This window comes from Notothenia rossii (assembly GCF_949606895.1).
Source record: "Notothenia rossii genome assembly, chromosome: 11".
Taxonomy (NCBI): domain Eukaryota; kingdom Metazoa; phylum Chordata; class Actinopteri; order Perciformes; family Nototheniidae; genus Notothenia; species Notothenia rossii.
Window position 1 is genome coordinate 17,103,860 of NC_136910.1, and position 530,518 is coordinate 17,634,377.

Consider the following 530,518-nt stretch of genomic DNA (forward strand, 5'->3'; position numbering starts at 1 on the left):
CAGTGTTGTTTCGTCTTTTGTTTGTGACTGAGTTCACCGGTGAGTGTTCTGTTTTGTCCGAGTTATTATTTTATCCTTGAAATAAAGGCAATATCAGTGTAATCTGCATTTGGGTCCTGCTTGCTTCACCCACCGTAACAGTACGAACCAACCAACCAGGAATTGCTGGATTTTACCTTTTCTTTGGCTACCTGCTCTGATCGATGGATGGGAGCATCCAGGGTTCAGCAGCTAGAGGCTGCTCTGGCAGAGGCACGCCAGATAACTATGGAGAAACCAGGCTTGGTGAGATTCTTACCTGGCTGGATTTTGGAGTTCCTCTCGGTGTGTTATCCCCTGCCTTCTAGCCTCAGGCATGCTAGCTCTCTGCCTCCCAATTCCCTTTATGACACCACACGCACCCAACCCTTGCTTCTGCCCCAGCTCCTGCTCCTGTCCAGGAGCCGTTCTCTGGAACTCGTCTGGCTTTTGGAGGTCCACATAGCCTCCAAACGGCTCCTAAAAGAAGGAGTCGCAAGGCCAGGCTAGCAGCCAGAGCCCCAAGAGCCATGGTTCCGGCCCAAGTTCTGGCCCCAGCAGCCATGGTTCCAGAACCATTTCTGGCTCCAGCAGCCATGGTCCCAGACCCAATTCTGGTCCCAGCGGCCATGGTTCCGGCCCTGGTTCCGGCCCCAGCAGCCATGGTTCTGGCCCCAGCAGCCATGGTTCCAGACCCAGTTCTGGCCCCAGCAGCCATGGTTCCGGACCCAGTTCTGGCCCCAGCAGCCATGGTTCCAGACCCAGTTCTGGCCCCAGCAGCCATGGTTTCAGACCCAGTCCTGGCCCCAGCACCCATGATCCCAGCCCCAGTTCCGGCCCCAGTGGCCATGGTTCCAGACCCATCTCTGGCCCCAGCAGCCATAGTCCCATCTCTAGTCCCATCTCTGGTCCCTTCTCTAGTCTCTTCTTGAGTCCTAACTCAAGTCCCTTCTCTAGTCCCTTCTCTGGTCCCCTCTCTAGTCTCTTCTCGGGTCCCCTCTCTAGTCCCTCCTCTAGTTCCTTCCCAAGTCCCTCCTCTAGTCCCTTCTCTAGTCCCTTCTCAAGTCCTTTCTCAAGTCCTTTCTCAAGCCCCTCCTCTAGTCACTTCCCTAGTCCCTTCTCTAGTCCCATGTATAGTCCCTTCTCCAGTCCCTCCTTTAGTCACTTCTCTAGTCCCTTCTCAAGTCCCAACTCTAGTCCCATCTCAAGTTCCCTCTTGAGTCCCCTCTCCAGTTTCTTCTCAAGTCCCCTCTCAAGTCCCCTCTCAAGTTCCCTCTCCAGTTCCCTCTCCAGTTTCCTCTCAAGTCCCCTCTCAAGTCACCTCTCAAGTCTCCTCTCGAGTTCCCTCTCGAGTCCTCTCTCAAGACCTCTCTCGAGTCCCCTCTCGAGTCCCCACTCGAGTTCCCTCTCCAGTCCCTACTCAAGTTCCTACTCAAGTCCCAACTCAAGTCCCTACTGAAGTGCCGTTGGAGGTTCCGCTGGGGGTCCTGCTAACTCCATGTCCTGTCCCGTTGGGGGTCCCGCCGACTACTCTTCTGCCGGGGGTCCTGCCAACCCTATGTCCTGTCCCGTTGGGGATCCCGCCGACTACCCTCCTGCCGGGGGTCCTTCCAACCCTATGTCCTGTCCCGTTGGGGGTCCCGCCGACTACTCTCTTGCCGGGGGTCCTGCCAACCCTATGTCCTGTCCCGTTGGGGGTCCCGCCGACTACTCTCCTGCCGGGGGTCCTGCCAACTCCATGTCCTGTCCCGTTGGGGGTCCCGCCGAGTACTCTCCTGCCGGGGGTCCTGCCAACTCCATGTCCTGTCCCGTTGGGGGTCCCACCGACTACTCTCCTGCCGGGGGTCCTGCCAACCCTATGTCCTGTTCCGTTGGAGGTTCCGCTGGGGGTCCTGCCAGCTCCATTTCCAGTCCCGTTGGAGGTCCTGCCGGGGGTCCTGCCAATCCTGTGTCCTGTCCCGTTGGGGGTCCCGCCGACTGCTCTCCTGCCGGGGATCCTGCCAACACTATGTCCTGTCCCGTTGGGGGTCCCGCCGACTACTCTTCTGCCGGGGGTCCTGCCAATCCTATGTCCTGTTCCGTTGGAGGTTCCGCTGGGGGTCCTGCCAGCTCCATGTCCAGTCCCGTTGGAGGTCCTGCCGGGGGTCCGGCCGGGGGTCCGGACAATCCTGTGTCCTGTCCCGTTGGGGGCCCCGCCAACTACTCTCCTGCCGGGGGTCCTGCCAACCCTATGTCCTGTCCCGTTGGGGGTCCCGCCGACTACTCTCCTGCCGGGGGTCCTGCCAACCCTATGTCCTGTCCCGTTGGGGGTCCCGCCGACTACTCTTCTGCCGGGGGTCCTGCCAATCTTATGTCCTGTTCCGCTGGGGGTCCTGCCAGCTCCATGTCCAGTCCCGTTGGAGGTCCCGCCGACTACTCTCCTGCCAGGGGTCCTGCCAATCCTATGTCCTGTCCCGTTGGGGGTCCCGCCGACTACTCTTCTGCCGGGGGTCCTGCCAACCCTATGTCCTGTGCCGTTGGAGGTCCCGCCGAATTCTCTCCTGCCGGGGGTCCTGCCAACCCTATGTCCTGTGCCGTTGGAGGTCCCGCCGACTACTCTCCTGCCGGGGGTCCTGCCAACCCTATGTCCTGTGCCGTTGGAGGTCCCGCCGACTACTCTCCTGCCGGGGGTCCTGCCAACCCTATGTCCTGTGCCGTTGGAGGTTCCGCTGGGGGTCCTGCCAACTCCATGTCCTGTCCCGTTGGGGGTCCCGCCGACTACTCTCCTGCCGGGGGTCCTGCCAATCCTATGTCCTGTTCCGTTGGGGGTCCCGCCGAATACTCTCATGCCGGGGGTCCTGCCAACTCCATGTCCTGTCCCATTGGGGGTCCCGCCGACTACTCTTCTGCCGTGGGTCCTGCCAATCCTATGTCCTGTTCCGTTGGAGGTTCCGCTGGGGGTCCTGCCAGCTTCATGTCCAGTCCCGTTGGAGGTCCCGCCGACTACTCTCCTGCCAGGGGTCCTGCCAATCCTATGTCTTGTCCTGTTGGGGGTCCCGCCGACTACTCTTCTGCCAGGGGTCCTGCCAACCCTATGTCCTGTGCCGTTGGAGGTTCCGCTGGGGGTCCTGTCGGCTCCATGTCCAGTCCTGTTGGAGGTCCCGCCGACTACTCTCCTGCCGGGGGTCCTGCCAATCCTATGTCCTGTCCCGTTGGGGGTCCCGCCGACAATTCTTCTGCCAGGGGTCCTGCCAACTCCTGGTCCTCTTCCTTGGGGGATCCTGCCGAAGCCTGTCCCACCGGCTCCGTTTCCTGTTTGGCCGGCACCGGGTCCTGCCCAGCCTCCGGAGCTGTCTGGTCTTCGCCCTCGAGCCCGGCCCCCTGAGAGCCGCGGTCTTCGCCCTCGGGCCCGGCCCCCTGACTCTTCCTGCCACTGCCTTCGCCCTCGGGCCCGGCCCCCTGACTCTTCCTGCCGCTGCCTTCGCCCTCATGCTCGGCCCCCTGAGTTCGCTCGCGGTGGCCTTCGCCCCACCATGGACTCTGCCTAGCCCCCGGGCCGTCCGCCCGAGTCCCCCACCTTGGACTCTGCCTTGCCCCCGGGCCGTCCGCCCGAGTCCCCCACCTTGGACTCTGCCTTGCCCCCGGGCCGTCCGCCCGAGTCCCCCTTCTCGGCTTCTGCCTTGCCCCCGGGCCGTCCGCCCGAGATCCCTTCCGGGTCCTCCGCTGTGCTCCTGGGCTGTCAGCCCAAAATCCCGTCCTCCTGACCCCCTCCACCCACCCTGGTGGCCTAGTGATGCACTTAAAATGTATGAAATGAAACCAGAGCTTAAAAAAGGAAAACACTAAAACCATAAAAGTCCCTTTTCTAGGCATTTTAATTTTTAAATACCAAAATGTAACATATTATAACTTTTAAATCTGAAGCCAGAGCTTAGAGGCAACATTGGCTTAGCTTAGCTTATCTTATTTTAGCTGTATTTTTCTCTATTCTATTTTCCAGTGCAGTGTAGGAAAATGCTACGCTGATAGCAATACTGCGTAAATTATTTTATTATCAGCCAAACAGGAACATGTACTGTTCGTGAATTATACTCCGTAGTTTTGTATTGGGTTGTGTATTGTGTAGTATGAGTATTCCACAGTGGACATTAGCATTAAAATAAGGTAGCAAAGGTGAAAATAGCTTTAGTTATTTTTCAATAGTACAAACGAGCGAAATAACCAGAGACATGGCAGGGACAGTGTTGGGTAAAGAGGTAAATTAGCCTGTGTGGCTGGAAACAAATAGGTCTGAATAAATCATCACACACTTATTCCCATTCACTGCACAGTCTCTGTTTGTCTCATGAATAACTTAAATCCCACCCCTGTTTACCTCCCACTCATTACAGACAGTGGCCCATCATGCTCAGAGGTCCCCACACACACACACACACACACACACACACACACACACACACACACACACACACACACACACACACACACACACACACACACACACACACACACACTCACTCACACAGGGTACATTATTGCTGAAAAATTCACTAACCTCTTCACACTTTTGCTCTCATTCAGAAACCCCCGCTGACACATAAACTCAAACACTTCCGACAATGAACACACAGGAACATACGTTTATTATCCCTCGACCTGCATTTTAACCCACAACCTTATACATATATATATATATATTTCTGTGGTATTGTTTGCACAGGAACAACACAAAAGTCCAAACACAGAGACACACTGAGGCAAAAAGCAGCTTGTTAATAATGGATGCTGTCAGAGTGCCACAGTGAGCGGAGGGACAGCATGCAAAACACCACAGCAGAAAAGTCAAGCTTCCGACAAGCAATTATTTATCACCCAGGGCTGTGGAGGCAAAGTGTTACTGGAGGGAGCATTCGTGATGAACTCGCCTGGAGGAGAGTCTTTACGAGGTGTTGCAGACGGATTCATTTTACCTTTCAGACTGTATATTTGAGTGGGAATGGATCATGGCACATGGGATTGACGAAAAGATGGAGATAGGAAATCCGAGATTTTGGTCAAAAGAGAATAATTTCTCCCTTTGGTCAACTGGATTCGATGTAGTTGGTTGATTTCCAACCCCTATGACATATAACACTGTGAGTGTTTATCTAGCGTCACTACACCTAACTTGGGGGGTTTCTCCACTCCCTCACTTAAGTTAAGGTTAGTCTTGCTCTGACAAATGAGAGTGCCTTGGGGGTCATTGTGTGAAGTATGGGCTCTGGCTGCTACCAACAGAGGCCCTAGCACTCATAAATATGACAGGTATGGCAGTTTGTTATTTTGTTTCAGAGGTGTTTTGCCAGAGAGGTTCAGGTGTAATCAGGTGATGGATTTGTTTCTGGGGACACAACGGTAATCAGCGAGGTTGTGCGGAGGATCATTTACACGTGCTGTCGAGTGTTTCACCACACACTGACTGCTCTAAGGTATGTTAGAGTGTGATGTATTGCTGCCCACAATATAGCCTGGCCTTTCAAAAACATGTCATAAACTTTGTGGACTTTCCTTAACATGGTGTTCTTTTCTCAGCGTGTTTTGTGGTCATGCTGCTACATTGTATTTAACCTTTATTTAACAAAGAAAACCTAAAGGGGATAGAAAATGGATTTTCAAAGTTTATTCCGGCTACAAATAAACATTGAGTTACAGACTGACAGTGACACATTTGGATCTAAATCGTATGAGATTGCAGAAAGAGATTGAAAGAAAGGATTCAAGTTCCAGGAGTAGAAGGTAGTGGGGACTTTGATGCCGTATGAGTTCTCAAAGCGAGCAAATAGTTGCAGCAGCCAACTTTGTTTCTTTGTTTATTGACTGTTTGTTAGACCTACAATTCTAGCCCGATTCTCATTACATTTGGTGAACGGGTGTGTCATGGGCCAACGAAGAACCCATTTCGTAGATCTTAATCACTGTAACGAAATATGCCTTATTTTTCACTTATGGAAATGGCCTTGGTGGAGGTCTGCCCTCTACCTGTACCTTTCTAGTTTCCAAAGGTGATGATGCATCTCTTGGATTGCCGCAGAAATCACTAGTCATCATTTTACTGCTGTCTTAGGTTCCCTGAGTTATACACCAGAAACAGAGCAATACACCAAATATGGACTTTCCATTCTAGGCCAGTTAAGGACAACTATTGCTGTAGTTAGCGGCAAACTTGTTTCATCATCAACTTTCTCTATTTGGCTACCAGCTAAGATTAGAGAGGTTCTGCCCATTTAAACTTCAGCTCATCAGCATTGCCAGGCAGATGGCTAGCATGAACCTCCATGCCTTATGAATTTACTGGTGAAGCTCACCATTGGCAGGCCTAAAGAAGCGCCTGCCAGCGCCAGGTGTTATGGAGCAAATGGTACATGCAGCCTTCTCCAGGCCAACACTGAGAGTTAACTCTGAGAAAAAGTGCATTGAGTAAATAGTTGGACTTTCCAAATAGGGAAAAACTACAGTCAAATATTGTAAGACCCTAAACAAAAAGACAGCCTAAACCCCCAAGTCTAAAACTCTATAACATTGGCACCCACATGAGGCTGCATTAAGTTTCCATAGCAATGTGTGTTCCCTGACAGAGAGCAATGTGTGCATGACTACACTGTACAGTAAGGGTAAGAAAGGGATACCGTTGGCATTTGCATCTGTATCAGTGTGTGTATGCAGCATGTGTGTCAGGTAAGTGATCCAGGTGGATGGCAGCAGAGGGGCTCGGGTGTCTCGTTTCAGGCAGCAGCTGGTGAGCGAAGCCCGGCCGAGCTCACCCTCAGGGACCTTGCCCCCTCGTCAGTTACTCCCCAACTCCCCTCCACACTCGGCCTGTCATCGTCATCTGATCTCATCTCGGCAAGCATCGGAACAGCAGTTCTGCTGCATGACAATGGGGCTCTTTTAATTATCAGGGACAGTGTCCTCACTCAAGTGATGACGGCTAAAATGTATTCACCCCAGTCAGGAGACGAGTAGTTCAGGCACTCAGGCATGTAGCCTCGGAGGCACGGTGATAATCGATCACATTGTAAAAGCTTGTACAAGATACAAAGGCCATGTTGGCATTGTTACTTTTAGCCCAGATTACCAGAGTGTCAAAGCCTCATTTAATGGGCACATTTACAATAACGATAGATGAAATACATGCTCAGCAGAGATCTTGGGGAAATTGAACTCAAACTCTAGTTACCTCGTCTTAAATTCCTAATTAATATATATGTGTATCAACATCCTTGGGCTCAAACAGGTATCAATTAAACTAAAACCGGAGACTCACACATTCCAAATTACCATATGGCATTTTTAGCTTCCTGATCATAGCGGTTAAACTAACAACATATATGGTGTTAATTAATTGTTTCCCCTGCTTCCATTACTCCAAGCAAGGCTTCAAACACTCTGACTCCAGTTCCATATTTAACACAGACTGGTTTCGATCTATTAATCTCACTCTCTAAAAGAAAGCAAACAGTCGCTACAGCTGATAGTGTTGGCGATGGGAAAAACTAAAGAGGTGCTTGAACATTTGATTAATACATCACTACACTGCACAGATCTCCTGGGATCTGCTGTGGTCTGTGTTTACTTAACCACCTTCTCTTGTCAAAAATACAGAGCTATTTACCAGAGTGATCAACAAGAGGTTTCCTTCAACAGGGGAAGTCTGGTTAACTTGTCGCTCCATTTCCTTCTCACTGCACCCATAGACTCCTCTTACTTATCATTTTTACAACCAAAGTGCCTGACAAGAGGCCACAGCCACAACAGGACTTCCTCAACCAAAAAGGGGGTTATTACGTTCATGCTAGCATTAACAAGTAACGGTGGCCCACAATGCTTGACAGTTAGCCAGCTAGCTGAATCGTTTGCAAGATAACAAATTCTTGTCTCTTAGCTAACTGCAAACCATGATTTTCTTTGTAAGATTCCGAAAGCTCTCAGACGCGTATTCTTCCCACAAAATGCTTTATCATAATAAAACACCACCAGCAAAACACACTGCTAGCTAATCCATCTTTTCCTATGTTTCTCTGGTATGCCATTTTTTCAAGCTGTTTTAGACGTCCACAAAAAATGTAAAATATGCTCAACCTTTCAGTGAAGTGTCACCACTTGTGAATGTCGCACTTGGCCCGTGCAGCCAATTAAATCAATCAAGATGCGGGCTTTCTTACTTAACTTCTTCCCTTTTTTGATGCAGCTAACTAGACCAAAGGCAAACCAATTGTAATAGCTTGATGGTTAAAGACCCACTAGATTGACATAGCCTACTGTTATGCTATTCTTCTCACCTCTGCAGTATTTATGTTGTTTTGCAATGGCAAGTACGCCCGCTTGAATCCATATATTTGTGTGCTGTTGTGCATGCAGCCCTGCTCCACAGTTAATTTGGTTTTGACTAATGTGCTTTATCTGTCCTGTAGCTTTGCATCTTGTTGTGATCGCTACCCAAAGTTAATTTAAAAAATGACATTGATTGAAAGCTAAGGAGCAAAGTTAATGTGATAGCATTCATTATTTTGGGCTTTTCAACTCTGGTCGCTCAAACATCAACATTGTCAGCTTAACGGTCAACAGTATGTCAATGTCGAACTTGATTGTAGGGATTACTTTACAAGTCTGAGCAAAGAAATGTGGTGATTCAATTGAAATGAATAGATTTTACTCCAAAAAAATGCTCTTAATTTTAACTTGACTAATCTGTAGTGAAAGTATGTGAGCTTCTGAATTGTTAGTGTATTCTATTCTTGTTTTCCTCTTCTCTCTTTTCAGGTTATGTAACATAAAACACTGGGAACTGTTACATGCTGTCATGTAAAAAAGCGTTTTGTAGTTGCTAATAATGAGAATCAGGGTTAATTCGTTTGGCCTCATTTCCTTTACTGATACATTTTCCACATTAAGATAACAACATAAAGACAGGAGGACAAGGTGTGACAGAGTACAGTGTGTGTTATTATTATTATAGTTACAAAGGGTCAAGACTTGTGAGAAAATATGGCTGGATAGACATTCTGTTGCTGCTGGTTCCTCAGCTCATGTCTGTGCATCTCAGAGTGAGAGATTCAAGGAGGATACTGTGGGACAAATTAAACAGGCTTTATGCTCTGGGTTTTAAAGCATGGCCTCTTCAGCTCACCAAGGAAATTGAGTTTGTGACCGAAAAAATGCACTTTCCTCTTAACCCCCTGACCAGCCGTCACAGACACACAAACTTTCTCTTTGAAGGCTAAACAGGCAGAAACGAGGGAGGATTGGCTGTTCTGGGGAGTTATGGAAGCGCTGATCCTATTACCCGCCGCCCTGAAAAATGTGTCTGCAGGTCCCAGGAGCTTTTAACCTTTAGCTGCTCCGTGCTTTGATTCATAGGGGCGGCAGTGCTCTCATGTGAGTGTTGCTTTTTCATCAATACTGCGCTGGCCACTGGAAAACGTGGAAAGGGTGCATTTTGGCCTGAAGGTACACTGTCAGGGATTCCCTCTATCCAGATAAAAGGGGCGGGGGAAATGAATCAGTGAATACAAAGAAAGCCTGCAGTATGTCAACAACATAAATAGGAATCAATAGTCTGCACTGAGTCCTGCTGTGATCTGAAAGAAAGAAGCGATCAACCAAACCAAAGAAACGAGGAGAAATAAGTTAATCAGCGCTACAGGCAACTTTGCTCGACAACATCTACACTAAAATGTAATTTGTTTTAATCACTACAGGAGTGTAAACGCATTAAAGAGACACATAGGCTATTCATGATGCTGCAAGTAAATGACGGGCTGGGAGACAAACAGTCTTAGAGAAACAATTCAGATGCCAGAGAGGGATTGTGTACATGCAGACGAATTCACAAACATGTTTTTTTGATAAGATTTGAAAATGGTTCATTTCATTGTGTCTCAGGACATGCGAGAGTATGCGAGTGTTTCCAAACAAACATGTCTTGTCAGTCAAGAAGAGGCACAGTGCTGGAAATGAAGCGTATTTGACACATATAAGACATAATTTGTCCGTATTTAATTTAAAATTTAAACTACACTAAAAAATAAAACGAGGCATGGATTTATTTTCTCTATTTTTGGATGTGGATGCATTTTCACTGACCAAAATGTGTGATACCTGCAAGCTGCTTAATTTAGGATTATACTATTGAAGAAACATCATTTGTGATGCTTAGCTATAAAACTCTCCTTTCCACATGATTGAATGCTAAAAGCCATGACACCAAGAAGAGCTGACAGAAGGCACTTGCAGGCATGCTGCATTGTTGTCACTCAACAAAGAAAAGCATTTGCGTTTGGCCGATATTTCACAACAATCACACATTCGTTGGCCCCTGCGATATCTTCTTGTGTGGTGGTTCATAACTCGCCATGCACCTCAGCTAACGTGTTGGCTCAAATACCACAGAAAAGCTCTGAAAACAGGCATTAAAGTAGGTTAAATCCCCCGAGTAGCTGTGTGCTTAGCATGGTCTGTGAAAGGTATCCAAGCGTTTATGTGAAACCTAAGCACTTCTTGATCAAAGGCTTTCAGAAGACTGCGAGGTGAATGAGGAGCCTTGTAGAATTCTCAGTTGATTACTTCTGCTTCTATTCAGCGAAAGAGAAGGAGTGTGTGTGTGTGTGTGTGTGTGTGTGTGTGTTGTGTGTGTGTGTGTGTGTGTGTGTGTGTGTGTGTGTGTGTGTGTGTGTGTTTAGTGTCTCAATAGACAGGAATCTTTCACTAGGGGGAGCGGATTAACACATCAAATCCAGCCCTTCAATCAATAGGGAGGTAATGGAGCGATAGAAAATATCTGCACACCGCCTGCCCGCGCGGTAGATTTAAGCAGCTTTCTCTTTGGTACAACCTCATTTACACAATGTACTACAATCTAACAAAGTAAGAAAAGCAAAGGTTTACAACACTTTTTTATCAGGAATATGAAAGTGTAGCTTGATGATGTTGTTCACTGATGAAGATAAAAGTGAGAAAACAGGTGTAGAGAGTAAAGGTGATGATGAGTAATTGTTTTATTTTAGAAATGTCGATAAAGCAGCGTGCTGATTTGAGCTATATGCTAACGTTAGCATGTTAACAGTCTCAGGAACAAATATGTTAACATATTATTTGTACTTTTATTGTCCCTTAAGGTAGAAAAGTGCTTTAAACATGGAGTCCATTCACCATGTTTAACAAGTTCTCCATTTTAGTGTAGCAAACTAGCACGCACAAATTGCTAACTACAAGAAACACAGTAGGCCTAAGTACAGCTTGTTTAGCATTTAGTCAAATAATGTTGAAACATTTAAATGTATCGCAGACCTGTTGCTCCTTTTCACATAAAGCATCAGGTAAAGAACATTTGTAAAGTATAACATTTTATATTTTAATGGTTATGAAAAGGTTACAATTTGTCCTTCTTTAGCGGTCTCTTCATTCATCCCATATTATGACGCTTTTCCACTGCAGGACCTAGCACGGCTTAGTACGGTATGGTAAGGCCTTGATAGGCCAGGCTCAATTTATGCTGCGTTTCCATTACAGTTTAGTAACAGGGGTAGTAACTATAGTAACGCAGTGTAGGCGGAGCGATCGGCTGTTCGACGGGTGGAGCGACGTTGTGTAAAACTGCCGTGAAGTCATCTTCAATGCGAACCACAAAACCAAAACAGCAGTCGTTAGCTGTTAGCACTCAGAGCTCACAGCTCCTCATATCGGTTCAGAAACTAGACAAAAGTTAAACAAGTACAAACCACAGACTGTCTGTGTCATGGCGAATACAGTCGCTGGTTTATTTATATCTGTAGGCCGTTGTTGTGAGTGTGGACGGAGCATATACAACGTTAGCTTAGCCGAATCGATCCGATCTCCATTCAGAAAACACGCATTTTAAAATGTTTTTTACCTGCCGTCTTGTCTGCAGACCGGTATCAGTATGTTGTTACTTCGGCATCATTTTGAAACGTGTATTACAATTAAATCACTGTAAAATATGTTCATTTTGTTGTAGTCCCCTTGCCAGCGATTCTCTCTGACCATTCAGCAGTTGAGAGTGTTTACGTCACTAGTTTAGCATATTCAGCCCGGTTGTTGGTCCAGTAAGAACCTCGAGGGCCAGAAAAAAGGTGATAAAGCAACAAAAAAACGTGCTACGTGCTGCAGTGGAAAAGCGCCATAAAATGACTAGCCAGCACAGCACAGCTCCTGACAGTAGCTGTAGCAACACGGTGAGTTTATGTTTGCACAAACTTGACCCATGACCTCTTGCTGCAGGCTCAAGACCCCTCTCACTGACCCATCAACAGACTAATTTGTCAGCATTGACCTCTGAGGTCTGAAGCAGTCACTGTGACCTCTCCGCTGCAGCCTCTGCAGAAAGCACTCTTCTCAAAATCAATAACTAAACTTAGTAAATACTTTGAGGAAATGAGCGGAGCCCTTAGTGCTGACTCATAAATATGAATGCTGCAAAGTTTAAGACGTGTTGCTCCCAAAAGCTAATGTGGTGTTTAACATTAAGCTTGTGCTACTCTCAGCACTTTAAATAGTACAGCATCTTCTCACCAGTGCCATTTAAGCATTACATTCGATACTTAATATTGTACATGATATGGGTGGTATTTACTTATAAAACTTTCTTTACAATAAAAGAGGTCACATTACTTTCCTAAAGCGGTTGTGCTTTTGGGGAATTTCATACATAAGGCTCAAAGTATAGTGATGGGTAGGCCATATATTGTAGTCACTGGGTTGAATTTAAGACATTGATTGGTTATGGTTACCACTGGGTCCATATGAATATGAAGAATTTCTTCTTATGTTAATCCTACTTTTTTACACTCTAGGGATTTGATTTGAAGTAAATGTGGCCCTCATTCTAGCTGTTCTATTATTTGCCCTTACCCACTTGATTCAAAAATATAAGTGCCAACATTTTGTGAAATTTCATTTTGGTATAGTCAACCCTACAATATTGTTGCAATATGATACTTATATATTTCATATTCTCCATTAGGCCAACCTGAAGTTAGTAATCATGTTTATGAGAGAGCAGCTTTGAAATAGATTGTAATCATTCAATGTCAGCTGTTTTTCTTAATAAGACAAATTATAATTGTTTTCAATACATGAAAAAACAGGTAAAATGTCCTTATATCTGTTTACAATTACATCACAGTGTGTTGAATCTTCATGTTATAATTATAAATGCTAAGTAGAGATGTAATAGCCAAGAGAAAACCCTTTAGATTTATCTTGCAACCAGTTGGGTGGGAACCATTGGTTTTACAACTGTTCTAAAACAGTCCTTCTAGCTTTATTTAGAAAAAATATATGAATGAGAGCAGGACATCAAATCTTTGATTGGCAGAGAGAATGAAGTTAAGCAGATGATGCAGGCTGATGGTGGATCCTGGAGAGTGGCCACAATCCACCTCGTCCAGCCCCAGCATGAGGCCAGCTGTGGAAACACTTGGCTCCACAGTTTTTCCACATCTACTATGATACAACATATTATCAGTGCCCATATACTGTATGAATATGTCATGCATGAAAGCAAATAAAAGACATCTAAAAAGTAATGTTAAGGTACTGCTTGCAAGAAGTAAAATGTAATGTTTATTTTTCTCACCCTCTCTTTATCATCTCAATTCCTCTACTCTTTCCAATTTCCCACTTTCCTTGGCTGTTTTCCTCCCTGTAGTAGAAACACTGCCAATAAAATCAAAAATCATACCCATCAATCTAGCTCCTCTCACTTTTCCTTAATCTCAAACACCAGAGGAGCGAAAGCCTGGCAGCAGTATGCTGTAGCTGGAAAGAGCGATGACAGGTCGAACATGTTGAAAACAGGAGATTACCTGAAGGAAAAGCAGTGTGAGGAAAGTTTCCATCAATCGTAGTTAACTACAAATCATTTGTACACCCAGTTGGATGGAAATGTTGCTCATGAAGTGTCGACTGGTGGTTTAAGCTGATGTCTCCCCGCCTCTGATTTGGTTTTGGACATGATTCCACAAAGCGCAGCCGAGTTGTTAGCTTCTTTTGAGTACCGAATAACTGTGCACACACACATTAACACATCTACATGTAATTTCAGTATAGTACGTTACTTTGCGGTGCCCAGTGCTTCCTTGGCATGCCTCACAGCTTTCCACAGCAGCCTGCATTAACGCTGATGGTACTGCGATTCTCTGAGGCCTCGTTCCTCTCTTTCTCTCTTTTCGAGTGCTATGAACAAAAGCAGCATTTCAAAATTGTCAAAGCTGCAGAGGGGACTGTGTGAAAATGTGATAAGACAAAACGACTACACCGAGCACCGGGGACTGTGTGAAAATGTGATAAGACAAAACGACTACACCGAGCACCGGAGCACAAAGGAGATTCTGGAAGGTACAAAAAGGCAAACCTCTCTCGGTTTAACTCTTGACAGATTGAGTTTGTGAGGTGTGTCAAGAACTAAATTGGACAGAAATATAAAGTACAACATGTTTATTTTTAAAACGATATATATTTCTTTAAAAAATCCCAACAGTTTAAAGACTGTCAAAAAAATTATGGAGGTTGGGAGGGGATGTTGGACCTTATGTTCTTTAAGCAACCCTCCCAGATATAGAGTGTTGCAATAGTTTCAGAACCAATTTCCCACTATCCTCAAAAAGGTATTAGAATTCATTTGTGCCGGCACATTAAATGGAGGACCAATTTCAGTCTTAAGAAGTATCCATTAATGGGCAAAGAACTGCTAAATATTTCAAAAGTTGTCCAAGGGAACATATGGATGTGAAGGTCAAGGGAATGCAAGCAGAACGTTAAGAAGCATTAAAGGGTGCAGTTTTGAATATTTAGCTGGATGGACAAGAGTCGGAGCAGGCTGAGAGGAAGGGCCCTGGCATCGGCACACAATCCATTTTGTTCATGGCACAGGCGTTAATGGTTGAGCAGCTCCGAGCCAAAAAACATAAGGGAGCGCTTTAATCAAAACTTGCATGCATTACCGCCGCAGATCCAGGCAAACGTTTGCACAGGGTGGGCAGGAGGTGAGCGAAAAACCAGTTTGGTCTCTGGAGCGAGTGGATGATGGGGGTGTAACTCTAAAAACAACTCTGGTCCCTGTGTGTGGACCACATGTCGGGGGGGAAATGAGGAACGTGTGCAGTATCCGAATGGTGGCTGGCGATGGAGGTTTTGAACACGGAGGTAGGATTAGGGCTGTCAATAGACCTCACTGTGGCTGATCCTGTCAGAGCTGTGCCGGAGGTTAAAGACCAGGAAATCAGTCACACACACGCCGACTTAATGCCATGTGGGTGCAGGCTCTTGCAGACCTTCCTCTTGTGGCTGATGAGGTGTCTTAGCTGATTAATGCCACACAGAACTTTGGAGGTCATTTCCAGGACTTTAATTAGGCCAGGCACTAACTAAATCACACTTACACAATAGAGCTTTCAGTTGAGTATCTTCAATTAGGCTCAGCTGAGGGCCGGGAAACCTGATTACTGTGTTTACTTGAAGAATAGTTCCAAATGTAAAGGTCAGGGGGGGGGGAATAATAGAATATAGGTTAACTACTGTAGATACATGAAAGGTTATGAAGGCAATTTGCAGTAGTTGCGACAAGTGCAGAGGTTGCGTGGGAGACCCATGCTAAAGCCCTCCCAAATCCGATTAACAAACCAAATTCAAGTAATTTGACCAACTCTATGGAGAGGTTAATCCCAACAGAACAATGTCCTCCCTCCTCCATTAAACCAACAGGAAGTGGCTTTTTATGGCCTCTAATTAATTGACCATCAAACCTGCCCACCAGCACATCTGTGACATCTTATTTGCTGATTCATTGCTCTGTTTGCAGAGCTTTGTTCAAATAAACTGGGTTTTGTGTCTCCTTTCATTGCAGAGCTGAGGTGAGGAGTCTGTCATGTCTGAGGCCTCTGAAGCAGCACACAAAGAGAAGTAAAGTATTTGTTTTAAATGTCGATATTAAGGCTGCACTTAACAATATTTGTTTTGTGTTAATAAGTGATCCAATAAAGCGACACATATTTTCTTTAGGATTGGTACAAACCAAATGAAAGCAAAAAGGACAGTTATTTATGGATTCAGGATTTAACAGGTGGAGAGCAACATAGAAGAACATAACTCCAGATAAGTGCAAATGTAGTGTGTCTGCTGAATGTTTAAATTGGCGTGTGTTTGCTAACACAAACGCAATATCAACTTTAATATGGTGGTTATATGTCCGCACTGTGTTTACAGCTTGCTGTGCTCCCCCAAGTGTTCAAAAAGATAAAGCATATTCAAGTTTAATTTAACTGTATGCCTAATTAAATGAATTAATCATTTGTTTAATAGAATAGAGTGAAAAATATGTCAGTATAAAACATGTTAGTTGGTATTTATACCAAAATTCCTCTATTCACTCTTGTGAAAATAATTGTGATGACTCTGGGGAGTTCACATGTGATTTTTTCGGATACTGTTAAAATATATACATTTTGCACAATTTTCCTAACCAAAGATTAAACCAATTGTTTCCCCTTTTTTATGCTTATTATGATTGTGAACATGGTTGTTTCTGGACATGACAGTAGTATTTTCTGGCCAATCAAACGTATAGAATATCAGTGTGGGCGGAGCAGACATTTGACAGTTGCATGTGTGATGCAGTCAAGGGTTTGAGAATATTCAGACTCTTTGCCGAAATGAACAGCTGTAAAGTAATATGACTAACAGTTCAAAGCCAATAGTGAACTATTTAAATACACCACTGTTGTAAAGAAAGGAAGAAGTAGACAAAACAAGAGTGTTGGCCTGCTAAATGAAGCTCAGCGCCAGTTCAGGCAGGAAGACCTATCACTTCGTATTGCACGTCATGGCAATACTCGCTCCCTTCACTAAATGATAGGGAACGCCACTCCTCAAGCTAACCTATCACTTCCCTCCGTTCACAAGCCTAATTATCGCACCTGTTAATCCCTCTATATATGCTCTCCCCTTTTCCATCAGCTGTCTTCCAGGTGTCAATGCGCAACCCTCCTACACCATTCGCCTCCTGCTTCCAACTCAGGGCCAAGCTCAACCTTCTCCCTTCCAACCGGACCTAACCACTCATCACCACCACCAGTGTCTAGACCCGGGGGGGTTCATCGGAAACGGTTCTTCCCTTCCCGAATGACATCCTACCAAACCTGGGCCTAATCGCCACACACCATTTCATTCACTTGTTATAAACTGTCATCATTATGTTTCATTTATATAATGTGACCCGATAATAAACATGTATTTCATACATCACGTCTCTCCTGATTGAACTAACGTTAGCTTATACGAAGCTAACACAACAGGAACTGCCGCCCGACATGACGGTCACCGTCACGTCCACTAGACCTCACGCAAACTCGGATACCGACTTTTCTTGGATGGAAATCATCTCCTATTCAACTTAAGCTTGCAGTGTCTACCAAAGAGCTACTCATGGTAAGTTAAAACGCTTCTTAATGGCCACCGTGGCCTTTGAATGACAATAAATACCGTGATAGTACATAATTAATATGATTCGGTCACTGGAGGGGCATTGGAGCCTAGAAATGTTTGTATTGTTTGTTGTATTATTGCCTTTTTGGTTTTGCACTTGAGGTTTTTTGCTACTATGATGACATGTGTGGACAGGTGTTGATAGTGTGTGTTTTTAGTTCTAGTTGGTTTTTCCTTTGGTTTGGTTTTATAGGTGTGTAGCTACATCTCAATGTTCTACTCTTGTGTTGTTTAGTACTCTTATGCCAAGCCTCTGCACATTAACTGGCAGTCATTTTTGCTAAATAAAAGAAACATACTTGTGTTAAACTTTCAAAAACATATAAGCTACCTAGCCCTATCAATCAAGGGTGTAACTTTGGTTTGAGAAGTGGGGGACACACAAAACAGGGGGTCCTCTGCAATGAAACATTGTTCTCGATTTAATTCCATTTCCTGCCTTTCTACAAATATATATTAGGGATGGTGTTAACTAATCCAAGAAAAATGTGTAGTGTATATAATGAGTGTGCAAACTTATCTATCCATGAACCTGTTTTATTTGTGATGACCTCACATCCTATAGGGGGGTCCGGGGGCATGCACCCCCGGTAAGATATTTTTCTTTAAATTGAAGTTGAAGGAATCAATCTGGTGCACAAATTAAGAGATTTATGGATACAGCTCTCAATACTCATATGAAACAGAACTGTATATATTTCAATACTCCAAAAGCCATTAGAATATGCTCACAACCAATAAGAAATCATTGATATACTCCTCTCTATATCTTTATCTTACCTAGTCTGCATTCTTTCTTTTTATTTATGCGTATTTTACTAATCACTCCCCTTCCAAACTGTGTTTTTAATTTTTTACTGACATTGGAATTATCTTTTAACTTATTTTGAACAACTATATTAAATAGATGGAAATATTTGTTTAGACCAAACTGTTTGAGACCCACTGAGATAACTTTACAATATAATCACTCAGCGAGTCCTTTACCTCCCTGAGCTGACGTTATCTCAGTCCGACAGGACTCTCCCTCTCCTTATTGTTGAAACAGCTTCTAATCTCCGTTAGCTCCGAGCTAGCACCAGATGCTAACAACAACCCCCGTAACTCTCTCTGTCTCTCTCTCTGTCTCTCTCTGTCTCTCTGACACACACAAAATGCGCTCCTGCCACACACACACACAGACGCTCCTCCGTGACGATGACCACAAAAACAAATTTGAAAAGTGGGGGGGACACAAACGGGATTTTGAAAAGTGGGGGGGACATGTCCCCCCTGTCCCCAGTGGAAATTACGCCCATGCTATCAATTGTTTCACTGGCCTACCCAAATGTATATGGGATAGCTAAAGAGCATTACCTCAGATATGTGTGTTTTTAGATATCATCACTTTCTTTAGGGTTAATTCAATAATTTCTGCTTTGTCCTACACCTCCTGATCATACACGATAGATGTGGGTGTATGCCCTTTACTACTACTCAACATCACTGTATTTTTCAGAGTAACAGCTATTGCAGTCAAAGGAGCACAACAAATGTAAGAGCTTTGACAGCAGAGTGCAAAATGAACTTTTTTTCCTTTGGAAAAATGGCTGGTGCAAATTTAAGCAGCCACTCAACAGATTCCCATTGTGTTTTAGGCTAGAGAGTGGTGAAAATGTACTAGCCCTTGCATATTTAACCATTATTCGAATGGCAAATGATGCACTTTTGGGTCCTGTCTGACAATGAATGACAGCTGATAGAATTATGTTAAGAGTGAAGGGAAAAATTCCACCCATTTTTGCAGTAAGTATTTTTCCGCCAGCCATTGATAGGTTGGTTTGTCAGCACAGCTAAGAGCAGACTGATGAATGAAAGCTGCCGCCAAACAACACATTGGATTAAACCTTGATGTGGATGATGAATTTAGCCAAAGTCCTTGTGGTGCCTACCTCTCTCCCCCTCCCTGTTCCTGTCTCCATCCCACGCCCACACACAAGAGTTCATCAAGTGCCATCAAAGCCTTGTGCGGTCAGAGGAGAACATGTTTTCTTTCCTGCTTTCACCATTTTATGAGCGACCGCAATGTGTTTCCCGAGTCTCCCTGACTCTCCCCTCTGCCTCCTTTTTCCTCTGTCCCTCCTTCAAATCTATCCTCCTCTGTCACTGATGGCATAACGCTCCAGGTGTCTGGCTAATGTTATAAATGTTCAGTTAAATAGCTATTCTCTGCCATTGCTCTCAGGGAGAAGGCGTTCATAATTTACACAGGGGAGAGGCTTGGGAGGAGACGAGGAAAAAAGAGCAGACAACAACACATTAGTCTGATCACAGAGGGATATTCCGTCTTGTTGAGAAACTGTGTTTTATAGTGCGTCATGGTGCGATGTTTTAATGCAGCTCAGAGGAAAATGTGGGGATGGTTTGGCTAATCTGTGATGGACGAAGGTGTAAGGAAAATAAACGCTGTAGCCCTTCAAAGATATACAAAGTTCTTGATTGCCATAATTTTTTTGAGGGACCAAATTGTATGAAGGGGACCCACCTGAAATAAAGCAGCTCGACTCTGCTCCAAAGTTTCCTTTTAGATGACGGACAGGTTAAGTTTGGTGCCTCCAGTGTAAATAAGCAAACCTCGACAGGCTGTCTCCAAATGCAACAGGACTGACTTATGCCACGGTTGCATCACAGCTTGTAATGGGTGAAATTATACTGAACTGTCAGCAGTGCTCTGTTACCTGAGATTCCTTCGGGGTAATTCCCTAAATGTTAGATGGAGCTTCAAAAAATGTCAAAACAAATGTGCAACCTAGGGGGCCTGCATCGCAAAGCAAGTTCAACACACTCTCTTTCGCTTGGCCAAGCCTGACATGGCAATCCTTCAGTCCGTTTTTCATCGTAAAGCTACACTCATAAATGATTGAGTTAGCTAATAGATAGTTTATGCAGATTATTTGCAGATACATGACCACTTAAATGTCTAACATTTCTAACATAATTATCATGGTTAATAATATGATCCTAGCAATCTGTAAAAATGTCTTAATCAATCTGTATTACATGACACTTTATTGTAAATCAATATATTTGTCCGTGTCAGGATCCTGTGGGTATAATGACTCAGTTTTCTTGTGATCTGATTGGATGATAGGTAGGCTGTTGGCAAGTGTTGATTAATTGTATTTGCTTTGGAGCAAATTAGCCATTCAGCATCATTTACCCTTAATAAAACTGTGGTGAAAAGTATGCCAGCTTTATTATAATGGTAGTCATGCCTAAAGACCTACTTATCCTGCTTCTTGATACAGGGAACTGGTGTCCTGTGACCAGAAAATGGAGGAAATGTGAAAGCAGCCTAATGCTCAGTGAGGACAGGTGTATTTTAATTGGAAACAGCAAGGTCACGACAAAGGAAAACAAAGCAACATAGTGACAAAGCGTGTTGTAAAATGTGACTTGTTAAAGTGTTTTTCTGCTCCTCACAGGGGAAGGTTAACGGCCATGTAGACTTGTATTCCAGCGAACTCTTGGAATTCCAATAAAAGTCATCACATTTTTGTGTGTGCTCTGTATCCTGTGTTTGGATGCGGCAAGGGGAGAGGACCCGCTGAGATCTCTTTCACTAACAGATGGGAACTTGTGGGTCCATTAGGCTGAGAAGCACGCTTCAGCAGGTTCAGTGAGCTGCAGAATCTATTGATTCTCTGGTGAAAAGAAAATTACAATCCAGACATCTAGTTTACAATTCTTAGGAGCTTGCCGGAAAAAAGCCATCCCATTTATGTGATGGCGCCTTTCTGGGAACCTTTTTTTTTTTTACGCAGATATGTGTGGCTTGAGAGGGGAAAGATGATGAATGTGTTGTACATTTGCCACCTGTGCTTCCGCGAATAAGACTATGTTGATCTGTTTCATATTAAAACCCCATCAATTAAAACAGAAAATAATAAGCTATTTCATTCCACAGTTTGCTGTTGTTGATCCTCTTTGATACCCACACCCTGTAGGACCACAGCAGGCCTGAATCAACCTCACGCCATGCACCCATTCAGTCTGGATGTAGGCCGTTAATGGGGGGTAATGGGGGAGAACCTGAGAATCTGTCAGGTAGAAGTAAGAGCAGGGCTCCTGTATATGCAATGACAACACAACAATGCTAATGCATCCGATAACATCAGAAGGAGTGTTAATGTCGCAATGGCCACATTTAAAGGCAGGGCGACAACTGTCATAGGTTTTTAAACAGTACTTCAATTAGACACCAAAATGTTTCTTGGGGAGTCTTGCCTATGCAAAAAAATCTGTATCAAGCCTTTTGTGCTGTAAGTGTTGGCTGTCAAGTTGCATTGTGGGGTATTGTAGGCACCGGGTTTTGACAAGGAAGAAGAATGTGTGGAATATAAGAGACTTTATCTTAGGTTTGGCTGCATCTTTAATGATCCTCATTTTGATCTACTTTGTAATTGTGCTCAGCCTAAAACTAGTGCTGACACCTCAACGTAACTGTTTCCAGGTTGTGTGACACATTTGAAAATTACCTCAAATATGTTGGGGGTAAGAAAAACACAAGATATCATGGTTGTGATGACACATTTTCAAACTCTTGCAAGCCAACTGAATATAAATTAGAAAAGTGTCTCCCCTCTTTTTTTCGTTTTGATTTATTTGCTATATATGATCTGACTTTAACTTTTTTTTGATGATGATCTCAAATAAGCCCTATTTTCTTGTTCTTACAGGCATTATTTTAATTAATTAATCCGATGAAGGCGTAGTGTCGGAAAACATCAGACGATCTGCTAGGAAAAAAAATGACCAAAAACTAATCCAAACATGACCTTTTTTTGTTGTGCTAAAGTTTTCTGGAGAAAACAAACCCTTTCTTTGCGTACAACAGGATATATTTTGTCAGACATGCTCACAGGACAGCCTTGAAAATCAGTTTGGGTTTGTTAGCACCCTGGAGGGAAAAGTCTAGCACCACAGTTGGACACATTTGAGAGTGGCGAAGCAAGGGCGGCTGGGTAGCAATCTGAGCGAGGACGGCAGCTTGTTGGAGAATCCTATCTGCTGTTGGAGCTCCTGCATGAGCTGCTGCTGCGAAAGAGATAATAGTTTTGTCCCTCCTCCAGGCTCCCTGTCTGCTTCTGGTAAAGCCCATTTATGAGACAGGAGGAAAGTATGGGAGAGGAGGAGGAGGGATGGATGAAAAGATTGGAGAGGGGATGCAGAGAATCTGGCCTGGGGAACTGAACAATGTCATACTGCCATGATTCATGTGCTGGCAGCTGGGAGGCAGCATGTTGTGCCTTGTTTTGTGGTGGTTAGTCATGGTTGTATCTAGGTCTGCACGATTTTGGGGAAAAATTGAATTGCGATTTTTCTGACAAATATTGCGATTCGATTTGCGATATTTGTTTTTAAGCGACCCAACGGAAGTTTATTGTAAAATGCGGCCATATCTCCGGCTAGGAAGGTTGCATCAACATGCTATCGTCTCTAGCACCCCCTCAGCCCGAGCTACGAGTGAAAGAACTAAAATTACATGAAACTTCCGTTGGGTTGCTTTAAAGTCAAGCTTCAGTTTAAGATTCACCCTGTAATAGAAACATGTGATGGAGCATTACTAACCTGACTCAGATGGTTTGTTTCACCAAACCATCTAGGAAAGCTCCATTGGAAGCTATTTGGAAAGGGCAGGCACTTTCAAAAATACTTGGCAGGTGATTGGATCAATCTGTCTATCACCTTCTATCATGGGCCACTTCTGATTGGTTGACAATGGCTGGTACATGTGGAGCTCAACACTTCTGATTGGTGTGGATGACTGACAGACAAGAAGAACAAAACATAACAAAAAGTAAAAAATTAAAAAAGATTGTTGAAAAAAATAGCAGGCTTTGCGATTTGATAATTGCATCATTTCAAATCGCGATTTCGATTTAAAATCGATTAATCGTTCAGCCCTAGTATCAACCTGTATATCGCATTTGTACTCGTGTGGTTGCCAGCCTAGTGGTCTACAGTAGGTTACTATAGGATGTAAAATGTCTGTCAAGTCACGGCTCGCTTCTCGGCCTTTCAGTCTCGCGTCTATGCCGTCGCACCTCAACCGTTGAAATAATAAATAAGGCCAGGAGAAAGTGATTTACTGTGATTCAGTGCGTGAAAAAATGCAACAAATTGTCAAATGGAGCCGTGCTGTAATCATTAGATGGACATTTGATGAACACAGACTATGATAAACAAAAATGATGAGGGAAATTAGCAACAGTGCCGACAGAGTTCATTCGATATTGTTCACGTAAGAAAACAAACTGTTGCAAGAAAAGTTCAGAGAACATTTATTAAGTAGTTTTTCACTTAGTCTATGTGTAAGGCATCGGCATCATCTCTGTATTGCGATTTAATAGCATACAATCAATTTGTCATTAAAGACTTAAATACAGCTCTTACTTAGTCAAGGTGACTTGAGTACTTTTCCCTATAGCAGTAAGTTCCTGTCATGTTCTTCAACTCTGACGCAAGTCTGTATTGGGTGTGTAGTGCTGCAGTGGCCAGCGTACAGCATACCTGTGGTGTTTATTCTCACTGAAAAGTACAGGGTGGTGCAGCTGCTCCAAAACAGAGAGGTTAGAGCAGGCTGCCGTCCAAAACTGAGGCTAACTCTCGCTCTGGCACCGAGCTTTGGATTTCTAGTACAGCATGTGGAAGTGCTTTTGGCTTGGAGGAGATCTAGCAGTAAAAAAATAAAATGGAATTGAAACAAACGGTGGCAAAAGCAGCCTCTCTGCATGAGGATAAAGGAGCCGGGACAAAGCACATTACTCTTCATTTTTGTCACATCCAACTTGCCAGCCACCATACGGTGGAAAAACAACAAGCCTCGGAATTATGATGAATGCAGTCAAAGAGAAAAAGCGTCTGCTAGCTCGTAACCAGCTGCATGAATACTTAAATGTAGTTTCATTCGAAGGAGCGGTGAGTATTAGATTAAATTACCGCTGTTGCCAAATTGATCAAATTTCCTCTGAGATCTCCTCGCCCGGCTCTTATTATTTTTGCTTCTATGAGGCAGTATGTGTTTTGATAGCACGTCATGTTTGATTTGATACCTTTACACACATATTTAATAAGCCACTGTTATGAATGACCTCTTTAAGGCAGCTACCTCCCGTGACTTGACCTCCTCCCTGTGAAAGAGCCAACACCCAGGACTATGACAGGCTTTCAGCAGGGTTATCATCAAGTCCATCCACCAGTCTCAAGGCTAATATCAATGTCTCAAGGGTGTCCAGATAACCATCATTTCCCTCCCTGTAAACCCTCCTGTTGGTCCCCGGAGTGGAGGCTCAGCTGTCTCCCAAAGCCTGTTTTTACTTCACCCCTTTGCTGTTGTCACAACATTTTCATTACATTGCAGCTTAAGCCCTTAATGAGCCCCTTCTGAGACTAAACACGAGGTCAAACAGGGTGTTGCCTGGACAAAAAGAAGGAGAGGCGACGAGGGATCTGCTTCATAGGCCCCTCTTTACGCCTGTACGCCTCTAATGAAGTTAGCTCGATAGGGAACCCTTCCAAGCTGCAGAGAAAAAGGTGATGTGGCAATATGGTATCTCAACATCGTTGAAATTTCATATTTCTGTTTGGATTTTTAAGCTAATGAATGACTCCAACTCTCTCTTACTTAAACAATAAACAACCTCTCCATTTCTGTGTACAAAGCTGTGTCTGCGTTTTGTTAAACAATGGCTGGTTTAGCAAAAATGGGAGTAAAAGTCCATATTTGATCAATATGAGGTAACTTTGTCACCTTCTCAAAGCAAATGGTTAGCATCAGATTGAGATTGTTCTGTTTTGGTTCCTTAAATTGTTAGGATTGGAAAGTCTTTGTCTGGGGGGGTAAGTCCAAGAATACTAAATCAAGTCCCTCTGCCAAAATGTCAAGTTTGTTTGTGAAAAGATTACGTGATTTTAACTTTTGGCACCAAATTTGTTTTCTTAACATTTTATGTGGAAAGCTGTTGTGTATCAAATGCATCCCAGATCCCCTAAAAATTCTGAGGATTGGCTGAAATGACGTTTATTCATGAAATCCTACTGAGTCTGTTTATTATTTAGTGTTAATCTGAATCAGCGATTTAGCTAAAGGGAAACTACAATGCTTCAGCCTTTTTCTATCCACATAATGTTACGAAGATGTTTTGTTGCCTTTTGTATCGTGATAAATGTGACGGACAAGGTAACATCACCAATCCCACAATTAGTAGCTGGATAATGATCCCTATGAGCTCTAGACATGTGTCATGGCTGCTCATGTTGCTGTCTTGTTGTCTGCGGTGGGGATGCATTCATTTGGTTGCCGCTGTCTAACTCAGTCTCCAATAGTGTCAATTTATTTCTTGCATCTGGTCTCTATGGCTGCTGGTTGTGCTGCTGCCAGCTCTGTGGTGCTGAGTTCAGCATAGAGACCAGCTAGCTGAAACCAAGAGCTGGGTGTGATTGTCTTTGTATGTGTTTGCTTGGTTTTCCATTGGACTCCATACCAAGTGACTGATGGCTATGAAGAGCTGGAGTAGGGCCGGGGCTTGTTTCAGCCCACAGGCTTCTGAGTCTGATTAAGTTGTTTACGCAGACAGAGAATGGGGATGGGTGTAGGCGGATGTAGAGACATGGAGTTCGGTTAGAGGAGATTAACAGAAAGTGTCTTTATTAGTGTGGATTACAATCATTACTCCTCCCTTTGGAGACGATAGGCTCACCAGAACACATTTTTGTAAAGGAAAGCAGAAAAATCAAGCTGTTGTTTGACATATGGAGCATCTAACTCTCATGACACATCTGCAACACATCACGTTTAAATAATGACATTTAGATGTAGTTGTTAGGTGTTAGTATGCTGTCTGTAAAGAGCATTGTCTTGTGGTCTGGGGTTTGCATATGAGATGAACTAAAGCACGCATCATAGGCCACAAAATAGGCTTCCCAGCTGCCAATCACACTTTTCCTGTCAGTGTGACGCAGCTCTTCTTCTCGTGTCTTCTAGAGGATTAATACCCCGACTAAAAAACTCAACTGTAAAATGTCCTCACATTTGTTAACCAAAGTAAACGTTGTTAAATTGGTCCCAGTAGTCATCAAGGGAATATGGTCTCCCTTTACACAAGACAAAACCTTTTTTGTTTGACCAAGTCCCTCAAGATAATAGCAAACACTGACATTAGCTCTTTTAACAACTTCCAAACATCTTCACAACTACTGGCAATGTTATTTATAGAGACCTTTATGCACTTCCGTCTCCACGCGGTTATAAAGCAGTGGAGTTCCTGTATTTCTTTTATTGCACTCCAAATATAACTCCTTGGAGATTTATCCTTATGCCCTTGAGCATTTCTTAATGCAGATAAGAATTCTGCTGTGGCACAAGGACGATAAGAAATACCTAAGGGCACCTGCTTGTGGGGAGAAAAAAGAAATGTCCCCTCCTGTGTATAGGTTTCTGAATAGCCTTTGGTACCTGTTAACATTACACTCCCTTCTCCCCTCCTCAGCCACAATTAGCTCACCTTTCAGTATAGAAGTCCTTCTTGGCCTGCTGGCCGAGGCAGCAGATGTTACGTTGGCCCGCTCACGCAGACATGCTTGATCCAAGATGATTGGCCGTAATTATAGGCTGTAAGCTGATAGTGAGGGAATAAGCAGCCCATTGAGATGTCAGTCCTCCCAGTGTTTATGAATGCATTCAGGCTCTGTCACGGGCACAGCCGCACCAGCACCAGGGTTGAGAGAGTGAGGGGAGGTAGATGAGATTTCAATAGGAACACCTGGAGAAGTCTGTTAAACAGTGGAAGGTTTGTGTGTGTGTGTGTGTGTGTGTGTGTGTGTGTGTGTGTGTGTGTGTGTGTGTGTGTGTGTGTGTGTGTGTGTGTGTGTGTGTGTGTGTGTGTGTGTGTGTGTGTGTGTTGGAGGAGGAGGACAATGTTACAGCTGGTGTCTGTTAGGAAACTGTTTATTTATTGAGGAATAATTGTATATTTTGGAAGTTTGCTGGGTGTTATAAAATGAGATTCATAACATTATTTTGTTTTTACATTATATATGAAACTACAGCTACAGCACACAGAAAGGAGGCCGAAGAACACAGCCATCCTGGCTCTCTCTAGCAAACCTCTAGCATCTCCAAAGCTAACTGAATAACAGTGTACCTTGATGTTTTGTATACATCATAAACCCTGTTCATTCACAACTTTCCTATTTATTAAATAAATAAGATAAGTTAAGCAGTGGGTTTTATGAGTGCTGGTAGGTGGATCCGTCAGCATAGTGAAGAGCTAGACTCGCTTGTTTAGGTGTCTTTATGCTAATGTTCAGGGGTGTAGCAGTATATACGTACATTTGTGACCAAAACTATTTTTGTACACACTTGGATCAGAATTCTGAAGCATATCAGCTGTGACCTCATAAACAGGTCAATCAAGCTTAATTGATCCTTTTTTTTTTTCAAACATTGTTTTTCAAATGTCTGCTTTATCTGCGGATTTACTTGAAAGGTTAGATTTACTACACCATCACCTTAATGTGTCAATTAGCAAAGCGTAACAAAATAATCCTTCAGACCTCCAACTGCAGACTCAGACCGTACTAAAGCTTTAAGAAAGTTTGCTGTGTATATATATTCAACCACACTTGTAGTAGATATTGAACTGGTGCACATGGTCAAAGTGCTTGAGACGCGCTACAATGTGCCTTCATGTCACCCTGTTTGGCCTGGCCTGTCTATAAACAAGCGTAAGCTACATGGAGATGGAGATTTGATAGAGCATGACATCTAGAGACATTTATTACTTTTATCTATTTATTATTATTATTATTATTATTATTATTATTATTATTATTATTTAAATCACATTATTGAGTGCCTTAGCATTACATTTAGAATTGTTGTCAATACCAAAACCGTGGTACAGGGAATTTAGCGTTTTGTACTGTTACACGCCTGCTAAGCTAGCAGTGTCCTAGCTGCGGCTAAATGTGGAACAGAAAGCTGTAATAGTGTTATAAAACTTCTTTATCTTACTTTAAGCAAGAAAGCAAATGAGCCTATTCCACCAAAATATCCAACTGTTCCTTTAACTGCTTGTCTAATGATCCCTATTGTCAAAGTTTTACTTGAGAGTGTTTCTTAAACTATGAGCTGGGCTTACGACTGTTAGTTTCCCCACATGACCAGAAATGTAATTTCTTTTAATGAGGTTTGGTCCCAGCTGAAAAAAAGAAAGTTTGCTAAACCTGCTGCAGGGAGGCCGTTTATTTGTCACCAGCTCACTGAATGAATCACGAGCTTGTTGCATTGTCCCTTTAGACCCAAACAAAACACATTTAAGCAAATGACTTCAGCAACTTTGTCAGTGTGAAAGAAAAAAAGCGAGAAACTTGGGAGTAAGAGGAGAGAGAGAGAAAGAGGAGAAAATCAGGGCTGTGTGTTTGGAGGCACCTAATTGTCTACTGCAGCATGTAATGACAAGCTTACTTCACATCAATCTTTCATTATTAAGAGCTATTCCTGTCGTGATGCAGTCGGCACACAGATACATCACATTCAGGATGGCGCTGAATAAGGAGGGAGACACTGGTCTGTCCGCTAACCTAACAGAAAGAACCAAGGGAAAGACAAAAGTGGATAATGTGAAGTTGCCAAATGAAAGTGACAAAGCTGAGAAAATGTGCGAGAAGATCTGGGAAATCTATTGTACAGATGTTACATGCAGTGGCTGAGGAACAGTAATCAATGTTAGTTGTTTCATATTATTTAATTCATAGTATTAAACTTCAAACTTGTTATTTGTGTTGCTTTAGTCAGTATCACCTCCCTAAATTCTTTATTCCAGCATTATCCCACTTCAATATGATCTCAAAGAAACAATGCAAAATATACTCTTAACTGAAATGTTGCTACAGATTGTAAATAATAAAATCGATACTTACATAGTTTGTCATATACTGTTATATACATGGGATTTCATGCAGAAATGTCAATCTTATCGCCTTCATTTGAATGGCCTTCTATAGTTCTCAAGTCAACTTGTAACGGCTGCTTCTGATGGCATTTTACCCTTGAGAACATTGCCCCCTATCTTTGGAAACTATATAGCAACATCTCCACTACAGTGTGTGAGCCTCATAGAGCTGGTACATAACAAATGTGGTAAATGACAGAATAGAGGGAGAGAGGAAGCTGAAGTGAAACTTTTAATTAAAACCTATTGCTTCATTTTGTATGTATTGCATACTGCACTGGCCCATTCATCAGCTATTAGCGTGAATCAGTGAAACATTGAAATTGCCGTGAATGGTTGAGAATGAGCGAGCTGGGCTCCGTGCCAAGGCGGGTCGGACGTGGAGATGAGGAGGAGAGAGGATCAAAAGTGGGTAAATACACAGAGAGAGAGAGGGGTAAGAGAGGGAGAGAGAGAGACGTCTGTGCGGATTTGACTCATCTCCATCCGCCTAATAACCCCACTGGATAAAATATGCTTTGAGTGGAGATGATTACCTCTTTATCACTGTTCTCTATATTTATCCCCCCCACTCTCTTCCTCTCTGCAGCTTGTAGCCTCTCTCTCTCTCTCTCTCTCTCTCTCTCTCTCTCTCTCTCTCTCTCTCTCTCTCTCTCTCTCTCTCTCTCTCTCTCTCTCTCTCTCTCTCTCTCTCTCTCTCTCTCTCTCTCTCTCTCTCTCTCTCTCTCTCTCTCTCTCTCTCTCTCTCTCTCTCTCTCTCTCTCTCTCTCTCTCTCTCTCTCTCTCTCTCTCATCCGCTCCGTACTTGGGAAAATAAGCCTCAGTCTCAGTGATGCTGTTCACTTCTCAAAAGTCCTGAAGAGATTAGCACTTTGAACTCATGTGGCTTTGTTTAAGCTAAACTTTTTAAGGTAAAGTACATCAGATGACATAAAAGTTTGCTTCAACTAGGAAGTAACTTGTGTGTGCAAGCAAGAGAGCCATTTATTCAATGTGATTCATAATCACATAGAAATGTATTTAGTCATTATTCAAATGACTAAATAGAATGGCTATCGGAGAGCGCAGGACTCCACCAAGGCCAATGTTGCATTCATGTGTCCCCTAGAAGGGTCAGATATACCAAGTTGGGATAAGACATTTTTCAAAGCTATGTGTTTGTAAGCTTTAAGTTGTTATGAGGAAGCAACATGTGTTTTACAAAGAAGATGTAGAAGATTGGACAGAGGAACAGCACATGAAGGCAGCACATTTGCCCTTTTTTGCAGTGTTAATAAAAGTCAATAAATTCATTAATTAATTGTGTATAATTTGATGGGATCTTCCTTGACCCATGCTAAGTTCACCCTTCCAGCCATTTTCTTTAAAATAGTGAAGTTTTTTTCATAGCCGTGCTTTCTCTCGAACAGATAAACAGGCGGGTGTCAAGTCAAGCCAAAAACACAACCTCCATGGCGGAGGGAAAGATGAAGCCCTGGAACGTAAACCGGCTCAACAGGACAGCATGGGGTTCCCTCCAATGTCTATACAGCAATGGTACATTTTTAATATGCTGATATAGTACATCTCCACAAAACCTCAGTGGTTTGGTTTGTGCTACATGCCTCAAAAAATACAATGAAATACATGCCAAGTACATTGGCACTGGTATCAAAGCCCTCTTAGGACTTATATTTGCGATGTTTCGACCCAATATGTTCATTTTCAGCAAAACTGTTTGTTTTCTTTTGCAATCTTTTGCCCAAGAGCCGTGACCTTCTTGAGTATGTCGTCAACACAACACGGGGTTGTTATTTCACTTTAGCAACATAAGTTTTGGAAACACCTTCTCTGATCCAAACAACAACATTTACCCGTGAAAGATCCCTTTTCACAAGCGTGCATCCCCTTGATTTGACAGAAAAGCCCATGTTGTTCTTTCTGCAACACACAGCGCACTACTGTAAAGTGCTCTGCGGCTGAGCAGCGCTGTGGTGGCTTGAGATCCCCATTGTATGTGCAGACCGTCGGGCAGAGACTGTTTTCCCAGCTGTCTTAGGAACGCCAGGCATGAGAGAACGACGGAGAAGTGACGGATCCGTATCCCTGAGGATTAGCATGCAGAAGACATCCTGGTGTTGAGCAGAAGCGGATTTAAAAGCACTTTGCTGATAATAATGCAACTCTGAAGTTGGCAGACAGGGGAGGAGGACTCGAGACCCCTTTGGGAAGAAAGAGCAAAGGGGGGGGAAAAAAAGTGCTCTGCTGGAGAAAAGAAAACACAACCTCATCCCTGCACTCTTTGAACTAGGAGCCACCTGCTCTCTCTTAAAACAACTTGTCTGGCTTTTTATTATTTTTCTGCTCACCAGTCTCACACATGCTCACATGGAGAAATGTTTCATGTGTTGCTCAGAAGAATTTAGTGGATGTTTTCTTCGTGCGGTCATATGTTGAACCTCTACATTTAAGTATTTCATTTAGTTGATTTTATCTGATATGTTTGATACACATTGTCTTTGGTAGTTGCATTAGTTTTGATCAGGGAGGTTCGGAATCTTGCAATAATTGCTGCAAATAGGTCATTTTAGTTAAGGGAGGACACTAAGGACTCATGAGAGGTGTTTTGGTGTAGGGAAATAAAAAGTTATACAAACCAGGATTCAAACAGTTCTCAGCCTACATAACGAAAAAATTACATTTATTTTCCAACTTAAATTTTTAATGCCAACCTCACATTCTTTTTATTTCAATGAACCCTTTCCACAACTTTTTATTGCACCAAAAGTTGAGCAGTGCGTCTCAAAGTTTGTTTTCAAAGCTCTCTGTTGTGGGCGTCTAGACAACTCAATCAACAATGATACGGAGGCTGTCAGTGAGAGATATGTTCATCCATTGCATTCATCTCAGCGGGCATCAAAAGCCCCCGACAGCCGCCTCCGTCACACCACAGGTGGAGGATACGCTGTGAAATGGCACCATTGTCATCTCTCTGAACCATCTGCCTCACTTTCTCCAGCCCCCCCTTCCCCCCCTCCCACTGCCACTTGTTGTCATCACAGAGCAGTCCCACAATGGTCTGTCACCTTGTAATGAACCCTTAGGGTGCGAGGCACTGATTTAAAGTCCCATTACTGTCACAATACAGAAGATCTGTAGGAATGATGACCGAGGTACGGCGGTTTGTTGGCACGGAGCACAGATGGTGCTTTTTCACACTAAATGTTATTGGCTAAACTGTTAGGACAATAAAGGTTCAAGTGTGCGCCACAACAGATTGCTTTTCATGCTTTTTCACATTTTTTCTGGTCAGTAAACTTCTCCAACAATCTGTTTTGATTCCTGAAATGAAGCTGCATTATTCTGCATCGCTGAAGTGGAAAATGAAAACAGGCACATTTAATACATCTGTTAAAAATGCAGGTTTGTCAATGGCATGCACAAACCCTTTGTAGTGATGAAAAAAAGAACACGACTTCTGTTCTGGCCGATTGTGTTGACTCTTGTTGCCCAAGCTGCCCCGTGTCTTCGCGCTCTCCATGTGAGTCGTGTTTGAAAAGGCAGCAAGCAGCATGAGGCTGGGGCGACTGTGTCCGCTCATGTCACATGGTCCTTTTCATCTCTGCTTGCTGCCATTATGGAAGGGCAGGGGGTGAAGGGAACCACAGTGGCAAAGCATGCTGGGATACATGGACTGTGAGTCACTCTCCCGCCGGCGAAGGGTTGGCGGTACTTGTTGCTAGGGCACGCTGGCAGCTGCTTCAGCGCTGCGTGGTAACCGACCTATGGGGCATTAGTTCTGGTCAGACCCTGTAGGATGTTATTCAGCACCTGCATTTTAATTCTTCATCTGTATTCAAATGGAGGACCATTGTAGGCTTTAATGTGTCAATACTGTTTAACATTTTTGTTTAAGTCAGACTTAAAATGAAACCAAAATTGTTTCATTGTGTAGTTGTGTTTTTGGTCAAAACTTAAACTACCTAACAGAGGATTTTTATTATATTTCCTTTTCTCCAGCAGTAATTCCTCTATTTTTTTGGTACTTATTTGTGTAACTTTGTTGCTCATTGTTAGTCATACCACTAGCACCTTACAGGTAGTTAAGAAGCTCTTTGGCTGAGGTTGTTAGTCATTGTTCAGCCACTTCTGTGACTTAAGTTTTACTTCTACCCCACTTATTTCTTTATACTGTTCTCTATGTAACATACAGATTGTTAATGTGGCAGGAGGACCAAATGCTGTACATTTTGACAGTCTAATTATTTGCCATTGCAATTCAGGACCCCTAAAAGGACATATCATGGAATGGAAGCTACAACATATTATTATTATCCTTATAATTCAGGGGCAACCGCAGCAGGGGCGAATACGAAAAATAATTCCATGGCTTTGGAGGCTGCTAAATCAGCAATAAAAAATGAAAAGTAATCGCAAAGCATCTGCAAAGAGTGGAATACACCCCTTACTGCGATGCAAAGTGTTCTCTCTTCCCTTTGTTCTGGCTACTGTACTCTTGGTGCAAGGCAACATCTATACTTGTATACTTTTTTTTAATCAAACATTGAGATTGTGCAAAGGTAAATAAGTGACTGCTTTAATTTGAACAGTGCTGACATTCTCAATCTAGGCAAACTCATTTCCACTTTAGGAGTGGAATACAAGCCTATTGGGTCCACCCGAAAACTGATTGTTGTAACGGTTAACAGCTTACACTATTTGTTGTAAAAAAGGAAAATCTTCTTATATATTAGTCTGTATTGCACCTGGTGTGTTTCAGCCAGTAGCACCATGTCAGTTAACAGTGTGTTTCCTGGCAATGCCAGCTCTCCATTGTCAATTGAAATGTGAAGACGCACCCCCAGATGATCCAGGTTTGGATTGTTTCCAAAAATGATCTAGATAAGTCTTCCTTTGGAAAACGAACACTATACAAACACAAGACACAATAGCTCCATTGTCATTATAGTTTATATTTCCTTCACACAAAAAGTGAGGAGAATTCCAAAATCAGTCTGACTGAAACCCAGGGATTTCTGCACTCCTCTGTGATGGACACGCTACGTGTGGATTCTCTAACAAAAACAGCCAAGGATTACAGATGCTGAGCTTGTCACATCACTCACCCTCCAGGATGAAGAAACCTTTGGATCAAACACAATCTTGTGCCTCAGCTTTCCCAAGAATCAGTGAAATGACTTGTGGTAATGGTACGGGAATGATAGGAAAAGTGTTCCATTACACACGGAGAAACATCTGTTTGAAGCAGTGTCAACACACATTTGTTCATAGGGTTGATGGTTTATATTTAGCAGGTTGATTAGTATATCTAATCATCATGTTAACCTGCCAACAGTTCACTACTTGCTCCAAACTGTTCGCTCTCTGTTTGGAGCCCTGTCTTAATCCTCCATGGCTACACATGGCAATTCACAACACGGGGCTATTAAACCGATCAGACACATCTCAGGCCCTTTGCCCCACCAGAGAGTAATGCAGATTCAGATGGAATCAAATCAATGACAACAAGAGTTGTTCTCTCAAAAATAAAGTCTATCCGTTCCATCTCAGTGAGCCAGGATATCGGACCAAATGATCCTTTTGTGGCTGCTTTTGGCCACTGGCTTGACCTTTTTATGGAGAGAAAGTGATCATCTCTGGACGTGCTGAGCTCACACTGTGAATGAGGCTATGAAAAAGAATGGTGCATCCTCCACAATACTAGCCAGCTCATCAGGCATGCGGTCCCAGCTGGCATGGAGGCAATATGAAACACATAAACCCTTCCGATATTAATGACTCTGTCGAGCTGAAAGCCTCTGATGCTATTCAAAGATAGGCGCTAAATGTCCCTGAGTACTGAGAACACAACATTATATGCATTCATATAAATACCCCTCTCGTCTCCGCACAAGACTGCCTGTCCTCGAGTTCCCATGAAAATAATAAAGAGGTGGGCCTCTTGTAACTCAATACCAAGATATTGCCTGCAGTGGTGGCGCCGAGAGATGAAATGAAATCAGAACAAGGTGATGACAATGATGCCGCTTGTGGTCGAGTTGGAGACTTAAGGATCCATTCCCCTCGTATTTCAACCCCACCCCCTCCAATCTTCACCATCCCTATTTAGCATCCCCTTGGCACTCCTTAACATAACTGGTTATAATAATCATAAAAAAACAAGTGCTTTAAATAAGGCATTCATAACAGCAAATTGTAAAACTTGTATGAGTTGAAGGAAAGACATTAACATAGGACGAAATTAAAAGCAAGCAAAGTGAAAAACAAAGTTCAGAAAACAAACACTATCAATTATAAACATCCAACATCCACTAAATTCATGTGGTGACTGATTCAAATAGATTATTTTGATATAGTAAAAAGTTTGGCCGTATGCAGTTTGGTCTTTGATGCCAATATTTGTAATTCCCTCACTGTATCTTACCATTCAGACTAGCAAAGTCCCAATTGCCGCAATTTCAGGGCTATTTATTATTGAGTATCGCCAATACTGGGTCCCAATCCGTATTTTGGATAGATAATACAGCTGCACAGAACCTACTTCAAGTCTATTAATGTAATTAAAATCTAAGTCAGTGGATAGGAAAAGAGATAGACAGAGGACAGTTGGCCATGGCAGTCGTTGCTGTGCCTCAAAGCTTCACTAGTAAAAACACCTGTGTGCCAGCTGACATAAAACCGAATCTCAATAGCTCAATATAGCCGATACAGATCACTCATGAAATGCCTTTATCGGCCCTTATGCCAAACTTTGAGATCAGTTTGGGACATCCCTAGTTCAAACTTTTGTTCAGTCACCACACATCTCGATGTAAATAAGCAACGTTTACAAAGTTAATATACCAATTATTGCATCATTAAAATGTGTGGAATGTGCTAGTAGTTTTTTTTAAGACCAGAAATAACCTATGATGTTACAGCTAATTAAACAAACTTCCAGTGAGTGAGGCTGATAAACACCTCTGATTAGGTGATTGATACTTTAACAAACAACCTCAAGAATGGATGTTGTCCTGTGGACTAGCCCTCATTCATACACTTCTGCCTTGGGATCTCAATCTACACACATTCATGAGGCTATATTTTAATTTGCCACACTTTAATTTGCCTCGGTTTTCATCTCCAAAAAGGATGGGAAGATTGAGAAACCTTATTGTTTCTACGGGATTACAAAATCAGCATACGGAAAAAGCGCATTGGAAGACAGAGGCTTAGACATGGTTGGGCATCCCCAACAGCCAGGCCCTTAATCATTTCTTGAGATGGGCCAAGAGGCTGTCATCTCTGGGGGGTCCCAAATGTCCTTTAACGCCCAGATCTGTCACACACCTGCCACTGTCTTTTATAGGGGCTGAGAGACAGCCTATACTCTGGATCTGCATGAGGATCCGATGAGACCAGTTATCAGCCCCTCCTGCAGCACTTCAATAACAACGTCCGTGTCGGGTTCCCCTTCAGCAGCATACTACACATGGATGGGGGGCAATCAAAGGCCACTCTTCAACGTTAGGGAGAATGGCCTGAATTTAACCCTCGCCGGTTCTTCTCTCAAGAGTCTACATCAGACTGGAATCTTGCAGCGAGCCAGTGTCCGATTTCTCTGCTAGTTTACCCTCTGAACTGTGAGGACGGATGGACGGGTAGCTTAGCCTGTTATGGAGACCTCCAGGGACGGGTAGCACTGGAGCTGGATGGACCCAGGAGATCCTTGATTTCATTACATGCCTGTTAGGAGTTGGCCTTTGTTGTCTCGCCGTCCCTGTTGTTTCCTGTGTGGGAATTCCCCTCAAAACAGCAAAGGAAATGTGTACCGTAGAATTACTTGCTGGAGACAGATTTATTTGTTGACATGTTGAGCAGACATGTGTCTGAAAGCTAGTCTGACAAACATATGTCTTTTTTGTTGTTGATCAGATTAGATGGAAAGAGTTTGTTGACGGTTCATTTGTTACTCTGGGTATAAAAATGATGATATTACACAATAATGTAATATTATTAAAAGGGTAGGTGTAATAATCTAAGGCTTCAGCCCTTTTCAATCAGCTTAAGTATTTTTTTTTTCATTATTTCAAAAGTAATGACTCATAATTCTTTATTTAATAATTGTTATGTGTATTTGAGTTGTATACATTTACCAAAATCATTCAAAGTAAACTTAACACATTTCAAATGCTCTAAGTTGCCTCTTGTTTGTTATCTCAGAACTTTGTCTTCACGTTTTTTTGCTGCCAACAATAACAAATAATTCAGTGAAATGTGTTCTTCAGAGAATAGTTAGATTATGAAAGGGAAAGTATCAAACTGGCTGAGGTTTGTTAAATTCTCAGCTGGGAGTTGTGTTTTTACAAGTGGTTTCACTTTAATATGAATATCTATCTTCCTCCAATATTATTTTTACTTACATTTGCAATTGATTTGTTCCTGTGTTTTCTTAAAAGGATTTACTCATAGTGATAAATTGTGTGTCTTGTGGTCAAGGAATATTTAGAAATATATGTTTTTTGAATCTGTTTTTATAAGGGAAAAGAATACAGTGTTCTTTTGTCTCTGTTCTGAATAACCCATAAAGACATGATGTCAGCACAGCGGTTCTTATAGAGAATATTTCTTAAGACGAAAGTAGTTTTGATTAAAAAAAACTGCTGACACATTTGGCACCGGATTATTGGTGATTTTGGGAAGACGCCATGTAGTGTTTTAGGATTTTTTTATAATTACTAATTTTATCCACCCGTGATACAATTCAATTAACCTCCATCGCACCATAGGAATTAAACAAATCTCAGGCAGAAGCACACTTTGCACAGAGTATACTTCCCCTGTTTAGGCTGTGTAAGGGCAGTATTTGCTGTAATGAGCTAAGATTCGGTAGAATGTAGAGGAAATCATTATGGCTTCCTGCTGCCCAGAGTGCGGTGCCATGGTCGATCATCAGCTCGCTGCTCTGCCAATGCGTCTTGTTGCCCACCAAGCATTCCTCATTAGATACTAGACAAGACCACAACTCCACATTGCCTGGAGATGTGTATTTTCTTCTGTCCAAATATCACTCATGAACCTTTTTCTCTCAGCAGAATAGGAGAGGAGGAATTCATTTGGGTACTCAATCTGAAAATCCTCATACCTAACATTAAAAGGCACTCTCCAATGTTAAATCACTGGTGGCAGACAACGAGAAAAATAGGCTGGTTACAGTATTTTAATGGGACTGTTCTGCTCATCGTGTGAGCAAGACCTTTTTAAGCAATGCTGACAAATCCCACCTCTCGCCAGCCACAGATGGCATAGCAACCCACCCGAGCAATGAGCAAAAAAGTAGGTGTTGAGCGCTAATATCCCATGTCTAGGACTCTTGCCATTCTTGGGAGACAGCGACTCAGCCAAGTCAAGCAACAAAACTACACTCAGCATTAGCCGCACTCTAATTGCCACTACTGAAAATGTCAAACAACTCCTTCTCTCTTGCGCAGTTACAAATTGTTCCACGGTTTTGGTTTGAAAATCAGATGACTTCTCGATTACTGTAACAACTCTTCATTCATACTCACTTAAACCGAATGGCCTGCTTAAGATAAAAAAACACAACTTGCCTTCAGTCACATTATATAGATCCGCACTAGCAGCTAATTGAAAAGAAATGGATGTCCTCCTTGGGTTGTGTTTAATGACTTCTGTACAATCAGATAATTCATCGGTTCTGTCTGAGCCCTTAATCCACTTGGCTTTGGTCCGCTGACCTAACCACAGTCAGACTCAATTCGTGTTATTCTGGGATTTCTCCAGACTGAAAGCAGCACGCCCTCACAATTACAACAATATTCATTTTCTCAACTTCTGTCGTTTGGCGTCACGCTTCAGCTTGGCAGAATTTGTCCACCACATAGCGTAGGTTAATGGTGTGTGTGCAGGTGCGTGTATGAATTAATCAAACGCAATGTCATTTGTGGGCCTCAAATAGTGTTACAAAAAAAAAAGGAATACTCAGGGTACTTTTAATTTGTAGAGAATCTTAAGCAGTCCTGTGAACCTGGCCCCGCAGCCTTATTTTCAAAGGGTGCTTACACCATCATACAGTAAGTGCACTGGCAGCAGAGATATAATTCATTACTCATTTACAGCCTGTCTCATAAGATCAGGATGACTCACAATTTATGACGAGCCATTATTCTTATTAGACTTGTAAAAGAAGGCATTAGCCCACGCCAGGCATTAGTAAAATTCACTTTACCTAACAAGGGGCAGGCTGAGGTGAGAGAACAGTAATACTCAATCAGAGCTCTACAAGGTGATGGCAGGAAGCCCAACTTCATAACTAGTATGAAGTGCTCTAAATTGATATATGTGAGTAATTGTAAAACTCTAGAGGGGAAACAGAAGGTAAGGAGCAGAGAAGAGGCAACCAGGCGTTTACATTTGATAAATGCGTAAAATATGGACAGCTGATGGCGTGCGAAGGAAGACAAGCAGCAACTCCTCACTGCACGTCAAATTAAACTCAAGCCTCTTCCATCCATGAGATAATGATGCAAGGCAAAATAAAATAAACAAAGTGAAGGAGCTCCAATCCCCTGATCCATCGCCCCACGCGGATCCTGATTCTGCACGCCAGCTTTAGGAAATCCGGCTGTCCCAGGGTGTGTCAAATCCCACACGGAGGAACCCGGAGGAGTGAAGAGCACTGAACCCGTTTCTTTGATTTTGGCTTCGTATGACACGGTTCTCACATGACCTGATAACTTCACAGCCTCTGTCAGACAGCTGGGCCGAGCTCGGGCCATCTAGAGGAGGGAACAGGTGGGAGGAGGCCGCCCCATTGGAAGAGGTCTGGACCCAGTAGCTATCTGTGAGGAGGTCTGTTCACATGTTGGCAGCACGGAGCAAATCTGAGAGCTGAGGAACCAATTATTTGATTTACACTTGGGATTAAGGGAAAAACTATATGGATGGAACCAATTTAAAATGATTGGATTTGTTAACCTTGGTCTTAGTCTCATATTTGTGTCCATTATGAGCAATGCTTATGATTACATTTACTCCCTACCTGGTTAGAGATTTTAGAAATGTGAACTCAACTACCTTATTTTAAATGAACCATTGATGGTGTCTTAAAAGGCACAGTGAGAAGGATTTTCCTTTAAAAAATGTGTTAACTTAAAAACAGTGCATGGCTCCAATCCAAAGCATGGATCCAAGAAGAAGCAACGAAAAGGCAGACACAGTGTGGTAAAAATATAACAATAGCCAGCATCACATGAAGCGGAAAGGCCGGAACAGGTAGGTGGGGCCCATTTTAAATGTTGTATTTAAAATCTGCATCCGACAAAATACTACTCACTGTGCTTTAAAAAACCCTGAGAAATCATAGGCTTATTAGCCTCAAGGTTTTGTTCTATTTTATAGTAACACAATAGTTGAATATAGCCATCCATGGTTATGTCTTTAAATGTCTAACCCAAAACCTGAAGGTTCATATAAAACAGAGCAAAGCAGGACGTCTCCATTTACTTGAATGATTTATCAACTATCAAAAAAGCCGGCGACTAATCGTTTAGTCTGGACAACTACCAGATTTTCCCTTCAAAAGCCAAATGTTACACTAGGGAAAACATTCAGACCAGGACCCTGAAGGGAAATGTTAACAACTGGATATAACATTTCAACTCAAGCAATTAATTAGTGGGGTTTGTGTCCTACAGCTGTCTATCCTCCAGGCCAGGGGATTAGATTCAGGAGGTCTGCAGCTATTGAGTGCATCAGTTCCACCATGAGTGAATGTCCGCTTATAGGCACTGTTTGGTGGGGAAATATTCTTTATTAGGTCCCACAGGGTGCAGAAACCATTAAGGAATATGGATTCCATCCCACTCATGCCATCAACAAATCCACCATGATTCGAATTAACGTCTGTTGTTGTTTTACTTCAATTTACAACATACATAAAAGTGTTGTAAAAATCCGAAGGGTCCCCTTTAGGCGCACAGAATATAAATATTTTGCTCAAGAATATGTCAAATTAAGGCAGAGTCGATGCTGTGATGTAATGTGTTTTCCCACTGACGGTTTCTAATGGGTTTGTGTTGAAACATTAGTCCATCATCTCCGGCAGGCACCAACTCTGGATCTCCTCATTGATCCCACACAAAACAAATGGCAATCTCCGACAGCGGGACACAATGCTTCATCCTGGCTGATCCATTAACCCCTATCACAAAGCTCCCACACTGAAGACGGAGAGCGTCGATGTCCCACTGATAGACAGAAAGACTGAAATGACTGATAGGGAAAATGGTGCAGTGAAAGAAGAGAGAGGGAGGGCATTTGTAAAGAAAGATAAAAGCCGGCAAAGAGAGAAGATGAGGATTGAGGAAATTGAAGCTGCTAAAAGAAGTTCTGCTGCATTACTCATCTAATCCTTAATATAAACTACATCAGCCCCAGCAATAATCATCAAATCAAAATGAGGCTTATGTATCCAATTCTCCTGACAACATTTTTTTATTTGCGGGGAAAAAAGAATATATGTTGGTGTGGAAAAATACTTAGATGATTAAACAAAAGCCTTGGCTAACTAACTGAAGCTCTAAGAAATCAGAAAGAGGACCTTGTATTCTAAGGGAGGGTGAAGACTTTGTGGCTAACACGAAGTGAACAGAGATCATTATGCTGTAAACAAAACTAAAAGAGCATTTGTGATTGATAATTTGTTCCGTCTTAACTAACATCCATCTGGGTAAAACTCAAAATGTAGAAGGATTTACTTCTACAAAGTTCAGTGGTAGACAGAGAAACAATTTCAGTCACTATTTAGCTCAAAATACAAGTACACAGTTTGTAATTTATAAAAAAAAAAGTTTTAGGGACAGATCTGTAATGGTAAACTTGGCCAAAATCCTGATAGTCCACCATGACCTGCATGTATATTGCACACAATTCAGACCATAGTCTCAAAAAAACAGCTGCCACAGCAAAACTGAGGTTGTAAACAGTTTTTAAATTGGGCAGTGTGTTCCTGGCTTACTGGAAAACGGTAGCACCGGCAGCCACCGCGCACGCCTGCAGGTTGGGGAGAAGTCAGTGGGTCTTCATTAAAACCAAACCGCAGAGTGAGGAGGAGGGAGGCCTCGCTCTCCCTCTTCTCTATGGGCTGCGTTGGCTTTGTCAGCCCTTCTTTGTAATTACAACAGACCTCCCCCTCCCACTGTAATTAACAGCAATAGGATGTGTGCTGTAATTCAGCCTCCTGCTTTGTCATGCTGATATGTTTCTGGGCCGGGGCCCGTGCTGGGTGGGCCCCATCTCATGCTGCTATATGGATGTTACACAATAACTAGTCTTTTTTACTTATTTGCTAAGTTAAAGATTTATAATTATATACAATTACATCTGAGAGATAATTGAGTTATCAAAGATGAAGCAACGAGCTGAATATCAACATATGCAGTTTTTTTGGTTATAATAGTAAGCTTTTAAATTACATGAAATGATTTAGTATACACATGGTATCAATGAATATTAACTTGGGAACGTATTCAGGTGCAGGGAAAGATGACAAAGTCGAAAATACATTTAGCTAAAAGGGATACAATTACACTGACTCAAAAAATAGCTTACTGTTACAGTAATATAATATTGCAGGGATTTTGTGTTATTACTGTCATTTAAATATGATATGGTTAAAAAGAAAAATAACTGAAAAAGCTTTTAAATATAGAGTTATCATAATTCTTAAGCATGTAAATAAGTCGTTTTAATTTAGGGCTGGGCAATACATCGATATTGCATTGATATTGTGATATTTGACAAGATATCTTATTTTATTTCTGATATAGTAATATTGCATAAGTGTCTTTTCCTAGTCATAAAGGCTGCACATTGCAGTAATGTGATGCAATTGTCTGAATTAGCCATACTGTTCTAGCTCATTATTCACCTACAGTACACCCACTTTGCCGTTTGGGCATAGGAAGCATCCTGAATGTGGGGGGGACATTTTTAACGGGGGGTTTGGGGATCCCCCCCACGAAAAAAAAAAATAGATTTCCTGTATTCTGAGGTGGTTTGATACTTTTATGTGGCTATACTAGCATGAGGAAAATGATGGGTACATTTTGTAATTTCATCCAGTAGTAAACAAAGGAAACATATTTTATTATTAATTCAGAGCCGTCTTTGAATTAATAAAAAGCAGTTTAAATGCCCATTTTTTTGTACATTTATATACAACAATAAACATTTGTGAGTGCATTGAGAGATATTGTTGTGGAGAGTCATTTATATATAAATCGCAAAATACATTTGTGAATCCTTCTGAGCATTTATTAATATTGAGACTGATCTGACTCCATACAGATGTTAAAGGTCCCATGTCATGGCCATTTCCAATTATCATAATTCCATTGTTTAGGTCTACTAGAATAGATTTATATTGTGCAATTTTCCAAAATCACTTTGGTTTCTCATACAGCATCTCTGTAAACTACGTGTATTCACTGAATTTCCCTCTCTGCTTTTAACGGCTCGTTGTAGTTCCAATAGCTCCAGCCCCCACCCTCCCTGTGAGCACAGTGTGCTCTGATTGGTTGGGACGTTGTGAATCGCGCTGAGCTCCGTGGAGGTGTGGTTTCCTTGTTTAGCGACAGCGAAACACAGCCAAACTCACCCTGAGCACACACAAAGTCAAAGCCAAAGTAAAAACAATAAGTGTGGTTGATATTGAGTAAGAAAAAGGTTGTTAAACGCTGTGAGAATGGGTCTGCAGAAAAAATAATCTCTTATCGAACTGAGGCTCCAGTAAAACACACTGACTGCATCTCTACATAGACATCATGGTGTTTACATGAGCACAGAGAGATCGGGTTATTCATGTTCCCTGTTTACATGATAAATACTAGTAACCTGGCATTTCGATGCCTTTTCTCATCTAAACTATTCAGTATTTGTATCTCTCTATCATGACATAAAGACGAAACTCCTCTCCAGAAGTGAAACGCTTTTGCCACCGCCGCCGCCATCACTGTTAACTGATTAACTGCTACCAGCTGATAACTTACTTTCCTCTTCTTTGAAAAAAATGTTCTTATGTCCATGTTGTCTGGGGGAGAAAACATATCAAACCAAGAGATCGTCAGCTTTGATTTTTTTCCTGTATTAACCATGTCCTGAACACTTGGTGTGTGTGCCTTACCTCCGCTACCGGCATCGCTTCATACAACAGATCTGAGCTTTCCGACAACACTCCTTGAAGATGCGCGCGCTATGGGAGAATCTGCCTTGGTACAAAGTAGCAGTAAAAACATGGTACGAAGTTTCATTGATTTGGGCATTCTCTCAATAAGCAAGTGGAATGGATTTGATAGTGAAGCACTGACACAGCGCTCTACAAAGTGCGGCGAGTGGATAGACCAATTCACGGACTTTAATGGGGGGGTCTAAACTAATCATTTCATAAATTGGGGGGGACTTGTCCCACCCTCATATAATGGCTGTGACGCCCATGCGTTATATACACATAATTAGGCATTATTTATCAAAAAAGTAATTGTGTGAATATATAGAAGCACTTACGGTCAACCCCAATATTGACTTTAGTTATTTAATCGAAAGTATCCTGATACATGATTTTCTCCGTATTGCCCTTCCAAAAACGGTTTAAACAACACGCAATAAAACCTAAACAGACCTAAGCGATGAAAAACGACCAGTAGCTAATAAACACAGGCAAGTCAAAGGTCTAAATTACTGTAGTTGCTGTGAAGAAAACATGAGCTGTTCATGAGTTGGTAGTTGTGAAGAGACACTTCTCCTGTTGCAGGACCCCTGTCTGTACCTTGTAATCATGTACCACATAATAAAAAGATCTGACTGTACAGAATCGTTATTTTTCAGTGCCCCCTAAATCCCAAACCCAAATGTGTTACTTCCTCATTCACTGTATTCCCTAAGCCCCTTTTACCCATCAGTAGACAGTACGGTAGTTATTATTGTACTTCATATCTACATAACATTTAAACAGTGATTTGTGGGCTGTAGTTTTAAGGTGTTACCACCGGCTACTGAAGTGACTTCTTAACCCTGACATTGATTTAAAGCCTCTGCTGTCTGTGTCTCAGTTGCTCGTTGTTAAAAAGTCGTGGTCAGGTCTTGGCGGGTCAGAGCAATCAGAGGTCAGCCGATGTCACGATCCTGTGGTACCCTTGTTACTCTATCACAAGTCTGAAGTCAGATAAATGGCTTCCAGCTGCACAGAATAAGATGCCGCCCCGGGGCATTTAGTTATACAGGGTTTGAAGCAGGGAGGTTTGATTGGAGTGAACAAAGATATTCTGTCAGTGCCATTGGTCTGAAATGGTATGTCACCTAAATGTGCGTTGTCTAATTTGTTGATATTTTATTTTGCTAACATTATTTTTAGCATTAATAAAATTAGTGAACTTAGGCATTGGTGAAAATGTGTTGACGATAGATGAAATTGTGTTGCCAGAACTTGACAAATTGGTAACGAACAAACTTAATTATCTTCGGATTTGACTTTCGGAAGTTCCGATTTTAGTGTGCGAATGTTTGGAAGATATATAAAATGGTTCCGATAATTGTTTTTGTTGAAAGAATCAACCGTTTTATGTTCACTTCTCCCATTGGTGTTAATGGCTTAGGGCAGCGTTTCTCAAAGTGTGGGGCGCGCCCCACTGGTGGGGCGCAGAGATGTTATAGGTGGGTCGCGAATGGATGCAATGAACGGGAGATTATTATTATTTATTTATTTAATTAATTTTTTGGACCTCAGGCCGGAATCGAACCTGGGTCCTAGCGGGCGGTAGTGGACTGTTACAGCCGGAGACTCGCAACAGCGGGTGTTTGCGGATGCGGTACCGGCGCAGCGGTGCTGTGAAAGTCCACGGCCACCCTATGCCAGAGCCAGCGGCCCACCGAAGTCAGCAGCCCACCAACGGCAGCGGCCCACCGGGAAAAGTCCCGAATCTCCCGATGGCCAATCCGAGCCTGCTCACACACACACAACTGAAACCAAAATCATTTACAGACATATGTAAAAATATCTCATACACACATGTGAAACGCTCTCTCTCACACACACACACACACACACACACACACACACACACACACACACACACACACACACACACACACACACACACAACAGTGTTGCAGTCGGGAAGAAAAGCAATGTGGTGCGGCACCTCACCACTTCATAAAGAGTTTAACCTTGACACTTTTCAAAATCCAGTTTGTCCCCCCCCACTTTACAAATATGTTTATTATTATTTTTTAACGCAAGCCGTTCTTTCTTTGTAAAATTTCTCTGGAGTGAAGAAGTTGTGACATAGCCGCCAAGACATCAGCCTAGAGAGTGCATGCTTATCATACCACCCTCACAGATCTCTTCCAAATGGTCAGAAGGGGTGTGTCTATTTATTTTCAACCGATGGGTGTGAACAAATGTTCCTCAGCTATTCAGTGCTGACAAGTCAAGACGTTCTCTATATGCATCTTCTGTTTTGATGTGGTGAGGAAGAGCTGTGATTGCCTAGCACTGTTGAGTCGACGACAGGGAGGCCTGGGCGTTGCGTTTGATGCCGTAGACCCAGATATGACTTGAGGGACAACTTTGTTAAAACAAGTTGGCCGTGTTTTATGTACACCGCTAGATCTTTACTCTCTGACTGTCCTTCACTGAGCTCAAAATGAAAAAACCTCCCGCTGAAGAAATAATTCCCTTCCCCTTCCTCGCCCGCTCAATCTATCTTCCCAAACAACACTGTGATTGGATGATATTTTTAACCAGTTTGTCCAAGGATCCTTGGCATATTGAGGCAAGAAAAAAAAAAGAGACATGAGTGGGAAGAAAGATGAGCCGTCATCGAAACACATTGTGTCAGGCGGTGTCCGATGTGTTGCAGTAATCTATGGGAGCACTTACGTCTGTGACATGAAGGGGTATTCATCACGCTCCTCCTCAGACCGTGGCAGGAGAACGCTGGCAGAAGAATTAATGTGCGACACTCGGGCAATTCATCAAGATGGACGTCCCTTCATGCCTTCGTGGTCATCGAGGCACAACCGCCTCGCAATTTCAGGACCCTCAGTGATGGCATCAGGATGCACCAACACTGCCCTCTAAAATGTTCCCACTTTCAAGAACCATTGGGCTCAAAAAGAGGTCCCTAGAACTTTGTACTGAATGTATCCATTATACTCCAGTGGTTAACCCTAAGAAAAAGCAAGCACAGGTCAAAGGCTGTAAACATATGTGTTGCAATGACTACGTCTAGACAACACAGAATAGTAAAGCGTGTTGGCTGTGGGCCAGATAAACATTAACTGGAGCTCCAACATATAACCTATTTTTGTTCTTAGCCAGAGACTGGAAAATCACTTATCTCTGTGAATGGCACAATATCATTTCCACCTTTTTATTACAGCTCAGAGACTCCGGGGCGCTAATTAAAATGGGGTCCCTTTAACTACCAGAATATCAGCTCTCTATGTCCCCTTGTGTAGAGAATGTGCTTTCTCCATTAGTCAACATATCGCTGTCGATAGGTGGGATACGTAGTAGGTTAAGATGTTTGTGTTACCACGCTTTGAGAGTGCAAATAAGGTGTTAGAGATATGCGCTTGAGTGATATCAGAAGTTCCTATAATGGAGGTATTCATTCTGGATGTCTACTTTTTTTAATAGGAAACTACCAAGTGATTAGTTTGAGAATCCTCCAACTACATTTGCTTAACTAGGACTCAAAAACACAATCTTTATTTTAATTTGTTCATAGCAAATCAGGTTAATACTGCCAGTTTGCAATAGTGTTAAATTGTTAAGACTTATTTCAGGTGTCCACCTTTCCTTAAGTAACAGTCACGGTCAATATTGTTGTGTAGTCATGGGAAGTCAAGGTACTTCTCCCTGTTTAATTAAGAATATGAAGTGAATTTGATAGAATATGTGTTCCTTTGACCAAAAGAAAAGCCTGTTTATATAAGGAGAAAAGGTACCTATGACTTACAAGGACGATAAAGAAAAACATAATTCTCCTACAACCATTTAGTGGAAATAGTTTCTTTTTAGGACGTTTGTGTTTCTGGAATATCGGGTCTTTACTTACGCATTTCGCAAAGTTGATTGGCGGAGCTCTATACATTTGCTAAAATATCTCCAGGCTGATACAAAGAAAAAAAAATTCCTTCAAATACATTTGTAAAACTCTCGATAATTAAAAAATGTCAGTCACCAGAACGAAAACAAGTCCAATGCAGAATACCTTAAATTAAATAATGCTTTTCATGATTTAAAAGCTGTTGTGGTTTTGCAGAGCCTCCAGGCTGAATCTTTGAGATAAGGATATGCTATTAATCTGTTCTCTCTCACTTCTAGGTTATAAAAGACATGGAGCAGTAAAAAATAAACAGCACATGAGCAATTGCCCAACAGCCTTGTTTAGACAAGACCTGCGTGTCGCTGACAGTAAATGTACAAAGCATTCAAGAATTTAACTGTCATCATTTAAAAAAATCTAATTACCCCCAATTACTTGAAGATTTAGAGATAATAATGTGTACGCCAAACATGCCCAGCAGACACTAAAAACAGCCATTATTATCATTATATATCTTTCAAGTGATCTACATCTCCTGGTCTGATAAAAATGTGAATTGATAACACTTGTGTTTGCTTACTCTCAACACTAATGGAGTTTCATAAAATGCAATCTCTCCCTGGAGGACGACCATAGCATACTCAGCCAGCCACAAACTCAAGCACATGCACAAACCGTTTGGGATAAAGCTGTTTTGTCTATTGGATTTGCTTGTTTTTGCTGCACAACTGATGAGATCAGAGAGTGGATAACAGTCGTTTCGCAGCTTCGTGTGACAAATCTGTTGAGGCGCTTTATGCAAGAACGGGATCAGGTCAAGGTGTAATCTGCGGAGTACACACTGAATCTATCATTCATTACGCATCCGTGTTTCTGTCCCTGACACCGTTGCAGGATAGTGAAACCCTGCCCTCTTTATATTGGTTCATTATGGTATTATCCACACTAGTTTCTATGACAACAAATTACTTTGTCAGCGCTCCAAATGGTACCTTTTATACTGCGAATTTAAAACAGGACTGATTTTGTAGGATTATAAAGGGCAGGAAAGGCTGCTTCCTGTCCAGACAGTGCGGATTTGGTTTAATGTGCTGATGTGGAACATGGCCCGGGGAACATCCCTGCCTCTCTGCACGCCGCCCATTATCTCCCATACGGTACAAAGCAGCCCTGCTATGGCAAACATTTCCTGCTTCCTCTCCTGCCGCAGAGCCATGTCCGCGTATGAGGCAGTAATATGACTTCCCACTGTAACCCAGCTGGAGAACAGAAGATGGAGCAGAGCATCTCGCTGGGTCGTGGCCTGCACATTAAGTGGGCAGGAAGCATTGTTAAAGAACAAAGGTAGTCTGTGTTTTGGAGGTACAGTGCTTCAAGGAGCATACTCAGTGAGGGTGTGAAGTGCTGGGAAATTGTTATTTTTAATATATCCTCTGACTATTTATTCAGCTTTCTTTGTGTCTGAAAGATCAATGTGAGGAGGAGGACTCACAGGAGTCAAAGGAATCTGCTTAATGGTTGACTGTGGAAACTCTTTAGTCACATTCTGAGCTAATGAAAACGCAACATTCTTAGTGAAGGGGATTATACTGTACACTACATTACATTACATGTTACTTGTTAGACGCTTTTATCCAAAGCGACTTCCATACTCAAGACTGTGGACAATCCCCACAGGAGCAATTTGGGGTGAAGTGTCTTGCCCAGGGACACAATGACATGCTGACTGCAATGGGGTTTGAACCGGTGACCCCCTGATCCCAACACCAAGGCACTATTGAAAACAAAGTTGTGAGTATAACCAAGGCCTAAGCTTACTAATACTGAACTAATAATTAATAATGTAATTAAACATATGTTTGTTTTCTTTATACATATGTAATGTTAACAAAATAAAATCGAAATACATTAGATCATGCCCACTTAGGAAGCTTTATACGATTGCACCGCTTGAAGTGCGCTATCTTTTGTTGAATCAGAATCAGAAACGGGTTTATTGCCAGGTACGTTCACACGTACGAGGAATTTGACTTGATGTCGTGGTGCATACATAAAATATAAAACAAAACATTTTTAAAAAATGGAAAAGTACACAGATAGCAAACTATATTAAGAACACTGTAATACAAATATAGTCAGATAGCAATAAAATAAAAATAAAGCAGTAATTTACAACGAATTAGAATGCAATGAATAATTATTACTTACTTAATACTTGAATACGACATTGTTGAATCAGAAAACCAAAACAGCAGCCATTAGCTGTTAGCACTCAGAGCTCACAACTCCTCATATCTGTTCAGAAAACTGGACAAAAGTTAAACATGAACAAACCAAAGACTGTCTGTGTCATGGCGAATACAGTCAATGTTGTATCTGTGTCTGTATCATGTTGTTGTGAGTTTGGACGGAGCAGCTACAACGTTAGCTTAGCCTGATCGATCCGATCTCCATTCAGAAAACACACATTTTAAAAGTTTTTTTTGCCTGCCGTCTTGTCTGCAGACTTGTCAAAGCGTTAATTCATGTCTTTTACTAACCGGTATCAGTATGTGGTCATTCCGGCATCATTTTGAAACGTGTATTACAATTAAATCAGGGTAAACTATGCTGATTTAGTTGTAGTTGGTATCTACCATAAGTGCAGTGAGTTCACAAATATGCAGCATCATTTGAAGTCAGTCTATTATTTTTGGGAACGACAAGGAATGTCTCAAGGATACGTCAATCAAGTGGCACCTGCTAACGGGGCGGTGGATGATAGGCTTACATCTAAAAACTTTATTAAAAAAAAAACATTTTTTTTTTTTACTTTTCTTTCTTTTGTTTCTCTTTTTTTTTAATGGTGCACGATCTACCCGCACCACACTCAGTCGATCGCGATCGACTGGTTGGTGACCACTGGCATAAAGTCTGCGTTGTGGCTGAGGTAAAGTGTCAGTGGGGGGGCCGGGCCTTGTTTAAGAGGCCGGTAGCGGAGGGGAAGAAACTGTTCAGGTGGCGAGAGGTTTTGGTCCTGATGGAGTGCAGCCTCCTGCCAGAGGGGAGGGGGGTGAACAGTTTGTGTCCAGGGTGGGAGGGGTCGGCCACTATCTTCCCTGCCCGCCTTGAAGAGTATCTTGTTTAAAACATCTTTCAAGTATATATTTTTTAAATAACCCAAATGCATAGGCCTGATAGGGAGTCCACTCAGACCTGGTTGGCCTTGCAATACAATGACAAAAACCCTGAAAGCATTGACAACCTTTTTTCATTTAGTTTGGTTGACTTGTTGAATATGCATGTTGTTGAGTATTTTCAGTAATTACATTTGTGTATTTCAATTAAGCAAAATATAATAAATTGAAAAGTTTTTTCTTCGTTCTCAAGGTCTTCAGGTGACTCAGCTCCACTGTGAAGGCAAAACAAAGAGGATGGGCTGTTTTTGCCAAATAAAAAAATCTAAAACAACCGTTTTGCTTAAACCCTTTTTATGAAAGTACGTCCCTCCCAGATGCACAGCTTGGGCCTGAACAAAACATTTTTATTTTCACGCATCTGACACTGCCGTCCGTCTGCTGCCTGGCTCGGCTTAGCTTGATGCATCTGTTTGTGGGAAGAAAAAAAAAACACCTGCATATCTCTCTCCCAGCTGAATTGCTCAGAAGTGCTGCCAAGTAGAACTGGACAGATGTGGGGACTGGATCTGCAGCAGACAACTCCATCACTCTCCCACTCATCCCTCTATATAAATCTCTGTCTATCACGCCTGCTGCAGTTGTCCTCTGAATGCCATTAGTTTTTGTCTGCTGCAAAGGGCATTGGTGAAGGGCATTTTGGAGATGAGGAGGGAAGTGAAATCATGGAGACAAAAGGGTTTGCTGCTTCTCTACATGCTATGCACTGCGGGTCAGGCGCAACATGTGTGGTCCATCATGCCTTGACGTATTCTCGTCCTATGCCATGGCGCGTATCCATCCTCGCGTTAGGCTAATGATGTGTCTTGTCCTAAAAACGAGCTTTCGTTCAGCAGGGCACTGAGTCACAAAGGAAGTCAATGAGGACGAGCTATCATTGGCCATTTCCTCTAAACCACTCCCGCCTCTGACCAAATTCTGCATCACCATCAAATGTGGTATTTTTTTCTCTCGTAAAGACCGTTCCAAAGCAGGAAAGTGATGTCCACAGATGTGTTTACGGATGTAAGCGAGATATAATTAAATTTCCTAGAAATGTCTAATCTCTCTGACTCCTTTGTTGTATTTCTCAGTCTGTCTAGTTCTCATGCCACACATATTAATTTGAAAGTTTGGTGGTGAATGGAATGCCAAAAGAAGATCTCCTACTTGATATACAACATTGACTTTTTCTCCTTCAGTGTTTCACCCTTCCTGCCTCTCTGTGTCCAGGCTGATTTCTCCAGTTGAGTCATAACGAGCAGTTCAGCATCATAAACTCCACACATGCCGCCATACATGTTTATGAGAACTTCTGCCTGACTTTTATAGTTTGGGCTATAACATTGATAACATTGTGCTTGTCAAGTTAATTGCTAAAATGTGGCAATACTGCTACAAAGAAATCAGACAGGGCAAGAACATGGGTAGTCAGTCAATCATACAGGTTGTTAACAAGACAACACTAGGCAATCTTTTTGGGAGAAAATTAGTTTTTGGTTATACTGACTTACCGCATTCGTGCTTGCTCAGTTTGCCATGCCGTGAATGATTATTTGGGTGCTATCCCTTTCTATTTATCTCCATTATTCACTGAAGATATATTCAAATAAAGTGTTTTTAAGAAATCTAGCTACACTTCTTTACAACCTTTCTTTTTTTATTCAACTACAGTAATCTTTTACAGACTAAAACCGTTATCTCTGGATTATTATTGAGTTTTTGCTGGTGATAAAAAAAATAAGTTTTTGGGTAAAGGTTCCTCGCAGGTTTCCTAACAGCCCCTGTCACACTGTCCCGAAATTGACACCCGAAGGACACACGAATATGGAATTGTGAATTTCGCACGAAGATGGCCCCGAACCACACACGAAGGCAACATTTACATTACATTTAAGACATACAACTGCAACGAAAGTAACACAAACAATTATGTTAAAGAATTATAATACTGTACTGATATTTTCCGACTTTGTTCTTTACTTTCTCCGTCTTTATATGTAGAAGATATTAAGTTTTCTCCGTCATGTTGTTTCCATAGCAACAACAACTTCCTCGCCTTCAAAATAATATACTATATCCTTTTTAGATTCACAGAACACAAATTTGGTTATTTACATAATATGTTTACATGATTTTGTTGTGCAATAAAACAACCAGATGGACACACGATAAAGGAAATGTTCAAATTCGGCTCTGATCGTAGCAACATCGGGCCATTCGTGAGGGCATCTTAAGCCATCTTTGGCATGCCAAAGATGTTGCCACCGCTCCCGAAGTTGCTGCCGGAGCCTGATAAATTCCACCGGCGGTCATACGATGGCTTAAGATGCCCTCACGAATGGCCCAATGTTGTTACGATCAGAGCCGAATTTGAACATTTCCTTAATCGTGTGTCCATCGGGTGTCAATTTCGGGACAGTGTGACAGGGGCTTTAAAGAGCTACTCGAAATGTTGAAGTAAATATTCATCCCTTATTTGTTTATTGTTTAAAACTTAAATTGTCCATAAATTATGAAAGTGTTCCATTTTACATTTTTGCATGTTCGGTTGAACTTTTTTTCAAGTTATTTTTGATAAATGGCACTGTTCTTTTAAAATAGTTACTGACTAAGGACATACCAGGAAACACATTGGATGTTATAACACAATGATTTATCAAGTTAAGAATAATATAATGGCACTTTTTAATCTTGTGTTTTGGATTTAGAAACATTTCTTTACATTTCGATCACAGATTGTTCGTCTCACTTGGACATGTTATGAGTTTAGTTACAAGGCCTTTTTTCCGTCTCGTTTGGAAACAGTAGAGTAATGAGCTGTTTGATCATGTGAACCAGACGTGTGAGATGAGAACATGCCACCATTAACACTGCTCACCCGTAAGCCCGCACAAAGGCTTGGGCAATGAGGTGATGGATTTCACATTTCTGTTTCACACTCTATTTGTGAGTCAGGAGGTTTGGCTTTCTCACTTTGTGCTGGTAAAAATGCACTTTGGCAGCTATGGGGTCCCTTTGGGATAATAGTCGAAACCAAGTTTCTTGTTACGGTCTTGTGAATTTGACAATGACATTCCTCACATTATTATGCTCTATTAAAGACATGATTACTTCTCGTATGTTGGGCCGCAGCTCGGAAAAGTGTCCAATCCTTTGACCTGTATATTGCTTCTCGGGGCCAATAACTAGTGTGTTAGACTCTTGGTTACTTCCTTGGCTTGTCACTTGGTACATATTAAATATTGGACATGAAGGGTCTGTGCGGTTAGAAGTGAGTGACTACAAAGACATTATTCACTGTGAGAGACAGAGAGGGGGAATGAAATCCAGGTTTGGATGAAACCAACGCGCAGTGTTAAGCAGAGCAGGAGATGAGATCCCGCTCAACTGGTTCAAGTGTCTATAGAGAAGGGCCTTTAGACAGTTTTGAAATGATATGCGAGGCAATAAAAGTCACAGCTACGGCGTATGGTTCTGGTCATGGTCGTTTAAACCACCTCTCCCCTCACTTCACTGTCTTCTGGTGGAGCATGAAAATAAAAACATGTCAACTTTGACAAGAATGTGGGATTGATCAATGCCAAAAAAAGGTGAAAGGTTTTTTTACTTGATGTTTAACACGTAACATATTTTATTTTCATTGAGTCTAAAGGTCTAATAGCAGTTTAGCTGGAATAATCAAAGTTTGAATTCTCAATCCCAAATATAAAAGAGATATTAAAACAGGCCTTTACTCAGTTTGGCATAGTGTTGGACTAGTTTCAGAATTAGCATTACCAGTAAGATTGTGAAATTGAACCCTAACATGACCAAAGATGTTAGCATTTTATGACTTGCAGTCATAAACATGGAAATCTTTACAATTTTTGAATTCTATTATATATACTACCATTTTGTTTCTAAAAAAGAGTCTCAACATTACCTGTCGGGTCAAATGTCATGTCCACAAAAAGTCTAGTGTCATTGTATCGTAACTGAAAGACCAAAACTGTCAATACCTTTTGAATTCTCTATCCGGGGTGTTTCTCAATGTCGAGGAAGGATCCTTCAGAGCCACTATTTCAAGGATGCTACGTCATCGAATCCCGCCGAAGGACTCTTCCAATGTACAGGATCCTTGGAATTGTACCGAGGATTGAATCCTTCTTTGCGGGAAATTTCGAGGATGCACATGTGTATCCTCCGCGGTCTTAAAAGCCCCACAATGCTTTGCGCACAGACCAATTTCCCAAATCTTTGGCGGAAAATGACTGAATCCAGGCAGTACACATTTAAATGTAAGTATGTTCAGTGGCGTAGTAAATGTGCACATGACTTGTGTTTAAAGTTTAAGGCCCGCTTGAGTTTTGCCCGTGTGAACGCAAACCGAACCTTCTGAAAAAGGAAAAAAATGTAACAAACTGTCGACTGGTGCGCACCAGAGAAGCGACTATTAGGTTTGAATGAGACCTTAGAGCGTCTCATTCAAAAAACGCTGGGCTATGTAGTTTTTTAGCAAATGTAACATAAATAGGAGTGAATGGTGCATTTGAGGACTATTTTCAGCCGTGAATTATTACACACTTTTTCCTCTAGTTAGCATTTATACAGTGGTTTTAATAGATTTATAAAACATTTAAAAGCTCTATGGAATATAGGAACAGGACAATGCTTTTTAGAACGGTACATTTTTTGTCAGTTTTGATCTCTTCATGCAATTTATTGGCAGTAAAACAATATTAAAAAATATTACTAGACCTTTACTTTCTACAAAAAGACACTCATTATAATACCAAAATACATCATTTCAACATTTAGCTGTGAAACAGGTCCCCGCCAGAAATGAAAAAAACGACCAAAAAGATTCCGTTGTTGAATGAGGCGCGATCACTTATGCACGATGCAAGGAGTATTTACAGCTGAGCGAGACCTGGGTCCAAAGAGCATGTGTAAATCTCATTAGCTGTATATCCAACTGTCCTTGCTTTGCAATTACTGAATTATAAATGTGAAATTAATCAGAAAAAGGACTTGGTGTTTGTGCGAGGGGATTAATCTTGTCCTTGTTACGCCAAAGGCAAGGGGCATTATTCATGAACCCTTCATTTCTCACTTCCCCCTCCTGGAATGAGAAATATAACTCTGGGCCAAGAGCAAGCATTTACTCTCCAACTCCACAGACCCTGACAAAACAGAGGTGTAATTATGTGAAATTATTGATATAAACAAACTGATGAATGGCCTTTGCATTCAGTGTGTATATATGTGTTTTAACATACTGTACTTGCATGTAGGCATGTGAGAAGGTGCATTTTTGTGAGAGTAAAGTGGGTGTTTGGCCTTGAGCTGGTGCGCGAATGAGTGAATAGAACAGGTCTTTGTTTAAGTGAGAGACATTTTGAGTAATTTGGTGTGGATTGGGGAGCATTTGTATTTCCAAATCAGTGCAGAGTAAATATTATTTCAGATTGAGACTATTATTAGTCAAAGCAGAAGACAAAGTAATTATATTGCTCTTCCAATAAACTCTTTGAATGTGAAAAAAATCAAGTCAAAAATAAAAAATACTTGAAAAGGTTAAAGGAGTCACTCGAAACAGGCCGTAGCACTTAATTGAAGCCGTACAGCTCTCAAGAGGAAATGTCGGTGCCAAACGCAAATCTGCTTGGCAGTAAAGAGGAACAGTTAAGGAATCTTTAAGGGACCACAATCCATTACGGAAAGTAATAAATGTCCTCTGGAATACACACATCATTACAGAGTGAGATGTGACCATACTCTCGCAAAGACTCATCCTCATTTATGTGCCTATAAGCTGAGCTTTTATGGGGACTTTGTACAAGTTTGTGAAAGTAAAGCCGAACGTGTGCCATGAGATTCCTAATCTCTGTGGATCGAGTTGTGACTGGCACGAAATTCCTGGGAACACAATGTACCGCCACCTGATTCTCGGTTGACTTGTTGAATTTTTCAATTTCCTTTTTAATAGTAAAAAAAAATGGTTCCCCTTCCTTCCCACGGCTTGGTGAACATACACAATGAGCTCACTGCAGTCCATATGTACCTGTGCTTTGACTCCACTTACATTCACGTCAATCCTGGTGATATATTCAAACCTGTAACAAATTACTCACTCCCCCACCGCCCGGTGGACGACAGAGGCGTCTTGTTTCTGATTGGTGGGCCAGGCCCTAATTTGTCTTTGACACCCAGCGCTGGCCAGCCGGTAGTGCCATTCATCTCACATGTCACTGGCAGACCAGGGCAGACATGCTGTGATGGGAGAAGTCTGGTCCTCCTTACAAGGTATATTCTTTGTCTCAGAGCCTTGTCAGGACCCACCACTCCGCCTAGAGAATCTGCTAAAAATATATATTTTGTCAGATTTGTCCAGGTCCAGCTGTTGGAGAACTGGGCCCAATATTTAAAATGAGACCTTGTGTCTCAATGAGATTTTACAACTGTATAAATAAAGGCTAAATAAAAAAATTGTGGATCCAATTTTGTGTTGAATGGTTTTAAGGTGACATCTACTTGATGAATATGAACATCTGCCATTGTAAAATGTCAACAATGCATGACATTTTGAGTCACGAGGTATTTGAACAACACGCAGCGTTGAGTGATGACCAGTCATTCAGCCGTTGTACGAGCATAACATTTAATGAGGCCTATTTCCCTCATACATCAACATTTTACAGTCATACAGGCTTGTATTTAAATTGTTAATTGTTATACTACCACCTGCCAGTCTTGCCAGTGCTGTTTGAGGGTTAAAGCATGTTTTGTTAAGGTTGAGGATCAAATCTGATTAGGTCCAATATGGGGTAAGGTAGTGGTGGAAATATGATGCTCATTCAGAGGATTATTTTTGAATTTTGCATTACCAAAATGTAAATGGACCGTGTGTCCACATGCTTGAGTGTATATGTATGCAGAACATTAATAAGATGTCACATTAGGACCTGTATGGTGTCGGGGCTTTGACCTTATGACCCTATGGCCCCTCTCCGTCACCCAGTGTAGACAGTTCACCCTTCAGCGTTTTCCATTATAAATAAGTCAAACCAAACAAACCCATGGCTCAGTGATGCTGGAATGCTCGCCATCGGACCGCACTCTTTGGCAAAAAAGAAGACTGGAAGAAAAAAAACAGTCGCCAAGCAAATTCTCTGGTTCTCATTACGTTTTCATGATAAATAATATCTTTTATAATGAGGACCTTAGAAATTACTTAAGAGAAACCTCTGCACATCCCTTTTGTTCTCATGTATTTTTTTATCTGTGGGATGGTCACAAAACAGCTCACCACTGTCTTCAATGACTTGATCCCAAAATATAAAAAATGGCTCCAGTAGCTAGATCAAAAGATCTGTCTATGTGGAACTGGGTTGAACCACTTCATGAGGAGATGGCACGGCTTCACATGTAGTAAGAACTGAATATAAAAATAATATAAAACAAATTCAAACTCTGCCTTTATCCCTTGCTAATGTTAAGGCAGTTCATTGTGTCTGTTGAGCATTATCCATAAATAATTCTTTGATCCTTCTCCTGGTGGGAATGACACATTTTACTCAAGCATATTTTACAATCACTTTTATAGGCACACCTGGAAATTACCCCATAAGAGTCACAAATTAAACATATAACAAGTGTTTAAAATCTGCTAAGCACCTATCAACCTTGCCAAACAACATTCCTGTTGAATACTAAACAATTTCCACTCAATTTGTGCCTGACCTCCAAGTACAAAACACCATTCTTCCTCTCTTTCAAACGTTCTGTCTCTCCTCATTCTCACTTTGTCTCTGTACGAGGTGACTGAGACAAGCTTAAAGTTAAACGGCCCTTCCTGTCTCTTTATGCATCTACTTGGCACTGATTCTTCAGTAGGCTTTCTGCATGCTATTAAAAGACAGGGTTATCTATCCTTTTAGTTGAGCCAGAGGAGTTTTTTGGTCACAGCAGTCCTTTTGGATCTCTGCCACAGTTTTAGGAGTCTGAAAGTCTCCTCACTCGCTTAGACTTTTACAGAGAGAGACAGTGACAGAGAAGAGAAGTGCACGTTGACATCTTGTTTTTCAGCGATGGCCAAAATGTTCTCAACACTTTAAGGCCTTTTATATAACTAGCTCTGGACTGAGATGCTATGATACGTAGGGAACGGAACTTACCTTACACCAACCAGAAGGCCCACTCTATGGAAATATGTAATACTTGTACAAATAATCAGATTGTGTTATTTGTACGACAACGTAAACAAACATATGCAACATGAATTAGAGGCTTAATGGGTTTTCCATTCATCTCCATAGCCGGCAGCCCTATTCATCAGTGGTTGTTGTCATCACCATGTGTGCACTGTATTAAGTGAAGGGCTCTGGTGTCGCTCCACTGTGGAGCTGCTGATGGCTGAGGAATGATAAGTGGAGGGATAAACCATTGTGGGGGTACACGGCGGCAAAAAGACCCTCGACCAACGCTAAGAATCTGGTTTCAAGCCTTCAGAGGTACACAGTCCCATTCAAAAACTCCTTCTGCCATATAATCCCAATGTAGAATAAGACGTGATATGTCCCTCACAAGCTTAATATGGCAAGTCATTGAAAAAAGCGAGTCAGTTGATTGTATCCTAGATAATGTGGTAATGTTAGATTAATATTTCAATACTTTATCAAATATACCTATATGCTTTCTTAGCTCTTGAAAATGTATAGTCAATGTGACGGTAGACCCAGCTGTCAATTAGCTTAGCTACATTTAGCATACAGTATCTAAAGGTAACTTAATATTCCAACACTGTCTGTTTCAATCAATACAAAAGCGGAAGTGTAAAACCGAGAAATTAGGGTGTTATGGTAAATGATGTACAAGATTATTTTTAAGATGCAGAGGAGCTAATGAGTTAATTAGTTAGCCTTAGAAGTATGCTAAGCTAAGCTAACCGGGCTGTAGCTCAAGATCTCTATTACCTGCTAAGACCCAAGAGTGGTATATATATTTCAATAACTCTTAGAAAGAAAGAAAGAAAAAAAGATTTCCAAAATACTGCCTACTAAATCTAAACCAAATCTAATCCAAAAATGCTGCGGTTTATTTTTGATTTTGTTAGAGACTGGCATTGAAATTTCAACAGTACTCAAAACAAGCTGAATGATTAAAGCATACGCAGTTGTTTATTGGATTGAATCATAGCTCAGGATATTCACTTACTCTAATTAGCTGATACTTTGGTGAAAGGTCTTTCTGCCTGTCAGATTTTATCCAATGTTATTACCTATTTTTAAGTAAACTTGCAAAGATACAAACATAAAAATATATTGTCTCTCCAAAACTGGAAAAACATTGATTAGAAACCAGATTGATTATTTATGTTAATCAGGAGATTCAAGAGTAGAGAAACCAAACAACTTCTAAATATTCAAATTAAAGGTTTTTAACTAATATATTTGAAAAAATAGATGATTTTTCAGCTGGTGGTTGCCGATAAGGAGGCGATATCCCACAGTAAGATTAAAGTATACTAACTCTCAGCCATGTTTTTTCTCCAGAGCTCTGTTTGTACTTCAAATGCTCATATTTACACAGAACATTTGCTTAACTTGAGGACAATGTGTGTGAGGCCCAAATCTGAAAAGAGAGAACCAAAACATGCCTAACTGAAGAGCTGAGTTGTTGTTTTCCATACTATACCTGATCATCTTCATCTGAAAGTGCCAGGTCTGCCTCCTCTTCACTCACACTGCTAACAACTTCTGATCTCAGGGCTCCCACGTGAATCCAAGCACAGCTGGAAACAGGATCTCTAACATCTCTTTGGCGCATACATTTCCCCTTCCACATCACTTTTTACATTCTGAAATGTTGAGACGTGCACATTATCAATTCATTCCACTCAGAGCGATGCCAACAAAAGCAGTTTTAGGAGCTTGTCTGTCTGTTGTCATTGCAAGGAACTGCATTAGAAAATCATTGAATTGGCATTTACTCTCAACCCTCTCTATTCCCGCTCCTGCTGTTTGTTTGTTTGTGCTGCTCAAAGGGCCATGTTGCCATGGCACCTATCTGTGTTTTCATTTGCTCCTTTATCATGCGGCCATTCACCACTTTGTGGGTCTGCAGATATAATTTCCTTTTATACAGTTGATTTTATGGTTGACTTTGCTCTTTGCTTCACCCTTAGGGGTTGTTTCCCCAGAAAAGGATTGTGTTTCTGTTTATAAAGTTGTTGGAAAGTAGGAAGCAGGGAAGCTTAAAATAATAAATTGGCATTTGAGACCTGCAGATCCAGGTCATCGAAGTGACCGCAACAAGGAATAGAGGTTAAAGATGTGTTTGCTGGCCTTACACTGGAGGATAATTCGAACCTCCCAACAATCCCGGCGGGGTGTTCCTATAAGAAACTTGTCTGAACAGATTTTCAGCCCAAGATCTGAGTCTTGACGATTTCTAATCAATATTGACCTTGAATTCTTATAGTGTGACAGTAACAGCAATGACAAGTTCATCAAAAACCTGAATAGCCAATGAGAACAAGCTAATCAGAAAGCGTCACCAACTGAATGTTGCACATTTGTATTTTTCTAAATGCAGCTAACAGACTTGTAAGCCATGCTAACGTGCTAATAAGCCAAGCTAAGTTTGACTGCAAATGAAATTGTAACAGGTCATTGAAAAGGTATTTTATTATCCCCTGAAGTTGCTGGAATTTTCCATCTGAAATCGTTGAGTGACAATGCTTCTTATTGATTGAATTGTCTAAAAAATGTGAATCTTTCATAATGGTTTCATAAGTTATACTTTCTACAGATGTGGCCCTGCTTCATCTCTCATGCAAAAAATAGCATTTATGGGATGTATTTTGGATAGTTTGGTCCAGAAAGGAAGGATACATTATTGCCTCTTAGTGGTCCCATTCACAAATGTTTTACAAATAAACAAACTGTAAATTTTTGGCAACAGTCATCCTGCATCATATACAACATGGGGAAATTAAATTCTGGTAATTAACAGCAAGTTCATGAGTCACCTTCCTTGCTTTTAACTGGACAAAGACCAATGGTTTTAGTGTATTTATGTACTCTTTAAAGCTTTAAACGCCATCTCATTCTTTATCTTACAATACATACAAGTCCATGACCTGCCCACTGCAAACATAAAGAAAAAATGTGCTCTCTTTTTATGTAGTGGGCCCTGTTAGCACCTTTTTCATCATCCAAAGCATGTTTATATGTGCAAGTGCTGTAGCCACTGACCTACAGCAGATTGTTTACTTATCAGAATGGGCATGATAAGTGATTCTTATCCTTCACTCTGGTCTTGTATATTGCACAGTGTGGTGTGATATGTGTTATTTTTTGCCTGCGGGTTTTAACCACTCGAATGATGAAATGCCAGTGGGCAACGGTAGAATAAATGTTAAAATGATAAGAACATAAAAAATAATTAAAGACCTTGAGTTGTATTTCTGTTGGCTTTCCCGCAATGTCACATTATTTGCAGAGCCATATGGAAGTGAACGGCATATGTGGCACTCCAAACTGATAAACAATCATTTTCCAACATCTCTTACTGCCGTCGAACTCTCGGGAACACGCACAATGTTGACAATGGAGCATGAGGTGGATGTGGCACTCTTCCTTATCATAGCAAATGAATACCGCAGACATCACATCAATGTTCTTGAGAAGAATCCATGGCAATCCATCCTTGCCATGTTCCTCTCAACATTGGCAGAGCCTGAACACTGTGATCAGAAACCTCCTGGCACGGTTGTGTTATTGTTGCGGAGGATGAAGAGGGTGTGAGCCAGGTATACAAAGTTAGTTCAATAAAGCTTGGACCAAAAACAGCAAGTCAAGCAGGGGAGTCTGGACAGCAAGCCAAAACCGTGTCTGGGAATGCCCTATGAATATTTTTTTATTTCAGTGTATATTCCGTGCTTCAATTAATATTTGCAGGTATGCATAAAGAATAGCAACAAATGGATAAACTGTGAAAAGACAAAGCGGTCATTTGTGTTCATTTCCATGAAAGCCCGAGAATAGACAATGATGCTCATGGCAACCATCATAACTGTGGAATGCGGAGAAGATAGGACGGTTTACAGTATCACATTCACTTCCCAAATCTCAGGTTTGACGGTTCAACCCATGCCAGCAGATCCCTGGAATGTCTTTCTTACCATGTGGGAAAACTTAACCTAACATGAGATTCGAGGGGTATTTGTTTTCACCTACTGTCAAGTTGACGGTTAAGCCCATTCGAGACGGATCAAGCGCGATGCCAAGATCCGCCTTCAAGTCTTCATGCCACTTGAGAGACGTTTCCAGAGGTAAACACTTAACTGAGTGGAAGCCAGTCGAATATGGAATATTCACATGCATGTTTGGAGTAATATTGCGGGCGCCTGTTTTTGCGTGGATATCTCAACATCGCCCAAGTGGTTTTCACGACACAGTGATCCCAGATGTGGCCTTTGTGCTGTCGTCCAGCCCGGCACTCTCACTCTAACCAGGCTGGGACACACGCCACCGTTTTGGTTCCTAAGAATCATGAGTTTCCCCCTTAAAGGCAACACGCTGTTTATATGTGCTGTGCCAACTGGATCCGTGATTGCAGGCCACTGGTTTATTTTAATTAGCCATGGAGAGCAGTTCCGATGGATTTGAGTGTGACTCACTCCTTTTTCAAAACATTAGTCTCCACCAAGTCCCACTGTTGCCCTTTTGAGGTTGGGTTGCATTTCAGATTAGTAAAAAGGAGGGGCCATCCCTGATGTGTGCCATGTATACTGTATGTGTAGCTGTGTGAGTATTATATATGTGTGTCTCTCAGTAAAGGAAAGTGTAACTCTTGCAAGGCTTGCAATTAAAATGTAATTAAAGACCTTCAGCACTTCTCCTAAAATGTTTTCTACAGTTTAAGCTTGTATTTTGGGAATTTAAAAAGCACTCAAATTTGTATTTTCTGGCACCAAAAAAATCTTCTACATTTTTAATAACATGTCTTTAATCAAGTTATCAAAAAATCCACAAGTCTGCAAAACATCTGGTTTTCTGTTGCTGACACAGGAATAGTGCACCATCTAATAGACTCAATTTGACATCCAATTTACTGCACTCAAGATGGCCGTCCAACTCTTCCACTATTCACAGTCACGACACAGTGATATCCAACTGTGCTGATTCCGGCATTTCCAATGAGTGTGAGGAACAAAAGTGGAAGAACACACCTGTTTTAGTGAGGAACTGGCTCATACAGTAGGTAGTAGAAACCATTCGATAAACAGACATTGATTTATAGAAGTGCGTATCTTTCCTCGACACTCTATTCAATGCTAAACACAAGTCAAATGTGATTTTTGATCAATTTAACAAAAGTTGCCGTTTTATAGTTTCTGTTTAAATGCAGGACGTTAAAAAATAATCCTAGGAATTGCTTTTCCTTTTGTCAACAAGTGATAAGTTGTCTGTTGCTGGCAGAACATTTCCAACTATGTTATTTCAAAACCATAGCTAAACTTTTTGTGTAGAAAATGTAAATATATGTAATCTCATGACCAAGAAAACTGTCATCTATCAATGGACCATCACAAACCCAACAGTTTACAGTATATTTTAAAAGAAAACTTTTTTCCAATCTTCAAACCCAAAAAAATTAGACCAGAACTATTGAATCAGAGCTGAAACTTCAAAAGGTAAGCACTGAAATGGCTATATTATTAAATAATATGTTTTTGTGATTTAAAAAATGAATTTCCATTTGAAAGTCATTATTTTGATATTGTCCGAAGACGCTCAGTTTGGAACAGAATCAATTAACACCATACAATAACTAGTGGGGAGCGTTTTCCCCCGTGACACCAGCAAGTCATTTCTTTAAGTGAATCTAGTTTACTCAAAACATATGAGATGAATTCAAGCGGCTTCAAAATGGCAGGAAAGATGACTCTTCCCGAGCCACATCAATACACACAGTACACAGATGTAGCCACTTGCAGACAAAAAAAGTGGTCTGACATTACTAACTTAGTGTTTTGGTGTTTGGAGGGTGAACTTTTATTTAATCTGCCAAAAGATAGCAACCCTTTATTCTTCCTCTAACTTAAATTGTATGGTTTATCTCTACCTCTCTGCAGCATGTTGTTTAGACCCTTTGTCTGGAACATCACCATATCATAAACCAGCCAACTTTCTATTGCAACCACTAAACATGAAATTCTGCTTTTTCACAGCCCAAGAGGAGCTGTAACTAGACGACAGTCCTATCCATCACACCTTCATTGTGCCCTTCAAACTGCCAAATATTGTGTGGGAAAGACAATTCCAGCAATTTCTTCTTACTTGATTCTTTTATTGTTGAAGAAAAACAGCGCACTAACCCGTACACCTCGGCAGAGCACTGTTTAAACACTCTTAACTGTTAAAGCCTGCAGCTGCATGAGGATCAGTTACATTCTTTATCTCACCTTGTAGAGCTTTTCCCAACAAGAACTATACATTATCTGACTTGCACTGCTCGACAGCGGCCTTTTGTGTATGTTTAGTGCTTTTTATCTCCTCTTTTTCACATTGGATTCAAATTAATTTCCTCGCAGCTGTTCACAGAGGTTGTAGGAAAAAATTGGGTTGTAATTATTAAAATTCTACAGGGGGAAGTTACATAAAACACCAACAGGGTGAGAAAGCAGCCAAAACCATAGAGTCATGGTTCTCTAGAGAAAGAAAAAAAGAAAACTTACTGGCAAACACATTTGTGAGTAATGGCCGAGAGTTGTCTGGTTTCAATCAGTAATTTTCCTTTAATTATTAAGTCTCATAAACACCTTTTTAAACATGTAACAAAACATCTGAATGTAAAAAGCACGTAATCAGCAGCCAGAGTTCAGTAAAATAGTAATGTGTGTCCATACTGTATGTTTGGACTAAAAAGTATTAAATCCAAAAAGCAAATACACATGTGTGTTTTGGAGAATTTGTTGATTCATATCAGTCTGTAAAATCACCATAATTTCTTAGGGAACGTTGCCCGTGTTCATGTAAACTCCGTATCAATTTCACACTTTATAGGATGCATATCAGACATGTCGGCCGGCGCCAAACAGATGTATCACATTGTGTCTTATTGCAATTGGAAGGATGTGAAGAAGAAATATTACAGAAATGTTAAACATAGCAAACCCAAATGTGACGAAGAGGCATATCATCCGGTAAGCCTGAACGGAATGTCTTTGGGTCAATTACCAAACAGGTTGTATTTGTTTTAACTGCCTAATTCAAATAATCATCACCTGATAATAAAGCAACCACTCAGGAAAGAAATATAAAATAATGTGGCAATGCCCTGAAGAATGTCAGTAGTCAGAAAGTACTTGCCTGTCGTACTGCAACACTTTTCAATTCCTGACTCATCCAGCTTGGCACATTAAAATAACAGCCTACACACTGAAACAATTATGAGAATAATATGGGGTGTTTTAACAGCTGTAGACTGGGGGTGGGCAGGGTGAGAGGCTGCGGGATTCGATGAATCGTGGAATGCCAAGAGAGGAGAGACCTATCAGGGAACCAGAATACTGAACATGTTCAAATGAAATGCTACACAAAGGTGCAGATGTCTTGTGCCAGTAGAGAATTCAATAAGCCAGATGACACATCTTTGGTACCATACAGATATAAATTGAGTTTATGAATAATGTCATGTGAATCTAGAGAATTATGAAGCCTTTCTGAAGGTCAGAGTTTCTGCTCTGAGTAAAATGTGAATTGTCAGTTATGTATTCCTATGTCTTGAAATTGTGGATACGCGTATAAAGTAATCTATTTGCTGAATATGAAACTAACTTATCATGGCCGGAAAGAGGTGAACTCAAAGCCTAGTTCTGTCCAAACGTTCAAAAAGGAGACTCTTGACAGACTGCTACAACCAACAAGACCATTGTGCTGAATGCAGTAGGCTAACTTTTTGTAGCCTTGCTAGCTTTTTCTACATGCTATAGAAGGAAGTAAACAGTAAAGAGGCATATTACCAACTGTCCTTAAAAGATAGTACAACTATCTGAAGCAACCAAAAAAAGACAATAAAGCTGACACTTCTTTATTTGACATGCTAGTAAATTAGCACTATACACTGGTTATAAAAAGCATTTTATTTTTGACCTTAACAGTTGATATGAGCTTAGGGATTCTGTTTAGGCGATATCATGACACGTGCAGACTATGTGGCTGAAACACACCTGGAAATCGTTTCAAATTTAAATCAATAACTTTTGATGTTTTGGCTTGAAGTTTGCTATGTGTTTTAGCCTCAAATGTCTGCGCGTAGGGAAACAGTTTTTGATAAAGGAAACATTTTGTCTTTCACCTTTCCCCCTGCCGATCATTGACCGGTCGAGGAGTAAACTGGCTCCTTTCCAGTAACAAATTCTTAGGTTGCTTAAACGCTCATCTTGCTCCTACATACCCCTTTGGTGTCCATGACTGATACTCCTCTCACCACATGGGCCCCTGGGAAAAGCACATACGATGCTCCACTCCATGACCCAAAACATCTGCTGCTAATGTGGGTCAGAATTTATCCCCAGGTCCCGTAAAAGAAAATCCATGACAACTAAAAAACACAAATGGCATGATTCAACCTGGCTGTGTGTTATTTCGCAGCACTTGTATCAACATGCGAGGGAACCCGCTGAGCTGTGAAATATCTAAGCTAGGACCCCCGATGGTTCTCCCCAGCTCCAAAAAAGGTTCTTCCTGGGCCAGGGACAGGTCACGCGAGGAGAGTCAGAACCCCAGAGAGTATTGACTGTCCAAACAGCAGTCGAATTATCGTGTCTGGAAAGTGGCTAATGTTGTGACTGTTATAGGGTGGGTTAAAGAAAGATAGTGAATCCTGCTCCAGGGTAAAGCGCAATGAGCCTTTTCAAACGTTTTTGGAGTATTTTAGGGATTAAGTCTTAAGTAAAGTCAGGTTAAAAGTTAGAAGAAAATATAACCTCCTAAGGGAAGACTATAGTGTGCCCGACACTGTACTTTCTTGACTATCCCAAAGTGAATGAATCATTTTTGAACTACAAAAATCCCCAGCAGCCCCCACCTCAAAACATCAAGCTCCTAAACCCCCCTAAAAGTCGGATTTTGTATGTGTGGGCATGCATTTGCAGTTGCTTAGCCCATAAGCAATGGGGGTCCGTTTTTCTTATCAGGAAACAGGACTTTTCCAAACAGCAAGAGCTCTGCTGGTATCAGGATTCACGGAGGGTAAACATCTGTACTCGACATGAGCGAAATACACTGAACAAAAATATAAATGCAACACTTTTGTTTTTGCTCCCATTTTTCATGAGATGAACTCAAAGATCTAAAACATTTTCTATATACACAAAATAACCATTTCTCTCAAATATTGTTAACAAATCTGAAAAGATTTGTGATAGTGAGCACTTCTCCTTTGCCAAGATAATCCATCCCACCTCACAGGTGTGGCATATCAAGATGCTGATTAGACAGCATGATTATTGCACAGGTATTAGGCTGGCCACAATAAAAGGCCACTCTGAAACGTGCAGTTTTGCTTTATTGGGGGGGTCTGGGGGGGTCCGAAAACCCTAGGGTTAAACCCTAACCCTAACATGTCACCCATTGAGCATGTTTGGGATGCTCTGGATCGGCGTATACGACAGCCTGTTCCAGTTCCTGCCAATATCCAGCAACTTCGCACAGCCATTGAAGAGGAGTGAACCAACATTCCACAGGCCACAATCAACAACCTGATCAACTCTATGCGAAGGAGATGGGTGATATGTTAGGGTTAGGGTTAGGGTTTAACCCTAGGGTTTTCGGACCCCCCCAGACCCCCCCAATAAAGCAACATTTGCACGTTTCAGAGTGGCCTTTTATTGTGGCCAGCCTAGGGCACACCTGTGCAATAATCATGCTGTCTAATCAGCATCTTGATATGCCACACCTGTGAGGTGGGATGGATTATCTCGGCAAAGGAGAAGTGCTCACTATCACAGATTTTTTCAAATTTGTGAACAACATTTGAGAGAAATGGTTATTTTGTAAATATAGAAAATGTTTTAGATCTTTGAGTTCATCTCATGAAAAATGGGAGCAAAAACAAAAGTGTTGCGTTTATATTTTTGTTCAGTGCAGTTTGTCAGACTGTGATTAAGTGCATGACTCAAACTATGAGAAAAGCGCTGATAAAGATGACCATTAGCTGTCTTGAAGTCTCTCTCATACTGTTGGTGCGTATCTGAGCTTTAAATAGAAACACTTATCATGGATGTGGTATTGCCAGTCACTTACTGACTGTATGTGACAAACTAGAAAATGCTTTTAAATTAATCTTCAGTGAGATATCGAGAAAAATCCAATCCAATATACAGCCTGTAATCCTCCGCTGCATTGAGCCCACTTAAGTGTTTCTTCTTCTGTGGTGCATGCAGGCCTTTGTAGTCCAGTGTAACAATTCATTTTCTGTTCGTTTTGTGGCAGGAAGTAGAGTCAGATGTCGTATTTTTTTTTTTCGCCCGTGAATTGCCTTTTTGTTTCAAGGTGCCACCACCACCAACCCCCCGATATGCGTCTACTGACCTCTAACTAGGGAAGTTTTATGCAGCTGACCTTTGACACCTACGTCTCTGTATTTATGTCTGAGAAAACAGTGAAATTATGACACTTAACACTGTCGCCTACATGTGTCTGGAGCTGCTCTGCGAAGACTGGGGGCCATTGAGACCACAGGTCAATCCATGACACCCTTCTCTCTGGTTTAATAGTGACGCACTGAGACACATACACACTGACATGCCATGAAAATCCTAATAAATGCCATATTCCAATGGATTTGAAAGCCTGTTATTAAAGTAGTTTCAGACTGCAGTGAATTCCTCTCTTATTTCTTTTAAGAGCATTTAATTATAGTAATGCAGCCGAGAGAAAGAGGGTATTTTACATTAATTACAAGATTATTACTAAATATTGTGAGGTCATTTGGTTAAAGCTGGACATAATCTTTACAAAAACACATCTAGAGATGAAACTCGAACTGCCAACGCATGGAGGATTGGCTAAAACATTCAAGGCTGGCCACTGAACGGATCTATGAACAGGTCTAGTGGGCCCCCCAGAGGACAAACACTAAAAGTAATTGCCCCCCTGAATAATGGCACTGTACCATCCAACTTTACAGGTAATATATGCCATTGCCTCTGGTGGCAAAGCCCCGGTGTTTGATTTTGTTTGTTTGTTTTTCTATAGGTCTTTTGTATGGAATAGGTCTTGCAGATAGAAAATAATCTCTTTGCAATTATCCAAACACACTCCATATGTCACCCTGTAAAAACAGATGGTCACAAAGTATAATCAGTCAATTCATAAATAAGGAAAAAAGTGAATGGTATAAACACAAACAAAATCAGGAGCAAGAGGGAAAAACCCAGTCCGGTTACACAATAGGTCTTTATATTAAACTTAAGCTAATTCAGGTGTCACCTCCACAGCCTATATCAGCTCTGTCTTTGACACGTGTTAGTACTGAGCCATCTGTGAGTAACAATCATCTGTTTGGGGTTAGTTTTGAACGCGAGTAGCCAAAAGTCAGCTTCTTTGATCATCTTCCTGATGTGTGGTCACAGTGGTTTCACTCTTTCTGGCCCAATCAAAGGGCCCTTGAACGCAGCGAGGTCCAACTCCACCAAACAAGAACCTGCCCGCCTGCAGAGGGACCAATCAATGAGCAATCAGATTCCCTCTTATCTATTTGGCTTGGCTGGATGTGGATGTTAATCAGTCCCGTATCTCAGTAATGGTGTTCTTGTTAATTGCCTCCCTTCGTTCTGGCTGTATCCCCTTTCGCTTATGATCGCTATCTGCAAATGAGGTCAGAAAGGCATATGGATCTTGTTACTGAATCCTAACAGGGGACGGTTTGGAAACACTTCTGGCCGCGTGGCCTGGCGTTTAAACAGTCCTTAGATTAAGGAACTTGTCGTCGCTCCCATGTGTTGATGTCACTGCTGTGTTCGTTATGATCCGTGTTTAAGCTTCAGCTCTCCAGTGGTCTCTGGGATACAGCGCGAAATATTGCTGTATTTTAAAAACAGTGTGAAGTGTAGATTTTCCATAATGATGGGGGGGGGTTTATTCCCTGTTCTTATCCCAAGTCGTTCCCCATGAGAATGGTGTGATTGGCATATTCATTGAGCTTTGGTGTCTGGTATCACTCTCGTTAAACCTGGTAACGGTGTGATATCTGGACAGCTCCAGGGCAAGTCAGCCGCCAGTCTGAGTGACATGCAAATACAGAAGAAAATAATAATACAGATCAAGATTTGGTTAATCAGAGTCTTTGCCATGCCTGGCTCAGACTAGCATAGCCTGGAAAGAGGCTTTCAGTCAAAATCGAATTAAGGGGTTCAAACCTGCTGCTTTCACAGCATGACAAACATTTGAAAAATTATTTTTGAAAAATCAACTATGATGCAAATATGTGCCTTTGGATATGGAAATCAATGTGGAGCAAAGGTCACCCAGGCCATTGGCTTGGTCGCCTCCAACCCTTAAAACACTCTTTCATGGAGAGAGGGTTAACTGTCCTTTCTTTCAGGCTTCTCCTCGTGCATAAATAAACCTGTACCACCCTCCGCTCCCCAGCAACCCTTGGGCCTGCTCAAGGGAGCAGAAGGTCTAAGAGCATTCCTCTATGAAGACTTTCCCTTTTCTAACTTTGCTTTGATTTTACGCTCGTTATCCCCCCCGCAGCTTGCCGGTCCGGGACTAGAGACTCCATACCTGATGAAACAATGGGGGAGCTGTGCTGCATGGTGAGGGTAAGCCGAGCTCGGGGTGCCAGGAGGGGTGTGCATTGTCTGCCTACGTCACACTGCAACAAGAGTAAAAAAATGGGGGAGACCATTATCCCCGGTTTTCTCCTGACTAAATTAATTAGCAGCTCCTGAAAGAAGAGATTCTCCAAAGTGGGACGTCTTAGCCAGTCAGTTCTGCTCATAAGCCTTTGTTATTCACGGGTGCCCAGCTGTTGTGCTGCTGCCGTCAAAGCAGAGGACCTTCTCTCTGATCTCCAACCTCCTTGCCCCTAATGATGCCCTCCAGGCAGCGGGGCTAAAGGGCAGGTGGCAGGGTGAAGAGGTCTCTCTGGATGGGACCAACTCTTCACTCTGAAGACTTCACTCGTCTTTTTGAAGCACGGCAGAAGCAAGACATCCACAAAGATTTATTGTGGATTGATCGGTGAAGGCTTTTCAGGATAACCCATGAACTAACTAAATATGTTATATATAACCTTTTATGTTAAATTAAACACTGGTACAGACTGCAGGTGTTAAGAGGGAAACATAGATTATGATAAAAGTTGGAGTCTGAGAAAACAAGCTTAAACGGCAGTTAATTACAAAAAAGATCTATTAATGTGAGGGAAAAAGATACTCAAGTGTTAAAAATTGTGAATATCCTACTACAATCAAACTATAAATGCAAACAACATAAAATATGTAAAGAACTGCATAAGAATATGAAATAGCTGTGTTACTCCATGCCTTTATTCACATTAACTGAATATATAAACAGAACATACATTCATTTATTCATTCTTTCTTCAATAAAAAAAAGTTCAGAAAAATACAAACCTACTGCTGGGAAATAATGAAACTACATACGAATGGAATCTAAATAGAGTAAAAATAAAACTTAAGTAAAAAAAGATATAATAGTTAAGCTTCCTATTTCAGCCAGAGGTGATGCAATACTGACCCCTAGTGGAGCTTTAAGGAAACATAACATTTACAAAATATGAAAACAAACAAAGATGTCCAGAACACCCAGCGTGCGGTGGGGATAGAGTTCTGCTGACACATCATATCATTAAAATAATAATACGTTAGCATCTATTGGACACTTTTTGCTCACAGTTCAGATCCTTTTTGGCCCTAAAATCTCCCAGCCTTTTTCACTGTGAGCAGCCGGAGCCCTCCCTGCTCTCTGAATGGACTCACAGGGCTGATCCTGGGCAAGCTGGTGCCAGTTTTCATGGAGCGATCTGGATTAGGCAGCGATCTCATGAGGGTGCACTCTTTGAATCCACCTACTCGCTTAAATGTGTCAGCACTGTGAGGCTGTGTTTTTTTAGGAAATAAATAGGTAGGGCGTCTCCTCGGGGTGTCGGGGGCGGTGGAGATGGCTCTGCCTTGGGTCTTGTTCGTCATATTTTGACTGACATCCCTCTTTAAAGTTGGAACGCAGGTTTTAGCCCTCCTGAGAGGAACATCCTGAGTATGAAGGCTGTCCCAGAGCTGAGAGTCCTGAGACGTGTCGGGGCCCCAAGAGTCTCGCAGCCGGGCGTTGCACTCCATGTTGATGCCGACTTCATCCCTGCACTGCGCCTTATGGATGGCATTGACCTTTAGGAGGATGGAGTCTCGGCTCAGAGGATGATGAAGCCCCCTCCTCTTGATCCGGTCACTTGTTGCCTTCTCACTCAGCATCACGGACGGGGCAGTCACACAGCGTTCTCTGGCTTTAGAGGAAAAGTTTTTGTATAAGATGTATCAATTCTCACAAGAACATGACATCTGTATACAAAATGGCAACGCGGATGTAAAAAAAAAGCTTTCTATGCCGTACTGAGTCTATTTGACACAATTTTCTAATTTTTGGAGTAATAATACCGGTTTGTATTTTATAATTTTGTGTTGTTTTCTGGCATCACTTTAAAATTGGACTGATTTCGACAAAACCCTGTTATACAGGACATCTCATACAAACAAAATATCAAGCATTTTAACTCTTTTTGAGTTTCACTCTTTATTATATTCTTACTTAGATTTTTTTACTTTAAGTTTTTATCAGAAATGTACTACTTTTTTCTCTCAGTAGGCTATTACGACCTCGCCTAGCTTTTCATGCTTTTTGTATTTATTTTGCCTACGATACCCCTTATACACAGCCAGCCTTGAGTGTGCTTACCTTGTGCTTTAGTGGTGGAAGGCAGAAAGCGGGTGTGGTAAAGCAGCTCCGCTCCCTCTGACTTCTTCCTGTTCTTCTGTGCTGTGTGATCTGACCCGGCAGCGTCTATCGTTATTCCAAACCAGTTTAGACGCGACCCGGCAGAGGTGACGCGAAGTTTTCTCAGTGAGACTGCTGTGTTTTCAGAAACCAAACCGTTCTGATTCCCAGCATCGCCCAGGCCTCCCTCAGCTGACTCGCTGTATTCCCAGAACACTTTGGCAAACTGGTAGAGCTTCACACCTGACGTCGCATTCACTATTATTCTGAAGCAGGGTGCAGAAAGAAATGATGAGACAAATTTAACTGAACACCAGAGAAACACACTTGTAAAAATAAACATCTGACTCACCGGTTGTCATGGAAGTGCAGCGACAGTATTCGGACAGTTTCAGCCTCTGCCGTGATCTCTCTCAGACAATCTCCGGTGAGGAAATTAAATATACGAATCTTCCCATCCACAGAGCCAGTGATAACACGCAGGTAAACAAGAGTCATAGATTTGACCTCCCTGCCGATAAATCAACAGTTAGGTTTATTAGAATATAACTGTCTTTGATAGTAGGACAATGAATTGGAATTTGCAGGAGGTGCAGTATTTGTTAAGGCAAAACCTTTGTCAAATGCATTTCTGAATTAAGATTTGAGAATTCCCGGCATCTAGAACATACTCATCAGAGAAACAAATCTTTGGTTTAGGATCCTAGCAAAATCTCACACCATGATCGTTTTAATATATTTATCAATACCAATTTCAAATACAATGCAATAATGACAATTCCCCTTTTTATATTGTGAATCATCCAGCAATAGGGCTACAAGTCAAAATAAGTGCAATTACTTTTACCAAATAATTCAGACCTGAGGATACTCAAATTAAAACAGCAATCAAAAAGGCAAAATATACCAAAGAGAGTGTATTCCTATATAATTTAAAAATGTTAAAACAACTTCCTGGGTGGGTCTCTTGCTTACTTTGGGTGGGGGAAGGTCATCAGACACTCTTTAACGCAACAGTTTAGACTCCAGGCCATGACCTGCCCACTGGTGTCTCCAGATACAAAATGCCATTCGTCGAAGAACAGGCACCTCACTGAGCTCCTGTGGGCATCAATCACCTAAATAAAAAAAGAACAAAAGGCAAATATGTATTACCAATTGTTGCTGAAATACAGTTTGACAGAGGTTAAATATTTGTCTCCATTTATAAGTCTCACCCTGAGCAGCAATGCGTTCTCCATGTCCCATATTTTGACAAAGCCCCGATCACAGCTGCTGAAAACCCTCCTCATGTTGATCCTCACACACTGAACAGGGCTTGTGTGCTTGAAATGAAAATCCTCAAAAATCTTCCCTGTGTGTAGACTCCACACTGGCAGTGTGGGAGTTCAGTTTACTCACTTACACATATCAATGACATTTAATTTATACAGCCTAATATCACACATTTGTCTAATGGGGGCTTTAGAATGTGTACTCACAGCGGACAAGGAAAAACTCCCAAAGAAAAGCCCTCGTCTATTTGGGAAAATATGTAAGAGAAACCATGGGGATAGCAGCAGGGGAGTGATTAAAAAGTGAAAATCTGAGTTTTAAAATATTATAACATACAGTATGTTCTTGTAATTATAAAAATATGTCTGGGAATCCTACTAATACAGTAACTATACAAAAACATTTTGGAAAAAAAACGAATACAGCTAAGAATAATGGACTTTTAAACAGTAGGGTTTGTTTCTGCATGCGTACATTATCCAGATAACTTAAAATGAGGTATTGGATAGAAGATGTGATGGAATAACCATATGGCAAGCTTTTCCTTTTAAGCTATGATTTATTGAAGATGAATCCTATATGACCGATGATATGCGTCCTTTAAAGGCTGCTTACCTTTAACTAAACAGTCTTTACCTCCTGAGACAAGGCGATCAGCATGGACACCCAGGCAGTTAACAGTGCCAGTGTGACCATACAGCATCATCACACACCTGTCTGTCTTCAAACACCAACACCTACAAATAACCACATCTCTGTCAGTCACAGGGCAGATTGTAGTATCATCCAGCTTCCTCCTCCTCCTCCTCCTCCTCACCTGATGCTGGCATCGCAGCTGGCAGTGATCAGCAGCTCTCTGTCCTCACACAGCAGCACCGTCCGGACGCTGCCCACATGGCCCTTCATCACCGACACCATCTTTGTTTCTGACCCCACATGAAGCAGATGCACCAAGCGGTCCTTGGAGCCCGTCGCCATAAACAATCCTCCTCTGTAGTCCACCACCCGATGAGGGTCCTCTCTGAACCCAAGCACAACCAAGTCATGTTTCATTCCAATGAGAATATTTTAGTCAAAATAACTTAACACACTTACTTGTCCAGCAGCACCTTGGTGAAATATGCACCACAGTAAACATTTCGCTCCTCCATTGGCACCATCTTGGCTTTGATTTTGGCATAAGCAGCTTCAAATGGCTTGACCTGTTAAATGAATAAAACGTTTATCCTCATATTCACAATCGATTTCTGGTACCAACAAATTAGATGTGTGTTAAAAATGTATTTACCTTTTGTACACTGGCATGAATAACCACTTTCTCATCCGTTTTGATTGGTACAGGAACTTCAACGATGTTGGCGTAAGTGGAACTGACTTTATTCATACCTTTACTCTTCTAGAACAACAAAGAGCCCTCATTGTGAGTTTAAATAAAAAATGTACATGATACACTTTTAAAAGTTTTGCTTCCATCTTTATCAGCGAAAACTTTTGAAAAACAAATCCTGTATGCACAATTAAATATTTAAACGTAAACGTACACATGCTCCACCTTCATCATTGCCTCAATTTGATCCTGGAAACGTCTTCTGAACTTGATTTCCTCGATGGTTTCCTTTGTGAGGTGCTGCCAGGATGGGCAAACCTTCAGGCAGCGTCTCAGAGAGATCTCATCCAACAGACCTGGTGAAAGAAAAATGTGTACAGTAAAATGTCTGCATGTATGTTTAATATTGAAGTAAAGTATTAAAAATATCAAATGTTAAGTTAATTGTCATTACTTTGTATGTCATATTGTTCCTTTGTTTCCCCTGCAGACGGAGGTCACAGGGAGCAGACAGCCAAGTGGTTGCTTGGCAGGGATTTGTTGTTTTTGTATACAAGGGCTACCCACTTGAATAAGGTGCATTTAACAAGAGCATTCTTTAGCAACTTAGTTGCATCCCCATAGTACTTTGAGACTCACTTTGCTGATATCTACGAGCTCTAATACTCTAATATATGACACTGAAATCATTATCTTCCTTACCAGCTTTCTACCAGCTTTAAGGACTAGGTTATAGTGTCATATCCTTTCATCTTCAACATTTGGAAGATTGCTTTTGTTAGTACATATCTTTTTTTTCTCTGATTTGTTTTCTGGTTTTATGTTGTTATCTTAATTTCATTTTTATTTTTCTACTCTTGATGCCTGCTCTTGTGTTTTGTGCTATTTTGTTGTTTAGTTTTGTCTCTGATGAATAATGTCATTTTGTCAAGTAAAAATTCCTCTTCACTACTGTTTCACTGTAGTATCCTGAAGCGTTTAGAAATGCACTAAATCAACCAGATGTTACAACATGTATAATATTATATTGTATAAAAACAACATACCAGAAAAGATTTAAATTAATTGAAATATGAAGCTGTTAGCAGCAGGTCAACACTGCATAAGTTGATGGTAACCAAAGTATTGCATTTCCTTTCCTTTGTGTTACTCATGTGTTGACTTGCCTAATATCCTCTTGGACAGGTCAATAGGTAGGCCCCTGATGAAATCTCGATAGCGGCTGACTCCAGACGCAGACTTTGCTGATCCGGGCACCACCATGAGAGCGGGGTCCTCCGAGTCTACATCACTTTCAGAATCATGCTGACCTCTACAACAATTCCTCACTGAGAAGGAGCACAAGATTATCAAATGGTAAGAAGTATTTCATTCAAATAAACACAAAGTATTTTGGAGCAATTATATTAGGCCAATATGATTATACATGAATGTATTAATAGCCTATGAAACAACAAAATTGCTTAATGACACTTCATTGTTTGATTTATGTAAAATGACTTTTAACAACTTTTCTATCAACATTGAGTTTAATAATTCAAAGTACTGTCCAGACCAAATGTACATTACTTTTACATTTCATTTGTTTTTAACTATTTTTAGAGCATGCTTTATTTGCGTGATTTTCCTTTTCTTTCTTTTTTTACATATTAAAGACACTTTGGAGGGAGGCCTGCGATACAATATTTCCATTGCAAAAGACTTCTTTACTGTAATTGTTGTGCATATAACAATACAAAACTAAATTAAAAAAAACTCTGGAACTGTGAACTTTGCACATGTATGGATTGCACTGGCCTTTAGACACGGGACATTGCAGCTCAGGAGTTGCAATAATAAGTCAATAAAACATGTGTGTTTTTTTACCATCAAGCCGCAGAAACCCTCGTTGTTGTCTGACCAGAAGCACGCTGGTTAAATTAGAGAACATGCGCAATAATTCCGAGTCACAGAATGAGAAAAGCCGGCAAAGGTAGCGGGATTTGATCCAGTCCGGGCTGCTGGTGAACCAGTCCCAGATCTCATGCAGGTTCACCCCAAGAGGTCTCCCCTCCAGCGCCCGGCCCGCCCCGCGGCAGGGGAAGTCGTCGGGGGAGGTCGGGCTCCTGGACCGGGCGTAGGTGAGTAAAGTCCACGATGTGACACCCAGCACACTCTGGATGCTTTCCAACACTTGGACGTTTCTGCATCGTAACAGCAGCTCCACCACGAACCTCTTCTTGAATTCATCCGACGCCGTCCACAAACACCGGTTGGATGCAGGGGGCATGGGGGCAAAAGCGCAAGATGGACACAACCCGCACATGGAGAGACATGCCTCCGCCTTTTCGCTGTCCCGATCGCATGCGGTGACACTTATACCACGTTTAGCGGACTTCATTTCGACGCTATAATAGTTTGTGGTGCTATCCGTTGGCTACATATAGTTGCCACGCAACAGTTGTTTTTTTTCCATCTATAAACATCATTCAAGAGGTTGCCCCGGCAACAAGTTCCACGCGCCAGCAGGGAATGGATGCTCAAAATGCAATAAGTAGCCTACACATAAATAGGCAAAGTAAAAACTGTGAATAATAGTGATTATAAGAGGTTTATAAAACTCCTAATACTATAGTAAAACATAAACTATACAAGAGATATTAAAGACAAAGTGGCGAGTTAAAGAGTGACAATGGTGTTATTAATAGCAGCAGTCACAAGGTGAAGACAATAAACAGCGTACTACACCAGACTAGTAATATATAGAAACTGACACTAAGTGTTTGGCTATGTTCATATAGTAATATAACTAAATAATACAGTAAGTCATTATAAAGCATATTTTAATAAAACTATTATTTAATATCATAGCACAGCACTGTATATACTGTATGGGATCCGATAGAGTGTAAGGTGCAATGTCATAATAGCATGTAGTATAACATAATATGATATAGGCCCTAGTGTAGCAATGTAACATAGCCTATAATATTAAATGCATCAATTCCAATTATATTTCTATGATCTCCACCATATACAATGTACATAGCCTACTGCTATATTTTTAAATATTTGTAATGTTACTATTACGTGATATCTGAGATGGTTTGCAGCAGTAGATATGACCAAGTTCTTTATAATATTAATAATAATACATTAGATTTATATAGCGCTTTTCCTGGTGCTCAAAGCGCTTAATGTGAGCCTGTGATTATGATAGCGCCTAAGAAAATTTGTTTCTGTAACCCTGCCTTTATCAATCATTACATATTTATGTAGCCATACCTACAAACTATGTCAATGGTAAGGAATTGTTTTCTTAGCAAGAAAAGACGTGCGCCGCCCGGGAATCGAACCCGGGTCGCAAGAATGGGAATCTTGCATGATACCACTACACTAGCGGCGCAGATGCAGTTCGAGGCCCCCCACGAACTATATATTGTCCACAGAAATGTATGAGTAACGGATTTGAGAAATGTGTTTCGAAAATGTATTCATAAGAACATAATGTACGTGCGATAGGAAATAAGCTGCAACTACGTTGTATTAATGTTGACACCTTTCTTTGGAAAATAAACATAACGTAAAAATTGACTTTTATGTTGAAAGTGTAATTGATTTACTTCCGGGGAAACATCGACCTCGCATAGCTATGGTTCTGGTTACTAGTCCCAAACGGTAACATTAGCTAACAGCTGTACAGCAGTTTGAACAGCAGCTAGTCAAAAAAACATTCGGAGGAATACATCCGTTGTGATTGGAGTAGGTACAAAGGTTTGTACGGATTATTTTTGCAAAGTGCTCCATAACGTATATCGCTAATGCTAGTCTTCACCTTGTTGATATATCTCGGATAGCCACACAGCAGCTACTAATTATTGCATAGCTATGCTAATGCTTTCTTATTAGCCATAAGTTGTTAGCATTCTCTCCACTTAATAAAACCAGGACTACTTTATCGTCTGTATGAAATGGTTTTGAGACAGCTAAATTGTTTCCAGGACGATATTTAGCAAACCAGGCTAGCGTGCTAACGTGGGCTGTCCATCTGTTGCTGTAAGTTAGCGTGCGAGTTATGTAGCCTATGTACTTTGTGTAAATATGTATTTATTTGAGCAACAATGAATAGTATTTCAACTCTCCACAGACTCTGCATTCATGTCGGGCAGGAGCACCGCTGTGGAGTGGGTAGAGACAACCGAGGAGGTAGTTATAACAGAGGAGTGCCTACCCCCTGAAAGCAACACGCCTGCAGGTATAATAAGTTCGATGTTGAACTTTGTAAACACTTGTTTTAATATATAAGACGTTTTTTAATGAATGCCATTTTTGTTCCAGTGTTACCGGTTTTAGAGCCAGCAGAAACGCCTATCCAGAAGCTACTGGACACTGTGGGAAATGGAGATAACCCAGAGGCTGATGGGGGCTTTTGTAAGAAAATACCCTTTTCTCTTGTGCTTATATTCACTGCATCCTTGAGATGAATGAAAAGTTTCTACTTAATCTATACGTACGTATTATATACTTACATATACTTAAAACTGAAGCTTCAACGATTATTCTACTCAGTCTATTTAAGTCATTTTCTGATATTTACACGTGTTAAACATTAAGTGGTTATGTACATTTAACATAAAGTTCAGTATCTGTTTTCTCCTGTTTTCCAGATTGTGAGGAGTGTCTGCCTCTCTTCCAGGAACAGAGTGACCCCACCACCCTAAGCGGCCCATCTTTTATTCTGGACTTCCCTACTAGTACTGGTCTCCCCCAGAGGGCCCTCCTCTCTCTGCCCTATGGCCTGACCATTGGCAGATCTAGTATTCCCGGTGCAGGCGTCGGGGTCACAAATCACGGCCAAACAGTGTCTCCGGGAATGCATTTTGGACCCTATGAGGGGGACGTGACAACAAGAGAAAATGCCATGGCAAGTGACTTCTCCTGGGAGGTGAGCATAGATATAATCCTACTCTGTAAACAATTTTTTATTTAGTTCTTTTTTTATACATTTTTCTTATAACATACTTACACTTTCTGCAGATTTACAAAGAAAAAGATGAATATGAATACATTGATGCTGCCAGAGATACACACTCAAACTGGATGAGGTAAAGTAGTGAATCCTACTATTTTAACTGTTTCCCTTTCAATGTCAGAATTCATTTAAAAGATTATTCCACAAATTATCATCTATTTGTTTTTATTCCATGCATTCTTCTTTGTCAGAAAATTATGCCTACAGATTATACACAATGCATCACAACCACAAACAACTTAGTCATAGATTTAAGTATGTTTTGCTAGTAAGTTTCTGATACATACATTTTCACCTGTCTAAAAATCTGTCCATGTTTATATTCATCTCTTTTGTCCTACACAGGTACGTCAATTTTGCTCGAAATAAAGAAGAGACTAATTTGCTGGCGGTCCAATACAAAGGCAGCATCCTTTATCACTGCTGTCGCACCATACACCCTGGAGAGGAGCTCATGGTGTGGCCCAGCAGCAAATTTCTCGACCGTTTCAGTGAAGCTTGGACTCAGGTCTGGGTCATGAAGCTGAATGCCACAGGTACCTAATATAATACGTATGAAAAATGTATTGTTTGATTATTTTTATTATTATTGTATTTTTTTCCTAAAGATAAATCTTACAATGCCATATTTTGTATTGGGACAGTTCACCCCTAAATCAAAAATACTTCTGTTTTTTTTCCCCTTGTGTTCTTTATTTTAGAGAGTAGCACCTCTGCGACATCTCAGATCTTCCCATGCTCCCACTGTCAGCTGCCCTTCACTACAGAGTCCTTTCTTCAGCTACATACAGAGTACTACCACATTCAGCCTGAGGAGGGCTGCTTACCGGCTGCTGAGGCAGCTGAGCCTGAAAATCCCTCTTCGTATACTGACTCAATTCCCTCTGCAGCATCCCTGATGGTGCTTTGTGTTGATACTGTTGAGTCGAAGACATGCGGCGATTGCGGGAAGATTTTCAAGCAAATACCTCACCTTAGGAGGCACAAGCTTTGCGTCCACTCAAACAAACGTCCGTACTGCTGCACACAGTGCAGGCGGAGCTTCAGCCAAGCTTCTGGCTTAACCAGACACCAGCTAGTTCACAGGAAGCGGGCGGTGATAAAAGGCAAAAAAAAAAATCCAAATCAGAACAGCAGGGAGAAGAAAGAAAACGTTATGTTGGAAGTTTTAAACACTGCAGAGCCATCTATAATTGAAGAGACAACAGACTTGAATGTAAGTGAGAGTGTGCAAGAAGCTATGGATGTAACTGAGAACACTTTCCAGTCAAATCCTTCAGACTGCAGTAAGAGTTTCATAAATGAAGAAGAATCCCCAAAGAAGCATAAGATGGCTGGCCATGAAAAGTTGCGTCCGTACGTCTGCAAGTTGTGTCAGAAGTGCTTCGGACAGTACAACGACCTCACCAGGCACCTGCGGGGTCATCAGAAGCAAGAAAACAAGAGCGATGAAAAACAAAAAGAGGCTCCGGATGAGTCTTGTACCGTGCCCCTTAGCTGTACTGAGTGCTCACTGACTTCTTCCTCTGTGGAAACCCTTCAGCTGCACACAACTGAGCATCCCTCAGAGGAAGCATCAATGGAAAATCAAGAAGAAGATCAGAGCCATGATCCAGACTTCACTCTTCCACCGTCAGTAGCTGAAATCGTAGAATCAGTCCAAAAGCGTCAGAGACCTCAGCGACTTGGAGCCAGATCCAACATTTCCGCCATAACCAAACTCATAGCTCCAAAACGAAGGGCAGCCATCTTAAAGAAGCCGTTGACCAGCGCTGTGCAGACGGAGAAGACGTCCAACGAATCCGAGGCCACTAAGGTCACAAATGGAGAGTTAGAAAAATACAAATGGTTCAGCTGCCATCGCTGTAAATGCACATACCAGAACCCGGATGATCTTAAGGCACACAAGTGTGCTTTAAAGGAGCTCAAATGTGGTCAGTGTGAGGCAACATTCAAAACGACAGGCCTTCTGAAAAGACACGAGCAGACGGTGCATTCAAATACAAAGTCGTACAGTTGTGACCGTTGCGGCAAATCCTTTACTACATCTAGTAACCTGAAACTGCATCGCAAGAGCAACACTTGCATGAAGTATCACTGCACGTCAGAGCCTTTCCCGTGCACATACTGTCAGTTCTCCTTCACCATGAAGAGCTACCTTATCAAACACGTCAAGAGGCACCACCCAGTGGAGTATCTGGCCCATTGTGATTCCGACAACCTTGCATTTCAGTTGGAGGAAGAGGAAGTGGAAGAGAAGGGAGAAAAGGAATATGTATGCCCCGATTGTGGGAAGAGCTGTACCAGTGCCAAAGCTTTAAAAGCGCACGCATGCTTCCAGCAGGTGAAGGTGCTGTACTTGTGCACAGACTGCGGGAAGGGCTTCACGAACCACTATGGTCTGAAGCAACATCAGCGCGTCCACACGGGCGAGAAGCCGTTCAGCTGCCCTCACTGCAGCAAGAGCTTCTCCTACACGGGACAGCTCAATGTGCACGTCAGGATTCACACAGGGGAGAGACCATACCTGTGCACACACTGTGGGGAGGGCTTCCGGCAGTCCGGAGACCTGAAGCGCCACGAGCGGAAGCACACGGGGGTCCGGCCCCACAGCTGCTCCGAGTGTTGCAAAAGCTTCAGCCGCCCGCAGAGTCTCAAAGCTCACCAGTTGCTTCACCTGGGACAGAGGATGTTCAAATGCACCCAGTGCGGGAAGAGCTTCTCCAGGAACTATCACCTCAGGAGACACCATCAGAAGATGCACTTGTAGTCACATTTTGAGGGTTTAGAGGAGCTTTAAGGGATAGTTTGGCTACTTTTGAAGTTGGGTTGTAAGAAGTACCTACTGTATACTTAATTAGAGTATTACAGTATATTGCAGTAAGCATGGAAGCTAAGCTGTGGGTGTGGCGATCATAATATATTTTAGCCACCTATTAAGACCCACCTTAAAAAATCTTTCTAGCTAATCTATTAATAAGTACCTCTCACTACCCCACTTCCAAAGAATCCATAATATTCCTTTAATTGTTGCCATTTCAAACTGAATTGCACTTGATCGATTTTTTTCTAGGTAACTTTATTTTAAATTAAGTTTGTTTAAAGCATTACATAACCAAAAATGTATTTATGTGAACAAATATTTGTTTGTTATTTGAAAGCAGAAAACAAATGAACACGAACAAGGCATTCAATACAATTAATAAAAAATAAATGAAGAAGCTCACCAGTTCGACGTAAATGCTTGTCTCTCAATGTCAGTTTGCTTTAAAATAAAAAACACAAACTTGCTCATCACTTTTGACCATTTATTCCACAAAACATACAATGCAAAGCATGTGCACTGTACAAGCCTTAATATTATGAAAATCCTCATAACATGCCTGTTTTTTTTTCAATTCAATAATCTTTAAATTTGTTTGTAGTCATCCAGATCTACGTGTTTTTAATGGCACAGTTTGACTGTCCATTGAACATTGCCTTTGTCAGTTTCTGTCCTTGTTAACTCGTATTTCCCACTTGATTATATTATAAATATTAAGTAAAATTAAAATACTTCAGTCTTACCTGAACTATACAAACATACTGGTATGACAGTCAACACAAGTAGACTCAATTTTAAACTGTGCGTAAATTGAAAACAGGGATTAACCTGGCAGTGTTTTCCATGTGCTACACAGCGGTGTCAAGTGCAGCTGCTGGTTCGAGACACAAGCTATTTAAATCTAACTTTGCTGCTGGTAACGACTTCTTTAACATCCCAGTCCAGTATAGTTTCTTATATCAGTAGTCCTAACTAATACCAGTTACACAAGTTCCTTGACAACATCCATTTTTAAGGGACAAAGAGATCCATTTTGTGGCACAGCAGTTGTGGAGGCTTGTTTCTGTGGTCCTTTTTTTCTGAAAGAAGCAAGGGGTTGAAACCGGAGGATTGAACGCTCATTACTGAGTCTTAATGTGTAAAAAATACACAAACACTTCTGAAAGGTAGGCAGCAGGTGGTTCTCAAGGTTAAGTGACGACAAGACCCCTACGAAGGTTGGGTTTACAGTTTGTACAATTCCAAAGACACCTCAAAACATTGTTCCCGCGTTGTCCCTCCGCTCCAGTGAAGCACCTTGTTGAAGTGTCCTTCAGTGCAATCTCCAATTTACACATCATCATGTAAAATATACAACAACCCTCAAATCTCATTAGTTTATATTATGTTAAAATGTTATACACATATTTGAATTTTTTACAAACCAAACTGATTGTTAAAACCACACAGTATCACATCTGTACAAAAAAAGGTCACAAAACTAGGCGAAAGAAAGGAAGGGATTTTGTTTTTTGGCAATCAAAAGCAACAGCTTGGTCTGTCACACAACCACAAATTATGGATTAAATACTGAACTGCGGAAATGAAAAGGGAACAGTACACCTAGAGCTCAACAGAGTCTGTATTTGTGATGATAAAGCTGTTCTTCAGTTCCCATAAAACAGAAAAACATGATTAAAAAGGGTTAAGTGGCAGAAGTCTGAGGACACATATATACAGTATGCGACCGGAAACCAAGCTCGAGGTGGTGACGAGAAAATACCCTGCAGGTCATTGAGAGAACAATAACTCTCTCTCTCTCTCTCCTTCCTCTGGTGGAGTGCTGCTTTCTGAGAGGTAACGGACGAAAGGCTTTTATAAAGGTTCAGATTTCAGCTCCTCCACCCGGCACTCCAGGTCAGCCACCTGCAGAGGACAGGGGAACATGCAGTACGTTTATTACGTGTGTTACATCATGTGAGCAATATGAAAAGCTCCTACATGTACAACATAATACAAAATGGTCTTATTTGTAGTTAATGCAATAACAAACCAACTAAGAATGGAGAGAACCATCAAAAAACTCATGTGCCAAAAACACTGCAAACTGCTGCTTTATAAAATAATCTACAAGAAATATGTGTAAATAATTCATTGTATATAATATAAATGTGCCTGTTATACATGCTTTTATATTTGTATTAAGATATTATTACTCTTAACATGTCAGAGTCAACAGTTTATACAAATTACAGCCATTTTTATAAATGTTTTTTACAGTTTTTGGGCTGACGTATCTGCTATGTCACATCTTAAAACCTCTAAACAAAAAGGCATTGTCAACTTTAATTTGAATGAATAATTACATTTTTAATATTTGACTCCGTTTGCTCAACGTTGTAAACCTTTTAAGACTTTTTATTTGTCTCATTTGTCTATTTGTATATATTTATCTTATTATCTTAATGGATAAAAGTGCTATACATAAATCAATGGAAATATATTATATCAATCATATATGAATATATTATCATAATGTGAGACAAAGCGTTTCAAAGCTTTCTCTAGCACTAACCCTACATAGGGCGAACAATACCAACATGTCATCACTGAACATTTGAAGTGTAGTTTTTTCAAACAGTTTCTGGGTTTCTCCTGAACTGTACCTGCTCCTGAAGCTGTCCGGACTCCTCCTTCAGTAGAGAGGCCTCGGCTCCATCCTGTGCACAGCGCTGCGTCTCCTTCTTCAGGTACTCGATCTCCCTGTTAGAGGAAGCCATAGCATCAGACTCTAATGTAACATCTCTCTCAGCTGGTTGTATACATATGGACTCTTGTGTCTTACTTCTGCTGATACTCCTTGATCAGACGCTTGGCTTTGCTGTACTTGCGCTCCAGAGCCTGATACTGCGCCTGCGTCTCCTTCAGGTGCTCGTCCACCGCCTGGCACAGGCTCTGCGCCTCCATCCAGTATCCCTCCAGCTTGTCCATGCGCTCCTTGTTCTCCTGCAGCGTCTGCTCCAGCTGGGCCTTGTCCATCCGCCAGCGCTGCTTGTCCTGCTCCGCGTGGTGCAGCTGGGAGCACAGGTGAAGCATCCATTTCAATTACAACATCCTTTTTATTAAAGATCCTTATAACAAGAAATGCTTCTTTGTAGGTGTGGGGAAAAAGTTGATTCTGGATTAAATCTCAACTTCCTAAAAATATATTTTAAAATATGTTATTTGCCTACAAAGATAAACTAGACACAAGTTATCTTACACACAAAATCTTTAAAAGTTGTAGAAAGTGCTATTATATTTACAAATATCAGTTTCACATGTTTTATGTACAATTCACTTTTTAATTGTAAAATGACTTCCACATTAAAGGCAGCTAGTTTAGGCCTACAAACTATATTTATATAACATGTATTGTTTTGACCTCCTTTTATTGAAGAGAATTGAGAAAAAAAAATTGTTTTTTAAGTGGGTTTTTCTTTCAGGTTTAGCATGCAGACATCTTCATCTTACCTTTATATTAGCTTAGCATTTGCATCATAGCAATCAGTTGAGAATAACTTTATCAAACATACAACTCTTTAATCTTAATCACACTTTACTCTGCTTTCTTTCCATCATTTCTCACATAGCTTTTTTTATTTATCATGGAGTAGATCCTGAAGTTAGCAACCGTTTAACTGTCTTTATTCTTGTTTTTGTCTTTTATTGCTTTTTTTTAATGATTAAAATAGTTGTTTGTGTGTATTATTGTGTGTGTATTTTAAGGACTGCTGGAACGGGCATTTGTAATTTCATAGTATTTCTATATATAATGACAATAAAGGCATCTATTCTATTCTTTTGACTGAATCCAGAATTGCTTCTTCTTCATCTTTAAAACATCATTTAAGAAGTTACCTTTCTTTTCAGCTGCTGGATCTCGGCCTGGGTCACCGCATGCTTTATTTGGAGCTTCACAGCAAAGACAGATTGAAATACACGTGTTAGCATTAGACACATATCAAGAAATAAACGGTGATTACACAGAAAATGCTCCAATTAAGGAAGCTCCTTTCTCACCTCTTTGTATTTATGTGCTAGTTTCTCAGGGTCCGTCTCCAGGGGCGACATGTCCTCATTCTCTGCCAGGTCGAACACCTCGATGGCGCTGGGATACGGCGGGCTCACCTCCTCATCCTCGTCCTCTTCCTCGTCTGTGCCGTATTCTCCACCCTGCAGGGACACGTTCAGGTTAGCATCCCATTCACACACAGAAATAATTACAGCAGGTTTAGGGCACAGGCAGTATAAAGAAAGACCTTTTTGAACATTAAAGCATGTAAACATGTCAGAGTAGAGTAGAGGCACACAATACAAATATGAACCTGAAAACAAGCAGGATATGTCATCTTTAACATGTTTCTAATAGTTTTACCAATGGGGCACTCATTTCCAGGAGTTTAAATGATTGGAATTTAGGTATTTCTGACATGTGTTTAGATTAATTGTCAAAACATTTAATAAAATGTCACTGAAAACAGTAAAACAGAGTGAACAATTGTAATGTTATGGTGTCTTTAAAAGCATGTGTCTGTTCTATGACCAGAGGGGGGAAGTACCTAAATACATTTACTCAGGTACTTAAGTACAATGTGTAGGTACTTGTACTTTACTTGAGTATTTCCATTGTATGCCGTTTTGTACTTCTACTATTCAGAGGTGCATGGTGTACTTTTACTACATTTATTTAGTAACTTTAGTTACTTTACAGATCTGGATGAATGATGTGAAATATAATCAAGTGTTAAATCAGACTTTAGTTCCACCTGGAGTAAATTCACAAACTACCCTGCAGTATAAAAAGATGGGCGGTGGTGGCGAAGTCGATAGGGACTAGGCTTGGCAACTGGAAGGTAAACAGTTCAAGTCCCAGCAAGACCAAGTGCTACCGAGGTGTCCCTGAGCAAGGCACCGTTCCCTACACTGCTCCCCGGGCGCCGTACATAATGGCAGCCCAATGCTCCTAACACTAGGATGGGTCAAATGCAGAGAAACAATTTCCCCACAGGGATTAATAAAGTATATCAAAATCAAATATAGTCATTCAAACTAGCTGCACCTTTACCAGCTTTGAGAACACTTTAATACAGGGGTGTCAAACTCAAATACACAGTGGGACAAAATAAAAAAATGGGTACTAGTCGAGGGCCGGACTGGTTCAATGTTTATTGCAAAACTTATTGAAATAAATGTATTGCACATATTAAACCTGGAACTAACTTAGCTTAAATAATTGCCTATAAAAACAACATTAAACATTGAATAATCAGTTGCATTCATTTCTTATGGCTCTATCTGCAGCTTCTCCAGAGTCATTTCTTATGAGTACATTTTTCCACAGGCCAACAACAGCTTCAAAAAAACTATTTCCCTCAAAGAAAAAAACAAACATGCCCTGTTGTCGCAAGAAAAAAGTGTTGAAGGAAACATCCATTGAAACTCAGGTTGCTACTCTGTGATGCTAGCTCAAGCCAGATACTTGGCATCTCATCTTGGGTGCAAGTTCATCAATGTTTGGGCTCTGGCTGTGAGCTGAGGAAGGTGTGCGTGCAATATACCGGCGGGCCAGAGCTAATAGTAATTAGAAATTATACTGCAGGCCGAAATTAAATCTACCACGGGCCGGATTTGACATGTGTGCTTTAATGCATCAATAATTATTGATAATTATTCTGAAATGGACCGAACTGCGGAACGAGTACTTTTACTTTTGGTATTTTAAGTATATTTTGATGCAGATACTTTTGTACTTTTACTTGAGTAACGTTTTGAGTGCTGGACTTTTACTTGTAACAGAGTATTCCCACACTCTGCTACTTCTACTTTACAAGTACAAGATCTGAGTACTTCTCCCACCTCTATGACACCACACAGCCACTAGGTGGTGCACCTCTCCAAAGATCAGACTTCCCTTTCAGTTACACAACACAAAGCTTTTCAAGAAGTACCACCAGCACAGAGGCATGAATGGGGGAACTTCCTCTCTGTTCTTATGAAGGTACAGTCGCGTATGAGCTGTAAAAACTCCATGAGCTTATAGTTTATGTAAAACAAAATCAGAGGAGGCTCATGAGATTAACAAAGCAAAGGACATCCGGGGGCACAGATTTTCAGATCCCGATTTGCCCTCATTTCGGAGCGAAGCTTATCGTCTGATGGGACTGATGCTCTGGACACAATAGTGAGGCTTCTGGCCAGAGGCACGTAGAGCCCAGCCACACAGAGAGGGTCACTGCTGTTCATGGGATACATGCATAATCCTAAAAGGGGAACCGAGGGCTTACAGAGCCATGAATGATTGCAACTTCTTTTTCATTTTTGAGGAAGTATTTGTGTCGGAGGTTGAAAAGAATGTATGAATTATGAAGGGCTGCACCGAATAGTTTCATGGCTCTGAGGCTTCATTCATTACATTGACATTCAGTAGCAGAGCTGCTTTTATTTTTAATTTGCATTTCTATTCATTTAATTTAAAACCGGTTTCCCTTAACAGTTGCAGATTAAGGTAGGTTAAGGTTGGTTTACAGTCATTATTATTAATATCATACTATTTATAGAATTTTAGTTGTAAAGTCAAAAAGGAATGTAATGCTTTTAAAAATTCACGTTTTTACCTCAAGAAATATTGTATAATATATGTTTTATCCATATGTGTTGGCGTTTAGTCTTCAATAAACAACATTTTAACTGCTGTGAAAAAAATGCTGACTCTCGTTTTTTTTCATTTTGTTTTAGGGTAATAAATATGACGACAGACATTCAGAGCTCTACTAAATGTATATTGTACAGCCAAAATACTACTTTAAAGCTATTTAGAGATGATTTTGTTGATACTTGATGACTTCAAACGTTGATAAATGCATTCAGATATCTTTTCTTTTAACTGGGATTCATCCTATTATTTAACATGGCTCAACTGAGCTGTAAAAGAGTTTTACATTTTCATTGACTAGCCTTCATCCCTCACTTCATTCTAATGGTCATAGTAGTGAGTGTGTGTTCTTGCTCATAAAAGGTGGAGATGAGGAAGGACATCTTGTTTAGTAAATCAGTGCACCTTCACACAGACAGTGGTTAAAGAATACTTCTAAAGACATACCTCCTGGTCGTCCATGTACTGGTTGTAGCGCTGCTCCATCACCTCCCTCTGCCAGCGCTCCTGCTCCAGGGTCTGCTGGATGAGCTGCGCCACCTCGCTCTGCTCCCCCGGCTTCTCTCGACCAATCACAAACCTGGGGGTTCACAATCAGCTCAGTCAGGACTAAACAGCGCCGACCTGTTTGAAGATGCTCGCTTAACTGAAGTAGTCTTTTGTGTATACAGCGCGTTTCAAATTCAGAGGGATGAACACGCTTAAAGAGAGCAAAGCAATGAGAGAGATAATGGTAAAAGTAACACATAGCAAAGCAGGAGTTACAGAAAACAACAATTAAACAAACGTAACATTTAAAAAACTAAAGAAAATCAAAAGCAGCTTTTTACAAGTGTGTTTTTCAGGAGTGATTTGAAATGGGGCACCATATTCTCAGGCAGGGACCTCCAGAGTCTGGCTCTAACAACAAAGCGGCGTTCACCTTTAGATTTCGAGAGTGATTTTAAAACAAGCAACAGGGTTTTGCTCTAGGATCGTCAGACGTCGCCTTCGGCCATGAGGAACAGCTGCTCGGAGATAAAGGACGGGCCTTGATAGTATTTATAAAATCTATTCTAAAAGACAGACGAAGCTATGGTTTAAAAGCTCAAATAGGTGGAGTAAGATCACTTTTGTAACCATCAAGCCAAGACTACAGCATTTAGTTTGAGTTAGAGACTACACGAGAGTAAGATAATTGACCAATTGTATTGATGTTCCGTGTAGATCAAACAGGATTGGACAGTCTTTATCTGACTTGATACGATAATAGTAATAAAAAGATAATCTGTTTTATTGTGTTGTACTTTTGGAGGAGCCTGTGACCTAAGATCTTTTGTAGTCATAACTACACTGTAGCTTACGTATGACCAATAAAAGCCTTGAACCTTGAATGTATTTGCACGCTAAATTATACATTATGTTCCTTTTTTTAATTGAGGAGCATGAACACCTGCCCTACAAGGAAGACAAAAGTACTTGTCATATATAATAGACTTCTTAGAGCCTCTTCAGATGGTATAATGTCATGTATTGATAGAGTGAGGATCTCGCCAGCTCTCTGATGACAGAAAATGTCTTCCTGTTTAGAGCCGAACAAAGGCGGTCTCTATGGAGTTGGCCTTCTGTGATTCAAATCAAACGCGCCTCTCCTTCAGCTCATTGTGCACTTCATTACGTGAGGCTCACAAATCTTCGTCCAATTAAAGCCATGGTGTAAACAGTGAAACGGGAAGCAACACTGTAAATCATGACACAGCCACAGACAGTTATTAAGCCAGCCGCTGCTGCCTTTCAATTTCTACGCAGCTAATGGGTAATTAAATGTTCACAAGCGCACTTCCTGTCCCTGTCCCTCTGTCTGTCTGTCTGCTTGACGCTTTTCATGAATAGGTCTGAGCACCAGTGCCATCACTTCAGTAGATCCATAATGTATGAGCTATCTATAGAAGTCTCTGATCTCCACTAGTCACACAACACTAACAAAAACAGTCAGTTCCGCCAAAGAGCTCGGCTACAAATATCCCTCTGGCATTTTCGAATGATAACTCTGATGCAGGGTGTATTTGTTCCTCAAAGCTGTGTTTTCTGTGGAGGATTCCTTGGCTCGTATTCAGGATGTCTCAGAAAGAAGCTTGAAGGGTATAATCATGACCCTGTGAGACTTGAGATATAAATCTACAGTCTGGTGAGCTGAATGGGCAGGATGTGGTTGGTAGAAGTCAGTCCTGCGTGTAAGACCGGTTGTTTGGGTATATGTATCTATATCAGGAGGAATCCATCTCTTTGAGCAAGAAATGTGACGTCACAGCGACAAAAGTGCAACAACAAGCATGTCCTGGTTACAGCTTGACAGAGCCTGTAAAACTAAAAGAACTCTGAGAATTGCTTTGAGATTAATATATGCCGCTGGCTAACATGTCGATTTTAGTTTAACATGTTCACTAGCATGTGAGTGTTTACTAATTCGCTCTAAACAGTGTAGCTGAGTCTTGTGGGAATGTCTTAAAGGGACAGTCCCCCTGTAATTCCAGGTAGTGTTGATACTATTGTACTTAGAAATGTCTTTCTTCTCTCCATTATAACATAACCTGTGCTCAAGTGCCATACATTTTAAAATCTCAACAGCAACCAAATTACACCTCATTGGCGGTTGTTGTCCTAATTGTTTTTTTTTTAGTATCCGGGTTATGATTTCTGTACAAAGTTATGTTTTGGTTAGTTATTGGCTCTTTGAGCACATAAGGCCTTGTGCCATCAAGTTTCATTATAAGAGAGCGTAGGAAGACCTCTCACACCTAAGCAATCTAAATTGACATATTGCACTCTTTGAACTGTCCCTTAAAGTTTTGTAGGCATTCTTAGTCATAAAAAAAAGTACAGGACAACAAATATGATATCATTATGACGCTAGATGAGATATGAAGGACGTGGTCATGTAAATCCATTGAATGGTAGTCATTACATTACATTTCAATTCGGTGACACGTCAAGATATTTCAGTTGGGACTTACTTGACGGTCCCTGAGGTGTTCCTGAGTACGGAGGCGGCAAAGTTCTGGGTGACTCCCACCAAACTGGTCCCGTCCACCTCCACAATCAGATCGTTCACCAGGATCCTGGAGGGGCAGTCGAGGGAGAAGTTCAGGATTCTCAGTAATAGCATATCTGTGGCCTTCGCTCATCATCTTTTGACTAAAGCCCACACAGGCAACACTCCATTTATGAGCCCTCGTTCTTGGCAGCAACACTGTTTCGTAGTTGGCAGGAATCGGAAAGATAAATGGGCTGATAAAGCAAGAGATAAATTACTACAAATAAACCGACCTCAGGTTGAGATGTGGTTTACAAAGGCCTTTCCAGTTTGCCTGTTTTGTGAAGGAATCAGGACGATCCGAGGTGAATTTATCATGATTTAACATACCTGCCGTCCTTCTGTGCTGCTCCTCCATCCGTGACTGTCTTCACAAAGATGCCCAGCTTCTCCAGGCCCATGTCAGCCCCTGCACCCATCCCGATGATACTGATGCCCAGACCCTCACCATCTAAAGGAGAGAAACAGACGCGTTGTTACCATACTGCGACTGTAATCCAGAGCTTTCATTCAGTTGTACGTTTTGGCTGAAAACTGTCCGTTTGAACCATGAACAGATACATTTGGGTGGAGAAGTTGAAGAGCCCCTTTCCCTTTCCCACAGGTGTGGTCAAATTAAAGTTGCCCGTGGAGTTTTCTCATAAACAAACAAAGTTATAAACATTTACAGTGTTGCACACCTAATGCATTGTGTGTGTCCTTGAGGCCAGACAATGCATTTCCTTCCTCATAAAACATTTACAAAGCCAATTTTAAACCTTGCATTGTTTACATCCATAATTGCTAGCTCGCAGTTCACTTAATCCCTGCCTTTGTTGGCGCATTACTGCATTTCTGAGCACACTACTGCTATCAACCGTCAGTAAGCAGACCCTCCATTGTTACAGTGTATTTTAATTACCAATAAGTGTACCTTGTGGTATTACAATCTATGGGCTGTGAAGAAATACCATTCAGTATATTCAACATTTTGAAAAACATTTGAAGTGTTTATTAATTACTACTAGGTTTTGCTATATTGTCATATTAGTAAAGTAGATACTTATCTCGCAGGAGGAGGAATTCATACACATTTTTAAAAAGCACATATCATTTTAGTGTGGTATTAACCATTTATGAAATATGTATATAGTAGTTACAATGAGCTGTTTTACCTCATCAAATGCAGAACTACAGAAGCACATTTATAAATATTTTTAAATCAAGCATATATAGCAGGATAACTAATAACCACAGCTTGTGGTTATGTACTGCTGGCCAGAGTTGTTAAACGGCACGCAGCAGCTTCCCCGCAGATATTTATCTCTGATGTATTTTCTCTGAAGTGACAGCAGCATTCTGCATGTTGCTTCAATATATTTATGGCTGAAATAAAAGCCTGCACTAGCTTCTTTTCATCTCGAGGACTCTTGTTATGACAAAACACTTCAGTTTAACGCTTTATGTGACTTGAGAGTTAGATCAGTGATAGCGTCCGGGTTTCCTGCCTGAGGTGTAATGTGAGGAGGTGTTCATATGAACATAAAGCAGCATATCGTTTATATAGAGGATGGCCACATATGGTATCCTGATGTAACCATCATTCTAAATATAGTCTTCTATTAATATATTAATGGAGCATAATGTTGAAGGGATGTTGAGGGAAGTGTGGCTGGAGGAAATGGGGTGGTTGGCAGAAGGCAGTCAGTGAAGAACCTTTTACATAAGTAATACAAAAATGCAGGTGCTTTTTATTCCTTTTGGCTTCAAAGAGAAATGGAAATGACAAATCCAAGTGTTCAGGAGGTCTATCACATAACCATAATCATTTTAAATTCAGTTTCCATGGATGTCAAATTTCTCGTATTCGTTTTGCTTCCCAATTTCATGCAAACCACCCTCCTGGTGCCTCGAGCAGGTTGAATCAATGCTTTAAAAACATCCTCAAATCCTGTACACAATAACATTGGATACAGATCAACTTTATAATGTTCTCTACCTTTCTCCAGCTCTGCGGGGAACAGGTCCAGCCTCTCCACCCTCTTCTCCAGCTCGTACTCTGCAGACGCTGCCATGGGATCAACGTCTTCATTACGCCTGTCGTAGTCCTCATTGGGGTAAGTGGCAAAAACCTGCAGGAGACAGAAACACTCCATCAGACTCATAAACGCATAAACCTTTAAATGTCCTTTAAATCAGGATAAATTGTAAAATCCTTGTATTTTAAATCAAATTTTCCAGAAAGTTTAATGACAAGATCAATACATCTCTCATACTAATACTTTTAGCAGTGCGGGAATATAGTTAGCATCTATCCAAAGATATAAAACATACCTTCAATTAAATATCACAAAATAACACAGTCAACCTTCTTTCCTCCTTCAAAAACAACAATTAGTTGTGGTATGTTATATATAGGAGGCTGTAGCTCAGTGGATAGTGTGCTGGACTTGGAATCAGGATAGCAAGTTTGAGTCCCACTGCAGTCAGCATGTCGCTGTGTCCCTGGGCAAGACACTTCACCCCAAATTGCTCCTGTGGGGATTGTCCACAGCACTGAGTAAGTCGCTTTGGATAAAAGCGTCAAACAAATTACATGTAATGTGTTTGATCAGAACTAAGCTAGCTGTTTGCCCCTGTTTCAAGTGTCTGTGTTAAGCTAAGATAACCGTATGCTAGCTGTAGCTTCACATTGAACAAACAGACTCATGTCAACTCATATATCAATTGTATCATCTAACCCAGTGGTTCTCAAACCCTTTTCAATAATGTACCTCCTTTGAAAAAAAAATTCAGCCAAGTACCCCCTGATCAGCGCAAAAACTATTTGTTAGGGAAAGAATGCCTATATAAAGAGGTACAGTACAGCGCTGCACCATCAGTGTCTGATTTGTTAAAACAACAACCTGAGAAACACTTAAATGCTACATTTCAAATGTTTACAATCCATCACTAAATTCATGCAATAACATCATAATAATACTTGCATTGAACTGATCTTTTTAATAAGCTGTGCTTACAATTTAGTGAGAAACATGGGCTTGTGCTTCACTGAGGACCTTTGTCATTCTGACAGGGAGGCTAACTGCAGTTATTACGCTTCGCGTTTTGAAATATGTGTAACTCTGTTAATATAAAACCCACACTGCTCAAACTTCCTTACTTTTCCTAAAATGTGTATATTTATTCATTTATTTATTTTGGGGCGTGGGGAATGAAGAGAAACAAATATATGAGCTATTTATGAGCATGGGATTTTGACCCCTCATATAAACAAATGCATAATGCTGCGCTATACTTTGCGGCCACACGCTGTTGCCAAGCAACGCTTATTGTTTAGGTCCTTTGATAAGCAGGCAGTCGTATAATTAACTAGAACTAGCTAGATCTAATAGATTTGAACATAAACGCGAGGGAAGTATAACCGGATGCGAGAGAGAGAGATCAGAGATCATATCACTAAGAGTTAGAGCTAACACACTTAGCTAGCTTATCTACTCTGGAACTAGCTAAACTAGTTATACATATATTTATTCTTTACTGTCGGGTCACTTATTACTGGTTCAGCGAGCTGCACGAGACTGACGGGCTGTCAGGAGAGGGAGAGGAAAAGAGAGCATCCCGTTTATTTCCCCCATTTTATTATCCAGAATTACTGTAAACCTTTGAATAAAGTAGTTAATCTACTATTAGTAGTTTGTTTAAATGCATTAATTATGTTGTTTTTTTCACTAATAAAATAAATCTCACGTACCCCCTGCAGTACTTCAACGTACCCCTAGGGGTCCGCGTACCCCCATTTGAGAACCACTGATCTAACCCTCTGCAAAAAAAGCTAATTAGTGCATTTTCCAAAATGTCAACTATCCTTCGCCCCTTGATGATGAGTGATCCTCTCTGTGGTGTTTTTGCACTGTCCAAAGGTCAATGAGTGTTAGCCCTGTTGTTTCATGTCTCCTTGGATTTTCTACAACATGAAGAGCCTTTCTTTTCTTTGAAGCCATGGATTCTTTTCGCTGTTTCATGCCACCCTATTCTTCTTGCATGTACTCCAAAATTAGTTCTGCTACTGAAAACAGAGAGCACTTCCTGTTCACCCTGAAGAGCGTGGATAATGTTAAATAATATGTGTCTGTGTGAGAGAGAGAGAGAGAGAGAGAGAGAGTGAGAGAGAGAGAGTGAGAGAGAGTGAGAGAGAGTGTGATTACAACCAAACCCACAGCAAATTTAACTGCAATTGTTTTTAGAATATCTGTACATATATTAGACACAGTATTTACTTAAAGGCTGCATGTCTTTTTTGATACATTTATTAATATTTCAGTCCAAAGGCCAAAGATATTTAGATTAATATTATGTAAATTTGGAAAGCAGAACATTTCTATATTTTAAATGCTTAAAAAGATTTGTTTTCATGAATATTTATTTGGTTACAATGAAAAGATTACCAAAATATGTACTTCATAGATTAATAGCTACGTAAAATATTGTCCATAATAAATAAATGACTTCAGCCCATCACCAAGTGCTGAGAGGGCTTTGACATGAATGCTGCTGAGAAAGACGAGGCAGATGCATTCTTTTGATAAAATCTGACCGCCACTGTTAATGCAGAGATAATGCAATTCAAATGTATCGACCACTTCAACTGAGACAGCCGCAGCATTTCCTCGAGGACCAGAGCTGTATCGCTTCACAGCCGTAATGTGTGTCGAACACACTGGGGGGGAAATCCATCACAACCACTGAAGTTGCTCTCGTGAAGACAGAGTCCTCTGTTTCCCACCACCAGCATGACAGTTTACATAACCACCTCCAGCATGCTAATGGAGGGCCTTCTGCAGCTGCTCACACACACACACGCAAGCAGAAACACACACACGCAAGCAGAAACACACACACACACACACAGAGCAAGCTGAATCTTTAAAAAGGCCCACTCTTAGTGTTCCAGGGCGATTATGCATGCACCACCTTGCATGCTCTGCTAGCCACACTAATTCTGAGCCGGACTTCTATTTTCACACTTTCTTCCATTTCTTTTATCAACTTTTCTCTCCACAGTCCTTCGTTCTCTCTGCTGTAACACTTAACACTCCTTTCTTGATTCTTTGTTTACTTCCTCTCACTTCTCTCCCCGCTGTTTAGTCTGTCCATCTGTGTTGCAAACTAGAATCTCATAGCTTCATTTGCTAACCTCTTAAGCTACATGGTCCCTGTCTCCCTGGCAACCCCACAGTAAAGAGCCTCGTCAGTTTTGACACTGCCTTTGAAATGTAAGCAGCCCCACCCCTCTCCGATTTATTCAGTATCATTGTATGTCCATGCATCATTGAACACTGTACAAGCCCGTCCCTCTACTCTTAAGCCTTACTTAGCCATAAGAATGGGGCTTAAAATGTTATCGCCTTTGAGCCAAATCACGACACTGCGTTCACACAAACGATGATGAGGTTGAAATGACCTGCTGATTTTATCTGCGATAAAGCTGCATGAATAAGTCCAAGGGGTCTTCGATTGATAAGGAAGAAGGTCTACTAGTTATGAACATAAATTAGTTACATATTAAACTGGGCCCACAACACAGTGTAGGATGGTCTAAGTGTCAATTGTAAAAATTAATAACCAACCCGTTTTTTTGCCCCCAAATTTGGTGATTTTCTGCTTTTCTCACATTTATTTGATATTAAGATGATAATCTTTAGGATTTTAACTGACAAAACAAGAGACCTTGGATTTTGAGGAACTGAGAAGAGACTGTTTTTTTTTTTTATTATTATAGAAAGTATTGTTAGTTGCAACTCTAATCTGGGATAAAAAAAAAAAATCCATGCAGGAATTGTATTCAGTTAAACAAAAAGTGTAGTAGTATTTTCATAGGTTACTATTGGTCAATGTATTGAGTAGAGTGCAGATAAAATATGAAAAGGGCTATTTTGCCATTTTGAGAAATATGCTTCCTCTGTTCTTGAACTATTAACTGAACTGACAGCGTTTGATATTTGTGGATTAATGATTTATTTATTTATATATTTAGCAAGTTTAGATCAGACAGAACAAGCAGTTTGCAGACATGGAATCTATGAAATTATGTGCATTTGACCAAACGTTTTGATCTTGTATAGAGTTACCGTTTGGCCGAAACCAGTTTCATGTAAAATGCGAATAATAATTAGTTATAGCAGAACTGATTTTTGTTTACACTTTGAATTAAGTACAGCAAATGATACTTAACCTATTCAGATGACAGATAGCATGAGAGCAGCACTGCAGTCTAATGGCTTTTGATTGAGGTTACCTTTGTATTTAGAGGGATTAGCAGAATGTGGATTACAGACACACAAAATACACTGTTTGCAACATAAGTAACAGAGCATAAAACAACAACAGAGCCCTGCAAGCTTGCATGCCTACTGTTTAACTCTCACGCTGCACTGTCTCACTCCTTGACTTTAAAGCTCAAGAGGCCACAGCTGGTGGCTCGTGGTGCCCTCATTTTACGCCCACGATGCTGCCGAAGATCAAACGTGCAGCAGCGTTTAACGTGGCACTGAGGAGGAAAAAACACACCCATTATCGGATGTGTGTCGTGACCTCCAGCCTTGGGCAAGTTCACGAGCGGTGCCATGATACAGGCCGGGCTACAACTAGCCCTCGCTGACACAGAATCAACACTTTCATTTCCTGGCAGAAGATGGTCTCCCTCCTCCGTGATCCCACGCAGGGCAGACAGACTAATGAGATCCTGCACGAGGCAACCTCTCACCCAAACCTCCTCTTAAGTATGTAAAGTAGAAGATGAACTCTTCGAACGTTGAGGTGGCTATCTTTGGAAGACAAACATTGGGATTAAAAGCAGGGTATTTGGTGAGGGGGGGGAGGGGGGCGGAGGGCAGGACTGGAGAAGCACGCTGTTCCAGTTGTGGCAGATAGTAGGTCAGAGAAGCTAACAGATGGCCAGGAAACTCCCTCCCTCCCTCTGCTACCAGCCGCTTGGGATGTCCTACAAAAGCTCTGTGGGCGGCTAGCTAGCTAGCTCACCAGCTAACAGCTTGTGTTTGTGTCTCTACTGAGCACCCACTTGGGACTGTTAAATGGTATACAAATAACTCAGTCAATCCAAACTACCATTTAACAATGTCGTGACAGAGAGGTGGCTAAATGACAGAGCTGCTCTCCTGCAGTGTGGTTCCCTGTTGCCGGCCCTCTGGCTATAATGTGATTGGGTAACACTGTGTTGGTTAAACTCGGTACCACCGCCTCCCCCCCCTTCCCCCACTGCCCACATCAGCATGTCAACTGCTGTGATTCTTTCCCCTCTTCACTCTCCAAAAACACATCTAATTTTGGCCAATAGGATGTGTGGAGGAGGTGCTGTTGGTTTTCTGAACAACCAAAATAGCGTGTTTCTATTCTGTCTGTCCACATACTGTGGCACCCAACTTTCCATCATTTGTATAACTCCTATTATTCAAACTGCCAGCTGGTGGGAATGTGAGCTTTACTGACACTCAACACTTTTAAGACTCATAAATACAATTAATCATTTTTTTTATTCAGGCGCTTTCATTGGACTAGGATTTATTGTCCCAGAATATATTGCCATCAACGATATTATTATTATATAATAGTATAATATGCAATATTCAGTTAAAACTAAATAAATAAAACTAAACAAAAAGGCCTGCGTCTTATAATGAAAGGGTTAACCTTTTAGTTATTTCTGGCCTCTTGTTAGCAGATATCTTGGTGATATTCTTAAGTAAACAACCATCCAGACAGCACAACAGGGACGATATTGAGGTCAGCAAAAATGATGGAGGTTGTGTCCTTACATCACACATAATTAAAGTGACAGGCACTTTCCCAGTTTGATAACACGGCTATTAATCACTTCCCCAACGACCACAAGTTAAACATGTCAAGAAATGGCAGGTAATTGCTTCTAAATCCGCCTAAAACTGGAGGTTAATCCAGATCCCAGATGTGCAGCACACAGACAGAATATGTAGACGTGGTCCTGGTTGCAATCGCCATGGACTACTCTCCTCCAGCCAATAATATGGATATGTAAGCTTTGTCATGGTAACGGTTGCATGGCACCAGGGCTGTGTGTTTTGGCAGGCAAGCCATCGGTCAGAATTCATGTTTGGGCTTAGCACCGCTGACCCCGGGGAGAAACACAGCAGCATGAGAGAAACGTCAGCCACTGAATAGCAATATAGTATGTGGAAGGATACAGCAACTAAATCAATCATTTTAACATGTATTATTTTTTACATTATTATTATTATTATGTATGTATACATTACGTATACATGTGTTTAGTTTTGTTGCTCTGTGCATGCACCATACTAGAGCTTTCTATTTATTGAATAGTATTAGGTGTTCTATATGCATTTGATGTTAATATTTAAAATCCTGTATACATACATATTTTATATATTTCTTTGCACATAATCACATCCAAATACAGGTCTATATAATATAATATATGTCATTTCGTATTTCCTATTGAATTATTTAACGGTATTTGGCAAGAGTTTGATTTATACCATTCTTAAGAGGTCTTGTGTTGTTGTAATTTGAAAGGTTTAGGTTGTATTCTGCATTTGATTAATGTCAACAAACCCCATTAGGGCCGCTGTACAGCTCAGTTGGTAGAGCTCTGTCTCCCCATCTAAAGTCTTTCCTCACAATAAAGGCACTGGTTGCCCCCAAACAAAAAGTATAAATAAAAAACCCCACTTAAAATAACAAAAACCTGATAGCTAAAGTCTTATATAGTAACTTCCTTTGTGCCATAGACCTCCCTTGTTTTCCAACGAACAATTAAAACAAATCAATAAGCCACAATGGGTGTCATGTTGCTTCATTATACTGAATGTAATTAGTGTTTTCAGCCCCAAATATATCTTAATCAACAAAAACCCTGTCAAATACACTATATATTACTCAACCTGCAATGTAACACTGAAAACATATATTTGCAACTAGTTAAATCTTCGAGAAAATAAATGTCCTGTTGAAGACTTGTGAATCAACTAACGCATTGTTGGTGTTGGCCTTTTCATTTATTTAATTACATTTACTGACAAATGTAAAAACAGATTTACATCAGCATTATTCAACCATTTCTCCCCTGAGGATAGACAAAGTATTATCTCTACTGTATGTTTAGTAACCTAAGAATGATATATACAGACAGATGACAGACCTCTGTCGGCTCTCTGTATGTTGTTGGTTTTTAAGCTTGGCAAGATAATGGCAGGATGGACGCTCAGACGTTGCATAACACGGCATGTCGCAGTAACAGTCGATGCTTGTAACCCACCACCACTGCAGGACTGGGAAGTGGGGCAGAGTGACCTTGCTGATAATTCGTCTGGTCTCCCACCCCTCCTGACTGTGAGTAATGCACTGTATGAAATGCTGCAGGCCTGCTGTGTCTGAGTAATAGACAGTTTGAGGATACCTTGACATATGGGGATGTATTACACCTCCCTGGGTGGAGTGGTGAACATAAGCCACCAAAGGTTGCACTTTGGCCAATCTCTATATTGTTTTTGTGCTTGAAAAAGATTTTCTTCCTTCTATGTTTTTCAAAATTCAACGCTCTCAGTTTATTACAATATAAGAACAGTTTGTTTGTGTTAATGACACAGTGTGAAGCAAAATCATAGGTGTTCTTTGAGCAGGCTGGCAGTAATGTTCAGAGTTGCGTAGGCAGCAAAAATCCAAGAGAAAGTGTGTGTGTGGAGGATAGAAAGTTTAAGAGCAGGCTAGGCGATGAGTGAGCAAGGAGATTCTGCAGCATGAAAAATAAATCAGATTATTTCTGCTTTGGAGGGGAACACAGCGCAAATCCAGTGGAGATTATCTAATTTTACGCCTCTTTTAAAAAGGTTTGCTCTTACAATAGGATAAATAATTAACAAGCACACACTACAGTGTTGATACAGTTGTGATGTAGAATGAAAGAGCCAAAACAAACAAGCAAAACAAATAAATAAGGCATGAGAGGCAGCTTCCTGTGTTTCGGAAAAAAAAGAGGCGGCCCTGAAAAGCTAAACAAGTCTGTGACGATAACAATGCTGCTATTTTTACTAACAGTAGGAGACTGGTTACAAAGAGCGAAAGGGAGGAAAGAAGGAGCGAGAGAAGGATTGTCAGAAGGAGCAAACAAAGGATCTAGTGTGAACTCTACCCGGAGCAGAACTGCTATTTTTGACAGTGTGAAGGGACAGACAGACAGGAGTGTGTAGTGTAAAACGGGGACAAAGAAAAGAGACATGCGCCCTGACGTCCAACCGCCATCACCACAACAACAAGACTTGATTGTGGCCGAAAGCTGAGTTGTTGCACCATACATGGGCACTTCCTGTTTAGGGCTTGAACTGTGACTTACAGCTATACAGACGCATGACATTTCAGCAGAAAAATAACGCCCCTCCCATTTGACCTCGCCAGCCCCCCTCAACTATCATCCACCCCTGCATCAATCTCCATAACAAAAGCCACACTGATACAGTGTGAAAGGACTCCGTAGGAGGTTATTCTGCCAAGATGACTGCAGGGTCCAAAACCAAATTCAGCCTGTTTATCAAAGCTTATGAGTTCTGACTTCTTTACCACATAATGCTTTTGTTTTTTCAGTCTGCTTTTGTCTTTTTCTTTCATGCAGTAAAATTGTATGATAGACACGCTAAGCTGAGACCTACTCATAAGGGATTCGTGGGATTTTCAAAATGGCAAACACGGTTTGCTTCCATCCAGCTTGGATAGAGCCAAATATTGGCTTAGCAAAAAAAAATGTTGGTGTTTACATCTGTTGGCAGATGCACTCATAGAGATTGCTGTGCTAAAATGCTTTATAGGCTCCCTTTTGGTTTCGTAATTGAGGTGTTAAAGACAGTTTTTTTCTGCTTAAAGAGCAACTTGCAGGTTAGACACACCAGTGAATAAATGTGTAGGAAAATGATGTATACACTAGATTTTCCCAAAGATATACAGAACAGTGACATCTGGCATCGTTTTTGCAAGACATTTTTACTTCCGCATAAATGGAGCTGAGTGGAGAACAGGGCAGCTGTCTTGGTGAGTGACCGGCGTTAGCTACAGTTAATGTTAGCTAACGTCTGTCGCAACATTGTAAAGTCAGCTATCATATATCAGGCTATAACTAAAGTAGTATTGATAATATAGTAACGTTACTGGCAGGACTGTTGATACTGATCCATAACAGAAACTAATGCGCAAGTATCAGCCGTATCTTGCATTACCTAATGCAACTCCACACTACGTGCTGTGTACCGGAGGGGAGAGAGAGAGAGAGGAGCGAAGGGGAGAGAGAGATGTAATACGGTTTCCTGATAAACATTTTGTTTGATAGGCTTCAGCTGTGGAGAGTATGTGCTGCAGGGAGGTGGATGCACCTCGCACAACGCACCCAGGAACGAAAGCTAGCTCCGGTCCTTTTCCTGTTAGGGGAACTGTGGACTCGATGTCCTGACAGGCTGGAGTTTGTGCAACCTGCACAAGCTCCAGCTCACCATGATTACAAATGGTGAAATGCAATGTAAAATTACCCAAAAAATAGCAGCTCACTAAATCACAACCGCTCAAACCAACTACAAACTACTACCGCGGATTGGGCAGAGAAGGAGTCGGAGAAAGTTGCTCCCCCATGTGACGTAATATGACGCGTTTGACGTTAGAAAAAAGCAGTTTTTAGTAGCAGAGCTCAAAACGGCTCCTTTGCCTCTGAATTCCTGCCCTTATGTCTTGTAAAAAATATCAAATCCTGCATTAACTTTTTTAATTCTAATTTTCAGACAAGGTTAAGCATAAATCTATTTTTTTTTTTTTAAACCTGCAAGTTGCTCTTTAATACCTAAATATGTTCTTAAAGTGGACCTATGATGCTATATTGGAAAAATATATTGTAGGGCCATACCTATACAAAACATGTCTGTGAAGTTTTTTGCTTAAAATACCAAACAGATCAATGCCATGCCATGCCTCATACTGCTCATACCCCTCTTTTGCAGCCCTATTAGAGAAACTTCTTAGCTTTAAAAAAAAAAAAGAGGAGGCGGAGCAAATGCCTGATCAGAATTCTACCGGAGATAAAGTTAAATTCTGCTGTGATAAAACGCCATAGTGTTCTAAACCACATCAAAGATTATTTCTGAAACAGTATGGAGCTCAAATGCTTTTTCTCTAGCAGGTTTATCACAAGGTGAGTTCTATTTGTATTTACTGCTTTTTAAACACAAGTGCTCTCCAGCACAGGTTAGCTCTGAGTGTTAGCGAGGCTTGCTAATGTAAACAAAGACGAGATTACGTCCAAAACACGTCAGGCATTGTTTCTGATAGCAACTTTCTGTGGGTCCGCTGCCGATTTGACGTCATATCGGCGGCAAATCTGTATCCGCTCGTTGTACCCCCGTTTTTAAAAGATTTGGGTACGGAGGAAAAGAGAAAGGGTTTTATTTTCTGACACTGCGTGAGTTCCCCGACACACCGGGGACACATATTTATGTATAAAAGACATCACAAACTGCATTTTGCATGATAGGTCCCCTTTAAGGTATAGGTTTTGTATGTGAAGAGGTATGTTTACAGTGAGCATTGTGTGTGTTCTTGAGGCCTGACAAATATAAATGGTTTTCCTTCCTCGTGAAAACATTAACAGAGCAGATTTTTCATATTACCTTCCTTTGTGGAAATGATACATTTCTTGCATTATCCCCACAAACTGTCGCACTCTTTACCATTACTGTAATCTGAGTTGAACTACTCAGATATAAAGAGGAGTAGTTCATGACTTTAGGAAACCTGCTTAGAAGTTTAGAGACGCTGGTAGCATGTTTTCTTACCTAGCTGTTTAAAGTCTTTGTGCTAAGCTAAGCTGACCAGATGTTAGCATGTTATAACTTCAGCCTTTCTGCTAGTTTCAGTGTTCAGATGAAATATAATAAATTGCTTGTTGAATTTTGGGCATCAATAAAAAAAGCACAATGGTTAAATTTCAAATATGCTATTATGATGAAAATATAATGTATTGTTCATCCCTTCTCTAAATACCAGCTCTCTTGACTATGCTCTCCTGTGTGAAGCAGTGGCAACTTTTGACTTGGCTGGTCCTGAAATGGCTTTCTGCATGAGGGAATGTTTGTGATGCACACTGTCAGTGCACACTGTAGCTGGCCTCTGTATGCCTCAGACCTCAAGGCAGAGCAGAGCAGCGGGACAGAGCAGGAGAGGATCTGATGCTCCTCTCCAGATCATTACACCACCACCCCCCCAGACACGGAGAGACACTTTAAATAAACTCCACCCCCTCCCCTCTATCCTCCTCTCTCATCTTCCAAGAGGAGATCGCAGCCTCTTTTCTCACTTCCTCCCTCTCTTTCTCACACGCACACACAAAACCACTCCATTCCTCACCCAGCTCCCCATGGACTTTCCCGCTGACCTTGCATTGGCCACAGCAGAGTATCTACTTCTTTAAAACAGGAATAATTATTCAGGCCTCTTTGTTCCTACTCCCCCAGCAATTATTTACAGAAGCAGCAGCTCCCACTGCATATCAGATAAGTATCTACATGGCAGATCTTTTGGGGCCCATGTCAGCTGCACAGTAGGAATGCAGGACCGTTCATTAGCAACTGGCTAGTGCGGAGGGGAGGGGGCTGTTGGTAGTGTGCAAAGCCCTGTGTTGAAACAGGGTAAAATCTAAATGTCAGCATCATTCTGACACCGGCAGAAGCTGAGTGAGTTCATTAAAACAGCTGACAGCGCCGCTGACTATGGCTGTAGCAGGGTAGATAAACTTTAAGGTCAAGTCAAACGGGCCTCTCAACACACTGGGTGAAACCAAACACAGAATATAGACAGAAATCAGCACCCTAGCTAGTTAGATGAGCGTCTGGTGACACCTTCATGTTCTACTACTCCACATGTTTTTTGCCACTTGCATATTTTCTCACCTTGATGGGCTCAATGCTAAAGCGGATCTTCCTTGAAGGGGGCGGGTCCTCCTCCGCAGGCAGCCCATTAATCTCTGCACAGCTGGACTCTGGCTCGTAGGAATCATCTTCCTCCTCTTCCTCCTCATCCACTTGGCTTCCTCCAAAGTCCTCCCCCACCGCGCTGTAGGTACTGATATCCACAGAATCACGCCCCGACTGGTCCAGTGTCCTGTCTTCCTCCTCCGTCTCACCCCCCTTTCCAGAGCGAAGCTTCTCAGCAGTGGTGTCTCCGTTCTCCACAGAGATGTGGATGTCACCTTGCATTGTTGTGCTGTTCGACCCCTTATTGGCCCCATAGTGTTCCACAGATTTGACCTCAACCCCTGCATCTGAAACTGTCTTTTCTCTCTTCTCATGTTGCTCTCCTACAGTACTGTAAAGTTCAGTGTTTTGTGTGCTTTGACCCCCATTAATGCTATCAGATGGAGGCGTCGCCCTCCCCCTGGTTCCCCTTTGAGGCCCCTCTTGGCCCATTTGTTTGCTTGCATCTTCCTCCTTGCTGCCTGCTGCAAAGGCACAAACCCTCTTTGTGATTATTTTGGAGTTCAACACACCCACCTTGGCGCTGACCCCCCTGGAAGGGAGTGGTGGGGTAGATGAGAGGCGGTGGAGGTTGTTTCGGAGCTCGGCTGCCCGTTCAAACACTGCACTGAGCTGGCTGACTGTCGGGGACACAGCCTCGCTGCAGTCCAGGCTGTCCAGGGACTCTGTGCTGCCGTTGAAACGAGCCATCAGTTCCAACCTGCTTTCCTGGTAGCCTGGGGGCTTTTCTGGTTTCAGCAGGACCCTGGTGGTGGCCAGCTTCTCTGGCTGCTGTATCTTCTCCTGCTGCTGCTGGATCTCCTGCTGGTTCTCCTGCTGGTTCTCCTGCTGCTGCTGGTTCTCCTGCTGGTTCTCCTGCTCCTGCTGGTTCTCTTGCTCCTGCTGGTTCTCTTGCTCCTGCTGGTTCTCCTGCTGCAGCAGCTTCTCCTGCATCTGCCTCTCAAGCTGCTGCTCGAAGATGCGGCGGGTCTCCTGCAACTTGGAGTAGCTGGGTGATGAGGCCCTGGGGTGCCCATTCTCCGGTTTCGTGATGTCGAACTTGCTAACGCGTTCAGACACGGTGGACCCGAGCTTCAGCAGCGCGCTGTGGTCCACGTTCTCGTTCAGGCTCCCGGCTCTAGGGAGGGAGAGGCGCACCGATGTGTCGGCGGTCCTGACGCACTCCTCTCCCTCTCCCTCTCCCTCTACCTCTCCCTCTGCGTCGGCTGGGGAAGTGGTCGTCATCTGCTGGAACATGTTTTTGATACGGTGAACGTTGGAGCCGTACCTGCGCCCTCGGGGGCAATCCTGCATGTCCCCGTTGGCAGCATTGTCTTTGACGGGCTTCAGGGCCTGCATCCCCGCTTCGTATGCGTTCCTGTGCGGGGATGGGCTCCTGAGCGTGGAGCCAGAGCCGGTGCTCTTGGAGGTGGATTCTGTCTTCATCATGGTCACTCAGGCGGCGCAACGGATGCTCAGCGACGGCATGTCTCCTTTCTCAACCCCCGGTGGCAAATCTGTGCTATCCACCAGCAGCCGATCCGAGCAAGGTGGCGCCCAGACTACACCGGCAGATGGGGAGAAACAAAAACAACAGATCGTATAAAAGGCCTGCTTGCATCCGCTGCAATTCAATGCAAAGGAGAAAGTGAGCACGATGCATCTGTCATTAGCTGGCTTGCCATTACCACATTGTAAACCTCAACGATAAATGCATTAGTCATAAAAACACATATTTGCACAGAAAAGAAGAACAATAATGAGCCGCGGATTTACCCCAGTTGACGACAGATTGCTTACGTTTAATCCCTTTTTACAGGCAGCATCATTTTGATCTCTTCACTCCGTGAGCTGCAGATTTCTTCTGGTCCTCCTCTCGCAGCGGCAGAGCGCTGCTGCATGGAGCCGGCAGCCGCCGGGTCCTAGTGCCCGTGGACTAGAGACAAATCAGGGATATCAAGGGGGTAACTGTAACTAATTTAATTCCATTGTTGAGGTGTACTAGTAAATTAGCTCAGATCATTTGCAAACGTAGAAATTATGATTTTATGAAACATATTCATTCAGATAATAAATGTGGTGCAATTATGTAAGAGAAGCACCTTTAAATGAGTTAGAAAGCCAATAGAGATTTCAAAACAGTTACACATTCTCAAAGTATAACATTTGAATCATTCTTACAAAAGTTGTATTCGGTAAATTATATTTCTATGTCATATCTCGAAATCTTAAAAATGTGCTAGCTAGCAATTGGATGCATGACCGCAAAAAGTAATGGACAAATTATTGAATCAGCGAAAAAATGTGGATAAATATTTGATAAAGCTAAACATAATTGATCATTAGTGTAAAGACTCAATCTAACAGAGGCCTTGCTAGTGGATAAATGGTTGAACATTTTTTTTAGCAGAAAATAAACAGTTGAATAGTTAACACAAAAACATTGGGATAATTAATAGATAGCATATCTCAATGGTTAAAATGTAAAGCCTGTAGGCAACAAAACTACATGGTTAAAAAATATCATGGTTTGAGAGACTTTCTGGCTGATGTTTACAATGCTTACCAACAGTCCTCCTTATAAATCTGTAGATAGATAGCCATGGAATATTAAACTACTGAGGTGGATTTGGCTGTCAGAGAACAACACTGGCATTAGGACCCAGTAAACTTCAATCACGTCAAACCTCTGTGACCAATAACACATCCGTTAGTTGCAGGACACATTGTTGCTTCCTGCATTCTGCATCTGTGCTGGTAGATATACATTAAACAGTATCACTGAAGCTAGACAAAGCATTTTCCTTTTTGGTTTTGAGTTTACACATCTCGTATCAGTTTACAAATGTTCAACGGAGGCTGATTTATCTACAAGGGCAGGTCATAACACATTCATGCAGTATTTTCACACATTGGAAATAACAAAATGAGAGACTCATTTTCAAATATGTCCCCTTTTTTTTTTACAGAAGGTGACTATGTAGTCTGGAGGACTTAACTAGAGTAGTATTGCCGGAAAGTACTGAAGTGCACTGCTGTCCAACGATGTACATGAGTTCAGTAAGGCAGTAGTGCCACCTAGCTAGCCGACAAACACATGTCACATAACTACACAAGGAAATATTTTATAAAAACAAATCTTTCTTCCTTGCAATATTGGTTTTGCAACAATCAGGACTTTCTTCTCTTAACCTGTGAAGGTTTTTTTCTTTCAGAATATCATGTCCCTATACAATGGGCTCTTGGGTTGGCTTCATAAATACAAAAAACAAACCTTTCTGTGTTTTGGCAGTTGTTCTGTTTCACTTTGCAATTGTTAATACCCTTTTGTAGTTATTTTTTATGGTTGCTTTCTGTACTCCTGTTGTTTCTTTGTAGATGCTTCATGTCTCTTTCAAATAATTTTCTAATAATAAATGGGTTACTTTTATGATCATTTTGGAAAAGTTTGTCCACAAGTGACATTTTACATTTTCACTCCAATGGGAGTTAAAAACAAATAAATAACTTAATGAAATAGGTCCCTCAATATATAAAGTTAAAAAAAACATATTATGGATTGCGACTTGCTAATATGTCACTTGTGTTATATGTTGTAACTGAATACACTTTGTAGTTACTGTTGTTATTATGGTTTGTGTATTTTGTCAATATAGGATAAAAGTTCTTATTAGGCAGAATATAACCTTATTCAGTGATATTATTTTTATTTAGTTGCTTTTCATTGTTTGATGCATTACATGTAACCCGAAATGTAATGTCACTCATATAGCTCAGCTTAACTTCTTTGCATATTTTATTTTGTATCACATGTTCTGTAGGTGTAATCCTAATCTAAAAATGAATAGTAACTATAGTCATCAGATACATTTTGTCAAATAAATAAAACTAAAATATTTCCCTAGAAGAAGTATAAAGTAATAAAGAAAAAAACTAATGTAAAGAACCTCCATATTATATGCAAGTACTTGAGTAATTGTACTTATGTGTTTTAAGTATGGAAACATCATGCCTAAAGTAACTCCGGTGGTTATATATCACCAGAGTGAATAATACGGCTCTTTATTTGCCCCCCACACATTCACAGACATCTCCCCGGATGTTATGAGGTGAGCGAGGCAAAAATAGCTCTGACATGTCTTCTGCTGTGACCAAGCCCCTCTCCGCTTGGCCCTGTCAATCACAGACCCAAACAAGATGGCAGGCTGCAGGAGCTGGCTCCTCTGTTTAACAGGCAAGTTTATTCCTGAAATATTATAACTTGATGTATTATAACAACTCTGGAAAGCCAGTTTCTTTGTGTCTGTTGTTATTTGGTCCTGAGGACATTTGGTCCTGATTTAATCAGTCGAGTATTGTAGGACTTTAACGGTTAGACAACAACATCAGACGGTGTGTTGTCATATTTTATTTTGTATGTCAATTAAGAGTTTTGCTTGACCATTCAGATAAATCTTTTGGTGTTTTTTGTTTTTTTCACATGTCCTCGCAGTTTGTGCCGTCAGTTTCTTTGAGGCAAATGCAGAGATCAAAGTTACCATTCCTGTGGGGAAGTTATTTACATATGAGCTGCTGAGAGAGTATTTCCAGAATGACTTTGAACCTTTGTCAAAACTCTACGGTAAGAATCATATTTATCCACTCTTCTATCATCTTTATTGAAGGTGTAGATTTTCTTATTGCATGTTCCTCAACCCTTTTACTCTCTTTTTTGTTTGTCATAAAGCTGGCCGCTTGTACGATGACCCCATGATTTTTAAGTGCAACCAGCAGAGTTTCCCAGACCTCCCAGAGTGGCTGCGCTTCACCCAGAGGCACCCCTACGATAATGGATTCCTGTACGGCACGCCAACTGCTCCAGGAAAAACTATAATTGAGGTCTGAAGTGATATTTGCTGCATATGACAAGTAACATGTAATGTAATATGACATCTGTGGCTTAATTTTCCATTTGACTGTATTTATTCTGACATTATTGTTGTTGTTCAGTAGATAAAGGGCCAATCAAGGATAACAGACAAATCTTAATTATAAGAAGCTATCCGGAACATTGGTGTTAAATGTCTGGTTCTGCTGTCAGACCCTCGGAGACAAAAGCTTTGGGTGTTTCTGTAGTGCTGTTGTTTTGATCCAACTTAAAACAAATGTATGAAGACACATATCTTTGAAGAAGAAGAGACGGCAAATGACGTGGAACTTTAATATCCTTCAAACAGAATGTATTAAAGCTGGAAAACATGCAACATTTTGGATGTAACCAATAACTCTCTATCTAATAAATACTCCTTCAATTCCCAAACTGCAACCCTTTTCAAAAATGCATGAACAAATGACACAGGTGTCTATAAAAATATACAAATCTTTAGTCCTTATCGCTAAAAAATATGTAAACAGTCTGAAGTTACAAATATAACTATAATAAAATCTTTAAATGTAATTTCCCATCCCATTGAAAGTCTGTTTATACCTCTAATTCACTAAGAATGCCATATATTTAAAAAAAAAAAAAAGATTTTTAAAAGACTGTCATTTTTTATGGTCAAAGTACATAAAGCCAGAGATCATCAGGTCTCTGTGTTATAACACATTATTTATTAATAGTTAGGCAAACTCAAGAGGGTTGAGGCATCATTTAACTTTATTTTCATATGCCATTTCACTTTTTATTTTATTCTATATTAATGTCTGTTGCACCTATTTTTTAAAGGCCTTTTTTTCTGTATTTATGTTCTTTTTTGTTACAATAATTGCTTTAATTCTTTTTTAATATGTTTACCTTTTGCACCAATACATCACAGCAAATTCCCTGAATGTGAAAACACACCCGTCAACAAACCATGATCGATGGAAAAAGTCGTCAAATATAGAAACAAAATGTCTTCAAGAAAGCGCTATAGTAAAAAAATCTATTGTGTAAAAATATGAAAACTGATAACTATATGATGTACTGTTGATAATACACTCTCTGTTTCTGACAGATCTTTGCCATTAACAAACGAAGCTATGAAGCAGCCAGACACATACTTGTGATCAAAGCCACTGCAGGTAATGGACATTTAAATAATGTTGCATAGTACAGTTAAACAATGGAGTGTAATAATGACATGTCTATGTCCCTGCTCTCCCTCACAGAGAGGATTCTGCCGTATGAAGCTGAGTTCTTCATCAAGCTGAGGGAGATTGAGAAGGTGCTGCCCTCTTCTGTTCAGGATGAGATAAAGCATGATCTACAGAAGCTGTGGGACACGGAGGAGTTGGAAATAGTGAACATCACAAACGCCCTGGACCGCGGCGGCAGAGTTCCCCTCCCGCTGGCAGGACACTTTGAAGGGTAATCAAAGAGGTGTCAGTGACAGGCTGTACGTTGAAGCTTCATAATAACTATGTTCCTAAATGTGTTTCAGTGTGTATGTGAAGGTGGCCTCGGAGCAGTATTTCTCAGATTGTCTTCTGAGGGTGCTGACTGCAGAGCATGAAAAGCAGTGCACAGCTGGAGCCAAGGTCAAGGTCCCCGGAGAATGTAACTTCTGCAGCATTCCCAGCAACTGCATCACCTGGTGCAAGACGGAGCTGGTGAGGCCTGAAAAGACACGATTCTTTATTAATTCAAAAATATGAAGAATTAGAATTAGCGATCTAGTTTTATGGAAACTTCGACATGGTCAACTTGTATGCAAAGTTCATTCTCTTTAAATGTCAGGGTTTTGGATTAGTTTGAAAATATTTGTATTATTTCTAGGGAATGACAGTAGGATTAAGGGAATAAGAAATACAAAACAGTATTTTAAATCCTTTTTCCCCCATTTTGCTTTTTTAGTATGATAAAATATATACTTTAACTTGTTAACTTGGGCTCTAAAAATCTATCAAATATATTTATCATTAAGAATGATAATTTGTCATTATGCTTGTCTCTTATATATTTAAAAGTGAACTCAAAACATCGTTTTTACAATTTAAAGGTCCCATATCATGCTTTTCTGGTTATTACCCGTCCCCTTGTGTGTTATGACGGTTTTTCTGCATGTAAACGGTCCGCAGAGTCACAAACCCTCAAAGTACACCCTGTAGCGAGTAAAACTCTAACACAGAAAAGACCTGTCTATGCTGCCCCAGAACGGCTCATTGGGGATTTCTCTTTTTCTTCCCGTTACGTTAACGGCTCCACGGACTCTCACAATCTTTTCTCAGCTGCAACTCCGCCGATTTCTCCTCCCTGAGACGGCGGGACACGGCGAGGCTGTGAGTCGATGTGTGAATACATACACAAACTCCCAGCCAGGCTACGAGTCGGTGTGTGTATGTGTTCGGGCTGGTTTCGGGCTGGGTTTTGCTGTGTCTCGCTGTCTCGCAGATGGCCACTGGGTTCACAGGGAGGGGGGGGGGGGGGGGGCAGGAGCTCCAACAAGATTTAAATTCCTCCAGTTTTTTGCAAAAAAAGCAAAAGCAAAGCCCCTCTTATTCAACTTGTAACCCACTAGAGAGGTCCTGAACTCTTTGGTGCTGCGATAATGTTTTTGCTTTATAGCTCATAGTATAATAATCCCATTAAAATGTACGCGGGCACCAGGAACCATCTAATTTTTGACTTTCTGCTTGAAAAAAAAAATTACCAATCAATCAATAATCAAAAAATGTTATGACTAATCACACAAATGTTGTCCAAAAGACACATTTTGAAGTTTCCCTTCATTTTTCCCGCAGTTTGATCTGACTAAGCAGGCAACGGCTACGCCCGCTACCCCCGTGGGCTCGGGGATTCTGGAGGACGGAGGAGACTTCAACCCCCCCGAGTCTCCCCCGAGCAGAGACTTCTTCCCGGACTATATCGTGACTGTGATCGTGCCACTGATCCTCGCCATCATCCTGTGTCTCCTGCTGGCCTACGTCATGTTCGGCAGACGAGAGGGAGTGTATGCATCAATCTGTTGAAAACAAAAATATATAAATAATAATATACATATAGCCTAATGCTATGTTGGCCAAATAAAAAAAAACATTCCCCTTGTAGACATTCATGCAGCCACAACAATGCAATATGTAACACTGGAGGGGGAATACACACATTTCTGTTTTGTAGGTGAACTGACCCTTTAAGGCAAGCCCTTGATTGATCCTGATATTCTGTGACACAGAGGTGACATTTTTCTCTTTTTCTCATAGTACGAAGAGGAATGCAAGAACGAACCAGTAAGTACATTTTTCTCTGTTCTCTGATTGAATACAGACTTTACACAATGTATCATCTAACTAAAGATCCATTTGTCCTATGACTAAAATCCTTCACGCGGTAAGACGCTAACCATGGGTACGAGGTCATTCTAAAACAGCATCCTCCAACCACCTATCCTCCATGACCTCCACTGGTTACCCATCAAATACCGCATTGACTTCTCACCTACATAGCCATCAACAACCTGGCCCCCCCTACCTTTGTGACCTTATCACACAACACACCCCATCTTCTACAGCCAATCAGGAACAAGCTCCGGGCATCAGGGTCTTTGCTGCAGCCTCCCCTCCCTCTGGAACTCCCTCCCCAATCATATGGGAAAGGCTAACACTTTAGCATCTTTCAAAAAAGCCCTCATAACTCACCTATTCACTCTGCCTTTCAATCTATAATACATTTTTGTAAAAAAACATATTATGTAAGGCTGAAAAACTGTTTTTTTTAAGCGTTATCTACGAACCCATGGATAATTTTTTAGAAAAAGCACATAATGCTGTATGTGTTGTTTTGTTTGCTGCAGGATTCAGCTGTACCACCACCACACCATCCACGGGAACACTGACGAGCTGAGGAATATGGCGGGACAGCGTAGTTCTGCTTCTCCTCTGTCCACACTGCCCATGTTCAACAGCCGCACTTTGGACCGGGCCCCACTACGGGGTGACAGCCCCAGCATCCCCCTCATCCTGGCCCAGCAGTAAGGACCACTCCCACTGATGATTTATTGTCATACCAGCATACTGCTTCAATAATAATGACCTCTTTGCATATCGATATTCAGTTTTGCTGATTTGTTTTTGTTCTCCTGTTTTCGTAGTGATCCATACAGCGACACGCTGCCCAGGTAAAACCACTAAAGTGACTTCCTCATACAACACTGCATTCATTCTTCTCTATAATTGAAGAATAATCTTGAAAATGTTTGAATGTTTTCAAGAACATTAACTCATTACGTTGTTTGTTTTTCCAGGAAATGAGAAGATGGATAAAGGCTAACCTTAACCCTTTCCCTTTGTTACTCTGAGTGTCATTCATACAGTCTATGGTTATATATTTGCAGTGGTAAATCTTTTTTTTTTCTTAAATTAAAATAATAGTTTGTAAAGTTGTTATTTGCTGCTTATGACTTTGTTTTTTCCGCCATCTTTAACTGCCAATAAAAAAAGATCAAAAGTCACATTCTTCATTATTGTGTCAAAGGCTGAGATTTGCACTATTTCTCAGGTGTTTTTATTCTCTAATTGACACCTTACTATTGTTTTAAGACAGACTTGAAGCGTTGTTAATCTATTTTTAAGGCTTTTTACAGACATTCTTCAGTACTAGTGGATGTTAACGGAGAAGCACTCATATCAGAGATTCTTGGCAACTTGAGCAAGGTTTGGTTTCGATGTATTCCTCCTGTGATCTATTTTTCTGATATAATTTGACCTCTTTGGACCTATTGTCACTTTGGTTAAAATCAGATTATCAGCTCATTTTGCATATGTTCATGAGCTACCTTTGTTTGTTTGTGTTGCTTTAAAGGGTCACACTCCATAATAGTTAAGACCCACTGCTCAATTGCATTCAAATCCTCTTTATATCACTATAAAATAATATTTCTTCAATCTTTTCTCAGAGGGCGACATATTTGATCTGGTTTTGGTGTTGAGGTAGTGAGACCTGACCACATGAAACCACCAGAGGGCAGTGCAGCAGCAGGTTTCTTATTGTTTTGATTCCGTTTTAAACTTCCCTTTAAGGCGACTATTGTTGCATTGAATATCCAGCAGGGGCCGGGCTTCATCTAATATGGGAATATTTTTGGTTCAACAAACATGTCCTCCCTTGTCATTTTCATGCAAATTCCTTATCTTTTGGGGAGGGAATCAAAACATGTAAAGTGATATTTAATGCAATGGATACGTGTCTTGTTAACACTTTCATTTTATACTATTTTAGCTCAAATTCCTAAATATATTCTGATTCAAATCAACAGCGAATGTATGTGTATTGATAAGAAAAGGCCAGGTTATATTATATACTGGCGTTGTTTTCACTGCTGCTTAATAGCAATGTACTCAGTGCAACTGTAGTGGAGAACCCTATTTTAACTGTTTTTTGATGTGGCATCCATGTTTCCAACTACAACATGTGCAATGTAGCTTAAGTGTATTAATTATTTCCCAAAATCTTAACACCTGATTTTAGTTTCACAACAGTTGCAAATCAGGACAGTGAAAACTCAGCCACTGAGTAGACCACTTCACATGCTTTATTTCAGCACCCAAAATAATTAAAAACATCTCAATTTATTATACATGTACAAAATAAGTACAGAATCTCTATTTTAAACCATGAAAGTGGGTCTGCTTCAAATTATTTTTTAAGAAACCCTTCGCGAAAGACATCAACAAACAACATAAACAACAGGGTGGGAGATGTGTGCTGTTTTTTTTTTTTTTTAGTGAAGAGGAGTTTTCCCCGGTGGGCAAACAGACAGAGGGATCAACACTGAACAAATGAGCAGGGGGAAATGATATTTAACCAGAGTCACTTGCTTTTTATCTACAAAGACATGATTGCATGCATTACATCTGCAGTGATCACCTTTTCAGAACACTTAAGAAGAAAACAATTGCACTGCAGAGACAACAAGACATGAGTCAATTTAGCACCGGAGGTTCTGCAGGCATTAGTGGCAATAATTACAGTATGACAGCGAGAGATTCACCATCAAACACCAATATCTGGACCTCAATGAAATGGTCATAGCACCTTTTGAAGGTTTTTTTGATTTCCCCACAATAAACTTGTGTAAAATATTCCCTTTTCATTTAAGAAAAAATACGGTGGTGATTTCTTGTTTTTGAGGTAGCCATCTACGCTTTGCAATGAAGGTGAGCTTTTTGCTCTTTTGCTGGTCTTTGTCTGAGCCTCCTTTAAGAATTTAATACAAAAGACACTTCACACTTTTTACAATTTATTTAACACCAGAAAAATGGTACACATCACTTGTTGTTTTCAATGTCCTTCCGCAGCGGTAGAAAATGGCAAAAGTCACCTGTGTTTCATTGCGTGTGTGGATCTTTTTTTTTTTCTCAATCTCCAGGGGGACATTTTACACAAGCATATATTATTTTCTTGTTGCCAGTGGAAACAAAAGATTCTTTTTAAAGTGTCCTTGTGGTTGGTTTTGGTTGAAGTAGCAGTCCCAAAAACTTCTCATGATTGTAAAAACACAAACATGGTCTTCAGTAGAGTGGTTTTAAAGCATGTGGGCCAATGGCAGCCGAATGAGTTTTGAATGCATAGGAAAAGGGATTTAGAGATGACTGCTAGAAAAAAAACAACAATGTCATGTCCAAATTTCGTTCTTTTTACAAGAAGCAGACGGGGCCAACTTCGACGCCAAATTCCTGATCAGGTGCACCAACATCCATAGGAGCAATGTCAATGATGGGCAGGCGAGATGTTTTTGATGTCTTGTAGTCGATGACTGTCTTGCCCCATGTGCCAGTGTGTGACTGTGGAGAAGAAGGACAAGGAGGAAAAATCAAAAACTGCATCTCCAAAGGATGATTTTACATTTTCATTTTCCTAATTGTGTGTGCTACTGTATATACACTTTTTTACAGTCTAATATTGTTGCTAGTTGCTATTTCACTAGTTAATACTGTAACAACACTGTTTTTAAATAACACTGTGCAAAATCTACTGTGGATGTTTCTGATTCTAAATGCAAGCTCCTGAACAAACTTACCGTGCAGCCATCCTCGCTGACGCTGTATGTGAAGCGGCTGTTGCCCTCGGCTCTGATCTCAACGTCGTTGGTTCCCTGGAGAAGGAGGGCCTTCTTCAGGTTGCCGGTGGCGGAGTCCATGTAGGCAATGCTGTTCTTGCAGTGGTATGTCATGTTCTGAGATGCCTGGTTGGACATCAGGCGCATGAAGGTCATCTGGATGTTGACATCGTCGGTATCAGCTCCATTGCTGCCATACTGGAACTGCGTGGCAAAGGAAGGAGAAGGGTGCATTGGTTTAAATTACTCTGACTTAAATACATATCCAATGGTCTGATCAGTTCACAAGGATGATTCTGAATTCTGCAACTTCTTACCTGGGATCCGCCAGTCATGGACTCGCTGAACCAGACGTGCTTCTTCTCTTTGATGTTCTTGCTGAGGTACCAGTTCTTCATGGGGATGCTGGACTCGCTGGGGTAGACGCAAGTCTCACCAGTCTCCATGTTGCAGTGGACCTTGATAGCATCAAGAGGAGATCCCTGGTTGGGGTCAACCCAGAACATGTCTGTAACAGAAGAACATACAAAGCGTTTTAAATCTGAGCTCATCCCTATTATCCATCTCCACAAGCTGAATCGGGCTCTGATCTGAACTCACCACTCTTCCATTCGGGGTGGGCCATCTTCAGGTCACGGCACATGCGGACTGGGCTCTTCTGGGTACCGTCGGGGCTTTGGATCTTCTCGACCTTCTGGGTCAGGGTCTTGAGGGTAGTGTCAACCTCCATGTCACGATCGCGAACCATGTTGGGGTCATCAGCGCGGTAGTGTCCGCCGCCGCGGAAGGGATCGGGTCCCTTCTCCTGAATAGGCTGGCTGACGAAGTCGAATCCACTGCCGGGAGGTCCGGGGGGTCCAGCGGCTCCGGCAGGTCCTGGAGGACCCTGTACGAAGACACAAATAGGTTTACAGACTGCAGATTCATATTCAGAGTGTCTGAATGTATTTGCTTATAACAAAGATGGTAGAGCAACTTACGGAAGGTCCCATCTCTCCATTGCGACCACGAGGTCCAGGGGGTCCGATGGGTCCGGGCAGGCCGTTGACGCCCTCCTTACCGGGGGAGCCGTTAGATCCAGAGGGTCCCTATGGAACAAGAGCCACATGATCACTTAATGAGAAGAAAACATCTACACGTTTTTTTTTTGTCAAACTGGTGATGTCTACCTGTCACTGATTACGGTGATGTGTTGTACTGAGAAATTGTTGGGAAAATACTTTCTTAGATTTGTTCCACCAACTGCGTAGAACAACCTGCAAACTGAGCTTAAACTTAAAAATATAGCAACCCTGAATGAGTTTAACACTGGTGAAATATATTGAGTCAAGACTATCTGTGCAAATGTCTTATCTGATTACTATAACTCAGATATATGTGTTTTAATTATTTAAAAAACGGTGTTGTTGGCCAAGTCTATCTTGGATCTCAATAGGACTAAGGGCTAAGGCTAAATAAAACCATACATAAGTCCTAAAAGTTCCTAACAGTTTTGATGTGTAAAACTGCCAAATGAGTCAAGTAATTGGAAGTTATTATAACACATATAAAACTGCAAATGGTTTTAATGTTGTTTGTTTTTTACAACTGACAAATGCTAAAACAAGACTTTTCCTGGCAAATCCTCCAAGTTCCCCATTGGTAGTGACTTGGCATTTTATGTTGTTGTTGGTTTTTTTCTGCAGGTCTACTTACTCTGGGTCCAGCAGGTCCAGAAGCACCAGCAGGTCCTCTCTCTCCAGATCCTCCCTAGAGGCAGAAGAAGATGTTAGTATCAGATATTACCAGTTTTGCATTTCAGGAAAGAATGTTTGAATATAAAAAGGAGAAAAGTTTAGATTAGTTTGATGCAGTCTTGTGTACACTTATAAACTGTCACTCACGGAGGGGCCGGGAAGACCCTGCATTCCGGTGAATCCTCTGTGTCCCTTGTGTCCTCTGTCTCCAGCCTCACCAGCCTCTCCTCTGTCTCCTCTTGCACCAGCAGGGCCCTATATGGAAGAACAGGAGGTCAACATGGCTCTTTTCTGGTTTTATACGCCTATGAGTCGGAGCAATATCTCAAATCAATGTTTACAAATGATGCTTGTAATGTGAAGATGTACATACAGCGGGGCCACGGACACCAGCAGGGCCAGCAGGGCCGGCATTACCAGCGGGGCCCTGAGAGAGAAGAGAGTGTAGAAAAAAATCAGATTAAACGTTTTCTTCAAAGCCAGTTTTGTTATAAATATTCTAAATGAGCAGGAAGGAGACTTACAGACTCTCCACGGTCACCAGACTTTCCAGAGCCGCCGACCACTCCGGGGGCTCCTGGAGCACCAGGGGGTCCTGGGGGTCCAGATGTACCAGACTCTCCACGGTCTCCCTATAGGAAGCATATCTCCAGTTAGACAATGAAAGCAGCCCATTTTGGGGCCAAGAAGGTCACATCAGAGGGTTGAGAATGATGGAAGTGAATCCTGAGGGGGTGTGGGTTACCTTGGGGCCACCAGCTCCATCGCGACCAGAGGCACCATCGTTACCGGCAGATCCCTGTGGAAGAGCAGCAAGGATGGTCATTTAAACATTCATCAGGTATTACAGGTGTCACTAACCAACAAGGAATATGTGAATCTGTAGGTGAGACCCTGCTGCGTCATCGTACCTCACGTCCAGCTTCTCCGGTAGGACCAGACAGACCAGGGGGTCCAGCAGGTCCGGGGGGTCCACGCTCACCAAAAAGACCAGCAGGTCCCTGCTTTCCGGGCTCGCCCTACAGAAAAACAGGGTTAGGGTTAGTTCTCTTCATGCAGGTGAAAGCTCAGAGGAGAGCTTTAGGAATAATCCACCTAGTGTCAAATTATTAGAAACACTATTGATGGCTATCACAAAATTATTGTAATTATAACTAATTGGATTAGAAAGAATATATTTTATAGATATTTTTGCTTATTTAGCACTCTGGTGATTGTGAATACTTACAGAAGTTCCAGCAATACCAGAGAAACCACGCTCTCCACGCTGTCCAGGGAGACCGACAATACCGCGCTGTCCAGCAATACCTCCTGGACCGGGGATACCAGAGGATCCCTGCGCAGGAAGACACAGTGCTCAGTTAAAAAAAATCATTGTAGTGCATTTTAGGCTGTTAAAAGAACATTTATTGCAGATAACTTACAGCGGGTCCATCAGAGCCAGGAGATCCCTTCTCTCCAGAAAGGCCTTGGGGTCCAGCAGCTCCAACCTCACCAGGGCGACCAGCGAGGCCGGACTCACCACGTCCTCCTCTTGCTCCCTCTTTGCCAACGGGTCCGAGGGGACCAGGGGGGCCACCAACTCCCTGGAGACATGCAGAGAATTCAGGTCAGTGAATGATGTAGGTGATATACAAACAGGCTAATGGATATGTTGATTATGTGAAACCTACAGAGGGGCCAGGGGGTCCAACTCTGCCGGCAGATCCGGGGAAACCAGTAGCACCCTACACACACAATGAGACAGCAGAGGTTAAAAATCACTTTCATTATCACACATGTAAATCTAACCAATGTAATGTGGATGGGACACTTACAGGGGGTCCAGCACCACCACGAGTACCTTTAGGTCCAGAAGGTCCAGAAGGTCCCTGTTGACATAATACAACAATAAAGAACATTTAATATAAGGTCTAGGAATAAATGTTAAAAAAAATTCCATTCATAAAATCGAAAATGGAATAGAAGATATGAACTTCAACTATTGAAATTGTGGCTGATTGTTTTCTCTGATTTCTCCACAGTAGGCATTTGTTTGACATACCTGAGGTCCAGAACCACCGACGGGTCCAGAGGGTCCAGGAGCACCACCGTCTCCCTTGGGTCCAGAGTCACCACTCTCTCCCTTGGCACCAGGCTGACCATCAGCACCCTGAGGTCGGAGGGAAAGAGAAGAAACACTATGACACGAGCCAGCTTTAATCTCAAATTGTGCTATATTTGTAGAACAATATCAGTTTGGATGTCAAATATAATGTGTGATTCTTACAGGAGCTCCAGCAAATCCAGCGGGTCCGGAAGGTCCAGTCTCTCCACGCTCGCCCTGGTAAAGGAAAGAGGACATTTCAAGTTATTATTGCATCCAAATTTGCAATGAGTTTCCTCCATTGTGTCGTAGGATACAATTCTAATAATATAAATGTTATCTTGTGTTTGTGTACTTACAGAGGCACCACGAGTACCGGTGGGTCCAGAAGTTCCAAGAGCGCCACCCTCACCCTGCAACCAGAGGAGAAGAAGAAGGTCAGGTCACATCCTTAACACTTTTATCATGTATAAAAATAGACCCCACATAATATAGTATTCATATGTGATGTTATGAGGAGATGATAAGAGAAAAATAATTAAAAGAAAAGAAAATGAACTTGAATCACTATGATTTAAATAAGTTCAAACCGGGTCTCACCTTCTCACCCTGAGCACCAGGGGGTCCAGGAACTCCAATAGCACCATTCATACCGCGCATGCCGTCTTTGCCGACACCACCATCAGCTCCCTTGACTCCACCATCACCCTGAAGAGAAAAAGTGTATTAATGCCACCTGTGATTATGTCTTTATTAATGATAGTTACAAAAGCCCAGAGATGTAACTACTCTGTCGCTACCATTTATTTGGCTGACTTCCTTCCTTGATTTCATCCTTTTACACACTTTTGACTATTTATCAGGGAAATGTAACACTGGGACAGCTGCGTTCACTTACAAGAAAATACCTAATACTTGATAAAGTTAGGCATTGGAAAATATTGTGAAATACAATTGCTTAGAAAAGCAGGATCAACCCTATGAACCCCTCTCTAGGATAATCAAAGTTTGAACAATCAACTATATATCAGACAAAATAACTGAATATAACACAATAACTCTAATGTTACCCTCCGTCAAGCTCTGAAAAACTACAATGACAAGTGAATTAAGTTGTTTCCTATTAGCTTTTGTCATAATACAAATAATTTCCTTGAGTTGATAAAGATTGTACAGTTTTACAAGAGACAAACAGGACAGGTGGGATACTTACTCTCTCTCCCCTGGCACCGGACAAACCAGAAGCACCGCGCTCACCGGGCATTCCCTGCATACCGGGGGATCCGTTACTGCCGGGGGCACCACCAGCACCAGGCTCTCCCTGCACACACACAGGAATATACACATTGTTATCAATTATATTCATCAGATGCAGGCCCACCACTCAAATGTGCAATGCAAAGTGGACAACAGGTGAATGTGCGTATGATTTTACGTCAGTTAAGCTAAGAAAACTAAAGGATGGATTTGATTTTCCTCTTAGCTCTAGGTTTTGTGATGCTTTTTAGATTCTACCCTACCAGAAGGCTGCTTTTTCAGATTTTGAGTGATTGAAAGCAACATTAATAGGAGGTCTGGGTTGAACAGTAAATATATCCCTTAAATGTAAATAGATGAGCACATTAGAGTGTAGGTAAGATTTTGTGCGCAATATAAAATAAAATAAAACAGTATTCCATTCTAATGTCAGTTAGTACATGTTTATGTGCTAGAAAATGAATTCATCTCAGCTATAAATGTGTATCAATATGGATATGAAAAGTGCTGAACATACTAAAGCCACATAAACCGGACCACATTTAATCATATCTTTGATCACAGCTGAGTCTGAATGACCCATATGAGAAAACAGTACCCCACTCATTATACCATTACAATAAACCTCATCATTTGATTTTTTTTGTACTGTACCTTGGCTCCATCGTTACCAGAGGGGCCAGGAGCACCACGGCTTCCAGTTGGGCCAGCACCGCCAGGGACACCGCGCTCACCGGGGAAACCTCTGTCACCCTAAAGGACAGAAGGGACACATTGGTCATCATCACCAGTTTCTATAAAGACCATAGTAGCAGCGTCTTTCTCATGGATGAATGTACTCACTCTTGGTCCAGATGGGCCGTTGGGTCCAGCTTCACCGAGACCACCCTGAACAAAAGAGAACATTTTGTTAATGAACCTCCCACATGACACTGGGAAATGACAATGGACTAGGAATTGAAATCTTGAAAATTCTAAAGTTTCTATGTGCTTTACATCTGACTATATGTGTGTACATGCATGGCAACCTTAGAAGCAGAATTAAGTAAGGATACTACAGAGATTCAGGCCTTGTGACTCTTACCTGATCACCAGGCTTGCCAGTCTCACCAGTAGCACCTTGTGGTCCGGGAAGACCCTGCAAAAGGAGGAAAGGTTAAGGATTTTAAGGTTAAACAAGTTAATTCAGAGATTTAGCATTGATTTAAAGTCAGCGCTTGGGATGCTGAAATGCTCAAACCTACCTGGAATCCGGGGGGTCCGTTGGGGCCCTGCTCTCCCTTCTCTCCAGCAGGTCCCTGAATAGAAAGAAGCAAAGCCAATGGTGAGAAACATACAAACAATTACCTTTTTTTTGTCTAAATTAAGTTTAAAAGACGGGATACATACAGAAATACCAGAAGGTCCAGGAGCACCAACATCACCATCTTTGCCAGGAGCACCCTGTGAACAAAAACATCACCCAAAACAATTACTAACTGCTTTCATGTTGCACCTTTATTTTCATATTTAACTCCAGTAGAGTTTGATTTGTATTACAAATATACAAGTACTTACAAGAGCGCCAGTGCCTCCAACGCTTCCTCTCTCACCGCCCTTACCGTTCTCACCCTGTTAAAAAAGAACACAAGCCAATCTTACATCTGCTAAATGACAGGGGTTATGCATCACAACTTCCTGTTAGATTGTACTGTCATGGGTTAAAAAACACACACATTAAAGTAGATATCACCAATTTCTTCCTTATCTGATATTTGAGTTTTCTCTCTTTAACAATATGAAGGGTCCGTTAACTCACAGCGACTCCCTTGGGTCCGGGGAATCCCATAACTCCGGGCTGTCCACGGGATCCAGTACCACCAGCAGGTCCAGAGCGTCCATCTTGGCCGGGGGCACCCTGAAGATCATCAGAAGACAGGAGAATACTCAAAAACACTCCGCTATAATGTCTTAATAGATTGTTAACAAGCTGCAGTTCTTCTCCATGTACTAGATACTTGTTCTACTATTTAGCCAATACTTACAGCAGGTCCAGCTTTGCCATCAGAGCCGGGGGTTCCGGGGCTACCATTCACACCCTGCAGAGAGAAGGCCGTTCAGTGAGTATGAAGACAAAGCTCGGTCATATACTGAGAGAATTTCAATTTGCTATATATTTAGCCAAAGGATTCATGCGAGACACTACAGGCAAAATGATGTTTTAAAACCCTCAAGTCTATTTGGGTTGGGTATATTCATCAAGATTAGATATTAGATAATTCTTCATTGTAATACTAATAGTTGTCGTAATATGACTAATCTTCTGGAGGATTTAAATAGTGATGACAATACGTTACTTATTTGTCTTGCCTGTAGTGTGTCTCTTTAAAGAGATCCTAACAGAAATGTTAAACCTGAAGGAATATTTGGCAGAACTCACCCTGGGTCCAGGTGCACCACCAGCACCGCCGATACCAGACTCACCGGTGGCTCCCTGACCTCCAGCTGGGCCATTGGCACCACGCTCACCGGGGGCTCCCTGTAATACAGATGGGGAAGAGTCATGAGTTTGTGAGTTATCTCCAGTTTACTGATTCAGTCATAGTGTTAGTTGGATAACTGTCCAGGCATTTGATTTTGTATACTATTCAAACTTTAACTGAATTGCTGCATTGAAGAAAAATAAGATACATCAGTATAGGGTTGTTTTTACATTTTAGTCCGCTTTTTTTTTACCACTGTTAGTGTTTGATTATAGTTTTGCTGTTTTGTCATCGTCTTACATTAGTCATGGAATCAAATGTTTGTTTTCGAGCATAATGAGTCATAGTTTTTGTTAACAACTAATACAAATAAATCTGCGCTTATGTCAGTGATAAGCAAGTTAAGCCAGAACCAAGTTTGTCAAACGTATTCCTGACATTTTTGAGGAATTATTTTGTGGGACTCACCTTGCCACCAGCACCTCCATCAGCACCAGGGAAACCGCGAGCACCAGGGCCACCCTAAGGAGCAAACAGACACATTGAACACGTCAGTTACCGTGGTGTAAATGCTCAAACTTCTGGGGTGAATCCCCCTGGGAATTTAACATACTGTAAAACATAAAGAAGGCATTCTAAAAACACTGATAACAGGTTTGTATTGTTGCTTCACTAACATGAGTGCATTATCATACAATGGCAAATGGATACGTTAGAAAGTGTGTTTCTCTCCTTGATGCCACTACAGAGGTTTATGTGTAACAGGAAGTAACATACGCGCTCTCCATTGGGTCCACGGGCTCCAGCACCACCGGGCTCTCCACGTCCTCCTTTCTTGCCATCCTCACCAGAGGTGCCAGGAAGTCCCTGAACTCCAGCGGGGCCCTGGAAAAGAAAGTAAGCCCATTAGATACACTTATTTTCTAATAATCGCCCTGAATGGTTTATTAATGGTGTGTATGTATTTTGGAACTTACAGACTCTCCCTTGGAACCAGGCTCTCCCTTAGCACCAGAAAGACCGTGGTCACCCTGTTGGAAGAAACACACACATTTTAAGTCAGAGCAATGTCTTAATAAGAATATTGTGGCCCATACTGTAAGTGTGTGTTGATACCAAAGTTAACACAATCAATCGTCTACTCACGTTATTACCCTTGGGACCGGGGGCACCGAGAGCACCCTGAGATCCAGCAGGACCACGAGAGCCGGGGAAACCAGGAGCACCAGCGATACCACCAGCACCCTAGGGATCAAAGATAAGGGGTGTTAGAACATTCGATGTGCAGGATATAAGCAGCATGAATGTGACTGGTGAGTATGATACTTACAGGAGAACCCTTAGCACCAGGGGAACCATCAGATCCGGCGGAACCCTGTCGAAAGAGAACAAACGTGTTAAGCACTGATTTGGCTGTACTTTTATTGGATATTGTGCAAAGGAAAGTCTAGTTCATCCACTCACAGCAGCTCCAGCGGGTCCAGAAGGTCCGGGGTTACCAGCCTCACCACGGGCTCCAGCGGGTCCCTCATTTCCACGACCTCCAGCAGGTCCAGTCTCTCCCTATGGAGGAGAGCAACAATGTCTCAGAAGTCTGCATCTCGAATATTGTAAGCCTCCTAATTAATCAATTGTAAGTCATAAACAAGTAATCCATCTTGGCATGCCAACAACATAATAGTTCGGATTAAATATACCTTTGATTACATATAGAGTTAGTTAAATCAAGTAAAAGCCAATAAAATGGCCTATTGTTCTAATTTGTTTACCCTAGTTGGAAATAATTACCTCCGCCAAAGAAGTGATGTTTCAGTTTGTTAGTTTGTTTATAAGCAAAATTATTGAAAAACCACCAGTTCAATTTTCAAGAAAGCATCTAGATTGATTAATGGAGGAACTCAAAATATCTTGGAGTATTTCGGAATCATAGGGTATAAACACAACCTATGTTTTACTAAAATAAACCTTCAATATACAGTATGCATGGCCTTGGTGGATGTCAGCCATAAGTGCGCCATACCTTCAAAATAATACAGCTCTTTTTTAAATTTTAAGCAAAGTATAAAAAGGTGCCACACTAATCTGAGATGGTGTATTGCATGTGTCAACAGAGTGCTTTGAAATCTTCTTTTGTCATAGCCAAGTGAATTCTGAAAATATCCCAGGTGTGTGTGTGTGACTTCACAATAGGTGTCATTGGCAGGATATTGTAATAGCTCCTTCACTGATGGCAACAGGGAAGAGCTATGCAGCCATTAGAGAGCTACTGATGCCATCTGGTGGCTACAGCGTTCACCTGGCCTATCGAGTATGAGGCCACATGTTTTAATCATCCATGACCCAGCTTGGTCAGGATGTAGAATGGAGAGTATCATCGTTTGTTTACATGTGGATTTAGCATTTAATAAACACCAGAAACATCTTTTACAGCACAAGTGAGGAGACAGTGCGTAATCCATACAGGTTTTTAATGTCCATTGTTTTCATACTAATAGAGGGACCTAGCAATAGCTGCTATTTTAAAGTTAAAGCTACTCCAAGGGCCTTACACCTAGCAGGTCTACGAGACTGCCTGTGTATGAGGTCAATCTTATTATGTATAAAACATTTTTTTTTTTTTACCTTAGCACCAGCACCGCCGGGGAAACCAGGAGAACCAGCAGGTCCGGTAGGTCCCTGAAAAACAAAGACACAAAGACTGTTAATTTGATGGAGTGATTATTACAGAGGAGTGCATGACAACCTTCAACATAGCACTTGGCTGTGATGTCACCACAAAGTTTTACATGGGTGACATGACCTTTCCAAGTAGAATTACAAATAATACTTACAGGGGGACCAGCAGCACCATTGTTGCCATCATTACCACGAGCACCCTGTAGAAGAGGGGGAAGAAGGAGGAGATTAGATCTAAGTTATTCAAATGTTGTATCAAATACTTTAACAGCATGACCGGGATAGCGTTGCTTACAGATGGGCCAGGAGCTCCAGGGCGACCTCTCTCACCAGGAAGACCACGAGCGCCCTAGAGAAGTCAAAAAACAACAACATTAGCATGACAATTTAACTCTTTTTTTGTACATATGAAACAGATGAAAGTGGTGTATTTGTCTATACATTGATTGATATGAGAAAAAAACTTACCATGGCGCCGGCGATACCGTTCTCACCAGCTGAACCACCCTCTCCCTGTAGACAAATACAGAAGGAAGAATGAGCAATGAGAGAATTGTATCTTGTGTTTTAATTTATGATAAAATGTCCTAAGCTGAAGTGAGTTTCTGCAGGTCCTGCTCTCTCACCTTGGGGCCAGCGGGTCCACCGTCTCCCTTAGCTCCATCCAGACCGCTGAATCCCTGCGCACAACATAAATCAGGGTTAGTCACTCTTATTGCGACTTATTCCAATTGTTATGTTTTATATTTATTTGGTTTTAATGCCCTTCCAAACTCACTCTGTGTCCCTTGATGCCGGGGAGTCCGGGGGTTCCGGGGAATCCACGAGCACCCTGGAAGAGGAAAAACAAGAGATATGTTAAAAGGTAAGTTTTAGAAACAACATGCAACTGTAACATGGAGGATAACTTAAATATAATGCTAATGGAGTTTTAATTCTTCTCTGCTCACCTGAGGGCCAGCGGCTCCACGCTCACCGGGGCGACCAGCTTTGCCGGACTCACCCTGTTGAAGAATCAGCGAAAGCAGGTTAGAGCTCATCCTTGTGTGGATGTATCACCTCTAATTGTCTATGAAGGTATCTTTTCGACATTAATAAATGACAAAGTTGTATTTTTGACATATATCAAAATGACAAGTGACAAGAACCAGTCAAATGTATTTCATTTGGTTATACCTGAATATAACTGCACAAAAGAAAGGGATTTAGAAATCACTAAATCACTTACATCATCTCCATTCTTTCCAAGGGGTCCGGCGGGACCACGAGGACCCATGGCACCCTAAAAACCACAAGGAATGACTGGATTAGCACCAAATAAATGCTAACTATTTCAAGTGTATAGATATTCTTTATGTCATTAAGGAGAAAGAAGAAGGGCTGAGGGGGGACTTATCTCCGAGGAAAATTGATGTGTGCAAATGTGTGTCAGTGGATCAGTGAATACAACCGGAAGTGGAACACAGGAAGTAACATGTTAAGGGAATCTATGATACGTGTCATTTATAAACGGTCCTGCTGATTTCTGGGTCACCCCATTCAGCTTAAAACTGTTGAAATGTGTTGTGCATCATTAAAGGAGACAGGGTTCAAATCAAGAGGATTATATTTGTATGACATTTTGTGTACTCACAGAAGCTCCGGGCTCACCGGGCTCTCCGGAGGGACCATTGAAACCCTGAGGACCCTGGAGGACAACAAAAACAACATCATTAACCAAACGTCTTCTTTAAATCAGGTTTACATATTTATCTTGCAGTGTCACATCTGATCTGAGAAAAACGGAATGCTAGTAATAAGCCAGGTTAATGCCTAGAGATAATGCAATATTAGGAAGTATGATGTCAAAATGATCATCTGAACTGATAAAGGAACACTTACAGAGGAGCCAGGGGATCCAGGAGGACCACGAGCACCCATAGGACCCTGTTGATAAAGATGAGATGAAATGTCATTAGATTATTTTAAATATTTTCTCTAAAAGGGAGATTAGATTAGATTTCGGGAAGTCCATTGAAAAAGAGCATTCATACCATTGGGCCAGGGACAGGTGGGCCGCCGCTGGATTTGGAGTGGTCAACGTAGCTCATCTGAGGAGAAAAGTTCTGTAAGGGGAGAAGAGAAGGAGAGAAATTAGTCTGTGAGCTTTGGAGGTAATGTAGCACAAAAACGTCACACCGGAAAAGTAGCTTTGAATCACATGCATGGATTTATCAGAGAAAACACATTTTGATCCTAAAGCAGGTGCATTTTAACATTTAAAAATGGTATTAACGCTGAAGTGGTGAGTTCATTGTCCATTTAAACCTTAAGATCAAGGAACTGTCTGCACTCCCTGTGCCGAAACAAACAAGGAGGAGATGTTGCTTTCAAGCACATAGACATCCCTGCTGATTAAATATCATTGGTGGAACTCATACAGAAATAACGGATCACAGCATGAAAAGGAGAGCTTTGGAGAGAAACCGATAGACTACATGAGTATGTTTTAAATGGTATCTCATTTGTAAACAGAATCGAGTCATCTTTAAAACGCAATCTGAGACTTCCTAGCTGTTGTGACATGGAGACACTTACTCCGCCAAGGCCAGGGGGGCCAGGGGGGCCGGGAGGGCCGGGAAGACCAGGCTGTCCATCAAGACCATCGTTGCCAGGATGACCAACTGGACCCTGTAGAAAGAGAGGGAGTCACAGTCAGTAAGCAATACTCTTTATTATCCTTTTGCTGAAATGTAATTAATTATCAACCTGCCAAGGAGAAAATCATTTTATTCATAGACCAACCAAATTAGATCTGTCATTTCTAAGAAATAATTATCTATATTGAGAATTAAAACTGTTGCACATTCTATAATGTCAATCTTGTGATTTGTTAAAATATCTGTTAAGTCTAATTTTCAGATAATCGTTTCGCTGTTACCTTGAAAATAAAATTCCGATTTTCAATCATCCATCAAAAAGGCTTTAAATGTGTTTATGTTTATTTTACTATGTTGTAGTTTTATGTAATACAAATAATTACTATTTCCATTATTTAATACAACTCAATGCAGTTTCTGTTGTGTGACCTTTCAACTTCTGATGACCTGTTGACCTTGTGACCTATTTATTAAAGGCCATCACTGGCAATTACGTCATAGAAAGCTTTAACAGCTATTTGTTTGTTGGGAATCAGTAAGAAAACATATATTATAATGTGTGTTTATTTTAACATTTTAGTGATTGGTCAACCTTATCATCCACATGCAGCAATGATGCATGATGTGTACTGAATAAGCCAGTATAATACAACACAATTACCTAAACAACAAGGAAACAGATTCATTCAGATTGAGTCAAATTCCTCTAACAATCACAATCATGTTTTCTTGTGCAAAATCAATTTGTCAATCTGTGAAATATAAGCAACTCTATAAAACACAGGTGTGTTTTGCAAGGTGGGAAGTGAAATAGAACCTACCAAGTCTCCTGTGGGACCAACTCCTCCTACCTGTGGAAATAGAGAAAGGGGAATTAGGCTATGCTGCAATGTTTCATCCAGGCTGTAAAGAACAAGAGCATCTAGAACACAAATGACAAGCTAAACTGACCAATGCCAGCATCTCCAAACAGATGCCAATGTGAAATATGGGTCTGAGACTATAATGACATATTTTTTAAATAAAAAGTTAAAGGGACAAATACCTCAGGTGGAGATGGCTCCTCGGTTTCTACAGAACCAACAGAGAAAAAATAAAAATGTCAACAGCTCTTGAACATTCAAAAGAGATACACTCAAACCTTTTAACATTCCCAAAATGTACTTGACTTTAACTTTAACTATATATTTATTTGTCGTTCCTTTCTTTTTTTTCACTATATCTGTAAAGCGTCTTTGAGCACCTGTAAAAGCGCTAACAAAATAAATCTATTATTATTATTATTATTAAAATATTGTAAATGTTTAAGGTCCAGGCTGGACAGCATGAATACAGCATTTGATAAAATCATGAAACAAAAGCATTTGATTCTAGATATGCTCTCTGGTGGGAGATTTAAATGTTGTTTCGGGTGATTTGACCTTTGATTCACCCTGCAGTGACACTGCACAGCAAGGCGTGAATGTAAATTACATTTACATTGCCAGATCTCTCGACAGAGCAGGTAAAATCCACCGTTAAAGGAATACATATTGCAAATTAAATGCACAAAAGGTAAAATCCAAAGCGATTATTTTCTGAATCAAAATCCTCAAAAGAGAAGGCAGGAATAGGGCCTCATTTCCAGCAGTTGGCAGAGATGAGGAGGGAGGCACTAGGTGGCGCCAAAAAGCAAATTAACCAAATAAATTGTTGAGGAGGATGAAGGTGAAGTACCATCGGGGCAGATGGGGCAGCACTCTCCGTCAGGAATGATGGGATCGGCGCAGTCGGATGTGTCCTCACAGATCACCTCGTCGCACATGATGGTGCCACTGTCGCAGACGCAGATCTGGCAGGGCTCTGGTTTCCATACATCCTTGTCATTGTACAACTGTCCGTCCAATGTGCAGCTGCCATATGAGCCTGAAGGGAGAAGGCCACAGTGAGTTTGGTAAGATTATACAAGAGGCAAAGTAAGCAAAATTGTGTCCAATAAATGTCCCAAATTAAGTATGGCATTGGTAAACTGAGATGTGCACAATGTACTAGTAAGATTTATTTGCGCCTTGGCTACACCTGCACAGTCATGGATTATATGGCAGACAGATGCGCCCCAAAAGGGTTGTATGAATAAACCAGAGCCTGCCTTCAAACATCATATTATCATAGTTATAATGATATGGGATAATAATTGTTTAGCCATGCTGACCGGTATTGTTTTTTTAATTAGAGACTGTAACTTAAAGCTCTGGCCTTTCCTGACAGCAACTCTGTAAGAAATGTGTATTCCATTTTTTAACGTGTGTCATTTTTGCAAGATTAATCCTCCGTTAAGTAATAGGAAAAGGCTTTTAATGAGGTAAACAGAAAGAAAATGTGGTGTCCAGTGATTGATTTGAGAGCATAAATATAGCCTCTTAATGAGTATAACAGCACTGGAGTTTAAGTGGTTTTGGGCCTTGTAAAAGTAAGAAAACAGGCCTTTGTGTTGCAATAAAGCCAATGTTGCTAAAACCATTGCTTTCAAACATTACTGATCAGATTCAGCACAAGATTTTCTCCTCAAATACTGAGTGGAAAGCTACATTTTGCCTAATCACATTTCAGGCTCTTGGATGTGGTTGGGCCTTGGAGGTGGAGGACCGAGGTTTGGAGGATGGATGCACAGTTCCACTGTTGGCCACTGAGTGGCGCTGTTTAACTACAAAACCAGATCTTCCGCACCCTGCCCTGCATTGGTGATTAATTGACGTCTAGACTTTTTTTCACTGTCGACGTCAGACTGAGGCAATTTTTTCCATTGTCCTTTTTTTCAGCGAACCAAACCATTTTTGTGAAAGAACTTGGAAAAACATGTTATTTATTTCATTGGGACTCTGTTATGGAGAAGTAGTGCAAAAGGTTAACCTTCAAACAGTAAAAAAAGTCTCTAGGTTTGGTTTCCAATTCAACGTTATCTACTCACTTTTAATGCTTGATGTTAAAACTACAAAAAATTATCCAAGTGGTAGAATCCACATACTTTGGCAGATCTCTGTGAGATGCATTTTTTTCTGAAACTACTTTACAAACTAAATGCAATTAAGATTCCCTCAAATGTATATGCCATTTTTGTAATTGATGAAGCTTCTGCACTTCATCAACTCTCTTTGAACGTTGTGTCCTGTCATTGCGCATCAGAGATAATGCAGCTGATCCTCTAAGGTTTTGCGCTCCAGCAAATAAGCGAACATGTATCTGCACGTCAGTGAGAGCAGCAATCAATAAAAGAAAAGTTCTATAAAAGTTCCAAATCTCCCCAAAGCGCGCCTCACTGTGTAACAACTTTCACAATATCTGCACACTGGAGTTGGGCATTACTCAGAGGGCGTTCGGTACAAGCATCCTTGTGGGCTCTCCACATCCCTCAGGGTGCCACAGTCACAACACAACTCAAATCAATGTTGGAAATCGATACTCACTATCATCCTCGCCTTGTCCTCTCGCCAAAAGCACTGTTGCGCTGAGCAACAGCGCTAACCGAATATCCACAAAGCTGAACATGTCTAAATATTAGACATGTAGATTCTTTGAGATAGTGGGGGAATCCTTTTTTTCTCCTCAGACACCACTCATACAAGGTAGGGTCCGTGCGCGTAACTCCAATCCAGACCCTAGCAGAAACTCCCTACTGCCTAAACAAATGAGTTAGCTTGGCTTTTATATGCCAGCAACTTTTGGGGAGGTCCTGGGCCACCAGATAACTTGTACATGTTCAAGTCAAGAGTCCCTCCTTCATCAGAGAGAGGGGCCGTCTTAAAACATGTCAAACAAGTTCACGTTTCAGCTCAAACGTGGATGATCAGGACACTCACCATTTACGCGCCGGCTCACCGCCGTTCAGACGTGTTTTCATCATCTCCTGCTTCTTCGTGGACTTTCCTAATTGAGTTTGGGGTGTTTTGTCTTTTCGCCTGAGACATTGTGTCGCTGAGCTGACTTTATTATCTGGACACTGGATGGTTTTGCAGTTTACACTTCATTAGGGCCTCAAAGTATTACGGATATGCTAGGCAGCTGAAGACTGGATCGATTTTCAGTTGTAAAGCAATATTTTTCCTTTAAATGTCCACTATTTAAGATGACAAGGGCTCACTTTATTTACAGAATAATTAATAGGATTTGAATGATGTCTTAAGTGCGCAATTTACGCACGAAGTGCAAACCTGATGCAGATCTTAACATAACCAAGTTCATTTGCATATGTATGTATGTAACTAACTAACTAACTATTTTTTCTGTATAATATTTTAGGAGATGTATTCCCTTAAAGATTCTTGCGAGTTTTAGTTGTGTTGTTATAGGTATGAACATTATCAAGCACCTGCAAGGAACTGCAGTTCCAATGTTGCAAATGTACACATGCACACATTGTACCCAGTTTTTTATTTATTTTAAGAAAAAGCATGAAATTAAAATGAGCTCATTATGCATCCCAACCCTTTCTCTACCATTTTTCAAACAAATTCAATTAAGTCTACTAAAATAGAGGTTTCCATTTTAGTTTTCAAAAAAGTAAACAGTAATCCAGATTACATACAACAACCTGTGTTGAAATCCACCATTTCCAAAAGAGGGATGGCCAAGTTCCAGCCCATGATGGTTGAGAAAGGGAGGGAGGAGGGAGAGAAGAAAATGTGGCAGATCCACAAAGCAGTCTGGTTGAACTGTGGACACGTTGCAGCTTCTACAACTACATTATGGCCCAGTTCGACCTTTCAATTGCTATCTGCTATTGTCTTCTTCTATTGTGATATTCAAACTGTCTTGTTCACAGTAGCAGACATTTATCGAGAGCAAAAAAGCATGTGAGGCTTATGATCCAGTAGTGGAAATCCAAATCCAATTGTAGATTAGCCATTTCTTTGTTGGTAAGGTTCAGGGGAATGTTCTGAAATGACATCGTATCCATTTTGAGTTAGAGAAAAGAAAGAGTGTATGGCAATATTACAGTTTGACCCCTACCTGTGATCATGAATTTACAATATCTTGAAATTAATGTATGGCTAACTGTCCTGTGATTCATCCAAAAATGGAAATACAGTGTGTTAGCTAGGCTGTTTCGTACAAACTGGATCATTGACAAGATAACTGAATATGTATGATAGGGCCATAACTATCAAACAACACAAATCTGAAACTATTTTGAGAAAAAGTAGAGATACAATGGGGGGAAAAAAAAAAAAGTAGTAGGCCTAGGTACAATTGTCTACTTGCTACATAATTGTCTGTCTCTTTTCGGTCATTTTGGAAATAGGAATAGAAAGAATCAAGTTTTCCCAAACAACCAAGACTTATGATTGTAAATCTTCCGAGAATATCCTAAAGAATCTTCAAAACTAACTCTGATGTTTATTGTAACATTTCTTAGCAATTTGCTAGCTAGGATACTTCGTGCTAGCAGGTTAAATGAAGAATAAAAAACCAACCGAACATTAACAAGACATAGCGTGAACTATATGGAAGAAAATATACAACCATTATAGCCTACATATATTTTTTGATAGATAACCCTTAAAAAAAAACAATAAAAGTATACAAGGTACTCGCTACATACTAGCTTCGTGTTAGCTAGTATGAATCATCACTATACTAGCAATGAGTGGAAGGAGGTTTCCCAAATTATTACTAAATGAAAGAAAAGCTACACAAAATATCCCAAAATGTATACATAAAACTCTTTCCGAAAACTATTGGTGCAATACTTATAATCCATGAATAATTTTTCAAACATTTTTTGATCCAGATAGAGGCTTTATTCTTCAATTGTAGGGAAAATGAATAATTTGCTGGAGATTTCTGTCTGGTTATTTACTTTGTTTGCAAACAGGTTTTATTTTACATCTGTTCCTTTTCTTATAAAAAGCTGCCAAACAGACTGACAGCTGTCCATGTCCATTTCAGTGACTCTTTCCTTATGTTCTATCTATTTTCTGCTGTTATAGTACATGCAAACAATGCACTTGTGTAGCCTGCAAGAACAGTACCTTTTCTGAGCATGGGGATGCTAATCATTTCTAATATTGGAAAATTAAATTGTCACACTGCTGGAGCAACAAAACTATTTAAAGAAAATGTTTTTTTTTTAATTGTAAGAGATTTTTGTCAAACAGTTTCTTCTTACTTCCTTTCAAATGTAAGGCTTTTTAAGTGTTTTTGTGACTTTGAATTGAAAAGAAGAACCCTGATGGATGTCTTAATTTGGCAATTGTTTGATAACTGTGTGGCAATGATGGCTGTTGCAGTGATGCAGTGAAAGAGATTGTTTTAAGCCATGATATGCAGCACATGCTCAATGCAGCGATAAAGTGATTTAAACTGCCACAAGTGCACCTTCAAATAAGACACGCCCATTTCAGTGACTTTGGATAAGAAAAAGAGGTATGAAAGGGTAAATTGTTAAAGTTATAGAGTTATCATGAAAATAGGGAAGTCCTGTTTCACAGGGTCCTGTTGTTTGTCTAAGAGGAAACTGTGTGATAAGACTTGTGCCTGTGCTGTGTCTCTGTGATTTTAACCTGAAAAAAAACCCCGGCTTTCCTCACACAATAAAATAACTTTTTGTTTTTATTCTCTTGTGCAGTTCAAATAAATCTTTGATCACAAGATGAATCAGTCTTTTGAGCAGCACTTTCTCAGTGACTTTCCATGACTGGAATCAAGCCGAAGCTCACAGGACAGTGTTTAAATAGAACTGGTAATTTTCTGGTGTTTGGAGCTGCTGCAATCTATAATATATTTTTTTGTGGCAAGTCTCTCAGAGTTCAGACTGGTGGTTTGGGTGGAAGCGCTCAGAAGGAGTTTAAAGCTTTTCAGTTGCATTCAAATATCAGACCACTTTAGCTTGAAGCTACATGTTTTTTGACTGCAAGATATTTTGCATATTTTAGCAAAAACACATCAATAGCTTTCAGGTTTCTTTACTTAAGAGAAATAATCCACAATGTTTGGCATCACCAGTTTGGGTAATTTCTAGAAAATTATTTGTGAAAGAAAATAAACTGTTCATAAATAAGGAAGTGGAACCAGCAAGTTTTGCAGACTACAAATTCAGTTTTATTTGGCAGAATCAGAAGATCTTTCAGTATTCCTGTTTACAATGACATGTTGCTGGTTTCTCTCTATGCAGCTTGTGGAAGTATGTGAGCATGAGATATAACGGGATCTGGGGAAAGGTGCCTTTACATTAATTGCTGCAAAATATTCACAACTTTTGTCCTCTTATTGAGAATAGAGTTATTGTTTTCTACAATGAAACCTGACAGCCCCACCTGGGAGAAGCTTTAATTGACAAAATACTTATGAGAGGGTAATTGGCAGTAAACCTCAACATTTTGAGGAGACTTCTTATGCACCAATAGATTTACATGCAGCATTAAGATCAGGCAGTGCTTACACAGTAACTAAAAAGTCCAGAACTGTGCATTCCCGAGCAAGCCTCTGAGCTGTAGCCAGCAACACGTTGCATCTGCCTGGCCTTGTCCACGTGTTTCTACTTGTAAGTCTCTGAGCCTCTGCTGCTCCAAACTTTTAACAAAGCCAAACCCTCTCTCTCCCTCTCACTTCTTTATATCACTTGGTGACTGAAGGCTCATTTCCTTTCATCTTATTTAAGGTGCATTTATTATTTCTTTATTTTTTTTAAACTATAATGTCACTTTAACCCACGATGTTTCAGCCTTTTTGCGATAACGCTACTATTACTTGCTGTTGAACCTTATTCCAGGCCATTTAGATTTTTTTTAAATGATTTTCAATTATGGGTCTTCCTGCTTTGTTTGCCTATAGAAGCCCATTCTAGTCCCACCTGCCTCAGACAGATTACAGGGTATGATGAGGAAAATTGTACAGTATCGCAAGTAAAATCAGTGTGTCTTTAAATTCTAAATGGCTGTTTTCAGATGTACACAACTGTAATAATGTTTATCTTTAACAGTTTTCCAAAATGATAAGTGTATCTTTAGTATCATGGTAAAACCAATTTCTTCTTTTTTAAAGCAGAATAACCTCTAAAAGTATGAGAATAACCCCAAACTTTGAAATGTTAAACACACAAAAGACATAACAAATTTGAGATTTCAGTCACATCTAGCAGGACAGAAAACATTCTGTAAGTAAAGATTTATGGTGTCAAAACACTGTATCAGTTCAGAGAATTCACACACTATGTTAAGTGTTTTCAAATTAAACTATTGTTGTAATAACATAGATCCCTAAAAAATAAACTTTTCATTGGGGTGTCCTGGTACCCCAGTGATTAAGATGCATCCCATTCTGTGATACCAGTATGTATCACAGTTCAATCCCATATGGACCTTTGTTGCATGTAATTCCCATTCCCCTGCCACTCAATCTCCCTAACTATGGCATGTCTGCATTTATATTGTGATGAAACTATAAAAAGGAAAACCACAAAAAAAAATCTTTAAAATAAAGTCATGACATGGCATTGCCGCTCATTAAATAAACCTGATATAAGTCAATGTCCTTGCTAAACTTCAGATCTCCAGCAGAGATCATTCACTGCCTGCCGTGTACGTGTACAGACGAGTAAATAACTAGTGTGACTACAGCAGTCGCCTCTGTGAAAATAAACCTCTGCTGTGGGCCAGACATTTCAAGTTCATTCAAAGCAGTAGCATCAGTTGGAAGAAAAAAGAGAGAGACTTCCACGCGCCGTAATGGGCGAATGCTCAATTACAGGGTGAAGATTTTAGCTCACTTCTGAATGTTTCTTCAAGCAGAGCCCTATGTGAACTGCAATCATCTCATAAAAGACCCGACTTCTGTCTTTTTAGTCTGGAGGTTGGGGTTGGTGCATGACGCCTGAGCCACTCTCACCTCTACAGCAGTCATTTACATTCATGACAGTCATTTCCTGCAATAGCAGAAGATTGGCTGCTGGAATTTATGCCACTGTATATGATGTGGCATAAAAATCAAGTTGTTGTTTAATTGAGGTTCATGTGGGGGAATGAAGTCTCTTACTTTCTCACATTGAAACAGCATTCTCCATTACGTTTGTAGGGTCACACTTTTTTCCTGAATTCAATTGTTTTTAACAATAAACAAAAAAGTTTCTAGTCAGATTGTGGAAGTGGATGTTGTTAGATTTTGGCAAAGCGACATATCAAAAGTATCACGGTAAAGGGATTCCTTGAAAGTTTCACGGTAAAGGAATTCCTTAAAACAATTTAAGGGTAAATGGATGCCAAACTATTGAAATAATGTCCACTGTTAAAACTAGACTCCCTAACACATCCAGCCTCTCGTGAACCCCACCCATCATTACACATCACCTCCCCTTTAAGGCGTGAGAGAAAATGGTGGGGAGCAAAAATCTAAAATCATAAAGCTGCCATCACGGTACCACGTCCTTTATCGGCCAATCCAATGACATCTTAATGTATCTTTTGATTAAAAGGTGACTTATTTTCTCTTTAAGGCACATTTCAGGACTTGATATTTGACGTGCTCCACAGCCCTCTATCTCTCTATCTGAAAAACACAACTTTCAGCAAAGGCCTTTTTCTCTATTTCTTGGTCTGGTTTTCTTCTCGTCTCTGCATCTGGTTTTCTCCACACTCCCAGCCCCCATCCAAACTCCAGCTCTCCATCCCTCCCTCTTTTTCTCCCTGCCTGCTCTCTTTTCTCCCACCGGCGCAGACATCCAGTCAGACACAGAGAGTGGATGGAAAATATGACTGGATCCTTCCCTGACTTCAGATAATGTGCAAGGCTGCTGGCAAGCGTGGCCCTAAAAACAGGGAAAGGCAGAGAGGGAGCATACCAGAAAGTGAGAAGTTTATCTGAAGTGTTCTCTTAGTATTGCATGAAGAAAGTCCTTTGGAGCAGAGAGTATTCTTTTCTGCAGTTTAGATTCAATTGCAAAATTATTATTACTTTTACAAAACATGACCAAAGATGATGCACGCTCCAGAACAAACAACTTAGACATGGGATCATAGGAAAACCCATATGACGACTTTTATGCTGATTATCTACATGTTAGCACACCGCCAGAGACCACAAGACAAAAGACAAGGAACCTCACTGTGCCTTTGGTGTCATATTTCACAGTCACATTAGCTCAAACTGTTATGTGTTACAATGCAGAGAAAGGGGAGTTAGCACAATTTTGTTGGGATGGAATATTCTATTCTGGATGGAAAACAAACAAAGAAGGAAAAGGTGACATGAGGAAGTTGTCATCTATTTGTGCAACTCCAAATAAGATACATATGTCAGGAATCATTTTTGAATCATCACCTCTGCTATTATCACCTTTCACTGATGTGTTTCAGTCATTTTGAAGAGAAATTAAGTTAGTGAAGTGATGCTTTTGGTGTTTTTTCTTCCCGATACTCCCTGAACGCATTTTCCAGTTGACCTGTAGTCTCTTCAGGGTGATTTGACACCATTCTTTCCCCACATCTGGGAAAGTTAGTCAGTGCTTTACCACACACTTTCCTTTTATCCCTCGTTTTGTTTTAGATTTTTTGCATTACCTGAAATGCCGTAAGGTTGTTGTAGGATCAGCCACAACATAAAGAATTCCAATCTCCCTTTGCAGCCATAATTACAATTAAAAACTATGTTTTTTAGATGTTGAAGTTATGCTAAATCTTTTATTTATTTCTCAGCACCACCAGATGTAAACTTTTAACTTATAAATAGCATCTAAAAACCATGATTTGAGGCTAAACTCTGACTATGTTACAAAGTTTGTTTGCAAGGATTGATGGTGGAAATGAGCTCAGAGATCCCGTCTGGAAATGTCGTTACTCCAGCTGCCTGCCTGCCGCCCCCTCTGCAAGCCCTCATAAATACTGCAGCCTACAGAGATGCTCACATGTGAGCAGACCGGGGCAAAGTAGGAGGTACAGCTGGGTATATGAGAGGAAAAAGAAAGGACAAACAAAAGTGGATGTGGGATTTGTAGTATCCATATTAAGGCTCTATAATCTTTAAAGAACCAACAAGAAAAAGAGAATAGGTAACTTCCAACTGAGGGAGACTTGGGATGGAAATAGGGTAGCCTGTAACTATGTAGGAAAAAAAAATCACATCTGTTGGATGACTCATACTCTCCCTCAGCCATAGAAACGAAACGTTTTAACACTGCTTGCACAATGATATTCTAGAAACATTTGAAAGCATCCTCACAACTTAAGACTTTCACATATTTTAATGTATTCTTTATATTTACAATTTTCAACATTTGTTCTATATTTCAAGCACTTTCCATCTGTAGTCTACAGTGCCTAAAAGTGTTACTTGTTGTTATTTATATATTTCTGAAGTGGATTAACTATTATGTCAATACTAATAAAGTACACTTTTAGCCTGTGCCATCTGTCTCAATACAATACTAGTTTTAATGACAACCATGGCACTGTGTATTAGACAAGCAGATGTAAAAGGCATTAGTCTAACTGTCCACTTGGATATTTATTTTTATTGACAGAAAAAGAAAAAGGAGAAATAAGTGTAACTCACCTCAGCCTTCTTTGAAATCCCATATCATATTCAAATGTATTTGCTGTGTAGCATTCATCTCCTCCACACATACAAAAATTAAATATCAATAGAAACTATACATTTTGCGTGCGATTCCTAATTCTTTCTTCAGATCATGCAAAAGTGTTCCACCCATTTCAGAAAACATATGTTAATGTACCTATAACAATAATTGAACACTGTATGGGATGTAATGTGACACTTCAACTAATTCACAGACACAATATAACTCACACATTGTCTTAAACATCTCAGTTTAGGGTCAATAAAATATAGGGGGCCTTATTATCTTTTTTCAATCATTTTTTACTGAAATCTTTGTAGAAGAATGTTGTAACCCTCTCTTTCATTAAATTGTTTGTGATTATTTATTGTTAAAATATATAGTATATATTTGACAAATGTTTAATATTATTCAATCAGGCCGAACCTACTGTAATGTACTTATTTACAATGTCATTTTCATGTTATGAATTTTAATTAAATTAAACTCAATGACCAACCCACATATGTACTCTCTGGCCGCATGTAGAACTAGCCCTTTTATTTACACGTTTTGGCTTGTGCATATGACACATGTAGCTTTAAAACGTAGCAAAGTGGTTAACAGAGCATGTATCTTGTGCATTTAAATTGTATGCTGACCCAACAACCGCTGGACGTGACTACGAGCATCAACTCTGAAGTCCTAGGTAAATTAGAGCTAACGTTAATCCTTTGCTAGCTAACAATGTGAGTTTGTTGTTAGCTAGCCTGTTGCAAAAATACACGTTGAAAGCGAAAGATAATGTAGACCTAAATACCGATTTGCTGCAGTTGACATTTTTTTTTCCTTCAGGGTAATCTTAACGTTACTATTTCAACATGTTATTAGTCTTTATGGTACACTTAGTGGTGGAATGTAATTTAGGAACGTTGTATTTACTGAAGTAGAGATTTTAGGTAAATTACTTGACTTTATTAAGCCAATATTGTACTTGTTACTCCATAACATTTATGTGACAGCTTTAGGTAACAGTTAATGTATATTACAGCTAAGTATTCAGACACCTGAAACCTTTATTAGGGCATAACTTCATAAATGGCTTTATTACAGTAGGCTATATTAAAACATGCATTGGAACAAAGTGTGCAGAGCTTTTCCATCCTCCAGTTTTGAAATACACTTATTAAAAAGATATAGATAAGAATATCCATTTAAACTTCATCTGTGCAAGTGAAAGTAAAAAGTGTGGTCCTGGTTGTGTTATAGTACATTAGTCAAACATTCATGTTGTTAGTGAAATGTGTGCAGTGCCTTCTCCTACACATCTCCTTCATGAGGAATCTGTGCACACACAACAGGCCCGACACATAGAAACTTGGATTACAACACACACAGACAGAGCATGACCTTATTGTCCATTAGTTGTTTGTAACTGTAAAAATGCTGAGCATTTCAAACTGAGAACATAATAACATTTCCATATAAAAATACTTCAGGTTCCTACCCCATATTTAGTGCTATATAAATCACAAATAGAGAGGAATGGCAACAAAAGTAAGGTAAATCAAAGCCTCTGCAAAAATTAAACCAATATCATACACACTTTATAACTTGTTGATGAGTAGTCTCAACTAAAAAACGTCCTTATTTTCTCAATATTTACCCTAAACCCTACAGGTGTCTTATGCTGATATTCTAATGTGTCATTCTTTAACAAGAAAGTGAACCAGTGTTACCTTATGGTAATTTTATTTTCCTTTTTAAGTGCAAAATGCCTCTCTTCACACTTTGCCAATGTTCTTTTCTCAAGCTCCCCAAGTCCCAGTGCAGGATATAACATCAGCACATGGCAGACAAGGATGAAAAGATATAGGACTTCCTCCAGGACCAAGCAGAAATCCACAGGAATGATGTCCAGAGGTAAACGACACTCTGTGCTTGTTTGTTGTATTTGTGTGAGAAAAAGGGCCCAGATCTGTCTTGTAATCAGATTACTCAATGACAAAGGTAATCAATTATCTGATACATTGTATTCTGTCTTTTTTAAATGATATTCATTTCTGCCAGTAGTAGCTACAATATTTTACGCAATAATCTGTCACAGGTTGACATTTTCCTTTACATTTTGATCTGGTGATGTTTTCTGTTCTCTTGCACATGCTCATACACAGGGCTGTTTGTAGTGTAATAGATTAACATTTATGTTTTACAACAGTTAAAGGTGGGGTAGGTAATTTTGGAGAAACCAGCTCGAGTGCGCTAGAATTTGAAAATACACAGCCGGAACTGCCACTTCCTTACAGAGCCCCTCCTCCAACACACACAAACGCGCACATGACCAATGAGGGCACGATATAAGTTTGTGCACAGACGGAAGGCTGACAGGCAGGTAGGCCATCCAGTTATTTTAGCCGGGCCGGTTAAAATGATTGGTCGTGCTTTTTACAGCGCTACGGCTTCCAGAGATAACAAGGATGGATGGATTTTTTGTCAAAGCACTTAAGATATTCATTGCTATCGGGGTGTTAAGAGCATTCCATGGAATATAACAAAAAGTGTATCTCGAGCCGGTTTCTCAAACTTACCTACCCCACCTTTAAGGTTAAAATATCATAAGTATGTAAATTAAACCTTGAAGTGTTATCAGACCTGCCAGTCTCTGAGGAATGGTATATTTATTCATTTTTGAAAGGAGTTGATCCCTGAGATATATAAGGCTAAGTAACTATTCAGCATAGTATGCTGAAACATAAGAAGGCTTCCACAGGTTTTTCAGACTACATGGTTGAGTTAAAAAATATAAAGATTCCTCTAATAATAAAAAACAATTTCACCCTTTTTTCCCCTCTTATGGATGATTGGAGTCTGTATTTAAGTAAGACTGTTGTAGCCCCCTGTTTCATCTTCTTAATTCATTATTCCACTGTGATGCTTGTTGGGAAACTTTGTTTTGGTGTAGAGGAAACATTAGTATGTAAAATCACTTCTGAGCATGTGCAGTAGATCCCTCAGAGCGAGCTTGCAGTCCATCCCGAAGTTTGCTGAGTACTTCAGAACAGTTGAGAAGAAAAAAGTGACCTCAATAGAAAAGAATGTGATGTGGTCTGTTCTCCCTCCCCTAACATCCAGCACGGGCAAAAATGACTTCTCTTAACCCACTGTTTAGCAGAGGGAGTGTCTACTTCTTGAGCCATTTAAATGGCCACAGCCACGGTCTTTATTCTCCTTACTCTCCTTCCTCCCTTATTTCTACCTCCTCTTTCCATGGGGAGGATGTGAGTAAAGTTGCCACGTTAAACGCTTTCTCTCTTTCCTTTTTAAGATTGTTCTCACTTTGTAGAGATGAAGAGAGCTTTCAAAAACATGAGTCTTTGCCTCATCATACACATCAAACAACAACATTCTACAAAAAGCTGTGTCTACGGTTCTCTATATTTTTAAATTATATTAAGTTTTTTCAGTTTCAGCCAGAGAATTTTGAACGCCATTACTTTCAGCCAAGTACATTCTGATCAAACATGATGATAGCAGTCTTAACTTCCTTTTGCAATGCCTTTCCTGTGTGTGTGTGTGTGTAATTGCTTGCTGTAGAGTCATCCTGGGTTCTCTTGTTACAGATTCCCTCTGTGTGTTTTACAGTGTGCACTGAAAATGATATTCAGGTCATCCTAGATCCACTCATGTTGAATTTGAATATGTGGCATTTTCTTGACTGTTTTTGCTGCATTGCTGTCCATCTGCCCCTGAATGCATTGTTTACCATGGAGGCCCCAGCAGTAGAACTTTCATGCATGATGAGGTATACTGGTGCCCGCCACATGTTCAGAAACGATCGCTGCTGCTGGAGGAGGAGTTAAGATTTATGCTTGCCTCCTGTGTCACCCTGAAAATGCAGGACTAACGGCTTTCAGATGTGAGAGGAAATATGGAGGGTGGTGGGGCTCAGGGGTGTTGGGTGTTTGTATTGTGCTGTAGCAAATTATACAAGAGATCTATCTTAAAATAAGGATTTCCATTTTTTGTCATTTACCCTATGTGGAACAGCAGAAGCAGCTCGTAAGGCAAAAGTGAACAAGCATGCTTTTGCTAAATGCCAATGTCAGTATGCTAACAGATGCTAGCATGTTTAAGGTTCAGAGCTGAGAGATTGCCTCCACACAGCTCTCAACATGGTGATGGCTGAGCAACAATGCTAACAGCAAAAACTGTGCGATCAACAGCAACAGCTCATAGTGTTAACCTGAACTAGAATTTATGAGCTGTAACCACGGCTATACGCAGTGCAGAGCAGCAGCTAATAGCTAGTCATATACAGTCACTCAACTCACATACACTAACATGCACGCACGGTGCTCTGAATGTCAGCAAAGAACAGAGAAGCTCAGATTACAACACATAAACGTAGCTTGACATTCTCTGCTCTTGTTGACATTTATGTAAAATGCTCAATCACCAACTTATGCTTTGCCGTGCTAGTATTTCATAATTACCTCAAAGTGTAACTGAGGCTCATGTACATTTATTCTGCAGGAATTTGGTAAAGTATTTGACAAATAAAAAATGTTGACCTGATGGTGGCACTGAAGGAAAAGTGAGAGGGTCACGAATAGTGATCCTCTGAAGGCCTTGAATGTGCGTACAAAATGTTATAAAACAAGAGGCTGACGGAACAAACTAAATGACCATCGCCATGTTGTTGGCGTGGCTACAAAGTGAGCCGTTTTGAAATATGATGCATATATGGACACCCACTTGTAAGCAGGAAATTATCAGGAAATCTTCATGGCAGAAACAACCACAAATAAGCCCTATCAAGTTCTTACAATGATTCTGTACAACATCAACAACAACAACTACAAATCAGCTGTTTGTCATTCAAAGTGAAGTATAATGCCCTGCTGACAGCTCGCATAACGCTTCCTCTCATTATTCATCCTCAGTGTCAGTAAGGGTTGGGCCTTGCCCACTGAATGGAATAGAATACATCTTTATTGTCATCATACAAAGTACAACTACATTTATTTGGCAACTCTCACCGAAGCTCTGTGCTGTCATTAAAACTGAGAAAACTCTTTTGTTCAACTTTTTTGCACCTACAAGCAGTTATGTTGCATGGACATCTGGATAGTTTGAAACCAAGGTGAGCTTGCAGATCTGCAAACAGATTTTCCCATTTCTTTAGCTGTCTTGTGTGGCTACCTGAACTTTAATAGAGGCAGCATGGCCACCTGCAATTCAGCATGTAACTTTATCTGTTGCCACCTAAACAAAAACGGCAAGCCAGTGGCAGTTTACATAATGTCATATTTTCTGTCTTGCTGTAATGAATAGAAAAATCATTTCTAGACATTCCGCTGTCCCTGAAACAATTGGCCTGTTTATTCCTTTAGTCTTAATAACATTGAAGCCTTCGAATGCTGCATACGTAAAACACACGTATTCCATATTCTCTTATACCCTTAGTTTGATGATCAACAATGACTTGAAATGAAGTGCAGTAAAGCCCATTAGGTTCTGAAGAGTGGAGATGGCAGTGGGTGAAAATCACAGTGGCCCAGGCTTTTTGAATTGGACTGAGGCTTGAGCTCAATAAACTCACGTACTAAAATAAATGCAAAATTAGAGGGTAGACTGGAGAAAAAAAGGCCACTGGGTTTGGTTCTTGGCCCCACGCACTCAGCTGCTGTGGAGTTTACTTTCCTGTGTCCTATTATTCCTGGGATGCTGCCTGGATGAGTCAAGAGAGAGAGGAAGAGGGTGGAAGGGGGAGGTGAGACAGAGATAGACAGACAAAGAAAGAGAAGATGGCAGAAAGAGGTGAAGTGAAAGGGACAGGCTGACTGTACTGCCTCACTTCTTTTCGATGTGGACAGTGTTCACCCAAAGATTTGAAAGACAGAATAAATTAAGAAAACCTAGTGTTCAAGTGAAGCCCTTTGTGAGGCTTAGTTTCAACCCATGCTAACAGTTCAAATGTTTATATACTGTAAAAGCTCAGCTCCAACAATGGCATCTTGAATAAGAAGAAAACTGGTCAATTTGATTTAACCTGATTGGTTAAATCGGCTTTTTGACTTGCTAATTGTTGCTTAGTAAATGTGCCTGACTTTTACATGGATTCCAATTTGGGAAAGTTTGACTTTGCATTTGATCAACTTCACCACTTCACAATCTTCTAGGGTGACATACAGTGACTCCCAAAGATGCATGCATGGATTTGCCTGGACCACTTTCAGGTGTGACTGGACGTTTATTTCTATTGACTGAGAGAAGCAGAAACCCCCAAAGTCTTCAGACCTTCTGGCTGAGGGAAGCCACATGAAGAGAGATCATAGAAAGGAAGAACTAAGTAGGAAAGTACAAGTCCCCAGTTGAGGGTGGCTATTTAAAATGGGGGGATTGTGTTTGATCCACAGAAACTGCTTTCTACTATAATAATAATAATAATAATAATAATAATAATAATAATAATAATAATAATAATAATAATAATAATAATAATAATAATACATATCGTTTATAAAGAGCTTTTCTAAGAAATCAAAGTCACTTTGTAAAATAAACCAACTTTAGTTTTATGTCAGGTGAGATATATTCAAACACAGGTACAGAAACTCAAAACGTTCTAAGCTCTGCACTCTTTTGCTCCTCTTGCCCATCCTCTGCCTAATTTATTTTACAAACGCATCCTCAGGTGCGTTTTATGGCTGAGCCACAAATGATAGAGTGCTGGTGCTGCCTATCTGCAACTGGAGCGATTTCTGTTTCTGCAACAGAAAATTGTTTATCAATATTCGGACTAAAACAAGTGTCTTTCTGGAAATGTACAATATAAATTGTTTGCTGTTCACAATTTTATTTTAAAAAATCATATTTTTTCTCTGTGTCCTTTGAACACGCCACATACAGTATGTTATATTTTATCATAAAAATGTATTTGGGAACCTCTGCCATTGTAACGCCACATCAAAGACCAGCTCATGTTTGTGTCAAGGAAAAAAGACTCTTTTACTCAATGGTTTATTAGAGTAAGTTGAGATGCATATGCAGGGCCCTATTAGTAGCGAGTCCACGTTTAAAAGAGACTCTTTTGCTGCCCTTATTATCAACTCACTAAAAAGTTCAAGGGTTTTTCATTCCCAGTGTTTCAGCACCCCTAGGTGTTTTACTATATGGTGCTTATGTTTTAATTGGGAGCCAGAAACCAGTTTTGGGCCCTTGGAAAATGTACAGTAGGGGGCCTGGGCCCTTTAAAGGAAGATAGGGCTGCATTGTAATTTTTTATGGTAATGGAAGCTTAAGCGGTTTGTTGAGGAACTGCGTATACGTTTGATATTATTTGTGGGTTTTTCACTAAGAGCGACTGCTTCGTCATTACAAATACTGGTTTTATATACATAAGCACATTTCAGAGTTAACCGATGTCCATGTTTATGGAGCATAAGTGTGACTAAATGAATGTAAACTGACTGGCATTTAGTCTAACAACAATAATCTTCGGAGTCTTTACTACTTGAGCTAAAAGTGCTGATTGTTGCTACTGGGCTTTTGCTGGTTACTCAGCAAATTAAGCTAAGCCAGGATCAGGCTCCCCGTGAAAGGGCTCCATAAAGTAGCCTGCTTCTCCCAGCTAATGGGTAGCATACGACAGGTAGAGGGGTAAGAGTAACTATACAACAGCAGGTGATGTTGTGTTCCCCTGACCCCCTGCCTGTAGGAAACCTCCAAATGTGCAACTCAAAGCTAGAAATTAAGCTTTATGAGATGCTGACATGTCTACATCATTAGCCAGGTATATTGTATAGCTGCGTATTAACAGTTTAAATCAATCTATTGACCGTTTGAGGTTAAAAGAAGCTCTGTAGTTCAAGATCTTCACAACTGAATTCTAACAAAGATGAACTTGAGAAGTTTAAACACCTTCTGTCTGTCGTCAGGAGAAACACATTTTATGTGCGTCTGGAAGCTGCTCACTTTTGGGGGAGGGGTGCCCTGATTCAGCTGGACAACACCTTCTAAGCTAGATTTATTTAACCAGTTTTTCTTTTTTTTATCAGGTGGCCGTCATGAAAGATTTGATCTGATTTAAGTGTCCACGTCACGGCTCAGGCGGGGCAACCGGTATCAAAATATAGACTTTAATGTCCTGTTTGGTAGTGACTTATTCTAAGATATTGGTCTGATATTGGTCTGTTTTGCAAATGGTTACTGATTTGTGAGTATAGGAATATTGAAGAAAAACTTAATACGACAAAAATTGGGTTGCTGCTTATGTGGTTTCACTCATGGACTGACTGATGGACGGACATTTCACAACCGTTTTTCTAGATGCTCCTGGCCTCAGGATTCAGAGATAGCCATCTGCAGGCATTGGTGTACGTTGTTGCTCAGCCTCAGTGTTTCAGCCAGACTCCTCAGAGTAAATACCATGGAAGATATACAGAAAAGAAAAGAACAGACACTCAGCCAAAAGGCTTGGAGATGATTAGAAGAACCAGCAGCTTTTGAAGTCTCCACGTCATATAGTTGACTGCAATAAGCTCTGGTGAAAGAGTTTAGGATGAGTTGGAGGTGGGCGGGCGTAGTGGATGCTCATGCTCTGATTGGCTCCAGCCGGTTGCCCATATTTAGATTAGTGTCATGTCCCTCCCTGGTTTGTGTTCAGCTGTGCTTCGGAATGGAGGCAAGATGTCTGGTTGCTCTCTCTCTCTCTCCACATCACATCATGGAAACTCACTGAGAGCTCGTTCACTGGCTCTGATACACACCTTGCTCTGTCATTTATTAGCTGTCTCTGCCTTTTTTTAAATAAAATAATTTATCTACGCATACTTATTGTATCTGCTTTTTCTTGTTTCCCCAGAAAGGCAAATTGTGAGATGAAGTTTGGGTCAAAGGGACAAAATAAGCTCCTCTTTCCTCCATCTATACTTTTATTCCTTCAAGAAAGCAGCTTCTTTAGATGAATATGCCAATGGCTGACACAGATGACATGGCTGGTGATTGGTGACCACCACTAGCCATTTGTTAAACCTGTGTCATTGCATTGGCTTCCCAAATTATCTATTTTTTCTTTTGTCCACGTTTGCAAGCACAAGAGAGTTTTTAAAAAAAGAAAAGAAAGAAGAGGAGGTTCTCCTCTTTGCCTGACATGAAGTATCAACTTTTCATTTCCCAGGCCTGCCACATCAACAAAGGGAGTATACTTGGCCTCAATGCAAAGAGGAGGAACAAAAAAACTGTCTCGAGACGAAAGAAATGTAAGAATCGACCACAGAGGGGGGAAAAAAGGGAGGAGCATCCCATTCTGGCAAAATTGAGTTTGTAAGATGATGGTAGATGAATATACACTTAGAGTACCCTCTGAGAGCATTAACCGAGCTCAGTCTTAGTGTTGGTGGTGCTTATGTTTCTGCAGTACTCTATGGACCTTAAGTCACAGTATGTAAAATGTTATATGAAAACATATATAAAACATATACAAACATATATAAAAAGAACAACAAAATGTCTTCTTTGTTGCAATTACAGTGTTTAAAAAAAAATACTTTTGTAAGGGTATGGCTGAACAAAGTGAATCATCTCTGTAGCGCACCAAATATCTGATTTCATTCAAAACAGATGGCCTTAGTTAAAGTTCATTGCATCACTCAGGAAAGAATTTGAAGTCCTGCAGTCGAATATTATTAATCAAAATTAGTAATATACGCGATTCGAAGTCACTTCCTAACAGTTACAATAAAGCAAACCACTTTGTGTATATGCCAGGCCTTTGTGTTACAGTTAAGGTGGGTGTGTTGTTATTGGGGTATCAGTTGGTCACCTTCCATTTTCAGAATCACTTCAGCGTGTGGCTATTGGTACAGAAGTGAGACTTTTCATTAAGTTTAATGGTTATACTTAACCTGCTAATGACAGTGACCACCCACATTTAAGACAGGATCCACAGTTTCCTGCCCCTCTGACTCTAATCACTGCACAGCCACCTGGGTGATAGAAGCAGCAACATTTACTTCCAGGAATCTCTTTTATGAACTCAATTTGCTTAAAAAACTTTGAATAGAAAAATCTAAATGTTATCTTTAGATATAGTAATTATATGACTATGATGACAAGGGCTGATCTTTCCAATGCTTCGTAATCTTGCATTTTGTGACAGAGATCATAAATATTAACCTCCTGAGATTATGTAGATGTAAACCTCCTGGACTCCTCTCCCTCAACGTGTCAAGACACTCAGCCGCCTGCATTCCTCCTAAAAACAGTTTTCGTGGAGCTCAGCCGCTTAACAAGCTGAATGCAGCCTGCTTTCCCTATCCTCTGCAAGAGAATATCATATATTCATATAATCTGTTGGCATAATATGGCACGTGTCCGCTGTGGTTTCTAAGCTCACCTTACAGCTGTAGAAAAACAATATTTGCCAAAAACAGACATAAAGCAGCTCAGAATCTGGGTGTTTATGCTCATTTGTTCCTCCTTCTTTTTGTCTGCCACATCTCCACCTCTGTTAACACATTTTGCTGTCTCCCTCTTCCTCTCTCTCTCCTTTTAATTTTTGTCCTGTCCCTACCTGCCTTGCGCATTGCTGAAGTTCTTTTATTTCACTCCCCCCTTGCTTCCCCTTAAACATCTCTAAGATGTGGAAGGAGAGGAGCACCCAGTTAAAAGAGTAGCCACCCTGGGGCGTCCTTCCTGAGTTCACGAGGTGGGAGGGTAGACCTTTGTGTCAGGCTCCACCCTCTCCCACCCTCTCCCACCCTCTCCCACCCTCTTAACCCAGCCCAGTCCCACCCAGCCACTCACTGCCTTGCGCATAGGACTGCTTTTTCATACAGGGAGAAATACCACACAATAAAATCTCACAGTTTGTCTTTTTATTGATGATTTGATAGAGATTGTTTGTTTTGATGGAAGTATATTTAGTATTGGATGTTTAATGATTGTCAGTGCAGTTTTTGTTTCATATGCAGAGGTTTTTATTGTCCAAGTCACAGCAGTAAAAGGTTATGATTATAGGTCTGAGATACAGCTCCTACTTCTAACCAGAATTGCTTTTGTTCCAACTGTTCCAAACTTTTTGACTTTCCATATTCATGCAATATGATATCACAGCTTAGGGGAAGGCACTTTAATTTTCTTCTTTGAAAAAACGAAACATTTTCAAGCCCTAAGGTTACAAAATAAGTTGTCAGTGCTTTTATTTTGCCAGTGAAAGTAGTAAATGAAACAAAGGGTGTTCAATAGCGAATAGGTTGGATAAATAAGGGAGAGGCGAACATCTTTTTCACATGAGTTCAATTCTTAAAGCATCTGGAATCACTTTATGCTGTGTGCTGGCCGCATTATGCTCTGCTCTCCTCTGTGACTTCAGCTTCGGAAACAAAACCTTTAGCAGGAAAAATGAAAACAGTCCGGAAACGGTCAGTCTCGAGGACTAAAGGCTTTATGGTTAGAAACAGTTCAGTATGATTTCAGTAAAACAAATATGTGCATTTTAAAGCATGAGAGGCATTATTTGGTTTCCACAAAGAGTGCAATTAACCGACTTCAAAGGCAGCAAGTATATAGTTGAAAGTATTTTATTTTAGCACTTTACATAAATAGCATTTAAAGGTAGCCTCTTCAATTACTATTTTGTGAACATTACACTTTATTTACCTTTTACATTGTACAGTTTGAAAAGACGGTGTGCCCCAATATCAAAACTAGATACAGTATTGTTCCTTATACCTTTAATAGTTGTATTGATCAATATACTTTATTTTGGTGTGAGTTGCCGGGTGTTTGAGAAATCGGATGTAGAGATATCTGCCCTTTTCTCTAATAATGGAACTAATAGGCAGTAAGTTTGCGGTACTAAAAATACCAAAAAAATATACATAAAAACTACTCGACAGGAATATATATAATGACCCTGCTACTTAAGAAAACCACAGGAACTATTTCCTTTTCTCTAAACTACAACTGCCTAAAGGAAGCGTCCATCTACTCATTGAGAAGAGGACCTCCTAAACGCACCTGAGCTAACGAATGCTACAGTTTAGCAGAGGGGGACACCATCAATGTTAAGATTTTGAGAAGTCATGTGCACAAGTTTATCGTCCACGACAAAATGTACACTTCTTTCTGCACGGTGATGTGGTTTGAATGTATTTTTGGGCAAATGGTCCCTATTAATAGATGAAATGCCCAAAAAGGTATTTCAGATTTTCTCCATCAGGACCAACTCAATTCTGCTAAGGCACGTATGCCTTATACGTTCATACTCTGTTAATATCTGTGCTTTGTTAGGATTTATTTTACTTTTAACTTTAATTATTTTTCAGATAAACGGTCTTAACTTTAACTGAAATATCTTTTCTAGTACAGGATGTTTACTTTTTTATTAGGGGGGTTTTGGTGCATGCGCACATGCATGCTTGTCTGTGTTCTTAAAGAGTCATAGAGAGAAAGTGATCCCTACAAAACCAGTGCTTTGCTCCATTACCTTTAGGGCGGTACAAGTCTTAACAGGTAGGGTAGACCTCATTTATATTACCTGCGGCTACGTATATATTCCACCCACCAACTATACAGTCTCTATAACATGGGCACTTCACAGTTTCAAATTTGTTTAATAAAATAATATATAAAAAATAGTTTTAAAAACGTTTTTTGCCCATACTGAACTTAAAGGAGACCTGTTATGCAAAATCCACTTTCTCATGTCTTTGATACATAAACATGCGTCCCCTCTGTGTAAAGAGTTTCTGAAAGTTTCAGGAAAAAAGATTCTCTCTCTTTTTGTCCTGATCCATTTATATAAAAACCTGTCTGAAAATGAGCCGATCAGATTTTGGCCACTTTATTTTTGGCTTGTGTAACCATTAGCCAATAACCAACCAAGGTAACCCCTCCCCCACCTTATCATCTGAATCTCCTCCTACACTGTAAAAACTGTTGCTTTGGTAAAACTTCAAAACATTCTATCATCAGTTTCCAAGCAATTTTAAGAGTTTAGTCAACTTTTGCATTTTTTGAGTTGGTGAAACTTACTTTGTTTGTTTTATTCTACTCAAGAACGTGTTACTTTGCTAAAACTTAAAAACAATTTGTCAACAGTTTCCAAGCAATTATAAGAGTTTGGTAAACTCACTAATGTGATTTTTTTCTGAAGGTGAAAAGGTGAGTTGAGCCTACAATTAAAAGCCAAGATATTAAGTGTAACCAATGCAAATAACAATCTGCTAAGAATCACATCAGACAAGAATAAATAAAGTATATTATAAAACAAAATTGAGATGCCGGAACCTATATACGACAAACTCTTCCTGATTTCAATCCAACCCTTTAAATATTTGATAGCATTGAAACATTGCAGATTAAAGAAATAGATTTAAAAAGGGGAATGTTATGGATATGTTAATACATTTTATTAAAATTTGATTATTTCAAAACAGTTTTCAGAAAACAGTAACAAGTTAAGCACAGTACATTAACATACATGGAGACACATGGTTATTACTTGATGGTTATTCCAACTGCATCTGGCTCGTGGGCAACGTATAACTTCATGCTGTGCTTCACAAGCCTGTTGCACTTTGAACTCTGCTGTTCCCTGTAAATACAAACAAAACACTAAATTGTGCACAAATCAGGACACACCATGTATTTTCCTCAACAACAAAAATCTAATCCGTCTTAAAAACATGACGAGCCAGTTTACATTAGCTGTTAACAGACGGTAACAGAGGTGCTATTCACATGCATTATTAAGGGCTTGGTTTGCAAGAAAATGAACCACATAGTCATGAGACTGATATAGTTCATAAAATGTCCAACTACTTATTTTGAACCCCATCTCATGCTTAGAGATTTATATAAAGTGGCACATGGGTCCTAGAATAAATAAGAGCAGATGATTATTTCAACTTTTATCTTGATAAGTGAGAGCGCAGGCCAGTCTACATGAATGCGCAGGGCAAGGCACGTTTCTGTCCAAAGGTTCCACGATGGAGTCGATAATGTTTTAAAATATCACTTTGAGTGGTGACACCAGTGCTGCATAGTTTACATCTCCATCCCATCTGTGATTCAAAAAATAGAAATGGGTATATTTACCTGATGCTCATTATATTAGAATGTAAACATAACAGGTCTTGAATTAACCTCTGAAACAACAACTTTAGTCTGACACACTCAAAGGCTTACCTAATGTGAACCTGAAGTCGATAGCAGGAGGCAAAATGTCTTCAAGAGGACTGTTTTCTGGTGAGGCAAATAAAAGAACAAAATAGTTATATGATGACAATGTAACAATCATTTCAGTAGAATTCATTAAAACATCTTTAATTCAATTCATGGAATCAAACATAATTAAAACACAAGTATCATTTACAACGGTATTGTATTTATATATACATTTATAAGGATGGCATTTATTAAGGATGGTATTGTTAGATACCAGTAAAATTCCATGATTCTCTACAAAGCGGATCCTAATTACTTCAATATACACTCCTTTATCTCATTTGCATACTGTCTAATATCTACTTTATGTTTTAGTAAAACATCTCCTTAATAAAACTGTATTTATTGATATTTCTCGCCAAAGGCTGCATTCTACTGAACTACATTGAGCACATCCTGCTGACGTTATAAATGCATCTTCGCCCAATACACACTTTTACTGAATTGCGCCTAAATGCACCTTAACGGCCCCTACGCACGGCGGCGTGCGTTGTCGCTTGCCGGCGAGGGGGGCTGAAACTCGACCAACAACCAATCACATGAATCTCCCGCCCCAGACACACAAGCACGCTGTTTGATTGGCTAGAGCTTGGACTGGCATATGATTCGATTGGCTGACGCCTCCGTCGAGGCGTCAAAAGTAGAACATCGCTCTACTTTTGCAGCGAGCACCGCGAGAGAAGCTACTATTTGCTCCCACAATGCAGTTCGGCGAATCGTGACGTCACCCCATTCAAAGTGAATGGGCAGAAGCGTTGAAGCGGCAACGCACGCCGCCGTGTGTAGGAGCCTAACTGAAGTCATATGGCACTTCCGTCACTGGCTACTGAGAGCTAACGTAAACTCTCCTGCAGATTCAAACATGGATTTGCATCTATAGCGTTGCATAAGCATGCAAAATATAGTTTGCACTTCATATTGTATAATAACAACTCGATGCTGTAACTGCAGACTATGAGTTTAAAAATTGGGTACACATCTAGATTGTAGAAACGTATAATAAATAGCTCACAGTAAAACAAACGGTGAAATACATGCAGAGGAATTCATATCAAATAGGCGCATTAGTAGCTTACTCTTACATAACCGCTGGGTTATAAGGTAGTAGGGAATAGTTTTGGCGGAGGTATTTTACTGCACAACATGCTGTGCATGTGCCCCCGGCCGCATGACGGAGCCCGGCCAACGCTTACGCAGCGTCCACACGGCGACGTGCGTTGAAGCTTGCCGGTGAGCTTGTCTGAAACTCGACCAACAACCAATCACATGAATCCCCCGCCCCGGACACACAAGCACGCGCTTTGATTGGCTAGAGCTTGTACTGGCATATGATTTGATTGGCTGACGCTTCCGCCGAATCTTCAAAAGTTGAACATTGCTCAACTTTTGAAGCGAGCAACGTGAGCAAAGCGAAGCAACGCTCCCACAATGCAGTTCGGCAAAGCGTGATGTCACCCCATTTAAAGTGAATGGGCTGAAGCGTTGAAGCTACAACGCACGCCACAGTGTTGACGGGCCGTTGCAGCGACACAGGGGAACAGTTTGCGGAGTTTATTCTTAATATGTAGTCTTAATTTAACCACTTTTAACAGAATTGTGTAGGTAAGCACTTGATGCAAACTTTGCCCAACACCATTTTCGCGAGCATGACAGGGCTGAGTCTAACTTTAACAGCAGTATTGGCGCTGGCATGCATTCAATTAAAATGTCGATGTTCCGTTCAAAACAGCGAATACAAGAAAAGTAAATAACACTTGCTAGTTAAAAATAAGTAATTAATAACTCATGTGGTATGCTTAATTGTTTTACGATGATTTGAAGAGGATACAACGCAAACACCTATAGACCTGCTGAAGAATCGCTGGAAATAGGAACCGGAAGTCTCACACCGCGGGATTCTCGTTTGAGGGCGTGTCATGACCGTGGCGTTGACAAAAGCATTTTTATGAAGTTTTTATACGTATTTTTATACGTATTTATAAGAAAGTTCAGAAAATGTGATATTAATTTATAAATTCATGAGTTCTTAAAACATGTTCTCATTGTTGCTTAAGTGTTACTTATTTAAACGCATATTGAAAAAAAGGGCATGTAAATTACATTAAAAAATTGAGTTTTGTTGACTTCACCATCGGAACTGTTTTTACAGTGTAGAGGGGCTCCTTATTTTCATCTAAAGTAACAGACAGAGAATCAGCACTTTTGAAGCAGGGCTGAAACAGAGGGGTTTATGGGATGCTGCAATGCATAATCTGTTTGGTATTTGGAGCCAAACACTTTTTGTACATAACTGAGACCTATAACATATTGATGAAAAACAGTATAATAGGGGACCTTTTAAAAATATCTTCATGGCCTCTACATGTGTTCCTTCCTTTGTTTGGAGATGGATGTCTGAAGGCAGTAAAAAAAGCATGCATTACCAGAAAACGCATGAGGAAGAAGCCTATCCCAGTGATAGTAAAGAATAGTGAGGAAAGTTAATATGCTAAATATGTGCACAAATGTAGGCACTCATTGACATGAAGGAAAACAAAATGTTGGATCTGCGGATGTCTTTGTAGACGAACTCAGGTCAGAAAGCAAAGTCTCTCATTGTGGTCTCAGTGATGTCTTTGTTTGTGGTGGAGCATTTTCACTGCAGTTTAAACAGACTCATTCTGCTGGCAGACCAAACATATGAGTCTAGAGAGGATGAATCATGGACTACTTTTTATCATTCTTTATATCTTACATTATGTCTAAAGTAAAGAGAGCAGAAATGAGAATGTCTGTAAAGGCTTAGAATTTTCTTTCCACGTGGACAATGAGAGGTCATCCTGCCAACATTGCCTCAGTGTTGAAGTAAAAACATGTTGGTACGACCCCTCTGGGATCATCATGCTGTGAGGCCTTACCCTCTATGAGTAGAGGCTAGAGAAAACAACCTCTTCCAATGGAAGAGCAAAGCGCTCACTTACACAGGATATACGGAAGAGGAATTAGTGACAGTCAGCTGTAGCCCTTGCTGAGAGGCAACAGATGACATCTTAAACCGTGCCCATATGTTTGTCTCTTAACCTCAGAGAAAATAGCACTGGTAGATCCCAACTGCAATATTAGTATTGCAGTTCCCCAAAAGCGGTAAAGCCTGATAATCATTGGAACATGTGTCTTGTATATGTCTTAAAGGCCCCCTATTATACTGTTTTTCATCAATATATCATAGGTCTCAGATATATACAAAACATGTCTCAGAAGTGTTTGGCTCGAAACACCAAACAGATCACCCATTGCAGCATTACCCATAATCCCCTCTGTTTAAGCCCTGTTTCCAAAGTGCAGATTCTCTGTCTGTTACTTTAGATGAAAATAAGGAGCCCCTCCCCACGCCCCTCTGAGAGAGATTTGGTTAAAAAGAACACAGTGGTGCTCTAGGAGGAGATTCAGGTGATAACGTGGGGGGGGGGTGTTACCTTGGTTGGTGATTGGCTAATGGTTATACAAGCCAAAAAAACCTTATGACATCATAAAGTGGCCAAAATCTGATCAGCTCATTTTCAGACAGGTTTTTTATATAAATGGATCAGAACAAAAAGTGAGCGAATATTTTTTCCTGAAACTTTCAGAATCTCTTTACACAGAGGGGACAGATGTTTATGTATGAAAGACATGAAAAAGTGGATTTTGCATAATAGGTGACGTTTAGGTTTCAGCATACGAATAGTTTAAGCCAATTTTGACAGTGTTAAAAGTGCATTCAAAACCATGACGGATTTGAGTATGCCACCTTCTGGCTAAATGTTTCTCATAGCTGTGCTAAGTGTAAAAGTAAACATTTGGTGTGTGAAGATCAAGACCTGAGCATGTCTCAGCAAACTGTGAAACTCTTTGCAAACTGTAGAAGGCATTCGCTCTGGAACAGATCTTGAAAGTGAACTAGAATAAAGAAAATGCTAATAAGCACATTTGTTTTGCTTATCAATACATATAAAAGACTTACTGGTGTTAATCATGTTCAAAGTTCATTTGTAAAACTTGAATCCCTAAAAGGTTTTAGCTGCATCTCGACTATGAAAGTTCAGTCCTCTCCGTTTCTGCAGGCATGAAACTTTTTCAAGGCAATACCAGTTCAATTATGCAGCCCCAAAATCACACGTTTCTTTCAAGGGCTTTACAATCTTTACAGCATTAAACACATTCTAACCTTAAAGCCTTAATTCAGATGAGTAAAAAACGCCACATGAACCCTACAGTTTACTGTCTGTATCCAAACCATGTGTTGAGGAGTCATCTCCTTATGAGGGTTGGCTGGGACTACTCCCACAGAAGAGCCCCCTCTAGTGAATATCTTCTCCAGCATTTAGCCTCCCCCCAACTTCACAAGCTGTAAACACAGAGCAGAGAGAGCTGTGATGACGAATGCGGATGCATTAGGCTGATGAGGATTACTCAGTGGAGGGATGGGCTTATTGCTAGGGGAAGGTGGAGGTGGGGGGTGAAACGTGAGCCTCTGGATCATCACGAAGCATCCAACGAAAGGAGGGGCTGTAGTCACAAAGTGCAGATGGGTGTGAAAGATCGAAGAGATTCACTCTTTGATTTAAACCCAGGATCATTATTTGTTCAATGTAAGCTTCTTCCTCTTCTCGCCATCCTGTGTAATTATTTATATGAAACATTCCCGAATTCTTGTCCTTAACTTGATTACCATCTAAAATGGTCCTAACTGGATTCAAGCCAGATATTCCTATCCTCTGCAAACAGTAAACTATGATCACATAATAGACTGTTGTGGTTATGCGGTTTGCCAGGTGCGGATTACTTTAGTTTTCTCCGCAACAATGCCTCCCTTCCACTCCCTCTGTTTCACTTTTTTAAAATCAAAAGTCCTGCTTCCCAATGGAGCAGGGGCTTGATCGGAGAAGCAGGCAGAGCAAATACTTACTATGACTCATATGAGAAGACGTGGTTCTCCTTTCTCCGGCCCTCCCTATTCCTGCCTCCTCACTTTTTCTCTCATCCAAACCCCAGCATGCAACACCATTTACAATGAAATGTGCAGCGCAGCCTCACAGGAAATATTACAAACAGCTGAAAAGGGAAAGTAGAGATCTGCTGGGATACATTCTTTAGTTCTAATTCAGTTTGGGCTCAGAAGAAGCAACTGTTATGAAGAGAGGGAGTTCATTAAGTTTTTCCTGATGAATGCTAATCATTGTAAAACTACACGAAACCTTGTGTGATAGAAAAATGCTGTTTGCATTTAATGCCTGATGTCAATCATCAAACATGCCCTTCACAACAGCAGCTCAAATTACCTGCTTTCCACCTTTTAGTTTGAAGAGGTGGCAAACAGGGAAGCTAGTGCAGAAAATCACCTTTCTAAAATGTGCGATTTACACAACTTAATTGTTTTGTTCCACTTTCATTACTCTCATAAGGTTGTTTCCCCCGCAGCAGGTAGAGAAAAAGCTCTAAAAACCAACTGTGAACTCCTTGCTCACTAGCAAACAGCTGACAGACACAGTAAGTATAGATAGTTGGTGAACACAGTGAAGCAATTAGCAGAAAAAAGTATTCTCCTGTGGAGATGGTTAAGTGTAGTATAGTTGTCTGTATATAAGAAGTGGACAACTCACAGTGACTCTAGCCATTAGTTGTGGATAGGATATCAATATGAAGTCCCATGCATGCACTTTTACAGATGAACTTCTTGTTAGGGTCGTTAGTCCAGGAGTTCAACACCATGGTTGCCGCCATTGTATTTATTTGAAGACAAGTTGTATTCATGTCTTTAACAGCAAATCTCCTCACACAACCTCTTCAAACACAATCAGCCAGTTTGTTATCCTTCCCTTCTCCTTTAGGCAAACCAGCTACTGTAGAGGTGCATATGCAACCAACTGGAGTAGATTGTGGAACGAAACATGTGAATGCTCAGTAAGCGTGACTATTCCATATCCACATAATTTGCGTCAAGGACCAAAGCGGACCCTCACTGGCATGCAAAAAGTATCAATTGGCTTTAAATAGACCATCATTTACTAAATGGACCACATGCTGTATTAAAAGAAGCTTGAAAGTAGCGATTTGTTGCTTTAACTCTACCATTTTTTAACTGAGGGACTATATCAAGCGAGAAGTAGGGTCATACAATCAGACTTCTTTTTGCATACTCTGATTTCACTTTTCCAAAGCCAAAGTTGCCCACTTGGTGAGCACTTCAACAATATAGTGTATCATCACCTTTGATGTGGTTATACCCTCTCAAAGGTGATGATATGTCCATGTTGTGTTCAAAACTTGTTTTGCTGCCCCCAAGTTTCTTTAAATGTGCAATTGAAGGTTAGAAAAGTTAGAAAAGATCTTTCAGGAAGATGGGAGAATAAGGGAAGTTGCCATTTTCCCTGGATTTTCCATTTAGCTCAACAGAAAGTTGGCCTCAGGCAGCAGCTTTAAGCCAACATCGGAGAAGAGGTTTGTGATCTGTGTGGAGCAGGAAAAAAGCTTCAGTCTGATTTTCATCGATGGAAAATAAATGATTTTTTTTCTTCTTCTTACTGTGCGAACATACAATTGAACACTTTGCTTTAGACCTCCATGTATAGCAAACTATTAAGACCTTTAGTCATCTATCCAGGGCTACAACTTTACTGAAAGATAGTATTTTTAGTTTTGTAGGGGTGACTTTAATGCAAACATCTTTAAGCCCAGTCTGATCCTGGGTGCTGTCTATAGTCTGGGTCTTCCTGTTCTCTGGGTTGTCTGAAAGTTTCTTCTGAGAGTGTTCAGATTGGTAGCAGCTGTGGTTGTTGGCCGGTTCGAGCTGTGGGAGGTTGCGGCAGGCCAGCGGGGAGGAGCTCCAACATCTGGAAAAGAAGGAAAGCTGGCTGGAACACAGAGAAGAGAGCCTAGCAACACGTATACTCCCCGAACCAATCCTGTCTCTACAGTGTTTGCAAGTGTACAATTCCCTTTATCTAGATACAAGTGTTCGGGAGCCAGCAATGTTGGATAGGAACACAGCCTTTTGAAATATGAATTTTATTCAAAAGCTTGAATCTGCTGGTTAGAGAGTGTTGCCTGAGACAACGGAAAGAGTGGACTGCTGTTTTTAAGATCGGAACCCTCTGGGCCTCTCCTGATCTAAGAGCGTGTCTAAACATGTGGGAGCTGCCTGCAAGAGGAAAAGGAGGAAGGGGGTTGAGGTGGTGCTTGTGTTGGTCAAGAAAACTTAAATTCCTCCTCCCATGATCTGCCCGTTCTAGTTGCTTTTCTATACAAATTAAATAAGTGAAATGATAGGTCTCATTTCCTCTGTAAGTTTTATGTAGTCACTTTCGGCACTTACCGAGCATCTTTAAATCTATATTACTACTTTTATAAAAAGTCTGAAAGTACAACCTTTTGATAAAGACTTTATAAAGGCTTTATAATGTCTGACGACAGCCTTCATTCATAATTTAAGTTCTGTTTATCTGACAGTAAAGGTGCAAAGATTTCAAGGATAACATTTTAATTTCCAATGTGCGTACCAAAAGTGATCCATCTAATAGTTGTTTAGGCATTTCACTAAAACCAAAATGGTGCCCTAATGGTGTTTCTAGAGGAAAAGTTAGGGGATAAACAATTCACTAAGATTCTGAGGACATTGAATATTTTAACTTTTGTTGACATCCATCTGATAGTCAAGTATCAGTTAATATATATGGTAGGACCATGCCACCCCCTAGTATGGAGGTAAAGGGTGGGTTCCCTTTCTTCAGAGCTCAAAGGGCAGGTGGCTTTGTTTCTGAGTCAGTCAGAGCAAAGCACAGGAAAGTAAGAGTTAATGTAGATGTCATGTTTATTTCTGGTGAAGAACTCCACGTTTTCATGCCACAGTAATTATATGTTATAGCCTACTGAACTTCCTAGCCAGACAAAGTCAATATAATTAACTCCTCTCCCTCCCATTTTGCTCCTCGTTTCTTCATCTTACCTTGCTTTTGGCCGTTTTTATTCACATTGATTAAAAGAGGGTGGGTACAAGGTCTTTGAAGTTTTGAAAATGCTACATTTTAATTATGTTGACTTTTCATGAGCACTAAACTTTTCTTATGCAATAATCTGATTATTTTCTTCCATTTGGTCCTTCTCTTTTTTTCAACAGATAAAGATAGTGTTGTACCTGCTACTTTTCAAAAATATGAACCACGTTTTAAATAATTCTAAGGTTCTCAATTATTATATTCAGAAAATGTAAACAGCAGCAGACAACTTTTTGCTTTGTAAAGATGTAGCAGCGTTACGTCTACCTGTGTAGAGTATGTACACTCTCCCTCTGTTTGTGTTGTATTGCGAGCTTCTCTTTGCTTTTTTAACACAATAGGGCTGGCAGCTCTTGCATAGTGTGTCACTCTCATATTGCAGTTATCAAGGATATAGAGGCATTGTCACTTATGCATAATGCTTACCCTCCAATTACCACTCAGGTAACACCTGAGCACTGTTGCCGTTGTTTGAACTGTTTTCGCTGTAAGTAGTATAGCTGCTAGCCGTGGGCTTAGCCATCAACCATGTTCAGAGCTGTGTGGAGGCAATCGTTTTAGTATGTTGAGAGGTACCAAAAACATTTTTATAAATACATCATCAAAGAAGTCATTCAAAACTAGATCCCCCACTCTGGAAATTAGCAAGTATTCAATCATAAATGATCAAAATATACAATCAAAGTTAGTACAAACAACTGGTTTTGGCACCTTAAAAGTTCTTGAAAAGTGCTAGAATGATTCTCTTAAAAATATGTAAGAACCAAAGGGAAGTGTTAACAGCAGCATCTTGTACATCAGAGCTCCTGCAGCAGGGAGAGTGTTCACTGGGTCTGTACAGCAGAGGGATGGAGTGCAGTGAGCGGCAGAGGTACTGGCATCCCACTGGCTGGCTGGACAGAAGAGGCATTCTTCTCCTCAGATCCCCCCGGTCGTCTCCTACAGACCACAGTTTGTCAGCCAATATGCCCACCGTTTACTGAGGAAATGTTCACTTAGTTCAGGAAGTCTGAGGTTTCCCCCGAATGTTTGATTTCAGAAGTTACCCAAACAACACTGGGGTTATAAGTCAGGGCAGAACAACTTAGGTGGGAACTAAGAAATCCTGAGGGGAATTGCAGTCTCAGGTCACGAAGAAATATATAAATAATTAGCCGGCCCATCATAGCTATTGTTAATGATTATTCTAGATGGGGTAATGATTGGCTGAAGGTAATATTTATTTGGTAATATGATTAAGTCCCATATTCATGCCTCCATTTGAATCTTTCATAATGATTTCCTGTGCAATTAAATTGTTTGTTGTCATTTTTCTAGTGTGCATGTAGACATATCAGTTTCAGCAAAGGTTTGAGCACACGTGAAGGGCAGTGTGAATGTTTTTATTTTGTATGTTATGTTATATGAACAAAAATACAAATAGGCATTTTGCGCAATGCAAAAACAAACCAAGCTGTGACAAAAATATACAAAGATATAGATACTCGGTCAACAAAATGTACAAAATCCACAAAACTCACATTAGAAAAAAGAAAAAAAAGCTGGTATCATAAATATTTCTAATAATTCCACATTTAAAGGATAAAGATGCCTAAATACAAATGTAAAGAAAAATAGGAACATTATTTGACATATATTAAATTAGACAAAATAATATATGTAAATGATAAACATACCATATCCCATAAAATGATCAAAGTTCCAGCACATTATTACGATAATGTGCGTTCTAAACATTTCAAACACTATGTGGTTACCTTTTCCAGCAAACCTTGCAACACAATCCTTCCCCAGCTCCTGACATATTTATTATAGTATCAGTATATACAATAGGTCCCAGACTTTGTTTTGCTGTGTTCAAGCTTGCAAAAATCAAGGGTCCTTTTTTGTGCACCTGGTTTGTGCAGTTTAACTAGTGTCCTGCAGGGGAAGTAGAGAGCGCTCTCACTGCAGTTTCTTCTTAGACAGCTCGGCCAACTCCCTGGCTTTCCTCCTCTTCAGCTTCTTCTTGAGGAAGAGCAAGTCAATGTAGACGATGTGATCCAACACCGCAGAGGCGCAGAGGAGTCCACCATGCAGAGCGCCTGCTATCCCACAGCTGAACACGTCTTGGCCTGGAACAAACACACAAAATACATCCTGCTGCATGAGACAAGACAACTGGAGTCTGGGTTCAAAATGTTGTCTGAGTTACTCCTGCTTTTTGAACTTATCGTAAATTGATAATTTGGTAAACCAATCCAGCAAGAAAATTGCTATTACACTGCAAAGAAACCAACATTTCAGCGCATTATCCTTCTTTAAGTTAATCAATTGTTCTTGAGACTTTTTAAACTTCACTTACTGAAAAACCCAAGGACTTGACTGTACTTGCAGAGCTTTTTTTAACCTAAAGTCCTCAGCCAAGTTTGTCACTTTTCATACCTGAGATGTAGAGGTTTTTGACGGGGGTGTTGCACCTGTTCCTCGCCACAGTCTCTGCTTGGAAACGATCGAGGTTGTGCTCAGCAGAGTACATGGCTCCACGCTGGGCACCCAGATAGTGGTTGTTTGTCAGTGGGGTCGCCACGTCCTGGAAAACCAACTGAAAAACAAGTCATACACAAATTCCAAGTTAGTCAACACATGAAATAAAAGCATGGAAACTTTACAGTTAACCCTTTGACAGAAAAAGACCAATCCTACCTTGTCTCTGATTTTAGGGAACAAAGTACAGGCCCGGTCAAAGAGGTTTTTAGCAAATCTCATTTTGTAGTTGTAGTATTCGTCGCCCCTTTTGCGTACAGAAGTGTCCTTCCATTCCTCAAACCATTCGTACTTGACCATTGTCAGTATTGTCATGCAAGATTTTCCTGTAAACATGAAACAGTTAACATCTAATCTCTATGGACAGTCAGGTCTGGTATTTTGTATGAACTTCTTGTAGGAGTACATCTTTAAAACAACATTTATTGTTAATATTTGCACATCCTTTCTTTTCATCGCTTGATTTTAATTTGACTTTAACTATATATATTTAATCTTTTTTTTCTTTTCACTATCTATGTAAAGCGACTTTAAGCACTTGGAAAAGCGCTAACAAAATAAATCTATTTTTATTATTATTATTATTATTATTATTATTACTACTTCTATTTGCAACCATAGAAAAAGCCTTAAGCGTATGTACCTGGGTGTCTTATTTTGGATTCGGGGTCTTTGGCAGATGGCATTGTGATGAACATCATGGGGATATTATCTGGTGCTTCCTCTTTGTTTAATGCAAAGAAGGCATCCATCCTAAAACACACAAAAACATGAACATTTCAAATTCAGATCGTCATCCCTCACTCAAATCAGTCTGAGCTTAACATCAGTGTGGCCACACATGAAAAATAAATCATGGGTGGTATTTAAATCAGTTGTACTGTGACTGATCATGTACTCCACCTAGAGGACAAAAAGGATCTCTGTCTTGGAAGTTTAATAAGCCACATACAGAACTGTACAATACACTACACTTTCTAATGGAATACATAAAGCTGAGACAAAAAAATAAAATAAAATCTGATGTATCTGGGAGCAGAGTTACACAGAGTTATTTTGTCTCATTGCATCCCTACTTCTTATACAACAATGCCCCCTTGTGGTAATAAAATGTTAGGGTTCAAACTCACGATGTGTCCATGTCATTGTTTTGAAACAGCCAGAAGTTGGTGGACTCGAGGCCCAACTCCTCTTGAGTCCCATCAAACCCGGAGAAAACCAGGAACGATCCTCTGCCATGTTTCATCATGTTCAGCCTTTCCTGAATACCTACAATAAAGGTATGGTTTAACATCACTTTCACAATAGAAATGCATATATTTAGGCGATAGGTATCTCTTGCTCACCTTTATTTTCTTGAATCGCAGGGGGAAGAAGTCTCTGGAAGGTGTTGAAGACGCCACAATTTGAAACAACCACAGGTGCGTGAATCTCCACTTCCCCCTGACCTTTCCTCACTTTCACACCTGTCACGTAACACAAAAAGGAAGCCATGTACTTGTGTGTGTCGTAAAAAGGTAAAGAAAACAGAGCTTACATTCCCATGGTCTCACCATAAGCTGCTCCCTTGTCATTAACCAGGATCCCAGTGACAGGAGCTCTGACCAGGCAGTTTCCTCCATATTTCTGGATGGTGCGGATGATGTGGAAGGCGATCTCACTGGCACCACCTTTAGGGTAGTAGGCACCTCTTTTGTAGTGATGAATCAGGAGGGCATTGATGAGAATACTGGAGTCCTTTGGAGGCACGCCTAAATATACAGAATGAAGGATTAAATATGACTTTGCTGACTTTGTTATCTTGTCTTCATCTGAAACCACCAGACCAGACTCGTACATTTGTTTTTGAGACTCATTTTGCGTTGGATTTGAACTGAAACTGTTTCATTAGGAATAACTCCTACAGATGTTTTAAAGAAACACCATATAAGGCCGACTACAATAATATTTTACAAGTATTTAGGTCATAAGAGACAGGGCAATTTTGATCTAGAACAATTATATGGATCAATTATTTACGGGTAGATTATTCTGATCAAAAAAGTGCTACAGTTATAAAAAGTTATAAAAAGTGTCCCAATTGTTAATTAGAGGAGAAGTGTACTAAAAAGATTAAAGGTAGGGTAAGAATGGAGAAACCAGCTCGAGTGTGCTAGAATTTGAAAGTACGCAGCCGAAAAATATCTTCCTTACAGAGCCCCTCCTCCGACACACACGAACGTGCACATGACCAATGAGGGCACGAGATAAGTTTGTGCACAAGATGGAAGGCTGACAGGCAGGTAGGCCATCCAGTTATTTTAGCCGGGCCGGGGCAGATAATTGGTCTAGCTTTTTACAGCGCTACGGCTTCCACAGATGAAATATTTGTGTATATTTATTGTCAAAGCATTTAATGTATTCATTGCTATCGGGATGTTAAGACTATTCCATGGAATCTAACAAAAAGTGTTTCTGAAGTGAATTACCTACCCTGCCTTTAAGTGATGAGTAAGGGTAATCGAAATAGCTTTTTTCTGTTTCTGTCTTATGGATAAATTACAGTGAAAGTTTCAAATACTGTACTTACAATCGTAATCGTAAGTTTTTGAAGGACACATTTGCATAGTGTATTATAAACTTTATCGTTGATATCATACTATTACAATATATTGATGCCTATATTTCCTAGACATCTGCTACTGAAGTATTTGCTACAAATTACTTCCAATACAATGTATTTTATTTACTTGACAATATTTTTTAGTTGGTGGACTTGAGAAAAGATGGCTGCCCTACACTGTTCATCTAATGTGGATGTTAATACCGTAACAGCGAGTTTCTGTCTTTACTGGCTTGAATTGAGTTTTCTACTCTAGTACCCACCATAGAAAAGATAAGAAAAGATGACGTGCAGATCCTTGTTGCTGGTCAGGGTGTTCAACAGGTCTGTTGCACATGTCCCAGAGAGGCGGAAGACCTCTGTGAGGAGGTTTCCAATGCCTGACTTCAGTATGAATAAAGACACCCACTGTGGGATCAGCTTTAGAGTTGCCAGGTAGTGAGTCTTCTTAGCAGAGACCTTTTGGAGAACAGATGTTTGCCAGTTATAGGTGTGTTGTCATTTTATGGAGGGATGTCACGCTGAGATATGTGTCCACTAGCTTACAGTACCTTCATGATATTGAAGAATGTTTCGATGGCCTCTGTGTCATCGGGGAATTGCTTCATTAGATGGGCTTTCATCTCCGTTTTACCCGAGAAGATAGTGTACTCCCGTTTTTCCTCTCCTTGGCCTATCATGATCGTGTCAAAGTGTTGATTTAGCTTGTGGAACTCCAACTGGCCCTCAGAGATTTGATCGAAGGCGATGCGCAACAGGCTGTTCTCGTGGACCTGACCAATGTAGTGAAGCCCTGAAGAAGGAAAGAGCGGGAAACAGGAACACAGTGTATAGTTATTTAAGTTACACCAGGGAGATAATCAACATCCATTCTTGTTGTTGCCTTCAAAGTGGTTTAGAGGATTTAATGGAACAATCATAAAAATTGTACCTACTGTAGCTCAACAAATGCTACCTTAAAAAACCCACTTAGCTGCTGCAAGGCAGTGCTAGATATTCCAGGCCTCTTAAAAAAATCCAATGCAGTGCCCTGAAACAGTGAATATATATTATCCCTGGCATGTCCTCTTACCAACATCAAACTCGAAGCCTTTCTCAACGTAGGTGTGGCAGCAGCCTCCAGCCTGGTCGTGTTGTTCCAGCAGCAGGACTCTCCTCCCTGCTTTGGCCAGTGTCGCTGCAGCTGTCAGACCACCGATACCGCTTCCAATGACAATCACATCCAGGTTCTGGGGCACTTTGTCAAGGCTGAAACCTGGACAGAAACAGACGGAGATGATGGTATCTTTTACATGTCTAAAAAAAATAAAGATTCATTGAAAATGTAATATAACCTGCTAAAATGTGTTGCATAATAGTCTGAAGGTTGCTTTGCACAGCTTTCATCTCATAAATACTTGGCTGTTGATCTATTTCCTGTATATGTGTTATCCTCTTGGCAACTACACATTAGATAAGACTGCAAACACAATCTCTTGGTGCATTATCTAACTAAGATAAAGCCAACAGATGAAAAACAATAAGTGTACTTTTGTACTAATTTAGGTCTAATCTTAACTCTGAGTTATGACTAGGAAAACAGGCCATTTAGATGATATGTATCAGCAAACCTCAGCAGTTCTACGAACTTTAGTAAACTGATACAGTGTCAAATATTTGTTCTACTTACTTTTTACTATTTCTAGTTGCAGACCTTTTAATGCTTAATCAAACCCAATTTTATAACTTAACTTAATACAATTATTTAGAATTTTCCTTGGAAGATTACCTCCCTCGTCACACCATTTATTTTACTTACAATGTCTCTTATACCTGTTGTAAATATTAAAGATGAATAAAAAATAAAATCACACCCTAGTTTAAGTTAAAGAAATAAACCAGATTCATTTGAGAATGCACCTTTTTTTTCCTGCATAATGCCATCTGTTGACATTAAGAGTTTTGCCCAGGAACATGTAAACAATTATTATGAAAGGGCTTTACAACAGCAACAATAAAACAATTGTTCTTCCTCCAAAAGCACAGCACAGCTGCAAAGGACAAATGGGCATCTGCTTGGGCAACTTCTGCCCGACCTTGTGCATGTCCCTTGTTTTGAACAATTCCATCTGTCATTTTCTTTTTGTTGTTGTTAACATTGCAAAGTGGGATACCTTTTATTACACATGTTTGCTGATTGAAATGTGTGCAGTGAATAAAGGTCTATTATTTGATGATCGCTGTCACAGCAGAGGTTGATAACAAAGAAAATTCATGACAAATTAACGATTTTAGTTTCATACATTTCTTAAATCTCACTAAAGCAATCTAAATAAACATATTGCATATTCATTATTAATTCATAGTTGTTTTAATGGTTATTTTTATTTTAATTAGATGAAAGTGAAGGTTAAAAATTGATTCTCTTTTTTCCTTTTTTTGCAGATGCTGGCCAGGGAGGTCCATCTTCTGCTGTAAGAATATATATTCTAAGTGGATCATATTGTGTTGTACCCAAAGGAATAAATTGAAATATTATTTTACAAATGGTCATTTTCATTCTTAGTCTGCATTCTTTTTCGTAGTTTTTTGTCAAGTCATTTTACATGTTGACTGTTTTGTATCTTGTTTAAGTGTGTGCCTACAAATCTAAATCAGACTTAACGGTTAGAAGATACACTTCTTCATGAAAGCATGCCCTCACATTTCTAATGAGCATTTTCAACTGCAATCATTTTACCTTGCTTGATGACTTTGTCCCGCTTCTTCTGATCAAACTCTCGAGGTCCAGGGGGTCTCACTGACTCCAGGGAGAAAGGGCTCTTTTTCCCAAACAGGTACCAGTACGTGCCACCGGCCCATATAACCAACCACGCTAAGAAGATCAAGAGCCACATCATGGAGACAATCGGATCGCAGTGTCTGGTAAGAGTGTCCACAGCAGCAGTGACAGGTGTTTTCTGAGCACTGCACTCCTCATCAGGCTGTTTTTATAACGCTGACTGCCAAAGGTCTGGACTAGACAAGTGGGACATTTACATGATTATCAGAGGTGTTATGACATCCACTAAAGATAAGGCTAAGTGACCCATTTTTGTCATGACTGCACAAATAAAAAATAATGGTGTGCCAGAAAAGTGCTTCTTTGGAGACCAAAACAAAAGAGGCAAACTATGATGTGATGGCCACAGCCACACATGGTAACACCTGCATTTCAGGTGCAGTCAATTACCCAAACAATTAACAACAGACAGTTGGCTTCAATGGTGAACTGGTTATTTGCTTTCATTGTGGCCTGACAGTGTTTAGTTTAGGTGAACACATTTTGGATCGGTTAACAGAGGTATTTGTTTGTATTATACATTTTCTTTGTCTTTGAGTTACTGTGGTTGTTGGGGGGGGTTTCTTCCTGGTGGCCCAAAGGGCGTGGCCGAGGGCTGAAGACTCCTAAATCCTGGAAATAGTTAATTGGGCCAAACCATGTGCTTCCAAGTCAACAGTGGGATTTGGGCTTTGTCAGTTTTCTTTTCATGGCCTATTCATCGTAGTTACCCCTTGTTTGCTATTCGGTTTGGACAAGCCACTATATATGTTCCCACTTGTTGGATTGCGACAGGTCGGTGTGTTTAGTTTAGTTAACATCAATTTGACTTCTGGTATATTGATAGAGTTATATTCAAATGACCTGTTTATAGGCTTAGTTATTTCGATTTGAAACACTTTTTCCTTGTCGCTCACTGCTTGGTCCCTGACAAAAGGACACTTCCAAAAGAAGTTTGAGTTTTTCGTTCCTCCATTAATTATTTTTCTTGGGATCGATTCAGACATTGTTCTTCTCCATGGTAGGTCACTCTCAACAAAAAATGAATAGATGCATTGTTCTTGTCAGTGTCACACGAGGTCAATTGTGTTCAAGTAAACAAATAGTCCATTCAGATGTCTTGAATTCACAAAGTTATGACACTTCTGATCGTAAGGTTACAACATGTTTTTCTTTCACCCAGTATGGTTATTCCACAGAGATTAGAGGACATTTGCGAAGATTAAATATGTCCATAATTGCTCTTATCTGATAAGACAATTAAGATAAAAACCACTCCATGGACAAGTCATCCTAGACTTTACACATGCGGTGTCGAAATGTATGTATTTACAACAGTGCAGATTAAAATCACTGAGTTGTATCATTTGGTGTCCCATAATTACAGTGCTAGTGTCCTTGAGCAGACCATTGAGAAATTGCAATGTGAAAATCAACAGAATAACACTTGCTTATCATTTTTTTTACAAAAAGTATATATTACTTAATGATAAAATGGGTAACCTTTTAAAACAGCTTTCCTTTTGAAAATATGTTTACAAATGAACCATGTTACCGCTCTTTAGCTCAAATGTCTGTCTCTAGTATCTAAAATACATGAAAAGGGATTCAAATATATTTTAATAATTAATTATATTTGTATTCATATTTAAAATGTGATTACATATTTGAAATGAGATAACCTACACAGATGACAACATACTGATATCTCACAGACACGCAACCCTAAGGGTTTTTGATTACGGTAATACTTGTATACTCACTATCTATACTTATAGATACTCAACAATTGAGCTTAATATTTCTGTTTAACATTAAAGTACACCAAATACATAAAACATATATATCCTCCTGGGACCCAGCCCATTGAACATTTAACATGCATCTCCTTTGACTCTTTTGAGCTACTCTATCAATCCCTGATGTACTGTACAGAGGACATCCTGGTCTTTCCAGTGATATGTCATTGGTTAAATTGCATGCTGGGAAGTTCCTCTTTCTTTTCATCCAAAATGGCTGGCATACCAAAAACAAAATGTTATCGAAGCAGGAGGAGAGGTCAAATATTGTTGAATAATCGTAATTTTTACCATGAAAATCATATATGTTCTTGTTTATTAACATGTGATGAACTATATAATTTGTTCTGAAAGCAATTCAATAATTCAAGTTTTCAAATAACAGCCCTTTTATAAATGTCCATTCTAGTGGACGTCAGGACCATCTTCATGGACTTTATGACTCAATATTGTTGCAAGAGACGGAACTGAAGCAGACATTTTCTGTACCAGATATTTCAGGGAGATTAAGATTTTGAGCTCTCAGATGATGATAGAGATGATGATTTCACACCTGGGATAGAAGAGGGTCAAGAAGAAGGGGGGGAAAGATGCAGGAGGCTCCATGAGCGCACAGATACAGACAGAGAGAGAGATAGGGACGAGCTGGAAAGACATGGCCCCCTGTGGGCCAAGAGTAGCACGTATGTCTCATTGTTGTTTTTATTTTAAGTGGAGCCATGAAAAATGAGAATTGCCTCAGGAATGCCAGCTTTGTTTCTATGAGCATGGTCAAATGGAGACCACATCCATAAAACTAGTTTTTTAGTGACCATATAAACAGCAATGTTCAGAACAATTACTTATTCATGTTTTAAATAAAGGTGAATGTATTATTGTATTAATATCACTCTATAACCATAATACGTTACATAGTCTATCTGTTCATTTTGGCTGTCTTTTCAAACTAATATGGTCCCGACGTCCTCTACAGTGGACATACTGTAACATTTTTAAATAAAATTAAATTAAAAAATGTTTTTTTTAACCCTAAATAGGTAGTAAATCACAAAAAAAAGCAAATAGGAAGACACTTTTCTTCCTCGGGTCCTAGGAGGATATGTTGGTGTCTGAAAATGGAACGGCAATAAACTTATCTTAAAATAATTTTTTTGATACCTAATAACCATATTTATTTCACTGTGTGCTAGGTGCTCTGCATGTGTGACCGTTAAAGAGGGTTTCATCCCTCCGATTCTATCTATCATTTGATTTAAAAAAGTGTTAATGCAGCAGTGTGAATTGTGTTTTTAAATGTATTATAGTGTTAGGAATAAAGCCTTCACCTACAAATGAAATCATACCCAAGACGTTAAGTGTATTTGTTGGTGAGCAGATTGAACATGACACTAATTGGATGCAGGGCTCCAAATGGGAGCAGGGATGAAGCCGCTGGAACAAGCTTAAAGACTTTGATACCGGAAGCAGCTCTTTTTCAGTGTGAACGAGAAATCCTATTAAGAATGACTAAGCAGTAAGTGCGCAGCTCCTGTGACTTTGCCCTGCTTTTCACGGTTACACAGCTGAGTGTCATGTTGACTTCTGCACATTCACACACCAACCAATATAACAATATCATCGAGTGTAATAAAAGTAAATGAAAGTGCAGTAGTAGTATAATAAAAGTGAGCTTTGCTTATATTCAACGACAATAAGAGCAGTCAAGTCAGGTCAAAGCTTTGCACAGCTATTTGCATTTAATTACAAATTGACAAAGAAATATTTTCCTATCAACAGTACATACAGTAATCCGGTGATGGAAAAGGGTCTCTCTCCTGGTAGCAATACCATTACAGATCTTAGTTTTCTTTTACATTTCTACAGGGATATTACAGCAATGTAAACGGTTCTCATAAAAAAACTGTTTGACGTTTCCTTGCATGTCCATGTGCTATGTTATTATACAGCCTCCCTTTTCTCCCTTGTAGGGGTTCTTGTCATCTGGAACGCCCTTTATCAGCGGATCATTAGGCAGGAGTTCCTCAACGAATGTAACAGTCTCCGCACAGTTTGCAAGCAGCTGTTGGGAGGAAAGATGGTAAACACATTTAAGGTTGAAAAAGCAAATATCACCTTTTCAGACGTAAAGATGGAACATTAAACTTGCATGCTACAAATCATTGAAACTGTTTTCATCCCTTGCACAATGCTTCAATTCAAAGAGGCTTAAAATTGAAATAATACTGAAAAGATTGCTCACAATTGATGACAAGACATTATTTTTAAAGAGGTCGTTTACTTACTGGTGTCCTAGTTGTGCTAACTTCCTTCTTCAACTGCTCCAGCTCCATTTTTAAGATTTCCTTATCCGACATATCCCGAGCCATCCTGACTGTAAGAGGAAATCAAGACAAAACCTTTAAAAGTGTCAGAAAAAATACCTACAAATCTGCTTTCATGATGGAAAACCAACAACATTACAATCAGCAATCTTTACCTGTTGAATGGTGGGATCCCCAAAGTAACGAGAAATGTTTTGGCTCCTAAGAGCTCATTGACTGTTTGCCTTGCTGTAGTCCGGTTGCTTCTTCACACTGAATGGTCTGTGCTGTCCCACTGCTCTTCATCCCAGCTGATCCCTGCTGCTGGCTTTGGGTTGAGGTCGGCAGCGGATTGGACCTGATGGCACCAATCCCCCGTGATGAGATTAAACAATCAGGAGCCGTAACCTCTGAACAGGAAGGAGGAAGGTAAGAGATTCTTCTAGATCTGCAGATGAGGTGGAGAAAGTGAACAGTAAACATCACATCATATTTGTCTGTAGCTGTTGAAAACATACCAAAGTCTGTACACTTTAAGCCTATAAGACACTGGCTTCACATTACTTTTCATATCTCTTTTCATTTTCATGTCAATACCTCACCTATACATTAAACCAGTGGTGGAGGAAGTATTCAAATCCTTTCCTTATGTCAAATTGCTAAAACATTGTGAAAAGGACCATACAATTACAAGTCCTGCATTCAACACTTACTTTAGCAAAACTTTGTAGAACAGTATTTACTGCAAATTATACTACTTTTGGATATGACTGCTGCATTAATGTGAATGAATATTGTACTGATGTGCACAACTCATTTGAACTCTTATACTGTTTTGGGTATAGCAAAGCATCCTTTTCTATAAGATCATAGTACGTTTGTTTCGTAGCTGTCCTGTGAGAAGCATTTATCTCTTTAAAGTAAACTTTTCATAAACTGCCTTTTTTATCTTGAACATTGCGTTCCCAGCTCATTCAAGCTGGTTTTTAAATAGTTATTACCTTAAGAAGTAAGAACAAAATACAAATCAAAAATTGGATGAAGTTGGTTTTCTTTGGACAGGGAGGGGATGTTAAACTCTAATCTGAAAGTTTCCCTTTTAGTAGTAGTGAAGTTAGAGCATGAAGTTTAGCATGTAAATATTAAACAATACACAGGAATTACCTCCGACATGAAATGAAGTTATTTATTAGAGTGGATGTATTTAGTACCATTCCATACCTTCATTTAACATAGCCATAACAGAGGTTAGTGTTTGCATCATCGTGTGTTCATACATCATTAGCATAGTGCTGTGTGCCAAGTGGAAGGAGGCCAAGTCCTCACCACTTATTTAATTATAATCTGGCAGTCTATCCAATCAGCTCCTCTTAGACTTGCCACGTCATTCTACTTCAGCAACTTCCAGTGCAAAACTGACAAAGATGTTATTCAAGGTTCATGGTTCTTTATTTAGTCATAAGAACATAGGTGCAGCGTAGTTATGCCGATGAAAATCTTAGGTCACAGGCTTCTCCAACAGTGCAACACAAAACACAGATAAACAGAAAAAATATAGTGCAAGTAAATAGTGAATACAAAAATAAAATAGTGTAAAAAAGTGAAATAGTGCAATAAGAGTCTATAAGCAAGTTATTGGAATATGATATATTAGGTAAATAGATAAATCATTTCTAAGTAGCAGCCAGATGAGTATTATGGATGCTGTTTCAACAGTTCAGGTGAATATTGTGCATAAATAGATTTTTGCTCAAGGTGTCTTTACAAACACTAAGTTGGTCCTGTTCAAAACCAGGGCGTTAAAAAAACAAAACAACAACTCCATAGACACAATGAATTGTAGTAAATTAGATATGTACTTTACATCTATGTTTTTAGCAAGGAGCTCCATTGGTGGATTATACGGTCTTTATAGTTGTTTAGCCTCTGTTTGTAGTAGTGTAGTTTTTGTGATGGTTAGCAGCTGTTTGGCATCTCTTTGTAGTTCTTTTGGTCTCTCTGTAGTATGTTTGTGTCTCTCATCTGTGGTCATTTTAACTTTAGTATGCCCAGTAGGCCCATTCAGTAATCCATGCTGGGCTAAGGCTTTTTTCAGTTTCTTGTGATAGTTTGTGGGCAGTTTGTTAGTTCAAACCTACTGGTCTTTTTGGTTCTTTAAAATCTTATAGATGTAAACGGGAGTGTGATTAGTTGTCTTTCTGTATGTTAACGCACGGAACCCCACCTTTTACCCAATGTTAGCAGAAACAAAGACTTGTTGACCTGTAAAAAGGGCTGATGGCATCAACATTTATTGCGGATATTACATTTTCCTAAGCTAAAGGAAAAGGTTTTATGAAAATATTCTTGCCCTGTAAAGCTCTTCCCACTATTTTGTCCTACTCACCTACAACTGACATTTTATCTGAGACACGACAGGCTACTGATCCTTAACTAAACCTTCAGCAGGACTCACACTAAGCCATTTTCAGGATGTAGGTTAGTCTCATCTACTAAAGATTAACCTGAGACACGTCACAGGGATCAACAGCAGTGTGTTCACTTTGAAGGCCTGGTTGGTCACTGGTCACCTGATGAGAAACTGCCCTCCCCATTTGGCTGTCCTATTTTAGTTTCATCCTTTGGGTCACTGTTATTGTCAAACTGACTGGAATCATGATTTCTCATTGACCCTGTTAAGTGTGGGGTTGTCTTTTGAGAGATGTTAGTATAGTTGCTAACCTAGTTATCAATCAATCCATAGACAGAAAATGTATCAACAATCATTTTGATAGCTGGTTAATTGTTCAAGTAATTTTCCTCAAGCAAAAATGCCTTATCGTTCTCTGGTTCCAGCATCTAAATGTTAATTAAAAAAATGTACCTCTGTTTTATGTCATTGTAAAAAAAAAGGACAAAGGAAGTAACATGAAGATGTTTCCATATCTGCCATTATAAATATTGCAAAGTTATTTGCAGTGTTTAGAGACCATACTGTGTTATTTCGTGCAAATACCATTAACATTAATATTACCCATTGCAATGCATTTATTTGATGATGTAGTATAATGGGGTCTTTTTAAATGTTTTTTCTAACATGAATATTTGCCTTGTTTTACTTTTTTGATTTGCATGCTTTTAAATAGTATTATTATATTTGTTGATGTTGAATTTGTCTTTGTCTTTAGGATCGGGTTGTAACATCTGTATATCGACTACAGATGCTACCGATAGAAAAGCTCTTCTAGGTTAACTCTGGCATTCCTATTGAGAAAAATACTTTTAAATGAACATTCGCAATGGGCATTTCAGCAGAATACATGGTTGAAATAACAAGGTTAAGAGGTAGGCCAGTTTTCCTCCAATGACCTTTAGATCTCAGTGATGATCTACTTTCTCCTGGATGGCGGTATCGAATCTATTTCTGTTTATCCCATGGTTTATCCTGCTTCAATGAGCAAGTCTGTCCCGCCCACTTTGTTCTATCAGCCAATAGGAGGGCAACATTGCGGTAGGACTTAAAGTATTTTCAAAATAAGATCATCCGTGTTGGAAATAACTCCACGTTCTATATTCTGTATTGAATGTACAGGACGCGTACTTTTATTTCGACACGTGTGTGTTTTTTGGGCCGGAAGTCCTTTGAATAGTCGCAGTGTGTCGTTGGCGGATAGATTGCATCAACAATGGCAGCTCCCAGTAGGAAGCAGACTTTAAGGTTTCTAAGCCAGTTGGGAGCCTTTATTTTGACCCGGTTCGGGTTTTGGAACTGCTTCACCATGTTGATGTTGTTTGCTGAACGAGCGGACTCAAAAAGGTAAACAAATTTGGAGAATATAGCGCTAGAAACGAGCTAACAAGCTAGCTAACGCCAGTCTAACGCTGCGTTTATCAGCCTTGATTATCAAGATTTTTCTAGAAGCATTATATAGTTTGACAGATATTATTACTGTACAATATGCGTGCCAGTCTAACTTTAATATATGTTATGTTCAAAGTTCCAGCTGGCTTCATGTTAGCCTATTTAGCTGGGGTCTATTTTAGCAAAAACCTCAGACGTAAGTTTCAGCCATATGGAGTTGTTTAAATTAAAAAGACAAGTTATATTTAGCCTTGTCTGTAATTTACAGTCGGAAGGATAAAAGGCTGTAATTTATCCTTGGAGTAATGGTGGTTTTAATCCTAAATACACTGGGCGTGTATTGTTTCAGTCTGTGGTGGGTTGGTTTGACTTGGACAACCACACCCCTCTAAATTGTCCTGTAATTATATCAACCTAAATCGTTTGTCTTACCTGTCTGCCTCTCTTTGGGGGGTATTATTCCCTTTTTTTTTATTCCATTCTATTTACTTTGTTTGTACATATATATACCATGACTTTTGTTGATACACTACTTTGACTTTTGTAGTACTATACTATACATTTAATTGAAACATTACTATACGTTTTATGACATATGATGCTAACTATGATGTTTTAATAAATGTTTAATTACCTACTATACTATCGTTCTTTGATAAATGTTGAATTACATACCATTTTTAATTACATGTTTTAACATTCTATACTATGGCTTTCTTTTTTTTAAACATACTATATTATTAAATGTTTTAGATACATTTTTAATGACATCTTATCCTAAGATGTCTCTATGGAATACTATACCTTTACCATGACATACTATTATCATTTTTACTAGAATATTGAAAGAGATTCTATAATATGCCTTCTTTTTTTAATATGATGATAGATAGATACTTAATTGACCCCAAAATTGTGAAATTCTTGGAAAAATCTATAAACACATTCTATAAACACAATCTATAAACTCCTGCAACAGGCTGCCAACTAGCACGGTGCCAACAGGGATCAAATATATATATACTCAGACTTGTTTTTACTGTACTTTTAAAGTTTTATGGCATCTCTTTTCATCCATTGTCCTCTCCAGGAAGCCAGACATCCCTGTCCCCTACCTGTACGTGGACATGGGGGCTGCGGTGCTGTGTGCCAGCTTCATGTCCTTCGGGGTGAAGAGGAGGTGGTTTGCAGTGGGTGCCGCCATACAACTGGCCGTCAGCACGTACGCATCGTATGTTGGAGAACAAGTGCACTACGGGGACTGGCTTAAGGTGAGTTAGCTTATGTGGTTTAGAGTCACAAAGCTAATGTGCAGTAACCCTAATAACTCTTAATGTCTATTTTTAAGAACAACAATGCTGCTGTGACAAAAATGTCCAAACCTGGGATAAATTACATTTTTGAATGAACCTCTCATACACATAAAGACATCACAAGACATTGCCTTCTTCACAGTAAATCATTGAAAGCCAAATAACTCTTAGGGCTGATTCAAATTAAATGGAATAACCCAGAAATGGAAATAAAATAAAATATGACATAAATACAAAATTATTTCCATGTTAATACAAAAGTATTCCAACTTTTCGTCCTGATGTAGAAGTTGTTTGTTTTGTTCGATATTTCTATCTCACCCATCCCTCCCTCTCACCTCTCTGACTCCTCAGAAAGATGTCAAATCTCTCCGTAATTGGATATGTTTGAGATTTAGATCAGTTTTGAAATAATAAAAATAGATCCGTGTCACACATGAGGGGAACGTGGATCTGGGCCACACTTGATCAGAGATTCACACTGTAGGATAGACTTGTTTATGTTGTTATTTCAGCCCGAGTGTTGTTTCCCGGCAGGTACGGATGTACTCCAGAGCGCTGGCCATCATCGGAGGCTTCATGGTTCTGGCCAGCGGGGCGGGGGAGGTGTACAGACAGAAAGCCCGCAGCAGATCCCTGCAGTCTACTGGACAAGTTTTCCTGGGGGTCTACCTCATCTGCATGGTAAGACCCACACTCATTGTATTCATTTATTTCATTATTGTCTGAATGAAGATAACAATTCTGATATAAAAACACATTGAGACAACACAGAACAAAAAAAGTCACGTAATACATTTTATTGACCAATTGTCAAGTGCAATTTTATTTACACATTATATATTTATGCCCAAAGCAAGTGTTGGTCTAAAATAGATCAAGCATTAGAACATGTTGGGGAACTTTAAAACCAGAGGTTGCGCTAGGTATAATTTCCTTTTGGGCGGGCATGCATTAACACGGCATAACACCGGAGCCTCGCTGCGGGGAAACTGTGGCGCTGTTCTGAGTTTGTTCTATTCCGTCAAATTGACGAACGGCTTTCAGATTTTTCCGTCATTGTTAAAAAAAAATCTGTTCCGCATAGACGGAAAATATTTGGTTAATGCGACCTCTGTTTAAAACCAAAACTACTTTTAGCAGACATTCTCTAGTTCTACTTTTTAAATGTAGTAAACTGAACATCTTTTGGTCATAGGATTTGTAATTTTACAGAATAAGTTATTAATAAAGAAAGTGCTTGGTAAATTAGTTGATAATGATTTACTTATAGCAGCCGTTATCCTTACAAGCCTCTTTATCTTGGAGTCACTGTTCTCACCAAAGTCCTGCTGGGCTTTTCTTGCAACCACTACATGAAATAATCTTATTTGAGATAAATGTACAATCACATGATCACCATTTCTATGAATGGCAATAGGGTTGTTGGCAGTTTGTTTCTGAACAAGTCAAATAATAAGATAAGATGAAACTTTATTTATACCCTTGGGGAAATTCAGGCGTTAATAGCAGCAACAGTATCAGAATGAAAAGCAGGATTCACACAGGGTAAGAATAAAGATCAAATAGAATAGAAATTCTAATAATAAAGTGATAGTAAGTTACTATTAAACAAGATATCACAGTAAAAAGTTGTGCATTTGTATGAACATGATGCATATATTGACATAAGTGTGCAGATGAGAGTGCAGGTCTTGTAAAACAGTGCAGGTGTTATGATGATGAAACCTGTAACACAATATCCTTTCCCCCCCCCCAGGTGTACTCCCTTCAGAACAGCAAAGAGGACAGAATGGCCTATGTGGAGCACATCGTGGGGGGGGAGATCACGCTGACCCTGCTGGAGGTTCTGTTCGGGGTGCTGGCTCTGGCCTTCCTCTCCGGCTGGTACATCCGCCTGGCGGCTCAGGTCCTGGCCGTGGTGTTGCCCCTGGTGATCCTGCTCATCGACGGCAACCTAGGCTACTGGCACAACTCTCGCAAGGTTGAGTTCTGGAACCAGATGAAGCTGATCGGGCACAATGTGGGTATCTTCGGCGCTGTGCTGATCCTGGCCACTGACGGTTGAACCCTCTGGGCTCTCACAGATAACTTTAACAGACCCAGGTGTCTGAGGGGAATGTTGGCTTTACGCAGCAGCCCGACTTGATACCCAAAGCTGCCGCCGCTCTGCGACCTCAGGGCTCAAACACTCCAGGCTGAGACTGTTGGATGTAAGCAGCGTCAGTTGTCTTTGCCTACCAGTTGGGTATTTTTGCTTTTGCAAGAAAAAGAAAAAACACAGGCTACCTTTTTCGCAATTTAATTATTTATTCAGATCCATGTTTACATTTCTGTCTGTTATGCTCTGAAACATGACACTGAGTATTGTTGTATTTACTGAGAAAATACCTTCTACAAAGAAGGTAGTCTTAAATGGTATAATATTTACAAGATATGGGTTTGCGAATAAAGGGAAACTTAAATTATACTTATGTTGCTTTTTATAATGGAATGGGGTTTTGTTTATTTGTAATAAACAGTGTTTTTGAAGATTTTCTCTCGTGCAATTATGTGGTTTTCAACAAATGTAATTATAACATTTTAGTCACACTTTATGAAGGAAATCCATTAGGTTACATGCTGAAGTATATTGTCCATCTTCGAATTATTAGATCATTAAAATTGTTTAAGAGAAATAAGACAACATTAACTTATGTATTCTTCATTGTAAATTAGATTTATTGAGTTAACGAACTCAGGGCCCTTCCCTGATTAAACTAGGGAATAACTGGGCTACATAAATGGAGGGACTGCTGGGAGCGTTGAAAGTCAAAACTATTTGTCTTCTTCACTCAAATGAGCAATAACACCAGAGCGATACCTTACATCTTCAACTCCAAACTGCAGCTATACCGATCCCTGAGTCTCAAATGGCGATCAATGGTGGCGGGAAGGTGGCGGGAAGGTGGCGAGCGACCGTGCTCTCTGGTATTGTCCAAAACTCCTCACTGTCACCAACTTGCAGCAAAACTGATAAAGGTCTTCAGGGTTTTCATGCCGAAAACCCCGAACTGACTGTAAAAAAAAAAAAACTAACGTATATAATGTCAAAAATATCCCAAGAAAATTCATGGCAAAGTATGTCTAAGATATATGAACATAACATACTATTGCGAGAAATTCATAGAATAGTATAGTCCCCAAAAAGGCACAGTCTATTATTTAAAAAAAGGCACAGTCTATTCTTTTTGCCAAAAATATTGTGGGGAAAAAAAGCACAACATAGTGTATTTGTTCTAAAATAATTTAATCAAAATTAAAACATGTCGAAAGAAAAAGCAGCATAGTATGTGGAAAAAATGTGAATAAATCCAAATAGCCAATATGAAGTCCAAAATATCCCTAAAACGACATGGTGAGTTCTCATTCATAACACTCCGTTCGATGTCTCACTATGGGATGCGCCTCAACGCGTATGCAAACAGAAGCATCAATCTCATTACGCCAATCCTGATTGGCTGGTGATCTTGACGTCTACGTCAGGGAATCCATCCACCCACCCTATAAGTAGCTTGCGCTACGACGCAGCGTCATTCAAACACCTCTTCTCGCTTCAGAGCACATCTCGAATTATCAGTAGCCGGGCTAGCTTAACGGTCCACAGACTGAACCCAAAGCTAACATTCGGTCGACGGGCGCTTGCCGGTTACTTTTTTGCTTTGCAAAAAGACTGAACAATATTAACACACCAGTTAATATTGTAATCTGCCTTGCCGTTTCTTTCTTTCGAAATTATGGTAAGGTTTGATTTTTTCTTCAAGCTTGTAACATACCTGTTGCTAGCTTTTCTTCCCTCCACACCGACACCACGGTAGCGAGGATGTTGTCTTTTCTCTCTCACACCAGAGGAGACGGAGATCAAAACAAAAGGTATTAACACACCAGTTAATATTCTTTAAAGAATAAAATCTACGCCGTCCCTTTTTCCTTTCGGATTAACGACAAGGTTGGATTTTTTTCTCAGTAACGTACCTGTTACTAGCGTGTCCACTCCACGCCGACACCCCGGCGAACAAAGATGGACCCTTCTCTCCCTCACACCAGAGGAGTCAGGAGGCTTGTTTGAGACAAGCGAGACCTGCGCAGACCTTCGCAATTTCGATCAACGTCTTGCTCGTGCGTTGCATGATGGTTAGTCATTTTGTCCGACTTGCTCTGGAGGCTCGCTCACATGAGACGTTGAAATCTCGCGGGACAAAGACGCCCGCAGCCTTGAGAGCGAGGCGCGGCGAGGCGGCGCAGTTCCTCTCCTCGGGCTGCGGAAGCGAAATGCTTGATGGGAAACGACTCGCTGGTATCTCGAGCTGAGCGCTCATTGGTGGTTTTTACCCCGTGCTGCTGATGAAACTCTCCAATTGGCTCGGCAAAAGTTTGTTGTTGTTTGGTGTCAGTTTTACGTAGCCACTTCCATTCAAATTTTTCATCATTGTTCCACAATGTTTATCATCATGAAATTAATATCTATATATGTTATACTATACTTGCACTGCTTACCGTTTTCATACTTTATATATCTTAGCATATTCATACACACTGTTCATACTGCTCACAGGCTGCTGTTTATATTCATACCCCTCACTATTTATTCATCATTCAATTCATTCTATATTTTATTCTGTAGATTGTGTACATTACTTTTCACTTTACTGCTTGTTGCACTCCTGGTTGGAAGCTAAACTGCATTTCGTTGTCTCAGTACCTGTAATATGTGCAATAACAATAAAGTTGAATCTAATCTTTAGCAGGAACAAATGTATTTATTTAGTACATATCTGACATGAACGATTAAACACATTTGTGCATTCTTTATGAATTAACAAACCGAGTCAAGTCGACTCCGGAGGTGGCGGTATGCACCTTAAAGTTGTTTGCAATCCGCCAAAAAACCGAGAGAAGAAGAAGAAGGCGAAGAAGTAGAAGAAGAAGAAGAAGAATCCGACTCGGAGCTGTCCGACTTCAGGCGAGCTTTTTGAGACCTCCCCCGGCTGCGATCGGCTATTCTCGTCTACTTTCGAGGCGAGCCGCAACGCGTCTCAAACAAGCCTAGGGACTCAGAGGCTCGGCTATGCGTCTGCGGGTTTAAGATCTCAGGCACAGACTCACACCAGGTCTGCTCGTCCTGACTCGGGCTGGAACACGCCCAGGAGGCAGGAGATAACCCCGGCTCGTGCGGGCATTGTGCCCGCTTCACCATTAAGAGCCTCCGCCCACGGTTAGCACGCCAAGCTAGCTTGTCGGGACAGGACCCCCTCATGTCTGCTGATTCGCCGGCTGGCAATCAAGACAGGCTGGGGTCCGGTGGCGGCAAGTGCCGCAAGAGCGGAGCCCCGCGCTGTGTCAAGCTGGGGATCCCAACTGGACCTCACCATGGTTCCGCCCGCGGAGGATGTCCTGGAGTTGGACTATATGGAGGAAGAAGAGGATGCCTCGGAGTTCTTCCTGTCCGACTCTGATGAGCACGAGGATGACATCTTCGTTTCATCGGCTCAGGCTGCAAAGCCGGGTGATGTCCGCTCTCCCGGGCGAAAGCACACCAACTTCGCCCTGCCTAAGTATGGACTTGCAGGCCGTGTGTCAACGCGCTGCGTCCAGGCTGGACATCCCGTGGCCTGAAGTGGCTAAGGAGACCTCCAGATCTCGCTACGAGGGGAAGCAATTGCCCCAAGCAGCGAGGACGAAGAGGCAGCTCCTTCCAGTCTTTCCGGAGATGCTGGACAAGGTGTCGGTCTCGTGGAGAGACCGCCCTTTCAGCAACAAGGCCCCAATCCAGGGTGCCTCCTCCCTGGACTGTGACGGTATGGAAAGGCTCGGCCTACTCCGCATGCCGCCCATGGAACCGCTGGTGGCAGCCCACCTCCAACCAAGGCTGGCTTTGACACCGAGCAGGAACCCCACGCTACCGGCAAAGGCAGACCGTTTTCAGTCAGCGATGACCAAACGGGCCTATAAAGCCACAGCTTTGTCCGCCAGTGCACTCAACGTCTCCTTGCTGCTGACCACCTACCAGGCGGAGCTCTGCGAAGACTTGTCGAGCAAACCTGAGCCTGCCGTATGGGACGAGATCGCAGCGATCACGGACATTTGCCTCCGTATGCAGCGCTGTGCAGTCCAAGCCACGGGCAAAGCACTGGGAATTACGGTATTACAGGAGAGAGCCAGGTGGCTTAACCTGACGAACCTTCCAGACCGGGAAAAAGAGGATGTTCTGGACATGCCTATTGTTCCCGAGGGCATATTTGGCTCCGCTCTAGCTTCGATGCAACTGAGATGCGAATCAAAAAAGAACAGTCAGCCTCTCCTCGACGAGAGAGCTGGAAGTTCCCTGTTCCCCAGCTCCAGAACACGTTCCAGTGTTAGATGCTCATGGGTTTTCGGGGTGCCATCATGCCCCCATCTTCCCGCCGCCTCGAGTGATGCCAGAACGTCATCCTCAAGTTCGCGCCATAAGGGAAATGGACTTAACATCAAAGACAGCAAGTTCCGCTGCCTGTTTAAGTCACACAAACACATGTCATTATTATTGTTTCCTAATAAATCATTTTCCACTGTCGTTTCCAGGCTTGAAGCCAAGGGCGCAGTCAATAAAAATGAGAAGAAAAACAATAAAAACAATAAACAGTCTGTCGTCTACCCCTCTTTTGAGAGCGGCTTCGGCCTCTCTCAAAAGGCGGACATTTGACGGGATTGTGAAGGCACCACCGCCACGCGCATGCAAAGTGTCGGCCGGGGTTGTCAACCTGGGGTACCACCGTGTTCAGACACTAGAGGGCCCCATAACACAACAAATAAAGACACAGAGGGCAGACGACAGAGATGTGACATCTCCGCTCGCTTTAAGAAGCGAAAAGTGGAAGATGCTCACAGATTCTGCTTGGGTTTTCAAGACAGTAACACGGGGCTACAGGCTCCAATTCGCTGTCACCCCCTCTCGCTTCTCGGGCATTCTGTATTCACAAGCCCGGGGAGAGTCGGCCCATATTGTGGAGTAAGAGATTTTCTCGCTACTAGAAAAGAAGGCAATATCGATAATACCCGCCGAACAGAGTCAGAGCGGCTTTTATTCCAAGTATTTCCTCGTTCCCAAACGGGGAGGGAACGGAATTCGGCCTATACTAGATTTGAGAGCTCTGAACAAATATCTCAAAAGATACAAATTCAGAATGCTCACTCACACATCTCTGTTGCGTCTCGTGCGCCATAACGACTGGTTCACATCAGTCGACCTGAAAGATGGGTATTTCCACATCCCAGTATATTACCCACACAGGAAATATCTGAGGTTCGCCTTTCACGGTGTCTGTTACGAATACAGAGTACTTCCCTTCGGTCTGTCTCTCAGCCCGCGAGTGTTTGTACGGTGTACGGAAGCCGCGATAGCCCCGTTAAGACAACAGGGTATTCGCTTGGCAACTTATCTGACAAAACACCTGCTCGATCTGGGTTTCGTAATAAACACAGAAAAGAGCATGTTGTCCCCAGCCCAGACTGTACTCTTCCTGGGCCTACACCTGAATTTGGTGCCTTTTACAGCCCGTCTGTCAGGAGAAAGAGTGAAAGCCTTCAGAGCTTGCCTCGCTCATTTCCGGCTACGCAAATATGTTCTCTTCAGATCATGTCTGCGTTTACTGGGGCTCATGGCGTCAGCCATCCTGGTGGTACGACTGGGACGCTTACACATGAGGGAGTTTCAGCGCTGGGTAGCTGCCCTCAGACTGGACCCCGCGCCATGGCGCGCGGAGAGTGATGGTCACTATGAAATGCGTAATGGCACTGCGCCACTGGCTACACCCGACTTTTCTAGTACGGGGCGTGCCTATGGGTGCTGTCCTATCGCGGAAGGTGGTCACCACAGACGCATGTCTGACGGGCTGGGGGGGTATATACGAAGGTCGACCTGTGAGGGGTCTCTGGAGCAAAGACCTCCAACGGTCACACATAAATTATCTGGAGCTTTTAGCGGTGTTCCTCACCCTAAAACGCTTTCTGCCTTTTCTCAGAGGACATCATGTCCTCTCGAGGACAGACAACACGACCACAATATTGTATATAAACCGCCAAGGGGGTTTGCGTTCTCTCGAGTTACACATGCTGGCACGCAAACTGATCTTATTGAGAGCGACGCACGTACCAGGAGTGATGAACCTCGGGGCAGATCTGCTGTCCAGAGGTGCACCACTATATGCAGACTGGACTCTACATCCAATGGTTGTGAGTCATCTGTGGGTGCGTTACGGCCGAGCCGCGGTAGATCTGTTCGTATCAAAAGAAAATGCTCAATGTCAGCTGTTCTTTTCAATGCGCGATTGAAACGCACCGTTAGGTAGCGCACGTTTGTCCTCCGGTCCTTCAGTACGTGTTCCCACCCCTGGCTCTGATACCCCCAACTCTGGCCAGAGTGAGAGAACAACGCCACACACTGATCCTGACAGCTCCGCATTGGCCTGCAATGTACTGGCTGGCGGAGATATATCAGCTGCTGTGCGGGCAGCCGTGGCAGCTCCCACAACGCAGGGACATACTGTCTCAGGCGGGGGGGACGATCTTTCACCCACACCCAGAGCGCTTGGCACTATCGGCCTGGCCCAGGATGTAGCCAGTCCACGAGTAGAATGAGCACGCAGGCCCGTTGGTGCCTGCAAACCCTGACTCGTATAAGCCAGAGCAATCGCTTCCACAATCCAGTGGGAGAGTCGTTGCCTGGTAACGGGCTTGCCCTTCTGAGGGTTAGCCCAGGATATAAAGAGTTGGTCATTGCAACAAAACTCTTTTGACCTGTCCATATAGGTGCGTAAAGCACGAACTTGACACAGCAAATTCGGCCGCTGTTCCTCAGAGGAACACAGTGGCGGAGGAAATGCCACAATGTCAATGTGGGTACTTGAGCCAACCACCTTAGGTATAAAGGCAGGGTTGGGCTTCAGCAACACCCTTGTTTGCCCCGGGGCAAACTGAGTGCATGAAGGATGTACAGAGAGCGCATGAATGTCACTGACTCGCTTGGCACATGCCAGAGCCAGTAACAGCATTGTCTTCAGTGACAGGTGTTTCATGTCAGCTTCTTCCAGGGGTTCAAATGGAGGTCGAATGAGCCCATCTAAAACCACTGCCAAGTCCCATAAGGGCACCAGTGACCTGGAAACAGGGAGGAGCCTGCGAGCCCCTTTCATAAAATGGCAGACCAAGGGATGTTGGCTAGCCGTCTTTCCCTCAAAGCCCACATGGCATGCAGCAATAGCAGCCAGGTACACTTTGATCGTAGAGAAAGCTCTGTGTTTATCAATTAGGTCCTTTAGAAATGATAGAATCACCCCGACAGGACATTGAAAAGAGATGTGTCCTTTTTGAAGGCACCACTCCTCAAACACCCTCCACTTACAGTCATAGAGAGACCTGGTGGGGGAAGCTCTTGCACTCTGAATAGTGTTTATCACCTTCTGAGGGAGCCCCACTGTATTCAGATTGTACCACCCACGGGCCAGGCCCATAGTGCCAAGCGTTCTGGGTGTGGGTGAAGTCTCACCAGATGGCCCTTCTTGCTAAGGCGAAGCGAGAAGAGGTGCTTATTTTGAATGACGCTGCGTCGTAGCGCAAGCTACTCATAGGGTGGGTGGATTCCCTGACGTAGACGTCAAGATCACCAGCCAATCAGAATTGGTGTAATGAGATTGATGCTTCTGTTTGCATACGCGTTGAGGCGCATCACATAGTGAGACATCTCACTTCATGTTACTCTGAGAACTGGGGTTACGTAAGTAACCTATAGTTATCAAAATGTTTTTAAAGAATTTCAGAAACAACAACATAGTATGAGTACAGTATGTTGGAAATATCAGGGAAAAAACATAGTATGTCATTTTTTCATATTTTTAGACTTACTTTCCTATATTGATTTTTCTGAAATTTAAAAAATACTACACTTTGTATTTTGGCATATTTTTACATACTATACGATGTTGTTTTTAATATATTTTGAATATACTATGTTGTTTTTTCTTCAAAATTCGACATTCTAACTATGCTGTTTTTTTGCATATTGTCGACACATTATACTATGTCGTTTTTTCTGCAGAATTCGACATACTATATATACTGTGTATTTTTGCATATTTTTCGACATACTATAAAAAAATATCAGAAAAAGTATATAGTATAGTGAATCATAAACATCGTAAAAAAATAATAAGTTCAGTATGACTACATTTATTTTTTATAACTTTAATGGTTACCTTTTCTGAATGTTTGAAGTTTATTTGTGAAATATCCGTCACAGAAATAATGTACATCCTTTTCATTCCATTGATAAAATATAAATACATAAAGACTTGATATTGTAGACTTTTCAGACGTCTCAAAAACACAGGATTGTGTTTGAACTTAAATGAATACTGTCCAGTAATGCACATTTTACTGGGTTATTCACACTAATTATTCTATTACGCTTTGTTCCCGTACATTTTGAATCATGCTGTATTGATACAATAGTCCCATGAGTTAAAACAAATGAACACTGTCAAGTTAAGCTATCTAAAAGGCAAAGTATAGTTAATAAGTGTTGTCGATGTTAGCAGTTAGAATTTGCCATCTGCTTTTTAAATGTATGAAAAGGATCTAATAAAGGTCATACCTTTGACTTTTTATGCATAAACCCTGGTACATTTTAAGATTCTCCCATTCTGCTACAGATGTTGGCATACCAGACATTAAAGGTCTCATGTCATGGCCATTTCTACTGATCATAATTCTATTGTTGAGGTATACTAAAATAGATTTATATTGTGCAATTTTCCAAACTCACTTTGGTTTCTCATACAGCATCTCTGTATAGTATGTGTATTCACTCTCTGTCCTAACGGCTTGTTGGAGCTCCTGCCCCCCTCCCTATGAGCCCAGTGGCTGTCTGGGAGACAGCAAAACCCAGCCCCCACACACACACACACACACACACACACACACACACACACACACACACACACACACACACACACACACACACACACACACACACACACACACACACACACACACACACACACACACACACACACACACACACACACACACACACACACACACACACACACACACACACACACAGCCTGGCTGGGAGTTTGTGTGTGTGCTCACACACCGACTCACAGCCTCGCCGCGTCCCGCCGTCTCCCCTAGATTCCACCGGGTCCGCCTGCGGCTCGTTACGGCTGCGCCGCGGTTTTGGTCCGGCCTCCTCCGGCGTCATACCCTACCGGACGCATTTCAGAAGCATTTCAGAAGCGGAGCGTCTTGCCTGCCGGCTCGCAGTTTTTGTTGATTTGGGCATATTTCCTGGACAGGCTAATTTGTACAGACAAAGTTAATAATAATAATAATAATATTCCAGTTATAAACAACAGGAATCAAAGATGTGTTGCTGTATTTTAGTGGTAAAAAATGCATTCATCATCATAATTATTCTATATATATAATTATATATAATATAAAGTGAACGCTGGCATTTCTCCTCCTACTTGAAAGACTACGGAGGGATAGGGTCTGCAAAATTAGTTTGTATATATATATATATATATATATATATATATATATATATATATATATATATATATATATATATTAGGGCCGGGACTTTAACGCGTCAATTAAGATGAATTAATTACACAAAAATTAACGCGGTAAAAAAAATTACGCATTTTAATCGCACTTATTTTTGCACCGCGGAACGTTTCTCACTGGATGAGTTTCAGGTGTACCGATTATACTGGAGCACCAACTAACGTTCATGACTTCAGACAACAACAAACCACAGTGAACAATAGTCAAACATGAACGAAGAAGCTGATGAGACCGCTTTGGTTGGCCCCGTGGATGGGAAATTTTGTTTTAAAAAAACGGACGGATGGAAGCGTCGATAAGAGCACGGATGTTTGCAAATTATGCAAAAAGGAATTCGCATATCACCGCAGCACATCAAGCCTCAAGTATCACCTCAATGCAAAACATTTAGCAGCTAGCGTGGAAGCTAGCGTGGAAGTTAGCCTTACTCCGAGTACGGGAGTAAGGACCCACACCCAACCCACACTCAACCAGATGACTGGTTTCAGGGCCAGGATAACTAAGTCCACGTCTCAAAAAATAACCAACTCCCTGGCTCACTGGATTGCATTGACTAGCTATAGGCTACCTGAATCTCTGAAATGTACTATATTCCTATGCTATTGCTACACTTTATGGCAAAAATTGCACTTTTCTGTTGGTCATGGTTAAGTAACACCTTGAAAAAAAATAAACAATGTTTTGTTGCTTAAGCTTATGTATTCATTCATTATTCAATGGTATACTAAAATCCATGTGAAAAAAATTGCTTCTCACTGTTCTCAGGTCAAATATTTATATGTGATTAAAAATGCGATTAATTTTGATTAATTAATTACAAAGCCTCTTTTTTAATCAGGTCCCGGCCCCTAATATATATATATATATATATATATATATATATGCTATGCTCTGAACGTTCCACTTCATGCCGTAATGCGACCGTAACGCGCCACAGACGGATTCCACCGGGTCCGTCTGCGACGCGTTATGGCCTCGCCGTGGCGTCCGCAAGGATCGCGGCCACTCTAGTCAATGGGTGCTATTCCACCAAAATATGCCCAAATCAACAAAAATTGTGAGCCGGCAGGCAAGACGCTCTGCTTCGGAAATGCACCCGGTAGGGTATGACGCCGGAGGAGGCCGGACCAAAACCGCGGGGCAGCCATAACGCGCTGCAGACGGAACCGGTGGAATCTAGGGGTGAGGAAGTCCGCCGATCTAACGGCTCCGCGGACGTAAAGTAACGGCTCCACGGATTGGTCCATTTGGACCAATGGGTCCATTTGGGTATGACCACGTCACTGTACCAAGGAAGAACAAGAGAAATCTCCAACGAGGCGTTCTGGGGCAGCATAGACAGGTATTTTCTGTGTTAGAGTTTTACTCGCTACAGGGTGTACTTTGAGGGATTTTGACTCTGCAGACCGTTTACATGCATAAAAACCTTCATAACACACAAGGGGACGGGTAATAACCGGAAAAACATGGGACCTTTAAGTGAACAAAAGAAAGCTGTAAAGGGGATTCAAATATTTAAGGGAAGTGGGTCCTCGGGATGCTCCTTACTAGGCATAAGAATGGAGAAGTGTGGGATACCACCTCACAGAGGAGCAGAGGAGCGAGCAAGTTCAAACTAAAGAAGTCACATTCATTTCTCTGGTCTCTCTTAGTCGTCCTCAGTCACAGTTTGCACGTTCTTCTTGCTGTTGCACTCGGCTTTGACCAGCGCCCCGATGACAGCCAGCATCACGGTGATGGTGATGACGAGCACGGAGGCTGTCTCAGCGATACACAGCTGGCTGTCCATGGAGGCCAGGGAGCTCCCGGCCTGCTGCTCCGGAGCGTGGCAAACGATGTCCTGGTAGTCGTCCACATGCAGGTGTCGAACGTAACTGATCTTGGAGAAGTCCCGCTGCAGTTCGCAGTCACAGGTCCAGCGGTTGAGGGACATCTGGAGGTGGGTGGAGGTGGTCTGGAGCTTCAGGAAGGTCTTGAACCGGATGTGCTCCAGCTGGTTCCCCCGGAGACTCAGCAGGGTCAGACTGTGCAGAGGGGCCAGAGCATGGGTCTGGATCAGGGAGATGTTGTTGTGGCTGAGCAGCAGAACCTCCAGGCTCTTCTGCCGGCTCAGCAGCCCGTCAGTCAGCACGTTCAGCCGGTTCCCCTCCAGGCTCAGGACGCTCAGGTGGGTCAGGCTGCTGAAAGCCCCCACATCGATGGTCCAGATGCGATTATAACTGAGGTCCAGTTTCCTGAGGTTTTCTAAATCCCTCAGGGAGGAGGAGTGGAGGTGCAGCAGAAGGTTGTGGTCCAGCTGCAGCTCCTTCAGGGAGGACAGGCTCTGGGAGAAGTCTGGAGGGAGCCCCCGCAGCTGGTTGAAGCTCAAGGCCAGCTTCTCCAGGAACTGAAGGGACGACAGAGACTGGAAAAAGAAATGTCACCATTGTTTTGTCCTTTTGAATTTAAGTGATTTAAGTCACCATTTTGAGGCACTGATTACTATTAGGCCTAGTATATGCTTCCTTAAACTAATTTCAGGGGAAAATATTGGAAATGTTACCCTCCAACCTTAATTAATAGCACATCAGAAACAGCCAATTTGTCATTCCACAAAGAAATGTGTTTTGACAATGGCCAATTATTGTAATCATTCATCAAGGATAAGTGCTAGCCATTTGATGAGAGCTTTATAAGTGTAATGAATGATTTGTTAATTTCTCGGCCAGATATTGATTTAAAATGTACAACAATTTGAGTATTTACTCTTTGGGCTCCGAGTACATATTTAGATATGTTTTCTAACATTGAACAGATTAAATGTGGGGGAAATTATAAAAAGCTTAATAGATGTCACCAGCTTCATTGATAATACAAATAAGTAGCCAAAGTTCACAGCTAATACTCTGAAGGCTAAACAAAAATGGTAGGCCTACGTGCAAGCTGGAATAGAAAGAAAAATGGTGCCATTACTAAACCTGTAAAAGGTACCTCCACAGTCAGCAACATTGAAGTGCTGCTTACACATTTATGCACCATTATTGATTAAATCATAAAGTATGACACACAAGCCCTTTGTCTGAATTACGAGTACTTTTAGTTGATGTTTTAAGTACATTCAGCTCTTAAAACGTACCTTCTATGTTTCTAGTACGGCTAAGAAAGCTTGATTTCTTTTTTGAGGTAGGGAGACCAGGGACAGTTGTAACATGGGTCGGTTGTAACACCTTCAACATTATGGGCTCAGAACAGTCTCATAATACACACATGCACACAGAAGGATTCACACTTGTATTTCATGATCCGCAAAAGGATCCTCACTTGTGTTTTTCAATGCACACACAAATTTGTTCCGTTTCATATACATGTAAATACAATCCAAATACAGAAAAAAGTTTTAAATGTGGATTTTTGATCCACACAGTTGTTTTCCGTTTAAAACCTCTGAACCTGCAAACACAAACCGCTTTCTGTGCACGGATCGCTGTGCATTCGTGTGTGTTTTTTTTTTAGACTCCCCTGACGGTCAGCCGATTCGTACATTTTTTCTATCTATAGCCAATCAGATGTCTCCTCAATTCTAAGCCAATCACATGAGCGCGCCCCCACGAGGGTAGATTGCGTTCATGACGTAGCGCTTCATGTACGCATTTTGTGCAGTCCGGAGTTTACAGGTCCATGGAGCCTGCCTGCAAGCGCTAATTTCAGGACACCTCCACTCTCAGTACATTGCCACTTTCCGAACAGGAAATGCACGCCAATACAAGCCTTTATATTGTAACGTTCACGGAGGGAGTCGGAAACCGGCTGCAAGTTATTAGGCTTTAATAACTCTTATTAGCATAGAGGAATACAGGTACAGGTACAGGTACAGGTACAGCTTGGGGTTTCCACCTTACACAACTATAACTCCCACCCACACACCTATATATACCAGTGTCTACGTCACAACCTCCCCGCCCTCCCCCGTCCTGTGCAGCTCTGTGATTGGCCAAGAGATGGGGGATGCCTGATTGACACCCTCAGCCTCGTATACAGGGTCGCTACACTACCCCCCTACTACAAAGTTCCTCGAACTTTGACTAGGAAGGTCTGGGTGGACTACCATCCCTTCCAGTGAGACCAGGGCGCATTCTTGCCCTCTACCATAAACAAGGGGTCTCACTAAAAAACTTACTAACACACAAAGTCTCTGAAACGACTCGGGGGACGTGACTGCCTTCTCGGCAGGGGGCCTGGTGTGGCCGGTTCCGGCCCAGGCGGGGAAAGGGGAACGCGAAGTGGGTAGCACTCTGTCCCGGATGAGGCCCTGTTGCTCCGCTCGCCGGAGGACCTGAGTGAGGATGTCGAAGGGCCAGCTGTGGGGTTTCCCTGTGGGGAAGCGACTCCTCTGTACGGAGCCAACCTGTCTCTGTGGAGAACCACTTTTCTCCCCTTGGGTGGCAGCTGCACCCTGTAGACCACTTCCCCCACCCTCTCCAGTACTCCGCAAGGACCCACCCACTGGCTGTCCAGTTTTGGGCACCGGCCTTTCATGCGTTGCGGGCTGTAGACCCACGCCAGCTCCCCAGCCCGGAAATGCTGCCCTCTTGTCCGGGTGTTATAGTTCCGCTTCTGTCTCACCCCAGCGCTCTTCTGCTGATCGCGGGCAAAGGCGTGCGTGGAATCGAGGCGGTCCTGAAGTCTCCTGGCGTACTCGGGCCCTGGAGGCGTGTCCAGGGAGTCTGGTGGCTGACCAAACGCCAAAACAGCCGGGGTGCGAAGCTCTCTCACCAACATGAGGAGGGCCGGAGAACAGGCTGAGGACTCCTGTACTGCCGAGCGACATACCATGAACACCAGGGGCAGATGCTCGTCCCAGTCGCGCTGATGCTGAGACGTGAGGATGGCCAGCTGTTGTCCCATGGTGCGATGGAATCTCTCAACTAGTCCGTCGCTCTGAGGTCGCAAAGGGGAGGTGCGTGTTTTGTGCATGCCCAGTTGTGTGCACATGGATGCAAACACCCGGGACTCGAAATTTCTCCCCTGGTCACTGTGCAGGGTCTCCGGTACTCCAAACCGGCTGAACATGCCGGCCACCAAGGCATCTGTGACTGTCTCTGCTTCTTGATCAGGGAGGGCATACGCCTCTGGCCATTTTGTGAAATAGTCTATGGCCGTGAGCACGTAGCGGTTACCCCAGTTCGACAAAGGTAGAGGACCCACCACATCCACCGCTACTCTCTCCATCGGGGCTCCCACGGGAAACTGTTGTAGTGGAGCATGGGAACGACCAGGGGGGCCATTCCGAGCCATACACGGGTCACAGCGGCGACAGAAGTCCTCGACATCCCTCCTACACTGCCCCCAGTAGCAGTCCTGACGAAGGCGCCGGAGCGTCTTGGTGACGCCAAAGTGCCCAGAACCAGCTCCATGCATGGCCTTGAGTACGGCCTCTTGCAGACCCCTCGGGACCACCACTTGCCACCTCTTCTCCCCCGTTGCTGGCTCCTTTCACGCCCGCTGTAGTACACCCTGACACAAGCGTAGAGCCTCAAACTGAGACCACAGTTCCTTGGTCGCTTTAGAGAGCACGGCCACTTCCTCCCACGGTGGCCGCTGCTGCGAATCGACCCACTGCAGTACAGGCTTTAGCACGTCGTCCAGCTCCTGCTGTTGCTTCCACTCTGCCCCGTCCACTGTCCGGAGCTCCTGGCAGACAACCTCTTCCACTGGCCTCGCGGCCGCACAGGCGATACCCTCTTCCAGCAGTTCCTTTTCCCGAGTCTCTCTCCTCTCGCAGTAGTGGCAGCCGCCGGCGGCACCACGGGCGGCGGGAGAGAGCATCCGCATTAGTGTGGCGCATCCCCGCCCGGTGCTCCACCCTGAAGTCGAACGCTTGGAGCTCTTCTATCCACCCGGCGACCTGCCCATCGGGCTCTTTGAATGTCATGAGCCACTGTAATACCGAGTGATCCGTCCTCACCGTGAACGCCTGGCCACACAGGTAGTATTTAAAGTGCCTGATGGACAGCACCACTGCCAAAGGTTCCCTGCGAGTGACACAGTAACGTCGCTCTGCTTTATTGAACGCCCGGCTGAAGTATGCCACCACCCGCTCCCTCTCTGGTGTAGTCTGAGAGAGCACTCCACCTACCCCCACCCCGCTGGCGTCGGTGTCCAGGGTGAACGGCAGACGGGGGTTGGCTGGGGCGAGAACCGGGGACTCACTCAAGGCCCCCCGCAGGCTGTCAAACGCTGTTTGACATTCCTCTGACCACAGGAAATCCCAGTCCTTCTGCAGCAGCTGGAACAGGGCTGCAAGCAAAACCCCGTACAAACTTCCTGTAGTACGAAGCCAGGCCCAAGAAACTCTTCAGCTGTTTCTGGTTGCGAGGGTTTGGCCAGCCCACGACCGCCTGCACTTTCTCTGGCAGGGTGCCGATGCCCTCACCCCCCACTTTGTGGCCCAGGAAAGTGACCTCTCTCTGCATGAAATGACACTTATCTGGATGTAACTTCAAACCAGCGGCTCTGATCCTTTCCAGCACCACTCGCAGAGATCCCAGGGCCGCCTCAAACGAGCTGCCATGCGCCAGGATGTCGTCCAGGTACACCACACACTGCTGGCGGGGAATCTCCGACAGCACCCTGTCCATCAACTGCTCAAACGTGGCTGGGGCATTACAAAGACCAAAACTGAGGACCTTGAACTGCCAAAGTCCCCGGCCGGTACAGAAAGCTGTTTTTGGCCTAGCCTCTGGGGCCAGAGGCACTTGGTAATACCCACTGCGGAGGTCCAAGGAAGAGAACCACGACGACCCGGCGACCAGGTCCAGGGACTCATCGATGCTGGGCAGGGGGTATGAATCCTTCTTAGTGACCCCATTCACCGGTCTGTAGTCTGGGCGCACATCCGCCAGCCACCGGTCTTCTTCGGGACCATGACTACCGGCATGGCCCACGGGCTGTCGGAGGGCTCGATGATGTCTGCCTGCAGCATGCTCTGCACTGCCTTGTCGCAAGCCTGCTGACGAGCTATGGGCAGTAGGCGCGGGCGACACTTGATGGGACGCGCGTCCCCCGTATAAATCTCGTGTTCCACCAGATGCGTTCGGCCCACCTCCTCCTCCTTCATGGCGAAACTGCCCTGGAACTGTAGCAGCAGCTGCCACAACTGCTCTTGCTGCTCTGGATTTAGGCCGCCACAGTTCTTCCGCCACACCTCCAATACTGCCGACTGAGCCTCTTCCACCCAAGTCTGGGGTAACTGAGGGGGGCCCGTGATCGGTTGGCACAGTCCGGGGGTGACCGGTGCAGCATTGTCCTGAGTGGGCGTCACCATGGATACGGGAAAGGAGGAAGGATTTTCTTCCGTTCCTAGAGTACTCACAGTGGGTGTAAGGGGTCTCCCCGCAGGTTCAGCCGGGACGTGGATACGGGTCATAGTGATCACCGGCCCCCCATTGAAACTCACTGTACCAGCTAGAAAATCCAGATGGCAGCCAGACGCCCTCAAAAAGTCCAGAACCAGAATACACGGGGGTGTCAGAATACACGGGTCCTGCACCTCCGCTATCCACACAGGGTGCTGCACTTCCACTCCCCCCACCAACACAGTCAGCGTGCCTCTACCTTTCATAGGCGCCAGCTCTCCCGTGACTGTGCGGAGACGCACCGCTATCGGCTCCAACATAGTCCCACTGGGCAACACATCTGGTCTCACCAGTGTTACTGTAGAACCTGTGTCCACCAGTGCAGCGCAGGGCACCCCTTCCACAGCGACAGGGACGTAACAGGACTCTCCACCACCAGCCCGGCCCACCGCGACGACAGGCTCCAAGCCGGTGCTGTCATCTTCTTCAGAAAGGCGTAGCGTCTGGTTCCCCCGGCTGTGCTGCCTGGCTTCTTCCTCTGATGCCGGTTTTGATGACAATAAAACGGTGGTTTGGTTGAGGAGTTTTTGGGCTTGTCTACGCATCTTCCCCTTTATGCGGACCCCCCTTCGTTTCCCTGGGTCCGGCGTGCCTTGGGGCAGTCTCTGGCCAAATGTCCCGGCTGACCACAACCCCAGCAGACCCTGGTACTCGGTCTGCGGGCTGGCTGCAAAGAAACAGCCCTTATCATTTCCGTCATCTCGGTAACCCATACAGGCTTCTCCTCCTCTCTGCAGCACCTCACAGCCGGCGGTACCGGCCCTCCGTTGCTCCTCGCAGCTACCCTCCACACATCCTCTCTCTCCACAACCATCTCCAAGGCCGCCTGCAAGGACTGTGGATGCTGCAGCTGAACCTCGACCCTCAAGTCCACAGGGAGGAGAGCCCTGATGAACTGATCACGTGCCAGCTCACTCTGCACTCCGGGCGGCATGTGTGCATACGCCCGCCGCGTCAGGCTCTCCACTACATTAGCCAGCGCCCGCAGCGTCTCCCCAGACTGCCTACAGCGGTTGCTCAGTTCATTTCGGAGCAGCTCTGGCGGGAAACACTGTCCAAACCGCCTCTTCAGAGCCCCCGCTAACGCCTCGTAGCTGAGTCTGTCCTCCGGGCTAAGCAGCAGCAGACATGACAGAGCCTCATCTGTGAGGCACAAAGCTAGCTGTAGTGCTTTAGTCTCTACTGACCACCCCCCGGCATGTGCAAGCAGTTCAAATTGGGCATGGAAAGCCTCCCAGTCAGCCTTACCCGAGTACTTGGGTGTCTTCACAGACGCGGCGGCTGCTACCGGTTGATGGGCGCCGCCATTGTTGTTTACATCCTGCCCGGTTTTGGCGCGAAACGCCGCTGAAGATGGCGACATTCCCGCGTCTCTAGCCATCCTCACCACCGACTCCCTCAGGCGCTCTCGCCTCTCGTGCCTTCACAAACTCCCCACTCATGTCCTTCGACCACCCGCCTGCTCCTTCTTCCTCTCCATCCCTACTTTCCTGCTTCACTCCCCTCTCGCTGAACTTTTCCATCTCCGCTAGCTTACCTGCTAGCTTCGTGACGCAGTTACGAACACCCGTCCGGATAGACGTCCTCCGTTCGAAAAGTCACTTCTGACACCGATGTAACGTTCACGGAGGGAGTCGGAAACCGGCTGCAAGTTATTAGGCTTTAATAACTCTTATTAGCATAGAGGAATACAGGTACAGGTACAGCTTGGGGTTTCCACCTTACACAACTATAACTCCCACCCACACACCTATATATACCATTGTCTACGTCACAACCTCCCCGCCCTCCCCCGTCCGCTCCCCCAACCACAGGCCCGCACCTAGACCAGCATCCTGTGCAGCTCTGTGATTGGCCAAGAGACGGGGGATGCCTGAGTGACACCCTCAGCCTCCTATACAGGGTCGCTACAATATTATTAAGGTTCAGCGCCACTTTCCGAACCATTGATGTATGCTTGTGTGTACACAAAAACGGCAGGCAAAACCGTTTTAAATGTGTGTTTCCTGTATGGCGAATAAAGCTGCTTTATTTATGTCTGTATGAAGTTGTTGTGAGTGTGGAGGGAGCAGCTACAGGTTAGCTTAGCCTAATCGATCAGTGGCCAGTGCTACAGTGAACTGTCAACGGGGGGAGCCCCGCCGGTCATTATCGGCCGATATTCACTCTAAATAGTTTGATCGGTGCTCTCTATAAAGGCCGATCAGGAGAGCTGGATCTGATCGATATGGACATAAACGCGAGTGAAGTATAACCGGACGCGAGAGAGAGATCAGATCAGCTGCTGAGTCTGACGGAGACATGCAGCTCTACATGATCACCTGAAGCTCCGCCCTCTGTCTAGCGAGCTGACCGGACAGCGCAAAATGCGTATATGAAGTGTCATGAACGCAAGAAATCATACCTTCGTGGGGGCGCGCTCATGTGATTGGCTTAGTCTGGAGGAGACATGTGATTGGCTATAGATGAGAGAAATTACAAGTACGAATCGGGTGAGTGTCAGGGGAGTCTCAAAAAACCCACACACGAATGCACAGCGATCCATGCACAGAAAGCGGTTTGTGTTTGCAGGTTCAGGGGATTTAAACGGAAAACAAATATGTGTGGATCAAAAATACATATGTAAAACTTTTTTCTGTGTTTGGATTTTATTTACATGTATATGAAACGGAAAAAATGTGTGTGTGCATTGAAAAACACAAGTGTGGATCCGGAAATACAAGTGTGAATCCTTTTGCGGATCATGAAATACAAGTGTGAATCCTTCTGTGTGCATGTGTGTATTATGAGACTGTTCTGAGCCCATACAATATCTCCAATCACAAACAAGCTAGAGTGATGAAACTCACTCTGCACATGCGCACACAGTTAGATGGTAAAATCGCTGAGAAAAAGGAGCCACATTTGAATTTCTCGCGTAAGATATCAGCAAAAGTTTGTTTCTGAGGTAAAAAATCAACTAAAATGATATGATGTATTTTTTGTATACTGTGTTGAGTTCAAATGTATTTTTTGTAAGCTACAAATATACTAGCTAAATATGGGTCAAGCTAGCAATCAGGCAGGTTCACAGGGGGTGAAAGCAAGACTGGTGGTCCTGGGACGGTTGCAACATGGAACATTTACAATGATGGCTCATTTGCTTGAATGATCAATTGTTCATTCAAGCATACAGTTGTATTGTTGATTGGTGTGCATTGTCCCTGTAAAAATAAACAGAATAAAATACTGTACAGTAGCCCTAAAGTGTCTGTCTGTCTGTCTGTCTGTCTGTGTGTGTGCGTGTGTGTGTGTGTGTGTGCGTGTGTGTGTGTGTTTACAGTATGCCAAATGTCAGAAAGAGGAAGACAGACAGGGGAGTGCCACTTGCTCTGCTGTAGAGGGCCTCAAATGAAGTTGAGAAGGGCAAATCAGTCAGGGAAGTGGCAAAGTCCCTGGATATATGCCATGTCACCCTGTACCGGTTCCATACAATGAGGCTGAGGTTGGAGAGTCAGGGATCACCAACACCCCAAGAGTATGCTAAGAAGGTGTTCTCAACAGAGCAGGAGATGCTTTTGAGAGACTATCTGATGGAGGCAGCTTATTATATTTATATTATGGTCTCAGCTCAAAGGAGGTAGGTCTACATAATTAAGGTCGAAGCACCTCTCAGAGAACAGTTTAATCCTTCACAGAGGATGATGCTGTGTGTGTTATCTGTTATCCTGTTCATTGTTCATTGTTTGTTGGAGGATGTGTGAAACCCCATTCAAATCTTGTTGCCTTAGCATTTGACAGCTTTCCCTATTTGTTGTCATGTAGTAGTGTGAAAAAAGCTAACCGTTATTAACATGTTACAACCGTGCCTGGCATGTGTTACAACTGTCCCTGTACACAAGGACAGTTGTAACAGTTGAGTTTTTAAAAAAAAATACATTTTCCAACCTGTACTTATTTCATAAAAACATCTTAAATACATTGTTTCAGTAGCTGACATATTGATAATGTATGTATAATATAGCAAAATGGCTATCCTATTGTAAATGGTTTTTTACTTATTGGGGAAAAGCCCAAAAAGTGTTGCAACTGTCCCTGGTCTCCCTATAATTTATTTTACTTGAGTCATGGATGTATACTGGATCCTCCACTGTAGTATTATGAGATGAAACAGTGTTGGTACCTGTGGCTGCAGGGTCTGGATGCTGTTATTGGACATCAGGAGGATCTTCAGAGACCACAGCCCCACGAAGGACCTGCTGTGCACCTCGGTCAGAGAGTTTCCCCTCAGGTCCAGCAGCCAGGTGCCGTGGGGGACGCTGGGGGGGACCCGGACCAGGGCCTGGGCACGGCAGTCCACCAGATCAGAGGACTGGTAGCAGAGGCAGGGGCTGGGGCAAAGCCTGAAGCCCAGCCCCGGGGGGAGGAGGAGGGGCAGCACCAAGAGCACCGAGCAGCTGACGGCCATTTTCAGTTATATCTGTGTGATGCTGCTAAAAGGCATGTTACCTTCTCCCTACCAAGAGAGGCTGATATTGATGTAACCTCGGGAAATTGTCTATGAGCGTACACTGGATATTCATGATTAGAGAGGGATTATAGGCTTAAACAAATAATCACAAAACGTAACCGTATCTCGGGAGCAAACCAGGCCAGTTTTGGATCCTCTCCTAAAATAAGGATTTACATCTGCGGCTCTATTTGGATCATAAAGCTGTCCTTTTATATTGAAGCAGTTACTTCATATTGCCATGTCTGCATCACATTACAAAATGGAAGATTATAAGGAGTTCTAAAACTAAACTGGTGATGAATGCTTACCATTTACAATGTGATAAGAAAAGTACTCAGGAAGCAGCACCTGGATTATTGGGCAAAATAACCCCTGCTTTGAAAACATTTTAATAATCTAGCAATATTTTACGTTATTTTCTAATAAAAACTCTTAAAGCTTTTGAAATGGGAACATTTTCTAGTATCTATGTCCTCAGCACATTCAATTAAATACTTTAGTACCAATTATCAGATAAATCATGACACTGGAAGGAAATTGCAAAACATATTTTCACTATGACATTTTATAGACCAAATCGACCAATAAAGAAAAAATAATTGCGGACCTATGATCAGTCAGGAAAAATCAGCTACTGAAATCTAGCTTTCCCAATTATAAAAGTATAGAAATCACTGCTTTTCCACACAAGTCCAGCAGCAATAGCAGTATTAAGTCTTTAAAAACATATTTTAGTAATGATTTCATGCTTCCATTTAACTGTAAAGGGCTCTGTGCCGTAAAGAGGATAGAAGTAAATGTCAGAAAGCCGCTTTAGAGTAACCGGAGTCTTAACACATTTAAATGATTCATTATGAACAGTGATGGCTTCAGGTTCCTGTAATCACATGGCTGCATCACAACCAGGCTCCCAAACAATCCGTAGAAAGAAACCTGAGCATTGTCCAGAGAAACCTCCTCTGATGACGAGTGGGGACATCCTCATGGCCCCCCCCACCCCCAAGGAAAAGTGATGTCACGTTGAATTTTCCAAAACCCCACAAAGTGAAACAAGCTTAGTACTTCACCCTCAATAATGCCCAACAGTTGTTCAGAATGTGTTCATGTGTGTTCAGGAGTTCTTCAAAAAGTTGTTGAAAATTACAGTATTACAGTCAGAATTTTTGTTACTTTTATTTTAGAAAATGTCCTTTAAAGTGTGGCATTTCAAGTCACATTTTGTTTAAAATACAGAAAATACAGACAGTAGAACATGGATACAGCAAAAAAGGAAACGATGACAGAAAAATAAAGCTAACAAGCCTTTCTGACTGCTCTAGTTTTCTTTTTTTGAAATGGAACTGAAGGCAAAGGAAGGAGGGCGGAAAAAGAAAAAGGCTTCAGGGACAGGAGGGGGGTGGGGGGGAGGGAAGGGTGAGGGTGGGGGTGGGGGGGGGCAGAATGAGACAAGTTAGTTAAGGAAACTATGGTTGCTTTATGGTTCATGTTTAAATTATTCTTTATAAAGTCTAATTTAAGATTTAATCTTTCCTCTTTCTTTTTTGTCTTTTTTTTTCATTTAATGGTATTTTGATCTTCTGGATCCAGGGCCCACAGCGCTGCTCCTTGTGGTCTCGGACTGAGGACAAGGAATGCCGAATTAGTCTGGCAGTGGGAACAAAACCCCCGCGTCGCCTTCCCCGGCCGACCCGCGCTGCCAACTCAAGAAGATAAAGTGGAGTCCTTCTGTGTTTGCTGTGCTTGTGAACGTTGCATGGACTTCTGACTTTCCACGTCTCTAAAATGTTTCTCAACCTGCAAGAACGAAACCGTGACATTAAAAAAAAACCGGGGACACCATCTTGTGAATATCTAATTGAAATCATATCTTTCAGGACGTTGCTGTTCAGAGAGCAACAACGTGAAGCAGGCTATACAGTTTTACAAAGCGTTTCAGCGCGATATAAAACAGTTATTCAGAGACAGAAGGAAATACATTATAGCTTCACACAAATAATAACATGGAGGGTGTTGATGGGGAGGTATGCGCCAACCCAAGAGCTTTTTCTGCCGGTCGAACAGCATCTGAAACCAACTTCCTCTACAGCTTTCCAAAGATGGAGTTTGGGGGGGCTGTGTCCATCAGTTTCAGTAACTATGGGAAACCGAACAGACAGGGCTTCAATCAAGCTTTCTTGTCTCATTCCCAACTTTTTTGTGCTTTTATGTGTTTCTAAGTCTTGTTTGGTATGTCTTGTTTATAGTTTTAATGCCAACTTGGCCAGTGCTTTACAGTTCTTGACACCCAAAGAGGAAGATGGGAGGGATTAACCTGATTCAACCCAAACTCCGGAAGCTTTTTTTTTTAACGAGTGTATGTTTAGCGGTAGAGGGGACACATGTTAAGCTGAATCAACTAGTTGATTGCTCTAAAAGTCAAGAACAAAACTTAATTTCAACACTGTTTTGATGTTGAATTCATCATTTCAGACTTCCTTTGCAGCTAAATGCAACACTGTGTTCCCAAATGGGAGGATTTACTTTTAAATCATATACACAACAGTAGATAGAGTATCTTTAGGTTATGCTTATTGGCTAGGCCATTTTCAACTAGAAGTGCTTAAAAAGCGCCACACAAGAAAGTTGGAGCACTCTGGGTGCAAGAGAACAAGTTGTGTATTGTTGGAGTATTATTGTAAAGATAGGAAGCATACTTACTATTTTGCGTACATGACTTAAAGCGCTTCCCTCTTTGCCTTTGCAGTTCTCAACCTGGTAAGGCGGCGAGATTACGACGTCGTCCATCACAATAATGTTCTTCTCCTGCCATTTACAGTCTTTGATGCTGCAGAGGAAAGAAAGATCATCACATCTGCAGCTCAAAATACTACGAGACACGACCGGAAATCACTTTCATTCTGTTGTCACATTTTCACTCCGCTGTAGGAATGTCATTACTTTGATATCATTGGCACAGTTTCCACTCTAATGTTAACTATTTGATTTTAAATCAGGATATTTGTCACAGGATATAAAGTTCATAAGTCTCATAGTTTTAATGCCTTGATAAAAACTGATGAGGCACTGAAGTCAACGTTGTTCAGCTGCCCAAAGTAAAGTGTTGGACCGTTTACGTGGAGATAATGCAACAAAAACAAGACATTGTGTGATTACTAAAAAGCTATTGTCTATTGCACATTTTTTCTCCTCTAGTCAGCCAAATCCTAAATGAACAAATAAAGCATCTAAAATAATTATTCCGTTTGTCAAATTGTGTCTTAAAAAAACCAAAACGTTTTAATTGAATTTTCCGAGCTTAAAAAGGTGAGGTCATATTGTTGGGTCATCAGGAAAGAGGGGAAATATTTAGGGGTGAACAAATACGAGTGAATGTAAAGTTTGTCTGTGTCTAAGTACACAATACCTCTGAGAACAAAACACCGTCATTCATTCATGAAAGCTTAACCAGGGTTTGGGAATGCTAACAAGGGAGTAATGTATAAACCAAATCAGTTGCACTTTAATGCCTGAACGTACCGGTCAAAACTATCTAAATAACCCAAACTAAATATTTAATAATCAGAGCTCCTTTCCATTTGATAAAAGCAGCAGCCTGTTTCTGCCGAGTTGTCAGATTATTTTCAATTATTACTTGTTCAGCTCTAATGAAAATCATTCAAATCCCTCTGGTTCCTTTCTGATCAGGTCTTTATCAGAGGTTACATGATGTGTGTCAAGGTCAGATTGGCTTTTGAGGACTTCTCAATAGAGGTAAGCAGTTACACTTTATACTTTCTTAGCATTTCAATATCAGCGTTATTTCATCTTAACGACACGTTTTGCTCTGCTGAGCGACCGAGCGGCCTGCAGTTCTTACGTTTTGTGAATGGTCTGGAATAGCTGTTGGCCCTCCACAGAAACCCCAGCACTGATTGCATAGGCTTGGGACAGCTTGTCCTCCTTTTCTGACCGTGCTCGATTGGCAAGCTGTGGGGAGTGGAGCAGAGAGGCATTGTTAACATCAAACAGTGTTTGATTTGACAGCTTTGAACAGGAACAGCTTTCTATTCTCATATTGCAAAAAGAACAGGACACTTTCAACATTTCTCCTCCACAGTCTTTTGGTAAATCTAAATATTTAGCTGTATGAGACTCAAGAATTACATTTCCCAAATCTGATTTGCATACATACTTGCACAACAAAGTGATCTCTATCACTGGCTGAACAATGAGAGTTTACATTTCTCTCCCAAGGGGGTGGAGCTTAGAGGAGCTTTAACTCAGTAGAAAACACCACCAGGGTTAACACTGAGTTTGTTTTATAGCTCTGTCTATTTTTTAATAAGTATAAGAGCCATCGACAATAATCTGTTTTTTGTATTCTATTAGCATGAACTCATTCAGGGGGCTGGATCCTCAGTAGTCCATATTTCTCGACTAACTAGATCATCACAAGTTAGCAAGGACGGCAAAGGCATATCATGTTTAAGCCTCGTTCAAGCAGAATCTATTATGGCTTGTAAACTCTAATATACGTACACATGTGCTGACCATAATGAACATACAAAGTCACTCAATATTAAGTGACTGCCTCGTATTTCACACGCAGGCAACCTCCTTGGTACTGAAGACCAATGAAAAAGCCAGATGATATCAATCAACATTTTACTTTGAAGTTGGGTAGATTCACCAGAATGCACCTTCAGATTTGGTCAATTTGAGACGAGCAGGCGGTGCTTATGTTCATCCTCACATTCACCTATTGGAGAGGCTCTGAACTCTTTACAAGATAGAGGAAATACCTGGAAAACCCACAAGCATGGTCCTTGGAGTTATTTGACCAGTTTTATACTTTTATAGTCTTAGTTATGAAAGAAAAGCAACAAAAGCCTTAGAAAGATGTATTTAACACCATTGGCAGATTCTAGTTAAAGATGTGTTGGATTAGAACATAATCTATGAATTACTATAGATTCTAAATGAAATATTGGACTTTCAAATATTGAACTAGAATATGTATAATAATACATAATATGTATGTTCAAATGAATTAATCTGAAAACCTTCCACACTGACCCTTTGGGAAAAGTCAAACAGACTCAACAGAACTACTGACTGCTATTTATCAGCTCTCAGTCCCATCACACTCATGATTATCATCACACTGACACAGGAGAAGGACAGAAAGACGTACCTTGCTAACATTCAGAGATGCTAGTGGGGGTGGGGTCTCGGTGCGGTCATTAATGATGTCCACATCAGAAACATAGGCTAAGTTGATCAGGATGACGTCGTTGAGGTTCGGCTTGCCGCTGGAGGAAGCACATTCTTGGAAGGAACTAAAGTCAAGGCACACAACTTCATGACAATGCATCACAAGACAACATGACTATTGAGACCATCTGACCCCTCAGGAACCTGAACACATACAGAGGAGCACAGAGGAGCTGATGATACGGAGAACACTGGCCACTAACAGGCCGTGAGAGGTGGTGCCAGTTACTGAGGCAAGGGGGTGCACTTATTTCCAGCTGCAAAGAAAGTATTCATTTGCTGTAATATACGACTGACTTTAAGGGAAATTAACCAATGCTTACAGCTGGACTTATTTAATAAATTATTTAACAAATAAAATAAATGTAGCCATGGCAGCTTAAAGCGCACTAGTTTGCTTTTAGATTAAATCCTCCATTATTTTCTTAGAAATATACTTTTGAGTGAATGAACAGCAATACAGGTACATCACATTTAACAAAGTAAAAGGAGAATGTGGCAAATTAACTTCTATGAAAGTGTGGGGTTCTAAAAACCCTACAAATCCCAGGTATCGAACACACTTGCCTGGTGCGTAATACAGGAAGGGCTTGTCAGACTCGTCAATGTCATTCCAGTGTACAGCAGCCAGGCTTTCCACATATTTAGGTGAGATTTAAAATATATTGAAGGCATTAGTTCCCACAATGACCTTTACTTTTTTGGCTCACTGATCCAATAGAAACAAACAAGTCAGGGTCAGAATTTGACCTGTTATGACAGTGAAAGCATTACGTTTTGACTCAAGTGGGATACATAAATTGCTCATACTTTCCATATTGCACATATTATGGTTTAATTATGAGCTGCATATGCTTAGATTAAATCTAAACTCCATTAAAAAAAGCTTAATAGAAATTTGCAGGCTGTTCTAGCTCATCATCTCATTCAGATGGTTTAATTATGAACTAATTAGACTCATGTTGATTCAGTTTTTCTTGGAAGGGACTGAAGTGTCACACAAACCGAAAGGCCTTTGATGCCAACTGTCAAACCATCGCTGTGCATCGACTTAATTTCTTTGGCGGTTCACTCCACTGACTTGACGTTAACTACACCTCAAAAATATACATGAATGTAAATCATGAGTGGGTCCAGCATTCCACCTAAATAATGTGCATTTTATCCGCACACATACACACACACGATCAATGGGTGTAGAAGATCACCAGCAAGCTAATGTTGGTTGTAATAAGCTACTGATTTATCTGCCCCCTAGAATTCTGTTGAAATGACACAGAACTGTAACATATTTCACCCTATATTAACTCTACAATTACAGTTCCACAAGTGTCGGCTGGAGACGTGGGGGAAAAGGCCAGCTGATAAGCTCCGGAATGCTAATACCGTTAATTGAGCTAACGTTAGTAGCGGCGGTGTGGGGTTGACCGACAGTTAGCATGTTAGCCGAGCAACTAGCAACTTGATTGTAGCGTGGATAGGAACTCAGTGTCCATTTATCATTATGTTTTTGAAATCAATCGTTAGTTTGTCCAAAAGAAAGGCACCACAAACTACATACAGTAAATGTGTGCACGTGAGCCGGGGCGAGGTGCCCTGAATGTCAGATAGCTTGCTAACTAGCAACGGTTTGTGCCTGTTGAGAGCAAACAGCCATGATGCCTTACTAGGATTCGTTGCCAGATAGTGATCCATGTTGAGTTCTGGCAATACAATGAGTGGATTCACAACCCATGCTTTTTTAATGAGATAACGTGAAGCATTGGAATGACCCGATAATACATGCAATGCCTTTAACAGATGCAATAAGGATGGGCGACTACCTTAGAAGGGAACACATTTAAAACGGACAAAGATATGTAACTCAGCTACCACCAATTACGCCTGCGCGGATCACTATTTGACATATTTTCGGTTACCCTACAGGCCCTGGCAGCCAGGCAGGCCAGCGAGCCGGCCGCAGCTCGAAACAAACAAAGGATACTCAGAGTCAACATCTTGGACTGGTAGTCAAACGCGACCACTTCTCCTTGCAGACGTTGGCCCAAGCAGGTGAGGCAAGAGACATGGCTCCCGACGCTGAAATACTCCCCCGGTCCAGGAGCCGCCATCTTCTCCGCCAGGAAACCGGAGCGCCTGCCTTACGTAAAACAACGCGATGTCGTAGTGAGGCGAAGCCGGGGCGTGTCGAAGTCAGTACGTCGCGTTACGGTCATTCAATCTAAAACGACGAATTATATTCACTAATGAAACTATGTTGTATCCATGGTTGTATCCCATGTATATCGTAAACCCGCATGATCCCTAAATCGTAAAACTGTTTCAATTTTAGACTTTGTTCGAATATAACTGAAATCATCGAAATACAAAGTTGTGGCTTTGTCTCCCATAAAGTGGCGCTCTCTATTCAAAGGGCTCCCCCTACCGATGATGTGAAGGCACTGCTAGCTTTGCTGCAGCCATCCCTGAAGAACTAAATGATCAGGATTACATTTTGATTATTTTCATTCACATCGAAGTAGTAGGTCGCAGGCATGGAGGACATTCACACCCAAGGCATCTGGATGGCTGAAAGTCTCCAGAAGAGGACGATGAGCCAAGAAAAAATATGGCTGGTTATCACTCATATTGGAGATCCCAAAGCAGCCTTTCTGCTCGTCTTTCCTTTCGCATATTTCTTCAGCAAACGAGCTGGAGTAGCTGTGCTTTGGGTAGCAGCTATATCGGAGTGGTTAAACTTGGTGCTTAAATGGTAAGGCTACTCACTACACAACACATATGTTTGTAAGAACATATGTGTTCTTACAAAGCTTACACGCTTCTCTTCTCTGTTTTGTTTTGTTATGTTAGGCATCTCAAACATATGTTAGCATTAAGCTAAACGTGGTATTGACATTCAGATTTGTCAATGTTAGGTAGATACGCCGACTAGTATTGTGCTTTATCATTATTATGACATTAAAAAAAAAAAAAATTGAAGTTGAAACAATTGTATTATTTATTTAGTTGTCGTTGCAGTTTCGAGACCCAAGGCAATTGCAGTTCAACCCCGTCTACTGTCCGATGTGAAACAGATAAAAGGCGGAACCTTTTATATGCAGCAGTACAATTACTCCAGGCATTTTGTAGTAGATACAATATACAAAATATATTTAACATTGGTAACGGATCACAAGAGCATACTACGAATAGCTATCATAAATACTTTAAAAAACCAACAACAGATTATTTACACAACTGTTATTGTAGGATGTAAACTGTTCAGAAAGAGATGGGACTTAAGGACAGGGTACTCAAAATTGAAAGTCAAATAAGTATGAAATGATTGCCGGACAAACAAAGTATCTTTAATATACAGTACAAAGACTAACTGAAGTAATGTTGTTTCACCATGTGGTACAGTTGGTGAAAACAGACCAAATGGATATACAATTGCATTATTCTACTTAATGTTTTGTGAACTGATTTCTTTACTAGGATGCTGTTTGGAGAAAGGCCATTCTGGTGGATAGGGGAATCACGTCTGTTTGTCAACAGAGAACCAAACGTTCTCCAGTTTTCCTCAACATGTGAAACAGGCCCAGGCGAGAAGTCATTGAATTCAACATATTTTAATTTCTGTATAAGTCATAGAACGTAAACTTAATTCAGTGCAAAGTCAGAGCTCTAAAGCTGAACTCCGTCTCTCAGGGAGTCCGTCGGGACATGCGATGGTGACGGCAGCAGTCTGGTGGGTCGTGGTGTCCACACTGGGGTCCTTCCTGTACTCACGGACTCACAGGTATGCCCACTTCAGATAAACAAAAAGAAAAGATGCACAGATCAAACAAGTGAAGATCATCAGAGCTATTATTTCCCAAATGAATCCCGTTATTTGTGCGTCTCCAGTGTGGTGTTATCGGCCGCTCCCTACCTGCTGTATGTGTTGATGCTGGTGGCCGTTGGAATGTCCAGGATCTTCATCCTCGCCCACTTCCCTCACCAGGTCATCGCTGGCTCCATCACAGGTCTGAACACAGTTTGAAGCACCTGCTAGAACATGGATTGTGTGTAGGGCATATGTGTAAAATCCTCTACCTCTGTCTTTATAATTGTACATAAAAACATTGATGCATGCACAGCAGAACGTTGCTTAGCGTACTTCGTCTGTTTCTCAAACCAGGGGTGTGCCGATGGCCATCTACTGTAGGTTATACACTGACTATGGATACGGGTGTGATGTGGATATGACAGTACCTTTTACAACCCCACTCTAAATATGGAATTATCAATGAAATACTCAAAACTGTCCATAATTACCATAAAACCTCGGACTCTTTGATTTGTAACAATTCCCACTGTAGCTTAATCCACTTTTCAGACCAGTTTTAAAGGAATGGAAAAATATTTTAGGTTAAATGTAGATATATTGTCTAACAATAGATTTCAGCATACCATGGAGGTAATTTTCCAAACAAATAAAGAACAAACTTTTTTTAACCTATTGAGTTCTTTTGTAAGGCTTCATTCTGGGGGTGGTCCTGAGCCGCAGAGTACCTGAAGGTCGCCCCCTGCTGTTCTTCTTCAGCTTCAGCATGGGCCTGCTGCTCGGCACTCTGCTGCTGCATGCTGGACTGCAGCAGCTGGGAGTGGACCTCTCCTGGTGAGTCTTTCTATAACATGTATGTGTATTGATGAGTCTTATCATTGTATAATAAGCTCTGTGAGGTGAAGCTGTACTTTGTTCTTGTTTCTATCTATTCCACAGGTCTATTACTTTGGCTAAGAAGTGGTGCAGCCATGCAGAGTGGATCCGTTTGGACACGGCCCCGTTCTCCTCTCTGACTCGAGACTGCGGGGCCCTCCTGGGTTTGGGGCTGGCCCAGTACTGGAAGCCTGGAGGGTGGTCTCTGCCCTGGGCCCCCCGGGCTCTGTCTCTGGCCATTTCCTCCATGGGACTGTACCACGTCAACCGTCTGCCCCTCCCGGTGCAACCTCAAGGCCTCTTCTATAGCCTGTTCTTCATCAAATTCGTCATTGTGCCTCAGGTTGTCATAGTGCTGGTGCCCGGACTGGTTTACCTTTTCACGCACAAAAAGAAGAAGGACTAGAAACTACAATAAGGACTTTAGATTCCTTCTAGGTTTCTGTAGGCACCTTTAATGTCTGTCTATTTTCAAATTCATGGTTGTGTTAGATACTCCAAATGAGTTTTTGTTCTCTTATAATTCACATGGCAAGAGTCTTCAGGTTGTTACTTCATGCTCCTACATTCTTGGCTTTCATGTTACTGAATTCTTGGTGTTTAATCTGATTTGAATTCTCTTCACATTTGAAGTGAATATATATACAGCAATAATAAGTGTTGATAAGGTGGTATTAGGCCTCAAATAAAATTTTACCAGACTTGAAAACCTAAGTTACCAGGCTGTAGAAAAACCTCTTGTTGATCCTTTGCACTTAAAGATTAGGCCAAGGAAGGAAAATATCTGGTGAATCAGAAAACGTTTTTCTTCATGAAAGTCAGGACCTTTGTTCATGAAAATACTAGACATGGTTAAAACAGCCAAGAAACTTCAAACCCTACAATCATTGAGACTTTACGATCTTCAAGAAAATTTAGAAATGGTTAATGTTACCTAAGAAAGGTCAAAAGGGTTTATCAATGCATAACAATGCAGCAGAATCTGAAATACCTTCTTTGTTTATTCTACACACTCTCCGTTCCTGTCAAAACCTGGTGCATATATTACCCACAATGCAATTCAACCACCAACAGTTTGCTTCAGACAGGTGTGCTATGCTAGTAACGGCAAATTATAGCCTCAAGCCATTAGCCTACAGCAGAGATGATGTCACTTGAGGGAGTTAATCATATTTCTCGCCGCTCTGTTGATAGTGACCAGACTTTGATGTGTAAAATAAGTACACCTAGATGTTTGAAAGTCCACAATGTTAGGTATAAGGTAACATTCTGTGCAAAATTAAACATTAAAAGACTTAGATTGATCATATCCACGGGAAAAAACACCATATTCGGCCCAAAAAGGTGCTGCTACTTTGGTTGAAAGGTCAAAGATGGTTGAACACTTAACACTATAACACATGTATTTCTGGGAGTCGTATTGCATTGCACAGAAGGTTGGTACTCTGTCGTCACACTGCTTACATTTAGTTTTGTGGACCAAAATCCACCAAATTACCCGTGTATGTAATATACAATTGTTCAGTAAAATAAACGACTGACATGCAGGCCGTGTTTCAGTTGGTAACCATTTATAAATATGTTCTTTTTTTTCTCCATTACATAGGTTTGACTGTACAGATTACAATCAGTTATCATGAGATAAAAACACATTCTTTTTTATTGTTTTTAATTAAACTTTTTATCACAGCGATCTGAAAGCTCACATTTACAGACAAGAGAACTCTGCTCAGCAAGCAAATACATTAAAATAAAATAAAAGGAACCGTTTGCTTTTTGTCTGGTGGGGTTGAAGGAAAATGATAAGGACAGTTCAGGTAGCAGTCTCCTTATCTTCATCCGGACGTCGTACCACACCAGGGTCAGAACACCGCTATACATGTTTCTGCTCGAGCTCATGGAAAGAATATAACATGCATAAGACTATTTACAGCAAACTAATATACATAGACAGCTTCAAACCATACACCCTCATCTTAGAAGTATCCTTAAATTAAGTATAATACAGTTTATACCTTCATTTTTGTAAAGATAAGTAGGGCATCTCTCCGGTGAAACCTCTTTAGATATTCTTTATCAGAGAAACCAAAATAAAACGTTACAGACAAATGGTCTATAACTTTTCCCACATATACAAATAACTTGGATATTCTCATTATTCCACTTTTTCCACCACCTAAACTCCAAATATGGAGTTTTCTGGGCGCTGAAACTTCAGTCATATTTTCTTTTTTGTTGCAGTAGATTTGACTTTATTTCAAGATGTGTGCAAGACCAGTGGATTAGACTGGCTTAGTTAGAGACTAATGGATATTTCCTTTATGATTCTTAAATATGATTTGCCTCTTGACCTGCTTCACCCACAAACCCGAGAGGAATCAGTATATACAACTTGTGCTAGAAAGTCTATACATCTTCACCAGTTTAAAAACATTGGCTGCTCTTCATGTTGTCATTCATCACTGCTTTGTAAATCATATAATAATTATTATAATATTATTGACTATGATAGTCTCACTGGTCAGAGGTCAGCCTGATCACACGCCCGCTTTTCTCCGAATTCAACAATCATAACAACAAAGTAAGTAAAATACATAAAGTGCACCCTTAGTTTAGAACTTAACAGGCATTTTTAGTGCAGAAGTGGCGGAATAAAAATGCATTGTGGGTAAAAAGAAACAACACAAACGTATGCAGGAGGAAGGGGGAGGTCGGTAACGGTGGTCGTGTATGCATTTGCTTGCTTTTAATCGCTGAGCGCTATCCATGTTAGCCCATCACTAGCATATGTACTGTACTCTCTCTAAGGAACAGACTGTCACGGAGGAGGGGGGGCAGAGAGGAACTTCGATACTCATGTACCACATCATATATTCACCTCTCCATCATATGACCTGCATTCATTTACGCTTAAATATAGCAATCTATCTTCAAGACAGTTTTTATTAATTCTGCATCATGTAAGCAAGTATTCAAAGCTGCTTATTGATAGGGAGCTAGTCCAATATGTCATGGAACGTTATTAAAGCGATGATGCTAATGAGGTCTGTGATAGGGTCATTATCCTGTAAATAAAAGCGAGACTTAACGATCTTAACATTATTTGTATACACTTTGTGAAACTCTTGTTAAGTTTTTAATGACTTTGTGCAACTGGGAGTCAAAAACCATTGATTGTAAGTCAATTATAATATCAATATTACTATTAATTCAACACATCTCTTGTTCTAGCTTACAATGAGAATTTGTTGCACTGTTAACTGAATATTATTGGATTTTGGACTGTTGGTCGGACAAAACGCAACTTTTGAAGACCTCATGTTGGATCAGATTTGGGCATGTCGCTATATTATGACATTTTACTTCAAAACATCTTCAAATGTAATTTTACATTTAAAAGTAATCTGCATTTTCTTGCATTAAGCCACAACAAACTCTTTTTTATTATGACACAGAGGTGAGAATATCATTCAGAGTTGTTCCATGTCCCTCCTTACCCTGGTCCCTTTTCCTCATCCATATGACTAGCAGTGGGACACAAAGGCAGGGTTAACAAATACAATTCAAACGCAAACTATGCTTTTCTTTCTATGTACAATATATAACTTAATTATAAATATTGTAATTTTTCTCTAAGTACTGAGTTGTTGAGCCATTTGTATTTTCTGAGCAATGTACAGTATTGAACATAGAATATTGTATTACATAGAATAGAGCCTACTAGCAACCTCGGTTAAGAGCACACTTTGAAAGAACAGAAGATGGATACAGTCCATGAGAAGAGTCCGATGAGTACTTTCACTCTTGCAGTCCCACCCGATGTGTTCACCTGGTGGGACTTTGTGCCACGTGACGTTTTGGAAGTGCACTGGTCTTTGATTCAGTATTAGAACTCCTGTTATCCCGTGAGTGACGGTTTATGATAATGAAAGAATCGCTTCTCAGTGTTAGTTATTCTTCTTGTTTAAGATAATGTCTAATCTCCTACGCGTTTTCTCTCTCTCTGATGAGTTCTTTAGGTTCGTCCATGTCACATACACAAATGTTCAGCATCATATCCTGTCAAGCTAAATATTTTTCTCCTCTCACTCCCACTAACACACCCCAGTCCACTCAACCAATCACAGGCGGCCATCACACATTCGACTCCACAAATGGTCTCTTTGGTTTGATGGGGGAGGTGGGGCCTTGGGAGCGGGAGTCCCGCGAGAGCTGGCGGTACATGTTGTCCTGGTAGGCCTGAGCCACGGGCAGAGTCCTGGCCACCTTCACGTCGGGGTAGGTGGGCACCTGGCTGACCCGCTCCAGGATGTCCCCCCCACCGCGGGAGCCGTTGGCCATTTTCCCCAGTGAGGGCGGCTGGGTGTAGTAGTCCTCTTCCAACAGGTGTCCGTTCTGGGCGTTGTTGGTCTTGTTGTAATAGGCGATGTTGCCCAGCGAGGCGGGGGGGCTGTAGGTGGAGCCTTGCTGGACCAGTTGCCCCGGTGACGTCGGGCTGATGGCGGAGTCCATGGACGTCATGTTCCTGGAGCGCGTTGGCTGGTGCAGGTACTGCTGGGCCCGCGCCGTCTTATCGATGATGCCCATGAAGGGCGTGTTCCGAGAGCGGGTGGATTCCCCTGGATACTGGGAGGGGGAGATGGGGGACATGTCGTCACAGGAGCGCTCGTACGAGGCCTGCAGGGGGATCTCCATCTGCTGAATGGAGGAGGACGGCCTGAAGCCCGGCGCTAAGTTGGAGGTGGATCCAGTGGAGATGTTGTTGCTGGAGGGGGAGAACCGGAGGCCCACGCTCTGAGAGTGGATGAGGGGCCTCGGGGTGGGCACATGCGGCTTCATCTCAGTAGTATTGGCACTGACGGGGCGTCTCACCATGTGTGGGATCTCGGGGGAGCCCAGCTGGCAGGGGGGCATGACGTTGACCCGCTCCAGCACGTGTTCAGAGACAGGGTAGTAGGCAGCTGACTGGCTGCGGCTGATCTGAGGTGTCTGGCTGTAACGGATGCCCCCCGGGCCCCCGCTGCTGGCGCGGTAGGCAGAGGAGGGGCGCTGGGGTAGCTCATCCTTCAACAAGCTGGACTCCATAACCCCTCCTCGGCCCCCGTGCTGACAGAGGGCCCCAGAGCTGAGGCTGGCCTGAACCTGGGGCATGGACCGTCCATCCAGCGAGGGCTGGTACACCAACCTGCTCTCTACATCAACGGACCCCCCCTGGTAGCGGCCCCCCATGGAGTGGCCCATCTGGCCGCTATACAGGCTGTTGCCCATCACACTGGGCTGGTTTGTGCGCACTATCTGGGCTATAGAAGGCTGGAGGCGGAGGCCCTGGGCCTGGTGGTGCTGGGAGGACAGGGAGGGCTGGGAGCTCAGCTGGAAGGACCGCTGGCTGCTCATCTTGGAGAGCGGGGACTTGGGCCGGCCCGGCAGCTGCTCCGTCTGGTAGCGCACAGGAGACCCGGATTGGGACCTGTACATACACACGCTCTCTACAGGCGGACTGGCTCTGTACTGAGCGGCCCGGCGGAGAGGGGAAGGCGGTGGGCTCTGGTGGTCCATCCCCTGACCCCCAGGACCCATAGAAGGCGGGCTGTAGCCGTACTGGTGCACCGGGGAGGTGTGGGGGGGGCTGTGCCGGTAGTGGTTCTGATGCGTCGGGGAGAGGGAGGGCGAGGTGGGGTTGTAGGAGCCGCGGGTCGGAGAGGACATGGAGGAGGAGGTGGGGTGGTACTCGTAGGGCTGGCCCATGGGCGACCCCCCGGTCAGGTACATCTGATCTGGATGTGTGGGGGAGAGCGGGGGGCTGTGGATGATGGGGAGGCTGGAGGGGTTGCTGTGGGACTCGGGTGGGGGCAGACACGCGGACATGGCCTCCAGCTCCTGCTCCAGGTAGTCCTCGTCCTCAAACAGGTCCTGGACGGGCTCCATGTCCTCCAGGCGCGGCTCGGGGGGAGGAGGAAGAGGCATGGACAGGCAGAGGGACAGGGACTCCTCGTCTTCGGGGGGAGGCGTAGGAGGAGGGGAGGGAGGGGGCTCCAGCTCCAGGGCCTGCTGCTGGTGCTCCTCCTGACTCAGCATGTGGTACTCCTCCTCCACCCTCTGGAGCAGCCTCTGGATCTCTCGGTTGTTGGGGCACTGCCTCATGGCTTCATTCAGGTCCTCTAAGGCTTCAGGGAATTGTCTGAAAGGAGGATGAGGGTTAGTCTGGTGAAGAGAGTCAGAAACACTTCATCACAGCCTTCAATATTCTATGGTAACCAAGGAAAGAATAATATATACTAATTATAGGAAACGCTATATTTATATTGTTTACTATAAAATAAATAGTTTAATTAATTGATATTGTATCATAGCCGATAAAACAAAATTACAGTAGTAAATCATTTATAAACAGTCTATTGTTGCACACATTAGAACATCTTATAAACCATACAAAGTATTAATGATAACCAAACAGTAAATAAACATTACATAAATGGACGGACCACACGCCAACAACTAACCTTTGATCAAATATTAACCATCAATTCAAACATTTTTATAGAGGTTTTAAAGTACTTCTTAAAAGGTTTTCAAATCATATTATAAGTCATTAACTAAATGAAATATTGTGTATAAAAGTCATGATGTGAACAACAATAAACTGTTAAATAAATGATAGCATTACTTATCATTAGTAAGCATGATAATTATGATTAAATAATGTAAATGACCATGTATTAATAATGGCTAGTTTAAACCATGATGTCTGATCGAGCTAAACATTGACATAAGAATTGAATGGAGCATATTGGAGTTTCAATAATTGTGCCCAAATGTGAGCGTAGCTGCAGAGACAAAATGTACTTCACAGAATATTTCACATACTGAATTGATCATGATGTGTGGAGGGATGAAAGGAGCGTACCTGCTGCTACGCTTGGCGCGTGCTCTGGCATAATATGCCTCATAGGATTTTGGTTTCAGTTCGAGTGCCTTTGTAGCAAATTCCTCAGCCATCCCAAAGTCCTGGAGAGATTCAAACGGCCAACACATATGAACACAAAGGAGAATATAAACGGTTGGTTTGCATACGATAACTCTCAAAAGCTAATCCTCTGGAGACTCACGTTCATTTTCCTCCGACATCGGGACAGGTTGAGGAAGAGCGATACTTTGAGTTCCCTGAACGTCTTGAGGTCCTCGCTGAAGCCTTCGCGTGGAAACTTTTTGAGGGCATACTGATAACGCTGCGCCGCCTCCTTCACCTTCCCCTTCTGTTGGACAAACAGAGAAGAAGTTTGATTATCCTCCCTTCACAGTGATATAAAATGCTCATCCGAAAAGAGTAGTTATCATGAAATTGTCTTTCGGAATGGGAGTCAATCGCAGAGAAGGGATTCTTGATTTTCATCAGAATGACACATACGTTACACATAAGTACAAACGTATGGGCTTCAAAACATACTTAAAAAACACAAATCTAAAGTACCGTAATTTCCGGACTATAAGGCGCACCTGAATATAAGCCGCAGCAGCTAAATTGAATGATGTGTACATATATAAGCCGCACTGGACTATAAGCCGCAGGTGTTTTAATGTTTAATTACCATATGTAAGGGTTCGTGCACAGAGGGGATTGTCGGGAAAGAGATGGCTGTTTGAGAAAGCTCCCATTTATTAACATTTCAACAAACAAGTTGCATATTTGCATAACGTATTCAAGTGTTACCATTTAGTGCAATAGTAGCTACAGAACATGTACTGTTCTGTGTAAACTGTACTGTATCACATAGCGTTTCAGACACACAAACTTTTCAACTTTCAAACTTAAACGGTGAGCTCCCAGCACACGTACCGGCAGTGATCTACAGCAGTGGTTTTCAACCAGTGGTACGGGGAGAAACTGTCTCACTCTCGTAATGTCTGTCTGTCTTGCTCTCGTTCTGTCTCTCGTACCACTCTCGGTTCCACTTTTACTTTTGCGCGCTACCTGTCTCACTCTTTTCCGGCCTCCAGCTTTTCCTGCTGGAGCCCGCCGCTTAAAGGTGGGGGGCGCGGACCGGCCATAGAGCCCATAGAGTTAAAGGTGGTGGACTGTAACATGTAAAATCCATAGATTTAGGAGGTCCCCTAGTGGCCGTTAGCTGTACAAATCAATAGATTAGCCGCACCGTTATATAAGCCGCAGGGTCGAAAAATGGGAAAAAAGGCGCGGTTTATAGTCTGAAAATTACGGTACTTTAAGGGCAGTGATAGGTTCCTTTAATGTGGCAGCTTTTTTGGGGCTGTCTTTCTAAATATTACTTAAATAATGTATAATATTAAATTAAATTAAAAAAATCAAATGACCTTGACCCAAGCCCTTATTGCTCATAACAGTAAAACTAGGAGAAATACACTATCCTAAAAAAGTGATTATACATCAAAATGTGTATGTTATTTTGATATTTTACATCATATCACATATTTATCTGATTCAATGCATGAAATGTGAGCTCCGGGGTCTCTGACCTTGTAGTAGCTGTCCCCCTCCTCGATGAGCTTGCTGAGTAAGATGATCATGATGTCGGGTTTGGAGGTGGCCATGGCCCACGTGGCTGGACCTGGGTAACACAGGGAGGAGCAGATGAAGACAGAAACACAGTGAGAGAGACACAGAGCAATGAGCGGGAGAGGAGGGGAAACAGGAAGCAGCGACTGGGAGTCACACAACAACACAACAGTAAAAACAGGATGAGGACAACAGCCAAGGTGGGGAATGGAGGAGGAGAAAAGACAGGCAATCCACTGCAGAAAGAGATTATAAAAACCTGCGCTGACACCTCGAGAACACTGTGACCTCGCAGCGGGACACCTGGGTCAAATACTATTTGCCGATAATTATGAGTGTTTATAAATTCTGCTGAAAGTTTATTGAGCTTAATTGAAGTGCAGAATGAGCACCTTTTGAATTGATGGTGGGCTAACTGTAGCAATTATTTGCAAATATGTTTTGGCCCAAGTAAAGTGGAGTAAAAAGTAAATAACTAAAAACACTTTCATGTCTTTTTTTAAAGATATCATTTCTGTTCAGTCAGACTGATTCAGGGATGTGTTCAAGAACAGCAGGAACACTTTTGTTGTGTATTTAAAAGGACAAAAAAGACAATTAATCCAGCGGTCTGTTTTGTGACACTTTCTATGATGCCCATGTCTGAAATGCATTAAAAACAAACTTATAGTGCGTTATTATATCAATGCTCATAGCACCGCATATATATCATTATGATTTATAACACCAGTCATAACACATTACACAGAATTGTATAATGATTTAAAAAGTCAAGTGACATAACATTATATAAATGCTGGTCACTCACTGACATTTCAGATATTTATTTTTACTTAACTTGAAGCTAGCAATAAAAATATACAACACGCATGAGATATAACACATATGTGTTTACCTAGGAATTTCATCCCCTCACTTAAAGCACCCACTGCTCCTTTATATTAATTTATCATCACATTATAAATGTGATTATTATGTATCACAACGACAATATAAAGAATAACAAACTATAATGATACTTATTCTTATAGGTCATTCAAAATAGCTTTATGATGTGTTATAATAACTGTTCTAGAGCAGGTGTTATATTGAATATACAGAGCTATTGGCATATTAAAAAGCATTATAAGTGTGTTTGAAGTGCATTTGAGGCTCGGCGTCATGATAAGTGTTACTGAAGACGATCCCCTGACTGAAACTGATGTGCCTTTGGTGTATCTGCGCAACAGCAATCCTTGACACATGTACAGTACACACCACAGAGAGGAAAAGGAAGGGGGGTCTTGCACAAGGAGACACGGGGCAGGTACGATAAACACAAAGAGCAAGCAGGAGGGAAACATCAGATCTCTGCACACTGTCCTCTGAGCTGGTGGTGGAGAGGAAACAGAAGAAATACAGAAAGGAGAAAGTCAAGAAGAAAAGAGAGAAGAGAAAAGAGATTACAAAGAGAAGAAAAAGAAGAGTAAATAAAAGGTGAAGGTAGGAATGATGCTGATTGTCCTATCTGACTGAGGAAACTTCTGGAAGATGAACGATGCACAGCAGTTTATCAACCTCAGTCCGTGGTGGCGGTGGTGCAGAGGCTCAACAGATACATGCATTTCCGCTAAATCACGACCACGCAAGAGTTACTGGGGGTGGGGGGGCTTTCCGTCATGCATCTGTGGGATGGAGGGTCGGCACCTCGACACGACGTCACAGGCTGAAGGCCGGGCATGCTGTCATTAACCACTCGGATGTTATAGCATCTACCTCTAGGCAATCCAGACTGCATCACTGTCAGTGCTAATACCTTTGCATGTTATTATTTGTCAGTTTGTGAAGGTTTTGGTAGCTAAGCTGGCCTGCCGACACTTAGCGACACAGACAACACAGAGAGAGGAGATAGAGCTGTCAAAATGCCTGGTGGGGTGAGAAGTCGACAGCCTTGGCTTTACCTCGGGGCCGACTGGGCAGCGTCTGACATCCTGGGGCCGGAGAGAGAGAGGCGGGGGATAGGGGGGATAGAAGGAGGAGGTCATGAGCAAAGGAAGGAGTGTAGGTGGCGAGGGGGGAGGGGGCAGAATTGCCAGAGAGAGAAACAGCGAGGAGGTGAGAGAGGAAGAGAGGTGATGGCGGTGGTGGAGGAGGAGGAGAAGTGAGAAAAAAGGAACACAGAAAAAGCAGCAGTGAGAAGCGGAAAGATAAGTGACAAAAAAAGGGAGAAAGAAAAGTACAAAAAAGAAACATCGCAAGCGCTAATAACAACCTGTCTCCTAGCAACCGCAGAGGAAAAAAGAGAGAGGATGTGATTGAGAGAGGGGCTAAAGAGACAGAGAGAGAAACAACACAGCGGCAACAGTAGTACAATAAAAACACATCGGGCCAGAAATAGCTGAGGAGAAGCAGCACGATGCGGCAGTGGGGGGGCGGATGGCATACAGTAGGCAGGAAGTGGTTAAAGCTACATGGATACACACACCTGAATCCATGGCAGTATGAAGCTACAGTGCTCTATAATGACCAGCAGGAGGTGTGTATTTAAAACAGAGTGTGTGTTCCTCTTTGGATTCTCCCTTCATGCAGCTCATGCTCCAACTCCAATGCACGACCTTTTTCAAATACAATCTAGAATTGTATCTTATTTCACGGCAGGCAAATAACCTTGAATTGTGGCGCTACGGGATAATGATGCTGCGTTCAGAGGAGGTCCTTCCTGAGGCTCTTTACTCCGTCTACCTGCTCTTACCTATCTTGGCTCCTTTCTTGAGCAGGGCGACCACCACCGACGTGTTCCTGCAGCCCACCGCCCGGTCCAGGGGACGCATCCCGCTGTAGTCTACGTGCTCTATCAGGGCCCCGTGGTCCACCAAGAACTGGACCTGAGAACACAGAGGAGTGTGGTGAGAATAGCAGGGCAGGAGGAACTAATTCATCTAAAAACAGTATGAATCTCAGAAATTAATCAATGCCGGCTTTTGGTATTTCATAGTGGGCTACACAATTCAGTCAATATAACACAAGAATCAGGGAAATGTTTTCAAATATACAAAGAGTTAAAAGACACTAACATGTCATCTACTCCTCCTTCAATGAAAATCCAAAGTCTACGATTATACACAAACAGTATATTTATTTATATTTAATATATTCCAATTCCAAACCCACCCCTACACACTCTCACTCGGCGAACTCCGCCTGGAGTCACACTCACAGCTGACTAAGGTTAAATATAGAGGAAAGCGTTGGGATAAACACCCCCCTCTCCGGCAAAACTGGGAACTGTTGAACATTTCTGTAACAACGTTTTTTCAGCTTATTTCAGACAAAAATAAATGAATATAATAAAACTCAAAATACTCTTTAGTGGCGTTTTGGGTCGGTATGGAATTAGGTCTAACCATCAATACCCTGCTGTTTCATTTACTCTCTCTTACCACTTCCGAGTCGCCGTAGAAGGCGGCCAGGTCGAGAGGCGTGCGTCCATTCTTGTCTGCGTGGTCGGTGGCCGCTCCGCTCTCCACCAGGCAGCGCACGGCGGGGAGATGTCCCTTCAGACAGGCCCAGCTCAGAGCCGTCAGACCCTCCTTATCCATCAGAGACAGAGAGGCTCCTGGGAAGTGAAGCGGCGCAGCAGTGAGACAAAGCCAGCCTCCATCACGCTGAACTCTTTTCAGAACTAAACGCTTAATTCGTTCGGATGGATTTAAAAAATGTGCTGCTGATTTAATTTAGCTGTGATTATTGTAAACATGGTTTCTAAAAAAGTAATTATGCTTATTTGTATTAGTGCAGTGGCTGAAATTATTTCCTAATAAGCACCACAGGGTGCACCAAGTTCAGCATGTGTTGATGTCTGTGTTTACGTTCTATTTGCACCGCGGTTTTATAATCATTGTAATTGTAAAAGTGTTGTAAAATATAAGGAGACGGATCTTTTCTGTGGCTCGGGAAAATCCTATTTAAAAGATAAAAGGATGCATTCAATTCAATTTGGGAACCTTTCATTTACTGGAAAATGGAGCGCTGAATTGCTAGCTATGAGCAGGGAGGAAAAGTAACATTTTACTTCATTATTTATTTATTTATTCTAAATATTTTATTTCACATTTTTTGCTGTATCCCTTTGATTTGAATATGACATTATTGTATTTCTTTTAATTTAATAATGGACCAAAATACTATTAAAATAGTTATCTTGTCATGTTTTTCCTTTTGTATTCCAATTTTAAAATAACACGAATAATATTTAATTAAATGTATACAACACATACACTTAGACAGGAGACCTAAATCTTTTTAAAATGATATATTTATTTTTAAAGTGTTCTAAACCCAGGTTTAAATCTCATTCTTTAGACCCTTACCTTGCGATAGTAAGAACTCCACAGTGCCCAGGTGTCCCTCGGAGGCGGCCATCATTAGAGGAGTACGGCCCTGCTTGTCTGCCAGGTTGACATCTGCTCCGTGTGTGAGGAGGAGGTCCACGATCTGAAAGCACCAAAACACATCACTCATGTCGTTAGTTAACATCAACAGGAGGGTTTCTGTTGCATCTTCACTGCCCTTTGGAGGAGGCCGGAGGAACCCGAAGTTGAAATGGTGTTCAGTAAAATGCTTCTATTATTGTTTTTTAAAGCTATTCCTCGTGGTAATAATGTCACAGCTTCACTTGGATAAACACATCTCACAAGTGCCTTCACAATTGAAAACCTGCCTCCTAAATATTCATCATAAAAAGCGATTTACAATCCTTATAAAATGCCTCATTAATAATACACTAAAACTACTTCAAAAAGAAATGAAAACCTGTTCAATAGTAAATAAATGCATCAATGATAATAAGGAAATGTTAATCAAAATGACAAAACATTGGATATTTGTTACTTTAATGATGGTATACATCATACATCATACATCTAATTGATAAACATCACCTTACAGCAGGAAAGTTAAGATGAGTGCCAGAATGAGAAGGGGAAGAGAGCAGGGTCACTAACCTGCCAGTGTCCCTGTCTGACGGCGCTGAACAGCGGGACGATGCCCCGTCTGTTGGGCTGGGCCACGGCAGCCCCCTGCTCCAGCAGCAGCCGACACACCTCCAGCTTCCCCCGACCCGAGGCCGCCGTCAGAGCTGAGAGTGACACGCACATAGTCAGGCATGGTGAATGTGGAGGATAAACATCTGATGCTTGAGTTATACACAGACATGATTTTCTTGTAATGTGTCGAATGTAAAGTCAAATATCCATGGTCACGCAGTTCTCTTTGATTTCTACAAGCTCCTGCATGACATATCTGGCTCTATAGCAGCTTAATGCTCTAATTGGTTCACCTCCCGCTGAGATATTAGAGCTGTTTTTGCTATTGCTCCCAGAAAAAACACATGAAGCGAAGTTGTGTTCAGGGGACAACTCAACAACGGGCTGAAGCTTGATATAAAGCTCTGCAGTGCCGAAGGGAGCTTCAGATGGGTGGGGTTAATCTGCAGTTTCATACGTTGATACATGTTATAATCAAAAAATATAAATGATAGATGAGAAAAGTTTATACCCTTTGGGAAAACAGTGCATTTCAGGGATTCGTTTTAAAGTATTACTTTAGAGAAGAGGACAGATGAGAGGGGAGGAGAGAAGCCCCTGGAGAGGTTGTGGGAGCAAAGGCCTTTGAAAATACATCTTCTCAAAGTTAATGATTGTAATTGGAATAATTTAAGCAGAGCGAACACATCTCTTTAAAGCAGAGTGCTAGCAGCCCCAGAGGCTTGAGCCTGTATAGGCAGACCCATACTGGATTTTTCAGGCCGACACTGATATTTAAAAATGATATATTGGCCAATTGTAAGTTATTTGACTAATACATTTGTAGAAAAACAACTAAAAGAGACATTTAATGGATCAAAAAACAGCTGGAGAGTTCTGTCTGGTGGAAAAACAACAACACTGTGACACTGGTTGCGAACGAGTAGTCTTTTCTTCATTATCTAAGTTAAATGACTCAAGAGTATCTCAGTGGCAGCCATAATAAGAGCTCTAAATGCTAAGGAAAGGAGCTTCCATGCTAATCTTTCTTATCTACTGGACCATCGTAAACCATAGGATACATATTTTGTCATCCCACAATTCCTTGCAACATTTGAAGCGACGCACCATTTGGCCGTCAATCACATCTATCGCTGCTGTTTCATTGCACACTGTGGATAGAGTAAGTTGTATTATTTTGGAAAGGAATTGTGACTTTAATTGTACAGCCTTTAAGTCTGTCACCGTACTCATTTCCTCTGTGTTTTAAATCAAGTTTAAAAAGCAACACCATGCAGTGCAATTCAGTTTGATTCTGAATGCAATATGGTTGTAACTCATGATGAGTTCTCCTTCAGGGCTGTCCTTGACCTTGTGCTGTTTTCCATCAAGGTCAAAGAAGAGTAGTGAGTACAAAGGACATGTTTTTTATACTGTTTGACTGCAGCTACTCATACTTTGGCATCAGTTCCACATTAACCCAGATATACAAAGATATTGATATCTACCATGATATTTTATACACCCATATATGCTCTTAGCTCAAGTTTAAACCTTTTTCTTCTTTGCTGGAAGATCGCTTTGACACAGTTCAGTGAGGACATACATACTCTCCCTCCAGCTGTTTAAGAATAATGTATTTTCAGTTGACCTGTCCAACAACTATGGGCTTGAAAATCATCTTCCAGAACAATTGTTATCCTTCTGATCTGTTACAGACAATGAAGCTACGGCTGAGTGAGTACAGTCTGACAGCCTTTCTAACAGCTAGCGGGGGGAAATGCGCTCGATCAGGTTTCATAGCTTTAGGTAAAAAGATACATCACATTTCTCAGCACCCTGCCACAGGGCAATCAGACTAGTCATTTCTAAGCGCCCTGGAGCACACTCCCTCCTCCGACCCCCCCCTCCCCCATGTGAGCCCTGTCTGTGCTCCAATGACACCACTGCACTGTCATCAGCCTCTGACGCAGCACACACACAGGAGCGCTCTCTCATATCCGCACTGCAGCGCTCTGCCTCGCAGGAAAACCCTCTCACCAAACACTCCACGGATCCTTCAAAAAACATGGTACAAACTACAGTGGATTTTCCCCTTTTTTCCTCCCACAGCTGCATGAACCATTCACACCCGTCTGTCTGGGCTTTATTGATGTGATGTCATGTCTGAGAGAGGGATCCTTACCTGTCTCCCCCCACAGGGTGTCAAAGTTATTGATCTGAGCCCGCTCCACCTCCTCTTCATCTTTCTCTGGCAGGTCCAGCAGGTAGGACACAATCTGAGTGGGGGAGGAGATGTCACATGACACAGATTAACTTACACTAAATAGACTTAGATAAACATGTTAGACACAAAGAAAACGATTACAAAAATGAAACCACTCATAAATCTACTTTTCTTTTGAATTTGGATCTTTTTACTGTAATCTAATCTGATGCTGAATTTAAGATGATTTTGTCAGAATGTCATAAAGGCACATACTATATGAACCTGAAGATGAGATTAATATATCCTCTTGAAAAATGCACCTACTGTCATGGGATAGCTAAAAAAAAAAAAAGCAATGCTTCGGCAGATTTCTTGCCTATTGTCCTCTTTATGGGTCTTTGTCCACATAGCAGCTCCAACAGACTATATTAGGTCCAGTAAGCGCTCCTGCCTGGCCTTATTTTGTCCTAGCTTTAGCCTTTATAGAGCCAAGAGAAGTAAGATTGACCACATAAGGATAATCAATCCCCCTCATCTTTACATCTCTGTATCTTCCTCTCCCTTCCACAATAATCCTGCTCTTTTTCCTTCACATATTCAAATTCCCTGGTGAGCAAAGAAGCAAAGGGCTGCATTACATTTTTAAAGTGCGTTCTCTCCAAACCTGCTTCAAAACTACTTCACTATGCGATTCGTCTCTAGTCCTGACACTCTGAACATTTAGTCACAAGTGTGTTTTAAAAATAAATTGTAGTAAAACGTGTATTACAAGGAAACGCAATCCCACACATCTCTGCAATGTTTGAATGCATGTTTATACAGACTAGTAAAAGCTGTTGGAGGGGATGATGAGAGCAGTCTGTGGAGCAGGAGTGGTTTGTTTACTTTCAGCACACGCACTCATCATCATCAACATTTTAGTGCCGTCTGGTTCTTCTTACATCCCATTTTTAGTCCTGTGAACAGGACTCTGGTGGCTGTTCTGATATGGAAAACTGCAGCATACTGCATAGTTAGCTATAATGAGAAATGATACGTTTTGCCTGAATTTATAGCATTATTGAATATATTTCCATGACAACCTGTAATTGTGGTGCATAAAGCAACCGAATATCTTAAAAATAAATTAATCTGGCTTTTAAATGTATTTTTTTCCTCTGTGGAATCAAAACCAAGTACCATCTAGAAATTAAAGACAGAATATTGTTGATATTTGTGTTGGAGTCAAAGACACTAAAGGAAACGGAAATAAAACCATGACACTCCCTCCGTGCTGTACCTCTGTGTATCCCATGCTGGCTGCAGCGATGAGGGCTTGCTGGACGGCGTGGCTCTTGGTGAAGGTCGCCTGTTGTTGTGTTTGTGGCGGCCCCATGCTCCAGTCGCACTGGATGAGGTACTTCACCACCTCCATGTGGCCCCTCAGGGCTGCATGAACCAGAGCGCACTGCCCGTTTTTGTCCAGGTGGTCCACCTGTTAACAAACACAGAGCTATTTAGGAAAACAGATTGCATGGAAGATTGGAAAATGAGCTATAATTTAAAGCCCTTTCCCACATGCACTGCAGCCCTGGAAAAATGTAGATTAACCCAGAGATCTCTATAAGATGCAAATGATCGGACAGGATATCGAATTCACATTGTCTGGAGTTCAAATGAGAAAACGGCTATTGAATCATAGGCTTAATCACACACTGAGAAAATCAATCTCTCCACACACCTTGGCTCTCTTGCGGCAGAGCGCGGTCACGATGGCCATGTGTCCCCCAGCGGCGGCGTAGCCCAGAGGCATGAGGCCGCTTTCAGACGGAGCGTCGACCGAGGCGCCGTACTCCAGCAGCAGACCCACCATGTCCATGTAGCCCAGGTGGGAGTGGACACACAGCACAGGGGCGTTGTTCAGCACCTCCGTACGGTAGTTCACATTGCCCCCCCCCATCATCAGCAGCCGGCTCACCTGGATGGGAAAAAAAGAAAAGATTACGGTAAATACAAATTAAACAAAACAGGGATTCAAATATTGAAAATCTCACGATTAGTCAGTTAACAGAAAAGAAAACTCCACCAATTCTGATAATCAATTCATTGTTAAAGTCATTTTTTCACTAAAATGGCAGAATATTTGGTTTTTGCATTCACAAAATTCCAGCTTTACTCTATTGACATCACTTAAATCACTTCTCAAACCTTTCTTTTCACGTGATTTTATTTATATTTCATTACTTTCTGTTTGTTTTACTCTCTGTATGTGCTCTGTTACTGTTTCACTTTTCATTTCAGTCTCTTTCTGTATTAAATGTCCCCTTTTTTTTTATGTGAAAGGACTTTGTAACTCTGTATGAAAGGAGCTATATATATAAAGTTTATTTAATTATTTCGTTGTTGCAGCCATGGTACAAGAACAGGAAGTTCTTGGTAAAGCAGATTTGAAGAAGCAGTCTTGATCTGCTACCCAGAACATGTTTAAATATTCTCTAAGTATGTATTTTTTCTGCCATGTCAGCGCCTGTACCTTGATGTTAGGAGTGTAGAGGTTTCTCAGAGAAGAGAGCGCAGCAGAGAGACCCTCCGTGCTGTAGGAGACCCACAGGCCCTGCAAGATGGATGAGGAAACTCCCACTTTCTTGCTGAGACCCTTGAAGAGAGAAAGTGTAAATATTCATTACTTTTGCAGCTGCACCACAGCTGTGCGGGGGCTTGTGTGTGAGTGTGTGTAGATGTGTGTGCAGACAAATAATGGTATACCTTGAAGATATGTGCTTTGAGGATGTGATGGCCCAGCTCAATAGTCTGCTGTCGGTTCAGCTTGGTCTCCTGCCGAGAGAACCAGAAGGCCAGTAGGGTGTGACCGCTCCTGCAGAGAGGACACACAGAACCTTCAGTGCTGACTCATCAGGTCATTACATCACCTGCACAGCTGGTGCAGTCCGATTTCATTATAAAACAGGAATACAATGTTCCTGCACCTCCTTTCTGAGATAAACAGTGGACCTGTGGCTAACACGGAGATTTGTATTCATGCACGAGTGACTGGGCGACACAGTAATGGCCTTTAAAGCACATTTCAGCATGTTACACAAGAAACAGCAGCAAGTGGTTGTCAGGAAACTGATTATATTATTTCATATTTCTGGTAAAAGACTGATGAGTAGTTACAGGGTGTGGTAGCGTGTAGCTTAAATCATTTTATTACCAAATCAATTAGAGGTGCAGTGATGAGTTGATTTGCGTAAAGTTAATTGATCATTATAATTGATTCAATCTTAAAGGAATTGTTCATGTAAAAAATATAAAAAAATGCTGTTTCCATCATTGCTCTGGATATAAGACTTTGGATCGACATTTTGCCTTATATTCTGACATTTTATAAACCGAACATTTAATATAGAAAACAATCGTCACATTATAAGTTGCAGCCCTAAGATACATATACTTTAAAATCAAACCATTCTCCATCTTGGAAACAGCTGAGATGTGTTGATTCTATCACATAGTGCACATTTTGCAGCAGTATATAAACATCATATCTACAACCAATGATTCAATCCATGATTTGTATTCACCTCCTATTAGAAAACCTGCAAGATGTGGGGATTGCAAATGTTCACCCTGCAAAAACCTTGTTTCCTGACTTGATGATAAATCAACAGAAATATTGTTTTCTGGGTCACTCCATTTGTTCCATCCCACCCTGATCCCATCCTGTTTTCAGGCGGTAACATTTAAGACCTCTTTCTATTAATTCAGTATGATCACTTGGAGCCCCGCCCTCCTGCCGGTCCTCACCTCGGATCGCAGAGGAACTTTGTCTTTTCTCCTTCTTCTCTCCAGATGAGCCACTCCCTGAAGGACGGGTGAACAAACATCCTGGTGCCGTCCCTCCTCTTCACCAGGAACACTGACAGGTTGTCTACACGCTGCATGAAGTCTTCCCAGTCCAGCGTGCCCTGCAGATACACACACAGATACACACGCATTGTTTACATATGGTAAGAGTGCTCAGGCACTGATGTTTGTAAGAGTGGAACAAACACTATAGACTGCTTTTGGAAGTTCCATTTCTTTAATAAAAAATGTAATATTGGGTAGATATATTCAACAATTTCCCTTGGGTTAAGACATTTTTATTTTATTTGTCTTACCTTATATTTAGACGTTTATGAATGCAGAATGAATACAAAACAATAATGAGATACATAGGTGTTGCTCAGTTCATAAAACTGAAGACCACCATTGCCTAACTCACAAAAAAAATAAAAAAAATAAAAAAGCTTCTCTCTTTCTTTATAATGTTAAAGCCTCTGAATGGCTTAATAGTCAAATAAGCAAAAATCAACAAGTTATAATAATAAATAAGGATATATAATATATGTATTTCATAATTCTAATCAAAGATGATCAGCCTCATCAGAATATATGGTTTGGCCAGAACAATGACAATTACAATTTTGAGTAGAATATTGCTAAATCTTGATTTTGAAGTCACCCTTTTTTCCAGCTAAACCGCGCCCACTTCAGAGAGAAACATAAAGAAACGTAATGCAAAATATCCAAAACGCATATGCCTTCTGGATTTGGAAGGAACTAGTGAGTTTATGTCGGACCCCATCACTCATCGTGAAAGCTGCTTGGAAAAAAAATGTTTTCAGGGCCTTAAAGATAAACTGGCTTTCTGAAATATATTCAATAACGTGCTAAGACATATTCAATTACTCATTCATTTCAGCTCAGTAAAACCGAGGATATGCTTCAGCAGACTATAATACTGGAACACAGAGGCTGTTTTATAATACATCACTTTCATTGAAGACCTTTAGATGTATACAAAGTTCTCCTCGTCTGAATTCTTGTATATTTTAGGGTGGTTACCTGCAGCGAGCCAGCGTTGATGGCCTGATAAATCTGCTCATCGGTGAGCGGGTGCAGCGAGGCCACGGCCACATTGAGCAGAGGAAGTGCCCTTTCAAACGATGACTGTGTTGGGAAGCGCATGTTGCACTGCAGCAGGTAAACCTCCGCCAGGTTGACTGGAACCACCTGAGGAGGAAGAGGAAGGGAAGGAAAGGGAATATGAAGCGGAATGATCCTCTTCCTGTGGAGCAGCTCCTCTGGAAATAAATAATGCATCATGTTTGTTCAGCGCGTCTTCAGCTATTCTACGTTGTCTTCCGCAGAGGGGGAGAGAGTAATATTATACTTTGTCATATTTTATGGAGTGTGGGAGCACTTCTGAATACATGAAATGAAATGAACCTGGGGCTGTGAGATAGAATATTTCATTAGGAAATGCTCGCTAAAACATAATTCAGCAAAAAGGTGCTGGATTCCAACTGTCAGAAATACTTTAAAAAACAATATCCGCAAAAAGCATGCCAGCGTTGAGGTAAATAAAAAATGCCATTACAGTGTTGACTTTGCAAATTATGAGCAGAGATATTTAAAATAACCCCAAAAACCCCCCTCCTTTCTTCCATTTTGCATCTGATTCAGTGTGTTATGCAGTGGGATACACTTTCAGTCCTGTTGTTTGTGAGCTTATAATCTCATTATTTGTTACTTTTTTACATATTGGCACCAGTAAAAGTCTGCCAAATGATTCATTAGCAGTTCCTGTTTACAGTGTATCCATTCATTTGGAGACATATACAATTGGATGATTTGGATACTGGAAAAAACATAAAAACATCATGATTCTCAGGCAACTTCTGGAGTTTAAAGACGCACCTGTCATTTTGAAATAGATGTATTGAGTGTTAATGGACAACGCTGAAAATAACAATGTGTATCATGTCTGTGTGTTCAGATTTGAGTGAGTTATGACTCCCTAAATAATATGATTTCTAACTCCTTTTAACCCTCCCATCATCCATAGTCTGTGGTGAAGACACTGACAACCTTCTCCTTACCTTATAGCTGGAACTTTTGAGAACAAGGTAGCCCTTCTCGATGAGGTCAAAGGTGAGCTTAAGGTACAGGAAGGAGCCCTGGCTCAGAGCCTTGAGGTGGGCGCTGAGCTTGCCGAAGGTGGTGTTGTCCATCTTGCCGTTGAGCGAGATGTTGTTCTGGATCTCGGGGCTGCTGTGGATGCGGTGCAGGATGTAGCCCTGCAGGTCCTGGTCTATGGCGTCGTTCTCCTCCAGGCCGTCCAGAGAGATGCGGTGGAACGGCAGCGCGTTGGTAATCTCCTGAACAGGCAGTAACTTAGTGATAAAGGTGCAGAAACATCTTGATAAATTGTCTGCACACATAAAGAGGCCCTATACAGTATTATGCTTTTGGTTAAAATGTTAAAACCCCTAAGTTCATTCCAGTCCTACACACTCCCCCCCCTCCTCGAAACGCCTCGATTGGACACATTTGTTTACTTCCGCGACCTAGTGACATCAGTTTATAACACTCGCGCTTCTATTGGCTAGCTCTCCAACACATTGTATGCGATAGGCTAAGGGGCGGGACTTATCCAACCACCAATCAAAAAAGAGCCGGCCAGCTAACAGACTGGGCTCTGGTTTCAGACAGAGGGTTAAAAGAGGTGCTGCAGCACAGACAGCATGAGAAAAATAAAGAGCCTTTTTTAACATTAAGGCATTTTAACATGTCACAGTAGAGACACTACATACAATTATGAAACCTGAACATTAGCATAAAATAACTAGTTAACAAACAGAAAGTATAAAATGCTAGGAAAAACAGCTCTCCATCAGTTTTCCTCATAAATGAAAGGTAAGGTTAATATTATTTTTCACATCCTCTGCATAACAGAGGTAAAACAGAAGGGTCAGAGATAAAGAGTTGTCAGTGTCCTGTAGTTGATACAAAAATAACAGGACATTTATTTCACGCCCCTTTGCTGAATTTAAAAATGAAACCTTTTCAAGGAACTTCAATATGAAACTGCAGATACAAACAGTGGGAAACATTTCTGAAAAATGTCCTTTACCTGTAGCGTGGTTCTGACTGTGACCACCAGTTTTAGCCAGGGAGGGAACTTGTTGATGGTTTTGGAGAGAAAGGACACGATGGTGTCTCCGTAGTCCGGCTTGTGAAACTCTGCCTCATTCAGACCGTCTATGAGGATGATGAGGTCCTCTTCAGAGTTGATCTTCCTCTCTGAAAAAGAGCAGTCAGCATTAAAAAGAGATAGCACATTTATAAAGATATAGAGACAGACTTGTAATGAAACACCCATCAGCCTGAAGGATATTCATATTTGACATGGAAACAAAACATCTTAACAACATTTCCTTGATGTTTCCAGAGCTTTGAAGCTCATTTTGGTTAAATAAGTTAGCTTCAGTACTTTGATCTTTATTATATTGAGCACATTGTGTAAAAGAAGCCTCTAGCATCAAGCACCAAGGATTCAAGTCAAATCATACATTGAATGCTGAGGTCTGAAGAGGCATTCATTACAATTTGCCCAAAGCAATATGTTTGATTACAAGTCAAGTTTATGCATTGAACAAGAGAAAATAAATTAAGGTTTATTAGCAACTGAACAAAAAGACCAAATTATTTTTGGTTAACCAAATGAATAAGGATTAAATATGGGGCTTACTGAATATGACTTCATATAATAAGTAAACCCAGAATATATATACAATGTGGTCATTTTATGCCTTCAAGCTCAGCAAGAAGGTACTTTCGTTCAAAAATCAGCTCATAGAATAAAGTAAACGGCATATATTGAACACTTATGCTTGACAGACTTATCAACTATAGAAATCTTCATCAACCATAAACAAAACAACCATTGACTAATCAATGTGTCTCACCTTTGTAAAGTGTATCCAGGGGCTCTAGCACCCCCCTCCTGAAGGAGGCCAGGGGGTCCTGGACGCAGGAGCGCAGGCTGAGGATGCTCTGTAGGTGCGGCTCCCTCAGCATCTGCTCCCTGTAGGCCACGAGGTGCGGCGAGCGGCACAGCAGAGCCGCCACGTTGTGCACGAACTCCGGCACCAAGCAGGTGTAGGCGTTATCTGCCTGGCAGTAGTGGTACGCCACCACCTGGGGGCGACAGAGAGTTGGGACAAGATGCAGCCTAGGTCACTAAGAGAAATATAAAAGGTGAACTCTGGAAATCCAACCTCTGGGTATTGCACATCTGAGATCAGTGCCAGGGAGCATGGGAGTCCGATTACACCATTTTAAGAAATAACATTTCTTCCACAGCTCCGTCAGAGCAGAGACAGTTTTCTATTAAAGCTACAACTCATTTGGGATTGAGTCAACTTCGTGGTGGATGATTGCAGTATAATGAAACAAAATACTTGTGGTTTCACTGTACGGTTTTAGATATTAATAATTCATCGCTTCCGGCTGCCAAGAGAGACTGATTCAGGAGGAGTTCGCTGGTGTGTTCTCATGTGTTACATGACTGTGTTAAATTGTCATATTTCACAGTCATGTACTTAAAACACGTTCATGATTAATGAATGGACAGATGAATAACAAGTATTTGCACGGACATGCAGTGGTTTTCTGTCAACACAACAATGGAAGCAGGAGTGACTGAGAGCTACTCGGGACTAAAGGGTCACAAAAATATTCAGAGACGGGGGCAGCGATGAGAGGGCGGTGAGACTAATCAAAATGGAATGTACATTTTTGGTCACAATAGGAGAAAGGGATTTTAACAAAAAAAGGGTGAAAAAGGGAGCTAGCCTAATTATTAATGCACAAGTTAACAAGATATAATAGCCTGGCTGGGAAATGGCTTTCTGCAGGTATAAATATTTCATAAGGCTCCCTGGCAAAGTTGTTTTTTCTTTTTTAAACACATCTGCATAATGCATCAGGCTGGGATCGGGGAGGCAGATGGCTAAGCAGCAGGGGAGGGGGACAGTGGTGCGACAGCAGACAGGAAGAAGTGCGGGAAACGGAGAGGGTTTCACACATCATACAGGTTTAGGAGGCAGGCAGGTGAAAACAAGTTAAATACTCCAGAAATATTGTTTTAAAGTCAAGATTCTACAGTAAAAAGAGCGCTGTGTGAGTCCATGATAGCTTGAAGGTGGCATACAAAGTGTCAGTGCTTATATTTTGTATAAAAGCTACTCGTTGGCTTTTCTGCCACATCTGCTGTCACTAATTGAAAGATTAAGACATTAAAAGGAGCCTTTTAAGATGCCGTTTTTAAATTACACACAGACTGAGGCCTAATATTTCACGCTGAACCACAATAACAATGGAAAGTACTATTATAATACATATGTCCATTTTAGCGATGTGGAGATATTTCCTCTAAATAATCATGTATGCAGTTCTAGTCTTGACAATTCTGTTTTTTCCTTTTTATACAGGTATGAAAAGAAAAGGGGAACTGGAGGTGTGGGAAGATAGAAATGTTCGTAAGTGACTCGGGCTCACACAGATATAGGGCCATAAATTAGGAGCTGGAAATGTCATATTCAAATCATTACAAGCAGACTTATTTTCATTCAGAGCAAATGAATGAGTAATACATCATCTGCATTTGTAAAAGAAGCCAATGGGTGTAGAAGAAGTATGTATGTATAAAGACAAACATTGTTTTGGAAGTCTTAGGCTTCTTTAGTCTGTAAATAAGGCCAAGATGTAAAATTCACGGTCACAGGTGTATGTGTTACCTGTGACGCCAGCCTCCTCATGCCTTCTTCCTGACGTCGCCTCATCTCGGGGGTCCCGGGACAGCTGCCTCCTCCCAGGGTGCCGTGCGTGGGCTGAGGCTGGGTGAGAGGGAGCCCCTCTCCATCTGGACACAGCACAACACACTCAGGGACGACTCTAACACGTGGCACAGTCAGGCCATCTTTTCACACTGGAGTCTCAAAACAAATGCTGGAGTCGGATTATGCAGCATTTTAAAAATACTATCATTTAAAGATGGAGTTTAGGAAAGACCCTTCATCAAATTGCCATCTTCACTGATCATTAAAAACACTAGAGAAGGGAATAAAGGCCAGGCAGGAAAGGGAAAGACATATATTTATATCAATAATCTCAGTATCAATAACATATGCTCTCACGCTATGGTTTTCCTGCTATGGTTTTCCTGCTATGGTTTGCCTGCTATGGTTTGCCTGTTATGGTTTGCCTTAAAACCCTTCCAAAAAACAAACTTGGAAATCGTATCTCCCAAAAAATGGAAGCTTACGTTTGGGTGAGTTCTGAGGGCTGTCTGAGGCTATCTGTCTCATGCGGGTGCCGTGGCAGCTGAGTGCCACCAGGCGAGAGATGATGGCGGTCTTGCCGAAGCCGATGTTGCCCACGACCGCCACGCCGCGGTTGGTGTTGGCGTTGGGGCTGTTGAGGTGCGCGTCGATCTCCTGGAACAGCCACTCCCGGCCTGTGAAGACCGAGTCCATGGTGATGCTGGGCACCTCGAACAGCAACGGTTTGAGGGCGATGTCTTGAGGCCGATACGGTGCAAAACGCACTGAACGGTCAGGAAAACAGGATTACAGTTATAAAAACACATTTATGTACTTAATCTCCCCAGCTGCAGTATTGCATCTGGAGATTGAATTAGAAAAAGTCCCTATACCAACATGCTAATAATACTCATATATGATTAACACAATATATAAACACGTAAACAGCCACATATTAGCATACACAAGTAACAAGTCCCAGTATTGGGAGTATTTCTCAAATACAATAAATATTTGTTGGATGCTAATTGTTTCATGAATAAATGTAATTATAGGTTAAAATCTAAACGAAAAACAATATTTATGTAGTAAAACATTAAAGAACGACATCACTGAAAAAATGTTATAACCTACAGGAAAGTGCTGATTCTTTGATTGAATATATACAAATTAGAAAATGATTAAAAGTTATATTAATGTGCTTTGGGATTCTGTGGATAAATACGCTAGGTTGGTTAAATGAGAGGATGTTCGGGAGATACAAAGTATTCAGTATAATCTTTTATTATAAAAAAGTATAAAATAATATTTTAACAATCCAGAATTGTTTTGCTTTTAGTGCAACAAGTCCAGGGAGCAACTACTTTAAGTGCCAATCTAGAACTTTGATTTTCCTCACTAGGGGGAGTTATTAAACGGAAGTCCTCCAGAGGTTGGGCCTCCTTTCAATAGCACATATGGACCATTAAGGACTAATGGGGGTAAAATGAATCTGGTACTAACTTGTCAAGTAGTGTGGAAAATGCATTGGACAATTTAGTGTGCTGTTCCTGGGTGTCACCTCCTGGGTCTAGTGTTATAAATCTGATTTAAGCTTGGAGACTAGACTTATCGTCTCATTTTCTATCTGGTGTGTCATTCATATAAATGTGTTATAACTCAGCATCTGGCCATTACGCCTGATTGGGGAATTTGTACGTGAATAATCAAAACACTTTCCTGGCAAGAGCTCGTAATGCAAGCTTACCGGCAACAGTGAGCAAATTAAAATTAAAGTAACTTACGTGACTGGGATTGCCAGGCATGGGTGTTATTAGCGGAAGCTGAGACGAACAGCAAGCCAAAGACAGAGACAGAAACACAGGAAGTGGAAGAGGTGATGAGGGAGGAGAGGGAGAAAGAGAGAGAGACAGTGAGCAATGGGAACAGGGCAGCAGTTTATCAAAGCACAAGGTTAGCTGTAGCTCAATGAAACACCCTAAAAAAAAGCAGCATCAACACATCATGATGTCAGGAACATGGGCAACCGCCAGACCGGGGTTGATTACTAATTGAAATCCTTTGAATTACGTGGAGAGGTATAGTTGGGGAAGGATCACACTTTTGGGAGAATCTAATTGGTTCCATTGCGCCGGACAAGATCAATCAATCCCCATAAAAATAATTGAATCCAGGACTAGCAGTAATTTGACCTCGCGGTGAGGGACTCCCACCTCAACTCAGCAGACCACTGTTTGTGAATTACAGGCTGCTACGTCTTCACATAAAGAAATCAAACAGTACAAGAGACATTTTGGAAAATGAAATAAAAAATGGATTTGCACCTTTTGCTTCCTTATGTTTCCTGCATTTGATCAGGGTGCTGCTGGTTGGATGTGCCAGTGCATCATTTTTTTTTCCACTAGCAAAAGCCTACTGAGAGTCCAAGCTGTAGGAATTATATATCAGACTTGTCAGATAAGATGTTTGGAGCTTGTCGATTTGTTTGTGTTTCAGCATATATTTCTATAATAAAGGTTGCAGGTACAGTAATACAAAATACATCAGAGGGCAAGGGTGTATTTCCCCTGTAAATGAGTCCAATTTGCATTTTGTTTACACAACATAATGAGCTGAAATTATATTGTAATCTTCCTCGAGACACGTTCATAAGTGCTGTTGCAAGCATGACTTTTTTTTTTCTCCCAGGAATGCTAATTGTAACCGCAGCGTGAGAAAGAAATGTGCTGATCATGCTGAAGATATTCTTACTTATGCAATCAGCAGAAAAATGTACACAGATATACCTGGAAGTGGATGTAAAGCTATCCTCGCTTTATACTGAAAGGACGGCTAGCACCACACACACACACACACACACACACACACACACACACACACACACACACACACACACACACACACACACACACACACACACACACACACACACACACACACACACACACACACACACACACACACACACACACACACACACACACACACACACACACACACACACACACACACACACACACACACACACAGATTCTCTAAGAGGCAAATAGCACTACTCTATTCAGTCTATAATTCACACACTGATGTAATATTATTCCAGTTGGGTGTCACGCCATGAAGGAATGGACCTGATGCAACACTGGTGATGGGCAGTGCAAAAACTACCCACTGCCGCCATTAAAAACAATATAGGCCTGCAGGAGTGAGAGGCTAACATCTTGTTTTAAGTGCTGCTAATCCAATTATCGTGGGGGTGAATGAATGCCCGTAAAGCTATTCCGTCCAGGTGGATTTACTAAACGCACCCTCGTACTATCGGGCGCCATCCTCCAAATGGCAGAAACCATTCAACATTAACACGCTCAAGTCGTGCCGCCACCGCTGCTCCACTGTGTCAGGTATTCTGGAAAAAATGGCAGCCATGTTGTGAACGGGGGCTGAGGGAGTTAAAAAGTGTGTGTGAGGGATGGATGGCAGTGGCTCATAATCCTGCTCATAACACTTCCCCCCTCCTCAGGCGAAGTTAAGCGAGGTATCACTCCACTACAGCAAACCCTCCACGGCCAGACGGAGCGAGAGTTTCAGACGTTTTAATTATTCACCAGGTGAGGATGACTCACAGTGGCTGAGCAGCGCTACGAAGGAGGGAGAAGAGGAGGAGAAGCAGAGGAGGAGAGGAAGAGATGGGAGGAAGAGAGGAAGCGATGGGAGGAGAGGTGTAAATGATCCGTCTGCTTGTTGTTACTGGTCCGGGGAGTGTGGTTCTATCGTGTCAGGTGACTCTTCTTATGGCGCGCGTGGGAGTTAGTGGATGTGTGAGTTTGCTGTCTGGTTTATGTCTGCCTATAGTTAAAATTCCAGTCATTTCTCCTCTAGCAGCGGACGGCAAGAGGAGACAGGATCTTACATCATTTCTCAACAAAAAAAAAATCTTATGTAATTTGAACAAAAGGCTTAGAGCAGCACCATAAATCTGGAAGCGCCTATACATGATGGATTTCTTCAGAGTGCTCTAATCTTCCTTATGGAAGCAAACTGTCACATATTGTTTCCTTGCTGGCAGAATATTTACTGACTTACTTAGGCTTCTAAGACAAGCGCAAAGGAAGCATGTCAATATGTTATATAAGAAGGACACCTTAATATAACCTCAAAACATTGATTTGAGATTGCTCAACATAAACATTTGTTATCAGCTTAAAGGCAAGAGGTTAATGCAGAGTTGTAGAACAGTAAGAATAAGTGAATCTCCAGAGGTTAGAATATCATCTGAAAGGCTTCAGTTGTTGTGTTGCAAACATGTTCTTGCACTGTCATCACATAGTTATCAGCAATAGGGGCTCCCTTTAATCTGTGTTTGCTATAGATAAACTGTACTTACTCTGTATTTCAAATGAATGTTGACATGCAGCTGTCTTATTTTCTACGGATGTTCATTCAGACAATTATTAAAAATGTTTCCAAAGAACGTTACTCAGACCATTTGTTTTGGAGTATTTTCAGCTGTGGATTAACACTTATTTGGTGCTTTAGTCAATATTTACTGCAGCAGGATGTTGTATGTGCGACTGACTAGGAATAAACCAAATTCCTATATCATATATAACCAAGCTTTGCATAGACACAGACACTTTTAGTTAGCGCCATAAATTCACTTTTGGCATTTTCACTGGATTTTTTGACAATAAGAAAAATATCTCCAACTTTATCCTTTAAATATCTAATCAATTACAGCGCTACCGAGAATTTCCAACACTTATTATTTAAGTTGCTTCGCCTGTCAGTGATTATTTATGAGAGTAATAAAACCCACTGCAGTTGAACATATTTGTATCATCCAAAATCTGCAACCATCAGCTCACACAAGGCCTGTTTTGTGTATGAAAGCAGAGAAAGAGAGATGAAGAGCGGGAGAAGGTGAAGATAAACGAGGGAGAGAGTGTGTGTGCAGCGAACAGTTATGTGAGAGTTTGCGGTGAATAGATAAGGTGGGTGGTAAATCTTAGAGGTAGGCAGGCAGGAGCACAAGAAGGTCCGTAACAGTCTGACTCACTCTGCTCAAAACAGCAGCACAGCTCGGGCCCCCGATGGCCGGCATCAAAAGAAGCTTCGACAAAAACGAACTGGTAGAAAGATACATATGTCGGCTGGTTAGCACCTGACTTACACAAAACCAGCAGTCTACTTCTCCTCTAGTTCATCTGAAACTCTGCATCCAGCATCTCAATCAAAACAACCAGCAGGTCTATTTCTGTGATGCACAACAGGTTTAAATAACTGCTTCCTGTGGCTTTATGTGCTCAATAATATAATAAATACAGGCAGTAAAGGCTACTGCGTCTGTACCGAACACTTTAAAGATGAATTCATAACATTGGTATTTGAAATCTAACATTCAAATTCAGCGCTTGCATGTCTAATCATTCTGTTAATACCCAATACTTCTGTAAAGTTTGAGATTAATATTTGGGCTCGGTTATATTATCAGTATTACACGGTTTGTGGAATTAGATACCAGTGGTGGCTGCTGAGGGTTCATTCAGACTCTTGTGATCGAAACAATGTTTTTAAAGAGTGTTGTAAAGTCCAAAAGTAAATATTTATTTAATAGAAAATAGAGGTTATCGTTTCCACAAAAATGTTTAGACATGATTACATACAAGGAGAGGAGAGTGGCTGGTCCAAGGTAGCTTGAGCCAGCCCTAACTTAAGCCTACTCTCAAATGTGGAAAGAATGCTTGCTTCCCACCTACATGAACAGAATAACATATTTAGAGAGTGGGCAACATGCAGGTGTGGATGACAACATCTCAACTTTTTTTTAAATCTGAGAAAATATTCTATTCTATTCAATCGATATTGGCTGCCGTTTAGCCCCTTATAACACAAGACATTTTCAATGTATGTAGGTTTTACATTGTAAATCATATTAGATTTTTTAAGAGATCCATTAAAGGTAATCTATTATGGAAAATGTCCTCTTTCACATATTTTTTCACATCCATTTTCACATGTATCGCTAGATTGTTAAGACATTTCGAAAGTTTAGGAAGAAAGTAAACTAATACATCATTTAGGGATTCCCTATCTATTAAGTTTATAACCTCACATTTCAGGAATAAAGGTATTTGGAATGTGTCCTTGTATGATCTGCCGGGAAAACCCCTGTTCTTGGTGTCTCTTGCCGTGTCTCCCTCTGTCTTGTTCTCGTGTCTCCTGGTGAATCTGCCGGAGCAGTGCACTCAGGGAGGCTCTGACACTGATCCAACGAGGCAGAACGCATGCTAGGACACAGTCGGTTAGCTTGTAAACACACTTGGCTGCCCTCAGAGGAGGAAGGTTGGGGAACAACCACTGATACAGCGACGCCTTAAGAGAAAACTACCCCGTCTTCCCTTTCTCTGTCAGCTCCATCTTTCTCACTACCATCTCTCTTTCCTTCCCATCTGTAGACAGGAATCACATCCCAGCTCAGCAGAGCACACTCTCAGCTAAGTGGGGTTTTAAAAGGTGTTTAAAACACACAGGGGGGCATATTTGTGTTCGCTTGAAGGGCAGAGGGTTGCCATTAAGCTGTTCATTACTGGCTAAGTGACTTAAGAAGAAGAGGCGAGGGGACAAATAATGTTGTGACATAAGGCCATTCGGTCCTTTGGTTAGGAGGATGTGGAGATTTGCTGGATCACGGAGGGCGCTGGCTGTGTGATAGGCTTGAACAATGTGCAGTGGGGCGGACGCTGACTGTAGATGTTAACACAGTGGTGACACGACCAGACAAAATGCTCTTTGTACACACACACACACACACACACACACACACACACACACACACACACACACACACACACACACACACACACACACACACACACACACACACACACACACACACACACACACACACACACACACACACACACACACACACACACACACACACACACACACACACACACACACACACACACACACACACACACACACACACACACACACACACACACACACACACACACACACACACACACACACACACACTCACACACACTCTAGTCCTCTAGTTTCCAAAACGAACAGCGCGGAAGAGTCACTGATCTAGTTTCAGAGCAAATCCACCGTCCCTGTTCTGGAATATATGAAAATAACTTGCTCGTCACGCAGCTTTCGTCTCGCGATGCTCAGCTGCTTTGAGTTTGTTGTTGGCGGATGAAAAAGAGAATAGTGTCTTATTGTTCGTTCCTGTGTCTGATGTGAAACTAATCGCTAATGTCAGCCAAACCTTAAACAAAGCAGCTTTTTAGAAAGAGACAGAAAAGTATGGTTGTAGGTTTAAAACTTTTACCAACAGCTAACGTTTACTGTTTTTTTACAACTCTTTGTGGCAAAAAGCAGCACATATTTTGTCTGTTTATTTCACATTTTATATCAAAATGTGCAGCTTTCATGGACACAAGGTTAAAGGAAAGTGATTTTCTTTGTGTGTGCTCACCTCTCAGGTCCTGCCCGGAGCGACCCGGCCCGCAGGTGGTGCTCTGTCTGGGCATGCGCAGCGAGGTGCGTAATGGAGTGTGTCTCTGCTCATCCAGGTATGCCAGGTCCTCCAGGTGGGCTGAACTGGTAGCTGTTGTTGCATATATGTGATAGAAGACAGAGGGAAGTATTTCAGAGAAAGAGGGGGGGGAAAGATACTATTGTCAACATGTGTATGTACATTGAGACACACTTACAGTCAACAAGCACTACAAATAAAGACAAAAGAAGGTGGTACTGGTTCATGCCAGTGTCTTGAGGCAGTTGTCAGGCGCTCACACTTGCTAACTCCAACAGGAAGGAGCAAGCCAGCCCTACATGGCGCTGTCCTAAAAACTCCCTCCTCTCAGTGTCTGTCACGCGGCACGGAGGCAGATGCCATCCGGCCCCTCTCAGGATTAATTAGCTCAGCAGACAAATGTCTTATTCATGGAGTGAGCTCCGTCTGACGCTGGCTGCTGATTGTTCACACCATGCTGCGTCTTCGGGGGCCAATGCTCGGAACCAGTGAATGTTAAATGAGGATAGACCCCGTCACCAGTGTGAGTAAACAACGGAACCCGATTCTCCATCACACCTGAACCCCAGATAAAGGGGCGGGAGTGAAAGAGAAAATAAATCATCTGTTATTACTAAATGGCCAGCAGCTGATTGGTCCGCAGCTGTCTTATTTAGCAGAAACGCATAAGGGACAAGTTTTGGGGAAGCCATGCTTGATGTAGCCAGCTCTGAATACTAACTTTTGGAGAATTTCAATCTCTTTTTGGCAGATATACAGGTGCCATCTTTTTTTACTTGGTGGTTTGCTGTAAACCAAATTTCCCCGTGACAATAAAGATGAAAAATAAATTCAGGAGTTTAAGGGACTGAGGTGACCAAGCTGCCAAGTCATAACATCAAGCGGAGACACCGTCATTGACAGAGTTTGTTTGTTTTTAAAATGAGCCAAAAAGTGCTACGTCAGGAAACTGGTTAAACTGGAATAAACTCTACTCATGCAGTGATAATGGAAAACCTAAGGAGACGCTGATAAAGGAGAAAATATAAGAGACACTATATTATCCACAAAGTAGTAATTTGGGAGAATATTCTGTGTAACACTTTTCTGGGAACCTGGCCAGCGTTTTTCTATGGTAATTCTACTTTATTTAACTTGGGTTGGAATTGGTAGATGTTTCCTTAGTGTTTCTGTTGGTTATAAAAACACTGCACTCACTGAGGTAATTTCTGAGAATTTGGGATCATCGTGACGACAAAGTGAAGAAGGCAAGAAATAGAAGTGGTGACGATTGGACTTAACTAATTTATTTGGAGTGCCCTCCTTGGAATGTTGGTTATAATCCCTCAGGAAACCAGGAAGCTGGTCTGTAATCAGCAATGGTGTTAAGATTGGACACTTTGGGTAATAATCTTATCATTTGACATTAATGTATTATGTCCAAATATTGTTTTAAGCCATTCTGATAATTTGACTACCCTTCTGATCATAACAGCAATTACATTAGAGAGTACAATGTTATCAATACATCAACAAGCTAAAAAAATAATATTCATCTTATAATCACATGGATTTCTCCTTATAAGAGCTTGTAGTCTCTAACTCTTGAATTTGTTTTCTCTAACTTTTTTTCAACATGTACAAGCACCATCAAGGTGGAGAGGTGCTGACACACCACATGAGCCCCATCAGTAAAAGTGAACATTGTGTTGTTATTTAAGGTATTTTGTTATAAAAAAATAAATAGGGAATTGAGCTCTAAAATCAAATTAAAACAAGGCAAATGTCCATAGAAACTTGAAGGGAATACGGAAACTTTGATTGGGAACAACACTTATATAATTATCGTTGATAAAAAATGGAGTGCAACAACGTACAGGTTTTTTTTATAACAATAGGGAAAATAATAGCGAAAGACATTTTTGTGAGAAAGAAGTAAAACAGAAGAGTTACAAACTTGGGCAAAAAGATAAAATGATATTTAAGGAGTATATTGTGGTATTCATTTGTTGTACTGTTTGTTTGTTGCAGTTGGAGGGTCTGCTGTGGAGGATTTATATCCTGTAACAGACATTTTTCAATAAATGTTAATACATTTCTACCTGAAATACTCTGAGGTCCTGAAATCCCAAGTCATAGTCAAGGAGTTGGGGAAAGATGTAACTTGGGCTGCAAGCTCCTTCTCTCCAGTGACTCCAAAAAGCACGCCACAGTAATCCCTCTGCGGACAGGGCTCTAAGCCCAGGACCTCTCACTACCACCTCAACACTGATCAGTCCTCTCCTTGGTCTGAGGGGGGTTTCTCTGCCTCTGGAGCTACGCCCAATGGAGTACAGATCATGTGTATGGCTCAGTGTGTATGACTGCTTGAGTCAACCCAGCCATGGACCCAGAGAAGAGCCACATGGGTTTCCCAAAATGGAGGAAAATGGCAGCTGAGAATGCTGGAGGCCTGGCCCTGATGGGAATGTGGCTGCCGGTCAACCAACTGCGCTAAAAAAGGAAACAGTGGAGCTGCTAAACCAAGGGAGAATGACTCAGGGCTAGAATTGCTCCTTTTTCTCTCTTTTTCAACTGTGTCTGAATGTGAGGAATCAAATCTGTGTGCTCATCACCTCTATCTGCAATGCAGCAGGCTCCTGAGGATCACTTTCACAGCTCCTGTGCCAATGCGCTAAGACTGCACGCATAGTGAAAGAAAATACAGCAGAAGGGAGAAATGTATGGAAGAGGGAGAGTATGAAAAAGAAAGTGTGGAATAGAGAGCTTAGCTGTTTGAGCCAACGAAAGCCACATCAGACACTTCCTGTTTCAAAGAGCGACTGATAGCTTGAACGCATGCATGCACACACGCACGCACGCAAACACACACACACACACACACACACACACACACACACACACACACACACACACACACACACACACACACACACACACACACACACACACACACACACACACACACACACACACACACACACACACACACACACACACACACACACACACACACACACACACACACACACACACACACACACACACACACACACACACACACACACACACACACACACACACACACACACACACACACACACACACACACACACACACACACACACACACACACACACACACACACACACACACACACACACCAGCTGGGCTGCCGTCCAGAGCCAGTCACTGTATCAGCCGGGAGCCGCCTCGTCATCTAAGATATGAGGTGGCTGCTGCTGCTCTAAACGCCTCACCATTCTCCTCTCACCGCCCGAGAGATGACTCGAGACGATAAATGATGGAGGTGCTGGCACTAAAACAATAATATTTCCGGGCTTTACACAGAGTATATAAGCAGAGGTGGGATTATCAGGGAAAAAATGGTTGAAAAGGAAATCAATGACACTTGTCCGCCCCCCAAATTGAATAATGTAATCTCAGGTGAGCCGTTATCTCAATTTAGTGAGATATAGGCTTATAGAGTGAGTTCATAGAATGTCAGAAGGTCTTTTATAACTCTTAAGTCTTTGTATGAGTAGGGATTCCACAATCCCCAGGTAATTATAGAAGCTGGGGTATATAGATCCTCCAACATCAGGGTCAGTTCAGTTAAATGATACAAATGACTTTCCCCATTGTTGTTGGGTTTAATTTGCCAAGGTTTTGAGATGTCAGTGTGTGCCTACACACCAATACCATTGAAGGGAATTAGAAAAAACTATGTGAAAAATATATGAGCTACCCTGGAGACATTTACACCCCCGATAACCAGGCGACTGCATGCTCATACTTTCCTTTGTGAAGGGGATGTGTTCACTATAAAGCCTCTTTGCTCTTTAACCAGGCAGGGAAGGCTTAAAGGGCACATATCATTCTCATTTTCATGTTCATACTTATATCTAGCACATGTTTACAAGCTTCAATGTTAGAAAAAAAACCAAATTTTTCTCGAACTGTTAACCTGACCGCAGCCGTATTCACCCTCTGTCTTTAAGGCCTCGTTTTAGCGCCCATCTCTTTAAGCCCCCTCCCGGAACAGCTGAGTCTGCCCTGATTGGTCATTGTTTCCAGGTCTTCCCGATCGATTTGATACTACACCTAAACAAGACTTGCAAAACTCCCTTTTGACAAGATCAACTTTAATAAAAGATAATATCAAGTTGCATTATGGGAAATGTAGGATATAGCATTTAGGAGCTATTGTATGGAATACAAGACGGATGCTGCAGTTCTATTTGTGGTTCACAATACTTTACTTGAATTTGTAGGGGTATTTGTGAGAAACAATTGGTAATGAATTAGTCCTGACGTACAATTCTTCAGTAAAATTATTTTCTGGAACTAATTATATTCCAAACGGGCTGTAATGACTCATTTCTAAAAACCTTAATTCTGTCCTTCTGAAATGAGGACTACTCTGTCTTGGTTACACCTTCCTACATATCCATCTTAAGCTCTACCAACGCACAGCTCTGCCTTCATTAGGTAATAGAGCAGCTAAACCCCCCCCCTCTTCGTTTTCCTCCCCGGTCCCCTTATACTCTCCCTCTCTCCCCACACTTCAAAGCGAGTCTCTCTCTGTCACTCTGGGGGATAGAAACGGTTAATGCCTGGGGCTTTGATGTTCCACTGCTGTGTGAGCCCAGCCAATCCTCAGCCTGTGCTCGCCTCCCATCCCTACATCGTCTAATAATTATTTGTGGAGGAGAGAGTGAGAGGGAGCGAGAGATTACGAAACTCTACTTTCACTCCTCTCCCGAATGTATCCGTCTCCCTCTCCTTCTGAATTCATGTTCCTGACAAATACAAATGCATTCAGAAACATTATCATGTTTTTTTTTCTCCCCCGCTGCCTCTCTCTCTTTATTTTTTGCATCATCTGCAGCTTATAGTACGTCTTTTAAGCCGTCTCCAGCTCACTCAGGCTCCTTTGAAGGTCTGGGTATTGAGGGGCGGGGATGAGATCGAGGGTGAATCTCTAAACCCCGGCAGAGTCGCATCGCTGCCAGACAGCAGTGTCAAACAGCAGAACACGACCGGCATAAATAGAAGGTCATAGCTGTGGTGACGGGCCTTGTCAGGCATATTACAGTGTTTAGTGAAATATTATGTGCGTGTCTACAGTACGTGCAAACGCTTTTCCCCCCCAGTGGGAGTGGGTTAAGTGCATAATAGAGCTCATCGTCTGTACCAGCCTCTCTCAAGATGAGGACAATAACACAATCAGGCCCATTAGGACTGCTTCGCTGTTATGAAACTGACATTTTTCATGATACATTTGCTGTTATTTTTCCGAAGGCTCTGAAACACACATCAATGAGACCTCTGTCAGACACAAATGCCTGTTTTGTATGTGATATCTTTCCAGCCGCAGTATGTTCTCCTGCTGAAGCTGTTTTTCCCACACTATTATTCTGCTCTGTGGTTTCGATCCACACCACAGGGTTGTAATACTTGAACTAAATACCACCATGGATTTGCCGCTAGCCAAAATGTAAACACAAACGCTCAAAAGTTGAGGAACAACAATTGTTTTTCCAGATAGTTAAGGAATGTATTTAAAATGAAAAAAGAATCAAAGCAAACCACAATTGATCTCCTCTTCTAACCAAGCCTCACATTTGAGAGAGTTGAGGCTGGTTTATCACAGATTAGCAGGAGTAATGTGCTGTGGAGGTTTGAGATTTGTGTTCAATTTGTTCAGAAATGAATTGGTTATATGAAGGTTTACAGATCAGATGTTTCCCTACTGAACCTCTGGCGGTCAATAATTAACCAAACTATGGGATATTTATGTCTAAAATCTGATAAACTGCTTATAGCCAATGACAGACAAGAAAAGGTGAAGGCATTTCAAGGTGTTGAGAATGCTTTTTGAACGTTGGAGGAAAGACTAGCTGAAAGTTGGCAAAACAAATGTCTCAAGATTTAGAATCATACATGTATCCCATGTATGACTCTGAAAAATCTATTCTTCAGTTTCATTGATACATCCATGGCCACACACATGGATGTATCAATGAAAGAATTCAAAGGGAAGGATCACAGTTCATCAAGGAAGGAAACAAGCAAGGAAAGAGAACATGACAGAAGTGAGGATGCCAAATAAAGGAGCCAAAAATAGAAAGAGCAGTTCAATCCCATTTTGCCAGAAAAAGTACTCCACTTTGGCAAAATTGGTATACTGCTCGTGTAAATAACCATATTTCCGGCTCCTTAGACAAACTGTCCTCCCTTTGTACTTCCAAAGGAGAGTAAGGGAAAGAGGAAGGGGACTCACCAGCCACAGAGTTAGGGCGGGGCATGAGGTACAGAGGGATGGAGTGGGCGGAGTGGGAGGACATGCTCTCCAGGTTGCGCTCAGGGATTTTGTTGAGGCTGTAGGTGGAGGCGGTCATGTTTTCATCCACCCGGTACAGGAACGAGTCCATGCCTGATTTCTGGGACTGCCACAGCTTCAGGTTTCCCCGGGAGCCCTCGCCGTATTTCCCGCCTCGCTCCATGTTCTCTGAGTAGCTGGTCAGTGTGGCTGCAGCAGAACCAAAAATCAATATTAGTTATGTTGCATATACAGCTATGATGGTTTTATTGTGAGAAATGAGCCTCGTACTTTCAGTCCATTTTCACAACCCGGGCGTCTGATTCCACACTTACATTTTATGGATGTTCTGAACGCAGGTGTTCATTATTGTTGCATGGAAACAGTGTTGGCACCTGTATTGACATCAGCGCTTCACATCAGTGAGCGATTATCTCTCCTGTTATCTTGCTAACAATGCGGCAGTGGATGTCAACATGATATAAGCAACTGAATTGTCTTCCCGTAGGAGGAGAGACTGGTTCTGACTGTGCATGAGAAGTGCCAAAGTCTGTCTGGAAACTCAGATGTTTACATTTTGAGCTAAAGGGGACAAGAGAGCGTTTTTGGGGTGATTCGAACAAAGCTGTAAAATGAGGCATGTTCCCACTGACTGTCACAAGATGTAACTCTCAGGTATCAGAGGCTTTGAATCGAACAGGATGAGCAGGTAAGGTTGAATATTTTTGTTTTTTAAATCCTGTCTTTTATAGACAGTTATTTGGTTTCTCGCTTGGCATTATTTGGTTTTCCACCACTTGTAATTCTCTTCTCACCATACTGGACGCAAATACATATCTTATTAGTTAGTTAGTTAGTTACTTAGTAAGTCTTTTGTTTTAAATATACACATGTACAATAAATAGACCCCCCTGAAAAAAGTGATTATGCGATCACAGAATTTACAGCATAATCAACAAAATGGCGCAGATTTTTAAAAGGGCGCATATTTATGCATAATCCCCGCATTTTTCCACACAAAGTTGAGAGAAAAAAAAGTTAACTCGTCTTGACGTGAAGTAGTGATGATGATGACGCGATGTCATCAGCTCGCGCATCACAGAACGTAGAGTGAACGTGTGGAACTCACACGAGAGAGAAAACACCAAGATGAAAAAATCTGATCCATCTCATTTACCGACGAACATTTCTACTAAAGACCGGGCAAAGCTGTGCCCCGATGTCTTTCACGAAAGTGGGGGGAAACTATTCTGCACCCCGTGCAACTGTGTGTTGGAGCATAAGAGAAAATCGACTGTGACGACCCACTTTGATTCATTCAAATTCATTTGAAAATGCTTTCTGCTGCTGCGGACAAGAAAGCCAAACAACTCACATTCACCGAGGCATCAATCTCCAAAACCCTTTCGAGGGCTACAAGAAACGAGGTGAGTAGCCTACAAGATTGAAGCTGTTCAGATAACGAACGAGTAAATGAAAACAGAATGAGGCGGAGAAGTGTGTGTGTGTGTGTGTGTGTGTGTGTGTGTGTGTGTGTGTGTGTGTGTGTGTTTGTGTGTGTGTGTGTGTGTGTGTGTGTGTGTGTGTGTGTGTGTGTGTGTGTGTGTGTGTGTGTGTGTGTGTGTGTGTGTGTGTGTGTGTGTGTGTGTGAGAGAGAGTGTGATTAAAATAGCCCAATTGCTTTTACAATAAATAAACATTGAATGTGTTTAATTGAATAGTAAAGGGGTTTAACGTTAGTGGCAGGTTGTGTGTGAGAGAGAATAAATAAGACAGCCCAATATTTGAAAAAAAAAATATTTAGCATATTTCGCAACTTTCCGCATATTTCGCAACTTCCTGCAATTTCACCGCATAAAAACACATAAAAACCATGCATGTTTAATCGCATAATCAAGGATGTTAGCCCGCATAAACAAGGATTTTTGCCCGTGTTTTTCTGGAGGGTCTAAATAAATAATCATAACAATAATCAGCCTCTGCTTTTGAAATAGTGATATTCCAAAGCAAAGTGTAAGTGTAGGCTAAAGCCTTAGCTTACCCTTTATACATTTATTATGTGGTATATACTGAAAATAAAGACTCATTTAATATGCGCAAAAAATCCCCCCTAAATTCATATACACTCATATAAATAAGTGTTCACACCAATGTTTTATATTTGCAAATCATCTTCATCTTAGTTGCAATGTTTTTGGTAGATATATTGTTTTGTTTTTTAAGTGAATTATAATAAAAGTGTATTATACATTTTGATTTGCTTTTCAAAGCTATTCCCCACGTAGCTCCCTTGACTGTTTTATATCTTGCATTTGGTCCTACTTTTGTAAAAATTCAAATACCTCTTAGTTCATACAGACTTACTCAAATTTAAAATAGCTTCTGGATACAGTGGGGAGGCATCTTTCTTTCTACTTTATACATCAATTATGCTGTTTTAAATGTCCCCAGATCTCTAAAAGAGACTGTGAGTTTATAAATAATGTGTTGGTTTGTTAATGGAACAAAGGGGAAAGATATTGAATAACTCTAGCCTTATCCTTACACATTTGTTAAAACTGTTCTTTATAAATCTGTTTGTGTATCTCACCGATAATCCCGCTGTCCCTGCTCTCCAGGGTGGAGGTGGGACTGGTGACCGAGCCGTAGGCACAGTCCCTGTTGCCGGCCTGGCCAGGCATCGCAGGAGGGAGGGTGGAGCAGGGGCTGCCTGCGGGGGGGGAGGCGGTGCTGCTGGTCAGGGTGGAGCACGGGCTGATCCTCTGGTTCTGGCCCTGGAAAAGATAGAAACGACTTTTAAAAACGCTTTGTTTTGTTCAGATAATTCAATGAGTGCACACTAGTACAAAAGGCAAAGTGAAATGTTTGAACTTTTAATATCTGAGTCATATTCAGAGTAAAATGTCACTTCAATATCGCTGTTTTCAAAAGCTTAGACCCCCGCTGCCTCTATGTAGTTGGTCCTTCAAAGGCTTTCCTCTCCCACACACATACAATCATATAATACATTATATTTGTAGCAATTTAAAAATAAGGGTTTGGAATAGCTTCAGCAAGAATGATGTAATGCTACACAGCTCAAACATACACATGTACAATATGTTGACACACACAAAAACATTCAATAACTAGTGTTATTCCCAATAATGTTAATAAATAGCACCTATATAACCTATACATCGCTTTACAAAAAGGTACCTTACAACACAATGTATTGCAGCTGAGGAGTATGGCAGGAAATAACCAAGCGTTGGAGAGTTAGCGTAAACACCGGGGATTTGAGCGGCAACATCTAAATGCAGGAAAACAGTAATTTTCCCTTTTTAGAAACTAAAGGGAGTGGCATTTCCCAAATCAGATTCTGCAGAGTCCCATGGCACATGTGGGGTTGTGTACTGTTGTTCTTCCTAGACCTGCCCTGATTCCACTGACAATTCAAATCACACAATAAATATATGATTCTTATAGCCTTGTTTTGGCACCCTGCAGTGACCTTCTTCTGCGTCAGCTCAGGTTAGAAGAGACGAGACAACAGGGGACATAATAACACTCTGCTGCGTCTAATCTGCTGCTTCGAACACCCACTGACGATCTCACAGAAACACACACACCTAAACACAGGCATGCAGCATCAACGGAAATGCAGAGGCGCAAGAAAAACAGGGATGCCAAGTGATTAAGTATCAGACACTGAAACAAATGGAGGTCTCTCCTTAACGGTGATGCCGATGACTTCAGGTCAACACTGGAGAGATCGTGAGAGGTGAAGTGGCCCTCAAGGCTAAATCTAGTCTAGTTTAATCTGCAGGAAGAAGACTGAGGGACACACTAAGCTAATACACACACCCACACACGGATACAGTCTGGGATAGGAGTGCAACTGCCGATTACTTTCATTATTGATTGAACTGACAATTATCTGCTGAAAGGCTCCTCAGGCTTTGGCTCAGAAGATGGATCGGGGTCAATTAATCGCAGGGTTTGATCCTCGAGAATCCCTACCCACATTTTAAAAGTGTCTAAGATCCATGACAAAGTGTCCACAGCCATGCTACTGAGCTAAGTGCTTACTTCAGATGGAAGAAGGACGGATGATGGGAATGTCATTATATTTCAAGGATTTGGCCACAAATCAAGATATTGAACATATTTAAAATGTTGACTTGATGATGGCGCTAAACAGAACATCAGAGGATCACCAATGTTTTTGAAGTTCATCATGGAGGGAACATGGATGGCCGACTCAAATTTCATGAAAATGTATCCAACTGTTGTTGAGACATTTGAATTATAAACGTAAATGTGGATGACACTGGAAAAGCCAGAGGATCATCAAATTCTTTTTCTGGGGACCATGAATGTCTTTATATATATATATATATCATGGCAATCCATCTAATCCAACTCCAAAGGCAGTTTGAATGACACGGTCAAAAAGGTAATTTAGCTACAAAGAGGACATGGTCTGAAACCAGAGCCCAGCCTGTTCTGATTGGTTAGCTTTCGGGTCTGTTGTTCATTCGCTTAGAGATTTGTCTGAAATGCCCCACATATAACGTACAATCTGTCAGAGCATTAGCCAATAGAAATGAGTGTCATCATGTTACGGAAGTAAACAAAGGAGTCCCATAGAGGCGTTTCAGGCATTAGGGGGGGGAGTGTGTGGGAGGTGATTTCCTCTGGAAGGAACTTTGAGATTATAGCCTTTGCAGACCATTTACTTGCACACAAACCTATATAACACACTAGACTAGAGGAAAGGGAAAACCCCCAAAAGCACAATAGGGCCACTTTAAATAGGCCCATTCAACTGGACTGAATTACTTTAAAAATGGTTATATTGTTCTTCCCACATCATTTTGAAACTTATAAGTGGAAAATATTTCAAATATTTTTCGATATAATTTACTCCAGTAACGCCATAACTAACCATTATGTTGTAGACATAATCCACCTTCAAATACAACATCAGTCCCTTTCTGAAAGAACTAACCCTGGCCATTTCAGGCTCTGTTAAAGTAGGTGATTTTCGTGTGTGTGTGTGTGTGTGTGTGTGTGTGTGTATGTGTGTGTGTGTGTGTGTGTGTGTGTGTGTGTGTGTGTGTGTGTGTGTGTGTGTGTGTCTGTGTGTGTGTGTGTGTGTGTGTGTGTGTGTGTGTGTGTGTGTGTGTGTGTGTGTGTGTGTGTGTGTGTGTGTGTGTGTGTGTGTGTGTGTGTGTGTGTGTGTGTGTGTGTGTGCGTGTAGTGTTATGTTTACAGGAGCTTGACCCTCAGAGCAAGCAAACAGTACACAAAAAAACACACAGAAAGAACACAGCGCTATCTGCTGGGCTAATGAACCTGGCCTAGTGCAGACCTCAGGCGTCGCACGTGGATTGGATTGAACTTGGGGGCAACGCGTCTATTCAGGGAGCTTGAGCACGAGAGTATGAAAGGCAATTAACAGCACTCTGCGAGTTAAGGTCACCTTGTTCTGTCTGCTGGCGAGGTCTGGCAGCACTGACACCAGCTAATAGAGGAACCTAACCATGTCAAATGGAAGATGGGAGATTGGTGTTTTACAGAAAAATAGAACCTTCACCTTAGCTCAACTTTTTTTAAATAGGAAGATATCGGCCTGCTTCTTTTACAGTAAATAAAAGGTAGTAACTTGGTTGTGTCGACTGTAATGAATGCTATTGAAAGCTAGTAAAACCCAAGCAAATTAGCACAATTACAACAAAAGCCTGCTCTATAATCTGCTAAAAAAAATGAAGATAATGAATCACACAAACTATATCCGGAGAACAGCATTTGGGGCAGATATCTTAAACAATAGGTCTGTTCTGTGTTCACGATGCAGCGGGGCACTGGTGTGAGTCACGTCTCTAAAAAGAGCCGCTTCAATAAACCTCTCTCAATTTATACACCCCCACTGCTACAGCAGCGCTCACATCAAGCACAGGCAGTCCATCAGTCTAATCGCTTATCCACACTGCTTTAGTGCAAGCCCATACCCAGACTCTGTTGGAAGGATTCAGCAACAGGTTGGCCCCTTTTCCCCCTACCTATATCTGCCTCTCTTTCTCTCTGCCGCTGCTGATTTTTTCCCTTAGTTTGGAAAATTCATACCTGTCAAACCAGGTTCAGAGAGAGAAACCAGGGCATCTGCTGCAGAGCGTAGAGCGGCCTCTTGTGCCAGGAGCTGTTTGTTGCTCAACTGCCAAATTCCCAAATTGAAAGGTTAACATGCAGGAGAGAAACCCAGAACATGCAGCTCAACTCAACCTTAAGAAACTTTCTTCCAATAAGACAAGTTCTAAGTATGCTGGAAATAAATAATTGGTTGTATACAAATCTAAGTAGAGATATCCAATGTTAGATGGAGAGGCACTGATACATTCCGAAACTGTGGTGGTGGTGTATAAGGGAAATGTACAGAACTCTTTTGATTCAGCTACCCTGCCATCCAAAAATCCGTCAAAACCGAGTGTAAACACTGATATTATGAAGATAAATGTTGAAAGCAGACGACTGCGTGTTTGTTCAAGTTCCAAAGCATGATCTCCCACGATTGAAATGTGTCATAATCACATACAGAGTAAGATAATCAGATTAGGATAAACCGTAACAAACGCAGATAAGGCAATAAAAACAAAACTGGAGTATATTCTTTGGCAACAATTGTTTGAATTACACAACCCCAGACAAAGTTTCCCTTATATTGACTCAAAGACTGAATCAGGTGACATCATGAGATTTGAATGCAGTGCTGGGAAAAACAGTTTCTTTCATTGGGTGTTTAGTTTTTTTGTCTACAGGCTCTTTAAGAAAAGATAACAGAGTTGTATCTTCTTCTCCAATGAATGCAGAGATAAAAGATATAAAAGCAGATTTCTCAAGCAAAAAAAAGGTCCAGTTCATTAGTGAGACCATTACCTGTCTTGCCTCGGGTTCCTCCATGCTGTACTGGGTATCGGCTGGCCCCTCGCTCACTTTGTCTCCCAGAAGGAAACCCAGGCGCGTCATCAATGTGTTGGCTGCCTCATCCACCGACGGAGGGGGTCCCAGCTCCCGGCTTGACTCCCCTGCAGAGGCAGAGAGACGGGCAGGAGGACGGAGGTGAGGAAAACATTGCAGGGGAGAGAAAGAAAGAACAAATGTGTGTCAGTGGTGGGTAGGAACAGAACAGCAGCTTGATTTCACAAAAAGGAGAAACACATCAAACTGGCGATGGAATAGCACGCAGAGTATCTGCTATCCACCCGCTATGTATTAACCACAGCAGCGACACACACCCGGATACAGAGAACAACAGCACCTGTGCTCAGGAAGACATGGAACAGCCTACCTGAGTTTTCCACTTGCTCAGAGCTGTACATTACAGGCACATTTCCCCACAGCTGGACCTCTTTGTTGAGGTGTCCTCTCACGTAAACTCCAAACAATCCCTTTAGCCGCAACAAAAATCCCTTTCAAGCTGTTTACAAAAAACCTATTTCCACACTGAGCAGCGAGAGCTCTGCACACTGACGGCAGCTCCTTCCGCACCACTCATCACCACTGCAGCTCGTGTGACGCAATGAGATACGCCCTTCACCTGCGCGTGTGTGTGTGAGACAGAGAGAGAGAGAGAGAGAGAGAGAGAGAGAGAGAGAGAGAGAGAGAGAGAGAGAAAGAGAGAGAGGCTGTGTGTGACTCCTCAAGACAAAGTGGGGTTGAATACACCTCTATACTGTTTACAGAGCTCTAAAGAGAGAAAAAAAAACAAGCCTACGTGATGATCAAACACACGCAGGGATTTTGGTTGCCAACTTTGCAACAGGATCCAAGGAAAAAAATAAATCCATTAATGACCTCATCTTGTCGCCCTGTTGCCTGGTTACTCCCCGCCCATAACAAGCCCTCATTGCTGGTGTCATATTTATTTTTTATAATACCTGGCTATCATGCCCTAAAGGCGCCTGCAATATCAATTTCAACCCACTTTTACTTTATTTACTCGAGTGTCACAAATTACCCACACTGCTGCTACTGTAGCTGTTAAAAGGACTAACGAGCGGCTGGAAACAAGCAGCTGTAATTGGACGTATAAGCCTGAGAATTGGACTGGACGTTAATGACATTGAGGCCAACAATGTGTAAATAAACAGCAGTGGGACAAAGCGGTAGGGCCAGTTCTCTCCCTCTTCTCCTCTCCCCACTTGATTTCCTGCCGGGCAGGTCAGACCAGATTGGCAGGTAGCTACACCGAGTCCTGACTGACGACCATTAGAAAGTGTCCCCACACCCCCTTCTCTGAAGACAGACAGCTTGTCTGCAGCCTGTGGCCTCTCACTCGTCTGTTCAAGGACTAACAGACGGACAGGCAATCTAAAGCCGGGGCTGCCCCTCTCCATTCCTTCATGGACAGACAGCAAGTCAGGATCATTAGATTGACCTCCAAGTCCTTCTGAGTAAGTAATGGAAGACTGGCACTGTCTAAATAAAACCTTGGATATGTTGCTGAGCCCTAATAAAAGCCACAGCAGTGGTAATAATGAGGTAATCACAGCACACATTAGGTCCAAAACAGCTAATTACTCATGAGCCTTGATGAGATGTAAAGCGGCTTGATGCACTTCATATGGAGCAGCGTTTACTGTACCAGGACCTCCAAGGTCACTGAATCCCCCAGCATCCCTGGAGGAAGAGAGCTGAACCCAGTAATACAGAAGGTGTAGGTAGACAGAAGGACTGCCCCAACTCCTTATAGATAATAGGAGGAAATTGAAGGTGAAGAAACATCTAGCGTTGGCAGGTAAGGCGGGAACTAACAATTATTTTCATTAGCGATTCATTTGCAGGTGATTTTCTAAATCAATCTCTAGGTCAATATCATGTCAGAAAATAATGAAACATTTAGAAAATGTCCATCACAGTCTATAATTCAAAGTGATGCTTTTAAATGTCTTGTTTGATCAGTTTAATATGATATGACAACAGAGAAAAACTGGTAATCTTCCTTTATTAGAGGCTGAACACCGGATTTTCTGCCATTTTTTGCATACAAAAATTGTCTTTAACAATAATATATCAAAATAGAATTCCACTAAATAGATCAATTAGTGGAATTGTCACTGTAGTGGCTGTATGTGTCTGGACATTGAGGCAGTGTGGTCGACTGACTGGTAGTACAACCTGTGAATACATTAGCACTGATTAGTCAACTGCTCCGGGGGGGGTTAGCGGCTGTGACCGTGATCAAACAGGGGCTCGTCTGTCTCAGTGAAAGTGTTTCTCTGTGTCCTTTTCACTCATCTTTTTTGTTTACCTGTCTCACTTCCTCTGCCTGTACTGTACGTTTTAGGTTTCTGTTCTGCTTTTTTTTAGCTTCTTACAAAGGTATTTCTGTCACAGGCAGCTGTTGGACAACCCTGTGCAGGAGCGAGCAGTCTGTGCCGCTTTTGATGTGAAGAACAAAATCTCTAATCTGGACGCTGGAGCCGACAGTTACTCCCTTGAGCTAAACACAACAAGACTGTTGTTTCCTTCAAAAAAACATTGAATGCGGTCACACACACAGCTAAGACTCAGTGGTTGGGTCAACCATTTTCACGGAGCTGTCAGCTTAGATCAAAATATGAATGTTTGATCGTCCACAGAACAAAAACAAAGATGATATGGCCCTTTTTCTAAAAGTAACCCATGCTTATGAGCTAGAGTTAAAAGGAATATACATGATCATAACGTAAGGGTTGGATTCCCTATCTTTGTATAGCTCCCCTGTTAAAACTCAGATTATAACATTCAATCACACACCGTCCCTCTGACTGAAACCACTGAAGAGAAACATCTAGATGGCTGCAAAGCTGCGTGACAGCATCGAGAATATAACACTCTCCTAAAGAGGAACTCATCAAGGTGACACCATGACATCCTTAATGATAACATTTGAATTTGAAAAACTGGCATGAAACACATCTCTTATTTTTCCAAACCAGCAACACACACACACACACACACACACACACACACACACACACACACACACACACACACACACACACACACACACACACACACACACACACACACACACACACACACACACACACACACACACACACACACACACACACACACACACACACACACACACACACACACACACACACACACACACACACACACACACACACACACACACACACACACACACACACACACACACCTCTCTCTCCATTGGATTCCTGAGCTGCGAAAGAGACAGATGGTTGCCATAGCAACTATCTTTGAGCACAGCTAGGAATGTGTTTCTGTGCAAGCGCATCTGTTTCTCCCTGGCCGTCCACAGATCTGCCCTCTAGCACCGAGAGAAGGGAGAGGGAAGCATGTGTGCTGCAGGCAGGGGACTGGACAGGAGATGGTATTAATAGGCCGGGGGCTGCAGGTAAGATAGCACATACCATGTGGCGGCTCTTATTTCGCCTGTACCTGGCAACTTTAACGGCCACTTCCGCAGGGGAAAGTCCACAGAGAGAAAACAGGGGCTAGATAAGTAAGAAAAAAAGGCTCAGAGAAGAGGTGATATGTATGGGTTTAAGAGTGTGAATGAATTCCAACGGAAGCTGTTGACAGCTAACGGAAATGGAAAGAGGGTAGATTCACACCTATTTCAGAAATACACGAATAACATAGAACATACGCGAACACATCACCTAGTATAAAGCAGCGACTGGAAAACTAATCAAGAGATCAGAGGAGTGAATTTCACATTCCTCGTGTGCACAGCAAGATGTTATCGATACAACAATATTTGGAGGTTTTAGACTTGAAAGCAGATCAGGAATTAGGGTTAAGAGTGCGTGATCCGATGATAAATTACCACAGCTTGTTCCTGTGTGGTTGCTGTTACCATAGAAACTATACCTTTAACATTTCCGGTTCATTTGACCAATGCAGCAACGCATAGCACTGCTTTATAGCCATATTCAATATGTATTGTTTTTTTTTGCGTCAATGTACCTTGATATGACAGGTATTTATTTTTCAAGAAACTGTGAATACACGTTGATAACTTGTTATTCCAACCGTAATCAGTCTGACAAAAAAGACTCTTTGTACTTTCCTTTGTAATAATGGTTTTCTTTAGACCATTTAAATATGATTCGGCTTAGTCTTGTTTCTAGATTTTTATTTAAAATTATTATTAGGTATTTAGTTCTCTTTGTCACTCGTTCCCCTGCTGGAGCTCAGCCTGCCCATTGTGGTCAACATCAATATTTTTTAAAACCTCTTCTTTACTTTTATAATACAAAAATGGAAACAAAACATTTCAGATAAACACTAAAATGACAACCAAAATACACAAACCATTATCCGTCACCACCACCACCACAAGAAGCTTGAGCTAACTTGTGTGATATACAGAGGACGGCTGAGGGTGACACTTACAAGCTATCTCACAAAATATTCACAAACCATATTTATGGGACCACAAATTCCTTTTGTAGACCATAAAAATCAGCTGATAAAGGACGCTAGCCAGTGTCAGCAGCAAAGTGCTGACTGGCATGCTATCAGATGTTTAAGTCACTGCCCTGCTGCCCCTCATGCCAGGGTGCCCTTGTTAAGAGCTAAGATGACCACCTGTCCATCCATCCAGGAGGCATGACTCCCCCCCCCCCCAAGAAAACTCATCTCATCCCCTCTTGGTTCCTCTCCAGCTCAAGTCATTATTGCACAGACACAGAGTTCCTGGTTATAATCAACTCTTTTCCTGCCTCAATGATGCCAGAAATTCCCATTTCAACCCTGAAATATCACATCTGCAGGAGATTTTAGCAGCTCATCACAACTGATGGGTTATTACACACTCTATTTCACAGGACTGATGCAAAACAAAGCTATAGGGACTAGTGTTGCACGGTGTAACGATACTTGAAAGGTACCGCGATACCCTGCCATTAAAAACGTTACGATTCCTCCGTTTCATTGATATGGGTACTTTAAGAATGACGGGGGAAAGTACTCCGGTGGGAAAGCGCTGTTTTAACAAGAGCCGTGTGTTCAGCGCTCTGCTTCCACTCCCTGCACTGCAGCCGTGCCTGGAGTCCCGCCCCTCTCAAGCACGCTCTAAGCCCCTCCCCTCTCTCTTGCACGCGCTATCTGCCAGAGCATGTGAGAAAACGAGAAGCATGGCTGCAAGTGGGAGTGCAACTGCCGCTGCGCCTCGGCTTGTTGACAAAAAAGACGCCAGAAGCGAAATTTGGAAGTATTTTAGCTATATCTCTGAAAGTGAGGGCAAGCCTACGGACACCACAAGGCCTGTCTGTAAGAGATGTTTTAGATCCCTGCAAACCAAGGGAGCCAACCAGCCAACACTTCAAACTTGGCTAAGCACCTCGCCGACCGGCATCCAGAGCTGTTTAAAGAATTTAAAGACTGACAGGTTAGCGAATGTGATAGATAACATAATTACATCATGCTCAAGCCCCTGACCTCAAATCTAAGTCAAACAAGTGTAATTTATTTTGTGACAAACAAACGTTTTCGTAGTTTGACGAGGCAATTAATGGCAATGATAACTGTCTAATATGGCTATCTTTTTAGCTAACTTACCAATGTGGCTAACATCTGCAATGTACATTTTGTCAATAATTATTTATATTACTGTAGCCTACTATTACATGTTAATAAAATATAAAGTTAACTATCAAATAAATCACAAACTCAAGTATAAAGAAGAGACCATGTTGTAAGAAAACCCTTAACAGATAAACTACCATTTTATTTATCATGAAAATAATAAAAGAAAAGTATCGAAAAAGAATCAGAATCGCAATTCTTGACTTGGTATCGGTATCGAAACCAAAATGTTGGTATCGTGACAACACTAATAGGGGCACCACTTCTGCATCCACTATATCCAAGAGGAATGCTATAAATGTAGCATGTTTCTATAACAGATCACTTACTTCCCATAGAGCAGAAACTCAGCAGAAGAGTTGGGCAGAGGGAAAGGCTGTTGCCCTCTGTTGACCATTTTCCTCCCTAAGTAACAAAAGTTAAGCACTAAGACATCCCATCGCTATTTCTCTCATGTCTTCACCCAACCCTGGGGTGTTGCAACGGCATCGTCCTACTCTGGCGACAAGTCCTTCCAGCCAGCAGAGGTCGAGCCAACGACACAGGTCAGGAAGCTAACGCTGCACTTCTCAGTGGCAACAGGAAGAGGAGAGGCAAGATCAGAAAGCAGATATACCAGAACCAAATCTCAACAGAGCAATATCCCAGAGCTGTTGACTGTGTGAGCAGGGGAGAGATAAGAAGGGGGAGAGGGGGATGTGACAAGGATAGATAGGGAGGCGGGGGGGGGGGAGCAGGGAAATCTGGACCGTCTGCAGGATTACGGAGCAACCACTGACTGAGAAGTTAACAGAAAAACAGCGCCGGCCCCTAAACAAGTTCTACGTCCGAGAAGAAGGGCAGAGTGAGGAAGCAGCGAGGGAGGAAGCAGCGAGGGAGGAAGCAGCGAGGGAGGAAGCAGCGAGGGACGATTAGCGCGACAGAGAGGACACTGTGGGTGTTGCAAAGCTATTTATTAATGACCTTAGCAATGTTTTTGCAGCAGCAGGCAGTATAACGGTCATAATTCACCCCCATCTCTCTCTGTGTGTGTCACTCTCTCTGCAGTGGAGTAAGAAGTATTTTACCTTAGTAAAAGTAGAAAAACTAGGGTAAATCTTACTCAAGTAAAAGCACAAAAGTATAGGCATCAACATATACTTATAATAAGTACCAACAGTACTGGAGCTAATTAAATTACTTTATACACTGCTGCTCAATATCTTAACCTATAATTATACAGCATAGTTTATTTATATTTAGTTTTAGCCAATATGCTGGATCTGTAAACTAACAAGTCACTCATTTTGTCAAATAAATGTATTGAGGAAAAAGTACAATATTGGCTTGTAGTGGAGCAGAAGTAGAAAGTATCATTAAATAAAAATACTCAAGTAAAGCACAAGTACCCCAAAATTGTACTTAAGTACCGTTCTTGAGTAAATGTCCTTCACTACATTACATCGCTGCCTACAGGAACCTAAAATGCCGAAATGAACAGGACGAAATGAGGGATGAGCTGGCCAAAAACTTACCAGGGCAGAATGTGTCCAGGTCTGGGTTCTTGGCAGTGGTGGAGGTGTGTGTAGGGGAGCCAAGCTCTGATTGTGGAATGCGAGGGCTCTCCACAAACTTTGCTTTCCGCAGAGGGGCTGGGAGCAGAAAGCGTACACACATATAGAGACAGGAGAGGACAACATGTACACACACACACACGTAGACACGCACGCACACACACACACACACACACACACACACACACACACACACACACACACACACACACACACACACACACACACACACACACACACACACACACACACACACACACACACACACACACACACACACACACACACACACACACACACACACATACAAAGATCAGGGAGATGGAAGAAAGAGAGGAGTGACAGGGACAGGACAGAAAAGGGAGGAAGACAGAGAGCTTATGAGCTTGAAGAACCACACTGATATAATGAAAACATCCTGAAGGCTTTTTTAGGCAGCTTTTATTTGCCTTGGGTCCAATAAAGCTCAAGTATGACTAAACAAGCTGCATGGGCAATTGGGAAGTGGGATAGAGCAAGCCAATACTGCAGCAGAACCTCAACCAACCAACAAAATGTAATAATATCACCATATTCCTCTGTATATGATACTTCCTCTGTGTCGGCCTGCATTTCAATCACAGAGCACAAAACAAGATGGACATTTTGCTGCAAATATGGGAGTGAACAAAAGTAATGTTGTGTCTATTTGTCCAGCGTCATAATCACAGCAAGTATGCAAATGAGATCCATTTTTGGAATGTTCTCGCGCCTGACTCAAGCACAAAGTCTGAGACATCAAACAAATCCCTTCGACATGAGATTCAGAGGGGGCTCCGCGCAGAAAGCCGGGGGTGGTGGTTGTGAAACGATATTTTTCTGGGTTCTTGGTCACGCCACAAGGATTGTAAGCACTGTTACCCAGACTGGTATCAATGGTGCATACATTTTGGCTGTAGGCAAAATATTTCACAGCACAGGGGTGTTTATACCCGAAGAACACTTGTTTTACCCACAGGGAGAGATGCCAAGCAAAACTAAACCATCCATTCAATGGCAGTTCTTTACTCATAGAAGAGCTTTGCATAGATGCATAGCAGACATGAGGGACACAACTATTAGAAGTGTGACCGCCGAAGCAATACCCACACTCAAGTTTTGGGACAAGAGCTGCAAATATCAATCAATTCGTTGTGAACTATTACATTAATCGCCATTTATTTTTGATAATTTATTCAGTTTGAGCAACATTCTCTAATTCCAGCTTCTTAGATGCTTCCATTTTCTAGTTTGTGTACTTCTCTATAGCACTAGACTGAATATCTTTGTTTTTTTCTTTGTTGTGGACATTAAAAAAGGCATTGAGGACATCTTTGTGGGCTTTGCAAAACAATATATATTACAGCTTTCTGACTTTCGGAAAATGAATGATTATCAAAAAAACAACAGACAGATCTATCTACAATGCAAATTATTATGAATTGCAGCCCTAATAAGAACACATCTTTCTAGGCATATTATCTCTGACCTTAATACAAGTTCTCCCTTTCTTGAAATGGCAACTTTGATGGAGTTGGATACAGGTCAAACTGTGCAAAGAAATGAATCTTATATCAACTCCATTTTGTTCATGGCTCATTGTGTGTGCAGGAATTAAGAATAATGTGTTTATAATTGGCTAATCTGGTTAAATGAGGATTTAAAATAGATTATGTAGTGTATGCTGCGACTGTTAACCATTGTTATTATGGGTGAGTGCACATGTCCAAAGCTATCCGGCGCGGCAGCACCGCGCTGAACCAGAGTGGTGTGAGCAGGAAGTCACAAGCAGCAGCTGAAGAACATTTTTTCAAGCAACAATGAACAGGCTTCTTAACACTTGCGCTTGGGATTCATGTTACAGCTAATAACAGTATAATGCATGTGTGTTTCTCTGTGTATAATGGGTTGACAGTAGAGTTATTCATCTGTATATACTGTATGTCTTAAGTGGTGTAAAGATCATACTACAGCAGCAGGCTTTGGTCAATGCAACATACAGTATAACATACAGTATGTTCAGTATAACAGAAAACATGTAAGAGTTTTTGCAACAGGCAGCGCAATCTTCTTATCTTTCCATTTGAGAAGCATATTTATACTTACTTTCAATTCAGTTTAAGACAATTGATATCAAATCCTCAGAAACTCACTCTGATTTATTCGTAGTGAGTCCGATTTCTTTTCTCCAAATGCTGGTAATCTAATGGGGTTTAAAGGGTTTTATGATATGTATCAGTGGTAGGATTTGCCATGCCATAAGGGAGCTTATAATCCTTTATATATCTGTACAAAAGCGAGAGTCTACAGCCATGCTGGCAGCTCTAGTCATAGGCACAGCAACGCTCTGAGCTACATGCTAAAGCCAGCATGCTCGCAGTGAGTAACTGGCTAAAAGGATATGTTTGCCATCTTTGTTGCTAACATGCTTTCTTTGCTAACTAGCTCCAGACAAATGGTAGCTGAGGTTGATGGGATTGCCATAGATGCAGGTATTTGGGCAAACGTATTGACCTTGAAATGTCATTAGTAATTGTGGTTTAGAATTTGTGTAGCTATGGCAATCATTTCAGTAGCTGTTGAGCCATCTCACAACAAACTGTGAGCATATTACATGAGGTTTTCTAAATCCTTTATCCGGATCTGCATCAAAAACTACGCACTTGTTTTCCGTTTCCCATGGTCCAACTTTCCACCAATCCACTGCAATCTGTTGTCCAGATTTGAGATATTCTGCTCACTCACAAACACACAGTCAGATAAAGAAAAACAAAATCTCCTTGGCAGAGGAAATAAAGAAGTCCTTCAGAGCTATGAGTATGTGTCTAAAGTAGATGCCTGCCACACACAGTGTTAATATTGTGTTGGTATGGTCTGGAGAGGACCCTGCTAATTGACCACATCTAGGAAGGGAGCCAGCACAGATGCCACAGTGAGAAACTCCGACTGACAGCCAGCAGGAAGAAGGAGCAGCGAGCGCTATCCATGGCTGGATCTACTGCCATGAGAGGAACTCAACGTCTCATGCCAGACAAACAACTTAAAATCACTTTGACTAGTTTTATATTTTGGCAAATGTTCAATGGGTTAAAGACAGAAGTATTATGCTTATTAATCTAGACTACAATGAACCTAAAAAGGTGTGCTTATGTCTTGTTTGGCTGGTATTGAGATGTTTCAAATGATGGAAAATAGCTATACAAGTGAGTCAATAAACATCTAATAATTAAAAAACATACAAAGAGTAAAACAATTTGCAAGTGAAGACAAATTATCATTATTCCCTAGTTTTACCTTACTTTTGGATGCAATAATAAAAGAAAGAAGGCCAATACATGGTGCTGTACACAACAAAAAACTGTATTTCACATATATAAGCTATAAACTGTTTATCCATACATATTTGTTTTATAATTCTGGTATTTTGATGTTCATAGTAAGGGTCATAGTTAGGTATTACCGAAATACCGGTTACTGGTGGCTACAGTATACCGTACCGGAATCAGATCCGGTTTCTATACTTAAAAAAAAAGAAAATAATTTAATTTTAAAAGTGAGTCCGTGGCCCGTGATGGCGGGTGTTATAAATTAAGATTGCATAATCGTTTTTCTTCATATTTTATGTATTTTTCATTGTTTGTTCAATACTAGAAAGGTAAGTCCCACAAATGAACTGTGATGGGATTTGTTTTCTCTCACCAGTGAAGGCAAATGTTGATTTTAAAGATGAGATTTGTTTGTTTGTGCAATGCCGAGATCTCATGACCATTATTCTATTATGTATTTGTTCTCTAGACGAATCTCAGGTTTAACATTAATTATAACGGTGCTATAACGGTCTGTTTGCATTGACAAGATTCGCTATTCACGCGGCACACCTGATGGCAGGTGTTATAAAAGATATTCCATAATCGGTTTTCTTCATATTTTTAATGTATTTTTCATTATTTGTTCAATACTAAAAGTTCCAAGAAGTCCCACAATTGAATTTAATATTCATTTGACATGTTAACTATATTGAAAAGATCTTCATGGGAGTAATTGTGGGATGATACAGTTTCAAAGTATCACGATATGTGTCGGTTGAGTATCGGTATCGTTCAGTGGTATCGTTCAGTGGTATCGGTAAAAAAGTCAACGATATGCATCCCTAGTCATAGTACTTACAAGTGAATTGAAAAAAAAGAAAAGCAGGCATATTCCAGTTAATGGATGTTATTAACAACCATTGACCTTCAAAAAAAATATCTGTTTCCTAACCTTTCTTTCTGCTGGCTCACAAATGAATTACAGGGCAAACACTATCATCACGGTCCTCTCTCCCTTCCTGTTCACAGTCTATACATCAGACTTCAGACACTGCTCACAGTCCTGCCATCTGCAGAAATTTCTCAGATGACTCTGCCATTGTGGGCTGTATCATCATAGATCAGGAAGCTGAGTACAGGAGTGTGGTGGAAAGTTTTGTGGAGTGGTGCGGTCAGAACCACCTGCAGCTCAACGTCACAAAAACTAAGGAGCTATTGGTCGACTTCAGGAAGCGGAGTACCGCCCCAAGCCCAATTACCATCGTGGGCATGGATGTGGACATTGTGGACAGCTACAAGTTCCTGGGTGTCCACATAGACAATAAACTGGACTGGAGTAAAAACACTGACGCCCTATATAAGAAAGGCCAGAGTCGCCTGTATTTCCTCAGGAGACTCAAGTCCTTTAACGTCTGCAGCACTATGTTGAAGATGTTTTATGACTCGGTGGTCTCCAGTGTGATCTTCTTTGCTGTAGTGTGTTGGGGCAGCGGGGTGAAGACAGCTGATGCCAACAGACTCAACAAGCTCATCAGGAGAGCAGGCTCTGTCCTGGGAGTGGATCAGGAGTCGTTGGCAATGGTGTCGGAGGGGAGAATGCTGAGGAAACTTCTCAGCATTCTGGACAACGGGTCTCACCCCCTGCATGCCACACTGGTTTCCTACCGGAGCACTTTCAGCCATAGACTGAGATCACCCATAACCACCACACAGCGCCACAGGAGGTCTTTCCTCCCAGTGGCAATCAAACTTTTTAACTCTTCACCCCTATGTAAAGGGCACTGAGAACTTCCACACCAACACTATGTGCAATATACTGTAAGTTCCATCACTGCAATACACTCGCTGCTATATATATATATAACTATGTGCAATATTATATCATATTATTATTAGTATTATTAATAATACTATGATAACGTGCAATTACGTAACTGCCACTACGTTTTAATTTTTGCACTATAACTACTAAATACTGCTAATAATAATTGCATTGATTGTGTGACTTTCTATGTTTCTACGTTTCATGTTGTCTGTAGATGTTTAATTGCTCTTTTTGCTGCTGTGTTTATTGTGTTTATTGTATTTTGTTACTCTGGCACAACAATTTCCTTCGGGATAAATAAAGTCTTATCTTATCTTATCTTATCTTATCAACCTCTAAGAGATATTATCAAAATACACATATTCAACAATGTCTCTCTTAACTGTCAGCTTTTTTTCTTGAGTCCTGAAACATTCTCATGGTGAGGCCCAAAGTAACATTTGTCAATTTAAATTTCAAACCACAGTCCCGCCTTATTTGGATAAGCTGCTCTTGCACCTGCAGTGACAAACTTGCAACAGCTTGCAGTGGCTCGTAACAAGCTACGGAGAGCCTGTCACAGGCTGAGCTTCCACGTGACCGTGTTCTGGAAAGAGCACCCAAGGCAATTACATCAGATATGTAAACAGCTTTTTTACAATCTTAACTTTATCACAGTACACCTGTGCATCTCCAGTTGACTGTGCAAAGAGACTTAAAGCAATTTTCCTCGACAGAATATCAGTCTCTGGATAAACTACAGCGAATGGAAGATTACCATTTCCCTTGGTTTTTGTCTCCTTGGTCTCACCTCTGTGAAAAGGCGAAGTCAGGAGTAAATCCCTCTCTATCTGCGGCTCCAGGAGACTAAATCCCAGGGACTTCTCTCGTGCAGTCCTGTTGTCGGTGTGTGCCAGGCTGAGGATGGGTGACGGCGTGATGGATGGCAGCAGGCAAATCCACTCCTCTAATGAGCTTATGAATACATATCTCTAGTCTGTGTGTGCACGTGGCTGTGAAATGGATATTTGTTACATGCTCTGGATGCAAGGGTGTCAAAATGAATATGCATGCGTTAGTATGCATGTGTGTACATGTGAGATTAGAGTGAGAACGGGGAGGGGGGGATGCGGAGAGATTGGTGACAATGGACAGTTTAATTTCTTTTTTAAAGAAGCTGATCTCCATTCCCTAGATTGTGCGTACGCAAAGCCTTTGGTGAAATCATCAACAATAAATAAAGTCAATATTGTGATTCTAATTCAGAGTGCAAATGAAAGGGGAAAGCTTATTTTCAACACCATGGTCCCCACTGACACAACCTGGGTTTTCAACATATACGACAAGATCTGAATATGAATTGGAGACTCGAATATGCAATGCACAATCTCTCATTTTCTTCAGATAAGTGAACGATAAGTACGTGAAAGGAGACATTTCCATGGTGATGAAGTATTGTCTGAACCGCTGTCTGAGTGTGTCACACACACACACACACACACACACACACACACACACACACACACACACACACACACACACACACACACACACACACACACACACACACACACACACACACACACACACACACACACACACACACACACACACACACACACACACACACACACACTAATGTGGGTGAGGACATACATCGCCCAGCTGTCTGCAACCCAAGCAGAGTTTTACAGAAACCGAGCATGCGGCTCTGGTCACTATGGCAACAGCAGAGCACAGGGAAACAGCGAGTCTTTTCCTAGGTGTTGGTAACTCAGGGAGAGGATGGTTTCACTGACACTAAAAGCTTCAAACTCCCAACACATCCGCTCAAATGTAATCAAACAACCTTTTTGTATCGACAACTCTTACGGCCTTCCTCTCTTCACCTCCATTCAAGGAATTCAGCTTCAGATATACAAGCTGCAGCAACTGAGGCTCTGATCCTTTGTGTTGTGGCTATCTTCCATCTCCTCTTGCTCTTTGAGGACTATAAAGATGGTTATATAATTCTTTATTCTTCAGAATGGATATAGCTGATTTGGTTACATAGAATTCACATTCTTGTTCAGGATGAATTATATATATTTTGATATGGCTTATGTATGAAATATCAAAGCCAAATTGGCTATCATGCTGCCATGCCTTAAATTAGAAATAGTTCTAAGAATATTGTCAACAGAGATGACTAAAACAATAATGTTAATGTGACATATCAACGTCTTTTACAGAATGCAGGACAGGTCTATGGTCAACTTATTTGATTTGACACATTTTCATAATAATTGGTATCTGTTGTTCACTGAGTTGATTCTTGCCAATATAAGGCTTATTCATCTTGCCAGATACAAAGCCTGTGTTGATGTATGAAAACTATGTTAGAACTGGTTTATAAATGTTTCTTAATGATTAATAAAGTGTTTACAACCTAATTCATAACCTACTTATAAACCCTTTATGAATCCTTTATAAGGGTAGTCTTATTGTAAAGTGGTACCATAATAATTAACAATAATGCTTTGATGTTAATCTTTTAGATCGAGGAGGACATTGTCCATAAACAGGCTTACTGAATGAATACATGAATGAATTAAGTCCTCCTTTTGGGGAACTCCACCCAGACTACATTGGCTGCTACCTGTATAACACACCGATCAAACTAGATAGATAGATACTAATACACTACAATATACAATCTCACTAAGCTACAGACATATATAGAAATATACTACAGACACATATTGGCATTGGATTATATTGCATACATACATACAGTATACAGTGGGGCAAAAAAGTATTTAGTCAGCCACCAATTGTGCAAGTTCTCCCACTTAAAAAGATGAGAGAGGCCTGTAATTTTCATCCTAGGTATACCTCAACTATGAGAGACAAAATGAGAAAAAAAAATCCAGAAAATCACATTGTCTGATTTTTAAAGAATGTATTTGCAAATTATGGTGGAAAATAAGTATTTGGTCAATAACAAAAGTTCATCTCAGTACTTTGTTATATAGCCTTTGTTGGCAATGACAGAGGTCAAACGTTTTCTGTACAGTAAGTCTTCACAAGGTTTTCACACACTGTTGCTGGTATTTGGCCCATTCCTCCATACAGATCTCCTCTAGAGCAGTGATGTTTTGGGGCTTTCGCTGGGCAACACAGACTTTCAACTCCCTCCAAAGATTTTTTATGGGGTTGAGATCTGGAGACTTGCTAGGCCACTCCAGGACCTTGAAATGCTTCTTATGAAGCCACTCCTTCGTTGCCCGGGCGGTGTGTTTGGGATCACTGTCATGCTGAAAGACCCAGCCACGTTTCATCTTCAATGCCCTTGCTGATGGAAGGAGGTTGTCACTCAAAATCTCACGATACATGGCCCCATTCATTCTTTCCTTTACACGGATCAGTCGTCCTGGTCCCTTTGCAGAAAAACATCCCCAAAGCATGATGTTTCCACCCCCATGTTTCACAGTAGGTATGGTGTTCTTTGGATGCAACTCAGCATTCTTTCTCCTCCAAACACATCTAGTTAAGTTTTAACCAAAAAGTTCTATTTTGGTTTCATCTGACCATATGACATTCTCCCAATCCTCTTCTGGATCATCTAAATGCTCTCTAGCAAACTTCAGACGGGCCTGGACATGTACTGGCTTAAGCAGGGGGACACGTCTGGCACTGCAGGATTTGAGTCCCTGGCGGCGTAGTGTTTTACTGATGGTAGCCTTTGTTACTTTGATCCCAGCTCTCTGCAGGTCATTGACTAGGTCCCCCCGTGTGGTTCTGGGATTTTTGCTCACCGTTCTTGTGATCATTTTGACCCCACGGGGTGAGATCTTGCGTGGAGCCCCAGATCGAGGGAGATTATCAGTGGTCTTGTATGTCTTCCATTTTCTAATAATTGCTCCCACAGTTGATTTCTTCACACCAAGCTGCTTACCTATTGCAGATTCAGTCTTCCCAGCCTGGTGCAGGTCTACAATTTTGTTTCTGGTGTCCTTTGACAGCTCTTTGGTCTTGGCCATAGTGGAGTTTGGAGTGTGACTGTTTGAGGTTGTGGACAGGTGTCTTTTATACTGATAACGAGTTAAAACAGGTTCCATTAATACAGTTAACAAGTGGAGGACAGAGGAAGCTCTTAAAGAAGAAGTTATTGCTCTGTGAGAGCCAGAAATCTTGTTTGTTTGTAGGTGACCAAATACTTATTTTCCACCATAATTTGAAAATAAATTCTTTAAAAATCAGAAAATTACAGGCCTCTCTAATCTTTTTAAGTGGGAGAACTTGCACAATTGGTGGCTGACTAAATACTTTTTTGCCCCACTGTATATACATAAATATAACTATTGGTGGTTCAGTTGAATTGTGGGTAATTTAGGCACCCGATTTTGACAAGGAAAAAGACTAGGAGGTAAGACAGACAATCTTAATGAACTGCCATGAATAATGAGTGGAGTACTTTTTAAATAAATGATACATAGACTGAAACGAGATGTGGCTGATTATAATGTGTGCCTGATACTGAGGTCTTCAGATGTGCTATTTTACATTAAATTCATCGGCCTTAACATACGGCCCGGAAGCTAACGCGTACACAGGGCCTCCAGTAATCCGGCTCATGGACCACGGGTGATTTTGTTTGTTTGACTTGTTGAACAATGCACACCAGATGTTGCTATGCAGCATCAAAACAGAGGCAGTCAGCAGCAGCAAGTGCATGTCCATTAGCCAGACTGCCTCTCCCTCTTTTATATGTCTGTGTGAAAGTGTCTGCACATGCACACCAACATGAGTATTTATCATTACAGCCTTGGGAGGATTAGCCGAGCAAGGTGAGGCACAGGCAGAATTTTAAGAGGAGGGGCTAATTTTCAAAGAGCACTCATTAGCTGAACTCTCCCTCGCCCCAAAAGCTGTTAACTCAACACCTCACTTAACCTTATTTTGCGATAATTAGACCACCAGCACTAAATCAAGGTATATTAAAGGCAAATCTACAAATGAGTACATTCTTTGGGAGGAATAAGTCTGAGATGTTGTTGTTTTGCTGTTTTTCCATCAACATGTCCAAAACCACATTGATTTTTCACAAATATTTCGGCCATCCAGCCTTGAAAAGACAAGCTGTCTGGAATCTGATTGGCTAATACAATATTTAGAGAATACCTTGACAGAGAGACATACTGTAGTTAGTTAATCCTCACACAGTGCGTGTAAGGCTGATTTTCAAGTTGAGACCAAATTCTATTTACCAAACATGAAGAGACAGGCCTGGAGTAAAGACTAAATGAAAAATGCCTTTTCAACACATAATATCAAATCCCGGTCATATTGCTAACAGATTTAGCAAAAGATGCCAAAACATATTTATTTCTCCGTAGAAAAGCTGAAGTGTGCTAGGACAAGCTAAGACAGCCAATTTCAACCAGTTATATCATCTTTCGCTCAATCCTTCTGCACCTTTCAGCCGCAAGGGAGCTGTGTTTGGACTACATTCTTAACCCGTGTACTAGTGTGAGAAGTATATATATATTTATTTATTTTTTGGGCAAGGGAGTGCCTTTATTATATTGATACAATGTTGGGGTTGATAATGCCAAGTAATTCCGCAGGCTGGATTCAAACCTGCGTACTTGGCGAATATGGTCCGTCACATATTTAACCACTGAGCTATCCCGTTGATTGTGATTGACATTTCTAGTTAAAATAATAAATAATAAATAATCATTTTATAATTCATAACCATCTCAAATTTGTATTTTTTTTTTTTACAAAATGACCGTAACACTTATCCACTGATCCAGTAAAAGCATCCTGCGCATCTTTTTTTGTGTTATTTGATATCCTTTACTGATGCTACTAAATATGGCGCCCTATTTTCACTTCCTGCAGAATATAAGGCCACTTCAGAAGTATTTAGGTGTTTTTTCACTTGTCAGATGCTCCACAGTTTTTAGACTTTAGTTTTCACATACTTGACTTCTTCTTTTAAAATATCTATCTTTGGACACCACGTTGAATTCTCATGCTCTCCTACGTGGATTGGCAGGGCGTTTAATTAATTTGAATCAAATTGCATGTGCTTTCAAATGTTGAGGACAATCAGATTCCTTATGTCAGAACACAGGCTAAAATAATGATGGTTGAAAAACAAGCCATGATCTGACATAGACTTTTCTAAGGACCTTTTTAAGAACAGATATGAATAAGACCCAATTTAAAACAGCATAATCAAGAGTACTGTTCATAATCATTGCTCAAATGGCCCTCTTGCTGGACACTATTTTAGGTAGATCAATGGTGTACTGTTGTATTAAATATTGCAACACTGGGCTACTTATTTGCTCTGAGCAGCTATATTTTTATCATTCCATCTTTGGTCTAAAGCCCCCTTGTGTAAATATGTACTTATGTCCATCCATCCTGCAGGCTTTTTGTGCAGCTGTCTCTTCCAGTGAACAAATCCTTCATTCCTGAAGGACCCTTCCCTCATGACTAAGCTGCTGAAGCACAGAGGCTATTGTTAACACTGAGAGGTTCAGACACTGTAAACTTAACTTTCTTATAGTTTCACTCCTTCAGCGGCGGGGGACACAGAAAAGTGTGACCCTGAACTTTTTACATAAAGCTTAGCAGGAGGCCGAAGGATACCAGCAAGCTGTAAAGTTTACAATAGCACTTTAAGAAAGCGAGAGTAGCATAATTGTCAAGGATACCACTTGATACAGTGGCCTAATAATAGCAAGGCTGCCTCGGCCTCTGTCCCTGCTGGAGTTCAGCCCCTGGTGTGGATATTTATAACTTCCTGACTATAATAAATGTCTTGCTCCTCATTGAAAAAATGAGAAAAAGCAATAATTTGTCTTATTAGGGAGGCCAGGATGACCAGCATTTATCAGCTATTATTTGGTTCTAAAAATAGTTGGCCGTTATTTTGAGTTTTGGAGATCTGATAATCTGGCTCCATTTTTCCTCTCCCAACAAAATGATTTCATGTCTGACACAGGCTGTAATCAATTTGTACCCTTATGTAAAGGCTACCGTAGGTAGCAGACTGATTGCGGCGATACAAAGTCAAAGCTAGGATCCTGACAAATGCCTTCATGGCGGCTTAGTGCCCTGAAATGACGGAGCAAATAAGTGAACAGCAGACAGACGAGTAGTGAATGATAATGCTGAGGCTGGTGTCATTTTGCAGTCCTATGCAGCAGTGTGTAAGGGTTCGGATACGCTTGGACACACATTCACCCACAATAACACACTTCTTTAAGCCTCCGCGTGTATCTCACAGAGAAATGTTTGCTCAGCTTTCCACCACCAGCATTCGCAGAAAGCAGTGAGGTGGTATATGTAACCCACTGCTCTGTTTTGTAAGCAAATCATTATTATCGCTATTTATAGCACACTGCGGGCTTCTCTTTTCCAAACCACAGCTTTTTTTTCCAAAAGGTATTGCTAAATATCCAGATAAAACCAGACAACACCGGCCCACTGTAAAATTAAAATAATAATAGTACATTTATAAAGCATTGAATATAATTGAATTTGTCATTGTCCCAAAGTAAAAGGTAATTAAATAAGAGGATTATTATGGAATGATAAAACAATCAGAAGCAATGCAATACATAAAAAAAGCTAAATATGTTAATAGAAATCCGTTCATGGGGATTAAAGAGTGAACCAAAGGAGAACACATGAAAGTCCTGGAGAATTAAAACCCAGAAGAAAAACGAGGGGGCTTGGTAATACGGAGTCAATTTGATGTTCTAAAATCAAAAGGCAGGTTATTTCACAAAACGACGGCTGCCACTTTCATTATGTAAGGAAGAAATAACGCTTGGAACGAAGACAGTGGAGGACATTTTAAAATGTGTTTGTTAAAGTTCTTCAAATGTATTTGGCTTTGCTCCTGAGATGATCTTCAAATTTAACATGGTCTCAAATTGCTCTGTATATGTTTTTGATCTGTTTGGCAAGACAGTTGAAAATTGATTTAGAATCTCCCTACTAGGTCCTAAATGGAAAAACTAAACTAAAGATATTTAGTTTTAAAGTTTTTCTTGGCTCTATGAATAAATGAGCATTGAATCCTCCTACAGCGGTAACAACCGTCTGATGAAAGATAATATGGAGTAAAATACAAAAGTACCACAAATGGTTACTTGAGGAACGCCATATCCAATATCTCAAAAACGATGTTAAGTATGAAGGAAACAAGACAAATAACCTTTCCTAAGTGCATGTTTAATTCTCAAGACTGTCATTATCAACTCGATGACAGTCTCCTTGTCAGCACTAACAATATTTCTGAGTTCTGTAATACTTTTTGCAGTTCGCTGTTTCCTTGATAACCAGTCTGAAAATGTTGTAATATGCTGTTTTGGTGCATGGTTGAAAAACTGTTTTCTACAGAAGTTTATCGAAAACAAGAAGATTACAAATGGGCCTGTAATTTCTAAGGACGGCACTGCCTGGGTTACATCTCTTTGGCAGAGGGGTTATGTTAGCTGTTTTGAAAGCTTTGAGGGAATATATCTAATTACAGGTTGTTACCTGCTATAAACACAAGAGGATGACTTCATTTTGCTAATGGCGATACTAACTGCGTCTTCTATCATCATAATAAAAGATTGTAATTCTAGATACCAGGGAGTCGTTACAGAGTTAGCAAATCTGCCTCTCTAGATGACTCATTCAAATTTGAGAAGTGCTGTTTGACTGTGAAGGAAACAGACCTAGAAGACAGTCGTTTAAAAAAAAAAGAAGAAGCTGAAACCAAGAGTCGCTGCATCACCTGATTGAATGGAAAGGATGGAGGAACATGACACCGGCCAACTAGATTTCTATAATTCCATAATTAGATTCCTTTAACCTTTCGCACTGAAAAACAAGTGAGGGATTTCAAAGGACAGTGATGGTGCCAATGCTTGATTTATAGACAAGGTGTCGAGTATAGTACTGAATGTGCCCACACACCAATAGAGCCAGTCGGCAGGCTATTGTAATTAGGATTGAGCGATGAAACAAGCCTGCAGATGCATCCAAAATCAGGAATTATCTAACGTTGAATATAGATTTATAATCCACTGGCTAGAAAATTAACATCACATTACTGTTGAGAGGCATTCAATATTAGTCCAGCTAGGGCTACATGTTATACACTATATGTCAGGTTAAGAGATCCCTAAAAACTCACCAATGAAGGTTGGATTATAGAGCGTCTGTCATATTTATTTGAGAACATATCCTGGTCCCAAAAGGCATTTGTCTGACACACGCTGAAGGGTTGTAAAGGAGGGAAATTGAGCAATTATATAAATCAATATCCCTCTGATCCACTGCACTAGGGTGTATTTGGCTGATTTTCAGACATTTGGGCCACATGGGTTGAGAAGCCAGGCACTGAAAATAAAGATTTACCTGAACTGTCTTGTGAAAATATTAGATTATAAACAGTGTCATACAGTACACCTACAAGACATCTGAAAAATGCAGGAAGAAGCAAAGATGAGAATAACCTTGTAAAAACACATGTTCAAGGGGAATTCCCAGAGAGTGCAGACTATGTGGTCAATTACAAGCTCTATAACTGTCTCAAACAAGACTTGAAGTACTGACATTTTTCTGTGCTGGTTCAATTGCTATTTTTAAAGTTTCTTTCTAGGCCCACAGACTCAGGTATATGAAAAATATACTGAAAATACAGAAGTACAACAAGTAACAAAAGGAGAGGATGCTATTGCTACCATTATCAGCTCTTATCAGTTTAATGGAAAACTAATAAGTAGAGCCATTGTGAGCATTTACAAGTTTGGAGACCTTAGAAATAAGGATGTTTTAAAACCTGTCCTTTGAAAGTCTAATTCTCAGAGGGTACAGCTCAAATTTAGAAAGAAAGGAATCGCTCTGGAATAACAACTTCTTGCCAAAAAATCATCACCACGCTAAAATGTCTAAAGAGGGAGAGAAATAATACAATGTAGAAAGTCCTTGGAGACGACCTCATTGGTTCTACTCCACCAGATTAAAATGACCCCAAGAGGGATCTTAAAACTCAACAGTTCTTCCACCTTGGACACAATCAACATGGCTATTCATCCACCCCGAAATGGAAGTTATTAGCGTCACTGCGTGATGCGTCCTGAATGACAGCTGACAAAGTAAGCTCATCAAAGCACTCTCCATGTGGTGATACTAAGTGGTGTGAAAACTGGCTGTGGGCGCCTCATCAAAAACCATTCACCTGAGACCAGCAATAGCAGCTGCTGATGAGGTGCTTGTGTTTTGCTATCAGACATTGTTATTGAGACATTCTGCTCTGTTCACACACACCAGCTAGCAGTCCCCTGGGATGAGGCAGGGAGAGAGGCAGCCCGCAGCTCTGGAACTGGAAGGAGGATCCACATCCCAACACATGACGAGGTGATTCTGGTACACAACAACAAGCAGCTGCTACTGAATGCTTGATGAGGGGTAAAAAAACTCTTCCCCACCAACTTCAGCCCATTTACGCAACCATATGCTACATATGATGCCGTGCTCTGGAAGGAAAAGTGAGACACACAACAACAAGAACAAGCACCATTAGCCGCCCACAGCTTGTGCTTAGACGCGCACACACATACACATTCAAAGACAATTGAATGCTCACCCACGCTGACGCATGAAACAGAGCAGCTCGCCACGAAAAAACACTTACATTATCGCACTCTGGTTGATTCACAGGTCCTCGAACCTACGTTGTCATTAGAGTGCAGCCCTCTGACAAAACGCATCATTTCACGGAGAGAAATCACTTTCCTGCGTGCCTCCCCTCAGCCCCATGTCTGCGCAAACGTCACTCGAACCAGTGGCCGAAACAGCTGGGAGATCCGAGAGCGGACAGAGCTGGAGCCAAAGTGGAGCAGCAGGTGAAAGGGGAGGGGGGACGGAAGGAGGAATGAAACAAGCGATAGAGGGTGTGGCAGGGCTCACCATTCTCAAACCAGATCTGGCATTCCTGAATGCTGGGGTACGGCACCAGCTCCCCTCCTTCACCCTCCAGCGACACGAACAGTCCTTCCTCCCTGAGCGATGACCAGTTCATCAAAAAACAAGCAGGAAAAGAAAAGGGAAAACAAAAACTTGAAAAGAAAAAAAATACCTGCAGCCGAGCAGGGGAGGATAAACGCGGAGAGGACCTCTCTTTTTCTTCCCCTTTCTGATGAAATCTCCACAGGTTTCAGTGCTGATGCTGCCCGCTCAATACAGTCGCAGCAAGTGATACAGAGCCAGGCAAGATATGGCAGTGACGGGAGGAGCGAGAGGAGGAGGAAAGAGGAAGGGGAGGGAGGCAAAGGGAAGGAGGAAGGAAGAGAACGCAGCGAGTCACTGTGTCACCGGGGGACACAGAGGTGACATTTCTATGATGGCAGTAGTACCGAGGGTTGAAAGGTGACTAAAACATTTGCCACAATAAATTAAATGAAACATTTTTTTTTTTTTTTTAAACAACAACATACAGGCGCTTTCTCGCAAGGAGCCCGGGAGCACCTGATTCGCCTTCGTGACTGCATTAGCGCTTAGCGTGTTATGTATAGATGTGAGAGGCGCACTCTCACTATAGGAACAGGAGCTCAGGTCTCCAACAGATGAATGGTGCAGTGCTGCTGTTGTCATGGCAACCACTGAGCAAAAGGAGGGGGAGGAGAAGGGTGGGTAGAGGGAAGAAAGAAAATGGCATAAAAAAAGGGAGGGAGGGTGCGAGGGTATTATTAAAGGGACACAGTTTTGCCGTACGTGGACAGCGCTTTGGGGACCGATCAGATCACAAGTGAAGAAAAAAAAAAGAGGAGCGGTGTTATATGATAGGAGCAAAGGTTTCAATAAACCTCCTCCATTTTCCTCGTGGGCTCCGGCATCTCTGTCTGTCCTTGTTTTACCCTTGAAACTGTATTTGTACAGCAGCAGCCGTGTTTTACGGCTATTTAGGGGTTCAAGCCCCACAGGGCACAGAGTTTATTGTGTACCGCCTTTGCTTTTGTTGGGGGCTCATATCCGGTAGGCTGTAAGCCCGCTGGTTTCTAAATGTTTGTTATTAATCTTCTCCAGTCACACTTATTTCCCCAGTGTGACATCTCAAAGCAGCTTTCGCAGCATGTTACCAACAAGCCTTACAGATGTGCTACAGTTACACGTCAACGTTTTTGAGTATCCCATTCTGTGCACCACCAGTCCTTATCGTAAAACCTGGGTTTCAGATCTTCCCATCTCTGCAGTCAAACAAGCCCCCAGGCTCCCGGTTGTTCTCATACACTGTTTGTAAACCTTCACAAATCAAGCACTTTAAAGATGCCCTATTACCCCTTTGGGGGTTTTCCCTTTCCTGTAGTGTGTTATGTAGGTTTGTATGCATGTAAATGATCTGCAAAGGCTAACATCTCAAAGTTCCTTCCAGAGGGAATTTCTCTTCCACACCTGAAACGCCTCTATTGGAATTCTTTGTTTACTACCGTAACATAATGACATCACTATGTAACACTCACTCTTCTATTGGCTATCACTCCAACACATTGTACGTGATTTGTTAATGGGTGGAACATCTCTAATTGGTTGACCAATCACAACAGAGCCGGCCAGCTAACCAATCAGAGCAGACTGGGATCTGGTTTCAGACAGAGGGTGAACATTAAAGCATGTAAACATGTCACAGCAGAGGCATTAAAAACAATTATTAACCTGAAAATTTGCATTTAGGGCCCGTTTAATTTTATCCCACAAAATCAATTCAAGTAACGGTGAATTAGGAAGTATGAAAAGCGACAAAGTCCATGTAGAGAGGGTCAGGGTGGATGGATTGGTCCAAAATCAAAGGACTATCACTGAGTAGACGGCTGTCCATTTGTCATATAATAACTGTACTAAAGTCACCAAATGTTCGTAGTTATTTTTGTCATTTATCTCAACCACACCACAATCTTTAACCTAACCTAACAAAGAGCTTGTGTTCCCTAAACTTAACCTAATCTAGTGCAAATATGTGCACCTGACAGATTAAAGCTAAACAAATAAACTCTGATCTTTACACACAGCTCTGTTGATAGTCAGTCATGCTTTGTTATTAACATGCCTAGTTTATCCTCCCTCTCTGTGTCTTTTTTTGAGATTTACCTGACAAAAACAGAACATAACTTTCTTTTTAGGTAACTTTAACAGTCATTTATTCAGTCAGTCAATACATTTCAAAGGGGTTTTCTTACCTAACTTGTATACAAATCCTGAAATGTAACAGCTTTGATGTTGTGTATTTCTTTTACTATTCTGCACCATTTTTCACCAAGCGTTATCAGAATTTAATGAACTGCAATAAATGGCAGGTATAGATATGTATTATTCCTATCAAGTAACTTTGACACACTGTTAAACTGATGGGTGAACCTAATAAAGAAAAAGAACATATGCTATATTTCTTCACTAAAAACATCCATATTGTTTGGCTGAGGGCTAAAATATGACAAGGATTTCTGTCACAGCACTTAAAGCAGCGGGTTCTTTAGTGCTTCGCCCGAGGGCATCATACTTCCATTTCATGACTCCTTCCTACACTTAACCTTCACTCTTTATTTTCCACCTGTGACAGAGGAGCTGAAAATGTCAAATTTCCTTTCAGCGGAACAAATGATTCGGAGCGGCTGTGTCGTCTGGGACGGTTGAGGCAAGAAATAATGACAATAATTGAGGAACCATTTTCCCAAGGTGCAATGCTGGTGTAAGGAGGCGTGGAGATTGAGACGTCCCAAATGTCAGTGTTCATTTCAGAAATCCTCAGAGGATACCAGATGCCATATAAAATGCGAGGCTGGCTAAGGAGGCGTGAAGAGACGGAGATTGAGATGTCCCAAATGTCAGCCTGCCTCTCCGAAAATACAGAGAGGACAAGAGATCGTAAAAATGCTCAAGCTGGTGCACAGCAGGTCAGTGTGAGAGGACTTAAAGGAAAAGTCCAGATTTCACGATACAGTATGAAGTCTACTGTAACATATAAAGTATTTTGGGTTTAAGTGTTGATACAGTTATGTTATGTTATATATACATAAATACTGAAATAAGCCATAAACTGGCAAACCTGGTTACTTTGCAGATTCAGATTTCACATTCAAATGATGCATTGGTTTGAATAAATTGTCCAATAGTATTGCAAGCTGTTAAAATGAACTACAACTTTAAAAGACTTATTACTAATTGTTGCATTAAAACATCCAGTAATAAAATACATATACATAAATGTATTATAACCTTTTATTCTTTATCATAAAAACTTGATTTGTAAAGTATATCTGCTAATAATAATAAAGCACATTTAAGCAGAAAATAATTTTACATTGTAGTATTAGTACTTCTATAATATGTATACCTGCCCTGTATGAAGAACCTCTGATTATATGTCAAAATGGATGAGAAGTCTTTAAAGTGCAAAGAAAAGTAGACTAAACATAAATATATTGATAACTACAAAACTCCATCAACCAATGAAACACATTTTTGAAGAGGTGGAGAGACAATGCAAAGTTTTACCCACTGCTGTCACCCATGGCCAAAGCATATCTCTCTGTCCCAGCAACATCAGTACCAAGCAAGAGAGTTTTTTCCACAGCAGGGGATATTGTAAACGCCCAAACATCCCAGCTTCTACCTGGAAATGTGGACATGCTCATATTCCTAAAAGATAACCTTGATGATGCTGAGTGAGTGAGTTAGTGAGTTAGAGTTGAGTTACTTGAAAAACTGAAGTGAAACTTGATGTATTCTATTGCAGGGTCTGATTATTATATTGTTGACACTTTAAAATACTACTATGCTACTCAAATGCTGTACAAATCAGATGTATTATTTAATAAAGAAAAAAAATCCAAGTCAAAAAAATAATAAAATAAAATTCACATTTTCTTTCTTTATTTTTCAATATCGCGATAAATATCGTACCGTGGACTTTTTAATCGCGATATTATCGTACCGTGAGTTTTTGGTATTGTTACATCCCTAAAGTTTACCATGCAATAACACCAAAAAAAAAGCTAATCCTCACACTTGACATTCACTTGAGATGCTGTGATTGTTTGATTTTGTGAGAAAATAAGGAAAAAAAGGTCTGGATGTAGCAACTCATTCCATTATTGGGTACCTCCGCTCCTACTGTCCATTAAATATCTCTAAAAACGTATGAAGCATTTAGTTAGGAGTTTAATTCAGGTAATGATACCTTTCATTTCTCCAGACGTCGCTTTTGTAAATCCCCAAATAATGTCCTTGAACACGAGTTTTAGCTGAGGGCTATAAAGCAGAATAAAACCTTATTATAGTCAATTGTATCTGTGCGAGAAATATGCCAACAAGTGATCCTGTCATCTCCAATTGGATGCTTAATACCACCAAACAATTACACAGGCACATTTAACAGAGCTCTGTTGTAATGTGGATCCTTTAAGACAATCCACACAATGAGCTGTAAAACCTGACTCAGCAGTTCAGCACACTGTGCGGTTGCTGAGCGTTTTTTATGCAGGAATCATGTGGCCATTTACAAATAATCTTTACTAGTGCCACTTATTCACATACAGTATCAGTCCATTACTGTAAGCACCAGGGAGACAATAGATTTTAGATTTACTCATATTACTGTGATAATCGCAGCGAGACAGAGAGAAAAATAAGGCGTTGTAATTAAATCAAGCAGATTCTCAGGTTTTAAGGCCAAATGCAATGTTCTACCTTTATGTGGCAATCCATGGGGAGTGAGTAATTGTATTGATTGCTGCCATTAATTAGGGGAAAGCAGTGTAATCTGGGGAGGGATGTTGAAATAATTCCCTTTAAATGTAGCAGAGTGGAGCGGGAACAATCAATCAGATGGGGCGATGGTCTCTGGCGAGCCGACACTTGAGTGAGGGGTTTATTAAGGAACAAATAAGCAATCAGTGATTACAACTCATAACTATCAGCCGCGCAGATATCACAGAGAGAATGAGCAATCATCGCCACTCATGGTCTTAGATAACAGCGCGCTAAATATAGACAATGTACACTGAGCAGTCCGGAGGATCTGTGAAAAATGCATCTAGATGAAGGAATGTTGCATATCTGAAACTAGCTGAGAACTTCTGATTTCATGAGCACAAAAGGAAGCAGAAATGATATCATGACTTGGGAAAAGTGAACATTAATGAATTATGTAGAAATCACAATCTTTAAAGACACTAAGAGTTCTACAAAATCTTAGAAAAAACTTTTACTGTATAAAAAATAACAATACCACAAAAACATTTTACATTTAATGTTTGTTTAATGTTTGTAATGTCATGAATCACATTGTAGATAACTTTAACTACTTCAGTCAACTTTTATGGTTTGATGTATAATAATGGATCATATTTTATAATCTGATCAATTGATTGGTTGTAAAATCTTAATTTAAAAAGTAACTTGACTCCTAAATAACTGTAAAAAAGTTAAAAGAACACATTTTCCTATGCAATACAAGTATACAGTAGCAGCACATTTAAATACTTAAGTTAAAGTACCTCGAAATTGTACTACTAGTTCAGTAATTGAGTAAATTTACTAAATAACTATGCACTGCTGCTGGACACACAAAAACTCTCCCCTGACTGTTAGGCTGACCTCTCTGGAAGGCAGGGGGATTAAAAGAAACTTTTCCCAGGGGTTTAATAAAGTATTCAAATATTATTGTTAGTTCAGTTTTATTAAACCTGATGGAAACGTACATTTTTACATAATACATTTAAGCTTTTCAGTTGGACAAGGCTAGTCAATGGACCTTGAGTTTTTTGTCCAATTATGTTGGCAAAACAAATCTACTTTCAAAGGTTGAATATATATATATACTCTTTTTGGTATATGTATGGTATATATATATATATATATTTATAAAACGGACAAGTCAAATCAAGCAATCTGATTGGTTCTTAGCCGTGATATACTGAGCGTATACCACGGGTAGAATTGTAAGTTACTTTTCACAACAAGTCAGTATCCCTCCGCGTCTGAGAAAAACATTACACCGTTGGGCTGAAAAGCAAACTTGGTTCGCGTCGGGCCGAACCACGCCCCTTAGCTGTGATATAATGAGCATATACCACGGCCTGTCGTGAGCTATTGCTTAAATATACATACATACATACAATCTCTCCACACCGTTGTAATGACAATAAGCCAATTCAAATAAAAAGGTCTATTTTACTCAGAATTTATTGAACTGTTTAGAATGTAGTGTTATCTTATATGTTATGTTAATCTATATAAAATAAAGTCTATACGTTGTATTAACTCTGTTTTATTTGTACTGTATGTATTGTATTATAGAAGTATCTCATTTGGCGCAGGTTATGTGTCTATGGAAAAACACTATCAGGTACTATATTTTGTTCATTTGAGTATCGGTCAGTGTCACTGGAACCTACTTATTCCATTCCCGTAGGCATGACTACTCCTTTGTCTCTTTACATACATATCAGACAATACAGTCAAACAGAGTAACTGGTTTAAGATAGTTTACTGTCCATATATAAAATACGGATTTTCCAACCTGTGACCCCGTCAGCTGCAATGACACGGTACAGAATGCCTCCTGTCTCCTCGCCAACCTATTTGTCAAGTTGACCCCTCGAGCACTGAGGGCCCCCTTGAGAGTCTTCATGCAGGCCGAGGGGATTAAATCAGAAACTCAATGATTCTCTAAAAAGGTCAGCGCTTTCATAGCATTTTCATTCCATCAGAGCCTTGAGGTTGAATAACTCAAGTCCTCACCAGCACCGGCACTTTGCCACAGGAGGGTGAGGAGAGACTGTGGTTGGTGGAGGAACCACGGGAGATTGGTTGAGGGGGAGGGGACGGGGGGGTGGATCAAAGTGCTGCAGCCTTTTAGACCTGCTGCTGTTTGCTCTCTAATGTGCTCATATGCCACCTCTCTTTCTCCCACCTCTGCCATGGGAGGGGTTTCTGCCCTCTGACGCAGCACACACGCTCGCTACTGTCAAGCTGTGCAGGATGTGGCACTGAGTTGAATTAATTAAAGGGTGAGAAAGCCGGGGTGGTTGAGGCGGAGTACAATCTGGTGCTCAATGGCACTTGAGCGCAGACTTTTTGAGGACTTGAGGGACCTGGGGGTACTTGGGGACATTTTTGTACGTGTTGTTTTAGAGCCAGACGTGTTTATGTGAGAGAGGGTCACCTCCTATAAGTCATGAAATTACATTTTGATATGCAATCTGAGGAATAACCAAAGAATAACTCAGGTTTGTAATGGAGCCAATAGGGCTGTAGAGAAATAAGATTGCAGATATCACCATTTTTATGACCTAACACAAAGATATTGATATTTTGCCATGCCCTAGAGCAGGGGTACTCAAACTTTTTTGTTAAAGGTCCACTTGTGAATTTTATACAAGGTCAATGGTCCGGATCAATGCCAGTAAAGATGGCATTAGAAGCATTAGAAAGTCAAGGCAAACTTGCGGTTAACTGCAATGCGTGTCACACTCGTGCACACAAGTAAATATATATGAACGTTCATTCTCACAACGCGTCAGACACAATAAAGTATACATTAAAGGGGACCTATCATGCAAAATACACTTTGTGATGTCTTTTATACATACAAGATGTGTCCCCGGTGCGTCGGGGAACTCACGCAGCGTCAGACAATAAAACCCTCTCTTTTCCTCCGTACCCAAATCTTTTAAAAGCAGGGGTACAACGAGCGGGTACAGATTTGCTGCCGATCTGATGTCAAATTGGCAGCGGACCCACAGAAAATTGCTATCAGAAACAATGCCTGACGTGTTTTGGACGTAATCTCGTCTAGCAAGCCTCGCTAACACTCAGAGCTAACCTGTACTGGAGAGCACATGTGTTTAAAAAGCAGGAAATAAAAAAAGAACTCACCTTGTGATAAACCCGCAAGAGAAAAAGCATTTGAGCTCCATACTGTTTCAGAAATAATCTTTGATGTGGTTTAGAACAGGATGGCATTTTATCACAGCAGAATTTAACTTTATCTCCGGTAGAATTCTGATCAGGCATTAGCTCTGCCTCCTCTTTTTTTTTTTTTTAAGCTAAGGACCCAAAAACCGCGATTCTCTAACAGGGCTGCAAAAGAGGGGTATGAGCAGTATGAGGGATGGCTAAAATGGGTGAACTGTTTGGTATTTTAAGCAAAAGACTTCCCAGACATGTTTTGTAGAGGTATGGCCCTACAATATATGTTTCCAATATAGCATAATAGGTCCACTTTAATTTACATCAGAATCAGAATTTTTTTACATTTGTTTTATAATAATGGGACACAGGGTTTGGTCCGGATTGATTTGTAGTTCGGTCCGGATCCGGACCTTGATCCGGAGTTTGAGAAGCCCTGCCCTAGAGCCGGTTAGAGATGCAACTAATTTTGTTGTTTGTTTTATCCTCTCCAATACGTAGATTTAGTTATTTTCTCTGTTTTATATCGTAAATATCATATCATAAAGTGAATATCTTTGTTTTTCGGGTACACCACCTTGGACTTTGAGTAACTGGCATTGACATTTTTCACACATTTTCTGAAATGTTATATACCAAGCTATGATCGAGAATATATTTGGCTGATTAATGGACAGAACGGAGCTTTTTCTTGTGTGCTGCAGGGGTCTAAAAGGGGTGTTGCATGCTGTTCACTCGGTAAAGCCTCCTGAGACAAACGTGTTATTGGGCTAATAAAATATGATTGATTGATTGATAAAAGTTAGTAGCTGCCCTAGAGCCACTCATTTTTTATGACTAGCAGATTTGAGTTCTGTGGGGCCACACTGGCTGTAAAAAATAGCAGTTTTATGTTGTCTTTTGTCAAAGGCCTAATTATTAATAACAGAATACTATATAAAACACAATAGGTGATGTGACAGAGACATAAATCCGGGTGGATTACCACAGTGACGGGCTAATCCTGGCAAATACATGTATCTCACTGTCATGCGCGCAAAGTGTACGTGGAACAATTATGCAGAGGAATAACAAATCACACAAACCTGAAATAAGAGGATTCCTAATTCCCAAGATAAAAAAATCTAAAAATACAAATGCAGCCTTCGCAACTAGAGGCACCTGACTGACAAAATATAACAAGCAGAGGGATGACACGTTTGACAAAACTGCAAACAAACCTCTCCCTCTGTCAGCCGTGAAATAAGAATAGAACAAATAAGGCAGCTGTCAGTAATCAAGCTAAACATGTTCCTCTGTGACAGCCATCAACACACACACACATTTACAGATTCACATACACGCTGACAATCTAAAAACATCCCTTTGACTCACGCAGATGGAAGTGTAGACACATAAAATTAGGTTGGCACAAAATATGAAGTTAAGGCAAAATACTAATGGAGAAAAGATGGATTCTCAAACAGCAGGGAGAAGCAAAGCGAGGAATACAAAAATGGGCTAGGTCTAAGAAAGTCTCTAAAAATCTGCAGGATCCTGCCACACACAGAGCTCTCTGGCTGTGGTGAGGCACACCCAGGTAGAATGAAATCAGTGTTGGTTGAGTTTCCTCTTGCAAAACCCACACTTTAAATGACCCGTGAGAGACTATAAATCATTCTGTGTGATGCCAAAATTAATGATTCCCCGCGGCAGGTCAGAAATGGTTTATGATGCGGTGTAGCTGAGAGGCTGGTGCACCCTAGTGGCGACTCCTGAATCAAGTCCTGCACACCCACTGCTATTCTCCTTCACTGCTGATATTGGGTGAAGCGGCAATGTCAATATTTCATTTTGAAATCCAGCACAGCAGCAGTGAGCGAGCTTTGGATGACCACGTGCCCTGTGTACCAAAACCCGCCGCCATCCACCTCCAAAATGAAAGCAGAAGGAACATGACACAGCCTCGTAATCCAGGTAATGGGGAGACAGAGAGGGACCTCAGTGTGGAAAGAGGCGATAAGTGGTGGGAGATGAAGAGGGACAAAAGGAGGCCACAGCTCCCAGTCCTTTAGTGATAACAAGAATTCAAAATTGTAACACGACTGAGCCTGGCGTTTCTTCTTCTTATTTGCAAATTAAGTGGGTGACTGATTTCTGATTATTGACAACCCTCAAGGGGAGTATCAAGTCCTCTCCCCCTTATTTTCCTTACCAAAATATGCTTAATTTCCTGTGTGTGATTTGGGATTAGAGTCTATGCTTACAGTGGGACAGTGAAGGGTTAAGGGAAGCTGTATTAGAACAATGAGTCCATAGGGGAGGACAGCTACAGACGAGGATGTGCGAACAAGACTAATTTAAACCAGGTTTAGCACACATTTCTGTCGGCTGTAGGATTTTCTTTCGTGCAAATGTGACAAGGCTAATTCAAATCTTGCACTCTTTATGAGTTCAGTGCAGGGGTTTTACCTGTGAGCTTCTTCACGGGCTGCAGCCTGACACTGATGGTCTGGTGGGTGAGCAGCGGGGAGGAGGGCAGCGAGCGGGACACGCCCTCCATTATGCGAATGTGCTGCATGCCCTCGGTCATGGAGATCCGCGGCACAGCGTAGTCTCCTTCAAAGGCACAGTCGCTGTCTAAGCTGCCACCTGCAGGATGGGAGGGAGAACACGATGAGATGCTTCACTCTGCTCTAACAGTCTGACACTGTTGGGAGTAAGTGTCTGCAAAAAAGCACAGAGACTTCACTTCGTTTAACTATGTTAAGAACTGATATATAATATTTAGGTATAATGTCACTGATGTAGACTTTTCAATATCCTTCTGCCTTGATTTATCATGTATTAATAAGATTAACATGAGATATTCTGCTGATACTTAGTGAATTGCCATAATCAGATTAATAGTTAAAGAGGCCCTATTATGTCTTTTTGGGTTTCCCTCTCCTGTAGTGTGTTATATAGGTTTATGGGCAGGTAAGAGGTCTGCAAAGGCTCAAATCCCAGAGTCAACACCAGAGGGAGTTTCTCTCCCACACACACACACTCTGCCTTAAATGCCTCCATTGTAGACATTTGTTTACTTCCATAACATAGTGACATCACTATGTAACATTTGCGCTAAAGGGATGTTCCATCTCTTAGTAGTTAACCAAGGAACCAACCTTTTCACCTTGTTTCAGGTGAAATGTCTTTTTTAGAGAAAAACAAATCTAAATCCAAATATGAACCTTATAAATGATCATAGCAGGGCCTCTTTAACATATTTCTAAATAAACTGTATGTAAGTTACTCTAGTTTGATGTGTTAGGGCCATTTGGATGATTATCGGTATAATATCAACTATTGTAATTATTTTTGACCAGATTTGTTTTTTATATATTACCCCATGCCTGTGATTTTCAAGATATTTTACTCTATGATTCACAGAGGTTGTGTTTTGGGCTACAATATTCCATTATTAGAGATTTTTTCAATCGATTGTTTTTTTGTCTATAAGATATCGGAAAACAAATTAGAAAATTCACATTGAACAAACTGAAGCAACTTGGAACATAAACAAATGTGTGGATATGAATACTCTGGCAGAACCCTGCATTGCGTCATCAGTATCGGGTGTAAAAAGATTGGCGTGACCCAGTAGAGAGAACAGCCCTGAAGGCAACACGTGCCGCTCACAGTCACTGTAATAAACCACTGCCAACCGGAGCTCTCTGGGCCTCGTGGTAACACAATACCCAATCATTTTAATAAACAAAGGAGGATTCTCTAACCATCTGACATATGTTTAAATAAACTAGAAAAAGAGCCCAGTAATGATCACCAAAGCACTTTTAATTCACAAAAAAAAAGCTTTCACAATGAGCTGTAATTACAGACGGAGCACAACAACCCATCTCTATCACTTACCCCACCCATTTTAATTGTAATCCCTTTCTTCCAAAACCAAAAATTAGGGCTTGAACTTTTTTCAGACACTAAACGTCCCATCAGCCAGCTGTCTGCAAACACAACATCCATTTTGTGAATCAGCTCTGGCTCATGTCCCTGCAGACGGAGCTGTAAAACCAACTGGTCAAGAGACTGAGACAAGAAGCCATTATCAGAAACTAATCCGTGACAAGTCCCAGAGGAAGCCTGTCTGACGGTTAGGATGGGGCCAGTTGTTTTAATGCAAATACACTAGTATAGAAAGAACAAACGCACACACACGACTATCTGTGGCTCCAGAAGTGCTGGATGTAGTCCATCCATTCACTGGGAATGTCAGTGCAGAAGCAAAAAACAAAAGCCGGAGCAGCGGTTACATCCCCGAGCATGGAAATTCTCCTCATGCATGCAGAGCCTACCGTGAATACCAAAGGGGGACTTGGTATTCCGAACAAGCATACATTATTTATTCATTAAGGTAAGGAAATGTAAGTAATCTTCATTGAAATGAATAACCCTAAAATCTAAAGTGATACTATATATGATGGTTAGTGGGATCGTCAAGTAGCATTGGATAACGGTCGTTTAACATTTGAGTGTGTTTCTCCCAGTTGAGATTTTTTCATTGTTCAACGTTTTGACAAGGAGCCTGAACATATTTCTAGAGGTCTCCTTATCTCTGAAACGAACAGATCTGATGATTAAAACTGGTAGAACATAACTGATAAAGCAGTTTTATGTAAAAATATCAGTGTTTTTCAGATGCCGTTTGCCTGCAGCTAATGTTTGCGTAGCTAGTTTCTCTTAAAACTCTAAATTAAATGTAGTCCAATGACAAAGATGCTTTATCTGGTTAGATAATTAGTTAAACATGACCATATCTTAAAAGTGTATATTCTAAATGTGGTTGAAAATGAGATAAAAAGTTAATGTATCAGTTTCTGGCAGACAACTACGATGTTGACAAATGCACAAAAGGGGGGTGAAGCCATAACAGGTTACCACATGCAACTGGGTTGTACAGTAGATCAAAATGACATATTTCCTTGGGTATAACATTTTTTTATTTTGACAATGTTACGTAATATACCTTTTAAGAAAGTACCAAATCAAGCACTTATTGGTACGCAATCTTGACTCATGCAAACAGTGATGTTCAAGGATGAGAGGGAGTCACACCTTAGTGGTGAATTCAAATGAAGGAAGCGATGGCGGTGTTTTATTTTAGACTTTGAAAAGAGACATGTTTAAGGGCCAATTATTGCATACAAATAAATGCAAATAGATACTCAAGGAAGTGTTTGACTCAAAACATGCAGGAAGAAGGGGAGGGAAAAAAAGGCGACGTGAAATTATAATTGCCCAAAAACATTTCCTGCCAAGCACTCATATTCCCCTTGTTGATAAACACCTTTCCCCTAGAGGTAACTCAGATTTACAGGCAGGAAAATAAAATTAATACAGTTCCCTCCTCGTAACTTTGTTTCCAGTAGTCGTAAAGTTCTCTGCCATAATATAAAATACAACTGGCAAACAAGGCCTCCATGGGTTTCTGCTCTGGAAACATTAAGAGAGAAGAAATGGAGTCTGGAAAGAGAGCGCCCAGAGAGAGGTATTACATGAAATGAGAAGGTAAAGGTGGCAAAGAGCGCGCACGCTGTTTCCTAGAATCTCTGCTCCTGGTTACGGCTCAGCACACAGCGGGATAAGCAACAAAATAGACAAGTTTTGGTGAGGTGCTCAGATGGCTTTTGCAGGCAATACTATATTTCATGAGGGGCAAAGCTCATATTACTACCAATAACTTTTTTCTTTTCTTTTTTTGGAAAACAGGTTTTCATTATTGAATTTTTTATTTTCCTGTCAACACGCTCAATATTAAAACATTAACCCATTCCAATCCCACTCAACACCGTGGCACACATACAGCTACCTTGCAGAAATATAACTTACAAAAATAGATTTTTTTCTACATAAAAAAATAGAGGGGCTGTATATTGGTTGGGAAATGTTCCCCATTTCCCTTCATTTCATTTCATTTCAAACCTTTATTTATCCGGGTGTATCCCATTGAGATCATTGATCTCTTTTTCAAGGGAGACCTGCTCAAGCAGGTTCCACATGAAACATAAAAACATAAACAGAACAACAAAAAGGACATCTTACAGCATCATTACAGGGATTACAATTTACAATAACTATACCCTTGAAATGTAAAGAGTAACATATTAACATGGGATATCATTTTTCCCAGTTTAAATATGACTTTCTTTTCTCTCCACAATTGTTCTTCTGAAGGTTAGTGATTACATTTCCAAATAATTGATATACTTTGTTTTGCTGCCCTATACTTCATTTCATTTTTAAGGTTATAAAGCTCGGAACATTTCTATTTTGATATTTGTTACAAAATGATGATGTATGACATCTCCATTATCTGATTAACAATTGTGGTCATTAAGGAGATGCCCTGAGGCTGAACTGATGTAGCCTCTTTGGGGTTTAATACGTGCTGTGATTTTCTTCTATTCTTGTAATATATATATTTATATTCAATGTCTTTTTCTCCATGTCATTTTGAAGTGATTCACTATTGTGGGTTCAGTTGTAGTGTTTACACTGTGAGAGTTCTTGCGGTTTGTCACATAGAAAATAGTTAGTTGGTTAATTTAGTAAATGAACCATTATTGCATATATCCCTTATTAACTTTTATGATGCTGCTGTTACTAATATATTAAAAAAATTACATAAAAAAACAGATTTCAGTTTTCTTACCTTGGCCGATGTGGCTCAGGTGAGGGTCTAGACCGGGCGAGCGGGGGTCTGCCAAGTCCTCGCTCCCGCCATCTGCAGAGGAAGGGCAGAAAGAGAAAGATAAGGAGTGGGCTCTGTAGTTCTGGAAGGGTGTCGAAGGCGTCAACAGAAAGTCCATCTCCTCCTCTGGGATCAGCCAGCTGTCGGCCCGCAGGACCCCCAGCATGCTGCTCACACAGAGACCCTCCGCACCCTTCTTCTTTGGGACCAAGCGGCTACTTATGGTGAGGAAGGAGGACCGCTCAGACACACTCCACGTCTTCCGGCTCCCCATTCTTAGACTAAACTTATATTTCCAAGGCCTGCGCATGCAGAAAACAATGTATTTGACATTACAGCCATTGTTGCATGCAGAGAGTCCTGTGGTAGAGCTCACTGGGCTCTATGCTTCAATGAGCGAGAAGGAAAACAGTGGGCGTTTCCCCACGATAGATTCACATACGCTTAATGATATGAGGATCAATTACGCCCAAGGGAGCAGGCAGGCAGAATTAGCCACAGTGGATGGAGCTGAAATGAGCGGGGGGAGGGGGCGGCATCACTGGCCAGCAGAGTCCGTGTCATCGGGGGATTGTTTCATAATCCTGTTCGAGTGCGGACGGATCTGCTGTAAAGCACGACAGGCCAGCAGAGGAGGAACAAATGATTTATACTCAGAATCAAAACCTCCCACTGGAGTAAAGTGAGCTAATAATAACATCTAAACTGTGAGGATGCATGAATTCTAGTCCAAGCCAGTGGATGGATTTTTGGGAGTAGATAAGTCAAAGATTGTTGCATAAAGTAGAAAACACTACATAAAAGCAAGCCCTTGCATTGTATTTCAATCACACAGAGCTCAGAAAACCCAAACATGCACTCAATTATTATCTCTCCCATCGCAGACTAACACAGTGTGCCAGGAGCCACACAGCAGGGTAGATTGGATCGCTGGTGGACGGATCAAGCTTGTCGATGGAAAGATAGAATAAGCCGTGGGGCATGATTGTGTGAGAACTGGGCCAGCCTCAGATTGACACTGATTGTGGAATGGAGTCCACTGCAGAGGATTTATAGGAGTTTGCTTCGTGACCTGAGCCACCATGTCAGGAGGCTTCAAATTAATAGGCATACCGACAAAGTGTGAAATGTTATGCGATCAAAACATGTCATTTGGGAGTGTTTTTTGAGAAAATTTCAGCAATTGTTATTCTTGGTGTTCTTACAAAAAACAATAAATCCTGCTGCCAAAATGTTCTTTACTTGTATGTTCAACAACAGAACCCACCAAAAATAGCTTCTCACCTCGTATAGTCGATGAGCCATATCATCGAGTAAAATCAATGTTTTGAAGATCGATACGTGCTTTGAAGATGATGCGCACTAGCTATGAGCGACGCTTGCACACTGAGCCATGAAAATCAAGGCATGCACCCATGAAGAGTGTGATGTTGTGAGCGGAAAGCTCAATGATGTACAGTAATAGATTTTGCACCCTTGCTACGCTCCTGCACCGGATCTGATGAACACCTTAGGTGACGTTTGAAGCAGCTCGCTTGTCATCAAGCCAGTCGAGTTGCTGGAAATGTCATATCTGGAGCGTTAATAATTTTAATGAACAAAGGACAATAAAGCTGGAGAATTTGATACAATAGATCAGACAATGACTTGGTACTAGTCTTCTCAAGGTGTGTGGTGATTTTAACAGTCCATCTGATTGTGACACATACTGAATTACAGCTTTGGTGTAAGAAATAAAAAGCTGGACATAAAACAATTTAGTCAGGTTCAATTACATTCCACCCACAACATGACAATTCTGAGTTTAACCTCCAATTTGAATAACTCTGTTGTTGAGGTTTTGGAAAAATGTCACACATCACCATTGTGCTTTTACCTCTTAGTGCCTATTTTCTTTCAACTACCATTTATGTTCAGGCTTAGCAAACACGTCTTTGTACTTCTTTTATGTGCAAGAGAAAGCTTCTTTTCTGCTGTGCAGATTGCTCTTTTGTTACAAGCAATCGCAGTACAATGCCCTGCCACACAGATCAATGGCCTATTGAGCAGGCAACACGAAAGGGGAGGACCTACGGTTGACAGAAGACACAGACGTGTTGTTCTTTCCAACCGCAGAGATAAACAGTGGACATCATTCTAGTTCCTTACAGAACATCTATCAACAACTCGGTCAACAACAACACAAGAATACAACTGAACTCGGTAGTCAGAAAAGAACATCTGCACTTTGTAACCAACATCTTATTCAGCTGGAAAATCAAAGCTTTGCTCTCGCTGAAGCTAAAAGACCATGTCCAAAACCCAAGAAATAATGGTGCACTTACACTGTTGGCTATTCTTTGGAGCTGTAATGCCACGGTGCTGTGTTAGGATGTCAAAGGAGCAAGCCAATTTCGCACTTGGACAAAGAGTCATTATGAGAGAAGTAAGAGTGACATCTGATAGGGATCCCATGGAGCATGGCGGAGAACTCTACCATCATTATCGCCCAGACTGACTTTGATAAACCTGCTGGTGTTCTCCGTGTTCAATGTGACCTCGGCTCTAAAAAAAGGGCCTGTTTTCTAAGGCACTGGGTGATTGCTATAAAGCGGGCTCCTTTTGTGTGATCACCTTTGGTAAAAATAGAAGAGAGACAGCTAAGTTGTCACTAGTTGCTCATAGCGGTTTTGATCCTCATGTCCAAAATCTTGGAATAACTACTCTGCAGGAGGGTAGCTGGAACGAATTAGGATTTGAAATGGATTTGGTTCCTTTTCTGTGACTGATAGATCCTGTCACACTAATAAAATAAACTAATAGACTCGCCCCAAAAAGTTCAATCGATGCCCGTTAAAAAAGCCAGCAATGGAAAATTGCAACTGAGGCGTATAACTGAGACACATCCCTGATATTAGGAGCCAAGAAAGTAACATCCTTCAGCTAAATGACTTCACTCACTGACAATCTATGACTCTGTGTTAGGTTCACTTCCTTGCGGTTTTATTTCTTACCTTACTAATACCGTGGGGCCTTAATGATGCTGTGATGCCAACTTGTTCAGGAAGCAACCCCTAATTAAACACCTGCACTATCCATGTCAACGCCAACTGATCCCCCATTCTCTAAAAATAACAATCCAGGTTAAAAGAAGATCTTCAAAGAGTTGTCATGATGACTCTTCCTCCTTTTTTTCACTTTGTAGTATTTGACCATTACAGAAATCCTTTTTGTACTTTGCACACCTTCAATGCATGACGTCTCCGTAGACAGAAAGATAAATAGTTGTGTGGGTTTGGTGCAATGAATGACTCATTTCTAATAAGGCGCACTACATTATCCAAGAACCCTATTTAACAACTCCTTCTCTAGAGATTTACATTTTAAACTTCCTAGAATCCATATAAACCCTGGTGAAATAGAGGGATCATGTGCGAGCTATAGGATGATAAAACACAATGACATGTATGCAGCACATGGTTGCCCACACACAAATAAAAAATGGATGTGCGTACCATACATCACATGGAGTGGTCATGTGTGAGCACTGAGAGTAATTTATATTTAAAAAAGTTTGAAATTGGAAAAGGTAAATAAAGAGTGGTTCAGTGTGCTGCTGACTATCGGAAATTATCTCTATTTTATATCATATTAAACTAAATATCTTTATATACATTTTAACATGTTTACTTAGACTCAAGAAACTAGGATATACATACATATTTTAACCAATAGAGCCCATGTTAAAGTCTTTAAAACTATTTGTTTTGCCTGATCACCGTTCCTGCTGTCAATCAACTAATCCATTCATTTTCAAACCGTGTGTGCAAAATCTAGCACTGTGGGCTTGTTAGTTTGGTCCCAGACAAACACTGCTCCTCTGCTTTGACATTCATTTAGGATGGATTTAATCATATTCTCAACAAAGTGGAGCATCTTAATGAATCACATCACCACGTGAGTAAGCCATATGAGAGCACAGACATCTGCTCAGCTGTACAGTTGGCAGAGATCTTCATTAGCATCAGCTTCGGTGTAAGCTAACACACACACAAACAGTCTTTTGTCAGAAGAGTGCTTTCTTCTTATGACTGCAGTGGTCCAGCTCTGGGCTACCACAGGAAGTGGATGGTTCTGATATCCTGCCAAGGTATAACAATAGGAAACCACTTTCATCCAGACCACATCATATACCCGTGTAATGTATATAGTGTACAAACACACAAATACATACATTAAGAACCTTTGAACAAGATGAGACCACAAATGTTTTTTTCAACCAAGTCAAAGAGGGGTTCTACTTTAATCCTGAACAGATCAGCTAAACGTTAGTCATCTGAACTTTAAATTGTATGAAAAAATTGTTTTGGGTTACTAACATTGAACAAGGCAAGGAGACCACCTATGGTGTGAGATCAACAAGCTTTTCAATCATAGTTGAAAGGCAAAATGAAAATGTGAAGGAAACACAGCAGGACTGCAAATATTCCAGATATAGAAAAACAAAAACACATCGGTCATAGAACAGCAGCCAGATATAATAGTGTATTTCTATTAAAGCCCCTGGTTTCTATAGGTTTTTCTCTATAACGTACAAAAACTCCAGTTTAATGGTCAAAAAGTCTAACACCTGCATGGCTATAATCATATCGGAATTGATGGATGTAAACACTGTTAACATGCTTGGGTATAATTTGTTGTTGACATTAAAGCATTAAAAAATAAAAATATGAGTAGCATACGGTTGCATTACAAAATGCAGTTGTAATCCATTTCAGAAAAACTGGAAATAACAAAAAAACTAAAAACTATTGTAAATTCTCTGGGCATATAATGTGGCACGGAAAATTTGACATCAGGTAAAAAATTTCAAGGCGCTACTGTTTTAGCTGTATTTATACATTTCCAAAAGAGAATCCTGTCAACTCCTAAGCAGCCTCACTTTACAGGGAGGACAAACGGCAGCAGTTATTCAGGGCTCCCAGTAGAGGGACAATACGTTATGGACCTTAGTTGTTGTGAGTCTGTGGGGAGAGCATAATGCAGGTGGGCTGAGCAGAACAGTATGAAGGAGAGTGAGAGCGGAAGGGGGAGCAGAGGCAGCAGTTTCACAAGCTGTTAACTGCGTTTAGGACAATGCTCATATCTGCTCTGATTTAATGCGTGTATCCTACTCTTTTACAAGAAGAGCATTAGAGCAAAGCAACTGATGTACTGTGTGGGAAGCAGACGCTTCTGAATGCTTCTAGGGCCTGATGAACAGTTGAATTATACACAGAAATAAAACGAATTTCAAACACTAAACTAACTGGACTTGTTTGAACAAACTCATTTAAGATATCAAGCTTTTATAGTTGAGTCTGTAATCAATAATAAGTCACTAAATACCACCTGCTCAGTGTATATCAAAGAATGGTTAGTTTAAGGTACTAATACCACAGGACAAGCCAATAACTAAGAGAAAAGTATTCAAAAGGACATATTTTATTGACATGTTCTGCCTAGCGTCATGCAATTATCTACAAATAGAACTTTAAAGCGTCATGATAAGCGTTCTGTATTTGTGGTCCTGTGCAAACTCCTTTAAATAACATAATTGTACGGACGGTGCTGGCGAAGTCCATAGGGACTTGGCTTGGCAACTGGAATGTCACCAGTTCAAGTCCCGGAAAGACCAAGTGCTACCGAGGTGTCCATGAGCAAGGCACCGTTCCCTACACTGCTCCCCGGGCGCCGTACATAATGGCAGCCCCCTGCTCCTAACACTAGGATGGGTCAAATGCAGAGAAACCGTTTTGTTACATAGAACCTGTACTACGTAATGAAAATAAGTTGAATCTTCAGTCTTCAATACGGGATTCAGAATATGGCAGCTTAACAGCAATTACACAAAAGCATATGGTGCATTTTAGACATTTGGCTTATTTGTTTGAGTTCTCAATAAGCTAAACACAGACGTTACCTCTAATTTGGGAAAAATATGTCTTTAAAGTGGTAAAAACACCCGAGTCATAGCCAATGCAAAGAGTATTTATGATGTGAATAATTTAGATGAATCTTTTGTTGTGGCTCATTTGTTCTCTGTTTGTTCTTGGTTTACATGCCCAGAGCAAAAAGTAATTTAGTGGCATCTTCCAATGTTCCAAGTAACAGCGGATGTAATAAAATGAGAAATGTCCCAGTCATGCACAAAGCATTACAGAGGTATCTCTATGGGTCCTGTTGTTACATAACTGTTAGTTATCCCGTGGCAACAACAAATGTTAATGCAAGTCTTTTTTTAGCTCATACTACCGCGGTTGCTGCTCCGCTTTTCCTAACCTCACCTGTGTACCAAGCTATAATATGACCTATATAACAAAATGTATTCTAGTGGGGGACTATTAGGCTTATGTTGGTTATGGTTTCCACGTGTTTTTACTCAAATAAAAGGCAGCAAATGTTGTAAGCCAATATTAAGCATATTCATCAGTCCAGTAAAGCCCTTAAAATAGAATGTATATATGTAAATAATTATTACATTGAAATATTTAAGTTGAAACGTTGAGAAGTTGTTATGAGACTAAATCTAACTACCGGTTCTAGCATTGGCGCATCTAAATACATTTGAACTTAATTGTCAAAATGCAGAATAAAACAATTTAAAAACTCCTTTCAATGTTCCCTTCTGTCTGACCCCCTCTTCCATTATTACAATAATAAAATGTTCAAAGCTAGACTAGCTTTTTTATTAGCTTATGTTAGCTATGCGGATTGCAGACATATGTGCATTGGTATTTATGTCAGCTGATAGATCAAGAAATAGGAGAAATATGGAAAATATTTGAGGTACCGTAATTTTCGGACAATAAACCGCGCCTTTTTTCCCATTTTTCGACCCTGCGGCTTATATAACGGTGCGGCTAATCTATGGATTTTTACAGCTAACGGCCACTAGGGGACCTCCTAAATCTATGGATTTTACAGGTTAAAGTCCACCACCTTTAACTCTATGGGCTCTATGGCCGGTCCGCGGACCCCCACCTTTAAGCGGCGGGTTCCAGCAGGAAAAGCTGGAGGCCAGAAAAGAGTGAGATAGGTAGCGCGCAAAAGTAAAAGTGGAACCGAGAGTGGTACGAGAGACAGAACGAGAGCAAGACAGACAGACATTACGAGAGCGAGACAGTTTGTCCCCGTACCACTGGTTGAAAACCGCTGCTGTAGATCACTGCCGGTACGTGCGCTGGGAGCGCACCGTTGAAGTTTGAAAGTTGAAAAGTTTGTGTGTCTGAAACGCTATGTGATACAGTACAGTTTACACAGCACATGTTCTGTAGCTACTATTGCACTAAATGGTAACACTTGAATACGTTATGCAAATATGCAACTTGTTTGTTGAAATGTTAATAAATGGGAGCTTCCTCAAACAGCCATCTCTTTCCCGACAATCTCCTCTGTGCACGAACCCTTATGGTAATTAAACATTAAAACACCTGCGGCTTATAGTCCAGTGCGGCTTATATATGTACACATCATTCAATTTAGCTGCTGCGGCTTATATTCAGGTGCGCCTTATAGTCCGAAAATTACGGTAATTTAGAAACAGCATGTACAATATTGAATTTGTATCATTTTTCCATGGTAAAACATCCAGCTTAAGAAATACATTTGAAGGATCCCTTTCTAAAATATTTGTTTTCATTGATTGTTGAAAAAAGAAAAATATCTAGGATATCATTTTTGTTATTTAACTATAAACAGTGTTGGTTTGGCTATGAAAGAGATTATCTATAGTTCTGTCTTTGAGATATCTCAAATATTCCTGTATGATGATGTTCCTGTCCCAAACATGACGTTTTTGAATACCCCCCCCATGCAGTAAAGCCCCGGGCCTATGACCCTGACCACAGAGGTATATGTGGAGGACATGGAGCAGCACGACGGTGGCGCTGGGCCAGAGTGGTGACGCATATGAGAGTAGCTGAGTGCGTCAGGCACTGGCTGACAGCGCCACAACTCAGCAGTGTCCTGGATGGATGGAGGTGTTATGATGGAGGAAGAAGGAAGAAATAGAGAATGTGTGTGTGTGTAACAAAGAGAACTAAATAAAGGGGGAGAAAGGAAAGAGCTGACTCCTACACTGCCATCCGATGTTGAGAAAAGCTGTGTCGCAGCACTGAGTGGGTGGGCTTCGTTTGAAAAAAGAAATACAAATAAAAAGCTTCGTTTGAAAAAAGAAATACAAATAATACAAATAAAAAGCTAGTAAAGAAGAGTTTGGGAAAAAAACTAAAAGCATCCCCTACCTTCAGTCTGACACATCAGTGGGGTTGCATCACAGCATTCTGTGATGGAAAGCATGCAGCACAAATAACCAAACGGAAATGTAAGTGTTATAGGGATTTTTAGCTTTGGCTGCTTTGAGACTTAGAGGGGGCGCTGAGGATGAGCAGTGACATAAAAAGCTAGTATGGCTCTTGGTCTGCCTCTAAGCAATCCACTGAGGAGCGACGCTTTTGTTTCAATCCATTTTTAATCCCAGATAATCACACACAGAGGGACCACAGAAGCACACATGCCACCTGTACAACCTCCCACTTCATTTCCCCCTTGAACGTTCCTCCATCACTTTTACAAGCAACAAGAGAATGACAATGCTCCTTAATTTCTATTTAGCTTTAAGCCTCATTTTGCACATTAATACACAATCCCCAAAAAATGCTTATCCCAATCTCCCAGAGCCCGAAGTATTTTTTTTACCGTTTTAATCAACAAACAGCCCAAAACCCAGATGAAAATTGTTGGAACAAAAAAAAACATGATGATGATGATGATGATGATGAAATTAATGATTACAGTTTCAGCTAGTCATTCTCTAAACCCCTGCCCTTAGCAATCAAATGTCTTCACATGCTGAAGTGGACTTATGAACCACTGTAAGGGACTCTGGATTTAATATAGATTTTTGAGGGTCAAACAAAGGACAAAAAAGGACAATGGAGCTAATGTTAGCTTCATTAGCTAGCTGGCCAAAGCAGGTGAAATCTGCATGTGATGGTTTGTCGTTTCAGCAGTACAAATCGAAAGTTGCTGCCTATAAACAAGAAGCCTGCTTTAGTCTTTGCTTTTTGAAATCAAGGATCCTTAGCCTTAAAAAATACTTAAATCTTACACCATGATTACTGTTAGTGTTCTACAGTTTCTTAGTAAAATTCAGGCCAATTTCAAGCATTCTTTAAGATGTACATTCAAGCTTTTACAGTACCTTACAGCCATAGTAAATGACATATGTATATAGAGTACATACGATATACAGCATGCTGATTATGCACTACTTATTTACATTAAATCAGATGTTACTTTGCCATAAGCAAACACAATTATGTTTAATCGTGACTTCATCCTACAGAAGGGTAACTTCCTTAAGTAATACACAACAAGGTTTCATGTTTCAGAATGTGTGCCCTATTTGTACTAGGCATTTTATACAACCTAAGTATCAAGCAGTTTCAATCTGTTAACTAAATCTGTGCAAGAACAGAAGGCTTGACCGGCTAAGCATCAGTAAGTGTTTTAAATAAATAAAGAGAGAAGTAAACATTTGACAGCATGCTAGGCCGACACCATCATACTGCATCTGCTGTCCAGGAAACAACAGAGTAACCAGGATGCTGTTTCCTGGACAGCAGAGATGCAGTATGACAGCATCCGTGGTTACTCTGTTGTTTCGCTTAATCTACACATCTCAGGCTACAGCATAAGAAAAGCATCACCTCCAGTTCCTTTTGACCTCTGGCTGTCTACAGCGAGAGGAGGAGCGCCTGCGACTCCAGCTAGGGTTGCAGATGTCTCTCTCTGCACCGACGAAGAGTGTTTAATGAGAAAAGGTTGGGATCCTGATAAAGTCACACAGGGCGGCTGAGAAAATAAGAAAGCTCCTGCTGCAGTCAGTGCTTGTTTATTACAGTGGAAGATATTTACTGCCTTTTAAATAAATGCCTCAGTCAATGACAGCGATTACCATACAGCAGCTTAAAGATGAAAACCGCTAAATTTGATCCTTATTCCAGTTGCCAAGGGGCCTCTTGGGATTTGTACGCTTCACAACAAAAACCTGAAATGTGGAGAAGTTTGTACCACACCCTAATCTGCTCTCCGCCAGCTCTGTTGAGGATGAACTCATTCTTAGAGGATCATTCAAGGATATTTTCTAATGCTGAAAACCCATGCATGCTAAACTGTGAGGAAGTGTCATCACTGTTGTTTGCAACTCTGTACCCATCACTTATTGCAAAGTTATGCATTAGTTTTGCTCTGTCACAAGGCAAGACGCAACAATTATTTGTCCTCTTTACCTCAGCCTTTCACAAAGAACATTTTGACAAATTGATGGTTAGAAAAACAGATACCTCAAAAGTTAGAATGCAAAGGTGAGAAGTCTTGCCTTAAAAATACAAAGCTAAATTCACGTTATACAATTCAGACCAATCACATTATATCATTCATACCCATCAAAAACAAGGGAAGCGCTCTATGCAGCTTCAATGACACAGTAGATTAGTAGACGATGCCACATTTAAATTATTCTCTCGCAAATTCAGACAATTTAACTTTACACAAACTGCCTGCAGGCTGTATGACTAATGAAAAGTGGACTCTAAAATAAGTAACGGTTTCAATATAAATTCACCTAATTGGGGGGAACTGTATGCTAGTATGACAAAAAGCCTTCCAAGAAAATAGAAAGTCTTAAAAGAGTAACCAAAAAAACGAAAATGATAACTTTATCCATTTATATAATGATGTAATGCTTGGTACACTTTTATCAGGGCAACAGAGTGCATCTTTCCTTGTGGAATAAACATCAACATGCCGAACAAACAACAGATACAAAGCGAACAGTGTCTTCAGAATAGCACAAAAACACAGCCGTAAAAGAGGGAGGGGTTTTGATGTTGGGTAGAAAAAAGGGCAGCGGCAGACAAGACAAGTGTCATTTTGTTTTTCTCCTCGTTCCAATCAGAGTGCAAAGCTTTCAACCTGCAAGTGCAAGTGGAACAGAAAGAGGGCATTGACTGTGGCCATAGTAACAGATGAAGCATGGAGGACGGAGAGAGGTGAAGTAGAAAGACACTGTCCTTGCAACGGCGTCCTCCTTCACGGCGCTCTGTAATTCTTCCACTATCCTAGCACACAGCAGTGCAATAATTCACACTCTTCTCAGCGTCATTGTGACGTTAGGAGAAGGAAATATCTACACACACCCACTCACCGTCTCAATTGCAAAGGAGATAGATCTACAACTGTATAAATATAGAATAGACTACTAGGGGTTTGTAGAGCCTGCAGTGCCACAGCAGACACTCACACGGTGAGGAGAAAGTAGGCTACGGTGTGTGGCATGATGTCTTTTATCATTATCGTGAGAGCTACAGCCTATAGTACAGTAACCATCTGTACTATATTTAGAATGTTAAAGTGTATGACATATGTACGCCTTCTAACCTGAATTGCCGCATCGTTCTTACTGTCTTCTATCAAACAGAACAACTATATTTGAGACGGTGTATCAAGATGGATTGACTTAAACTGAATATTTTATTAAATGTATAAACTGAACTTAAGAAATAAACTGCTGTCAAGTTCCGAAAACTTTGAAGACAGAGATTCCTCAAAGCCAATCAAGTGTTTGTTCAGTACAAAGACTTCAACAGGGGGTCACAAACTCCAGGATGTGTGTGTGTGTGTGTGTGTGTGTGTGTGTGTGTGTGTGTGTGTGTGTGTGTGTGTGTGTGTGTGTGTGTGTGTGTGTGTGTGTGTGTGTGTGTGCGTGCGTGCGTGCGTGCGTGCGTGCGTGCGTGCGTGCGTGCGTGCGTGCGTGCGTGTGTGTGTGTGTGTTCATTCTGTATTGTTTTTCGCAGATCCAGCGTGAAAGTCTTACATCAATTTTTCATGTGCAGCCTGCAGCTGAGCACTTAATTCTGTTTGGGTGCAGGCCACATCGTTGGTGCTTTCCTAATCTAATCTGGCAGGACATTGTAGACATTTTTAAGAGGGGTATTCATTGTTTTTGAGCTGGTGTTTCGATTATACTGCTTTAACACTTTCACAAAGGTCGAAATGTAAATGGCTGTGAATAATAGTTTTACTTTTAATCATTTAATTGTTGGTTGAAAAATAGGACAAAGTGAAAGATTGTTGATCACAATTTCCTTAAAAACCGTAGGTGACATCCTCAAATGTTTTCTTTTGTCCAACCAGCAGTACAAAGCCCAGAGATAACCCACCTATCCTCGTATAATAGAAGCTGGAATGCAACTGAAAGCTGATGGATGTTTGGATGAAAAGTGACTAAAACAATCATTTGGAAAAACAGATTCTGTTGCTTGAATAGTCAATGCATTGGCTGTTTCAGCTGTGAACGACAATTATTTATTTATGGTTGCACACACAACCAAATCTTTCAAAAACACATGGAGCCAAAACAAACCATTTAAGGCAGTTGGTTCTTATTTGCCATTTTTATTAATTACAATAAAAGATGAAATGGCAAGGGGTATACTGGAGAATAGAAAATGTGGTTGAAAATTATTATTAAATGTAATCTTTCCATTTAAATCTTTTTTTTTAAATAATTATTCAATTGTTTAGTTTAAAAGATGTTGAAAAATAAACAATAAAAGTTCCCACACTTTAGATAGTTGTTTGGTCTGCCAAACAATCAACTTATAAAGCGATTCATGAAGTTGTATAAGACTACAGTCAATCAACAATTTATTTTGGCACTAGAGGGGAAGCACCTGTTACAGTACATGTACCTTCACATGTGTGGAACAACATCAGACCTGCCAGAGCGGATAAATACATCTGGAGGCCTGATTGAATCCAGCGAGTGTCAGCAGGAGTTACAGTTACTGAGAGTGGCAAACATGGCCGCCCCAGACTGAGGAGGAGGAGGAGGCAGACAGTCAGACAGACAAGTACAAGCAGACTGTAGGTTTGAAATCAGAGATCGCACCATAACATGCCATCAAACAGGCGGCGGGACGCATTTGGACACACAGCTGGCGTGGGTGTAGCCGTTGTGGCCTTCGTAATTGCAGCTTTTTTTGTTAAGTGAACCGACGCCGCCGTTCACTTATGCAATGTTGTGTTTTGCTGCGTTTTATCATTCGATGAAAAGCAACACAATATTCCTCAGTATGCTCAGCTAGAGAGGGCGCTTCCTGCTATTCAAAGGCAAACAGCGTTGAGCAGCAATGAGCTCATCCACAGCAAGAGGCACAATGAAAGCCCAGTTTCACCCGACTGGCAAAAGACAACAGGATGCCACTGAAGAAAGGGGGGGCTGATAAGTCCTGCATGGCATCAAAAATATAAATGGGCCACGACCGTGTGATTTCATATTTCTCATGACCAAATGCACAATTCAGAAGGCGGCTTTGTTCATGCAGGATCTCGGGTCTTTTTGTGTGTCAGTGTGTGGTATGCTAAGATGAGAAAGGATGAGAAATTGTGATGGAAGTTATAAAAAAAAGATCAAATAGTTGAAATAATGGAGCAAACGGTTAGCACCTGTAATAACGAGAATAAATGGATGATGAATGGGTGGAAGGAGGGAGATTTGACAAAAAAGAAAGATGAGGGGGTGTCTGAAAATAACCACTCCAGAAGGAATGAAAAGAAAGGAACTGATGTAACAAGAAGCTGATGATGAAAATGTTAAGAGCGTTTGGATTGATGGAAAGAGATGAAGGAGGAAGAACAGAAGCCGCCGTGATGAATGGAGGAGACAAAGATGAGCAGGGAAATGACTCCGAGGTGGGAGAACCTGAAAGGAGCGAGGAGGACAAGTTTCGGTTGTGAGATGATGTGGATGAGAAGGACTTGAGAAAAAAAAGGAAGAGGGGGAGGATGGGATGGATTGGTGAAGACTCATTAGCCTACGTATGGCTGGTGCATTAAGCCTTCACCACTCGACTGTTTTATCTCCCTCTCTCTGCTCTCCTCCTTTTGTTCTCCAGAAATATCTGAGTGGGAGGGAGAGAGAGTCATAGTGTGCGAAAAGGAAGGAGAGAGTTACAGAAGTGATGACAGAGTGAGGGGGAGAGAAAAAAACAAGAGCGACAGAGGAAGTAGACGACTGTAGAAAAAGGCATATCAAATACTACATAGTATAATGCTAATAGGATACCTTACTTTTAGGAGAAGAACTCATGACATTACCAATAGGGCTGTTGAGATGTAGTTGTACACAGGCCTTGGTGATTATCAATTTCACTATTGATGTTTTCTGAGATTTAGAGGGTTAAAAGATGAAGAGCATGCTGCTACTAAACCTGTATGTACTCTTTATCAGAAATCGATAAAGAATTGGATGTATAGGAGCAATCGAGAATTGAATCAGTATTGATGAAATCTTATCAGTTTCAACTGCATTTTAATGAAATGTGATAAAAAGTATTTTAATGAAATGTGATAAAAAGCACATTAAGTCTAAGGAAAATGGGCAGTAGCTCTTAAATGAAACAGCAAAGGCCTCTTGAATTATGAGTGGGTTGTTTAAATCGTCAGCAGTTAAGGCAACCGGTACAATTAGCTTGAATGATTAGTCAATTCATCTTAATACCCGCAATTGTGATATTTAAACAGTATTACTCATTGTTTTTTGTCCCTTCTGATTTATTTGTTGTGTTCCCAGATCTTAAGAATGTATTGAATGAAGGCAACATTATTATATAGATAATGACGATGGCTAAAGCTATACAATGAGGATCCAAGTTCTAGAGTTGTGGAGATCTCTTAACAAAGTAGTTCTATTAACACTGAAGAAAACACTTGAAGCCTAAGTATTGTTTGTACCTAAGTTTAAGTACTAAATCCAAATCAGTATATTTTGCAAAAGATAATCAAGTTTTTCTAACAAAACTCCTAACAAATGTAGCCAAAGATCTCACCATTACATTGTTATGCACACACAAGGAACCATAAAAAAACACCTACAACTCTGATCGGATTAAAGAATAAACAAACATTTTAGTTTCAGTGTTATCCATTTCTCTACACTCCAGAATGTTGGTCTTTTAAAAAAATGGTTGAGGTTTAAGACCCAGCCCTTGAGGGGTGATACTGAGGTCAAAACAGAGAGGTGACACCTTTTTGGCAAAACCAATGGGAAACAGGAAGCAGCAAAGTGTTCATTAATACACTTGAAGAGAAAAACATTGACAGATATTACATGAAGAACACAGTGAATCACTATAAAGTGACACATTATCTCACATTGTCCTCTTCTACTAGCCATCTATCAGACACTGTGGCCTCTCTGGTTCACTCACTCGATATTTGTTTTCAGTATTTATCAACACACACACACACACACACACACACACACACACACACACACACACACACACACACACACACACACACACACACACACACACACACACACACACACACACACACACACACACACACACACACACACACACACACACACACACACACACACACACACACACACACACACACACACACACACACACACACACACACAATGACCATGCTTAAGGTGTGGCACAAATGCCGCCAATACACTCACTGCCGGGGTCAAGGTGACACCGAGCAGCAAGCAGAAGAGTCAGAGAGAGGGTTTGACAGCAGTGAAAAAACAGACACTCAACTCTGCTTTCTTAAATAACATACTTGAACCCTTCACCTTTGAAAAAGACACAGCGAGACGCCTACACAGAGCGAGAGCTGCTCAGACTTGCACTGGGAGACGAGCGAAACCCTGAGAAACAATTAACAGCTGAAGCCTGATGAATGGTGTCTCTTTCCAAAGACAGTTTTCCACCACTCCCACCATTTACAGCTGAGATGACATCCGAGCAAACCGTCTATCAATCAATCTTTTCCTCCCGCCCAGATTCATCGGGCTCACCTTTGTCAGTCGAGCGCCTCGTCTGCCCCGGCAATAAAAATCCTGCACCATAGTGAGGGAGATCCTAAACAGAAAGGAGGAGATTGTAGGGGCACGGAGAGAAACAAAAACAACGCGGGGAGAAATGCCAGAAAGAAGAGGACAAAAGATAAAGGGAGGGAATAGAGAGGAGAAGAGGGAGAGAGCGAGAGGAAGAGAAGGAGGTAAAGAATGCCCCAGACAGGCAGAGTGCTCTCCACAATGTGAGCAGCGAGGGAGGGCGAGCACCAGGTGTCAGTACGCATACACTCAGTGAGCGGCGCAGGCACACGCACATGCACACACACACACACACACACACACACACACACACACACACACACACACACACACACACACACACACACACACACACACACACACACACACACACACACACACACACACACACACACACACACACACACACACACACACACACACACACACACACACACACACACACACACACACACACACACACACACACACACACACACACACCAAGGCAAACCGACAACTCTCTCTCACTCTCTTCCTCCTCCTCCTCCTCTCTCTCAGCCAGCAATAACTCTCTCTCACCCTCCCTCACTATCTCTCTTCTTTCAGCCAGGGCAGAATTCCTTAACTCTTTCAAATCCACTGATCTCCAAGTAAAATCGCTATTTTTATTTTCACTCTTGCTTATAAAGCTGAATGATGAATTATTTTGAAGTGGAAATCCTAATTTGAAAAATCGTAAATAAAAGCAAATATGAAGTCCATTTTTTGGACTACTTTACAGCTAAAAAAAAGGCAATTGAAACAGAGTTTATGAACCTATTAGCATCTCTCTGCATACCACAGGCCTTTGTTACAGCAGACATTAATGATGAGTAATGACATTAAGGATGGCTTATTTATATCTAACCGTCCCAGTAAGCAATGACAGTGAGTCAGCATGCATAACACCAAACCATGAAAGAGACAAAGCGTAATAGAATTTAGCTCTGTTTTATGTTAGCAATCAAGCTAGCTGGCAGGTAGCTCAGTAGTTGTCGAGGATTAAAAAACAGTCAGTTGACCAAGTTTTTGAAACATACCACATGACTTTAAAGTTTAAATCAAATTATTTTTGTTTCAAGCTCATCACACCAAAAACTCTGAATCAAGATGTGTCAGGGCTTTGAAACCACAATAATCAGTCAATAGCATCATTGTCCAGTTGTGTAGCTGATCACCAAAACTAAGAGCACTTTCAGATGTAATTGCGAATTGTCATGTATAGTACACCTAGTGCAAAATAACTTAATAGACATGGACAAAAACTGTGATGTTTACTATAAATATATCTTTTGCACATACTGTATGTCTTGCTATGTTGCCAAAAAATACAAGACCGGAGTTACATTTTTAGGAAATAATGATCTATACTTACTAAGGCTGCACGATATTGGAAAAAACTGACATTGCGATTTTCTTTCCCCCTGCGATATATATTGCGATATGAAAACATACAGGAATTGAAGAAAAGACCGTTTTATTTCAGCAAACCATCCTTTCTTGATTTTAATGCTATACAAATGGTATTTTTTTAACTATATTTAACCGGATGAAGGAGTTTAGTCACGGACGTCTGGATCTTAAGTTATCAGAGCAACAAGCTGAGCTAGCTCGGTTAGCAGCGCCAAACTGCCTTGGAGAAACACATGAAACTACTATTCAGTGTTTTTACCTTTAATCACGGGGTCCGTTTGCTTTGGAGATTTGATTGTGATTGGTGGCTTGCTGTGCATGCAGAGCCTGCATTTCACTCACTCAAGTACCCCTGACATGAGAGCCGCGCAACTTTTTCCTTTTGTAGCAAGCAGCAACATAATTGTAACATGACGTGTTTGAGTTAATTTGCCTACTTAATATCGCAAGTCCTAAAAAATAAAATAAAAAAATTAATTGAAAAAATCGCACGTCCACGCGATGTGAATATCGCGCATGCGAATATCGCGATTATCGTCACGACACGTTATATTGTGCAGCCCTAATACTTACTGTGTCCTGCTACATTTTGAAAGCTTGTTTATAGATAAGAATGAAATCTTGACTTTTTTTATTAATATAATAACCTATTTGGAGGACAGCTCTACCTTGTCAGAGGTATGTTGCTCTGATTGCTTTCATACTTTTATTTAGTCTACTAAATTAAATCATGTTTTTCTAATATCAACACTATCTTTTAGGATTTTACTGCTGTTTTTTTAACCTAGAGTTCAAGTTTCCTGTTCAATCAGCTTTAGTAAATGCAAAAATGCCCCAAATTGTGATTTTAACATTGAGGCTGTAGGCAGACAAATGTAGGTAGCAAAAAAACTTGCATGAACTTCAGGCATCATGTACCCAACCAAGCAGTATAACCTGATCTAGCGACTGATTTTACAATCAAAAGAACATTATCAGTCACAATTCACTCTTGTACGTCAAGTCAAGTCTTTTGATGGAAGAAAGAAAGTGGAGAACTCATGATTGACAGGCGTGATTAACAGCTCTGAGTGAAGAAGTCACCAGCTGGAGGCTTGGGATTAGTACAAACTTTAGCTTTGCATAATCGTTTGGAGCATGTGTAATAGAACATGTTTCAATTTCATTTTAAATGTATTTAAAGAGTTTATGGTTAGTTGGTGTGTCTTCATAGCCAAACAGCTGGCGTGATGATGAGTAGCTAGGTCACTCACATCAACCAGCTATGTTTGTGCTCGGCTTATGATTGGCTTGGACCATACCTACGGCTCCAGCCCCCCGAACACTACTCTGCAGAATCTGGCTGCTGATGACTTGTACATTTCAAAATGACTGCTCCCATTTCCGGGATATTTCGGCCTTACGTTTGGGGAAGAAGTTGAGAGGCCTTCTTTATCAAAATATCACGTTTTAGACAGAGACTGGGATCCAGAAGAAAAAAGTGTGCTTGTTTCTTGGACTTGTGGCACAGAGGTTACATTCAAGTTTCTCTCTATAACGCCACAACTATTTGGCCGAGATGCACCAAATTCAACATTGCACTTAGTTTGGTCCTCGTGTGTGAAGTCAGTGAAGTGAAGTTAATCGGATGAACATTTCTTAAGATATGCAAAGGAATCACACATACAGAAATGTGTTAATGTACAGTTAGCGAAGAGAAATCATTGGAAACACAGCACATACACTCATGAATAGTCTCAGTAGTGATAACATGTTCATGGCCTATCGCTTTCCATGACCATAAAAACTGCCAACATTATCCCTGCTTAGTTGCCACCTAAGATGGGACACCATATTTAGGTCACAGTAACACCAACTGCTGAATATCAGTCACGCCTCAGCCGTGAACACGTCCCTTTAATCAAGCTGTCAGCACTACCATATCATTTACACAAATAATCAGAAGGTACAGGTAGGATGCAACAAATGCTCTCACATTGCAAAGTTTCGGCCTGAATCAGCCTTAAAGAAAAACCATAAAGAAACGGAAATTAAATAAATGGAAATGCCAAAGAGTCATACCAGGAAAGTGTGTAGAGCTAAGACAAGGGACACAGTGAGACAGAGTGAACAGGAGTGAGACTTCCCACTATTGACGTTGTGATCAGAGAGTGGAGGAGAGGTTAGACCAACGCTTCTCTACCTACGCATCACGCAGCCCACTCCCTACTGCTAGAACTAGAATGTACGGTTGATTTTTCAAAAAGGGCTGCATGGGAGAGACACAGCAGCGGACAAATGTGCTGCTGGCCTTCATTTAAATGTCACCGAATCTCCAAAAAGTGAGATGAATTACTCAGAACATTGTGGGAACAGCCGTCAAACCAACAGCGATGTAAGTGTCAGCGGGATATTCAAGAGCCCGCAGTGGGCAGTCTTACATTTTAGACATGCATCACAGTCTTTTATTCAGATTTGAGCAGCGATCGAACCAGAACTGCTGAATGCAGAAGGTAGACCCGCCAAACTGAGACATGATTCATGTCATGTTTCACACATCAGAGTGTACTTAACAGAAGAAGAAAAAAAAGGAGAGCAAGAGGACGTGCTTCACTGTGATTATAGCGACAGTGGTGATACAAAAGGAACAATGTGCAGCTGAGCACCATTCGTAGCATTGAGTACCAGCTATTAGAGCCAAGAACACACTTGACAGTATGCTGGGGTGTTGTATTCAGCAATGACAATTACTGTATACTGTCTTTACATTTTTCATAAAAGTACTTCATGTGCTGTATGAGGAAAGGGGGCCTTTTCACACATTCTGACTTGGGAAACAACATTGTAGGGTTATGCAACAAAATAAGTTTGTTAGGTTAACCTCGGGTAAATTTAACCATTTTCGGAGAAGCCTTCGTTTTTTTCTGTGCCATTTGGTTTCACCAAATTTGTATGCCTGGAGTAAATCAGAGACTGTGTGAATTATTATAATGATATATAAGATATAAATGATATGATTCTGATAAATTGGTGAACTGGTTCTCCTTGCTAACTCCCACTACTGTATACTCCGACCCTATGACCATTGAAAGCACCAATGTTTGAAGGATAGGGCCACTGACCAATTTGAAGTATTTCACACCTTGGGAGGGAGAAATTGTTGGATGACAGCCTGCACGGACCCTGAAACCAAAGCAGTGAAATGGAATCCCACTATCATTCATTTTACTATTTACACCTGTGCTTTTACGGTTTTGACACGTCAAAATGTCTTATGTGAAAAAAGCCTATGCATGGAGACACATAACTAAATGTTTTAAGGGGAAATTAAACCACATTTCAACTGTAGTTAGCCCCATTCATGTTTTGCTCTTCATATGTGAAGAGCATTAAAGTTAATAGCTAATGCTGCAGCCAAAGATCTTTTTTTATGATTAACTGACGAATAATAAAGTATTTAAAATGTCAAGCAACTGTGAGAAATGCCAATCACACTGTGCCAGACATCAAGGTGACATCTTGCCTTGTCATTCCAACAGTTTGAAATCGACAGATATGCAATTCAAAGAGATATAAAAATGAAATAAAAATGGTTGCAGGCTCTTTATCTATTTTTTTATTTAGTTTTTACACTAAATGTCTAACTCCATTTGGAGAAAAAAATCTCAGTGACTCCTGTTCTCTGGTATTCAGAAAAAAATAACTCTTCATCCGACTGATCTGATTGCTATCGTAATGTGAGGAGTAAAATTGCTTGATTTCCTTTGGAGAAGCAAAATAACTGCTGTTGCAATGAACACTACAGAATGGCCACAGATTTGTCCTGATTTCAGCTGAATCCGCTTTCTGGCCTTAACATGACACTCAGAAAGGATCATAGAAGAGGTTTCAGGGCGTCACATTCTTGAGCCTGGCGAACCCAAAGGAGGTAATTCACTAGAGGCACATGGGTGGCTGTGACAAGGGCAGAATGTGCATTAAGTGGCGCCACTGAACCGTAATGATGGGCCCAATAAGTGCCTCCCACACTCCACGAGATAGGAGAGTGCCACTGCTGACACTTCGGGCAAGTCGACTATCAGGCCCCAAGCCCTCTCCACACTCCGTCTGAATTGTCTCTGACCTTCAGCCCACTTTCGTTTTGCTATAGCTTTGTAACTATGGTTACCCACTGACGAGGCCACAGGTGCCTGCCGAAGAGGTTGGCAGCTTCGCCGACCGCTCGTCGCCCACCTGTGTGACAACGGATATATTATCTGTGACCTGTCGCTGGGAACAACTTCTCCTGATCTGTGTTGTTTTGGGAAGAGGCTGATGGGGTCTTTCTACTGATGACCTTTGTTGTCGGCACTCGTAAATTCCCTCAACATCAACTCCGCACCGAGGGAAGACTTTCTTGTAAGAAGAGGATGACAATAGGCCTCATGCAACAACAACAAAAAAGTCAACTCAAGATGCACCGAACGTACTTAACCAATAAAAGGTGCTCTTACCCAGGTTTACTGATTGATCTCTTGAATCTGCATTAGTGGCGGATTTTTATCATTAGCATATGTAATGTCCCTTCAACACTATGTATGGGCTGGAGTAGTGATGTGTGTAAAAACAGAACTAGAGATGCAATTTTCCAAACTGTACAGGAAAATAAAAGGATCTTTCAGAAGTTAAACACGTTTAACCATTCAAGGGTCTTCAAAGTATACATTTTGATCAATGGACCACCATTTCTTAACCTGTTAAACCCTGAGCCTGTTTTTCAGGTCTCAGGCTCGAAAATGACATTCCCAGAACAAATGACTATATATTCACTTCTAAAAGGGGTAAATGAATAATCTTTTTTCTCAAAGCAATGATACACCTGTGAGTTGGATGTAGAAAAGTCAGAATCAATAAATGTTTTTATTTTAAAGTAAATTCAGATTGAACATAGTAAAAGAAATGTAAATTATAGTGTCCGTCCAAAAGAAAACATTACTTAGTGAAAACCGCCCTTGAATGATGGGATAGTAGACTAAAAGCTTTAGGAATCCAAACTATAACATATAATAAGTACCCTGTATCAAGATTGATGCAAAACAAGTGACATTTGACCTTTTTAGAGAGGTTTAGAACAAAAAACCCACCTCTGGGGTCATTTGGGTGGATTTGCCATATCTCTGGAACCTATTGGTCGATTTTGGTGAATGACACCTCTTTTGAACCGTTAGAGCCAATATAATAGGGGGGACGTTCCTAAATCCACCTACACGTTACCATTGAGGAATGAGAGTGATGCGCACGCAGCTTGCCCAAACCGAAAGCTATGTTACGCTCTGAAAACTGAAAACTAGGCTTATTGCCATAAATATGATGATGGATTATCAGTAATCATTTCAAAGTGACACAGACACATTGGATTAACCTTCAGCAGCGTTTTTATCGTTTTAATGCCATTGAACACAACTTTTGATCAGAAAACAGCAACGGATAGACATATTTGCCCTTTTGGCTCCGTAAAGCTAAGTTGTGTGTTGTCCGGTTTTGCTTTAGCTGCCGCGAGTTTTGGTCGCTCAGTGATGATACTTATACCAAAGGAATCCCTGGAATCTTTGTGCAGATCCGATGTTATGTGCTAAGTGCGTTAGCACTCTTTCGCTTAGTGCTAATTCAGAGGCTCGGCGTTAGACTTGACATTCATAGTTTGTTCAATGTTAAGAAGCCCTCAGCCGCTGTTTCTTGCAAGATGTTGCCCGCTTAGCAGGTTAAGGCCAAAATAAGACAATGTTGTTTTTTTAATCTTAAAAGAGCGCTCTCTTTAACGAATGTAAAAAAACAAACATTGGCAGTGCGCTGTGGAGCCCTTTATTCCCGTATTTAATCAAAACTACTCTAACCACCATTGTATAATCAACATCGCCCCTTTTCTTTTAATAATCTATTTGGTTTTTGGATCTATTTCTTTGAAATTGTTATTTGAAGTGGCTGCACATAAAAGGCAGAGTGCTAAGAAAAGGCCTTGGGCAGCACTCTTCTAAAGGTAGCGGAATATAATGTGGACAAAGCTGAAGAGATATGCTAATGTCTGACAACATTGGTAAATCCTCAAAATCTTGGACGCCAAAAAAATAAGAAAAACAGTGGATACAAACATAAGTAAATAGAAATGTGTTTGCATATTCCTTATTGAAAGCGACCAACTGAAGAGCCAAAAACAAGCACTTCCTGACATTTGTTTATCTATCAAGCTTAGATGAGGAAAACAGATAAGGACAAAACAACTTGGCAGATAGCTGCTGATGCTACACAGTTGCTCAGGCACCACTTCATAAAGGCACCTCAGAAATAAAGGTCAAAAGCTGAAGGAAGGAAGCTAAATGACACGTTACTGTGAAGCGGTTGTCGTCCTTAGTAACCAAAGGTCAAAGCTGCTCTCGACAGCTGTGCAGCATATTGATTCACTCACTCATTGTCTGCTCTGCTGTCTACAGTCTACGTTTGTTCACATTCAAAAGGGAATTAAGACATGCAGAGATTTCTAATGCGCAGTGCGAGATAAAAGGGTGTTTACAGATTCATCTAGAACGATGGAATAGAAATAATATTTTAAAAACTTGCGCTGAATACAAAGTAATGAAATGATGACAGAAAATACATCTTTAGCTATTGGGTAAAAAAAGATCCTCTTTGGCAGCAAATTCAGTTTTAGGTTATTTTAAAATGAATATTTCTGGTTTTTCAAACTGTTAATTGTACAACATCGGTTTATGGGTATTTGTCAACATTTTCTACCAAATAATTGCGAAAATAATCTGGCAGATTGATAAATACTGACAATAATAGGTAGTTGTGGCCATAAAATAGAGCATGTGTCTTCTCCAACTGTGTCAAAACAGCCTTTGTCTTTATCATCTTGTAATCTTTAGTGAATGGGGCAAATGAATGGTTAATTCTAACAGGAGTTTTAACATGTTATCAAAACCTGGTGCTCTGAAATACCTCCATTCATTATTTTGCTCCCTGGGTTCATTAATACAGGAAGGAAGAGCACATTCTGTGGAGCAGTAGGTGCCAATCTGTCGCTATGTGGAGATGAGCCAGCCTCAGCTCATGTTAAGCTGCTGCTGCTGCTGCCGCTCCTCTTCCATCTCTCTGATAGGTGGAGTGATCTATTTCTACGCACAGTCACTGATGTTCGCGAGATATTCTTTCCCTTTTTTTGCATGTAAATAGCAGCAATATATATGTAAATGTGCAGCATCTGCATATACAGGACTGTCTCAGAAAATTAGAATATTGTGATAAAGTTCTTTATTTTCTGTAATGCAATTAAAAAAACAAAAATGTCATACATTCTGGATTCATTACAAATCAACTGAAATATTGCAAGCCTTTTATTATTTTAATATTGCTGATTATGGCATACAGCTTAAGAAAACTCAAATATCCTATCTCTAAATATTAGAATATCATGAAAAAGTATACTAGTAGGGTGTTCAACGAATCACTTGAATCGTCTAATTAACTCGAAACACCTGCAAGGGTTTCCTGAGCCTTGAAAAACACTCAGCTTGGTTCAGTAAACTAAATCACAAGTATGGGGAAGACTGCTGATCTGACTGCTGTCCAGAGGACCGTCATTGACACCCTCCATCAGGAGGGTAAGACACAAAAAGAAATTTCTCAAAGAGCAAGCTGTTCACAGAGTGCAGTTTCAAAGCACATCCACAAAAAGTCTGTTGGAAGGGGGAAATGTGGCAGGAAACGCTGCACAACCAAGAGAGATGACCGCAGCCTTAACAGCATTGTGAAGAAGAGTCGCTTCCAGAATTTGGGGGAGCTTCAAAGACAGTGGACTGAAGCTGGAGTCCAGGTATCAAAAGTCACTGTTCACAGACGTGTCCGGGAAATGGGCTACAATAGCCGTATTCCCATGGTCAAGCCACTTCTGAACTCAAGACAACGGAAGAGGCGTCTGACTTGGGCTAAGGAAAAGAAGCACTGGACAGTTGCACAGTGGTCCAAAGTCCTCTTTTCAGACGAAAGCAAGTTTTGTATTTCATTTGGAAGTCAAGGCGCCAGAGTCTGGAGAAAGGCTGGAGAGGAGCAACATCCAAGTTGCTTGAAATCCAGTGTGAAGTTCCCACAGTCAGCGATGGTTTGGGGAGCCATGTCAGCTGCTGGTGTTGGTCCACTGTGTTTCATCAAGCCCAGAGTAAATGCAGCTGTGTACCAAGAGATTTTAGAGCACTACATGCTTCCGTCTGCTGAAAAGCTCTATGGAGATGAGGAATTCATTTTCCAGCATGATCTGGCACCTGCCCACAGTGCCAAAACCACCAGTAACTGGTGTACTGACCATGGCATTACTGTCCTCGATTGGCCTGCAAATTCCCCTGACCTGAACCCCATAGAGAATATGTGGGGTATTGTGAAGAAGAAGCTGAAAGACACCAGACCCAACAATGCTAATGAGCTAAAGGCCGCTATTGAAGCATCCTGGGCATCCATAACACCTCAGCAATGCCACAGGCTGATTGCCTCCATGCCACGCCGCATTGATGCAGTAATCCGTGCAAAAGGATTCCCAACCAAGTACTGAGTGCATTAATGGACATTTTCAAATGTTTGATTGTGTTTTGCTGTTATAAATCTTTTTTTTTTACTTGGTCTGAGGAACTATTCTAATTTTTTGAGATAGGATTTTTGAGTTTTCTTAAGCTGTATGCCATAATCAGCAATATTAAAATAATAAAAGGCTTGCAATATTTCAGTTGATTTGTAATGAATCCAGAATGTATGACATTTTTGTTTTTTTAATTGCATTACAGAAAATAAAGAACTTTATCACAATATTCTAATTTTCTGAGACAGTCCTGTACATGCACTTCCTTTGAATGTATTACATTTTACAGCACACTGACTACAGAACAGATGGAATCATTCATGAATACATATAAGCAAAAATAAACCACATAACGGGTGCAAATGGTAGATCTGGACATACCTGGTTGATTTGTAGTCTAAAGAAGGATTTTCAGTAATATTAAACTTCTCATAGATAGGGAACATATCATTTATTTTAAACACTGGATAATAGTTTTTCATAAAATTGCCAATTCAAACCTTAACTTGAAAGGATATGGCGTTCCACTAAACTTGAAGAATCTCGTTTAATTTGGCATATTACTCTCAATGAATATAAGAAAGCACTGCGTAAAGCGAGAGCAGCATACTACTCTTCATTAATAGATGAGAATAAGAATAATGCAAGATTTCTTTTCAGCACTGTAGCCAGGCTGACAGAGAGCCACAGCTCGACTGAGCCTTCTATTCCCATAGCACTCAGTAGTAATGATTTTATGTGCTTTTTTAACGATAAAATTGTTACTCTTAGAAACAAAATCAATGACCTCTTGCCTTTGACCAGTATAGTGTTATCAACAGCTCCCGGAAACGTAAGTTCTAATAATATTACACTAGATAGTAAACTAGAATGCTTTTCAGCCATAAACCTTGAACAATTAAATTCAATGATTCTCTCTTCTAAACCATCAACGTGTATCTTAGACCCGATTCCAACTAAGCTGTTAAAAGAAGTTTTTCCATTAATTAGCACTTCTTTATTAAATATTATGAATATGTCTTTATTATCAGGCTATGTTCCAAAATCATTCAAAGTAGCAGTGATAAAACCGCTTCTTAAAAAGCACAACCTCGATCCAGAGGTTTTAGCCAACTATAGACCTATTTCTAATCTTCCGTTCCTCTCAAAAATTCTTGAGAAAGCAGTCGCAAAACAGCTGTGTGATTACTTAAGAAACTATGATTTATTTGAAGATTTTCAGTCTGGCTTTAGAACACAACATAGCACAGAGACAGCTCTGGTTAAAGTCACAAATGACATTCTAATAGCCTCTGACAAGGGACTTGTCTCTATTCTTGTCTTACTCGATCTTAGTGCTGCATTTGATACTATCGACCATGATATCCTATTGCAAAGACTAGAGCACTTAGTTGGCATACAGGGAACTGCTTTAGGCTGGTTTAGGTCTTATCTATCTGAACGCTCTCAGTTTGTACGTGTCAACGATGAATCTTCCATGCAAACCAAAGTTAGCCATGGAGTGCCACAGGGCTCAGTGCTTGGACCTATTTTGTTCACCCTATATATGCTTCCGTTAGGCAATATTATAAGGAATCATTCTGTAAACTTTCATTGTTATGCGGATGATACTCAACTATATTTATCAATCAAGCCTGATGAAATTAATCATCTAAATAAAATTCAAGACTGCCTCAAGGACTTAAAAACGTGGATGACCTTACATTTTTTGATGTTAAACACGACCAAAACTGAAGTTATTGTACTTGGCCCGAAGAATCTACGAAACAAATTATCTAAAGATATATTAACTATGGATGGCATTAATTTGGCCTCCAGTGAGACTGTAAGGAATCTTGGTGTTATATTTGATCAGGATTTATCCTTTAACGCCCACATAAAATCAATTTCAAGGACCGCCTACTTCCATCTACGTAACATTGCAAAAATCAGGCATATCTTGCCTCAAAACGATGCAGAGAAACTAGTCCATGCATTTGTTACTTCAAGGCTGGATTATTGTAACTCCTTATTATCAGGGTGTACCAAGAAGTCAGTCAAGTCGCTTCAGCTGATTCAAAATGCTGCAGCTCGTGTACTAACCAGAGTTAGGAAAAGGGACCACATTACTCCTGTTCTGGCTGCCTTACACTGGCTCCCTATAGAACACAGGATAGAATTTAAAATTCTTCTTCTCGCCTACAAAGCCCTTAATGGGCAGGCGCCATCTTACCTTAAAGAACTCATTATACCCTATTGTCCTACTAGGGCATTGCGTTCCAAGAATGCAGGGTTGTTGGTTGTTCCTAGAGTCTCTAAAAGTACAATGGGAGCCAGAGCCTTTTCTTATCAAGCTCCACTTTTGTGGAATCAGCTTCCAGTTTGTGTTCGGACGGCAGACACCCTATCCGTTTTTAAGAGTGCGCTTAAGACTTTCCTTTTTGATAAAGCTTATAGTTAGGGCTGATTAGATTCAGCCCCTAGTTTTGCTGATATAGGCTTAGTTTGTCGGGGGACATCTTACTTCTTCCTTCTCTCTGTCTATACCTGTGTACTCTCATGTTCCGATTAACCCAGCTTCCCCAAATTTCTTTCTTTTTGGTGTCTATATACGCCGGGATCCGGAGTCATGGATGATCCTGCGGTCCTGTGTCATGGATTGCGAGTCCTGGATCTTGAGTCGTGGCTGCGGTCCTGGATCATAAGTCCTGGATGGATATCCTCGTGGATTCATCTTCTTATTATACACACATGCATTTCAAAACATTTGGACTACCTATGTTGCAAATGTATTATCTTTTCAATTTACACACGGCATCTATTGCACGTCTGTCCGTCCTGGGAGAGGGATCCCTCCTCTGTTGCTCTCCCTGAGGTTTCTCCCATTTTTCCCTTTAAACTGTGGGGTTTTCTCTGGAAGTTTTTCCTTGTACGATGTGAGGGTCTAAGGACAGAGGGTGTCGTATTGTCATACTGATATTCTGTACAAACTGTGAAGTCCACTGAGACAAATGTAACATTTGTGATATTGGGCTATATAAATAAACATTGATTGATTGATTGATTGATTAACTTCTCTGTTTGGCAAAAATGTCGATGTTACACTGGATCTCTATGTACAAAATTAGGCTGAGTAAGTGAGTGTCAGACCAACCTAGGGCTGTCCAACTTATTACATATGAATGTTAATCAACATTTCTGCTTCTCACAATTAAATAAAAACGATTGACTATGATCTTGACATTATAAATGCATGTTCTGCTCACAGAAAATGTTCCTGATTGTTGCCGCTGCAATCCGAGTAGGAGAGTTATCAGCCAGTGGACTTTTATTCAAACTTATTTTGAAACAGATTTCGATAGCAAGTACCGTAATTTTCAGACTATAAGGCGCATCTGAATATAAGCCGCAGCAGCTAAATTGAATGATGTGTACATATATAAGCCGCACTGGACTATAAGCCGCAGGTGTTTTAATGTTTAATTACCATATGTAAGGGTTCGTGCACAGAGGGGATTGTCGGGAAAGAGATGGCTGTTTGAGGAAGCTCCCATTTATTAACATTTCAACAAACAAGTTGCATATTTGCATAACGTATTCAAGTGTTACCATTTAGTGCAATGGTAGCTACAGAACGTGTACTGTGCTGTGTAAACTGTACTGTATCACATAGCGTTTCAGACACACAAACTTTTCAACTTTCAAACTTAAACGGTGCGCTCCCAGCACACGTACCGGCAGTGATCTACAGCAGTGGTTTTCAACCAGTGGTACGGGGACAAACTGTCTCGCTCTCGTAATGTCTGTCTGTCTTGCTCTCGTTCTGCCTCTCGTACCACTCTCGGTTCCACTTTTACTTTTGCGCGCTACCTGTCTCACTCTTTTCCGGCCTCCAGCTTTTCCTGCTGGAGCCCGCCGCTTAAAGGTGGGGGGCGCGGACCGGCCATAGAGCCCATAGAGTTAAAGGTGGTGGACTGTAACCTGTAAAATCCATAGATTTAGGAGGTCCCCTAGTGGCCGTTAGCTGTAAAAATCCATAGATTAGCCGCACCGTTATATAAGCCGCAGGGTCGAAAAATGGGGGAAAAGGCGCGGCTTATAGTCCGAAAATTACGGTAAGTAACACAACATAAAAGTGCAAGCACTGCTTTGTTTATTTAAATGTGAAAGTTAAGATAATTTCCCCCCTAAAAATCAATTATTATTGTGGCAAATACCCTAAATAATGGTGATTATACTTATGACCACAATCCTGCTGCCTACCTTTAATCATCCATTGGATTATTTTAATTTACACAATGAAAATAATAATAAAAAATGCCACACATGCAGCAGGAAGCATCATGAACAATTATCAGCATTATATAAAATGTTCAGTCAAATGTTTATATCTAATGTCAGTGTTTCCCACAGAATTTGATTCTATTTGTGGGGGCACCGCACCGCACCTCTACCCCCCTACCCCCCCCCCCCCCCCCCCCATGCGAGTTCATGGCTGCTGTAGACAAAGATCTTGTTGCTCTGTGTTGCGTTGTTAATGAGTGAAACACACCAGAGTTGAGGATCCGTGGGGTTTATTCTCCCAAAAAATATCATTTACAATTTACAATTCAGGAATTTCGCAGACGCCTTATTCCAAAGCGACTTACAATGACCAATTACAGGGACATTCTCCCTGGAGTAACCGAGGGCTAAGTGCCTTATTCAAGGGCACACTAGTAGTGGTGTTCCAGGCAGGATTTGAACTCGCAACCTTCAGATCATCAGCCCACCTCACTATCCATTAGACTACAAAAAAACAAAACAAAAATTATACTATTGATTTTTTTTTTTTTTATGAGATCCATTTGTGGCGGACGATAAATCAATGTATGGGAAACACTGAATGTTGTCATTCGCTGATTTTGAAAATACTTAAATGCAGAAGGGATGTTTACACTGATTTAGATCAACACTTGACATTGGAAGGGAACAAATAAACAAAATAAATTAAGGCATAAAAATAGCCCATATGCTTTTAATCTTGTAAGGTATATTGAATATAGTCATATTGTTGAATAAACAAGAATTTGTGCAGGTTGGTTTATATGCAGTTTAAAGTGGACCTATTATGCTATATTTGAAAAATATATTGTAGGGCCATACCTATACAAAACATGTCTGTGAAGTTCTTTGCTTAAAATACCAAACAGATCACCCAATTGTAGCCATGCCCCATACTGCTCATACCCCTCTTTTGCAGCCCTGTGCCAAAAAGGCTGATTCTGCTTTAAATGGAAAGGCTGCTGCTAGCCACGCCCCTTTGTAGCGTCACGCAGCTTTCCCCTGCTAAGAGCGTTTTCTACGGGGAGAAACTCAGCTAAACGCTGCAGTGATTAAATGCCATATTATGCTCCCAACCACTTAAAGCTTTATTTCTGAAACAGTATGGAGCTCAAACCTTTCTCTCTCGCAGGGTTTACCACAAGAACATAACATTACGTTACACATATTCTCTCCAGTAGCCTACAGCGTTAGCTCTGAGTGTTAGCATGCTTGCTAATGTAAACACAGAGCATATTACTCCCAAAACACTCTGCGCATTGTTTCTGATACAGCACATAGCTTGACATGTTCTTTCTTAAGTGTCTACCGCTAGAACGGTGCCATTATACGTATTATATATAACAACTTTACTCTAAGTGCCTCCTGCAGACATCCTGCTGAATACACAGACACACAGCTGTGAGAGGATTCAGCTAGACGACTGTGTACAGAGACGATAGGTTGGGACGTGTCACGTGTTCCGGAGACGACAGGTTGGGACGTGTCACGTGTGCCGGAGACGACAGGTTGGAACGTGTCACGTGTGCCGGATGTCGCCAATGACGAAATAGGAGACAATATTCTGGATCTGCTTGTTTGCCCCCCTGTTTTTTAATTTTTTTTAGAGAGATCTGGGTACGGAGGACAAGAGAGAGGGTTTTGTTTTCTGACACTTTGTGAGTTCCCTGACACACCGGGGACACATATTTATGTATAAAAGACATCAAAAAGTGCATTTTGCATAATAGGTCCCCTTTAAGATTGACAATAATTACGTTGACACTTCTTGTGCCTTAGAGCTCGCAGCATGTTTGTCGATCTGATGATCTCTAATTAGATTTCTCTGCCACTGTGGAAAATGAGCCATCAATTAGTGCTGTGATAAGAGGGGCCTATTTGACTCCTGTCAAGCACCTGCTGCCTTTCAGACTTTTAGTTGGAACATTCCATGTCAGACCGAAGGGAAGAAACGTTGAAAAGTAGGTGTGCTGACATTTTTCACTTCTTATTTCAACCTGTAATATTTAGTATATCCATTCCTTAGTGATAATAACAATTCTTATCTTTAAAAATAAAACTTCTTCTTTGGAGAGCATCTTCCAATATAAAGAGACCAAAGAGATTAGGGATGCCAAGAGAACCAACACATTGGTAACAAGTAAAAGTGAACGTATTCTTTGTTCTACAGTATTGTAGGATCGACGGTTACCGCAAAAGGGCTCAAGACTAACTGCGTCCCATCGTAAAAGACATTCAGTAAACTCATTAGTGACTGGGAAAATACGTTTTTCCCCCTATTAACGCAACAGATGCAGCCACCGTGAATTTCCCCTCCGAGGCGAATACGTTGTGAGTCTCTCCCCAGCCTCCTGTTTCCTGACAGGGTGTCACCATGAGATGGCACTTCTCTCACAAAAACACAAAACCTACACTGAATAATATTACACATTATATTTAATCAAGTTTTTTACTTGAGGACAAATTGAGGTACTTTGTTCTACTTTTAGTTTGACTCCAAAAGATCTAAGAGGGAAATGTTGTACTTCTTACTACACTAAATGACATATTACATATTTTAAAGGGTTTTGGTCGTGATGCTATTTACTTGGTTTATAATACATTAAAATAGGTTAAGCTACCCATTCGAAAGTGAATATTAAGCCCCTTCTTTTCTTCGTTGAAACCGCAAAGTGTTGAACAAATACACTGATAAAATTCTCTTGTAAGTACGTTGGTAGTGTGTATAAGCTACATCTTGTCTGCTCAACTGCCACGCTCAAGCCCATCTCTCTCAGTGCTTATTAGTCATGCAGCTTCTCGCTGTCCAGAGACACAACCTTTCAACCCCATTTCTAATTTTCCAATCAGCCAATGCCATAAACTGTAATTGCAGTGTCAGGCTGTTGACTTTCTTTCAAGTCTAGACCCACTGATTGGAGCAAGAAGGACATGGCACTCAAAATTCCACCCCCTCGCACCACAAAAGTGAAACAAACGACTCCATGCTCCTTCCTTTTCGAGCTAGAAAGTCTGAGGCACAATGCGATATCAGAGAGCTCAAAATGACATTTTGGCTTTCCGGGCGGGTACATAAAACTGCCGCAAGCTACAGCAACGATGGGCTGCTCTGTCATAAATAAAAGGCCTTCAATACATACATTGGTTGAAGTCTGATTGGTGCCTTGACAAGAAGACTGTACTGTATCTGATATCACTGCTGCTGTAAATGCAAGATATTTGTCCTTTTGGTTGTTACTGCCTGCATCTCAGGGTGTGAGATTACACATTTCTGAAGTGAACATTCACTTGGGATCTTAAGAGGAGTCTTGATAAATGGCAGAGAGGTAGGAGTAAGAGAAATGGCAGAGGTTTCCAGACTGACTCAACTTTTAATGATAGTGTCTGAGGACAAACAGGCAACACAATGTAGACAAATAACGATTTAAAGGTACAATAATAGGAACTTTATCGGTTGTCAGGCGCTGTAATTCGATTTCACCAGGTGGGTTGATTTAGCGAAGATAAGGAAAATCAGCTGTCATCCTCGGGCTGTACTGAATAGTTTTTACATTGGTAGCTTCTATTGAGGTTTTCAAATCCTGCTTCGATCGTCTGAAGTCCTATTCTGTGGATTTATTGCTGAAAAGAAAGAATATTTTCATCACGGTCAGATTTGCCTCTTTTCATGTGTGCCAAGCTGAAAAACAAACCTTGCAGTGAAAAGGTTGTTTGTAGATTGAAGCAGAAAACTTTGTTAGAAAAGAACATGATGTTAATTTTCTAAATGTCATCTATCTTTCTTTTAAAAAATGTTGACCTTTGGACTTTACAATGCTTGAGTCAGCCACCTCTTGATTCTAATTCTAAAGAACTATCATACGAATAATTATGTTGAAGCATAGTCTTTATTTGCAATTGTGACATACTGGGTTTAATCAGATGAGTAGACATGAAGAAAAATGCAAACAACACAAAATGCATCTGCTGATTTTATGTACATTTAGAATGGAGCTATTCAGTGCAGTTCTGTCAGTTCTGTCAGTCTATAAAAGTGATGCTTACAGCTCTTGTTTTGTTGTTTTGTTTGTTTCTAAAGCATCAGTATGAACCTAAACCAGACAAAAGCAAATAGGCAACAACGAATCGTGTCCTTTGTTCAGAAACAAATCAAACAAACTACAGGTGTGATAATCCTTCTCAAAGGAAAAAACAGTGAAGCAGCGTCTTCTAGAAGTCTATTATCTGTATAAATAGCAGTTTGAGGCTCAATCTAGCTCTATTTGTTGCTAGAGAGATATCAACAGCCTATTCGCTGAATGTGTTGCAATACAGATTTAAAGAATTCCACATTATTGCAATCAGAGCAGCTAATCTGTGTTATTCAATTAAAAAACGCCATTCATCAGTTTAGTAACTTGGGGCTGATACAATGCCTCCAGTGCAGACATCTGTTGTCTCCAGATTAGAGGGTATATTCCCCCTTCAGAGCGCCGGCATTCCTGAAGCCAGAAGCTCATTTGAAACTGCATCAAACACAGAGAAGTCGTCTTATCTCACAATCTCACACTTGAACTAAAGACCAATTTCAGCAGCTAGTGCATCCACACTTATAGGGACAGTTTTTAGCCTGGCAAGTCATCAGTGCTACTCCCACAGCAGGGTTGTAGCTCACTAGCGCTCCCTGTCTGTTATTAGCTGAGGAGTCAGAGTTGCTAAAAACAGCTTTCTAGTTCTCCTTGGGGAGCAGGTGGGTATAATAATGAAAATGTGTAAATGGTGTCTTTAAATAAACATTAAAAGTGGCAGTGTGTGCCTCTATCCCAGTGTGTACAGGAACACTGTAGGAAACTGCGGGATACAGATGTTTCAGTGAAGCGGCCAGATTGTGAGATCATCACTCGTCTGCTGGGAGGAGGAAAAAGTGACAGCAACAGATACCAAAAGCCTGGAGGGTACTCCATTCACGCGCTGCTGCTTGATCTACTCTCTACTTCACACACAAATACACAAACACACTGAAGGCGGAGAGCACGAAGGGGTTAGCCATGGAGCCTTGCTGGGAAGGACATCTCATAGTAAATTAATGAATAAACAGACGGAATGTTTATATTCTACGTGTATACAAACTACTTGAAGAGCAGACCCAATAGGATGTAGTTAAGTATGATTATTGTTGCCCAAAATGAAATAATTTGAAGCAGCTTTTTGTCAAAAATTGGAATCTAATCTTATTTTATTTTGTCATATTTTGGGGTGGTAGTGTTTATATAAATGGGGAAAAAAAAGAAAAAAAATAGTTAGCTTAGGCCTTGTAACTAATTCACCAGCACTTACAATGGTATGACTTGCTGGAAGTGAATATATCTGCACTTTCCTTGTTGTTCGGTTTGAAAAGGATTTTTGCACTTATTTCAAATCATTATTTGAAAAAGCCAAATTAAATGTAATGTAATGAATGCATGTTGGCTGTAAGAAAAGTGATTTTACTGACAATTATTAAATGCAGTTACTGTTTGAAAGCTTTGGCACAGCATTTTTATTCAACATGCAGATGATGGATAATAACACTGACCTCCATGAGAACTAAACAGGGTTTACAATTATTTAATGATCATGAGAATGAAGTCAAATGTCAACAAAAACAAGTCAAGGAATCGAAGCCTAGTCAGAGAGTATAAGTATTGTTACAATGAAGTACTTCACACTATATTTCTGCTGAGCTTCTTTTTAAACAAGTTAATGCCTGGATTCAATGTTTCACTGCACAGAATATTTTCAATACCACATCTATATGTTTTTGTCTGAAGTGGAGACAAAACAATGACCTCCTGTACTTTTGGATATTTCTAGCTTTACAAAATAATTCATCTGTGCAGATGGAGTGGGTGGCTGGACGAAAGCCCTCAGAATCCACTTTTCATACCATAATACAGAATCTATTCTAGGGAGACGAGAAAAAGAATAAGAGAGCGGAAGGTTGTCGCATTGCCTTGAGAATAACCCGAAAATGATTAGATTTAGATGAGAGTGACTGCGCTGTTACAAAGTGAACACGCCGAGCTCTCCAAGAGCTGCTATTGGCCGGGATTATCTACCACATCAAAAGCCCTGCTCCTCTAAGTGAGAGCTTTAAACAGCCTCAGTGACAGTAATGCATGTGTAGGAACAAAAAAGGTTTCATGTGGTTTTAACAAGGACCCGAGAGTAACATGGCTGCTGTGATTTAAAGGTTATTTAACCTGACTGTGGGGGAAAGTACATGTTGGTCTTTGAAGCAAACAGAGAGAAAGGTGAGAACTGTCTGTGCTGTTCTCTCAATTTAAGACTTTTAAAGACAATATCCTACATTTTTGTAGGATATTAAATGAAACTTAACAATTGAATGTAACTTTTGAAGGATGATGGAAAGCAAAAGGGACAAAACAGGCCTATAACCTTTAAGTATAGGGCATGATTTTATGCAATTTATATGAATCCTTTGTCTCATGATTTCCAGCTGTATATCATAATAATTCTTAGCAATACAATGAATTAGTTAACATGAGCTGGACACAGATTAACGGCAAAAACAATGGATAATCGAATAAATAACACAATTAAGTATTTTTTGTCTAAACACCTGCAGGAACAGTTGAGTTTGCTTTGCTAGATTAACTCTCTGCCTTTATCACAGCTCTGATAGCACAGCAAACGATCATTGAACAGTAGTGTTCCTATTAGGGATGGGAATCATTCATCGAATATTCTAAATTATTCAGGTTTATTCGCGTTTATGTCCAAATCCATCAGATCTAGCTAGTTCTAGCTAATGATATGGCTGCTGCCCCTCCCTACATGGAGATCACGCAGACTCAAACCTCATCTTATGCCCAAATACGCTCCGCAGTTACCCCGTTGCAAGGTTCCGGCGCTAACAGTTCACAAGCTATACCCGCAACCTCCGTTCCAGCTGAGAGGGTCTTCTCTACAGCTGGCCTGATTGTGAATCGCCTCCGCACCCGCCTCTCCCCTGACATGCTCATATTCTTAAACAAGAATGAGTATTGAATAGCTGCATTCTGTGCATAGAGCCTATTTTGACACCAGTATAGCGGTATGTGACTTAAATTGTGGAAAAAAACTAAAACATGCTTAACTTTATTTGTATAGTGCTGTATTCACAGAAGCAACTGCAATCGTAGGCGGGCGTGTAACTTCCAAGATGGTGATTGTTGAGTATGAGGAACGTCCAGCATTCCTCACTCAACTTTTTGACAATTATGACTTATGAGTGCATCATCCGGCAACTGATAGTGCACTGCATTTTGCCATACTTCCCATTGGGTTGCACTCGAGCACTCAAAACAGCAAACATAGGTGCAGAAGTATGCAATATGAGACACAGTTCAAATGTTCACAGTTTAGCAAGACATTGCATCATAAAGCCATATTTTGAGTCCCAACAGGAAGTAAAGCTTTTCAAGCATCACAACTGATGAGTTGGTTTGGATCTATTTTAGGTTTTAAAAAAAAGGGGTCTTCAGTAGTCATAGATTAGTCGTTAAGAACCAAAATACTTTTCCGCTTCTGAAAGCTGCATGTTCCTCCTTCCTAAAAATACACCCAGAACTAGTGAACACCTGCACGCTGACAGGCAGATGACACGGTTTGTGGCTGGCATCAGAAGAGAGACTCACCGCTGCTGCGACTCTTGCGGTTGGCCTTCCCTCCCGTCAGCAACATCTTCAAGCTGTTCCTAAACATGACTGCAGCAGATGCCCTGGACTACACTACAGAAAGATCTGTTGGGAAAAGATAAGACAGTCAACATTAATATTTCATCGACTGTCTACTGTGAGATAAAACTGATATTAGTTACAATAGAATTCCGTTGTTAAAGACTTTATTAGAGATATTAGATACAAGAAGACTACGCACAAGACAAGAAATAACCAATTTATTCGAAACTTCTTCCTACCAAAGAAAAAGCATAATGTTTGGTTGATCATTTCATTGTCAATCTACTCTATATATAAAAGATTAAAGGACATCAAAACCTTGAATAAAATAAAAATGTATTAATCAGTTCATTTAATTTCTTTGAATTCTGATATTAATCTAGGATATTTGAAGTTGTCAAAAATAATCGATGCAGTGTATTGTTTTACAAGTGTTGGCTTTAACAATGTATCTGGTGACATATTGCAACTTATAAAAGTGAGGTGAAAATATGCTAAATATACTTAAAAAGGTCAAGGCCATAATATCCAATAAAAAAGAACAGAAGTTTGGCGCAGATAACACAAACTATGTACTGTACCGTATCATCAAAGTACAGGCAGTGGAGGATGGGGTTCCAGTACAAAGAAGCCGTGACAATGCTGACAGATAAGAGCACCTTAAACCATAACATTGTCTTTATTTCCTGCCTGCAGCTTGTTCTATCCCGCTAATTCCCCCCCACCCCCCTCCCCCAACGCAGGCACATATATCTCTGCTGTGAGTAGTAAAAAGCATGGCAGCAGATGTTCTCCATTAGATTGGAGTGACTCAGCAAAGCCCCACAGACAAGCTCCAGCTGAGAAGCTAGCTCTGGACCCAAACAATTAAAGAAAAAAAACCCTCAAAGACGAAGACATGGAAAAGCTCTCCAAAAGCCCTCCTCTCCACCCTCGCCCTCCCCCAACCCCTGCTTAACTAATGTTTTTCGCAATCCCCTCATGACCTTGAGTGGGGGTCTAAAAGGCTTCCAGGATCAGAACGACTACTCAAACTACAAGAGACACTGGGGAGATGGCAATGACCATGATGCAACACATGATATTATAGTCAGATGGGATGAAACTGAGACATTAAACATTTATCTTTGGTTTTAATGATTCATTGGTGTCTTCTTAACAAGAAGTGTCCTGAGCATTTTAGGTAGAAATTAGCCCAAATAGACAAATGGTATCTCTATAATACACTAGTAGGGGTAGGCCAAGTAGACTTTAACTTGAGTCCCAAATTTGGTGACTTAAGACAAAACTGGGCAAATGTAAAAGACTTAAAAAAAGACAAACTGACTTGGAATTTAACGTCACTGTCGGGCGACTTCGTTTGGCCTTGAAATGGCGCACATCAATTATTTTCCCTTCATTTCTGAATCAACTACATTTAACACTATTTCATTACCAGCAAGCAAACACTTACATTTCCCAAACATGCTTTGATTGAACTAATCGGACAGCCACCAATAAAGTTGCAGGAGAGAACCATGAAGAACCAACATTTAAGTATCTGAGCGCCAGTTGTATAAAATCATACTGTAGATCATTTTGTTGTGTTAAAATTCAAAAAAACTGAAAAGAACTGGCCGACCCTCAAAAGAAACAATGCAATCAGTCAACAAAATGAAAAGCAGTATCTAAAACAGGCTGGTTACAATTGTTGAACAGTGCAATAGGACTGAAAACTCAAAAGACTTGGGACTAGCAAATCAATGACTTGGTCTCACCGCTAGGCTTAAGACATGAAATGTAGGTTTCACTTATCCTAAATTGATAAAACTCCCCCAACACCTCCAGACCTCAACAACCTTTTTAACACGAGTGGGTGTCTGACGGTCCGTTTATAGAATGAAGTTGTCCAGACATTAAATCTCAAAAAGATTGCAGTCCTGGTTGACGATTTGGAGTTTAGTTAAAAAAAAAAAACTGAAAGAGAAGTCAATTTTGATATGACAAATGTAAAAATTGAGGTGGAGCTACTATAGCCTCCAAACAGAGAGCAGACCCAGCCTCAGATCACTTCATTGTGGGAGATGACTCCAGCTGTGTTTGTTGTTTTTGAGAGAAGCAGAGTGGTGATATCCTAACAATTTCCCAATCACTGATCATTTAGATATTCCTCTTAATATGTTAGTATTCTTTTTTAGTGTAGCATGCACACTTTTCAGAGAATGTACTCATTGGTATAGCCATCAATTATTTCCTAATATTACTATTTTCTTCCCAATGTGACTGTGACACCCTTTTAACACAAAATGTATTTCTTTTTTTGGGTATGAGCGGCAATGTGCACCTAAAGACACATTTGACAGCAGTTACTCTAGCACTTATTTTTCTAGTCAATAGGTGTGTCAGCAAATGTCCATAACAAAGCAATGTAATTTAAGGTTATGACATTTTCTTTTTTTTTTCTTTGGATGTATCCAGTCCACTTTGTATCACTAGGGCTTATTATTCCACAGCTCATAAAAAACACGTCTCAACTCCTCTGATTTAGAGGGATCACGGACAATAAATATGAATCTTTTTGACCTAGTTGACAAGCAGTGTCGTGTCACCCAGACATTGTGACAGGTTCCCCTAAATAAGAAATGAGCCCTGATGTGAACCATTGGGTCCACAAGGAAAGACTGACATTTCTCTCTGTAACTATTGGCTCAGATCCTGATGCAGTTGTAGTAAAGAGCACCCTGAGAGTATTCCACAGGGCTGTCTATACATCTGATAACAGCAACTGATATGATTGTTTGAGTTAACGGATGTTTCAGGCAAATATACCCTCAAAACAAAACAGCTCTAATTTAAGGGATGTAATTGTGAGTGCTACATGTCACAAAGGAAAGAAAATGTAATAATGTCTAATCACTGAACAAAGCAGCATCAAGGCCGCTTCTCTCTTGTTAACCATGTGCTCATGGAATATCATGCAAATGCTAAACGTTCATTTCCACCGGGATGCTAATGTTGAATGAACAACTCCATTATATGTTCAAAGCGAATGATTGAAATACAATTGCAAGAACATTGAAGAGAAAAAACTATCTACACTTATAAATATACTGTGTCTGATTTTCTTAAATCAGTTTGTATGTGATGTTAAAGAAAGGGAGTGTTGGGCTAAATATGTTAGAATTTTCTAACCGGCCAAAGCAAGAGCAGCAGTCAACAATGCTTTGCATTCATTTTTTCTGTGGTGTGAATATGTGCAAGCTTTGTTTTATACCGAGACTGAGGGACTCTCTTACTACCTGTAGACTGAGCTAGGTTTAGTCTTGTTTATATTCATTAAGAAATCCTTAAAGAGCAGTTGTGGACAGGGTTTTATTTGTAATTTATCTATTTTACTTAATCAGTTACACCTTGTCAAAATGATGTTGATTGTATTTGTTATCTGCAAAGCCAAGCAAGAGTATCAATTAATACATTTGACCCATCAATCTACTTCTACAGTATGCTGCTTGGCTTTCCTCTGATAGAAGGGCCTCAAAATCCCACGTTTGCTTGTTGACAGTGATCATATGACACTGGAATAAATAATTAACAGTAAGAATCAATGGCTTGATGTTTCTTGAACTTGATATGGACATCATAGTAGAATAAGCGTGAAAATAGCCTTTAATTTGCAATAGCTTATGAAGCTTTCAAAGCTGAACTTATTGAGTTTTCCTGGTTATACAGTGATATGATGGGCTGATATGATATAAAACCACGCAATCCCTTCCCTCTGTCTGAAATTAAATCATTGGTATGAATCATGTGTCTTCCAATGACAAGATGTAGACAGCGGTGAGAGAGTGTAAGGTGACAACGGGTCAGATCTATTTGGCATGCTAATCTCCAGAGATACAGCCCCAGCGACGCAGGGCCAGCTACGTGAGTATCCGTGCTACTCACCGCAACTTCACCTCAGCATAAAATAGGAGCACAGAGCAGCTTATTATGTCTGGTCTGGTTAGCTCACAGGCCAGAAGGAATTCTGTGATTATAATACTAAATCATAATCTTAAAAACTCATGAGTCAGTAGGTGCATATTGTAGCTGCATGTCAGCTCTCCGTAGAGCGGCTGAAAGGACTTAAGATGAAATACAGAGGATTTTAAAGTCGAGAGACCGATAAATCTGCTTCTATATGTATAGCATTGAGCTAACCAGGCGAGGCTGTAGTGGTTTAATAACTGCCAGAGCAGAAAATAGGGAGGGCTTTTTCAGTCGGTTTCTAGAGGAGGCAATCAATGTAGGAAATCTTAGAGGACAGGATACTGAGTAGGCAAGTAAGCACAGACTCGCAGGTCGCCATAGAGAGAGGAACACTAAAATGTACCTGCGTACAAGCAGTGCTTCATCTGAGGGTGTAAGCATACACATCTCTCATTCCCACTCTCTCTGACCCTGTGTACCAACCTTTGTGAAGGGAAGCCAAGAAGCAGCATGCTCTCACTGATAATGTGCGTAAGCGGATGCAGCCCTTCTCAGGCTCTTCTACAGCTCGGGCATAATGCTCCTCCAGTGTGTTAAAAACCACTTAGAGGCACATTCAGCGGCCCTGCATGATGAGACACTTTCATCTGCTCTGGTCACCCGAAAGCACACTTGTTTGTTCTGATGAAAAATGAAACAGCCACAGCTTGGTTCATTTCTAAGCATCACTGAGGCTGAATTAAAAGAAATACTCCACGCTCCAAATGACTATTTGTGTTTCAATTACTCACCCAGGGTTACCTTGAATCCTAGTTATTCTCGCATGCAATTTTCACTGAAAACATACTATTTAAAACTTGGACTTATATAGCTGTGCTAGCGTGAGACTGTTTGTACAGAAGTGTTTTGAACAGGAAGGCTTCACTGAAAATGAATCTCTTTGTGAAGTAGTATGCATACAGTACGACTGGATGAGTGAAATTGAAAATGTAAATAAATTTAAATAAACATTTGATATGGTTTTCTGTTGTAGGAAGTTGGCTACCATTTATTTCAAATCATCAGGTTTTTCTTCTCTTTTGGTCTGTTTTTTTACCATAGAGGCATGCATAAAAAATAAAGGTTACTCGGGGTGAGTTATTCATATGGTTATTTTGTGGGAAATGTATTACTTTAACACTTCAAAATATTCCTTTTTAGCCCTGACAGATACTGTACCTTTGTGAAAGGCTATAAAACTACATTAAATAACTAGCTTTATTAAATATGTAGGTTTAGCTTTAAGCCTTGCTTTAAGAATTGCTGCTTTGTCATCGCATTATATGGAGCATATTAGAGGATTAGCTTGTAAGTCTCCACATACTGAATCCCTCTTCTAGAATGAAGTTAACTTTTAATCACTAAGCCCTATCTTCATTTTAAAATATAAAATAAATCCATCTGGCGGCAGACACAGACGTATCCCTCTGAGTCCGAGTCTGGTCTGAGGACCAACGTGACCCTCCATTAATCCCAAAGCTTATTTGCAATCAATAAAGTATCCTTTAATGGGGCCAGCGATGGCAAAGGCCAGGATTGCAGGGCGTCCAATAGGATTTATCTCATGTTACCCCTGGCCTCTAAATGAAAACTCATCGGAGAGGAAGCCACACAGACACAATCAAAGAATTAGAGAGGACGCTTTCCCCTGGGAGTGCTATTACTGTGATTACCTTTAACAAGGAAGTTACAGCAGACGGAGGGTTTTAATAGAGATGGAGGCACTAGGGACATTTTTCAGAGCCTGCCAATCAAATTTAATCTTTCAGACAGGATATTTCTGAATACGATTCATTTAATTTTGCTAAAATGTATAATAAGTAAATAAACACCGACTCTAGTGAAGAGGGCTACTATAAAAAACTGCAATCTACCTGTCATTGTATTGAATTGTATATCTATATTGGTAGTGTGAACCTAATCATTTGAATTACTTGAGGGGTCCTATTAGTTAAAAAATGTTTCCCAATTGTTTGATTTCTTTTTTTAACCCTTTGAGAATCAAGGTATCATGGCGGCTGTGGTTCAGGAGGTAGATGGTCGTATACTTCTGGCATGTTGACTGCAGGGGACAGGGATCGGACCTCGGACCCCTGCAGTGAGTCAATATGTCAGATGTCCTTGGGCAAGATTCTGCACCCTAAATTAAATTGTCAGCTAAATGTAATGTATCACATTGCCGTGTTTGGTATTTGCATTATGTTAAAAATATAATAGAAATCTGTGTTAAAATGTGTGATTGAGGCCCACCCCTGATAGAAATACAGCTACATTTTTGCTGTTACGAGATTGAAAATCCCCCAGCAGCCACTACACAATGAAGCATCAACTGTTGTGAGAATGACAAATGGACCTAGCCCTGAGGGACACACGTTTCTTAGAGCAATTATAGTTGAATCCGGCGGTCTGACTGGAAAACATGAATGTCAGACCCTAATCAAATAACAACAGTGCCAGGGGAAGCTTGAAACTGCTGGATAATTGAAGCTGAGTCATCCCTGATCCATTGATTTCCTCCACTTGTTCAGATACACTGTTGCTTTCAGGGTTCAGGGAGGAAGAGTGAGGTGAGGAGATAGTGGCAGTTGGACCTCATTAAAATAAAAACCAGCTGCAGAGGTTCACAGCAGAGGAAATATTCTCACTCAAAAACAGGACCCTCGCTTGAGGCTTGTTTTGTAGAAGCCTCCTCAGGCAGTAGACACCCTGCAGCATCAGACGGGGATAAATCACACGCCCATCCACAGTTTGAGGATGGCCAGCGGAGTTCCATAAATCACACTGATATCAATAAGGGGAAGTGTCAGGGCCGTGGCTCACAAGGTGAGAGCTGCATAGGGCGATGCAGGAACCACTTAAGGTCGCTGGTAACAAAGTTTCATTCCTGCCCCGTGATAGATTATTTATAAAACTAGATTAATGCCCCCGCACTCATTGCTTTGCAGGGGAAGGTGGTGATATCTGTATCACGACGCACCTTATATGGGTACGATCCGTCAAAGATGCGACAGGTTTGGATCCCAGGGTGGCCAAGATTGCTATCTTACAGCTCATCAGCCTTTTATTATAAATTCTACATGGAACACAAGGTATGTTCAAATCACCCTCTAAGAGTAGTGTCACATGCCAAAATATAAAAGCTTAATTTGTCCAGGAATGGGAACGGCTTCAACTATAATGTCTTATTCGGTATTAATTTGATTCTTTTGACATTTTGAGAGCTATGTGAAAGGCGACATCAACTTCCAACAATAGGACCCCATTTAAAAGCATTGTTTTATTTCATTAATATTCATACACAGGAGAACTTAAATGATTAGTCACTTTGTATAAAAGGAAATCAGGGCGCTAAAATACTGCGATACCCATGAGCCGAAGGGCCTTTGCTTAAAACCATTTGTTTTTTGCAAATGAGATTAAAACACAATGCCAGAGTTAATGAGTACCTGTAAAATTGACAGAATTGCGGCCCTTTAAGCACAACAATTTGATGGTTATTCACCAAAATACAACCAAGTTATATTGTATGTTGTGCAACTCAACAGGGTTGAATACTGCTCAGATTGTGTGTACCGAATCCAATTGAAAACCAGTAACTTATCTTCTCTCAATGACATGAGCTGTAATTTAGTCACAATGGAAGAACACTATCTGCAACCGTAGGGCTTAAGAGATGTGACAGGTTTCCAAGAGTGCAATCAGATAGAACATTTCCATTTCTTGGCTGTAAGCTTGGCTAACCAGTTTATGTGACCGTGCAAGTTACAGGGCCAACAATGTAAAGGTCTTAGCAGAAATGTCTTTCTTGCTGGCTCCTAAAGTCTACACTGCTTAGGCAAAGTTTGGCTTGAAGTGTTTGTTCTTCAAGTCACCGACACGGCCCACATACAGCCAAGTGAATTATAATGTGCTTTGGTTGTCATCTCCCTGTGGGGAAACAGAAGTCCTCCTAAACAGGCCAACTGGCACACATTTCCTTCCCCAAATATATGCCCAGTTTAAAGCTCTTTCTCTCACCCTCTCTTTTTCAGAACTAATCTAAAGAAGCGACTGAAATAGCGTGTCAACCTTTATCAGAGTCAAAGGGATCCAAACCAAGGAAGGCATAATTGTATTTATTTTCCCTCGTTTCTTTTAATGGGTTTCTTGCAGTACCAAATATTGAATTGAAATACTGTGAGCCATGTAGGCAGGTGAAAAAAAAAAGTAAATGACGAGAGAAATAAATGCATTTACTCAGAGCATGAATGACCACAGTTTTTGAAAGTTCAATTGCGTGTCTTCTTGGTAATCTTTTCACTGGAAGACATTGCGAAATTCGGCATTTGTCAGTGGTTAATGAATGTCTCCCCTGCAGTCACCAAAGTGACAACAGCAGCAGCTCGGATCTGATTTGAATATGTTGTGAATGTGCCACTTTGATGCTGCCTCGCTCTTGTTTGGTTGCTGCTGTGAACAACAACACAAAGGTTTTCGTATGAGCAGAAGTCAGTGTAAAACCTTTCCAAGCTTCGCCACAGAGCTGGTAGAAAGAAACGGAGATACTGGAGGAGGAAGTAGCTGCTCAGCATATTCCCAGCGCTCTTGAAAGATGACCATTTTAAACAAGCTAGGTGATGATGTGAAAGGTAAAACTCTGTGTTTTATATTGCATAGGGATAGGGATGGTTTGATGACAGTTCGGACTGCTGCTTCTCTCCACTCCCCTTCTCCAATCTTCCCATGCAGAGACCTCACTGCTACACCTGCTGGTCATTTGGAAGTGCTGCTGCACCATCTGCACTGACAGTCTGAGCAGCGGTGCCAGGAGTTGTATTAATGGAATGATAAATAAAAGCCTAATCTAAATAATAGCCTTTCATCGCTGTGGCTGACATATGACACAGACACGCCCATCACCGAGGCTGTAGAATACATAGAACATTTTGTTTTGCATAAATCCTCTCAGAGGCTCCCATTGGTATGCCTCTCGCTCCCCGATCCCTATCATACATATAGAGCAGAGCTCCAGGAAGAAGAATGGTCCAATGGTTGACAGGCAGCTTAAAGGGGCAGATAGAGTCATGACATGAAGAGAGAAGGTCATTCTGCAGAAGGACACTAACGCAGGTAATTGACATTGGCAGAGGTGCATATTTGCATCGAGATGGAGGCGTTTAAAAATGAGCCGGTGTCTCTTGCTGGGCAGGCGCTGAAATTAAATTATTGGAATGAAATAGGCTGAGGTCCTGTTTCATCTTCTGGTCTTATATTCACTTCAGTAGGATTGACTTTTCTAGTGTACTGTGACATTTGATGGAGTCTCATATTTGATGAGCTGTCATCACACTTCATCTGACAACAAGGTTATGGGGTAAACAAATAATGATTTATATGAAGTTAAGTTTAAAATAGAGCTACAATGCATTTTTTTAAACCTAACATGGTTGTTGATCAAGCTGAATTTCCATGATCTGGATAATTGTGAATATCCTCACTTTTTTTCAAACAAAAAAGGATGGTCATAAAAAAAGGTTTCTGTAAATCCCCACCCCCTTCTTTCCCACGGAACCGTTGGAGGCAGATGGCCATCACCTCCTGCATGAGGTTTCTTCCTTTTTTTCCTGTCCACTGTCACACTGTTTGCTCATGGGGGAATGGTATTTCTGGTCTCTTTGAATGAAAAAGTAAGGTCAGGATCTGTTCTTTAATTTATTAAAATATTATTTTTTGGGGCAGACGGGTGCTGTAGGGGTTTTCACCCACCAGAGTAGAGACCCTGGATTATTTTGTTGTGTTTGCTGTACCCCTAGAATGTGTTGACTAGAAGACACGGCTAACTCCATCATGGCTGGATTACAAACAGGGCAAAGCCGGCATATGTCCCCCGGCTCAGGAACTTAAAGGGCCCCTTAAGCTCCGGTCATGCTGTGTCAAATGGTTAGGGCTAATTAAGCTGCACAACTAAACACAATATCAATACAACCTAAGCTGGATCCTGTTAAATTACCTTATCATTTAGCTTTGCCTTAAAATCCAGGTTTAAGATCTTCATTACTTCTGTTTTGCTTGTTGCCTATTTCATTTAATCTCATTTGAATGAAGCATGCCTAACAGGTTGTTGATTTGAGTCCAATAATCCTAAATGCATCCAGTGTGATTGAGAGTAGTCAAAGAAAAGAAAAAAAGAAAAAAGTGGTGTGAATACTTTTTCTTCCTTATGAATTAAAAGCATAAAATGGCTGTCATAACTCCTCATAACACCCACACACATCTGGTCCTGGCTCAGCTGTCACATGGATCCAGTGTCAGCCTGAAGCTGATCCAAACAGAATTGTAACTGCCAGTCATTCCCTCTGTGCCGTCAGTTCTGCCTGCCTACCATAACATAGCCCTCAGATGATCCCTAAATTGGGTTGATTTGGCCACTTCAAGTGAATCGCTAAATAACCAAATAGCACATGCTCCCATTCATTCTTATTTCACACCCATGTGTGCGTAACAGTTCAGTTCATTTTCTTAAACTACTACTACTATTACCACAGAACACTTATCCGGGGGCCTGTTGAGGTCTTGTAGTAACTTTGTATCTCTGAGAAGCAGAGCCAGATTGACTGTTGGACTTCCTGCCTGGGGCAGTTGTATATCAAGAAGCTGAGTGGTGGATAGGCTTAGCATGGCTTCTAAGTGGTGTTAGGCCGAGGGGATGCTACTGGTTTGGTGTCCTTCATGACCGGGCAAGAGTTACAAAAGTCCTCATTTGAAAATAAATTCAACCTGTGTGGGACCATTTCCAAACATCTGTAAAGATAATTGCAGCTAAAGTTAGTTGTATTCAAAGCTTCATACATATGCAAAGCTTAAAACATAGATAAGTGCTACAGTATATAAATGATGTTGCGCTGCACTGATGCAACTCGTCTGCAGTAGGTTTCAACTATAAATGCACATAGGGTAACAGTGAAAACCCTTTTGAAAAAATGGTTTGTCATGACAAAAGACAAGCAAAGATTGTATGTCCTGTCTCATTCACATCTTGCCTCTTTCTCTTGGTATTACACTTTCCATTCACTACTGTGTTAGACCACCAGTACAAAAATACTCTATTGTGACTGCCATTTAGGTAAAGGTGAAGAAACATTACACCGAGGGTCCAATGTCTTTTCAAGAGATTATGTTTTGATGCTTTCTATTTATGACATTTACAGATAGGGCCGGTGACGTCAAGAAACAACCCACAAGGACTCCATGAACACAGCATACCCCAAAGGTAGAGAGTCATCAGACATTCAGAGGGTGGGTATGGTTTCAAAACCGCAGGACACGAACAGAACAGATCAATAAGGTAATACCATCCATCCACACAGGCTGAGTTAAAGATAGATGGAGGCTAAGGTATGTCAAAAGGTTACCTATAATGACAGTTGGTGCAGAGCAAATGAGTTTCTGCCCTCAATGTGGGCTCATAAACAAGACCGAAAAAAAGGTCCATTTGTCAAAGTGATCGTGAACAACTTCCTCGGTTCTGTTCATGTCTGGGGAAATAAGTGTGTGAATAGCATGCGTAAGGATTTAAGCATGGTTTCAAATAGGCAGAGGCACACAGACTGAAAATGGAGATGATTCTGTTTCCTTATACATTATTCATTGCTTCAGTCCTGTATTACCACGTGTACCTTCATCGTGTTGAAATTCACTCTGTGAAGAACTTCATTGTCCACTTTGAATTAGCAGCACCTCTTATCTCCCTCATCTCATCCTCAATTTGTGTCTGTGATGTGTATGCCTTTCGACAGTCAATGAATAAATATGACGGTAAAATAGACAACGCTGACAGCTTCCAGGAATGTGCTGTTCTCCAGTTTTTTTTTCTAATCAGTTTTACTTGCGTAAAGCAAAAAATGATTTTGGTCTACAACCAACTTAAGATTTGTTGCTAAAAATAGGTTGTTTCATTCTTGTTTTGTGACAAGTACATTTGCAGCTTAAGAAACATACTTTTCCTCTCCGCCAGATTCCAGACTCAATATTAATTTCAGAGCTGGCGATACAACACTGCAACGAAAAGAGCACATTAGTGTGCCTCACAAGGTCAATGATACCTTCAGGGTTGCTATTTGTGACTCTGAATCTGGATCTGAGAAGACGGTACAAAGGATAGAAGGGAGCGTGGGCAGGCGAAGGAGAGAAAACGTCTTAAATTACTTGCTCTTCCAGTTCAGCCCACCACCATATTGCTGTCAGGCTGGACTGACGTTTGATTGAAAGCACAGACTGGAGCCCGGAAAACGGAAACCCAATTAGCACGTTAGCTGGTTGCTGACCTCTGATGGTGATTTGATGACCACCAATAAATGTCTGTTTGATTCCGGCCATCTCACCAGGTGTCCATCATGTGGCTCGAGGCACAGAGGGATAGAGCTTCACTTTACAGGGTATGCAGGAATCCTGAAGTCAAATGTAATACCTTTTAAGACCTTTTTTAAGACCCTTTCCATACATTTTAAGATCTCATCGCCACTTCGAGTTTTAACTGGTTACATTGGCGACACACTTTACCTCACATGTACTATACAGTATTGATTGTCCTTCCTCCTTATCTTCCAACCATTTGGACGCAAACGTGCATTTCCCCATAACGATGTTATTTAACAACCGGCGTAAACGGACGGAACAGGACATCGCACGCTCACTGCTTGAAGCGCGCGATGTCCTGTTCAGATGACGTCAAACCCAACGGGATGCCATAAATCAGAGGTGCCCAGTACGTCGACCGCGGTCGCGAGTCATTCATAAAAAAAAAATACAGCTCCGTCAAAATAGACAAAACAGGTTTTGATCCCTCCTCCCTTGGCCTCCCTGCCACTTAATACAGGAGTTTACTTGATTGACAGAAAAAGCGACCCTTCGCTTTCCAGTCTGTTAACCCAGAATGCAAAGCGATACAAAATCAATCAAGTGCCGGGAAAGCTCTAATTAAGAGACAAACAAGAGAAAAACGACAACATGAGTGCGGGACCGAGGAAAAAGCTAAAGACATACCACTTCCATCCAGAATGGGAGGAAGAATATTTTTGCTTTGATGTCACATTCAAAGGTTATTTGTAAAGCAAGCATCGTTCTGTCAAAGAAAGGTAACGTGGAGAGGCATTGTTCACAAGGCATATAACAGCGACTTCCCTCCGAGTAGCGAGTTGAGAAAGAGAAAGGTCATGTATTATTGCTACACAAACATTATCTCGCAGTCTTACGGCCCGTCTACACTACAGGCATGAAAAAATCTTGAAGCTGGGCGTGTCTGAAGCTTGGCGATTTTTTGCGAGCAACCAATCACATGAATCTCCCGCCCCCGACATACAAAGCAATAGCAATGTTAAAACGAAGTAAACTGGATATAAACTCTCCAAACAGGCGAAAAAACTATCAGTTTCACCCACTGTCTCTGCCACCTCCCTCCATGCCACCTCCCTCCATGCCTGGTTCCTCCGGTTTGTATCCCGGTAAATAGTTCCGGTCGTAAAGAACCGGGTGATTTGCTACCGTAATATCTCGTTTGGAATATGAGGAAATGAACTGCGGTCTGGCTCTCCCAGCTTGCACGCGGTTTGATTGGCTGCGCTTGCACTGGCGGGATTTGCATAAACGGGATTTCATTGGCTGATGCCAAGCATCGAGCCTCAAAAGTTGAACATTGTTCAACTTTTGATGCCGATAGATGCTCGTGATGCTTGCAAAGCCATGCCATGCTCCCCACAATGCAGTTCGGCGAAGATTCAAAATCTTCTACGTCACCCCATTCAAGTGAATGGGCGAAGCGTTGAAAGCATTTTTTGATGCCTGTAGTGTAGACGTACCGTTAGTGTCGCCAACTCGTTTCTAACATTCAAAAAGACAAACAAATGCGTCTATGGTCGGTGTATTTTTGATCTTTCCAATCGAGACGAGATCTCTCTCTCCCGTCTGTGTGCGAGTCGGCGGAGCAGTTTACACACACTCGCAGTGATGCAAACTTGTCACCTTTCGGCGAAATTCGCCGTTTTGAATCCAAAATAGGTCGTTTGTGTGATTCATGTAGATATATTTTTTTTTAATATTTTTGGGGTATGGGTTGGTCTTGGACCCGGAGGAATCTGCGGCCGTGAGCTGTTATGTGCCATCATGACACGCATGTTGTTCTTTTTTTATATATTATAATGAAGTGCGAGCTGTGTGCTCGAGTCTTCCTGCCTGTCGGCTCTGCTCATGGATGTATAATAAGGCTCTGCTGCTCCAAGATGATGGTCTAGCTTCAGCAGATACATTCCTACGGGTGCGTTCGTTAATATTAACTGCGCGTCCGGAGCCACAGTGGCACAGAATGGACCGCTGGTGAACAGCTGTTAGAACGGGCCGTTCAGGTGAGCAGAGCTCCCTGTCGGAGCGGCAGAGCGTGATGTGAACTGAAAAGTTTTTCTGTGGCAATATTATTTAAGGAATCGTTGAGCTAGCTAGCTAGCATATATTGTCACTATCTGCTAACGTTTGCTTTAGCCTTCTATTTCTAATAGTTGTTTTCATAGGCTATAAACAGAGGTGGTATAAGTATATATATATTGTACTTGAGAAAAAGTAGAAGCACTCAGATCTTGTACTAGAGTAAAAGTATTCAGGTCTTTTACTACAGTAAAAGTAGAAGCACACAGATCTTGTACTAGAGTAAAAGTAGAAGTACTCAGATATTGTAATTGAGTAAAAGTAGAAGTATTCAGGTCTTGTACTTGAGTAAAAGTAGAAGTACTCAGGTCTTGTACTTGAGTAAAAGTAGAAGTACTCAGATCTTGCACTTGAGTAAAAGTAGAAGTACTCAGATCTTGTACTTGAGTAAAAGTAATAGTACCAGAGTGTAGGAATACTCTGTTTCAGTAAAAGTCCTGCATTCAAAATGTTCCTCAAGTAAAAGTAGAAAAGTATTATCATCAAAATATAGTTAAAGTAGCGACAGTAAAAGTAGTCATTGTGCAGATTGGTCCATTTCAGAATAATATATATGATATGTTTTATAATGATTGATCATGAAAGTGTTCTCAAAGCTGGTAAAGGTGCAGCTAGTTTGAATGACTTTGTATACTGCAGGGTAGCTTGTGGATTTACTCCAGGTGGAACTAAAGTCGGAATTAACAATTGATTATATTTCACATCATTCATCCACATCTGTAAAGTAACTAAAGGTATTAAATACATGTAGGGGAGTATAAGTACACCATTTACCTCTGAACTGTAGTGGGGTAGAAGAACAAAGTAGTAAAACATTGAAATACTTAAATAAAGTAGCCTACAAGTATCTCAAAATTGTGCCAAAGTATAGTACTTGTTGAGTTTATGAACTTAGTTACTTTACACCATGTGGCTATAAAGATAGAAAGACTAAGCCTTGCACAGAGGCATGAAAATACATTTTCAAAATGCTCAACAGTGCTGCCAAAATTATAAACTGACTGCTACACAATTTAAAATAAATGCTTTTATATATTTCTATTAGATGTGACTCTTTGGCGTTTCTGTTATTATTAACACTGCTGCTTTAGTTGTTCTGACTGCTAAAATCCTCTGTTATTCCTCATTTTAAAGCCGATATTCCGTGGGGTGGGTGAGCCGGGGGCTCGGATCCTTGTCACCTTTTTCATACCTGATGAGTTTGCATCCCTGCGGCTGCTACATGCATGTAACACACGGCGGGGATGGCGGAGAGAAGCGCTCCAAGTTGTGGTTAAATGTTACCCGTCTTGAGGTGGACAATGCTCGTTGCCAAAAGTGTTTAGCATGTAAGGGCGGTAACACGAGCAATTTGTCTAAACATTTAGCAAAAGTGCACCACATTCAGACGGAGGAATGCACCGGGTTTGACTGTCTTTCTAGTAGCGCTGTAACGTTTCCACGTCAGGTGTTATGCTAGCAGCAACACACAGAGTTAACCCAATTATACAAACATTGGTTAATGATTAGAGGTAACAGAGTTAATCTTTATTTTGTTAAAGTTTCAGCTATTCTGTTTACAGTTCTGTCATCAGATTATTTAATATGATTTGTTAAAACATTGTTGTTTCTTTTGATGTGAAATATTATTTATTTAAATAAAAAGCAATGTTAATTTTGTAAACAATTTGTTAAGTTAATTTAATAATATATGTATTTTAGAATCAAGTATTCATCTTTATTGTCTTCATTGTTAGTTTCCACATCCCTAAAACAACCTCAAGCTAAATCTAAAAGTTGATGGCTAAATAAGAGCGTTTGAGATATTGTGCAAGGCATGTAGTAATAGTCCGAATAGTCCATTAATCGTTTCATTAATCGATAGATTAATCGATTATCAAATTAGTCGTTTGTTGCAGCCCTATTGTAGTTATCATGGATAAATAAAACGTGTTATTCAGCAACCCTTGCAATTTGGGATTTTATTTTTGGTTGGTAGACCTCGGTGAGCTGGTCATTTCAAAAGTAGCGCCAAAAAAGTGTGGGCACCCCTGCCATAAATAAACTACACAGAATCACGCTACACACCTACGCAATGATTACATTCAGGCACACTGTAGAATACAACCTCTTTGGACTATTTATATACTTATTGAAAACAAGCTACAACATGTACCGTATTTTCCGGACTATAAGTCGCACTTTTTTTCCTAGTTTGGCTGGTCCTGCGACTTATAGTCAGGAGCGACGTATATATGTTTTAAATGTCAATTCATGCTGACTGACATGAACCGTCTACAGCCACCAGAGGGCGCTCTAGGCTTGTGACAACTATATGCTGCCCCTGTACCACCGAAAAAAATAACATTAACATTAAAAGAAAAGAAAGACTGAACAAAATCGAAATGCCTCCAAAAAGAAAATCGTATGCTGCAGATTACAAACTGCAGGTTGTGAAATATGCATCCGAAAACGGCAATAGAGCAGCAGAGAGAAAGTTTGGAGTCAACGAGAAACTTGTGAGAGACTGGAGAAAAGCAGAGGTTGCTCTTGCCGCCATGAAAAAAACAAAAAAAGCGAATCGCGGGCTGAGGGCGAGATGGCCAGAGCTGGAGGAACGACTATATAGATGGGTTTTAGAGCAACGTGCTGCCGGGAGAGGCATGTCAACGGTGCATGTACGTCTCCACGCCCTGGCAGTTGCCAAAGACATGAATATAAACGACTTCAGAGGCGGGCCGTCCTGGTGTTACCGTTTCATGCAACGGAACCGGCTCTCTATCAGAGCACGGACAACTGTATGTCAGAAACTGCCAGCAGATTTTCAGGCCAAGATCGACAGTTTCCGTGAGTTTGTTGCAAAGCAGGTGACTGAACACAACGTGTCACCGGATCACATTATAAACATGGATGAAGTCCCCCTCACGTTTGACATCCCCATGGGCCGAAGTGTCGCAGAGAAAGGGCAGAAAAGTGTGAATATAGTGACAACTGGTCATGAGAAATCACACTTCACCGTGGTGCTTGCATGTTGTGGAGACGGATCGAAATTACCACCGATGGTCATTTTCAAGCGCAAAACCATGCCAAAAGACGACTTCCCCCCCACAATTGCCGTGGCCGTGAATGAGAAAGGATGGATGGATACAGAAATGATGAATGTTTGGCTTACAAAGTGCTACACTAAGCGTCCCGACGGCTTCTTTAAAACACGCAAAGCCCTGCTTGTGATGGACAGTATGCGAGCGCACATAACGCAACTGTTCAAAGATAAAATAAAAGCTTGCAACTCCATACCTGTCATCATCCCTGGAGGCTTAACAAAAGTACTCCAGCCACTCGACATCTCCGTGAACCGGAGCTTCAAGGCTGTCTTGCGTCGCCTGTGGGAGGAGTGGATGGTGGATGGAGAGCACAGCTTCACGGCAACGGGAAGGATGCGCCATGCAACTTTCCAGCAAGTCCTTGGATGGATCGACAAAGCATGGACTTCTGTGACAACCGAAACCATACTGTCCGGATTCAGAAAGGCTGGGATAACGGGAAATAATGCTGCGTCTGACGACAGCCCCGCAGAAGAGGAGACAGTGCTTCGTCTTCCTCCGGAGTTGGCGGAGTTGTTCCGCAGCGACACCGAGAATGAAGAATTCAATGGATTCAGTGAAGTGGAATGAGATCGGGAGCTTCGTTAACTTGCTTACCGAGACTTGGCTCGTCGTGTTAATTTAGCCTCTTTTTTTCAGCCTCCCAGCGATGTTCCTTATGCTATTGTGTAGCTGAATAACTGTACATATGTTACGTTAACATACCGGACATTCAGCCTGTTCTGTGTTAAATTAACTGAATAACTGTTTGTGTTAAATTACCGGTAACATACCGGACATTCAGCCTGTTCTGTGTTAAATTAACTGAATAACCGTTTGTGTTAAATTGTTAAGTGTGAAATAAATGTCTGAATAAATGCGAATTCATACTTTTTGACAAGAACTGTCTACAGCCGTGAGAGTGCGCTCTCGGCTTGTGACAACTATATGCTGCTCCTGTACCACTGAAAAAAACGAAGAAGAGAGCGGACGGTTCTTCCGGGTTAGCTGCTTGTTAGCCATCTGTTGTTAGCCGTCTTGTTAGCTTGTTAGCCGTCTGTTGTTAGCCCGCCGTCTTGTGTCCGGTGCGGCGCAGGGTCCACCCCTACCAGCCCAGCGGCCGAATGCTCAGTGGGTGCGTCCGAGATGCCCCGTCTGTCCCAGCAGTCCTCCGTCGGAGCGCGTCAAGGGGTAGAAGCATGCCACCCTAGCCCGACTCGCAGAGCCAGCCTCCAGGTAGAAGGTATGTGTTGCGTTAACATACCGGACCTGTGTAGTTAATAACTTCCCTTTCCAGTTTACCGTAAATGTCTGTTATTGGCTTGGATTTGAAAATAAATATCTGAATAAATACGACTTATAGTCCGGTGCGACCTATATACGTTTTTTTCCTCTTCACGACGCATTTATTGGCTGATGCGACTTATACTCAGGAGCGACTTATAGTCCGGAAAATACGGTAATACCTTGGAAAATGCCTTTTAATGCTTTTTAATAGCCTTAATTTTTGCTGAATTGATTTATCAACTTTTAATACTTATTAAGACCCCGCACTTACATGGTACCACAAGCTGGGCTTTTCAGACATTTGGAAAAGGGAGAGCATGAAGATAATTTCTCCTACAGATATTGGCAATCATCCATGCTTTTTTCGCTTTAGCAGCAATGCTTTTTAATTGAAAGATACCTATCAATTAATTTCATTAAATGACTTCATGTCACATTGCAATTATTTCTCTTGTGTTATTATGAGTAATCCCGTGTTGTGCTGATGAGGCTCTGTTGAGAATATTAATGATTCACACAAGGTTCATTCTGCATGGTCCTCATTCATGTCTTTTAAACAAGGCGGTGTATTCCTCACAGGAATATTAAATATTCTCCTGTGTGATGATAGCCGATGATGTGAATCCTTGCAAATCTTAACCTGCCAATCAGATAAAAGATGATTAAGTCGTAAACAGGTTAGTTCTCTGCTGTGTTTGGTAAAGGAACCTGCCAGCGAAGGGTGCTGATATATTATGAAGATGGAAACATACAGGGTGAACTCCAGTCCTTCCCCTTTTGCTGAAGGTCACAAGCCGACAGATGAGTCTGCCTTCCGTCAGGCCTTATGCCATCCACATTAGCAGGCTGAGCCAGGCACTGCCAGCGTCAGCAAAAGAAAAAGGCTAGGTGCTATTGCCCTCCTAAGATAGAATGTGTCAGCCTTACACACACTATCTACACTGAGTGTAAATAGTGCAAAAATAGTGAGGCCGTTGGGAGGGATTGTGAAGATTGGACGGAATTACAAAAGAGAAAAATCCAAACCTACTGGTACACAAGAATGCATATTTAATTAAAGGGATCAATGTTCGAAGAGGGATTGCATGAGGTACTTATCCACAGTCAGTATATTACCTACAGTAATTTGCAGTCGGCATGCCCCTCGTTTGCAGAAACACACAGTAGTAGTACAGAAGCTAAGCAATGCACTGCTATTGAAGGGGCTTTAGCTTCATTTATTTTAGCCTAACCTTGAATACATTTAATATCCCAACTGCAAACAGACATTTAAAACATAGACAGTGGTAATTTGTCACAGTTCCCTTTTTATAGATGGCAAATACATTCTGTGAAACTGGTCTATCAAAGATCCAATTACAAGGTTACTTTGTACAGTAATCCTACCCAAACCGAGTGAATCATTAAAAAAGTGAAGTGACGTTGTCGGCTCCTGGTTTGGTTTAATTACTGAACTTTATAGAGGCTTGCTGCCCAAGAGAAAACGCCTTCATAATGGACCCCTGCCAGGAACTTAGTTCACAAAGTAATTGACATTGGCACCACATGTATGTCAGCAGTGATGGGTGGTTTCAGAAGTCATGTGTGTCACCGAGGTGGTAAACTTTGTAATATACCAGAGGTCTGAACTAAAATTAATCTTAGCCTACTAAAAACAAATCATCGATTAATCATTATTATCATGTGACCATCCATATCGTTTTTGTATGCATTTATTCCTTGTTTTTTGTATTATTTCTTAACTGAATCATGCCAACTTCTCCCTTGAACAGTGAGGATTAGGCAGGGCTCAACATTAACGACTGCCCTATGGCCCGGGGCCATCTAGCATTTAGCTCGGGCAATGAAGCCTCACCTGCTGGTTGCCCGATCGGGCAATCTATTATGCCAGTATCATGCAGCTCGCGGATCCAGTAATGAGTGACCCGACAGTAAAACTAAACATATCTATAACTAGATTAGGTAGTTTTGGGGGAATTAAAATAGCTACGTGTGATATTCTAACCCGAAGTGTGTGTTTTGTCCGCTCACCGCTGCATGTGATCATGCAGAGCTGTGTGTCGACTCGTCAGCAGCAGCTGATCTCTCTCTCTCCCGTCAGATTAGACTTCACTCGCGTTTATGTCCATATACAGATCCAGCTAGTTCTAGCTAATGATAGGACTACCTGCTTATTAAAAGACACCTAAACAAAACGTGTCACTACGCAACTGGTTGAGGCCACAAAGTATAGCGCAGCATTATGCATTTGTTTACATGCCCACCGGAACCCCGAGGCATTACCAACAGATCAATGCAAAATCAACCCATACAGGACATCTCTTTCTCCACATTAAGTGTTAGACATTAGAATTGACTATTATTGTCTGTCACATACTCTTCTTGTCTGTCACATAAGTGGCGCAACTGAAGCGGTATTGCGCTAAAGGGTAATTATTTTGACCGAAGAGATTTAGATTTGCCGGCTAACGGGAACTCTGACGTCGCCATTTTGTGTGCTTCGCGGATGCGCTCGGCTCCTTTCGACTGCTGCTTGGGTCTGCTCGGTCAGCTTCCGGATGAGGAGGCATTCGTTCGACAACTTACAGTAGATAACATAACAAACATTTTTAACAGGGACCATAATAGTGTAAATAATGTTTGTTTTGGCAATTATAACTGAATATAATGTTTTCTATTTTTTTAAATTTGGGAAGGCATTTGCCTTCATCAGATGGAAAGTGTCTTGACCAACAACTTAAGTATTTCTTATAGCTATGCAGGGCATGCAAGCGAGCAAACACAAACAAGAACAAACAAACAAGTGAAATGAAGAATACAATTGAAATTGTACAGTATAATATTGTGGTGGTTCATCTTATAATTCAGTCTAGAGAATGCACCAGACAGCATTTAAGACCTGCAAAAATCTAAATGTTCTAGGGGGAGGCCCCCCAAACCCTTCGTGCGTCATTTCGTCCGCGCATTTCTCAGGGCAATCTCTATTGGGCTCAGGGCCATCTGTATATTAGCTCCAAAATCCTTAATGTCATGCACTGTTAGTAGGGGTGTAACGGTTCACAAACATTTCGGTTCGGTACGTACCTCGGTTTTTAGGTCACGATTCGGTTCGGTACGTTTTCGGTACAGCAGGAAAAATTATCACAAAACATAACTTTTTTTTATTTTTTATTTATTATTATTAAACTGTGAATAATGTATTCACTCAAATAAATACAAAATATAATAAAAGAAACATTAAGGGGCAGCATTTCGATGAACTGAAATAATCTGTATTTGAACTTTACTGTACTAGTATTCACAAAACATAAACTATTAGTTTGGGGTTTTTAATTATTATTAAACTGTGAATATTCACTCAAATAAATACAAAATATAATAAAAGAAACATTAAGGTGCAGCATTTCGATGAACTGAAATAATCTGTATTTGAACTGTACTGTACTAGTACCTAACCTAAGCAGCCAGTTTGACATCATGACTTGCTTGTCATTGTATTTTCATGTTTTTTTAAAGAAAGATGAACTTGTCCACATTGCTTGCCGAAAGGGCAGATCTGCTGGCACTAACAATGTCTCCTGGTGTGGAGAACACACTCTCGCTAGGGACAGAGGTAGCAGATACAGCCAGGTAGCGCTCTGCTAACATGGCAACATAAGGATATTTGGCGTTTGTAATAGCTTTGGCTCGATCTGAACTTTTTGCGAGTGGTGGAGGCTTAAATGCTAGCGGGAGTTGGGTTTGCACTTCAGTCTTTTTTCTTTTGGTACCGGTGATATTCACGTTCGGGTGATGCCTTTTCAAATGAGTGTGCAAGTTTGATGTATTGCCAGCCGCGTAACCAATTTTAGTTGAACAATGCCGACAAACAGCTTTGGTTCGGTCCACCTGTCTTTGTCCGTCATCCTTGTACGTAACTGCGAAACCAAAATGTTCCCAAACCGGAGACTTCAAGGATGCTGGACGATTTTCGAGCTCAACTTTATCTGCGTTCGCCATTTCGACAGTTCCTAAAATTACTGACTACATTGTAATTGCATCCCTCTATGACACGTTGAACCCAACGTGAGCAAATTACTCTGAATGCTGCGACGCAGCACCTGAGATTACTTCCAAAAAGTTGTTCACGTTCTCAATTTTTTTTAACGTTATATTAGTTACACGCGTGTACCGAACCGAAGGGCCCGTACCGAATAATTTTGGTACGGGTACGTATACCGTTACACCCCTAACTGTTAGGGATGCTCCGATCGCCAATTTTGGGGCCGATCACCGATCGCCGGAATCAGTATCGGCCAATGCCGATCGCCGATTCGATCGAGTGGGCGGGGCCTATGGGGATCTTCCATTTAAAGTAATGTTTACAACTCTAAAGCTTCCACAAACAGCAACCAACATAATTATTACATTCTAATGAAGTACATTATTCAAGTTTACATTCACTTTGGATAATAAGTTAACACAGGAGAAATGAGCGGAAGCGCTCTCTTTTTCTCTCCCCCTCTCCTGACAGCCGGTCCCTATCCGTCTCATGCAGCTCACTGATCCAGTAATGAGTGACCCGACAGTGAAGAATAAATATATGTATAACTAGTTTAGCTTGTTCCAGAGGTAGATAAAATAGCTAAGTGTGTTAGGTCTAACTCTTAAGCCTCATCCCAATACCCCTCCTCGACTCCTCTCTTCCCCTCCTCCGGGACTTGACCCGGAAATCGATCAAGACACGCCATTTTTGACGTCCCAATAGCTGAAATGCACACGGAGGAGTCGAGGAGGGGTGAGGGAGGAGGGGTGCGGGAGGATACGAAAGGGAGGATACACGCGAGCAGACTACGTGAAAGTGTTATCACTACTCGCGTATAAAAGCCCCGCCCCTAGCTTCACAGCTGGTCGATTTCAACAGAGGAAAACCGACAACTGGAAGATGAGTGGAAAAGCGTCACATAAATGTATAAGTGCTCACAGCTCCGTGGGAATTATTATGTGCAATTCATTTCTAAAAGGCTATCACATTACTATAATTATATTTGTATTTAAATGTAGGCTACATTTTACACCAAAACGGAACACAAAAGCAGGACCAACCATCATACATTGAATTCCTTGACTAACAAGAGAAAGATTCATTCATTTAAATAAAAATGTAACAACAAATGGGCCGGTTCTAAGGGGTTATTCAGTTAAGAGGGGAGAGAGGGGATACAGCTGTGCACATGTCATCATTAACAGACGTCGTTTAAAAGTGACGTTTGAGTGAACGAGGACATCCCAATTAATACCTGAGGACTCCTCTGTCCTCGCGTCACCTCCTCGTGTCTCTCGCTCGCATCTTACGGAGGCGGAGCTAAGATGCAAGGAAGGGAAGCGAGTGAGGGAAAGGAGGAGTCGAGGAGGGGTATTGGGATGAGGCTTTAGTGTGTGTGTAGCTCCGCTCACCGGTCCATCACAGCGGGTGGAGCTGCAGGATTCACACACGTTGCATACCGCTATTTTATTGTCATTTTCGGACACCTTAAAATACTGCCAGACCGGTGAAGCCATTTTGGCGAGCTTGGTTTGCCGCGCACTGAGAAAAGTGTCATGTATTGTACGTCATCATTTTACGTCATGCGATCGGCTCTCGCGATCAGCATTTTTTAGAGAGCACGACTCGGCGGCTGATAGATCAGAGCATCCCTCGTGAGGATTGAACTGTAATGAAAACTATTTAAATCACTATCTACAATCTATGAACTGGACTAGAGTAAGAATGGTAGATTGGCAGATGAATTGAATGTGAAAATAAAGCTGTAAACCAGGGACCACCCACAAACTCACTGTGGCTTCACTAAGGTAATTATCTCTTCAATAAACACAGGCTTGCAGGCAACTCTTTTTGTTTTTTTAATGTATTAGATTCTGGGGGGGGGGCAGCTGTTAGCCGGGCCCAGCTGTCAATGACGGCTGGCAGAGATGAGAGAGGAGGAGTTCATTTTGAACAAACCTGTGCATACATGGTCCCCTGACGGACGTCACTTTAAAGAATTCCCACAAAAGCCCAGATGATGGCTAGATATCTCTGTTTATCTCTGCGGCTGCGGCATACATACAATCATGCACACATTCATTATGCTAAATACTGTGATGGAGATGAAGAGACCATGATTGAATTGACAGAATGAGGCTCAACATTAATTGTCTTCATAGTTTACAATTTAGTGTAGAGGGTTATGAAGAGGTTTTTGCCAAACACAATACAAGAAATTGGGGTGGGGCTAGTTGAATATATAATGATGTTTATGCCAAACCTGCAGTCCTACATTTCATTCGACAGGGTTTTGAGGGTAATGGTAGGAATAAAGGCCGACTTCAACAGACTTAGTATTCATTTAAAACCATTTTGCAGGGCTGTATGTTCCTACCCCGAAATGTATTATACATGAAAGTGAGAGGAGAAAAGTATGTGACGGAAATTGTAGTTAATCTCAGTCCAAACTATAATGCAGATTTGATTCCCTCTTGCTGTTCACACTGTGTTACTTATTAAACCGTACATTAGCACACACTGATTTCTGTGCCTTTCATTTCCTGTGCAGGGAGCCTGGCTAGCACAGTGTGGACTTTGAGGGCCATTACAGGGACCACTGGAAGCCAGGCAGCATTATTAATAATGACATGGCTTTAAGTTGGACGATTTGAGGCCTGTTGAACATATTGCCTCCTATTGAGCAAAAGCAATCACAAAGTTATGAGGCACTGAATGTTCGTTGGCAAATTGCAAATATCTCAAATTACTTCAACCATTAACACAATAGCCTTCTCCACTCATGCTTTTGTACATTGCAGTCTTACTCCAAAATGGTGCTGCCGACTGAGTTCCTCATATGACAAACAGCATAATGAAAAGCTTCTCGAAGCCCCTTCATGTACACATTTCAATACTTCCCCCTGAAAGAGCAATGCTATGCCTTCCATCTCAAGCAACTCCAAAGCTAAGAAATGCAGCTTCTTAACCACCAGCCTTTAATGTTTTAATAACTTGCATGACAATTAGACCAGCTTGTAGCTATAAGCATTCACCCAGAAAACACAGAGCACTTCTTTTTAAACTAGGGGCATGTTTGAGGTTTGAAATATTATACTGTTACCAGGCACTATTTACTTCACAGGGATTCGAGCTGCACAACAAGTTTTTTATTGTATTGCTATCTCTATGCAAACCTTCACCATAAACATATTACAAAAGACTGCATTAAATACATCAGCAACACATTTCATTATATTCAATTTTGTTCGATATGTGCCATGGGATTAACTCTCTGGCTAATCAGAAAGTGCTCCAGACATAAGGCATCAGCTCATTGGTCAGAAAGGACACATTATTAGACCAATACTGTTGTATTACTATGCAGGGGAATTATGACAAGATGAGTGTGAATACCAGAGAGGAAGTGATGCCGAAATAAAATCAGCTGTCTGGCAACATTTTGAACTAGAACAATGCACTTTCATTGACACAAGCACATAATAACCGTTTCTAATTTAAGAAGAATTTTGTTGCTGATTAGCAGATTACTGAAAGGAGCAAAATGTCAGAAAGGACTTCAATTTAATATCTGTTTGTTTATCTCAAATAAATATAGTTTTTGCGATATTCAATGTTTGTGCATATTATTCTCAAATAATACAACAATAAACCCTCTACGTTTACACTGGAATGCAGTGACAACACAATCCCTCACTGGCATCCAATTTGACAACCAAAAGCGGCAGCTGGAATGCATGACTAAACCAGAGGTAGCCCTACCAGGAATTGAGCCCAGGTCTTTGGGGGGTAAGAGTTTTTATTATGTGTCAAGCGTGTACCAAGCCAAGTCTGACTGTTTGCATGAAACGGGACGAAACTTCACAAGCCCCTTTTAACAATCAGAGTTCTGAAGCATTCCTTAGATTTGATCAATCTATCTTTAAAAAAATTAAGTGGTCCAAGTCTTCAGCCTCTGTTATGTCTATAAAACAAAGCAAAGGACACCATACCTGCATGTTCCAGCTAATTCTCAAAATAAACGATTCTTTAATCTGCTCTACATCTTAGGCAGATTTGTGACTACAAGTCCTAGCAAAGCCCAAAGAGGAACTAGCCTACATACCACCATACATGGATGACTCAAAAACGAAGGCATCTAGATCAAGCCGGGGAGGAAAGCTCCCCCACATTTCAAACAGAATATCTCTTGCCTGTAAATTGGTTTTCGTCACAACTGGCTGTCAGTGTTGGCGTTTGTGGGTTTCAGTGTGTCAGATTTGACACAGCTCCCCTTCAGTTGCTGTGGGCTGTAGCTAACCACCCACACACCCCCACTGAGGAGCAACCATCTTCCGCAGATCCCCTTCAACAACTTGACAGCACTGATCACTCTCATCATAGTTCCCTTGAGCCATGAACACAGATTTACAGCCTGAAGCATCGTATTGCTCAAAGCATGACTAATACTATCGGAAGAAAGCCTATAAATGCAGCTGTGACAGGAGGCATGTAGAAATGAGTGACTACAGCTTGTCTTTGTTTGAAAAAATAATGCAAACCACAACCGCTAAAAGTTTCCAGAGGTTAACAGCAAATTACTGTTGATGACATGCACAATTGTAGGACTATGCTGTGCCTGGAGACACTGTCATGTTTCATCTCTGCATCACTGACCAACACAGGAGCCATGGCCCGTCAATCACAAACTGACACATTCCCCTGCATGTCAAAGGGACAAGACACGTTGCTCTGGTGCAGGACACTTGTGAATTACATTGTGCATCTGTGGAAAGATATGGTATATGTGAAGCTGGTTGAAAAGAGAAAACTCCAGAGAGGCTCGCAGAACAGAAATAATCTGTTTCCTGGGTTGTGTAACGTGCATGAGATGAGAAAGGAGGTTTCGCGAATATAAACCCAATTAACTGCTCAAACAAAGAAATTCCTTCCTCAACCTATAAAATGTGGGTAATGCAGTCCTTTGAGTAAGTTTATGGTATGATTATAATTTATGCCACCTCCTAAGCGGCACTCTCAGACTGTGTCTCTTTTGTGTAGCCCCGGCTTTACAGCCGTGGAATCTCAGAGGAAGAAAAGAGCCAGTGTCATGCGGTCAGAAGGCATTTTAGTCAGACGAAAATGTGTGTCAGCACTTTCTGCCAGGGAGTGAGAGGCCAGCGTTCAGAGCTGTTAGCCTCTTCCTCAGAGGAGAGCCCGGGTTTAATGGGACTACTCTTCCACTCCATTTGCCGGCCCGCATCTCGCAGGACACAGCTGCATACATGTGAGCCAGAGACTGTCACTGTGCATACCTCTCTGCAGCCTGCGAGCTGCACACTCCCATCAACAGCTAACAGAAGCTGTTCATTTTCCGACAAACAACATGAAACAGACTACGAACAATGCATGTGGATGTGACAATGTTAAGACACTACGAGCAAAAACAGATTTGTCAAATTTGAACGTTTTCTTAAAGACTAGTGGAAAAAAAACATCCAAGATAATCATTTAGGTATTGATATTAATACAATGTGTATTTGCCTCTGTAGAATTATCCGAAATTCACCAAAAATGTGCAGGGCTCGACATTACAAATAGCCCGCTGGCCCGGAAGCACTATTTAGACGCCCCGGGCCAGCATATCGTACTTTCCACTTTCCCGCTCGGGCCACTCAAAATATTGCTTTAAAAAAAAAAAATGGTCCTGTGGTATGTTGACTAGCAATTTTGTTAAATTGTTTAGTTTATTAATGCTACAACATAGCGTTTCGTGAGGCGGTTGTCGTTGTTGGGTGAAAAGGAAACAGCTGTTTGCTGCAGTTTGCTGCAGAGTGCAGCGCGAGCAGGCTTCCGTGAGCACGCTCGCTCACTACAGACTTTCTCGCCACCTAACCATTCGCCAAACTTTTTTTAATACCAGCGGTAACTGGCCAAGCACCTGGCAAAAAACAATCTTCGAATAAAAGAATGTCACTGGAAGAGTTAAAGGAGAGTGACAGGGAGTATGAGAAGAAGAGGGAGAGAAAGTTTCAGCCACACTGGCTTGATCGATGGAGTTGGTTTCGATATGATGCCGATATAAACAAGGTCTTCTGTCGGCTCTGTACATCAATGCCGACCTGCTGACAAGTAGCCTAAATGAAGAGTAGAAAATATTAAGGTATATTGGCTATAGGGAAATGTCCCAGCAGTTTAGGATAATGAAGGTTCTAATCTAAGCTATAGCCATTACATGTCTAACTCCTAATGACAGGAAGGCAGAAAGCGCATTATACAAATAATAATATAGGCTACTCATAATAATGATAATAGTTATTTATTTTAACAATGACCACAATATAATTATTTTAATAAACCAAATATGAACAATTGAGGAAAATGAGCAAGAACTGATGATTCAAATGTTGTAGTACAAGTAGTAATGTAGTTTATACATAAATTACTATTGCAACAAATGTGTTAATTTTCTTCATTATTAGTCAATTCTTTGGACGAATGCTCTGTGCCAGTGGTTACAATGGTGGGGGGGGGGGTCAGTGATAACAAAATTCCACTGGCCCGGAGCATTACATGCATGTTTAAACTTGACATTTAAGACAACTTCTTGTGCAACAATTGCGTAAATATAAAAAGTTAATAAACTCCAGAACTTTTATGGTTATATGTATTCATAATACATTATACATTACTTTTACAGAAATAAATCCTGTTTCTCGCTTGAGGCCAGGAAACGGCTAGTCACTGTGACCTTTTTACCTGTGCTGGACTATGGTGATTTGTTATATATGAATGCACCTGCCAATTACCTGAGCAAGTTAGATGCTGCGTATCAAAGTGCACTGAGATTTTTGACAAATTGTAAAGCACTTATGCATCACTGTAGACTGTATACCAAGGCGGTTTTGCCATCACTTACTGTACGGAGGCTCAGTCACTGGTACTTTTTCATTTACAAAGCCATGTTGGATAAACTACCATCTTATATCTGCTCCCTGATCTCTCGGCGAATTGAAAGTACTTATTGCCTGAGATCGCATGCTATGGTTTTATTAAATGTGCCAAGTGCTAGGACTGTCTTAGGGAAGAAAGCTTTTAGATGTGCAGCTCCACTAACATGGAACAGTCTGCAAAAAGAATGGAAAATTACCAAGCTAGTACCACAACATGTTTTTAAAGCTTGGTTAGATGCTACAAAATCAGATGCTGTTGGTACCTGTACATGTGGATAGATATGTAAATTGTAATCCCTGTACATTTTGCTGTATGATGTCCTTTTGTTGTTCTGTTGTTTATGTTTTTATGTTTTCATGTGGAACCTACTGTTGCAGGTCTCCCTTGAAAAAGAGATCATTGATCTCAATGGGATTTTACCTGGATAAATAAAGGTTTTGAATTGAATTGATAATTTTTTACTCTACTCAAAATATGTTTAACAGCCTTTTTTTTTCGAATGTTCTGTTTTATGGAAAGATACAGAAGAGATATTCTGATTTCCCTATGTAAAAAGAAAAGTCATTTTAATATGTCAACAAATTAAACAAATAGTTTTGAACCTAACTTGATCCTACGCTTACATTTCTGTTCCAGATCCTATTAACCTGTGTAACCCTATTCACCTGTAGTGTCATCCCTTAAACCCTGGTAATGTGACTGCAGCGCTCTCTCTCATATTTTAAATCCATATATTTATTGGCCAAGGAACTTATCTTACCAACTCCTGGTGCTGCCATGGTCATAATCATTCTGATTATGGCAGCACCAGAAGGCCTTTCTTTCAAATTGCTTCCTTTGGATCCATTTCAGAGCCAAACAACAATTTCATGGCTGACCAGTCAGAGAGTAATTACATAAAGCCCGAAGCCAGCACATCGATCAGTACTCGGGACTTAAAAATAAGACTGTTTTGGACAGACAGCTCCTGGAAGAGATGACAGCATCTCCACCGCACACATTGTGAAAGTTCACACTGAAAGTTGAAATGGGAAACATGAATCTATTTTCTGATAGAAGAGTTTTCTTAGACAAACAGCTCAGAATTCTGCAGTGAAACTCTCCTCTCCCAAAAAGATGCATCACTTTTAAGTAAAAGATCGACTCTCCAAAGTGAAGTAGTTACTGGGATGTCAGGTCATTAGACCAGTCGTATGTTACGAGAAAAGTCTATTTTGAAACCTAATTATCTTAAACAATGAAAAAACCCAGGCTTGAACTAATTTAGATCAAAGTGATTTCTAGTCCATCATACTTACTTTTGTTTGATGACATACAGTATTTAAAGTAATTAAACATGAATATGTTATATTTAAAACAAGTCCTGCAAGTTAACCCATGTAGAACTTGGTTTATTTGTCATGTTTAAACCATTTCAAGGCCCATCATTATTTTCCTATAATAGAAGATAAACTGCACTGATGGAATCGTCTCAAATCCTGATCTAAACGGACCAACACATTATTTAAAAAAGATGGCAACTTGATTACTAAAGGCTGATTAGCTACTGTATTCATGTTAGAGGGTTTGCAATGAAAAAAAAACATATATTTATAGAAAGACACTGAAAAATGCATGTTTACCAAAGCATGCATCAGGATCTCCCAACAAACAACAAATGTGCTCTTCAGAAAAAGAATGTTAAAGAATGTAAATGTATTCTTGTCCTACAGTAGGCCCACTTGCCAAACACAAGTTCACAATGAATCTATTGTGACTTCCCATGATGACCTTGGTGTGATGCATCAAAAGGTGAAAAGAGGTCCCGGCTTTGCTGCACTGGTTCAAGTGGCATGAAACTTAAGAGATGACTCACCATGAGTAGACAGCAGGCAGGTCTCCAAAATCCGTCTTTCAGGGCAGTGAGGCGCTACATTTCGCTGGACTGAGCCACAGTCCCGATCCCTCTCCAGAGGGCACACCAAACAGTTTTCTACAAAGGCAACCACAGTGACAGAAAAAACAAACCTTTAACTAAAAGCTTGCAATGGACTGAAAGAGCCTTGTATTGACACACAGCAGAAGTCGCAATTTGACATCCGGCTCACTGTGCCGTGGTAAGTCAATGCAGTGGACTGTCACTGTTCGCTTTGTTCACTGTTGATGATCTTTTTCCAACAGAGAACACAAACAAACAACGCCGTTTGGGGTAGCTACACATGCTGGTTGTTGAGGCGCAGACTGGAACAGTGGACAGTTTCTTTTAGGGGGAGGATCTGACATAAAGTGCTGCTTTCAGAGTGTTGTGATGTAGAGCTATGCAGTCCCTAAACACTCTGACCAAATGTGTCATTATGTCATTAAGTGGGGGGAAGAGGGGAGACAGACATTTCTCTGTGGGAGTCATGTCATAAACAACAAAAAATAGGAGACTATAAAGTGCTGCAGGAACGAGTCCTAAAACCGAGATATTAGTTAGCATTTTTGCACCCCTGTATAAAAGTTGATGGGTTTTCTAATTGGGTGTTTGGTTATATATCTAATGAAAGGACCTGTGGTTAAGAGATTTTAACATTTGATGCTACAACATAAAATGCATTAGCGAATACCACACTTGTGAATTTTGAAGTTTTGAAGTTTCTTTTAAATGCCAGTCGCTAACAAGTAACTAAATGAGACAACTTTACGTTATCATGGCAAATACGAGCCGCCTTTGTTTTAGTTATGGTGATGTTGAGGTCATACAATCATGGTAAAGTTTGCTTGTAGCCTAACGTTAGCTTTTTACTTCTGGCAACAGTAGTCATGCTTCAGTAATCATTAAATTGGTGTTCATTTGTGAAAACTATCTTGTCGTCCAGTGTATCTCTCATATTCTCCTTCGTCCTGTTAATAAACTTTGCAATAAAAACAAATGATTTTCCAAAATAAACTTTACAAAGATTGTTAACTGGAACAGTGATACATATATTCAGGTTTGCAGCTAATTACATAAACACAACTGACAGTTAAGTTGCCCTATAGAGCATTAGTTAGGCCACAAAGTCTGAAAGAGGACGTTGCTTGGTTTAAAATTAAGCTATGAGAATAATGTTCCAGTATTTATTAACAAACACCAGCAAATAAACTTCTCCAAGAGTAATTCAACCATTGACAACTAAGACAATTTGGTTTTGAAAGGAAGCAGAATGGCATTTCTGCACAAAAGAAGTCTTCAGACAGAACAGCGACACAATAATCAAGTTTCCCCAAGGGCGTCACATGGCCTCTATACTTTTTTCATTTTTCTAATTATAGTTTTCCCATTGCTCACTGTAGGGAACACTTTATAAGACTTAATCTGAATTTCACTCAGAGTTGCCAACACATTAATTAAGCTGAGCCAACCAATGGGAGTCTAAATAAGTTACAGCAACAATAATGTGAAGTAGTGACAAAGTCATATCGCTATTTCTATCAGTTTGATATTTTATATTCGGGTCTTTGCAGAATCGGAAGGGAAATTTCAAATGCATTGTGTGAAGCCTTGCTTGGGGCAACATTAGTTTTTTTCATTTGAATTGAATACAACGCTTGTGAAAGTAAACGTGTCTGAAAAGATTTGGGAATGGTGTTTTTTATGTGTGTGTGAAACGATTAAATGGAGAAGATAGCTTATGTTTAGAGGTTAAAAACAAAGAGACATGCAACATTTTCCAAGGTCGACTTCCCTTGTCACTTGAAGCTAGAAGGGTCACGAAGGCCGGGCAGCTGTCCGCCCAGCGGACAATGATTAGAGGAGAAGCAAGGGCAAAATGCCTCCCTGTGCTATTTGTCTGGCTTATAACGATATGGATTGCCAAAAAAAAGCTGGCATACAATTTGATTTGAAAAAAAGAACATGCATTGAAATCTCAGCCCATTCAAGTCTTAATCATGTTGCGAAATGTCTAATTCTCCTTTTTCCACTGGGTTTCTGTATTATGAACTGAAAAGGCCAAAAATAAGATCAAAACAAATTATGCGTCGAGTCCCGAGTCCCCACTTCACTGATAAATATGGCATTTAAGCTTCCCCTCTCATCTCCTTCTCAGTGGCCATGAGTGTTTAAGCTTTCATGGAATACAAATGCCTCTGTGTAAAGTCTGGCAGTGCATGTTTGACATTTTTCAGGCTGGATAAAGTGTGCTGCTTCCCATCCTGAAGAAACCACTGCTCTGTCTAAGACTCTTTTACACCGGTTTGAGAAATAGTTTCTCAGAAGAATTGTCCTTCTAAGACCAGACTCCGGCTCAGAGAAAGGTGTTTGAGTTCTCCCTTGATCATCATTTAGATTTGCCAAAAGTCTGGGGGGAAAAACGCAAGGCACGGCAGACCAAATAGTTATATGAAAAAGGAAGACTCATTTACAATTGTGATCATTAATTCAAGTTACATTTGTAAATCAGGATATCAAGAGAACAGGCAAAGATGCATCTTAATAGTAGACTAATTGATAGTACAATCCATGCAAAAGAAGCAATAAACATATCTGTTGTAAATATAAGATGAAAAGGTAACTAAAGGATTGGAGGTACTCAGTGAAATCAAGTTCAATACCTACCATAATTGTTTTATTTATGAATGTATTTATTATGGACCATAACTCATTATCTACCATAATTACATGTGTAGGCACTACAATACTGCTATTTCTGTTGTATTGAATATGTGTTGTGTGCGTTAGTGAAGCCCTTTGTATCATTGTCTTAAAAACTGATATAAATAAAGCTTTGGTTAAGTAATACTTTCTAACTGTTCATTTTAAGCAAATTGGAAACTACTCTAGCAGAGGTGTCGATTAGGTACAACTTCTAAAACAGATCTTCTCATCGTTGGGCTCAAAACATTTCCTCTAATATAGACGTGTAAGTACTGCTGAGCCGTTTGTTCCATAACTCTTCTAGGACCAAAATGCAATTTCCAATGTTACAGTCTGGCCTTTACTCTCAAACCAATGTAGCATTCGGTTTCCCCCTGTCTCAGCATCCTGTAAGCACAGGTGTCTTTTTAATCCTGGGCCCTAAATGAGGAAAATCATTAAAATATTTATTAGCTTATGTTGGCGTGTGCAGAGTGAACAGAAAAAGGCTTTTAAAAAAAAAAAGCTCTCTGTTACATGCATTCAAAAATGTGTTGGCGCGCCAAATTCAGTAAAAGCTGTTGAAAAACAAGAAGTCAGAAAATCAGCAGCAGGCTGATAGGTGTCTGAGCTTTAAGTGGCGGGTACACGTTTATATTTATACAAGCATATAAACAAACTGAACTAACAAGGATTCCCTTTATACAAAACTAACATTCTTAACAAACACTTGCCATCTGCTAGTCTACATTCAACAAAGCATTACAAAAGTCTGCAGTTTCTCTAAAGCCACTGCTATTTTCAGCACACGCTTATTCAGTGTTGATCAAGATGAATGAAACATTTAGGCAAATACAGTCTTAGAGCTGCCCTGGCTGGCAGAAGGGCTGGAGCCTTCAAAGCCTAGAGAACTGGATACATGGCTAGGTAGCTGGTTTAAAGTATTCCTAAAGACTAGCCCCTTTCTTATAATTCATCTCATTATAGCAGTTACATCTCATGGAAGAGGGGAAACGGTACTCAGCCCTGAATACTGCAGCTAATATGGTAGTGAAGCCTCAAGTTAAATGTGTTTCTCTCTTTCTCTTTATATGGAAATCCCAGAGATGTAGCAGGCACAAAAACTGTCGAGCCCAAAAGATGAAGATATTAATGAAAGAGCATAGTTAGTTAATAGCAGTCAGAGAGTAAAGACCTCCGACAAGGCCAATGAGGCATTCACATGCTCCCTGGATGGTGGCAATTCTCCAGTTGCCAAACTGTTCTTCCATCTTCTATGTGTTCATGGGCTTGAATGCATAATGTGGAAACAACATGGATGCTACAGAGATGGTGTTGCTTTGACTTAACTGGATTTTTTTTCAGGGGGTTGAAGCTCAATGCCCTGAATCACAATGTTAATCAGAGTAAAACATATTTGATGAATCCGACTTGATTCTGATTGCCTCCAAAATGTTATGGGTTCTTCTTTGGCCCTGGCCACACCCGTTCACCAAGCTTTACTGCACTCTGGCCAGTAGTGCATCTGTAATCTTGCCAACAGTCAAACAGAGAAAGAAGACAAAAAAACACCAACCCAGCCGAAAAAATATAACCTCACTGTTAAGATACCGATGATGTATATTTGCATGTGCGTTATATGTGACACAATCAGGATTTCACTAATCAACCACTGGTTCATTACCTCCAATTACCTCTGTCACTCTATGTTACAAATGTATGTATAAGGGCCTCCTATGTCTTCTCAGCTAGATGAAAAGGGAACATGCTATAGCTGCCTTGGAAGTGGCATTAACACTCTGTGGGGTTTTCAGCTGGATCTCAATTAGAGACTCATTAGGCGTTTAGAGATGGCAGTCCCTCCGGCTTCCTGTCGCCCACTGTGAGACAGGCTGACCCTGACCTTGAGGGAAGGCTGGCACTCTCTGTATCAGATATGCTTCCTTCAGATCTTGTGTTCCAGAAAAACACATTACGGTAATTAAAAAAGACGAATCAAAAAATACATTGGAGTTAAAAGCAGAGCAAAAAAGGTAATAGATCTTCAAAAGTAAGTAAAAGTCACTAAGCAGCTCCAACAACATTTTGAAAGCCGATATTGTTATTTTTACTCAACTATATTTATTTGACAGCTTTAGCTACTATTAGATTTGGTTTGTGAAAAAACGTTATGTATCTAAATTATGATGTGAATGGTTCAAGATTCCCAGCAGCAACACAAATTATAATCTATCGAGAATTAGAATAACAAAAAACTTCAAATATAACTGTAATAATGCTTAGCCAATCAAGCAGCAGCTTTAAACTATGCTAAGAAATATGAAGAGTCACCAGGATTAAAGACTTGCCTTGGTTTGAAAACCAACAAAGGGCAGGTAAGGAAAGTTAGTATTTCACTTATCAGTAGCCTATTTTGTACATAGTTTGAAAAGAGAGAGGATTTTATTTTTCTATTTTTATTTCAAACCTTTATTTATCCAGATTGTCCCTTGAGATCATAGATCTCTTTTTCAAGGGAGACCTGCAGCAATTAGGTTCCACATGAAACATAAAACAACATAAAACAATAGAGGATATCATACAACATATTTTCAAGCTACATTTACATACTTATCAACATCTACAAATACCCATAGTTTCAAAGAGCATTTCACTTAGACTTGCTTTAAAAACATTCAGAGGAATACAATTGCTCAGTTTCAATTTTAGCTTAGACTGTTCCAAGCAAGTGGCGCTGCGCACATAAAAGCTGTCTTACCTAAGACAGTCCTTGCTCTTGGCACATCTAACAATACTACATCATGCGATCTCAGAAAATAGCTGCTTGCAACTCTCTGTGTTATCAGTGAACAGATGTAATACAGGAGTTTACCCAACATGGTTTTATAAATAAACGTGTACCAATGACTGAGCCTCCGTACAGTAAGTGATGGCAAACCTGCCTTGGTATACAGTGTACAGTGATGAGTAAGTGCTTTACAATTAGTGACAAATCTCAGTGCACTGTGATAAGCAGCATCTAACTTGTTCAGGCAATGGGCAGGTGCATTCATATAGACCAGATCACCATAGTCCAGCACAGGTAAAAAGGTCAAAGTGACTAGCCTTTTCCTGGCTTCAAAAGAGAAACAGGACTTGTTCCTGAAAAAGAAACATAGTCCAACCCTCAGCTTTTAAAGCAGGTTATTGACATGAAGTTTAAAAGTGAGACAATTATCAAGCCGGATACCTAGGTATTTACTATTTATAACAGTCAACCACTTCAAGTATTATTCCTTGCGCAGTTACAATATCCAAAACAGGCTCTGGTGTCTTTTCAGCTTTTGAAAAGAGCATTACCTTAGTTTTTCAATTACATTTTATTACAAACAAGGTCAACATTCCAGTCAATATTTACCCAATTAAAAGCACATACTGTACATTGAGTAGAAGAGGAATATAACTGATAGACCAGTTAAGCGTTGGCTTTTGCTTGTCAAACAATAATACAAGCTTCCATGTTAACATAGGAGTACCAAAGTATAATAGTAGCCAGAATGACTTCATATTTAGTTATTTATATCTTAACTCTTCCAGAGCGTATTGCAGAGAAATAAAAGCTCTGTACAATGTTGCATGTTTGCATGTTTACGCATTGCCTCTTTATTATTGCCCCTCGGTGTCTAGTTTGGGGCAGAGGTGGGATGAAGTATTTTTAGACAGACTCAGAAGGACTCTATGTTCTGAGTTCTAACACAATGAGCTCTCATGCCTCAACAAGAATACATTTTGTTGACAGGAGGCCAGACTACTCCTCCACCTTAAAAACACTGTTTAAGAAAGCTACTAACTGAAACTAGCCATGCTTGGTGTTGTGTATGGACTCTATCAACAAGGCAATTATTCTTTTCACATCATAAGAGAAGGACTTCATGCATCTTGAACAGCATCTCAAACTGAATATTATCCATATACACAGGAATACAAGATCTGCATTATGTTGACATTACAGTAAGTGCTCCCACATCACTGTAGATCCCACAGTACAGCTAGAGTGCTCATTTGTAAAGGACAAAGCCATGCAGCTGCAAGCATCATGGTCAGTAATCTGACATTTGGTGGAACAGAGAAAACAGAGTATATCTTTTTGATCTGAATGCACTTTTATTTTTGAAATGTTCAAGTGAGCGTAGATTGAGTAAAGCCATCTTGGTCTAAGTAAAAAATACAATGGTTCTTAAAATAGCCTGCAGTGATACTGTGCCACGTAGCATTACAGGGCTCCACACTGACGTTGTGCAGAGCAAGAGAAACCTCACTTAGCTTTAGTTCATTCAAACAAATGTGTTGCTTCTGGGCACTGTATGTTTGGTAAAGCAGTCAGTGAGCTATATGGCTTCCTCTGCAGTTTGTTGCTTCTTCTTTTGTATATCAAAGCAAACGCAGCTAAATATATTTGAAAGATCAACAATGTCTCATTTTCACAAAATTATTTCTTTCTTAAGACTAATTTGTAAATAGTTATGCAAGTCTAAGATATTAAATGTTATACAGTGTTTCCCATACATTGATTTATTTGTGGCGGGCCGCCACAATTAAATATCGTCCGCCACCAATGGATCTCATAAAAATATATATATATATTATCTTATTTTTTTGGTGGTCTAATGGATTGTGAGGTGGGCTGATGATCGGAAGGTTGCGAGTTCAAATCCTGCCTGGAACACCACTACTAGTGTGCCCTTGAGTAAGGCACTTAGCCCTCGGTTACTCCAGGGAGAATGTCCCTGTAATTGGTCATTGTAAGTTGCTTTGGAATAAGGCGTCTGCTAAATGCCTGAATTGTAAATTGTAAATGATACTTTTGGGAGAATAAACCCCACGGATCCTCAACTCTGGTGTGTTTCACTCATTAACAACGCAACATAGAGCAACAAGATCATTGTCTACAGTAGCCATGAACTCGCATGTATTATCTTATTTGAGGGGGGGTGGATGCATGGACCACCCGAATAGGTTAAGGGGCCTCTGGCTTTTCTTGCCGGGGGGGGGGGGGTTGCGGTGCGGTGCGGTGCCCCCACAAATAGAATCAAATTATCTGGGAAACACTGTTATATATACACTGTTACATGATATACAAACCTGAGAATACTATTACATGTACTTGTTAGACACTTTTATCCAAAGCGACTTACATACTCAATACTGTGGACAATCCCCACAGGAGCAATTTGGGGGGAAGCCCAGGGACACAATGACATGCTGACTGCAGTGGGGTTTGAACCTGTGACCCCCTGACCCAAACACCAAGGCTCTATCCACTGCGCCACATGCCAGGACATAATGTAAAACAAATCTTCAACAGTTGAGTACGAAACTAGTTATATTTAAAAAATGTTGCCTTTATTAGGTTAAACATATTGGTTGTAAACACTAAAAACCATCTAACTTGGAAAGCTAGATGAACTGCCATTATTGGAGTCTTTTAAACTGTAGCCAATAAAGCAAATTAACTATCTACTACTACGAAAACTTTCACAATGGCAATATTGGTTGGAAAAACAACACGCTGGGCTGGTAACAGGGTTTTGACTGAGGACACACTGGAGGGATCCAAAAATCCTGAATTTGTTTTCAAATCATTTATATACTTATTCCTCTTCTTCTTCTATAAAGGAAACAAAGTAGATGTAATAAAACCCTGCAGACTCTTTTGCTGCAATGGTGTAAAAGGATAAGATCTGATATCACAAAAACAATTAGAAAACCTGTGCACAATCTACTGCAAGTGATAAGAAACTAATGTCATCAACTCAGATAATGTGTAAACAACACTTGGAAAAATAAAATTATTGGTTGTAAAGCTTACACTGACTGACTACACTGAACTAGCCTCTCATTGGCTAAATGCTCAGTAAAGACAGGTGTCATAACATATATTATGGGATTAAAAGGTCATTCTTGACCTTGGAAACAGTAGTTGACCAAAGAGTATGCAAGCTCCTACATACAGGGTTACTATTGAACGGTATCCTCTTCAGCTATTAGACTGGTGATATTTTCAATTTCTTATAGTACTTAATACAAAGGGTATCATTGAAAACCGTGGTGGCCCACACTCAAAACAATGCTACTTTTCATAAACTCCTTTTCTCCCACACTCCTACACTTATCGTCACACCCTGTTTTAGAACACAAAGGCAATGGAAGCATCTGTATTAACAACAACGTGTCCACTATGTTCTACAGACACAGAAATGCCTGGCAAATTATAATGGAGTTAACCCATTCGGGGCACTTCACATCACAGAGCGGGGGCCCATCTCCTACTGCTAACTGGGAACCACACACAGAGGAACAGTGGAGCTATTTAGATATGACAGAGTGCTACTGTTTCATTTACAACCTCACGCCGGCCCACAGACCACATTTAAAGAGCCTTTTGCAGCAGGAGTGTCAATGCACGAGCATTAAGTAGATGGCATGGTAACACTATTTGTCTTGTGCTGAACCTATTCTAGCACACAGTTACATTAAGCAACCTTCAAGATGGATGGTTAATTCCTTACTAATCTGCTAATAGTGACACCAGATGTTGTGAGCTGCACAAATAAATAAATGATTATCTTTTAGACTCATTGACTTTTAGTTTGGGTTTTTACATTTTCAGAAAATGTCCTACCAAGGTTCTCAAATTCTAGGGTTTTGTCTAAAAATGTCTTGTTTTGTCATTGATAAGATATAAAGAAGATAAAAACCCTTCAAACAGTTGTTTGAAGGAGAGCACAACAACAGCAACAAATATTACAGAGAGCATATTGACTGCTTGAACTTCCAAAAAAAGACCGAAACGCAGCCGTAATAAATTAGTGTATGTTGAGGTACATGAGATATTACATTTCTTCTGTCGTGACGTCCTTATATTGTACAGAAGAAAACACATGAAGAATCTACCTAGTGGGTGTAAAACTATGCACATAAAGGGGGGGGAAACAGAGGTCACTGGTTGCTCCCAACAACATTGCAAAGTGTAGGCTGTGTCTCATAGCTGTTGTTCCAGCTATGAGACACAGCTTTCAAGCCTGATGAATACTATTCCATTCATCTAGCATCAGCAGCTGGGGTCGGCTCAAGCAGCTGCCTAATAGGCTAACAGGGATCTTCAGGCTCCCAGGAGGAGAGTTTGAGTGGCAGACCGAGTGGATACAGCCAATCTTTGTTATCTAACAGCCTCCCCATCTTGGCAGAATCAGGTAATACCATGTTATTTAAGCGCAAGCACACATAAAAGAATGCATGTAACACTTCCACTTGTCCAGAGAGAAGTGATTAACTTGAAGCTGCAATGCAGCAGTAAGCCCAAAGACTCCAGTCCCAGCAGTAACTGCCGATATGAAATATATCAGTGCAAACTAGGGTGGAATAGGTGCACAGCCTCAGCAAAAACAGGATTATAGTCTCAGGCTTTTTTCGCACAAATACATACGTTTGAACATGTTGTTACACGTCAGCATCTCTCACGCCTTATAAGCTTTTTGAAAGATAATGTTCTACTTCCAAACAAAAGAACACCACTTAAATGACTTCTGCAGGGCATTCAAAGGCCACTTGAGCCAGCAGGTGTACTCCATTTCCACTGGTTTCAAAACGTGTTGTTTGTTGTACAAACTCAAAACACAGCGTGCCAGCCAATCATTTTTGTTCATGATGATTATGATAATAAGTATACAAGTAGTCTATTTTCTGATTGTTGGCTTACAAAGCCGGATGTTTCACACACAGCGCAATGGACCACTGTGACCCCTACATAAGGTTTTCTGTGCATATATTTAATGACAAAATCGTTCCCAGTATATATCAAAAGGCCTGTTTAAAGGTTAAAGACATAACCTAGATAACCTCTGCTAACCTCAATATTTTTTGGGCACGTTATTTCCATTTGATTTATTGGAAATTAAAAAGATGTTCTGTCACATTAAAAATCAAATGTCTGAATATACTTAAAATCAAAAAGTGCTCTTGATGGGCCTACAAATCTTTGGTTTCTAGATTTTTGAAATCAGATGAGGTATTTAATGGAGAAGCATAGCAAAGAAGAAATAGCAGGGAAGGGTGTACATACAGTATCAGACGATAAACTCTCTACAGCCCTTTTGATTTTAAACAGCACATCTTATTTCACACCTTCTGTTTAAGGACATCAAATGCTGTGGTAATAGTTACAAAGCTACTTCTGTAATGATCTGTAAGCAACGACTCATGGCAGCTGAACACATGCAGCTGCCAGATAGTACAAAATACAATGCTCTGAGACGCAAGCAGTGCTAAAGTATTAAACAAAAATAATCCCAAACCTCAAGTCATAATATATTAATGCATTGCTCCCATTCATTATTATTAAACCACAACTAGGACTACATATCATTATAATAGGATTCCTTGTATATAGCAATCAAAAACACTGAAGCACTTTGATCCTGTGCTGTATTTTTGGTTGAGCTGCAGGATACTTTTTTTTAAAAAGGTGCATTCGACTTTTTTGAAGACAAACACGCAACAACATGTACCAGAAATACAAAACAGTCACACCAGCAGCTTCTCGTTGGGTTTTAGTTTTTTTTGTGAATCACAGAAATGTCCTAGTTCCAAGATGTTGTCAAATGTTGGTAGTGGTTTTGTTGAAAGCCCTCTTCTGCTATAACAAAACCCCAGAAAGCCATGGTATGTGTGACGAATTATACCCCAGAACAACCTAAAATGTCTGAGGCTGGAGCAAGAGAGGGCTGAACACAAACTTCAAAATCTTCATTTAGTCCCAGGCGATGTGTTACAAGTAGGTAAGAAGCTCAGTCAAAATAAACCCATCAGGACTCAATGAATGTCACCAACTCCCAGCAATACAGAAGACAAAGGGTAGCAGCAGCGGCTAACCACAGCATTATTCTTCTGACAGCAGAGCAGAATAGCCAAGATGAAACGGTCCATCTTACCTCCGGTTCCATTCACTAACAAGAAAGAATGAGGCACTAAGAAAGACGCCTTTTTCGCATCATTATTTCATAATCAAAGGGCTGTACTAAATTGAGGGACATGCCTATGGAGGATCCGTCCCTCATTAAAGGAGTTCAGTGCAACGTTGTCTCTTCCAAATGAGGCAATTTTAGAATGTTTTACGGACCATCAAGTATATCTTTATCCACAGATTTCTCACTATGTTCAATCCTGCGGATGGCGGTTCGCTGAGTTTCTACTGGTAGTCTGTGTATGACGATATATCTGTCGTTCCCGTTGCCTTGTATTTCTAATATAACTGCCTTGCCCACTCTTGGGGCTTGGAAATGAATTACTGGCCAAGAGAGGAAATAAATTATGACCGAAATATCAATTTTAATTCCCTTTACACTGCATTTTTTCTAAACTGATGATTACGCTATTCATACAGCAGTACATAAAAAACTAAAAAGCCAAGCATTTTTTTCCCCGATAAGCAGTTATAGTTTCCTTTACTGCTTTTCCTGATTAGAACACCATACAGAGAGCCATTTCCCTCAACGCTCAGGGGAAATGAATCAAACACCTTTATTTTCCTGTATGGAAAACTATCTCTTGTTTTTAGAGCAACACCTAGTTTGGCTCAGTCAAAAATGCTCACCAAAAGAGCCTTTTTAACTCACATACTTTACATATCAAAAGGAGCAGTCAAGCGGTTTGTGCGGTTAAAGGCTCTTAATGAAATAAAACCACTTTAAAGAAAATGTGCAGTGTCATAAAGTATATGTTTCTTATAGTCTACGTTGTGTAAAGTGGGCTATAAACAGCTTCAAAGTAATCTTAAGATTCAAAAATTTAAAATATAATGCAATATGAATCTACAACTTGATTATTTTATGACAAATGTTGCCTTCTGATGGTTCAAAATGCAGTGATTTATAACATTTGAAAGACTGACTTCCAGGTGTTAGAAGAGCTTTGTTGTTATAGTTAGAATAAGAAACACATAGTTAAGGCATTGTAATGCCTAGAAGATGTTTGGAACTCTACAGATACCCAATGCAACATAAACACATACCATCTCAACAACATGGACTAAAAGCTAAATATCACAATAAGTTGTTTGTAATGGAATAGAGAGGTTTAGTGTTGTAGGGTGGACATTTATATTAAGGATTGACCACTGAGAAGCAAACAGAGATTTCATGTTCAATGTAAATTGAATTTATGACATATTCCCATTCAATTAGGCCTGCATAATTAATGATAACGATTTTGCTCTAAACAATTAATTACATTTTATCTGGTTCAATACTGACATGGGAAGTTTATAGGGCCTACTTTTAGTATCAGTTTTGATTCAAAGATGTGAGACATGTTTTATTCATACTGTACATTTTTTAACCACAGCGTGGAAATAAAGGCTATGTTCTGTCAACTTAAGTTGAGGAGAAATCCTTCGCCAATTTGCTGCAGCAGAATATCTTTGTTTTAACTTTCGGCTTGTCAGTGAGCGGGACAGGAGGGACTGTGTTGGCTCGGACTGTGGAAAACAAGGCCTTGTCATTACCCCCCTGAGCATGGAGAGATAAGTACTGAACAGACAAAAAGTTTAGGGCTGGTCGACCAAAAAAAGAATAACATTGTGATTTCATAATGGAAAACCTCTTCACTATGAACTCACAGATGTATGTCAGGAGTAGGAGATCAAGAGAAAAGCTAAACTAGCGTATGTTATTGATGTGATGAGAGAACGCTTTGAGGATGACTGTCTTTTATCTGTGCCGAGCCGAGCTGACAACCAAGAACTTGAATAAAAAAGTACAGCGAGACAGCAGTAATCTCCAGCCTCATACAATAACCATGAGTACTGGAACCAAAATCTTACCAGTCTGCAGACAGACCTAGTTTTTGGAGAAATGCTTTATCACAGCAGTATCTGGATGCTATAAAGACACAGCTTGAGAGTTTAAAACTGTGTGTATACTATGCCCTTAAAATTACAGTTTTTTTATGACAGTTTTACCATTTTACAAATCTGGACCATGTTTCATCCTAACCAGCCTAAAAGAACTTCCAAGGTTTCAACATCTCGTAACATTCCCCATCCAGCAGACACACCATATAAAGTGTTGAATGGTGATCATAGGGAAAATAGTGTTTTCTCCTTGCAAACAACAGACATTACACAGATTAACAGCCTTTGTTGAAACATACTATTACCACATAAGACCCCGTCGAGAAGGACCAGATGTCAGATAATAGGCGGAGGTAGGCGCTGGCCTGAAGCCATTGAACAAGTAAGAACAGCTTCTTCTGTATAAACCTCGGCACCTCATGGACAGCTTGTTGTCTGGGTGGGCAACCCCCTTATACCTTTAGACTGTATGCGTTGAATACAGGTTACACATAGAAGATAAGTATCTGTTAACTGCAGTGTTTTCACCATACAAGGTGGCAATATATTTAGTGCACAAATTAATAACCTTAACAATAATTCAGCCGGACACAGCAAGGTCTGTTTTACACATATCAGCATATTCTGGATTATGGCCTCTCTTAAATATATTTAAAATATATGTATGAATAACTGTCACAAATAAAATGTACGCTTTTCACAAAACAATTTGTTACGAACTCGTGAAAACACAATACACATGTTGCTGTCTACTGACAAAACAAGCTTGTTGTTGTGTACAAAAGGACCAGCTAAGTCTATCTCATTAAACACTGCTGGGGGTGTTTATTGGCTTAGCTGGGTGGCTGGGTTTTGCCTAAGCAGCAGCAACACAGGCATTATAGGTTATAGATTACTGCAGGAGCATAACACCTATAACAAACACAATGTATTCAATGTAAATCAAATACGCTTTAAAATGAAAAATAGGCTTAGCTGCAAAAAGAGCAGAAGTTGCTGTACAAGAGAAAGACAAAATACCTTTTCCTAGACTTGAACCTTTGTTTTTCTGGACAGTTTTTTGGCATCACATCCGAGCCTGATCCCCTGCCCCGGTAGCCGCCGTGTCTGCAGCAGCGCTCCGTGCGGCTGCTCAATCCAAACCACCCAACCGGTCTGCACGTTTCCAATCGGTCCGAAATAGCTTGAGCGAGTGACTCTGAAAATAACTGCACTGATCAAAGCGGCAGCATTCAGTCCCAATGCAGAAGGCGGTCACTGTAGCGACACCCATGGGCTTACGCAGCGCGAACACGGTCTGCAGCAGGTAGCGGTGCCCCGGACTGACAGCTACTTTTCGCCCGCCAAATGTGCCAGGTGCCGGGGGCCATTCACAACTGAAGTCATGTGTGTGTGTGTGTGTGGTGCAGTCAGAGCCAGTCGGTGCCCAGTGCCACGCAGCGCCGCCGCAACATTGAGCGCTGACCTGCCTAGCACTATGTCAATTCACGTAAATACATTAAAAATGCTACTTCCGGTACTCGCTTTCAAAATAAACCACGATATAGTTTCAACGTCCTCTGCAAAACGCGCCAACGAAAATAACATTTGCTTAAATAATACATATGAAACCAATGCTAATAAATGTATTTCCATTTATAATATTTGTTCTGGACATCTCTTCTACATTTCCGGTATAGTATGTTTTCTCTGTCTAGCTTGACGAAATCCCTGGTTTACAGACGGTGCAAAGGAAAACATACAATGGGGGTGGAAGGCGGGCTTAGCCTATGCATTATTTATGATAAAATAAGGCACCGATACCTAAATCATTCATAATTATTCAAGAGAAACAAGGTCGATGCCAATCAAATTTCAATGTGTCTCCCCTGCAGATCATGGCATTTGACATTTTAAAATGATAGATAGGAAAGAGGTTGGCTAGCGTCCGGCATTATCTTGACCTCTTCCCAATCGGTCAATAAAATTACAGGCCTATCAGCCAGAATTACAATCAGAGATGTTGCATTGGGAATAATTAACTACACGCAGAGCATGAATGTGGAATACAAGTTAAATGGCTCTCTGCTGACCTAAATCACAATTAAACTATACATTGTTGGCTGAAAGGGCCATTCAAAAGGGAACATTTATATTGATTATATTAGTGGTTGTTATACTTGTTGTTATAATAAATGGCGGTCACAGTTTAAATACATTTTTGTATTTACCACCCCATTAGTGCTGATTACAAAATAAATGAATATGTGCTTAGCTGGCATGAGCTGTAATCTACTTATTCTCTTCTGTGTGATTAACTCACAATAAGTATTTTGATATGGGGGAAAGAGGAAGAACCGTTTATTGCAGTTACCTCTATAAAGTGACTTGGGGTCACTTTGAGGTTTCAGCACAAATCTACAGCCTCTGTATATTTACCTCTGATTTGCAGGCTGTGTCTTATCCTGCTTCCTGTCAAAGAAAGTGCATTAAAAAATGATGGGTCTACAGTTTTTGTGACCTTTGTCCTCTTCAGTGTGAGGGTTGGTAGATGTATACAGTGACAACAAGAATTTATAAGAAAAATCTTTTTTCGACGTCACCTCACTTTTCACCCTTTGGCAACTTAACTGTACACAGCCATTGTATGTAATTTACTGTATGAGTAATTCTCACTTCTCAATTACTAAATTAAAGGAAGGTGTTTTATTATATCTAAAGAAGTGTGCAATATGTGTAAACCCGATAATTAACCTTTGGTCTTTTAAAATAGAAGTTAATCCTTTAACACCGCATTTGACAATTGCCAGGATAAAGACAAGCTAACATCCTACATCTCAGCCTCTATGTGATATATAACTAAATATATCCTTCGGTTGGCAGACAAAAGAAACCACCAAATGACATATTTGTGCTCTAAAATGTTCGCTCTGCAAACAATAATGAGAAATACCTAAGGGAGGCCCTGGAAACTGGCTTTGGTGCAGAGTTTCTGACAGTGTGTGTGTGTGTGTGTGTGTGTGTGTGTGTGTGTTTGTGTGTGTGTGCGTGTGCGTGTGTGTGTGTGTGTGTGTGTGTGTGTGTGTGTGTGTGTGAGTGTGTGTGTGTGTGTGTGTGTGTGTGTGTGTGTGTGTGTGTGTGTGTGTGTGTGTGTGTGTGTGTGTGCGTGTGTGTGTGTGTGTGCGTGTGTGTGTGTGTGTGTGTGTGCGTGCGTGCGTGCTTGCGTGCGTGCGTGCGTGATGGACGAGGTGGTCACAGATAACCTCAAGTGGTTACCCCCCGCCCCCAATACCGCACCTCCCACCTCTGCAAATGCTTCCACTGGCTTTGAATCAAATCCTTCCAGAGCTTTTTCTCTACCTCTCCTCTGCCTTCTCTTATACCTTCCCTCTGTCTGAATTTTTAAGAATGAAAACAGTAAAGGTGAGTGTGTGTGGCCCACTCTGCCTGCAACAGACTGCAGGGGGAGGTGAGATTAATGGGGCCTAACACAAGATTGCGGGGAGATCAGCAGTCGTAGTGAGCCAGAGAGGGACTCAATGAAGCCTGGCCCCGGATCTTCTGCTAATCTCCCAGAGCTCTAAGCAACTCTTAGATGTTATGCTAATGGACACTGACAGATAACAGAGTCTGTACTATTATTAGTTATATATTTGGTCAGGAGGGGGTTGAGAATCAGACACTAGTCATACTTGTCTTTCCAACACCAAAAGCATTTAAAGAAAACATGGCTGAATCCTGCATCTGACAATAAGATGCTCACATCTGTCTGTCTGTATCAGTGAAAGGGAACATTACCTGGAGTGAAGCGCGGGTTGAGCACTCTGTGAGTACACTGCAGGAAATGATGGCTTCCCTCAGAGTACATGTCCCAGATTCACACAGAAGAATCAGTGTACCTGTGTGGGAGAAGAGGCATACATTATTATTGAGTACCCCAGAATTTCCATGAGGTGTTTTTCCTCGGATACACAGATGCAGCAAAGGCCATGCTATATGTGTAATTCACTATATTTTATGTAAACAAAATATTTCAGATGTTGGTATAAAGATTAGTGACCCACCCAACATGTAGAACGAGCAGATAGAAAATAGGGTTTTTAGTCTTTTCCAGTGTTTGAATAAAACAGTTAAAACATTTTGATAGTATTATTGCAACTCAGAATCTCACCAAACATACAGTAGCAACAGTAACCATAACAACTGTTGCTAGGGAGAGCCAGGCACATCCTTAAAGTTCCTTTGTTCAATCAGAATCAGAATACCTTTATTAGTCCGATAGAGGGGACATTTACTTATGTATTTATTTCTGCAGTTTATGCAGCCATTAACAACCTTTTTGCGCAAGTTTTCTTCCCCTTATGATCCATGCCATAAGGCCATGCTATATGTGTAATTCAGTATATTTTATGTAAACAAAATATTTCAGATGTTGACAGCAGAAAATAACCAAAGACAGCGTAATGTTGCCAAAGCATGCATACAAAAGTACTAAAGATAAAAAAAAGAAATTATAATAAAAAAGTTACAAGTCAGCTTAAAATAAACTCCCTAAAGACTTCATGGCAACAAGAAAACAAACATGCTGTTTTTTGTTTACATCTCTATGGGCGAACATCAGTTATAAAGACCTGCATATTACCTGTATTTCCATGGAAACCCGTCATTTAAAAAAGAAAAAATAGCATGGAGTTTTACAGCAGCAGTCAACTTTACTTTTTCCTGTAACTGCCTTCATCGCTCCGTATAAAGAGTGAGTCGACGCTGGTGGTACATATACAAACATATATATTGCTGTGTTACTACAACTATTGTTATATAGATTACCCTATTTTTCAGATGACACAGGTACAGTTAACGTAATGCAACGTTTAATGTAGGTTGAGGGAGCTAGCAGCATGAGGCTAGAAGAGTTAGCAGATTAGCTTGAAAGTCTACAGTACGAATATTTTAACACGTTTACTGTATGTTACTGTACTTACGTTCTAACATGCAATGCTAGGTATCTAGGGCGTTATATTTACTATTTATACACGAGAAATAGAACAATATACAGCATATCCTAAAACAATTTACTTATTTATATTGGACCTTGGTCGGAGTCATGTTGGCGGTACCGTCTTCACAACTTCAACTTTTAGCTTATCTCGCAACGAAAGGAGGCACCACCTTGTGGCACTATTTGGTATTGGAGTAATATAACTTTAATGTTTTGACCATAGGTTTTGACATTACATTTAATTTAGCTGACGTTTTACACAAAGCAATTTAGAAGAAGTGCAATAACTTGAATCATGAATTACATTAGCTCCAAATAAGATGAACATTTAAAAGTGCTACGTACAGTTATTTATATATATATTTATCTAATGAATTTAACAAAATAATACTCAGGTGTTTTATTATGTTTGCCAAACAAACATCCCGGGCCAAAAACATTTTTAACACTTGAAAATTATAGTTTGTAAACTGTTTATGAACGGGGGGGGGGGGGGGGGGCTATTCACAAGTTGTTACCTTAACCTGTGGATTACTATATGTCTGAGGTTGTAACATTACCCTGACACAGTGAAAACAACTGACAAGATAAAGGTGTTACACCTTGCTATCTTACTTTTCCTATGATCATTTCACACCTGAGCCTGCAAATGTTCTTCCACACGTGCCAACTGCCATCTGTTATGTTGGTATGACATCCCGAACATTGTAAACTACTTTGTGTTTCAGCGTTGTACCTCAAATCTGAAAGCGACTGATCCTTGAAACCTCAGTGGACCTGAAGATGTTTTGGTTCAGAAAGAAAAAACGGGATTCAGCCCTTCAGGTACTGAAAGCTGCTGTGTCGTTTCACATTAAACCTTCCTCCTTCTGCATTGCTTGTCTCACTGCCTCTGTTAACTGTGTCATAATCAGGATCAAAGGTTGGACAGAGAGAAAGTAAATACAGAGGCTAAAGAAGAGATTCCTAGCATGCAGGCTTCTTCAACACTATCACCGACTGTGTCACCTGAAAGAAGTGCCTCAAAGGTGACTAAACAACCTAATCGTACACCATTGGTAGAGATACCACCAGCTGTTGAACATTTCTACAGCATTTTACCCAGTGATTGCTACATGTCAATGATCTCATGACATCTTTCAACACTGAGTTTCAGTATAGCCGCATCTTTTACCCCTCTGAAGTGAAACAGATTTATTCTCCAAATAATATTTGCTTGCAGCTGAAGTCGTCCCCCTGCAGCTCTGTGAGAAGTGCTTGTTTAGAGACAGGCCGCCCATGCCTTAGTGGGAGAATGGACTTTGTTGAAGCTGACTCCATTGTTTCCCAGAACTTGACCGCAGAGCTGGCAACAACATCAAAGTCCCCCCTGGAATCCAGATGTAAGTTTTTTTGGGTACATTTTACACTGCAGGTGGTTAAGCAATACATCCATTTCTCACAGTACCTTGAATACATTTATTTTCTCAAGCACCTAACTTTTTAATGAACTGTTATTTGATATCTGCTGTGATGTGTTTTTCTTGCGTCTCCTTTCTGCGTAGTGAACGGAGAGAGTCTTGTGCACTCTCACAACAAGCACAGGTGCGAGCATGTTAAAGACGGAGGATTAAATGGATCCACCCAGGGGGAGGCAAGCGAGCAAACACAAAGCCCAGACTTCCTCAGGAGAAATAGCAAGATGAAACGCCTTTGTAACAAAACAAACACTGAGGAGATCATAGACAGTGAGCGCCCCGCCAGTACGGAGACTCAGGACGGCTTCCTGGGAGAGACCACCGCTGTGCCACATCTGTGCCCGGCTGATACACTTTCCAGGGAATTTGAGGACGAGGACGAGGAGGAGCAGGAGGAGGACGAGGAGGAGCAGCAGGAGGACGAGGAGGAGGACGAGGAAGACGATGACATATTAGCTTCCTGGGAGAAATCAGCTAGAGTTCATTATTCAAACTTAGCATCAACAGATACACCTGCTTGTTTTTATAGACGCCTCGGTTTTCTCGTTGATCAATTAAGGCCACCTGGTCTTCAACCTTACACCACGGCATCGCAGGCTTTCAATGAGGCCAGGCCGGGGACTTCTGCACTGCTAAATAATCTGCCTGTGGATGATAAGAAGCTGCTTACTGATATTAAAGAGAACACTTCACACGAAAAACACGTTCAAGAAAGTCAAGCAGCCCAGGAAGGGGCTACAGCTGCCCAAAGCCCCCTGTCTCTAAGAGATATCATCAAAGAGACGGTATGCAGACTCAACAAAAGGTGATCGTATGATGAATACTTTTTAGTAGAACATGTTTGCCTAACTGCAGAAGTTTGGACCTAGCTAAAGGCCTGTGCTACTTTTTTACATTTTATTTTTAAATGTTAATTTAAGGCTGCCTTAGAAACATTTTGAAAGGATTTCCTTAGGATGTTGTAAGGAATACCCTTTGACCTCTTAGTGTTAATCCCCGATGCATTTCTAGAAGGAGAAGAAAGCCTTAATAGGCGTTCCACAAAAAGATGTAGGGACCCAAAATTGAAATCGTGTGTTGAACATGAGACAATGGTACCACGACGCATTTTTCCTGAGACACCCAAAAAGAAATCTGTCTATCTTTAAAATGTATTTTATATATATAAAATAATAACTTCCGTGAAAGACTTAGTGCAAACAATTAGGCAAGGAAACAACCTTTATGCAACACACCTGAGGAAATATTTCACAAAAAGCTTATAACCTTATTTGTAACCCCAGAATATTTTTAATTTATTTAATTGAAAAAAAAAGGTCTCATCTTGATTCAGATTTGTATACAAGGCTAAGGGTATACCATTTTGTTGAAATGAATTGTGTGGTTGTCTTCTTCTCTCTGAAGGTTATCAGATGAGTCAACTGAGGAGGAAGAAGAGGACCAGTGTCGGGTCTGCCACGGTGTCAACACTTCACCAGAAAACCCACTGGTGTCACCGTGCAAGTGTAGAGGAAGCGTGCGCCACCTTCACCTCGACTGCCTGAAGCAATGGACCAGGTCAAGAATCGAGAGGGGTGAGTAGAAAGCTAATGGCAGAACAAGAAGAATATTATCCCAAAGAAGCGCAAAATATGATATATTCAGTGATCCTGGTTAATGCGTTAATGCATACTGTATCCACTTTTCCAGGAACAGGGCCCTATACAGTCACAACATGTGAACTCTGTAAGGGTTGGCTGAAATTGGACCCGAAATTACTTGACTTTAACAAGTATTATCAGGAACATAAGCCAAAGGTAAACTGACACAGAATCACTTTTTTTAACTGCTCCTCCTAAACGGGCCCTATTATGCTTCTTTGGGTTTTCCCTCACCTGAAGTGTTTGATATAGTTGTTGGTGTGTGTAAATAGTCTGCATAGGCGAAAACCCCAAAGTTCCCTACAGAGGGAGTTTTCTCTCCTTTATTTACTTCTGCAACATACTATCATCACTACGTAACACTTGCACTTCTATTGGCTTGCACTCCAACACATTGTACGTGACAGGCTAAACAGCGAGACATTTCTAAGCTGTTCACAAATCACAACAGAGCCGGTCAGCTAAGAGGGAGAAGAGGTGCTGCAGCACAGGCAGTATGAAAAAATACCTTTTTGAACATTAAAGCATGTTAACATGTCACAGTAGAGGCACACCTGAAGATGAGCATAATAAGGCCCCTTTTAATAGGAACTTTTATGAATGTAATCTTTTTATTGAGCATTTTTTGTCTTAATCCCACCTTTATTTTTAGTTGGACATTGCTGTCCAGAACACTCCCCACGATGAAGCTGAATCGTCCCCCCTCAGGGCTGTACTAACAGTGAGGATGACACAGTCCTGCCCCCTCTCCGTGGTAACGGACTATAGTGAGACCTTGTGAACATTTATGAGCTGATGTTTTACAGCTTTTTGTTATACAGAGTTTTAAATAAATGAGTTTGTGTCTTATATTTGAACAGTTCTGTGATTTTAATGTATGCACCAGTTTGTCTTTGTACTGTTTCTTGTCTATTTGTATATTGATGTGTTAAGGACAGCACTGCAAATTATCTAACAAAATATTAAAGCTGTGGTGTGTGGAATTGAAGTTAAAATACAATTGAAGAAATTGATATGAATTGATATGCTGTATTGAATTGAAATGAACATTAGTGATCAAAGGGTTTTATGAATTATGTCCTCACGTCAGATATGTGGGATGGTTCCCTAACTAATAAGGTCGAGACTCAGAGAGAGGACGAGGTCTGCCTCAGAGTCATCAGACACTTGACTCCTTTTTCCTTTTGTTACATCGTGTCTGTTTTCAAACTAATATTACTGTAACAATATACAACTATGCATCTAAATCAAGTGAATGGATCAATGTTGTAAAGTAAATGTAAGCCAAGTCGAAACACAGTGTATTAAGATTCATTTTAATACTATCCATGACATTTATCAAAATATCATGTGTTAAGATATTTGTTTTGTAAACTGACCTCTGTATTTTGGGTTCTTTGGAACCATTTTATCACGTGAGGTATTTCAATACACTTAGGTACATGTTGTTCTTCTACAACTTCCACAAACTAATATCAAACCTAACATAAACAGTAGGAGTATAAAGCTGGATTCAGTGAACATGTGTTGTAAAGACTCAAGTGGATGTTACAATGTGCATCAAGGTCACATGAGCAAAATCCTTGATGCTCCTTTCTGAGATTCCTGTGATGTGGCTCAGTTCTCCCACTATCTGAAACACATGAGAAAGCCCACTTTGACAAAAACAATATAAGCATTAACTCAACTTTGATAAGGTAGATTACTGCTTTGATATGGCTGAACATTATATCCACAAGTTGCATATTTAAAACACTGAAATACTATTAAAACTTTAAAAGTGTTTCACTTGTTCCCATGTTCTGTTATGGAGGACGAACGTAGCCACGGCGATGACACCAACTCCAAGAAGCATGCAGTCTTCAGTCACTGTCACAAACTTCTCTCTGTTTAAAGAGGTTACAATCCATATGTTTTACATTAACAATGGACTAATTGACAAATGAGGATGCTGTAGTGATGAAACCACAGAGTTAACACCTGGCTCTCTGAGTTCTCCTACTTTATAATGACCTTCAGCATGTTTTGGAATAGTGTGCTAATATATAGAGTTGTTCTAGCCACAGCAGGCTGCTACTTCCAGTAAGAAATCACCAACAACTCACCAATATCTGCTTCTACAGATAATAACAGAGCTGTGTGTATATTGAAAATGTTTGCTTACATGTTCACCATACTAACTTTAAAGTTGTCAGCATGCTTCATAATCTACAGCACAGTACTACTCCAGAGTTTCAGGCTGTCATAATTGAACAGCTCTATTTGCAGGGGGTTGAAAGCTTTGACAAACATGATGACACAAGACACATTTTGAAACCAAAACAACTGACAGTTCTCAGCTGGTCGTTGTCTAACCAACTGCCAGTCAAGCTGCTTGTCCCCTCTACCATGACAGTGAGCACCTGTTCAAAAAACATCAGAAAATGCTTCTCGAAGTGGAGTGTAATACCTCTGTTCTCTGGGAGGGCTCACACACTGAGTGGTCGTCACTAACAACGAGTCGAAGATGGCGGTCCGCTGCAGGCTGACGAACTGGAGAACGTGCTGACACAGCAGATGCAGACGCTCCACAGGGATGGACGGCTCATTGTGTCCTAGGAAAGTTTAGTCACCTCTTTCACTGCTCAATGGATACGACTTGATTTGATTTTCTTACAGTCTTACACTTCACATTTGTTGCTCTAAGTTTAAAAATCATATCTTACCAAGCACTTCCAGAAGGATTTCCACAAATGACAGAGGGTTAGTAGCATTTAGTTTATATTCCAGCCCTTTGAGGACCACCAGCTCTGACTCCAGGAGAGCCTGCTTGGAAACATCGTGGCCGACTGAATGCAGAAAGCGCACTGCAGTGTTGTTGTCGATTATCTAGGAGAATGATTGACATTTTAGATTTTTTTTAAAGGGTGACCCTATAGGCAACACATTTGTCCATGCACTCACTTTGGGCTATTTTGCATCGATAACGTCTTTCAGAATACTGGAAGGATAAATATAAAACTCACATGTAGGTGTTTATTCGACTACACTTTGACTATTCGGGTTAGCACACACCCTTAATTCACCAAAGTTCCCTTCAGATAAAGCCGCATCTGCATATTTAAACATTACAGTTCAGAAGTATTGTACAGAAGTTTTAAATTGGCCTAGACATGTTGTTATCATATTCACCTGTAGTAACAAGTAACATGTAATGTAATGTAGTACCTTGCAAAATGTATGGAATTCTGTTCTGTTCAAGCCTACCTTTTATTTAAATCTGCACAGCTCTACACTTCACATATTTATTTTTAAATATATATAAATATGTTGTTATAGTATTTTGTCCTAAATTACTCTCCTTGTTTGCATATTTATGTTTTGTGAAAAACATCTATCTATATTTTAAATGTTATAATAGTTTTTTAAATAGTTTTATTATAGTTATACTTTTGGCCTTTTCTCTTAAAATGTATTTTCTTATTATGCTTCTGGTTCTGATTTTACAAAACATATGTCTAAAGATTGTTTTCCCTAAATGAGTGTTTTCTCATACTCTGAGCCAGTGTTATTATATGTGTGTAATGGCTGGTGATACCCTTAATAAGGGTATTTATCTATGGTACTTACATGGCTATGCAAAGAGAGTTTGCTTGCTATTTGCACGCAGGTGAAGACAATGAAGGGGAATTTCTTCTTGAGTTTTTCAAACACAGCGTCCTCATAACTTCCGTGTTGATCGGCAGCTGCTCCTTGAGGTGTGGGTGTGGCCAACAAATCTGTCAGGTGCTTCACCATGAACCTGGGGGAGATAAGTTATTCAAATAAAAGCTAAACCAATATCATTATGGGCGTGGTGGGGAAAGGCTATTGCGCTGCTCTGTATTACCTTTGGAGTAATTCGATGGCGTGGTATCCAGCCAGCGGGTCGAGTCTTAGCTCTTTAGTTATCAGGAAGATGTATTCTGAGAGAAAGGTATAGGGTAAAAAAACTAACAAATATACACTTAGTAACTATGTACTTTACAGACTCAGTGAAATACCTCAAATATACTATAAATGATCATGTGTTATTATGGATTCAGATCCCACGGCTAGATTTAACATATTCTGTTCCTAAATGGGCCAATTTGTGTAATGAGTACTTACCTGGAGGACATATTTGAATGCACTTTTACTTGTAACAGAGTGTTTTATTGGTATTTGGATAAATAATCAGCGTACTTTCACCACTGGAGATTGTAAGTTTTGTAAAACGAGATCAAAATAATAAAATTCGAGACAATACTCTCCAGATATTGTTTGTCGTTCGCAAAGTAAAATAAAAAATGGGCTCAGGTGGTCCACTAAATACAGGAAAATAAGTCCTGGAAACATTGTACAACAACAAATATTAATATTGATTTTTTTTTTTCTTATATAGAATTGCGTGAAAACAGCTGAGAAGACATTGAATACAACCACCAATTGCAACCATGCAGAGTTCTTAATACTGCCTTCCTTCTGGGTGGCAAACATCTGACTCAACTCAGTTTCAAAGAGGCAATATCTGACATAAATGTATGCAAAACTTCTATTTCAGCATTTCAATTACATAGGTCTATTATAGGTCTAAAGCTAAAAAACTCCTCTACTTTCCATCTGCTCCTCCTCACTGGGAGGTACAGTCTGCCGAGGTGAATCTCCTCCCTGGAGGACTTTGTATTGAGAACTGGCTTCTATAATAACAGGGCTCACATTACCAGGAGGGTAACATATAAAAGAGTGAGATGACAGGGTACAGTGAAGAAGGCCTGTACAGCTTAATCAATCCCACCTGCTGACACATTTATTAACACTATTGCAAAATGAGACAATCTGAACCTCAGGTGAAATAATTACAGAATGGCAACTAGTATATTAATAACAGCCGTTCTTATGTGCAGTAACTGTGGGCTAAACAGTAGCGACCATAGAATTTGATATATTCATTTATCACAGCACAGTGGAGACGACTGTAGCAGTGAATACAGCTTACAAATATTTAGTTAAAAGGAAATACATCTATTTTGCTATAAGCAGTGGTGGAACAAGTATTAAGATGCTTTACTTTAAAGTACCAATACATTGTTGTCAAAATAATTAATTACAAGTAAAAGTCCTGCATTCAAAATCGTACTTAAGTTAAAGTACACAACACAAGTAATATCAGCAAAATGTACTTAAAGTATAACAAGTAAAAGTAAAGGCCTTTATGTGTGTATATTTATATATGTATGTGACATTTCTAAATGGTATTGTTGCATCAAATAGCATTGCACTGTTGTAGACAAACAAAGTTCTGATTCACTTTTTGTAAAATGTTTAAATAATTGTACTCTTTTGTGACCCAGAGCCCACTAGTTTAATTTTTGGAGATGCATTTTGTCAAAAGTATACAAAGCTGTTTATGTAGTGGAGTACAATTACATTATTTCCCTTTTAAATGTAGTGGAGTAGAAGTATAAAGTTGCATACAATGGAAATACTCAAGTACAAGTACCTCACAGTTCTGCTTAAGTATAGTACTTGTCTACTTAGTTACTTCCCACCTCTGGCTATAAGGAGGTTATAGCTACACACTAATGGTCTCAGCTGTGTGTGATAAAGGGGAATAAACGTCTCCAAAATGACGGTTTTATATCTGACGTTTGCCTCATACTGGTTTAAAATCGGCAAAATTACCGTTGTACACAAACATTTCTAAATAAAACACTAGCGCTTTTGTAGACAAATGTATGAAGTTGTTTTAAAACAAGCGAAAATTCTTAAATGATAAACTGCTAATGTTAGCTCTCAGTGGTAGGTTATAGGCTAGTTACTTACCCATTAGTCTTCTATCTTTGAAGTTTCCGCTACATTTAGATAAACTGTTGATGTTATCTTTGTTCTTTTTGTTGAGATTAACAAGGAAATCTGTTAGAAGGTCAAAAGAAGCTTCTCGAAACTTAACATTTTTACTTTGGCTTGGCGAACAGAAGAAATGTTTCGCCATTGTACTAACACTCGTCTTAAACTGTTACAAACAAGTAAATAGCAAGAAACGTGTTCACTGTTGCCACAAATAAATTGGGCCTTTATCTCATATTTCCCGGAAGATGGCGCTATTCACACGCATTCCACACCCTAGGACCAATTCAACGGTCCCCAGTAGGAACCATATAACTGCCGTTGGGGCTAATTTGGATGAAACACCATTCTGTTTCGTAAATTCGTTTTCGCAGTACTGGGTGGCTCCTCTAGTGCTGCTGAGCGCTGATCTCACAACATAGGGATGGGGTACTCACAACAGTGAATACCCGCCTCCAGACCTGTATATCAGTGAAACGCAGCTGCTCGTATTACGGATGTGAGAACCAACCTTGCATTCCCCATTCACTTCAGACATGGCTGACAAGATACCACAGGAGTCCGGTGCTCGCTTTGCAACAAGGATAGACATTTCAAAACCGGGTCTTACTCGAGAACAAATGTATTTTATCCGACATATAGAGGTCGAACAGTTGAAGAAGAAGACGCAGATGCTACGGACTCGAAATGTAGTGACGGGACTCGCCATTGGAGCCATCGTTGTGGGAATTTGTATCCTTGCCAAGCACACTAACGTCAACACAAGGTGAACTATGTAACGTTAGCCTAGCATGCTAACGTTACCCAAGGGTTGTTCGATAACACAATGTAAAGCTATGAGCTAGCATGTGGTCCTTTTTTGAGTTAAATTATTTGATGGGCTTGTAGATGTAGCTTGTTTTTAGTAAGGCGCTCAGTTTTTTTTCTTTCATTTTGATGCTACCATGTCGGCTATGACAGGTAATTTAAATGGAAAGGTGTTTATGAGCCTATTAACAAATTACAGGTTAAGTGATGCATCTTTAAAATCTTGTAACAACTGATTAATAAGCATTAAATGTTAGTCACTGTACTCTAAATGTTCCCAAGTTACAGCTTCTTTATTAAGGCAGGCTAGGGAAGATGAGCCACGGTGGGTCGGTCTCCTTGATGGTTTCCTGGTGTTACATTAACTTGTATCCGACTACGGATACGTCAGTGGGTACTTTTGATGGCAGATGCCTGCCGAATGCCTGCTTGTTGACTTTACACCGAGACATCAATAATACACCTATTTTGTTTACCTGCAGTCTTAACTAAAAGCACATGTTTGTCAGTAAAGGAAAATGGACATGAAGACATAAGGGTTAGACCTGATAGAAAATGTAATTTACTTACTATCATAATATCAATCTACCATAGCCATCTTCTAGTCTTATCATGCTTTACGTTTGACCCCCCATTTTTTCCCCTGTCCTGCGTAGGCTACTATTTTCACACTCTTTTTTTAAAATCAATTATACTTTATTTTATAGAGTTTAATTATGCAACAATTAGGCCAATTCTCCAAGTGCAGATCAAAATCAAGCAAATGCATACAAACGTGGCAAATATTTTTCCTTAACCACTTGCTCCCCTGCTAGACGGCTACACATTTTTCTCAGTGTCCCAGGAGAAGATAATGGATGAAATGGATGAAGAGGCTAAACGTGCAAGACTGCAGGGACCAAAGACCGGAGCCAACTGAGACGCATGCATCGCCTGCCTGTTGGACTGTGTGTGTGTCCTGAACAGACAAGGGACTTATGTGGACACTGAAGCCACTGATTTATATTCCATGGCCGGGGGCTGTTTTCCATGTTGAGACGGCGGTGGACTTGTTGGTTGTTGATATTTTGTTGCCGACTTGGAACTTGTGTCTTTTTGATTAAGTTTGCCTGTCAGTGGAAAGGAAGAATCCACTGGCCTTAAATGTTACCCATAAGGCCACACTGTAGAGTAATAAACCCCATACTGAACAAGTGTCCAGCTCTTATCATGTGATGTGTATACACTTTAAGGAGAATATCTTAAATTTCAGTCAGCTAATGTTAAATCTACAGTGGCCTTTTAACAGCGGAGAAACACCAGGGGACATGAATTAACCTGAAACATTTGTCGATTAAATGATTATCTGTAAAATAAAAATATAATGTATATGATTTGCTTTTAACACAATGCCTGTGTAGCTATTTATGCGAGAACAAGACACTGGGTGAAGCCGTAAAGGTGACAAGAGCCGTGGTATTTACATTTGCATTTATTTTGTCAACATTTGATACATGGGGTCTGATCTAGCCACCAAATCTCAAGAGCAAAAATATAAAATAAGACATCGTCAGAGAAAGGCACAGATTCAGCATGGCAGGACAGCAGCAGCTTCAGAAAGCAACACAAATATATATCTATATTCAAACTTTTTAAACTTCTTAAAATATATTATGAACTTCGGAAAATCTTACAGGCGTCTCACTGCCAAAAAGTTCAGTGTGAATATTTTATAAGGCAACTGCATTCACAGCTTGGACTGATGTCTCCATTTCCCACAATGCACTAATTATTCAGAACTGCAGGAGGGTAGATCGTCGTTGCTGTGATCAAACATAAACTGGAAATATTCTCTACCTCCCTGGTGAAAAAATAACATGAAAATATCAGCTCTTCATTGAAAGTTTTATCCACAAATGCATTAAAATGATTGAACAAAAGTTACTAAAGTGCACAAGGTGCTTGATCTAGGGAACAAGCAATGCTTTTTGCTTGAGCAGGAATCAAGGTTGCCATGTTTAGCTTACTTGTAAATTGTAAACATGATCTATAAAGGCATTCTACTATTTACACATGTACAATCAACAGGAAAGCCAGTAGTCTAAAATCTAAGGTGGATTTTTCACAAATCATCAATGAAAAAACATTTTTAATTAAACCATCTGTGGTACTTGAAAAACATAGTGTGATGTTGTGTTTGCTAAAGTCTTCTGCAAAGCTTTTCCAACAAGCATGCCAACAACATTTATAACTGTTGTACGACTGTTCATTGATCTAATCGATATCGCCTTATTGTGTTGCTGCACAATGTGAAAATTCATTTCGGTACATCTAAAAATGCCAGGAATGCGGTCAAACTTCTCCACGCTGATTATGGAAAATATAAGCCATCCTATCACCAAAGAAATCAGAAGATGTACTACAGGAACAATGTTTTAAAAAATACACATTTGGTTCACAATACTGTGCTCAGATTGATAAAGGGCAGTGAATCAGACAAGCAGGAAAATAAGTTGAGTTTCTTTCTGAACCGTGTATTTACAAGAAAGGTATAATGATTTTTAACATGAAGTGATTCTGTTCTTCAGCTGCAACAAATTCACGAGAGCTAACGGAGGGCTGAAAGCTGGATGTTACAGTTCCCGGCTAAATCCAGCATCACTGATTAAAGTTTGTATATATTCTTTTATATATACGTTGAGGTAAATGACCACTGGCAGAGGGAAGCAGTTTGCTGACGGGTGTGCTAGTGAAAGTGTTGAAGCGATCCACCTGCAGGACAGGTTTGACCGCTGCAGTCACACTTCAGATGAGGTAGTCCACAAACACAGCGTGCTCGGCTGAGTTCATTACTAGGAAACAAGGAAGAAGATATGAAGAAGTAAGTATAAACATTGTTTAGGTAACATTTAAGAAAATAATATATATAATAAGTCATTTGAAATGTATCAATGCAATTTTGACTCACCATTCTACTAATGTCAGTCGCAAAGGTAACGCCTTTGCTGGGTCTATCCTGGGAGCCGCTGCTGCTGCCTCCAAGGGAGTTTCTCCTAATGATACCTGGTGGAACAAACATGTGTTATAATAAAAGCCGTTCAGACATAAGGCTGTTCACGAGTGGATCCTAGAAATGTTCATGGGGTTGGACGGAGAAATATATACTGTACAAGCAGATTCTTTGTGGTCTAAATGTGGTCATAAGAGATCACTACAATTATACAGTATATGTTAATTATTGGCATGCTATATTTAAATATGAATTATTGCATTCTATTTGACAGCCCTAATAGTACAAACAAATACTAAAAGCCAATATTAACCCCTCTGCTGCATAAAATGAGACCAAAGCAAGCCTAAGACACTGAATTGACTGAGTTAAATGCACTTTAAATAATTAAGTGACTTGCCCCACTGCAAAACACTGAGAACAGCAGGGGCCACCAAAGCTATGCAGAGACTATGTCAAATAACAAGTAAGTCACATTTGTATATACTTTTATATAAATAGGGCTGAGAAAAATGATAACAAATACTATCAAATGTACAATATGGTATGGAAGTGGAACACCAACAAATCCTAGGAACTTCAGTTGTTTGATAAAATAATAGAACGAAGATAAACCATTATAATGTTGCTGTGCTACAGAGAGGCTGTGAAACCAGGTAATACGAGTGGATATCCCTGCTGACCTTGGGGGGGCAGAATGTCCAGGCGCTGCAGGCTGTTCCTGCGGGACGAGGGGAAGCCGCTCCCCTTGGACAGGCGGCGCTGCCGGCTGGACAGCATGGTGGCAGGACAGACGATGCCCGGGGGGGGCACCTTCCCCATCCTCTCATACAGCTCCTCTATCTCTCTCTTCTGGGCCGCCTGCAGGGCCTGCACCTCCATCAGGTGTCTGAGCAGGGACACAAGGGAACAACTGTTAGTGGTCGAAGGTTCCTTAGGTTATTAAATAAGTTTAATAACATTTTTTAACAGTCAGTATCAGTTGTTTTATTATCTGGTTTACACCTACAAAACCCTTTGTTTCCTTATTTGAATTTCAGAAGCTGTGTTGTCTTTCTTTTAAAGGAATACTTTTCACTCCAAATATGATCATTTGCATATCAACCTCTCACCCTATGTGACCTTAAATTATTGATGAGAACTTTCACATGCCTGATGTGTTGATATAGTCATGCTGTTGCTGTTAAACACGGCACCCATTTACTGGGACATCTCTCAGTTTTGGATTCTTTATTCACCTTGGAGGTGGAAAACATATTCTCCAAGGATTCAAGGTCACACAGGGTGATCTAATTGTTATACAAACAGTGATGTTGTGGGGGAACTGTTCCTTTAATGAACTGCTTCGAGCACCACTTACTTGTCTCTGAGCTCCTGCAGCTCCTCCACGATGTCCAGGTCGTCGCTGTCCGAGTCGTCGCTGCTGATGTAAGGGTTGTTGCGGTTGTAGTTCATGGTCCACAGATGGTGAAGGGCGTTGCTATACTGCGGGCTCCCTGCCGCTCCGTCCCACAGCCGGTCCTCCGCCTCCGCAGCCGCCACCGAGAGCCCGCTGTCCGCAGACGTCCCCAGCAGGCTCAGGCTGTACGCTCTCCTCCGACACCTCTTCTTCGTCCTCTGTCGCTCCCCTACCACCTCCTCCACTTCAACCTCCTCATGCTCTTCCTCTTCTCTGTCCTTCTCCTTGCTCCCAGCCCATCCCACCTGCCCATCGACCTCCTGCAGGCCGCCCTGGTTGGACCCTCTGTTGGGGTGTTGGTGAGGGGGGGACATGGTGAGGGAGGTGCCCAGGCTGGCCTCAGACTCGCACTGCTCCTCCGTGCTGCTCTCTGACAGGGTGCTGACGCTGTCTGCCGGCTCTGGGGTAGCAGGTGGGGCACCTATGGGCGCAGCGGGTGCAGGGATGTGCATGCTGGGAGAAACCTGGAATCGCCCCACAGTGACCGGTGCACACTGGACTTCTGTATTTCAGGAGAAAAATAAGGTTTTCATGTTAATACACCAATCCTGCAAGCATTTAAAAAACATTTACACCTATAACTCGTCTCCTTTACGACAACAATGTATGCAAATACTTTAAAAAGTCTTCATTTACATCTAATAAATAGATTTGTTTAAAAATTAATTCTACTAAACTGTAGCACTCCCTTTACTTACTTCTTGTTCCCATGAATAAGAAGCTGTTACTCCTGGACCGCCAATTTATATGAGAGGCAGCCAACCATTGGCTGAACAGTAGTGACTGTTCTGTAATCTGATTACAGCTGATTAATCATTAGAACAAAGCCTCACTCTTCCCTGACTTCCACATATTGATTAAAATGCTATCATGTGTGATTTGGTATCACTCTGTTTTTTTCCTAAAGTAGTAATCTTCCCATTCTGCTGGATATACTTTTTAGAGGTTAATAGATAGCAGTGACAATATCTGAAGGTTTGTTTAATGGTGTGTCAAACAACTGACGCAAACATGTCGCTTTGCAGCAAATTCAGGGTTTCAAATCCTGCAGGAAACATAAACTCTCATTTTAAAGATCCAATGACATGGCCATTTCTACTGATCATAATTCCATTATTGAGGTCTACTAGAATAGATTTACATTATTCAATGTTCCAAGATCACAGTGATTTCTCATACAGCATCTCTGTATAGTATGTGTATTCACTCTCTGTCCTAAACGGCTGGTTGGAGCTCCTGCCCCCCCCTCCCTATGAGCCCACTGTGCTCTGATTGGTCAGCTCGCCCACTCTGTTCTGATGAGTCCACCACCTTTGTCCAAAAAAATGTCCAACGAGGCGTTCCGGGGCAGCATAGACTTTATAGGTATTTTCTGTGTCAGAGTTTTACTCGCTACAGGGTGTACTTTGAGGGTTTGTGACTCTGCAGACCGTTTACATGCAGAAAAACCCTCATAACACACAAGGGGATGGGTAATAACCGGAAAAGCATGACATGGGATCTTTAAGAGAAAACTCATAACACCAGACCTGGCTACCAATTACGAACCACTTCAATAACCATGTGCTAGTCCTTCACATAAACTAGGCAGGATTTAACGTGGCTCATAAACATAGTAATGATTTATTTGACATCCACTAAAAAAATCTTACTTTTTATTTATTTACTTTTCTTTCCATGCTTTAACATATTCAAAAAAATCTGAAAAACAGTTTTGTTAAGTGAGGAAAAAAGCAGGGAAAATATATCTTGTTAGCTGTAAATTAAAATAAATTCAGTTGTTTTTGAATCAGACTCAGAATGCTATTATTTATCTTGGGGGAAATACACCAGAAATACATGAATTTGTTTAATTAATGTTTTATATCTGTTTAATAAAATGTTTAGTATCTTCTTAATATATGTTCTTAAAGTATATCTTCCTTTGGTTCAAGGTTATATTGCACTTTAACCACCCAACCCCCAAAAGGAGTTAAAACTAAGTAAATCTCCTGCAGTTCCTCAGTTCTCCCACTGAGTGTCCCTCTTACAGTAAACACAGAGGGTGTTTGGGTCAGTGTCCACTGAAACAGAGGGACTCTGTTGGATGTGGGCTTCTGAGGAGGGTATAAACACAGCCAGGCGTGGATATGGGAGGCGAGGCCTGTAATGAGCCTAGCTGCTCTCTGATTGGTCGTCGCCAGAGGGCAGAGCTGCAATCACACCTACGTTTGTGTTCCTTTTCAATGGAACATTACATCCAGACTCGCCGTTACGCAATGGCTCCTGAGACTCCACTAATAGGTGATAATGTCACCAAGGATACGGCACAAAGAAAATAAAGAGGAATCTGAAAACAGCTCGAAAGGAAAATTGGTCGTAACAGCGAGATCCGACTGAATTTAAACCTCATGCATCATATAAAGCATCAGAGAAATAACACTTGGAACATTTGACCCTGTGTGTGTACACCAGCATGTGTGTGGGTTTGTTTGGGGTGCAAACACAAACATATATGTAATTTTCCGGCTCTATCAGCCTCCTGGTTAATAACACATTAGGTGACGGAGGAGAAACAGCAGAACATGTGCAGAATTTGTTCTTACCAGATTCTGAGGAAGAGGCGTTTGGTTTCGGGCTACTGGTTTTCATCTCAGGTATGGCAGCGTGCAAAGGAAGGCTGAAGGATGATAACTAGACAGGAAGAATAAACATCGTTTGAACCAGAGGCTTTGAAGGTGTTGGCTCAGAAACGACTAAATTACATTTTGTATGCATTTGGTGTATTCGGAAGTAATCACTCAATTTATGTGTATCTATGGGATCATATACAATAATTATAATATCAAACACATCCAGGAATTGAGCAAAACGGTATTTAAGACTCTAAAAAACCTAATTTAGGCAAAGAAAGTGGGAATAAAGGGATTAAAGGTGACTCACAGTGCTTTCTGGGCTCTCTGGGGGTGATGGGGAGAGATCTGAGTTTGAACTAGAGACTTCTGATTGTGATTCAGCCTTTACTGGAGACAGTTCTGAATATGAGGCCATATAACTCTGAAGACTTTCCTCCTGGGTCATGCTGGGGGGAGTGGAGGGTCCGACCTGCTGCGAGAGCTCCTGAGGAACCGGTGGAGGAGTGGAAGGCAAGGAAGGTGGAGAAACAGGATACTGCCAGCCTGGATGAGAGCTCTGAGGATAACCCTCCATCAGCAGCGTATTCTCAGGGCTGTGGTAGACATTGTTCTGTTGTTGGAAGCCCGCTGTGGAGTAATGCGCCTCTGCTGACGCCTGGTAATTTTGGGGGTACATGGAGGTGTAGCCTGACTGGGGGGCCATGTGAGAAGGTAGCTGCTGGGGGTAGCCTGGATAGGAGAGCATCCCCTGGGTGGGCATGTTTCCAGGAGGGATGAAAGACTGGGCCATGCTCATGGCCATGGAGATGACATTAGCTAAAGAAAACATGGGCTGTGTGTGGGCGGGCCACATGTTGGGGTGCTGGGGGCCAGAGGGGGACATGTTGACACTTTCATTGCTTCCAGGGCTTGGGGTCTCGCTCAGGGGACTCGGGGATCCGGGGGGTGGGGGGGTAACGGAGGAGAATGTGGGGTTACTGGCAACACGTGTGAGGGGAGGATGATAACCTGGCTTGGGGGAACCTGGAGAGCCCGGGTACTGGAACGGGAAGTGACTGTGGCCCATGTAGGGTAAGTGGTAGTGCTGGTGGTGCGGCAGGAGGGACGCAGGGTTGTGGTGGTGCTGTTGCTGATACTGGATGGGAGACCCTGGAAGAGAAAGATTTTTAAAAAGGTTTTAATTTGATGTTTAATGTCAGTTTATTGGGTAATAACAATGCAAAGTCATATTAAAAGGGTTAACTAATGTCTACATCTAACTTCAAGCCTAATAAGTGTTAGTTCCTCTGCCTACAAGGTTATATTTTTGGCTCGGTTTGTCTGTCTATCAGCAGGGTTCTGGAAAAACTACTGGCTCTATTTTCCTGGGTGTAAGGGAATTGCATGGGCCAAGGAAGAGCACATAAAAAGTTGGTTGGTATCCGAATCATACAGCAAATTCTTGAACACTTTCATTAACATTGCGAGATAACATTTGTGCTGCATTCATGTGGTGTTGGGGCTTATTTATTCCCTTACTCGTGAAATTCTTGTGACGCCCCAAAAAGTTGGAACAACAGCTCGGAAACAGCCATCAACGTGTTGTTTAAAACCCTGAGCAATACAATACAACACATCCTCTTCGTATTGTTCATGTTGTTTCCACATTACGTCTTAAAGCTCATGAAACTCCAAATTCGGAAGAACGACTTCCTAACTCGGAAAATGGGACCATCCCAGGAACAGTGGGCTTGATGGAGGTCTGCGCTAGTTTTAAATGAGAACCCCCCTGTAACAGTGGAATATTGGAATAATTGATCCAGAGGAAGAAGTTACATGACTCCTTCCTCTCTCCTCAGGGTTTGTTCAGTTTAATTCTTCCTGCACCCCCCTGCTAAGATGTACGCCATGTGGAGCAGAAATCCTTCCCGTGCTTTCAAGTAATGGGTTTCCATGGTGAACAAAGACTTTAAAAAAAAAAAAAGTATCCGACTATAATTGCATTTGTAAGCCGGAGCAGTTGCACACCGGACCTTCATGGCTGTGAGGCATTCAGCATCAATGGAGCGTTCGAGGACGTTTTTCGAGGAGTTAAAATGGAACACATGTGTGGTCACAACTTTTTTTTTTTATTGGACTGATTGTGCGATTAATGTCAGGATTTCGACATCCCTCCTTGGGGAGTAGTGGAAGATGCCAATAACCAAACCCCATCCATTGATTTGCCATTTCCCTCAACAATGGCTCCACAGTTATAAACCCCGCCTCCTGTTCCTGATGATGCAAACAAGCATCTAGTTTTTCCATGCTGACGGAAACATAGGTTAGGCAACACTCTATAAGGGTGGCGGGGGGCCAAGAAGCATTTCGCAAGAGACCACGCGGTGTATGTCCAGCAGTGAGGGGACACAGGACGAGAGGGGGATCAGAGTGTTGGAATACGGGGGGGCACATGGAGGATGTGTGTTCTTTAATTGACTTCAAATGCCCCTCCTGTGGGGAGGGAGACTTTGAAGGAGGGAGGAGGCTTTCTTGGAAATTCTGTCAGGAGTTTGTGCTGGCAAACAGATGTGGCCGGCTATCGCAACACTGACGGAGAGCTCATGCTTTTACAGCGAAAGCATTCACAGCTCCCCTAAAAGCTAGAAAGCGCCCTTCAGGTGAGGTAATTACCCAAGGGGCCCTGCTGCAAAGTAGACACAGACGAAAGCTTTGAGGTGTGGGGATGGTGGATGGCGCCATGCGAATGTCTGAACAATACCAAGAGCGGGCCCTGAGAAGGGGCGGGGGGGGGGGGGGGGGGGGGGGGGGGTTATGAGGTAGCTGAGTTAACTTATGCTTTGCCAAAGGACTGTAACAATTTTTCAGTGTGTTGAAACAGTAAACAATGCGCAGCCTCTTCACGTAGGCACCAGAGGGAGGGCCCGAGGGCCATTTACCTGGGGCGTTGTGGAAAGACTGTGAGCGTAACAGAGGTCGCCCAGGTGAAGTAATGTCTGCACTGAAGAAGTCTCCATTGGGGCACAGGGGAGAGCCACGTAGCCCTACGCTGGGGTTAGCCACACTGAAGTCTATGACAAGACACACATGCATGAATGGATGATGATGAGCATTCACACACACACACACACACACACACACACACACACACACACACACACACACACACACACACACACACACACACACACACACACACACACACACACACACACACACACACACACACACACACACACACACACACACACACACACACACACACACACACACACACACACACACACACACACACACACACACACAATGATCATGCAGGGTTAGAAATGATGAATGAAACAAATGAACGTTAATCTGACATGCTGTGAGAAAGCAGTTCACACACACTTAATGTTACTTGGTGAATTTTATGACATGGTTAAAAGAAAAATGGCAGACAGAAAAGTCGTAAGTATTCATTCACTCTACTGCTCACTACTGCTAAAACGACTCGATTAACAAATCAAACTCTTGTTGGCAGAATTTTACCCGACGTGAGACTTACCAGGTAGAGAAGAGGAGTGTGTTCGAGGAAGGGTGTGACTGTGCAAATTTGGCTGTAAAAGAGCACATTTGATACAATTTGATCTTAATATTCAACCATGGTATGATTCAGCTGCAGTTAAAAACGACTTTGCAGGGTTGATAGCCAACAATAATAGGTGGATCAAAGTTGCAGTAATACTTTAGTAATTGTTCTTTATAGCTTGTGTCTTTAAAATTCAATCAAATGGGGAGACTTCTTAAATGCAGATACGGAATAAATAAAACTGTTGCAGCAGATGAGATTTAATAAATGTCCTCAATATGAGTCAAGATCCAACAACAATAGGTTTTACACTTCCCATAATGCAACTTAGTAAGATGCAACCTACTATGGTGTTCTCCTTTTTTTGTTTACTTCACATCCACATTAGTAATACAGACTTTCAGCTAAGTGACAATTGTTGGGTATCCCTCTATCCACAGAAGGAATTTAACAACAGTTTTCACGAGTTGGTTCGTCCCTCCTCATGAGTCCTTTTAATGCCCCTTTAAACAGAGGGAACTGTAACATCCTCAGACGTCAGATAATGTAGCTGACTCTGAGGCCTGACCTCTAAGACGGCCGTAAAGAAACTGCTGTTAGTTTGTGAGGATTTGTTCCCATAATATATCCCGTGTTATTAACCGGTTAGCAGAAACTATTGCTACATCTTTGTGCCAGTTTATGAAAAGTCTAGATTGCCACTGTGATCTGATTTAGTATCTCTAAATGAGGCCTATTTTTTGTGATAACCGCAGACCAGAAATGTCATAACAAGGCTAAGTTTTCTTTTTCTTTTCTTTTTCTGGCAGCAATGGGCTTCCATACCATGGTAACTAGATGATGAATAGTATCCTGTGACACCTTACAACATCTTCTAGATGGATTTGCGCAGCTTTACTTTGGGTTTAGTCTTAATTAGCAAACGTAAACATGCTAACCAGCTCAATTACGATGATGCAAATTGCAAACAGAAAACCTGCTTCACATTAGTTTGTTAGCATTTAGCTCAAAGCTCTGTCCTCACAGAGCTGCAGATTAATACTCCTGTTCTCAAGCGGTGGGTGGATGAAAGAAGCAAGAGCCAAATAACAACCATAGCTTTCCAGGTATGCAAGCTCCGTTTGTACACAGTGTCTCTTCCAAAAACTCTCAGAATAGCGCCCTACCTTAGTGCTAACTAAGGCCGGATCAGAGACAGACAGATGAGTCGGAGGGCTTGTGGGTTTCTCCCCACTTCCACCAGTTTGTTCTTTTATTTTGTTGCTGGACAGTGCTGGGAGGAGCAGCCATAATGAGCCTTACGGGATGTGGACCATGCAGTGTTTTTAATCAGCTGCTGGAGTGGATCCAGGAGAGATTTGACCACTGAAGTTCAGGCTAATTATGTAGCCAACGGGTCGGAAACATGGCAAACAAAAGGTAGCTAGCTGGCTGTGGAGGTTTACTGTTCTTACTCAACCGCACATTGTGTCTAAAAACATGTTAGATCATTTTACTGACGGGCACGAGGAAATGTTGTTCTACAAAATGGAACACATCCTGGCAGAACAGACACCTCCTTTAAGCAGACATACTGTATCTGAGTAGGCATTACGTCATATCTTGTACAGGACGGCTCTGAACAACTCTTTTTGTTCTTCCTGGAAGTCGTCATTTTACAGTTTCACAGAATGTTAATCCAGAACATCTTAATGAATCCAAACATAAATTATTCTACGCATTCAATGTGGGCAGTTACGCTGGAAAGTTCATTATGGTGTAAGCCCTGGAATGGGGTTGCGGTTGTGGCAACACATAAATGTTTTTAAAAAGCAGGCGGGGGGATTGTTTCCACAAATCACACGGGTTTATGACAGTAGTGCTTTTAGTAACATGTTGTTCTACATGAAAGAAGTACCTCATTAAGAACCATTAACCTTGGATATCTAAGGGCAGGCCTCAGGAGGGATTATGGACGGAGTAGAAAGCACTCTACCTAGGTAGGAAGCACTTCTCTCCATTTGATTTATGGGTCTGCCTTTCAGTGAGGCTCACTATGTAATTTATGAAAGCATAGTCAAACAAACGCTCAGTTATTTCCTTTGTTCTGATCTGTGATGAGGGTGACTGTTGGCTCTGCTGCTGACCTGTGAGGAAGACAATGAGTTCACCCCGTTGTGGAAAGCAGGGAGGAGGACCGGCTGCTCTTTGGCCATCAGAGCCTCGGCACGCTTGATGATGTCGCCCATGCGGTGGATGAAGCCCTCCTTCTCTGATGGCAGGATGAACTCATTGTGCACCTAGAAGACGCAAGGACAACGATGAAAGAAGCATTTAGATTCTCTAGTTTGGTAAAGACGCAAGGACAACGATGAAAGAAGCATTTAGATTCTCTAGTTTGGTAGAGAAAAAAAAGCAGCAATACCACAATGGGATATACTCTATTATATTTTTGGCCTTTAAATGTATGTTAAAGTATACCGGTGTCATCAGCAAAAAGGATATAAAGTATCCAAACGTGTAAGAAAACAGATCCTGAGAGTTATGTTTTGATATGATATACCTTTATTAGGTACTGGGTCACATTTAATGTGATCCAAAAGCTCAGCAATAAATTAGGTATTCATTTAATGATATGTTTATTATTGAGGTTGCTTTGTGGTATTGAAATGGATTTCATTATATTGAGAGGTGTTGATAATATATTGCGCACCAAATTTCAAACTAAATAAGGATAGAGTATTCTATATATATTTAACACTACCACAAATTACAACCAGAAATAAACAAAGTAAAAATAAAATTGCCGTACAATGGTTCTTAAAGACAGTACGTGACTAGATGTACTTTCCCCCACTGTAAATAAATAAATACAGTAGAAGAAAATGTGCTTCCGTGAATACAAGATGTTCTTGTTGTATATTGTTGTGTCCATCTATGAAATCTTTCCTCCTCTCAGCAAATGATTATTCTTGGGAAAAAGTACATGAATCATCTCATGTAAATCCACACTACAGCACTTTGTTGGGAGAGGTTTTGCTGTGAATTGTGGGTTGGGGTGTGGTGACCTAACTGTTAGCATGGCATAATTCAGCTCATTTAAAACCCTGGACTGATAACCACAGCCTGTTGGGATGCCAAGCAACCCTGCTGCGCCCAGGACTGAGTAAACAAAAGCCCACTGTGTTCCTAGAGTCAGGCTCACAGTACATTCAGCTCTGCCTCATCATGTCCACTACCTCTCCAAGCCTCAGCCTGTAATGATGTTAGTAACGACAGCAACAGGGGGATGCTCACCTGCGTCACTCACTTCACAGACATAAGATATAATATCAGACAGATATAGGAGCGACAAACAAAAGGCTGTTAACTGGATGCACAATGAAGCATGTGTACGTTCAGCTGAGATACAGGAATCTGGAAGACTTATCAGCTGACAGAGTGAATCTTTTGTGTATTTCTGAATCCTCTAAAGTGCCAGGAGGTGTATTATCTTACAGACACTAGTTCCACATATTAGTTCCATTGTGTAAAGTCCCCTTTATTTCTCCATGTGTATTGTGTTCAAGCTCCACATTCAAGCTATAAATACTCTCTGAATAAGGTTTGGACTACAGGGATCAAAATGTCAGTATGATCAATCAAGTGTTATACTGAGAAAAATCTATGTGTGGAATCATTTTTATCTATTAAAAAGCTCCAACTTCTGCTTTATAAACAATTCTTTTTTTGAGAATTTACCACTAAAAAATACATTCTACCAGACACATTTCCTAAGGTGTTGATTTGAGACTCTATCAGCACTTATTTATGAGTTAAAGTGACAAAAATAGAGAAAGAAAAGGTGGGTTTTCGCAGCTTCGAATCATCTCCAAAATATAATCAACTAATCCAGAACCAAATTTCACAAACATTCAATACCATTCGCCGATAAAGTAAATAACTTAATCGAAAACAAAAGACACCCTTGTTTTTTTTTTAAAGTTAATAAAAGTGTTTTATCATTGAGCTTCTGAATATGGTACCTGTGGAACACTAAAGGGGCCCTTTTATGCTTTTGGGGTTTGACCCTAACCCTTTTCCTGTAGTGTGTTTCATAGGTTTGTGTTCATGTAAATGGTCTGCAAAGGCTAAAATCCCAAAGTTCCCTCCAGAGGGATCACAACAGAGCCGGCCAGTTGACCAATCAGAGCAGACTTGGCTCTGGTTTCAGACAGAGGGTGAAAAGAGGTGCTGCAGCACAGGCAGTATGAGAAAAAGAAAGACCTTTTCGAACATTAAAGCATGGAAACATTTCACAGTAGAGTAGAGGCACTAAATACAAATATGAACCTGAACATTAGCACAATAGGGCCCGTTAAAAGTGTTTTTTTAATTGATTAAAGTGTTTTATTAAGAACTATCTGAATATGGTTCCTGTTGATCATTAAGGACCAGTAAAGGCTCACCATGACAGCAGCGATGTCTTCGGGGTTATCTCCATCCAGGTCGAACTTGAAGGTTACCATCTTGTCATTGTGCGTCTGCAGCTGACACTCCACCACCCGGTCCACTTTATCAGAGAGCTGCAGAGACGGACAGGATCAATGGTAATGACAGCTTTCTGCTTACCCTGGTCAAACACTGAGCCACATTAAACAGGAAAACAATGTGCTTCTGTATGCATGTTTCTGTGTGAGCAAACACGGGGTCATTTACTGTAAAATGTGCCGCGGTTATGTGTGCTGAAGGATGCCCTCTTTGCACCGCTGAATGCACATGTGGTTATGCATGATCTGTTTGTCTCCAGTGCAAACGTTAAAAGACCACAGTGTGCTGATCCGGAGAGAAATGTACAGCGGTTGCCGAGGGGAAGAACAGACTGATGAAGTCCCATTTTCCGGGTGGAGCTTTTCTGCTCCCTCATAAATAACATAAATCAGATAATCTAATCATTCAATCTAGCTGATTTATTTGTTTATGATGTTCTTGTGCTGTGTTGTAATTAAACAAAACTTGTGATTTATCGTACCCCTGTGATGCGCAGCCTTGAGCGAGCCCTCCTTTTGAAAAGCTTCCCAGCTGTTCGCTTCGCGGCTGTTTTCTCGTTCTTCTCTGATAGGCCCTCGTAGCCGTCACTCAAACCTGAGGTCACATCGGAGGCGTAGCTGCAGAGAAATACATCAAAAAAGCTACTAGTTAGAAATACTCCGGAGAGGGCGAGGTATAGCGGGAATTCAAAAGAAAGGAGGAATATATTTGTAATTTTCGTGAACAAAGTTGAAATGACACAGTATATGAGCTTAATCTAGTTTTCTTCTCAAAAAGTTTGTGAATTTGAAACTTTATTCTCAACATTTTGACTAATCTCTTCATATTTTAAACTTGGTTTTTCAACATATCTTTAACTTTTGGATTTCAAACTTAATTCTCAATATTGGGAAGTTATTATTGAAAAGGCATTTCAACTTTTGACTTATTCTGCAAATTAAATACAAATCTTCCTAGCTTCCTCCTCAGAACTTTTTCTTTTAAATAAATGACTAGCAATGAGTTGGGAATTCCAAATGTATTCACATCATTCTAACTTTAATCTTTAAATGCAAAAATAAAGAAAAAATCTCCCTCTTAATTTTTTCCTTATGCCTTGCCAGAATCATTTTCCAGAAGATACCTCAAAAAGCAATTGAAACATTTCTCAGGCAGAAATTCTGAAGTATTTCCTCATTTACAACACAACTGTATTGAACATCCATGATCTCTGATAGTCTTGGCATCACACATAATAATAAACAGCTCTCTGAAGTGTCAAATAAAGCCTTGATGTGTTACAGTGGCATGTCTCATGGGTGTAAACAGCAGAGTTAAACAATAGCATTTAACGAGGCCTGCTCAGAGTCTTTAAGAAGCTGCATGGTGTTCGTCTTCCATGTGCTCCGTTGTATTTATATAATGAACAAGTTTGAGGTTTCAGGGAACCTGGAGAACATTCAGGGTTTTTTTATAAAAAGCTTTTTGGCTCAGCTAATTGTGTCTCCTGGGTCTTTTTGGACTCCCACTCCATCCACCTCTCCAGTGCAGGCGGCAGATATTTACAGGCCTGCTGGTTGGCAACGTCCCCCAGTCTCTATTTAAAAACCTTGGGTAACTTTAGTTCAGAGTCAAGTCTGTGTTCACCTTTAAACACTAAGTACATGGACAAAATAAGATTTGCGTAAATATTGCAAGCCACAATGTAATGCAGTTCTGCTCATGAGTAATCTGAGGCTTTTCGCAGAGGAGGAGTTCATTAATGGAATATAAATAGTGCTTGCTAGGTTGTTATGAAACATGATAATCAAATGGACTTGACATTTGTTTCATTTGGCTGCTGACAGGCCGGATAAACTCAGTTATGGGGGATAAACTGAGCTGAGTTATACAGGCATTTTGAGATTATACTCTTAGTATTGGCTCAATAATAGGGAACAACTGGACGCACATATTCATTTTAAGATGTTTTGACAATGATTTTGAGAATGGATTAGCTGCTTTTCTTTTTCTCATATCACTGTAAACTGATTATAATTTGGTTTTCAACAGATAAAAAAACAGCAACACCAGGATGTTTCTTTGGGCCATTTTGTTTACATTTTCTTTTTAAAATATGTACGCTGAATATTTTATTTAGGAATAAAGAACAACGTATTTGCCGTCTTAGAAATTATCTCAGTTTATGCATGGGAAAAAATATGAATAAAAGCTTAAGATAGCCTGAATAGTTCACACACACACACACACACACACACACACACACACACACACACACACACACACACACACACACACACACACACACACACACACACACACACACACACACACACACACACACACACACACACACACACACACACACACACACACACACACACACACACACACACACACACACACACACACACACACACACACACACACACACACAGCTCGTCCATTGTTTTGCTCTAATGCCATAATAAAGCCCCTCTCCGCCTCAACATGAAACACAGGGCCTCCACAACATCACACCAAACCCTGCGAGGGTCCACGCTGCCTCTGGAATAAAAACACAGGAGAGCCTGTCCATTGCATCAAGCTTGTTGTCTCAGCCCCACAGATGTGCAGGAGGAGGAGGAGGAGGAGGAGGAGTAGTTATAGGAGGAAGGCCAGACAGTTCTACTACATTCTTATTGATTTTCTGGCCTCTAACCCAAATAAAGACTATTGAACTCCACTGTTTCTTGGTTTGAAATAGAGTAGAGAAGGAGGCTGCAGAACGTTACCTTTCCACGGGAGAGTTGAAGCCGCTCGGGGAGCCGTGTTCTGTGCTGTTGGATACTGCAATACTCTATGAATAAATGAAGGAAGTGGTTAGAGAAACAAAGGTGAAAGACTTTTAATGATGTCTTCTTCCATTCAAGGTTTAGAAAAAGATAGTGCCAGGGAAAATGTTTCATGGTCTGGATTTTCAGTGCTTAAGTGATTGATAGATTTTCTTCAAGTCTTTTGTTTTTACACTAAATGCTAATCTTTTCCCAAATGTAGCATTACTTATGCATCAATTATTTATCTTCAATTTGGCAGATGCTTTCATAAAATTGGCACTAACGTCATCATTTTATCCAGGGATGGCAATCTTCTGGCAATTATTAATCATAAATTAAGTAAATTATTAATCATAAATTAAGCTTTTGGATGGATTGCCTTGTAATTTGGCTTGGATATTATTTTCCCCTGATTTTCATCTAGTTAATATAATCTGGTCACGATGACCTTTTTTCCCATACTTTAATATTGGTCAAAAAATACCTCAAAAAAGCATTAAGCTTAAAGCAAGCACAGACCTTCTGAGCCCGTAAAACTCAACTTCAACAACAAAGGACATCTTTAGCTATGCAAATTTAAAACTAAATGTCCTGAAAAAAATGAATCCCGGTTGGGAGGAAAATAATTACTGGTACACTTTTAAAGCTTCTCAATAGGGTGAAAATTCCAGATAGCTTAAAACGACCTCTTATATTTTTCAATTTTCAGTGACTAAAAGTTATCTTGGAGGGTTATTGATTCATTAGTTTTGGTAAAATCTTTATTAACCTTGTAATTAAATAGTAGAGAGTTATGATTGGTGGAGGTTTTGTGTACCTTATTATCAGGGGTTACTTTGCAACCATACACTGTTTACATAGCTCTCTGTCAGCACTGTATTAGACCAAGTAATGCTGATGGAGGTCCCATAAAGCCTTTAAAGTCATGCTTCCCGCTATAGCCCCCGCCACGCTTCCCACATTGATGACAGATTCTTCACTGAGACCACTCACCGACGGGAAGCGGAGCGCTGGGATGGGAAGGCCATTTGCAGAATGGTTGTCGGTCTGCGTGGTGGGAGGGGTCGCGTTGAAGCTGCCAGCCTCCAGAGGATCCTGAAGCCCAGAGGAGCTCAGATAGCCATCCGTCTCACAGTCAGCTGTTTCAAATATACAGACACAAGCCGTTAGCATGTGACCAACTGTGTACCATACACACTCTCAGGCACACACACACATGACCTGAAATAACACATGTAATGACCCCAAACTCAGTCATACCACACACAAACAATAACAATTTATAACAATGTGGATTAACACTGCTCTGGAGCCATACAGGAGCATTTATTAGGACAAATGCATGCATTTAATGAAAGCACTCATGTGGACACACACAATGGGATAACACTGCCAGGGACTGAATAATTGAGTTATCCAGTTTCACATTTCGCTGTATGCTTCCCATGTGCTCTTAGAACAGAACTGCTTCCTGTTAAGTACAATCTAACTTTTTATGATGACTTCTTGACGGAAAAACGACATCAAATCAAATTGAGGGGTCAAAGAACAGACCCACCTGATGCACGTGTGAGTAGAACATGATCATAGTCACACTATTAGTAGTGTACAGTACAGTTTCTGTATCCAGTGGTGAAATGTAACCTTGTGTGTACATTTGCTCAAAGACTTTTCTTGAGTATTTACATTTTAAGACACTTTTTAGAACTTTTCGGAGGGAAATATTGTACTTTTTACAATACATAAATCTTACAGTTATTGCAGATTTATTTTAATTTTAAATGTAATGACTATTTTTTTTATTTTTGCTTTGTTATTTATTGTTACAGTCTGATATAGTTGGTTTTATTTAAAATATAGCATAAGTATATGACTTCATTAAAATGATGCAAAAGCAAAACAATGCAGATTGATAAAATGCAATATGGGTAAGAGGAACAATTATGTATTTTAGCTTTTTGGGTGAACTGTCACTTTAAGGACTTGTGGTGCTGCAAAACAAATTGGATAACTTTCAATTATCCAATTGGTTTTATACGTGTTTCCTAATCCTAGAGGGTTTAAATAAAGAAATAAAAAATGACCACAGATCAGGAGTGTGAACAAACTTTCATGCTATAAGAGGCGGCTCACAGTTAGCAGAGGACAGACTGTTGTGGCGGATGTGGAAGTGCTGGTCTGCCTCCTCAGGCTCTGCGGGGTAGTTGGAGCTGACTCCAGAGTCCACAGAGCTGGTGACAGGGGACAGTAAGGGGGCCGGAGATTTCAGGGCCGGGATGCATGGGGACTCTCTTGCAACCACATCGCTGACTTTATGTAGCGCAGAGTTAATCTCTGCTTCTTCCTCTAAGGCTTCTCGCTCCTGCTTCTTCTTCCGCTCCTCCGCAAGGCGTCTCAGCTTCTCCCTCTGCCGCTTGATGGCCGCGACCCTGTCCCGTATGGCCTTGGCCACCAGCTTGAAGTCTGCCTCACACACAAAACCAAGTACAACCTGCATAACAAGACAGAGCTCAGTCAGGGCAAAACATAAACACATTTGCTTAAATCAAAGTCAATTGTGTGGATAATGTACGTAGAAGTGTTTCACTGATCACGCAAGCTGCGGCACCAACAGTCACTCCTTTGATTTGACTAAAGGTTTTGTGCTAACAACAGTTAAATCAACACACACACAGACTGCATTCACCTGTCTTAAACAGGCTCCTCTAACGGCCAGTGCACCAGACACTCAGTCCAAACTTGCCACTCAACACATAGTCAGATTACAGAACATTGGACGGACTAGATGTCCCCTGCTGATACCAAATTTGATCTTGATGAAAACTACCACAAAGAGGTAAACAAGTAAGGAATTGTGGCCTGCATTTTCATTAAATGTGACCTCTAAGAAGGGGGTTCTGAAGGACATAAAGGCCTGTTGCGTAACAAGCAAGAGAGTCATTATATTATTAAGATGTGACCTCGGCTGCTTCCTGACACACTCTCACATTTCAAACCGCCCTTGACGCACCCTGCATGGGCTCTCTTTATGATCTGGAGCACATTTCTAAGTTTGTGCAGACATGACAGAAGCATTAAAAGAAGCCTTATGATTCTGGACTGCATTAGTGAGGCTGCTATGACAGTTTGGGGTCAAGGGTCAAAATACAGAACTAAAAAATAAATGTCTATATCACTTTTGATGTCAGACTCCATGATGCAATGTTAGCTTAGCATTGGAAATAGAGCTGTCACATTATCTGATTTTCATAACACTATTATTATTACCATAACGATACAAATAAAATTAACTTTATCCAAAGGAAATTTGGAGAAAAATAAATGGCTACAGAGTACCATGTCAGACAAGTAAGGGAATAAACAAAAGCAGTTTTTATGATTCAATGAGAGTCAATGAAGATATGTTATTAGCATGAAACCTGGGCCAGTGACTTTCGTTCAGAGATAAGTTCCTCTGTCTGTGCCTCAGTTCTGTCCTGGTCAACAGAATTGAGTTCTGAGCCATCCAAGCATTGATGTCTAAAATGCACTTGTGGTAGGCATCAATAGGGCCTTGTGTCATCAGGAGGCAAAGTGAAGGAGAGTGGAGTATAATCAATATAACTTAACATAACATAAATTGTTCATATGTTTATTATTCCTTATGGCAATACCAATGAGCAGCACATACAGAATAAAATAGGCTGGGCCTAGGTTCGAGCCTTGTGGTACGCCACGGCTGATGTTATATGTTAATCAAAGGGGAACCAAAAATATCTACCTGTTAAGTAAGATTCACAACAGAAAACTTCTAGAGAAGCCCACCCGTTGTTGTTAACAAATTTGTTTGTATCAAGTGCTGAACTCAGCACAAAAAGAACAGGGATGCAACACTGAAATGTGCTGCAAACTCTTCACATCTACTATAATAAGCTACAACAAACATTACAACTGAGTTACATTTAGGTTGTCATCCAACCGCATTGTATCCTTATTTTGTTGGGAGGAATTTGAAGCTTAATTGTGTTAAGAAAAATAGGTCAATACTAACTACATATCCAGACCGCACTCCCCCAGAAAACCTATAAAAGGCTGTTATCATACATCTAGAGGCAGTGTATGTGTGGCTGAAGATCTGTTGATCTGGGATCAATTACTCAATTTCCTCACTAATGGTTACAAACTGGGACAGTAAACCATTAAGGGGCCTTACAATATACAGTCTTCATGTGTTGGCCTACCATCTCCTGAGACACTTCCTCGGGCACGTCTTTGTAAAGCTCGAAGAGGAACTCGATGGCGTTGTTTTCTTTGTACTTCCCTTGGAGCTTCTTGGTGTCATCCATGCGTAGCCACAGTTTCAGGCCCGACTTCACCATGTCGTCCTCCTCTGCCAGCTCCACATGTACGCCATTGTTCTCTTGGAAGAAGGGGTGTTCCAGGAGGTCCTGAATAGTGTACCTGCAGTATAGGAAGACAACCAGTTAGAGAGGATTGGTTTAGAGTTGTTGCACCTTGTACTAAAGTTGTTTCTAATAACTTCTAATCATCCATAACTTAACTTAAGAAAAAACACATCAGTTTGGAGAATTGCATCCTGCAGCAGGATCCGATTGGGCTTAATAAAAAGTTCAACAGGGTAATTATTTAGGCCCACAAAGAATTATTAGAAATGTCTTACAAAGTGTTGCCAAACTTGTTTTCAATCAGGTTATTAGATTTGTTTTTCTCCTATTTACATGTACACCTAAAACGGGATGTTGTGCAAAATCACATCAATCTTCAAAAGCATGGTCTATGACAGTGTTTTTCGGTCAACATGTAGCGTAAAGATGTCTAATAACAATGTAATCTTCCTGGTTTTGCAAATGTAGTTTTGTTTCTGAGACCATACTGATGCCTCTTTGTGTCATGTCTACACTAAGCAAGATGTGGAAGCAGAATCCCAGGTTTCTCAAAACTGAAGTTGTAGGTGACGTTGTGTCATTCTCAAGTCAAAATGACAGAAAAAAACATTTGAATGCAATTAATCTTTAATTGCCCTTTTTTTTTATTTTAACTAGTTTCTTATTCTTTCCCCAAACATTTAACATTTAAGGCCTTTTTGTACTTTCTATGGATTTTGGTCTTAATATACTGTTAGAGAGTTTACAGGAGTTATGGGCTGGAATAACTCCCAGAACAGGGAGTAGTGCACTCTATAAATTGTTCTTGATCATAGTATATGTTTCGACATACCTTTCATCGTTGTTATTACGAATGCAGCCCTCAATGATTTCCTTGAGCTCGGGGACTTTGACTTTGTAGAAACTGTCAGGCTTCATTCCCTGTCAAAAAAACAAAAAACACACTTAATCTGTATGTGGGAAGTACTTTCTTATTTTCTGCCTAAATCTCACCCATGATGTGGAGAAGAAGAATAACTGAGACTTTGTGATGCTGTTAATGAACGTAATATTTCAATATTTCAACTCTGTCTTTATTGTTTTTATTTTTATTCAAAGGGTTTATTTTCCTTATTTTGTTAAACATCTTATGTATTCTATTTCGTCTTATTTTTAATCCTATTTTTATTTTTATTCTTCATGCATTCTGTCCCTGTTTTTATGCAATTTTATGTATATTTTTCGTATTGTAAAACAGTTTTTCTTGTATGTAATGTGCTATAAAAAAGTTAATTATTATTATCAGCATGGCTTCATACTGAATTAACAAGTGCCAGAGGAAGATAGAATAAGTGATCAGCAGCAATGACCTCCTCCTTGTCCACAGTTCTCCTGCCAGCCACTCCCATCTGCACTGCATGTTAGCCTAATCCTCGGCTTTGTGACATCGGCCACCAGCCTGCATGACATTCGGCTCTGCGATCATGTCAACACCAGAATGGAACAATAGCAAGAGCTAATGAACATGGAAAAAACCCAACATGCTCTCCTTCCTCCTTCAAGGTATTTCTTGACAGCTGGAGCTTGTAGGCTAAGTTTATCTAAAGACATAAACTATTCAGACAGGACTACACACTTATATTAAAGAAGGGAGTTTTCCTGAATGCTATCATGAGAATGTACTCAGATTGAAGCAGAGCTACCATCGCTGTAAAATAAAAACTCTGATAAGAAAGCAAAGAGTCGAGGTCAAAAGATGTTTTGCCTAGACATACCCAAGCAACCAGCTGATGATAGGTCAACACCAGAAAAAAGGCTGAGCTACGCACTTGGTTATCACATTTACAGAATTACATTTCACACAGTAATGGCTGTCTTTCTTGTTATGACCCCAAATACTGTTCTTTAGAGATATTTCTGCTTCATTTTCTCAACGTTTTCCTCAACCGTAACTGGTATGTTGACACTGAGCTTTAGAACATGCATTCTAATGGCTTACATAATCATTTCACCCAAAAACACAAAAAAGTTGAATCACTGAAATGTTATCTTGCATATTAAATGTGATTTAGGAGATCTAAAGTGGAGCACAGATGTTTCTTTGTTTGATTAGTTTGTATTGGCCTCAAAGGAACCTTTGGATTAAATATGTTTTCCCTTCAATTTAAATTGTATTTGTCACTCTTTCCCAATTATCCAAAACAATATGATTTAAATAAGAATACAGCATGTTTGTGTCTTACAAGCAAAATGTGGTTTTCTTTGACGCTGACTATATACTAAATAACCAATATGAAATGTTGGTATTGGCTGTTTTCTTAGGCTTCAACGATAATAAACAAAACAAAAACATTTCAATATGCAAATCTAGGATCTTGGTCATTTACATTTTTTTTATTTTAATTTTTAATTTTCATATTTTTTTATTTAAAATGTTTAATATTTTTTTAATCCGACAAAACAAATGATAAACAGAACAAATAAAGAGCAATATAAATTGTAGTTGCAGCCCAAGCTAATTAGCAGCAAGTCTCCAGGCAGGTTTCAATACCTTGTGGCGAGCCCTTCAGAAAAATGCAGGTTGTTATAGAAGCAAACTAAAGCCAATGGTATAGGCCAGGTAGTGTATAGGGAAAGGCATTTTCCCACAGTAAAGAGGCATTTCTTTCATTTGATGTGAAATGAAATAATTATGAACAAGGCAATGGAAGGTCTGCAGACAGTTGTGACCACCCACACAGCAAAACGTTTTCCATGAACTTTATTTATGTTCTGCCTCTCACATGTCAAGCTATATATCTTTCTCTATGAGACTTCAACTCAAAATCAGTCATATAAGTAAAACGTTTATGAGTTGGTCTCCATACAATTTAATTAAAAGATTAAGTCTGTACAGCGCACAAATGTAAAACAAAAACAAAAGTAAAACATAAACAAATCACAAAATGCACTGCTAATGCAATTTATATTAAAAGTCGTTTATCCCTGACTGCACATGGAACATTATTATGTTGTTTTGTTTGTGGAGTAGCCAAGTTCACTCCAACTTGTTGGCGTTGTCACTTTCTAACTTTCCAGCGCCTGTCAGACACTGTTTGCTTTGCATATGCACATGAAAGAAACAGTCTTCTTTATGAGAGTAGAGAGTGAGACCAAAATTCCCAAACTTGTGTTACAGCCGAGTGCTCGTGCCCACCGTGGTGTCATCGCTTTGCTTGGCGCCCGGGAGCAGCTAGAGATTGGGCAGCCTAAGGCCACTGTTGTAATGCCACGGACTTTAAACCCTCAATGCTACATCCGGTCTTTTTTCTAAGAAAGGCCCTATTTTTATCTGCGTAAAACTTTATGATAAGATCTGAATCCAACGTCAATTTAAGTCTTAAGGGCACTGGGCTTGGATTATTAATCTTAGACAGATATCTTACTGTAAAATGTTTCTGTCAAACTTAACAAGCATTTAAGGCAGAAAATATGCAAACGTCAGTGCTGGAAGATCCCTTCAGATTTCTATTCACGCATTATTTTATGGAAAGGAGAATATTCCAGTAGTCTTTGAAAACTGGTAAACAAAGTGGCAATCACTGATTCCACCATGGGCGATCCCGTGTCATGATTGCGGCTAAAAGGCAGAAAGTGGTCGGATACAGTTCTGCACCCTGTACAAAAGTAAGCCTTTAATAGACAAAATGAGGCTTTCATTCCATGTGGGCCCCACTTCTTTCCAAGAATTCAGGATATCCACACGTATACACAAGATGTCCTCTCTGGTTTAATTCCAGCGTGCACATGGAAGTAACACATGGGGACAATTACGTTAAATACAGGTTAAAAAAAAGGTGGTCCTCCCTCATCTTTTTACTCACACTGGTGACTTTGCGGTAGATCTGGGCGGCGTTTTGGCACTCGGAGTACGGGTACTCAGAGGTGGCCATCTCAAGGATGCACATTCCAAAGGCGTAGACGTCCACCGCCTCGTCGTACTTCTCCTCGTACATCTCCGGGGCCATGAACTCTGGTGTTCCTGTCGGAGGTCAGAGGGGAGAGGTTAAGGTCAACAGTTCTTCCATTACTATCACTATAAATAGAAACTCAAGTTGTAACCGCCCACTGCTCCACCTAAAGGACACTAGCACCATGTTAAACTGTCATGGAAATATTTGGGAAACAATTTATTTGGATCGTACGCCTACAAATAGGTTAGAAATAATTTTTAGCATTTCAACAGCTTAATCTGTTGAGATTCAACAATTCAGTATGCGACAATTCCTGAACATACTTGGACTACTCGCTCAATTTAGGCTGGACAAGTTATTAGTTAGTTATAAATTCAAGTTCAATTTAAATATTCTGAGAAAATGTAACTTTGAAATGTCAGATATACTCTAGCTAATCTGTTAAACATCTACAGAAAAAGTGGAATTTGTCGAGGCTCAATTAAACTGTTGAAATGATACAAATGCTATTGGAATAACCTATTTGAAAGGGTTTCCTAAATACATAATATTTGTTTGATTATTTTGGACAGTTAACAACCTGTGTAAACGACACTGACATAATGCGTTATCATCTTATTACCCTTACATTGCAAACATGTCTCCTACTGGAAACCTCCGGTCTGACTCCTGGTGGGAAATATCTTACATCAAAGCAGATCAAATGCTGCTATATTCATGATCAAATATGTAAGTGCAAAAATGTAAATAAAATGTGTGCAAGCAAATCAGAAGAAAGAAAATAAATTGTGTTCCAAAACCAATCAAATCAATTTCTTTGGTGAATTGATTCATTGTTTCAAGTAAAAGAGACACAAATAAAGCCCATTTTCTAAATAATTGAGCATCAAACAACTCCTCTTTATGCTCTTATTAGAGATACAGTGTTGGATTTGGAATTAGTAAAGTAAACTCTTTAAGTGTCAGTACCACAAGAATCAAGTATCAACAAGTCTAAATACAGCGTCAGATATATGACATTCCCTGCACGCACTTGATGTTGCATGGTGAACCAGATTGAAATAAAAAGCCAATTGAGTAATGATTTTAAAGTGCAGGAAGGGGATGCTTGTGAAAAGAGGAAAGAGGAAATTATCAAGAGAAATGTAAAGACTCTCAAGCAAAGAAGTAGCATTTAAGTAAACTAAAGATTGGGCAAATTGTGTGTGTTTTAGCCCATTTAACCCAAGTGTTTTTAAATCTTCATTAACTGTTAGATTTAAACAGAACTGTGTCATAGATGCAATCCAGTCTCAAATCGTAGATTAACCAAATGTAAACTCACCAATGACACTTTTAGCAAAAGAGGCACTTTTGAGGGTGGCCAGCCCCAGATCTCCTATCTTGACGGAGCCGATGGGGCCGGTGATGAAGATGTTGTCGCACTTGAGGTCCCGGTGGATGATGGGAGGAGTGCGCGTGTGCAGGAAGTGAAGCCCTTTAAGAATCTGACGACTCCAGCGCTGCAGCAGCTTCAGCTTCATCTCCTTGAACCTCTTCAAGTACCTAAAAGAAAAAAAAGAGGATAAGACTAGAAATAATTCGGCTATGTTTGACAGCCAGGAGGAAGTTTGAAAGCGAGCTAGTTTCCTGAATTCTCTCCCAAGAACTGTGTAGCCAAAGTGGAGCTATTCAATCATTTAAGTAAATGACAAGCTGTCAAACATTACACAAATACCCTCTTTCTATGGAAGATAAGAAGAGTTTTATTTGGAAAAGGATATCCGCAATTTGAGAAATGTGACCTTACAACATTTGTTTTACTGCTTTTAAGTTTGTATCTTTTGATGAAGGACTTCAGTTCAAAGGGTGGAGAGACTCACGTTTTGAGCGTTCCTGAGGTCATGAGTTCAGTCACCAGGATGATGCATTTGTGGCCCTTCACCATGGACTTCCAGGAGTCATGGAAACGGACGATGTTGGGGTGCTGCAGGCCCTTCAGCATGTCCACCTCCTCACTGAAACGCTGCCGCTCTGCCTTGGTCAGCTTGCGGGTCTGCAGAGAGAAAGCATGGCGTTAGGATTACACACACAGTTGGTTTTCAGTTTATTCAGGATATTTACATTAAGCATTGTGGGTCCGTCTTAAAAATTCCTCGACATTTCAACATCTATTTTTGTACAGAATAAATAACATCTGGAGATGAACCAACCCAGTTTGTTGATGCCTGGGGGGAAATTCATGAGCCTGTTAATCAGAATTTCCATTTTGTTTCAGGTCATTCATTTAGCCAGACATTGTATCCATGTTATTTTAGCCAATTTCTGCTTGGTGGGGGAGATTTGTTGTTTTAATTGGCCTGTAACAATCAGTAGAGAGTGATCTATCCACCTCACTGTCATTTTCAGTCCCACGGAAGGAGTTATTGGTAGCTAGGGGAAGTTCATTTCAGAAATATATGATCCTGAGGTTGGGAACCAGGATACAAATTCACAAGAATGCAAAGCTCTCCTGGCTTTACCACCAGTAGACAGTGTCAGACTTTCACTTTTATTCCAGCAGGAAGATGTTGATATGATATTGTATTGCTTTACTGGCTGTCTAGTTACAAATTGAATTGAGGCTGCATCTGCACACATAGTGGAGAATGACCCATAACCTGTTTGATGTGTTTACATGCCAGTTTCTAAGTAATCCATATTGCATGGTACGGCTTCTTAAAACCAGGATGAAACTGTTTATCCATGTAGGATGTGTACATGCAAGACTACATTTGATTTTTGATAAACTGCAAAAACTAAGAAGTTTCTCTTGAAGTGAGACCATTTTGTTTCCATGCTCAGAAATTAACTTTGAAACTCAACTTTAAAGCCAAAATGGAGCCAATATGACATCCGCAGTTTAACGGACAAACTGCTTCTGACAATAAAGGCCATGTGATATGATTAAAAGCTCCACCAAATGGACCTTGGGGTGAGATTGTTATGTCAACCATAAACATGCAGTCGTGTTGACAGCTGAGTTGCAGAGCTCTGGTTTTGCCAGGGTTATGCACGGTTACGTAAAGAGGCATCAATAAGCAGAGCATGCAAACATCCAGTTTGATAAACCACTTGCTTTAACAAACTCGCTTGCTGCTGGACTGGTAGTAGACCACAGGTTTATTCAACTGAGCCACCCTCCAGTTTTATTTTGCAATAAGGGGACCTCTGACTTAACACATTTAAGGCGGAGGTTTCCGAAATCCTGGTAAAACTGAGTCAAACACTGCAATCACGCTGAGCGAACAAAGACATTTGTGTGCTTCCTTCAGCATGAATGGCTCAATGTAGCTGCTGCTGGAGTAACTGTGCCTGTGGTGGGTGTTTAGTGGAAAACTCCTGGGAGACTTCACAACCATGAATCCTGCATTGAGGTAGAGTTCTGGGAAAAATGCTCTGTATATGTTTATGCTTACAATCCCCTTGACAGCTACTTTCTCTCCTCTTTCCCAGTGAAGGTAGAGGTGCTGCTGTTGCTAACGCTAAGCTACAGCATCAATCCCCCCGTTTCAAGACCTTCCTGGGTTGAAGGCACACAGAGCAGGAGCCTTTTTACCTGCGTCAGTCACCTGTCAAGCTGTCATTGTGCATCAGAAACTCAAACATGAGGCCCTGGACTGGGAGGCAAGACACAGAGGCGACTTCTGACCCTGTGTTTTGCTTTTAGGTGAATAGTGATCGGTTTATGACGCGATGACAGGCCACAGCTTATTCCTCATACGCAAGACCTCAGAAATATGATATGGTTGCAAGTAAGGAAAACATTTTAGAGTAGTGATGTTTAAAATGTCAGTGACAGTATCAATACATTATGTAAAAATACTCCATTAGAAGTCAAAGTAAAATTAAGTAAAAACTCACATGGGTAAGTACACACATTTGATCAGAGAAATGTTATAAAAGTATCACAAGGGACCTTCTGCTTGGAGAATTGTCTCCATTTGTGAAATATTTATATATATTGTGATATACAATGTATTCATGTTTACTGTATCTCTTTCTTTTTAACTTTTTATGGATATTTTCCAGAAAATGTGTAACACCTATTCTTCTAGTTAAATCATTAGTAATGGTCATTTTGGTAGAAGATTATCCTGTTTTTTCATTTAAGATATAATCCGAAAAGTAACTAAAGCTTTGAGATAGATGTAGTGCAGTAAAAATACATTATTCCCCTCCGAAATATAGTTGTGCAAAAGTAGCATAAAGTATAAATGAGCGGTAAATTGGCTTAATTACTTCAACCAGTGCTCATGCTTCATCTTAATAAGTCAGTTCCACTTCTAACTTATCTAATTTAGACATCATACAATTCGTTTTGCTTAAAGGACCTTAAAGATGGCCATTACAGACATGGACAAAGAGGTTTATTCATCTTATAGATCTTGAAAAAACACACGCGACATGACACAGAGTGTGGCGTGAGCCAGGATGAGTGAGTCAGAGGGTTTACGGGTTGATGTGCATCTGGATATTTGTGTACTTAAGTGAGATAACAGCAGACCCCTGTGCAGCTCTGTCTCCTGTGGATGGTCGCCTGTGCAGCGGCTGTGTGCAGCACACAGTCAGTGTGACATGCTTTAGCTGGGGCATGCAGCCGAAACACTTGGAGACTTTGACACTTCCAAAACCGCAGGACTTACTAGAGCTTGGCGTCCTGGACGGCATAATTGCAAAAGACTAGAAGCAAAGAGTTTTGGCGAATTCAGTGGAGCTCTTGGAAGAGAAAACAGTCCTGCTTTGGCAACTCTGAACAAAAAATGTTTGAGGTGGAACAAACTGTATATTATTTCATGAGACTCATCAAAATCCTGTCTACCAAACTAGAGAATAGTTCATTTCAAATGACAAAGATGTGGGAAATGTAGTGAAAAGTTAAGTAGAGATGGAAATAAAGCTTGAGTTTGAGCCGTGTTATGCTGTTGTGCGATTGTTAATGGTGCAGGCTAATTTCAGGATAACATAACGTAACAATGCCTCCTCGCAGTAAACACAGTTACACTGTGACAAATAGCTGAGACTGAGATGTTCCCATCATGACAGCCACCAGTTTCTCAGTCTACATAGATTACTCTCATTTTTAATATGGTCATTTTCAATTAAATTTATGATTTATCTTTTAGTCTCAAGCCCCGTGGCAATTCCCAAAGAAGGAATCCTCTGTTGAAAGCTATCTAACTTTCCCACCGGATATTTGATTGCATCTATCTGTCTCCAACACTCTCTTTCCCCTCTCCTCTCTGGAAAAATTAGGCCACAAAACATTGGGAAACTTTTGAGAAAGCTATCCAGGGGATAGCCACATAAACAAACCATCGCCATTTTGAATAGAGAAGCTAATATATCCACAAAAACAGTCTAGGTTAATTGGTGTGTGAACGTGCCTCTGGTAAAAGTTCTCTCATACGGCCAGCTGGATATTTTATTCTTAGCTGCTGCTGGGAGGTGTGTGTGTTGAGTTAGGGGGTCTGCACTGGCCGGGGTTCGAAATATTTGGGCTGGGTGCCACATAAGTGGAGTTACATAAGCTGTGTTGATGGTAGAGGAGCCACTGGTATTAAGAAGTCCCTGTCAGCGGTCCTATTATGACAACCAGGACATGAACACGACATGTCGGCACACATTCGCACCAAACCAGGTGGTGTGCACTGCCGCCTATAACGGGAATGATACAGATAGAAGTAAGTCTGACCAGGATTGGAAAAACTTCCAGTCAGTGTGGACAGACTGCGGGATCTGTAGGAAACTTGACTAAATACGGAGAGAAAACTAGGGCAAGTGAAAAATGGATCCACTTATAGCCTGCAGGGATGTGTGTTAAAGGTTAAAGCTTGGGTTTCAATGCAGGTCTTCATGAATACTTGGATACTCTGCATTGAAATTGATGTTAATCATAGTATATTTTCCCATGAAAACACCAAAACTATGTGTTGGTATGTCTCTTTATATTTTACAGATACACATTAGTACCTACTGAAGACATAAATCTTGTCACAAATATTACGTTTGAGTCATTTCCATAAACTGTTGGGCACTGCGGTTTTTAGCAAACATTACTCAAAGAAGAGAACATTTGTTTGTTGGGTTTTAGTTAGGGACTATTTTAAGTGGTGGATTAACACACGTTCGATGCTTTAGGTATACAGTACCACAGCAGGACCGAGAATTTGGGGTTATCTCAAAACTAGTGCCCATGTTTGTTGTAAGGACCGAACATGTGAGGATACAAAGCTGTCTCTGTCTCAAAAAACAATGACGCTCTATGGCAAAGAAGAAAAAGGTTATAACACACTTTAGTAGGGTTTAATTGGTTCTAGCGGCCATTGTATTTGTTGACAATAAGATGAAAAGAAAATGTCCCTTAATAAAGGGGAAATGAGGACATTTGGGCTGGACAATAAATTGGTCAATTGAATAACACAGTAATAATTAGTCAACCCTGATTATAAATATTAGTGGCAGCTATAAATTGTAGATATGGAGCATGGGATCAAGGAAGACAGAGACTTTGATCATGAAATGTCACGGAACCATTTTGTGTGTATTCCAGACATAATGAAAATCATCTGGCATACTTTCCCATCTACCTTGACCTCAGCTTGAACCCTTTTAGAGACTAAAAGGTATTCTCTCTGCTCTTCTTCCTGTCATTAACATATTTGAGAGGGCTGTTTTCAGGCCATCACTCCTGAATTCCAGATGCTGACAGGGAAGAAGCCCTGCAGATAAAGAGCAGAGACCTTCTGATGACAGAGGCAGGAGGGAATCTGCACTGTCTCAGAGGTGGTGACGTCCAGCTCGCCAAGATATGGGGATTAAAAGGAGGGAAAAACAAGTCTGACCTCATGCCTGTAACACGGACATACCCATTTTGGCTAACGTACGCTTTGTGTAAACATGCACGTAGTCACCTACAGCGGTACAGTGCTGCATTTAGATTTTCGCAGGTGAGAACTGAAGTGGCAGTGTGCTGGTTGCAAGAGAAAATGTTCTGTAAACGGAGTGGGCAGAGGGAGGTTAGCCATTAATCTCATCAGGACGCTGCTGACTGCTGCCCTCGCCCCGACAGCCTGACCTGACTTGTGGCGCCCGGCTAATCACCTGCCTTAGAGCTATCCCTTCTATTTCATCACTAAAAAGTGTTTTCCATCTCATTTAGATTATCTTTCTAGATATGAATACAGGTAAAGGTGACCCGTACTGGACTCTTGAGTTCAAAATGTATATTTGGGATTTTAAAATATCACATAACAATATATCCACATATACTTTCTTTGTTTATTTTTTAATTGTGTTAAAAATACACTTGTACCGCACATTTAAGAGTTGAGAAATATACTTTTCGATGTTGTATGGCGGACAAACTATGTAATGAAAACAAAAATTACCTAAAATCTACCATGGCATATTTGAACTGCTATTTTTTATTGCTTATATATGTATTAATAAGCTAAAACCGGCCAATATATCATCCACTTGGTTAAGGCTTTGACTATATTTAACTGCAGTATTTAATGTCCTTATTTATTTTCTGTCCTAAGTATAGTATGCTGCATTGTTGGCGGGGCCTGGGACTTAAGACTTTCATTGCCAACACTTACTCTGTAGCTTTTTGTGCATACAACAATAAAACCATTGAATCTTCCAGGTCAGTTTATAGGTCGAGCTTGAATATATTTTTACAAGTAAGAGGTTGTTCCCTGTTTGGTGCTGTAGAAAGTATTGCATCACCTCTGTTTGAGAACCAGGAGATCTTATATCTTCGTGTTGACTTTGTTATTCTTGACATCTCTTAACCTGTGTGGTGTTTGCCTTTAACAACTCAGTAAAACCTCTCTTAAAATGCTTCCCTAAACTGCTCTGCACTTAAACTACCGTCCTGTAAGACCTCTTTTCTTATATAATCCTCTTGCCTTTCAAGCGAGATTTGTATGGCACATTTCCAGTAACTGGTAACTTTTCCTTGCACGCTACCCCCCTGATCCACCTCTTTCCATTACATATAAGCGCAGTATCATTGTCTTTTGATGCGCTTCTGACATGGCAATTTGTGATAATGGAAAATAGTTATTCTACAGTTGCTTGTACAGTGGGGCAAAAAAGTATTTAGTCAGCCACCAATTGTGCAAGTTCTCCCACTTAAAAAGATGAGAGAGGCCTGTAATTTTCATCCTAGGTACACTTCAACTATGAGAGACAAAATGGGGGGAAAGAATCCAGGAAATCACATTGTAGGATTTGTAATGAATTAATTGGTAAATTCCTCGGTAGAATAAGTATTTGGTCACCTACAAACAAACAAGATTTCTGGCTCTCACAGACCTGTAACTTCTTCTTTAAGAGCCTCCTCTGTCCTCCACATGTTAACTGTATTAATGGAACCTGTTTGAACTCGTTATCAGTATAAAAGACACCTGTCCACAACCTCAAACAGTCACACTCCGAACTCCACTATGGCCAAGACCAAAGAGCTGACACCAGAAACAAAATTGTAAACCTGCACCAGGCTGGGAAGACTGAATCTGCAATAGGTAAGCAGCTTGGTGTGAAGAAATCAACTGTGGGAGCAATTATTAGAAAATGGAAGACATACAAGAACACTGATAATCTCCCTCGATCTGGGGCTCCACGCAAGATCTCACCCCGTGGGGTCAAAATGATAACAAGAACGGTGAGCAACAATCCCAGAACCACACGGGGTGACCTAGTCAATGACCAGCAGAGAGCTGGGACCAAAGTAACAAAGGCTACCATCAGTAAAACCCTACGCCGCCTGGGACTCAAATCCTGCAGTGCCAGACGTGTCCCCCTGCTTAAGCCAGTATACATGTCCAGGCCCGTCTGAAGTTTGCTAGAGAGCATTTAGATGATCCAGAAGAGGATTGGGAGAATGTCATATGGTCAGATGAAACCAAAATAGAACTTTCTGGTAAAAACTCAACTAGACGTGTTTGGAGGAGAAAGAATGCTGAGTTGCATCCAAAGAACACCATACCTACTGTGAAACATGGGGGTGGAAACATCATGCTTTGGGGCTGTTTTTCTGCAAAGGGACCAGGACGACTGATCCGTGTAAAGGAAAGAATGAATGGGGCCATGTATCGTGAGATTTTGAGTGACAACCTCCTTCCATCAGCAAGGGCATTGAAGGTGAAACGTGGCTGGGTCTTTCAGCATGACAGTGATCCCAAACACACCGCCCGGGCAACGAAGGAGTGGCTTCGTAAGAAGCATTTCAAGGTCCTGGAGTGGCTAAGCCAGTCTCCAGATCTCAACCCCATCGAAAATCTTTGGAGGGAGTTGAAAGTCTTTGTTGCCCAGCGACAGCCCCAAAACATCACTGCTCTAGAGGAGATCTGCATGGAGGAATGGGCCAAAATACCAGCAACAGTGTGTGAAAACCTTGTGAAGACTTACAGAAAACGTTTGACTTCTGTCCTTACCAACAAAGGGTATATAACAAAGTATTGAGATGAACTTTTGTTATTGACCAAATACTTATTTTCCACCATAATTTGCAAATAAATTCTTTAAAAATCAGACAATGTGATTTTCTGGATTTCTTTTTTCTCATTTTGTCTCTCATAGTTGAGGTATACCTAGGATGAAAATTACAGGCCTCTCTCATCTTTTTAAGTGGGAGAACTTGCACAATTGGTGGCTGACTAAATACTTTTTTGCCCAACTGTATATGTCTGATAAATGCTTTATTTGTAAGCTGAAATCAATATGTAATATGTTAGGGGATAACTCAGCCCGATAACACAATAATTCATCAGTGATTTTTGAACAATGCCCCCTTTGTGACTTGGGTGGCGTGTATGCAGTTTGAAACCCAGTTGACCTGTCACACTTTCAGCTGACCTTGGGTCAAAGTAAAACAGAGAAGAGAGGGCATTGGAGCTCTATTCTGACCAAATAGCCCTGCAAGGGAAGGAAGCTTTGAAAGGCTGCAGGATAGAGTATACAGGCAGGTTTCTCAGTGTAGTGGCATTCAAGGAGAACAGTATGAATGGAACAAACACGTTGTCCTCTTTAGCAAACCCAGGGAACCACGGAGAGATCACAAGATGCCTGGAGGAAACATCCTTTATACAGGGAACCAAAGAATTGGCGAATTTATAGCACTGGAAATCGAAAAAAAGAGAACATTTGTGCAGCTTTACCAGGCCGAGTAGTTTGCTAGTTACCTACTTATGTGAAAAGCTTACTTATGAAGCAAGTAACAAGTAATGTGTCACATGAGCCTCTTCCGTAAGTAGACAACATATATTTAGCTCGTAGCCTGTCATGTTTCGTCACAGTGACGTCTCTGACAGCTATAAAGGTCCAAGAAGAATCGGTGGTCTCTTAAACTGGGTTAAACTGACTTAAGTGGTCAGCCACAACAAATGATCTGTGTGCTTTACAACCTTTGTGACCAGTTACTGTCTGCTACTGAAATCATAAATACAGTAATTGACTGTAAATATGCTATTTTACAAGATTTACGTCATTCTTTTAAAAACATGAAAATGATTTATTTCTTCTATTTGACTTTTATGATGTTGTCGGCCTCCATGGAGTGAGTCTTTCTGGGGGTCATATTATATGCTAAAAAGGATGTTAATACTTTTTTATGATATGAACATTAAACTTACCAACAGCTTCACAATAACCTTTATTATCATCTAATTATTGACAGATGGAAACCCCAAACTAATTAAGATTATGAGATTGACCCCAGGCATAATTCTTTTTAAAATATTTACGATAATTATAGTCTGAGTTACTGTTACTACAGACTGCAGGCCTCAGCATGTTTGTGAAAATGTAGATCTGTCAAGTTTGAAAGGTGTATCCCTCCTGGGCGGATCTCCTGGCGCCAGAAACATTTGCTCATACATGTTTTTATGGTTCATTTAAGTTTACTTGGGTGTCACACAACAGGAGAAGCACAATACAAATAGATTGAGGCTAATGGTTCCCAAACCATTTTGTATTCTAGGTTTTTTAGCTTTAAGAGTTTTCTACAGGCCAACATTTTTTAACAATAGTCATTATTTTTACAAGAATGAAGGAGAAAGTCTAACAATCTAAACTATCTTGTGAATATTGGCACCAATTAATTAAGGGTTTGTAACTTTTAACTAATGGATTGATCAATATAAGTTATAAGGTATTGATACAAACTGTGTTTGGGTTGCCAGGATGTGAAATGTTTAATCTATTTAGAAATAATTCAGGTATAAAAAAATGCTATCCGTTACTAAATACTTTGTTTTTTCAAATTAAAATAGGCCTTTGGCTCTAAAGTTATAAAAGTAAGTCATTAATCAAGATGAAGTATTCGAATTGAATTGGAGGTTATCTTTCTTTCTTTTTTAAGGTTTATTTTTCCTAACTTATAGAAGTAGAATAACAGGAAAGGGGATGTTTGTTCTTATAAATAGCTTTAAAATTATCTGTAAGGTCCTTGTCAATAATAAAGACATTAGCTATATATTTAAAAACATGTAATTAAGGGTTTGCTATAAGACAGTGGTAATTGCAATTTGTTTCCCTATTTTTTCTCTTCAGTTGGTTGCTTTTCATTGTCTTAAAACCCAAACTCTGAAATGATTCAATACAGTTAAATCTCATTGAATCTGATCTAACCTCATGCCACTCAAATGTACTGTATCTTGCCCCCAATGTTTGGTACTAAGGGTTTGTCCCTGTTAGACCTGTCATGATCCAAGCTCCAAGCATCTGGCTCTGCACGCAGGACAATATGCTAAGCTTTGTGGGGAGCTACTATTTGACAGAAATATGACCAGGAGAGAGTTACAGCAAAGCCTTTTGAGGTTGTTATGAACTCCGGCACAGCAGCCAGAGGCAGAGAAGGGGGTTTCATCTCTTCATTTTCTTTTTTAGTATTGCTTTTTATAAGGCTGATAAAAGTGGCTTGAAATCCCAAATATCTAGGAAGAATTGAACATTCCATTCATTCACTTCATAATCGAAAAAATATGTGTTTTGTATAGATGTTTTTGTGAAAGTACATCATAAAGAAAGTGAAATACTGAACTGAAATGCATCATGATGAAACTGTTTTTTGTTGCCTAGTTTGTTTGTACTCAACTTTAGCTCCGGCTGCAGGAGGGGTGCAGCCGCATAGTGATACACCCGACCAACAAGGATGTGATATCAAGTGCCACTGGCAAACAGCACCGGATATACTTTACGAAGTGACAACATGCAAGCGGTGCCCTTGTCACAGGAAGGCAACAAGGTGAAAGATTTTTGAATCCTTGACTGGCTGCTCAACTCTGTCCAATACCGAGTCAAAACGACGGACATTTTCAGAGCATGAATGTAACTGAGAAGATAAATATGAGCAAAGACTGCATAATTCAAGCCTTGGAGTAAAACAAATTCATTTTTTCTATTGACTGAGAAAACACATTACAGTGTTTGTTGATGGGTATTGCAACGTGCCGGAACCCCAAACAGGCAGAGCCATTACTGTACACCAATGGCCAATTCATCCCAGGGCTCACATGGTCATTTAGAGCATATGTACACCCCCGACACCTCCGTCCTGCACGCTCCAACACATGGGTAGTTCAGAAATGACCGGAGGTGTCCCCTTGGAGGTTTTTACCTTACCAGCTTCAGAGCCCCAACAGCTAGCTCTATTAAAACTTGAGGTCTTTGGTGTGTTTAGGAAGCAGGACTCGGGCCTCTCCAGAGCCCACACTGCATGGTGACCACATGTTTTCCTCCAAAGGAATAGCTGTACAGTCACACACTGTCAATACCATAAACCCTGTGTAGAGAATAGGTATTTTCAACAGTTTTTTTTAATGCTAATCTTTGTAGGACATTGGACTGTCAAAAGTTGAAAATGATAGGAGAAATGTGTTGATTGTCAGCATGTGCTCAATAAATCAATAGATTGATGAGTCACCAGTTGGTCATATATAATGTAACCAACAAACTGAAATATAAGGAGTTGGTGTTTCTCTGCTTTATTTCTAAGATAGAATATTGTATGTAATATGAATGTTTGGGTTTTCAGCTTTTGGTCGCCCAACTTGGGATATGAAACATTGGGATGATGAACATTTGTCACTATTTTCTGTAGTCATTTGTAGAGTGTTTAATCAATTCATCTGCCAAATAAGCAGATATGAAATGGACAATGAAAAAAACATTTGCGAGAGGCAGACTCATCGTCAACCCTGATTGAAGTCCAATAGTGTCCAATTCTGAGCATTGGCATTGATATTGATGTTATCTTCAAAGGATGAGACTTGGGTCAAAAATAAGCACTCCACATGAAGCAGAGCCAGTGGTTATATAATATATGGCTCACTAAAGAATACTATGACTGGAAGATGGAAAACTTTAAACAGGCCACTTGCTGAAATCTCACACGGAGAATCGATCAACAGAACAGAGGGTTCCCAATAAAAGCAGCGACTCAGCAGAAACAGACGCTATGCCAGCAGCAATCTGGTGTACTGTACGGTAAAGTACAATAGCTCAGTCATTGCATCTGGCAGATGTAGAACCAGTTTATAGTGTTTTATTTCCACTAAGTGTTGCCAGTTTGTGGCTGGCAGAATAACTCGTTGAGCAGCTGAGTGCTGCTCCCAAATGAAAATAATTCCCTTTTTCATTATTATGAGAGGTGACATATTACGTATGATCCTTTTAGTGGACAGTATCTTTGCATATTCTCTTTTATGACATTTGTTTGTTAAGGCATTAATCATAATAGAAAAACAAACAGAAACTTTGAATGTCTCGGTATAGCCTGATTATCTGGCTTATCTAGAGGTGATTTGTTTACGATTCATCAAAAAAGAAAGAAGCTATTATAAGCGTATTATTTAATTACTATATGTCACATTTTGTAAACTGATCAGTAATACATTTATAAAATGAGAAATACATCTAAATTATCTTGATACTTTGATATGTTTTAAGGGCTCTTTGACAAAGTAACATTTTGTTCATTTTATATGGAAGTAAACTAATTTCCCCTGCCCTTTCACACATTGCTAATAAAAAAAGCCAATTGTAAATTGTGTAACTGTCCTGTGATTTGGATCCACTGCAAATTTAAGGGGTTCCTCCAAGTTTCATGAAAACGGCTTTTAACCGTAATCCTTCTGTTGAACAAACAAACCCAACTGAAAACATGATAGGCAGAGGTGATACAAATAAGCTACATATCAATGGAAAACATGATATAAGAAATTAGTACATTGATAAACTCAAATGTAAAAAGTTAGCAAAACTAAAGGAATGACCTTGAGCAACATTAGTTATTTGACACTTTAAACTGTGAGGTGAAATAACTTACATTCTTGGAGCATTGGACAAGTTTGTACCGTCCAACAATCTGTTTTCTCGACCCTTTCATCCTGTTAGGGTCACTGCAGCCCCTCCGGCATGGATGTCATGTCGGAAAAACACATTCGAGCTTGCCTTCACAATTATGCGTGATTTTGTTTCCAACAGAAACGTACAAACACACCAAACAGCCCCAGGCTCCAGAACTGGAAGCCACCATGCTGTCCCAGCTTGTCCCTACAGTATCCACCCTCAATAAGTCACTAACATACAATCAACAACTGCCAATAAGTCACTGTTATCTAGCATGAGTAAATGTAGGCCTCCTTCACTTTCCCCTCAGAGAACATTGGCAGGCCGTGATAAGCTGGATCTCGCTGCACCCTGCAAGGGAAGACAGTGTTGATGTTGGCTACATTGTCGCTGATAGGAGCCCCCAGCTTGTGTTATGTCACTGAACACTAGCCACATTCAGATACAGGTTACACAGCCAGGCTAGTTTGAGGCCCAGACGAGCTAAAGGAGGGAGGCAACAGAAATGCTTTTGCTTTGTTGTTTACCTCGTAACCACAAATTAGCCATACATATTCTCAAAAAAAGAAAGAAAAACTATTTTTCTGTATGTATCATATGCATCCAAAATATTGGCTGCTGGGTATTTGTGTATGGACTCAAGCCAATCTTGCATTAAGCATGGCCTACATAGACACTGATATTGGTGGAAATACAGGAGGCATGGAGCATGGTGAGACTGCTTAAATGGAGCATGGTTAAACAATGTGCGTTGGTTTAGGTTTACAAATGAAACATGGGGGTATAAAAGTGTCTGGGTGTCTACTGGAAGAAACAGTTTTGGAGCTGCCCTTCAATAAGATGAGATCTTATGCAATGATTGCTCTTTAAAGGAGGGCTCATCAAAAGGGATCAGTCCTTCAGTGCAGTCATTCTCATTAGTTACTAAAGAAATTGGTTGTGCTGGAAAGAGGCTACTGGTAGTACATGTAGTTGTGATTCAATATCTTATATCTCATGCAGTTATGAGGCAGCAATAAAGAATGACATGCAGTAGGAAGTACACATTATAAACTCTTTATCTAGAATGACTGGAAGTAGGTTCAGACCAAACAATGGCCCATCCATATTTTATGACCTCTACATTTCCATCAAAGCCTAGTTTATGTTGCCTATGGCACCTGAGAGCCTATGGGGAGAGGGTTGCTAGGTACCACAGGTAAGAGTTTAGAGCAGATCGACTTTAAAGATCTCAAGATGCAATCCCAACAGTTTCTAAATAACTGTAAAATGTGGGATACAATCAGCCTGATATTAGATGAAGCCATTTTGTTTCACTGTTTATCTGTATGTGCTCTATCGGAGTTGAAATTAGTATGTGAAGGAACTAATTGATTACTATTAGAATCCATTTTTAAAACAACAGAAAAACAGCGACAGTTAAAAGAAAGGAAAGTATATATTTTTTAATCACTGGGACGATAAAGAATGTAAAGAATGAGTGTTACCGATAAAGGCATATGAGTCAGAAAATGTTGCAGCACATCGTGAGAAGATAGAACTCAGCTTAGAACATACATTTAACAAATTTGGACCCAGACTCATGAGTACAATATGTTCTAAAACGTAGAGTGTTCTGTAAACCTGTGATTAAACAGATTTCTTTACATTTGTTTGTATTCACTGGGCATGTGTAGATTAGATAAGGAAGGACAGCAAGGTCATCCAAAATGTCTCGATTTTTTTGCAAAGTGAAAGGGTGTGCCCATGTGTTAGTTGCATACAAATAAATGCATATATCCACAAAACAATACCGGGAAAGGTGTTTTATACCGATTGTATAGAAGTCTATGAGAAAATGACCCTACATCGCACTTGATTTATTACCTTAGCAAACATCGTAAACATGACTTTCTGTTCTTAATGGCTATAGTTTCAGGCCTTCTTTATTACAGCATGATGTACATGTTGCAAATGACAGTCGTACTTAGAATAAACTAGTAGTAAAGCATGTGTACTGTACATTTGGAATCACAGGTGGTTGCCATGGTACTGTCCGGTTCTGGCGACTTTGTTTTAGTTTGATCTACTTTACCCTTTCAAAAGCGTCCAAACGTCCCCTTGCTATATCTTGTCTGGGCTGGATACCAATAATAATCAAGAATATAATAGTAAAGAGTAACAACCCACTATTTTGAGCAGTGTTTAAACCAAACCCAAGACTGGTAATTTTCAGGAACGAGACATGTTATTTGTGTACATTATACATACTGTATAGCCTATGTATTACATAATTTCCCTCATGTTAATGTTGACCTGAGGAGGACCTATACAAACACTGCTAATATAAGCTTAAGGAAGCTATGATTATTTTTCTATTGTGTTACAATCTTAATATAAGTTTGCAGATTGTATAAGCAGTGACGTGACTTATTTATTGTCCTGGCTGAGCTTTGTTATTGAATGTCATGGAAGAATTTAAATGCATTGTTTACTTTTTGAATACGAACACAAAACGTTCCTGTGGACACTGCCCTGTCAAACGTGTGTTCAGTGTAACAACACTGGCAATATAATGCAAACAGGTAACTTCCTTAGAGCATCTCTGTTTAAAATAAGACTCATTTAAGTGATGATCTGTAAGTGTGGATCATGTAAAACAGATGTAAAGCCCCCCTGCATAGTGAACAACTGATTTTTACCTTTTTGCAGGTTACAGCTCTGACTCAGTAACACATAGTTAAAACAGCTTAAGGAATTTCTACCTGACTTGTAATGACGCACCTTCAGCTGCTGCTCCGTCAACATTACGGAGGTGATTGTGTTTAGCCACCAACAGCCAGCCTTTGTGTTCATTTTAAGCAATCGGGGCGCATGGAGAGCTGATTTCAGTTTTAAAATGCGACCAGCTGAGTTTGTGTCTTTGAGGTTAATTTATCACAACAGGAACCATATCAACAATGACTACCATTAAGCTTATCAGGAGCGATTCAGGAGCTTAAATGGGCTCATGTCTAGAGTCAAGAGATGAAATAGCATGCTTATTTCCAGTATGCCCCCAGCTAAATACCTGCAACACAATTTTCTATCCACAAAAGTTAAAAGCAAGTGGTTCAGAGGTTACTTCACAGATATTGATGGCCCCTTGCCTGTGTTTGAATTGGGGCTTTAAATTAGAAAACACAGAGCAGATAAGGACATATCTGTCTCAGAGCCTGGGAGTGATTCTCTTTCTGCTTTCCCCAAACAGACACCTGTTGTCTGAACTGACAGGTGGGCTCTTGAAGCAGAAGTCCCATCCTGCTGATGTGTGAAACTGAGTCCTGGGGGCGGATCCACTTCACCCTGTATAATCCATGAGTGTCTATGGGCCTCCTGCAGAGCTCTAAATGCAGGACAAAGACTACCTTGTAGATATTGAGTAAGATGCTCTGTCATGGGCAGCACTGCCTCAGGACAACTACGAATGTCTTTAAGATTAGACTAATCGGAGTAAAAGTGATATTGACACTGGCTATGCAGTCCAATATCAGTAGCACAGCTTTCAAAGGGCTCAACTTTGCTTCTAAGGAGGCTCACATGGGTTATGATACCAATGCACGTCACACAAAACAGCAAATGTTAGGATGTTAAATCTTTAAATCCTCTATTGTGCTATCAAACCAGCAAGAGACATAGCACCTGCTACCGAGGCTGGTTGGTCGTGTATGCCATACACACACAAAAACACCTCTGTATGTTTTCATGTGAGAGGATAGACAGAAATAGTGTGATGTAATTGGTCTTTCTTACTTGTGATGTTTGCATGCTAAATGTAACATTAGCTCTGAGATCTCATAGTCCAGCCTAACAATATGGAAACAATCCAATGGAAGTATTATCACACACAAATACTGTTGGCAGATCGTCAGACCTGAACTGAAATGATATATCGCCTCTTAGGTAATTCTTAGTTTGGCACTTGAGGTGTCCGTCCTGAGAGCCAGCCTTGGTGTCATTGGTTGTTAATGAAAACAGAGATTAGAGGGGATCATGGCGGGCAGAGTGGTGCAGTCGGTGCTCGCTGCTGACAGGATGACCTGGGTTACCGTGAACGGGCCTGACACAGCCCAACTCAAGGTCAAAAGGGAGTAATAATCAGTAGATAAACTGCTTCACATCTACTCCGGTGACCTGAGGAGGGGATTAGAGCTGAGTGGGGGAGGGAAGGGCAAGTAGGGAAAGTATCAGCCTGTATACCTGAGATGGGTCTGTGGCTTGATATACTGCAGTGTGAACTCGTAACTTTTCACCTCCTAAATGTGTCTTTAATTGGATCATTCATGTATAGTTTAGTTGGAGCTACTGCAACACCTGCATTTCCCCTCTTGTAACCAATACAGGTTAATATCTTTCCTTATCTTATCATCTCCATTGTAACTAAATGCAGCCTCGGTGTGGAAGTGTACACAAAGGAAATACAATTGTTGTATATTGCCTTTATACCTGTAACCCTCCCAGCCAATGATGAACTTTTGAATGCAGACATATCCATTCAAATGAGCAACTTCAAAGATTAATTGAGAGCTTACAGTGAAAAATAAAAGAAACCATCCTACCTGTAGCTCACACCATGCAACCTCCACTGTTGTCTCCGTGTCCAGTCCTTTATAGACCGTCTTGAAAGACCCCCTCCCAATCTCTATGTTGAATTTGAGATATCTTCCATCGGGTGAGGTCGCCACCGCTTTGGTCTCCACGTCCTCTTTCTCATCCCGCTCCAACTGAGCATCAAACGCGATCTGTAATGAGATCTTGAGCTGTTTGTTGTGAAGTTCATTTTCAGACTCCGAGCTGCCAGCGTCCCGAACCCTGGATCTCGGCTCGGGGTCCCAGTTTCCAGTGAGAGAGCCGGCGTCTGGCCCCTGGCTGCTGGGGGGCGTGTTGGAGCTGGTGCCCGGGCTGGAAACAGGAGAAGGCGACCGCGGGAACTCTTCAGTTTTCTCATCCTCCGCTCTGGACTCGAGCAGTATTGGGATATTCTCAGCTGACCAGGACAAGGCTTTGGAAAGCACGCCGCTGTACAGAGGAGAATCAATGTCCATGGTAATTTTCTGCAGCCCATAAGAGTTTCTCCGTGCGCCCAAAGCGCGCGTCCTCAGCACGGATGGGACCCGGGTTAAGCAGTCGTCGTTCATATCCACAGAGAGGCCCGGGAAACCGCGTCCTGCTATCTCAACCTGTGCATGTGACATTGTAGCAGACTCAACGCCTTCTAGATTTAGAGCCTAAAAGTGGAGATGGCACCGGGACAAAAGAGTCGTTACACTAACTTTCCCATGATGTCAGAGGTTTAAGACAAACACCGGTTATAAAATGACTAACAATACAAGATCCAACATGGATGTTTACTATATTACCTGTATCTATTTAGAATATCTCTTTAAAAACACAAGAAGTATGAAAAATGTACTTACTCATCGCTGCCGATGCGTAAAAACAACTCGCTTGTAGGAATTGCGCACATAAAAGCAGATTAACGTATAGTTCCTATCAAATAATCCGAGTTGTCCTCTTCTCTTCACAAAGTCCTCAGCCATAACCTGCGCTGGAAGGACGGCGCTGCCTATATCAACAGTGCTCCGGAGGGCCGTGCGTCCTGTGTGCTCCCAGTGCGCGCTCCCGACTCCGCCCCTCGCAGCTTTGACGCGCTAATGAGACTATCATCAGGGAGTAATTACAGTAGAAAGGTTTGCAAACTAGAGTTAGTTCAAACCCAAACATTTAATCAGCAAGTTTTGTTTTTCATTTTACGCGTAGTTGGTTTCCATAAACTCTTTGTGACACTTTATAAAATCTAATTGTTGGTCATATGTAAGTTAATAGCAGGGCCGTGCTTTTGAGAGGATCTACTATCTACATGTCCTTGTACTGACAGGGTCTCTTCACACTGTACAGAACAGGATATCTCCTCTTCTAATTGGCCCCTGATCACAGCTTCAGTTTCTCTGAATTACGTTACAACCGGTCATTTTACGCCAGGCTAAACTCAGTCTGACTTCAGGTGATTAACAAGAATGAGAGAGATAGCCCTAGGAAGATTATAAATAGACATTTGGTCAAACTGATGGAACAGCTAAACATCTATTTTTAGGAATGTGAGTCCTCATTGAGATTCTTACTCAAAGACACTCAAATCAGGTTATAAAATTAAGATGGATGATATTAAACGATAAAAAAAACTTGATTCATTTTACCGGGGACATTGAATATTTTAGTCTACGTTTACATGACGTTTTAGGACCGTTACATTTCTCCAAATTACAAACAATAAACAATATGCTCATATCCTTGATATTCTAGAGGAATTGTCTGAAAATACATTTGATTTCGTTGCCTATCTTCAAGGTATTTTAAAATACTTAATTTTTTTTCGTCCGCTTTTTATTAATATATATATACACATTTGTTTATTATTTTACATTTACCTTATCTCCTGCATCTTTACTGAATGTAGCATCCTATTTAAAATGGAGTTGTGCAAATAATGTTATCTTTATTTCATTATGATGCCTCACTTTTTTTTACTTATATTACGTCACATGTTGTCATGTGTTGATTTTTTATACTGAATAATTAGGAAAACACTGAATATAAGATGAAGTTGGATGTGGACAAAGTGCAGTGTGAGCCTAACCTGCAGGGGGGGCCAAACCGCTGCTGCAACAGGACACTTTTATCAGCCAAGGCCACACTGTGCCCCACCTGCACAGACACACACTGACTGTTATCAGAAACACACAGGATTCCTTGGAGCTGTATCCTCCCCACAGGCGGAAATGCACAGCACATGCTGCAGGCAGAGAGTAGATCATAACACGTCTGCACACTGTGGGTCACTGTTTACATTATCAATCATCATGTGTACACACAACAGCTAAGACCCCCGGATCACTTAAAGAAGCAAAAAAGGAAGCACATTTAGCAAATTTCTAATTTATTTTCCTCCAGGATATGAAAAAAAAGAAAGTTGAATATAGACAGAGAGAGAGTAGAACAGGAGTGTCACAGTAGCTATAACAGCACAGTAAGAGGATGACAGTAATCTGTTCATAAAGTCCACTATTATTACACCCAGTCAGCCAGGAGTGGTGGTCCGAGTCTATGGTGTTCCTCTTCTGGAAGCATGTGTTCTCTAAATAAAAAGTCCCCCTGGTGTTGCATTCTGGGATGGCTTTGGGACGTCTCGTTGGAACAACAGAAGATCAAAAAACGCCCAGATCCAATTATACAGAAAATTAGGGGGGAAATCAGGGTAAAACTAGACATATTTACATTAAGGAGAGTAAAGTACAGCTTGTGGGGAGAGATTTGCCCAGGAGTATCAGACATGATATTATTTAGTCCCTTAAAAGGCCCATTGCAAGTTTAAATGGCAAAAATTTACCTGTGACTTCTTTAAAAGTGTTGTCACCTTAAATGCTCTTCTCCCGAAACACTTAGATATAACATTGGTTGTCTTTCAATAAGAAAAAGGCTTTGAACAAACCTAAAGGCAACATCATCTGCAGCACAAAGCATCCTCTGAACATTGAGGAGTAGTTTGTCTGGCCCTCAATGGCTCATTCTTAGTATTTGCCTATGAGATACAGTATGAGGGCTCCCAGACAAAGTGTTTGTGTGATTCCAGCACCGTTTCAGAAGAATTTCACACCCTTCCCATCATCCATGGTGATGATCTCTGCTTTGCCGTCCGTCTGTAACGCCTGCAAGGAGCGCAGCAGCATCCACTCTTCTAAACTGTGGAACTCTGGAGGAACACATCATGGTTATTATCAGGAGGTAGAATGAGAAAAATGTGACTAACATTTCAGGGCTAGTATTAAAAAGAGGTCAAGCAATTAAAAAAGAATGAAACATTTATAAAAAAAAGGAGTGGAGTAAACACATACTTCTCACTAAAACTGAAACAAAAGCTTTTTTTATTTGTACTTTTCAGATATGCTTTAAAAATGTTTAACTGATTCTTCAAAGTCTCATTATGCATACTTCACATTATGGCATTATATTTCAATACAGTATGTAAATCAATTAGAACAAAACGTATTGAAGCTGCTTCATGTCAATATTAGAAATGGCACCATACCTTCGCCTTCCGTGTCATCACCGTTAGCCAACTCATAAAGTGTAAACACAGAGTTGACCATCCCAATTTTGGAGACCTAAAACATTAAACAACAGAATGAGGATGGCTGAAATGAAAAGTTGTTTTTGTTTCAGAGGGATGAGATTTGGAGCACACGGTCATAGATATAGCTTCTAATAACGTGAAGCAAAGAATGTTTCGAAAAACTCAAAGTTTTCATCAGACATAAAGAAAACTAGGGCTTCTCCCGGTAAATCAACCAGCTGGGACTTCTTACCGTTGTGACTTCTTTATATCACAAAACAGGCGATATTCCACCATTTGACTTATCCATCCCGCACCATTTATATAGCCTTCCTAAGCCTGTGTTCAATACAAACTTATAAGACATACTGCAACATCAGCAGCCTCTTATGCTGTGTAACTCAGTATTAATTGCAAGTACTAATACACAACTGTTTGTAGTAATTTACATGTTATATATTGAAGTACAATGTGCACATATTTAGTTTACTATGTGTTTATACATATTTTTTCTATACATATTTAGTTCAACCTCTTTTTCCTAAAAATATGTTTATTACAATTTATTTATTTTTGTTTATCATTTTATTACACATTTTTACTTAAACTTATTGTGTTTATCGAACTTTTTTTATTACATGTATTTTTTTCTTTTGATATCGTTTTAAAGAGAAACTGTAATGAAACCTAATTTCCCCCAGGAAAAATACAGTAGTCTGATTGTAATTCAAAGTGTCTTTAAAATTTGCCCTATAAAAAGGTTTATTATATTATTTATTTATAAAAAGGATAAGTCATTTTGTTGACATTTGAACACTGTAGGTTGTCAAAAATCCTCAAAGTCATTCAAAGATACTGTAGGGGAAATGTATTGAGACTTAAGGCACCAAATGTGTGTTAGTTTCGGTTGAATTTGGGCTTAGAATTCTTCTTCTTGAGTGCATATAAAGAGCCAATTTAAAATCTGGTTATGCATGGGCAAGAAATCAGCTGGAGAAAAATCCTCTTAGGGAAACTTAGTCTCTCATTTATATGACATTCAAGAAATCAGATTACTGCAGAGAGCTGCCAAGTCATTTCAAAGGCTCAGCACACTGACTGGAGAGAGTGCTTTTTTTGGTCCTTTTTCAGTTTCCATGCTCTGACAGCAAGAACTGACACTCCTTTCCAATTTACCTCTTATTGCTTTAGAGAACATTTTCTTCTTCCCATTACCCTTCATCAGTTCCACAGATATACAGTTTCACAGACAGAACAGTCTGTCTTCAGTTTTGATGACTCACCCACTGGTATATTAATTTTCCCCATTCCTCCGGTCGTCTCCACATGACTAAACACCGAGACTTGTTTTTGTCCAGCCACTCCAGGTTCCCTGAGTTCAGACGATAAAAGGATTCAAATGTATTATTGTTGAAATGAATTCAAAGCTCGGCAGTGAGATAAGTACTCTTAATCAACATTGTGCGAACAAATTGTACCTTTTTTACTCAACTGCTCAAAAACAACTTGAATTGCTTCCATTGACAGTTTTCCTGAAAATCAGTTAAGGCCAAAGAGAAAAAGTAACAAATGTACAGGTCTGAAATCAAATGTCTTGTTCTTAGCGTATAAATGTCCTAACACTGCCTCATTCACATGGGAATATATTTATAAATATAGTTGTTATGCTCATATGGTTCATTGTCACTGTATTTGCTTTTATCTTTTAAGGTCTCTGGTTAAAGAAAAAAAAAAAAGATATATCATATAAATACTGTTTAAATGTTGAAAATAAATGTAAGAAATCTCAGAATAGGGGCATTCTAGAAAAAGCATTTAAAGGGGTCCTATTGCCTTATTGAATGAAGAGCCTTGAAGGTTATCCTTTATTTACTTTTGTAACATAGTTTCATCAACATGTAACACTAAGGCCCCGGCCACACGAGGACGATAACGGTCGTATCTGCTACAGTTCTCTATCAGATAGATGGACGGTTCAGCCACACAAGGCCGACATGGAAACGCAGAAAACGATAAAGGGTTCCAAGGTGGGTAGATCTGCAAACTTAACGCTCTGGGGGGGGGGGGGCAAACGGCTCCGTGTTTACGCCTATACGATCATTTCCTAATAACGTTGAAGCAAGCAATAGCCCCGCCTCTCCTGCTCAGAGATCAGCTGCTGGGCTGTCAGAAGAGGGGGAGGAAAAGAGACGCTCCGTTTTTTATTCTTATATTATAAAATAGAGTCGTTATCAATTTGTTTTAAAGATCAATAAATAACAAAGAAGACCTCTGACAGGCGCTTTTCTAATTTTGTCCGGAAGATTTAAACTTTAACAGACATGTTGACCGGCGGAAAAAAATCTAACTGAAACTCTGCCGCACGGTCCCCTCGTCCCTTGGAAGAGGCGGAGAGGTGGGTGTTTGTCAGCTGCTGGTGGACTACCGGAGGGAATTACAGCGCTTGCCTCGACGGGGATTGCATTGAATTACAGCAGCGGGAGCAAACGCTTGCCTCGTGGAGGGAGAAAAAGAGCAAGAGCGTCCACAGCGGAGAATAAACAGAAGGGCAACCATGCGCGGGAAGTGTTCTTCACTGCTTTTGTGGCAGGAGTATAGCGCCACTTACAGGCCCGGCATATGTACTACAGCATCTCCAGCGCTTTCGAGCGGTCTCGTGTGAACGGGCACGTTTCTGGTGCCTTTTGCGTGTGGACGGAATACTTTTTTGATATCGATTTCGGTCCGTTTGCGTTATCGTCCTCGTGTGGCTCCAGCCTAAGGCTTTTGCACATTGTAAATGACAGGCTAAGGGGCGGGACATCTCTCAGCACTAATCACAACAGAGCCAGCCAGCTAACCAATCATAGCAGACTGGGCTCTGGTTTCAGATAGAGGGGGAAAAGAGGTGCTGCAGCACAGGCAGTATGAGAAAAATATGAGAGCTTTCTGAACATTAAAGCACTGAAAAATGTCACAGTAGAGGCACAAAATACAAATATGAACTTGAAAATGAGCATAATATTTCCTCTTTAAAAAACACCCTAATTTAATGCGTCAACAATAATATCCTGTGGTTAAAATTACGTTTTACATCCTAAGAAAGAAACAGCTTGTAAACCTTTGACTTGCGATCCAAATGAAACATAAGCAAACATGAGAGACTATATGGACTTGGAACTGTTTTGAACATGTTTTATGTGTGGTGAAATGGTGGCTTTTACTGGACTTGAAGGATACGTTCTATCTTCTTGTTGTTGAACACGGGGCTCTCCTGGGCCTCCATGACGTCCAGGGTGTAGAGCTTGTGATGGCGGCAGTAGGACAGAGCCAGGGAGCACCATGCCGCCAGCTGCTTCTGTCTGGTGTCAGCATTGGGCTGTAGCCTGTCCACAAAGAGAGGAAGACAAGGAGACGTCAACACTGAAGGACAAACAACAAGCTAATGGCACTCACTGCAAACAGAACACACACACATCAGTGTAAAGCTCACTTTTCTTACGGCATTTTATTAAGTAGATTTAAGCTATAGATATTAGGGAAGCTGTCATCAATAGTGTCATGCTTTAATTTTACAGCTTGTTCATGTTATTTGCTATATCTTCCTTTTTTTAAGAATTCTGCATGTCCAGGCATATGTGTATTTTGTGAATATTTGGACCGTTGTGCTATGTTTAAGTTGCGTTAGATTTTGTGAAGAAACAGACATTGTTATTGCATCAGAGAGAAGGGCACGTTTCTTCAGATCACATCCTTTTAAGGGAAAAACAAACAATTTTAAATAAAGTCCCCCTGAATACAAAAACAATAAATGGAAACTTTGGTTGAGTCTGTTCTTTCTAACATTATAAGTCCTGTATTTATTTATATATTCTATTTGAAGTCACCTGTGAGGACATTAACAATAAAGGACACTACGGTAAACTTGTGGCTAATGATAAACCTTATCATTCTCCCATCCCTATTTATGAAAAATAAAACCCGACCAAGCAGCTAAAATTCAGATAAGAACATTTACTGAAGGATGATACAGTGAGAGATACCCTGAGACAGTAGTTAGATATTTGTTATGTCAGCCTGGAGGACCGACTTCTGGAAAAGGCCAAATAAATACTGTCAGCTGCTCTACACACACGCCTAAAACTATTATCAAAGGTTGTGACCTTTTAAATATCTTCTCATTTAGAGGTTGTTTATACAATAAATATTCCAAGTTTCCGTATGATGACACGCCTATGAATGCTTTCTCGTTCAGTTCCATAGAGAAAAGTGTGATTTCCCATATTTACATTCAAATTCAAATATTCACTTCATCCTCGCTGAATTCTGTGAAGCCCTTTGGAAGTAAGATTTAGGGGGAGGGGATATCTGTAACATCATCAGCTAATGAGATACAAATCCCTAAAAGTGGCCTTTATTGGTCGGGAAGAAAAAACGCCTTCCCACTTATCCCCTAAATTAGATATATATTACTTTTTATTTTCCATTATATTCTGACCTGAAGGTTGAGGTAATTATTTTAGCTGCAAAATCAAAAAAATTGTCTGTTTGTGTGTTGTTTTCTGCCCTACTATAAAACAACAGGGTGTCATGTTAAAGCAGTGCAGAAAAGATTGTAACAGTCACTTAAAGTGCTTTAACATTATTGCCAATTGGAGTAAAGTTCATTAAAAAAAAAGTTTTACTGTATAATACTCAGTTGTCAAAATTAAATAAAAGCAACCAACGATTGTGATCCAATTTAAAAATAGGGTGAAAATGTTTTGGTAGCAGCTATTGCTATAAAGGGTGTGACCAATAATACAATTATATTCGCTAAAGCTTATATCACAAACCAGGTCACATAATCTGACGGGTAACCAAATTGGCCATAACTCTGTTCAATAGTTGGTGAGCATGTATGTATTATATTCATTATCGTTGGTGGCATACACACACTGTGTAGTCTGGTAGCTGAAGTTGAGGCAGTGATGGCTACCAAAACAGCTAACGTTAGCTGGAACTACGAGCTAAACTAATTCTCTAAACTGGCACACACCACCATTCCTCATTAAGATGTTTATTTTTAAATTGTATTTAAAATGTCAAACCTAAACAAGTCAAATAGTGGAGTTCACAAACTTTAGAGAGCCACTAGAAGAAAAACAGGTCCACTTCCCTAGCTGTTTTGTTTTAGCAAGGTAGCTCCGGCTACCATGATAGTAGCTAGCAAAGCAACACACTTCGATTATTTAACAAAGAAACAATGGCGGTTAATAAGTAGGGCTAATACATGTTTTAAATGTGGTTTAGAAGAATTGACTCACGTAAAAAACGGTGGGAAGTTATATTGCCAGGGCCACTCAAAACTCATTGCAGTTGATGCGGTGCTCAACTTCCGGAAGTCCGTCCCACCGCTCAAATGGTTCCGACTAGCTACACAGATTTTACACTTTACGAAATAAACATACATTATAACAACATTATAGGAATATATATGAATAAATCATTATATATAAATACATGTATTTATTTATTTTTTAAAGACAGATTTATATCCAATTGATAACATATAAAAAAGAATAACAAATAAAAACATACACAATTAATAGAAACATTTTACACAAATATACATATATATATATATATATCAAATCTAAATCTTAAATACATAAACTGAATGAATGGTAATACGTGCATTTACCCAATTATTTTAGTGCACATTTTTACATTTGTTAAACAGCCTTACTGTATACACTTCTTGTATTTATAGTTATCTATAATTATTATTATGGTAATAAATAATATAACATGCCTAACAAAAACAGTCTAAAAGGGACATTTGGCAAAATTAACAATTTCACTGTGATAATTAAAGCACATTGCTGTTCATATTTCTTTACTCAAGCTTTAGTTATATCATATTTAACTTGTTTCAAACCTACACCATGTGAATTAATCCCATGTTTACATTTTCATGACTATTGTGACAGAAATGAATTCAAAGCTGTAGTTTTTTTACAAAGTTATTTTTTATTATGGAATAAATTGTGCATTTCCAACAACTTTCAGCATAGATATGCCTTCTATTTCTATTTACAGGTCAGGAATGTCTTCTAGAATCCACTTTTCTTTTTCATGGTGAGAATCTTTTTACTGTCAAAGAATGCATCACTAGTTTACATTTCTATGGTGTTATCATACAGTTTCTTAAAGAACAACATGATCGGAAAGTGGGATTTCATTCACTGGAAAATAATCTATAAGTTGCACAAGTATTCTTTGTTACCATCTATTTCACAGCAAGGTGTTGATATTAATATTTATTTTTATACAGGTCTATATTACAATACAATTCATGGGTAAAAATGATACAATATTAGAATACAATCTCAGTTATTGCCATAGGTGATAAACTGTATTTTCAAATTTAAAACAAGATTTAAATGTCATTAAACTTTCTAAAAAATAAAGATGGAGGCAATTATTGAAGATTTCTTTAAGAGAGCATTAATGCATTCGTCCAGGTTTGACTTCGGTAGGTTCTAGGTGCGATTTAGACAAGCAAGTAATAAAAAACAAACAAATAAAATCTCAGGAAAGTGACTTGTGAGATTAAGACAGCTAGAGTGGAGCGAGAGCAATATGACACAGTCCTTTTTCAACCTAAGCAACAAGCTAAAAAGCTCTGAGAAAGGAAACCTCATTGGATTTCCAACCCTACAATACTGCCGAAGATAGTTGTAACAGCGTCAGCCTCCTGACACTGTGGTTTAAAATGCTTCAAATATTCTCAGCTAAGACCATTTGAAGATTGATTTTTTCTAATTTGTGTGGTTAAACCTTAAATATTCTGAGCAAAGAAAACTTGAAGGGCCCTTTTACAAGAGAAGTTTCATTTTAGACGTTGCACTGAAGCTTTTTATGTGCATGTAAAAAAAGAAAATCTAGAACTTCAAAAAGCTTGAGCACTTTCAGACGATTGTACAGCTCTTCACTGGAGGCTCGTGGCGGCTTTAGCTGGAATAGAACATCAGCTCGTACTCGTTCAGGACGAACTCCACTATCTGGTTCTGGAAGACCATGTGCATGGTGATGTTGCCAAGCTCCATCTCTGGCCGGAGGAGAGTCGGACCGAATACAATAGCCACATTCTGCACAGTCATGCGATTGTCCTCCCCATATTCAATGAGCCTGTCAGAGAAAAATAAATAGGATAATGTAATAAGTCCTAATTTCCTGTTTCTTTTCATTTCAACTATATACTTTTACATCAAGATCTGGAACAAGTTGATGCAAACCAGAAGGAAAAGATTAAATAAATAAATGTTTTGAAAAAATAAATAAAAAACACCTATGACTTTATTATTGTTTTTATGATTATAATTTTGTATTCATTAATTCATATATATTCTTTCTCTCTAATTTATTTATATGTAGTACTCTTATATTACTGTTATTCACTTTACAATTTGATATTAAATAGAAATATATAATTACAAAAAGAAACATACCTGCGTAAATGCCCAAAAAGGAGTTTCATGGTATCATGATTTGAAGGAGGAAGGGACCTGACCAGCTCATACATGCAAGACGCTTTTGTGTTGTAATCAGGAATTCCTAGAAAAACAGGACATGATCAGTTATACAAATAATACAAATATACAAATCACTGTTTGCAATATCAATATTCATCTTAATATTTGCTATTTTTACACATTAAACACAAATGATTGTCGTTAAGGGTGATTTAGTTGGTCAAAATTTGATTTTTGAATAAAAGATCTGCTTACTGATTGCTTCAATGAACTTATTAAAGTGGCTGAAGGGGAAAAGCGGCTCAGGAAGCTCTCGGAAAAACAGCTTCAGCGCTCCGGTGATGACGTGAACGTCCTCCCACTGTCCGTCCTCCAGGTCCAGCTCCTCTGTGACAACACAACAGGGGCACAGACTGTTAAAGCACAGCAGGGGGCGCTGCTGTCTGCAGTGACAGCCTGCAGTAAACTACCATATGCATACTTCCTCTGCATGAAGAATAACTGAATACATTGACCTTAATGCACTTATTTGTGTGGTAAACTTTACCATGATCAGCCTTGAAGCGTAGTTTCTGAATGACAGCCAGGTTCCCGCTCACTCTATAGAGTCCGTCAATGTCTAAACCTGTAAATGATCACACAGTAAGTCAATTTGTATACTGCACACAGAGAAAAACAATACTTCCATCATGATTCCGAAAGTCACACAAACAACTTGGATTACCTCTCTTTTCCACTGCTTTGATACATTTCTCCACAAAACTAGGAACTGTGGCCCTTTCTTGTGCGCACAGTGTGCCCAGATGGCATCCAAACACATTGTCTATGGGAAGAAAAACATTATTATCATTAGTTGTATTAGTACGTAATACTAAGGAGAGTGAATGAATAAGTCCTACAATTGAAAAATATAGTTGTGATTTGGGGAAAATATAACATAGAGAGAAGAAAATATATGCAGAGATGTAGCTTTTGGGGTTTCAAAACTACACATGACTCATTTTGTAACATTAGAACATGTCCATACAGATTATGCATTACACGTAATGTACTGTAAAAAGTATGGATTACTCTCAGGCAGACTATAGCATGCATATGAGAAGTTAATTTAACTGCCATAAAAAACTATAATTCAGGACAAAATAAATAACGATATCCCAATTTATACATGCAAATACAGATTATAGAAGATTATATACACAATATGTCACCGATTAAAATTCCTTAGACTGCGCAGGCTGTATAAGATATCATACTCCTCCTATGCATAAAAATAACTGATGTAATTTTATTTAAATATGTGAATCATGTATAATTCCATTTAATGTCTTCAGTTATAATTGTGCTTTATGACACTTGCTTTTATGCTGTCTTTCTGAAAAACAAATGTCCTCTTGTGGGTGAAAAATTATCTGGCCTGACATGAAATGCACACTGGAAAATACAAAACAGTGTGTGTTTAAATATAAGTATGACCACAAACAGGAAGTGTTCAATGTCAGGTTGAGTGAAACTGACTTTTCATTTAGGTTCTATTCAAACCAGTCACAGCCTGAAGAGAACAACATTATGTTTTGTTATTTCATGTTGTTTTTACCTCGGATGTAGCCTTTCTCCTTCACAGACTGCAGCGTGGGCCGTTTCATGAGGAACTTCATCAGCTTGGTCCGAACCCTCTTCTGGTCCGAGTCTCCTGCACCGCTGGAAGAGTGTGTGACGGTCGTCTTGGAGGCTGGAAAAATAAATGTTATATATTAAAATAATTGTAGCTCTTGATGGGATCTGATGTGTCTAACTAGGTCAGAATGATGACATCATTTACAGCGCATTAAAAACAAGAAGATTTCAGCGTACATCTTCGTTTGTCAATGCCGCCTCCTAACTTGTCGTCTCGTTCTGTGCCGCCAATCTTCTCATATAAGTCCCCGTCCTCGTCCTCTGAGTGATGGTCCTGGTACTCCTGATCAACAGATACACAACGGGAGTCAGTCAGACAAACTTACAGCAAACTGTCTGCTCAATTCCCACTACTAAACCTTAATTCATCCATGTAATAGTAGTGTAAGGTGTCAAATATAGATAGAATATGATTTAATTTATGAATTCAATAACTTGGGAAAAAATAGTGTTATAAAGTGACCTGGAGTTTTAGGAAAGTATATTTCTGGGTATTATGGACATAGACTGACCAATACATAGCATATTTGTTCAATAGGAATCCAGGTGATATCTGCAATCATGCTCATTTGGAGATATATTTAAAAAATGTCAACCATCTTACAGTGTATAAGTCTGTCCTTAGTCTTAATAAGAATGTCAGTCTTAGTTTTTTTATGATTTCAATCCAATGCTGTTACCAAGCATTAGCAGTAATTAAACAGAAATGATTTGATTAGCTGGAGATTTATCTGCAGTTTAAAGGGGATCATTTTGATGGAAGCACTTACCAGTTGCCGTATGGTGTCCACTAAGACTTTGTGCCAGTCATGGATGATGCTTTCTGTGTCGTACTGTACCAGGAACTCTACGCCGTTCTTTCCTTTTAACTGGAGGAGAAATAATGATATAGTTAGAATGGCACAAAGAATAATCAACTGGCAATGTTGGTGGTAATATTGATTTGTTAATTTTCAACCCATTGTACCTTTAGGGTCTTTCAAAATGTATGGAACTTTTTTTCTCATACTCCCATATATAATAACCACTTTATAGAACATTATATTCATATGGTTGTTGTGACACAGTGACATATCCATAATTCCCTCTCCCTTTGACTTTAATATACCAATAAAATACAACTTTTATTTTGAACCTGGCTCTATCCGATATTCAGATGTCTGTTCTGGAAATGGATGCACATTTGCATATTTAAACATAGCATGTAAAAATAAAAAGAATATGAATATAACTAATCATGGTGATAGAAATCATGGTGTTAGAAAAAGGACCTTATATTCTTGTAGTGTCTCAGCTTAATATTTGATTTAAATACACAAGATCATGTTAGAGAAGCAGGAACACAGTATGGGCTCAGTTCTTAATGCTAACATGCTAACAGCTACACACATTGCATTATGTTCCATCACAACAAACAAACACCTCTAAAACATTCTTCTTGCTGGATTTATCCTTTGGGGCCCAGCCAATGGTAGCTCCTCGCAGGTCCACCGTGATCTCTGGAACGATCTGATTGGTTTTAATCTGTGCGGAGGTAAAGAAAAGAAAATACAGCTGTTTATGAAACTGACACTGCTGCATTCCAGGAAACAAAAGCTGTGACTATCCCTGTCAGTCACCGACCCGAGGGCTTGTCTGTGCCGTCATTCCTCATAAAGTACACATCAGCCTGCATCACTCTGTTTCATTTGCTTTATTAGATGTAGATGAGACGTTGACATGATGCCAATGTGCAGACTACATCAAAAAAAGCTTAATGCAATTTAATAAGAAAAGTCAGTGTTTCATTTGATCTTGAACCTCCCAGAAGTCCAATATTTGAAGGAATACAGCTTGTCAGAGTTTCTTGTTAATGAAGAGCACTTTCCTCGAATAACAATATGAAAATCCTTTAATTTGAATAAAACGTATGCGCGTAAATCATACCGAAGTCCCTATAGTTGCAGACTTTGGATCTTTGTGGAACGTCAGCACTCCTCCGTGGAGAACTGTCCATGTCTGAGCCCAGTTCTTCCTGAAAATGGAAGAAAACCTGTCACTTACACAGGGAAAGCAACAAAGACCTTTACGGGAAGATGACACATGATTCCAAACACACCCAAAATCAAATACTGAAGCGTGAGACTCTCCTCTCAGTGAGGTGTTAGCTTACCTAACTTTCTTGCCATTGTCACACACTTTTGTTTTGTTGAGGATACCGGCTTTCTCCAAGTTCTGCACCTGAATAAAACATTTTAACTCTTTATACTGTAGGTGTAGGCCTTGTACGGGCAGTCAAGTTATGTGATGATATGAAGGACAAGCGTTTTAAGTCACAATATTGAACACTATAAAGCTATGCATGCAGACAGCAGTCACATTCATAGTTGTATTACAATCCATGCAAATGATGAAATCCTTATGTTAAATATCCTGAAAAAAGTCACAGATTCTATCATCCAACTATGTGTAGTGTCGCAGAGGGGATTTACAACATTCACATAATTGTAAGATTATTTAACAATACTTCAATGTTACTATATTTGTGCCTCTACTGTGACATGTTTCCATGCTTTAAAGTTAAAAAAGGTCTTTATTTTTCTCATACTGCCTGTGCTGCAGCACCTCAAGAGGCTTTGATTGATTGGTTAGCTGGCCGCCTCTGTTGTGATTGGTCAACTGCATAGAATTGTCCCGCCTCTTAGCCACATATCACGTACAATGTGTTTGAGTGCTAGCCAATAGAAGTGTGAATGTTTTGGAGTGATGTTACTATATTACGGAAGTAAACAAAGGAGTCCAATGAAGGCACAAACCTATGCAAATGACTACAGACTACAGGAAATGTAAAAGTCCAAAATGCATAATACAGCCCCTTTAACAAAATGATAGACCAAAGATAAACAAGGTGTTAGTCCTTTTCTTAGTATTTTCTGACTTCCCCTCCTTGTCTTTAACATTTAGCCTCAAACTCATTCACTCTTTAAAGAATGGTTTTTGTCAACACCACCAAACACAAGTAAATAGTGCATTTGTTGGAGACTACTTGGTGCTCTAGTGATTATTTGGAGCAGCAGGGTGGTGTATGTGGGATTGCTCAAAAGTATACTACAGTGTCTTTGTGTTTGTGTTTATGGTGCTGAAGGAACATGCACCCAGTTCAACAGTATGACTCAGTGGTGTGTTTTCAAAAATAGTTTTGGACAACAATGAAGCTCTATGGCACAGAGGAAGGAGATACATCAGGCTTTAGTTACACATGCAATATTTTAAAGGGGTATATAGAGAGGCTTTAACTTATCGCTATAAAGTCAATGTTTGACTGCACATAAAATGGTTGTAAAGAGGATGGCAAATATGTATTTTTTGGTAGCTGTTTACTAAAGAGTATCAATGTAAGTTATTTGCAGGTACTAGTGGAAATGCAGGACGGTGGAACAATCGTAGTTACTACGGAAAACATAATTCAGCGTCTCACGTGCAGTGTTGTCAACATATTTCCAATTAAAGTAGCTCGTACTAGTTCCAAATGTCTGGTGGCCAAAGAGCTGTTGCCTGCATTCAAAATGATTTACAATTTCATACATTAGAGTATATTTCTTGGTTTTTCCATAAAGGCTTGAATAAGTAAATTAAAACTGTGGAAGTATTTGACTTTCCCGGACTGTTACTGAATGAAAACACTAATGGAGAATAAAAAACCACTTAATTGTTAGTACGTAAAATATATATATATATATTTTGTTTTATCAAGACTGTTGTTCAGCAACATGTTATGAAACTATGTGACCATATATACTTTATTTTTCCCCTGCTGCTATTTTAGCTTTTTCACGGTGTATTTAAAAGTAAAAAATCTGAAGCAAATTGTGTGGCACTTTAACCCCTGAATACAGAACAAAAGTCCTAAAACCCCATGAGGTAGATGAAGATGGGAATGTAGACAGTTGGTTTATTAGTTCGGATGTAACATGCATGACAGCAACAGAAATCCAAATCAAACAAAAAATTGTAATTGATGCAAAAATTGAAACATGTCTTTTCAGATGCAGCAATGCAGCTTGTGGGATCTTAAATTACACGTGTGGCTCATCAGATAGCTGCTGCTATCTATGAGTCGAGCTCAGCTTAAACTAAGAACCCACATTATAGCGCAGCCACCTGGAGGTCAGATAATAGGGGTTTCTCCAGGGTCTAAACCCAAAAGCCTTAAGAGAGAAACACAGAGAACCATTCAGACACAGGGCGGCACAAAGGGCTAACTTAAGGGCTAACTAACTATATTCTCAGCCTCAAGTTATTTGAATGTTAAAGTATGAGTACATTAACATGACACAACGTTCACCCACATCATGCTGCGTCTCCGGAGAGTTCCCCGTGCTGGAGCTGTCGCTGCTGTAGTCGGACGTGTTCCTCTTGTGAGTTGGCATGAACCTCTGGACAATATTAAAATATTTTTGTTAGAATAAAAACCAGAAAGCAACAGATAAGATTTAATTTCTTTCAAGGATGTGCACGTCTCTTGCAGAAGTTGTGATAAGACAAAAACCTGTAATGCAGTAGAAATGGTGTCCTTTTTACCCGTTAAAGTGATTTCCATTTGCTTAATTGGCTTATTTAATTAAATTGTAATCTTGTTTTCTTGTCTTTATGGTTGCATTTATGTCCAAGCCTCCATGTCCCTTCTTCCATTCTTCATATTAATAAAAATAGACACAAGACCAATATGTCCATATACTTCTTGTGCCTTTGTTCAGGGGCTGTTTTTCTTGGTTTGTCTTTCAATACTCGATGATCTCTCAAGTTGAAATTTAAATAGTTTAAAGATTTGTTCTATTTTTTGTTTTGATTTTTAAATTCAATTGTAGTTTTTAAATTGTTTTTGCTATTAGTTTAGTTTCAGATTTTTCAGAAAGGTTTAGTTTTATACATTAAGTTTTATGATCGTTTATTTTTTTTGGAGCCAGCTATAATGAATTAAAAGTATTTAGCTACATATACCATTAAATACACATGGCAGAAGAACTATGTAGAAATGGGCATAATATTGAACTTCAGTCTGTTCAATTTTATGTCAGGAGAGTTCATTCATTCTGTCACTTTTTGCTGTAGAGATGTATTAGAGGAGCACATTTTTAAATAAATGTATGTGTATTTTAATTAAATTACCTGGCAATTTCCTTCTTATCTTTTTTTTAAATTAAATAACATTTTTCGTTTTAGTTTAATTTTACTATAATAACACACCCCCTTCCCAGTCCCACTCCCCCTCTCCCTCTGCAGTTCTGTGCTCGAGCAGTTGCTGTAAATACGAGTTGACTGCAGTTGATTTGCCTTGCTAAATAGGGGGTTTAGAAACATGGGAGTGTCAGTTGTTAAACGGAGACTCACCCTCACTACTTGTGGCAGACTGAAGCTTTCTGTGTGAGCTGACTGACACACCCTGCATGAGTGATGCAGCCTGTACGTGTATAAGCAGGTCTGAGTGTGTGTGAAAGTATGTATGTACCCCATCATCGTGTGCTGCGCTCATCTGAGCCGGTCCCATGGTGTGTCTCCAGTTTTTGATGACTGATGGATTGTCTGCTTCAACTCCGTTCTCCATTCTGTAATGACCTACAGGCACCTGGAGGGACCAAAACAATTGTTTTAGATAGTTTAATTGTAAAAAAATTAAACATTTGAAGGATGACATGACACATTTAAATACCTGTTATACTTCAAACAGTATATAAAACTACTTTTTGTGTCCTGAATGATATATTGCCGTATACTGTACACACACTTGTTGGCATTGATCCCTGTGTAGTGAAGGATCTTTACCTCAGGCAGGTTCCACAGAGACTTGGAGCCGTCCCTCAGATAGTAGTAGGTCTGCCCTTGTTCATCCACAGATTTGACCCACTGTTACATAACAAAACATTTAAAATCACTGTTGTTTTACAAGGAGGAAAGGTTTTAAAGTTTTTTCATTGCTTCATTTTGAAAGAATAGTGATCTCCCTACGTAATTCATCATCATTTTAACATTTCTCTCCTATACAAGATATAGCTATTATTATTGCATATTAACGCTTTAACAACTTATGTAAAATCAGTAATCAGATTACTGATACATTTAGGATTGCAATTTTAAAATACATTTTTGAAATAAAATACTATAAACCCTCATGCAAATTAGTTACATAATTTCAGGACAAAAGTCTTGTACAATGGCCTCATAAGATAGTAAAAAACTACTTTAATGTGGTAGATGTTTTCGCAGGAAAAGGGAACAACATCACTGTAGAGTGCACATTTTCGTAAAGCAGAGGTTTGCACAATTTCCAGTTAACCAAGATTTTAAAAAATGTGCTGCATACCAGCATGAAAAGACTTTCATAGGAAATAAGCAAAGCTTAAAATTTGAACATTTTTGGTAGTACAGTGCCAAATGAGTTGAGAGATGACAGCATGTTTACAGCTGTACGGCATCACTTGCACTGTACTGAGCTTGTTCCTCTTTTTCACTTTAGTTACAAAACAAATAGTGACATTTCAGAATTTGTCTTGTGTCTTCATTTGCATATTTGGCAACGAGGCAATCAACTGGTAACAGAAAGTATTTAAGTTATATCAATTTAATTGTGTGATACTTGTGTTGAATACATTTTTTGAAAGGTATTTAGTAATTTTATCAGAATCTTTTTTAAAGTAACCCCTCCAAAACTTGCCTACATTGAAAAGATGCTTTCATACATCTCTTACTGAAATGCTTATGTTTATCCAACACCCTTAAAGTGTTTTGCAATTTGAAATCAAGTCTATCTGTATATAGGACCTTTGTTGTCTTAAATCCCATCTTCCTCCTCTTTCATATCAGTCGGTGTTTGCAGCTACCTGCTCTGGGGAGTGTTCGCTGGTGAACACCCAGGTCCCGTTGGGCTGCACGTTGAGGTTCCAACCGTTCGGGGGGCTGCGGTCCAGGTTGGCCCGGGGGATGATGGTCCGGCCCGCATGACTGAGGGTGTACTCTTTAGGGAGAGTGGGGGGGCCCATGGCTAGGAGGTCCTCACTGCTCTCTGGATGAGCAGCAGCTGGGTTATTCTCTAGGGGGTAATCCTCATCAGGGAGAGGAGGCTGGGGATGAAAAGATGGGGGAAACATTAAAAAACCTGCATCTGAGCTGTGTCCAGGGACTAAATTATGTTTTTTGGGGTTGATTTTAAAAGTTTGTGGGTGCTAAAAAAGTACTTTTCTTTTTCACGATATTCAGTAAAGAAAAAAGGGAATAGTTCAACTTTTCAAAATGTATTTGCCTCATTTTCAAGAATTACTTGAGAAGATGGATAACACTCATGTTTGTCTGTTAAATATGAAGCTACAGCCGTTAGCTTAGCTTAGCACAAAGCGCAGACAAACAGCTACCCTGGATATTAGTTATCCACCTAACAGCAAGTTCAATATTTACCAAGTAGTATCTTGTATAATCTTTCAAAAATGTTAAATTAAATGTATTCCAGTAATGGAGCTAAGCTAAGCTAATCGACTGCTCGCTGTAGCTTCATATTTAACACACAGTCATAAGAGTGGCATAGTATAGATCTTCTCAAATAAGTTTCATCAGAAAGGTAATACATGTTGTTCTGAAAAAAACCTCAAACTATTCCTTTGTTGAATTGAGCCATGACAGTAATAAATAGACTTAACACTAACCCTGTTCTTTGTCTAAGTCAATCTTTTTGTGTTGAGGTATTTACATCTCACCGAATAATGTCATGTAAATTATTTCCCACTATGACCTAGATAAAGAGCTCAATAACTTTTCCATGACATTGATAAATACTCTAAGTCACAGCATTTCCATGGCCTCAAATATATTCTCATTCTAGCTCAAGAAATTCATTAAGGGGCAGAAAAGAGGTCACTTCTGACTAAAAAAAGAACTGTAAACCATGTAATATTTCAATACAGTCTGACATGTACCTAATGTGAAGCACTTCTAAACATCTCTTGAATCTCCTTGAGTGTATTTGGAATTTCAATATGAGGATAAATGTATTTTTAAAGTTAATGTTTTTGACATTGTGGTCTGACTCTGTGAGCTTCAGTAATGATAATGAGTGCTATGTAGGTGCAGCAGATTTAATTCAATTAAAAGCAGGCAGTATTTACAGCGCTCCCCTGGGTGAAGCTAAAACAGGAGACAGAGAGCGGCTAAGTGGAGCATCAAGGCTGTCCTCACCGGTCCGTCCTCATGGAACCTGTGCACACTCATGGGCTCCATCACGGGGGGGTACGGGCTCAGCTGCTCGGGGGGCTCCCAGGACGTTTCCCCGGACATGGCGTTGTAGAAGTAGGGCTGACCGCTGCTCTCATCCACTAACTGCTCCCAGTCTGAGGTCCACGCAGGTGGGGAGGACGGAGAAAGGGCGGGAGATTGAGGAGGTGAGGGGGAACAAGGAGGCTCAGGGTCTGTGGGGGAGTCTGGGAAGGGGCTGTCCCAGGTGGTGCGCCCCGTAGCGGGGTGGTAGAAGTACTCCTGTCCACTTTCTTGGTCAACGTGCACCTCCCATCCCTCTGGGTCAAGGTAGGAAGGAGAGTAGGATGAGGGAGCCGAGGGAGGAGACTCGGAGATGCTGTTGCGAAGCTGTGATACATTCACGTATACCGCTGACCGGAGACTTTCATTCTCAACCTGTGGAAAAATCAAAGAAACTATATTTAGGGAAGTACATTAACAGGTGCTTCCAGAGAACAAGAACGTAAGTTATTGTGGGAACACATTTGTATCCATTTCCTGCCACTTTACACTTCTTTCCACTGAAATTCAGAGCATGGTTTTTACTCTACTACATTGATTTGATATATACATAGATTCAGATTACAAACAAATAATCAACAAATAATTTGTTTAATATAGTTATTTTAACGGATTAAGAACAGCTTTATTTTTACATTGGTGGAATTCCCAAGCTACCAAGAAACATATATATATATATATATATATATATATATATATATATATATATATATATATATATATATATATATTTTATATATATATATATTTTATATATAGTAGAAAGAAAACCCTCCTCCCCAGCTGCAAAACTAAAGTGATGAACACATTAATCCATCAATAAGCATTATCCAATAAATAAATATACGTTGTGCAGAATTGTATATATATATATATATATATATATATATATATATATATATATATATATATATATATGTATATATACAATAAGTTGTTGCTATTACTTTGGTACTTTTCAAAAGGTAACATTTTTAAAGCAGGACTGTTGTTTTTTTTACCTAAGTAAAATATCTTAGTACTTCTTCATCCACATCTGGCTTTTGTAGGCATTTTTCAAAGTAAAATGTTTCCAAATTACCCTGTTGTGTTTTTGTATTTTGCAACATTCTTCGAGGTCATGCAGTGTCAAGTACCAGCCTTCACTACAGCTCTTAATAAATCAGTCTTCCGCATCAGAAAGAGCACCAGAGCACAGGAAGTAGCTCACAGCTGAAAAAAAACACCCACCACAGTGTCGTCCTCACAAAAATGATCATAACCTATTCTAGTGCGATTTACAAAAACACCCACACACATGAATAACAGTTATTGTGCCAAAACAATGTCCAGAGGTTAAGTCTGTATTAACCAAAGCAGAAAAACGTTAACATCAGTGGTGTTTTTGTCTAAAAAGCCATTTTAAAGCTAGATAAAAAAAAGAACAACCATAGCAACGAGAGCCTTTGGCCACGAGCCAACTCAATGTAGAAAACTAGGTTAAACTTCCCCACCATCATCAGGCATTGTCTTGCCCTGCAGCAAAGCAACGACCTGCCCTATTATTAGTTATAACTAAGATTATTTTGTATTAGATACAAACTGCATTTCCACTTTCTGTCTGTTAGAGGCAAGCTGTTTGAACATCCCTGTCACGTTACAATCATAAATAGAGCTCTTGGCTGCATGGCATGCAAATCATCACAACACATTTGTTTAAAGAACGACAATTAGGAGTGATCTGACATGTGATGAAAGGCTGCCTCTGTCCTCCGACGCAATGAAAAGTGCAATTTTAAATGATGCCGCTGCCTGGATGAAAACAATGTGAACTTTCTTTAAGTTTTTCTCTCCTCACCTGTGCTCCAATGAGGTGATTCTTCCTCAGCGTGAGACTCGTGGGATCTACAGCCCTGCAGAGTCTTTCATACGCCTTCATGGTGGCACTTCACTCTTTCAGACAACACTAACTGCTTCTTGTCTCTCAGCTGACCTCATGGTCTATATTTACCAAGGCCTGAGACCTGTGTTTCTGCATCTGTGTATCACTCTGCTAAATGTGCAGTGCTATAAAGAAGAGATGTATTACTAAGTAAGGTAAGGTGAGATAACTCATGCAATCTACAGGAAGATATTGCCAAAAACTGTCCTTCATTCATTTGACATCTGTAGATAATTGTTACTTTGTCATATTGGATTTTCAAAACAAAACATGTGATCCACTCAAAGAAATATAATTAATCGTTCAGTGCTCCTTCTTCTTATCAAGTCATTTTGGTATGCAAGTCCTTAAAGTCGTATTATCTCCATGTTTATGAATGCTAGTCCACTTGGAATAAGCATTTTTTAAATAAATGTCTAATTAAAAATCCAACCGTATTCCTGTTTCAGACACTCCTTTGTAGAGTATTTTAAGAAAAACAGTAGATTGCTTGTCAGTTTATTCTGTAAACTTCCCAATTTCAAGGAGACAATTCTGAAATACGTTCTAAACAAACGCATTTTCCTCAAACAAACATTGTTAGCAATGATACTATTCACTCGATTCTTATTTTTAAAGAACTTGTTTTTGGAGTACGCTTTTGAATACAGGACTTTTGCTTGGAATTGAGTATTTTGCCATTAGTTAAAGGTCCGGATACTTGGATAAACATTTTTATAAAATAATGAAGAGAGGAGAGCAGTGAGCGTTATGGATTTCATGATCAGCTGTGTTTTCTATCTGTCTATTCAATGTTATCACTTTGCTGACTCTCAATCTAACCTCAGTGCAGTCGATGCGGACAACCAGACAACTGACCCCTAAACAGATTGATTCAACCCAACAAAGCCCGACTCCACACACACAGAAATAGGGAATGAAACAGCTGCATCATTGATCTCTGAAATAGCTACTCTGGATAACCCCCCATACTATGCAATGGAAGAAAAAATGTTGCAAGCAGATACATACAGTATCAGCAAACGCTGTGATTTAATGTGTGTGGGAGATGTCATCCCTTTGAAGGGAATACCACTGAATACTAGCTTGTTCAATTCCTCTAAGAAAATGTACTAGTAGGGCTTAGTACTGGACTTCACTTGTGTTTTTTTTATTGTATGCTACTTTATCTGTTCTCTGCTACTCCACCTCATTTATTTGAAAGCCGTAGATACCATCTTTTTTTGAAGACCTTATATACAAATACATTATATTATATAACATACATGTGTTCTTCTTCTTTTTTGGCTTGTGACCCCAGTATTCTTTCACTTAACTTCTGGGATGTTTACAACTAAATAAATTGTTAAACGGCGTCCAATTCATTATTTCAAAGGAAGGTTTATAGAAAGGACCAAAAAGAAAATGTTGCTCACATATTTATAAAAAAACAATCTCTCAATAGCTCCATTATTTCTCAGGAGTACTTTCACTTTTGATACTCTACAATTTGATGATTATATTTCTGTATTTTCAGTTCGGATTCTGACTTGTACTTAAAGTTTCCAAACTATTGTATTGGTATTTTTACTGAAGTTAAGGATCTGAACTGATTTGACACCCAATTTTGTGGTGTAATGGTGGACACCATCAACCTTTTCTCCAACAAAGACTGGAAGAACATTTTTTTGTTATTCTGACCTTAAAACAGACAACCTTGAAAGAAAAATATCCTTGTGAGAAACATTTAAAAATGTTCTGTCACTGTGTTTTGACAGAGCACCATAGTGTACAGTGTGATATCACACAACTTAACACCTGAAAATGTCAAAACTGAACCAATAGATACAGTTTCTCACGACTGCTTTCAGAAGTATTGCATATTTGCTGATGAAAATATCAACACAGAAGAACAAAAGTTGTTCTTTAACATCCATAATAAAAATGTAAACCAACAATTACAATAGATGAGCAAACAACAGCGTTGAGCAGATCAGTTCATGAAAAGAAACAAGTGCAGGGGTGTTAAGCTTATGCAAAGCAGGAAGCAATACTGTCATAGAACACTAAATTGTTATAAAACATGCTGACCACAGAGAATAAAGTTGTACAATATAGCAATAAAAGCTGATTTTATGTTGTTGTGATCACCTACCTGAGGAACGGGCAGAGTCATTCCCCGCTTGCCCCCGTGACTTGACCAAACCCTCGAATACATGTCCATCATCTTTATATCGTTCTATTTAGAGGAGCCATGTATGCAAATATACAAATGGACTCCGAATGGATCTATCATAAGCGAGCTAGAACCAAGATCAATCAACTTGTGATGGGAAATACACGCACATTCATGAGCACACCCCGAACGCTCACATCTTCCTCTCGCAGCAGATGTGACAGTTGCAGCCCAGATAGAAAGGAGAACTGTTACAATAGCAGCAGGAAGGGGCTGTGTGAGGACTGGGTGAGACAATTGTGTGTGTGTGTGTGTGTGTGTGTGTGTGTGTGTGTGTGTGTGTGTGTGCGTGCGTGCGTGCGTGCGTGCGTGCGTGCGTGCGTGCGTGCGTGCGTGTCACATGTGTGAATTCCTGTGTACAGGGTAGGGGGGGTAAAGGGTAACTGTCTGTGTTGTTGTGCAATGAGACTAGGAAGACAAGATAGAGAATAGGGTTTGATTGCAGGAGCAACGTAAACAGAAAAAGGCCAAGTCAACATACTTCCTGATTGAGTACTCGTATGGTAAAAAAATAAATGTCTAAATGGAAACAAGTTTTTTTTAAGGGGTCACACCAGTAACCATAGTGTTATTCTCAAAGGAAAATGTTATAGACAATAAAAACACTTTGCTTTTGTCTACAGCAGCTGCTTTCAGGGCTCTCGACTAACTTTTTTCACCATCCTCCCGGAACCGTCCCGAAATACAATCTAAGCCGTCCCGAAATTAATGTGGACCGTCCCGAATTTAAAATATTAGTTTTTCTACTACTTATCATTAGTTAAAATCATTCAAAGTGACCTTTAACATAAATAAAACATCATACAAATCATTAGATGATAATTCATCAACCTTTTTATTTGAGTAAATCAGTCAATCACATGACAAAGGCCAAATATATTTAAACAAACACACAAACGAGAAAATTACTAATATTGAATCAAATCAAGTCCCATCCAATTAACAAAAAAAATCCAACACTCTGTCCTGAAGACAGAACCCAGAGTAACCACTAACCAGGAGGACAGTCTGTAACACAGTCAGGAGACCTTTACAAACTGCCCCGCCCCCTCGCACACAGACGGGAGAGAGAGATCTCGTCTGGATTGGAAAGCTCGAAAATACATCATAGACGTATGTTGTAGTCTTATTGCATATTAGAAACGGAGTTGGATAAACTAAAACTGCGATATAATGTTTATGTAGCAATACTACATATGACATATATTTTTTAAATGTCTCCAGTACCGATAAAAAGTCAGATAACGTCGGAGCTTAACGTTACCACTGTCTTTAATAATTCCGGCCCGGGCGGAGCCCGTTTAATACCGGGGCTTGGTACCCATCCATACATGGGGAGAGGCGCAGCATATTGCTAAGGACTAAATACGATGGAGGGTTCTCATCTCAGCCTTATTACCCATAGGGGATGAAGTGGAGTAAGTAAATAAAGAGGCCGGCGCTCCAGGGTCTGGTTCTGCTGTGCGTTTTTGTGATGTAAAGGTAAAACATTTCAGAATTCCTCCACGGGATACCATTGTCATTTTACATCACTCAACCCGCGAAATACACACACTCAGTATAGCCTACTGTAGATAGACCCGCGAATTTGCGGGCCAGGAATTCGCGGGCACAGCCAGCTGTGCGGCTGGCTGACAGCACATGGACACAGTTTACGTGTGTGTGTGTGTGTGTGTGTGTGTGTGTGTGTGTGTGTGTGTGTGTGTGTGTGTGTGTGTGTGTGTGTGTGTGTGTGTGTGTGTGTGTGTCTGTCTCTGTGTGTGTGAGTGTGTGTGTGTTTCGCGGGTTGCTAAATGTTTTGTGTGTTTATGTTGACAAGGAGGTTTAATAATTGTGTGCTACACACAACGTGCAGTCGATTTCATTTTCATCGCCGTTTGTAGTAGAGTTAGCAGGGTATTTTTATTTTAACTCTCGTCCCAAATTCGTCCCAAAATTATTTTTTATCCTCCCTGACACTATTTTTTTCGGCCCCGGGACGATGGGAGGTCCTTAAGCTCGAGCCCTGTGCTTTAAAGGGTTCATTATTTGATCCTCTAGTACAGTAGGTCAAGCAGATACTAATGGTGAAAAAAGGGAAGTAATAATTTCCCACAATAATACGCAAGATATTTTTTCGACAGGATATTCTTATGAAACATTGTGTTGTTAAAGTCCACGAGGCATGAAACAGGAAGTCTGGGTTCAAGGCCAACTGTTTCCACCATTACTTCCTTCAACAGGGGGCAGACAGCAGTCGGTGCATTTTGTGGCTGTTTTTGGGGCTAGGGTTAAACTCAAATTAGGTTTGAAGCATGTTGGTAGCCCTTGTGTTTATACCGCAACATCCATGTTTGCCGATTACTTTCGAAGTTTCAGTATGTGCCACTGCTGTGCCACTTCCTGGAACATCCTGGAGAGAGGAAAGTTGATTAAAAATGATTATACTGGTGTCACAAAAGGCACTAATTTAGTAAGAAGTTATTTCGCGTTTTACCGTTACCCAATTTTTTTTCCACTGCAATATTAGATGTTCAAAGAAAAGGCAACAGAAGTCCGGTGCTGTAGCATTAAGAGCGAGAAAGCCAATATATGGCAGAAAGGGTGAAAAAGAGACAAGACTTTCACCAGGAGAATGCTTTTTCTAACAAACATACTTATTTATACCCAAACAATGATCTTTTCCTAAACCTAACCATGAAGTAATGTTGCCTAAAAACAACCAAGCCGTTTTAGTTTAGTTTATGAAGCTTACCACATGTTCAAAACTGCAAATATGCTTCAAGATGTGACAGATTACCTTTAAAACGTTCCTAACGTACGGAACTTAATTCAATTAACAGCGCACTTATTTTAACCCAAACCATGATCTTTTCCGAAACCTTACAAAGTTGTGTTGTCGCCAACACAAAATTCAGTAGTTTTGTTTGAATTCACAACATTAACCCCATTTATATGACTGACCCTGCATACAGTACGTATGCATGTGAAGTGATTAGGTAATCGGAGCAGGGCGTTAAATGACATGCAAACAATTTTAGTGCTTGGATAACTGAACCTAACATTGTTAAAAAACTCCTTAAAAGTGGGATGCTACTTATACGCCTTCCCAATATAGTACATTTATAAGATTCTACTTTTTTTGACAAATCTTGTTAGAATATCTTTCACTTATCTTGCAGAGTTTTGTCTGATATGGAAAGCTGTTTGTATTTAGCAAACAGACTGAAAGGTATCTTCACATGCGCCTAGGCGTTAAATAGTGTTCTTCGAGTATGATTTCAATACTTAAGCGCAAAACTGAATTCTCAGCCCTCAGCAATGCATGGAGCAGCAATCTGCCTCATTACTTAACCACATTAGCGCTCATCCAATCAGACAATGGAGTCCAAAATTGGGGCTCAAATCACGCCACAGAGCACACAGTCGAGCTATTGAATCAATCTGGCTCCACCTCCTCTTACATCACACTCCTAATGGCCCAGAATCCAGGATAACACAAGAAATGTCCATTGTGGAATTCTTAAGCTTATCACGTTCTTATCGTTGAACTTCAGGCCAGGTCTGCATGCCGATATGCGAAACCCGCTGATATTGTTGTTCCTGACAGATTTTTCCCACTCTTTCTCTGTAGGTGAAGTGTTTTCTGTGTAGGAGGGGAAACGTCTAAGTACCAGCTGTTGCAATGCTCTCTGATGCAAGTGGAAATTATTTTGCAAAGGGGCAAACTTGACATTTGGTTACAGGTGCAACATGCAAACAATCCAAAAACAGAAGTATTCAGGACTTAAGCTTTGTTTTGGATCTGGGAAACTTCTGTACTGTTAATAACTGCAGTCAGGCACCATTTTATTCAAGGTAGGGACGCGCTGAAGGATGGGATCGGAGTAATTAAGCGCGTCATTACGACTTCAGCTACAAAAACATGTTATAAATAGCAATGAGAGGACATAACCTGTGCCTGACTCATGCAACTCTTGACAAAGACTGTATCTTTACACCGCTTTGTAGATCAATATGACAACTTATCTGAGAGAGTGTCAGATGTCAGGCAGATGAAAGAAGAAATGCATAATATCCCTTGCTATTTATGTTGGTTGTGATCACTGCTTTACAATGCTGTACCCATAATCATATTGTTTATAAAAACATACTCTTAAGTCCGCCTTAGCCCCAGTTTGGGCCTCTCGTGTACGTCCATTAGTCTGAGTCACAAAGCCAAGTGTTGTTTTCTCTGAAAAGTAAATACCCAGCAATCTGTCGAAACCAAGTGTTATTATGTTACTTGCCTTTTTTAAATGAGCAAAGACGTGTCAAATCTGGCTACCTAAGTCCCAACTTTAGAAATAAATTAAAAATCTTCTTTATAATGCAACCAATAGAATATGTTTCTTACAAATGGATGTAAGAGTCTTTGAGGGCTGTGAAAAGATTATTATAAGAGATCTTTATGCTTACCTCAACTTGAATGATGGTACAGCACAAGGAAACAAGCTCTCTGCTGTCACATTTATATAAGGTGCAGTGATGCATACAGAACGTACAGTTCAGATGGAGGCAGACACATACTGCTAATACACCTAGGAAAGCTCAACCCTAGACAGAATAAACCTCATTCTCGCAGGCCCTCGGGTTAATATTCAAAACGCATCGCTGTTTCTAGTAATATGACCAAAGAATGGTAAAAATGGAAGGCTTGTCTGTGAGGTGAAAGCGACATGCACCTGTTATTTCACACACTTGATGGACACATGTGTACTGTCAAGCATACAGGTACAGAGAGGTCTGAAGAGACACTCACACTACCTGTTGGAGCAGTTTCTTGGCATTCAACTTGTCTCACACACTTTTCTCTGGATTTATAGTCTGTCTCAGGATATGGAAGATCGGCCTCAGCTGTTCAGTTTTAAAAGCCAAACTATCACACTTATTGTGCACAACAGAACAAAAACAAAGAGTCACTTGTGTCTTGGTTTGAGCACCTAACAGAAAGACAAAGCTTTTCAGAGTGGTTAAACTGGGAAGCACATTTACAGGCTGCAGACAAACCCCACTGTCCTGTCACCATGGCAAAGCAGACCAGCACTTAAGTGGCACAATATAACACAACGACAGCCACCCCCTAAATCACCACTTTCAGTTACTGGCCTCAGGGAGGAAACAGAAAAACAGAGGACACTGTGAAATAAATAAAGAAAAAACCAGCGCAAAACTTCTAATTCCAATTTATTTAAACGTGTTTATGTCGTTACCTTCAAGCACCTAATTCTTCTTTAAATGTGCTTCATTTGTGTTGGTCCAAATGTGATTTGATTTGTTTTATGTAACCTGTATAGCTGTGGATTTGGCTCGTGCAAAAAAAAGGAAAAATGTTTCTTTATGCAAAGCAGAAGAATTTTATATTCCATTATTTTCTTCAACAGTAGTTGCTAAAGTTCAATGCGACATTTGACCCCTTCTGCCATTCATTCAAACATTAATTGATAAAGACTTCTTGGACATGCTGTGTTCAATATTCAGTATGGAGCTTAATAGAGGTTCTTGCAAAGAATCAATGGTACCATTTAGGCTGAAACATAATGTAAAGGCTCCACATAACAACAAAATGCTTTAATATGAACTCAAGCAAAGATGCAACTATTCAATTAATATGGGTGTTTTTCTTTAAACACAAAAAAATGTATATTATAATGTGTTGTGGAAAAAATGATATTTGAGGAAGTGGGAAACACTGAATACTTCCACAATAATCTGACATTTTTAGACCAAACCACGATGACTAATGAACGATATGACACACCAAATTGAAAGTATAGTACACCTTTCTTCAAGCTGTAAATGAACTATAACCAAACTTTGGATTCCCAATCCCAACCGGATGTGCTCCCAAACTTAACATCCCATCAGAGACCAAAGAACAGCCCACATTCCCTGGATATTAAGTGACCTACATTTAGGGCTAATTGCAAGTTCTGCACATTACAAATACGCCAACTGGCACTGAAAGCTCCAAAGCCCTGCTCGTTGGGAGTCAGGCCAGACCCCCTCCTATCACCATGGAGATGGCCCCTTCATTGTGGGGGGAGAATCAATGCACTTCTGGCACGTCTGCAGTGGCTCATTCATACTTCCCATGAGGAGAAACACAAACTTTATCGAGTTTAAAATTCAGAATTTGATCAATGTGATGCGTAAAAGTCCCTCTAAACAAACTGTCCCAGCGGAAAGTCGTATCAAATCTCCTTCGCAAACTCCGTAACCTTGCAACAGGTGCAAACAACAACAACTTACCTGAAACAAAACTTTGCCCCGCTTCTTTAGTGATCTCCTTCCAACAGTGAATCATGCTAAAACGAAGTAAATACGCGAAAATGTTTCATGGTTCCTCCACGTCGCGTGTGATCAGAATTATTCCCAGGATCGGCCCCGGCGCTGGGGAAACCAGGTAGCAGCTGGGGGTTTTGGGAGTGGCTGTACGCAGCTTTCAGATTAACCCTTTCCTTTTACTCGGAAGCCACCCAGCTGACACTACCTGTTTGTAACCTGTTCTCCAATGACATCACTGACTGTACACAGCATTGTATTAAAGTGAAATGCACACACTAGACGTCCCTGAACAACAATTCAACACATTCAATGATTAAAAACTATACACACCCGGGGTAAAGTGCTTCCACAGCGAACAGGAACTGACCACGACTAAGACCCTGCCTCAGCTGCTCTAACTGGGGGTATTCAGGGGACTCCTCTTCCTCGCCCATTGAAATGGCATGAAGGGGAAGGCTAGCCATTCATATGCAGATGAGCTGGCACAGATACTGTGAACTCTACCAACACGGCTATTACAAGTCTGTACCTTCACTGTGTCAAATTCAACAAGTGGTTCCGATGTAAAGTCTAAACTAATCAGTGCTCATTAGTGATTGGATATTAATAAAGTACTGTAGTTAAAGGAGATTAAACACATTAAAGTATGTTAAAAAGTGTTTGAAAAGTGCTTTAACAGACTAATCATTTTGTATTATCAATTCAACTGTTAACTAATTAACAGAGGTGGAGGGACAAGTACTCAGATCTTGTACTTTAGTAAAAGTAGAAGAACTAGAGTGTAGGAATACTCGGTTAAAAGTAGAAGTCATGCATTAACAATGTTACCCAATTAAATGTAGAAAAGTATCAGCATCAAAATATGTACCAAAAGTAAAAGTACTCATTATGAAGGTTGGTCCATTTCAGAATAATATATATGTTTTGATTTTAATTATATTGATGTATTAATGTGTTTATCAAAGCTGGTAAATGTGCATTTAATGACTTTTTATACTGCAGGGTATCTTGTGAATTTACTCCAGGTATAACTAAAGTCTGATTTAAGTATATATATATATATAAAAATCTGTAAAATAACTAAATGTACAAAATAAATGTAGTGGAGTAAAAGTACACAATTTACCGTAGTGAAGTACAAGTATCTCAAAATTGTACTTACATACAACTTGAATAAAATGACTTCCCACCTCTGGTTTATAATAAGTTGTATTATAATCGTTGTGTTGCTACTGAGGAAGCTGTGCAAGACTGTGTCAATTGCATTTGTTGGATTTGAAAACAACAACATCTAAATATTTCAAAAAATCTAATGGTGTTGGGTTTTAAAGATGGGAGGCCTCTGTGGTCCTCCCCACGTCTGCCTAAGGTTACATTTGCCCCAATATTATCATATAACCTGAGCACACACAAACACATCCAACTATGGGATGCATTGTGGGTAATGTAGGCGCCAGGATTGACCATGAAGATAAATGTGTGGACTATAAAATCATGCCCTTATGAGGCCTTTTTTTGTCAAACAACCCCTTCAAAAGAATCAGTTGCCACACGTCACCACAAGTACATGGGAAGTGAGAAAGTCTGTTTTATAAAAACAACAAAGATAAGTCAAAAGATCATGAAGGGGAAATACTATGTTGTGTATGTTTACCCAATTTGCTATCCTATTACACAGGCCAAATGTATTTATATTACAATTAATTGGAACCTCTTGACACTGATCTCCATGTTCAAGGCTTTTATTTGTCATACGTACATAGCTACAGTGTAGTTATGACGATGACAATCTTAGGTATGATACTATAAATTATACTGTGACTCCTAAAGTAAACTGGCTGCACCTGGGATGGGTAAGGTTTGTCTCATGAAATACTTCATTTAGATCAAGTTCTGTTTTCACTTTGACATAAAAGGGCATTTTACAGATGAGCCCTGTTAAAAAAAGTCAAGTCTTTTTTTATTTAATGTTGTAAAATAATAATAAAAAGCCCTGTACTGTATAGAGAATGTAGCGGTTTACAAATGATGAAACTGCGCCCTCTTCTGGCTGTAACACCACAGTGACACAATTTGATTTAAACACTAATTCAAAGTTATAAATAAGAACAATAAAATGTGAAGACAATGGAAAGCTCACCTGCTCAGTGGGAGCTTCATTTGGACAGGAGGTTGCTTCTTCAGTGAGATTCAAATGTTGCTCCTCAAACACGAATGTGTCATCTGAGTCAATGGGGCCAGGCAGCTCAGAAAAAGTGTCAAATTCTGGGATGTTTAGCTTGGGTATGGTGTCATACAGGGGCGACTTAGGGGGTGAAGGGAAGTCCATATCCTCATCTTGCAAACAAGTCTGTTGCTGTATGACTTCACCCTCCAGCAGTGGCTCTTTGGGTACAGCTTTGACCTTTGGCACATGATGATGTTGTGCATACAGTTCCAGGATGTCAGTATTCAGGGGTGCAGGGGTAGAAGATAAGCCGTCTGTTGAATCCTGCGTCTGAATGCCATCCTCTCTGTGTGCAAAACTGCTGCTGATTGGTCCTTCCAGAGTCTCACAGGGCTTCACATCTTGTATTTTCTCACATAATCCAAACGTGGAGAAGCGGTATGTCTCTCTTGGAGCATCCAGATCACAAACACGAATCACTGTGGTCCCTTTACGTCGTCTTATATCGTCCATTTCCAGTGGCTTGGTCACAGGTGAATCCATCTTATCAGAAGAGTGTTCAGTAATTGTTGGGAGCTCCTTCACATACTGGGCAGGGACATAAAAGGGTCGGGTGTGCAGGTCTTTGCGTACGTGCCACCAGTGCTCATTAGTTCTGGAGACCAGGATGTAACTTTCGTTAGGTTTGATGGACACAAGGCGCCCGTCTTTCGCTGTGTACTCGAAGTCTTGCTGCACTGACACCAGCTCCATGCTCTGGTGCTCCTACGTGTCACTCGGGATGGAGCGTGGACATCTTGGAGCTGTGAATAGAGGAAATGGGAAGTTCATTGTCAATCACTTCCACCTAAATAAACACGTGACCTCTTTCACTTTTGATAATGAGGGCCTGTGAGAACAAAATGCACTACTGCAAGATCACCAGATTATAAATGACTGATGTAGGTCATCTGTTTGCATCTTGCAAATTATGTATCTATATATCACATTCCATTTACTTGTATATAAACTCTTCTTGCACTATTTCTATTTTATTTGTATTTACTTGCACATCTCAAAACATTCTCTTGCACTATTTTATCTGTTTCATTTGTTTGGTGTCCTATATATATTCATGTTGCACTGTTGGAGGAGCCTGTAACTTTGCCATATATAGCTCACTCTAAAAACGAATTCAGGCGACCTTTCACCTCCACTTAATTAAATGCACGGTTGCAAGATAAAAATGTGAGTTAATTGATTTAGATAAACATTTTAAGTTGCAAAAATTAATTTATAAGTTGTGTTGACGTAATAATGTTGGTAATTCCATCAACTTAATATTGTGTGTAATTTAAACTCTGATTTCTGCGTTAATTGACTTAAAACAAAATTCAAGTTGTAGTAAGTAATGCAATTAGCTTGATAACTTCATTGTTCTACACCTTGAGTTAAGGATTTCAAGTCCACTCCCACTTAACATGCCTGGACAAGTTCCGACAGTTAAGACAAATAGAAATATACAAAGGACATTTTAAGGTGAGTGTCATCTTTTGTCATTCAAATACAGTAGATAGCCTTGTAGTTGCACTGTATAGGCAAATTGCTGTTTGACCAAAATTAGCAGCCTTTGAACTGTTAATAGTTGTGTGAGAGGGTACAAAGTAGTAGAGGAGTAAAGTAAAGTAGTTGTGTGAGAGTAAAAATACTTTGGTTACTATTGTGATATCGCTTTTTATTAAAAATAAATCTTGGTGAAGCAGATCAAGGACATGCTTCTTGAGGTAGGATCGTTATTTAGAGTTGTCATTGAAATGCAAGTTGTTGGCAGTCACCCATTCAGAATATATTAATTTAGGTAATTTCTCTTTTTTTCCTTTTTCAAAAATAGCACAATACAATTGAAGTACGCAGAGAACTATAGCCATCCGCTGCCTTGTCGTGTGCCTTGGAGAAAAGGAAGAGGACCTTTTCAAGGAGTTTAGCAACGTAATTAAAAATCTTGAAATAAAATAAAATCCATGGGCACAGTGTAAAAACACAGGACAAAAGCACTGCTCTCTGTCAGTTACATTTTGAAGCATATTGCACTTTTGGCCACACCCCAATCAATAATATCTTAGCAACGTTCAGCATGGATAGGTATTGACAGCAATGGCATGCAAAGGATTGTGTAACATTTGAAAAGTGGCTTCTGCTCTTCAATTAACCAGTTCAAATATTGCAAAAAGATGAGAAGGTACACTAAAACTTGCACGGTTGTGATTGACAAAATCTGTCCACATGCATTTAAACACTAGGCAAAGTACTCAAAAGCACCTGTGTGTGTCTTCAGGACCACATTGCCATGATGACACACACATGCAGACTCAATAGGCGAAAACAATATCAGCGTTGCTTTAGCAGCTGGTAATAATGGCTCTGAATTTGCTAAGAGTGACAGTTTAAAAAGTATGTTACCTAATTCATTATCTCTTATGCGCTAACCTATTATTCAATGTGCTTCAAAAGGACATGAATATCGCCTTCATCAGTGACCAGTCCACCCCAGGATCTAACCATACGATGGCAACCAGCGTGGTCGAGGGAAACAATGAATGAGCAAGCATGCGTTAAATGTGTTCATACTGTTTGAAACAATGACTGTCGGCAGTGTAAACATCTTTGTTACATCTTTTGTAAAATTGATGTGTGTGATCTGCAGATTGGTGGCCATTGAGAGTTTGTTACTGTAGTTTTACAAAAACTTTACAGATTTTACATATTTGGTACTGGTTTTAAATATGCAAAGGCCTCTAACTTCGTTGTGATGGCAGCATTTATTTGCTGTGTGCCCATTTCCCATGGTAATATGGCTAATGTGTTTATTTATTATTTGTTGGGCAATTTAAATTTATGTTATTTATCTTTTTTTTCAAGATTTAAATGAAGCTCAGCGCAAGTTCTTTCAGGAAGACTGGGTGTATATACATTCACTCCGCAGCTGCATATAATCAGCTCATCACAGGCGTTCTCTTTAACCTATTACATTTCACCTCATTCTCCAGCAGCCAATCAACGTGCTGCAGCCAAACTATAAAATGGTTCTCCTCTCTCCTGCAGTCAGCTGTGATTTCAGGTGTTCATGCACCTTATCATATGGCATGTGTCAATAAATGTTCAAACTAAATTAATTCTCTCCTGGTTGAAACATCATGTGTTGAAATAAACAACTGCAGTTGAAAATAAAAAGTGAATTGACTAATATTTTTGTTGTGGAATCAATACATTTCTTTCTTTAAAGAAAAAGCTAAGAAAAAAAACTATTGAATACAATATATTTGGAGCAACTCTATTTATAAATGGTTGTCAACTTAAAAACGTGTGTTCACAATGATGGTAATTAAGTACATACAACTTAAAATTCCTTTGAAATCATACGGTAAAACAAGTTGGAGCAACTTAATTTTTGGAGTAATCAACTTAAAAACTAGTATCCCGAATGAGGGTAATTAAGTATATACAACTTAAAATTCCTTTTAAATCATGTGGTAAAACTAGTCGGAACAACTTAATTTTTTTAGTAATCAACTTCAAAAAACCTCTGATTGTAGAGGAAAAGCCTTCTCCCCTAACTCAAATAACTTTGTTGCTTTGAGACAATTTCATTAGAAGTTGTCTTAACTCAATAAACATTGATGCAAACTGTTGCGTTGATTTTCTTTGTTGAGCCAAGGTATTTGTTTTTAGAGTGTACTGTGCACATGACAATAAAGCCTTGCATCTTGAATCTTTTGTCTATTTGCAGTCGTTTCGTATCTCGTTTTGGGATCTATTGTAATCTCAGGTCTCCGTGCGGTGGTTTGGTAACTCTTTTTTTTTTAAATGGTGTATTTGTTGGCATCTCATTGTAGTTGTTTTGCTTCTTTTTGTAGTCGTTTCACAACTCTTTGTTTTTATTTTAACTTTATTTTGTGGCCATTTTGTGTCTCTTTGTTGTCAATCACACCACTTTTGGGTCATTTGCATTTGTTGGTGATCATTTACCATCCTATTGTAGTTGTGTTGGTTGTCTCTTTAGACGTTTTAATCTCTTGTAGACTTTTTAAAAGAGAGAATTTTAGTTATCCCAAAGGTATGGAAAAAGCGGGAAAGAGGGCATGTATAAAATATCAAGGCTTTTTGTGTTTGTTTTTGGTCATTTGCATTAGTTTATTGTTAGATTGTCTCTCTGTAATCATTGTTGCTTTTCTTTTATTGTCTTTTATTAACTGTTTGTACTGTTTTATTGACTTCAAAACCATAAATGTTCACAGTCACTCCAAACTGAGGCACTGACCTGTTAGGCCCCATCCAGTGCTTGACATGGAAATAAAAATGCTGACTGCATGAAAGGTCAACACCGTTTGGAGGTAAGATTATGAACAAAATGCTGTATTGGCAACAATAGAGAATCTTTTAAAGCCTTTAATTATTCTGTGCACAGGAAGTTGTTTCCAATAGCTGCAAAACAACTAAAACATACTCACCACTAAAGCAGCAGACTGAAAACTGCTAAACCACAAAACAGGAAGCCTGCACCGAGCTCAGCACGGCTTCAGTGCGGCGTCATGTGGCAATCTCAGTGTTTCTTATCAACTCCTAAAGCAAACTGAATACAAAGAAACAACAGGAGGTCATCAGCAGCTGCTTCATATGCAGAGAAATACAACTGTGTCTGTGTTGTTGCCAAATAATCACATTGTTATGTGGAGCAAATGGGAGTTAACGTATTCAAAACATAAAAGATCAAATGCTCATTGCAGTATAACATGCAATTATATATACTTAAAAATGACTTTAAAAAGATCTATGGATCATGCAAGTTAGATTTAACTTATAATATCATGTTGGAATTTGAGTATCATTCAACAACAAAAAAGGGTAAGTCAGTGCAACTCAAATTATTTGACTACACTTTCAAGGCTCAGCAGCAACATAAATCACATTCTGCACTCATACCCACACGCTTCAGCTGAGGACAATAATACATGTTCTACTTGCCTGATTTTGTTTCCAAAAATGTCCCTCAAACAATCTTCAGAACAGTTTTGTATCTGAAGAGCTGGAGCTGAAACTGCTTCTCGTCTCTGCTAACCAACTCTTATTTCCTGTTCTGTGTCAGGGTCTGTTTCTCTACTGAAAGAGGCAGCCAGTGATATATGACAGCACCGAAGCCACAAGAAATGGGAAGTCTGACTTTAGCTTAACTTCCCAATATATCTGTTATATTTATGCCTTCTCTTTATGGCACCTCACTGACAGGGAGTAGACTGGAAAGAGTGGCAAGGCGGTGATTCATTATGACACTGTAACAGGGCAATATTCAAAATTAAACTTGGTAAATGAAAAAAGACAAGTTAGTCTCTAGACACATGTTGAAATGTAAGCAATTATATATAGTTGTTATTGCAAATTTCAGCAGATGATAGGCAAACAAGAAAACAAGTTCAAAGGAAAGATCACATTATGACTTCTAAACATCAATTTGTATTATTTATATGTGTATGTATTACTGCTGCTATAGCTGAGCACTCCTGCATATGTGGGCCATGTATGCCCTGTGTTGGATTTTCAGGACAAATACACTTAACTGCTCATTTTGAAAAAGAGCAGCTTGATTTTCCCCAATGAAGTCACTATTCGGTTTTTAATGAGGTTTCATAGACTTTTTTTGTGCTGGTGTGGCTGATGAGGGGAAATACTAACAGTGTTAAGTATTAAGGGAGTAGGCCTAGTAAGACATGTCTAATTCCTTTCTCTTATACTGTTCATCATTTTTGGCAATAGCTATTTTTATATGGCTCAAAAGATAAGAAAGAAACACCACACATTCAGATTTATAGGCAACCCCCCAAAAAGACCAGGTTGGTTTATAGGCTTATGCAGTTATTACCAGAGTGGAGGAATACTATGTTATAAGTAAAAGGCCTGCATTCAAAATGTTACTCAAGTAAAAGTACAAAAGTAAAAGAATCAAAATATACTTAAAGTACGAAGAGTAAAAGCATTCCTTATGCAGATCGGTCCATTGATTATAAGTATTGATCATTAAAGTGTTATCAAAGCTGGTAATGGTGCAGCTAGTTAATTACTGTGTATACTGCAGAGTCGAGACCACCTCATCCGAGACCAAGACATTACCAAGACCGGAGAGTAGCAAGACCAAGACTTCAAGAGGTCGAGACCAAGTCAAGACCAAGACCAAGGCAGGGCGAGACCGAGTCAAGACCGGAACCAGACTACTGTGAATAAAACACTACATGATACACTTAAAATGTGTAAGATACCATAGTCAACTTGATCTAACAGATCAACATCATCGTAAAAGGACACACATATAAGATATAAATTCAACTTCATCATATTTATTCAAAGAGTTATCCTTTTCATATAAAAAAAACAGTAACATAGTAAGAACATAATATAACACATCATAATATAAATGTTACAGTTTATAAAACGACAAGTCAAATCAAGCAATCTGATTGGTTCTTAGCCGTGATATACTGAGCGTATACCACGGGTAGAATTGTAAGTTACTTTTCACAACAAGTCAGTATCCCTCCGCGTCTGAGAAAAACAGTATACCGTTGGGCTGAAAAGCAAACTGCTTTTCATACTGGAACAAGAAAGCAGCGGAGAAGTAACGGGGCAGAAAGACTCCTTTTTACGCAGCGGTCCAGACATAGACATCAAACGGCAAAACATATTCAGTGTGCAGTTCCTTTGGCATTAGGGCAGGGATATCTAGATACTTTTGAAGGTTTAACATAATGAATTGTGCTACTTTTAAAGCAAGCAACGATGTTTTCAAATCTGTAATCAGAGGTCCGCAAAAACGCTATCGACCAATCAGATTGCTTGATTTGACTTGTCAGTTTTATAAATATATTTAAATTTCTTCCGTTACGAAACAAACTTACAAAGCATAAAATGGAAACATTTAAGATTAACTTCGACCTCCGGGGGGGTCTTACTATAGTATGTAGGAGTGGATTGAGCAGTTCCTATCTCCAGAAAAAAAAAGCACCTAAACTACGACATGCAGAGCTACGTGAAGAGCAGGTAGACCAACTGGAAAAGTAGCACCATTCAAAAGCTTTCTGATGCGGGTCTTGAAACAAAGCAGAGAAATTATGACCGTTGCGAAAGCTCTCTCCACAGCTACTGGAAACCCAATCTCGGGGACCGGAGAAAGTGGAGCAATATTCTCGCCACGCCAAGGAACAGCCTCGAACAACCTCAACCTATACAAGTGACCACGTAAGCCATGCTACTGATGCTGGACAGTATTTCAGTGGCTGCACAATAAACAGCAACATACACATTAATGTAAATAAACAGCCAAATAATGGATCAACGCTCTCTGTCTAATATGTTCGCTTGCTGTTAGTGTTGTTGCATAGCAACCACCTTGCACTATGTTTTGTGCAGAAGGCAACGGAGGGACTATTTTATTTTGAACATCATTATTTACTAATAAAAACTATTTAAATTAGAGTGTGTATTTTTCTTTCATATTGCCACACTTGGTAACCGTTTTATAAAAGCAATAGCTCACTTCAGGCCGTGATGTATGCTCATTATATCACAGCTAAGGGGGTTGTCGACCCTCCGCTTCGCGTCGGGCCGAACCACGTCCCTTAGCTGTGATATAATGAGCATATACCACGGCCTGTCGTGAGCTATTGCTTAAATATGTCTAAGCAACAAACAAAAAACAAACCAACCAGGAACCACCTTTGTAGACACACACACACACACACACACACACACACACACACACACACACACACACACACACACACACACACACACACACACACATAAGTACAGTACTTGAGTAAATGTACTTCGCACCTCTTGTCTTCATTTATCCAAGTCATATTTGGATTTACAGTATATGCTGTATTTATTTACCTTTAGCCTATATCCACTAGTTGTGTCAGCCTCTCTCTCGATGCTCTGACACCGTCCCTGATGGGTGTAGGTCGCGAGGTCGAGTGTTCCACCTCTTCAAATCAAGGGTAGTACACTCATGTTTCTCTTCAGAGCGCATAAATCTTTCGCCTTTTACTAAAGATTTCCGTGGAGAGGAACACTTTGAGTTCTATCAACATTTTTTGATGCCCTGCTTCGTGTGGGGCTTCCTGAACTTGTTGAAAAGAAACTGATTAGGGTCTTATTCGAATTTGGTTTCTATTTCAAATCAATAATTCAAATCTGTAAAGCAAATACAGGTAGTGGAGTTTTAAATACGCGATTTACCTCTGAATTGTAGGCTAGTTGAGTAGAAAACAATGTCAACATTTAAAGGATTTAATATCATATGTAGCCCAGGTATAGTCTATCTCTATATGGACTATATAGGCCAACATGTAAATAGAAAATGTTTTACAAGAACAAAATGTAAAGTTAAATATTGTACAATAAAATACCGTTTATTACGGAGATAATTGTATTGTATTTATTTACAAAGTACCATACAGAAGTATCACAACATTGTACTTAAATACAGTAAATCGAATAACTTATACCTCCACTGCCGACGCGCTTGGGCAATACTATTGTTATTTTTCACACAGAAAGAAAGCCCCACGCGAGGCAGGGCATCAACAAATTACATTGGACTCAAAGTGTTCCTCTCCACGGAATTCTTTAGTAAAAGGCGAAAGATGTATGCGCTCTGAAGAGAAACATGAGCAAAAGGTGGACAAACCAAACTAGCTCCTCTCTCCCTCCCCCCTTTCTCCCCCTGCTTCTCTGTGAGGCAGTAAACAACTTTTAAAGTGTATCTTATTTAACCTAATAAGCATTTTTTTCTATTTATTCATGAGAATTTTACTAGTCACTCCCCTGTTAAAATCTGTTTCCTACCTGTTTTATAACTATAATAATCATATAAAGGTGTGCATTGGAAAGATTTGTTCACATAAATGCTGCCCAAACCGTGTGAGAACGACTGAGATTATCAGTAACTATCTAAAGTTTAAAACTAATGCTTAGATTCTTTACCTAACCTGAACTGTATTGATCTGGGGCAAAGCTCCCAGGAGGAAATATATCTTTCACTCACCACTTGTATTTTCTTATTACTGACACTAAGATGACTAGACAGCTTTCTTTTCAACAAGTTCAGGAAGCCCCGCACGAGGCGGGGCATCAAAAAATTTGATGGAACTCAAAGTGTTCCTCTCCACGGAAATCTTTAGTAAAAGGCGAAAGATTTATGCGCTCTGAAGAGAAACATGAGTATACTGTCTTCCCTCAGAAAAGGTGGAGCTACCTATCTGGCGACCTACACCCATCAGGGGCGGTGTCAGAGTGTCGAGAGGCTGAAACAACTAGTGGACATAAGGGTATAAATACTGTAAATACACAATGGGCCGTCCCTGGCCAACATGAGGACCCACGCAAAGTTATATGATGCGAGCGTCGACGGGGGGGGGGGGGGAGGGTTGGTGCTAGTGGAGCGGAGCAGCCGCGCAGCCGCGGAGCAGCGGATCCTCGTGGCTGAACTGCGCGGCTGAACTGCGCGGGAAACGCGGAGAGCTGAGGCCCTCTGGGCGGGGCCCCCTCGGCAAGGCGGGGCCCCATGCAGCCTGCGTGATTGGCCTGTAGGGAGGGGCGGCCCTGAATACACAGCAGCACATTGATCCCTGCTGTTCATTCCGTACTTCAAGAGTTTGGTTCCCCCTTGAATTTAGAACAAACAAATATAGTAAAATAAATTAAAACTGCGGTCGCACTTGTGCGCGCAGTGATGAGCGGGCCCTCGCGTCCGTGCGCCTGTCGGGGAGGGCAGCCGGTCGTCCCGGCGTCAAGCAGACGCGCGCGAGTCCTCGGAAATGAGCCGTTTGTCATTTCTCTAATTTTCGCGTCCCATGTCCTCCGGCATTAGGAGATATCTACAAATAAACAGTAGGGTTAGGGTTAGGGAGTGTATAGGTGTCTGTTGTAATGAAAATGCCCCCAGCAAAGGGCGTTGTTGGACTAAAGGTAGGTGCGTGTGTGTGTGTGTGTGTGTGTGTGTGTGTGTGTGTGTGTGTGTGTGTGTGTGTGTGTGTGTGTGTGTGTGTGTGTGTGTGTGTGTGTGTGAGTTGATGGTGCAGCCAGACAGGCAGGTGTCAGTAGGTTATCTGACATATAAATCGTCAAAAATTGTACATTCTCCGTTAGCTTACGAGCTCCCCGTTTGAGCTAGCAACTATTTTCTTCGCAATTGGATAGGGGCTGAATTTGTCCTGGATTGGACTTTTTCCGATCATACCCCTAGGAGGAGTTTGCAAAAATGTCCTTAAAATGGCTGAAAAACGCACATTTTTCCAAATGGCCAACTTTGTCGGGGGCGGGGCTAATAAAAGCCAATTTGAAATATGTCCGCAATCATAAGAGAAATTTGTATACAGCTTTTATTGAATATTGGAAAAATATACGCAAGTAGTTTGGAGTCATTTGGAGTAATTTGTGACATGCAAATCATCAAAAATGGAAAGTTCTCCATTCGCTTACGAAGTCCTCGTTTGAGCGATCAACTATTTCTTCGCAATTTAGCATCACATTGGATATGGGCTGAACTTGTCCTGCATTGGAATTTTTCCAATCATTCCCCTAGGAGGAGTTCGCAAGAATGTGCTTAAAATGGCTGAAAAACGTACATTTTTCAAAATGGCCGACTTTCTGTGGGGCGGGGCTAATGGAAGGCAATTTGAAATATGTGTGCAATCATAATAGAAATGATGGCAAAAAGACAATACAAAGAGGAGTTTTTAAACGTTGGCTTCACAAAAGCTGTTAGAAATGGAGAAGAGCGGCCTCAGTGTGTTTTATGTGGAGAGGTGCTCAGTAACGAAAGCTTGAAAATGAATAAATTGGACCGGCATCTCCAAACAAAACATCCTCTGCATCGGGACAAATCGAAGGATTTTTTCATCTGCAAAGAAGAGTCTTTCAAGAAGCAGTGTTTTGACGGCGGAAAAGTAAGTCACTCATTTTAATCATTTGTTTTGTGTTTTTTTGAGTTTGTCAGGGTCTGTTGTGAAATTGTTTCGTTAATGCAAAGTTGGATGAAATGCAGACTGAGCCCCGGAGCGGACCGCCAGCTGCGCGCTCTCACGCGTCCTCTACTCGCTCCCGCGAGTCCACTACATTCTGCAGCGGCACAGAGCGGTGTTTCAACTTTTACTAGCCTGAAATGTTTTTAAAACGGCCGTGAGAAAAACAGAGAAACAATAACCACAGGAAGATTAGAGGGAAAGTGACAGGCAGTATGAGAAGGAAAGCGAGAGAAAGTATCAGCCGCACGGACGTGAATGCTGCAGTGTGATGCACTATATATGGGGGTTATTCCCTATCTTTATTCAAGAGCGTGGTCTTTAAATTTGAGAGTATACTTTATTGATTTCATGTTCAGAATATGTATTTATTTCCCTCAAACCCTGTCCTCACACTCAAATAGTGCCTACTTGCGCTTAGATTTGCTCTGCTTCTGCTCAAACTGTACGCTTGCAGTCAGATATATTTCTGCTTACAGATTTCCTGTGTTCCAGCTTAAAACCTTCTCCTCGCATTCAGGCTGTTTCTGTGCGCTCGTGAAATGTCTGCTCTCAGATTTCTTCTGTGCGCGCTTGGATCTTTTGTGCAACAACCCTGTCAAAATCCCTCTGTGGGGATTCCCCACAGTATTGAGTATGTAAGTCGCTTTGGATAAAAGTGTCTAACAAGTAACATGTAGTGTAATGCGCTATAAATGCGGTTGCCAGGTCCACATTGTATATATAGCGTACGCCGGCTGGTATTAAAAATCACCCAATAACCCAGCAATGTTAATGATAATATCTTCTCTGTTATTTCCAGGCATTCAAAGGGAACAGAGGGGCACTGAGGGCATCCTATCAAGTCAGCCTCCACAAAAAAAAAGTTAATCAGTTGCCAAGTGTTAGAGTTTATTTGTCTCTCAGAGTGTTTTAAAACAGCTCTGTTCATTTAAAAGTGTTTAAAAATTGTGTGTACATAGTTTTTGATCTAGTGACAAACTTAATGTTGCACTTCTGATCATTTAAATGTGGTTTCCCCTGTGATGTAGGCCTACTGTATACACTTGACTGCACTTCAGTTAGTGTTTTGTCCCTTTCTGTTTACAACATGTTTGTTCTTTGTTCATTTAAAATTGTTTAAAATTGTGTTTAGTTAAATTGTTTCGTTTATTAACGCTACAACTAGCGTTTCGTGAGTCGGTTGTCGTTGTTGGGTGAAAAGCAAACAGCTGTTTGCCGCGAGCAGGCTCCCGTGAGCGGGAGCGCGAGCAGACTCCCGTGAGCGGGACCGCGCTCCTTCACTACAGAATATTGCGCCACCTAACCATTCGCCAAAAATGTTTTTAATACCAGCGGTAACCGGCCAAGCGCCGGGCAAAAAACAATCTTCAAATAAAAGAAAGTCACCGGAGGAGTTAAAGGAGAGTGGCAGGGAGCATGAGAAGAAGATGGAGAGAAAGTTTCAGCCAGCTTGATCGATGGAGTTGGCTTCTAGTGGTGCAGTGACGTGTCCTAAAACCCTTTTATAATCTATCGATTAGATTTATGATTCGAAGATTATAAAAGTAGGGTAGACATGTGGAGATTATCCGGCTGAACAAAACGTGCATTTATCAAACAGGTTTGTTTTCCACAGACCTTATTTCCAGCTATGTTCCAAAACCCTGTGGAGAGATCCCATTGCTTTTTGTCTAGGGAACCAGCAGCTTACTTACTGGTTTTAGGACGCGTCACTGGCTGCACCTCTCAATATGATGCCAATATAAACAAGGTCTTCTGTCGGCTCTGTACATCAATGCCGACCTATGCTGACAAATAAGTGAAGAGTAGAAAATATAAAGGTATTGGCGAAATGTCCCAGCAGTTTAGGATAATGAAGGTTCTAATCTAATCTATTACATAGCCATTACATGTCTAACTCCTAATGACAGGAAGGCAGAAAGTGCATTATACAAATAATAATACTCATAATAATAGCAGAATTTTTTTAACAATGACCACAATATCATTATTTTAATAAACCAAATATGAACAATTGAGGAAAATGAGGAAGAACTGATGATTCAAATGTTGTAGTACAAGTAGTAATGTAGTGCATAAATTACGATTGCAACAAATGTGTTAATTTTCTTCATTATTAGTCGACAATGTACTAGCGGTATTTACTTGCGGTACCGCGGTGGGCCGGTGGTACCGAAATGGGCCGGTCGAGAGTCCCGGGCTGATTTGTAGTCCCAGTCCGCCCCTGCCCAGCACATGAACAAGTGTTAATGAACGTTGATCAAAACTTGAATTGAAAAAAATAATAAATTGGTTATTTAGTTAGAATCAGTCCAAAAGCAAACATAATATAGGCTTTTACACGCATTGTTTTGATTATGCGGTCAGAATAAATTGAAACCACTATGAACTAGTTAAAGCCTAACAAATTCCGACTTGTATAATGTAAGAAAGAAAAGCAGGCAAGAAAATAGTTTAGCCTATACCTGAAAGCGGGATCCTATGTCGGATGGAAAGAGGAAGACCGTATGAACAAGTCACAATGTTCAAGTAAAGTCCAGTTCGTTAAATGCTGTGCTTGTAAGGTCCTTTTCTCTCGATGCGAGTGTCACCAGTCAGAGTCATTTTATCACTCCTTGGCTACCCGATGCTTGTAGAATTCCTGGGCATCTTCAGGTGAGTCGAATGTGAACGTTTGTGCCTTGAAAGTTACCACCAGACGGGCGGGATGCATCAGACGGAAGCGTACGTACACCTTTCTTGTAAAGAGCTTGTTTCACGCCGTTGTAATCTGCGCGTTTCCTCACCAGTGCGGAGCTCAGGTCGGGGTAAAACCTCAGAGGGGATCCCCGGAAATTCACCTCATGGTTCCTGGACCACCGTAGGGCTGCCTCTTTTTGTTGAAAGCGAAGAAAGCACACGATGAACGGTCTAGCTAGTTTCCCGTCTTTTGGTTTTGTGGCAAGTGAACGGTGGGCTCTCTCCAGCTCTGGCAGTTCGGTAAACACATCAGGACCCACGCATTCCGCCAGGAGTTCGGCAATGAATTTCACCGTTCCTTGCCGTTTTCGCTGCCCTCAGGAATATTCACTATCCTCAAGTTGGATCTGTGTGAACTGTTTTCAATGTCGTCAACATGATCCAGCAGGGTTTGATTCTGGGCTTGGAGAGCTTTGATTGTAGCTTCAGCCGAGGTCAATCGTTCAAAGTTCTCTCCGGCGATAGTCTCTGTAGCCAAAAGGCGGGCTTGGAATGAGCCGACCGTGTCCCGGAGGGCACCCACAGCAGTCTCAAGTGGCTTTAAAGACTCCTGGATCAGGTGAGAGATATCGTCCTTCAGACCGGCTCTTTTCTTTGCCAGCTCGTCCACCAGTTGCTTCATGGAGATGGATTCAGTAGCAGCAGGTAGGCCACCGCTAACATCTTCGCCGCCATTAGGAGTAGTCGTCCACGCTGAGAGTTTGCTTGCTATGCTAGTGCTAGCACGAGTTGCCGCAGCAGGGTTCTGTGCGCCGTGTTTCTTTCCAAGTTTGGAGCAGCTCATTTGGACAGTTTTTTTTTTTTTTGACACCAAAAAGTGCCAAGCAATTTCACAACGGGCTGTGGTAGTTTTATACAGATGTATCACTTCATTTCAGACTCCAGCTTACAGCTTCCTGCCTACGACCTGCCTAAGACCAGTATAGAGGAATGTTAAGCCCTCCCAATATTTTCCAAGAGGGCGTTGCCAGATTTTCAATTTCAGGTTTTAACCAGGAGATGGCGCTTCATTCACAAATACAGAAAGACAAGTTTCATGGACTTTCAGTTGTGTTTTGAAGAGCATTTGAACACATCAATATTTTAGATCAACTAAAGTATATCTAATCTTTTAATTCAATAATATATAGTCTTTATATATTAAATAATCATAATTGTAATGTAAATGTTTACATTACACTTCTTTATTTGTTATGCTCATACTTTTACCTTTACAATCATTTACTTTAATATGCAGTATATTTTTTGTATATTTTTGTGTTTGCTTCCTCCTGCTCCCTTTCGGACACATACTGTATGATTTATTATTATTATTAATATTAAGATATTATTAAGATAAGATAAGATGTTACTTTATTGATTGAACATTTTAGTTTAGAATGTGCTGTCCCACGGTAATTCAGAAGGCTCACAGGTCACATTCCGACCATTATTTAAAACAATAGGTGCTTTCACACCGTCTACAGTTTGATTTGTATAGAGCAGGGGTCGGCAACCTTTTTCATATGAAGTGCCATTTAAAAAAAAAAAAGTTTATCAGCGTGCCAACGATCGAGAATTATCAACAGGTGGGGGGGGGGGGGGTTGAGGAGCTTGACGCTCGTCAACTATCAGCCTCGCTGCGGGGAAGCAGTGTGTGGACATGTCAGCGCAACTTACATGATGCCGAATTTAACAAACACATTTAAACAATTGGTTTAAACAGCATAATAATAAGGGCGATCGTCCGTTCTGTGATTGTCCAGACTGAGCACACATGTTATGATATTAGATTCATGCAGAGTGAGATGAGGTCGCTGTCCCTTTAAGAGAGAGAGAGGGGGGGGGTGTGGCTTGTGCATGTGTGTTTGTGGATGGAAGAGCGACAGTGAGGAAACGTGTATGTTTCTGGAAGTGAAACGAGGCAGCAGAAAAACAGAGGTCTGTGATGTATTTTGTGAAACAGAAGAACAGCTAAATAAATGCAACGGCCTCCCAAGAAGAGCTCGCCTCTCTCCAGTCATTTAAGCTAAAGTTGGTTATTGAACCTGAAGCTTGTTGCTTCTGCCCTCCTCGACTACGGTCTGGGGGCCGAAAGGAAAGTTCAACACACAGTTGGCCAGTCCGTCCCTTTGTAGCATATTATTTCGATGAGAGATGAGCAGATCGCCACTGGGCTTTCAACTAAATACACAGCCACGCAAAAACTGCGGCATTTGTACAGCTCCTTATGGGTACTGCAATTAGTGAAGTGCTTTCCTCCGTGGTGAAACGATCAGCACTGCACCACAGAGGAAAGCGGCAGAAAGTCACCTGGAGTTAAAGAGAGCGGGGCTGCGTTACGTGCATGGTTTCCTTCTGCAGGTAACGGGGAGACGCGCTCTGGCGGCGGTCTCGTTCAGGATCCGAAAATACAATTTAAATATTTTTGCACACTTATTCCACTTATTCCTAGTGTGCCACTGGTTACGGTGCCGCGTGCCAATGCTGGCACGCGTGCCAGGGGTTGCCGACCCCTGGTATAGAGGGAGCTCTGTGGCCAGTGTTCGAATTACCCATTTGCTTTCGGGGGAGCCCTATTATTCAGTGCACATCCTGCTACTAAATATATCACACGCACGCTCTGTTGACTGGCGCAGCAGCAGTTGAGTAAAGTTGGAACGATATTGGCAGATTCAGATTTCACGGATCAATAACTCATGAACAAAACGTTATTCAGACACAAATGACGTATCCTAAGTACCGTGGTAAGGTTGACAACAAACTACATTTTTATCAAAAAAATCCAATACGTGCTGTCCTCCAAACTGGAAACATTACATTGGTCTCTATCCGCAGCCGGAGAAGAAATTAGTGCTCAGGGACCGTCTGCAAAGTGCAACTCCGAAAAAAGAGAATACAATAATATTCAATCACTATTACAGTATACAGCTTATTACTACCAAACTCACTACACACATCAATAGTCTCCTGTTGGTCAGACTTCAGCAGAGAGTTTGGAAGAATGTGCTTTTGAATAATTTTGGTGAATATTTCTAATGTAAAATCTTCAATAAATATGGCATCATCTTCAATAACGTTACTAAAATACAGTATATTTATACCAAACTCACTACACACATCAATAGTCTCCTGGTGGTCAGACTACAGCAGAGAATTTGTCAGTAATATCAGCTTAATTCAAAGCAGGAGGAGGGTAGGTTTACCACAGAGCGACAGTTCTAATTTATAATGTTATAATAAGGTGAATAACATGAAATAAAGTTGCATTAATGTTTTTAAAGTGCTATAGAAACTGCATGGAAATCACTTCAGAGCTGATTTATGTGTTACTGGTTCTTTACATTTCCTCAGAATAGCCTGCCAGAATGATGTGGAGAACTGAATTTTCGGATACATACAGTATTGATGATTTTTTGCACAAAACTGTCTGTTGTACTTCTAACATTCTGATTGTGATATATTTTATCTGTGTCATTTGGAGATTATGCTGGTAACAGTGCTCACTTTTCTAATTGTTCTGATTATATGAAGAATGTGGCATTACCACAAATAAACCTCATCTATGTTGAAAAGTCAACTAAACTCTGCTTTGCCGTGACATCTGTTTGTTGTAATTATTTAACCTCATTCCACTGACATGTGTAATTATTTAGGGAAGTCTACAAGTATTGGTAACAGCCATTATGAACTAAGGCACTCACAGTTTGCCGTCTAGTGAGAGAATATAGACCCAAATGTTTATAAGTATACTAACGACATTCATAGGCAGGGCCGTTTCTTCCTATAGGCGGACTATGCAGATGCATAGGGCCCCCGCGGCCACTTTTCTTATCAAGCTCCACTTTTGTGGAATCAGCTTCCAGTTTGTGTTCGGACGGCAGACACCCTATCCGTTTTTAAGAGTGCGCTTAAGACCTTCCTTTTTGATAAAGCTTATAGTTAGGGCTGATTAGATTCAGCCCCTAGTTTTGCTGATATAGGCTTAGTTTGTCGGGGGACATCTTACTTCTTCCTTCTCTCTGTCGATACCTGTGTACTCTCATGTTCCGATTAACCCAGCTTCCCCAAATTTCTTTCTTTTTGGTGTCTATATACGCCGGGATCCGGAGTCATGGATGATCTTGCGGTCCTGTGTCATGGATCGCGAGTCCTGGATCTTGAGTCGTGGCTGTGGTCCTGGATCATAAGTCCTGGATGGATATCCTCGTGGATTCATCTTCCTATTATACACACATGCATTTCCAAACATTTGGACTACTTATGTTGCAAATGTATTATCTTTTCAATTTACACACGGCATCTATTGCCTGTCTGTCCGTCCTGGGAGAGGGATCCCTCCTCTGTTGCTCTCCCTGAGGTTTCTCCCATTTTTCCCTTTAAACTGTGGGTTTTCTCTGGAAGTTTTTCCTTGTACGATGTGAGGGTCTAAGGACAGAGGGTGTCGTATTGTCATACTGATATTCTGTACAAACTGTGAAGTCCACTGAGAAAAATGTAACATTTGTGATATTGGGCTATATAAATAAACATTGATTGATTGACTGACTAGGGAGCCCCCAAGCTGAAAGTTATAATTTTTTTTTTCATCCAAAAAACTAAAAAAGTATATTTCATACACACAAAGATGAACAAAATTAGTAGAAGAGGGAGGGCTGAAGCATAGCTTATGTAAAGTAGCCCTCCCATGCATCATCCTAATACAACATCGGCATTATTGCGTCAAAAACGTATAGAAATGAAGGAGTAAAAATAAATAAATAAAACTAAATTAAATAAAAGTTAGGGCAGGAAAACAATAAATGCATATATATATATATATATATATATATATATATATATATATATATATATACGAAAACTAGATATAGGGTCGTTTTCTGCACATGTCAATCGCAGTTTCAACTATCTTTTTTTGGAAATGAAAATACTATATATACATATATACATATGTACACATGTACTTGGCAAATGAATAATAATAATAATAATATATGCATAATTGCATATAAACATTGTGAAAATTTATTTTCAAGTGACTTTTTTTACATTCATATGTTCACGCTGTGGTTTGGAACTGCTTTTGAATGTTATTAGGCATTTTGTTTTGAAAATGTTGTGCATAATAAGTACTGTTTTAAGCTGTACTATGTCAACACATTTTAATAGATTGAGTTTTTTTAAATATGGGAGTTGTGTGTTCATATTTACCAACACCATAGACTATTCGTAATACTTTTTTTTGGGATGTTATTATTTTTTGTAGATTTGTTGAGTACGTGTTTCCCCATATTTCGGAGCAGTAGTAAAGGTAAGAGAGAAATAGACTGTTATAAAGAGTATTTTTTCTTCAAGAATGTTCTTAGTATGATACAAAATACCTATTGTTTTTGACAATTTGGGTTGTACATAATTTATATGGTGCTTCCAATTGAGTTTTTCGTCAACAAGCAGTCCTAAAAATGTACATGCACCAACTTTTTCTATCTCGGTATTGCAAATCCATATAAAGCAGTAATTTCTACTCTCTGACTTTGTATTGAATAACATGTAATTTGTTTTGGCCACATTAAGGGATAATTTATTAACTGCAAATCAGTTACATAGTATTTCTAATTCTGCATTCACGATTTTAACAAGATCACCAAGATTATGATGGGAGCAGAGAATTCAAAGTTCAGGTTCAGCCTCACTATATTTGGGGATAATTAAAATTAGCAATCTTTATTTGTAGACAGTCAAGCCCCCTCCTGTGTTCGGTGAAGCATTACATGCTTAAAAATCCAATGTAGGATATAAACACAACTAAACTGCAATGATAGCAAAGCTGTGGCTTGTGTTCTTGGGGTAATAAAGTCCAAATCATTGTTGGGCTGTCACCCAATGAGTGACGTCTGAGGAAGAGGACAAATGTAAATCAAACATTGTTGAGAAAATGATGCATCTCTTGCATTTATTGACATAGAGGAGCCTTATTGTTTACCTTTTTATTATACTTTTTGTAAGTTTCAATTGCTTGGTTTTCGTGAAATTAGCCTGTTTTCCTATTAAAGTGTAACAGATTGATGCATCTACACAGATCATCTTAAAGGTTTCAGAATCCCCCCCATTGTAGTTAAAAAACTGTAAAAACTAGGGCCCCCAAACAACATCTTGCATAGGGCCCCCAAAAAGCTAGAAACGGCCCTGCTCATAGGCTTGCTATGTGATTGCAGGTCAAGAATTCCATGTAGGCCTAAGTGAAAATCATCAATCCAATAAAGATAATCGGGGTAAGTATTGTAAATTAAGAAACAGTGATTAGTTCTTGTGATCCCCATTTCCAGGGTTTCTCCAGAATCTGTGATAAGTGACTAACATAGTGATTTTTCTTTAAACTTATTAGACGCCTGGAAAGATCAAATTAGAAGAAGTAGAAAAATGAATGTAAAAGGGGAAAAAAAGAGTAGGTCCAGCTACATTACTTAGTTTAACAGAAGTGTATGGAGATGGAATCTTCATACATATTTTGATCATGTCTGTTTGATTGTTAAACCAAAGGCTGTGTTAATGGCGTGCACAGGTCACATGTCGAGATCTGTTTTAACTACTATAATGATATGTAGCCGTAGGCAGTTTTTTAATATTGATTTTGACGGGGATATATAAGAAAACTTCACATTCACAGAGACATAAAACAATTATTATTTTTAGTTTCTCAAAATTCAAGGGGTGACCAAACTCTTCAAGTACGGAATAAACGACAGGGATCAAGATACTGCTACCCATCATGCACTGCGCGCAACATTTCAAATGTTTAAAACATATATTGCTTAGATTTTTAAAGACGAAATCGTTTATCTTCAATCATCTTTCTTCAATAAAAAGAGTTTTTCTATAATAATAATAATAATAATAATAATAATATTGCGGAACAGTAAGTAGTATGGCCTTCTTGCACCATCACTGTACGTTGTGTAACAGAAAATTGCTTTCTTTACCGTTTCTATTTTCGTCAGTACACTCATGTTTCTCTTCAGAGCGCATAAATCTTTCGCCTTTTACTAAAGATTTCCGTGGAGAGGAACACTATGAGTTCGAATTAATTTTTTGATGCCCTTCCTCGTGCGGGGCTTCCTTATTTGTGAAAAAGAAACTCGTCCTGTCACCCTGGTGTCACTGAATTTAGCTACAGTGATTAATAGAAGTTTCATATCCACGCAATAAACTGTGTTTTGATTAAAGGTCTCCTATGCTATATTTTTTAAAGGCATCAATTATAGGTCTCAGATGTATAAAAACATGTCTATGAAGTGTTTTGCTCAAAATACCAAACAGATCACCCATGTCTCCACGATTCTGAAGCCTTTAAGATGATCTGTGGAAATGCATTAATCTGTTACACTTTAATAGGAAAACAGGCTAATTTCACGAAAACCAAGCAATTGAAACTTGGTTTAAAAAGGTAAACAATAAGGCTCCTCTATGTCAATAAATGCAAGAGATGCATCATTTTCTCAACAATGTTTGATTTACATTTTTCATCTTCCTCAGACGTCACTCATTGGGTGACAGCCCAACAATGATTTGGACATTATTACCCCAAGAACACAAGCCACAGCTTTGCTATCATTGCAGTTTAGTTGTGTTTATATCCTACATTGGATTTTTAAGCATGTGATGCTTCACCGAACACAGGAGGGGGCTTGACTGTCTACAAATAAAGATTGCTAATTTTAATTATCCCCAAATATAGTGAGGCTGAATCTGAACTTTGAATTCTCTGCTCCCATCATAATCTTGGTGATCTTGTTAAAATCGTGAATGCAGAATTAGAAATACTATGTGACTGATTTGCAGTTAATAAATTATCCCTTAATGTGGCCAAAACAAATGACATGTTATTCAATACAAAGTCAGAGAGTAGAAATTACTGCTTTATATGGATTTGCAATACCGAGATAGAAAAAGTTGGTGCATGTACATTTTTACGACTGCTTGTTGACGAAAAACTCAATTGGAAGCACCATATAAATTATGTACAACCCAAATTTTCAAAAACAATAGGTATTTTGTATCATACTAAGAACATTCTTGAAGAAAAAATACTCTTTATAACAGTCTATTTCTCTCTTACCTTTACTACTGCTCCGAAATATGGGGAAACACGTACTCAACAAATCTACAAAAAATAATAACATCCCAAAAAAAAGTATTACGAATAGTCTGTGGTGTTGGTAAATATGAACACACAACTCCCATATTAAAAAAAACTCAATCTATTAAAATGTGTTGACATAGTACAGCTTAAAACAGTACTGATTATGCAAAACATTTTCAAAACAAAATGCCTAATAACATTCAAAAGCAGTTCCAAACCACAGCGTGAACATATGAATGTAAAAAAGTCACTTGAAAATAAGTTTTCACAATGTTTATATGCAATTATGCATATATTATTATTATTATTATTCATTTGCCAAGTACATGTGTACATATGTATTTATTTATATATAGTATTTTCATTTCCAAAAAAAGATAGTTGAAACTGCGATTGACATGTGCAGAAAACGACCCTATATCTAGTTTTCGTATATATATATATATATATATATATATATATATATTTATTGTTTTCCTGCCCTAACCTTTATTTAATTTAGTTTTATTTATTTATTTTTACTCCTTCATTTCTATACGTTTTTGACGCAATAATGCCGATGTTGTATTAGGATGATGCATGGGAGGGCTACTTTACATAAGCTATGCTTCAGCCCTCCCTCTTTTACTAATTTTGTTCATCTTTGTGTGTATGAAATATACTTTTTTAGTTTTTTGGATGAAAAAAATAAATAATAACTTTCAGCTTGGGGGCCCCCTAGTGGCCGCGGGGGCCCTATGCATCTGCATAGTCCGCCTATAGGAAGAAACGGCCCTGCCTATGAATGTCGTTATTATACTTATAAACATTTGGGTCTATATTCTCTCACTAGACGGCAAACTGTGAGTGCCTTAGTTCATAATGGCTGTTACCAATACTTGTAGACTTCCCTAAATAATTACACATGTCAGTGGAATGAGGTTAAATAATTACAACAAACAGATGTCACGGCAAAGCAGAGTTTAGTTGACTTTTCAACATAGATGAGGTTTATTTGTGGTAATGCCACATTCTTCATATAATCAGAACAATTAGAAAAGTGAGCACTGTTACCAGCATAATCTCCAAATGACACAAATAAAATATATCACAATCAGAATGTTAGAAGTACAACAGACAGTTTTGTGCAAAAAATCATCAATACTGTATGTATCCGAAAATTCAGTTCTCCACATCATTCTGGCAGGCTATTCTGAGGAAATGTAAAGAACCAGTAAGACATAAATCAGCTCTGAAGTGATTTCCATGCAGTTTCTATAGCACTTTAAAAACATTAATGCAACTTTATTTCATGTTATTCACCTTGTTATAACATTAGAAATCAGAACTGTTGCTCTGTGGTAAACCTACCCTCCTCCTGCTTTGAATTAAGCTGATATTACTGACAAATTAGCTAGCAGTCATGGAATTCAGCTTTTACCCTAGTCCAAAATAATGATTTAAAAACAGTTTGAGAGAGGGCACCCTATCTTTGGCGCATACCACGAAACGTAGTAACCTTGGTTCTTCGACATCCAAAAGGATTGATTGGTTCTACTTTATGTTTTGGTCATCTGTTCAAATATAAATATAGGTCATTATTGTAATGTAAAAAATAAGGCAGGTTTATTTCATGTTCCCAGTGGGATTTGTCAGCCTATTGTGCATGTCTTCACGTTCCACATATTGTGTAGTGGTTCATATTCTCTCACACAAGGCTGGGCTGCTCAGAAGGATTATAAAACTGACCATTTTAAAATTGTCTGTGTGCAGCTACACGCAGCTCTCTTCAGTTCATATGGCCTTGACATCGATAAGGTTGCCTTGTTGGTTCCCTTGCCTCAGGGTCTTGATCCCCTGCAGCTTGCGGCCGTGGAGGGTGAAGCGAGACCAGGCTGCCAGCTGGAGCAGGGCACAGGTTATAGGCACGAACACCAACATGTAGAAGCAGCCCAGGCGCACGGGCGGAGTCCCTGAGCCGGAAGCAACATCAGCCACAGAGACCAGAGAGTCCTTCACGGGGTGCCGATCAAAAATATCATAACCTGGGGAAGAGAAATCCATAATTAATCACATGATCATTCAAGGTACGAAAAACACAAATTAATCAAATCCCACATGGAACCATTTCAGAATATATGCCCCTGACACAGCTGTGCAAAAAATGTGTAGAGCAGGATAATTATCCCACTTCTAAACAGGGCCCTTAGAGTAACACAGATCAAATAAGAAAATTGGTATTAGTTGGGAGGCTTAAGGAACTCTTATTTTAATAAAACCTTAGGGGGGGTTGTGTATTTGTATTGTGTATTTCTATGATCACAAGGAAATCCTGAAGTTGGGTATCTTTCTCCTTTATATTTTTAGCATATGGAACTGGAGAAACCTGTAAATAACTGTCTTTTGCGGTATCAAGACAGAAAAAATGCTTTTTTGGGCATTTTAATAATGACAGTTTAATTGGGTTGTGTAACTAAAGAGTCATGTGGTCATTTTTTATCCGTTAAATAAAGCAATTTGAATAGGTGTAAATAACATTTGTGTTGGGTATAAGTGAAAGAAAACACTGACAGGTTTCATTTTACACCAAGGCTTATCAAGCATATAGTCTTAAAAAGTTACCACATTCATTGATGCAGACACACATCCGCTTGGAATTCTAGAAATCTGCAGTGTCACTGAGCTACAATCTGCCAGAAAGACACATGAACACAGCCGCTTATTTACACTTCCTTGAGAGGAGTGTTTTCCGTCAGTACCTGTGTAAACACACAGCAGCCAGGTGCCGATGAGAGGGGCGAACGTCTGGCCAGGTTTGGTCAAAAGGGCGACCATCCCGAAGAGGAGAGCAGAGGTGGCCTGCTGACGTTTATTCACCACAAAGTCCTCGTCCACCAGATCGGAGATAACCAGTTTCAGCAGCTTGCATGTTCCTTCTGTAAACACCCGGTTACTACAGGGGAGAGAAGGTTCTAGTTACAAGCTCCAGCACCAACAGTAAAGTAGTTTGTGAAAAACAAAAAGGTCAAGAGTATATTGTTCAGTTCTTTGTTAGAACATTTCCATAACTTGAGGGGTGTCAATCATCTTTCCTAATGTCTATTTGTCCAGTCTTAAAGAATGGGAATGGTTACAGTTTATGTGCATGCTTAGGTGTGCCTGTTTGACTTTAAACCACATTATATTGTGTGGAATACAAAACAACTTAATCACTCTGGGCTGATATGTTTGAGAGAGATAACCAAAAGCATTCACACAGTTGACGACAAATCTCACATATATAAGACTTACAACAAACACTCCATCAGGGATCGGCTACTGATGATGAAGAAAGCATTTCAATCCTGTTTATAACTATAAGTATATAGTCATTCTGTTCCTGTTTATTCTGAACACATAGTTGTTATTTTTGTCTACTCTGTGATATAAGACCTGCTGTTAGTCTGTCTTAAATAGAAGAATGATCCTTACTCTGTTTTGTCTAATTTCTTATTTAAAGAGTAAACTACACCAACATTATTGTCATTTTGAAAAACGTTTTTGTGTGGACTTTTCTCCATTCAAATCAAATATCTATGAATAGAAAGTGTTGTGTGTGGTTAGAGATTTCAAAGCCCTTTGAGGTGAGTGACAGAGGCACAAACTGGAGCAAAGTAAACATTTTACCAGGAGGGAAAAATGTCTTGCAGCTAAAAAAAGTTATATTTGGATAAAACGTGTAAACATTTTTTGAGTTAAGCTAAGGGAATACACTGCGACGGAAAGAGTCCTTGGTGTGTCCCTAAGAATATTGCTGTGTTTGTGTATTCAGATTTGAGAAAAATGAACAGAAACAAGCAAACAAAAGTACAAGCGTTCACACATCGGACCCCGTGATGCTTGTGCTGATGTGTGTGTGCGTTGCCATACCTAGCAATGAAGATGCACAGCAGATAAATGTGGTCAGCCCCAGCCAGCAGCATAGCCACACTAAGTCCCAGTTTGAGCATAAATAGCCAGCGGATAACCTGGTAAACACCGTAGCGCTGGCACAGTGTCAGGAAATACAAGTTGTTCAGGTGGGGGGCAATGTAAGAGATGCCTGCGTGGGGGGTAAAAGCAGAACTGAATTAAACAAAAACAAATCAGCGGGGAAAAAAAGCAATTGTAACATAAAGAAGTCGGGTAGCAAATAATATTGAAATGGAAATATATCTTCAATAAGATCTGTTTCTTGCATTTTTTTTAATACATCACTGGTTTTCTGAAATATCCCTTATCTTTAATTATGATTTTGGGCCAGATTGGTTCAAATTACCATGATGCATTCATGTAAGAAACTCAAATGGGTTTGCAAAAAGCTTGTATGCAACTAGCTTGCATCATGCCAGTAATGGTAAACATTCTAAATGTGTTTCTCATTTATAATATAAAATAAAGAAAATCACTCTTAGATTTAACAGTTTGTAACTCCCTATAGTGTTAAGCCTTTACAATGCTGCGATAATATATGCGGTATTTATTTGAGTCTGTACTCCCTAGCTGTAGCACTATGAGTCATGACTTCAAAGACCTGAATGTTTTATTTGTTGTCTCTTACCGAGTAAAATAGAACCTGTGGAGGCAGAAATATTGTCAGACAGGAGGTGCTCCAAGAAAAGAGGAAAGAAGTTGCTGTTGAAGTGGCAGTGAAACACCTGCAGGGGGAGCAGAGACAACAGAGAATGGGAAGTAGATACAACAAAAATCAGCTACTGTATCACATGAGAGCGTTATAAAAGTAGTCACAGTTTAGTCTTCTAAGTTAAAGACAAATAAACACACCATTAAGCTTTTACTGTTTAGAGGCTCAGTGATAATCCAGATTTTTCATTTCTAAAAGGGTCAGAAGAGTTTTTAGCACATGTTGTAGTTGTTTGTTGTTTATATCTCACCTGAACAAGGTTCATAGAAACAAACCACATGAAGTTCTTGTGCTTAGAGAGCTGCTTGAGGTACTGTCCAATGGTGACGGGTTTTTCTGGGTTGGTAAGTGGAGCGTTGCCAACATTCAGCCTGAGACAAAAAGAGTTAAGTGAGACGCAGAAGAAAAATAAACACCACAGCTCAAAAACACGTCAAGCAGAGTTAAATTCCAAATCCTTACTCTTTAAGTGCCAGGGCTTCGTCCTGTCTTAGACGGACTTCCTTTTGGAAACGATGCTGCAGTAATCGAGACACAAAGACAAATCCCAGGATGGAAAAAGCTGCGAGAGCCACGCAGAAGAGACGGAAGGAGTAGAAATCCTCTTTGTCCCAGAAGGAGTAGGACAGAAAAACGGAGAATGAGCCGAGGGCGCTGAACACGGAGCAGTGGAAGTTGAGGCGCGTGCGGTCGCTGTTGGACACGGCGAGGTCGGCCAGCAGGGCGCTGTGGTGGAGGTCCACCATGGAGAGGAAGCCGTCGTACAGACAAAGGCACAGCAGGAACTGCAGGCCGGGTCGGGCCCACGCCACCCAGAAGGCCAGGAAGGACAGAGCGAAGAGCGGACCATTGGTGGAGAGGGCCTTCACGCGCTTCAGCACCACCTCTGGATTTGATATCTGAGAGCCGGACCTGGGTGGAGAAACATGAACTGACTTGTTATACTCTGAAACCTTTCTGGTGAAGCCATTCAGAAATACAAAGATCAAACTAAAAATAACTGTTGTTGATGACTGTGTACATTTAAAGTTGATACAAATCAAAGAGAACACTTGTGTATGTGTAGACATTTCCACAGTATAATGTTATTATAACGTCACAAGTTACGACAATACAGTGACACATATGGTTTAATCTCAATAAAGGAGCAATCACAGACGGAACTTTAATGTTTGACCATTCTCGCTCTGACGATGTGTTTACCTAGCCTTTTAAACACGACTGCAGCTGATAAAAGAGGTTACTCTGAAAGAATAGGGTGTGCATGAGTCATAGCTAAGGGGTAATGTGTGCGGGAACCTCAAAATGTAGTAACTGGAGGGATAGAAGGGTGATGGGATGTCAGAATCAAAGAGATCATTTCGTAATTGTACAATCCATGTCTATATATTCTAGGGAAATGTCACTATTGAGTTTCAAAACATACCATTTAGCTAATATATTACACTATTTTGACGTTGGTAAAGCTTCTAGTCATCAGTATCTCTTTGAGTTCTCCACTGAGGTTGTTGATACACATCACTGAAACTATGTAATGCTGATACAAGTCAACAGTTACTTGGTTCTCTTCAGAGACAAAAATAGACTGTAGCTTTAAATGAGTCGTTAAGAATGAGGAAGTTTAACAGGAAACCTGAGACCTAACATGTTTATTGCTTGAATATGTTGCATATCTTGAGAGGCTAAATCACATGTAGTAATAATAATAATAATAATTATAATAATAATAATAATAATAATAATAATAATATCCCATGTCATTGCATTTTCTCAATGGAGCTGGCATCTACTTCATCTTGAATATTTTCAAAAATAAATGTTTTGGTAGCTTGTCTGTAGTCATGTGAGGAAGTCTAATTGTGGAAGTTGTTGTAGTTTCTTTTAAGTAAATACTATTTATCCTAGAAAGAAAGCTGGATACTTACTGAGGAGAGCTGAGGAAGGCACGATCGCTCAGCCAGCCGAAGAGAGGGTCATTCAGACTGTTCCATATGAGGAACACCGTCTGTGGAGCAGCAGAGAGAAGGAGTGATCGTTTATAAGAAATCATCAAATAAAACACAAGAATGATTTATTTATCAATTAAAGCATGAGATAAAGCTTCTGGGAATTAGAAGAAGTCCCATGGGAGGACTGTGGATCTTAATTAACACATTACTTACAGACTTCAGTTGCCATTTTAATAATTGTGTTATTATAATCAGGCAATTTTATTTCAAGATTTTATTAGACAAATATTAAAGCAGAAATGTTACTTAATATTCTACTTTCAATCAGATATCTAGAACCGACCAATTAGGTTTTGTTATCGGAAATAAATGTGAAAAAAAGTAACCCTGACCTTAAGTTTTCCGTTGATAAACAAATATCATATGCAGGATATCTTGAAGAAAAACAAATTCTGGTTACCCTGCTTTTCCGTGTCTCATTAAATGTTCCTTATCCAGATGGTTATAAAAGATAAAGAACTGCATACGAACATGATAGCTACCAAACTGGTTAGCAGAACTCCCATACAGCCATATAAATCACAGTTGTTGCACGGCAACTGCAAACTAGTGTTTAATTTTACAGGTCAAAATCTAATTTGAATCATGGTTAAGTAATGTTCTTTTAATATGTATATGTGGATCTCTCTGCATCTCTACATCATTGCAAATGAGATTTCCTAGGCTTATATAAAAGTTTAAATGAATGCAATGAACACCTGACACAGTAACAGGTTACTTGTCGTCACTCACCTCTCCCACCCAGAAGGAGACTTTATCGATCTTGTAGATGGACACGAAAGTCTCCACGTAGTAAAGCAGGAACACATTGTGCAGGATGGAGGTGAACAAGGCCAAAGAACCGTAGAGCACTGCAGTAGAGACAACGCTTTGCCAGCAGCCCCATGCTCTCCGGCCCATTCTTCTTTCTCAATTACTCTGCTGCCTTTTCTCTTTGTGCCACGCTGCAAACATCTCAGGGCCTGGCCGACCCGGGTCACCACCTCAGGGTCGCCTGCAAACATACAGAGCAAGAGGATAAATGGTTATTTTCAGTTCAGTAGACAAATGGTAAAACACATTATTCTCTTCCACTGAAGCAAAAAGACTTGATTTAAATGTTTGGCATATTCAAATGTAGCGCTAACACATTTCTGAACCTTATTGGAAGTTACAGCATTGTCTCTAATATTGAAATGTCTCAGTCTCAGCAAAGATTCCTGCAGACCAAAAGGAAGTTATTTTCATAGCAATGCTGCAGTAGGTAGTCATTAAAGTTAGTTAGGCCACGGTTCGTTTCTGCTTTGGCCCCCGCCTTTCTTTGGTGAACTTTGTAAAACTATCATTTTTCTCAGCTCTATGTATGACACCTCCCCTGACTTTCCTCCACCTCACCAAAAAGCTGGGCGTCTTAACTGTGAGACTATAAAAGGAAAGTCATATGATCCTCAGGCTTTCTATTCAGGCGACGTGCTTTCACTGGGCTTTATTTTCCATGGGTGTCACATTCATAATTGCATTCTGTCGAGGGATGAATCATTTTTAGAAATTGCTGTTCAGTGTGATTTTGAGGGGATCTGCACCAAACAGAAATGTTTCTTTGAAGAAGACTGTTGAATTATAATGTGAAGTGAAAAACATCTCTGCAGTACCACAATGTTAGTATTACATGTTTGTTGACACAATTCACCTTTAAATAGTTTGTCATTCTTGATTAGAAAATTGCATGAGGCTTTATTGTAATTTGGATAGAATTTCAATAAGTTATGCAGCTCCCCGTAAAAGATAAGTTCATAATATGTGATTGCTTTAAAGACAAAGAAACTATATGCCATTAAAAGCACCCAATGTTGTCTCCATGTCACATCTCTTTGTGAATGACTGTCTTTTCTCACACAAGCCGAGTTCCCAACAATGAATGTAAATCCTGCTTTCAGTTTGCCTAGCCGTAGACGATGTGAGACTTTCCTTTCGAAGCTCCTGGTGCAGTCTCACACGTAGCACCCTTGGGAGAAAAATTCCCATCAACAGGCTTCTTACTTCACACCTGACTCCCACATGCTCCGACTTGCCCTGATCTACAAACATGCTCTCACAGCTTGAGTCGGGGTAGCCATAAAATAGCTAACAATAACAGTGTCTCAAGGCAATGTGACTCTTTCTATTAGCTTCAACCACAAAGCATCAAAGAAAACCTTTAAACGGCATATAAGTAGCAGGGAGATAGCAACCTTAGCCAAAGCAACCTCCTTTGGAGTGCAATAAAAAGCTTTCCAACCCTGTTCCTATCAGATCCAAGCAGTAGAGCGGCTGCATTATATCGCATCTCTCACACATGGTCTATCTCACTAAGATTAGAGGTAATCTACCCTGTGGATATACAAATATCCACTTCATGTCCTCTCAGCCACAGCACATCCAGGAGCTGCAGCTTCCACCTGTGGACGTTTATTGGCAGAGTGATCAACCTGTTGTAACTATTCACTCGGATAGCCAAAAGGTGGGATGACCAAACACAGTGCTTGAGCTGCTGATTGATTTATAGAACATTAGAAAAAGGGGGCATCTTATTCATGAGATTTTTGCACATGGCTATATTAACAATGCAAGCCTTAGTGTGAATTCTGACTACCTGCTTGAATATTATTTGTTTGTATGGGTGTTCACAGTCTTTTTCATCCTTCTTTTCTTTTTGCATATATGATACTGAAATGAAAGTCAGTTTCACTTCCTTATTCCGTATGCAAAGTCTGGATATGTCTAATTTAGAGTCAGACTTTTTAATAAATGGTGTATTGATTTATTCGTCTATGAGTGTCACTATTGCACCTACAATTTTCTAGTTAAACTATATAACTATATATATATATATATATAACAATATAACGTCACCACTGATCATGAATTAAATAGTGCTTGAATCAACCAGCCATCCTAATTATTGATATTCTTAATATAAGATACAGTATAATAATCATGTATCCACTATCCGTTATGTTTACGTCCAGCTAGTAAGCAAGCTATCGTCATTTAATAAGCTTTGACTATTGTTTCTGTCTCTGAGTCTGAACCGGTTCATATTCGATCACAAAGCTTCAACTAACAACCCACATGTTGTGTAGTCTGCTGTGCCTGATAGTAGTAGCTGGTAGGATCGATAAATATGTCTAATGATACAAATATGTATAATACTAGTCTATTATTGGGTTAAAGAGCGTTACCAACTCAGCTACTGCTAATGGTTAGCACTAGCCAGTCTTATTTAAAGGCTAGTATTAGTTAGCTGGTTAACGTTGAAAGGCTGCCTATCTGGAGATAAACACATTCACAATTAGCTTCAAGTTATTTCTATATCACGGTAGTATATAAATGTTACGTACCGACAAAAAGGCTGTTAACCAGACCGAATAAAGGGTCTGTTTCTCGGTGGGAAGCGGACTTGTTGGCACAGGCTCTTCCGCTCGTCACCAGCAGCTGTGTCTCGGTGGAGGCGGACAGACAGACTACGTCACGACATCTACAGTCGTCTACTCACGTCCGACGGTCGTAGTGGATGATGTGTAAGCGTGGGTTTCCCGGTAGACAAACAGATAATTTAAAGCGACACCCAGTGCCAATTTCACTAGCACCAGCTCCCCCAGCCTATTCATAAGTGAGTACAACAAGCGCTACCATGAAGAGCCGCTTGACCTGCAGGGTAGTTTTTTCCATTTGCCACATTGTTAGCCACTGAATCTCAGAAGAAAACATTGGTATTTTTATTCAGCAATATTAATAATAATAATCCTCATCTTTATTTGTATAGCACCTTTCATACAATAAGTGCAGTTCAAAGTGCTTCACAGTAGACATTGATATCATATAAAATACAGTAACCTAACCAGTAAAAGACATACAAACTACCTAAAAATAGCGTAGAGCAGTTGACATGTAAAAATTGCATTGATTAGAGATTAAATTTGTATTTTATTTTTGTATTTATCTTAATTACTACAGATAAATACTCAAATACTTAATCAACAAATAAATGATGAGTATCCAGCTAAATAATAGCCTACGTTTTACAGCAAAAAAAAGTCTAATCTAAACATTAATGCATAGCTTTTTCATTTAAATTGTAATGACACAAATGAGGTTAAATTGTTAACATAGTTTCAGGAGCATGACCACGCCTAAAACTCCGCCTCGAACCACGGCCACCCCTATTTATATCCGTTAAAACTTCCGGCCACTGCTTGTCTCCATCCTTTCAACCCACCCTCCCTCTTCCATACAGTTCCCCTTCCGACTCACACCGAGTCACATCCATCCCTTCTTCCCTCCCTCCCCTCAACAGCCATCATCCCTACATCCCTCCATCCTCCATCCCTCATCCCTCCATCCCTCATCCCTGCATCCCTCATCCCTCCATCCCTCATCCCTACATCCCACATCCCTCATCCCTACATCCCTCATCCCTCCATCTCATCCTTTCATCCCAACATCCTCTGCCCGTCAACATTTATATTTAAACTGTATATTTATATACTGTATATACTAACATTTTAATTCCAGGTATCGTCTGGGGGCCCGTAATCAGCCCACGCAGATCATGCCCGAGACGGAACCGCCACTCTGAGTCTCCCACTGCACGGTCCACAGCTCGTCCTCCCAGATCATCCCTTCAACCCCCTCATATCATTCACATGTTACTTCAATAAACTTACAAACATCACACTGTTGTGGCATGGTTCCTGCTAGTGAAATACATAATATAATAAAATCCATTATTCTCAAAGGACCACTGGTAATTCTTAGTACTGTAGTTGTGTAGAACCAAACACTTAAAACCTGTTAAACCCCGAGCCTGTTTTTCAGGTTTCAGGCTCGAAAATGACATTCCCAGAACAAATGAACATATCTTTCCTTCTAAAAGGTTTAAATTAATAATCTTTTTTCTCAAAGTAATGATAAACCTGTCAGTTGGATGTAGAAAAGTCAGATTCAATATAGATGTTTTTTATTTTCAAGAAAATTCAGATTGAACATGGTAAAAAACTGTAAATTATAGTGTCCGTCCCAAAAATATTTAGTACTTATAGTGAAAACCAGGGCCGGCCCTAGACTTTTGGGGGCCCTAAGCGAGCTTTGGCTTGGGGGCCCCCCTCACTCTAGCGCGTTCTCACTACACACAACACGGAACCAACCTTTGTCTTATGATGTTAGCATAAGCACACATATTGTATAAATAAGCATGTAAACACCGTGGACCTCACATCCTCTAGGGGGGGCCTCACCTCCTCTAAGGGGGTCCGGGGGCATGCTTCCCCGGGAAGATATTTTTTTTTAAATATTGAAGTTAAAAGCATCAATCTGGTGCACTTTGAGAGCAACATTAAGAAATCTATGGATACATCTCTCAACACCCATATGAAACAGAACAGTAAACAGATGTTTCTTTATGGATATTTTACAAATCACTGTAATCTTGTTTTGTCATATCGTATTTCATAACTGTTTTTCATTTATTCTCTCTGGCTGTCTATATCATAATGTTCACATATAAACTTTCTGTCAATAGGAATATCATTCTGGAGAATTATAATTTCTTGCAAAAATCTGTCACAAAAAGAGGTTGCACATTTAAATTCAGGTGTTGTTATGGCAACTTCAGTGGCCAAACAGCCACATTTACTGCTGCAAATACGTTAAAACATGCTGTTGACACGTAAAGCAGTGGCAACTATGCCACCATTTCAGCTGACTTTTTCTCAGAAATACTGTCACATAACATCCATATATTTCAGTGCTAGGTTGATGCTTAGCTAACTATGAAACACTTTAACTGACAGGACTCCGGATCAACTGTGTACTGTAAGGTAGCTTCTAGCTTCATGTCGAACAGTAAGTCAACATTTCCCAGAGAGCTTTCTTTTAAATCACCAGGTAACGCTAAAAAATATTACATTTAGATTGTGTGACAAAGTGTTTATTTAATATATCTGGCTAGCTATAGCTACTTGCTAACGGTTTAGCTTACCCCCGCGACTCAAAGTAACGTCAACGCAGCTGTAATTTATGCTTTGCTTACATGTTTGCATAACTTGGAAGTTTACTGACATTTACATACCTTGTTTACCTGGCTCAAGTGGTGGCTCTGGGGTTGTTGTGTGAGCCACAAGCGGCAAACTCTGGGGAACAGCCGGAACGCCAATACGGAAGTGCAACACACTGCAGTTCATACATGGGCCGCTAGGGACTGACTGCAGAAAGGAGCAATTTCCATAGACCCCAATTGTTAAAATTCCCTTTACAGCAGAAAAAAACATGTTTCTACCCATGGATGCAATACATATTATTATCGATATAGTTAGATTCCACCTTCATGATTATGAATCTGTGAGTGAATTGTTTTCTAACACAGTCTTAACGTTTTTGCATAAATTAGGGCGTGGTCACTTTGATGGACATGCACATGCCTCACTGTCAGCTAACAGCAACTTGTCCACTCTGCTAGGCTACAACCATAGAGGCTACAACGTTAGTTAGTCATAGTACTGTACTTGACCCTTTAGCTTTAGCCGTGTTCGTGGTGATTGTGCCTTTTAGGGAATATTGTCACAAATACCAGACAATTAAAATGTCGTGCTGTGCGCTTGAATGTACTAAAAGAACTTCCAAGAAGTCTAAAATGATAATATTATACATGTTAATCCCGTTTGCACGTGTTTGTGTGCTTGGTAGCTTAGCTTGTTACTTATTAGCCAGCTAAGGAGATAACCCTTTATACATACCTATACATTTTAGTTTATGATTCAGCCTTGGGTAAGACTTTTATAGTCAATGGCTATGACGCCCATAATGCTAAACGGGAGCAAATGTTAATCGGGGACCCAATTATCCCAGTGGTGGCCGCCGGAGCTAACGGAACCGCAGGGGGCTAGCTCCAGCCGGCGTCCCGGAGCTAGCCCACTGCGGCTCCGTTAGGTCCGGGCGATGGAGTCCGTCGTTATAACTGGAGATCAAGGAATGCAGGGAAACGCAGACTTGGTTCGCCTGCTGTAGTATTAATTTTTCTGCTATGTATTGGTACTTAATTTCTTAACGTGTGAATGACAAGCATTAAGAATAACAAAATATAGCTAATTCTCTTGCTTTTGTCTCATTTGATTATGAATGTAACGTTTATATAGGGGAACTACACTGTTAGCAGTAACTTGGTATGCATGTATTTCATGTTAGCTTAGCTTCTTAGCCTGAGCTAACTCTGTTTACTTCCAGTTCGGAGGCAGCAGGTCCCGGTTCGGCTCCGCCTCTTTGCCCTTATTTGGAGCAGGCGTGATTAGACTCTGACGTCGCTGTCAAGCGTTAGTGGCCGACTCCGCCTACTAAGGGCTTCTCGGCAACTCTGCAGAATCCTATGGGTGACATCACGGACACTACGTCCATTTATATATACAGTCTATGGTGAGCCACCACTTGAGAATTTTCATCTTTTTAAAGAATTTTTTTTCTTATGTCCATCTTCAAAAACTCTGAGTCCGACTGACAGTTTATTTTAAACATTGTCACAGCTCACAGGATAGGTACCTGTCAGCCAATAAGACAGATGTTTATTTCCATTCAACTTTCTGGTTGGCCTGGTGTCTTGCCTCTGTTGCATTCAATGAAACACGGGAAATTACAATCCTGCCGTCCTCTCTTGTGTCATGATGAGGTGCAGGTAAAGCACGGTTAATGTATTATATTATTGACTCAATAATATAATACATCACTTTGAGAGTAGGCAATCTAGGCATATTAACACAATTAATTAAACATACTTATCACGGCGACGGTGTACTGAGATTTTTTTTATTTAAAAAAAAACAAACATTAAATTTGTTTTTGTTGTTGCTAGCGGGCCCCTTAGTGGCTGCGGGGCCCTAAGCGGCCGCTTATGTCGCTTAATGGGTCGGGCCGGCTCTGGTGAAAACTAACCTTGGATGATGGGTTAGTAGACTAAAAGCTTTAGGAATCCAAAGTACAACATATAATAAGTACACTGTATCAAGATTGATGCAAAACAAGTGATATTTGACATTTTTAGACAGATTTAGCAAAAAAAAACCTCTTCTAGGGCCATTTGGGTGGATTTTTCCTATCTCTGGCTCCCCCTGCTGGATTTTGACATGTGACATCTCTTTCTAACCGTCAGAGCCAATGGAATCGAGGGGAACTCCCACATAGTCCTTATTTGGTCATGTGTGTGTATTATACTGCCGCATAGCCAAGACCGGAAGCAGCAGCCACTCTGGTGGCTACCATTAGCAGCTAACTTTTGCTCTGCGATTTTTACATAAAAATGGAATTATGGATTATAAATAATTCCAATTATTGCCCAGGAACTTTATCAACCTATGGATTAACCAATTCAGCCGCGTTTTTTCTCGTTTTAATGCCATTGAACACGTCTTTTGATCAGATTAACAGCTACGGTGAGACGATATCCCTAGAAGCTACGTAAAGGTACGTGTTGTGATGTCTGTCTTTGCTTCCCCTGTCGCAAGTTCAGATCATTCAGTGATGATACTCTATACCTAAATAATCTGTGGAACCTCAGCTTTAATCGGAGATCTTGTATGTGCAGCTACGATAAGTAATAAGGGTACTTTTATCTCGAGTTCTGTGCCAATGTCCGTTAGCATTTTTCGCTAAGGGGTCATTTAGATGCTTCTTATGAGACTTGTGTTTTGTTTTGGTAAAAATGGTTTATATCTTCAGTTAGCTGAGATTATTTCCGTTAATCTGGTATAACACATTAATAGGTTCTTAAATGTTAAGATCCCCTGAGACACAGTGTCCTGAAAAAAAAAAACAGGGTCCCCGCCGGTGGGGACCTTGGGGCTTAACAGGTTAAGTAAAATACGTTTTTGTATTACAAGCTTAAGTCAAATAAGTTACTTTTAAAGGGAACATAAGACAAATTATCAGTCTTCTTTGCATTGATATGATATTCAAGGAATGACATACGTTTTTATGTAATGTCTGATTTGCTAAGACTTTAAATTGCCTATTAGTAAAATACAAAACTACTAAGAGCTGATTAGTGTCACACTGCCATCACTAGCCAGCATCTCCGGAGCCGAATGGAGTAACCACTAATGGCACCTTTCCACTGCGGGGTAGCCCCGTTTAAGCGTCCCTAAGCGTCCTCGCTCAGGCCTCGGGCTGCCTCGCTGGCCGTCCGAGGCTGTGGTGCATTTCCATTGCAGTTTAGGACCTGGGGTAGCAACGTAGTGTAGGCGGGGCGATCGGCTTTTTGGCGGGCTTTTTGGGCGGAGCGACGCTGGGTAAAACTGCAGTGGCGTCATCTTCAATGCCACACAACTCACAAAACACACACAACAATTGAGGATGTGGAAGCGATCGTTTACTTGTTTCTTGGTGTGTGGCTTGTTATCACAGCAAGAAGGAAAGTGATCACAGCAAGCAGGAAAGTGATGTTTCAAAGTAGGCTGCGTATAGCAAGACGAGATGCAGAAGCCAATCAGCAGTCGAGAGTTTTGACGTCACTAGTTCAGCCCTGGCCCTAGCTTGATAGAACCACGATTTTATGGGGCCGGAAAAAGAGGGAAAAAGTACCCGCTAGCCAGTGCTACGCTATATGGAAAGGCCACCAAAAACTGGCCTGGCCGCTTGAGGACGATTAAGGACGCTTAAACAGGGCTACCCGCTGCAGTGGAAATGCGCCAAAAGATATTATTCGAGACAGCGTCTTGTTCCTCTTTAGAAGCAGTGTTTACACAGTTCAAACAACGACACCATGGCAGACGACCAGGCCTCGCAATCCTGGACCATCGACAGGGATGACTACGAGCTCAATGAGGTGATAGGGAGCGGGGCCGCTTCAGTCTTCCAGGCAGCATACCTACTGCAAGAGAAAGGCCATGAGCCAGCGCCACCCGAGCATTGTGTCTTATTATACCTCCTTCGTGGTGAAGAATGAGCTGATGAAGCTGCTCAGTGGAGGCTCAGTTTTGGACCTCATCAAGCATATCATATCTCGCAGCGAGCACAAGACCGGAGTGTTGGATGAGGCTAGCATCGCCACTATCCTGAAAGAAGTCTTGGAGGGGCTGGAGTACCTTCGCAAAAACAGGCAGATTCACCGGGATCTAAAAGCTGGAAACATTCTTCATGGTCACAAAGGCTCTGTTAAAATTGCTGACTTTGGTGTGAGTGCCTTTCTGGCAGCTGGAGGAGACATGACCAGGAACAAGGTCCGGAAGACGTTTATAGGGACGTCGTGCTGGATGGCCCCCGAGGTCATGGAGCTGGTCCGCGGCTACGAATTCAAAGCCGACATCTGGAGTTTTGGGATAACAGCCATTGAACTGGCCAGGGGGCTGCACCATATCACCAATACCCAATGAAGGTGCTGATGCTGACCTTGCTCCCTTTCATGTCATGTGATACCTTGCGTGACGAGCGAATTGTTTAATCAACCTGTACTGTACTGTAGCCAGCAGCAGCAAGTTTGGCAGCATTATACAAAATGTAATAGCATGCATTTATAATGTACAGCAAACCAAAGCACAAGAGTGGTGCTCAAAAGAGAAAGGACAAGAGAGAACAAGATGTAACAGCTAAACTGACAAAATTCGAGAGTTTTTTTTGTCATACATCGTCTTCGAAAACCAAGCGCTAACGTTAGCAATGTTGACGTGCAGCGGCAGCCGGAGGCTAACGATAGCTCACCTGCCTCACCACCATCATTGCCATCTAGCTCCACAAATGAAGCTGTATCCGTGGCCGTGGCTGTGCAACCTTCTTCTCCAGCCAGCCACGAGGAGAGGCTGGATGTGGCTCTGCCCGGCGGTGGTCCAACAGTTCCCCCAAGGGCCCCAACCGATAGGGGCGCTATTGAGACCCCCGACGCCAAGATCAAAAGCTATATTATAGCAACCGGTCCATATAGGCCTACCGGCCCATTCCCCAGAGACAAACATCAAGAAAACAGGTGTAATCCTCTTCCTAGTTCGCTGTGCCGTTGTCAGGCTGTGGTGGTCTGAGGACAGGGCAGTCTATTGTTGATAGCCTACATGTGGCACTTACATGTGTGAGCGCATCAGCGTGCGCTTATGTTTTGGGGGGGGGGCAAAACAATATTTGCACCGGGACCAATCACAACCTTGTTACGCCACTGAGAAATGACCCTCCGTGTCTGGAGATGGGCATCACAGACAAGGAAATGGTGAAAAAGTATGGCAAGTCCTTCCGGAAGATGCTCTCTGTGTCTACAGAAAGATCTAGAAAAAAGGCCAACTGAAGCATAAATTCTTCACTAAATTCTTCCCAGCTGCACGTGCCCGACTCCACCTGCAGGTAGGTCATAGACTTCATGTCTGAGGAAGCAGCACGTGAGGCTGGGGAAACACGTCTCTGACCCTCGGACCATCAGCACTGGTTCCCCTCAAGGCCGCGTTCTTTCCCCTCTGCTCTTCTCCCTGTACACCAACAGCTGCACCTCCAGTCACCAGTCTGTCAAGCTCCTGAAGTTCGCAGACGACAACACGCTCACCGGACTCATCTCTGGTGGGGACGAGTCTGCCTACAGTTGGGAGATGGACCATCTGGTGACCTAGCGCAGGGACAACCACCTGGAGCTCAACGCTCTCAAGACAGTGGAGATGGTTGTGAACTTTAGGAAGAACACAGCCCCACCCGCCCCCATTACTCTGTGTGACTGACTCCCCAGTAACTGCTGTGGATTCTTTCCGCTTCCTGGGCACCATTATCGCCCAGGACCTCAAATGGGAGCAGAACATCTGCTCATTGGATTTGCGCAGTTCAGCATCAGTTAAGTCAAGATCAGCCATCAACAGAGGACAGAAACTAATGGTATTGCAAAACTGCTGCATTGTAGTAAATTCCAAGAAACCACTTCTACCAAAGAGAGGAGGTGGAGGAAGACGATGATGAGGAGACTGGAGTGTGACACTACTGCAGGATACATGAGGACCACATTGAGTAGGGGCTAAGTTCATTACAGGAATTACACTTGAAACATTTACAGTGCAGTGAAGGGGAGAAGAGATGCAATCAAGTATATCAACTCCTAATTTCTTCTTCTTTTTTTTGCTACATACATAAGCACAATACAAACCATCTCCTGCCAGTACTGAAAGAAAAAAAGAAAAAAAGCTGATCACCTTCTACTGGTTTGGGTTATTTTAAAAGCCTACTTTTTAAAGTCTCTTAGACATCTTCCATTAATAAATAATCTATATTAGTGCTTATGATAAGCATGGAAGAGGGTAGGGGAAAAAAGACCAATAACTTTCTTTAATGTTTTATCTTTTCCTTCTCTTCTCCAGCAGGGGTCAGTCACTAGGCACAGATCAGTCTCTCTTCACTGTATAACAGACAGTAGCACACATTAGAAAGCCTAAATGCTCAGACAGGGCTAATACAGTTTTCATCTTAAGAAACAATCACATTTAGTAGGCTATTCTTTAAGAATCTTTGTATCAGTTAAACAATTTAGCTTGTTATTTCTATTTTAATTTCCCAGCAAAATAGCTGTCATAAAATATTTTGTCACCTAATAAATACATTTTTGTATATATTGAGCCTTTATTCAAACCCAATTGCCCATGAAACAAACAAACAAATACAAGTTTATCTTATCCTTAAAACATTTTGTAACCTGTATCATCATAAAAAAACATATTTTATCATGACACATTTGTAAACCCAACGTATTATGTATCAATACAACTCGTGTGTGTGTGTGTGTGTGTGTGTGTGTGTGTGTGTGTGTGTGTGTGTGTTTGTGTGTGTGTGTGCGTGTGTGTGTGTGTGTGTGTGTGTGTGTGTGTGTGTCGGAGGTGGGGGAGGCTGACAGTGTGTGTGTGTGTGTGCATTGGGTAACTGCAGCAGCAGCAGAGTATCGCAGCAGCTCTCGGTGTTTCGTCGCGCAGAGGACGACTCGGAGGATATTTGTGGACTCCATGAAACAAAAGCAGGTGAGTCGGTCTTTTACTGCTTTTCTTTTCTTTTGACTGTTCCTCTGTTTAGTATGTTTGTTCTATACTTTTCCTGCGTACACAGTCTCTGTGTATCTGTGCTCAGGTGAAGGTGAGTAAAGAGTGCAGTGCTGTTTTCCCTCTCTGCTGCAGTCCGGGGACAGGTGCACATGGGTGGATGTTTACTGCCGTTGTGTGGGTGTAAATACTTAAATCCTTATGTGTGTTAAGTAAGTGAACTGTGGAGTGTTTCTGTGTCACTGGCTATACATTATGACGGTCTCAAAGCTTTTTTAATCATATTCGCTGACGGCATTTTTCTTAAAGTCGAAGCTATGAAAGAGAATCATGCATATTGCTTATAGGTATAGAAGGTAAAAGCATTATACAAAGATATATTCAAAATGTCTTAAAATTAGAAGGTTAGTTTGTTGCAAAAGTTCATTATTTTTACTATCAACATTTTCCAATGTCGATTAATCGTCAATTTTTCTTAGGCCTACTAATCGATTGATAGTGTAATCTTTAGAAAGTCAGAAAATACAAAATGTCTATGCAAATTCCTCAACGTCCATGGTGACGTCTTTAAATGTCTTGTTTTGTTATTCCTAAACCAAAAGATATTCCATTTACCATTTCAATATAGAAAGCAGCACAACTCTATTTGACCAACTAAAAACTGCATTTTCTCACATTTTGTAAGAACAATGTCTGTAGCATTGGTTAATTGGCGCCATTTTCCCTTAGGTTGACTTATCGTTTTGTAAAAAACGACCTTATTTTTTATCAAAATGGTTTGCAATTATCTTTCTTTCAATCAAGTTATCCTTTGCTCAACTAAACATGGCATCTCTAATGTGAATGACTGGGACAAAGCAGTTACTCTGGCAGTGGCGGCTGGTGGAAAATATTTTTGGTGGGGCTATGGAAATGGTGACCAAACCATACTAGGGCGGTCCGGGGGATCGTCCCCCAGAAGAAATCTTTGAGAAATGACCCCTTAAATTATGACTTCTGGTGATGTTAGGGGGGGGGGGGGTAATCCATAATCTTCAGTGTGGTTAGCTATGAATCTTCCAAAACTGTGCAACAGTATGCCCACACAAACTGCAGAACACTGGTGCTTTGGGAACACTCAAATTGTTTGATTCCCATTTAAAATCAGGACTCTGGTCAGATTCTATAAGTTTATAACCTGTTTGAAAAGCTTTTCTTTATTTTTTTGTAAAACTTAATAAATTAATTAATAATGCTAAATAGTATCAGATATGACCCATTCATATTCTCCTTGGCTGCTGTTGAGAAGTGGTGGAATAATTATCCAGATTCTTTACTTGAATAAAATGAAGGATTTGATGTGAAATTGTAATTTTTTAGATAAATGTGTTGTACAATATTTACATCACTGCTGTTGAGTCAGTTATAAAGTTAATAATAAAGGAGTCGAGTGATCAGCTATTTCTGTAGAATGTAATAGTTCATTAATAAATAGTTTTTTGTAATGCATCAATTCTGCAGTAAATATGAATAGGCTGTGTCTTCATGAATAAATTGTGGTTAAAATGTCCTTCAGGTTTTTTTGTTGCAGAAGGTCAGAGGTCACACAATCTCTTCATGTTGAATTAAAGAGCTATCTCAACAAAAGCCATGATTCAAAATCCTTAAACCAACCTAATGCAATTATTATCCATCTTTAGTCTTTACATATAAAGAGCACCTTGTTAGAAAGTGGTAAAGAAGACTGAAGTGGTAATCTCATCTCTCCAATCTCAGTCAAGTGGGCTCAGGAGATAACTGTAGAGAGGAGCAGTGTGTTAGTATATTTTCAAGGCTCAAATTTGGCTAGCAGATCAATTTACACATTGGAATATGTGCCATAAAACTGCAAATAGCACACCCTGTGCAAATTAGATTATATAGTATACTGAGCGTGAAGATATCTTTTATTTAAGTAAACTTGTAAAGGAGAAGAATTCCAAGGAGAAAGTAAATGTCCCCAATGAGTCATTCATGGTATTCCTCTGTATACATGTCCTGTTGAGTCCCAAAACTTCATGATTGGTTCTTACTTTCGAGCATGATGACATAATTTGCGGGTTTTGTTTATCAAATTAACCCAAACAGAGCAACACATCTTACATCTTTATATTTTCAATGTATGAAAAGGCAGATTATATGTGACACAATGATGATTTCATGCTTTTCTGATAAGATTTGTCGAAAGATCTTCCACATCACAGTTAATGTGGCCCACAGGGTGAACCCACTCATTCTTCCTTTAATGTGCGAGTAATCCTATTTATGATTCAGCTGTACGCCAACTCCCAATGGTTTCAGTCAGAAGAAACTGCAATGTTTAAGTGTTCAGAATTCCCCTTTTAAAAAATATTTTCATTCAGTCTTTTTCAAAAATGTTTTGGGAATTTAAAAGGGCATCAGTTGAAAGGAAATACAGGAATAGCTTGTCTGTTTTATCGATCTTTTTGCAGAAATGTCACACTAGGTGTTTATCAAATAATGCTCATAATTTGGAAAACAGCTTTATCCTACTCTGCACGCTTTTCCATAATCTGTCATGACTTCACTTTAGGATTTTTAATAAAATGTGGCTAAAAAACCTGCTCATGGATCAATAAACAGGAAGTAGCTGATATTGGTTGCTAAGTAAAAGGTGCCTCAGACGTCACCTGCTGTTTTGTTCGATCCCTTTCGCCTCCCATCATGCATGACATATTGGTTTGTGTCACGTTCAAGGCAGGTGTGTTTACCTTCCCCTCCTGAAGTGTCCATGCTTTCATCAGTGAAGCAACATCACGTTGGCCTTGACAGCTTCTGTAGTGTACACAACGCAAATGCAGATGTGTTGAAACAATGGAGTGTTGGCTTTGTGATTTTCACGAGAGCAGCAGCTGACACACCAAAGGGCTTCCCACCAGCACGCCCGCCTGTCTTCGTCATCTGCTGACCTAAATTTTGACACAGTTTTGGGAGACTGTGGTTATAAGGACAGCAGTCATCAAACAAGCCTGACGTTGGGTTGTTGCTCTGCCTCAGTGATGCCACTAAAGTACATTTATTGAGCTTAAATTAAACAAATGTGAGTGTGGAGTTAGAAAAAGTGAGCTTAGCAGACCTCAGTAGCCTGCTCCTCTTCTCTGTTTGAGGTTGGTGGCTTCAGGCTACATTAGCAGCACAAACACACCTGTATCTCTGAACCAACTGTCAGTGGCTGAGTTGCATTATGGGTAATGTAGGCGCTACATTTTGACAAAGTGAATGTGTGAAATAAAGAAGACCATATATCTGGTTCTGCTGCATAGATTTAGATTGATTTTAAAGGCTATATTGAGTATCATAAGTTGTTCCTTTAGCTGCATCTCAAAATCTTCACGTTTGAATACAATTGCAAATACTGTATGTAATAACTTTCAGTAAAGTAATTATGTTGGTAAAACTCCTCACTCAGCTTAGTATATGCTGAGAGAAAAAAAAAACTGCAACTACAGTTCCTTACAAATGTAACTTAGTGTGGGAAAAATCCGGCTTTAAATATATTAAGGTTTTCAGTATGAGTTAGGTGACACAGCACAGCAGTGGTTTTGTGAAGCAAAAGCAGTGAGTAAAGCCAGCTTTAATAAAATAGTTCTGGATGAACGTAAGGTGAGAGGATCCCTGCACCATCACTTACTTTTTCTCTTGTCATCGCTCACTTTGTCATCTTATACGTCAGTTTCTAAGCTTAGCACTCGACTGCTTACAGACAGGTCATCAACCTCACTGTTCTTTATACTGCGAGTGATTAGCAGCAGCAGCAGTGGAGATTAAACTGGGAATCCTCCAGTGTCACAATCCGGCAGAGCGGAATTCTCAGTGTTGACCCTTTGACAGACTGGCTCAGTAACAGAGCCAGAGAAGGGGGCAGCCAGGTGGAGATTGTGCTGATGGCACAGGGCCTAATCTCTAGATCATCCGTCATGCTGCTCCAGTGTGCAGCCGGTTAATTAAGAGATGGAGTCGTGTGTTGCAATATCACATTACAGGTGCACATCATTTCACTTCCCCAAACTTTTCAAATGGCCTTTTTATGTAACAACACCTGACTCATTCACTTTGGCTAATTGGTTGTAATCAGAGAGTGATGGTGCATATCAGCAACTGGTTTTCTGCTCGTGCTGTCAAGTAGAAAAGAGAGTTCATACACAGTCATTTTGTTTAGCACAACAGATATTAGGGGAGTATGTTTAAGTGTCTGTGCATCAAAGGCTTGATAATGTTGGCTTATCAAAGTAAAACTTTAACCAGATGTACTTAAAGTACTCTATTTGAGTACAATTATGGGTTGATTTGACTTCCTCTTCCTACTTTTCTAGTTCTACTTTACAACATTTAAAGGGTAACAATGTTCTTTTAACTGAAATACATCAATGCATTGCTAAATATACTAAAGACAGCACTGTTTAGTTGGGTCACATTTTCACCAATTGAGACAATTCCCCGCTCACCTTTAGATATCATTTAATTTAAATATCACTTTTGGACCCAAGGAGACAACCTTTTTTATTTTTTTATGACCACATTAATCATCCTACGACCCTTTAGATTGACTTTAAGTTTCTCACTGGAGTGGACCCAACAACTAGGTAGGGAACCACAGGAGAAACTAGCCAGCAGAGTAGCCTATGATTTGTCAGCGGCAAAAGTAAAATGCTGCTTTCACATTGTTGCATTAATATAATTTTTTTTAATAATATATCAGTCACAGCGGTTCTTTTTGAGCAACACTTTGCTTATAATACTAATAGGGTTTCTATTTTTACTTGAAATGGAGTATGTTTACATTGTTGAATCAACACTTTTACTTAACTAAAGACCCTCAAGACTTCTACAAGTTTAAATATTATCAATAAGTATAGTATTTTCCCCTTTGGTGGTAATCTTTTTCTATAAATGTTTGATTTGTTTTGCATCGATGTCAGCAACAACAACAGCCTCTGGTTTGGTATTCTGTATCATTTCTCATTTAGAAATACAATCTTTTTTGTATCTTTCTCAGCTGGAGGATAATCAAAGAGTCTGCTTCCTGCTGGGCGTGAAGATACATTTCTCCAGTCCGATTGTTTGTCTCGAACAAATTGAGTGCGATCGAAGCTGTGCTTGGATCCGGGTCTGTGTGTTAAACATGGGAGACCAGCAATCAGTCCGGCCCCCCCTGCCTCCATTACTGCTGCTCCTGACGCTCCTCGCCAGGCTGTCTCAGCTCTGGGCCTTCCCCTTCAGCCCGTCCCTGGACCTGGATGTCACTCCAAGGACCACCGTATTCTCCAAAGGTAAACACTTCCATTTTCGAACCGTGAGACAAGTAGAGATTTGAGGTAAAAGAGATATATGTATTTACCAAGACCAACCAAGACAGTCAAGAGTTGAGGCTGCTATTATATATATATTATATACATTTTTAGACATACGGTGTGATTTACTGTTTTTTGGATATGACGATCCTTGTTGACCCAGAACTTGGAAAATCATCAGATTTTAAGTTTCCTACAGTTTCAAAGTAATTATGTGATAGTTGTATGTGTTAAAGGCTATATTGCGATATTAATCTGCTAATACTTATTTTGGCATATGTTAAATGGTGCCAATTGCCAAAATGGAATCACTATAGGCTTAAATAACCAAGCTTAACTTGTAGCTTACAGATACTACTACAATACTTTCTGTTTCCATCCCCCAAAGCATGATGGGAAATTAACTTGCAAAACATGGCAATCCTCCAGAAGATACCTAAATTCGGAATAATAATAGGACTGACAAAGTACATTGTTGTTACAATGAGGAGCAGAGGGGGTAAGACTGTTCTAGATGCATCTTGCGGACACACGTGCACCAGCCTACTGAACACTCACCTCACTGTCCTTATTTGATTCTGCTCCGCCCCCCCTCCTGGTTAAATAAGTGGCACAGTTTTTAGAAGTTGGCCCTGAAGACAGCTCCTTCCTGCTCAGAGTTATTAATCGCCTCTCTCAAGTCCTGTCCTAGATCACACGGCTCAGCAAACACTTCTAATGAAACAATAGACATAAAGCCCTCATAAAAGAAGACCTGAGCACGGTAGACCTGATTGGTGTCCATGCAGAACATCATGCTGAGTTGGTGTATTTTGGCACAGAGGGGGGTGTTTATACTCATCATCATCATCATCATCAGCAGCTTCCTCCTGCTACCTTCCCTTCTTTCTCTTGCCACCAGCTCACCTTTCCCCTCCCCACTTTTTTTTTCTCGCCTCTCATCACTGCGGCAGAGGCTGCAGCTGCAGAGAGAAGGGAACTCCGGCACTGGCAGAATGATGGGACGTCTCTTACCTCCACCCCTCTCCTCTCCACTCCTCCTCACCCCTCTGAGGAGGAGTATTATTAGAGGATTGGTGGAGTGAGCAGGACCTCGGCTCTATTGCTAGCATAGAGCTCTCGGGTGCAATGTCATAAGAGCTGATAAGAGTGCAATGTGAGATGATGCTTTGCAGATTTGAGGATCTGCTGCTTGACATTGTGAATCACAATCAACCAGAGAGATGGAAATATAACAGAGGAGGAGAAACTTTTGCTATTCTGTTGTGCCTTTTTTTGTCAAATGCAACCTGATAGGAGTCCTACAGAAATTAATGTATGGGTTTCTGGAGAAAGAAAATCAGGGTGAATATTCCTCCAAGTTTTGCTTCACAATGAATCGATTTGTTGTCGAAGAGACTTCAGCACACAAAAAAACTGAAATACTGAACAAACTGTCTGTGCTGCAGTACCTCTTTCACCCTCTGTCTGAAACCAGAGCCCAGTCTGCTCTGATTGGTTAGCTGGCCCGCTCTGTTGGGATTGGTTAGAGATGTCCCACCCTTTAGCCTATCACGTGCAATGTGTTGAAGCGCTAGCCATTAAAAGCGTGTGTGTTACTAATACATAGTGATGTCGCTATGTTATTAAAGCACACAAAGGAGTGCAATGGAGGCGTTTTAGGCAGGGGGGGGAGTGTGTGGTAGAGAAACTCCTTCTGGCGTCAACTTGGGATTTAAGCCTTGGCAGACCATTTACATGCACACAAAACAGTCTAGCACACTGCAGGAATATGATAACCCCAAAAAGCGCAATAGTGCCCCTTTTAAAAGCGAGTGTTGTGAAGCTGTTTACTGCAACCAACAGGAGCTGTGAGCTGGTAACTAATATCAGTGCTGTTGTTTATAAAAAAAGGACACGGTTGATTAACTCTGAAACGCTCATTACATTGTACAGCACGTTTCATTCATTAAGCGTTTCTAAATAGGTTGTTAAGTGCATCATGGACAGAACTCATTGTGTTCTCCTCCTCCCAACTGTCATGCCCCCTTGCTATTTATTAACACATCTCCGCCTCTTGGATTATAAATCATACATACTCTGTGGGCTCTTTTCTGTGCCGCAGCCAGAGTCACTCTCTCAACGCAGATTTGATATTTCTCTCTGCCCTCATAGAAAGTTGTCCTTGACCTACTTTCCTATCATCAGTGGAGTGCATGTGAGAGTGCAGGGTGTGCACGTGTGTCAGCAAGTGTTTCGTCATTATCCATGTGTGTGTGTGTGTGTGTGTGTGTGTGTGTGTGTGTGTGTGTGTGTGTGTGTGTGTGTGTGTGTGTGTGTGTGTGTGTGTGTGTGTGTGTGTGTGTGTGTGTGTGTGTGTTGGGTCACATCACATCATGTAAAGTCTGCAGCTGATGTCACTTTCCCTGTGGTGACACATGTCATTGGGGAGGAGGGGGTTGGAGAGTGGCGAGCTCCACCTCTTAAAGATAAGATGTGTCTGCCTGGATGTGCAGGACTGTATATGGAAATTGGATGGGTGTTGTGGGTGGGTGTCACTACCTATGGGAGACTCTGTGGGAGGATTTATTATATGTTTCTCCACTGTAGGCTGAGGGGGCGCTCATTAATTTACAGTATGCTTTTCAGATGGCCTGTGTGAGTGGGAGTACAAGGACATGATGCATCAGAGGGAGATGAGATTATAAAGAAGGAAAATGACATTATGCACTCTCGTATATGCCTCGGAAAACCCCTATAGAAGGAATGTAAAGAAAGAAGCCTGCATAGTGTAATAAATAACCTTGTAGAGGTTATATCTCAAAGATAAACTGCTTTTCAGTAGTGGGGGTTGCAAGTATTTTCATCCATTACGTAAAGCTGCAGTATTCAATATTTTTATATTTGCAATGATTCAAATGGCTATAATGTGAAAGAGGTTGACGTAGTCATGAGCCAAACCCTGCAGCTCCGCTCAGCTCCATGGTGCGTTTAAGGATCTTTCAGCTCATTGATTTGGTTTTAGGACATGCAACTCTACTGTTTGGAATCAGTCTCATCCTTCTCATAAACCTCATTTTCAGCCGTAGCAGACAGCTCCTCTCTGCAAAAACAATCTCTGATAAACCCACTTTCACTATCTACCCAGCACCAAACAGCAGATAGACAAATAGTGTGCCAAGCTGGTGAGCATGGTGGACCATTAAAGCTTTAGAGACAGATGTTTGTCTTCAGAGCTGGAACCCAAAACACAAACATAACCAAACCTGACCAAAGTAATGTTAATGTTTGCTAACATGTTACACAAATCTACTTTATGAGGTGAAAAGCTATGGTGAAAAGATGTCATAGAAAAAAAGAATTCTCAACCTGGTCACACAAATCAAAAGACAATGATATTTAATTCAGAGAATTATTTGTTATTTGTAAGAGAGTTTGAGTAGAAAACTACACTTTAAAATGTAACAGTATTTTGTCTATTGGTGCCTTTTGTGTTGAGTTCAATGCTCACTCTTTTAAATGAAATCATTTGTTTGCACTGAAAGCAGCAGAAGGGCAGAACTGAGTACACTTAGTATCTGTTTATTTATCAAATTAATATCATGTTTGTAACGTTCAACATTATCACATATTGATTTTAGTGCATCTAATTAATGTACTCTCATCATTGTGGCCATTCTGACTGTGGGTTATGCTAACTTCACTCCTCCATTGTAGAAATTCAAACATGAATGAATGTTTGTGAGGCGAGCCTAAAGTTAGCTGACCTAACAACTAAATGTCAATAGTTACTTTCCACAATGCAAACATATTCTTGGCAAACGCTCTGTGACTTTTAAGTAGTGTAGTTGTGTGGAAAATGTGTAGGATCTTTCTTAATAACAAAGAGATTAAAAGGTGTATCCAGTTATGTGCATCTTTAATAGGAGAATTTGATGACTCAATTTAGATTGTGTTGTGAGGCAGTGTTGCTGTTTTTCTCCCAGAGGTGAGATGAATGCTTGACTGTGTTCTGAACCCTGCTGTCTGCCCATGGGGTTTCCTGCTCTCCCAGCTTCTGCCACCAGACCTGAAGTAATGGAGCAGTGAAATATTGATGCACTTTAAGTTGTCTGTTGCTACTATGACAAGCTGAGAAGGCAAGGTCCTGGGTTGCTCATGGTTAGCATTATAATTGTGGTGGTATACTAAGAAACAGCTTGATGCTTTTATGCAGACAAAAAGTGTTTCTTCTAATTGCAGCCTCATTATTTAATGGAACAGCCTGAGCAGCTGCATCTGTTTTGAACACATCGATGATTTGCTCACATCACCAGCTTGGGCAAGGCTGCTTTGACTGAAGTTGTTAAATCTCTGTTTGAAAACGATGTTTAACATTTGTTTATACTCCTTTTTATTTTTTTGCTCGGTGG

At 40.8% G+C, this 530,518-nt stretch overlaps 20 protein-coding genes and 1 long non-coding RNA gene across 49 annotated transcripts in view; 8 read left to right on the forward strand and 13 right to left on the reverse strand.

The window, feature by feature from the left end:
- Positions 1-73,333: 73,333 nt before the first annotated feature.
- Positions 73,334-79,777, reverse strand: fbxw10 (F-box and WD repeat domain containing 10). 2 transcript variants are annotated; one of them, XM_079659647.1, is made up of 12 exons: positions 79,282-79,777; positions 78,582-78,743; positions 77,641-77,771; positions 77,377-77,484; positions 77,184-77,290; positions 76,906-77,109; positions 76,725-76,825; positions 76,031-76,185; positions 75,789-75,931; positions 75,166-75,324; positions 74,775-75,079; positions 73,334-74,325 (listed from the first exon to the last, which is right to left on the reverse strand). In XM_079659647.1, the coding sequence occupies exons 1-12, from the start codon at positions 79,718-79,720 to the stop codon at positions 73,739-73,741; spliced, it is 2,601 nt and encodes an 866-aa protein (XP_079515773.1). In that variant the 5' UTR covers positions 79,721-79,777; the 3' UTR covers positions 73,334-73,738. The 2 variants fall into 2 exon arrangements, with proteins under 2 accessions (XP_079515773.1, XP_079515772.1); XM_079659646.1 differs by having other exon boundaries at positions 76,704-76,825.
- Positions 79,778-81,009: 1,232 nt separating this feature from the next.
- Positions 81,010-85,723, forward strand: LOC307025146 (uncharacterized protein). 2 transcript variants are annotated; one of them, XM_079659745.1, is made up of 7 exons: positions 81,010-81,168; positions 81,542-81,649; positions 81,733-81,825; positions 82,062-82,339; positions 82,432-82,499; positions 82,772-82,962; positions 83,128-85,723. In XM_079659745.1, the coding sequence occupies exons 2-7, from the start codon at positions 81,553-81,555 to the stop codon at positions 85,194-85,196; spliced, it is 2,796 nt and encodes a 931-aa protein (XP_079515871.1). In that variant the 5' UTR covers positions 81,010-81,168; positions 81,542-81,552; the 3' UTR covers positions 85,197-85,723. The 2 variants fall into 2 exon arrangements, with proteins under 2 accessions (XP_079515871.1, XP_079515872.1); XM_079659746.1 differs by lacking the exon at positions 81,010-81,168 and adding an exon at positions 81,263-81,450.
- On the reverse strand, positions 85,721-110,934 carry ppp1r9bb (protein phosphatase 1, regulatory subunit 9Bb). 2 transcript variants are annotated; one of them, XM_079659748.1, is made up of 11 exons: positions 110,833-110,934; positions 108,970-110,594; positions 96,975-97,107; positions 95,327-95,447; positions 94,917-95,021; positions 92,371-92,503; positions 89,292-89,444; positions 89,130-89,183; positions 88,075-88,304; positions 87,896-87,992; positions 85,721-87,155 (listed from the first exon to the last, which is right to left on the reverse strand). In XM_079659748.1, the coding sequence occupies exons 2-11, from the start codon at positions 110,479-110,481 to the stop codon at positions 87,105-87,107; spliced, it is 2,589 nt and encodes an 862-aa protein (XP_079515874.1). In that variant the 5' UTR covers positions 110,482-110,594; positions 110,833-110,934; the 3' UTR covers positions 85,721-87,104. The 2 variants fall into 2 exon arrangements, with proteins under 2 accessions (XP_079515874.1, XP_079515873.1); XM_079659747.1 differs by having other exon boundaries at positions 110,809-110,910.
- On the forward strand, positions 110,856-118,442 carry sgca (sarcoglycan, alpha). The gene is made up of 12 exons (XM_079659749.1): positions 110,856-110,996; positions 113,120-113,266; positions 113,525-113,653; positions 113,759-113,910; positions 115,011-115,077; positions 115,165-115,363; positions 115,437-115,605; positions 116,737-116,945; positions 117,196-117,222; positions 117,786-117,962; positions 118,083-118,109; positions 118,236-118,442. The coding sequence occupies exons 2-12, from the start codon at positions 113,230-113,232 to the stop codon at positions 118,240-118,242; spliced, it is 1,200 nt and encodes a 399-aa protein (XP_079515875.1). The 5' UTR covers positions 110,856-110,996; positions 113,120-113,229; the 3' UTR covers positions 118,243-118,442.
- A 1,775-nt stretch (positions 118,443-120,217) lies between these two features.
- col1a1b (collagen, type I, alpha 1b) lies at positions 120,218-137,563 on the reverse strand. The gene is made up of 51 exons (XM_079659744.1): positions 137,349-137,563; positions 135,622-135,810; positions 134,951-134,976; positions 134,727-134,756; positions 133,844-133,936; positions 133,300-133,371; positions 133,148-133,192; positions 132,900-132,953; positions 132,495-132,548; positions 132,217-132,270; positions 132,045-132,098; positions 131,893-131,946; positions 131,735-131,779; positions 131,562-131,615; positions 131,422-131,466; positions 131,213-131,266; positions 130,055-130,153; positions 129,921-129,965; positions 129,737-129,835; positions 129,568-129,621; positions 129,368-129,475; positions 129,059-129,112; positions 128,548-128,646; positions 128,153-128,206; positions 127,927-128,025; positions 127,686-127,739; positions 127,518-127,571; positions 127,373-127,426; positions 127,213-127,266; positions 126,972-127,016; positions 126,783-126,881; positions 126,085-126,192; positions 125,472-125,579; positions 125,231-125,284; positions 125,055-125,108; positions 124,830-124,937; positions 124,603-124,656; positions 124,459-124,512; positions 124,210-124,371; positions 124,014-124,121; positions 123,697-123,804; positions 123,531-123,584; positions 123,310-123,417; positions 123,159-123,212; positions 122,933-123,040; positions 122,745-122,798; positions 122,030-122,137; positions 121,650-121,935; positions 121,367-121,557; positions 121,011-121,253; positions 120,218-120,774 (listed from the first exon to the last, which is right to left on the reverse strand). The coding sequence occupies exons 1-51, from the start codon at positions 137,428-137,430 to the stop codon at positions 120,628-120,630; spliced, it is 4,347 nt and encodes a 1,448-aa protein (XP_079515870.1). The 5' UTR covers positions 137,431-137,563; the 3' UTR covers positions 120,218-120,627.
- Positions 137,564-145,975: 8,412 nt separating this feature from the next.
- Positions 145,976-175,514, forward strand: LOC307025748. The gene is made up of 7 exons (XR_013804248.1): positions 145,976-146,138; positions 147,243-147,352; positions 171,362-171,482; positions 171,570-171,623; positions 171,784-171,879; positions 173,909-174,085; positions 175,229-175,514. It is a non-coding gene; the product is annotated as an uncharacterized lncRNA (long non-coding RNA).
- LOC307025745 (inactive all-trans-retinol 13,14-reductase) lies at positions 169,043-175,790 on the reverse strand. The gene is made up of 11 exons (XM_079660603.1): positions 175,524-175,790; positions 173,877-174,059; positions 173,356-173,597; positions 173,068-173,263; positions 171,756-171,953; positions 171,549-171,668; positions 171,333-171,471; positions 170,846-170,955; positions 170,362-170,528; positions 170,101-170,260; positions 169,043-169,790 (listed from the first exon to the last, which is right to left on the reverse strand). Exons 1-11 carry the CDS (start codon positions 175,681-175,683, stop codon positions 169,621-169,623), a joined length of 1,845 nt encoding a protein of 614 aa, XP_079516729.1. The 5' UTR covers positions 175,684-175,790; the 3' UTR covers positions 169,043-169,620.
- A 1,394-nt stretch (positions 175,791-177,184) lies between these two features.
- gngt2b (guanine nucleotide binding protein (G protein), gamma transducing activity polypeptide 2b) lies at positions 177,185-180,006 on the reverse strand. The gene is made up of 2 exons (XM_079660606.1): positions 179,686-180,006; positions 177,185-179,462 (listed from the first exon to the last, which is right to left on the reverse strand). The coding sequence occupies exons 1-2, from the start codon at positions 179,767-179,769 to the stop codon at positions 179,334-179,336; spliced, it is 213 nt and encodes a 70-aa protein (XP_079516732.1). The 5' UTR covers positions 179,770-180,006; the 3' UTR covers positions 177,185-179,333.
- tmem101 (transmembrane protein 101) lies at positions 179,382-187,389 on the forward strand. Of its 2 annotated transcripts, XM_079660605.1 has the most exons (5): positions 179,382-179,480; positions 180,015-180,132; positions 184,635-184,815; positions 185,395-185,541; positions 186,617-187,389. In XM_079660605.1, the coding sequence occupies exons 2-5, from the start codon at positions 180,065-180,067 to the stop codon at positions 186,923-186,925; spliced, it is 705 nt and encodes a 234-aa protein (XP_079516731.1). In that variant the 5' UTR covers positions 179,382-179,480; positions 180,015-180,064; the 3' UTR covers positions 186,926-187,389. The 2 variants fall into 2 exon arrangements, with proteins under 2 accessions (XP_079516731.1, XP_079516730.1); XM_079660604.1 differs by lacking the exons at positions 179,382-179,480; positions 180,015-180,132 and adding an exon at positions 183,299-183,499.
- A 10,323-nt stretch (positions 187,390-197,712) lies between these two features.
- On the reverse strand, positions 197,713-208,567 carry LOC307025897 (uncharacterized protein). Its single transcript, XM_079660869.1, has 2 exons — positions 208,063-208,567; positions 197,713-198,910 (listed from the first exon to the last, which is right to left on the reverse strand). The coding sequence occupies exons 1-2, from the start codon at positions 208,345-208,347 to the stop codon at positions 198,155-198,157; spliced, it is 1,041 nt and encodes a 346-aa protein (XP_079516995.1). The 5' UTR covers positions 208,348-208,567; the 3' UTR covers positions 197,713-198,154.
- A 982-nt stretch (positions 208,568-209,549) lies between these two features.
- lsm12b (LSM12 homolog b) lies at positions 209,550-215,838 on the reverse strand. 2 transcript variants are annotated; one of them, XM_079658109.1, is made up of 5 exons: positions 215,630-215,830; positions 213,566-213,699; positions 212,249-212,358; positions 211,090-211,216; positions 209,550-210,186 (listed from the first exon to the last, which is right to left on the reverse strand). In XM_079658109.1, exons 1-5 carry the CDS (start codon positions 215,754-215,756, stop codon positions 210,094-210,096), a joined length of 591 nt encoding a protein of 196 aa, XP_079514235.1. In that variant the 5' UTR covers positions 215,757-215,830; the 3' UTR covers positions 209,550-210,093. The 2 variants fall into 2 exon arrangements, with proteins under 2 accessions (XP_079514235.1, XP_079514236.1); XM_079658110.1 differs by lacking the exon at positions 209,550-210,186 and adding an exon at positions 210,193-210,526 and having other exon boundaries at positions 215,630-215,838.
- Positions 215,839-215,894: 56 nt separating this feature from the next.
- Positions 215,895-219,043, forward strand: g6pc3 (glucose-6-phosphatase catalytic subunit 3). Its single transcript, XM_079658107.1, has 6 exons — positions 215,895-216,397; positions 217,123-217,229; positions 217,336-217,426; positions 217,534-217,652; positions 218,146-218,287; positions 218,393-219,043. Exons 1-6 carry the CDS (start codon positions 216,180-216,182, stop codon positions 218,733-218,735), a joined length of 1,020 nt encoding a protein of 339 aa, XP_079514233.1. The 5' UTR covers positions 215,895-216,179; the 3' UTR covers positions 218,736-219,043.
- An 836-nt stretch (positions 219,044-219,879) lies between these two features.
- Positions 219,880-387,172, reverse strand: tanc2b (tetratricopeptide repeat, ankyrin repeat and coiled-coil containing 2b). 16 transcript variants are annotated; one of them, XM_079658084.1, is made up of 32 exons: positions 386,737-387,172; positions 372,105-372,221; positions 340,463-340,567; positions 302,506-302,577; positions 298,269-298,448; positions 271,680-271,796; positions 264,475-264,623; positions 260,147-260,330; positions 257,518-257,766; positions 251,193-251,324; positions 245,488-245,526; positions 244,207-244,488; positions 243,680-243,804; positions 241,847-242,078; positions 241,012-241,181; positions 239,978-240,256; positions 238,941-239,108; positions 237,858-238,018; positions 236,817-236,925; positions 236,584-236,706; positions 235,792-236,028; positions 235,351-235,545; positions 234,048-234,141; positions 231,842-231,975; positions 231,209-231,332; positions 230,279-230,454; positions 229,591-229,723; positions 228,800-228,829; positions 226,820-226,911; positions 225,436-225,582; positions 225,234-225,334; positions 219,880-224,507 (listed from the first exon to the last, which is right to left on the reverse strand). In XM_079658084.1, the coding sequence occupies exons 3-32, from the start codon at positions 340,527-340,529 to the stop codon at positions 222,464-222,466; spliced, it is 6,345 nt and encodes a 2,114-aa protein (XP_079514210.1). In that variant the 5' UTR covers positions 340,530-340,567; positions 372,105-372,221; positions 386,737-387,172; the 3' UTR covers positions 219,880-222,463. The 16 variants fall into 16 exon arrangements, with proteins under 16 accessions (XP_079514210.1, XP_079514202.1, XP_079514215.1 ...); XM_079658076.1 differs by having other exon boundaries at positions 239,978-240,271; XM_079658089.1 differs by lacking the exon at positions 271,680-271,796 and having other exon boundaries at positions 239,978-240,271.
- Positions 387,173-387,271: 99 nt separating this feature from the next.
- LOC307024189 (uncharacterized protein) lies at positions 387,272-395,094 on the forward strand. Of its 3 annotated transcripts, none has more exons than XM_079658105.1 (8): positions 387,272-387,389; positions 391,423-391,519; positions 391,609-391,722; positions 391,917-392,076; positions 392,239-392,956; positions 393,556-393,725; positions 393,841-393,947; positions 394,444-395,094. In XM_079658105.1, exons 2-8 carry the CDS (start codon positions 391,478-391,480, stop codon positions 394,570-394,572), a joined length of 1,440 nt encoding a protein of 479 aa, XP_079514231.1. In that variant the 5' UTR covers positions 387,272-387,389; positions 391,423-391,477; the 3' UTR covers positions 394,573-395,094. The 3 variants fall into 3 exon arrangements, with proteins under 3 accessions (XP_079514231.1, XP_079514232.1, XP_079514230.1); XM_079658104.1 differs by lacking the exon at positions 387,272-387,389 and adding an exon at positions 390,332-390,448; XM_079658106.1 differs by lacking the exons at positions 387,272-387,389; positions 393,841-393,947 and adding an exon at positions 390,323-390,448 and having other exon boundaries at positions 394,444-394,969.
- On the reverse strand, positions 395,087-399,895 carry cntd1 (cyclin N-terminal domain containing 1). Its single transcript, XM_079658108.1, has 7 exons — positions 399,615-399,895; positions 397,660-397,735; positions 397,401-397,572; positions 396,497-396,659; positions 396,241-396,385; positions 395,581-395,677; positions 395,087-395,424 (listed from the first exon to the last, which is right to left on the reverse strand). Exons 1-7 carry the CDS (start codon positions 399,781-399,783, stop codon positions 395,329-395,331), a joined length of 918 nt encoding a protein of 305 aa, XP_079514234.1. The 5' UTR covers positions 399,784-399,895; the 3' UTR covers positions 395,087-395,328.
- A 146-nt stretch (positions 399,896-400,041) lies between these two features.
- Positions 400,042-401,818, forward strand: coa3a (cytochrome C oxidase assembly factor 3a). Its single transcript, XM_079658114.1, has 2 exons — positions 400,042-400,370; positions 401,261-401,818. The coding sequence occupies exons 1-2, from the start codon at positions 400,175-400,177 to the stop codon at positions 401,362-401,364; spliced, it is 300 nt and encodes a 99-aa protein (XP_079514240.1). The 5' UTR covers positions 400,042-400,174; the 3' UTR covers positions 401,365-401,818.
- Positions 401,819-401,901: 83 nt separating this feature from the next.
- Positions 401,902-447,026, reverse strand: wnk4a (WNK lysine deficient protein kinase 4a). Of its 4 annotated transcripts, XM_079658092.1 has the most exons (21): positions 446,491-447,024; positions 445,633-446,301; positions 428,539-428,711; positions 428,001-428,221; positions 426,587-426,744; positions 423,577-423,665; positions 422,580-422,799; positions 420,493-420,850; positions 419,353-419,498; positions 418,318-418,382; positions 416,046-416,181; positions 415,483-415,599; positions 413,182-413,334; positions 411,032-411,083; positions 410,427-410,558; positions 407,816-408,657; positions 407,479-407,566; positions 404,795-405,395; positions 404,118-404,323; positions 403,393-403,487; positions 401,902-403,276 (listed from the first exon to the last, which is right to left on the reverse strand). In XM_079658092.1, exons 2-21 carry the CDS (start codon positions 446,266-446,268, stop codon positions 403,274-403,276), a joined length of 4,491 nt encoding a protein of 1,496 aa, XP_079514218.1. In that variant the 5' UTR covers positions 446,269-446,301; positions 446,491-447,024; the 3' UTR covers positions 401,902-403,273. The 4 variants fall into 4 exon arrangements, with proteins under 4 accessions (XP_079514218.1, XP_079514220.1, XP_079514219.1 ...); XM_079658094.1 differs by lacking the exon at positions 413,182-413,334 and having other exon boundaries at positions 446,491-447,026; XM_079658093.1 differs by lacking the exon at positions 410,427-410,558 and having other exon boundaries at positions 446,491-447,025.
- A 967-nt stretch (positions 447,027-447,993) lies between these two features.
- Positions 447,994-454,576, reverse strand: vps25 (vacuolar protein sorting 25 homolog). The gene is made up of 6 exons (XM_079658112.1): positions 454,469-454,576; positions 452,403-452,548; positions 450,662-450,715; positions 450,467-450,555; positions 449,160-449,235; positions 447,994-448,823 (listed from the first exon to the last, which is right to left on the reverse strand). The coding sequence occupies exons 1-6, from the start codon at positions 454,513-454,515 to the stop codon at positions 448,711-448,713; spliced, it is 525 nt and encodes a 174-aa protein (XP_079514238.1). The 5' UTR covers positions 454,516-454,576; the 3' UTR covers positions 447,994-448,710.
- Positions 454,577-455,151: 575 nt separating this feature from the next.
- LOC307024184 (rho GTPase-activating protein 27-like) lies at positions 455,152-484,384 on the reverse strand. Of its 4 annotated transcripts, none has more exons than XM_079658097.1 (20): positions 484,247-484,384; positions 483,733-483,854; positions 479,219-480,048; positions 466,559-467,011; positions 465,214-465,453; positions 464,159-464,239; positions 463,845-463,961; positions 462,685-462,771; positions 462,481-462,543; positions 460,509-460,570; positions 460,283-460,370; positions 459,779-459,880; positions 459,127-459,225; positions 458,534-458,639; positions 458,277-458,411; positions 457,404-457,502; positions 457,227-457,304; positions 456,935-457,066; positions 456,656-456,761; positions 455,152-456,335 (listed from the first exon to the last, which is right to left on the reverse strand). In XM_079658097.1, exons 3-20 carry the CDS (start codon positions 479,996-479,998, stop codon positions 456,158-456,160), a joined length of 3,006 nt encoding a protein of 1,001 aa, XP_079514223.1. In that variant the 5' UTR covers positions 479,999-480,048; positions 483,733-483,854; positions 484,247-484,384; the 3' UTR covers positions 455,152-456,157. The 4 variants fall into 4 exon arrangements, with proteins under 4 accessions (XP_079514223.1, XP_079514222.1, XP_079514225.1 ...); XM_079658096.1 differs by having other exon boundaries at positions 460,509-460,576; XM_079658099.1 differs by lacking the exon at positions 462,481-462,543.
- Positions 484,385-502,121: 17,737 nt separating this feature from the next.
- mfsd13a (major facilitator superfamily domain containing 13A) lies at positions 502,122-511,415 on the reverse strand. Its single transcript, XM_079658103.1, has 9 exons — positions 511,171-511,415; positions 508,544-508,805; positions 507,728-507,807; positions 506,265-506,714; positions 506,053-506,173; positions 505,719-505,815; positions 505,049-505,220; positions 503,899-504,092; positions 502,122-503,184 (listed from the first exon to the last, which is right to left on the reverse strand). The coding sequence occupies exons 2-9, from the start codon at positions 508,709-508,711 to the stop codon at positions 502,934-502,936; spliced, it is 1,533 nt and encodes a 510-aa protein (XP_079514229.1). The 5' UTR covers positions 508,712-508,805; positions 511,171-511,415; the 3' UTR covers positions 502,122-502,933.
- A 9,268-nt stretch (positions 511,416-520,683) lies between these two features.
- sema4gb (sema domain, immunoglobulin domain (Ig), transmembrane domain (TM) and short cytoplasmic domain, (semaphorin) 4Gb) overlaps positions 520,684-530,518 on the forward strand; it is a 40,183-nt gene continuing 30,348 nt past the window's right edge. Inside the window, exons 1-2 of the mRNA XM_079658101.1 lie at positions 520,684-520,779; positions 525,833-526,106. Coding sequence (XP_079514227.1) covers positions 520,765-520,779; positions 525,833-526,106 — 289 coding nt within the window. The 5' untranslated portion in view covers positions 520,684-520,764. The remainder of the gene's footprint in view (positions 520,780-525,832; positions 526,107-530,518) is intronic.

Coding starts and splice junctions, on each gene's coding strand:
- col1a1b (XM_079659744.1), bottom strand. CDS start 137,430: ATGTTCAGCTTTGTGGATATTCGGTTAGCGCTGTTGCTCAGCGCAACA. Junction 133,193..133,299: donor CACCTGTCCCTGGCCCAATG/GTATGAATGCTC, acceptor CTTTATCAACAG/GGTCCTATGGGTGCTCGTGG. Junction 123,418..123,530: donor ATGGAGCTGGTGGCCCCAAG/GTAACCCACACC, acceptor TGCTTCCTATAG/GGAGACCGTGGAGAGTCTGG.
- LOC307024184 (XM_079658096.1), bottom strand. CDS start 479,998: ATGGAGCTGGTGTCAGTGCAGCAAGACTTCGAGTACACAGCGAAAGAC. Junction 467,012..479,218: donor ATGAAGCTCCCACTGAGCAG/GTGAGCTTTCCA, acceptor ATTTTTCCACAG/GTTGAGAATGAAAGTCTCCG. Junction 456,762..456,934: donor TAAGTTCATTGAAGCAATCA/GTAAGCAGATCT, acceptor CTGTTTTTCTAG/GAATTCCTGATTACAACACA.
- LOC307025146 (XM_079659745.1), top strand. CDS start 81,553: ATGTCGGGCAGGAGCACCGCTGTGGAGTGGGTAGAGACAACCGAGGAG. Junction 81,826..82,061: donor AGAGGCTGATGGGGGCTTTT/GTAAGAAAATAC, acceptor CCTGTTTTCCAG/ATTGTGAGGAGTGTCTGCCT. Junction 82,340..82,431: donor CAAGTGACTTCTCCTGGGAG/GTGAGCATAGAT, acceptor CACTTTCTGCAG/ATTTACAAAGAAAAAGATGA.
- lsm12b (XM_079658109.1), bottom strand. CDS start 215,756: ATGGCGGCTCCTGGACCGGGGGAGTATTTCAGCGTCGGGAGCCATGTC. Junction 213,700..215,629: donor GTCCAAGATGTTGACTCTGA/GTATCCTTTGTT, acceptor GTTCCTTCCAAG/AATGTGCTTCCTCCAGCGGC. Junction 211,217..212,248: donor TTCCAGACCATTCACAAAAC/GTAAGAACTGCA, acceptor TTTCCTCTGCAG/CATCAAAGACTGTAAATGGC.
- coa3a (XM_079658114.1), top strand. CDS start 400,175: ATGGCTGACAAGATACCACAGGAGTCCGGTGCTCGCTTTGCAACAAGG. Junction 400,371..401,260: donor AGCCATCGTTGTGGGAATTT/GTATCCTTGCCA, acceptor CTCCCCTGCTAG/ACGGCTACACATTTTTCTCA.
- ppp1r9bb (XM_079659748.1), bottom strand. CDS start 110,481: ATGATGAAGACAGAATCCACCTCCAAGAGCACCGGCTCTGGCTCCACG. Junction 92,504..94,916: donor AACACCTCAGGGACCGTCAA/GTAAGTCCCAAC, acceptor GTGAACCCCCAG/GTTTGTGATTGGTCGAGAGA. Junction 89,184..89,291: donor TAGCACATAAATACAAAGAG/GTGAGAAAGGAG, acceptor TTTGCTGTGAAG/CTCCAAATAAAGCATGCGGT.
- cntd1 (XM_079658108.1), bottom strand. CDS start 399,783: ATGGCGAAACATTTCTTCTGTTCGCCAAGCCAAAGTAAAAATGTTAAG. Junction 396,660..397,400: donor AACTCTCTTTGCATAGCCAT/GTAAGTACCATA, acceptor TCATTCTCCTAG/ATAATCGACAACAACACTGC. Junction 396,386..396,496: donor AATCCTTCTGGAAGTGCTTG/GTAAGATATGAT, acceptor AAACTTTCCTAG/GACACAATGAGCCGTCCATC.
- LOC307025897 (XM_079660869.1), bottom strand. CDS start 208,347: ATGGCCGTCAGCTGCTCGGTGCTCTTGGTGCTGCCCCTCCTCCTCCCC. Junction 198,911..208,062: donor TCCAGACCCTGCAGCCACAG/GTACCAACACTG, acceptor TTCTTTTTCCAG/TCTCTGTCGTCCCTTCAGTT.
- LOC307024189 (XM_079658105.1), top strand. CDS start 391,478: ATGTTTTGGTTCAGAAAGAAAAAACGGGATTCAGCCCTTCAG. Junction 392,077..392,238: donor GTCCCCCCTGGAATCCAGAT/GTAAGTTTTTTT, acceptor CTTTCTGCGTAG/TGAACGGAGAGAGTCTTGTG. Junction 393,726..393,840: donor CAGGTCAAGAATCGAGAGGG/GTGAGTAGAAAG, acceptor CCACTTTTCCAG/GAACAGGGCCCTATACAGTC.
- tmem101 (XM_079660604.1), top strand. CDS start 183,369: ATGGCAGCTCCCAGTAGGAAGCAGACTTTAAGGTTTCTAAGCCAGTTG. Junction 184,816..185,394: donor ACTACGGGGACTGGCTTAAG/GTGAGTTAGCTT, acceptor GTTTCCCGGCAG/GTACGGATGTACTCCAGAGC. Junction 185,542..186,616: donor GGGTCTACCTCATCTGCATG/GTAAGACCCACA, acceptor CCCCCCCCCCAG/GTGTACTCCCTTCAGAACAG.
- wnk4a (XM_079658092.1), bottom strand. CDS start 446,268: ATGTCACATGCACAGGTTGAGATAGCAGGACGCGGTTTCCCGGGCCTC. Junction 411,084..413,181: donor ACTCATTGTCTTCCTCACAG/GTCAGCAGCAGA, acceptor GCTCTTTTACAG/CCAAATTTGCACAGTCACAC. Junction 410,559..411,031: donor ACACTCCTCTTCTCTACCTG/GTAAGTCTCACG, acceptor GTCTTGTCATAG/ACTTCAGTGTGGCTAACCCC.
- tanc2b (XM_079658076.1), bottom strand. CDS start 340,529: ATGTTTAGGAACAGCTTGAAGATGTTGCTGACGGGAGGGAAGGCCAAC. Junction 264,624..271,679: donor CCTGGACACATTCTGCCCTG/GTAAGTTTTTGG, acceptor CTGCCTCTGCAG/GGGAGTCAAGCCGGGAGCTG. Junction 231,976..234,047: donor CACCCTGTGGGGGGAGACAG/GTAAGGATCCCT, acceptor TGTCACTCTCAG/CTCTGACGGCGGCCTCGGGT.
- LOC307025745 (XM_079660603.1), bottom strand. CDS start 175,683: ATGATGTGGCTCTTGATCTTCTTAGCGTGGTTGGTTATATGGGCCGGT. Junction 174,060..175,523: donor GGACAAAGTCATCAAGCAAG/GTAAAATGATTG, acceptor GTTTCTGTCCAG/GTTTCAGCCTTGACAAAGTG. Junction 173,264..173,355: donor CATTCTTCAATATCATGAAG/GTACTGTAAGCT, acceptor GTTCTCCAAAAG/GTCTCTGCTAAGAAGACTCA.
- gngt2b (XM_079660606.1), bottom strand. CDS start 179,769: ATGGCTCGGGATATGTCGGATAAGGAAATCTTAAAAATGGAGCTGGAG. Junction 179,463..179,685: donor TTAGCACAACTAGGACACCA/GTAAGTAAACGA, acceptor TCCTCCCAACAG/CTGCTTGCAAACTGTGCGGA.
- sgca (XM_079659749.1), top strand. CDS start 113,230: ATGGCAGGCTGCAGGAGCTGGCTCCTCTGTTTAACAG. Junction 115,364..115,436: donor CTGGCAGGACACTTTGAAGG/GTAATCAAAGAG, acceptor AATGTGTTTCAG/TGTGTATGTGAAGGTGGCCT. Junction 117,223..117,785: donor AGGAATGCAAGAACGAACCA/GTAAGTACATTT, acceptor TGTTTGCTGCAG/GATTCAGCTGTACCACCACC.
- g6pc3 (XM_079658107.1), top strand. CDS start 216,180: ATGGAGGACATTCACACCCAAGGCATCTGGATGGCTGAAAGTCTCCAG. Junction 216,398..217,122: donor TTAAACTTGGTGCTTAAATG/GTAAGGCTACTC, acceptor TTTCTTTACTAG/GATGCTGTTTGGAGAAAGGC. Junction 217,653..218,145: donor CATCGCTGGCTCCATCACAG/GTCTGAACACAG, acceptor TTCTTTTGTAAG/GCTTCATTCTGGGGGTGGTC.
- fbxw10 (XM_079659646.1), bottom strand. CDS start 79,720: ATGTGCGGGTTGTGTCCATCTTGCGCTTTTGCCCCCATGCCCCCTGCA. Junction 77,110..77,183: donor ACCAAGGTGCTGCTGGACAA/GTAAGTGTGTTA, acceptor GCTTGGGTTCAG/AGAGGACCCTCATCGGGTGG. Junction 76,186..76,703: donor TAAAGACTGTTTAGTTAAAG/GTAAGCAGCCTT, acceptor CCACACTGCCAG/TGTGGAGTCTACACACAGGG.
- mfsd13a (XM_079658103.1), bottom strand. CDS start 508,711: ATGGGCCGGAGAGCATGGGGCTGCTGGCAAAGCGTTGTCTCTACTGCA. Junction 507,808..508,543: donor TCTCCTTCTGGGTGGGAGAG/GTGAGTGACGAC, acceptor GCTGCTCCACAG/ACGGTGTTCCTCATATGGAA. Junction 506,174..506,264: donor GAAGCCCTGGCACTTAAAGA/GTAAGGATTTGG, acceptor TTTTTGTCTCAG/GCTGAATGTTGGCAACGCTC.
- vps25 (XM_079658112.1), bottom strand. CDS start 454,515: ATGAGTTTTGAGTGGCCCTGGCAATATAACTTCCCACCGTTTTTTAC. Junction 450,716..452,402: donor CAACAACAAGAAGATAGAAC/GTATCCTTCAAG, acceptor ACTGATTTTCAG/GAAAACTGTCAATGGAAGCA. Junction 450,556..450,661: donor TGAGCAGTTGAGTAAAAAAG/GTACAATTTGTT, acceptor GTCTGAACTCAG/GGAACCTGGAGTGGCTGGAC.